Consider the following 551,073-nt stretch of genomic DNA (forward strand, 5'->3'; position numbering starts at 1 on the left):
GAGCTAAAGACAGAGAGATACTCCTCGAGTGGAGAGAATAGAGACTGTGGGTGCAAAGGTCAACAGTCTTAGGGTGCTTCACGATGTAAATTAGTTGATGTAGTGTTTTTCCTTTTGGCTCCTCAAAGAGAGGGCAGAAACCGCTTCAAACAGACTCCTCTTCTGGTCCCAGGCCAGTCTGAGTCCATCCTCACTGGCTCCAGGCACACTTTAGCTTCTGTAGATGACTTCTGAATCCATCATTACCTCACAATACAATACAAAAGAGTTCTGCATGCAAACTGTATGGACACAGTTGAGTTCATGCAGAGAAATGAGTTAAAACCCATAAATGTTTGGGGAAGATATATGCTGTTGTACAAGAATATTTCTCTGCCTATGGAATTAAGGTCAAGAGGAGACAGAACATTTGGTCAAAGGTGAAAACCCACAAATAGTAATGATTATTTATGCCGGTCATACCTATGTGCTAGTGAACAATAAATACATTGTTCACATACATTGAGACTTACAACCTCAGGGAATACGTCTCCCTGAGGGTGTTTAGAATATTTACAAATTCTGAAAGTGTTGATTCTAAGATTTCTAATGATTTTCCTCACAGGCCAATAAAAAAATGAGGACGATCTGGTCATTTGAATGTTGGCACTCTGGAAGCAAGATGAGGTGAGGTGGTGTGGGCAGCACACCACCTCACCTCAGATAATAAAAACATGTTAGACAATGTTTTCTTTTGGCCCAAGGAAGGCTATAGGTCCATACATTTTAAGTAAAGGTCTCTACTTTAGATTTTTGGGGGGTTATAAGTAGCAACTATTTCTGAATCAGGTATATTAATTAATCTTACACCTAAGATTGATACAGTTCTTTTGAGCCCTTAGTTTTCCTCAAACAGCACAAAAAAATATCTTTACTTGTTCTTTTGTATCATTCACTTGGTCTTTACCCTGAAAATTTGTATTAGACCTCATATTTAGCCTAATAAAGTTCAAATCAATTATTTAGCACATTTAAGAACAACCATAACGATAATTTGAAACAAAATACAAACACAGTATGAGATAGAAAAACAAATTATGAAAGGAAGCCCAACAAATTCAGTTTTGTGTTAAAGATTAGTTGTAATGGTATACTTTGAGAAATATTTACACTATTTAGATGCAAAAGCAATACATTAAAAGATACTGTAGACTGATTGGTTTTTATAATTTTAAATAAAACATTGCCACACAGACATCTCCATGGAGTTTACACTTCCATACATCCTGGGTAAATGATGCAAGGTTTGCCCCAGAAAACCATTCATCCAGCGGCCCATCGTGTTTTTCAGTTAGACAATGTTTAATGTTGACAGGAAATTTGAAAATGTCACTTGATGTAGGAGCCATATATACATTTTTGGAGCTTAATGCAAAATCTTATTTTGTGTTTATGTGAGTTAAATTTTTTACTCTGTTATTTGAAAAAGATAAGCGTCTGTAATTGTATTGTGTTTGAGCTTATGACATGGTGCCTTTTGATTGGTTAGTGACTAATTAGTTTATGAAAGACGAAAGTACTTGCTCTTTGTAGAAGTCTGGCACCTTGAGAGTAACACAGTCTTTTGACCGTCACTTTCTATTTGTTTTGAATCTGTTTGTTATTTTTATTTTCTTTTAACTTCAGTAAAGACAAAAAGATGACCGTCGGATTCAAGACCTCTTTTTTTGGAAGAAACGTGTCGCGTATGAAAGAGCTTTAAGGGGCTAGACAGGTGAGATCAATACCTGAACACCAACAATAAAGTCTTAAAAATGTACATATTTTAAAAATACTTAAGTAAATAAGCAATGCTTAGCCTGGTGGGGGCACAAGTAAAGCCTTGTGGCCCGCCAGGCATATAAAACACTATGGGAAACCCTGTGATGTTTGTTAGGTCTGACTGCACTAGCTCTGTCCAGCCAAAACAGCAATGAGCAACGGTGTAAAGACTTTTCAATTTGAACTGTATTGCCTTGAAATTGATGGGAATGTAGAAATTACAAGGAGTAATGAAGATGATGAGGACCAAACGGAGGAAGAGGAAAGAAGCCAGTGCTTGTGCTGCCACTGCCAACTAGTAATGGTGAGATGAAGCTTCATGAATCACTGAGGCTCCATCTGGTTTGACTCATGAGCTGATGTGCTGTGATGCTTCATTTGCTCTACTGCGACATCAAGTGGACAATTCAAAATAGGTACATTGAAAACAATGTAATGTATGAACCTTAAACTGAATAAAGAAGTAAATAAAGATGTTGTTTGTGATACTAATAACATACATTTTATAGTCTTAATGTGTTGATATGAAACAATGGCTGGATCAAAAAGAGAACTGGGAACAAAAAGAGAAATGAGTTACATGCATTTTCATATTACATGAAAAGGCATGTAACAAGCCTTTTCATGTGAAAGGGCTTGTTACTCTAACCAAACTTATGTCTCTAGGAACAACATTAAATTATTCATTTATTCATTAATTAAAAACAAAATCTTACTGTAATTGGGTCAAGGTGGTTTGTGACGCATCAGCAGGTTTATAGAATTTGGGATAAAACATTTTCTCACCACCTCAAATAATATACATCTACAAATATCAGCTTGTAGATGTTAAAAGCTGGTAAAGTACACTCCAATCTTTTCAGAGTTTTCTTTGTGAAGAAAAAAAATCAATTAAACATCTCAATGAGAAACTGCTGTCAGTTCATACCACAACTTCTCAATAAAACACTAAAGTTTGTGGATGAGTGCTAAGGATGTGTATTAATCAGATTTGTTCCGAACATGAGGCAATGATTTGAAACTGACTGCGTATGAAGAGCAAAATAATTTTTTATAAGTTACAAAACGTACAAAGGGAACCACTTTGAGCCTTATTAAAGATTCTTAAACCTGAACATAACAGATACCCAGCAAGACAAATACAGTTTCAGCATCTTTACATTTTTTCTTTGTTCACTGACTTTACTTTTTACTCTACAGACTCCAACAGTGTCAAAGGTCAAACATTATCAGCATCAATTTTAAACGTAATTGTGAAGATTTGGTTTTCTGTGTGTTTACTTCCTGTGTCGTCCCGGCTGCCTCTTGCTTGCCCCCAGATGTCCCTTGTTTCCCCTGATTACCATCTCAGTGTATTTAAGCCCACCTGTGTCTCTGGTTCTAGTCTAAAGTCATAAGTTGTCTATTCTGCCCTTGTTTAGTCTAGTTTGTCTACTAGTTGCAGCCAGTGTCTGAGCTCTTTGCCTTATTGCTCACCTGTGCTGCCTGGACTTTGTATTTTGTAAATTCTTCATTAAAACCATCATCATTTGCTCAAACACCCTGGGTCCACTGCGTCAGCCTCACCACTCTACACCACGTTTCATGACAGTAATGTGTATCGTGAGTTTTACAATTGGGACCTTTGCTGCACTGAAAGATACATCAAAGGTAATGCTAAAAAAGCTACATGTTTTTAAAGCTGATCAGTCTTACAGATTAGTAAATACACCAACAGATGGCACATTTGGCCATTGTATTACACATTTAATCAACACCAGGAGTGCAGTAGGCAGCTAAGAGATTGTTTCAGTTTATGTTTTGTGTGTGACATGCACCATACACTTTAGTGGACTTTTTAGCACTAAAGCTAACAAGTACACCTTTCAAAGTCTGTAAACCTTCTCCCCATGCAGTCTTCCAGTCTATGTGTGTATCGATGTTTGGTGTGATTCTATGGCAGCTTTTTCAGCCTGTACTTTGTCCCACCTAGCATTATATGTGACTCAAGGTGGAACAGCCTCCAGCCAATCTGCAGCCTTAACCAGGTTAATGCAGCAGCAGGATGGGAGAATAGTTAGTAATCCAGACGAACAATATAAAAAAACTAAATACATGCTCCTGTTTCAGTGCAGTTATTTTTTTAAACTAAAAGATTTCATAGTAAATGATAATTAGACTATGCTAAGTTCTTGTGTCTGTCAGATTAGCCCTGTTAATCAGTCCAGTGCTACCATGCTGACCAGTGGGTATGTGTTTGTGCTAATAGGCTGTGTTATAACAATATACCTAATGTTCCAGGATGTTTAAAGTTTGTTCAAACATTTTGTTCTTTTTTGTTTTAGGCTTTTCCTTGCAAATCATTTCTAAGAAGCCATATTGCTTCAATCTTGCTATTCTGTCATTAATTGTTGCGGTTATGGTGGTCAGTGAGAGCTGCTGAGTTCCAGGTGGGGTTACACAGTTAGACCTTGGAATGTGGACATTGAAGGACACAAAAAATAGTGATTTTAAAAGTCCACCCATCCCTGTTACAATGGAATGTTTGTGTGAGTAAAGAAGATGACCAAAAGAAATCATTTCAAAACGATTCCCATCTTTTAACCACAAGTATATATCCCACTAATGCCTGTTGGTGTAAATTCCACACATATCCAATATCATGTTGGGAACACTTTGCTGTCATCTAGTGGTCAAAATTAAGCCTAATTTTACTGATTAAGATGCTAAACAGGTAAAGATATGTATTGTACGTCTAAATTCAAATTAACAAGGTGAACTTCATTTAGTACCTAATTGACATAATCAAAATCAAAAAAATTTGTCTTTAATAGTGAAATATGTAAGCTAGATAGATAAACTGAATCTGTTCTAGCAGGCTTTTGGTTAGATGTATCTCACAGCAGAAGACATCGGAGGGATCTGTCAAAAAGTGGGGAGAAATTCTGCCAAGTTCTTATGTCTGGGCTACTGGTATGGTGGCGAGAAGAAGAAAAAGCCAGCAGCGGTCTTCTGAATTTAGCAAAAACCTCAGAAGGGCAACATTAGAACTCTCCGAAAAATACGTTAGAAGTGTGTTAACAAGGACACAACAGGACATCATTCCAAATGGAATGTTTCAACAGGTTTGTCATCTTCACAGGCTTGAATTCTCAGTCAAGAACAGTCACACCAGAATAAATTCAAAAACAGATAAAACAAAGACTCTGTTAAACCTTGGATTTACATTCCTCAACAACTCCATCAAAACAGCTATTACAAATCCTGCATTCTATGTTTGTTCATGGTTACAACAGTCAGAGATTCAGAAATGTCACAGTACAAAATAAGACAGTCTGCCTCACACAAAATTACATTTCTGTACATTTACAACAAGTTATGATCAACAGCTCAAAAGGTAAAAAGCATCAGGTTCTTCTGAGGCTGGGATGAAATCAAGCAGACTGAATCTTATGGGTAAATGAAGACATTTGAACAATGAGAGACAACGAGAGCAATGAGAGTTGAATCTGTCCTTCCTCACCAGTGTTTCTCTTGAGCAACAGCATAATATCAAACTTATTCCAATTGACGTTGAAACAGAACTCATGAATACGCCTTTCAAAATTATTCGCATTATGTGACAGACTGAAGTGGAAGTAGACTGAGGAATTGTTTTGAAAAATTTTTATAGTAAAAACGTATAAAAACAAATGTGTCATGCATTCAGCCAACTTTATTCTTTAGAGAATATCAGAGACCAAGCATCACTATGGAGACCAGGTCATTCTACTCACCTGAATGTGTGCTTTTTTTTTCTTTTTTTTTTTGGCTATGATTCCATTTTGGATAGTCAAAGTAGTATATAGGTCAAAGTGTTTCTGTCACTCTACTCTTCAGCTTACAAGGTGAAATCTGAACCCAGTTAAATCTGGTACTATGTGGTACAGTAGCAACCTTTTAGCTTTTATAGTTAAGTTTTAAATATATCCAGTATAGCTTAAAGGAGCATTTTATTCATACACCATGTTCCAAATTATTATGCAAATGATATTTTCTCAGATTTTCTTAAATGCTCAATGCAAATGATGGTCAGTATAATTTTCAAGTCCTGAACTACACTGCCTGGCCAAAAACAAAGTCGCCACCAAAAAATGGTCACACTCTCTAATATTTTGTTGGACCACCTTTAGCTTTGATTACAGCCCGCATTCGCTGTGGCATTGTTTCAATAAGCTTCTGCAGTGTCACAAGATTTATTTCCATCCAGTGTTGCATTAATCTTTCACCAAGATCTTGTATTGATGATGGGAGAGTCTGACCACTGCACAAAGCCTTCTCTAGCACATCCCAAAGATTCTCAATGGGGTTAAGGTCTGGACTCTGTGGTGGCCAATCCATGTGTGAAAAAGATGTCTCATGCTCCCTGAACCACTCTTTCACAATGTGAGCCCCATGAATCCTGGCATTGTCATCTTGGAATATGCCCGTTCCATTTGGGAAGACAAAATCCATTGATGGAATAACCTGGTCATTCAATATATTCAGGTAGTCAGCTGACCTCATTCTTTGGGCACACAATGTTGCTGAACCTAGACCTGACCAACTGCAGCAACCCCAGATCATAGCACTGCCCCCACAGGCTTGTACAGTAGGCACTAGGCATGATGGGTGCATCACTTCACCTGCCTCTCTTCTTACCCTGATGCGCCCATCACTCTGGAACAGGGTCAATCTGGACTCATCAGACCACATGACCCTCTTCCATTCCTCCAGAGTCCAATCTTTATGCTCCCTAGCAAACTGAAGCCTTTTTTTCTGGTTAGCCTTACTGATTAGAGGTTTTCTTACGGCTACACAGCTGTTCAATCCCAACCCCTTGAGTTCCCTTCGCATTGTGCGTGTGGAAATGCTTTTGCGTTCACAATTAAACATACTCCTGAGTTCTGCTGTTGTTTTTCTTCGATTTGATTTGACCAAACGTTTAAGTAATCGCCGATCACGATCATTCAGGATTTTTTTCCGACCACATTTCTTCCTGGAAGACGATGGTTCCCCACCATCCTTCCAGTTTTTAATGATGCGTTGGACAGTTCTTAACCCAATTCTAGTAGTTTCTGCAATCTCCTTAGATGTTTTCTCTGCTTGATGCATGCCAATGATTTGACCCTTCTTAAACAGACTAACATCTTTTCCACGACCACAGGATGTGTCTTTTGCCATGGTTGTTTAAGAAATGAGGAGTTACTCATTGCTTCAGCTGGGGTTAAATAACTTGTTGCCAGCTGAAAGATAATTGCCTATGCAGTACTTATCCAACAGGAGGCTTGTACCTATTTGCTTAGTTAAATCCAGGTGGCAACTTTTTTTTTGGCCAGGCAGTGTATTACAGTATAAATCAAATTTTACTGAACAAAGCTCCCCATGAGAACAGTATTTTTTTTCAAAAATAAAAAACTCAAAATGCTCTGTTCCAAATTATTATGCACAGCAGATTTTCTAAACATTTTATGGATTATAATGAACTGCAAAAGGTCATTCTTTGAATGTACAGCATTGGTCACATGTACTAAAATCAAAAGCTATTTCAATCAAAAACATCTCAACAGACCGAGTTACATGTTAACATAGAACCCCTTCTTTGATATCACAGCACAATTCTTGATCCATTGAACTTGTGAGTTTGTGGAGTTTCTGCTTGAATTTCTTTGCAGGATGTCAGAATATCTTCCCAGAGCTGTTTTGATATGAACTGCATTAAACCCTCAGATCTTCTGCTTGAGGAAACTCCAAAGGTTCTCAATAGGGTTGAGGTCAGAGGTCAGCGGAGGATGGTGACCACACCATGAGTTTCTGCCCTTTTATGCCCATAGCAGCCAATGACACAGTGGCATTCCTTGCAGCATGAGATGGTGCATTGTCATGCATGAAGATGATTTTGCTACTGAAGGTACAGCTCTGCTTTTTGAACCATGAAAGAAAGTGATCAGTCAGAAAGTCCATCTACTTTGCTGAGGTCATTTTCACACCTTCATGGACTCTGAAGAGGCCGACCAGCTCTCTCTCTCTCTCTCTCTCTCTCCCCATGATTTCAGCCCAAAAAATGACTCCACCACCTCCTTGCTGACGTCACAGTCGTGTTGGGATGTGGTGGCCATCCACCACTAATCCACTACTGCGTCCATCTGGACCATCCAGGGTTGCACAGCAGTCATCAGTGAAGAAGTCTGTTTGAAAATGAATCTTCATGTACAGCTGGGCCCACTGTGACTGTTTCTGCTTGTGAGCTCTGGTTAGGGGAGGCTAATAGTAGGTTGATGCACCACAAGCCTCTGGAGGATCCTCCACCTTGAGGTTCCAGAGGCACCAGCAGCTTCAAATAACTGTTTGCTGCTTTGTAAGGGCATTTTAACAGCTGCTCTCTTAATCCGATGAATTTATCTAACAGAAACCTTCCTCATTCTGCCTTTATCTGTACAAACCCATCTTTGTTCTGAATCAGCCACAAATCTCTTCACAGTACGATAACGCTTCAGTTTTCGTTAAATATCTAATGTTTTCATACTTTGTCATACGGCACTACACTATCTGATGATTTTCATCAGCAGAGAGATCCTTTCTCTTTCTCATATTGCTTGAAACCTGTGGCCTGCTTAATAATGTGGAACATCCTTCTTAAGTAGATTTCCTTTAATTGAGCTCAGCAGACAAACTAATCAACCAGCTCTCTGAAATTAATTATAGTGATTGAAAGAGCCCTGACACACAATACCATCTATAAATTTAATAGCACAACAAAAAATGTAATCTTTATGACACTTAAATCCAATTTGCATAATAATTTGGAACACTGTGTATGGTCGTCACAAAACCTGCACTACCTATAACCAGAGGCACATTTACAGCAGACAGCATTGTTCACAGCAGCTGTTTGTGTCAGCATGAGCCCCTTAGTCCGACCATCACCCTGCTATAAACAAGTAACCATGAACTCCCTTAATGGATCATTTTGTCATTCACATCATTAAAGCACACCATTAAGATCAAAAGCTGTGTGTGTTTACACAACATGCTGCTCGGCCAGCAGAAAAAAATGCGTGTCCCTCAAATAATCTTGGGAGAATTAAGCTGAGTTCACTGCTACAGCAAGACGGCAAAGTACACTCAGTGCTTTAAATATAGGACAAAGTGTTATATAACAACCTCAAGATGTTATTATCTGCAATAGATTCCACTGATCAACTTATTTCTCTGATTAGACAGAAACAGGAGGGCCATCATATGTCTCTGTTCTGGATGTGCCCACAAATGGTTGCTACTTTATTTGTTTTGCATCATATCACTACATCACAGTCATCATCCAGCCTCATCCCTTCCTCACAGCTCATAGATGTTATATGGCTTTGTGACTAACCCAAAATGGAAAAGGAGCACAATACAGGAGAGAGTAAGAAGGTCATGCCAATCCAATAACACAAATTAAAAGCAAGTAACATTTAAATATGATCTGCCAAGTTCTGGATAGGTGCATTAACTGAAAATATGAAACTAAGGTGCTGATTTGGTTCTGTTTGTGGTGCTAGTTCCTGTAACTGACTGAGCCTTGGGCTAAAGAAAATGGATATGATTGGAATCATGAAACTAGTTCATTTCTAATCTCAGAGTTCTAACGCCGAGTTGTGAGTGAAGAGAAAATGACATTTTAGCTATAGTCTTGCTCCCCATTTATTTAAGCTTAGGGGAAAGCAACGCAACTTAAACAAATACCTGAAATAGTTTAAGCACTTCATACTTTGTTAGGTTCAGCCCAAAAAGTAAAAGAAAGTATGTTTTGCAAAAAAGTAAGGAAATGTATGTTTTGTCAAAAACAATTCTTTGTTCTAACAATGATTCTTTGTAATAAATTTTATAGTTCTGGAAAGACTGTTTATTTCCCTTTAAATTATGACACATTTGTGGGGACAATTCAATTATTGGTTGAACTGCAAGGATAGTGAAAAACTTGCCTCAGCCAGTGCCAAACAGCTCATTATGCTAGTAACTCCTGTTTGGTATCCTTGATGACTGACGTTTGGTGAAAAAGTCTTTTTGGTCAATCTATCAGTTTATTTCTTTAGCTAACAGGTTATCAACAGTGCATGAGATAAATGTATAGTGGCCTGGTACCCTGACCTCAGGTTAATCACCTGCTTGGTCACAGACATTCTGCAGAAGAATTTATCACTGATCTCAGATTGAGGTTAGGACTGCCTCCACACCCACAATCCAGAGGCTGCCTCTGGTGAAGTCGCTGTGAGGGTCAGAGGTCACTCCCTAATAGTAAAGGTGGCTAATCTCATCCTCATATTGCTCTACAGTTTAACTCCAACGATGCAGGGCCTTTGTTCTCCTGTGATAGACATCCTGTCCCACAGCATCACACTACCTCCACCAAAAGCATGTGCAAAGAATATTGGACAATCTTTAATGCAAATTCTAGATGAATTTTTCTGACAAAAGTGGCAGCTCTTTAGGGAAATAAACAGATTGCACCAGTATAAAATAAACTGATCAGAAGCATTGCCACAACTGGAAAAATGAATAAACACAAATTCAATTCTTTTCTGTGCCAAGTTTGGTTAGTCAAAATATTCAATGGAAAATGGACTCTTCAGAGTTCACGGTCTTGACATAGTGTAAGTATTTTTAAGAATTACATGAATATCTACAGTATTTTCCCTTAATAATATTCAAAACAAGCAGATCAACATTAGAAAGTTGACACATTGGCAAATAAAATAGTACATATACTTTTTCACTTACAGGATTAATTTTGTAAATTCATTCCACGTATTTCCTGATATGCCAAGTTTGGTGTGAGCGACTAAGTGTAAAACAAAGTAGTGACATGTCAGAGAGGCTTCTGGAGGTGTGTCTGGGTTTAGCTGTCCTCTTCATCGCTGTCTCTCATGCTGATGCCCTGCAGGCCACTGCCTGCCTTGACTGCTGCTGTGGCCTCCTCCACTGTCAACCGGTTGTAGACGGTCTCGTAGTTCTTGTTGTTGAGCGTGCCATCCAGCACACCCTGCAGCCTGAAGTCACGGTAGGTCTTCTGATGAGGCACAAGAAAGAAAGATGGGTAAATAGGTAAAGGGAAGAAATAAGAGAGCATGTGAGGAATGTAGAGAGCAGGAGGAGGCAGTTGCTATTCACTGTGTGAAAGGACAAAAGCTGGAAGATGGAGGCTGAAGGACGTTCAGAGGCTTTTTTGTGTGTTAAACCAGGAAGGCAGAGTGAAGTGTCTCAGGGATTTTTACTTTCAGTGGGGAGCTATTATCATTCCGAGTCTCATTGGTTTCTACTTAAACTAACAAACTATAAAAAGACAAAAAGCATTTCAGCGGTTTTCGCTTTCATCTCTCGCGCCTCTTCTCACAGCTGCTTTCAAGGACTTCAGTGCGACTTCATTTGCGTAATTTTTTTTCTCACTCCATTGTCAGTTGTGACTTTTTTTTCTATGAATCGCTCAAAAGGAAGAGCCACTATTTAGTCACACAAAGATTTAGGGTTTGAACATCTTGGTCTGCTGAGGCTCCTTCACGTTTTCCCTCCGCTGTCCTCAAGCTGCAGACAAATCTTGGATAATCTGTGTGAGGTCCAATTTTCAGCAAGGTCCTCTTCAGTCCACTGTTGAAGCTCTGATTAGTCAATTTTATGAGTATTGTGTATTTCCGTAAGAAAGTACACGACAAAAACCAAACACAATGAATAAACAAAAAGGAAAAATTAAGAGTGGTGATAAGCCTTTCAGTGATTTATAAACTAGCACAAGTATATAAAATATCCACTGGCTTCTTGACAACAGGAAGCCAGTGGATATTAAGCAGGCTGGGATCCAGGATTGAACCTTGAGGTACCCCACATGTGACTTTTGTCTGATAAGAAGTTATATATTGACTCAAAGAAATCCTGTTCTTTATGTAAGATTCAAACCAGCTGAGTTCTGGTCCGGAAAGTCTGACCCTAACTCTCCAATAATAAGTCATGGTGAATAGTGTCAAAAGCTGCACTGAGGTCCAACAGAACCAGCACTGTGGTTCTTCCACAGTCCTGGTTCTGTGAATCCCATTGAACACTTTGACGAGGGCAGTGGTAACCATGGAAACCGGACTGGAAGATGTCAAAGTGGTTGCTCATTGTTTAGAAGCTGTTTAAATGTTGGAACCCTTGTCAAGGTTGTTCCTTTTTATCAATGGTTTGATAACTGCTGTTTTTAAATCCTGGGGGGGAAAAAACCTGATGAGAGCAAAGAGTTTATTATCTGAATCAGACGAGACAGGAAAACCTTTATTAAGAAAAGCTGTGGGTAGGATATCCAAGCAGCAGGGGGGGAGCTTTACTGATGGTTGAGTTGGTGGAATTGTATCATTTTCTAAACATTTTTTATGATTGCACAAAACATTGCTACTGTATTTAATGTTGAACTAAAAGTTTCTCTGTAAAGAAGTTGGCAAATTTACTGCTGGTCCTGTTAGAGTGGAGTCCAGCTGCTACTGTCATAGGAGGGTTTGTTAACCTGAAAATTGTGGTAAACAAAGCTCAAGCATCATTGATGTTTTAGTTTATGATTTCAAAAGAACGTTTCCCTTTAAAGAGTTGAATGATAGCTTTGTAGTATCTCTTTGTAGATTTCATTATGACGATGGAATCGAATTTTACACCATTTATGTTTGGCCCTTTGACAGAGGCTCCTTTCACATCTCACTAGTGGAGCAGCTCTCCACAGAGGCTTGGTCCCACCACACATGATCTTTGTTTTAACAGAAGCAACTATCTCAATTATCTGAGAATTTAGAATTGAAATGATCAACCAACTCATCTACTGGGTGTAAAGGGAGGTGGAACAGTAAACCTGAATAAAAGTTTTAGCTGTGTTATCCTTATGGCTGGTAATGACATCTCTCTGCCTATGTGAGTCAACAGAAATGGTGCTTTCAAAGATAATAGAAAAATGATCAGAGTGGGCAACATCACTTACAGAGATCTTGGAAGTATTTATGCCCTTACTAATAATCATGTCCAGAGTGTGTCCTTGATTATGTGCTGCATGTTCAACATGTTGAATGGAATTATATTGGAAGAACTTTCCTGAGATCAGCCATCAGACAGAACAGCATATGCTTAATTTGTGCTTTATTTACATGGATTTAAAATACTTGGATGGTAGACAAGAATGGATTGTACAGAAACCTACGTTATAAAGCAGAACCATCATCAATAAAATAATCTACATGATTGTTGCTAATGTGCACCATTATATCTATTCTATGTAATACATTCAGTCATAACGTAACAGTTTCTACATAATTTGGGATTTGCTAAGCAGAACAAAAAACACAACTCATCTACTTTTTTTATTTAACTAAAAAAATTCAGGCTTTGGCTAGTTAGAAGGTACTAGATCAGGAGTCAGCAGTCATCGAGTGTCACTGTCCTGCAGTGACACTCGAGGAGTGTTGCAGGGATGCAACACTTGGATGCATCCCTGCTCCAACACACCTAAATCAAATGGCTGAATAAAATTTCATCAAGTTCTGCAAACTTTAAAAATTCATTTGATTCAGTTCTTTGTGGAGTAGTGGTGCATCCAAATGTTGCAGGAGCGTGGCACTCGAAAACTGGAGGTGAAGATCTCCAGTCAATGTCAAAAATCATGACACATTTTCTTAGTCTGTAAGTTGCCATTGCACTGCATTACACAGTGTAATGGCAACTGTCAGTAGCTTGCAGTCTGTATTTTACTTGGCGTTTTATGTGAAATGAAATGTGTTAACTCCAAGATATTGTCCAGAACAATGGCATGATGAAAAGGCATGGCAAGGGAAAAATCATTTGGTGGTCTACCCATCCCACTTTAATCGTGTCGTAACCATGAGAACCAGCTTGCTGATTTTTCTCTCTGACCATTGCAGTAAAGGTGAAATAACATGAACGTTGTTTTTAACTTACTTGAATGAGGACATTGTCAGCTGCTATATTTAAATAGAATCAGGAATTTCTTAAGGAGGAGTGCCCACCCTGCAGTTGTCTGAAAGCTGCTGCTAACCCCTTACACAAACATTCTCTAAAATAGACACTTTCAGTCAAAACTGCATTCATTTTCAGCAGCTTTGCAGATAATTTGCATATACATATTAAATAAAGTCTATGTGAGGAAAAAGAAGTGGGGATAAATAACCTACGGAACAATGGGGTCATCTAAATTTGAACTTATGTAAAAAGTCATAACTGACCATCTTTAATGACTTCATTTTATTTAAAAAAAAAAACCTGATAAATGAATGAGAACTAGTTCATGACAGAAGTGTGACTTTCAGCTCAGACATAAACATGTTTTAACCTCTGTGAGCTGAACTAGTTCTCTAGACCCACTGCACTGTGTAATTGAAGTTGTTGTTTTTTCTAAGAAGATGTAAACCCACTTTGGTCTTGGAGCCTCTTGGATTAGCTACTAGCTCAGGCCTATTGGAAAAGTTAAAAAAATAATATTTAAATGAAGACAGAAGTATACATGCAGAGATTGTCTGCACAGTTTGCTCTAATTTATAAGACTTTGTTTACCTTCACAATCTTGATGAGTACTTTCAGCTGGTAGATGTGGAGCTGCAGGTCCAGTCTGTCAGTCAGCCACACACACACAGTTCTCATGGAGCTTGTGTACCATTGCTGTAAGAGGCAGAAAAGGCACAATGAAGAGGACAAGTTTGTTTATGTGAAAGATAACAGAACTGGGGGGAAAGCATCAAAAAGCTTGTTCAGTATGAAACTTCACATTTCTGCTAAAAACTTGTTAACTAAAAAAATTGGAAGGTACTAGATCAGGAGTCTAGTTGCTCGTGAAGTCAGGTCACTACAAGCAAGCAGTCCAAGGTGGGTCTATGAAGCTGCACTGTTCCTTTTACAGGCTCCACTATCAGATAAAAACTATACTACATCGTGTAAATGCAGTCACAGCTGCTCAGTCCCTCAAGGACACTCTATCTGTTTGCCATTAGAGGGACTGATAGCCGTTTACTCGCTGACATCTTCCTTCAGTCCTGCAGACAACACTAAAACACAAGGTCAACAAATCTGCAGCATTAAGCAAGAAAAGTCAAAGAGGGGAAAACATTCCCTTATTCAAAGACTGCCAATTTAATGAAACTGGTGAATACTGCATGTCAAGGGAAGAGTTCAGGGCTTCGCTTTAAACTTCAAAAAGACAGAGGAGAAAAAGAAGCAAATCAGACCCATAATTCATTTGAAGCATTTAAATGTGCACATTACGTGGCTTTATTCAGATACCAGCTGAAAGACAGAAAGCAGAGAAAAATCACTGTGACACATTAATGACCTGTAAATATTCAGATCTACCTTGCAATCCAGCTGGACGAATCTGGATATTACTATCAAACTAATAATGACAAATTCTGTAATTACCTTGCAATTTAAGAGAACAAAAAATAACAGAAAGTTCATTTCATGCACTTGACAAAAGTCGGAGCATGTCCACAAACATTTAAGGGTTTCATAAATATTTAATTCCATGTGCTGTCTGAGCAACCTCTGTTCTCCTCCAGGATGCCACCAAATTATACTCAAGCTAAAAAGCAGTTTTCTCTCAGTCTAGGCAGCAGAAAACATGCTAATTCACAAATTAAAGTTCAAGATCACAAACATTCTCTAAGTTGATTTCTTTCCCTTCCTGAATTAGTTCAGATTTCTGCTTTCTAAAGAACCTTCAGAGTTCATAATGTTGGGTTTTTTTACTAGCACCAAAACTTACCAATAAATTCTGAGTTTCAAACTTTGTTTTGTAGGTGTTTTAGCTAAACTGAGGTATTAAGCAAACCAGTCACCATAAGAAGAACTGGGATGAATTAAAGAAATATTGATTTGCTTTGCTGATCATTGCATAGTTTACACATGTGTGCTACTGACTAATTTGCCAGTACCTTGAGTGACAAACGTCAAATAAGCAGAATCAATGTGAACTGGAAGACAAAAAAGCTACAGGTCAGTCCATCAGCTGCAAAGTTCTATCTTTGTGATAGGTTGCTAGTGTTAATATGAATGTCTTATAAACATACTATTAAAAAAAATAGAAAAAGAAAGAGAACTAACATCCAAAGAGCAGAGCAGGGGAAACCCATGAGAACCACCCCAGTTGTGCCAGGAAAAACTGCACCCCACGCCACCAGAAAAAAGTCCTGGGGGAACCAGCCAAGCTAGCCCCTTTTTTGGATACACCAGTGGGCAGAGGCACCAGCCACTGGCCAGGGGTATAGGCAGCAGGCCTCACCTTTGGTGGAGGCATGAGAAGATGAAAAAACATTTACACGGTCGAAATGAGCCAGGAAACCAGAGCTGGACTAGAATAAAGCAGTCTCAACCCCTCAAACAACTTCAATCACAATTCCATGAAATTCCCATCCCAATGAATCTCCACATGGGTTCTCCCAAAGGGCCACCCTCAAATAGTACACAAATATCAAACACATGCCCCCGAACACAAATGCAATGACTCTTCTCTCCACCGGGGCACCCACCCAACAGGAGAGGTCCCCCACCCAAAAGCTAGCTCTGCCCACAGGCCCCACTCAACATGGCCTGTGTTTCCATGGTGGAGCAGCTGTATCAAAGCCAAACATCACCAAGAGCAATACAAAGGATCGGATGCAGTGGTGTAAAGTACGCCGCCGCTGCACTCTAGAGCAGAGGAGGCGTTCTCTGGAGTGAACGCCTCCAGAGATTGCAGATTCTACATCTGCAATCTAATGCACGAGCAAATACCTTTGGCAGTATAGTGTATGTTCCAGGTATCTGAGTTCTTTACACTTTCAACTTGGGAAGTTTATCATAGCATTGTGTTGTAGGATGTCAGAGTTGTTCCAGATGGGTATACGTCTGAAGATGGGTATGGATGGGATGGAAAGGGTCTGCAACAGTACTCAGGTAGGCTGTTATGTTTATACAATGCTCAACTAGTACTAAGTGCCCCGAAGTATGGTACGGAAATATCACTACCCCATTACACCAGTACCACCAACCTTTGAGAGTTGTAGTCTCAGTTTCCTGTCGATAGCTGACATGAGTGGTATCAGGTAGTTTTCTGCTGCTAGTTGAGTACTTTCAGCTGGTAAATGTGTATGTTGTCTGCTTCACAAACCCCATACCCCCCAGAAGAAGTAACATCATGGTGACACAGCTTAGTAAACACAGCAATCATGGCAGAGAGGAACGACTATTACAAGTTCACGAGTTCAGAGGACGAAATAATAATTGGCTGAAAAATCTCAATTTAGCAGGTCATCAAAAAAAAAAAAAAAAGAACGGAAGACATCAGTGAGCCACTCTCATCAGGCCAGACATGATCTGAGGGAGTTTAATATTTCAGTATTAAACTCCCCCAGTTTAAATGTTCAAGACTTCTTCTTTTGTGAAATATTCATACCTGCCAGTATAGCACCATAACCCTAAGTCAGTACAATCATGACTCAGTCCATTGAATTGTGTTATTGGTTGAATTATTTCTAATAGGTATAACTTATAATCAGTTGTTACTGATCCATATGTGTGTGTGGAAGGGAGGGGTAACGTACACAAGTAAACAATTATCCTTAATGCGCAGTGTGTGTTTATTCTACACATCTTTCATGGTCCTACCCTGGCTTTTCTGCAATCATCAATGAAGAAAAAGGAGAGGCTGTAAATGAATTTGATTGACTCGCTGAGAGGCCCATAAACAGGACAATTCCACACTCAAAACACTCCTGTTGAGGTGCCTGATGCTGCTGTCAAACGTTACATTTGCTTCTATTGTTACACACAAGATGCACGAGTGAGTATGCGTGCGTGGGCGTGATGGGGTGTGTGTGTGTGTTGCATTCATACTGAAGGACTTAGCTTAGACACTTCAAGGCCCTGCTGTCACCTCCTCCTCGGTGCATGACTGGGCGCTTCTGAGCTCCATTAGACTCATTCTCCTCTATCCCCTTCCCTCAAATGCAGACACACACACACACATGCCCACCCCCGCACACGCACGCACACGCATGCACATACATCAGCACAGTGCAGCTTGAGGCTCACTCTGAACCCTCAGAGGAGCCAACGGGTGGCAGAAATCCATCGCTCTGCTTCGTGCTGCTAATGTGTACCAAGTCCTGAACTGCCATGCCTAAATCACTGCATTCACTCCAACGGGGAGCTGAGGCGTGTTAGGAAACTGCCTGCTAGAATATTCTTACAAATCTGAATCTTGCAGGTGGAAGCAGCCAGTGAATACAGCAGACAGCATGGGACAGAGAGATGGGAGATGGATGGATAGGATGAGGTGTAAAAGGGTTTTTGGCTCCAGCAGAGCGAGCCAAATGCTCTCAGTGTTCCTAAGTGATAAACAGGTCAATAGAAGCAGACACTGTTTTCAGTATCACGGAGACCTCCTGCTGCTCTGAGAGTGAAGAATCAAACAGTAAAAACACCTGACTGTCAGTTGCTTTAGAGAATTTTCTCAAGAACACCTAAATATTATGAAATCACACTGCCAATTATATAAAACAACCGGATCTGGTGGTGAGTGGATATAAACCGTGTGTATGAATGTAGAGTGTGAGGCTTGATTTGCTCCTGAATCCTGACAGGTCAGGTTTCATTGTTGAATGAAACCCGAAGTCACATAACGCCTTGCAAAATAATGTATTTGAATGCACTGAGCTCTCACATTTTGTCACACAATAAGTACAATAAGAACAAATGTAAATGATTATACTGGGATTTTTGTGATAAACCAAAACAAAGAAGAGTGGAAGATACAAGTTGTTTTAACTTGCCAATCAATTGCATTTAGTCACATTTCATATCACACCACTAAATAAAGTTCAGAGCAACCAATTACCTCCACACGTCACATTTGTAGTCAATATATTTCAACAATGAAATGATTCTCAGTCACAATGCAGCTGGATGGACCTCCACCAGGACTGACAGCATGGACAACCAGACCAGTAATCTCTTCTGAAGCAGTCAAGGTGAGTGTGATAAATGGAAGAGGGACAAGAAGAAATCCTGTTGCAGTTTGCCGAGTAGAAAACAGAGCAAACGTGGAAAAAGATGCTCTACTCAGAATAGACCAAAATGAAATATTTTGGCCTACAAACAAACCACAGCATCATTTTGTGAGAATGATTTCCTTTAGCTGGGACAGAGAAGCAGGTCGAAGTTAATGTGAGGGTGGATGGATGGAGATAATTAATCCTGGAGCAGAAGAGCTGAGGGGGTTCAGCTTCCAGCAGAAGAACCAGATAAACATCCAGCCAGTGGATGGATTAAGTCAAAGCAGATTCATGTTAGAGACGGTCACATCTGGAGCCATTCAAGTATAATGCAGAAATGATCTCTTCTGGAATCATGATGAAATAAGATGATTGAACACAGATTACACAAGACAGTCCATAGAATACAGATCTTTGCTAGATGTGTTGGGTATCTAGAGAATCATCATGCAGCTACAGCTGCAGCTCAGCAGGTGAACTGAAACATCACTCAGTTCAGAGCTGGCTTCAATTTTATCCTGATGAACTTTTGGGAACTTGGTCTTTGCTCTCAAGCGGCTGGTTGAGAGTTACAGAAGAGTGAAACAGAGTTTTCACTTTTCCTGACTTCCTACGTTTTTCACAATATCACACCAATTTAATTCTTAGTAAAAGACAACAAAAGTAAACACAAAATGAAGTGTTTGTCTAAAGCATAATAGTAATTTATCACTCATGGGTTCACTGTCTGTAGCCACATTCAGGCCTGATTACTGGCACTCCTGTTCTCAGTCAAGACATCACTTACTCAGGACCTGCCTGACAAACTGAAGGACACCAAACGATCCTCAAAAGTTAGACATTATGCTGACCTTCGAAGAAATTCAGGAACAAAGGAGAGAAAGTAACTGAGACCTATGCAGAAAGGATTACAAAGCTGTTTTCTAGCTTAGGGACTAGAGTGAGCCACAGTGAGAGCCGTTATCCACACATGGTGGAGACATGGAACAATGGTGAAGCTTCCCAGGAGTGGACAACCGACCAACATCACACCGAGAAAGACAGCACAATGTCATCCAAGAACTGTAGGCCTCACTTCCCTCAAGTAAGGTCATGCCTGAGGGCACCGTAAAACAGAGACAGGGATCAAAAAGGACATGCATAGCAGAGTTCCAAGGTGAAAACCACAGCTAAGCAAAAAGAACATAAACACTGGACTTAGTTTTTTCAAAACTCATCTTGATGATCCCCAACACTTTAGGAAAACATTGTGTGGACTGATGAGAGAGAAGTTGAACTCTTTAGATAGTGTGTATTCTGTTACATCTGGTGTAAAAGTAACACCACATTTCAGAAAAAGATCATCATACCAACAGGAAAACATGATGGTGGCAGTGTGATGGCAGTGGCCATGTGTCTGGGGCTGTTTTGCTACTTCAGGACCAGGAAGACTTGCTGTGCTAAATAGAACCATGACTGCTGCTGTTGACCAAAACATCCTGATGGAGAACGTCCACCAATCTGTTGGTGACATCAACCTGAAACCAACTTAGGTTTTGCAGCAGGGCAGTGATCAAGAACACAACAGCAAATCCATCTCTGATTGGCTGAAATACAAAGACTTTGAAGTGGCCTAGTCAAACTCCTGACCTGAATCCTGTCGAGATGCTGTGGCATGACCTTAAAAAGGTCGTTCATGCTGGAAACCCTCCAATGTGGCTGAATTAGAAAACTTTACTGTAAAGATGTTTGGAAAAGACTCGCTGCACAATGTCACAAACGTTTGGTTGCAGTTGTTGCTGCTAAAAGTTGCTCAACCAGTTATCAGGTTTAGGGGCCGGTCACTTTTTCACACAGGTCCATGCAGGTTTGTATTATTAGTATCATCCTTCATAATAAATACCTTCATTTATAAACTGCATTTTGTGCTTATTTTTGTTGTCATTGATTAATATTTAAACTGTTTTAAGGAAGAGGTCAAGCACTTCTTCACCCCACTGTATTTGATGTGAGACTGGATATGGTGAGGTCAATCCCAATGCCTGCCTGAGTGGGAGATCTGACTCAGATAGGCATCTGATTTCCCAGCATGGAGTCATATATGTTGTCTTGAATTCTTTAGCTTTGGTTTAGGAAAATTAGGCGTAAGCTTTATCATGTTTAAGATGATCCCTACATTTTTCTTATTAGGTGAAATATTCCTGTTGCTCAGCTAACAAACTGAACAAATAAAAATTATGTACCATGATAAAAAACTAGTAGCGTTCTTCATTCTATGGAAAAATGTTTCAGTGCTTCCTTTCTTCTCTCTTCTTGTGTATGAAACACTGCACTGTCCTTTTTTAAATAAAAGAACAAAATCCCAGATCTTAGTTGTTTATGTTCGTTAATTAAATCCAAAAGGAATATTGTAACCAATACAACAACAACAGGACGTAAGACAAAAAGAATGGTTCAAAATATTTTTGTTTTAAAACAAAACACAATCAGAATACATTAGATTATTTTTCTGTAATGCTAAGAACTCACATCAAAGACCTTCTCGATGAAGACCTCGTCGTTGATATGATCTCGAAGGATGTCCTGGTTCTGCCGAACAAAGATAATGTAGGTTTCCGCCAGATCCATTCCTGGATTCTGGAGAGCAGAGAAAAATTAGAAGTCTTATCAGAAATTCACAGCAACAACTAGTGTAATAATGTTTGATGCAGTTGGGCTATTACATTAATCCATAATGACTTGCACACTCAATGTGAGCCAGTAAGCTTAGAAATTAGAGAGAAGTTTGTCAAACATGCAGCAATGAAAACAGAGAAAACTGCCAGCACAGCTTTACGCAGCACATGGTGAGGCCATGTGTTGGTCTTTAGACTTAAACATGGCCACCAACAGAATCTTCCAGTCATATGGTCATTCACAATGTCTCTGTCAATGCAGATGGTTTTAATGTTAAAACGATGTGTTCAAATGGTGGGTGAACTACGATGTGACATCTTGGTGGTCTCATCCAATTTATGCAAAACGTGCTGCTTAGCAGCATATTGAGACAGTCAAGAAACATAGCTTTTTAATGTTCTCTTATTTTCACACATACATATTTAATCTTATTTAATTGTGAATTTAAAAATATGCATACTGAAAGAAATGTCATCACAAGAGTCCAATAACAAAATAAATACGTAATAATACATTTATTATCTTATAAAGATATGCGATGTATTTATAGTATAAATATATTGTATAAATTCCATCCATCCATCCATTTTCTTCCTCTTATCCGGGGTCGGGTCGCCGGGCTAGCAGTTTAAGAAGGGAGGCCCAGACTTCCCTCCCCAGCCACTTGTTCCAGCTCCTCTGGGGGAATCCCAAGGCGTTCCCAGGCCAGCCGAGAAACCTAGTCCCTCCAGCGTGTCCTGGGTCTTCCCCGGGGCCTCCTCCCGGTGGGACGTGCCCGGAACACCTCACCGGGGGGGAGGCGTCCAGGAGGCATCCTGACCAGATGTCCAAGCCACCTCAACTGGCTCCTCTCGACGTGAAGGACCAGCGGCTCTACTCTGAGTCCCTCCCGGATGACTGAGCTTCTCACCCTATCTCTAAGACACCCTACGGAGAAAACCCATTTCGGCCGCTCGTATCTGTGATCTCATTCTTTCTATCATGACCCAAAGCTCATGACCACAGATGAGGGTAGGAACGTATATCGACCGGTAAATTGAGAGCTTCGCTTTTTGACTCAGCTCTCTCTTCACCATGATGAACTGGTACAGCGCCCGCTAAAGATGCTGCACCAATGCGCCTGTTGATCTCCCGCTCCCTTCTTTACTCATTCGTGAACAAGATCCCAAGATACTTCAACTCCACCACTTGGGGCAGGACAGCCTCAGATTTGGAGGCACTGATCCTCATCCCAGCCACTTCACATTCAGCTGCTAACCGCTCCAGCAGGAGCTGCAGATCACAACCTGATGAAGTGAACAGTACTACATCAGCTGCAAAAAGCAGAGATGCGATCCTAAGGCCACCAAAACAGATCCCCTCAACACCTTGGCTGTGCCTAGAAATTCTGTCCATGAAAGTAATGAACAGAATCGGTGACAAAGGGCAGCCCTGGTGGAGTCCAACTCTCACCAGAAAGGAGCCCGACTTACAGGCAATGCGGATCAGACTCCGACACCAGTCATACAGGGACCTGACAGCCCGTATCAAAGGGCCCGGTACCCCATACTCCCGGAGAACCCCCCACAGAGCTCCCCAAAGGACACGGTCGAACGCCTTCTCCAAGTCCACAAAACACATGTAGACCGGTTGGGTGAAACTCCCATGCGCCCTCCAGGACCCTGCTGAGGGTGTAGAGCTGGTCCTGTGTTCCAGGACGAAAACCACACTGCTCTTCCTGAATCCGAGGTTTGACTATCCAACGGACCCTCTTCTCCAGGACCCCCGATTAGACCTTGCCAGGGAGGCTTAAGAGTGTGACCCCCGTAATTGGAACACCCTCTGGTCCCCCTTTTTGAACAGGGGGACCACCACCACAGTCTGCCAATCCAGGGGAGCTGCCCCCGATGTCCATGCAATATTGCAGAGTCGCATCAGCCAACACAACCCTACAACATCCAGAGCCTTAAGGAACCCAGGACGAATCTCATCCACCCTTTGAAGCCCTGCCACCGAGGAGCTTTTTAACTACCTTGGCAACCTCGTCCCCAGAGATTGGAGAGCCCGACCCAGAGTCCCCAGGCTCAGCTTCCTCAATGGAAGGCATGTTGATGGGATTAAATTTATAACATAAATATATAAAAGATTAAATTAATGGAAGTTTAGTAGTCTAATGGCAGGAGAGATAAAGTTGTTGTGGAGTCTGGTTGTTCTGCATTTGAAGCTGCTGAACCTGTTCCCAGAGGGCAGCAGAGAGAACAGACCATAGTGAGGGTGGAAGGGTCTTTGTGAGGAGGGATGTGTGACTTGAATGATTTTTCCTGAAATAAACAACAATTGTTTTGGTTTTGTTGGCATTCAGGAATAGATAGTTTGCATCACACCAGTCCACCAGATGTTTCAGATCCTTCCTGTAGGCCAGTTCGTTGTTGTCCCTGATGAGACCCACCACCGTCGTATCGTCCGCATACTTAATGACATGATTTGTACTGAACCTGGCTTGGCAGTCAAGGGTCATCAGGGTGAAGAGCAGTGGGCTCAGTACACAGCCCTGAGGGAGACATTGCTGAGGGAGATGATCCTTGAAGCATTTTCCCCAACCCTCACAGACTGGGGTCTGTCTGTGAGGAAATCCAGCAGCTAGTTACATGGGGGCACAGGGAGAGGGGCATTGAGTTCAAGGGGAGCTGGTTTGCTCACCAGGTGCTGGGGGATGATTGTGTTTAATGATGAGCTGAAGTCCAGAAACAGCATTCACACACGAGTATTTTTCTCCTCCAGGTGTTTCAGGCTCAAGTGCAGTATGGAGGAAACAGCATCCTCTATGTAGCAGTTGGAGTGATAGGCAAACTGGAGCGGATGAAATGAGGAGCGAAGTTTTGAGATGATGTGATCCTTCACCAGCCTCTCAAAACATTTCATCATTATGGGATTGAGTCCAACAGGGCAGCAGTCATTCAGTGATGAAATTGTGGGTTTTTTGGGCATATAGAAGCTTCTACATGCATGATTGAACTTTAATATAAGGTGAAAGTAAAGAGTCAGGCACCTGACACTCCTGGTGAGCACAGGAAATGTTTGGTATTTCATCCCGATCACTTCCAGTTACCAGCAAATGATCTGTCAACTGAAGGCAGACAGACACCGCTGTAGTGTAACACACATGACCTCACTGTAGCTCCTTTACTGCTCATTACCCCATTGAGACACATATCAAAAATGTTAACAATTAGACCCCCAAGTTACCTCAGCCCCACCCCCTGGCCCTCCCTCACACATACACTGCAGCGCACTGTGCTGGTGTCGGTCCATTGTGTCTACTAAAGTCCACAGTCAAATCAGTCATCCACAAGGATATTTTAGCTTTTTGTGCTTGCTATTTGTGACGAGCTTTATTGAAATGCTGATTTCACTTTGCAGCAGAACTTGGCACCTGCCCACTGTTCCAGTCCCTGACCTCCATCAGCTCTCCTTATGTGAGAGTTCTTTCTTCTTCTTTGTAGCAGGTTTGCCTTACTGCGACAGGTGAGATGTGCTGCTGTTCTTCATTCATCTCAAAGAGCCCACCACCTCTTCCCTGGGCCTTGAGCTGCAGTGATCTTGTCTGGAACTGCTGTAGACGTGAGCAGCTTGCCATGATTTCTTTTTGAGTAAATGTGAACATTTAAGAGGCAAGTGTGTCAGTTTACAGTGGAAGCCAGTAGGAATTCTCTGCCATTTCTGTTCCACTCTCTTTTTCTCCTGTCTTGTGGTTTGATATGGAGATCAGGCACTGTACTTTTTTGTTGTCTTATTGTAGATGGAGCTGTGTTTTATTTTTTTAGTTAGAAGGGAGTGTTTTGTTTGTTGTTTTATACTTGGAGACTGTGGAGCGCAAAGTTTACCTAATTTTTTGTTGTGGAATTTGCTGGATTGCCATAATTGTTAAATAAATACCTGTTTTTGTTAACATTAAAGTTGTGGCATGTAACTTCAAAAAATTGTGGTAAATAAGCTTTTATGTACTTGTTAAAACTATCACCATGTCATGACAGTTTATTAGACATATAATCTGTGAAAAGATTGATCTCTTCCCTGAACAAAATGCACCGCTCCTGACCAATCAGAGCCAGGAGGAGGGTCTTCGCGCTGTCACTCAATCTCATGTACTCACTGCTCATTGTGCTAGTTGCAGAAAAACAACTTAATGTTCCAGGAAAACTGTTTATCCATCGTCATCGGTGGCCATGCCAATTAGCCTTAGCAATCCTGACAGGCTTTATTGCGGTGAGGGTGTGAGCAGTACACAAAAGTGACTGACAGCGCTCTGATTGGTTGTTTCTGACAGTTGTATATTTCTGTAGATTTCACTGGGAGAAGGCAGAGGAGCTCAATCTTTTCTGTCTCATATTATACTGTCACAACATTGTGACAATTTTAGCAAATATGTAAAAAGCATATTTTTTAAAATAAAACTTACATACCCTAACTTTCACTGTTCTGTTGCTATTATTCATTTTTATTTTGCTAATCTCTGTGCCAGATAACATCTTTGCTGTTTAGGAGGTTGCAACACCTACACAGCCAAAGGTGCCAATTCAATTCAATTCAGTTTATTTATGTACCTTTTCTTGACAAATGTCATCTCAAAGAACTTAAAAAAACATTTGGGGTTCCTTGGGGCTAAGTTTGGTCAGCCCAGGACCAGCCCGTGGCCACAGGATTCATCCAATCAGGATGGACTTGCCTCAAGCTCGAGTGTGTGTGGGCGTGGTTTGGCATAGACTGAGTAGGTGCTATGGCGAGCAGTATTAGCATAAAGGAGGGGGATTATTTAACCTTTTTGCGTCCCAGAAAAGTCGTTGGAGTGAGTTTCTCTTTACATAAGGTAGGTCTCATTTAAAAACATATTGTAGCTTGTTTCATTTTATCAGTGTGATTGTGTCCAGTGTTGGGGAATCAATTTGGACAACTGCAGAGGCTCTCTGTAATTGGTCTCTGGTATGTTTCCATGGTTGTTTTTTATGGTTGACTATAGCAGGTTTTATTCTTATTTTGCAAACTGGATGGGTCTCTTATTCGGAATTTAAAAAAATTATATATATATATATATATACAGTATATACTGTATATACAGTATATAGTGAATAGGTTCAATATTTTTGTCACTATGTATATATGTGCATGTGTGTGGGGTGTGAGTTCGTGTGTGCATGCTGTAGTTTTTCAGCTCTACCCAGCTGATTTGCCAGAGTTTAAGCTGTTGCTAAGTCCATATGCGGTATGCTCATATTTTCACACACAGACAACCTGAACAGTGGAGCTCAGATCAAGTTCAGTCAATGATGTTGGACTACAATAAATTGGCTACTATTCTAAATATAAATTGAATAATGAAGACATCTGTGCAGTGCACATATTATACTAATAAGCCTGATCCTTTGTCCTCCTCTGCACTGTTAACTTGTCCTGTCTGCTTCGTGTGTTCTTCAAGTGAAGCTAAACACCAGTAATTCCCTCTGCATCCGGATAAAGGACACCCAGGCACTCATCAACATTTGACATACAAAGAAACTCCGTGCAGAAACATTCCTGTTCAATAAAGACATGGAGGGATAAAGCAGTGAAGTGGCAGGAGGAGGAAGAGGGCTTTGAATAATGACTAGTTTTCAGAAGAGGAGAGCAGTGAAAATACCTGGTAATTGCATAGTGCCACATGCTCAACCTTATTTAATTTCTGCCAGGTGGATGTTGTCTTCATGTTCAAAGGTTACTGCAACTAAAAAATATAATTTCTTGTTCTAAAATATACTAGGGCTGTTGTAAACAAATAGTTTAGTAATCGAGTAATCTATCGATTATTCTTACGATTAATCGAGTAGTCGGCTAAAAAAAAGATAAAATAAAACATTGGTAAATCTAAGATAACAGCAGTATTACTATCGCATATCAACATCAGTCCACTTTTTCACGTTTGAGCATCCCTAAGAATTACTTTTCTGTAGTTTAGAAAATTAACTCGTAACACTAATAGCTCACTTTCTAAGTTAACCTGAAAAAAAGTTGTACAACAATCTGAAATTATATTCAATTTGTGGAGGTCAGCAGAAAAAGACAAATAATAATTTGAGTCTTGTTTTATTCTCAATGTCTTCCACTCAAAACCAAAAATTGAATGTAGGACAATGGTTGGTGTCTTCTCATATCACCTTCTCCCCTTCACAATAAGAGTATACATTCGGGTGTGAAATATATACATTGTATATGCCACACAGGCCTCCTCTGAACACACAGAATGTCACAAACACAAAAACACATAACATGTGCTCTAAGCTGCTTTTTATATTGACAGCATGTCATATTTTATTCTTATTTTATCTTGTCTACATTGCTACTCAGTGGTGGATGTTGTGTGTCTTGTCTCTATGCTGCTGTAACTGCGAAATAATTTCCCTGCTGGGATGAATAAAGTAATTCTATTCGAAACAATATCACAAGTACATAAAAGAAAACACACACAAAGGAAAAACTAAACAGCAGCAACAAACAAAACAATTGAAATACCTAATGGTAACAACTAGGATGTCTAATAAGTCGGCCACCGCGAATTCTTTTCACAGGAACAGGTGTTGAAACTGAAAGAGGGTCTCTGCTACCAAACTGTCCACCTGAGGGGGACAAACCAGCAGATAGAGTGAACCCCTGAGAGGGTGCAGGCGTTCGATGATACCAAAAAGGCTTTGGCCAATGCTGTGCTCTTGGCCCATCCATCTCCAGTGACTCCTGTGGCTCTAACAACTGATGCCTCTGATTATGCAGTTGGGGCAGTTTGTGAGCAATGGGTGGATGGTGCCTGGCAACCCCGCGCTTTTTTTAATAGGAAACTCCAGGATGCCGAAAAAAAGTATAGCACCTTTGATAGGGAACTGCTTGTCCTTTCTCTGGCAACACGCCATTTCTTGGCAAACCTCGGCTTTGGTCCCTCCTAGTTGGCGTTGGCGGGTTTTTGATGCAGTTCATTCCCTTCCACACCTGGACTTAAAGCTTCTGTTAAACTGGCAGGGGTAGGCAAGCTCACAAATACGCTTGTAAAATATGTCTATACTCCAGCTTTTGGTTTATGTATTCATCTTCAGTGAGTTTAACAGATGACATCTCACCTTGCCCAGACATTTATAGCTTTTGTGTTCATGTTAGTGACGGGATTTGACTCCTGCATTCGTCACACACATGAACTCATCTACCGACTATGGAGAGCCCGACCCAGAGTCCCCAGACTTCTCTTCAGCTCCGGGAAGAGAAAAGCTGCCGTACTCCAAGCATCACTCCCGTCATTTAAAGGATGCTTATTGGTCCCACCAAAAAAATGTCAAAAACCCAGACATTATCATGAATCAGTAAAATCCTCCCAGGCCGAACTTGAAAATTGGATGTTATGCTGCTAACACTTAGCTTTCCTCAACAACTCAGGCTGAAGTAAGAGCACTGCACAACGCAAATAACGACCCGGCCAGAACACAGTGCGCTAAATAATAAAACATAATTTAGCAAAGCTTCGAGGCAGATATATTCTCCTCAAAGAATTTTAATAATCGAGGTACTCGAATCATTCGAGGAATCGTTTCAGTCCTAAAATATACTGAGGTAATATTTACTGTAAATACATGAAGAAAGATGCAACCTAAAACTGAAACTATTGTGATCGTCAAGTACTATGTTACCTTCAGCCATGATAAAACTCCTGCATATATTAAACTTAAAGAATTGGCCTCCGTCTCTTTAAGAAGCTCTTGGTCGTTCTGACACTGCACCTTCGTCACTACAGTGCTCCTCTATTATACCATTTACAACGATTTTAAGCTTTGGACTAAGAAGTAGTTCCTATGATGAGCTCAGCAGATGTACAGGTGTTTGCTAATTTCTGCTGCTGCTAGTCTGAGGAGCTGAGTAAGGGAGGAGAGGAGAAAGGTGCTTTGTGAGGTGGAGACTTGACTGAAGACTGCAGCTCTGAGGAGGACAAAAAGGCAGGGGTTGGTGAGGGCAAGTGTTTAATCAGCCCAAATAGTTGCTGTGGGAGATTTAAAGGAACATGCAAGACAAAATCAAAGACTCCAGGTATGTCTTTGATGAATGAATAGTATTATAACATAATATCTTCCTGCTCTCCCTCCCGTATCTACCCTGCTTCTGCTCTCTGTCCTGGGCTGTTGTTAATATTTTGGAGCGTCTCTGTGCATATCTTCTGAGTTGCAAATAACGTATCTGGTCAGCTGGTCTCTCAAAGAAATGGATCAAATTTTCTTGATGAGAAGACTGGGCAAAGGAGAGCCCTCTTGCCCCGATCGGACATACACATCTAGACACACAATGGATTCCTGGGGGAATGGAAGATCGTGTGTCTGTCCATATGGTCGGTCGAGGATGTTGAAGATGTGTACGTATTGGATGATTGATAGCAGAATTTCTGCTTTTTGAATTTTGTGGTTACCTGGTATATTTTGAAATTCAGAAAACATCAGCAACTCAGGCTGAATTGTGTTAGTTGTACTGGAGAAATAAAAGAACATGATCCTCACAGTGCTGCCTGCTTTGTCCAGATGACAGTGGGTTTGTTGAAGCAGGTGTATGATGGCATCATCAATGCTGATGTCACAGCACCAAGCAGACTGCAGGGGGTCCTGATATGTGCTTGTTTGCTTACATCAGAGCCAGAGACCTAAAAAGGCTCAACAGCCTGATAAAGAAGGCTGGTTCTGTTCTGGGGACGACTATGGAACCTCTGGAGATAATTATGCAAAGAAGGATTCTTCATAGGACCAAGAAAATTATGGACAACCCTGACCATTCTCATTACGATACTGAGCATCTTTAGTCAGAAGCTACTTCAGATTCCGCGCAGTACAGACTGTTGCAGAAGATCTTTCCTGCCAACAGCCATAACCATCTTTAATTACTCTTTGAAGTATCTAAATTAATTAATTTCCTTTTGGGATTAATAAAGCATTTTTGAATTTGAACTTTGAATTTTAATTGAATTGAAGCCATGTGTCAGTATAACACGATGCTGAATTTCCTACATTCTTTGTACTTGTCAGGGCTTGAAGTTCATCCATCTTGTTAGTTAACAATCTCACATTACAAATTATGATAGATTCAAATTCAAATTCAAAAATACTTTATTGACTCCAAAAAGGCACGTAAAAGTTGTTGTTAATTCATATCACTTCTTCTGCTCTCATCTTTGTTCCTGTTCTGTCTCCTATTCATCTCCATTGGGATTTCTGGTTTCAGCTGTGGTAATAAGTCAGTTGTTAATCAGCTGCTTCCTGTTGCAAACCACCCTGTTGCTATGGTTAAGCATCACAACAAAATAGTAAAATCTGAAAAATATTGCCAAAAATCAGTTCTACTATGCAGTATACAAAACAAGAAGGACTAGTTGTCCAAAGCAAAAACAATTTTACCGTGCTGCCACCCTGAGCAGTGCAATTCTAGAATAAAATACAGATTCTATTCTGATTTATTCAATAATGCTATTGCTCTACCTCTTCAACATGGGTTGTGTTTTTATGTTGTCGATATGCTGCTACTCATGTGCAGAGTTTTTTTTGTTTTTTTTTTTTTGTATTCATTACCAGTCAAGAATGTGCCATCAAAGTTAAACTGCTTCAGAGCTGCAAACTACGCTGCTGTTTAATGCTAATGAGATCAGAATAAAATGATATGGGGATTTCATTTTTAAGAAAATAATAGGAAGGAATGTATTATAATGTAGTGAAAAGTAAAATGCAGACAGCTTGTTCTTTTCGTGACAAAGGAGGTGGTGCAGCACAGTGAGGGGTCTCAGAGACTTCACCTTCTTTATTCCCAAAGAGGCTTACCTGCTTCAGGTTTCCTCCATACAAAAGACCAACAGGCCAAGGTAGGTGTTACACTATAATTTCATGGGAGGAGACGGTTGGGAAGGAAGTCTGGATGGGAACCAGAGAGCATTAGGGGGGGCAGGGGGGAGGAGTAGGCTGGGGGTCGCAGGTTGTGCTGCCACTCTTCAGCTCAGGTTTTGTCTCTTGATGCTCTACTTTCCCACATTTGATATTTAGAGACTATGGCTTAAAATATACTAACCAACATCAATGCAGCGTTACTTTAATTATGACCACGTAGCAGCTAGAAAATATTGAATGGTTTATGTTTCCATCTACTTTTATTGTTTGCTTCTTCTATCTTGTAAATAAAAATTGAATTTTATTTTATAGTTGCAGTGAAACAAAGTGCAACCAAACATGTTTAACATGTTTATAGTAAACAGGTTAATTCTATTCTGCTTTATTCCACAATGCTATTACTCCACTACTACTATCAAAGTTCTATTATTGTTCTGGCAGAATTCAACTTCAAAATTATGAACTGTGCAACATTAACTGTGTCCTCAAACCCTAATAAATCTTTACTAGGTGCTAAAAATTAAAGGCTTTTAAAGTAGCTACACGCAGGGGCTTTCATACATTTTATTTGATTGTAGGCTTTTATTACAACATAGTCCAATAGAATCTAAGTAGTTACGATGAACTAGATTTGTATTTCCAAGCTGGAATTTAAGAATTTGACGTTCAAAAAATCATAGTAGGTTCAGATTTTGACTTGGAAACTCAAAAGTTCTTCACTTGCAAACTGACTAAACCTGACATGGCTGCCTTGCACATAACAGATGTGATGGCTGCAGTAATACATGCATCTCACTTTGTGTTTCTTAAAACTGCTGCACACACAGAACTACACAAATTATTGGACGAAATAACCTATTATCAGCTTGCATTAGTTGTCACAGCCTGGTTATTTCACACAACAGTTAAGAAATCCTGCTGGGTTTCTGGTGTTATTACGGCAGCCATCACTTCCAGATCCAAGTACAGACTTCAGAGGTTCATTAAGACCAAGCTTCAGTTAGTCCAAGCTCACAGATTTTGTGTTTAAATATTGTTAAAAAAAATAAATAAAACAAAAGCGTGCCAGGTATCAAGACTGAATTATGCTTCTGGAAAAAATTAGAATTCAAACTATTTGTAAAATCCAACAAAAGCTTTGCGGGAAATAAAAAAGTGTTACTTTCCTATCAAAACCTTTTCTGGGTTAAATGTCTACCATTACCAAGAGTAATGATGAGCCCGTTTCTAGAAATACAGCTGTACAGTCTCTATGAAAAGTATTCACCCTCTTGGATATTTAACCCTTTTATTGCTTTTACAAATCAATCATGATTAACAAACTTTTGCTTTTTGGCCAAAAAAATGACACAAACCACTCAAATCAACATCAAAGTGAAAACTGATTACTGGAAAATATTGCCAATTAAGAAAAAAAAAAGACGTTTCACGAACTCCTACCACTGTTGCAACCATCACCTCACAATTGTAGTACAAACAACAGCTGGTTCTGAAAGGGACACTCACTGGTTCATCAGTAATAATAATAATAATAATAATAATAATAATAATAATAATAATAATAATAATAATAATAATAATACATTTTATTTGTAACACACCTTACATTTCAAAGAAATCTCAAAGTGCTACAGAGACGAAAATAGATTATAAAATTTACAATAAAGCATACAATAATGCATCTCACACCAAATGGTAACAAATTAAAACTTACAATTTAAAAAAAAAAGCTAACAGATCTAAAAAGCCTGTTTAAAAAGGTGTGTCTTAAGACCTTTTTTGAAGGCCTCCACATTCCTGGGTACATTGACAACATGAGGACTAAAGAACATTCTAAGCAAAACATAAGAAATATTAAAAGTATAAGTCAAGGAATGGACATTAAACATCCCCTGGATATCAAGGCTGGACTAAAGTTTGAGAGAATCCATGTAGGAGACTCCATGGTCAGGTGAAAGAAAGTTTTTGCTGGAGCTTTTTGACCGCCAAACACACCATCCCTACTATGAAGCATGGTGGTGGCAGGATCATGCTGTGGGGATGCTTCTCAGCAACAGGCCCCCGAAGGCTTGTAAAGGTAGAAAACAAAATCTATTTTCCAGCAAGACAACAAGCCAAAGCATCCAGCTAAAGCTACACAGAGATGTTTGAAGACAACAAGGTAGAGGTTCTGGAGTTTCCCAGAGAAAGCCCAAACACCGACCCAACAGAACATTTGTGGCAGAACTTAAAAAGGGCTGAATTTGCGTCTACTGACTGGATGGGGTGAATATTTATGCAATCTGTTATTGTATTATATGTGCAATAATATTAATATATCAAATTTTTATAGTGCTTTTTCAGGCACAGACATTTTATAAGAGAAGAATAGAATAAAATAAATTAAAATATGACTTTATGCTTGATGTTTTTATTTGTCATTTTTGTAGAAACCAGTTTTCACTTTGAAACTTTTTGTTAAAAAAAAGAAAAAGAAAATTAACAAAAAAAAAAAGCAAAATTAAGTTGATAATGATTGATTTGAAAAACAATATAAAAAGTGTAAAATATTCAGAGGGGTGAAAACTTTTTATTGGCAATGCAGTTGGTATGTTCAAACACGACACTCACTGAGTGAAGGGCCAGTTTGAGTCAAAGACAAGTGGCTGAGTTGAGCTAAAAATATATGAAACAGCAACCAGTCTGCTGAAAATGTCTAGAAGATAGCCAGTCTACATTCTGATTATATCAAAGACAAAGTGAGGATGGAATCAGATTCACAAAGTGTTGAACACCCCGACTCAAAGAGAAAATCAGCCACTCAGTTCCCACCAAACATTCTAATTAGAAGAATGCAGGTAGAAGCACAATGAGATGACAGACAGGGTGGACAATAAAACAGAGGGCAGAGCAGGAGACTCACAGAAACCTCCACATATTTGGCTGCTGCTTTCACCTTTTAGGAGGGAGAAGGGGAGCAGTGGGATGAGGAGAAGAGAAAGGAGAAGAATCATCACACTGAAGCCTAGCTGTGAAGATCTAGTTTCCAACAAATGAAATGCTGCCCATGTGGCTATCTAAAACAAAGAGGCTGCATGTTTGTGGTTCTCACTGTGAAAGAGAGGATGGAGGAGAAGAATGTTCCTTCATCGTATCTGGACAGCTTGGAGAGGACGCTTTCTAAAACAGCAGTACACTGCAGACACAGAACACAACAAATAAGATTTGTTTCATGAAGTTACTATATTATAATTTGAACATGCTTCAGTGTCATTTTTTATTAAATACACATTTCTCAACTCCAATAATTTGGAATTTTACTAAGAAAAGATTAAATTCTTTATTAATTGTAAATAAAGTCAAACAAAAAAAGTCCCCCTATGAAATATAGAAACTCACTTCTAATACAATATCACAAGCAGTACAATATTAACTGTCAATTCTAAATAAAACAAATGTCAAAGATAAATATTTTTTGTTCATGCAAGACGAGAAAAGAAAAGAAAGGTAATGTACAACAAAATTCTTTAGAAATGTGTATGAACAATACAACAGAATCAAGGATGAAAGTACCTTTGATGTGAGGGAGAAGATCATTTCTTTGAACGTGTCATCAATCAGAACATCAATTTTGGAGTGGTACTGTTGCTGTGGTTACCAGGGAGGCATCATATTAGTGGAGGGGGGAGACATGGAAACAACAAAAACAATGACAGTTTTTTTGTTCTAAAATAAGATAGACAGAAGCATTGTGGAGGGCATCTTAGGAGTGCCGTTAAAAACCTTCCCAACGGTGTAACACTGCAGAGTTAAGCAGGTAATAAGATGCCTTTTGCTGCTAAATCAAATTCCCATCCACACAGGAAAAGCAAAGGAATCTGAAGGATACTTCTTCTGTGTCTCTGCACAATTAGAGCAGCCTTGTATTCTTTTAAAGCACCGGTCTAGCAGCAAGGACCAAAGGCTCACACGAGATTCAATTAATCCGCCATTTCATGTCTTGTTTGCCGCGATCCCCAGCCCCCTGAAAAAATATTCATGGCACCTTTTCCCTTGAAGGAAGAAGAGAAAAAAAGGCCCAGAGCTGAATGGCAGCGGCAGAAGGGGAGTTCGTCTCTTGCCAACAATGCCTTTTCACTGGCCGTCTAAAGAGCACCCAAATTAAAAATTTCAATCAACAAAGCACATAGATCGATGACAAGCCGCAGATCTGGGGAGGTCACAGCCAAATTTAGCTCCTCCTGCTTATCCACGAGTCTGCAAAATAGCAGTTTTCTTTCAATTTACCTCTTTTTTTTTTTTTTTTGCCAAGCTTACTTTTTTCTTCTAGTCTTAACAACTACATTCTCTTTCCCACTACAGCAACAGCAACTAGGTTATTGATTACTGATGTAATTTAAATAACTTAGCAGAAAAGGTAAGGAAAATCTGGTAGGTTATTTTCTTGTTGGAACAATGCTTCTTTGCATTCTGTTAGAAAGCAGAATGGTGCCACACCTGTAGGAACTGCTGATGTGTTGGTTGAGCAGCAGAGTTGAGTACGTGTGCTGGACCCACGGAATGTTTGCCAAATGCTGCCGTGCCGAAAAGTTTATGATGCTACTGACCTGCAGCAGTTCAGCCACCAATGCTGCCTTTGGACACTTACAGTTTGGTTTCAAAGTCCAACAGAGGAATTCATAGAGACATTTATGCTAGGTGTACTGGAAATTTCAGCTTAGCAAACAAAAATGTTAAATAATTTAGTTTTATCAATTGATTAGATGTTCTGCACAAGTTTACTTTGTCTTTTTGTAAATATAAAAATCTTTGCTTTGTTTGTATTTTTAATATATATAAAAAAGAAAATTTAATCTTGCTACGGATAGTGTGCACCTAAACCTTTTAGGTGCACACTATCTTTGACAAAATAAAAAGGAAGAAAGTACATGTCTGAACTAATACATAACTTCCAAATTAACTTACACTGTGTCAAGAATATCTAAATTTTGTTAATCTTTTAGTCAATTTTTTGTGTTCTTTAATTTTTCTAGGTTGAACAATATCCAGACATGAAATCTCACTGAGACACCCCATCTCATGGTCACAGACGTGTTTCAGCAAACAATTAAATCAGATGTATAACAGAGAGTGCTGATGACACCACCATCACTGTTTGTAGTGGGGATGGTGTGCTACTGATCTCGACTTGGGATGTAATGAGTAGGTGGGCAGACTATTTTGAAGATCTCCTCAATCCCACCTACATGCCTTCCATTGAGGAAGCGAAGCCTGGGAACTCCGGGTCGGGCTGGCCAATCTCTGGGGATGAGGTCACTGAGGTGTTTAAGGAGTTCCTGAGTGGCAAGGCCCCGGGAGTGGATGAGATTTGCCCGAGTTTCTTAAGGCTCTGGATATTGTAGGGCTGTGCTAGTTTATATGGATGTTGGGGTAAGTTCCCCTTGATTGGGAGACCAGTGTGGTGGTACCTATGGGGGAATTTTACTGCCATTAGACGAGAGCACATATGAAAGCAGGACTTCACGTCTTTATTCTAAAAACTTGTAATGCTTATACTCAAAATTTCTGCTCTCTTTCAAATATTCTCTGTACCTTCTCAAATGTGTTTCCTCTTCTCTCCACTCGGATCAAATTTCCACTCAAACTTCTCTGTTCACTTGCAAAAAATTTTTCTGCTCTCTTGAGAAACAAAAAGTACCATTGCATGGCAACCTCTCAGCCAATAGAATGAAAGGGTTACATTGGGTGCAAAGGTTTCCTTCAGTGTGTGCCTGTGTGGCTACTATCGATTGTAGTAGAACCCATATGATAGCAACTGCTGAGCAGAGAGAAGTTCTGAGCGTGAGGAGAAAGGTTTGAGAAAACACTAAATATTTGAAAGAGAGCAAAAGTCTTGAGTACAAGCAATACAAGTTTTGAGAACAAAGTCCTGCTTTCAGACTGAAAATGTGTGGCTTATGACAAGTTCCCCCCTAGTCCCCTAATTAAAAAGGGGACTGCAGAGTGTGTTCGAACTACAGAGAGATCACAGGTAAGATCTATTCAGGGGTTCTGGAGAGGAGGATCCATCAGATAGTCTGACCTCGGATTGAGGAAGAACAGTGTGGTTTTCGTCCTGACCGTGCAACACTGGACCAGCTCCACACCCTCACCTTGGTCTTGGAGGATGCGTTAGAGTCTACATGTGCTTTGTGGACTTGGAGAAGGTGTTTGACTGTGTCCCTTGGGGAACCCTGTGTGGGGTGCAATGGGAGTATTTTTGGAGTACTGGCCCTTTGATATGGGCTGTGAGGTCCCTGTATGACCGGTGTCAGAGCTTGGTCTGTGTGGCTGGCAGTGAGTCGGGCTTGTTTCCAGTGGAGATAGAGGTGGATTCCACCAACGCTGGCCTTTGTCACAGTTTCTGTTCATAACTTTTATGAACAGAATTTGTAGGTGCAGCCAAAGCATTGAGGGGATCCATTTTGGTCTCTACGTTTTGCAGATTATCCGGTCCTTTTGACTTCATCTAGTGGATGGAAGGATGGATAGAAATGGACATGCACCATATACTGTAAGTTTACCATGATCAGAAATTGAATGTAAAACCATCAATTTTGTATAAAAAATAAAGTGGATTTATTGTAAAAAAAAAAAACAGTTGAGTAGAATGATTATTAAGTTATAAAGAATGTTGTCCAAATGGCAATAGTGAAACAATACACACCTCAGACGAAACAAATTTCTAAAATATCCAATTTGTCAGTTAGAAACCAAATGGTCTTTAGATGACGGTGATCCGTTCAACAATGGTTTTTAGGTTTGAGATATCCTAATTAAATCTTTTTATCTTCTTAGTTTTGGTAGTTTCGTCATATTTAATGTGTGTCCACAGTAACACAATATTACAATATATGAACAAAAAGGACAACAAGGCCAGTGACCTGACCTTAAAGTGCTGTTAATGCAAACATGTCAGTTTAAAAAGGGGCATTGAGAAAAAAACAAAAAATTTTGGTAATGACACAGAGCAGATAAGATTTCAAAACTCCATTTTAGAATGTGGGATGGGTATGAAGAGAATAGGGCATGAGGGGATGGAGTGACTTACCCATTGTATGTCAATCTGGAAGTCAAACAATAATGTCCAGGACAGATGAGCATGGGCATAGGAGAACATGAAACAAACAAAAGATGACACAGTGAGCAATAATGCAACATATAAAATAAAAAGTAGTGTGCAAATCTGTTTAATTTGCTTATCAATACACAAACAAAGCAAAAGATTATACATAGCAGCTTTATACATTAGTATAAAGCTGCATTTACTAAATCTATTTATATATCACTTTATAGTGAAAATCATATGAGGTTTAGAACAAACACTGTGAGGAGAGATAACATAACTGGATAAATATGCAGTAAAAACAATGCCTAGAACACATGTGCATTAAAATGTTGAAGTAATCTATCAGTTGCGTGTAGACAGAGCTGGCTTATGGTTGTATGAGGTTCCAAAACTGGACATATAAACTTGTACACTACCTGCACAAATAACAAGAAACTGAGTTGATACAATAAAGAAATAAATACATGGAGCTTCACACACAAAGATGAAGTGTTATTCTCCGCACTGCTGTGTATAGAGATCAGCCTCTTGGCAAAATCAAGAGCTTGATCCCTATAATACAGGTTGAAGCAACCACCTCTACATAGACAGAAAGCTGCATGTTGATGATGAACACCACATTGATTCACTGATCCATCTTTCCACTGGGTCACTCCAGTGGAAAGACGTGCCTCCTTCAGGAGGGAAAGAAGAAGAAGTTCTCCCAAGTGGAACAGTAGACCTATAGTTGGGTTAAAAATCTGGACTGTGCTGTGTCTACTGTGATGCAGATGTAATACAGACCTATTGTTGTGAAGAAACAGCTGAGACAAAAGCTGAAGGTTTCAGTTTAACAGTATTTGTTGCACCTCTCATTCCTGAGAGCTGCACTGAGCTTCCTCCTCAGCAGCCTCTGAAACTTAGGTATATGATGAGAAGATGATTATTCTGGAGCAGCTCAGAGTAGAGCTACAGCTTCTCTATGAATCTAAGTGGGCATCTGCTGAGCAAGTGCTCTAGATGACCCCTGAAGGAGGAGTTTCTAAGACCGTCCACTTGAAGGTCTTTGTGTAGGACTTGAAGATTTAGAATGCATCTGACTCCAAATATATAAGCCAGAGTAAAGCAGGAGGCCCAGAGCGACAACACGCACAACTATGCTGTCTACAGACACCGAGTAAACAGTTCCCCCACTGAACGGCTCTCATTATTTATGGCCTATGTCTGCAGTGGAAGCATTTATTGTTCAGTGTGATCTTTAGTTAAGTATCCAGGGTGTAAAGATTTTCTATTTATTGAGCTCAGTGAAAAGTTCTATCAGGAAGAACAGGAACAACCAGCATCACAAAACACAATGTCAGCTTCCATTTTCAGACAGCCACTTTTAAACTTAGATGCATAAAGATATAATATAAAAGAGCTGCTCTGATAATGACAAAAATATGTTAATTAAATAAGTTTGATAAACTGAAGTACCAATTGTGCTAAGCTAACCCACTTGTAAGAACAAAATCTCCCTATACAAACATCTCTACTCTATTTTATTTGAGGTCATTGTGAGTTCAGAAACATGTTCCTCTATTTTTATGTTGGAGATTTTAACCTTTTTTATAATTTTTTATTACATATTTCACCTTGACACAAATATTTCATCTCAACTGTGATTTACTTCAATACCCGGAACACTGAGCAGGAGATGCAACATTTATCTGCAAGAGAATTCATTGGTGACTTGTTATTTAGAATCCTGATGCCTCCCCCACTGATGTCTTTATAAACCAAACATGTAAAACAAGCTGAAAGAAGACAGATAAAGGCATTTATTCTTTAGAAAGCTCCTTAGACCTATTCATTTTTCAGTCAGAGAAGGTTCAGTCAAGGTTATTTAGATGGTGGACATTTTAAACGGAATAAACCTAATACAGACAAACTGAATCATGTATTGCAATGCAATGTCAAACTAAAGTTTTGTTGCATTAAAAATCAAGATGGATTTTGTGGAAATTTTTGCTCTAGTTGTAGTGAAGTCTTGTTTTCAGCTGCAGTATTCAGATGGGTCAGAAATGGACTTGAAAGAACAGCACAGACCAATTCTTTGTTGTTTCGACTGTTCAGGCTGCTGTTGTTGGTCATTGTGTAGGGAATATTTTCTTTACCTTTAGGATGTGCTGGGAGATTATCATCTTAGATGTGCAGCTGAAAATAGTGAGAAATGTTTCTGACACCTTGTTTAATTTAGAAAAGAAGCAAAAAGGATTTCAACCCACACTGAGTGGGTATACTGAGGATTTCAGTATACTATTATGCCTATGGAAGTATCACAACCAATCGGTAAACACTTTGCTCTCAGTAATAGTCACTGACTGTTGTAGATGCTGACCAATGCTTCAATAAACTCAACTGCATAAAAGGATTTTAGTGCTGACCAAAATGCTTCTACCTAACCAATCAACTTTATTTGCATAGCACAATTCAACAAGGAAGTTCAAAATTCACACAATAAAAACATAATGCAGTAACCAAAAATGAAACAGCAAATCAATATCAAATGTATTGATTAATGTTCCAATTATTATGAGTCCGAGGCAACTCTATAAACAGGTGGTTTTTAGTTTTGATTTAAAGAAACTCAGTGTTTTAACTATTTAGCTGTCAATTGACTAAAAACTTTGATCAAATTAATCACACTCTCACACTTCAGGATTAATGACTATGCCCAACTTTGTAAGCCTGAAATATAAATATGCATGCTGCTGTGTAAGCCCCTCCTCTCACACTCCATACAATTAAAATGCAAGGTATTATCTGATTTGGTTTCTTGGTTTTTTTTTGCAGCAGAAAACAGGTCATGTAGTCTTCCCATACTCAAGTAATGGAAACTTACTCTACTACTCATACAAATAGCAAACATTTTGAGGAACAACTGGAAGATTTTGGGGTTATATGGACAGTTGCCCAAAGCAACTGTCCATAACACAGTTGCCCAAACACAAACCGCCACTTTCATTTAAAAATAAAAGTTGAATTGTCTCAAACCAAACATGTTGAAAAATTCTCTGCTTTCCAGGTTTTTATATTCAGGAAGGTTTTTAAAAGTTAATAGAAATTTTCCTCTCCATTCATTTCCTTTGGAACTTGTGTGATGAGGCGACAGTTGGTTGTCCTTGTACAGCTGAGCAACCGGCGTGATTCGTGCATGTGAAACTTTGAGCTTATGCATGTGTAGAGACAAATGTGCACAAACTGGCTGGCGTCAAGGCACGTCTCAATAGCTGCCAGAACCAGAAGACCTGATAGGTCTACAACAGGGGTGCCCAAAGTTGGTCCTCGAGGGCCGGCATCCTGCACGTTTTAGTTCTATCCCTGGTGGTACCAACAACCTTTTCAGCATGTCAGTGTTTTCTTAGGCCTTCTAACAAGCCATCATTTGATCCAGGTGCATTAAACCAGGGAGAGAACTAAAACATGCCGGATGTTGGCCCTAGAGGACCGACTTTGAGCACCCCTGGTCTAAAAGGTTAATACAGCAGATCTAACCTATTGTGGTGCAAAACTGTTCAGTGATTTAAAAACTAACAACAGTACTTTAAAGTCTGTTCTCTAAGCCAGTGTTTGGTCCTCCAGGCTCACTGCCCTGCATGTTTTAGGTATTTCTTGCTTCAGTTCAGCTGATTTCAATTGATGACTGATTAACAGGCGTTTGTTGAACTGCAATCAGTTGAATGAGGCACATTAAAGCAGGGAAACCTCTAAAACATGTAGGACAGTGGGCTTTCAGGACCAGAGTTGAGAAACACTGCTCTAAGCTACAGGGAGCCAATGGAAGGACTTTAGAAATGGGTGATGTGCTCTATCTTCTCATCTCATGAAGGAATCAATTCAACCTTATGGAACGCAAACACCACAAGCATACACCAGAAATAGCACAAACAACTTACTTCTTTGTAAAGTAAGAGAATTTATTAACAAAATATTCAATAAACCATATACTGAAACTACCAAACTGCAACTAAAATACTAAGCCATAAAAATTTTTGAAGTAAATGATCAAATCAAGTAACCAATGAATTATGATATCAAAATGAAATGGAATACTAAAACATAACTTCAAAACTAATTAACTGATTAATAATCGTAAAATGTCAGTAAACAACAAAAGTATCAGAATTCAGCTTCAGCATAAAAATGCATGTAATAAAAACAGGATTTGTGATGACGGAAGTGAATTCTCCTTGTTGGCAGCAGCTAGCAAGGAAGATATCAGTGAAAAGCAGAGGGAGGTGTGTATGCGTGTTGAGATGTGTGTCAAAAGGATGGGGGCTGGCGCCCCCAATTTGGCACTGGTTTGAAAAACCAGTGCCAAATAAGAACAAAAGGCCAATGGACATGTGGCTAAGCCCAGCTTTCGAAGGTATACAAAGAAAAGAGTGTCTTTAGAGATCCTTCACTGAAAAATTAGACTGAATGTTTGCAGTCATGTGCATTCATGAGTGAGCAGCAAGTGACAGAAAAAGAGAGAGAGGGAGAGGGAGAGAAAGAGAAAACGAGAAACTGGATTCAGTGTGATTATTTAATATTATGCTACTATTGAAGCAAATATGATGACCATGCTCCCTTTGATGGACTGGTGATCTGTCCAGGGTGACCCCGCCTCTCGCCCTCCAGTTGACTGCTGGAGATAGGCACCAGCACCCCTAGCAACCTCTGTAGGGATAAGCATGGGTGATGTGGGGGATGGATGGATCCATCCATCCATCCATCCATTCCACAGGTCAAGATGGCGCCGACGCAGCTCCTGTCGTGTGTGTTTGTCTGTGTATATTTGCTGTAACCGATTAAGGATCCGTGCTTGAAGAACCCATGGATCATCAGTTAAGCTTTCTACAATGGCTGGATGTGGTTCTGTCGATGTTCTCCGCGTTCTTCTGCTACTTTTTATACTCTTGGTTGCGGAGAACCTCGCAGAACGGAGTAGCGGCATTGTTTACTCGCCTGAACGGCTGATTGCGCTGTGTAAGCCTCTGCTGCTGCCCGGAGACAGGCCTGTGGTCCCGGAGGAGTTACGGAGGAAACGACGGGGCTGCAGGTCTGGAGTTAAACGGAGGGAGAAGAGGATGTAAGGCCAGCGGTACCGGCGATTATTGTGGGGAACATGAGGTCTTTAGGAAATAGGACAGACGAACTCACGGCGCTGGTTAGGACCCAGAAGGAGTACTGGGAGTGCAGTATCTTCTGCTTCACGGAAACCTGGCTGCACTCGCTTATTCCGGACTACAGCGTGGAGGTCCCTGGATTTTCCTTGGTGCGGGGGGACAGGGACTTTTCCAAGAGTCGGAAGAAGAGGGGCGGCGGGATTGCACTTTATGTGAGTGAGAGGTGGTGTAATCCCAGTCATGTTAACGTGAAGGAACAGATTTGTAGCCCGGACATTGAACTTCTGGCTGTGGGAATGCGGCCGTGTTATTTACCGAGGGAGTTTACGTCCGCCATTTTGATCGCTGTTTACATTCCCCCATCAGCTGATGCAGCGGTGGCCTGTGACGTCATCAGCTCCACCGCAGTCAAACTCCAGACTCAACACCCGGACGTTGTTATTGTGTCTTGTCTCTTGTCTTGTCTCTATGCTGTAACTGCGAAGTAATTTCCCTGCTGGGATGAATAAAGTACTTCTATTCTATTCTATTCTATTCTATTCTATTCTATTCTATTCTATTCTATTCTATTCTATTCTATTCTATTCATCCAATTGCATCTCTCCAGAGATACAGTGGGTTTAGCCATTTAAAAATACATTAAACCAATGTTATGAAACAATATCTAAATATCAGTATCATTCTATTTATAACTAAATCATCTGTGCTTATTTATATAAAGAAAGCCTTATGTATCTGAGTAATGATTCCTGATACTCAGATGGTGACCTCTTTTATAGGGTATTAGGTACTTTATATGTATTTTCCAGGCACCCAATGTCATTTTAGATCACAGTCTATCTGACATCTTGAAATTGGCCGTCGTTTCTTTAAGAACCTCCTGTCCTTTCCTACACTCCTCCTTCAGTACATCATCACAACAATGTTTCTCCATGGTGTCCATCAATGCCATTTGGAGCAGTTTTTAGTGTGTTGTAGTTTGCATGATAAGCTCAGCAGATGCACAGTTCCACCAGGTGTTTGCTAATTGCTGCTGCTAGTCTAGTGGAGCTATGTGGAGCTAGACTAGCAGCTCCACATACAGTAGCTCCAGACTGTGAGGCAGATGTTCGGCTGGAGACTGAAGCTCCAAGTAGCTTTGGGTAAGTAGGCAGAGCATTGCAGGAGCAGGCGACGTAAAGCTCATAAAAGTTGATTTGACATAAACCTTCCCTTTAATAATTTTTATTAACAATAAATTATTTATTATAGTTGTTAGGTTACATAAGCCAAACATTGTACTCAGGTCATGTGAATCAAGCTAACAAGCCGTGTCTGGTTAAATTTACCTCCTGGTTGCAGTCCAGCACACAGAGTTTGGAGCTCTGCTTCTTAGCATCCAGCAGCACGTTGAACATGGTGCAGACAGAGAGTGGAACCCGGAATTCTGTAGATCGACTCGTTTTCGCCATTTTGGCTTCAAACGCAGATTTTGTCCTGCAGGACAAAATGATGACTGATTTATTTTAACAAACAAATTGGTGTGACATTTAGAGGTCGACTGATTATTGCTGATATAGATTTTTGAAATGCAATTACTGACCAATTGCTGGTTTAGCCCAATACCAATTATTTTATTTTGCTTGTACGGTTTTATTTCGATGTGTCCTTTGATTAGAATGTTTTTCAATTGCTGTTACTTGAAACCTGTGAAGTTTTAGGTTGAAGTAAGACAAATGAAGCAGCATTAGTTATTTTTGTAATTCTGGCATGTTTTATGCATTCCCCTGGTTCAGCACACATGATTTCAATTGATGGCTGATTGACAGGGTTTTGCTGAGTTCCAATCATTTGAATGGGGTGTGTTGAGGCAGGGAAACATCTATAACATGCAGGTCTTGAGGACCAGGGTTAAGAAAAACGCTGACGTCAAGTTGCGTCAGCAGCCACACTACTGCACATCACCTTCAGAATGGAACCAAGAATATATTATTCTAACTATTTAAACTATTTACAATAAGGCTAATAAAAAAACGTACAACTAGCAGCCAGCGTAGATCACCTGGCGCATAAACAAACTGAACTGAACATTAAGTGATGTTCCATGAGCTTCCTCCCCAAAGGAGAAATGTGTTCTGATTTGACTTTTTTGTTTGTTTGTTTACATAACTGTGGCTGTGAAAAGGTTCTCCAGTTGCTCTGCCATTTGGGAAAATATAGGTAACAGCACATACATCAGCACAGTGTCTAAACAGAAGTTGTGTAGCATCTCTGTCTGGGTCCATGTCAGCTTGCTTTAAAGCTGCAATATGTAACTTTTATTTAAAAGAATGTTGTTGTTTTTTTGTTTTTTTTTACATATTTGTTGAAAAAAAAAACTAATTTGCTTTTTTGCATCATGATTTATAATTTTAGACAGATAGTCAAGCGCCTCTGCCTCGATTATCCGTAGTGCTCCCAGTGCTAACTGCAGGAATACACAGAAACAACCAATCAAAGCCACGAGGAGGGTCTTAGCACTGTCAATCACCCTGGTGTACATGCTATTCACACCCTCTATATGCACAACAGCTGCAATGCTGTGATGTCCAAACACATGCCAGTCTAAAAATGAAGCAAAAACAAGTAAAAATTGGCAGGCTGATAATGTCGGTTGACCTCTAGTAATATTTACTCATGCTGTTAGAATGCTGGAGGCTCCTGACCTTTTGACACAGGCCACCATCATGTCACTGGCCATCAGTTTGAGTCTTTGCTCCAGATGTTTGGCAAACTCTGGTTCTGGCCAGTGCAGGTCCATCACAAACATCTGCAGAGCGTCCAGCTTCCAGAACAAATCCTCAGAGGTGGCCGATCCATTACTGCAAGGTGGAGAATGTCCGCAGCAGAAAGCAGTACATACAAACACATTTCAAAGACCTGTGGAGTTCATCAATCTTTGTTTTGATGAACTAATTATTTAACGATAAAAGCAAAACCTGAAAAGCAAGAGAATTGTAGTTTTTCATGCTATAATCCCATAAAAAGATTTGTCTAATACTTTTTAGCTTTCCCTGCCATCGTCTTTTGGAGGTGGAATCTAAAAAAATCTTTACATTGGTCATTTGATTGTGTCAAACAACTTTAACAAAGTAACATGCTATAACTTCCAGTATACAGAAAATGCAATCATAGCGGTGCTTTTACATTGTAGGACATATAATTATTTCTCACTGAACATATAAGACAGACGTTCATTGGCAAGTTCAGTCCTGATCCTGATATCATGCATCTCAACAATTCTGCTGGTCTTGCAAGACAGATCTCCTGGTTCTGAGTGTCAGTGACACCAGAAAAGCGTTCATGTTTGCCATTTGTGTTGTTAAGTCAGTTATGTTTCCCATTTTGAATGTTGGCAACCTTCCCATTTTTGACTCCTGTGTTTTAAAATAAGATTCAAAATTGCAGAAGAAATTCTGCTTTCCATAATTTGGTCATTTGCTGGGCAATTACGGTATAACTCTTTACCAACAAACAAGTATCAGTGGTTATGGTGAGATCCTTAAAAAAAGCTCTGTGTCAGTGTAGGTGTCTGTCCATCTTTTGTCCCTCTCTCTGGGTCCTCTGTGTGGGGCCTCCTGAGATTCGTCCTAATGCCCATTCACCTCATTCACAAAATGGTTCCATCATTAATCACAAATCAAAGCAACCATGTCGCGTGAATGTGAGCCTTTGAAAACCAAACTGACATCAAGAAACCAGGGGAGGTCTGGAGGTGCTGGACCCCAGCAGGATCAGTAAGGAGAGTTACACAGACAGTCAGTGTTTGGTGTCTCCCATTGTAAAGGATGAAACACCTCTCATCACCTCCTAGTGACATAAGTGGCTGTTCCACTGTTCATCATGAGTCAGTCTTGGCCAAGCTACAAAAAGAAGATGACTCGATCTGTGCCGCCCCGGCAGCCTGCTACAGGGGCTCCATGAGGTCTGCCGCTGGGCAGAGTGAGGCCGGTATGTTGAAGAGGTAACGCTAAACATCATGGAGTTACTGAGCTTCATGATGCCACAGTGGAGAGGAGCCAACCCTCTACCAAAAACTGAAGGCTGAATATGGGTCTTAATATAAAACATTTGTCATACCATCACTTTCTGTCATCCAATTCAAGTTATTGTTAATAGTCAAATTTCTTAGTATTACATAGAGAAATGCTCCTTTATGTTCATTTAAAGGAGAACCAAAAAACTAAAGTACATAGGAAGGAACATCCTGTGCAGATCCCTAGAATTTGTTGCATGATTGTCAGATGTTGCAGTAACTGAAGTTTTTCCATCTCTGGCAACATGCAGAATTTGTATATGTATATGCGACTATGACACATCCTCATTGTTTCTGAATATACTTAGTTTAGTTGACTATTGTTTGACAAACTCGTAAATAAAGCGCAACTTCATAAATACATTATTCCTGTTCTCAGTTGCTGCAAATATCCATGAAATTAGTTCAATTTTTGATTCCTTTCGTGAACATGACCCTGAGACCCCTGCCAATTATGTACTCGGGTTCAAAGCTGCGTGTTTTCACTTGGTAAACAGCACCATGAGAACAGAGACAGATGGACGTCTTGCTGCTTTCTCTCCCCTGCAAACAGGTTAGACAGTAACAAGACAACCCTCAGTACCATCAACATCCAAGTGTACAGCGCCCACAACTAGAACCACGGCCACAGGGGAGGGGGGAGTAACAAGTCCTTTTAGCTCCCTCATTTTTCTCACTTTGCCTTTAAAAGACTGCTACCTTAAAAATGCCGCACAGAAATAAATACTTTGGGTTGAGTCTGTGTTGCAATTAAAAGCTTGGTGGATATCCCCCTCATGTCTAATTACTGGTGCTCTTCAGTGAACGTGCTCCGCCCTGCTCCCCAGGGAAACGGGACGATCCCACTCACCCGTCTGTGCTTGTTAATGAAGTGCCAGCTTTTTCTCCCCTCTGTTTTTTTTTTTCCTAAAGTAGTGGCCGGCCAAGTGAAGTGAGGTAGAGGAGCAGTGTGTACTGTGCTGTGGGAATGGTTGGCAGAGTCAGACTGAAGTCTTTTTAAGAAAAACACCCTCAAATGGTCTCCTGAGAACCTCCAAACTCTCTATTGCCCTCCAAAATGGCCATCCAAGCTAGTTCTGCTGCAAAGCTACAAACCAGACAAATGAGTTCTTTGGAAAAGCAGGAAGAACAGGTGTTTGTCACCAATTCAGTGCTTTACTTTCCTTGTTTAGTTAGAGTTAGTCATTCTACCTAGCCAATACCACTAATGCAGCATAGTGAGGAGAATGTTTGATGACTGAACTAGTAAACTTTGGCCTCCATATGGGTCGCGCTGCACTCCAGCTCCACTCCAGGATCCTTCAGTGACATTTTAATGACAGACAAAAAAAACAGAATAAGCAAAAAAAATAAATAAATTATGTAAGGAAAAATGCTGAGGTCACAAATGGCTGGACACATTTCATGGAGCATCACAGCAGTCCAGGATCATCACACTACCACCACCATGTTTGACTGTAGGTATATGCATGTTGCAAGTTTGGTTTGGTTAGTCAACAGAATATTTCCCCAAAAGTCTTCAAGACACTTTTTGGTAAATGTGAAAGGGCCCTTTGTGTTCTTTCAGTCAGCTGTAGTTTTATAGACTTGGAACTCTTACTGAGGTCAAATTTTCCCAGTTTTCCTTTCTAATTGTTGAATTGGTGCAGTGAGGCCTGCAGAGCTTAGATGCTGTTGTGGGTTCTTCTGGGACCTCCTGGATGAGTCCTGATGACCTGGTCCTGAGGTCCTCCATTGCTCCATGTTGTCTCCATGTGTGGATAGCGGCTCTGGGTCTCTGGGTCTCCTCCCAGTGAGACATGGTGGAACAACCCATAAGGGTGGCATTCAGGAGGCATCACAACCAGAAGATCTGGACAGATTCTGCTTGGTGATTTTGGGATTTTACAGGTGTTGCCGTAATCAGGTTTGGGTGTGGCTAGCGTAATTTACCCCAAAAAGTTAATAATGGTAGTTCTTTTTTTACCCCTTCAGGGGGTCTTTTGTGGGCTGTAGTGTCCCTTATATTAAAGTAGGCTGGCAGGAAAGGGGGAAGGAGAGGGCGGAAGACATGCGGCAAATATCGTCGGGTCCGGGAGTAGAACCCACGACAGCTGCGTCGAGGACTCGAGGCCTCCAAACATGGGTCGCGCTAAATCATAATTTAGCATGAGATTAGGTAAGGTTATCATCAGGTCATTACTATATTTAAGCAGGACAATATAAACTCGACAGCAGAGGTACGTCCTGGATGTATAGCAGGCATAATACTTTAAAATTCTGAGACACAATTTTACTACAAGTCCCTGAAGTTGTTGGAAGCCTGGCCTTACTGGTCAAAGTCAAACACAGTCAATGGAGTAGTATTTTCCAATGGTAGCATATCATCCTAGACCACCAGAATACAAGGGAGATATGGAAGAAAGTGAAATGGAGATTAGTAACACTGCAAAAATAAAAATTAAAAATAGAGAAATGTCAGATAGAAAAAAGCAAAGATTTCAAGTATTAAAACTCAGGTTGAAGATTCTTTATTAGCAGTGAAGGATTTCATTAAAATCCTAAGCGCATAAGTTGAAGAGTTTTAAAAATTTTTGCAGTACAACAATGCTTAGCAGTTTCTTTTTATCAAAAGCAAAAAGATATGCATCACAAAATTAAGTTATTATCTAAGCCACTAATGTTTATGAATGCCTTTCCTTCACCCACTCTGTCTCTTCTCTTCTGTTGAGCTGCTGATGATGCATTGTTAATGTGTTTACTATTAAGAACTATTATTTAAAATTTTTCATGCTGATGACTTGCCTCCATTTTTGCTTCAACTGCATGTTTCAGTTTCCCAATTTCTTATTTTAGACACACTTGACTTATGAGGAAAAAAACCACAATATTTTGTTTATAGTCTTCAATGAAACTTTAGATAGTTTGATCCTGTCCCACCATTTTAACTGGCACATTGTGGGCTGTGACAGGAGTTAGCTACATGCAGGAACTTCATTTTATCATAACTGCAGTTTTAGAGATGTTGTTCAGCTGAGGCAAAACATCCAGTTTTCAAACTATTTGGCATTATGTCCATTTAAAAAAAATAAAAATCAGAAACACCAGCTAATGTCACAATAGGGCTGCACAGTACTGAATAAACATCCTTCAGTGCATTCATTGATCCAGCCAGGGATGCAGGGAGCTAAAAGCCCTTTCTGGTACAAACATGTTGCTTCAACACTGTGATAGCATTGAACCATCACTTAATCTTTTCATCTACTTCTTTAATGTTGAAGAATGTTCCCATCACCTCATCAAATCACGACCAATCACTTTAAAAAATGTTTTATCAAATATCAACATTGGCTGTAAGAGGCAAAATTTTTATCTCCAATAGGTTTTGGTTCCTGACTGAATCAACAAATAGACCAAAAATGTTGATTATGGTAATGAAAAACCTTTTGTACCTCGGCTTAGTGAAGAATGGAATTTTGTAGCTTTGCTTTCATGCAGTGGTTTATCCAACCATAAAGATTCAGATGCATTTATTTTCAGGATGTCTCATGGTAAGAAAACCAGATGCTCTTCTAAATCGTGCAACTATATTTGGGAAAACGTGAAATACTTTAGGTCTGAATATGCACTGTATAATATTTTCAGTCGTATTCAGTAATCCAGTGAATAACTTGAGTGTGAGAGGTTCAGGTAACTTTGGGTTGTAAAGCTGCTTCAACAGTGCTTCAATTTGGTCTGAATTTCCACTCAATATATTCAGATGTGCTCAACCTCTCATTATGTCACTGTATTTTAAAGAAATGTGGATTTTTAATCACTCTACGTGTACCTTTCTCATCACCTCCAGGAGGAAGAATTAAAACTCAATAAAGCAAATAAAAACATTTCTGGATTGAAAACCTGCTGACATAACACCAGCAAAACATTTTCAGCTTAGTCCACCACAGATAATGTCTGGGTTTAGATTTTAAATGTTGGGCCTTGTAGTAAAATCATTTGTCAATCTTGCTCTCAAAAAACGCAATTCAATATACTTTTACTCCTGTTATGGAATGCTGCTGGATGACTGCCTTGTGGGGCTTGCACAACAAATTCAACAGTGCCACTGTGCTCAAAAATGTATTCATTTGTATTTTGTGATCTGTAAAATCACAGCTTTCTATTGGCTGAGCATTGTGGCCAATAAATACTGGTCAGTCTGCTCTGACCTGCTTCAAAAGCTCCACACTGATCTCTCGCAGGGTTTCATTTTCATTTTCTTCCACTGTTTTATTCTACTCTCCATTGTCTCACTTTACAACATTTAATTCTAATGCGACAAAATACAGATTTTTGTAAATAAAATGTAGCTGGTTCTGCCTGCAGTTAAGCAGAGATCAGCTCCATCAGAGTTGTTTTCAGTACAGCAAAGAGTTATCTGCAGCAGCAGTTATTCATGGTCAACCCTCAACCCTAAATAAATATTAAGAGAAAAGTAAATGAGAAAAATTATCTTATTGACTTTTGAAAAGATTAGTTTGACATCTTTAGAGAGATAGGAATCTCAGCCCTTCATTCTGAGACTGAAGTTTAGATTTAAAGTATTTGAAAACTTTTCTTACTATCAAAGAGAAAAAAAATCAACTTACAAATTATCTGGAAGATTTATTCCTTGCAAGCTGCAACAAAAAACAAGTTGCTGTGTTATTAGGTTGAGAATCTAATTGTAGAATGCACACTTCACAGCACAAGCACTACTGACTGAGATTGCATTCCACTGACTGTCATATACAAGCTGGATCTGAAAATCCTGCTCTGCTGTCAAGTAGATGAACGAATGCTCAAATCACTAAAATATTATCACAAAGATCAAAACTAGGAAATAGTAGCATGCAGACTCAAGAGGATGAGATACCTTTCATATTCTTTTTAGTGAAAATAACATTCAAACAGACACAAAATCAACATGCCTGTGAAAACACTGAGGGCAGTCTGAGTCAGTCCAGACTACAGGTCTTCATCTGGACTTGATCCTTTAAGACCACGGGTCCTGAGGAGCCGTGTAGTCTTGTCCAAATGGTTCTGACCGACACTAATATGGCAATGTGATAAAAGTCCAATTCTCCCAATCAAAAAGAAAGAGGATTCCCAAATAGTCCTGTCCTTTAAAACAGAATCCATTAAACCCAGATCTCATCTGGGTCACTGCACAGAATCATCCAAACTCAGCCGTTCAGAATTCTAAGACTTTTACATTAACACAACGACACAGAGAACACAGGAAGGACAGAAGGGACGGCAGGCGGACAGGCCTGGTAAATACTGAGATCAAATGCCAGACTTTTCCAGACTGGATGGGAACCTGGGAGACAATGGTGTGATCCAGCCACAGAACGTGTTAATGTCGAGAAATATAGGAAGAGCCAACTCATTGATAGATCTTGCAGAGTTTTTCAGGGCTTTAATGTTCTGTTCAAAGCTCAGGTACTAAATGGTGGCAAATAACCTGTGTTTAAAACTGCCTTAGTAAATCTGAGATCCAGAGTGTTAATCATATTACTTTTTTTTTTAAATCCCATTTCTCTGATCAGAATTTTAGTTCTTGTCAAACTAAATATTTAATCCTTTATTGTACTAATTCTCATACCTACATTAACAATCACTACCTATTTTACTTTGTTCTGTTTTATTGCTTTAGTTTACCCTTTATGTAATGGTTAAACTTCTTATGTTGCTCCATAGTTAGCTATTGATGTTTTTAATGTACCATTGAAATAAAATAACAACAATAGTTAAAAGTGGTGGTAAAAAAGTGCTTACCAGAGTTTCGGACTAGTTTTGGTTTCTGATGACAGGATCAAAGCCAGTGCAGCTGCTTTGGGAGTTTGTTTATAATAAAATCCAGTTTTTGAGAAAAACAGTCAACAGCAGAGCTATAAATATGTAATGTAAACATGAACCTATGATTAAATTGCAAATACTACATGTTAACATGTTTCTCATTGGCTGCTATTCGCTATGATCCTGATAAAAGTCCCTGATGAAAGCCATGGCTTCCTGGTTCTGGAATGGTTCCTGTTGCTAGAGCAGGATTCTGTTTCAGTGGAAACACAACGATCTGGTGCTTAGTTAGTTCTGGCGTCAGCTTGGTGGAAAAGACTCTTCATTAGTTCATTCTTATTTAGGACAGATGTTGAGGATATTAGAGCTCTTAGTCCAGTTGTTTTAGTTCTATTTACCCAAAAGGCTTTGACTAATCTGAACATAGCAGGAGAATGAACTAAAATAAACAGGCTCCAGATTATGAATACATTAATGTTCCTGAAGAGTGAACACTAAGTCCAACAATAAGAGTAGTTTCTCAGATGCTTTGAAGACCTATAGCGTAGACCGTCAGAGGCATGAGCTGCTCCACCGTACATACGTGTTCTCACAGATTGGTCCAATCCAAGCAGGCACCGAGAAGCTGGGCATCTGAGGCAAAGTGAGGGGAAGCCGGGGTATTCTAGGAAGAGGAACACTGGCTAGATTGCTGGTTAACAATCTGCCAAACAGATCCAAACCGTGACAAAGGAGGATTTTAGCAGAACAAAAGGAGAAAGCAAAACAGGTGAAAGAGAAGTGAAAGCAGACATGAGAGTCACTGGCCTGTTCCATTTTATTCTATTTGTTTCTTGTCCCACGCCTTTGCAGAAGGTTTGTGCTGCTTCGGTTGGTTGAGTGTAGAATATTGTCGGTCCAGTTCCCTTTAAATTTTTGGTTTTGGTCACTTTGAAGCCGCAACCATCAAAAGCAGCTATTCAGCCTAAAATCATTTGTTCTGCCCACTGTTTCAGATCGTCAAAACATTCACTTTTGACTAAAGCCTCCAACTGACAGAGCTAAAAGGAAATATCTACCTATAGATGACTTAGCTCTAGGCTGTAGTTGTAAAAGGAGTTAGGTCGATGCATATTGTTCTCCAGTGTTCCTAAAAGTACGTTTTATTAATTGGTCATAGTCACTGTTTTGTTAAAACAAGGACAGAGTAAACATGCCCCTTTTAGATACCTCACAGCCAGAGCAGCATGAATGAAATAAAGCTAAAACAGCTCACAAGTAGCCGTACCTGACTGAATGCCAGGTCTCCTGCTCAAAGCCACGGTGGATGGACTGGGCAATGGCGGTCTCCATCAGGTCAATGTATCGCACCACCAGAGGGATGAACAGGTCCTGCAGGTGTTTGTGGAACGGCCCACTGCAAAGATGAGCTGTGGAAGTGGGACCAACAAAATACAAAGACAGCAGATCTCTTAGTTGTGTACAGTTTTTCATTTAAATATTTCTCTAGAAAATGACGTTTCCAAATAGGATATAGAAATACAAACACTAACTGACAGAACTGACTTCAACCAGGAACTCAACTTTCACCAAAGCTTTTTGATTTTTTTTTTCTGTCTTTGGCCTGGTAACATAAAAACACTGGTCCACATTCTGACCCTTTATTGTGTAGTTAGGAAGTAAAAGGAAAATGTTGCTTTCAAAATTGTCCATGGAATCCTGAAAAGTATGGCATACATTTGTATTTAGCTACTTACCAGTGCAACCAATTGTTTCAGAAGCAACCTAGACGCTAAACAGTATGTGCCTGAATGCAACATAGACTCAGGCCCTGTTTACATGACAACCTGGTGAATCTGGTGGTTCTGTTTAAAGCAGGGTTAGGTTCTACAAATGTACCTGCATGTTCTGCTGGTTTTCATGTGAAACGTCAGACACAGGCAGTGAAAACACTAAAAAGTTTCACACACAAAAAAAACATCTTTCACTTTATTTTTAGAGCATTCTAGCCTTCCTGAGTGCAGCTGAGAGTTTTTAAACCTCCCATGGTCTTAGCATGATGCTCAGGAGGAGCGCTGCAGATGTCAGGGTCAGGCAGCAGGGAAGTGGGGGGGGGGGGGGGGGGGGGGGGGGGTTGTTCCGTCAGACCGTCAGTTCCCGAAACCACACAAAAAGCCCCTCATAAAAGCGCGCAGTGTTTGTTATTTTCTCTAACAGATGCTTGGCAATCATGAAAGGTTAGGGGGCTTCACTCTGTGTGCGTGTGTGGAGGGGGTGGAGAGAGTATGATCCATAAAGGGAAGGGGAGCTGCGGGGGGTCGGGGGGGGGCAGTCTATGCTTTGCAAGTCAATTCAAATGGATTTCTTAACACTTTATGTTGAAAACCTTGAAGCAGTAGCATGTTCAGTATTTAACCCCTGACCCTTTGCTACCTGAGACTGCTGGATGTGAGCGTGACTGACCTCCTGTCAGATTCTTAGGAATCTCACTTCAACAACACTTCAGGTTGGCTACAGCCAACAAGGAGTCACGACTAGAGAACATACTCATACAATGGTTCTTTATAACAGACAAAACACTTTTGAGGATGAAATAATCTTCAGTGGGTACTGTAGTGTAGCAGGACGCTAATTATCTACCCATCATGTTGACGCTGTCTTATCTGCAGTCTTTAGGTAACACATGCATGTTGAGGTTCAGAATCACTGGTAAAACCGTGTGCTCCAAACAGGCTCCTTTGCTAAACGGACAGCAAGCTGACGTGTTGTGTGACAGAGCGCTAGAACAGAACCAAGGCTTCAGCTGAAGGCAATTTCAACATGAAAACATCTACAAGTAAAAGACTAAATTCTGTAAATAGGCTTGATTTTTGGACCGTCTGTGACAGTGCAGCCATTTATGACATCATGCTCAGTTCCCCCCACCTAATATCTCCTCTGTGGGTTTAAGACAGACAAATAACTCTTGACAGACTGTGCCAGCCCACAGAGACCAGGGGAAAGAGTATTGGGTGAGAAGCAAGCAAGCGAGTCTCCCAGGACTTCATTAGTTTTAATTCCTTTCGCTCTGCTCCATCATAATTAACACTAGCCTTTTTGCCCTCCAGAGACTAAAACTTGCCTCCACCATAACTGTTCGCTTTCACATGTTGACAATCAAGTGAGCATTTAAATAATCAGCAGAACTGAGGGATAGCACACTTTGAATTATAGTTACAGTAAGTCATCAAAGATCAGCTGACTGAAGGTCACTCCTGATATTTACAAAAAGAAATCTGTATTAAGAGTAACAAAAAAATATGGATTTATTAATATCAGTTATTTGAATTCAAATGCACGTTTTTATTTTATTATGTTCATAATTATAAGATAGAGGACATAATTTATACAAAAGCAGTCAAATGTATGCTTCAGTTTTGCCCATGTTTTGTCTTTTCGATTGCCTCATTACATTCCAAATCAAAATGGCTTGTGTTGTGACACCTGGAATAATTACAGCCTGAACAGAAGATGGTAATTAGACAGAATTTAAAATATGGGCTACAAAAAGAGATTTGTTGCTTCTTTGCAGAATGATACTAGATTTGTTTTTTGTTCCTAACATTGCCCCTGGGCTGTCTGTCTATCTGGCTGCCTGTCTGTTACTGTAGCTGAGGTACTTGGGCAGCAGCCATGTTAAATAACGCCTTGCATCTCGCCAGATCTCTGCTGGCTCAAAGACAAAGCGCTTGATACAAATTCAATGAGCCCGGATCTTTTTTCCATCAGTCAAAAACGAACACTGAATTTGGGTTCGTCGGGATAAAACTATCTTGTGCAATGTTGATGTTTCTAATACTGCAGTGTTTTGGGTTTTTGTTCTCTTCCACTATGTCCGGACCTTGACTTGTGAGGAAAGAAAAAGTTGTTACAAAAACAAATGGGCCAAGCAATTTCACTCTCCCAGAAATCATGTAGCGCTGCTTTGTTGGATGCTTTCCAGATGGTTCTCTGCTCACAAATACCTCCTTTTGATCCACAGTAGTTCTTTATTTGCAGCTGCTGTTTTGTATTTGTACCTAAGAGAAAGAGTTTTTCCTTGACATCCATTCTGTAATATTCTTATTTTTAGAAGGTTTTTTTGAAACATGTTTTAGATACTGTTGTGTTAAATTTGCCTTCACAAACTACTAAGTTTTTTGTGTTCAAACATGTAGATTTAAGAAGAAAAAAAAACATACAAAGCTACAGATAAAGCAGTTAATAAAGCTGCAGTCAGACATTTATCATCAGTATGAATGTCCAAGTAATTTTCTTAAGATTGTACAACACACAGTGTGAGCCACTGACACAAATAAAACATAGTGTAGATTTAAAAAAAGTAGTTTTACAGATCTGGACGACAATTCCAACTTATTAAAGTTTCTTTTTTTAAGTATTATTTGTGGATAATGTGGTAGTGTAGCTTGACAAACAGCCGTACTTCTGTTGCCACAACGCACGGCTGTCTTTGTTTACAAACACTGAATGGGTCTACATATGCATCACATAATTATGCATTCACGTTTACTAGGACGGTCTGACATGGCAGCTTTGAAAAGTTGTAAACCATAGAAAGGAAAAAACATGGACACTACAAAAAGGTTGCATGCTGCTCAGAGGAATGAAAAACAACATGAACAATCATTAATACCTAAAATAGAGCTTACTCATTATTTCTGCAGTAGGTTAGTGTATCTAGACAGTAAAAAACATTTTAGGGTAACATATTGGTGTTTTATCTGTTTCTTATAACATCAACTTGTTTTCTGCAAGGGATCATGAAATGATGTTTGGAGGCACTATTCTTAATTGTACTTGTTCACCATATTTGGTACATTTTTGAACAAAATGTAATAATAATATATCATAAATGATAGGCAGAAATGATCAATTAACTGTCCATAACAGTGCTTTCCTTTTAGATATAAAGTCAACTTAAACAAAAATGAGTCAATGGAACAAAGTTGACATTTTTACCACCACTTAAAATGCAGTAAACAAATGAATTATTACTTCAAAAATTCATTTCTGAGTTTAGCTAATTGATAGAAATGAGGGAGGGATGGGCGGACGGGATATTTGTCATGTTTTGAGATAACCTCTTGAACCACACGCAGATCATCAAGCGATGAGTGACTGCTTCCCAGCTGCTCATATCTCCAACCTGCAGATTGTAAAACCAGCTGCAGGTGTGCCAGTCTGCCCGGCTCACACGGAGATCCTGTCAGAGGGAAGGGCTCTCACTCTGACCCAAAACCCAGGGACCTGACACATCCAGGACAGTAAACAAATGGCTCTTACTCATTCATAATTCCACTAAGTAACAAAGCTAGGGTTTTCACTCTCATTTACTGTTTCGCTCACCAGTGGTTTTTTTCTCTAGTCCACTGAAGAAGCAGTTTGGTTCAGACATATGAACCATGTATAGAGAGGTTAGAAAACAACTCAAAACTCACAGTCTGCTCGAAGGAAGTTGTTCAGGAGTTGGAATAGTGGGAAACTGTTCCAGGAGTCGGTGGGTTGTGCCTGTAGAGCAGAATCCATGTCTGCTCTGTACAGAGACAGGAAGCTCTCAGCATGCTCTGCCAACAGCTCTGGCCACCATGAGAAAGCCTGACATTGATGGAAAAATGGAAACAAAGGCATCAGATGCTATGAAAGATTACAGTGTTTACATTTAGTATAGGAGATATATGCAAACATGAACATGACATGATAAAATTCTAAAGTGGTAAGAAGGAAATGTCGAGTCATAACTCTGTAATTACAGTGTTTAGTTGATCCTCAAGGCAGAGCTGGAGGAGCAGTCCATAAGTAACGTTGCTTTTTATTTCCTATGACTCAACTCCTATTTAAATTCACCTTTGAATGGCTGCCACATTATTTTGGTTATGCTAACCACATGTTCCACCTATCTTACATTTCTGCATTACAGGCTCTATTTCCAAGCTGCTGGCGCAGAGATGGAGGTTTTGAAAATGAACAGTTTTGAGGATCGAAGAACCACCAGGTTAGTTAAATGCAGTTTGTTGACAGGAGTACAAACTGAAAAGGTGCATTTAAAAGGCCGAGTGATTCATCCTTCAAGGCCACGAGTACAAGGGACTGTTGCCTAGTCAACTCTCCGTCTTACGTCTCTGCTTCTTTTTCTTTCTCCATCAAACAGAAAAACTGACCTCAGGACATCAGCATACGGCTGAATGCTAGTTGCACTTTTCTCTTAGGTGTCCTTTAGCTGTCAAAAGCAGAGGTCATCTGAGCAGGCTGACCTTGGTCAACTGGAGAACCACATCACCCTTGATGCTCTTTAGAAAAAGCGAATCAACAAGTACTTTTGAAACAACATCTGCAAACGGTTTTCACCCTGTTTTGGGCTTGAAAGCAGCTGACAGTCACAGCAAGCAAAGATGTCTCACATCTACCTCTGTTCATTTAGGCTTTAGCTGCTTTTAAAATGACATCTCACTTTTACAGATCTTCATCATCAAGACCTTTTTAGGACACAACATAAAATAGAAGCAGTTCTTCTGTGACTGCTGTGACATTTTTCAGGGAAAAAAGATCTTTGAATTCAAATGTAGGGGATGCTCCCCACAAAGTAAAATTCATCCATTATAGGTATGAAAACTGAATGTTTCCAAACAGTATAGGGCTAAAGTTCCTGCACATATATGTTTCAGCAAATACTCTTACTAAGCATGTCCCCCCAGAACATCCATAGAAACAAACCTGAGCCCTCAAATAACTAAGTCCACTCGAGTTATGGCCAACAGTGGCATCAGCTTAAACTCCATATGTGTGCATTGCAATAAACTTGCTTTTCCTTTTCTCTGGAGCCTTTTAGCACATCACTACCACTGAATACCGAGAACACACCACACGAGGCACAAATGTGGAGATACTACGACCCAGCCATCAGTCTGTCTCTTGGTGAGGTCCTTTAATAATTATTCTATTTTATTTTTGGTCATACTTTAACTTTGATCACATTAACCCATGAGATAAACACACGCTATGTCGCTAAATATACAGTCCATCATTAAAGTATTCACAGTGTTTCACTTTTCCACATTTTGTTACATTACAGCCTTATTCAAAATTGCATTAAATCAATCTCTTTCCTCAAAATTTTAAATATCTCATTATAATGAGGAAAAAATTAGGGGTTTTTTTGCAAATGTATCAAATAGAAAACAAAGAAACATATTTATTTAAGCATTGGCACCCTGTTTCACTGATCACTCTTGAGATGATTCTAAAGCTGAAATTGAGTCCATCTGTGGTCAATTCAGCTACAAATACATAAGTATTTGTAGATCTTCTGTGGATTATGAGCTATGATCCCATGTTTGGCCTGAACCTAAACCTACTTTAAATTTCTCCACAACTTCCTTCTTGTTTGTTTCCTTGGTCTCCATGATGCTACATGACTAACTGGGTGTTCTATTTTGATTTTTTTACAAGTGCCTCCAGGTGACATATGTTGTGAATTGATGCTATATAAATAAACTAAATAGAATTAAATGATGTGACTTGTTCAATAATGTTCTCCGTCAAACTCTGAGGAATTCACAGGACCTCAGAGTTTGGTCCTGTGAATGGTCCCACTCAAACTAGTGGATTCTATTTAATAAATACAGTAAGTGACGTCTGAGGATCAGAGTGTGCAACTTTTGGAACGGTACATGGAATCTATGAATGGCAGCTGGCCATTAACATTATTAGTGTGCAGCCTGAGGTTTGGTCAAAGAAGAGAAATTTAGTGCGTTTAACTTGATACAAACAGTTGGTAGCTTAGCAATAAGTTCAAGCCGTTCTTTTCACAGATAATTTTAGAGAAATGTCTCCAAAATTGACTTCATCTTCCTTTTCCATTTCTGCTAACATGAAAATGGTTTCTTTGTCCAAATTTGTCTGCTAGCTGGAGAAATATATTGTTGCTTTCATATGCATTTTTTCCCAAATTAAGAGTCAGAAAAAGTTAAAAATCATAGAGAAAAGAAAATATATAGAGGTACAATAAAAAATTATTGAGAAAGATGAAAGAAAAAGCAGCAAATGCAAAGGAACAATAAAAACAGAAACAAAATGCATTTCTACATGTAAAACATTTGAGCTGCATTTAGTTGCATCTTCTATCTTCTACTCTTTAAATCAAATATATTTAGTGAGTTTTAGGTTTTGAACCTAATTGTGTGACTTTGTGGGAGATAAACGATACAGTAAGTTGTGATCATTTTTTATTAATTTTTTAAAACTCCAAGAGTTTAACAATCTAGAGTTTTTAGGTTAGCATTTAAATAGAAAGAAGAAAAAGACAAGAGTGGAAACTATTTAACAGAGTGCTTAGTGGCATGTTTTTGTATCCTGTGTTGCACCACGAGTGAGATGGAAGTGTGTTACATTGATCTGACTCTTGTGTGTTAATAAGCTAAATGTTCATTTTAATGCATCTGACAGTTTGCAGAGTTTGAGGTTAATGTCCTGTTCACACTAAATGTTGTTGAGCAGAAATCATTGTGATGTTTAATAAAACTCATTATCAAACATTTTGCTCATGCAATTTGAAACAAGACTTTAAATTATTCTCAAGTAAAATAAGTAGTTATTTTAACTTGATAGTGTGAGTGAAAATAATAGAGAAGTGTGTGCTGCTTAACTAGGGGAGGGACATTTTTTCTTGCATATTGTGAAATAATTATTTATATTGAAGCATTAAGTTAAAACTCACAGTTCACAACTAATGAACTTTAAAAAAAGTTTTAGACACCTATCTCTTGTTAAATCAACTTCATGAACTGTAATTTCTGAGTTAAATCAATTCAATTTTCTTGTTGACTTAAGTTCCATTTTCAAGGCAGCAGGTGGACTTTGGTTTTCAAGCTAAATCACCTTCAAATGTTTTACATTGTAGGACAACAGCATACTTAAAAATGAAGAGAAAAAAGATTGCTGGAGGAGAAGCAATCATTTACAGGAGAGACATAGGACTGGTCAGATAAGGGGAGAGAAAAAAGAAGTAAATGAAATGTGTTCATTCATCCAACTAAGCAAAAGATTTCTAAAGTGGTTGATTTCTCCAGGGCTAACTTTCATTTCAAAGATAAGCAAAAACCTTATCACTAAATCACTATATGACTGTACAAACATGGATGCATCCGCTCATATAGTCTTAAAACAAAATGTTATTAGACATCTCTTCCCTGTGGGACACCAGTTACTCCGACCATCACAGAGAAACGATTCCTAGTGAGGCTTAAGATGAACAGAAAGCAAAGAAGGCAGAGGAGCTCGATTTTTTCCCCCAGAGATTATCTGTCTTATGTTAGGACATAGCAAATGTTTTAATACATATGTAAAATCTTTTTTTGTTTGAGTTGATGCATTTTGACGTGCTTCATTCCCGAGGTAATTTTCCGTTGCAGCATGTAAACTTCCCCATTCACTCCCAGAGCGTTAAAGTTCCTCACCACATCGCTTAGGATTTGTTGCTGTGCGCTTGCGCAGTGTGAAGGAAAGAGGAAATCAACTGTACACACAGGCTGCAAAGTAAGAAACTGGTGATCATGATAAACAACAGACAGTGATCGGCGATCACCGGTCAAACACTTTTTCTCGGCTGATTATGATCGATGGCCGATTAATCAGCACACCTCTAGTTTATGGTATTAATAATGACTTGATATTGACCAATATTAAGAGAAAATGGACTTAATGTTGGTCCTGCTTGCACAGGCCAGGTCCCCATTTGATGTCGAGCTGCTGGATCTCCACCTATGTGGTAGGAGGCATTGCAGGCTGTCCCAGCTCTGTTCAACGTTTAAACCTGCTGAAAACTGATTAAGTCTTTTGATTCCTGGACAGAACTGGAATATTACTTGTGCGGGGACTTTATCGGTATATGGACATTTCTGAAAGAATTTGATCATCAACTTATTGGAAATGTTTGTGGTTAATAAACTTAATAAAGTTTAACCTAACCTAACCTAATGTAAAATTGAACCAGTTTTTTGATGAAAAGAGTTTATGCTACATAATTCTTTTTACATAGACTGTAAATAATATATAATAAAAATCATCTTCCGCATGATTTTTCTGTCAGTGGTGTGTTAAATACAACCTGTTTCATCCCTGAATTTTTGTGTTCTGATAAAAAGCCCCTTACTTTAAATACTTATCGCCTCATTGTAACATCATTGCAGATCATAAATGCTACACAAGACAAACTGTTTTTTATGGTCTAGTTTTGAGCATTTTATTTTATCTTACTGATCTTAAATGAAACACGCAGTGAGAGCTTACCAAATAAAAACTTCTGATGGCGGCTGGTTGCAGTTACTTTATTTAAGAATATCAATGATGAGAAAGGACAGAATAAAGAAAACACACTGCACATTTTAGATTTAAACTTGCAAAAAGTTTTTAAATCATATCCTTCCTATCCCACATGTCAACCAGTTAAAAAAAACAGGGCCCTTCCTGATAGTTTTGGAAGGCACTGTAGCTGTGTACTGTGCTTATTCTAGGACTGTTTTTGAGAGTCACCTGAAATCTATCTAGAAGTATTTATTTGAATTCAAACTTACACTTACCAGAGCTATTGTCCTGGATTTTTCAAAGCTGAAAATATATAAGTATTTTTTTTGTTTACTTTACTGAAACTATAAAACATGTTTTAGAGATTCATTGTGAATGCTTAGCTAGTGCTCCTGTGCTGTTCTAGTTTTATATCTCCCTGTTCAGGCTGACAGCATGTTATTAACATAGTCTACTGGACCACGCCACAATTTAAAAGTCTTAAATACATAAAGGGACATCTCACAATAAAGTGATACAAAGCAAGAAAGCAGCACCTACATTGACTAACTCACTGATAAGTTCATGAAGGAACAGCAAGAGAAGTCAGTAATGCAGAGAGCATGTTCTTGACATTCAAATTAACCATGCAAACAATTCCGATGTCTAAATTTAAGCTGTGACAGCTTTGTGGCAGATCTCGGACAAAAAGCTTGTAATTTGTAATTAACATCACTACTGAAGATAAGAAGAAAGAGCCGGGGTTGCTATGGCAGCGGCGGAGTACAGTCTGTTATTAATAGTGCAGAAACAGATGCCTGAGCGCCATGCTGCCACTTAGGGCTGATAGAACCACCACATCCTAACACCTATGATTGATCAGTTCTACACTTTGGCATCCATATCAAGGCGCATATGGGCCGTAGGCGTTGTTTTCATCATGAGTCTGCTGCAGCCGTTAATGCAGAGCCGCCACTTGTTGTGTCATCTGCCACTTTAACGTAAGTACTGCCAAATTAAATGAAGACTGGTAGCGTTCTGAAAAGCAATCAAAAATGTAAATGAAATGATCAAGTGAGTTGTGGCACTTTTCTTGCTGCTGCTCAAAATAGGAAAGAAATGACAAGAGTGATTCTGCTGAAGATGATTTCAGAGGTAAAAATATCTTTTCAGAGCTGAACCACATCTGTTAAAAAGCCAACATAGTCAGGAGTTAGACAACTTCTCAAACAGAGAGTCAGATATTTAAAGTACAAGAATTCTGACATTAAGCATTCATCAAACTTGATAAGACTGAAGTCCTGTACAAAAGAGATCTGAGGCAGGAGGCGGATCTGATGCCCCAATGAGTGAATGCGCCCAAATTCACCTGCAGTTAGGTTTAGGTGAAATACTGGCCAACCAGAAGTCACTTTAATAGACAGCTGGCCAAAGAAAGAAAGCATGACCCCCTGAAACACACCACAGGTACGACTACATGTTTCCTCCCCCTATGTAAATAATAAAAAAAGAAAACTTAAACTAATATCAAACTAAAAAAAAAATGACACAAACAATAAAAGCTGAAAGAATGTGGGTGTACCCCATCAGACGTCTAGTAAATGATTACATTTACTAGGAGGTGGGACAACTAGAACATGGCATAGGGCAATATTTGGACAGTGCATTTCAGCAACAGCCACTTCAGTAACTTTAATAATAATAATAATAATAATAATTTTTATTTGGCGGCACCTTTCTCGACACTCAAGGTCAACTTACATAATTTAACATAAAACAGACACAAAATTTAAATACAAAGTAAAATTAAGTACAAAATCGGATTTAAAAAGACAATTGCAATCAAAGGGCATAGATTACTTGAAACAGATGATTTTTGAGTTTGGATTTGAAGTGTGACAAAGAGTCAATATTATGGAGATCAGGTGGAAGTGAGTTCCAGAGTTTGGGCGCAGAGCAGCTGAATGCTCTGCTCCCCCTAGTGACAGACACAGGGAATAATGAGATGAATATAAGAAGAAGGTACAGGCAGGTGCAGCAACGTGAAGGAAGTCCAAACAATAAGGGGGGACCAGGTTGTGTACCGCTTTGAAAGTAAGAAGCATTTTATAGTTGATGCGATACAAGATGTGAAGCCAATGTAGCAGTTGCAGAAAAGGTGTGATGTGATGGACTGAAGGGGTCTGTGTGATGATACGAGTGGCTGAATTATAAAACAATTGTGATTGATGGAGTTTTCTGTGGCAGGCCAAAGAGAAGTAATCTAAACATGACGTGACCAGACTGTGGACCAGAACAGCAGTGGAGTGAGGAGTGAAAGAAGGACGGAGACAATTCACTAACAATGAATATTTTGGAGATGAAAGTAGGCTGACTGAGTGATATTATTGATATGGGAGGCAAAGGAGAGAGCCCTATAGAGGGTGATACCCAGACTCTTAACCTGACGGGAGAGAACAATGGAGGAGTAATCAACTAGAAATGAGAAGTTATTAAGTTTGCTTAATACTGATTTAATGCCAATTAAGAGAAGTTCAGATTTATTGTAATTTAATTTAAGAAAGTTAAGGGTGAACCAGATACCTGAAAAGTATGAATGAAACCAGTTCAGAGGTGTATTTACAATTCCAAGATAGGATAATCTGTCAAGGAGGATGTTATGTGAAATTGTATGAAAGGCTGCAGTTAGATCAAGAAGAAGTAAGGGTGATAAACCAAAGTCAGCAAGAATTATGTTCCAATTATCATGAATCAAAGGCAGTTCTAAACACAAACTTTTAGCCTTGGTTTAAAGAAACTCAGATTTCTGGAAGTTTGTTCCAGATTTATGGTGCATAAAATCAGAATGCTGCTTCAGCAATTCTCATGGAAACTGACCCGTTTACGTAGTTCTGTCAACTTCTGATCACTTGGAGAAATGTTCTCTGATTTCAAACTGGCTGAAGTAGCACTTGTAATTCCAGTCTCAATTCAGGGAGACTCTGAGACAGGATATGCAACATGCAACTCAGAACCATGTGGACCAGGAGAAAGATGTGAGACTGTGATCAGGCCACCGCAGGGGTGAATCATTCATTATCTCAGTGTGATCATTTCATTTCATTGTTTATGTAGTTATTATGGCCATTCAGTAGACCTTTGGAAATAACGTTTGAGCACCCGTGGTGTATATGAGTGAACCCAGTATTTGGGGTGTCTCAATTGCCTAAGTTGTGAATGCTGTAAGCACCTAAGACAGATCACACTAAAGAAGAATCTTCAGACTGTGGGCCAATCATTTTAATTGCCCCAGGCAGGATGTAGGATCTTCTAAAGATCAAAACCACTAATGACCAACTTCTGTCCAACTCCAAGGATCACTATGATCAGACAGCAAGCAAATGCAACCCAAATCTGTTATTTTGACCATGTATAACTTTGTCATGGTAGTTTGAATGGCCCAATTCTGATCTTTTCACCTCAAAAAATGTGATAAGTGTTACTTACATATGTGGTAATCTATTGGATATGTATCTAGTAGTTTTCAATGCATCTACAGAAAGAACTGTCTTGTTGCATCTCATTTAAGTTTCACGTCAGTAACGTGAGACGTGTAATTCTGTAAATCTTGATGTAAACAATGGATGAGGCTAGCAGTATCAACACTTAAATTAATTTTTCTTAGCTTCCTTCATCTTGTTATGATCATGTGACAATTCTGTCTGCTCCCATTGTTCAATCATTTAAAATTGATCCATTTAAAATTGATCATTATTACTTCCATAAACTGTGCACTATGTCCTTCCTTTGAGTATGTGGGCCATTCACAAAGCAGTCACATTTAATCAAGTACTATAAACAACCACACACAAAAAATTGGGGTTTATCAAAAAAATTGGAATTACGCATCAAGATCTGCTGTGTCAAATCTATGAGACAACCTATGTGTCTGCTGACCTTTGCTCTTTGCTTTAGCCAATCACTTGGTGCCATCAAGTGACATACTTTTGATCTACTCCTCATAGCACCAGTAATGGTCAAGTCGTTTTAAGTGCAGATAGCCTTACTTGATAGAATATCTGCAGAATGAACACATGCAAAATGTGTGTTAGATTATATTAAACTTACATAATCAAACTCCAACATTAAGCAGTGAATAAGCAATACAACACCTGATAAATGCTTCTTCCTACAGAAAAATAACTGTGCTACTGACCTTCTCCCATGTAAAGATTATTTTTAAAAAGAAATCCCAGAAGAATAACCTCTGCATTGCTGTATTGCCAAACATCTCTCCAATGCCACCCCCAGATCTCCACCCTGCAGGTGGTGTAATTCACTGCATCTTTGAATGGAAAGCAGATAAAGTACATAGAACAAATACCTCCGAGTGATGTTCTTCATTCTGTTGTAGGACTTCAATGCACAGCTCTCCCAATCTCAACATATCCTCCAGTCTTTTCTCCGGTACTTCTTCTGGATCCACTAACAAAGTTCAAACAAAGCAAGAATTAATCAGACTGTAAAGCTGTCATTAGAAACTCGCTCATCTTTCATATGCTAAGTGTGAAACCTAAGCTTCGACTTGGATCAAATACAATGGCTATTTACATACACTGTACAGTCATGGCCAAATGTTTTGAGAATGATTCAAATGTTAATATTTACAAAGTCTACTGCTTCAGTTTTTATAATGGCAATTTGCATATACTCCAGAATGTTATAAAGAGTGATCAGCGTAACAGCAATTAATTGCAAAGTCAATATTTGCCTAGAAAATGAACTTTATCCCCCAAAACACATTTCAACTTCATTACAGCCCTGCCTTAAAAGGACCAGCTAACATTGTTTCAGTGATTGCTCCATTAGCACAGGTGTGGGTGGTGATGAGGACAGGGCTGGAGATCAATCTGTCATGATTAAGTAAGAATGACACCACTGGACACTTTAAAAAGAGGCTGGTGCTTGGCATCATTGTTTCTCTTCTGTGAACCATGGTTACCTCGAAAGAAACACGTGCAGTCATCATTGCACTGCACAAAAATGGCCTAACAGGAAAGAAAATCGCAGCTAGAAAGATTGCACCTCAGTCAACAATCTATCGCATCATCAAGAACTTCAAGGAGAGAGGTTCCATTGTTGCCAAAAAGGCTCCAGGGCGCCCAAGAAAGACCAGCAAGCACCAGGACCGTCTCTTAAAAGTGTTTCAGCTGCGGGATCGGGCTACCAGCAGTGCAGAGCTTGCTCAAGAATGGCAGCAGGCAGGTGTGAGTGCATCTGCACGCACTGTGAGGCGGAGACTCTTGGAGCAAGGCCTGGTCTCAAGGAGGGCAGCAAAGAAGCCACTTCTCTCCAGGAAAAACATCAGGGACAGACTGATATTCTGCAAAAGGTACAGGGAGTGGACTGCTGAGGACTGGGGTAAAGTCATTTTCTCTGATGAATCCCCTTTCCGATTGTTTGGGACATCTGGAAAACAGCTTGTTCGGAGAAGACAAGGTGAGCGCTACCACCAGTCTTGTCTCATGCCAACTGTAAAGCATCCTGAAACCATTCATGTGTGGGGTTGCTTCTCAGCCAAGGGAGTCGGCTCTCTCACAGTCTTACCTAAAAACACAGCCATGAATAAAGAATGGTACCAGAATGTCCTCCGAGAGCAACTTCTCCCAACCATCCAAGAGCAGTTTGGTGATGAACAATGCCTTTTCCAGCATGATGGAGCACCTTGCCATAAAGCAAAGGTGATATCTAACTGGCCCAGGGAACAAAACATAGAGATTTTGGGTCCATGGCCTGGAAATTCCCCTGATCTTAATCCCATTGAAAACTTGTGGTCAACCATCAAGAGACGGGTGGACAAACGAAAACCTAGGAATTCTGGCAAAATGCAAACATTGATTGTGCAAGAATGGACTGCTATCAGTCAGGATTTGGTCCAGAAATTGATTGAGCGCATGCCAGGGAGAATTGCAGAGGTCCTGAAGAAGAGGGGTCAACACTGCAAATATTGACTTGCTGCATTAACTCATTCTAACTGTCATTAAAAGCTTTTGTTACTCATAATATGATTGCAATTGTATTTCTGTATGTGATGACAACATCTGACATACACACATGAAAACCAGAGGGCAGCAGATCATGTGAAAATATAATATTTGTGTCATTCTGCTTACTGTGTGTTATCTTTGTTTTTTGCCTGGGAGCTGCTGGTAACTTCAATTTCCTGAGGGAGTCTTCCCAAGGGATCAATAAAGTACAAGTCTAAGTCTAAGTCTAAGTCTTCTCAATACTTTTGGCCATGACTGTACACTAAGTCTCACTTCCACAATGGTTCGCAATGTTTTGCTTTTTTACAAGACAAACTAAAACCAGTATGACTTTTACCAGTGTTTACAATATCATGGTATTATAATCTATGAATTTAGAATTAAAGTAAATTCCCATATTTTAAAAGATATTTCCATAAGAAACAGTCTGCCAAAATGCAAGAACACAGACTTTGTTGTTCACATGTATGTACATGAGCAAACTATAAAAAGAAAGTCTTCTGATGTCTTTGAAGAAGAGAAAGTTCTTCAAGCTGTATGGTCAGTATATGGGCCTGGTTACTAAATCTAATAAGATCTTAAACTCAATAAATAGTAACAGGTGGTGACAATGGAGAATATCCCAGTGTCATGAAACACCAGTTCCAGCTTTGACAATTCCCACCATTGATCTGAGCATAGTCCATCAGTTGACTGTAGTTGATCTGGGACGCCTTTTCCAAACATTTCTGAACCCGTCTCTTTGTTTCCTCTGAAGGAACAGGTGTGGTGATGTCTTTCATCAGTACCTGAAATTACATCGGTATCCAGTTTTATGAAATTATACTAAAAATGATCTGGTAAAATAAGTATCTTAATGACATCACTAATACTATTAGTGATGTCACCAACCCGCCTGCTCTTTGCAAAAACGTCATCATCAGTGTCTGCTTGTGTAACAAATTATATCAAAATAGGGCCATTCCTACAGGCATTAAAAATATATTTATTTTGCCGTTCACAAAGAAGAATTGGGTTAATTGAGAGTATAAGAGTTGAGGCTGATCTTATCCAATAGAGCATCAGTCCTAATATTGACTTTATTCATGAATTATACATCCACCTATCAAAACACTATCCTACTTTATTGTTGCAGGTCATTTTTTAAACTGTTTTACTTTGGAGTGGAAGCTTTAACTGTGGATAGTTCCAGAATCAAATGGGGAAAGGATTTGAGAATATCTATTGAGAAGCAGCTTTGGAATAATTTGTGCAGAGAAGGGGTGACCTCTACTCTAAATGCTCAGTTTCGACTAGTACAATTCCATTTTCTAAATCAGCTATTACCCCACAAAAACTACATAAATATAACTCCAATATATCCCCTCTTTGTTTTAGATGTGGCATGAAAAAAGGAATGTTCCACCATGTTACATGGCACTGCTCTAAACTGCAGGGCTTTTGGAAGGGAGTTTGCGAAACATCATCAGACATCCATGGCGCCACGATTCCAATAGACCCTGAGACTTGTTTATTTGGGGAACTTTAGGAACTCCAATCTAAAGATAAATTATGATGAGAAACTTACAGAAGTCCTTCTGGCAATTGCTAAGAAATGTATTGCAACAAAATGGAAATCAGACCCCCCCCCCCCCCCCCCCCCTTCTAATTAAAATAAGGCTTTGTGAAATCAATAGCTGTTTGACCCTAGAAAAAATAGCCTAATGGATGCAGAATAGAAGTAAGACTTTTTATAAAATATGGCCACCATTTTTAAGGTCTATGCAAAACCTACCTGCACATTGGATTGACTGATCTTCCTCTAATCGATCTATGAGTGATACTGATACCATCTGTCTCTCACCCCAGCTCTCATTCATATAAATTATTATTTAATCCGTGTTGATTACCCCTCTTCCCCCACTTTACCTTCCTTCATCCTGTCTTTTTTGTTGTTGTGTAATATTATTGTAAATGTATTTTACTTTAGGTATGTCTCATTATTTGAATTTTGCTGGATCCTGAATAGATTTTGTCCTGTCAGTTAATAATTGTGATGTTATTAAAAAATCCAAAATATAATATTCTAAAAAATAAACAAACAAAAAAAACTTTTTAACAAGTTTGAATAATAAAGTGATCTTGACTGCATGGTTACTCCAATTGTTTTAGAATGGATGTGACTTGGAAAATGATTGCATGATTGGACTGAATTTAGTTTTTTTTTGTAAAGTGTCTTGAGACAACATGTGTTGCGAGTTGTTGGTGTATAATTAATATAACTGAATTTAGAAAATTACTGACAGCAGTACCAATAATTCTGCCACCAGGGATTGTGCTTTTTGGTGTTTTTAATCTTAAAATAAATGCAATCATAGAAGAGATTGAATTTATCTAAATTTTTCAGCCAGGGGATAAGCAACTGCATTAAAATACATAATTTATCTAAAGGCTTTTTATACGTCTCCACCACTGGTGCCATCAGATTTGTCAGTCAGCAGTAAAGAGTCAGCTCTGCTATGACTGAAAGCAAGTTCCAGCAGGTTTGCACAAACACAAACAGCAGAATGAAAAACTATCTTGTACTAACTGCAGATATTTTCCCTGTGCAGAATCAAATTTCTCTAGATAGAGTGAGAAATAAGAGATTTGTAAAACATTTTTCAAAAGGATATTATTCCATTACATGCCCTGATATATTTTTAAGGCAGCAGGTACAACTGGGTAGAAGCTCCTTAATCTAAGTGTTATGATTCAAAGCTTACTTTGAATCCATGTACTGATCCTGAGAATAGAAACATTAAACGGCAAAAGTACTTTGGAGTTTCCCTTACTCGTTCCAGAAGCGAAACTGTTGCTTTCAAGGCCCCATCTGGTCGTCCAAAGGGAAAGCAGTATCTGCAGATTAAAAATGGAGGTGGGCATCACATTAAGAAACAATCTCAAGGACAAGTATGCAGAAAAGACGAGACAAAGAAAGATTGCAAAATTGGAGAAGCACAGTACATATTAGAGAGCATAAACAGATGGCTGCCTTCTTTTGTCTAATTACTTTGATGAAAGAAGCTTTTCTCACCTCCGTCTCCATCTGAACACAGATTTGGCAGTTCATGGAGGTTTCACATTGCTAATTGACAAGTGAACAGTACTTAATAAACAAAGGGAAGTGGTCACACAGGTCAGCCATTTATGAGACAAAAAAAAACCCAACAGGCAGATGTTCTGTTCTGAGGAACAGAAGTGATCCGACTAAGCGAATAAAAAATAATAATAAAAAAAAACAACCAGCCATGAACTTTAGAACATTCATAAAGTCAGGACTTCAGGATGTTCATTTAAAAGAAAGAGAAAAATCGATTAAAAATCAAGGATAAAAATTTTTTGTGTAATTGAAGTTTAATATAAGTAGGCAATCATAACACAAAAATATATAAATATAAATATGTGATGAAGTCAACTGAAAGCAACTAAAACATCACTTTTGTTTCAAGTACTGTAGACTGTTTAAAACACTGAGAACCAACTAGTAAAAATATGATATAACTAAAAACAAAGGATTGCATTGAATACAGTCATATTCAATAAATTAGAATCTATGTTGTGATAAGTCTTGTTTGTCAGATAACAAATTATCTTTGGAAATAACCTTTAAGCAGGTGTAAGTCAGTGGAAGGATTTTAGAACTGAGTGATGTGCTCTATATTCCTGCTGAACACCAGCAGCAGCGTTCTGGAGCAGCTGCAGCTGGAGGATGGATATTTTTTTAGGGAGACCAGTGAAGACACTGCGGCACACTGTGCCCGAGTGTGTCCTTGTTGGACAGTGTTGCCTGTTTGACATGTTAAGTCAGACCAAAGTTTTCAAGTTTATCAGTTTTTTGGCACCAATGCCTTGTTTTTGAGGGCCAGACCTGAACTCAGCTATTTGACAAACTCTAAATGTGACTTTTCTATGCTGCTTGTAACAGTACTCACTGTTACTTAACAAAAAAGGCAAACTGACAACCAACATTTTGACTCACAGTAAATAATTGTTTTAGAAAAATGTCAAAAAATACAAACTAAATTCTTGTATTTTCCTGTATGTATGAGCTGATAATGTGAATTCAAGAACAATCACAGACTGTTCTCCACACTTTGCCCTCAGCTTCAGTAAATACTGAGCAGTGCTGAAAAATATCGGATAATTGGATTGTGATGTTATTGCTTCCAATAATATGTGATCTTCATTGTCTTTGTATGTATGTAACCTTTATGTCAGGTATGTCTCATTGAGATGAAAAATCTATTTTTTTAATCGCAACCTGAGCAAGATTGAAAGCAGTAAGCCGACAATCAAAACCCAAATAAAATGCAATATGGACAATAAAAGAAGGAAAATGACACAGCGCAAATATAGATAATAAAAGTTAAATTAGTACTAAAATACAGCTTAATATTAGTCAAGCATTTACAAACTTAAATACATTACAAGAAACCATTTTCTTCCACTTTGACTTTGTCTTATGTGACCAGTGGATTCTGCGTTGTGCGTTATGTGGTGATCGGACAAACCACAAAACACCAAGTCTGGGTTTGGAGGCGGTCTCTGTTTATTTCATCTGTCAATCGGGAGATATTAGCATTAGCACATAGCATGTGCGCCAGTTCTCCAACCCGATCTATACAAAATAATAGTGTTAGCATGCATCAAATGTTATAAAGGCGTAATAGCAACTCAAATGAAAATATCCAAACACCTATCATTAATACAAAAGGAAAGATAAACATTTGAACAATATAAATGAAAGGATTCCAATGGATTATAAAACTTGCCTCTCCCCAGTGGAATGAGTAACAAAAGAGGAAATTAATAACTTAATATTTATAATAGTCCTGGGGGACCCTGAACAAAAGAAGAAGAAAGTAAGGAGGAGCTGGAGGACCAAACCCCTTATAGCAGACACAGAGGAATACAAGGACAGCAAAGTATAAGCGGACAAATACGTTAAAGAAAACATTTTGTGAAAATATACAACTATTAATATAGACCCAGTTACATTTACACACAATTGTCTGTGTCACATGCGGCCATCAACTACAGTAAGACTCCATCCAACAGGCTGAGAAGCCTATTGGCATACAAAGTCTGGATTCATAACAGGAAAAAAAACTTAATAAATATAGCATTCCCAGTGTTCATTTCTAAAAATCTTTAATGAAGATAATGATATTTTCATAATATGTTGTGCAACCCTTACATAAACACTATTTTGGCAAAAGTATTGTATTGCACACATGCATAACACACCCATTTATTTGAACACCTTTACCTTCTCTGGAGAGGTTTGCAACAAGGTTTCTTGTTTCTGAAACAAGAAAGCCTGGCTCATGTTTTATCCTAAAGGTGTTTTATCAGGCTGACACCAAGACTCCACACAAAACTCACTCATCTTTATGGATCTTGCTTTGTGCACTGATGCAGAGTCAGGTTGGAACAGGAAGAGCCCATCATACTGTTCCCACAGAATTTGAATCACATTGTCTGAAATGGACATAAAGTGTGAAAGCCTTTGGGTCGGTCCATTTGAACTTTCTAAACAGGGTTCTCCAGCTAATCCAGATGTTGTACTTAGTTCCTACATGCTTTTCTAGTCAAATTCCAGATGTCAGAATGCAAAGGATCCCTGTCAAACATGGGAGCAGAAGGGGAGCATTTCAAGCTGTCTGCAGAACCTCCACATGTAGAAAATCTCTTAATGAAAGATCCTACAGATTAAGGCAATAATGTTCAAAAGTTTCCATAAAACATGCACAGAGGAAATAAAAAAATAGTCAGGAAGCCATGTGAGTAGAACCAAAATAGAACATCCTCTGCCATTAGTTTCCTTCAATGCAAACGTTGGCAAATTGAGAACATATGTAATCATGTAATCAGTAGACTACCATCTAATGGGGGTATAAACAGTGATATGAAGTAAAGGCAATAAAGATTATAATCTGCAATTAAGATTTTATTTCAATTATTTTGTGCTCTGCCTAATCAAAACCAAACTGAGGAACTCCTGCTTTTGTCTGGAAGGACATTAGCCTAATCCCAACACTGTCTCGGCCATTGTTTACCACCATTAGCCTCTTGCTGAGGTGAGTTAGTAATGACTCCCGCTGATAAACCCCCCCAGGCCCTCAACTGGCCCCTCCTTTCTGCCCCAGGGCCAGATGGAGGGCCCCTCTGAGGCATGAAGTGTTTAAAGTGCTAAGCTTCAGGATATTTAATGGCACAGGTCCATTCAGATGAGTGTTGCTCAAGGTCTTGGGGCTGTTGCTTTCACACCACACTCACAATGAGTTCACACAGTGATGGCGGTGCTGAATGGTCACACAGATGCTAGGAGGTCTCAACAGCCACTGAACATGAATCTCCTGCACCTGTTGTGTGCCGCTGATGGGACTAAAATACCCCCACTACTTTATGTCATCGGGAGGGTCATTTTAAAAGTTTTAGGTAGTTTTCCCCAGGAGATAAAGATTGCTTTTCTTCTGTGGTGTTTTTTGAAATGTAGAAGACAAATACAAACTTACAAATAATAATAATAATAACAATCTCTAATCCTGCTAATTCTAACTACTCCAATGGTTTTAAAAGTGCCTGTACGACATGAAGTATAAAGTACCAGAATTAGGAATGGGACGTTTATCAATTTTAAGGTACTAAAGCTAATTCAGGACTTGCAACTGTTTCAAAGGTACATGGAATCCAGCATCTACCTGCTTCTGCTAACATTTGCAAAAGAAAATATTGATCTTAGAAGCTCAGCATAGTAGGAGGCTGCCAATTGGGTGAAATTTGCTTACCACAATTTTTTTCTAGTTTTTCAGCCCTGGTAACCTTGTTCAAATTCAGTATCTGACAATCTTCAATGATTCAGTAGAAGAAAACTGGACTTCTTCTCTCGTTTCCTAAAAACATTTAAACTCTTATCCAAAAGGTTTCTCCAGTTCTGAACTTGAATGGAGTAAACAGACTACAACTACAACCTATAAGTTGTAGTCAGAACAATCATACTAACACGGTCACAAACTGGTAGTCATTAGTCATAGGCCCTATCCTTTATTCAGCCCAACGTTTGGGTCATTATTACCTGGCAATCCAAACATGTCTCTAAAAGTGCCATTTCAGTTATTTTGTCCCAAGGTGTGAATTGCTGAAAAACCACCTGAAGATACAAGTCAGGGCTGCAGAGTTTAGATTGGGCCTAAAAAAAAAAAAAAAAAAATCCAACTTGACCCATGGCCACAGACCATAAGCATTGTGTCTGGGCCTCTCTGACCCGACTAATTAACTTTAATTAGATGCTCAGTCCCCAATTAAACTACATGTATTATTTTGTTTCACTTTTACTTTTAGAACACCATTTAGCCGTCCAACAGTCTTAGAGCGACACTGAGGTGGAGTGCCACAGATCTCACAGTCAGACAGTGGGAAATAAAGGGGTGTCCTGTCAAACCATCAGATCCTGAAATCACACACACATAACAAAACACATAAAACGTGGATGTGGAGTCGATGCAACCTCACAGAACTTTCATAAACCCTTAGAAATGGAAAACCTCCTTCAGCGTGCAAACAATCATGACCCTGCTAAGCTTTTAGTGATTGCTAAGTAGTTTTGTTTTCCTGTCTTTTTTTTCATTCCCTGAGATGCTACAATGTGTCCCCACCATGCTGTGTGGATCAGCAGTCCTAGTCCATGATCGCACCACCCCTTTCTTCAGCTGTCAGGATGGAGCAATCTGATTAAAGCTTGCACCATGCTAGCACAAAGCTACCACTCCCAGGTGTGATTTTCAGTACTCCTGGTTAAAATTTCCAGTACAGTGGCAATCCCCACAGCTCCCCTGCTCCCCCATACTGCACCTGGGACCCTTATATGCTGCCACCACAATTTTGTGCACGTCATACCTCAACCACATGTCCCTTAAAATTGTGGAAATGTTCCTGCTCTCAGAGCATCCGTCAGCTTTAGGCTTTAGGAAGAACATCTGAAAATCCTTTTAGAAAGAACTACAACCTTGTTTCTGTTGTGTGAATGTTCATACCTGAAGTGTGTTATCTGGTTCTCCAATAGAACAATGAGACGATGTCTGACGGCTTCAAACTGCTCCTTCTCCTCCACAGTCACTGTCCCCGTCCCATCAGGCCTGAGGAGACAAACAGCACACCATAAGCTGAATCTGCCACCCTGTGAAAATTTATTTCATCTGCTTTCTCCCAGTGCTCTCTAGAAACAACTAATCAGAGGCAGGAGAGTTTTAGCGCTGTCAATCACAATCTCATGTGGCTGCTCATCCTCCCTCTCCTTGCTCTGTGCTGTGCTGTTTCGTGGCATAGATTCATCAAGGTACTGGAAACATTCCTCAGAAAGTCTGGTCCATATTGATATGATAGCATCACGCAGTTGCTACACATCCATGATGCGAATCTCCCATTCCACCACATCCCAAAGGTGCTCTACTGCAGTCGTCCCCGCGGACCAGATAATACATAAAACGGAAATATTTCCGTTTTATGTATTATCTGAGTCTGGAGGATTTTTTATTTTGAAAATCCTTTAACCGGATTCTCTCAGTTACGTCTTACGCGCCAACATTGAGCCCACAGCAGCAAAATGAGTAAGAAACAGATCAGATGTATTTAGAAGGCTTCTTTGGAAAGGGGAAAAGGCCCAGAGAAGAGACAGGACAAAGGATTTATCCCGGTAGGTGATTCCCACATTCCAAGCCCGGTCTGCATGATATGCGGCGTCCGGTTCACCAATGAGGGAATGAAGCTTCAAACTGCTTCGCCATGTAGAGACCAAGCACCCTGTGCATAAGCATCACCAGAGGTGCAAAATGTGGGTATGCAGTGTATGCAACGCATAGGGGCGCTGCACTAGAGGGGGCGCAAAAATGATGTGGGGAATTTTTTTTTTCTAGTCAGCATTTTATGTACTTAGCAGCTGTTTGTGTATGAAATGATCAATAACAGAGGAACAGCACTGATTAGGCGCCCCTCCCCTCCTACCAGCCTCTCTCCCCTCCCATACAGGTAGCTTGGGCAGCGGCCCTTCGACAACGTGCTGAGGCGCGTTTTTTTTTCTTTTAAATTTGAATTGTAGTAATGCACTCGACAACAGGGAGCTAAAGATGGGGTGGCAGATAAACCTCCAGGGCACAAAACAGAAAACAGAAGAGGGGGAAGGATAAAGATGTTGGAGAGACGAAGAAAAGCTTTTCAAAGTGGTTGAAAGACAAAAGGTAAGTAATGTCAGGGTATCAACAAGAGAGTTGTAAATATTCAGGTTAGCTTAAGCTAGTTTAAAATGACAGGTGGTTGTTGTCTCCACCCCGTATTGAACCAATACGGGACGCGATTTATTCCGTATCGCTATAAATGTCTGATAGACACACCTATCACACATCTCAACAATAAGTGTAATAATAATGACCAAAACAAAAACCAACAGAAATATTAGGGTCAGCTAAATTGTCATTTCGGGACCTAAATAGGAGCCCCCTAAACCACACGAACTGATGCTGTTGTCATGGTTGCCTAGAGACGGTTGAAACGCAGCTGCAGTGAGCTGCTATCAACCCGCGTCTTTTTAAAATGTCCACCCGATACTACACCGTCCTTAGAAGCAAAACCTCTGGCAAAGATACAGACGTGAGGAGGAAGACACACATATTCCAGGCTAAACAATTACAGTGAAGTTTAACAGGGGCATTTAAAAAAATGTGTCGGCGATATTCAGTGGCCCACAGTGGGTTTGACATCAGACATAATGGATCAGGAGAGGAACCGCAGAACCTAAAGAACCAGACATCAGTCTCTTCATCCCTCAATCATTTCCTGAGACCGAAAAATAATATAGATGTCAATTTAAAGAAAAAATCATACAAATAGATTAATAGTAAATAAATAAATATTGTGAGGAGAACATTAAAAACGTTTGTTAGGATTGTGTAGGAAAAATGTTGATATCTTTTATAAATACAGTGTTTTGTGGTCAATATTATTTCACCTTTTTATTAATGTGGGTTGCCAGTTTGGATCAGGTTTCTTATCAAGCTATAAGAATGATAGAAAACATGCTAACAAAATGCCTCAGACCTGCAGCCCACAGGTGGTTCTAGACAGGCTAACAGAAGAGGCTCTTTGGCTCACTTATACATTAAATGATGAAATACTGCCCTGTTTTTTGTTTCATTCTGTTTTAATTGCTCTGTAGGTAGCAATTTATTCACATACAGTATATGTACATTTATTATTATTGATACTTTAATTAAAAATGAGTTGTACAAGTTTATGTCATGGGGGGCTCGGGGGGGCGCCAATGACATGTTTGCATACACCTCAGAAAGTATGCAGTTGTGCCCCTGAGCATCACTTTGGGCGTCATTGTCTCTCATCACTCCCAGATGGACCGTCTGGTTGCAGAGAAACAAGTTCAGGGCTCCCATTAGCCGTTATCATGAGTTAAAATTTTCACGAAAGTAAAATGTTTGTTTTTGTGGCGCATCTGTATCTTATTTTGAAGGGATATGTAAACATTACCATAGTGACCAGAGTCAGAGAGTGTTAGGGCAGTGGTCGAGACGAGATGAGAGAAGAAGAGCGTCTGAGTTTTAGGTCTGGTTCACACGGCACGATTTAAGGATTGTTGGCCGATTTTCCAAACCTCTGTGACCACAGAGCTGATAAAAGTACAACAGGTTCAATGGGAACACACCACACGAACCGATTCCACTCAAGAACATCCCGATTCTACGAGAAAATCCTATAAAACCACCAACATATGTGAATTTAGAATGATGACGGATGACAATGTAAAAGCAGTAGTGATAGTTTGTGGACTCATTTTAAGCGAGCTAGTGTCAGCATCAAGTCCTGACTGAATGAAGCCTTATCGTTATAACCTATTTATGTCAGGTTAATGATAGCTGAAACGTTACCAGGTTTATCAACTGTGGTACCAGTTTCGCTACAGTTCTCCTCATTATCATTTCTGTTGATATTCCTTGTGCAAAAATGCTGAATAAACATTCATGCTGTTTCCACATATCATCTCTGATTTCCACCAAACTCTCGGTTGCTCCTGGTTGGGATTCCCCTCCGCAATTACGTTACTGCGCTTTCCGGTTGGCTACCTGTCATATTGAACAGGTTGCGTTGTCGTTCCCAGTCAGGGAAAATCCCACACGCTGTGATAGTCGGGCCAAGACAATCAACATGTTGAAAATGCCTGATTTTAGATTGAAGCGGTCCCGACGTTCTACGTATCACACCACACTGCAGGATGATCGGTTATGATCATCACAAGCCACACACTCGGACTGTTCTGAGATTGTCGTAAGGGGAAAATCGGGACACGAAATTTCAAATTGTGCCATGTGAACTAGGCTTTAGCGGGCACATGCAGAAGCCTGTCTGACGGTTCACCCTCATTCCCGCTCCCTCCTACCGGGCCGCAGTAAAATTGCCAACCCTAAGGTTGGGGACCACTGCTCTACTGGATTGAGATCTGGTGACTGTGGAGGCCATTCGAGTTCAGTGAACTCATTGTCGTGTTCAAGAACTTAGTCTGAGATGATTCGCGCTTTATGACATGGCGCGTTGTCCTGCTGGAAGTAGCCATCAGAAGATGGGTACACTGTGGTCATAAAGGGATGGACATGGTCAGCAACAATACTCAGGTAGGCTGTGGTGTTGAAATAATGCTCAACTGGTACTAATGGGCCCAAAATGTGCCAGGAAAATATCCTCCACACCACTGCACCACCACCAGTAGCCTGAACCTTTGATACAAGGCAGGATGGATCAATGCTTTTATGTTGGTGACACCAAATTCTGACTCTACCATCTGAATGTCGCAGCAGAAATCGAGACTCATCAAACCAGGCAACATTTTTCCAATCTTCTGTTGTCCAATTTTGGTGAGCCTGTATGAGTTGTAGCCTCAGTTTCCTATTCTTAGCTGACAGGAGTAGCATCTGGTGTGGTCTCCTGCTGCTGTAGCCCATCTGCCTCAATATTTGACGTGTTGTGCATCCAGACATGCTCCTCTGCATACCTCGGTTGTATCGAGTGGTTATTGGAGTTACTGTCACTGTTCTGTCAGCTCGAACCAGTCTGGCCATTCTCCTCTGACCTCTGGCATCAACAAGGCATTTGCGCCCACAGAACTGCCGCTCACTGGATCTTTTCTCTTTTTCGTAATGGTTCTGAGATGGTTGTGTGTGAAAATCCCAGTAGATCAGCAGTTTCTGAAATACTCAGACCAGCCTGTCTGGCACCAACGACTATCACGTGGTAATTGGTGCCATCACCTTAAATCATCTTTCTTCCTCATTCTGATGCTCAGTTTAAACTGCAGCAAATCATCCTGGCCATGTCTACATGCATAAATGCGTTGAGTTGCTGTCACGTGATTGGCTGATTCGCCATATGAATTAATGTCCAACGGCCACTCAAGTGGCCACTGAGTGTATTTCCTAACTGTTGTTCATTTCTAGAATAACAGAGTACTTATCTTCAAATCTGGTCATTTGTATTGCTTCACAAATACATGGCACACAAAATGTTGGGGGGGATTATTGTCATTGGCCAAACAAAAAATAAATATGTGTTTTATAAAAAATAAAAAAAACAGGAATAAATCTTTCCATCATGACATAAATATCTTTATGTTTCCTTGGTTTGGCTTGACTCCTGTTGTATTTTATCTATATTTTTCTATTTAAAAAAATCAACATGTGTAAACTCAAAAACCTGTATTAATATATGAGGCGCTTACATGTCAGCTTTCATTGTGGTAGCAGACTATGCAACACTAAATTATGAGTTATGTGAGAATGTTATACATTCAGACTGCCTTTGATGTGCCATGCATCCTGAGAAATACAGACACAGAACTTGAAACATCAAGTAGCAAAAGAAACAGTCAGGAAAGATTACAGGAATAATCAAAATGATTTCAAACAGCTCAGGGTCCGTCTTTGCCTTCACTTTCATTCTCATTCTTACAAGTAGGAATAGCTTGTTTTCGCCAAACAAACCAATCAATCTGCTACACATTCCAGTATGACCTCAGAGTCAACCAATCAAACAAGGAGCATCTCCGACTCATCTCGTTCCTCACAACCCATCTGGCTGGCAGCAAGAGAATGCTTCATTAATGTTTTTAAATCCTCCGTTCCCCTCTTGCCTTCGTCTGAATAGGCACTCTGGTGAAAAAGGGAAAAAATGCAATCAGTACTCAGAGCAACCAGCCTTGACTTTCTGGGCTTTCTCTGCGTGGCTGAAAGAGAAAAGCAGCCTCTCTAAACGGCACTCGCGGCTGCCGGAGGGGAGACGCACAGAGGTTGTCTTTTAATGAGTTGTTCTTATAAAAGCCTTCAGTGGTTCAGCCTCTGACCATGGCACCTTGAGTACCAACAACAGTGCTCAGCTTCTGTTCATGTGTTCCCAACTAGCCAAAATCGAAACTAATAGCGGGACAAAAAATGCAGCAGGAAGTTTGGAACACAGTCAGGTGAATTGATGAGATTCTCCATCCACCCAAACATGGCAACAGCACATTTATTCTTTAGCTTTATGCTGAAGAACACAGCAGTGTTTCTGCAACATAGCCGTGCAAAATTGTTTTACTTATCTATAAATGTACTTGCTGTGTTAAATCTGCTTCTGTCAAAGCAATCTGTCAGGAAAAACATACATTAAAGGTTTGTGATTATACATTGGATCATAAACAACGGAAATTTAGCTGAAAAGAAAAATCCAGATAAAATACCAAACTGAATAAAATTATCACTTTCAGTGGAACAGTACAGCAACTCGTATATACAGAAAATATTTCTACTTTGAGAAAAAGGATGTGATTGGCTATTCATTAAAACATATTTCTGAAGTACATCTAGCAAAATGTAACAAATTAGGCCTGTAAAGCTTGTGTTTGGATGGGTGACTGTGTGAGACCACCTTCATCATTCCTCTTCATTTAGTCCATAATGAGAGCAGAGATTTTTTGCACCTAAGCGCCTGTTAGGACATATTATAAAATCTGTTGTTCTCAAAATCTGTCAGTGCGTTACCACTCCCTGAGCATATTGAACAAGCGCTGCTTAATCCCGAGGGGATGTGGGAAGTGTGTGTGTGTGTATTCTGGTTTTCATGTGGAATGAGCTTTATTTGCTCTGTAACACCCACCCTCCCACCCCCACGTGACTGACAAATAAAAACATGATGGGTGTGCGATCAGTGAGAAGAGCTTGGTAGATGGAGGTCCGACCCCGACTCCAGCCTCGGCCCCGGGCCCTGGGTCTCAGGCACCGGGCCCTCGCAGTTAAAGCCAGCTGTCCTGTAATCCCGGTTGTTCCTGTTCCTCAAATGGTCAGTCTGAGGTCCAGGGTCGGATGTAAAACTGAAAACTGACTGATCTGTTTTACAGCCCTCCCCCATTCTAAACCAGAACAGATTCAAAGTGATTGTTCAAGTTAATGCAGCAAAATCTGTTCAAATTCACTTTAAATGAATCCAACAGCATCACCACATATTTAATGTAAATACATAACTGAACTGTGGATCCACTTTCCAAGAGGATGTTTCCCAGCATACTGTTTGCTTGGGCCAGTCCACACCCACACATGCTAATAGCCAAATGTTGCTTCAGTTTCACTTTCCAGTTTAGCTTGGAAAGTGATGCCAGCAACAGAAATTCAGGGGAAAAAAATGACTCATCAACCTACAATAATTTCAGAGAGTATAAAAACTGAAAATGTAGCGAGCTTTAATTTCTTATTTCTATTTTTCTGTTAATTTTGTTGTAAATAATAAGCTACAGCAATGTTTTTTCTGACTAAATCCCCATGGAGCGGAAAGCCTCATTGAGCTTTTAATAGGTGACTAAATGTTGTCGAGAACAAAACAAGTCAAGCAATCACATTTAAAAAAGGTTTGACAAGTCATTTTATGAAGTTTTCCTAGAAGCCATGGAAACCCAGACAAAGAAAGAATGAAAACAAAAGCTTAGAGAACTCTCCTCATCAAGGTGTGACGGTGGTTACTCCAAACAATTGGTTGGAAGACGAACACTTTTCCATGAAAAAAATGAGCTCATCAAGAGCTTTCAAAATAATACACGAAACTCAATTTGTGCCCCAAATGAGAAGCAGCCTTCACCTCCCAGCAATCGAATTACATCGGAAAATAAATAGCTGAGGGAGCCGGCTGGCAGAAAGCCAGAGGCAGAGCGGCCGGAGCTCAGAGAAACACGGCACAGCGCAATGTTTGGTTTGTTAGCTCTCACAGCAGAGCGGGGAGCGACAGCTTGTTGAGGATCAGACACATTGTTGCTGCTAAATGAAGCGATCATGTTGTAGGCGAGGCTGCTGTCAGCAAGCAGCTCAGGGGACTCTGGGTGGGGGGGCTGTCAGCCTGACAGTCAGTGTCTACGCAGACTTCTGTTGGTGTGTTTACATTGGTTGGTGCTGGAGTGTAAATGATAAGAACCGTATCCTCCTGCGGGTTCCATCAAGCCCTTTGGCTGTTTGTTGCAGATGGCAGCTGATTGGAGCCGTCAGCAGCGAGGCTCGGCGTGCGCTGTGGCACAGTGCTGGGTGTGGATGCCACTTCACCTTAAGAGGTGCAGAACGGAGGAGATGCTGAGTGGCAGGTGATCTTATGCGTCACTTTCCTCCTCCCAATCACCTCTGTGGATGCAGCGAGTTGATGTGTGCAGGGCTGGGGGAGGTTAAACCCCTGTCACATCCTGTGTCTGTGTGCTGTGGACGGTCCAGAAAACAGAAGATCTGACTTGACATGTGAGAGGGAGGAGAGCAGCTTCTCCTGGCTCCCGTAACGCTCCTTTAACCCTGGCTTCAGTTCAAATGCAGCCACCTCCTCAAACCTCTACCCTGCAGCACGCTCACTCACATTTAGCTGATCAGCTCCAAACTCTTCATGCTTTCAAATAACAGCCTTTAATAAACTAATAGTTATCAGTGGAATCTCCCTTCAGACAACCAAGAAGCATGACAGTTGTGTCTAACAGACCCTAATGATGAGCAAAGAGCAAAAACAGTAAAAACGAGTTAAATAAAAAAAAGACTAGTAAGTAGCTGATACAGCTGGTTTATGCATAAATCCATAAATAAAGGAACAAAATGCAGTGCAAACACAAATGTGTTATGACCTTTTGCTTAATGAGGACAACAACATTAAGCAGAAGGCCTACAGAAAGGCCATGACAGATCATGACAGGAAGGTTTTTGTCTTTTTGATTTGTTCGTAAAACAGGATTTAAAAGAATCAGTAACTTAGTGACTTGCTTTCGAACTACTTTTCCAGTTTTGCAAACTGTAAAATAAAACTGTAATAAAAAGAAAAATGATCACAGAAAAAGGTGATCAGACAAACTGGTATAGTTTTCATTTTTATTTTCATCTTTGGAAGCAGCTTATTGAGCAACAGTCTGTGGTGTAAAAGTTAAATGTAAGTATGTTAAAGTACTGTATGTTGTCTTAGTCTAGTTACTGGATTATTGAGCGCACCTGAATATAAGCCACACCCACTAACTTTGAGGAAAAAACAACATATCTGCCACCCTGATCATTCCTGGAACTTCTTTGGGAATGTGTTTATCTTCAGTCTCATTGATTTCTGCAACAGTGTCTTCACAGAACCGCCTAAAAAAATCAACCCTCCAGCTGCAGCTGATCCAAAACACTGCTGCTAGTGTTCTGACTCAAACCAGGAAGAAAGAGAACTCCACCCAGTTCTAAAGTCCTTCAACTGAGAAAATAGACTTTAAAATGCTGTTGTTAGTTTATAAATAACTGGACAGCTTAGCACCACAATGCATTAAAGCTCTGTCGTTGTTAGATAAACCTTCCAGACCTCCCAGGTTTTCTGGTTCTGGTTCTGCTCTGCATCCCCAGACCCAGAAACAAACATGGAGAAGCAGCATTCAGCTTCTATGCACCACAAATCTGGAACAAACTTCCAGAAAATTGCAAATCAGTTGAAACACTAATATTCTTTAAATCTAGACTAAAAATCCACCTGGGTTGCTTTTGAACCATAATAAATGAAACATTAATCAACATTCTGATGTGTAACGATGCCACTTGGAAAAATTTAATATTTCAATTGTTGACTTTTGTTTTTATCATGTAAAACACTTTGAACTGCCTAGATGCTGAAATATGCTATACAAATCAACTTGATGACCCCACTCTGCTGTGTCTGATGAACAGTGTGTCCCTTCATGCTGATGGACAGTGTCTGATGGATGCGTGTCCCTTCATGCTGATGGACAGTGTCTGATGGATGCGTGTCCCTCCATGAAGCTGCTGCTGACCTGCAGAGCTCTCTCAGTTCCATGTTGCTGCATCCTTAATGAAGGCAGGAGCTTTAAAGCAGATCCTTCCTCCCAGCAGACTCACTGATTGGTATTCTGTTCTACTAGATCTTGTTGAAACTTTTGCTACAAACAGTAGCCATGAAACAAATGTTGCCGTTTCACCTCGTCCTCCTCTGGACTCAGGACCTGGGCCACGGTACCGGCAGGAAAGAATTCACTTCTCACAGGAAGGCTTTGTTTTCCTTTTTTACTATTTAGAGGAATTTGTAACAAATAGGCCATAGCAATGTGTGTGTTGGGCTTTATGTGGGTCAGATTTGCTGTTTATGTGGGTGAAGAACTGAGTGTCAGGAGCCACATTGCGGGTTCTGTGGGCCATGTGCACGGCATGCATGCGGCCTGTATTTGTGTGGGTCGAACGCATTGTTCTGGCTTTGTGCGCCACCAGGATGAGGCGATCTGGGGATGTGGTTGTGTTTGTGTGAGTCAGATGCAGTCAGTGTTTTTGTGCATCCCTGCTCTCACACACACACACACACACACACCTCAGTCTCTCTATGGTTGTCGCTCTCAGTAACACATTGATCTATCTCTTCGTCACACAGCAGCCCACCTTTTCTTGGTAAAAAGTTAAATATTCGCCGCACCGCAGTCTTCAAAGTGTCTGAAAAAGGAGCGGCTTATAGTATGGAAATTGCGGTAGTTGAACAGAAAATGTCCCACTAGTCCCAGTTTCTACATGTGTCCTGATACATTAGGGAGAACGTTTAGCACCATCTGGATTTTCAACCCAATCAACTACTGGTTAGTAAACTGACCAATGAAAATTGAGCTAAATTTTGGTCATTTAAATAACTGTTAGGGGCATCAGTGTATCGGTAGCTATAACTCTAATCTACTCACAAAATATAACCTGACTTCGTAAAAGAGACTAAATTTCTCCTAACAGCAGAACCAGCGAGCTGCATTGTGGTCACTATTAGAACTGTAAAAAGGTTTTTGTATCTACACTTATGTGAATATTACTTACTACAAAGCTAATTGAAATGATTAACAATTAATCATGACGGCTACTAAGTTTTGGAACCAAACAGAGAATTACACACAAGTATAGTATAATATTGCCTAAATGCATTTGACAAGTTTTCTTCAGTGGTTCATTCTGTTTCTCCTCTCAAAAGAACCCTCCAGGGAGTTTTGCATTTCTACAATTAATTCTTTTTCCTTGTCACCATTACGCCTGCCAGCAATCCAAAATCTCTGTGCCCCCCTTCTACACCCACTCAGGCGAGTCCTGAATGAACATTTATTCAAATTAGAGCTCCAACTGACAAAAAGCCAGTTCCAGTAATCCCTCCCGCCCCGCGTCGGGTAATATCTAATGATTAACTGAAGAAGCTAATCATTACACTTTCTAATTGACTAAATGAGTCAACAAAGAGAGAAAGCACATATATCAGTAATTACCTGCTTGTTAAGAGCAGAGGGGGGCAGGAAGTGAAGAGGAGATTCAAGCAGAAGAAATGATGTTAAACAATGTGAAAAGCAACCACTGTAACTTTGTACTGGGCGCTTTGTTCATTTCAGAGCTACCATGCATTTTCTAAAAGTAAAGTTCTTCTAAGAACTGATTTTATTCATTACTGCAATTTATATTGCATTTTGCCATCATATAAACAGAAGTCTAAAGTCAGGCTGTGCTCATAAGCTGGCTGTAAAAAGATTGTATTTTTGGATGTTGATTGGAGAGTAGATCAACGTTTAGACAGAGAATCACTGTTTAGACGACCGCCAAGACACCTGTAGTTGTCATGCCAGGGCACTAGATGGCACTGTGGTTTTAGTATGTCATCAAATCACTTTGACCTCACAAGTCACTGTGGTATCTGTATTAACCTCAAAGGTCATCTCTATGACACACGGATAATCTGTATGAGAGGATAAGTCAAACTGAACGAGTCAACAGCTCACAGCACAATGCATGGTTTTGTTGTTTTCTGCCCATGCATGCGTAGAGCAAACTCTGCAGCCATGAGTCCTGTAGATGTGTGCTTTCACATCTGTACATCGCACCTCTGCCAGAGATGTTTCATACAGAAAAGATCCACTCTGAGACCTTCAGTGTAAAAGAGAGGCTGGATCTCAACTAAGAGGTTTCGGTTTCACTGAAAACCCGCTCCATGTTAACGGGACCTAATTCACTTTATTGGTGAACCAAAAAAGTTCCTGTGAGCATTTGGTGAAATGACATCATAGTTTTGAATGCAAACTATACATGGCATCAGAATTGTGGGGACTTTAATTTGAACACAGACTTGTAGTCCAATTCACAACAAGGATTTTTTTTAAGTTTTAGACTTAAATAAGGTCTTGATTAGTATAATCTTAGCTACTTAACTTGATTTCAGACCAGTTCAAAACTATATGTTGTATTATCTTCATTATGCAGGTTTTCAATGTGTTACCCAAACTTCCTTCACATGGATGGAAACGTGCTATTATAAAACCTCCATATAGCGCCTTTGTATTTTAATTGCGCAATAAGGCTGCATGTTATAGGACAACAATAAATATATGATAAAGTTGATAAATGTCATGGTGACACTATGACTTTCTGATAAGCAAACATACAACTAAAAAAGTCCTAAAATCTTATTATGTATTTTTATTATGTGTTGAACATAAACACAGATCAGAGAAGGCAGATGATCCAAAATAAAAAACTCATCATATATGCAGTGGTGGGCAGAGAACCCAAAAATTATACTCAAGTAAGAGTAGCACTACTTCAATATATTTTTACTCAAGTAAAAGAAAAAAGTATTTGGTAAAAAAGTCTACTCAAATGCTGAGGAACTGATCAAATGATCAATCATTCAATATGTACAATTTACATAATCAGACAGACCAAAATATAAAGTAAAGTGGAAATTTTGTATGTTAAGGACAAAAAGGACAATAATTCTTATAACAAAAAAATAACAGTCAGGCAAAATAATTTTTTTCCAAATCAGTTTCTTTCAACATAAAACTTATGAAACTGTAACAAAAACTGCAGGTGTGTGTCTGTGTGTAGTGAATATTTGGTTAAAACCTGTTTGTTCTTCATTGAGTGGGTAGAAAATCCAGAAATTTTACTCATGTAAGACTAGATAAAATTACTCAAGTAAAAGTAAAACGTGCAGCATAGCAAAAGTACATTTTTCTAAAACGTTACTCAAGTAAATGTAATTGAGTATATGTAACTAGTATCTACCAAATTCTGGATATATGAGAATAGATCTGCTCTTTTGGTAAGGAAACAATTCAACTGTAATATCCTAATGCTTCCATAAAACATTTCAACCAACATTAGTGACAATGTTAGCAGCATGAAGAGCCTGAAGGAATGGCACTTATAATTAGCTAATATATATTGCAGTCCAAGTTGTGGTGTTAATGTTGTGTACAGTGAACTCAGCACTTTTCCTTTTGTACAAAGATGTTACCATCAGTAGTAACTGACCTCATGCAAACAGTCCTCAGTATGAATAATGAACTTGTACTTAACTAACCACAATGATTTTCTCACACCCATTAGATAGAAGTGAAATGTTGGGAAAAACAAAAATGGCCAAATAGTGGAGCTTTGAAGAACCTCACATATAATCATTACTTGCTCAGTTTTTTTTTCTTAACCAACTCAAAGTAGAACAGGGCCGTCCAAAACTATGGCCAACAACTGAAAAAATTAGGACAGTAGCAGGAAGTCTCACACACTTGGGGTAACTGGGAATCAAACGTTTGTGTCTGATGTGGTAGACGACACCTTGACCAAAGTTATTCTGTCATGATAATGCTTGGGTACCTGTTTCCATGGATATGTGAGGCACAGAAAGCATAGCTGTAATGTAGCAGCATGGGGTCAACCAGCACGCTGTTCTCGGCGTAGTCCATGAGATCCTTCAGGTAGCTCAGGTGGCGGTGGCAGCCTCGAACCCCGTACCGAGCGCAGTACTCATCCAGGACAAACACCTGGCCGGGACTGAACCAGCCCTGAGGACAAGCATGACAATTAACCTGCTGCTCCATGCACTACCAGAAATATTTGGACAGAGTTCTGTATATTACCACAATGGATTTTAAATGAAACAACTCAGATGCAGTTGAAGTGCAGACCTTCAGCTTTGATTCAGTGGGTTCAACTAACAGACTGCACAATATATGAGGAAATAAAGTACAGAGTTAAAAGACAAAATTAAATAAATACATCCTTAAATTTTTGATTAAATATGCAAATAAATAAATAACTGTTTAATTAATTTAACAAACAATGCATAAAATATCTCATTAAATTATTAAAATGCAAACTTAAACAAGTTTATGCAGATAATTACATAAATGTAGATTCATTGTTCCTGCTCCTGAAGCATCACCATGAAGTAATTTTATCCATCAAACCCAGAGATCAAAGCCAAGGGGCGGGGCTTACACTGATCAATTGAACTCCAATAGTATAGCCTCTTTTTGAAAACCATGTAATGGAGGATTTGCAGGACTTGTCCTATAAGCTTGTTGGAGAGAAAACGTTTGACGCCCTGAGATGAAGTGATTGTGTTATAAAAACATTTAGTTCCTCACATTTGTATGCAAGTTTTAGTTCAACCTACTGAGTTAAAGCTGAAAGTCTGCACTTGATCTGAATTGTATCATTTAAAATGTATTATACATAACCAAAATGAGAAAAAAGTTGACTCTGCCTATGTACTAATGGACTAGTGGACAGAGTCAATTAGTATATGGACTGTAGACACGAAAAAAACTCTTAGATTATGAAACAACAGGTTGATGTAAAAGTTATTACCTCTCTACAGGTTTATGAAGAATATGTAAGGAAAGGCTGAAAGGTGTGGAACAATTTGAAGATCCTGAGATTTACATTAGTTCATTTATCTGGTGTGTAATCACTAAATTAGGCATGAAGCTTACTACACTAATTAAGATTCTGCACTGAAAAACATTAACAAATTAGCACCTCCACTAGGCTGGTTCCACATACACACACACACACCCACACACACAGTGAGCTCCCTCTGGCTGACAGCCGTGGCTCAGTGCCAAGCGACCGGTGACCCAGGAAGGAAGATGAGCAGCAGAGAAACTGTTTCACCTTCAGAACAGTTGGTTCCCTCTGAAGACCAAAACTCAACCAGACATCGCAATATTAAGACACATCCTGAAAGCTAAAGCTATATTCATATTGTCAGTTGGTTTTCATACATGTTCTTCTTTTGGCTGATAAATCCTTCCTGGGAAACTTGGCAGGGAATCTGCTTGGTCTGCAGATGCTGAGAACACACACCTGCACACGCCTGTCCATGTTCTGCTGGTCCCAGCTAACTGTGCTGAGTATGTCTGCACAGAATCATTCACATATCTGGTAGATTTACATTTACTGTTGGAACAAGTTGGGCTCTGATTGTCTCCCAGGAGACAATAGAGGGGAGGTCATTCAAAAAATACATATTTATTTATACTTTATAATAAAATAACTTGCTGAAAATGACTTTCTTCCTACTCAATCATCAATAGACAGGCCTTATTTGGAATTAGAGCCAACAAACCGGTCTTATAATTGCTGAGCAGCTTTTGTCATGTTTCCATTCAGACTAACCACAACTACCCTGATTTTTCACAACCAATTCACCAAACTGACAAAAACAGTTCTGGTGTTGGCAGAGACCAGGGTCCTGGGATCTGTCAAGTCTCTCTGAACTGACCACCCAAAGCCTTGGCAAGGAGTGACACTGAAATGAAGATCAGTGTTCTTTTGCTATGTTACACATTAAAACACCTTTTATATAAAAGAGCAATCTGCACAAGAAGAGAAGGAAGTGCAGTAGGCTGCAGAACACTGGCATAGCAAGGAAAATGTTCAGAAATACAAAAACAGCTTTACAACATTACCGTCAAGTAAATTGAAAATAAAAGTTACGAAAATGACAAAAATTTGAAAAAAGTTATTTTTAGAAAATATATTTATGGTCTCATTGGCAGACTGCTTCCTAGTGGGTTTAAATGTGTCAGAATCCTCGTCTGCAGACCTTTCATTGACCCTCCTCCCTTCATCACTTTACTTAAGTTTCTTTCTTGATTTTTCTCTGTGGGCACGAGCTATTAATATCACACCACAGAGAGAGAAGGGGGCTCACTGATGGGCGTGAAGCGACAAGATGTTCCTCTGTGACAAACAGATGGCGCACTCCAGTATTGGCTCTGACCGCTCAATTAGCAGCTAACAAGCAGACTGCCTCGTTAGGCTTCCATCAGCCGTGGCTGTGCGTCTCTGTGTCAGAGCAACAGCGTCTGCCGCCCCCCTCAGAGGGACGGCTCAACCCAAGATCAGTCCAAGCAATGGCAGCTCTGAAGCTACAAACACCTTTGCCTGTTTCCTTTTATCCATTCTTTTTTTTTTTTTTTTTTTTTTTTGGTTTGTGACTCAAAGATCATTTCAGATCATTTCTCTCATTATCACTGAACCAAAATATTGTCTCAGTTAACAAGTCACAACTCTGGGAATTAATGCAAGAGTAAAAATAAATTTAAAAAAAAAGAAAACAATGCTGTCCCTGTAGATTATGTTGACTCTGGTAATAGTTTGGAACAGAGCCATTTAATAATTTACCAGAATGGAACCAGAAGTGAAAGCAAATGGAAGAATAAACCTGAGTGGACATCCGGAGAGCAACCGGTCAGAGATCACAATCTAACCAAAAGCATGAGACCTGAAGCTCCAGAAGCTGCTCTCCATCACGGCCACAATAGATCCTTTGGCTCGGTTGTGTTCTCAAACATGTATCTTATTTCAGAAGTTTAACCATGGTCCACTTCTATAAAGATACAATCAGGTCCATGCTAATGCTTTTCATAATTCGGTTTTAGTGCTCAATCTGAAACAAACTTCCGCTGATAGAAAAAACGGAGCAGTTTTGGGGTTCCGGCCTCCTCTGAAGGATCCAGACATCAGCAGTTGGGAAGCCTGCCAGCTGGATCACAGCTCATCACTCTCACTCTGGAAATCACTCATTAATAAGCAATCATTATTAATAAATATAACGAGACGAAATATTTTGTTTATGAACTCAGAACGACAGCATCCAGTTGTGACTGGTTTCTAAGCAGAAGCTGTACGCTGGGATCTGGGTTCCACCTTCACAGCAGCTTTAAACTGAGCTGCAGTACAAGTGTGGAGTCAAAAAACGCCACTGTAGAATTTATACCTCTTAAAGGTCTTTTATTCATCTTTTATCCTGTCACAACCACAATTTTAAATGTAGTCATATGTTATAAAGAAATGTAATAATTTTACATTTAAAGAACTAACATGATTTTAAAATATGTTTCACAATCAAATTCCTATGTTGCAGTTGCTGGGCTAGACTTCATTGTTGTCTGTCATTGTGACGGGGTTCTATTATGACTTGGTCAAACATAAATGACGGAGATCACTTTAGTGAAATTTATTAAGATTTTCTTCAGGTGAACAAAGATGGCAGGTGCAGAATATGTACAAAGGACATCCAAGGCAGGTTAAAATCAGACAAACAGCAATACCTTCATTGTCAGAGTCCATCACCTTCAGTGTGACTTCTCAGGAGTCTAGCCACAGACTGCCTCCATGTGGAGCAGAGCCCTGTTTTTAAAGCCACAGGCTCCGCCCACAGAAAGTCCAAACAAGCAAGTGACAATAAAATTTTGGACTTGCATTTTTATTGAAAGCCCAGTCTTATATGAGTAATGGAATGTCTCCAGACGCTCTGAGGTTTTGAACATTTGCGTCACACAGATTTAGACTCTTGGTTATACATGGTGGACTGACAGGGCGGAGCAGCTGGAGACCTAGTAGGACTCGGACATCCACCTGGATTGGCAGCACGATTTCTTCCTGGATGAAGCCATGAGCTGACACAACACTGCCATCAACTAATTGTTCTCTCGCTCCTGCTATTATCTTTTCATTTTGATGAACATCAAAAGTAATCCTACATCAGTTTACCTGTTCCTTCTTGTACATTTTGCTCTATCTTCTCAAACTCCCAGTCAGTTGTGCCACATGGTCACTTCTACTGATCCAGGCTCTGGTTCTGCTGGAGGTTTCTTCCATTGTCGCTACATGCCTGCTCAGTATGAGGGATTGATGTAAAGTCAATGACACAACATGAGTGACTGTCACTCTTTGCTGGTCAAGGAGTAGTGAATGCTGCAAGTCAATGACTTGATGCTCTGCTGGGTTTCCTTAGAAATGTTTAAGTTACTTTGAATCTACTGTTTGAAAACTAGCATCAATTGTAAATTATCTGTGACTGGATTAAATTGTTTTGGGATTTTTTGTAAAGTGCCTTGAGGCAGCATTTGAAATGGTGCTACATAAACAAACTGAGTTAAAACATTTTCAGATGTTCTCCATGCAGTCCGACTGACAAACTATTTTCCAGTGAATATTGAGCAATAATGGGGATCTATAGCTCTACAAAGCTGGTAGAGACAAACTAGCAACCTGCTGCTAAACAGCCAGTAGCAGGTGGTTCTACATAGTATTGACTCAAGTGGGCTGAATACAAAAATACGCCTCACTTAAGACACTTTTATTATAAATAATAAAACACTAAACCTTGTAGACTTTTCTTTCACTATTACAAATTGCTTTGTGTTAGCTTTTCACACAATATCCCTACTAAATACATTGATGGTTGCAATGTGACAACATGGGAGTTCAAGGTGTATAAAACTGAATGCTACTACTAGTAAAGTGCAAGTCAAATAGAAACAAGGTGCAGGTTGTTTATCAAAGCACACTAGATGAATCAGTTACACACACTTAATGTGGCTGAATGTGACTGGAGCCATCCGTCAGAACTTCAGCAGTCCTCTGATGAGCAGACATTTACCTAAATCACTGAAATGGGCTTGAGATTCAAACAAAACGGGGGCTTGAATCATGTGGACGCATAGACTTGGCTAATTATTTCAGGATCTGTTAAGACAAAAATAAGAAGGTAGATTTCTGCTTCAGCATACTAAAACTGCAGGACACCTGTGTCCTGGTCTCTCAGAAGCTAAGCAATAGTCTGGGACAGGATATGAGCTGAGGCTGTAAATTTATAGGTTGACAGGAGGCTAAATAGGTCAGATTCTTGCAAATTAGAGTAAATATTGCTCTTCAGATGCTGTCCACTTCAATGATCACTCTCAACAATCAATCTCATTGTGCTTCAGCAGCCAGAGGGCTAAGAAGGGCAGAGCAATGGGACAGCAGCATGCTACTAATGGTCAAAGTCAGCTTCTGCAAACACTCACAGTTTTATTTCTTTTTACTCTCAAGATGTTTTTAAACTAAATTCAGTTCAAGACCAAATGAATTTGAGAGACCTGCATCGATCTGAAGAGTCTGTACATGCTGCGTTTTATCTAAAAAAAGATCCTGATTTTGTGAACAGCTCCATTCTGGTCGTCCAGTTAAGCCTAAAGAGTGTAGAGAGCAACAAGATGTAGAGACATGACTCTAGGTTTGGACTGGATCTGTCTGGGCTCAAGCTCACAGCACCTTCACTGGCCAGATTTAACCTCTTCCCCCTCAGTAGGAGCCACGCTGCTGCTTCTGGCAGCACTGTGGACTCCAGCGACATCCCAAACTTCTGCCTAATTACCATTGTTGTCGTTGGGTTCAGCTCATTTTCAATAAAATATGACCTGGTCTGTGACATGAATCCAAGGCACTTCTCAACAGATGTCTCCCACGCCTAGGCCCAGGCCTTTTCTAAGAGTGCTCAGTGAAAAGAGGCTCAAGTTGGAACAAAAAACCCTGCGGTGTTCACAAAAGGCTGAGCAATGAAGAGCTGGCTGGACAGTGTGAATGGAGCGGTCTAATTGCAGTGCTGGAAGGAGTCCTGGTGAGGTAGGCAGACAAACCAAAGAGGCCCAGATGTCACTCTGCTGAACATCTCGTTGACTTGAAATGCAAGACAAGCCAGCATGACTCCTTCAGCATCAAAGTTAGTGTTCAGAGGAAACCTTTGTCAACAGTTTTTTTAAGAACTAACAGGCTCTTACAGAGCTTGAACATACCTGCAACACATACTCTTTACAGGATTCCAAATGAACCTCCTAAAAGCAGTATTAACCCAGACTGTTATGCATGCTGTGTTCTCATCAACAGAGGCAAAGCTTTAACATTCATAGAAATGATTGAGATAGACAATGAGTTCTTGGTTTATGCTTTTTTTTAAAAAAAAAATATATAAATATATTGTAGTATCTACGGTACCAAATGTTTTTTTTTTATAATCATCCTTTAATAAGCCAAACTTTACTTTAATACATGGCATGCTTTTTAAAGATTGTACTTTTTCACCATGGAAGGAATATTGAAGAAAACACTGATATTTGTAGAGGAATGAAAATATGGAACTCCCTTCCTTCATCTGCTTGAAGCAGTAATAAATAGTCCTGTTTAATCATTTTAACATATAAGGTGTTTTAAATGTATATTTATGAATTAATATGTTATATTAAGTGTGTGTAACTGCTTTTGAAATAAATGACTTTTTTATGATGTGGGCCCCAAGAAGAGCAACCATTTTCACCATTGACATGGCTAATAGAGATCCAAACAAACAGAAATTGAAAAATTCAGTTTGTTGAAGATCAGATCACACATACTTCAGCTAAAGTTGCTCAAAAATCTATGAGCAATTTACAGTGGCTACAGAAAGCATTCTCAGCCCTCTAAAATGTTACATATTTATAAAAATATTTATATTTATAAATATTACATGGTCATAAGTATTCAGACCCTTTGCTCAGTATTGAGTAGAAGCACCTTTTGAGCTTGTACAAAAGGTGGCTTGTACAGCCATGACGTTTGGAGTTTGAATGTTTTCTACGCAGGATCAGTGAAAAAGCTGCTACTTATCGCCAAGCCTACTTCCTATCTAAACATGCAGAATCTGGCTGCTTTTGACACTGTGAATCACAGCATTCCTTTGAGCCGTTTGAAGTCACTTGTTGGTATTTGAGGTACAGAACTAAACTGGTACTGGTTGTGAGGATTTGGTTTTTCTGTGTCAATTTAGTTCCTGTGTTGTCTCGTCTGCCCTTGATTGATCCCAGTTGTGCCCTGTGTCCCCTGATTATCTTCCTTTTGTATCTATACCCACCTGTGTCTGTGTTTCCCTGTTGGGTCCTTGCCTATTGTCATCAGTCTGATGTCTATGCCAGTTGCTACCAGTGTGAGAGTCGTTGTTCGCCTGTGCTGCCTGGAATTTGTGAATCGCTTCTTCATTAAATACCTTTATTGCACTTCGTGCTGGGTCCTCCGCTTCCATCCTCACCATTCAAAACCGCATCTCATGACACCGGTCCTATCTTTCAAACAGAAGTTTTCTGTAAATCTAGGACAGCATTCTTCCTCTGTTTCTTCTCTAAAGTACGGGGCTGCGTCAGAGTCCCTGATTTAACGTTGCCCCACATTTTAGTTCATTTGTTCAAATGACATAGAAAACAGAAAATAAAGTCAGCTTATCTAAAAATTTCTGACAGCGGTTAGCAATAGATGTAAAGTCAACCATCCCTGGATTACAACAGACCGACCAGCTAAAAACACACATCTCAGCTTTGTGTTTGCAACACTGAGGTAATTTCAGGAGAATCCTTACATAACGTTGGATATGAGCATAGCTCATATCCAACAGAGATGTTCATGGTCTGCTAAGTTACACACAACACAAAAGCCTTCAGTGTATTCTCTCTAGGATTAGTTCCCCCCCCTCCTTCCTGTGTCTCCAGTGAGCCGGCACAGCAGTTGGGCCGTGTTCCTATTTGGAAAGTATTGATTAGAACATTTAACTCTTCAATCAGTGTGAGAGACCCCCTACGGTTTAACAAGCCAGCACACACACACACACACACACACACTGAGACAGAGACTGAACGCTTTTATGTGTCTTCAAAATGTTTTCTGATGTGTTTTAGCCTCAGCAGGAACTTCTCTTCCCCTTCAGCATTAAGCTCTTACAAGAAATGGATGGCAAATGTAAAAATGATTTTAAATGACCAGAACTAGTTATCACTAAGTGAAAGTTTAAATTAGCCATCATGCACACACTAAGTTAGTCATATAAATTTAGTTTTTCTTTTTTTTATTGGTCTGGTGTAATATTCAAATCTTTGATGTTGTGTTTTGGTTAGCTGGAAGAAGAAGGTGATCCTAAAAGAAAAAAAGGCTTGAAACAGCCTGTGTGTAATTAATCTACGTGATATGCATCACTGAGTGATGGAGTTACCGAAATAAATAAAAGTTTCAATGACATTCTAATTTATAAATGGATTTGTATCCAATCCTATTTTCAAAGCTATGAAAACTGGATAGGAATGTGATAACAAGATCACATGTGAAATGATGAAAGTAACCCTGCTGCAGAAACTGTTTACTGTCTGAATCCTGCAAAAAGAAAACATTTACCACTAATTTCAGAATTATTCACAGCCTGGCAGATTTAGGCTAAAGGCAAACATAGCATTAGTGGTTTGGAGTGGACCAGTCCAAAAAACTGGGCCAGTCCAAACCAATCTCCAATTGAGATTCTGTGGAGACGGCTAAAGTTTAGGGGGGTGGTAAGGAGAACTTTAAACCCCAAAAGCTTCAAACTCATCACCATGAAAAATGATCAAAAATAGAGTGGAAACATGCAAAAGGTTGCTCAGAAATAACAGGAAGGGTTTGATTGCTGTAAGGCCAAGAAAGCAATTTAAACATAAATTGAAAATGAAAAAACATTTTAGCCCATCTTGGTGATCTCATGATGTCTGCTTTGACAGAATGCCAACATGTTCTAATCCTTCATTATCTAATATAGACCCTGCTTTAAATACACTTTGAAACCACGGCAATGCTTGTATATCCATTTAGTTATCGTTAAAAAAAATGTATTTACTTTTCTTGTATCTTGTCGCTACTGGGGCTATTTTAACTTAAGTCACTGTATAGCGCACCGGACTCCAGCAACGTTTAGATGTGTCTGCTTCAGCACATTTGAGTCAAATCAGGGCATTAGCATTACTTTGGAGAGCTTTACTGCACACTGAGGAAGTCCTTCATTCATTTGATTATCCCTCTGTGTGGAACAAATCTAATGTTTACGATATTTATGAAAGTCACTAATGAACTGAATTAATGAAATACATTAACTCTGTGACAATTTATTATGCTGCTACTGTAAATGTAAATGGCTATATGCTCACTGACAAAATAGGCTAAACTTCAACAAACAAATAAATATAGTCCAAACAAATAAATACAGTCCAATTTGCTTGTATTTGGATGATTAGTACTGTACCAGACATCAACTAAAGCAACTGACAGTTAGATGAGGGGATCAAGGGACATGTGTGGAGCATGTTTGTTCTGACACTACGCATTTGAATTTACACGATTTAAGGGTTTTGTTTGTTTTTTTACTTACCTTGAAGCAAGCTTTTCCAGCTGAATCACTTACATACATCACTGGCCTGCCTGTGTTTCATATTACATCCAACCTTATTCTACCACATGCTTTATTTACACTTTGGTTTTGTTTTGTAAATAAAATAATTTTATCCATTTGCAGTAATCTGGGTTGTTTCACATAAAATGTCCACTTCTTAGGTCCAAAATGATTTAGCTATAAAATTTAAATTTGAGCACATCTGCTTAAGTCCAAATAGAATTTCAGTTACTTAAATGCCTTGTCCATAGGTCAGATTGGTATAATTTATTTTCTACTTCATATGAGTATTTAGCAGGTCGTGTAAATTGTCTAAATCACTTAGTGTGGTGTTTGACATTAATTTAGTGTACTTTGCACCTGCAGTCACCCAGTGATACTGACAGCTGCCCTCTGTGGAATATTTTGAGCCTCTTCTAATATCACAATTGTCATTAAGAGCAGTGATTCCCAACATGCAGGGAACCCAAGTTTTAGATGCCTCTGTTCCAGCTCACCTCAATCAAATGATTGCATGACCTCCTCTGCAGTCAAAGGCCTGCAGAAGCTTGTTAGTCACCCGTTCAGTAGTCAGGTGTGGAAGCAAGGAGACACCTAAAATATGCAGGGCCGGGGTACCTGAGGACCAGGGATTGGAACCTAAAGAACAGGTTTGAGATAACATACCAGGCAGGAGAAGGAGTCGTTCATGCGGTGCTGCAGAGTGTGTTTCTGTAAAACGGAGAACAGAGCAGCATGGTCAAAGCAACCCGGAGCTGCAGAGATGAAATCCTCCATGCTCTGACGCTGACAGGGATCCAGACCTGAAAAGCAAACACAAAACAGGTCCGAATAGCATCTTCACTTTAACAGCTATAGTACTTTAGGTTTTTACATTTTAAATAAAGTTAAACTGAAAACTGTCCCAAAAGAGAACCCAGTTTCAGTTCAAACACGATGCTTCAAAACTATTTGTAGTTCTTGGGTGTTAACTTTGACCTCTAGGTAGAGGTTTAAAGCTTGCCCTGCTCTTTCACACAGATGCTTCAGTAGAATTGTTCTATACTAATTTTGTGAATAAGTTAAGCTTAGACAAGAATGAGGCAGGAGCTACTTCCAGACTTGTGTTATTGTGTAATTAGCATATTTCCACAGGTTGTGATATCTCTAACTTACCTAATCCTGACACTCTTTATACTCCTGATGATTTTGTTCACTATTTTAATACCAACTTTCTTACCCCCATCAAACCCAGGATGCATTTTACTCTCTACGTGAGGAAATGCACATTAAACACTCTTCACTATAAGGAAACCATTATAACTACTACTACTTTTTGTAACTTAATCACAAAAGGTAATACAAAACATTTTTCTCTACTGTCAATAACAGTACAAAATCCCCCAACTTCTTCCCTCAAATGTTGCGCAGATCTGCTCGTGGATGCAGATGTGGGTGCATAAAAACACACATTTGTGCGCCACTCTGCAGCACTTCTCAGCAGGCGAAAGAAATCTGGACCAATCAGCAGCACCCTGAACTCAGGCAATATAAGAAAACCACCAACAATTTGGTTGATTTTGCAACAAAGCTGAGGAAGGCAAACACAGACTCCAAAGCAGCATTTCATGGGCAAAGGACTTAGATTAAATAAGGACTACCGGTAAGCCTTTCATTGGACTCAGTTGAAATGTAATTTGACTTTGGTTTTGCATTTGAGTAAAAGAAATGTCGAATTCGTAGAAGGAACAGTTTGCACTGCTGGGTTTTACAGTTTGGCTCTATCAAATGAATATTTAACATCTTTAATTAATGTAAAAACATATGTCCTGAGGAAAAGAAAGAAAAGTTTAATTCTAATTTAGAATTGTAGTTTCCCGGCTAAAACGCGAGACTTGTCAGGTATGCACAGAATGACAAAAACCACAAAATAATCTAATTTTCTGTCTGTACTTGGGAAATCTATTGTTTCTTACATCAGGGTCCCTGCCCTTTAAACATTTAGGCATGTTCCACATGCAAACTACAATGTGTTTTTATGGGATAAGGCCAATAAAGCATAGAATTGTGAGAAATAAGGAAATAATACACTGCTTTCATGTCATATCTGGGGTTGTTTAAGTTTGGCATTTACGGGGCGTTCGGGGCCCCGTAAATGGTAACATTTTACCACAAACCACAGATATACAAATTTAACAAGTGTTTATTCAGAATGACAATGCTGTTAAACTTCATTTAATGGTTTCAGCATAGATAAATTAAAAGGTTTAAAATTATTTAAATTTAGGATTTTAAGGAGCTTTTAGTTTGTAAAAGTGCAAAGAGCACTGGCTTATTTGGGGGGGGGGCAGACTTTAATATAGATACAGAAACAAACCATTATTTAACCTTTCAAATAAAATAACCATGTATATTTATACAAAATAAACAATAAGGATGTAAACAGTGACATGTATAAAATTTTGAGTAATTATGCTCAAATTTCCATAAACTTTGGCTCATATTTCAGAAATCTAAGAATCCAATCTCTGAGGTCTATTTCTTTAAATGCAAAATCAATCTACTCAAGTAAGAGTGGCAATAATATTACTCAAGTAAAAGAAAAAACTACAGAGCAGTAAAACTACTCATATAAATAAATGTTCCAAACAAGTGACTCAATGTAACCAGTACTACCCACTTTTCAACATAGACTAACAAAATCAGTAGCCTTAATCTTGTTAACGTGCTTATATTGGCATTAACTAGTCATCATTTAGCTAATATTATCTGCATTCAACAGCATACTTGACTCACTCTGTTAGGACGCATTCAGACTGGATAGTCCGGTAGACTCGGTTCGATTGAGGACTAAAATTGCAACATTTGTTACATTTTCAGAACTGTAGTTTGCATTCACACTGCACCGTCAAAACGACTAAAACTAACTGAAAAACCTGTCCCCCTGCCATCCCTCCCGTGGCCTGTGGTGGCGCTGCACCAAGATCTACTGAATTAATCGACACAAAACCTCTTAAAGAAGACCAGCAATTTTCTTCTTCACAAAAAGTAAACAGAAACGGAGCGGTGTCAGATTTTAGCGGTTGTAGGATTTCTTCATTCATATACATTAAAGGTTTGGACGTTGCCTGTTAGCTGCTAATGCTAGCAAAGCTCCTACAGGCATCGTTACTGCGCAGTGAGTCTGTCCACTAAACCAGGCAACCCAATGAGGGATGAGCAGGAATCTGTCACAAAATGATCGCAGCGCCTTTATTTCTTACCCGATTTCTATAAATATGGCTTAAATTAAAGCTGAGAAAATTGCTGATGTTTGTAAGTATTCTCCCTTGATATAAATCTATAAACAGTTTGGTTTCTGTCAAGATGCAAGAGAGGACTATGAAAATTGCTCTTTTATATTGGTGAATAATTACGTAATTGCTGCTGTTAATTTTATTAGTTTGTGAAAATGTAACAAACCATGACTCATATACTTTATATATGGGACATATGAAATATGTCATCCTATTAGATGATTAAATGTTCAAACAACCTAGGAAATTAGTCCCGTTTTTGTCATTTATTAAAGGTTTTAAAATGACAGCAGCTGCAGAGCGCCACAGCAATGGGGATTTAAGCTGATAAACAGTAAAACAGCTTTAAACAATTTATGTTCTGATTTTACTCGCTTTCTGTGTCGGAACACAGACCCGTTGCCATGACAACCGACACAACATCTTCGTTAACCCGCAGAGCAGAGAGTAATATATTGACCAGAATGTCCAGCACTGTTGGTAACTTCCTGCTTTTGAAACGGTCTCTAGTCAGGTTGCATCCAGACAGGTTTTCTACCCTTTTAGAGTCCACTTCAACCGGACCGAGGCCTAGGTTGTTAGGCGGATCGGAGTTCGGTTTTTAAGTCCGTTTTGGAATTCACATTTGCATTCTGACCTCCCCAAAAAATCGGACTTTCTAGAGAAACGGACTAGAGTCTGATTCAGGTCTCTAATCCTGGGTTGGTCTGAATGCATCCTTAGTTTGGGGGGGGAAACTATGCAAAGTTGTTTGCCATTTGCTGCCATGATTCTAACACACACCTGCTCTGCACAGCAGCAGCAGGTCTCCATCGCTGCCACACGCTGCCAAGCAGAGCAACTGCTGTGGCTTCTAAACTTGACTCTGAAACAGATCTAGCCGTAACCCCTCTTGACCAAATCAAGATGATCTTGTGTCAGATCACAGATAACTAGTTGGTCTCACTTACTTTAAAGCACAAAGAGTTTCCAGTGGAGGCTGTGTTAAAGTCACAGGTGATGCTGTTGCCTTATGTTTGGCTCTAAACTCCACATATTTCAGCCAAGCTCCACCAAACTCACTGTGATCGATCCTTGTCCAACCCACGACATGAATGAAGTCCAATATTTAGTGGACATGGCCTAATTCTTCCACGGCACTCCCTAGAACATTTTTTTGTCATTAAAATTTTCTTAATTTTCTGAATATTATCCCACATAAAGCACAAACAGGAACAAAAACAGAAAAGGCTGGTGTGTCAATCAATCACACGGCATCCTAATATACAGTACAGACCAAAAGTTTGGACACACCTTTCTAATTCAATGGGTTTTCTTTATTTTCATGACTATTTATAAGGCGAGAAATCCCACTTATTAACCTGGTCAACCTTCATAGGCAGGTTGACCTATGAAGTGAAAACCATTTCAGGTGACGACCTCTTGAAGCTCATCAAGAAAATGCAGAGTGTGTGCAAAGCAGTAATCACAGCAAAAGGTTGCTACTTTGAAGAAACTAGAATATAAGGGGTATTTTCAGTTGTTTTACACTTTTTTGTTTAGTGCATATTTCCACATGTGTTATTCATAGTTTTGATGCCTTCAGTGTGAATCTACAATGTCAATAGTCATGAAAATAAAGGAAACTCATTGAATTAAAAGGTGTGTCCAAACTTTTGGTCTGTACTGTAGTTCAATAAGTCATTTTCTACAGTGTTTTTAAAATTTGAGGTAGCACAATGTCTCATTTGTAGATATTTCCAAAATTTGCTCTACCTTTCAAATCAAATGTGAGTAAGTTCGTTGTAGGACATGATTTGTCCGTGTTTATACAAATCACCAATGGTGCATATCAGTGACGTGTGGTGAGGTTCATAGCTGGTGAGGCACTGACTTAATCATATTCAGATTTACAAATATAGACCCCCTGCATGTTATTGTTTACATAAGGAAATTTCGCGCATGCGGACAACGCTGGAGAGCAAAAAGACTATTTTTCTACATGCATAGCCGCGCTGCCGGCGCAGAATAATTCCGTTAACTCAATCAAATTTGTACATGTAGCTATTATTAATTTCGTGCTGTGCTCCACAGAAAAGGAAGAAACTGTTAAAGTACAACTCAAAACCATGTCTTTCTTGCCCTCTGTATCAGCGCAGCTACATGCAGACTCCTTGCCATAGCAACTGACACCACAAAAAAAAAAACCTCAAATATTTCCCACAGAAAGAGCAGAACATTCAGTTTGTTGCAGTAGGCTTAATATTTATTTTTGCAATTATTAATAAGTGATTGCTGTGCTAAGAGAAAACTATTACTATATCGCTGCACTTTTTATTTTTCCATGATGACAGGTGAGCCTCTGCCTCACTTGCCTCCCCTGACTGCACGTCACTGGTGCATATGCCACGCAAATACCACTGCCTCCAAAACACAGGTTGTTTCACCAGTACATATGGCAGGATTATTCTAGAAAGACACACATTTCTCTACCTGATGTGAAAGTTTTAACAGTTTGTGTACCATAACCAAACTTCACTTCAAAAGTAGCACCAACGTTTGACAACAAAATTGGTGTCAAACGTTGGTGCTACTTTTCAGTACTACTTTTCAGTAGCACCAACAGGAAGTCGACCATCTTGGATCAGAGCTGCTATTTTCTTTCTGTTAAACATGTTGTATCTGAAGAAACTCGCCCTACAGCTTTTGAAATCCAGGCTTCAAAATCAGTCAGCGCAGCCATGAGGCGTTGAAGTTTAAAAGTTATCAAAATGTTTTTCATACCTCAAAGCATGTGGGTGTGGCCAAGCCTCAAAACTGACCATTCGCCATGAAACATCCCCGCATAAACTCCCAGCTGCATCAAACTTTTTTTGTCATCACAGACCAGAGCTCATCACATTCACGCTGTCATTTGGTGATATCACTTTAGCCCCACCTCCTTTCAACAAGAAGTCAATGGTTTTCCCACCGTTTTTCTTCCTCTTACTCTATGCTTCATGCAGATGTCAACCTGTTTTTAATGAAATGCAACATGATGGTAAATCCTTCTTTCAACACCAACTGCTAGCAGGAGCATGTTGGCGTGGCTGAATAGCAAATTCTAATTCCTTGCCGTTTGCATGAGGTTGTCTCTAAATCATACATGCATCATTTGTTTTGCACCGAACTTGATATGATTGACCTTTATTAACCTCGAAAGAGCACAATAGCATTAAATTACAATTTGACTTCACTGTGGCCCCTAAGTTATTCCATCAGCTATATCTCCTTAAGACATCAACTGATTGTCCAGATTTTTTGTCTATCATCAGGGATCACTGCTGAACACATCAGTGTGTATCTCCTAGTGGACTTTTGCAGGAATTGTGAAAGAGAGTTGACGGTGGTGTTGCTGAAGCTCCCGCAGTTGCCATAAGGCCAGAGCAGAGCAGCGCTGAGCTGCGAGGGCCTCCAGGTCTGCTTACAGCTTGAATTGTTCCTACTTTTCTAAGAAGTCCAGCTGATGTATTGTGTCAACGGATTCTCACAAGAGTTGTGGATTTCTGCAGCTCCTCCAGAGTTACCTGAACATGCTGCCATTGCCCAGTCTGGTTTTCACTTTATGTTCACAAGTTGTTTTTGGACTTAAGCGATAATACTCCGAACACACTTGAATGAGTGGCTGAATAGCGCATCCAAAGCAGCTGCAGATAACAAGGGTTTGATGCTAGCATTAGCATCAAACAAGTGAGGTAAAAAATTTTTTTTAAAAAACAGCAGGCGAGGCACATAGTGTCCCCGCCTGGGCAAACCTGGGTTCATTTCCAGTCCTTCAGGCCCTCTTGTTAATGGTCCCAGCAAATGAAAAGCCTAACACTTCCCATTCTGTCGTTATTGTGGGAGTACATTTGGACATGGGAAGTTTATGAGTATGACACATGGCTCCACAAAAGACCATGAGTCACTGAAGAATGCCAGCGCCGTGCCCACGCTTGCGACGCCTGCGGCCTGGTGCCGGGGAAAAGCATTAGTGATTGCTTTTTATTAACACTGCCATTTTGTTTTTGTTTGGATGTAGAGATGCCCACAAGGTCTCCCCTCCTGATTCCCCCATGCACTCATCCACCCAGACGCATTTCTGTGTGGCTTTTGTCCGATGGTAAAAAAAAAAGGCAGCAAAAGTGAAATCTTTACAATCAACTTCCAATCAAGGGTCATTTGCTTTTTTTCTAGTCTTTTCTCCCGACTCTCTCACTTTCTGTGTACACTTGGCCTTCAATTCAAGTGGCCTAGTTTCACTTCATCTAATTCCGATGTAGGTCATTTTACATTTGTTACCATCAGATCCATGGGATTATCCTTAATGTAATTTAGAGAAAAGGCCGGGCTAAAGGAGGCGACTCTAAAGAAAACGAGACAAAGAAATATAGATTAGTGCTGATAATAAGAAGAGGGAAAAGGAGGGGAAGTATTGATTGATGGATGAACAGCAGAAGAGTGTTGATGATCTGTGTCAAATCCAACTCTAAGTGGGGGAGGTGTGTGTGTGTGTGTGTGTGGGTGTGTGTGTGTGTGTGTGTGTGTGTGTGTGTGTGTGTGTGTGTGTGTGTGTGTGTGTGTGTATACATGGAAGTAGTTGGGGCAAAAATATTCTGAAGCAGTAATGGCTCGAGTATGAGAAGATGTCACTGAACCTGACAGAGTTGATGAATTTGGTTCATGCTGTGTGTTGCCCCCCACCCCGCAAACACACACACACACCGCACACACCCTGCTCATATTTTCCAAACAGTTTATTGTGGATTTAAAGCTTTAGGCTGCAGGTTTAGTTTACCACTTCCTTTCCTCATTTCCAGTTGTTATCTCGCTGACCTACTTGAAATTTTGTGTCAAACATTGCTGATATTTAATTTCCCATGTCTATACAACTGTGTGAAACTTGTATACCATCAGCATCATGTTGTCTGGTCCATCCTATGAAACATAAGATTGTTTATTTAGCGGCTGCAATCACAGTTCATCATAAGCCACTGTGTTGGGTTTTGATTGAAATCATGGAATCATGAAATCATGGTAATGTGTCTGACTCAGCAAATCATTTACATAGGCAGAAATGCGAACTTTGTACTAGAAGTGTGGTGGAGTACATTTTTCTGTCAGTTTTCAGAAATGGGAACCCTTCTACCATCAGCCACTCTGATGGTAGAACCGGCCACTAGGCAGTAGCTTCGATTGGAAAAAAAGTTGTCGTATTCCATTTTAATAATGTCTAATACAACTAAGATAGTCACTCATTGCCAATAAAAAAAATAGAAATGACTGGATGATTTTTGATTGTAAGAAAAGTATCATGCTTAGTTGGCCATATTAAAAGACTTCCTGGCAGATTCCTTCCTTTTTCCAACTTCAACTAAACAACCTGAAAAGCTCCAACCTCAAGTGGCCTGGGCGTGCAGGACTGCATTGTTTTAAAGTGAGCCACAGTAAAGTACATGTGGATGGAAACAACATTGAACACTAGCAGCATGTAATATAAAAAAATGGATTTGGTGTTATTTAAGCAAACAAGCTATTAAGAATGACTAAGGCTGATGTGTTCCACTAGTGTGAGCAAGTTAGTTAGGAATATCAAACGATTCTCGAAGTCACAAGTACTTGTATTAAACACAAACTTGTGAAAAAAAACAGAGTGAGGCTTATGAAGATATGAAGACATTTCATAGAGTGTATGAAATGTTGAGAACAATTTAAAGAAAGCAAAAAATTTGAGCTTATTTGGATGAACTTGTAGTTTAAAAAAATTTGGAGGTCAGAATTATTGGCAATTTAACTTTACAGCTACGTGTGTAGGCATGTTTAATTAGTTATTAGATCCTAATTGGGCAAAAAGAATCTAAAATCCACCACAATAACTCTGTTTTTGTTTCTTCCTTAGCGTAAATTGTGGTAGGTTCTATTTGGCTCAGAGTTGATCCTAGATGGCGAGATTGGTGTTCGGCTAATTCAGTCTTAATGGCAGGCTGATGAAAACATTTTCTGACCAAAAACCTTTGCACACTGGCACATCTGTTGGAGAATATTTCTACAAAACTTTGCCCACATCAATTTTATTAATGCAATTTATAAGTTGATATGCATATTTCCTACCATAGCGCCACCTACAGGTGCACATGCCTGAATATTTGCATTTGAGTAGCGACATTGGTCCTGAACCAGGTTACCAAACAAAAGTTGCAATACTTTTTGAGGGGTAGGCTGCAGTATGAGTTTCAGTGGAGAAGCATAAGGAGAAATTTCGTTGTTCTTGTGACAATGACAATAAAGATTTATCTTATCTATCTTATCTTATCTTAAAAATGAGTAAAGAGTAAAAATATGTCTTGCTTTGGATGTCCGCTTGGCTTTAAATAAATAGATCTATTCAATTACATTTATTTAAGTAGATGACATAAAATAGCCCTAAGACTTTCTAAAGTGTCCAGTTTCCTTAACGTTAATGGCACAAAGCTACATTTGGCTTCCATGGGAAGCACACGACAAATACCGTCGTTCACAGTGTTCTGGTCTGAAATGCGATTGTTTAAACAGCAAATCGATACATTCTTCTTGTCCAATTTTAATAACAAGAAGCTACCCTTGGTGTTAAAATTATATTGTTGACAACTGGTAAACAGATTAAGAACTATTTTTCTATCTCAATCAAGATTTTATTTATCCCCAAAATAATGTTTTTCCGTTTATATTGTGAAATTTTTATTTGGAATACATAAAGTTGTCAATTTTTCAAAACCAATTCTTTTGATTAGCTCAGCGCTTCTTCACTAACTAAACCTTTCAATAAAATCCTTGGTCTTTAAGCATTCCTAATTTATACTTAAATATAACATCACTGCATCATTTTAATGGTTGTATTTTTTTAACCTTTGAATACCATAACTGTGGAAATAACTAAACTGCCACAATATTATCCAGTTTGTTAGCATCCTTGCTTTCATTATCTGGGAGCAGGAGAAGGTGTCTGCAAAATCTTCAGTAATACAGTTCAGCTAAATAATTTTCAATTAATGTATTTGTAAAACTACACCCCAAAGAAAACATGCAGACTTGTATGTTTTTCATGAGTGATGCTGAAAACCTAGTCCATGCATGTGTTACTTGAATGCTTCACTATTGTAATCCTTTACAATCAGGAAGTTTAAAAATGCAGTTAAAAGCTTCCAGCTGATTCAAAACACTGCAGAAAATTCAAAGAAGAGAACATATTTTTTCTATTTTAGCTTCTCCTCATACACTCTCTGTTAAATCCGCAACAGAATTTAAAAAGCAATCCTGATACATTTTTAGTTTTAAAATATAACAAAACTCAATTCATTTTTTTTTTTCCATCTTGTGATTTTGTTCACGTTTCTGTATGCGTGTCCATGTGTGTGAGGGGGAGGTGGGATGGTGGGTCTCTCTGCTCAATGTTTCCATATCCATGCAGTCTGGGCTTCATTGGCATCGTCACAGCAACAGTCACATCTATGTGACATCCTCCTCTGAACCACAGCAGCAGTCACTGATGGCAGGTTATTGATGCAGAGCAGGAGGAAGGAGAGGACAGGGAGCATTTCAGAAGCAGGTGCAAAATGCTGAAAGATCTGACATGATCTGCCTGTCAGACCTAAACAGCTCTGGTGATGTCAGGGCCAAGATGAAGATGCGGGCAGACAAGTCTATCAGCGTCATTCTGGCTGAGCATGGATTCTCTTCATGAGTGCACAAACAGACAAAGTGAACCGACAGAAAAGTTTCAAAAGGCCACATGAATGCATCCTCAGCTGCTGAGAGTCTGAGAGGTTGAGCAGGATGGACAGCTTTTATGCTCTGCCTCAGGGCCACCTGCTTCTTCTAAAATTAAAAAAAAACATCACACCAATGACAAGAGGACTACACCTGAAAACACATGGGGAGCCAGTCGTTCTGAATCTAGTAACATTGAATACCGATCAAAGCTCCGGCCTTTGAGAGAAATGTGATACGACTCAAGCATTGTTGAAGGCTCTGATGAAAACTTGACTGGCCTTTGCAGGTTGTTTCAGTGCTCAACCATTTCATTATTTTTCCTGTTCAAAAGCGTACTTGCTGAAATTTCCTTGGAAAATTAAGTCGCAACTGTTTTACTTATAATGTTCTCATTTTTTTAAAAAAACAACATATTGCTGGGATTTCTGATAGTGTCACAGTAAAAAATCCAAATTGGCACCTCTGACTTTTCTATTAGAAATGCTCATGGTTCGACTCAACTTAGTCAAGCTGATCAAAAAACCTTTTTGGTTGTATTTAACATGGCAGCAGAAAAGGGGACAACAGAGTCAGTTGTCCCAGGTCCAAAGCACAAATTATGGTCAAGGACAGTTAAAAAGGTTGGTAACACTTTATTTGACGGCGTGTGCTTAAGACTGATATGATACTGTCATAAACATGACATAACACCTGTCATGAAGATGAAGGAGTCTTTATGAATGTCTGTTGTCATGAAGTGTCACTTGGTAAATTATGATAATACAAAGCTGCTCTAAAGGTTGCATTGAAAGTCCATTAAAAATGCCAACTTTGCATTACAATACAAAATAATACAAAGTTGGCACTTCTAATAGACCTTTAATGCAACTTTGCACTAAAAGTGTCATTATTTACTGAATTATTAAGTTAACAAGTACAAACAAATGCAAGTAACAGTGACAGAAAATAGCAGATCTGTTAGAGATAAAATTGTTGTGGGTTGGTAGAAGATTGAATACTTATTTCATGTAATAAAATGCACAACAATGATAATACATATAGATTTTTTCTAGAACTGTTTTTGTACTCCAGATTCTGCTTCTCACAGACGAGGTTGTACTTCAAATGGAAATTATATCCCCTCCATTGTTTGGAAGTGGGGAAATATTCTGCTTGAGTTAATCTCACATTTTGAGTAATCTAAGCTCCATGTATTGAGCTTCACTCGTTAATCAGACCTATGTAATGTTCTCCTGTGGCTTGTTTAGTGTAAATATGGGCTAAAACTTCACACTGGCAGGAAAGTGCAAAATGTATTTGTGAATATACATTGAGAGACAAAGAAGCACATTTCTGATGGGAGGTTAATTTTAATGACAAACAGAGAAGGGAGAAAAAAAGCTAGTGCTTGAACCAGCTCACCTCAGACAACATATTGCTCGACTTCATTTGTAATTTGTTTTATCTTTTCTACTTTAATCTTCCTGGAAAACAATTACCTGGAACATGAATTTTAATATTTTATTAAACTTTTCAAGGCTTAACATTTCAGGACTAGTATAAAGAAGAACTCTCAGAAAAATGAGTGTTTGTCCCACAACACAAATTTATTTGTAAATGTACAAATTAATGGAAATAAGTAGAAATTAAAAGCTTTAGGTGAGACCTTTGCTGGTAAATATCTTACCTTAACATAATGAGAAATACATGCATTAAAATAATGCTCAGTTCAACTTTGGCATTATTTTAATGTGTGTCTAATCTGAATCCAATCTTAAACAGCAGAACAATGAAAGATGTAGACTAGTGATAAGACACCAACCAAATCTTATCTAAATCTGAAAACAGGCTATTCCCTTAAAAATCTGTGTGTGTGCACATGTAGTCATAGTTATTTAGCCATTATATTTCATGCTGGTGAGCACACACCTATAGGTTTTACAGAGAAGAGGAGGGTTTCACAGAAACAACAATTATTCCAGTGAATGACTTTCTGTCAAACCCAATAAGCACTGATATAAAGAACAGCAACTAGCACCCAGTTAGGAGCTATTTAAGGGACACCACCTATTTCCTGCTCCAAACAGCATGTCAGCACTTCTCTCCACTGACACTTCAATCTCTTCTATTAAACACTAATGAGTGGTGGTGAGAAAGGAAAGCTATTACAGCAAATTACACACATACAGCAATAATCAGCTCTCAGCGTGAAACTCCCATGCAGCCAGGCCTAGCTTGGCAGGAGGCTAGAATTCAAACAAAGTCTACTGCAAACACAGAATAAAGAAAATAATTTGCAAATAATGTGCATGAGTGAGAAAGAGAGGGTCAAATAAAAAAAGTAGGAAATGAAGGCTAATAAAGAAAGGATAAACAAAAAAAAGGAAATTAATTGGAGATATTGGAAATATCGATGGGAAGCACCACAGTTTCTGGTCACAGATTAAGTATAATTTATATGCACAGCAGAAAGATTAAAAAAAAGAGTGTAATAATAGGAAGAGAAAATAAGATGTTATCTGAAAAGGGAGTCCTTCAATAGTAAAAAAGGACAAACTGGTCAAAAACTGTCAAAAACTGGAAAAAAACAGGGCATTAAGATAAGATTTAACATGCCCTCAGAAAAAAATAAAGTTAGGAGCATGAAGACAAAATTATCTGGAGTTTTGAGATTCAGAGGGAGGGAAGAAAAGTTTGGAAGAATAAAATGTTGCTTTTCATGTAGTGAAGACTTTTCACTCTATGACTTAGCAAGGGAAAAGGTCACGCTACACGTTTTTTATCGTCCGTCATTTTGATTGACTGAGTCAAAAATATTGTCATATCGTGTTTTTATCCATCAATTTTTAAATTATATTAATCTGGGATTTTCTGTTGCATTACATTTTTATGCAGTTTAAGTTGAACAGAGAATCCAGATCACACATTAATCAAGCAGAGGAACACATGGAACTTCTTCTCTGCAGTGATAAAAACCACTGAATTAACAACAGAATTAAACACTCCAAAGCATCCTGTATATTACTCTTCTACACACTTTCAGCTCTTGGTCAGCAAGATGCGTATAGTTCAGTATCCATGTCAGAGATGAATGGATTTTTTTTATTGATTGATTTAGTTTCATCAGCAATGCACTCGTAAAGTTGAAAATGTCTGCACGAAATATAGTCTGAGGTGAGAATTGTAATCTGTCAAAATGACAGACTAGCTTTTTTGCAATCCTTGCTTTTGGTATTGATTTTATCCCATATATGCTAAAATCTTAATGTCTGAATTTATGAAGAGGACACAGTAATGGTTATACATGCTAAAATCATCAAATAATTTTTCACATTGTCACATCAGCATTGAATCAACTACATGACTTTCCTCTTATTGAATACTATAAAAAAGGTGGAGTCTAGTGTTCTTCAAATAACTAGAAGTTGTAATTCTAATGTCATTTCGAGAAGAAAAAAATTCACATGTTGGTAGGCCTGTCATGATAACAAATTTTGCTGAACGATTCATTGTCTCAAAAATTATTGCGATAAACGATAATATTGTTTGAAGACCTTTTTACACTGATTTAATGGAAATGACGTAATAATGCATGTGATTTCTTACCAAAGACAGATACACTTTATTTTCAAAAGAACATTTAACACTGGAGCTGATAAACAAAACAATCAAAAACAAAAAATAAAATGGATTCTCAGTCTCCATTAACAAAAAACTCACTTGAAAAAAAAACTAAACAACATAAAGCCAAAGTGGAAATAAATTCTGCATTCCACCAAAAGAGTGCAGATTATGAAGTCTGTATATTATGTTGCCCTTCAGTAATACTTAGATTTAAATAGAGAAGATGGGCACATCGACTTCCTGATGCAATAGTTCACACTACATGATTTTTTGCTCCTAATTTTCCCCTTACTTAGAACGTTGGTCTTTCTAAGATTGTGTGGTGTGTTATGGTAGATCGTCGTTGCCGCTCTTATCTAAATCAGGTGTTTTCCCCGACTGGGAGCATTAACACAATCTGTTGAATGTGACAGGTAGCCAATCAGAAAGCGTGGATTCTCCTCCGTGCTTTCTGGGGGGTAATTACAGAGGGGAATCCCAAACAGCTGACACAGTGCAACCCGAAGTCCAGCGGACATTGGAGATGATATGTGGAAACAACATTAATGTTTATTCAACATACAAAGAATATAGAAATGACAAGGGGAGGAGCTGGAGCGAAATTGCTACCGCAGTTGATAAACCCGGTACCTTTTCAGCTGTTCTTCGTTAACGTGACATAAATAGGTTCTAATGATTTTTCATTCAGTCAGGACTGTGGTCTGTTTGTTAGGTAGTCATAGATCCAGGTGACTGTTGAGGCCTCCACCTGTGTATTCTGGAGTTTCTTAAGGAGAAGATCAGGCTGAATTGTGTTAGTTGCGCTGGAGAAATAAAAGAACATGATCCTCACAGTGCTGCCTGCTTTGTCGAGATGACAGTGGGTTTGTTGAAGCAGGTGAATGATGGCATCAACTATGATGAGCAAACTGCAGCAGGTCCTAATATGTGCTTGTCTGCTTACTCAGGTCAGCCAGCAGGATTTTTTACAAAACCTTCATGACGGGTTGACTGTTGTCAGGGAAACAGGTCTATAGTCCTTAATAACTGATGGGTGAGTTTTCTGTACCGGAACCAGGCAGGAAGTCTTCCATAACAGTGGAAACATCTCATTGGTTAAGGTTGAAGAGATGTTGCAGAATCTGGGAGTCTGGGGCTGATACAATCTGGACCTGCAGCCTTGTTCCAGTTCACTCTCTCCAGCTGCCTCTTCACCTTACTTCTACAGAGAAAAGTGGGAGGGGGAAGCAAAGGGAGCAGCACCATCTCCTGATTTGGTTGAAGACAAACTTGTGGAAGCAGAAGAGTTCATGACTGAGGTGGAAGATGGAACATTTAAGGTCTGACAGGAAAGCTGTGAGTCAGAGGAGGATGGAATGTCTGTGTGGCTGGAGACAGGAGAGGATGATGATGAGCTTGTTCCTGAACTGAACCTGTTGAAAATGTATTCAGCTCTTTTGCTCCTTTCAGACTTCTGTCTATCTGATCCTCCTTTTGCTTGAAGCTTGTGATCTTCTTCATCCCTGGCCATACATCTCTGATATCGTTCCTCTGCAGTTTATTCTCCAACTTCTTCCTCTACTTCTTCTTGCTGTCTTTAATCTTTAAAGATACTCTGTATACTCTTCAATAACTTCCTGTTTCACTTCCTAAAGCCTCTTTTTTCTCGTTTAACAGTTCCTTTAGTTCACTGGTGATCAATTCATTTCATTTGGGAAGCATCTCACTGGTGGGGATGGTGCTCTACTCTCAGATGTTTATACAGTCAGTCACACTCAGTCATGGAAAAGAGAAATCTAATCAGTTGCTTCAAAACAACCTTGTAGGCTTCTTCTGCTTCCTGTGGCCACTTCCTGAAGTCATCTTCCTAGCAGGTAGTCTCTTCACAAGGGGTCCATATTAGGGGCAGAGATAAACAAGACTATAATTCAATTTCCCAGAGGAGGTTTTGGTTTGGAGACATATGCCTCCTTGACATTAGGATAAAACAGATCCAATGTCTTGTTTCCTCAAGAGCAGCAGCTGAAAAACTGGTGAAACATTGGCAGTGGAGAAGAGGCATGACTGAAATCACCAGATATTGCCTGAAATACATTGGGGTGTCCTGTCTGTATCCTAGCAACAACAGAACTCATTAAATCGCATGCATTATCAACAACAATGGAGTGTGGAATGTAAACAGCTGCCAAAAGAACACTGGTGAACTCTCTTGGTAAATAATATGGGTAGAGACTTACTGCCAATAGTTCAATGTGTGGACTACAGAGACAACATTTACAGTAACATGTCCTGGATAACACCATCTGTTGACAAGCACTGCTAATCCACCTCCCTTCCTTTTAGAAATTCTGGCAGGGAGACGTTGGAGTTGGGGATATAATCCTGCAGCCATGTCTCAGCAAAATACATAACACTGCATTCCCTATATTTTTTTCTGAGTCCTTGTCAGGGCTTGAAGTTCATCCATCTTGTCACCTTGTCTAACAATTTTCTTTTGTTAGACAAGATTGTTAGCTAAGAAGATCCCAACAAAATGGAACTGGGCCTCCACATGATGGAACTATGGTTCCAGATTGTGCTGCCAGAACTCTGGAAGCTTGATAACATCCCCAAAAGTAGCTGATGAAGCAGCAGAAGAAGATGAGACCATAGCAGTTGGAGTAACAGCTGCCTGGCAAGAAACTGGGTCTGAAATCACAGCTGGTGGAGAAGCAGAGGCAGCATCTGGTGAGTTCTTGCTCAAAAACATGTTCAGATGTTTGGGTTCACCAATGTGGAAATCAGCAGAAAGAGACAAAAAAAGTATTTTGAGTCTCACTTTATTCTCAATGTCTTCCAACATCCAAAACCAGAAAAAGAATGGAGAACAGCCCTTGGTCTTTTCTTCTCCTCCTCTCTCTCCTTCACAATAAGAGCCTACATTCTGGTGAAATATATATACACGTTTGTGTCTGCCACAATTCCAAAGTAGTAATCATTTTTCTGTGCCGCTGAGATTACTGTGAGCTGTACCCACTGGCTTTGCAATTGACATGACACCGGCTCTGCCCCCATGCAGAGGAGCAAACATCAAACAAAGTGTTATAGCAGATAGTGGAACTCAAGACATTACCCGAGACATTTTTTTGAGTTATTTTTTTGCTTTCCATACCAACAATGAGGAAAAGACGACAGGCAAGAACATTCTCCAACAAAGTCCTACATCAGGTCTACAAGGTTCTTAGTGGGAAACAATGGAGATAACAACATTACCATTTACTCTGAGTACAAAGTTTGAATGTTATTAACATGACAACCTTTTTTATGATCTGTTAAAACAGTAATTAAAACCCAGTGACACCTACTGATAGAAGATGGTTCTCTGTGTCCTCCTTTGCAGTTGGCAGCTTTGTTGTGTGTTGGTTGGATTGGTTTATATGACTGACCAGTGGCTCTGTACATGGCCTGAACCCAGAGTGCTCTGTCCTGTTCGTCGTCACAGGCGAACGTCACCAGGTCGCCCTCCTTTACAGCATTAAAAAACACCTGGCCACCTTGCAGACCTAAATATTGCAAAAACAACAAAGAAATGAGGCAAAATTGAGTAAGCTTGATGAGTTAGTTGTACAAGCAAAGCACATGCCAGATAATTTTTATCTTATTACTATAGATTTTCTCTTACTACCATAGTTTGTCTTTTAAACCTCAAAAGGTTTATTCCTCCAAAGAGGCGTCAGTATGATGCAATGTTATGGCATCATAAACTGAGTTACACTGTATTACAACTTGCATTAAATTTAAATGTAGGTAATTAAGATTTTAACTGTCTTTATTTGACTGCATGTTTGTTGAGAAAAAATGGATGATGGTATAATGGATGGAGCTGTTTATGTATTGATTTTAAAGTTGATTAGCAATAGGAGCAAGATCATAAAATGAAGGAAGCTATGAAAAAAGCACAATTTAAAGCAGTGTCTAGGGTTGAAACCTTTCAGAAATCAACATAAGGGACGCTCACCACGCCCTACTCTCATGGGGTGGCACATCTGCTGGAATGAGACATTATTTTATGACAATATTTTTTTTATTTTAAAAAGTGATCCATAGAGCAATCGTTCATGCATAGAGGTTGGTTAGAGTACCCTGAAATTGTACTCTAGTCAGAGTAGCATACCTTATACATGTTTAATTAAGCAAGTGTAAAAAGTATTTGTTAAACTACTTAAGTACTGAGTAACTGATCATAACACCTTATTTAATATTCAAAATGTATCCTCAGACAGCCAAAAGTATAAACGTTACGTGAACATTCTGGTATTTTACAGAGTATTACCAAAATATTTATAAGGAGTTAGGTTTGGAGGCTGGTTCTAGACCAAATTTACCACAGGGGCCAGGGTAAACCCTAACCCTAAGAGGAGATGGGACGTCAGGGGTACCCAGAGAAAGAGGGGCTGCAGAACCTGCCAGAGCAATGGAAAAGCAGACGACTGCACCCATTGTTTAAAATGTGGCCCTCAGGGTCACATTTCCAGAGTTGTTTTCCACTTGTAGAAAATTTGGACATTTCCTCAAATAAACAGGGGAAGAAATTTGTAAAACTAATTGGTAGGTGTAAAATGGTGAGCTGCACTTTTGACAATCTACCAGTTGTAGTGCTGTGCACAGGCTACAGTGATAAATGACAGTTGGAGGGTGGAGGACTTACCTCACACCACTATCAGGGGGATAGATGAGCTCTTAGGATCAGAACCATTAAATAGGCTTGCTGAGGAAAAAGTCAGGTGAGTTCAGACTTTGTGTAGATTATGGAGAACTTAATCGCAAATCAGTACCTGACAGACATCCTATTCTCAGAATACAAGACAGCCTTACAGGTAGCTCCTGGATTACAGTATCGGACCAGGGAAAAGCTTATCATCAGCCTTTCCCTGGCTGAAAGGCTGATGATAAGCCTGCAGTAGTGAAGTCATCTGTTTGGTAAAGTTTTTATTTCAAGAAAAAACTTGGGTAGAAAGGGTAGCAAAATATATACATGTACATCTTTAGATATTTCATTGGTCATAACAGCAATGCTCAGATGGGGAAATTACATTTCTCTGGCAATGTCTTCCCATAACATATAATTACCCAATAATATTTTTACATTTCCTGTCTACTTAACATCTTTTAATACAAAAACACGGTGGGCCGCCGATGGTCTGCCCACCGACCACCGAGGTTAGCAAGTTTTTGTGTGGCCATAATTATTTACCAAAACTGCCTCAACTCTCCTGGGTATGGAGTTTACCAAAACTTCACAGATTGCCGCTGGACAGATTTTTTACTCCTCCAAGCTGGCGGATATTCAACACTTTGCGCTCCTCCGCCTTCCACTTGAGGATGCCCCAAAAATGTTCCATTGGGTTTAGGTCTGAAGACATGCTTGGTCAGTTCATCATCTTCACCCTCTTCAATAAAGCAGTGGTTGTCTTAAGAGTTGTATTTAGGGCCGTTATCATGCTGGAACACTGCTCTGTGACCCAGTTTCCGGAGGGAGAGGATCATCCTCTGCTTCTTTAGTTCGTAGTACATATTGGAGTTCATGAGATGTAACTCCTCAACACCTGCTGCACTCATGCAGCCCCAGACCATGGCATTCCTACCACCATGCTTGACTGTAGGCATCACACACTTATCTTTGTACTTCTCACTTGATAGCAGCCACACATGCTTAAGACCATCTGAACCAAATAAATTAATCTTGGTCTCATCAAACCATAGAACCTGGTTCCAGAAATGCATGTCCTTTGTTGACATGTCTTCAGCAAACTGCTTGCAGGCTTTCTTGTGTACAGACTTCAGAAGAGGCTTCCTTCTGGGATGACAGCCATGCAGACTGATTTGATGTAGTCTACAGCATATGTTCTGAGCACTGACAGACTGACCTCCCACCTCTTTAATCTCTGCAGCAATGCTGACAGCACTCCTGCACCTATCTTTCAAAGACGGCATTTGGATGTGATGCTGAGCACATGTACTGAGCTTCTTTGGACGACCAACGTGAGGTCAGTTCTGAGTGGACCCAGCTAAAACTGCTGGATGATCTTGGCCACTATGGTGTAGCTCAGTTTCACGGTGTTCTCAATCGTCTTGTAGCTTTGGCCATCTTCATGCAGCACAACAATTTGCCTTTTAAGATTCTCAGAGAGTTCTTTGCCATGAGGTGCAATGTTGGAACTTTCAGTGAAAAGTATGAGAGAGTGTGAGAGCTTGTACGGCAGCAGCACATCAGCGGACAAGAAGGCGCTCCAGAGAGTTGTTAGGGCAGCAGAGAGAACCATAGGCTGCCCCCTCCCCACTATGGAACAGATTTACACTTCCAGGCTCCACAAGAAAGTTTTGGACATTTTAAATGACTCTTCACACCCTGGCCATGGTCTCTTCCAGCTGCTGCCATCAGGCAAGAGATACAGAGCAATAAAAACCAGGACAAATCGTCTAAAAAACAGTTTTTACCCGATGGCAATCATGGCACTAAATTCAAGGCATAAGAACTTCTGCTCTTGACACCACTTTGTTATAAATGTAAATTCTGTTGCAACACCTCCAGGCGCTGCAACCGTCTTCTGATGTCTATTTATTTCTCATTTTGTACTATTCATTTCTTTATCTTTGTATATTACGTATACACACATAACCTGCATCTTAGCTCGAGTCGAGCAAATCTCAATCTCGTAATCTGTTGACAATGACAAATAAATCTTATCTTATCTTATCTTTACTACAAAATCTAACAACCTGCTCCCTATGCACACCTTAGACCTAGTAACACTAACTAGTCACAACATTTTGGAGGGAAAATGACAAGCAGTGCTCAGTTTGGACATTTAGGGGTGTACTCACTTTTGTTTCAGGTAGTTTAGACATTAATGGCTGTTTATAGAGATATTTTGAGGGAAGAAGAAATTTACACTGTTATATAAGCTGCACACAAACTACTTTTCATTGTGTTAAAGTGTCATTTTGTCAGTATTGTCCCATGAAAAGATATACTTAAATATCTTCAGAAATGTGAGGGGTGTACTCACTTTTGTGATACACCCCTCAAGTATGATTTGAAATAAATTTTACTTTGTGGAAGTCAGCAGAAAAAGACAAAAATATAATTTGAGTCTTGTTTTGTTCTCTATGTCTTCCAATCCAAAAATAGAATGAAGTACAACCGTTGGTGACTTCTCACCTCAATTTCTCCCCTTCACAATAAGAGTATAGATTCAGGTGTGAAATATATACATTGTATATGCCACAAAGCCCCCCCCCCCCCCCCCCCCGCACACACAGAACATCACAAATACAAAAACACATAACATGTGAAACAACATCACAAGTACATAAAAGAAAACACATGTAAAGGAAAAACTAAACTGCAGCAACAGACAAAACAATTGAAATATCTAATGGTAACAACTAGGATGTTTAATAAGTCGGCCACCACAGCTTCTTTTCACAGGAACAGGTGTTGAAACTGAAAGAGACTCTCCAGATCGACTGCTACCAAACTGTCCACCTGAGGGGGTCGCGAAGCAGGCGATCGGCCCGCTCCGCGTTTGACAATTGGTAGAGCCGAAGCAGATTCTCCTTGAGCGCTCTGTACTTGTTAGGGGAAATTAAGCTAACAAGGTTAGCGGGTTCCTCAGCAGACCCATCAGACGGCGGGTGGAAACGGAATCCAACGCAGCAACTACATGGAAGTACTTGGTCTCATCTGTGGTTACCCCATGGAGATGGAACTGGGCTTCCATATACTGAAACCATGGTTCTGTATCGTGGTGCCAGAACTCTGGAAGCTTGATAACGGCAGCAAAAAGAAGCGGCGGTTGGACTAACGGCCGCCTGGCAAGAAACTGCGTCCGAACCCACAGCTGGCGGCAGCATCTGGTGAGTTCTCGTTAAAAAAACATGTTCAGATGTTCAGGGTCACCAATGTGGAAGTCAGCAGAAAAAGACGAAAATATTTTGAGTCTTGTTTTATTCTCCATGTCTTCCAATCCAAACCAAAAATAGAATGAAGTACAACCGTTGGTGATTTCTCACCTCACCTTCTCCCCTTCACAATAAGAGTATACATTCAGGTGTGAAATATATATATTTATTACGCCACAACTTCCTAATTTAATCGCTTGAAATTGAGCCTCTGTCTCTTTAAAAACTACTGCTCTTTCTGAACTTCTGCCTTCAAATCAGATGAGACGGCCACAGTTGATCGTCCTAGCTTCAGTTGTGTGCGTTTAAGGCGCCTAACATCACTGCATTAATCCTCAAACATCATTTTTACGAGAGTTCACTGAGAAGTAGCTCATTATAAGCTGCCGTTATCAGCAGATGCACAGTTCTTCCAGGTGTTTGCCAAGTTCTGCTGGCTAGTCTGAAGGAGCTGAGTGGGAGCGATGTGGGTAGGGCTGATCTATGAGGGGGAAGCTTGGTAGTTTGGAAACTGCAGCTCAGAGGAAGAGTTGCATCTAGAAAAGAGGAGGTGTCATTTTGCTCAGCTGAATGGTTGCCATGGAGATTAAAGCAATTCTCAAACAGGCATGAAAGAATCAAGAGAACCCTCCAGGGGCCTCAAGCATAAAAGAATGCGCAGTTTTCACACTAAAACTTGGCATACAGACAAGTTTAGAAAAGTGTGGCGCACAAGAAAATCCGGATGTATAAAGCCCGTGGCTGCACACCTTTCCTTTATATTGTACATCCCAATTTGTGGGAAATCCAGCGCAGCTGCTGGTCGGCCCTGTTGCCACCCATAAATACATATGTAAATTAGTACAAAAAATACCCGGAAGTCTGCCACCACGTGAAGCAATAACCATGGCAATGTCCTTGTTTGTAGCAGTATTTAGAATAATAATTATATATTTTATTTTAAAGGTGCTTTCAGGGCACATATGATCACCTCACAAAAATAATGCATTTTAAAGAAAAAAAAATCCAAATTAAAAAAAAGAAAATAGAGATTATGTTGGAGCCTGTTATAACATCAGAACGTTCAGCCAGGATTTAAAGACAGACAGCGTGTCAGAGAGTGCTTTGAGTGGGAAAAGTGGACATTTATTCTAAATAGTAGAATTATGTGCATAAGTTGTACATTTACAGAATAGAGATTCTTTCTGTCTATAAAGGCGCATTCACAAAGCGGATCTGGCTCGACTGAAGGATGACTGCAGTTGCATCGGCACTGGTAACGCACGGCTCCTCCCATAGGGGTCCACAGTTATGCTGCACACCTTTGCACAGATACCTATATACACACCTTAAAAATAATCAAACCTCACATGTTTGGAGTTAATCTGCTGATCCAACTCTGTTTTCTTTTTTTAGTGAGAATGAAATTACCTCATAGAGGCATTCCATGCACTTCAGAGCACAGACCAATGCGTTACATCTTTATGATAAAAACTGAGGAAAACTGAGGACAAAAACATTCAAGTGATGTTTTCACCTCCTTTTATTTTTATTTTCTTTATTTTGTGAACGTGTTAGGTTATTGTCTGAGGTTAAATGAGGTTCAGTTTCATCGTTTACGTTTAAACAATAAAATATTAAAATCAGAAAAAAAAAAATATTGGGTTAGATGCTTCTTGGACTAAATAACTGAATGTTGTCCAATTTTACTGTATTTAGGTGAGTTTTGATGCTTTGTAGTTTGACATTGTTCACAGAAAAGGTTTGCGTGACTGACGCACATTTTCATGCCAGGAAAAAAGTGTGCGTACATTTACGCAAACTTTGACACAAAGTTCATTTTTATACATGCCGACTTGTGCATAAAATATGGAGCCAGACATTTTTTGTGCATACGCATGCTTTATACATGAGACCCCTGGTATGTTTTTGAAGAGGGAATATTATAACATGAGGCAAAGCTCAAAAAAGTCGTTTTTATAATACTTCCCATTTAAGTACATCATAATCTGTTAAAATTAAAATCTCTGAAAATTTTTACTTTATTAAAACTTAAACTTTAATCCTTTAGAAATTAGGAAAGTCTGGAAAAACAAATGGTTTCCACAATTCATTTTTCTCTAAATATATGTAGACAGATCAGCATTTTCTACATAGTCTACCTGTCTGAGGTTGGCAGTAGTCCACAGTGTAGCCTTCCAGCTGCATCAGTTCCTGAGGCTCAGCTTTCCTCTCTCTGTAGCTGCACATTGCAAATGTGTACTGACTCACCTAAAGGAAGCAGACACATAGTTGGCACCTCCAAAATAAGCATGATCAATTCTCTCCTTTTTGACAAATTCCTTGCTACTAAAGCAGTAGAAAGCAAAAGTTCTACCAGCATTGGCACAATGATATTAAACATAATGATATATTTCAATAATTCAGGCAAAGTGACTTCCAAAGGTTCTCACACCATATTTTTCTAATTTTGTCACATCAAATCTCTAAACTTCACATTTCATACAACTTTAATAACATTTCTTAGTTCAGAGGTCCCCTAATTAGTAAACAAAGTGACTGGGTTTGAGCTATCAAAAAAAAAACAGACAAAAATGAATTTTCAGTAGATTTGAGCTGTTGCACATGGCTGGGGGGAAAGACTGCTAGAGCAACTAAAGTTTCTAGAAAGTGCTTCATTTCAGTACATTATAAATGCAAGCCACACCTTTAAAACATATATTACTTTTCTTGTACTTTAGAATTTTGACCTACATGTAGAGTAACATGACAACAGGTGAAAAAGATCAGTGTATGAATTCTTTTTACAACCAGCAATAAATCATGAATATACATTACAGTTTTTTTCTCCTTTTAGCTTTTAAGATTTATTTGTATATACTTTGTTGTCGTTGCCTTCCTGTTCTATTCCACTCAGTACAAATGTCACTTCACAGCTCAGTCTGGGATCTTTCCCCTTCACATAGATTTTCTCTGGTAGATTTTCTAGTGGACCAATCAGTGAACAGGAGAAAAAGTTGTGAATGAAGATGTTGATTTTCTGTGCCTTTTTAGAATTGTAGTCTGTAGTTTTGTCAATGGCAGCAAAGTCAGTGAAGAAAGCTGTTCAGTCTGAGTTGGCCACGCTTCCAAACTCTTGATGTATCAGTGAATGTAGATCCTCAGTCCAAAGACTTCAGTACTACATGTAAATTTGGTTTTGTATGTAGTCCATCCTCTGGAACCCAAGGATCTCTAATCTGAGATTCTACACCTACTAAATTCATCCGAACTTTGTCACAGGAGCATCTTACCTGAACAAGAATAAAATATCTTTTTTTCCAGCGTTTCCAGACTCTGTGTCCTACAGCATACAGGTACCTGATGCACAAACAGAAAAAGATCATAAACCACACAGTAGCTACCATGTTTCAATAACTTGAAAGAATCTTGTTTAATTTAATTAAAGTGGTTTCAATCAAATGAGACAATAGAAATCACTTTTATGCCAATATTGGAAGATGAAAAGGCTGACTTCTTATTGCCATAGAATGTAAAACTGAGGCTTTATTTAAAAAACAAAAAATTCAAAAATACTTTATTGTTCCCCAAGAGAAATTAAATTAAGTAGACTGAGTAAAGACACTCTGTTTTACCGCAGACATTCTCATAAAGAGCATGATTAGGGTTATGGATAGCTTTCTTGATTTTCTGAAGAATCCTTCTTTGCATTCTGTTCTGGGGAAATTCCATAGCCATCCCTAGAACAGAATCAGATCAAAACCAGATCAGCCATTTTAGGTCCCTGGCTCTGATGCTGCATTAGATGATGGCAGAAGAGACTAAACTCTCAACAACAGACTTGTAGAAGATCTGCAGCATCTTGCTCAGATGCTGCAGAGGAAGCTAAGATCAGGAAGGTAAGATCCTAGTTGAAGGATCTTAGCTTCCTGAGGAAGTACAGTCGGCTCTGTCCCTTCTTATATACGGCATCACTGTTATGTCTCTTGTTTAGGCTGTTTAGGCGAACACGGAGGCGTTTATATTCCTCAGCCACCTCCACTTCTTCTCCAATGATGAAAATAGGGTTTGATTGATCTAACCCTGTTTTTCATGAAATCTACAGTCCTCTCCTTTGTTTATTTACAGCGGAGGAAATAAGTATTAGATCCATGACCGCTTTTGAAAGTTTGTTCTCCGACAAATAATTAAGCAGTATAGGATTTTTATGGTAGCTTCATTTTAACAGTGAGAGATATATCAAAAAGAAAATCTAGAAAACTAAATTATATTTAAATAAAAAATTATTTGCATTTCATTGAGGGAAATAAGTATTTGATCCCCTAATAACCATGACTAATGTTGGCTCCCACAGATCACTGACACACCCTGAACTCAGTGAAGTTGTTAAATGCATTAGAGACACCAGTCCCAAATCGTCACCTGTATAAAAGGCCACCTGCCAACAGACACAGTGACACTCCAACATCTCCACCATGGACAAGACTAAAGAGCTGTCTAAAGATGTCAGGGACAGAACTGTTGACCTACACAAGGCTAGAATGGGCTACATAGCCATAAGTAAGAAGCTGGATGAGAAGGTGACAACTGTTGGTGCAATTATTTGGAAGTGGAAGAAGTATAACATTACTGTCAATAGACCTAAGCCTAGAGCTCATGGAGTGACATTGATCAGGGGAAAGGTTAAAAATCAGCCAAGAATTACACGGGAGGAGCTGGTTAATGATCTCAAGGCAGCTGGGACCACAGCCTCCAAAATAAAAGAAAAAAAAAACGTTGGTAATACACTGAGAGGGTAATGGTTTAAAATCCTGCAGTGCACGCAAGGCTCCTCTGCTCAAGAAAGCTCATGTCCAGCCCCGCCTTAAGTTTGCCTCGGAGTCATTAATATGTTCCTGAATGAGCATATTAATGATTCTAAGAGAAACTCCGAGAGAGAAGGTGCATCGGTCAGATTAGACCAAGATTGAGCTCTCTGGCTGCAACTCAACTCGTGTTTGGAGGAAGAAAAATACAGAATATGGCCCTAAGAACACTATCCCCACTGTCAAGCATGGTGGTGGAAGTATTATGTTCCTGAGGTGTTTTTCTTCTAAGGGCCATGTATCGCAAAATCCTGGGTGACAACCTCCTTGCCTACACCAGGCACTGAAATTGGGTGGTGGGTCTTCCAGTACAACAACAACCCAAAGTGTACAGCCAAGGAAACAAAGTGACTCCATACGGAGCATATCAAGGTTATGGAATGGCCTATTCAGTCTTCTGACCTCAATCCCTTATTTCCTTCAATAAAATTCTAATTCATTTTTTTCTCATTTCATGTAATTTTCTCAATTCTTTCTTTTGATATTCTCTGTCACTGTTAAAATAAAATTATGAGACGTTTCGTTTATTTTTATGTCTAAAAAATCTTAAAGTCAGTGGGGGATGAAATACTTATTTCCTCCACTGTAGGTATAGTTCAGACTGAATCTTCACCTGAAGAACATTTCCAGGATTAGAGGACTAATGTTCCTGCAAATTTGTATTTTTTTGTATGCGAGTGTGTGTTTTTTGATGTAAAGCACTTTGAACTGCCTTGTTTCTGACGTGCTACACAAATAAACTTGATTGATTGATTTGTTTTGTTCGGATTAGAGATGAGATGATTGTTCCAACACCATGACACAAAGCAGTCCATCAGCTTTCTGTATTCAGCCTCGAGTCCATCTTTGATACACCTGGCAACTGCAAAATCATCTGAGTATTTCTGCAGATGACAGAAGTCAGACTTGTGCTGGGAATCTGAAGTGTAGAGAGTGAAAAGGACTGGTGAGAGTACAGTGCCCTGTGGGGCTCCTGTGTTGCTGCTACAAGGAGAGCATTCCAGGAGACTGCTCTTCCTGGACTTCAGCTCAGCTTTTAACACCATCATTCCGAGCAGACTGGTGAGAAAACTGGAGGACCTGGGTCTTCCCCAAAACATCTGCTACTGGATCATGGACTTCTTGACAAATCTCTCCCAGAGAGTGAGAGTAGGATCCCACCTGTCCTCGGCACTGAACACAAACACCGGGTCTCCAAAAGGCTTTGTGCTAAGCCCCCTACTCTACACCCACGATTGTAGCCCCAGCCACCCAAACGATACCATCATAAAATTTGTTGATATACCACGGTGGTGGGGCTCATCTCTGGAGGAGATGAGATTGCATACAGAGTGGAGGTGGAACGACTGTCTGCCTGATGCTCCACTAACCACCTCTGTTTAAACACCTCCAAGTCGAAGGAAGACATTATTTAGGAGGTGTAAACATTCAGGTGATCATTCTAAATCGGGAGAAGGTGGAAATGGTGCCCAATTTCAAGTTCATGGGCACCTACATCAGTGACTTGGAACTCCACTTCAATCCTGACACAACAGGACTGAAGGTTGACCAAGAACTGAACTCTTGGTGTTGGTAGACATCGTTGGGGTTTGGGCTACTGTTTTTAAAACAACAAATTTGAGGTAAGGACTTCTTTTTTTTTTCCAGAATCACCAAGCGGTATAAAGGGACATTTTAGTCCTAGAGACTATCTAAATCACAAATGTTTTTGCATTCACCCATTAGATAATATAATTGTTCTCTGCATATGATAGATGGATTCATCAAACAATGATCAGACTGTTGAAGGAAACTGGTAAATGGCACATTAAAAAAGAAAGGCTTGGCATGCATCAGTGGAAATTGTCCCACTGACTTGCCTGAAACTGCTTTTGTTCAGGTTGCATCAATATTTTCATTTAGTTCAACACAATCTGAATTTAAATTGACTATGAAGCTCAGAAAAGAAAAAAAAAAAGACAAAATGAAATAGATCGATGGGAAGATCTCTTTCTTCAGCCCTGCTGTCCGCTTTTAAAGAAAAGGCCTTCAGTCAAGGCTGTGGTGCGTCTGGACAAAAAGTCTGGGCCATTCCATGCAACTGTGGGTTAACATGTGGCAGCACTCAGCAGCCACTTCTGAAAATTATTTTGCTGCTTTGTCCTCTTCCTCTTGCGGTTTAACACATCAGTTCTGCTGCTGCTTGGTGAAGCAACAGAAAGCTGATGCCAAAGAGCTCAGTGAAGCTTTCTGACCAGAAATCATTCATTCTTAGCTGACCTGTCAGCCAGAAACTCAGATTTTAAAGAAGGAAAATGGAAAAACATGGATTTACTTTAAAATCAGCTTTCTATATATATATATATATATATATATATATATATATATATATATATATATATATATATATATATATATATATATAAATATTGATCCCTGCTGGAATAATTAGCTGGCCAAAGGAGGAGATAAAAGCCACTGATATTAAGACTAGAAAACTACTAACAATGCATGGAGGATTCCATCCCAAATCCAGCACCCTGAGACTGTACACGAGCCGCAAGGAAGGAGGCAGAGGACTAGTGAGTGTGAGAACCACAGTCCAGGACGAAACAACTAAGATCCATAAATACATCAGGGACAAAGCCTCAACAGACAATGTGCTCAGTGAATATCTCAGACAACAGGGAACGGAGGTTGAGGTGCCAGAGATACCATCATGGCAGGACAAGCCCCTACATGGGATGTACCACCAGCAAATAACCCAAGTGGCTGATATCAGTAAATCCTACCAATGGCTGGAAAAAGCTGGACTCAAGGACAGCACAGAGGCCCTCATCCTGGCCGCCCAGGAACAGGCCCTAAACACCAGAGCAATAGAGGCCCAGATATACCACACCAGACAAGACCCAAGGTGTAGGTTGTGCAAGGAGGCCCCTGAGACAGTCCAGCACATAACAGCAGGGTGCAAGATACTGGCAGGGAAAGCGTACATGGAACGACATAACCAAGTTGCAGGCATAGTGTACAGAAACATCTGTGCAGAATATGGACTGGAAACCCCGGGATCAAAGTGGGAAACACCCCCAAAGGTGGCGGAGAACGCCAGAGCTAAGATCCTGTGGGACTTCCAGATCCAGACAGACAAAATGGTAATGGCGAACCAACCAGACATTGTCGTAGTGGATAAACAACAGAGGAAAGCCGTTGTGGTAGATGTAGCAATACCAAGCGACTGCAACATCAGGAAAAAGGAGCACGAGAAACTAGAGAAATACCAGGGCCTCAGGGAGGAACTGGAGAGGGCCTGGAAGGTGAAGACCACAGTGGTGCCTGTGGTCATCGGGGCCCTCGGGGCAGTCACCCCCAAACTGGACCAATGGCTACAACAGATCCCAGGAACAACATCAGACATCTCAGTCCAGAAATGTGCAGTCCTTGGCACAGCCAAGATACTGCGCAGAACCCTCAAGCTCCCAGGCCTCTGGTAGAGGACCCGAGCTCAGAGGATAAGAACCACCCGCGGTGGGTGAGAAGGGAATTTATTATATATATATATACACACACACACCCATATACACATCAGGGTCATGTTAAGGGAATTTGACCGTTTTTTTATTTGTTTGTTTGTTTTTTAATGACGGAAAAATTTGAAGCCCATCCTTCATTTTGAGAGGTTATAATTAACACCTTTGACTGGTGCACATGGGCAGACGTTATAGACTTTACGCAAAGAGTTCATCGCAGAGGCAGCTAAAATCAATCAATAAAAAAATCCTTCTGAATCTCATCTCATGGACACTGAACTAATGAACTAAATGCTTCTTGCTGACCGGGAGCTGACAGCGTGTTGAAGAGTTATGGACAAGACGCTTTGACACTCGTTCAGAAGCGCATTCCAAACCTTTAGTTGAAATGGCGCATTTAATTCCAGTTCCATGGAATTAAATGTGAGAAAACAGAGAAAACTAAAGAGAATGCTATGTTGTGCTAATCCATTTATAATCTAAACAGAAGAGTCTGCAGTTTATCTTGAGGAAATAAATAAATGTGCAGAAGTTAATTAGATCCTGACATGCGCAGTGCGCTGCACAACTAATGCGGATGCGGCTCTGCTGCGAAGAATTAGACTAATTAGACTAAATCTTTGCAGCAGAGAAGTAAAATTGTTGAGTAAAATTAACATTGTTCTTTTATTCTACAATTACTGACATGTTTCTGAAATTCCAGGCAAAAACTTTGCATTTATTTGCAGAAAATGTGAAATGATCAAAATAATGAAAAAGATGCAGTGCTTGGACCTCAAGTATTGCAAAGAAAAGTTCATATTCATTTGAAACAACACTATTGTTTTTTACACATGAAGACTTCAGAAATCAATAATATTGGTAACCACCAAATAACAAGTATCCTCCATGACGGTGTTCGACAACAGAGAGATATATGGGGCTACAATGAATATGTCTATTTATCTTAATATTATATACATATTCATGCACACACACACACATATATATATATATATAAATCAAAACAAAAGTGTTTTGCAGAAAGAAAATATAAATTGGCTAGAAATAAATACTTTTTTTTTAAATCACTGATGCTTAACAAATCCAGTGGAGAAAGCCTCTGTTTGTAATATTAATGTAGTCTGTGTGGGTTTTCCTGAAATGTCTTCATCTGTTCTGAATTTCTTCCATTTTTATGCTTTTCAGCACCAAAATGTGGCAAGCACAAAAATAAGTCCGACTAGTTTATCAAGAGAAAAAAATGTATTCTAACATTTTCTAATTTATTTAAAATATATGTTCTATACAAAGAATATCTTTATTTTAAAACATGAGGCACATCGTTTTAACCTCCAATACGGAGCAAGCAACCTAAAGTCTCACTGGGGGACTGATACTGCCCCCTGGTGGAGCATCCTAAAAACTAAGTGTGATTCTTTCGGTATTTTTACTGGTTTTATTCTCTCTGCAGCCAACAGCTGATTTCAGTAAGTGCCACTTATTCCATCAGTTCAGGATTCATATTCCACACAGTGGAGTCAGCAAAAGCAGTATTTCCCAAGCCTGGCCCTCAAGGCACACTGCCCCGCATGTTTTCAATGTTTCCCTGCTTTAACAATTGATTCGGGCAACTGCAGTTCAGCAAAATCAGTTGAAATCAGGTCTGCTGAAGTAGGGAAATACCTTTTAAAAAAAAAAAAAAAGAGCAGGGCAATGTGCCTTGATGGCCAGGGTTGGGAAACACTGAGCCAAAATATTCTGGAGCTGAACTCCATCAACATGAACTCTCATGCAACACTCACAGGAAAAACAAACCAACCAACATCGCTTCTGACAGCAATCAGAAAACATGACAATATAAGAGAGATAGTCTCTAGGCTGATAAGATTTGGGTGGCTATCTCTACAAACAGCAATAAAACATACAATAAAATAAAAATGATTTTGTTAAAATGAAGCACAGATATGTAACTGCATGCAACATCTTTAGCACTGTCCAGCCATAAGTAAATGGATATTTTCTGGAATTATATAACAATTTTATATATTATTTATATTTTACAAGCACTTTCTTTGTTGTTCTTTTCATTGTAGCATCCAAACTTGAGGGCATCTGTTAATCTTACAAAGGACTGGATGTCACTTAAAACTTGAACATTAGCTACCCACTGATAAAAATATTATCTCCTATCTACTTAAACTATGCAAATAGTCACCTTAATTGTTCTATGTTTATAAAGCAAGACTGTTCTTTGTTTAAAGTACTTGCATATTTCATTACATAAAAAAGAAAATTCAAGTAAAGTGAACTTAATTTTGTCAAGCAGATTAAGCAAAACTGTTTGCTTAATATCTTTATTTTAAAACATGAGGCACATCGTTTTAACCTCCAATACGGAGCAAGCAACCTAAAGTCTGCTTTAGGTATAAATTACTCGACTTTTTAAATGTAGTAAATGAAATTTGCAAGTACACTTTAAAATGTAATTACTTAAATAATCAAATCATAGTTTGTTTTTTAAAACTAGAAATTACTTTAACAGAATATACTTGATTGAAACAGTTCGTACCTCAGTAAAATAAAATAATTTGCAAGGCTACACTATCAGGCAGAGTTCTATTGCTCTGAAAAGCCTATGTCAGTGGTACCCAAAGTTGGTCCTTTTTATATATATACAGTACAGACCAAAAGTTTGGACACACCTTCTCATTGAATTCAATGAGAAAGTGTGTCCAAACTTTTGGTCTGTTTTGAGTACAGACCACAAGTTTGGACACACAGTTGTGTCCAAACCTTTGGTCTGTACTGTATATACATATATATATATATATATATATACATCACTGATCGTGTTTTTATATTAAAAGTTAAGTAGACAGGAAATCTAAAAATATTACTGTGTAATTGTATGTTACTGGAAAACGTCGCCAGTGAAATGATATTTAAATCCACAACTAGTCTTAAAAACAACAAATAAGAAAACACAATTAAAATCAATATCAATTATTTGCACTTCTGTTTAAACCAGGGGTCTCAAAACTCCAGGCTTCGAGGGCCGCAGTCCTGCAGTTTTTAGATGTGCCACAGGTACAAAACGCTGGAATGAAATGGCTTAATGACCTCCTCTATGTGCAGATCAGTTTTCCAGAGCCTTAATGACCTAATTATTCTATTCAGGTGTGGTGCAGCAGAGGCACATCTAAAAGTTGCAGGACTGCGGCCCTTGAGGACTGGAGTTTGAGACCCCTGGTTTAAACCCTGGGGGCTCCATAAGGCCCCCCAGGCTTCAGGGGCCCATAAATGCTAATATTTTAATGCAAACCACAGATATATAAATGTAACATTTGTTTATTCAGATTATCAATGCAGTTGAATTTGATTTAATGGTTTCAGCATAAATAACTTAAAAGATCTTAAATTGTTTAACATTTATATGTAAGAGTTTAAGGAGCTGGCAAATTTACTTTGTAAAAGATCAAAGAACAATATTTATAGTTAAATTGTTTTGTTACCATAGTAACAATCTGATGCTGTGAGTTTAATCTTTGAGTTTGAGCTCTGGAACACATACATAAACTTTCTCAGCGTAGACAGAGCCGGGCACTGGGCAGTGTGTTGAGATAGAAAAGCCGCACAAAATTCTTTGTCCATTAATATAAATCATTCTCACCGCTTACTCAACATGCTCCTCTGAAAGCGCCACTACAAGTTATTCCTGCGGTTCACGTAGCGCTGCGCAACCAGAGCTAACGCGGTGGGGTTTAAACTCCTGCCTTGATCACAAACTCTGGAAAGAATCATAATTCCTTACACGGGGTTGATGTAAATATCCATACAGGTCAGCCTGTGTCCAGTTTGAGTGAAAGGAGGTGCGCGGGATCCACGCTGAGGTTAACTTAAGACAACCAGCTGCTGCAGTGCGCCAGGCGACGTACAGAGGCGCCAGCTGTGTGATTTCCGGCTTTAAATGCATAAATATAAACCTATCTTCTATAAACATATCTTTTAGGAATAAATCTGATCCGCTAGTGAAACGCTCAGAGCAACAGAGATGCTTGCAATCCATCAACAAAAAAAAGCGATTTTGTTATATTTTTTATTTTCATAAAAACATAAACAAGAAAGGCTTAGCCTGGTAATAAGGCTATTAAAGCATGGCGGGCTGCCAGGCCAATAATATACTGGGGGAAACTAATATATACTGTGTATATATACTGCTCAAAAAAATAAAGAGAACACTTTAAGTGTTAAACACCTGTTTAAGTGTTCCCTTTATTTTTTTGAGCAGTGTATATATACTGTATATATCCTGCCTATACATATATACACACATATGCAAATATACATACTTAAACAGAACTTTGTATTCTACCCATCTATATCATACAAACATTCACAAACACACCTACTATAATTAAATTCTATGAAATAATTTAGTTTTCTTAAAAATCGAATAACTATTTGGATATGTTTACTCCCCAAATTCTTCCTCTACGATGTAAGGTTTATCTCGTTTCTTTTCCATTATGTACTATTGCTTCTGGTAGAATCCAAGGTGGTGATATTGGTGTTTGACTAATTTCTAAACTATCCATTTTAAATTATTTTATTTTCAATTGTCCATCCAAAACTCCTCATCTCTGTCTTTTCTTTTTCCCAACATGGGTTTAAAATTTCCCAAGTTGGATGATCAAAGTTATTGCCTTGTAAATTTAACCAATAATTTATTCTTCTTAAATCTAACGGCATTTCTCCCATTTCTATTTCTATTGCTGAAGTTGATGTAGTTTTAAATGCTCTAGTACATAATCTTAATGCCTGATGTTGAATAATGTCTAATTTAACCAGATGTGATTAAGCTGCTGAACCATAAACTATACAACCAGAGTCTACGTTAGATCTTATCATTCCTGTGTAAATTTGTTTTAGTGATTGTCTATCTGCTCTCCAGTCACTGCCAGCCAAGCAACTCAAAATATTTAAGATTTTCTTACATTTATCAACACCTTTTCGAATAAGTATATTCCATTTTAATTTTTCATCAAATCATAGGCCTAAAAATTGTATACACTTTACTTGCTCTAATTCTTGGTTATATAATTTTAATTTTATTTCCTTGTTTATCCTTTTTGATTAAATATCATTACTTCTGTATTCTCCAACTGAAAACTTAAATCCCCATTGCAACGCCCATTTTTCTATTTCAATAATAACCTTTTGTAATTTTTTTACAATGAAATCTAAATTTTTCCCTCTTTCCCAAACAGCTCCATCATCTGCAAAAAATGAACATCCAATTTCTTTTCCAATATCTTTAAATACATAATTTATCATAATGGAGAACAATAATGGACTTGCAATACTCCCTTCCATTTTCTACTGTATATTTTCCTGAGATCACCTCACCAATTCTAACTTGTATTTTCCTATTTGTTAAAAAGTCTTTAATCCGTTTAAATATTTTTCCTTTAATGCTCAACTTGTATAATTTAATTAATAATCCCTCAACACACATCATATCATATGCTTTTTCTATATCAAAAAATATTGCCACTATACTTTGTTTATTTATTTGTGCTCTTCTAATTTCATGCTCTAAACATAGCGCTGGATCATTAGTAGTCCTCCCTGTTCGAAAACCACTTTGATATTTTGACATATATCCTTTATTATTTAAATAATATACTAGTCTATTATTAATCATTTTTTCCATTATTTTTACATAGTTTTGATGTTAAAGCTATTGGTCTGTAGTTTTCTGGGTTTGAGTTATCTTTTCCTGGTTTAGCTATTGGTACTTTAATTGATTCCTTCCAGTTCAGTGGTAATTTTCCCTCCTTCCAAATTTTATTATATAATTGTAATATTATATCTTTCGATTTTTCACTGAGTTGAATTCTCATTCTATACCAAATTTCATCTTTATCTGGTGCTGTATTTTTTGTCTTCCTAAGTGCATAATTCAATTTGGTTTTTGTAAAACTCAACATTTAACAAATTGTTTCTTTCTTCAACACTCTGAAATAAATCTTTATATTTAAGTTTTGTATTTTCTCTTCCTTTTCTTCCCTCTTCATTAATATTATTTGAACTATGAATTTCACTAAATGTTCTCGCCAATATTTCAACTTTATCTTCATCTCTTATTATATTTCTATCATCTATCTAATTCATAATTGATACTACTTTAAAAAAGCAGCATCAATTATCAATTAGATCATAATCATAATGTCACCTTTGTCATCTAAAAATTTACAATAGCATTTCTGTTTAGATGCCCTTAAAATGTCTAAGAATTTCCTTAAAATATATTCAGATATTTTTTATACTTAATTTATGCTTCTGCAGTTGCATATTTTGTGAATTCTCTAAGTAATGTTTTCTATTTTTGGAGGCATATTGCCTTAAGATCAGTTTTTATCGCTAAAATCTCTAGAAAGTATTTATCCAACCAGCTGGGTTATAAAAGTACCTGGGATAAATTCTTCCACCTCTTTGTACATAAGGAAACACAGGTGAAGTACACAAGTTCATCAGAACGGACAGTGGATTATTAGTGATTTAATAAATAATATTAATGAAGCCTTGTTTGTGAGTGTATCAAGCATTAATCTATAACAGGTGTGTGTGCGGGGTGTGTGGGCGTGTGGGGGGTGTGTGGGCGTGTATGTGCACATGTGTGAAGGTCAGATCTGCAACAGAAACAATAGCTTCAAAAGGTCAGATTTGCTGCCACCATGCGGTTACAGCTGAGGGTTACACACCATACTATGCCTACCTTCTGACATTTTATCCCACCATTACTTTGCAGACAGAAATACATAAATGCATAAACAGCTGAAACATGATTTTTACCAAATTCCAGGTCACATCTCAGCAAAATGCAGCTAAGCATGGCTTTAACCTCAAATGTCATCTGGATTGAATGTGACAGAAAAAACCTAGAGATTTATAGAAGCCTTCTGACATTTTTGATTCAAGTAAAAACACACTTTCATTGAGGAGTTAAACAATTTTTTTCTCTATCATGGCAAGAAAAAAATGAAACAATTATGAATCAAATATTCAACAAAAACAATAATTCACATTAAGCATAATTTTTAACATTAAGTAACTACTTTTAAAAAGTAATTTCAGCCAGTTATAATTGGAAGTCAGATGTGTCCTGGACATAGTTCATGCTGTAACAAAGGGACAGATCAGAGCAACTGTTTGAATGGTAATAGAAATGGTTTTATGAACAGGTGTAACATAATCGACTATGTTTATGTTTCTTTTAAATAAATAATGTATGATGTCAATTATATCAAACTGGCCTTTAGAAAAGTTCCAGTTTAGTGAGTTATGTTCTCCATGGTTTAGGACACATTTTGGGCAGAATCATGGACATTTTCACTACAGTGAACAGTAGACATAGGGGTGTGCATCTGCACGCAGCCAGAGAAATACACACAATCAGAACTGTGCAGCAGGAGGATTCCCTTTAAGGATGATAAACAAACATTAAACAAAAAGATAAAGTTGAAAAGGCTGCTAGAGTTCGCCCCGCTGCCCAATGTTAACGGGGATCAGAAACTGTTTGGAGCCCTTGCAATTCCAGGTAAAAGCTGTTGCATGGGTGTGCCGTAGTGGCGTAGGGGATAGCGCGACCCACGTTTGGAGGCCTTGAGTCCTTGACGCGGCTGTCGCAGGTTCGATTCCCGGATCCGACGATACTTGTCGCGGGTTCGATTCCCGGACCCGATGATATTTGCCGCATGTCTTCCCCCCTCTCCTTCCCCCTTTCCTGTCAGCCTACTGTCAAATAAGGGACACTAGAGCCCACAAAAGTCCCCCTGGAGGGGTAAAAAAAAAAAAAGCTGTTGTGCATGCGAGGATGCCACCCACAGGAAGTGAGAGTTGGACCTTTCCTATTTGACCTGCTTTTTGTGGTCTTATCTTTTAGGAAGGATTTTGCTTTTTTGGATTTTGACGTACATCATAAAATATGTACGTATTTTTCCACAAAAATATGGGGAAAGAAAGTTTTCCTTTTTTGAGAGTATGGGACTCTATTACAGACTTCATTCTGCTTAAATTAAATGATTTTGCTATATTTTTGGTGATAAGCTGAGTTATTTAAGTCTGAACTGATATTCTTTTGAGAGGTTACTGCTACCACTCAGCTGTTTATTAGTGATGGGCCAGACGACACAGAAACCTCGGCACATGTGCCGAGCAAACAAGATGAAACCCCGTGTCAGTGCGCGTATCACTTTAAGGAAAACCACGTGACCGATACAATTCCCGTATCGTTTGGATGTGAGTGCACCAAATTGTATTGATGAGGGAGAAACTGTCGACATGTTTATCGGTTTTGTTGGATGGAGATAGTTTGTGTTCTTTGCTTTGATTTGTTTTTTGGCTGGTATTTGACTACCAGCATGGATCAACAAAGGAAGAGGAAGTTTTCTCCATGTGTGGACACAGAAAATAATAATTGTTCCATTCTCATTTCCACTTTTGATCATTTTTCTTTCGGATAATTCAAATTCCTTTCAATGGTATATTTGAGTTACTTTACATGGATTAACTTTTATTAATATTGTAGGTGAAAAATGCAGGATTTGCTCCCAAGTTTTGTCTTACTGTAAACGGAGCACTTTCACAATCCTGAGGTATCAACGTGCCCGACATGAGGAGGATGAACCGATTAACACTCCCGTCTTTATTGAATTTGCCTGCAATGATTTTCTAAATCCAGCAGATGTCACTGTACATCACAGGGCAACACAGTTTCAACACAGTGTCGACATAGTTTGGGAAATGTGCCATACACCCAGTGAGGCCTCATCTGCCCATCACTACTGTTTATTTCTCATTATACTCAGTCATTGTTGCTATTTGATCTTTTAATAAATCTTTTTAAGATACCTTCAACAATTTTCCATATGAAGTATTTGAATATTTATTTAGTGATTTTAAGAGTTATTTTCAAATTTTGTCTGATACCTGGCACAGAAGCCCCTTGTAATATTAGTTACGCTTGAAGTCAAGTTCAATGTTACACGGGTTTCATCTTGCCATGCTCAGATCCTGCATCAGACTTATCCCTGTAACAGTGGTTTCTAAGAATTTTTAAATGGCAATCTTCTTGTAAGGCTAGAGGAGAAGTGCATCTGTCAACGTGTCAGACGATTGAAAGATTTTTGTTGGACAATATTAGTTAATGTCGATAATATTCAATGGCTCTGTGTTTTCACAAAATCTGATGTGTGAACAGTCAATTTCCTGCTTGAACATGAGAAACCTATGCAGTAAATACCTTTCCATTACCAATGCAGCACAGGCAATGAAACAAACTCACCCACTATGCTTCATGTTGGGAGGCTTGTCCATGCGGACGGCCAGTTTGATCCTCAGATTTGTGTCCTGGCTGTTCTTAGGGACCACCATCCGGTGGAACTCTGCCTGCTTTGGACCACTGGTGGTGGGGATCAGGACCATCTGAAAGTGGGTGAAGAAATACAAGCCTTATGCTGGACAGGCTTTACTGTATCTTAACAAGTAAATACTGAGGCATGAAAGCAGCTCTATATAATCACTTCTGGTGGTAATTAAATCAGCCTACTGAGCCCTATAAGCCCGCTTTATTTGCTCAGTTCTGTTTCTTGCCTTGGCACCACCACTGTTTACTGATACTCATATCTTCAAAACAAATGCTTCAGAAATATAGGATATTTGATATTGTGAGGCTGTTGTTATAACTCGTTCATCATTGTTTTTATCTTCGACATATTTTTGCAGTCTAAGCAAATGAAGATGAAAGAGGAAGCCAGGGCTCAGAAATGAGAAAACCTAAAGCCTTTCCTGTCTCAGAAGAGGCTCTGGCTCCACCAGATCACCAACCAGTTCTGAGGATGAACCTTCACATCGTCTTTATGGTGGAAGGATTCTTTTCTTTTAAATGAGCAGCTGGCCACATTTTTAACAGTAAAAACTGGTGTTTTACCAACACTAAGTGCTTAATAAACATGATTTGATTTAAAAAAATAATTGGACAGAATTTATTCCCCTTGTTATTGTACCATTTCTCTTTCACACATTTTATTTGTTTTTAGCTTTCAGGGCCCTGTGATGGACTGGTGACCTGTCCAGGGTGAACCCCGCCTCTCATCTGATGACTGCTGGAGACGGGCACCACCAGCCCCCCTCACCACCCTGCAAGGATCAACGTGTTCAGATCATGATGGATGGAAAGCTTTTAAGGTAGATTGTCTCCCTTAAGTCCACACTTAAAACACCTTCATAGTTAGTGCCAACATCGACTGATTCTATGATATTGCTGACTACTTCTGTAAAGTGCAGTGGTGCAGTTAATGGGAATGTTCTGTTGTTGATCCTCACTGCTCTTAGGAAGGAGAAATGTCAGTTTGTCTGGAGTAAAACTGGAATACTGTGATACTGAGTTAAAACAATACTCTGTCCTTGATGAAATATTTTTCACATTTCCTCTAAAGTGTACCTGTTATTTTATTGTGCTAATTTTCATAATCATGTTGTCTGTAAACTTTGAATGTATTGACAATTTGTACAATTCTGTGATAGTATATTGGCAATGTACTCTTGAAAAATGTGAGTAAGACTGTATTTGATGGGATGTGCATAAGACTGACATGATACTGTCATAAACATGACACCTGTTAGGACATACTAACAGGTGTAATGAAGTGTCATTCGGTAAATAATGACACTATTAATGAGAAGTTGTTTTAAAAGTTGGGTGACAAGTGTTATGTCATGTTTATGACAGTGTCATGTCAGTCTTATGCACATCCCATCAAATAAAGTGTTACCAAAATGTGAATATATTGAAAGTACAATGTAATTAGTTTCACCTGGAAAGTGTGTTGTAATTGGTCCTTCTGTGTTCTGGTAGCCTGATGTGTTTGCAGTACTGTAGTGTGTATGAAGCATGTAATGTACAAAGTGGCAAAGCAGAATAATTGAAGGCATTAAGTAACTAAAAAGTTACTACATTAGCAATTATAATAAACCAAACATGTAATTGTAGTATACTGTAATCACACTACTAATATATAAAATATGTAATGCTGAAAATACATTCTAAATATATTTTAAATGTAATTCATTCACAAAAATAGTACACTCAAAAATATACTAATCAAGCACATTTATATTACATAAAAAGCAATATACTTAAAGTATACTAAGTGTAACTTAAGTTGTCCAAAAAAAGTACATTGAAATATACTTCAAAAAGTACACTTTAAATTGTGCTTTAATACAATTTAAATACTAACACTATTTACACTGTAGTAATACAGGTATAATAGCACAAAATTAGTTGTTCCAAAATGTCACACTTTAAGTTAACTAATCCTAAGTGAACTTGAAGTATACTCATGATTAGTCTGACTTAAAGTATGCTCAATTATGTAAAAATTTAACATACTTAGTATATTAATTTTTCACCAGGGTAGTTTGCTCTTGTTGGTTTAGCAGGTTTACTTTACAGTTTTAACCAACAGAGCAAACTACCTAGCAAACTAGAGTAACAACAATATGGAAGATATCTGTTACAAACGGTTTGGATACAAAACTTGGGAGGGGAAAGAGGAGACACTCTGCAGGCCAGTGACTAAATGTAGGTTAATCTCAACTCTTACATTGGAATATATGCAGCAATATTGCAAGTACACATTTTCACATGTGCTGCCTTTCTTCATGCAGAGAAAAACAAATTCGTCCAATATTATTACCAATCCTTAGAAAGAGCAACTAATCCATCTCAGCCATCAGTGGTTAATTCACAAGTATTTATTTCCATTTAATTTTTGAACTTACCCTGCCCAGTTCCTTGTCTTCCAGAGCCAAGACACCAGTACTTTCTGTAAAGAGCTTTACTTTAACCAAAGGCAAGGGATGAGTTGTAGAGAAGTCTCCCTGAGTACCCCATCTACAAAACACCAAATTAAAAACTATGAAACAATAAATATGACGAAAAATAGTGATCAAAACAACATCAAAAACTTTAGTATTCAGTATTCAGACCCATTAAAATTTTTCACTCTGTTTCATTGCAGTCATTTGCTAAAATCAAAAAAGTTCATATTATTTCTCATTAATGTACACTCAGCATCCTATCTTAACAGACAATCTTGCATATTTTAAATCATGTAGTACAACAACAACAACAAAAAACCTTGTACTGAGTTTAGACGCATTGAAGGCTTTTGAGTCAGTCAGATGGCTCTATTTTTAAAACATGATGTCCAGGTACTGTAGTGGCGCAGGGGCAAAGCACAACCCACGTATTGAGGCTGTAATCCTCATGGCGGTGGGTTACAGCCTGGTGGCGTTTGCCGCATGTCTTCCCCCTCTCTCATCACCCTCTTTTCTGTCTAACTACTTTCAAATAAAGGCCACTAGAGCAAACAAAAACTTGAAATAAATAAATAAAAACATGATGTCCAAGTTTGTATTCCACCAAACCATGATTAATGTAATTGCAGCATTGTACATCAAACTATCAGCAAGGATAAAACTCAACTGAGATCTATCAGATCCCTGTTCTTGGGAAAAGAGATCTTTGTTTCACTTCTCCTTTTTGCCCTTTTTATAGAGCCGTTAAATCAGTAGATTAGGCAGAGGACCGACATTACAGGAGTTCAGATGGCATCTGGGGAACAAAAGCTGTCACTGTTTGTGGATAATTTATTGTTAGTAGTGGTGTGCTTAATCATAATCAGCCAATTTTCGTGAAAAAGCATATGCTCATAATCCCTGATCACTGTCTTTTGTTGTAGATGACAGACCAGTCACCTATATCTCATTCTTTGCAGCCTTCAGAAGTCAGTGTATCTCCTCCTTTCCTTCTCACTGTGCAGAAAAGTCTAAGCCCTGTCATGTGAAACTTTAACGCTCTGAGAGTTTGCGTCTTGAGATGGAATAATACATCGGGGTTGAAGCACCAAAATGCATCAACACAACAAATTTAATGACATTTAAAAAAACAAGCTCTTGATGGAGTATGGTGAGTTATCAAAGCTCACTGCAGAAAAAAAGACATCCGAAGTGGCCAGACAGCAGGTAAAGCAGCGCACAACTACCAACACTCACCCGGATGAGCATGACGGTCAGAAAACAAATAAACCAAAAAATAATTTAAAAGTCATCGGGCTAGTGGGCAGGGCTGGGTTCGGCCCTCACTGTTGGACTGGCACTACAGGGTACACAGACGTAATATGTCACAGACTTAGCGCCGTTCGAGCTCCACCTGACAGTTTACTCTCACATCGAACGTCTGCTTGAAGCTGCAGCATGTAAGTTAAAAATAAAAAAATAAAGGGTTTCCCCTAGAAAACTTGCTAAGCCCGGTGGTCGGGGCAGCGAGGCAGTCCACCAGCAGCCCACCGTGTTTTTGTAGTAAAAAATATTAAGTTGACAGGAAATGTAAAAATATTACTGGGTAATTATATGTTACGGAAAGACATTGCCAGTGACATGCCATTTAAATCCACAGCTAGTCTTAAAAACAATAAATATCAATTCATTAATATGAATTGATATATTAATGAATAGCAATTCATTAATATGAATTGATATTCATATTAATATGAACACCAATTATTTGCACTTCTATTTAATCCAAATTAAGTAGGTGGTTCCAGAAGGCCATAACGCTAATATTTTAACACAGATCACAGATATAGAAACTTACCATTTGTTTATGGAAAATATCAATTCTATTAAATTTGATTGTATGGTTTCAGCATACATAAATTAAAATATTTTAAATTCCTTAACATTTAAATGTAAGATTTTAAGGAGCTGACAAGTTTACTTTGTAAAAGTTCTTAGAACAATCTTCATAGTTAGATTGCTTTGTTAACACAGCTACAATCTGATGCTCAAAGAGTTTGAGTTCTTTGAGTTTGAGCTCCGTTTGTTCACAAATGCATCTCAATAAACTACAATTATCACCGATTGCTTTTTAGGTTGGCAAATTAAACTACCGTCTTCTAGAGTTTACTAAATCTATGTTGAAATGCTGTTACAGGTGTTGATGTTTTTAGCAGCAAAAGTGGCTCTTAAGTAAAATTCTGCTCAAGGCCCAATACAACCTTGGGCAAGATGAGCTAAATCCGCTGCACAACAACAAACAAACAGAAGATTTAATTTAATCCTGCTAATGTGACTTAAGTAGCTCTTCCATTTTGTGTCTGTTGAGCTTTTAATAAGCACCACAGAAACAGTTTTGGTTGTCCAAGCTTTATGGAACGAGATTTTAAGATCTCCCCACGCATTAACTGCGCCCCCTGCCATGAGGCAAGAAAACTGCCTGCCTCACCTCAAGTCTGTTCTCTGCTGTTTCTGATCACTCCTCAGCACACGAATCACATTATACACACTTTTGGTAACAACAAACATTGATAAGCTTAATGATGGAAAATCAGTTTATATATTAAAAGTTTTTTAATCACTGTATAGGCGACGTACCGACAGGAGGAACATGCTCTAAACGAGTGGCAGCCAGCGCAGTTAGCGAGAGGTTGCGCAATCCAAGGTGAGGCTCAGCTCGCTTCTGAGCATTTGAATGGGAAATTGCCAAAATTCAGCAATTTTTAAGAAAAATAATCAAAATTGGTAAAGCTAAATGAAAAATAAAATACTTTATAGTACAAAACACAGGGTGAGAATAGCAATATAAATTATCTTATCATTATATTATTTTTCCATGATGACAGGTGTGTCACTGGTGGCTACTATCCAGTAGCTCACCACCATCACGTGTGTGAGTGTGTGTGTGTGTGAATCCATAACTGACTGAAGGTAGTATGAAGTGAATTGGACTTGATAAAGTCATTTACCATTTAAAAAGCTTGGCTTGCTGATTTGAATTTTGGAAGACACAAACTATCATAAAAAACTTTCAAAGTTTACAACAGTAGGGCGACTGTTGTTAACCACACACACGCAGACATGATGTGAGGGCGGAGGGAATATGTACACACAAGGCAGTCAGGAGAATTCTGTCCTTCGCTGCTTGCACAAAGGCTATTGCTGCCCGTTAGAGCTATTGAGTATTAACCTTTGCGGCGAACTTACTGTGGTCTTGAAGCTTCTGCTTGGTCAGTCTGAAGTTTTTCTCCGCCCTCCACCTCCATGGTGCAGTAAACAATTCGGTTTGGAGCAACTGACTTCAGCCCCTGGACCTCAACAATGACAACCTGAAACAGACATGGGAGGATCCATACTAAAATATTATTCCTAGGATTAATTGTCAGACAACATTTACTTAGATGGGTAACGATGATAAAACAAGTTTTTTGCACAGGTTGTCACATTATAACCAAAAACTTAATTTGATTTCATTAGGGGGTTTTTTTGTCAAAGAAAAAAAATTAAATTAAAAATAATTTTAAAAAGGACCATTGCAGTTCCAGCTACAGGTTTATGGAGGAATTTTTCTGTCATAATCTAAGAGCACACATTTTCAGTCTGAAAGCAGAATTTTCTTTTCTTCTCAAAACTTTTAATACTTACATTTTTATTTTTGAAAGCATATACTGTATATACACACATATACTGTATACATACAGTACAGACCAAAAGTTTGGACACACCTTTTAATTCAATGAGTTTCCTTTATTTTCATGACTATTGACATTGTAGATTCACACTGAAGGCATCAAAACTATGAATAACACATGTGGAAATATGCACTAAACAAAAAAGTGTAAAACTGAAAATACCCCTTATATTCTAGTTTCTTCAAAGTAGCAACCTTTTGCTGTGATATACACCTTTCCTGTAAAGGAAAGGTGTGCAGCCATGTGCGTGTGCACGGCTTTATACATCTGGATTTTTTTGTGCGACGCACTTTTCTAAATTTATCCGTATGCCAAGTTTTACTGTGAAAACTGCGCACTCATTTATGCATGAAGTCCCAGGTGAGCTACCTCCTCCTCTATTTAGACTTAAATAAGTAGATCAACACATCTTTAAATGATGTATTCTGGTTTAGTTTTCTGTGTGCAGCATGTATTGTAGGATATTAAAAATGCGCCACAGAAGCCTGAGACAGACCTGATCCTCAACCTTCTCATTTTGAATTTATTCGACCCAAACCCAAGTTTTAGATCTGACATGTAGGAAACATATCTACATGGAGCTCTTTAGTTGCTGCTAACAGGTGACATTTTTGTTCCCTTTGCAAAAGACTGACTTTTATCTGTGAGTGTTAGAACAGAATCTGGCATTTTATACATGTACAAGAAAACACATCTTGCCTTGGCAGAGCTGAAATGTATTTCACATTATTAAAATACAAAACCATGCCTTTTTCTTTCTACTTGTTTTTCTAAAAAAATAATAATAATAAAATACATACTATGATTGCAAGCATCTTGCATACTTAACCAACCTCCAGGTTAAAGGTCAGCACAACATCAGATTTGGACAGTATGTCTCCTTCATCCCCTATATCCAAGAAGGAGTTGTTCATAGAGGAGCGCTTAAGCTTCTGTTTGAAGTCTGGACCTCCTTTGGACACTGGCAGACTCTCCAAGTTAGCCATCAGCAAGTTGACAGAAGAACGCAACTCTTCAATGTACAAAGCCCCCATGTCAGTAGAGACAAACTTTGGATTCGTCTTTTCCTATAGTATGTCCAGAGAAAAGTTACCTTTAACTTTCTTGACATATAAAAACACTTGCAAACACTAAACTTTTCAAACTATTAGTAAAGTATTTATGAGCAGCCAATATTAAATGTGTGGCTCATTTTAAACACTTATTGTGCTATAAATTGCTTGACACAATCCTAAAGAAACCAGATCTCACCCTAGCAATCTTCTCAGCCAGCTGTAGCCTCCCGTCCAGCTCTCTGCGGATCTGAGCAGCTTGTTCATCCACATTGTCAAGCTGTAAAAAAGCAAACAAAAATGAAACAGAAAAAAAGAAGAGCGCTGTCTAAAAGATGAAAAACATCCCTGTTTTAGAAGCAAATTTAAAAAAGGTAAGTTTTTGGTTTGGACATGCGGAAGCCCTGCTGTAACATCTTAAAATATAATTCTTGTTTTACTCACTGCTGCCTGTCTTTACTGCTCTACACACCAACAGCTTCAGCGATTAAAATGACAAGTCAAGGATGAAGGATAAAAAAAATATATATATTCTGGACACTTTAAATAGGATGACACAGCTGTAGTGCAAAACATATATATTTTAATAAACTTTCTTTTAATGTTTGTCTTTTTAAGACTATATAGTTGGTGTGTAGGTATTGTTAATGTCTGGCAGTGACACATAATCACCAACGTTTGTCTGTCACCTATGAAATGGGCCAGTTTAACACGATTAAGCTTACAGGAAACTGCAGTTAAGTCAATTAATTACCAACCTTTCCACTGATTGGTCCGGAAGAAAGTCTACCGAAAAGAATCTAAGTGAATGGGACTCGGTGAGAGCTCACATGACCTGAACTATTCCACTTCTGCTGGCTGCTGTCATTTCTGATGTTTTGAAATACTCTTGATTATCTTTTTTGATTTTCAGATTAATTCCTAATGGCCTTTACACCTGGAAGCCCTCATTGTACTCTTCAGACCTTGTTTGCAGGAAAGAAAACACTTGAACTGTCACATACTTTCAGAAAAATCTCTCCCTACCCCCTTTTTATTTTAATTCCAATTACATAAAACTATTTACAAGTAACTTTTCAGCAAGATATAGTAGCTTGAATGAATAATTCCTTAATATTGATAAAGATGTACTTATTCCATTGACATGACCAACCTCCTGCACGCCCCCTTCCAGAAAACCAAACAGCAAGAAAAAGTGGTTGTTAACATTAGCCCAGTTTTACTTCTGGGACAATTACTGACATGTTAAAAGAAATATCAGCTAATAAACATGTTAATGCATCCCTAAGGTGAGGTCATCTGCTGACAAAAATCCACTTACCTGACAGGCATTGTATAGCAGCTGGTGCTCAAACTTGTGGATGCCCAGTATCTGCTGGAACATTTCGTACAGCTGCTCTTTACTGAGGATGAGCTCTGAAACAGCACTCAGGTGTGCCCGCTGTGGTTGGCGCCGCATGTCTTCCTCCCCACAGTAGATGGTATCATACTTGGTAATCCAGGAGCTCAGCACAGTCTCTTTACTCAAGCCATCGATCTCCGGAAGGCTGCGCACCCGTCGCTCAATGTTTTTCTTAAAAACCTCGCGGAAGTCATTGGCTGAGCACCCACCACTCTGAACCATTCGGTAAACTCTCTCACTCTTCAGAAAACCCTGTTTAGAGAGAGAAAGAACATACTTAGTTATTTGTTCATATGGTCCACTGAAATATCTTCAACATGTCAACACTTTCAAAGGAAAAAAAGGGAAATTGTTTAAGTTTAAGTGCAGTCTGGCTTGTTTGCAGCCAAATAAGTCCCAGCCACACCGAGGTTATTTTGGTAAGACTGAAAGAACATCAGCAAAAATAGGTCAAGTCAATTAATTACCAACCTTTCCAGAGGTCTTTAAGCAATCAATGAGCCAACTTACTCCCACAGTGCCTTTCAGATACTGTGGGAAGAAAGACTATGAGCAAAATATTTAAGGTTCTCTTTATCAGAAGAAAATTATCTGAAAATACTTTTCATAGCACAAAGTGTCTAACAATCCATGCAATTCCAACAGAAATTAAAACAAATAGGCCTATAAACCATCATGTCTGGTACAGGTGTCTGAAAACTTTATAATCCCAAGAGTTATTCTTGCTCTATGTCCAGCAAAGTAAAATTTAGAGATGAATGACTTGATCTTTAAAACCTAAGGTGACCTTTCCAACTGGGCCGACCCCATCCAGAGACAGTGCCAAAAAAATAAAATGCACTTCATCCAAACAAGCTAGCAAACCTGAGCTGCCCAAACAAAACAGTCCCAACCTTCCAACGAGCTCCAACCTCAACTCCACCTCCCAGGTTCCAATAGACTCCTGCCAACTGTGGGTTTCCACCCTGTGGGGAGCACCGACTTCACTAGCACACCAGTGCATTTCTGTCTGTGGCCTGCATCAGGGTTTTTCTACCTCTGGATGATCTCATTCTGACATTCACAATGTTCATGATAACTGAAACAATGAACAATTGTTTAAAGTACAACTGTTTGGACAAAGGCTGAAGCTCTTGGTCTATTGTATCCAATAATCTCCAGATTAGTCCTCAGACTGCTGTCCTCCATCATCCTGCTTTCTGATTTCTATATGTTCTTTTCCATTCTGTAGAGCACCACAAATGCCAGCAATTATTACTTATAAAGTGATCGGCAGGAGACTTCCTCCCACCCTGCTGCTCAAATTAATTGAGGTCTTAAACATCACTAAATTATTCATGCAGGAGGAGAAGCCAGAGATTAGAGACAAAGAAACAGGGATCTGCAGGCTGTCATCTGTCTGGTGAAGAATAAATCCATATACTGTACTTTACTTCTTGTAAAAATAAACAGAATAATTGCTAAAAATCTCTTACAACTTTGTTAAAAACAAAAATTAACTTAATCTGACATTTCAAGTTCAAAAAGTGGTCAAAAAAATCAATTTTACAAAAACCTCCGGTCATCACACACACATATATATACACATATATATACATACACACATATATATTACTTAATGTGTTCCCACAGTCCCACAGGATCATTTTTAAATTTTTTCTTTTTTTTTACTCAGTGGCAGAAACAGGCTTCCGTAGAAACAGGCTTCCGTACTTTGTGCTATTGCAGCGTTTCTCTCCCTTGCTCCTTTTTCCTCCGATTGCACCATTTTGTTTGTAATTGCACCATTTTGTTTGTTAATGATGGCAGTTTTTGGTTTTTTGTAGGATTTTATTTGTGATTGTGTCCCTTTTTGTTTGGATTTGTTTTGTTCATTGAAGGTTTTTGCTTCTATTTTCTGTTATTGCAGAGATTTTTTGTTTGCAGAGCTTTTCTGTTGCATTTGTTTGTTTGTTTTTTGTTGTTGTTGTTGTTGTTGATGTTTTTTTACATGTGTTTGCAGCTTGTTTCGCTGTTTATGTGTTTGCACCTGTCGGCCACAGTAGCTTGGCAATGAAACATTATAATTGTTTGTAAATGACTTGACCGGGCTGGCAGGTCTCGCTGTGGCTTGCGCACGCCTCCTTTCACTCAAACTGGATACAGGCATGCCTGTATCGGAATTTATATCAATTCTTCATCAAGGTATGAGTCAAGCTTAAAAGCCACATCACTTCCTCTGCTTATGTAGCTCAATGTGAACCACAAATATAATCTAGAATAGCTTTTAGAGGTGCACAGTTAAAGGGCAGTGAGGATGATATGCCTTTGTGAACAAAGAATTATGTGTCTGTAGTTATGACAAGAATCAAGGTGGTTGATGAGAATCAGAGTTTCTTTGACCAACACACATTTCTGTTTCTGAAATACAGGAATCATTTACATGAAGCTTGTGTCCCCTCACCTCATAGTAGCTTCTCACAGCATTGCAGAAAGCTTCATCAGCAATAATCTGAGTCTCTCCATTGAGGAAGGCCAGGAAGCGCTCCTTCACTGTCTGCAGCTGCTGCTTGTTGACCTTACAGAGAAAACAGAGGAAGCAGGAGGTACAAACTTAATACAGTGAAACTTAAAGAGGAGTACATGACTGGAAAAATGAGTTCCATATAGATATGGGGTATACAACAATATTCTACGGAAAATGGTGTAAAAAAAGAAAAAAAGGCATAACATTATTTTTTATAATCAGATTGTGATGTTACCATTGTACTACACATGTTTTAATGAGGATAAAAGCAAACTGTGGTAACATCACCTGAATCTGTGCTCTTTACATCAGATATTAATATGTCTAAGATTTGGGTCTTGAAGTAAGACCCATAATCGTTTCCCCAGTAAGCCTCCCAGGAATAAGGTGGTTATAGAAAAATATTCAGATTTTATTTTGTGGTTTTAAAGGCTCTACATTGAAGACAGTGAGACATAAAGGCATACATTTTTGTAAATTTCTATCTGTTCTCGGCTCCCACACACAGAGCTGGGTCCACTTGCTCAGCTCTTCCTTCCCGTTTCAAACTAAAAATTAATTCTTTTTTTTTTTTTAGATAAATGGCAGAAAAGCCATTTAGATGCAAATGTCTCTCCAATGATTTTTTTGGGGGGGGGGATTGACAATTCTAGACTTTTCCAAGATTGGGGGGTCCCGACCCCCTGGGATTTACGCCATTGTCCTGCCCACCAAAGGGTTTTTTTCCCCAGATCACACCAGTCTAATCTGATTTGACTGTTTGTTTATAAATGCCCCAAAAATAGCTGTACTACTAGTTGTCTTGTAGAGTTTACTGTACAATGACAATAAATCAAATCAATAGATAGATTAGATAATCTACCCATCAGTGCCATGACTGAGTGTGTGACTGACTATAAACTCCTGTGTGGGCAGCACCATTGACACCAGAACAGTGAGATGCTTCCAGATTCTGAAATCCAGAATAACAAACCCTGGATCACAGAGCAAATGAGCTGAACGCATTCCACAAAAGGTTCCGTTCCGGAACAAACTCATCATCATCATCATCATCATCATCCTCTCTGTCCCCAGTCATACACACATCCCATCTTCCTCTGACCCACAGCTTTCCTGTAAGATCTTAGATGTTCTATCTTCCACTTCAGTCATGGACTCTTCTGCTTCCACAAGTCTGTCTTCAATCACATCAGGAGATGCTGCTGCTCCCTTTGCATCCCCCTCCCACTTTTCTGTATCTAGAACTGAAAAGGCACCCGGAGAGACTGAACTGGACCCGGGCTGCAGGTCCAGATGGTATCAGCCCTGGAGTCCTGAAGGCCTGAAGTTGCAAACCAGCTCTGTGGGATTCTGCAACATCTCTTCAACCGTAGCCTGACAGTTCAGTCAGCTACTACATAGTGAAGTAGTAGTGAAGTTCCTCCCCTTCATTACTCCTCTGTTTAGTAGTAAACTTATTGTAGGATAATATGGTTAATAATTCAGGCTATGATAGAACCTGACTGAAGCTGATGCTTGGAGTAAAAAGAAGTAAAACCCCATAGCAAGATACTCTGTTGCTGTGACTGATCAATAAAGAATATCTTATCAATAATTAAAAAATTACAAAATGTCATAAAGTATGATTACTGCTGAATAGACAGATCAAGCAAAGTACGAAAGACCAAAGCACCAAGGCTGACATCCACAGTGCCATCTGGTCTACAAATAAAGTAAATTTATACCAATCCTGCTATATTTATATTCTTATCCATTTCCCTTCCAATAGCATTGTAGGAAACAGGAGAGTACATTTTCAGAATGCTGAAGGTTTGTCATACACACCTTCTTAAAATCTTGTCACAAATACATACATGACTGGTTCCAAAAGTGGTTTGGCTCATCCATCTACACCCCATTTCCTCAGAAAGCAGTAAACACATGAACAATCCAAACTGCATCACATAACACAAGGTATACATGGGTTGTGAGTTATTTACACTTACTGACACTAAGTTAATAACCAAGCCCCACCGTTGCTGAAAGCATGTGCACAACCTGGTTATGAGCTTGATGACACAGCATCAGGATTTAGTACCTTCTAAGTTATAAAGCAGATAGGAAAGAAATGTTTCTAAGATGTCTGTGTTTCCAGTTGAGATAGATCAATGTAGAGAGGTCAATGTAGAGAGGTCAATACGGAGGGTATTTTGAAAGTTGCCAGGTGGCGCTGTTGAGCCGTTTGTGATTTTTGCACGACCTTAAAATACGTAATTTTCATGCAGTTTTTGATTATGATAAGGCCTCCAAAAAGCCACGTACTTTAGGTGGAAGAAAAAAAAATAGTAAACAGTATGATTACAACAGGCCTTTGCAGCACTTTCGCTGCTCTGGCCTAAATATTAAACAGCCTCATCAAAATATTGCAGGTGTTTCTGTGCTTTGCTTTAGACCTTTGTCTAAAATCTGTGTAAATCTGTTAAAAATTTGACACTGAATTTAATTTCATCTTAGATTTTTGTACTGAAATAGAATTTAAATAAAATTTGAACATTCTTGCTGAAAAAAAAACTTATTTTATAAAACATTGTTATGTTAATGACACAGATGATCTCACGGTATCATGGAGGGATACTGCCAGAGAATGGTGCAGTGGAGCAGTTGAGAGCACTGTTGTCTTGCAGCAAGAAGGTCCTGGGTTCAATTCCCGGGCCTGGGCCTTTCTGCATGGAGTTTGCATGAACTGAACTGAACTGAGCCAAATGAACCAATTTAATGACATCTGGTGGTGCTTTGAGTTTAGTAGATAATTAGTGTGTCACACTCAATTTACAACATTCATGTCCTGTAAACAAACAAACAGTTGAAGTTGTTTAAACTGTAGGCCCTCACTCTATAACCCATGAAAGTTTTACTTTTTGAATTGAATTATGGTTATTAAACAACTTTTCCATGATATTCAAATTTCTTGGAAAGGATCTGTAGCTGACTGATGGGAAGTGATGGATGGCTGTGAGAATAAAGGCAGACTAAGATCTCAGTGTTCCAGGGTTCTGACGGCGCCTCTGTTGCCAAGTATAACAGACTCCCTTGAGTGATTTGTGTCTTTAATTGTTTTTGCATTATACACAATGTTTACACAATTTCCTAACGGACATAACATTAGATCCACAACACTTTATGCAGTGTGTGTATGTTTTGGAAGCACTTTTAAAGTTGGAAACCTACTGATTGTTTGAAAACCAAATAAACTTAATGTGTTGCGGAAAAGAAAGAAACTATTTGTTTTTCAATCATTTGAGGTTAACACTATGCTGAACTGTTCTGTGCATTATTTTCATTTCAAGCCATGTAAAATTGTGATGTTTTAAGGGTTTGCTAAAGCAGAAGAGTTCGCTTTGTTTGGCTGAGACTTCTCCAATAGAAACTCCCTGCACTGAGAATCTAAAGCTGTTGCTGTTCAGTCTCACCTTCTGCTGTCTTCGGGCCATGTCGGTGGGCTGCTTGGCGTTGAACGGATAGGAAATACACCGCAGAACAAATACATAGATCTGCAGCTTGGTCCTCCTCTCCTTTTCCTCCTTCTGAAGACGCTCTCGCTCCTTCTTTTCCTCATCGTCACCCGCGGAGGGGCAGTCTTTTGCACCTTCACCGGGGGGTTCGGCAGACTGCAGCTGCTGACCGCCCGCCCGCCCGCTGTCTCCCTGCTTTTCTGCCTCTGAGAAGGCGGACGGTTTCCTCGGAGGCTCTCTGGTAACTTCAGGGTCGGACTCCCCGCCCGTGTCTTCGCTAGAGGACGGGTCCAGCATGGTGACAGGTGTTAAAACGCAGACTAACAGACTAATAACACGGCAAAGTCCTGTTCACGCTTTAGTTTGTTTTAGTTGACGTGGCGCTACCGCCAGCATATCTACTGTCAACGCCGTTTTCCTGCTGGAACAAGTGCTGCGTTTGAAGTCACGACCTGGGTTAAATGCTGTTGCTGATGGCGACGTCAGGGCAGGCGGAGTTTTCCGGATAAACGTCGCCGCGTGAGCTTCGTTCCTTCACGCACAGAAAATGTGTTGGAATGGCAGCGCGCGCGCTCGCTCGCAGCCACCGGTTGCTACCGAGAGCTCGATATGCGTACAGGTGAGCAACCTGTGGCTGCGAGCAGAGATGGGTTGAAACAGAGCGAAGAGGTGTCACTCTGGACTTTTTTAAATGCACCAATTTTTTCTCTCCAAATTACACATACAGTAGTTGTGTATCAAGGGTGTAACTTTGTGTTGCAAGTTGGTTGGGACACAGTTACGGGAAGGCCTTTTATTCTCTAGTGCTAAGAATAAAGCCAAAACTTACATGTTAATGCCAGATAGTCTTATTCAGAACATTAGGATATACAGTACGTCCTGATCAGGCTTGTCAGATTAATAGTACTTCGAAAATAATCTTTTAGGAGGTATTAAACATACTACGAAATATAAATATGTTAAAACATACGTAATCTAATTATGTCTTTCACTTGGTGATGGAATTGTTGACAAAGGAACTATATGTGAAATATATGTGAAACTTTTTACAAATCATTGTATGAGTCTAGACATTCTCCCGAGGAACATGATTATTTCTTTTAATTCCTTAAGTGGCACAGAAACAATTGGTGACCAAAACAAAATACTATGCGACTCTCCAATCACGCCTGATGAAATTAAAGAAGTTATTAATAGTCTTACATCAAATAAATCTCCTGGTACAGATGGGCTTACATCAGAACTTTTATTTGGAATAACCAAAATATTTGCTTCAAGCATAAGTCCCTATTTCTTAAGAACTGGGTGGATAATGATATTCTATCTGTAAAACAATTGTTTAATGAGGATGGTCAACTATTTAATTATGGTGAGTTTCTTTGTTAATATAAATTCCCTGTGACCCCTAAAGAATTTGCTGTTGTTTTCGATGCTATTTTAGCAGGTTTGAAATTTCTTATATCAACCTCAGGTAGAGCCCATGTCCAATACCCCAGCTCTCCACAGTTATTTATTGGTAATTCAGACCCGTTACTTAGTATTAAAACAGGAAATAAACATATCAGAGAGATAATCCAGAGGAATACTATTACCAAACCTGCTTCAATCTTTTTTTTGAACAATCTTTATTTAGATATTGATTGGGAACAAACATGGTTGTTGCCAAGAAAGTTTTTTGTCTCAAATAAAGTACGGGAGGGCTCTCTTCAAATTTTACACAGGTGTTACCCTGTAAATTCAGTACTGAATAAATATATTCCAAATATTGATCCTCTTTGTTCCTTTTGTCACATCAAACAAGAAACATTAACCCACCTGTTTTGGGAATGCTCTTTCAACAAAACGTTTTGGTGTGACTTCAATATTTTCTTTAGTCGGAAATGTAATATACATTTATTATTATTCCTTTGAATGTTAAATATGTTTTCCTTGGTATTTCCAATAATAGTATTTGTTGGAAAGAATATATTATAAACTTTCTTATTCTATTATTCTTATTCTAAGTTCCACATACATGCCTGTAAATTTGCTAAGAATAAACCAACCTTACTGTTTTTAGAGCTTATGTAAGATGTTTTTTAGACTCTAAAAATGTGCACCAACTCTAAAGCTATGAAACTTATAACCTTAAGTGATGAATTTGATTTGTAAACTGTTATTTTTTATTTTTTCTCATGGAATCTTGTGGATATGTTACTCCAGCACCGCGAGTGAGCATGCTACTGTCTGCAATTGTATATCCTTTATTTGTAAATAAAGTTAATTTTAAAAAAATGATTTTTTTAACCCTCCTGGGTCTCTTTCGGTTGTTGCTTTAATTTCATTTTTATATAAAATTATTGAGGTAAATGGCATAGGATGTGTTCAGGTTGTACACGTTATCTCTTATTGTCACCTTCCTAAAATAATGGCTTAAGTCATTTTCTTGTTTTGCTAAAAGTGGTATTATTTTTTTTTTTATTATTTTTGCCTAAAATATGTTTCGGAAAGAAAAAAGTTGTGATTTTTTTTGTTGTTGTTAAATCTGTTTGGGCAATGATATGCCTTAGATAGATAGATAGATAGATAGATAGATAGATAGATAGATAGATAGATAGATAGATAGATAGATAGATAGATAGATAGATAGATAGATAGATAGATAGATAGATAGATAGATAGATAGATAGATAGATAGATAGATAGATAGATAGATAGATAGATAGATCACACACACATATATATATGGGTGTGTGTGTGTGTATATATATATATATATATATACTGTAGGATATATATACTATATATATATCCGTACATGTACAGAGAGAGGAAGAGGTAGATATACAGTATCTACACTCAACACAAATATATAAATGCAACACTTTTGTTTTTGCTCCCATTTTTCATGAGATGGACTCAAAGATCTAAAATTCCTTTCAGATAAACAATATTACAATTTCTTTCAAATGTTGTCCACAAATCTGTCTAAATGTTTGATAGTTATTGTGGGCAGTATAAGGTACACCTGTGCACTAATCATGATGTCAGATCAGCATCTTGATGTGACACACCTGTGAGGTAGGATGGATTATCTCAGCAAAGCAGAAGTTCTCACTATCAAACATTTAGACAGATTTATGGACAACATTTGAAAGAAATGGTAATGTTGTTTATCTGGAATGAATTTTAGATCTTTGAATCCATCTCGTGAAAAATGGGAGCAAAAACAAAAGTGTTGCGTTTATATTTTTGTTGAGTGTAGATAGATTGATTGATATCCATATGTAGATATCTATATATATACATATATAGATATCTACATATAGATTTATATACATTTATAGAGAGACAGACAGATTTACATATAGATATAGATAGATAGATGTCTATGTCTATATATATAATTAAATTTAGAAATAGATATATATATCTTGCCCAGAAAGATAAATCATTTTCTAAATTCTTTTCCAATTTGTATAGGTTTAGACTTCTAAAAGGCTCTTTTTGTTCCATGTTGTTCACATTTTCTTTTTCCAATTCTCCCTTTAATTAATAAATGTGGTTGTCTTATTTTCTGTTTAGAATTAGAAATAAAAATCTTACAATGAATGAACATGAGTACTGATGTTGAACGTGGGGGAAGCCGGAGCACCCGGAGTGAACCCACAGCTGCACAGGGAGACGTTTCCCACCGTGCAGTCCTGGCTTTTTCATATTAAAATGTCCAATTAACAACAACAGAAGCTCTTTTTCCAATTACCACCAATCACCCAACCCACACATGGCCCCACCCCCTTTTAAATCTAATATAAATTGATGTCTACGCTGGATGGACGTTACTTCTGTCTTTGAACTGGCGCAGACATGATGGAGTTACAGCCTTTTTGAATCGCCTCCACAGAGAAATCTTTTTCATGGCGCTCTCTTCTTGTTCTGAGACGTTGTTCTGCTCAGTTGACTCTCCAGCTGCTTGAGTCTCTGATTCCTCAGGTGTTGTTTGAATTCCTTCTTTGTTTAATGCAACCTTTATCTGTGGAGGCGATGTTCTCTGTTTTTCCATTAGACCACTCTCCTCTTCTGTGCAAACTACAGGAGCCCCACCTGTCTGATCCCCGAATATTTCTGAAAAGAAGTTTTCCGGTATTGAAACTCCATCTTGTTCAGTGTCTTCCACAGAAACCGTATCATTGTTGAGGGTCTCCAGCTCACAGGCAGCTTTCATTGCTGCCTTTCTTTTGTTCTTAGATTTCTCTGATGGTTTTTTGTCATCTTGCTGGTCTCCACTTAGTTGGGTTTCAGAGACCGTTTCTCCTTCATTGAGCTGCTCTACTTTAGCGATCTCTGTTTTAATCATATTAATGTATGTTTTAATGGAGGCTATATGATCCACAACTGTTCCTAGTATGGAAACTTCTTGTTGTTCACTGTTTTCATTATTGGGGATCTCCAGCTCACAGGCAGCTTTCATTGCTGACTCTGTCCTGTTCTTACCTGTAGATCTCTTGAATGTCTTGGTCTGCTGATCCTGATGCCCATTCAGTTGTGTTTCAGAGGGCTGTTTTTGTAGCACTAAAGAGATCTCAGTTTGTGTTGAAGTAGTTTGACTGACTGGTTTTACTGGATAACTGGTTTCCTGCAGATCCATCTCAGTTTGTGTTGAAGTAGTTTGACTGACTGGTTTTACTGGATAACTGGTTTCCTGCAGATCCATCTCAGTTTGTGTTGCAGCAGATTGATAATTTGCTGTTTTCTGCTTTGGGGTTTCTTGTGAATCTGTCTGAGTCTGAACAGAAACCATTGACTTCTTGCTCTGTCTGCTCTCTGAGTGTCCTTTCCTTGCCAGCTCTTGCTGGTGTCTAAGTTTAGCACTTAGTTTTTTATTTGTGTCAAACATCTCATCAAGTTGTTTCATTAAGTATTTCTGCATTTCATTATTCGACGGTTTCAAGTTACAACTGGTTTCCTGTCCATCCATCTCTGTTTGTGTTGAAGCAGATTGATAATTCACTGTTTTCTGCTTTGGGCCGTCTTGTGAAGCTCTCTGAATTGGAACAGAAACCATTGAATTCCTGCTTTGTCTGCTCTCTGACTGTAGTTTCTTCACCAGCTCTTGCTGTTGTCTAAGTTTAGCACTTAGTTTTTTATTTGTGTCAAACATCTCATCAAGTTGTGTCATTAGGTAATTCTGCATGTCTTTGTATTTCAATTCTGTCTCCTTAAATGTGGCAAGACACGAACACTTTGCTTGACTTGTGTTTTCAGAAGAGTGGGGCAAATTTTGAATTCCATTTAAACATCTTTGTTGAACATTTTCTGCAGTCTGAACATCAGGAACCTCAGATAAATTGTCTGCCTGGCTGTTGTCCTTGGGCTTACCTGTAGATGGACTTGTCTTCTCTTTTTGATCCTGTGTCTCCAGCGCTTTGGCCATTGATCCATTTTCAGTCACCATTGAAACGTCCTGCTGTTCAATATTTTCAGCAGAACCTTTAAGCTCTTGTTGCTCCAACCAGACTGCAAATGGCACCTTCTTCTTCTTGCACTTGAGTGGATTGGCTGGCTGTAATTCTCTTTCAACAATGTTGTCGGATGCAACCTCTTCGACTCGGTTGGACTCCATTATAACCTTTTCTTGCTTCAGGTTCTAAGCTCAAATCACTTCTCTAGAAATTCTGTAAAGATTTCAGGTTAAGTTTGATGTCAATCTCCAAATGAAATGTTCACCAAACAAAGTTGAAAATTTTACTGTGAACTGCTAAATAAATTCTCGAGTGAAACGTGTCAACAACGGCGGCTAAACGGCTGTGATGAAAGTAGATGATGTGATGCGCTTATATAATCGCTGGTGATGTCAGAATTCTGCCTTTGGAGTTATATTGTGATGTCACATTGTGTCACATTGTCACATTGTGACATCACAATATAACAAGAGGGACAGAGGTCACAGACAAGGGTGTCCAGTTTCCCCATATCTATTCATTCTGGCCATGCAAATTCTTTCAGTTAAAATCAAGGAAAAAATTCCAGGGATTAATGTTGCAAACAGAAATATCATAATTTCCCAGCTTGCTGATGACACTGCAGCCTTTTTAAAGAATACATGTGAAATAAAAAACTCTATTCAAATCATCAACACCTTTTCCAAAGCTTCTGGTTTGACTCTAAATCTAAACAAATGTGAATTACTTTCCATTAAATCTAATTTAAAAGGCACATTCCTCAATATTTCTATAAAAGACAAAGTTAAATATCTTGGAATCACAATAATTAAAGATCAAAATATAAGTATATAGTAAGAAAACAACCAACAAAATGTTAAGAAATATTCTATTACGAGATGTTGTTTTTTCACCAGCTTGTATATTTTATTGGTCCAGCATTTTTGAAAATATAAATTGGAAGTGGACTTGGTTACTCCTAAAAACATACTTAATAAACAATAAAGGAAGAGAAATTTCTCATAAAATTATTTACAATATTTATCCTGTTAAAGCATTTTTGATAAAAAGATATAAATGGGATTTGGTAAAAAATATTATTAAATATATATATTAACAAAATATTTCAATGATTAGAAGAAATATTTATATATTATTCTAGAAGTTTTAGTTCAATATGCAAAGCCTAAAAGCAGTATAATTTCATTTCTATTCAATTACATTTATTTTAATTCACCACTGAGGAAAAGTCTGAAAAGTCCAACAGATCTTAGACTTAATAGATTTTTTTTCCTACTTAGTTTAGATAAGTTATATTAAATTAATAAATATATTAAAAAAATAAACCCATATTCTGTGTCTCTGGTATAAATAAGGTTGATCTAATGAAATAGATTAACTCCTGGTCTTTTTGAATGTATAAGTGACAGTTTAATAGGAAAGAAAAAAATCATTTAAATCAGATTTATAATTAAAATGGTTTAGATAATGGGGAACTATACAATTACCATGAAATAAATGTAATTTATACTGTACTACAACAAATAAATCATTTAAATTTTACAATATTGGCATTTTTAGAGATGTGGAAATCTCTCTAATCTCTCTAGAAAGGATGATATCATGAAACATTTTAAATGTCAAAGGATATATTTGTTGGGTTGTCGTCTAGTTTGTAAACACAAGGAAGGTTATTATAGTTTAATCAACAACATTTTCATTTTGTAGAAAAAGACTTTTACTGGAGAAATATCACTCAAAAAATGTTAAAAATTACAACTAAATCTGAAATCCTCTGAGATAAACTGCACATCAGAAGGCGCAGCATCTTTAACAAGCGGCACAAATTTTCTCGCACTATTGCGAGACAGAAGGCAAACAGGAAGGAGAGGATCTGCAGCGAAGATGTAGAGAAAAAAGAAAGTACTCCATGTAGAGAATGAGGGAACGATTCAACAGGAGGAGGATCACTGAAAACAATAATAAAGTTAATTTACTCCATATTAAATTCTTGTTTTTTCTGTTCAGTTTATTTCAGTCATCCCTTACGTAAGAATTTGTATTTCATTACAAGAATATTGCCATAATATTAACACAAAAAAGATGCAATTTTACCATAACTTGAAAAAAATGAGCTTTTTCCTCATTTTTATGAGGAAAAAGCTTCTGATGTGACCAGATCAATTCGTTTGATTCTTTCACAAATACACTCTACTGATAAAGAGTTAATTTGACACTAATGTGTTAAAAGATTAAGTATTTTCTTATTTATAAAACTTCACAAGATGCTCAACATTCCCCATCATAAGTTTTAGTTATTTTTCGCGTTGAGTTTTCATAAAAATATTACCGAGTTCTCCTAATACCGGGACTGCTTTCTCGTAAAAAAAAAAAGGTCTGGCTATAATATTTCATCTTAACGTTGAAATAAATAAATAGAAGACGTGATACATTTGTCAAACAAGGTAGCAGGTGAAAAAAAAATCCAGGTTTTTCAAAAATTTAAACTTCAAATCTTGTAAAACAATGTGTCAAACAGAAGGCCCGTGGGCCAAATCTGGCCCTCTGCAGCTTTTATGGGGTCCTCTATACTGCAAATTACATCAAGAGGTTCCTCCAGTTGTTGACAAAGAAGCAAAATTCACACAAAATCAATATTTTTTCTGATTTTACAGCAAATGTTTCTCAAAATTAAAACAAAAACTTTGGGTTTAAGTCAGTGCTGCCTCACCTTTACTTGATGTCAAGTTATAGGGTGTGATCGATACAGCAAGCAGTAAAATGTGACTTTTAATATCATACATTAGCGCAAGTATTGTAAAAGTTCCTTGCAAACATTTCTAAATCAGCACCATAAAATCTGTCATTTTTAAAGCAAAAATTACAAAAACATTCACAAAATCCTGGAGAGACTGATCAGTGTGGAAAGATGTTAAATATAATTTAATTTTAAGAAACAATTATTGAATGCAGAAACAAACAGCTGTTTATTAATATTTTAAGAGTTTAATGGGTTTTATCAATATATTCTGGCGTAACTGGCCCTTTAAGAGCATTCAGATTTTTGGTATGGCCCAAAATGAAAACGAGTTTGACTCCCCTGCCTTAGACCATTATTTTAGGAAACAACAATAAGCAATTTGTCTTAAATAGAATAAAAATATGACCTTTGACTTTTTGTGCAACTGACTTGCATTCAGAATGTTATTTGAAATACATTACAAATCTCAATGTCTTTCATTCCCAGATAAAATGGCTTATTAAGGCCATTTTTCAATCTTTTTCTATTAAGATACAACTAAAAAAAATTTAGATTCATTTCAGGCATTTTCTTGAAACATCTAAGAAATTTCTGAGTTTGAAAGGACAAAAATTGCTTAAAAAAAGACTCAGAAATTTTGTTCTGGACATTTGAGTTTCAAAAGTCAATAAATTCAGAGTTTTTTTCTAGCAAATTTATGACTTTAAAAAATGAAAATTATGGGCTATTTAAATTATAACTTAAGTTGCTTTATTTTTAAGCCATTTTTAGTTTTGCCATGTCCTGGGTGACAGAGAACCAACAGGTAGATAGAAATGAATATCTGGGGAATATCATAACTTAAATGTAACATTTAAAGCAGCAGGGTTTATATAGAAAAGTATTCAGATTTTATTTTGTGGTTTTAAAGGCTCTACGTTGAAGACAATGAGAAATAAAGGCATAACTTTTAGTTTTATATATCTCTTCTGGGCTCCCACACACAGAGCTGGGTCCACTTGATCAGCTCTTCCTTCCCATTTCAAACTCTTCTAATTAACTAAAACTTAAAGAGCTAAATATGAATGAGATGTTTGCTACCTTTGACAAAAAAAAACTTAAGTCTATGAAAGCAGCGTAGCAGTTTTGTTAATAAGGCATCTATGTGCGGACAGTAACTCGGCAGCAGCTGCATATTAACAGGTAGTTAATGCTTTGTAAAACAAAAGGTCAGCGGCAAGTTGTTCAATTGTTCTAGTGGATCATGTGACTTTTGGGCAGTGCTTTACATGCCCTATTGTTTTACATTCAGTCAGGAATATCAGTGGTGGGGAAATGACACAATCAAGCAAAGAATCTGAAAAAGGGACGCAACGTTTTGATATTAATTGTCAAGACTACGACAGCAAGATAACAAGGTCTAAAGGGATCACATTTCAGAGGTCAGTAAAAAGGTTTAATTAAATATATATCTATATATATATATAAAGTGAGGAGTAGGTTAACTATGCTAGCTTAACGTTTATCACCTTAACATGTCTTATTACTGCGCAGTTTGGAGTATTTCGGTTCAACTAACACAAAAATAAGGCGACCTACATTTTCTGACAGATAATGAGGAGACCAGGTGTTTAAGTTGGCTAATCAACCACCGTGAGTCTTCCTTCATATTGATCGCAAAATGAAAATTCAAAAACATAATGTATTGAGTTCTGCTCTCGGACAAGGGATTTTACAGACACCATGATGATGATGATCATTTATTTCAAACAGACATATCACCAACAAACATAATAATAATAAAGACTTTCCTGTCTTTATTTGATGGTAAGGTATATAATACCTCACCATCAAATTTACATTCTCAGATACATGTAAATACACCACTTATTCGGTGACTGTAAGTCTGAAAAGGAGAGTGATGAAGTTTAACTTATATAATCATACCCCTTTTCCATTCATTAATTCATAGCATAAGTAGTCTTCTTATTTCTATTATCCTTTCCAAAACAATAAAACAATAATAATATTAACTTTAATAAGTTTTTCTGAACCAAATGAAAGTAATACATACGCCCATATATATATATATATATATATATATATATATATATATATATATATATATATATATATATGGGCGTATGTATTACTTATATATATATATATATATATATATATATATATATATATATATATATATATATATACACATCTACCAGCATATATACATAAATAATATTTACCTATTTACACACCCACATGTATTGACACACACATACACACGCCTGCACCCACAGTGCTCTAATTCTCAGCCAAATTCATCACAACTGTTCATCCTTATACTTTTGAATAGTAACCATTTTAAGTCTTTTCTTAAAATATCTCATGCTTGGACTTTGCTTCAGCTCTTTAGTGAGTTTATTCCAGATCTTCACTCCAATAACAGAAATGCTGTTGCAGTTGCAGTTTGTTGTAAACTGTGCAGATTGAAACTCTACGAAATCTGGGAATTTGAGGAAATAAGAACCTGTTATATAAGATTGTTGGTATGCCAATAAACATCAACCTTGTGAACTATTCGAATGGCTCTTTTCTGTGAGGTGAATAATGGTTGAAGTGAAGTTTTGTAAGTGTTACCCCAAACTTCCACACAGTGACTTAGAGATGGCAAAATAAGTGAATAGTAAAGAATATGAAGCGCAGAGGAGTTTAGAAATTTTCTAGCATTAGCACCACCTACTACAATGTTTAAAATAAAAAAATATTCAGCAAACACCAGGAAAACATACATTGTTGTGCTCACATGGCCCAGGTTTAGTCAGATAATTGAAAAAAATATATTTTGTGTATATCTAATTCAAATTTTGTGCTTTATCCATAGGACCTGTTTTGTTCATCTTCTCAAGAATCACTGTTTTAATAAAAGCTTTTTACTGACCTGTGAAATGGTGTTGACAATTAATATCAAAGCTTTGCACCCCCTTTTCAGATTCTTTGATTGATTGTGTCATTCCCCGACCACCGATATTTCTGACTCAATGTAAAGCAACAGCGCAGGTGGCGCACAACAAGTCATGTGATGTCCAATCCACTAGATCAGTGGTCCCCAACCTTTTTGTTACCGTGGACCGGTCAAGACTTGGCAATTTTGTTGCGGCCGGGAGTCACAAACTATCACCACTGCTTCTACATCGTTTTCCGTGTTTGATTATTCTAAATTCACGTATGGTATGTTGGGGGTTTTACTGGATTTTCTTCTGGAATCGGGATGTTCTTGAGTGGAATCAGTTTGTGTGGTGTGTTGCTCCTGCCGTGTGGTTGGACACACGAACCAATCTAACCTGTTGTACTTTTATCAGCTCTGTGGTCACTGAGGTCTGGAAAATCGTCCGACAATCCTTAAATCATGCCGTGTGAACCAGAGATAAAACTCACAAGCTCTTCTCCTCTCATCTCGTCTCGACCACTGCCCTAACGCTCTCTGACTCTGGTTGCTATGGTAACGTTTACATATCCCTTCAAAATAAGAAACAGATGCGCCACAGAAACGAACATTTTACTTTCGTGAAAATTTTAACTCACGATAACGGCTAATGGGAGCCCTGAACTTGTTTCTCTGCAACCAGACGGTCCATCTGGGAGTGATGAGAGACAATGACATCCGAAGTGATGCTTATGCACAGGGTGCTTGGTCTCTAGTGGCGAAGCAGTTTGAAGCTTCATTGCCTCGTTGGCGAACCGGACACCGCATATCATGCAGAGCTTGGAATGTGGGAATCACCTACTGGGATAAATCCATTCTCATGTCTCTTCTCTGGGACTTCTCCCCTTTGCAAAGAAACTTACCAAAGTCATCTGATCGGTTTTTTACTCATTTTGCTGCCTGTGGGCTCAACGTTGGCGCGCAAGATGTAAGGAGAGAATCCGGTTAAAGGATTTTCTGGAAAAGGATTAAAGGATTTTCTGGAAATAAAAGATCCTCCAGACTCAAATAATACATAAAACGGAAATTATTTCTTGCGCGGCCCAGTACCAATTGGTCCATGGACCGGTACCGGTCCGCGGCCTGGGGTTTGGGGACCACTGAACTAACTGACACATTCCTGATGCTTGCCTTAACAGAATCATCCTACTATTCAGATGGTCCTGACAGAGAACTGCAGTTATACAAATTAGAGCAATGAATTATTTTCAGAATTTCTTTCTTTCTGTTGTTCTTGAATAAGAACAACAGTAACAACTTTGAAGTTAAATTAGAAATTCTCATGTTGGACTTTAATTACATGCTTGTTAAAGTAACTGAGAAAATGGCATGCTTTGCAGAAAAAAACCAGTTGGATAAAGCTTCACGAGGTTATAAATATACATACAGTATCTCTGGTGGTGATGACAACCATGATGTGGAGTACAAAAGAGAAAAACGTGACATTTGTTAATAAAGCCAAAAAGCCCTGTCGCTTTAATCGAACCTCCTAATTATTCCTCTAGAGGTCCAATTAGCTTAAAAATGGCTGAACATAAAGCAAATCACTGGTTCGGCAAGATGCCGATGGATTAGATGGCTCTACTAAGGTGCTATTTCTATAGCGCTTCAAACAAGTTCGAGTTTTGAAACAAAGTTCTTCTGCTTTGCTTGCTAAACTTTAATTATTGAATGGCACAAGAATGAAACCCTTGGGCCAACACAAAGCTGGACCAACTTGCAAAAGATAACCCAGCAGTCTTTTTTTCCAAAAAAGCTCTCGCAGATGGGCAAGCAACACACTGTATTGGTTCTAGAAGTCTTACTTTATATACTTATGCAGGATAACAGCCTTACCGCACGTCGAGCTTAACTAACAAACTTTCGCCTAAACTTAGAATTATAAATTATAAAATTATGAAATTATAAAAAAAGATGACTGAAGAGTGTAAAGGCTCTCTGTTCAGTGTGCACAGCCAATGTTGATGTCAAACAAAGAGCTGTACAGTGTGTCCATCAACAGCTATGTTATCATGGCCAGTTAAAATGATTTTCTTTGTACGTGCAAAGTTGTGAATCTCAGTGTAACATAAATTTGCAAACTAAATAAAATTATGAATAAAAATGCATTGTTTGAGTTTATAGGTAATATAGATGCAGAGTTCTGATGATGAGAATTTGTTTGACTTACAGCAATAGCAGTAAGAGAATCCAATTCAGTGTAGACTGGTCTGCAAAAGGTTGGACAGACCCAGACATTGACTTTGCAAAGACAAATTGGTTGGAGTTCAAATATAAATATATATATATACATTTTGAAATACCACTTACTACATCTTTACCAACCCATGTCACCAGATCACACCTCCATGGTGGCATGTGGTGAAGAAACACTTTAGTCTCTTTTGAAATGGACAGTTTTCTTTATCTACAAAAATGGCTACTTCAAATAACTTCCATTAATAATGCATCTTCTTATGAACCTCATCATCCAATTTAAGAGGTGTTGAACAATGCTGATTTCAGGTATCAGGTATACCTTTGTGACCATCTGCAAAATAAATGTTTAGTACCAAAGCAGACCCATGAAACACAGTTTTCATGGTGACCCCTGAAGGTGTGCTGTGATATTATGAAGATGTTAACAGTACCCATTGCATTGCAGGACTTTCATGGATCAGACTTGTTTAGAACACCTACACCATTAAATATCTCCCCACTGCTCCTTTCTTGGACCTTTTTTTTTTTGACTGAATACCCTGTACATCATCCAAGTTTGGATGTTGAGAAACTTCCATAAGCATTACCATTTATTCTGCTTCTCATGCAGCTTATTTGATGAGAGATATTCACTTGCTGCCTACTATGTCCCACCAAGTACAGTGAAAAATTAACAAGAATAGTTTACTTAACCTGTCATTAGTCATAATGTTAAGCTTAATTAGTGTATATTGAGGATTTATTTTTTTCCCAACGTACATTCTTAAAACTGGGAGCAATGGTGGCTCAGAAGGTGGAGGCTTATCCTGTAAACATAAACCTCTCACTTCACCTTTCTCAGTTGTTGTGTCCTTGGATAAGACACTTTGCCCACTTTGCCTGCTGGTGGTGGTTAGAAGGCCCGTTGGTGCCGGTGAATGTCATCCTTGTTCTGTCAGTCTGCCCCAGGGCAGCTGTGTCTACAAAGCAATTCACTACCATAAGCCTGTGAATGTGTGTGTGAATGGGTAAATCACCAAATGTAGTGATGGAGTCCTCTGGACCTGATAATTGCTACAAACGTACAGGCCATTTACCATTTCAAAGATTCTGAAATAAAACGTTTCTCACAGAATCAGGAAAAAAAACCCCACAAAAAAACATCTATTGTTTAGCCTGCTTTGTCCATCTCTTCCTGCTCTGCCTAGTTGCAAAAAACCAATGTCCAGGATTACAAGTTCACCAAACTTGAACATTTGATATGGGCAAGCATAAACATACACAATTCAGATGGGTTTTACACAATCCATCACAATCACAGGAGAGTTGTCTGTAGATGCATAGTAAGAGGAATTTCTGCTCACTCTGCTCCTGAGAGACAGCCTGATAAGAACCAGGCTGCAGAACACACTAATCCAGAGTTAGTATCCTCAGACCAATTTGTTTAAAAAAAGGAAGTTTGGTAAATAACTACACTGGCTTGGCAAATGTAATAAAATGTGTGGAGTCCTTCACAGGGGCGCAACTACATATTTTTGAGGTGGATGTGAACATCTCACCGGAGACAACTGCCCTCAGCTTCGCGGGCTCTGTTATTACGATGGGGAAATGAGGCCAGATGGGGGGCCACAACATCCATCCATCCATCCATTTTCTGTTCACCCTTTGTCCTGGTTGCTGGTGCCTATCTCCAGCTACATTCCAGGCAAGAGGCGGGGTACACCTGGACAGGTCACCAGTCTGTCGCAGGGCAACACAGAGACATACAGGACAAACAACCATGCACACAGGGAGAATTTAGAGACCAATTAACCTGACAGTCATGTTTTTGGGCTGTGGGAGAAAAACCAGAGTACCCGGAGAGAACCCACACATGCACAGGGAGAACATGCAAACTCCGGCTGGGAATCGAACCCAGGACCTTCTTGCTGCAAGGCAACAGTGCTACCAACTGCGCCACTGTGCAGCCCCTAAATCGAAGTATTATGTATGTAAATTGTAAGTAAGTGACTGATTGTAAATCGGTCACTTATCATGCAAATTATACTTAACAACATATGTGTAAAGAAGTCACAAAAGTGTGAAACTTTAACACAGAGAATGGGGAAGGCTGCTTGTTCTGATGGGAAAATACCTCAGAGATGAAGCACATCAAAATGCATCAACACAGCAAATTTAATAGGACGTTTTAAATACAACGGAGTTTGGTGAGTTATTGAGGCTCACTGCAGACAAAAAAAAGACATCTGGACCGGAGCGATCAGACAGCAGGAAAAACAGCGCACAACTACCAACAATCACCCAGATGAGCATGACACTCAGAAACTAAGCAAATTTCCTGAAAGATACAGTCATCGGGCTGGTGGTGGAAGACGCTTTTTCACCAGGCGGTGCTGGTAGTAATATTTCACAGACATGGCGCCATTCTGCCTCCACCAGCCAGTGAACTCTCACATTGAAAAGCTGCATAAAGCTGCAGCATGTAACTTTAAAAAGAAACAACTTTTTACTTGTATTAAAACTTTTGCTGTCCTAACATGAGACTGATAAGCTCTTCTGCGTCCTCCCTCTGTTCTGCAGAATAACTGGGCTCTGTCAGAAACAACCCACCAGCAAAAAACAATTAGCAGTAGCTTACTCTCAGGCAGTTTTGATTTAGTAACTTAGGATTGTTTATTTGAAGGCAACCTGCATTTGACTTGGAATGAATATTTTCTTTTCCACTTGAAATTGTTGGCAGTTTTGTGAGATTTATTTGATTGTTTTGTACAAATTAGGCTGTTGAGAAGTTTGCTGTGAAATATTGTTCTACTGATTTGCAGGATTTTCAGTTTTCCTTTTTACTGAATGCTGCAATGTGCCTGCAATGTTTCATGTTTTCTTTTTCTAAATCTTGGTGAATTTATTGCCAGATCATGTTTCCATTTTACCAGATCTCGTAGCATTTATACCTAAAGTGGAAAATTAACAGCCAGTCCAGATCGGCAGTGATTGGTATTGGAATTGTCAGCAAAAAACCTAATAGGAGACTCTACTAAAAATACATTTAAGATATCTTGAATTGTGGTCTTATTCAATATATCTTTAATCAGAATTATGACTAGTCAAAACTAAATTGATATGGGGGCTACAACCAATTGAGATATCATTTAATTTACTTTATGGTTATTCATTTAATTGTAGATATCATGAATTGAAGTCTCAATTCAAGTCAAGGGTAAATCTGACGTCATTTCGACTAGTCAGAATGTAATTAGAGATATCTCAAATAAGTATTTTGTCTAGTGAAAATATAATTAGAGATATCTTAAACTGCTAAAACGTCTAGCCTTAAACCAATTTCAGAGATCGGAATATACGGCGGTAAAACGGAATTTATGTTAAAACGGTCTGCCATATGTACTGTCCATATTCCAGTACTGTAGTGTCAGACCAGATTGTGTCCCGGTATCTAATGTCTGTAGGATGAACCACTGTGACGTCAGTCCAGGACGTGAGACAGTTATAAAGCGGCTCGTATCGGACTCGAGGACAGAGAACTCTCAGAAAAGCCGCAGCGGTTCTCTGTGAACTTCCTGCAGGGAAACGAGCGCAACATGCCCGCTACAGCAGCAGCTTCCACCGGAGCCGACCCCACTGATCTCCCGGTGGATTTACTCCAGTCCGGAAGCCCGACGCATCAGAAGCGGACCGGGGTGTATTAGAATGTTGGCAAACTTATTATCTGGGGTAAATGTGTAATTCAGAAGACCGCGTTCCTGTGGGAACGGACCACAAGCAGCAGCAGCAGCACACCGGGCTCTGCTGACCACCAGAGCTTTTTTCATTTTAAAGGATATATCGTTGTAAATAGTTAATGTGGTAATTCAGGCTTCAGCTCCCGACGATGAGTTGGTTTGGTTCTCATCTGACTCCTTTTGGACTGATTATATGGACAGCAGCGCGGATCGAATCATTTTGATTCTAACGTTTCTCCCTCATGCTGCTCCTCCGGCTGACCTGGACGCTGACCGCCGCCGCGGGCTGCTTCCTGCTTCTCCACAACCACCTGCTGAGTTACGGTATAGTTTGCCGTTGGTTTCCGGTTCCAGCTTCCAATTCGGGAAATGGAAATGGATCACGTGGAGCTTTGCATAATATGTTACATATTAACTTAAAATGTATGTTATTGCAAAAATTAAAACAACAAATTGTATCTAGCTTCAATATTGAAATCAGGTCTCTTGCTTAGTGAACACATCAAGTGGCACCTACTGACATGTCGTGTAGTTCGATCATTTTCTCTTTAAATGCTCTCGCTCAGGTCAGCTGGTGGCAGGAACCTGTGAGATCGTAACTCTGGACCGAGACAGCAGCCAACCCAGGACAACAATCGCCCGTCAGACAGTCCGCTGTGCATGCAGGGAAGGACAGATTGCTGGGACAACACGAACCAAACCGGCCTGTGTTGATGGTATGATTTTTGCTTTTTTTTTTATGAAAACTGCCCTAGAAAAGCACATTGAGGAAACAGGATAAGTAGCCACGAATAACGTGATCCAGAGTTCTTTCTTCATACTTCACTTTCTTGTGTGGGTTCAGCAAGTCCATGCTGTGTTCCCTATATGTTTGCATTTTCCTTCAACACACATGGATTATACACATAAGACTTCAATTAAGTGTATCGAAAAAAGTTATTTTGTTCTTAAAAATGGTTATATTTTATGCTTACTTATTATTTTTCTCTGGAGAGTCTTTAAAACGGCAGAAAAGCTGAGATGTGTAAGGACACATCCATCCGTCCATCTTCTAACCTCCTTGTCCCTAGCAGGGTGAGGAGGGGTTGTAAGCGCACATATGCTGTTTATTTTATTTCATTCATTGTTTGACTGCATTCTTGGACTAGAAAAATTTGAAATAAGTTCTGTGAATCATGGTTGTGTTTACATCTTTCCAATGCTGCTGAAAACCATTTCAGCATTTTACCGAGCCTGTAAGGGGACATGGAGAAAAGGAGAGAAAAAAGCAATCCCTCACTTACGTTCTCGAGATCCAGAGAAACTTTTTGAAAAATTGCACAAGTCTCTTTTGGGTAAAAATAAAATAGAATAGAATAGAATATACTTTATTGATCCCCAAGGGGAAATTGCTTATTTGTTGAAAGCTACTCCATCTTAGGTAATAAATACAAAGTTTGTAATATATATATATATATATATATATACCTAAGAGTGATAATTTAAAAATGACTAGATATAAACCAATAAATAGCAATCACATGCAATATATCAATCAAAAAATAACCTATAAATGAGCACAGAAAAAATTTGAATCAATTAGCACAGACTTGGGCATTGTGGTGCATCAACCTACTATTAGCCTCCCCTAACCAGAGCTCACAAGCAGAAACAGTCACAGTGGGCCCAGCTGTACATGAAGATTCATTTTCAAACAGACTTCTTCACTGATGACTGCTGTGCAACCCTGGATGGTCCAGATGGACGCAGTAGTGGATTAGTGGTGGATGGCCACCACATCCCAACACGACTGTGACGTCAGCAAGGAGGTGGTGGAGTCATTTTTTGGGCTGAAATCATGGGGAGAGAGAGAGAGAGAGAGAGAGAGAGAGAGCTGGTCGGCCTCTTCAGAGTCCATGAAGGTGTGAAAATGACCTCAGCAAAGTAGATGGACTTTCTGACTGATCACTTTCTTTCATGGTTCAAAAAGAAGAGCTGTACCTTCAGTAGCAAAATCATCTTCATGCATGACAATGCACCATCTCATGCTGCAAGGAATGCCACTGTGTCATTGGCTGCTATGGGCATAAAAGGGCAGAAACTCATGGTGTGGTCACCATCCTCCGCTGACCTCTGACCTCAACCCTATTGAGAACCTTTGGAGTTTCCTCAAGCAAAAGATCTGAGGGTTTAATGCAGTTCATATCAAAACAGCTCTGGGAAGATATTCTGACATCCTGCAAAGAAATTCAAGCAGAAACTCCACAAACTCACAAGTTCAATGGATCAAGAATTGTGCTGTGATATCAAAGAAGGTTCTATGTTAACATGTAACTCGGTCTGTTGAGATGTTTTTGATTGAAATAGCTTTTGATTTTAGTACATGTGACCATTTAATGCTGCACATTGAAAGAATGACCTTCTGCAGTTCTTTATAATCCATAAAATGTTTAGAAAAGCTGCTGCATAATAATTTGGAACAGAGCATTTTGAGTTTTTTATTTTTGAAAAAAAATACTGTTCTCATGGGGAGCTTTGTTCAGTAACATTTGATTTATACTGTAATAGTTCATGACTTGAATATTATACTGACCATCATTTGCATTGACCATTTAGGAAAATCTGAGAAAATATCACTTGCATAATAATTTGGAACATGATGTATAAAAAGGCCTGTTTATGGCGTGCCGTGGTGGCGTAGGGGACAGCGCGACCCATGTTTGGAGGCCTTGAGTCCTCGACGCGGCAGTCGTGGGTTTGATTCCCGGACTCGACGATACATGCTGCATGTCTTTCATTCAGTTTTGAGAAAGTTTGAAAAGATGACACCTACAGAAAAACATTAAAGATAAGGAATAAAAATGACTAAGCTGACGTGTTTTGTTCTTTCCCCCAGCTCAAATCGTCAGGAGTGAACAGTGGTGCGAAATGACTCCATGTTTGGATGATGAGGGTTGTAATATCCTGGTCAATAAATCGGGCTGGACCTGCACACAAACGGGAGGCCGACTAAAAACTACCACGGTAGGAGGAGAACCTGTTGGGCTGCTGTGATTCTTTACTATCACATGAATGGAAATTATCTTTAACAAAGAGTGAGGGAAAATCGTTTTGAGAACCAGAGAAAGAATATATATTTTGTCAATATTTATTTTAATGTTTTACAGTGTTCACAGACTCTGCTCACTAAACAGAAAAAGCCTCGAGAAGAACACAGCATGCAGTTTTATAGTTGGGTTTTATTCCATTCTCATATGTTGACAATCTAGTTACCAAACAGTTTGCAAGCATATGCGTTTTCTTTCATAAAGGAAATTAAACATTCAAGGATGTTCTTGAGGGTGGACAACAGACCAACAAGAAATAATTCAACAACTTTATTGTAATATAGGGTTTGGAGAGAGAGCTTCAGAAAACCTTCCCATGAGCATTACCCTAGAATCATAACATCATTATGCATTCATACACTCATAAACATAGTAACCTTAAACTTTTCGATCGCATTTCCTCTTTCTGATACTAAAAAAAAACAACAAAAAAGACAATTATAAACTTAACCCAGTGTTGTAGTACTAGAGACCGGTCTTGGTCTCGGACCAGTCAAGACCGCAACTGTGGAAATATCACTAAACGTACAGCATACTGTCCAGTTTATTTGTTAACATGTTTGTTTTCACTGGATGCAAAATGCACCGATTAAAATCCAAGCAATAACGTGTCTTACCAATTCCGTGTTTCTGTTACACTCCCCACCTTTCACTCGCACGCGGCGCTCCAAGACATGCGCAGTGGTTTTCTTTGAGCGGCAGAAAATGTCTGTCTAATCGTCAGTAATAGAATTGCGCTGCATAAATTATAAGAAATCCGATGGCGACAGCTAATTCAGCAGCGCTTCGCTTTCACAGACGGTGGGGACTATGTCTAACTAATGTTAGCCTCAAAAACAAATTTTATTTAGGGCCCCATGGAGGCTTTGGCTGGCCCTGTACTGGAGCCTCACTGACAGATTTCTGACGGATGCTGATTTCTGACATGAATGATATGGGCAAATGCCCAGGGCATTATCTTTTTAGATAAGCAGAACAAAGAGTTTGTTCTGCTTATAATATTGGTTAAATTTATTTCAGCTCTATGTATTTTATATATCGGTGTTTTTATGGTAATGTGAATCTTTCAGATCAATTTAATTAGCAATTTTGATCATATTTCACATTTTATTGTGTCATGTAGCACGGGGCGCTGGTCTTGGTCTTGTCTCGGTCCCTAAAAGTCTTGGTCTTGTCTCGGTCTCGATACACTCTGGTCTTGGTCTTCTCTTGGTCTCGGGTTAGGTGGTCTTGACTACAACACTATTAACATAAAAATAAAATAGAACTGAAAGAGTAGGATCAGGGAAAATGGTATAAAGTGCACAAACACACTCTGTTTTTGTGAAACACAGTTAATTGCTTTGGTATTAACAAAGCAAAGGGGCACCCTGAAAGATGTAGAAAATAAATATAATGTTACATCAAACAAGTAGAAATTTAGATTATATATTTGAAGTAAAACAAATGAAGATTAAAGCTACAAGTAGCATTGGCAGTCCTCACAGCTCAGCGCAGCTCATGGCTACTGCATGAGCTTCAGTAACACCACCTTCTTACTTTGGCCATGCTCTCACACAGTTTACACACCCGTCCACTAGGCAACGGACATAAATGTGTTGTGCAGTGCTCCCTAATGACGCACAAAAAATCTGGTGCAGATCGGTTGACGTATTAAAGAGAAATATCTAATGGAATAATCTAGGGTGCGCAATGGAGCCAAATTCCCATTTAATGCTATTGGCCTCTTCTAAGGTTAACAAAGGTAAATTGTGAAGTTTGTTGCAGATCAGATGATACATGTGTGATTTAGGGATAATCATATGCAAACTGTGTGGGACTAGATTTCACCATTCAATCACGCCCACATGCTCCAACCAGTAGTGTTGAGAAAAGGATTTACTATCATGTTGTTCTCTTCCATCAAACACAGGTTTAAATCTGCGTGAATCATAAAGTAAAAGGAAGAGAACCAGGATTAAAACAGGCGACTTCCTGTTGAAAGGGGGCTAAGGTGATGTCACCACCTGATTATGTGAATGTATTGAGCTCTGTTCTATTATGACACAAAGACAGTTGTATGAAGGTGGGAGCTTCGGTGTGGAAGTTGTTCGACTTGGAGGTTTTATGGCGAATAGTCAGGATTTGAGGCTTGGACACGGCCACATTCTGTGATGTAGCCAGTGGTGGAGAAAGTACTCATACAATGTACTTAAGTAAAAGTACAAATACACAGACAAAAATTTACTCAAGTAAAAGTCAAAGTACCACATTATTATTTTACTTAAGTAAAAGTAAGAAAGTACAAGCTTTTAAAACTACTTAAGTATTAAAAGTAAAAGTACTTGCCAACCATAATACCTAACGGCTTATATAATGTCATTAAGTGTACCTATCGTATTTAGTTTTAATAAATCAGTAATGTACCATTTTAATGAGCAATGCTGCAGATAAAGCATGTTTTTATTGTGTTTACCCCCTGTGACAGTTTAGATTTAGATATTTTATTCTATGCATCAGAATTCCAGGGATGACCTGCAGGGTTACATGTAGTTAGGCAAAATGAGAGAAATTATTATACCTTTGAAATGTTTTATTTAATTCAAAATAAACACGTTCAAAAGAAAATTGTTTCCCGGAAAAAAGGGACTTTAAACTGACCTAACAAACATCAAGCGATTTGGAAACATCTAGTCTTTCGTCCTAACAAAACATGAACTTAACTTTTTTGCCAGCTATTTTGAGAGAACTGTTAACAGAAAGGGGCTGACAATAAACACCTTCCAGGCAGGGGGGGTACGGCTGACTCTGTGGGCGGGAATGTCCGCCAATGTCGCCGGACTTGCGACAATTGCGTCTCATTGGAACCCATATTCTAATTTATTGAATATGACTGTAACTGTTACATGGAGATTATTTTAATGGCGCTAACATTTATTCAATAACCAGGACGTGAAGGAGTTTAGCGTCAACTTATATGTAACATTCATGGCGGGAGACGTGATCACGACCGCAGTAATCACTGTTACTTGCAAGTTCATGCTAGCTTATAACAATATACAGTAATCGTATTTATTTACTGCAGTCGAGTTCAACAAAAATCTTGCTAAGATTACATAAAACTTCACTAACACAAATTAATTTAACATCGATAGCGTTTAGCAACTTAACTTACCTCAATATGTTTTTTCAAATTTGATGGTGAATTTTTGAAAGATAGAATTTCATGCTTTCGGGGAAGGCAAAGGCGGCATTGGAATCTCCAGGAAGCGTTTTTTGACCCAGTTATTTCAAAGAAATGTTTTAAATAAGGCCATGGGTGGGGCAGGTCTTCTGGAGGATGACTATCCTTGGACTCCATTCTGGGAGTTAATGATTCTGCAGGTCCTGCGTACTGTGCTGCTCTTCTTGAGGGAGGGCCTAATGGTTATTTCCCGCTTTGGATTGGTTCAGCGGACTGATTCTGCTTTCGCCATTGGATACTTTCAAACTAACGAACAAATCAAAAAACTGAAATGCGTCTTGGATGTAACGAGTAACTAAACGCTATATAGAAATGTAGTGAAGTAGAAAGTACAGATACTTACTGTTAAATGTAGTGGAGTAAAAGTAGAAAGTATCCATTATTAAATCTACTTAAGTAAAGTACAGATACACGAAAATTGTACTTAAGTACAGTAACGAAGTACTTGTACTTCGTTACTTCCCACCACTGGATGTAGCATTGTGCTTAAGACCACCTAACCCAAGACCAAGACTAGAGTGCATCTCATGCCAGCCCTAAAATGATAACGCCCTGGGTGGTTGCCCATACTGCCCATGTCAGAAACCGCCACTGTCTGCACTATTAAACACAGCAATTAAGGCAATGAATTAATGGTAAACAACGCTCAACTATGAACACTGTCCAAGGAAGACGTAACCAAGCACAATGTGCACATTGTGGCTGTTCTCACTCTCTTTCCCACTGCATGAAGCCAGGCAGCGCAGTGCTGTAATGTCTGCCGCCATGACAAGTAATGAAAACAATCAAAGAGCAATGAGCATAATCTGCGTGCTCTTCCATTCTCATGCTACTGCAGTGTACGCAGAGCATTACTAGAACAAAGAACGGCTCTCAGTGAGGCTCCATTAATATCTTCTGAACGGCTCGTTCAGAAGAATTGGATCGTTCGTTAATCTCACTTCACTATATTGCAGACAGCGTTGTCCCATATATGCGACACGTCAGTCAACACCTGCGCACAACAATTCAGCGCCGTGAGAGACAACTTTTTTCATACAACTTGTCCCTGAACAGCAAGCTTTGCTAACATCACGTCCACAGAGCTTACCTTTCTTTGAACTCATTTTCTAAGTGGCGATACAAGTTAGACGTAGTGAAACCGTCTGTGAAAGCGAAGCGCTGCTGAATTTACATGTCGCCATCAGATTTCTGATGATTTATGTAGCGGGATTCTATTACTGAAAAATAAACGGACATCTGCTGCTCAGAGAAAACCACTGCATACTGTCTGAGAGCCACGTGCGAGTGAAAGGGAGGTGATGGGTGACAGCGGTAACAGAAACACTTCATTAGCAAGTCATGTTATTGCTTGGATTTTAATCAGTATGTTTTGCATATCTGTTAACAAATAAACTGGACAATATGCTGGCAATTTAGTGATAATTTTACAGTTGTGTTCTTGACCGGTCTTGAATTAAAATCCAGAGTCCTCAATGTCTGTTTCAGTCCTCAATGGTCCTGCATTTGGTCGAGTCCGACCAAATGCAGACCGAGTCTCACAAGAGTGAGACCATCAAAAAGTGGTCTCGAGTACTACAACATTACTATGATGTACACTTTTTTTTTTTTGATAACTATTGACTTTCAATGGCTGAAGACTGTGCTGAGTGATTCTGAAGTCTGTATGTCAAAAGCTGTAGGAGGAGTTTGCTCAGATACACATGTGTAACAGAGACAAAATGGCAACTTTGATCCAAAATATTCAACTTCCTTTTGGGTTTGGACCATGGCTCCGAGATACTTTTTTGTAGGTCCTATCAAGTACCGAATTTTATGATTGTCGATCAAAGCAAGGCTTGGGGTTGATTTATTAAATATTCTAGAATTAGGCCATGTCCACCGAATATTGGACTGCATTCGGCTTGGGGGATGGACAAGGAAATATGTGAAGTTTAGAGCCACACGTATGGCGACGGCATCACCTGTGACCTTGCATTACCTGTGACTTCACTGCACTGCAATGTTCACGCCCACCACCAAAACTCTTTGTGCATTAAGGCCAGTGACACTAGTTTTCTGTCTTCTGACACAAGATTATCTTGATTAGCTTAAGTGGGTCAGTGATGGAGCTTTATAAATAAACAAAAAAGTCACTTAATGCTGTTTTTACGGTGGCCCTGAGGTGCAAACCACTTCAACATTAACATAGCACAATTACAAATTACAAAAACACAACAACATTAACGAAGCACAATTACAAATTACAAAAACACAACAACATTAACGAAACACAATTAGAAATTCAAAAACACAACAATATTTTGTGTCCTAATCCTTATCTTAATCCTAATCCTATCACGCAGCACGTTTTCTCCACTGCCACTTTCAAGATGGCGGTTACGTAATTAGGACTTAGCGTATACGTATTCATGCCTATTGTCCAATCAGCGATTTCTCAGGTCTCCAACTGGGACATACCCTTTAATTTTTGTTAATGTTGTAGTGCTTTGTTAATATTGTGTTTTTGAATTTGTAATTGTGCTTCGTTAATGTTGTTGTGTTGAAGTGGTTTGCACCTTCAGAGCCACCGTATGTATTGCGTCCTTGTGAAAGAAAGAGACACCATGTGGAATTTCACAATGCATTACACAAATGACTTTTTACTTGGCACTTGGGAAAATCAGCTTTTTTACTAAGAACAAGCTTGATACATTTTGGGAAATTTGGTCTGTCTTTTACACTTGGCTGGACCAAAATAATATCCAAGTCGACGGAAAAAAAAACATTACAGTGTGATAACGTCATACCATGATGACATAGGACCGTCAGGCATCCAATCAGGATCACTCATGCCAGGTTTGGTGCCAATTGACCTTTGCATTAGCCATACCCACTTGCAGTTCCATTAAAACTGTTTGTTTTCACGTGGGGGACAATGATGTGGCCTAAGATTAGTTTCAAATACAATAGGCCGTCTCAGCGCTTCGATGCTCGGGCCTAAAAAATCATGAAATGTCAAACAATGAACCCAATGATATAATGTGGTGATACTTTAAACAAAATTCAAATGTAGTTACCACACAATAGTTAATGGCTGTCTATATAATCAGCAAAAACACTCCTTGCAATTTAAGTTATCATGTCATTTTATAGGAGTTACTCATAAAAACTATATTTACCTTCCTCAAGGTGGTCATCAACAAGTGTCCAACCTTTAGTCTTGAAAGCATTTTTAAGTACACAATCACACACTAATTCACTCCAACATGGAAAAAATAAACAAAAACACAAAACAATTGGCAGTTTATCAGAATTTTATCAAAATCAGAAATTTCCAGTCGAAAACCTCTGCCCCGCTGTCAATCCATCCATGTCCAATTTGTGATCAGACAATATGAACAACAGCTGGACAATCCTTAGACTGGGGACAATAAGAGGCCACCCCAAGATGTCAAATTTTGTCACAAGTCATAATGCCTCAGATGTTGCAAGTTATGTGAGAGTGTGCCATTGGCATGTTGGATGCAGGGATGTCAATCACAGCAGCTGTACGGCTCAATGTCCATTATCGGACTATTGGCCGTTTAACAGTTCGTTTCCAACAGACTGGCACTACTGCAAATCGACCACGTGTGACCACTCCAGCCCAAGATCGCCACATCCGGCTCGTCCATCTGCAGGATCGGCTAAGACCAGCGACACACAGCTGATGAGACTATTGGTCTGCACAACAGATGCATCACACCTCAGACTGTCCGTAACCGCCTATGAAAAGCCAACTTGCATGCTCTGCAAATATGACCAAACAATTCAATTCAATACAGTTTGCTATCTCCAATTTACAAGTGTTGTCCAAAGGTACTTTACAAATGAAATAATTTCAATTCAATCACACATACATTCCAATTGATCCTAGTTATCAAACAGTATTGTACTCTCAATTAACTATTCAAAGTAGGCAGGAGGGGTTTGGTGTGCCTTGTGAACCTTGGAGGGTGGGTGTGAAGACAAATGTACCACAACCAAATGATCCAGTGTAGACAATTCCTCTTTAGCCTGACCATTTTGGGCCCTTTATATTACTCAAAGTTTGCTGTTAAAAAACAAAAATCAATACCTTTATTTGATTGCAAAGCAGGGGAGACAACCGGTATCTAAGCTAAAGGATTTTTAGAAAATTCTCCTTTGTCCTTCTAACAACCCTCTATGATAAAAAATTATCCTAACTCCCATTGAGTTTTGTCTCAGGTTCACAAATGTCTGAGTCAACCCTAGAAAATAAGTTTGAAACAGTTCTCACCCGATGGAGGACATCAGGTGGTCAGCAGCTGTGGGGACGAGACCTCAGATTCTCCTCGTTTAAGTTGGAGGTGGACTGAAGACAAACCCCTCAAGCTGGCCAATGCTTCTAATCTCCCGTCGCCCACGATCTCCTGACACGATGGATCCCACTTCCAACATCAAAATGTTGGGGAAAATTCTGTTATCAAAGAATGAGAGTCTGTTCCAATAGCTAGAGAAAGATTCATCTTTGTTTTTATTTCTATTCGAAGGCAAAGCGTTCAAAGACCCGTCTGACTGAACTGAACACAGTCAGGAGAAGAGCCCCGAACAACATGACACAGTCACAGAAAAAAAGAACAGACCAGGGGCCTCATGTATAAAAGAGTGTGCAGTTTTCACACTAAAACTTGGCATATGGACAAATTTAGAATAGTGCAGCGCACAAAAAAATCTGGATGTATAATCAATCAATCAATCAAATTTTATTTGTACAGCACATTTCAGCAGCAAGGCATTTCAAAGTGCTTTACATCATATCAAACACAGAAACACCATGCAACATAGAATCAACAATCAAAACATGACATTAAGTCAAGTTCCATCAATAAATTTGTAATTGATCACGTTTGATTGCTGTCCTGTTTGAACAGCAGAACGTTCAGCCGGGATTTAAAGACAGACAGCGTGCCACAGAGTCTTTGTGGGGAATGTGGATGTTTATTCTAAATAGTAGAATTATGTGCATAAGTTGTACATTTACAGAATAGAGATTCTTTCTGTCCATAAAGGCGCACTCACAAAGCAGACCTGGCTTGACTGAAGGATGACTCCAGCTGGACCGGTACCGGTACCATCATCAATATTTACCAGCAGATCAATATGATCAATTCTCCTTCTGAATCCTTCCATTGGTGATGTTCTCGACAATTACGTGGCTCACCTTTGCAGAGCTACTTATAAACCTGTGATTGTCTACACACCTTGATCACTTTAAAAATAATCCAACCTGACATTTTTGGAGTTAATATCCTGATCCAACCCTGTTTTCTTTTTCTAGTGAGAATGAAATTATCCCATATCCCATTTCATGCGCTTTGGCGCACAGACCAATGAGTTACATCGTTATGAGACAAAAACTGAGGAAAAGCGCTATTTATATTTGAGTGAGGTTTTCACATACTTTTATTTTTATTTTCTTTATTTTGTGTGCATGTTATGTTATTGTCTGAGCATAAATGCGGTTCAGTTTCATCGTTTGTTTAAACAATAAAACATAAACATGAAAACAAACAACGGATTTGATGCTTCTTGGTCTAAATAACTGAATGTAGTCAGATTTCATTGTATTTAGGTGAGTTTGGACATTTTGTAGTTTGATATTGTCCACAGAAAAGGTTTGCGTGGCTGCCGTACATTTTCACGCCAGGGAAAAGGTGTGCATATATTTACGCAAAGTTCATTTTTATACATGTCGACTTGTGCATAAAATATGGCGCCACACATTTTTTCTCCATACGCACGCTTTATACATGAGACCCCAGTCTCATGTATAATAAGAGAATTTTTCTCTTATTACCAGGTGGACAACAAAGCCACTTACAGTGACAAAACATTAAAGAAAAACCTTCATATACACAAAACACTATCAATCCAAATTTAGATCAAATTAAAGTGAAATGAAGTTCAAATTAAATTTTATATTATAGGGTATTGGTATAACTCAGTGTTATCCCCTCAAATATGGTGACTAATTCTTTCCTAATGCTGCTTATTTGTCTCCAGGTCTCCTAACAGTGGCAAAGAGGACAACAGAGTAATTCTTGCTATTGATTAGCTGGCCTCTCCATGAAAAGAAGCGGACTTTTAAGAAAAGAGCATGTTGAGAAAGCAAAAGGAATCTATTGCCCACACAACCTGGTTAGAACATTTCCCGAATGTGAATGAGTGAATGTGACTCTAGTGTAAAGTGCTTTGATCACTCAAAGCGCTTTACACTGACTGGAAAAGCGCTATATAAGTTCAGTCTATTTACCATTCCCTGCGCTGTGTGCTTTTGGGTCTTGCACTCCCAGAGCAAGCCTAGAAGAATGTCACAGAGGTGGCCAAAGATGGCATGAAGGAGATCCACCATAATTTGATGTAATCCAAAACCAGCATGAGTAACCACAGTGGAGCTTAGAAGTCTACATATACTCATCACTTGTATAAATCTCTTGATATATTTGGGCTTTTTATCATGCTCCTGAAAGATACTTTGTGTACCATCTACTCATATCCAATAAATTAAAATACGTGTCCCAATGAGTCTTGTTTGTCAGATTAAAAGTACCTTTTTGTTGGGATCTGGGGTTGTTTTAGTTTGGTGTTCCTTAGGTGTTTCTATTTAGTCTAATTTAGTTTTCCACTTTTGTTCTTCCTCAGTGATTATAGGAATGTTTTGCTTATTTATGTTTCTTTAGTCTAAGTAATTCTTTAATGTTAGAATTATTTCCTGTTCCCTGCCTGGCTCTGCTGTGTCCCGTTCTCCTCAGTCTGCCTTCACTCACACCTGCAATCAATTTACTCATCAGCCCAGGTCTTTGTTCAGATTTCTCCTTCCTGGTATTTAAGTCACTCTCTTTCAGACAGTAGTTGCCAGTTCATCTTGTTACTCTCCTCGGCTTCCCTGTCTTCTCCTCGTGTCTCCAGTTTGGCCTTGTTTTGGATTTTCCTGTTGGACTTTCTATTTTTGTAAGTTGGGGTTTTTTGTTTTGTTTTGTCATTAACTGATCTATGTCTCTTGCCTGCTGCATTTGGGTCTGGATTTAAACACGCATCATGACACTTCTGAAAATATCAATCTTTAAAACAGGTACTAAACATATTTCTCATTATGCCCACTTTTCTGTTTTTTAAAAATGTTTTTTTTTATTGGTCTAATGTAATATTCTTATTTTAAATATCATAATTTCAGTAGCTGTAAGTGGAAAATTGTAATTGATAGAAATAAAGGGTTTCAAACATCCATCTGTGTGTACTTAATCTATGTAACATTTTTCACTTATTCAATAATCAAGTTTATTTAATGGGTCTGTTTCTATTAATTTGAAAAGTTCAAGAACTTAGAGGTAGTCCCTTTTTATTGCACTTTGTGCCAATAACAAAACATCTTAACATGCTGCTACCAACAAGCTTGACAGTTGGTAAGGTGTTTATAGGTTAAAAGGTCAGGGGTTGTTTCACAAACATGGGATTCAGAAATCGAGGATAAGCCATGAAGCCAGGCTTGAGATGGCGTCATCAGTTCCTCCTGGCTTTATGTGTTTTATGAAAACCAAACCCGACTCAGAAGGTGCAGCTGTGGAGCCAGGAACAAATAATTCAGGTAACGGCGTGTCCACAGATTTCTTGAAGAAACCAAGGAGACCCTGGTTAAGAAATATTACTTGAATATATTTTAACTATACTGTATTTTTCTGACGTACATTTATCAAGTGGGTATACTTTAGACTGTACTAAAAATGTAATAAATACATTTTTAAGAACATGCTGCTCTTTTTAAAAATTTATTTTTGGTACACTTTATAAAATATACTTTAAATTCTAATTATATTAAAGTTATACTTTTGATAATCTTTTTAAAATTACACTTTGCATGTATAAATGTAGATTTTTAAATGTACATTTTAGAAATATATTACAAATATATACAAGCAATACTTTTGTGAAGTTGTACTTTTGGTAGTATTTTCAAATAGGTTCTGTGTATATTTTAATAAATCTCAAAATAAATACACTTCAATAATATCTGTAAGTACTTTGTAAATAGCATCTAATAATTAGACGCTAATTATATTTCAATGAAACACTTTCAGTGTTTATATAGATGCTACTTTATGCTAACTAAGGATGCCTTACTGGGTGCCTTAGTAATCTTTGCTTTTTGTTAAAAGGGAAATACATTTATATATATATATATACCTTTTAAACTATGCTTAAAGTGGAACTTACTTAAAGTAATTTACTTACTTGCTTAAAGTGGAAATGTTGTTTAACAAAGTAATACATACAATGTTCATGACTCAAACAGTTTAGTGACAGGTCCTACAGTAAAAACAGTACTTGTCCTTAACACTAAATTTAGAAGGTATCTTCACTTTCACATTTCTTCGAATATGATCTGTTTGTGTCTGTTCCTTAACTAAAACATGGAAGCTAACTTTTTTTTTTATTAAACATTTTGAACCATTGTACAGAATCATGTGGCATGAACACAGGGGGCCATATAGCGGGGAAAGTTATGACAATTCCAAGGGCCCCTGACCAACAGGGGGCCCTCCACAATGTTTTTTGTTTGCTTTTTTATTTTATTTTGGGGGGTTTTTTGTTCATAGAATTTTAAAAACAATGGAACCCTGTCAATTACAAAATTAATTATATTTTGTTTTCTAAAATTATTTTTAGCAGTAAAAATTAAATGTTACCCCTCCCAGACCAAAAAGCCCACATTTGCCCTGAACCCCCCTGGATCTGCATGAATCGATTGGTTCCTGTTTGCAGCGTTTGACTGTGACGGTGTTTCAGCAGCAGACAGTACAAGACAAGAACGACTGCTGCAGTTACTATGCTGCTAAGAAAATTAATAAAGTAGGTTTTCAAAAAATGGAGAGACAGAGAGAAAAAGGTAAAAGTGTCAATTTGTAACCCAGTTTTTCTCCAAGAGGTGGGTAGACTGTGTGAGATTATCAACCATTCAGCATAGTTAGTTTAGCTACAGATTACTGTTTGCCTCCATTTCACTAACATTTAATGAATTAAGGATAGAAATTACCAACATATTCATATATTGAACTTGTCCCTGTACCTTTTTATCACACTTAACAACAGATGAGTCAGACAGCAGCAGCTTTAACCCACGTCCCCTCCTGTCCCGTCCTCTCCTAAGTGAAATTAAAGCTGCAGTATGTAAAACTTTTAAAAAATTTTTTTTTACATATTTGTTAAAACTGTCATTATGTTGTGACAGTATGGCATGACAGATAATCTGTGAAAAATCTATTTCCTCTGCCTTCTCCAAGTACTATCTAGAAACAACTAATCAAGGACAGGAGAGTTTTAGTGCTGTCAATCACAATCTCATGCAGCTGCTCATCCCTATGCTGCAGCTAGCACAGCCTGTTGTGAATGCTCAGTCTAGTTAGCATAGCTATCAATGACAGCAGATCAACATTTTTCCATTAATAAGTTAATTTTCCACCATTAGCACATTGAGTGAATGAGATTGATTAACAGCACTAAGACCCTCCTCCTGGTTCTGATTGGTTGTTTTGGTCAGAACGTTGCATTTCTTTAGCTAGCAATAGTAGCTCAGGGAGGAGGTGGAGGAGATTGATTGTTTTCACAGATTATCTGTCTCAAAACAAACTGTCACAACATGGTGACAGCTTTAACAAGTATGGAGAAAACATATTTTTTATTAAAGTTATATACTGCAGCTTGAATAAAATGCAACAACATAGCATTTTTCTGAGAAGTCTGGATTGCTTTATGTATATTTTGCATGTTGCCTATGACTGTTGCTCATGGGGAGAGACATTTCAGTAATCTAAAACTAATAGAAAAAATTTAAGAATTTATTTTTGTATCCTGGTCTTAGATTATTTTTCCAGTTTGACATCTTCAAACTTACAGGATTTATTGTTGATGATGAGAGGAATAAACGCAGCTAAAGAGTTTGTGAAAAAGTAATTAGTTCCCATGTTATGGAGGGGGAATGGATTATTTCAGGCAGCTAAAATATAAGCTGCCTGAAATAGCCCCCTAATAACTGGCAAATATTGAGCAAATGTTACTATATTTACATGATTTGTTGTTCATCAAGAGAGGAATAAGCACACTTAAATAGTTTGTGAAAAAATTATTTTTTCCAGTGTTATAGATGGGGAACAGATTATTTCAGGTGGCTGAAATATATGGTTCCCCCCCTTTAACTTTGGCAAATAATGAACAACAGTTTCCAAAATCACATGATTTGTTGATGAGAGGAATAAGCACAGTTAAAGATTTGCTGGTAAACCATTTGTTCCTATGAAATGGAGGGGGGACGGTTTATTTCAGGGAGCTGAAATATACTGCTCAAAAAAATAAAGGGAACACTTTAAGTGTTAAACACCTGTTTAAGTGTTCCCTTTATTTTTTTGAGCAGTGTATATGGTTCCGCCCTTATAGCTTTGGCAAATAAATGGAAAATGCAATCAAATCCTCAAGATTTATTGTTGGTGGCGAGAGGAATAAGCAGTTAAAGACTTGCTGGAAAATGTATTTGTTGCTATGAAATGAAAGGGGAACAAATTATTTCAGGCAGCTAAAATAGTTAAAATATGTTGTTCCCCCTAATAACTTTGGCAAATAAGAAGCAAATGTTACCAAAATCACACAATTTGTTGTTGATTACGAGAGGAATAAGCACAGGTAAAGAGATGTTGGTAAGTTATCAGCTTACTGAAAATTTAAAAATAAAAGCCTCAATATTCCTCAGGTTAGTGCACCGCTGGTGCAATAATATTAGCCTGTATTATCTTTACCTCTCAGGTTAGTGCACTGCCTTTCGCAGCAAGGCAATGCATTAGCATTAGCACGAATATTACCATTTCACTTCCTTCCACTGTGATCCTTTTCCCTAACATAAGTATTTTATCTATTTCTAACACATTAGCTACATTTAGTATACTCAATGGAGGAAGTGAATGTAAGACAGCATGCTAGTGATCCCCACATGCTAGCATTTTGGCTAATTTCAACTGATACAATTACTTTAACAAACTCAATGGTGCAAGTCCATGTTAGTCAACATTCTTGTGATTCTCCACATGCTAATGTGTAATTTTTTAGCTAAACTTAGCATTGATGCTAATTTTTAGCATCAGAACGCTGTGTCTAAACCGACCGGCACACTTTGGCAGGACCCCCTTAAATTTCCTCAGGAATTTTCTAGTTCTCCTATGTAATGCTATGGCAGGCCCCAATAACTCCAGCTGTGAAAGTTCCGGTTGAGGAAAACTCAAAGAGACAGACCCGGTATTTCAATATGATATTTTATTTTTCAGTGTTTTAGTATAAAAATCCCAGCAGCCTGCTTTGGGCTGGTTTCTGTTCCCATTGACTAGAACTGTGTGTTTTTTTTCTTTTCTTCCCAGAGAATCAACTAAAGTACCAAATGTATTTACAGCAAACTGTCAGCAGGGCTGGAGGACCAACAGGAAGCCTACACTCTGCTACTCATCAGCATCTATCACACCTCACACATTTAATGCCATCAGTCCAAACAAAAACAACTTAAAAAAAAAGGGAGGGTATGAGCACCCGTAGTATTTATTTACCACACCTTCTATATAAAGTGATGCATATCCGTTTTCTGCTCTGCAATAAATTATTCCAGGCACATTCTCTACTCTCCTTCAGGGCTGCGCTGGAGAACACGCTGATGTGACGTTCAGAGACACGACTGAAAGCTCAAAAAAAAAAGACGCCAGAGTGAAGCATGAGGACGGGCAGCAGTTGGTTCTCCTTTCCTTTTGGTTTCCATGTCAACGATGCACCTTAAAACTTTAGGAGCTTCTATATAGATCTTATATAAATATCTACAAACAAACAAAAAGTAATAGTAAAGTAGTCCAGTAAAAACATTTGGATACAAAAAAAATTCACACACACAGAATTAATGCCAGAAACAAAAACTTGATGCAGGAGATCTCAATAAGTTATAAAACAAACAAAAAAACAACAAAAAAAAACAACAATACAGTATGCATGTTTGTTCTCTTTGTGGAGATAGCACCAGCAGGACCAGCAGCACCGGCGAAAACTCGTCACACCTACCTTTGAAGGTCCAAATATCAGAGTGTGTGTACCAAATAAAACTGAAGAGTGAATAAATTAGTGTCAGGCTGTGTGTGTGATATTTACATGAGCTGCTGCTGTCACACTCATACACTGACAGATGGAGGATCTCACAGCAGCACATTTTAAGAGGTCAGAGGTCGAGCACCGACACATTCACCAGGTTCAGTCCTCCCAACTGAACGCTGAGCTCTTCCTTTGCATAGCTTTGACTACAGTGAGTCATTGTGGGACTCCAGGCAGGGGGATGGGTAAACATGAGTGTTTGTGTTGTGCGTATGAGGCAGAACGGCCTCTCTGCATGGATCATGAAGGTGAAAGGTGTTGGTTGGTGGAGCTGCTGAGACGGACAGGGATTAGCGTGTGGCAGTGAGGCCGCTGCCGCCACCATTCACCTCCAGATTCCCTCTGACAGAGTTCAGCTGCTTCATGGCCCGATCGAAGGCGAGCCGCACAGTTCTCCTGATGGAGGAAGCACGAGCTTCCTTCAGCTTCACTCTGTCCAGGCTCTGGTTGATCCCAAACGGAGCCATCTTGGATCTAGGAAGCCATTGCCTGGGAAAAGGGAGATTTGTAGAAGATCAAAACACATTATACAGAAACGCCCAACCAGATCCTCTAAAAGCTACAATATGTAGCTTTTATCGAAAAGATGTTTTACGTTATTTGTTAAAACTGTCCCTGTGTTGTGGTAGTACAACATAAGACAGATAATCTGTGAAAAGATCAAGCAGCTCAGTAGTAACTGTAGAAAAGCTGCCTTCAGCCAGAAACAACCAATCAGAGCCAGGAGGAGATTGATTGATAGCACTAAAACCTTCCTCCTAGCTCTTATTGGTTGTTTCCAAGTGGTGCTCATGGACCCCTTGCATGTCATTGTTTTCGTCTGGGAATTTTGAGCATGCTGGAGGGCAAAAAGATGATTCTTTTACATGCCATCCAAGCCGTTGCCACGGTAGAACAATTCTGTTAACTGAATGAAACTTGGAGATGTCACTATGAACTTACTCCTATGTTCCACAGCAAGGCGAAAATGCAGGAAAACTAGAGGTGTGCCGATCGATCGACCACCACCATTATGTATTTATCTACAAGGATGAGGTCACTGATCAAAGATATCAATTGTGATATTTCATAAAAGTCACCAGGGAAATACAATACAAACTCTAATTGTAACCCAGGTCGGGTGTAAATGGACTATAAGCCACGAGTAGTGGTGACGTACTTCCGTTTCAATTTTCGCCACATAGATTGTTTCCAGGGAACCGCTTGCTCCTATTGTTTATAACCATAGCTGCAAGAGCTGCACCATGAACAAGACGCAAAAGTTAAAATATTTGCGAGCTACTGGTACGACTGGTACAAGTTTTGTTGTGTGCCGTTGTGTTCAGTAATTAGCCGGTACCATCCAGTGCTTAGTTTTTTCATTTTCTTGCTTATATCAAGGCGACAACGGACCGTAGCCAAAACTTAGCCACTAAAGCTAACACACGGTTTGTAGCTGCCTGGTATTTCAAACTTGAGAAACGTTTGTGAAAATGTGAAATATTAGGATGCTTTGAGTCCTTACATCTCTGTGGCTACGTCCACACTGCTTAATTCCGATTTTTTGTGAAGTCAGATTTTTTTTTTGCATGGTCATTGTATGTGATCTGCTGTGTGAACTGCAAAGAACCTAAAAGTGTACCACATGCCCAGCAGAGGACGCCGTAACGTCACCATAGTGAGCATGCTCAGTGGAAGTAAACATGGATGCTAATGGTGTAGCATATCTTGAGACGTTAACGTTGTTGTCCAACTGAAGCCAGCACATTAACAACTTGATCCTCATTATCGTCCACCATGTTTCTTGTTTCTCTTATCGTTTCCGCATGTAGGGACACAGAATATTGGTGTTATTAAATATCAATGGCTTACAGGTTGGATAATGTGACTTGCGTACAGCAAGTCACATTATGTACAATCAGTGTGAATGTAGCATAACATGACTCAGTTTTGCGGCCATGTAATCAGTATTACATGATCTGTCTGAGTCGGGGGTTCCAACACAGAAACAGATGTTACACTGTTTTTACACGGGGTATCAGAATAGAAAGGGGCAGAGCAAAATCTAATTGTACAGTATGGTTTCAGACAGCTCCAGGCGTGACAGCAGTCAAGACGCTCAGCTCCTCACCAGTTGCGCTTGCTGTCGAAGAAGCGGACGAGGAAGAGTTTCTCTGCGGACCTGAACTGCATCTGCTCTCCGGCTCTGAGGACGTCCAATGGCGGAATGGGAAGCTCCACCCTGCTGTGCTGACATGACGTCCTCCGAACTCTGGGATTCACAATCTGTGAAGACCCGGGACAGACTGTGAGCTAGAAGAGAAGGGAGCAGCGCCCTTACAGATAGAACAATCTGCAGTTCATGGTGACAGACGGAGCTGCTCTGAAAACGCCCCACGACCAGAGAAGAGCATGCAGGCCGGCCCAGAGCAGGACGAGCTGCTTACACACAGCCACGACACCAACCCAGCAGTTCACATCACAAGCTACAGCATGGAGAATGGCAGAGGGCAGATGGGACCAATGGGGCAGATGGAGCATGAGGTACGGACAGACTGACACACACACTCACCAGGGCAGGGTACCAGGGATATCCCCTACATTTAGCCCAAACTAGCTTAAGAGGCTCCAGAACAAATGGAGAAGCAGCGGTGGGACTCCACACTTCTACAGGAACAACAACAAGCCAGTTATGAACAGGACACACTGTCTGCGCAAACACACACACACTCAACAATACACAGGCAGGGAGCTGAATCATACTGCTATGTGTGTGAAGAGGACAGACCAACTCCAGCCCTGTAAACATGGGGTGAGTGTGTGTGTGGGAGGGAGGGAGAAGGGGGCAAAGAGGTGTTTTTCTGGTTCACAAAACAGAGAAGTAAAAATCAGAGAAATGCTGTTCCATGCTCCAATCCTGCTGCTCTATAGAGCCACACCTCCTCCCCCAGTGTGTGCCCTAGCCCTTCCATCACTCCCTTGCAGAGCAAATGAAATTGATCCGTTCTTTGGATCAGAGAAGGAGAGGAACCCAATGAGCCGTTTGAGGATGCTTCCTGAAGAGACTGGTCAGAGGGGCCCCTCCTGGCTCCACATATCCCCCGTCAGCAGTGGGTCAGATGCAGACCCGGCAGGATGGGCAAGCATTGGGTGGCATTACACACCCACAGAGTCAGACATGGACTGGAACCTGTATTTTTTTTTTTTTTTTAAACCTCAACGTGGACAACTTTCTATTATTCATATCTCGATTTGATACAGTAGAGTCTCTCGCACTTCTCGCATTTGTGCGGATTGTCACATGCACTTTTTTCAGTCTTTCCAATTGTTTCATCCATTGCTAACATGTCGTAGTGCGTTTTTCCGAACCTCCTTAAAACGCAACATGAGTGCTGGTTTTAAACCTGTGCAGCAGTGACAGAGACAAGCTGCTGCTGTGCAGAGCAGCACAGATGTGCACTAGAATCACGGCAGCAAACCAGAAAAAGGAAAATTTCTTTGCACAGCATTCAGAGTGAGTCAAATAATGCTGTTGGATGCAGATAACGTTAGCTAAATGATGACTAGCTAAAGTCAATATAAGCTTGTTAACAAGATTAGGCTACTGATTTTGTTGTCTATGTTCAAAAGTGGGTAGTACTGGTTATATTTACTTGAGCGGCGTTTTGGGAAAAACGGTAGTTATGAGTAGTTTTACTGCACTGCACTTTTTTTCTTTTGCTTTAGTAATTATTGCTACTCTTATTCAAATAGATTAATTTTACATTTAAAGGAATAGACTTCAGAGATTGGAAACATTAGATTCTTAGATTTCTGCAGCGTACGAGTTAATGTTTATGCAAATTTGAGCATAATTACTGAACATTTTATACATGTCCCTGTTTTCATCCTTATTATTTTGTATAAAAAAACATGGTTATTATTTGAAAAGTAAGGTAAAGGTTTGTTTTTGTTTTTATATTAACGTAAAAGCTTATTTACTCCCCCCGCCCCTGCTAAGCTCATCTGGAGCCTGGGCTGGTGATATGGGAGACTCCAGTCTGATGCTTGGACCAAACTTATTAGTTTCAGCATTAATTGTCTTAATATTTTGGTCACTGAAGAAAACTTATTTCTCCTTGAATCGTACTGTGACAGATCAGATTCCAACCAAAAATAATTTCAGCAGGCTTGTACCCTGTTACAATAATATTACTATAACTAATAAAAAAAAACATGTTGAATTACATTTGGAGCGAGGAATAAGAGTTGCTTTTCTGATTCTATAAACTGGTAAAGTTTCCTCCTGCCTCTGCTCACACAGATCAAACCACGAAGCAAAAGAAATATAACATGAGCTATCCTGGTATCCTAGCAACAATTAGAAAGGTAGCAGAGGGTGGCCTGGGGACGTCTGTTTCAGCAAGGGAACAGATACTTTTCTCACCTGAAGAAATCTTGGCAGTCTTTGTGAATTGTCCATTGTCAGTACAGCTCATTAGAGAACTTTGGTCGTCTACAGTGCTCCGCCTCGCTGCCGTAGGGCGACCCTTCACACCTTTAGGCACCATGAAAGTGCTGGAAGAGATCAGATGAGGGCCACATTTAGAAAAACTTAAGAAATTAAGTTGGAAGATCATTGGTCATGACTCCAATCAGAATCCACCTGGAGTCACAGATGATGCTGTTGCTAGACGATATGCTGGACTCTGAGGCGCATCGCCGCCGGGGCTCCAGAATGCGTGGAGACATAGAATCCAGCTTCTCCTCCACCAAGAAGCCGTTGGTTAACCCTGAAGCAGAAACACACACATCACATGTCACTTGTCAGGAACATTGCAGTTGCCACCAGCAAGGAGCACTGTGCTTATGTGAAGCTCAACCTGTGCCAAGACGTTTGATCGGCGTCTCTTCCTCCTCTTTCTCTTCTTCCTCCTCATCTTCAGCACTGCTGCTGCGGGTCCTTTTCTTGGGGACCAGCAGGGTCTCCAGGCGAGGGATCACCACCGACAGGAAGGTTTTGGCACCCAGGAGGGGTGGCGATGCAGCAGGCAGCTCTGGGGTCATGGGTGCTTTCTGAGGGCTGGCACTCTTGGACTTACGGAAGATGGTGCGCTGGGGGAAGCTACCTGATAATTCAGAGGGAAAGTTCCTGTTGGGCAGCGGCTGGTCTGGGAGGGGCCTGTTGGTGGGTTGAGGGGGTTTTGAGGTAGAGGAGCTGGTGTTGTCATCAAGCTGCAAGGGAGCCTGCTCTGACAGGTGGGCAACAGGCTTCGGCGTGGGGGGCACTGAGTCGCTTGGTGAGATGTCAGGCTCAAATGAGGAGCTGAGCCGCTCTGAGGCCGGTAGAGGGACGGGAACTAATGGGCTTGCCGGACCCAGCTTGTCCTCACACTGGCTGGGGCATAGTGGGAGTTCCAGGGCAGGGGGTGGTGGATGTGGAAATGATTTCTTTAAGCCAATCTGGCTGCGGACCTCCATTATGGTCTTCTTGAGGAGCTTGAGCCTCTTGGTGCGGGACGGGCTGTGCTTCATGGCCGTACTCAGGTCCAGCTTCTCCAGAAGCTCCTTCAGCTGCTCCTCCAGCTGCGTGTGCTGACGGTAGGAGGGTGCCAGCAGCCGGTCCACTGAGAAACAACAGCACAGCACCATCATATTGTCTTCATCTCCCATCAGATCTGTGCTGACCCGACAGATTTACCACATGAAGACATTTTAAATATCCAAAATAAACAAAGGACTATATAGAGCACTATATAGTCTCTCTGCTTTCACTATAACTGAAAGCAGAGAGAGACAGACAGACAGACGGACCTCAGTCTCCTTCGACGAATTGGGTCGAGACTCAATAGTTTCTCAAAATTACAAAAACTTAACTCCCTTTTATCTTCACCTGCAGACGCACAACAAACTTGATGTGAATTAAAAGCAGTGATCAGAAGGCTGCTGCATACCACCTCCTTAGAACATTAAGCAGCTAAATAATCAGAATAGCTTAAAAAATGTACAGTGCCTTGCGAAAGTATTTGGCCCCCTTGTCAACATTTTGCGGCTTTTCAGGCTTCAAACCCAAAGATCTAAAATTTTTATTATTTTGTGAAGAATCAACAACAACAACTGGGACACAATCATGAGGTGGAACAAAATTTATTGCAGGGTTTCCCCCAGAAAACTTGCTAAGCCCGGTGGTCGGGGCGCCGAGGCAGTTCACTGTGTTTTTGTATTAAAAGATGCTAAAGAGACAGGAAATGAATAAATATTACTGGGTAATTATATGTTATGAGAAAACGGCAGTGAAACACTACCTAAACCCACAACTAGTCTTGAAAACAACAAATCAAAAATACAATTAAATTGAATATCAATTATTTGCACTTCTGTTTAATCCAAATTAAGTCAGCGGCTCCATCAGACCCCCCAGTGTTTAAAACGCAGAGAGCATCATGAAGACCAAGGAACACACTAGGCAGGTCTGAAATACTGTTGTGGAGAAGTTTAAAGCTGGATTTGGATACAAAAAGATTTTCTAAGCTTTAAACATCTCAAGGAAAAATGTGCAAGCGATCATATTGAAATGGAAGGAGTATCAGACCACTGCCCACTCAAAGTCCAGACCTGAATCCAATCAAAAATCTGTGGAAAGAGCTGAAAACTGCTGTTCACAAGCGCTCTCCATCCAACTTCACTGAGCTCGAGCTGTTTTGCACAGAAGAATTTCAGTCTCTCGATGTGTAAAACTGATAGAGACATACCCCAAGCGACCTGCAGCTGTAATTGCAGCAAAAGGTGGCGCTACAAAGTATTAACGCAGGGGGCCGAATAATATTGCACGCCCCACTTTACAGTTTTTTATTTGTTAAAGTTTACAATATCCACTAAATCTCATTACACCTCACGATTGTGTCCCACTTGTTGATTCTTCACAAAAAATAAAAACTTTAGATCTTCATGTTTCAAGCGTGAAAAGCGGAAAACTGTTGAAAAGGTCAAGGAGGCCGAATACTTTCGCAAGGCACTGTAAATGCTAACTCTGCATAAGTGGAAAAACACACAAATGCTTGCACAATACTGTCTTAGCCACACAAGCAACCTTTTAAATGAAGCCATCAGCTTCACTGCTCTACGTGGAAAACTTTCATCAAGCCACTAACACAAATTCAGTCTTTAACATCTGATATGCTTAACATCTGATATCTAAATTGCTTTTATTCAGATGTTCATATAAAAATGATTTTTTTTTAATATGACAAAGCTTTATTAGTCTAATCTCTCACTTTAAAAAAAAAGTACTATATAACTATTGTGCAACGTAAGCTTAATTCAGAGAATGTGTACAGGTGATGGTCATAAAATTAGAATATCATGAAAAGATTGATCTAAATCAGTAGTTCCATTGAAAAAGTTAAATTTGTATGTTATATTCATTCATTACATACAGACTGATATATTTCAAATGTTTATTTCTTTTAGTGCTGATTATTATTACTGTCAACTAATGAAATCCTCATTCAGTATCTCACAAAATCAGAATATTGTGAAAAGGTTCAATATTGAAGATTCCTGCTGCCACACACTAATCAGATAATTAACTTAAAGCACCTACAAAAGCGTTTAAATTGTCTCTCAGTCCAGTTCTGTAGGTTACATAAACATGGGGATGACTGTTGACCTGACAGTCGTCCAAATGATGGCCTTTGACACCTTGCACAAGAAGGCAAGACACAAATTTCATTGCTAAAGAGGCTGGATGTGCACAGAGTTCTGCGTTCAAGCACATTCATGGAGAGGTGATGGGGGGGATGTGGTAGGAAAAAAACGGACAAGTAATTGGGATAACCACATCCTGGAGGGGATTCAAGAATCACCACACAGACATATGCAAGACATGGGTTTCAGCTGTGACATTCCTTATGCCAAGTCACTCTTGAACAAGAGACGGCATTGGTCTTGAGTAATATTCTACTTTTCTGAAATACTGAATTCTGGGTTTTCATTAGTTAGAATCATCAACATTAAAAGAAAAACATTTGAAATCTATCTGTTTGTACCAAATGAATATAATACACAAGTTTCACTTTTTGACTGAAATTGTTGACATAAATAAACTTTTTCATGATATTCTAATTTTATGACCAGCACCTGTATATAGCGATACATAACATAGTTTATTATGACCTTCATTAATGTAATACTAAGAGGTAGAACAGTGCTTAAGCAGTTGAATTCTCCTATTTGTTTAAAATGGTCCGACTTTATGTTACACCAGGGGCGCCGCATAGGGGGAAAAAGTTATGACAGCTGTTGTGAAGGGCCCCTGACCAACAGGGGGCCCTTCACAATTTTTCTTTGTTTGTACTGTCTATATCAAACAATTTCAAGTGAAAAAGAAAACATCCATTCTAAGTCAAAAGCAGGCTGCATTCAAATAAACAAACCCAAGTTACTAAATCAAAACTGCCTGAGAATACTGCTAATCGTTTGGTTCCATCTCTGGTGGGTTGTTTCTGACAGAGCAGAGTTATTCTGTCGAACACAAGGAGGAAGCAGAGGAGCTCGATTTTTTTCAGAGCTCATCAATCTCATGTTAGGACAGCAAAAGTTTTAAAACATGTAAAAAGTTGTTTTTTCAACTTACATGCTGAAGCTTAAAAACAGCTGCTCAATGTGAGAGTCCACTGGCTAGTGGAGGTTGAACGGCGCTATGTCTGTGAAATATTACAAGTATCACTTAGCGGTGATCCAACCAGGAGAGCAGAACCAGTGTCTTCCACCGTTAGCCCAATGACTTGATTTTTCAAGCAATTTGCTTAGTTTCTGACCGTCATGCTCATCTGGGTGATTGTTGGTAGTTGTGCGCTGCTTTTCCTGCCGTCTGATCGCTCCGGTCCGGATGTCTTTTTTTTTCTGCAGTGAGCCTCAATAACTCACCAAACTCCGTCAATGCTTGTTTTTAAATGTCATATTAAATTTGCTGTGTTGATACATTTTGATGTGATTTTTCCATCACAACAAGCAAACTTCCCCATTCACTCTCAGAGTGTTAAAGTTCCACACGACATTGCTTAGGATTTGCTACTGCACACTTGCGCAGTGTGAAGTAAAGGGGAAGATATGCTGCACGTTGGGCCTCTGCAGGCTGCAAAGCATGAGATTCTGGTGATCGGTTTTTGTGATCGGCAATAAGAAACAGTGGTCGGCGATCACCGATCACATACTTTTTCACAGAAATCAGCCGATCATGATCAGTGACCAATCGATCGGGACACCTCTACAGAGTACTGCTACTATTTTCTATTGCTATTGATTATGATATATACAGTATATTGTAATTGATTTATTGCCCAGCCCTAAGTCAAAGTCCTCCAAACCACTGGTCTGGGTCTGACTCTGGGTCGGGGTCAGGGTCGAGTCTAGAGCCTCACCTTGTCTAAACAGCTGGAGGGTTTAGACAGAGATATATTTACTCATATCTCTGATTCATGGCTCTCATCTTTTAGACACCTCAGCTGTTTCACATCCAGCATGCAAAGCTGCCGACATGAGCTTCAGTGGGAACAGTTGTCCATGCATTAGATACTAGAGCTGTCCTTCCAACTTGCAGTGATCTCATGACTGTGTTACTGTGTTTGGGCTAACCATAACTCCAGTGTGTGGGGGTTATGGTTAGTTCAGACTCTCAAAAACTGTTAGCAATAAAAGTTAAGATGATAGTCTCCTTTTCCAGGATAGGGTCAGCGGTTGGTTAGTGTGAAAGAGAGTTTCTGTTCTTTAATCTTAGGTTTTTATTCTGTTCACTAAATGAACTTAAAATGTTCTAGTAGCCCTCTAAACTACTAGAGGGCATGGCAGGTGGACTTGGCCCCCACGTCCACCTTCCATGAAATTGTTAAATGATTCTTGCTAACTCCTGCTTCACTCCTTTCCTAATCGGATGCATTCACTCACCGTCCTCCCAGGAGAAAGGAGCTGGGGCCTCCAGCTGCGGGGCTTCTGGCAAGTGCAAGCAGCTGGGGAAGTCAAAGCCGATCCGATCCACCTCTCTGCGAGCTCTCCGTAGGATGACCCCTCCGTGGTCCAGCATCCTCTGAGCCGCCTTGTAGAAGAATGTTTCCTTGGCATTGTACGTCATGCAGTTACTAATTATGAGGTTAAAGTCATCCTCAAACTCATCCAGGCTGCAGTAACTGTGAGAATCAATTTGTTTCCTCATAGTTGAGAAGTCCATGGGCTTTCTGATGTGCTCCAGGTAGTCTGGGACCTGCAAGGGCAAACAAGACACAACGAGGCTGAGAACATGTAGAGCAGGCATCTAAAACTCCAGTCCTCCGGGGCCAGCGTCCTACTTCAACCTGCTTCAGCACACCTAGCTTCAACGTTAGCTCATTAGCAGAGATTTGTAGAGCAGGACTGCATGCTAGAGATGGAGGCTAAAAATTTTATTCCAATGTGTACGACGGGGGACAAATCTGAAAGTTGCAGGACTCTGGCCCTCGAGGGGAGTGGTCTGCAGTTTGAGACCACTGCTCTAGAGAGACTCTAAATGAAACTTTCAGACAGAACAGCTGTTACATCTGGATAGTTATTTCATACCGTCTGTCAGAAGAATGACTAAGTGTTACAAACCTCCTTAATGCAGACAGGCTGTGCGAAGATGCCATACTGGTCCTTGTCCTGCAGCTGACTGAGCACAGCTCTCAGCAGGATGTTGAAGGGAGTCAGCTGCAGCTCCAGCACCGACTGATGCAGCTTTATCTGCAGAGAGAATAACAGAGCATCTGCTCACAACAATCATTCTGCTGCAGGAACTGATTAATTAAACCGATAAATCAGAGCAGACAAATACTTTTTATCCTCATAGAAGCTTTTTGCATTTTCTCACACTGGAGGTTTTTGTGACAGAATGACAAAGCACAAGATAAAGGTCAAATGGACAGAAAATTAAATATCCTTTAAAATGTGGAGACAAGCTGGAAAAAAGCTTTTCTGGGTTTTGTTTGTCTCCTCATCTAGAAAGGCCAGATTTGGAAAAGTGACAACAAAGAGCCAGATGTTGGTTGGTTATTGCAGGGGTTCCAATCGGTCTTCATTTTCTTTTTCTGTGGTATTTAATGTCTATCTCTGAAGTAACTAGAAGGGCTTGTCTGGTTTGTCATTACTCTATTACTGGAGCATTAGTTGCCAGGTAATGGGATCATGAATGGACTAAAGATGATCAGACCCAGTGAAGCTAATCAGCTGCACTGTTTTTTTATTCACAGGGTTTCAGAGTAACAGAGTCAGATAAAAAGACAGAACATTTTCTAGATTTACATCTGTGAGACAAATGGAATACTTGAGCAGATTTAATCACAAAGTTGTTGAATAGTAATGGAGCACTGAGACAGTGAGAGAGGAGTGACTGACTCTACCTCGTCCCTTTTCAGCTTCTCCCGCTTCCTGATGAGCTCCAGCAGCAGCCGGGTTCGCTCCAGGTCATGGCGCAGACGGTGCCACACTTTCAGCTGCTCCTTCAGAGCCTGATTTGTCTCCATACGCTCCTGAAGACATCACACAAGGTTTGTGATCAGTATCAGGAGAACATTGAAGCGTTGAGGGTGAGTGTGATGGGCAGCATTGACCTTCTGCTGCTGAGCTTTAGAGGGTTGAGGGTTGGCCTGCAGACGGCGGATCAGAGGCACGTTGTTCCTCGATTGCCTCTTCAGCACCCAGTAACTCAGCAGCCGCTCAACAAACTGCCGCTTCCTCTGAACTGCTACCTGGTTCAAGATGGCATCGAAACTGGGCCAGACAGCAAGACGCATTTACTAACAGAACACTTTAGACTGTGGACATTAGACACTTTTCACATTAGATTTGTCTAATTCTCACTAAATCTTTGGACTCTTTGCTTCGAAAATGTTCTTAAAAGAAAAAAAATTACCTTGATGCAGTGACGCTGGGCCCAGGGTTAGCTTGGGTTTCAGGTTCTAGTTCAGGTTCTGACTCTGCTTTTTTCATCTTTTTCTTCTGCCAGCTTTTGGAGCGAGGCTTCCCCCTCTTTTCTGCCCGCTTGTGACAGGCTCCATTCTTGAGACGGAGCTCGTCGTAGACATTGAGAGGCCGCTGGTCGCAACCTTCGGGTGTGTGGCTACAGCAGTAGGCGGTCTTCTTCACAGAAAAGGTGGTGGTGCCCGACTCGGTGAGCTCTTTGACGGGCTCCATTCTCATGTAGAGGCCCGCCTTCTGGGCGCAGCTTACATGGAAAGCGGTATAACAGTTGATCTTGTCACATTGGATGCAGGCCCCAGCGCCCTTGGCCTTGCACAGGTAGCATGTGAGTTTCCAGCGGGCGGGGGGGATGTTGCGGACGCCATCAATGGGCTCGATGAAAACTGTATCAGAGAAGCCAACCTCGGGGACCCACATGGCACAAACCACGTGGCCCCAGCGATCATCATCTGTCTTTTTCAGAGCTCCTCCACGATTCGGGCAGAAGAGGCACTCAGCCGGCCGTGACGGACGCTGTAGGCAATGACGGCACAGCCACTGACCCTCTGGGATGTACGGCACGCCATAGCACTCCTGGTGAACGGCGATGTTGCACGAGTCACAGAAGAGAATGACATTGCTGTCAGCTCCGTCTCCGTCCATGCAGATGCAGCAAACAGCATCTTCATCCACCAGTGACTGCAGGTCACTCTGGCCCTGTGTAGCTAAGAACGACTCTTTCTCAAAGCGGTCCATGAGGAACTCAAAAAGATTGTGTGACACCTGGCCAATGCCCTCGCTCTTCCTCTTCTCGTTAATGATCTCGAGCCAGGCGTAGTCCTCCTCGTCCATGTCGTACTCCACTTCCTCATCCAGCTCCTCGGTTGTCCTCTCAGAGTATTTGTAATACATGGCCGGCCTTTTTGGCACCACCGGCAGATTGTACTCCACCATCCTGACCTTTGGCTCCAGGAGACTGCCCAAGCTGCTGCCATGTGACGCAGTGAGAGCACCACTCTTCTTCTGCTGGTTCATTTTGAGGCGTACAGAGCGAACCAGAACCTGCTGGGGCTTCTCGTTGTTTTCTTTGTTGCTATTGCACTCCAGGATCTCCTGAGCCGTAGGGTCATCGTCGGCGATGACATCCAGCTTGTCATAGATGCTGAGCCGGTGCACTCGGCCATCCACTTCCAGCTCTACCATTCGCTGAGCTTGTGCGTATGTGAGAGTCTCTCTGTTGGGGGAGGGCTTGATAGGAGAAGACTCCCTCTTTAGCGTGGTGGAGCGGCGATTTTTGCATTTTTTCTTCATGATGAAGATATCAGGATTCTGTAGAGAACAGAGGAAGTGAGTATCAATGACTTACTGATGTAATGGTATGGCAGAAAAGTGAAGAACACCACTTGTGGATCGTTAGCAAGCTTTCTGGAGCAACAGCAGGAAAGTTTGGGCTGATGCAACAAAATATGACACAATGACCAACTCAAATCGAATGCAACTTTACTTACGCCTTCAGTTGACAACATTTGACGTGAGAATGTGTTTCCAGAAGGCTTTGACCTCTTTTAGCCACTCAACATGTAAACTTTAGCAAGATGCTACAGGTTTTAAATAAGATTCTTTAATGGACACACCCAGGCCTGGGAACGCCTCGGGATTCCCCCGGAAGAGCTAGAAGAAGTGGCCGGGGAGAGGGAAGTCTGGGCCTCCCTTCTGAAGCTGCTACCCCCGCGACCCGACCCCGGATAAGCGGAAGAAGATGGATGGATGGATGGATATGGACACACCACCCAAGCTTTTCCACATTTGTCACATTAACACAGAAACTTCAATGTGTTTAACTGAGTTTGTGTGATAGATCAACATCAAACAGCTCATACTCTTGAAGTGATGCATGATTTTCTGAAATTTTTCAAAAGAAGGTGGGACATGGAATTCAGTACCTCCCTGAGTCCAGTTACATTTTCTAGTATTTCAGGGATGTCTTCATCAGTCTGACTAAAACCTTTTACAGAAGAACACAGTGTTTCTCAACCCTGGTCCTCAAGGCCCACTGTCCTACATGTCTTAGAGGTTTCCCTGCTTTAATGTGCCTGATTCAACTGATTGCAGTTCAACAAACGCCTGTTAATCAGTCATCAATTGAAATCAGCTGGAATGAAGCAAGGAAACACCTAAAACATGCAGGGCGGTGAGCCTTGAGGACCAGGGTTGGGAAACACTGCATTAGAACAATGTTCAACAGACCAGGACTGGATGATCCTAGGAGAACATGCAACAACGTTGGTGAACGATGCTATAGCCAGTAGGCCTGTTGCAATAAACAATAAATCAATTAAAATAAGCTTGATAATAAAATGAGGGCAATAATATTGCTTGTTTGTTTTTTGTTGTGTCTCTCTCTCTTCCTACCAAAATGACTGGATGACAAAAAACTTCTGGTACCTCAAGTTCCTCCTCCTGTCTTGCTTCCTTGGTAACAGCAAAATACAGAGGTACCTAAAAGCGTCAGTTTTCCTCCACTCAGGCTGAACCCAACACACAGGACACAAAAGTGACAACAGCGACAAAAATTGAAACATTTTCAGCTTTCTTGTGTCAAGTCCCTACACAAAAAGAGTTGTGCATATCTGTGTGTATGAGCTAGAAATTTCACACGCACGAATTACACTGTTCGCTCTTCTGGATGAGGGCAAGCGACTGTTGCCTCAAGCTCCACAGAAAATGAATGGAGAGGGAGCAGCGCTGTCTACCTTCAAAATTACTTCAGCTATCTGCTGAGGTAATGGTGGTAGGTGACCTCCTACCACAGAGCGTAGCATAAAGTTCGGTGCAGGAGCCAGAGAAACGCTGGTTTAAAAGCAGAACATTTCAGCTGTATTCTGGCAGTGCTTTAGATTCGTAGTGAATGACCATGGTGAACCACTGAACCTGTGGAGCCGCTATTTTGTAAAACAGTAACAACTAAACAATACAACCAACATATCTGCACCTAAAATGTAACGATGCATTTTAGATGCATTAGTGAATGCTGGTTTCCTTGTTTGGGGACCGCCCAATTGACATACAACAATCACTGAGGTGCTTGTTGTGCACCTCAAGGGCATCCGCTCAGGGTGGCATCTTGTGGGGGGCACCCCCAAGTCTACCTTCCATGGACCAGAGGATCTGAAAGTGAACAGTGGCTAATGCCAAGCCCCAATCCCCCTTCCAATTTTTTGTATTTCAAAGGTCTTCTGGTTCCAATACTAAATGTTCTTTCAAAGTTAGTTTATTGACATCTGAGAGGGTGTATTTTCATTGTTCTGCTATTTTTATGCTATTAGTTAACAATGGTCTCAAAATAACAATACTATCGTTTATCGTAATTACTTCTGGGACCAACAAAATTTGTCATCGTGACAGGCCACATCATTTTATATAAATGGACATATTTAGCTAAACAGGTGAATGTCTTGCTGCTTTAGGCTTATTGCAAACACAGATCACAGAGCACAGCTGCTGAGTATTTTATACAGCTGTTGGAAAATAATCAAACTCATTTTCATTTCAACAACATGATTTTATTGGAAAAATGTATCTGCTTGAACTACCATGGCAACTACCATTAGTTGCCATGACATATAGTGATAGTTTAGTAATGACTTTACCAGAACCAGTACCAAAGTTCCCAAACATTTAGTTCCAAACCAATCTACAATTACATTGCTGGCCTTAAGGCTGGTTGAATTGGTGACCAAATTGCAACATTTGTTCATTTTCAGCTTCTGCAGTTCTCTTTCACACTGTACTGTATCAAACCAACCAACTTTGAGCAATCTCCCCATCAACCCCCCGCCTATGATGGCACTGCACCAAGAACCACCGGAGGAAACGAAACTAAGACCTTGGAAGAAACTACTGAGTGCAACTTCCTTCAAAAATGTAGGTTTTTTGAAGGAAGTGGTCAGCTTTTTGCTGTTGGAGGATTTTGTTTTTTCCTCTCCATCATAGTTTGATTACACATTCACACCTCCCCAAACGAACTGGACTGGAGTTTGATTAAAGTGGACTAAGCAGGGCTGGTGGGAATGAAGCACCTAAGAGTCAGAATAGATGGTAATTGTTCAATTAGATAATATTTACTGCAGTCCAAACAGTATATTTTAGGGCTGAAACGATTCCTTGAATGATTCGAGTACCTCACTTATTAAAATTCCTCGAGGAAAATTTACCTGCCTCGAAGCGTTGTTAATTTATGTTTTATTATTTAGCGCACTGTGTTCCGGCCCGGACATTATTTGTATTGCGCGGAGCTCTGACTTCCGCCTCTGAGTTGTTGACGAAAGCCAAGTGTTAGCAGCATAAAGTCCAATTTTCAAGTTCGGCCCGTGGGGATTTTATTGATTGATGATAATGTCTGGGTTTTCATTATTTTGGGGGGACCAATAGGCATCCTTAAAATGAATGGTGCGATGCCTGGAGTACTGCAGCCTTTCTCCACTGGGAGCTGCTGGTTCAGAGCAAAAAGCGGGAAGAGCGCTGCGGGAGTATTTATACAGGTGAGCAGATAGACTGAACACGGGCAGGCGAGTAGTTGATGTAACTGTAGCTTTATGGACGAACCGCACAATAAATTTCATATCATCCCGGTCTGAACAAACAGGTGACGGAGCGCATGGTGGCGGATGGTGGTCGTTCGCCTGCCCACCACCCCAAGCCCCCAACTCCAGGCGCCATTTCCCGTATTCTCAAACCCAAAGCTTGACAGGTATGGGGCAAGGTGAGAATTCATCTATTAAACTGACTGAAGATGAATACATAAACTAAAAACTGGAGTATAGACATTTTTATGAGCGTATTTGTGAGCCTGTGTAACCTGCACAAAATAATCAATCCATATTTTATTTTGGCGGGTCAAACTGACGGCACACTTTAAGGTCCGGGTCAGAGATGCACTCTGATCTCCTCCATTGCTGTCGTCGCTGTGGCTAGCTGCTTGTGTTGGTGGTTTTGTAGGATGGTACACACACAGGCTCCTCAGACGAACCTTTCTCACTGCCTATTATCATATTTGGCCGTAGTCAGGCGCCTAGACTTAATTAGCATTACACCTGCCTCTTTATTATTAAATTGAATATAATTTCAGATCTTTGTATAACTTTTCTTCAGGTTTACTTAGAAAGTTAGCCATTATTGTTACATGTTAATTTTCTAAACTACAGAAAAGTAACTGTTAGGGAAGCTCAAATATGAAAAATTGGACTGATATTGATATCCGATAATAACACTGGTGGTGTGCCAGATATACCAATATTTTTTTTAATCCAATTACTCGATTAATCGTAAGAACAATTGATTACTCGATTACTAAAATATTTGTTTACAACAGCCCTAGTATATATATTTAACAGTTCAGCCATAGACTCAAATGAATTTAGCTCTAGTTGAGTCTTTAACTATGCTGTTATAACATGAACAAATTTTGATCTAAACAGTCCCATACTATCTCAGGGGGTATATGTACAGTGGGTGTCCTGCTGGAAGGCAAACCTCCACCCCAGTATTGAATCTTTTGCTGCCTATAACAGGTTTTCTTCAAGGATTGTCTAGTATACACCCCCATTAAAGGGTACCAGCAAAAAACACACCACAACAAATTAAACTTTGAACACACATACTCTACTTCAAGACTTCCTCAAATCCAGTCCTCGAAGGCCGACTTACAGCAACTTTTAGATGTGTCCCTTGGTCCAACACATTGTAATCTAACGAATGGCGTGTTCCCTTTGCAGAGCTGAAAGACTGCTGGTGAGGAAAATCAGCCATTTGATTCAGTTGTGTTAGAGCAGGAATGCATCTAAAAGTTGTAGGATGGTAGATCCTGAGGACTGAAAATGGGCAACCCTGCAATAAGTGGTTGGCCTGGCAACAATCCATGACAACAGTAACCAAAACACAAATCAGGCTGCTGCAAACATTACACTGGATCTGTGGCTATGAGCTAATTAATCTCAAGGAGGCTGTTGGGTTTTTTTTTTTTACACCTTAATGATCCCATATTTTCCATTTCAAGACACAAAATGAAATTTACAAACAAAATGTTTAATGAAGAAATTCCAGATTAGTTACATCTTGTTTGTAATTGTGATATAAGGCATATTAGGCTGCAAAAATGTAATTGTTTTGGTTTGAGTTGTTCCATGTAACCCATGCAGAATTTCCAAGAGTTGGATATTTCAGATCAATCTGGTTGTGCACACATTTAAAAGTGTGCTTTATTTAATATGGCAGGGAAAGAAAACAAGTTGGCATCTCCAATGTCCGGATGCTGGTAGTTGCAGCATTAGCGCTCTGTGTTGTCAGCCATGTGTTGAACAGCGCTCTGCATAGGGTGCAAATACAACACGGAAGCACGCGTGGCTTCTAAAAACTTCCACACCTCTTCCGCTTTAAACGTGCCTCTCCCAGGATTGTTCCTACACCTTTAATTGCATGAATAAACAAGCCGTGGTTGACTACCGGAAACGAAACGTTCACTGGATGAATGAAAGCCAAGCAACCAGGAGCAGCCGGCCTCCAGATCCGCCTAAGGCGACCTTCCTACTGGTTGCGGAGCCCTGGCTAAAGCCGCTCTCAGCTAATTGTTGCGGAATAACGTCAACGTAACCCAAGTTGACCCGGAGCTAACCTCGAAGAAATAAAGCGTTGAAAACAATATCTAGAAGGTGTCATCTCTGCGATAAGGCAGACATGCCTCAGAGTTACCAGTCAGGACGACCTGATCATGCCCTCCAGACAGTCTGTGGCCTCTCTGCACGCCAGCTGAAAACATAAGGACACTCCGTCCAGGAATCAGGCTAACGTTACCACGCTAGCACAGGGGAGAGGAAATATGGCGACACAAGATACTGACTCCACTGAAATGGTTTCTTTACTGAACAATGCGACTTTTTCTTTTTCTTTTCCCCGGAGTTCCACAAATTAGCAGTGAAGACGTGGTGAAGAAATGACGGAAAACCTACCTCTGTGTTTTCACGAGCTCAGTTTATAGAAACGGTAGCAATGGCGACGCGGCCTGTAGATAACAGCGGCAGTGAAATCCACAGTCGGGCCGTTCCATCCAACGGCAGTCGTGGCTCTAGCTGAACCGAGTGGAAGTGACTGACTGGTATCCAGGGCGACGGAGATTGTTCCTGAGGTTTTATGTATATATGGGAATAACTACTGACCGTTTGGACAACGAAATATCAGTAGGAAGTGGCACAGCTCAGCGGCAGATAGGGATTCTCTTCCCCCACAACAATGCAGCTGTAAGTCGCCACGTACCTACGTCATCACGTACGCCAGGAAGTCTTTTCTCGGAACGCGAGAGAAAAACAGTACACCCAGAGCTGAAAACGTTTATATTTGTATTTATGTTGAATATAGAGCTAAACAGTCTTATAATTCACAAATACACAGACCGACATCCACAAATGCACAGAACAAGATTCACACTTGTAGTTTTGATGCAAACACAAATACATCTTGATTTACAAGCTGAATTTTTGAGTGAAGTTTGAGACTCCCGTGACGTCTTCTTCTTCTTCTTGAAATTTAATGGCGGTTTGCAAGAAACATTAGGTGAGTATTACAGCCACCAACCGGTAAGGAATGTGGGCTACATGACATAAATAAAACAAAACAAACAAATAAAAAACTATATCATTTTATACAACTTACCAGGAATCTTGGGCCCCATGACAAAAAATGTAATTGGGCCCCCCCCACGCAGCTGCTGTTACAATTTTTTGAGTCTATCTGACCCATCAAAAGCTTCACAATTTAAAAGCTTGCAACTGCCTGCTTTCTTTGGTCCAGTACTGATACTAGGACAATATTTACTGCTTATGAATTGAATTTTACATGCAACAGTCGACATACAGTATGCAAGTAGGTTGCTTAAATTTTTTCTGTTAATTTTAGATTACTGAAATGTTTCTCCCCACGAGCAACAGTCATAGGCAACATGCAAAATATACATGAAGCAACCCAGACTTCTCAAAAATGCTATGTAATTGCGTTTTATTCAAGCTGCAGTATATAACTTTAATAAAAAATATGTTTTCTTCATATTTATTAAAGTTGTCACCATGTTGTCTAATGAAAATTGTCATTTTCATCCAGAACCTGGACGCTGGAGCAGGGAGAGGTGATGGGTCTAAAATCCTATCTAGAGTTTTCCAGACAATAGTGGAACACACAAAAATTACTAAAGTTTTTTTTGTACTGTTGTAACCATTAAACAATCTCCCCTTCAGTTCAACCTTATAAGTTGAGATACATTGTTGATGTTACTATTATAAAATAATTTGCAATTAAGAATTAGCAAAGCTCAATGTAATTTTCACAGGTGGTGGAGCGTTGTTGTCAGCAGCTGCTGAAAGTAACTAAATAGTTACTTTTAATGCAACTTAGTTACTTTCCTGAACGGCTTAGCACCACAATACATTAAAGATCTGCTGTTGTTGTATCAACCTTCCAGACCTCTCAGGTCTTCCGGTTCTGGTTCTGCTCTGCATCCCCAGAACCAGAACCAAACGAGGAGAAGCAGCATTCAGCTTTTATTCACCACAAATTTGGAACAAACTTCCAGAAAACTGTAAAACAGCTGAAACACTGACTTCTTTTAAATCTTGACTAAAAACCCACCTGTTTAGGATTGTATTTGAAATGTAATCAATTACAAATTTATTGATGGAACTTGACTTAATGCTGTGTTTTGATTGTTGATTCTATGTTGCATTGTGTTTCTGTGTTTGTAATGATGTAAAGCACTTTGAAATGTCTTGCTGCTGAAATGTGCTATACAAATAAAATTTGATTGATTGATTTCCAAATTAAGTAACCAGCAATCTAACTAAGTTACTTTTTCAAGGAGTAATCAGTAATCCGATTAAAGTTACTTTTTCAAAATAACTATGCCATCACTGGGGACATAGCTCATTATGGAGTAATCATAATTATCAAAATGGGGATACATTAGAAGAAATAATGGATGTTTAGGACTTGCTATGTCTGAATGATGGGAGTGGAATCAGAATTAATTTTAGAGATAATACAGTGCAATCAAATGATTTAACATTAGTTTCAAATTCTGGTAAAGATTTATATAAAATTCAAAAGATTGTGGGGGGTAATAGTTTTATGAATGGAAGGCGGAAAGAAGAGGTAGTCATATCTCGACTTAGAATTGGTCACACTGGACTTAATAGTTCTCTTTTCAGAATAGGGAAACATGAAACAGGGACTTGTAATCATTGTAATCAGATGGAAACAATGGAACATGTCTTATTAGAATGTCATAAGTATTCAGAGGAACGTCAGCATTTAAAGTCGATACTAAATAGAGAAAAAATGGGATTTTCTATGATAAATCTTTAAGGAAATTAATCTAATTCTGTTATAAATCAATTAATTAGATTTTTTAAAAACACTGGTTTATTTAATCATATTTAAAGTATGTGTGTGTGTGTGTGTGTGTGTGTGTGTGTGTGTGTGTGTGTGTGTGTGTGTGTGTGTGTGTGTGTGTGTGTGTGTGTGTGTGTGTGTGTGTGTGTATGTATGCATGTGCATATACACACACACACATGTATATATGTGAGTGTGTATGGATGTGAATTTGCACATTCGTGCATGCCATTGAGGTGTGTATTATTAAATTCCCTCTGAGATCATTGATGACCTCACTCCAGTCTGGTAGGTGGCGGTAAATGCACCTCAAGTTGGTTGCCATCCGCCAATAAAAAAACAAGATTCCTGCCCACATTGGTGTGGTAGGAAATGAGTTGGCTGATAGTTTAGCTAAGAGTGCTGCAGAAAAAGAACATTGTTGATTTAAATATTAAAATAAGTAAAAATGAGGTCAAGAATATTATTAAAATGTATATCAAGAAGAAATGGCAAGAACAGTGGGATAGAGGAGGCAATGCTAGATTTTATTATAGTATCAAAAAAAGTTGGGGAATTAAGGAAATGTAATAGAATTTAAAAAGAAGAAGATGTTATATCTAGAATAAGGTTTGGACATACAGGATTAAATAGTACTCTTAAAATAATTAATAAACATAATACAGGTTGTTGTAGTTATTGTGGTAAATTAGAAACAGTACAACATATTTTTTTTTAGAACGTAATAAATACTGTATGTTCAGGAAAGAGAGGTGTTACTTAGAGATTTAAGTAGGAATAAAAACAAGTGAGATATTAGGGAATTGTTTCAGAGATCATCTGAGGATGTAGTTTTTAACAGTATTGTTTGTTTTCTAAGAAAAACGGGCATTATGGGGAGATTAGAATAGGTAAACGTCTGATCCATACTCCAATCTGGAAGGTGGCGGTAATGCACCTATAAGTTGTTTGCCAACAGCCATAAAAAAAGAAGAAGAAGAATAAAAAAACAAAAGAAGAAGAAGAAGAGTTCTAACGTTGACGACAGTACGTGGAGGGTGAGTAAAATTAAATATTGAAGCGGAAATGTTGTTTCCATCTTTAAACTAATAAATCGGTGAACCTCGGCTTTTCCAGACTATATGAAGACAACAGAGACGAGTAGAAAAACTGAATTATTTAACAAACCGGTGTTCTGATTATCTTTGCTTCCTCGTCATATTTTTCTACCTTAGTACATCTAGACAGCTACGTCTGTCTGTCGGTGCTTTTGAAAACCGCTACCGTCAAATACCTTACCAGTTAGTGTCAATGTTAAATACTGATTTCAGATTATTATATTTAGGTGACGGGATTTAAGTGGCTATTAGCAGTGACAACGTAGCATTTGAAAAATATGTGAATGAAGAAATCTTTTCTAAAAGCACCTGAATACCTGTTTAAAAATACCTGCTTGTGTAAATGCACTAAAATCCTTCTTGAGAATATGTAAAACTAGTACATGTAGATGCACTAAAATATATAAAAATATATAATTATATTAGAATCATACCTTCATAAAATACACATCTATGGTAGCACATGTTGATCTACCAAAACTCCATCAAAACTTCCTACCTGGTAAATACGTCTGTGGGCATTTTGCTCTAGATTTTTTCATTTGAATATTGTTATAAAGCCAGTGGTGGAGAAAGTACTCAAACAAAGTACTTACATAAAAGTACAAAAAGACAAACATGCACTCTAGTAAAAGCAAAAGTAGCTGATTAACATTTTTACTTGAGTAAAAGTTAAAAAAAAAAGTACTACCAATTAAAAATACTTAAGGAATTAAAAGTAAAAGTACTTCAAATTCAAAAATACTTTATTAATCCCACAGGGAAATTAAATGTTGCTCATCAAGAATCTTCAAAGAGCCATTGAAGGTTACGGCTGTCGGTCAGAAAGATCTCCTGAACACACTGAACCTGAAGAAGCCTCTGACTGAATGTATTACATAATGGCTAATGCTATTTCATTAAGTGTACCTATTATATTTAATTTTATTACATCAGTAATGTGCCATTTTAATGAACAAATAAAGATAAAGCATGTTTTTATTGTTTACTTTCTGTGACACAGACTAGATTTAGATTTGTGATTTTATGCACCAGAAGTTCAGGGATGCCTTGTGTCACTCTAGTAATCCTTAGCTAAAGTCATTTTCAATAAATTAGAATATTTATGAAAAGTTAATGTACTTCAGTAACTCAGCTCAGAAGCTAAAAACATCATATAGATTAATTCCCCGCAAACTGTTTTAAAGCTTTTATTTGTTAATGATGGTGATTTGTTGCGTGCAGCAAATTAAAGTGTGACATTTTCCAATTAAGATTACAGAACAATTAAACAAAAACCTTGATGCAGAAATGTTCTTTCTAATGAAAAATATTTTTAATACCTGAGAAAATTGTTTTCAAAATCTGACAAATGAACCTCATCGGAACCCATGTTCTAATTTATTAAATATGAGAGTAAATGTTAATATGAAATGGCGATTAGTCCCTTGGCGCCAACATTCATTTAATAACCAGGACATGGAGGAGTTTAACGTTACCTGGGACATTCATGGCAGGAGACGCTGCGCTCCATGTGCCCACGACTGCAGTAATCATTGTTGCTTGCCTGTTCATGCTAGCTTTTGCTGCTTGCAGTCTATCTCGACAAGAAGCTTGGTAAGATTATATAAAATGTCCTTAATCACACCCAAAAGTCAGATAGCGTTTAACAATTTAACTTACCTGAAAGGGTTTTTTTTGATTCAATGGTGAATTTTTGAAAGCTAGAAGTTCATGCTTTTGGGGGAGGCAAAGGTGGAACAGGTGTTTCAAACTAACAAACAAATAAAAAAGCACAATGTGACTTGGATGTAACACAGGTAACGTAACACTTTATAGAAATGTAGTAAAATAGAAAGTACAGCTACTCAGTGTAAACTGTAGTGGAGTAAAGTCTAAAGTACCCAGGATTAAATCTACTTAAGAAAAGTACAGATACATGAAAAATGTACTTAAGTACAGTATGAAGTACTGTAAACTAAAGCCATTTACAAATATGTTTACAAGCCACCTGTCATGTAAACGTAAAACATGAAGCAATACAGCTTCAGGAAGGTCAGGCGTAAAATAAATAAAGATTACCTTAATCTTCGACGAAGTAAAACAGACGAAACAAAACGTCCACAGGTAGGATGTATGGATAAGAAATCTGCTGAGTAAGCAGTAAGTGACGTAGCATCGATATGCGCATTACCACAAGGTAGGACAATGGAGGCACGGAACATGGTCCACTCAGACTCAATGTCCCCCACTTCCCCCGGAACGTGTTCGAAGTTCTGCCGGAGACAGGAGTTAAAGCTCCTTCTCACAGGGGATTCCGCCAGACGTTCCCAGCAGACCCTCACAACACGTTTGGGCCTGCCAGGTCTGACCGGCTTCCTCCCCCACCACCGGATCCAACTCACCACCAGGTAGTGGTCAGTGGACAGCTCTGCACCTCTCTTCACCCAAGTGTCCAAGACATACGGCCGCAGATCTGATGAAACGATGACAAAGTCGATCATCGAACTGCGGCCTAGGGTGTCTTGATGCCAAGTGCACAAGTGAACACCCTTATGCTTGAACATGGTGTTCGTTATGGACAACCTGTGATGAGCACAGAAGTCCAACAATAGAACACCGCTCGAGTTCAGGTCGAGGGGCGTTCCTCCTAACCACGCCCCTCCAGGTCTCACAGTTATTGCCCACGTGAGTCTTGAAGTCCCCCAGCAGAACAAGGGAGTCCCCAGGAGGGGCACTCTCCAGTACCACCTCTCCAAGAAGGGTGGGTAATCTGAACTGTTGTTCGGCCCGTAAGCACAAACAACAGTCAGGACCCGTCCCCCCACCCGTAGGTTTAGGGAGGCTACCCTCTCGTTCACCAGGGTAAACCCCAACGTACAGGCGCTGAGATGGGGAGCAATAAGTATGCCCACTCTTGCCCGACCTCTCTCACCGTGGGAAACTCCAGAGTGGAGCCCCTCTCAAGGAGACTGGTTCCAGAACCAGAGCCATGCGTCGAGGTGAGGCCGACTATTTCTAGCCGGAACCTCTCAACCTCACACACTAGCTCCGGCTCCTTCCCCACCAGAGGGGTGACATTCCATGTCCCAAGAGCCAGCTTCTGCAACAGAGGGATCGGACCGCCAGGGGCCCCTCCCTCGGCCGCCACCCATCTCACAATGCACCCGACCCCTTTGGCCCCTCTCATAGGTGGTGGGCCCATGGGAGTTCGGTTTTGAAAATGAGTACCATTTCAACCCAGAGTGCAGATAGCAGCTCGTTCTTAAAGGGCGAGGAAGGAGTGCCGTCTGCGAGATCATCCGGGCAGCAGGGAGAGTCACCATGAGGCGGGGATGTAGCATGAGAAGCAGGCCTCTGTTGTTGTGCAGACGATTTGACTTTTGGAGGCATTTTGGTTGAGAAAAAGGGCAAAATTCGAGCCGGGTTATAGAGTGGAAAAAAAGCACACCAAAAGGGATAGAAAACTATCAAAAATGTGCCTAAAATAACAATTATTTCTAGTTGTTGCCGGAGCTCAACCAGACACGTCCTACCCGTCATTTAGACTACGTTAAATCTTAGTCTAAAATCTAAGATTTAACTGAAAATAGAGAAATAGCTCCTACAATGTTGGTAACTTTTCCCCCTTAATTTATTAAATTGCAGTGAAAAGGAGGTAAACAGTAGTCTGTAGCTAAGCTAACTATGCTAAATGGACGCAATCTCCCACAGTCTACCCACCTCTTGGAGAAAAACTGGGTTACAAATTGACACTCGTGTCTTTTTTTTTTTCTCTCTCTGCATTTTTGAAAACCTGTGTCCTTAAGACTATTATTGTTCATTGTTAGTTATTGTATATTTATTTTTATTACTCTATTTTAAATTAATTGTGTGTTATGCGTGGACAAACAAAATGTTCCCCCCTTAGGGGATCAATAAAATGTTATCAGGCCGCCCTTGGTTAAAATCCTCTACATCTTTCGTAGTGACATACAGCTTTCTGTTCTCTTTGTGGGAGCGATGTGACGGCAGCAGAATCCGGTCTCTGGTTCTGCGGTTCTTGTTCCAGGTCCAGGATGGGGCGGTCCTCCAAAGACAAGCGGGACATATACTACCGTCTGGCTAAGGAAGAGGGCTGGAGGGCCAGGAGCGCTTTCAAGCTGCTGCAGCTGGACCACCAGTTCAACCTGTTTTCAGGTGAGACCCTCTGGTCACCAGAACCACAACAGGAGAGGATTAATAGCGCATTTTATTTCAATTTGTTGACAACAACTTGAAGTACTGTTTATATGTGGAGTGAAAGGAAAGGAATAGATGCGGCCAGTGTTTCTACAAAGATCTGGAAAGTCTGGGTGGCATTGAGCCAGTTTTTAGTCCGATACCCCAAAATAAACTCCAGTTTGTCCTTCAGAAGCGACCTTATCAGTAAACACAGTCCATCTGTGTGTATCTTAACCTCAGTCTCAATGCAGCTGGAGTCAGAGGTTCTTCAAAGAATCTCTGGTGGTGTGTGGTGGTGGGATGTTGTTTGCATCATCATGGAGGAAAACAACATCCCAGCGTTCTGATTGATCCTTCATCTGGACATGGAGGCAGGATGGACTGGCTGGAGACCTACCAGGACATGGACATCCACCTGAACTGACAGAAGAGCATGGAGTCTCTGGAGGAGCTGCAGAGATCCACAGCTCAGGAAGAAAATCCTTCTATTGAACAACTATTAGTTGTGGACTCTGAACATCTAGTTGTTATGGAAGAAAGCCAGAGGTCTGCTTTCATTTTGCTACAATCTATGTGGGAGATTCAGTAAAACATGTGAAGGCACCTGGACTACGTCTTGCAAAAGAGACTGAAGGGCTGAGGTGGAGGTTCACCTTCCAGCAGGACAGAGACCCAGATATCCAGCCGGAGCTGCAGTGGAATGCGATAGATCAATGTGTGTGTATGTATGTATATACTGTATATACTGTATGTACTGTATATATATAACGCCGCTCATCCATCCAGCGTGATGGACATGGATGTTTAGCAGAAGGATGGGCAGAAAGGTCTGTGTGATGTTCAGCGCTTCTTCACAGGTTCCAGAGAACTGCCTGGATTCTCACAAACATTAGCTCATTATTACAGCAAATCCGTTTGAGGTGAGGCCGACTATTTCTAGCCGGAACCTCTCAACCTCACACACTAGCTCTGGCTCCTTCCCCAACAGAGGGGTGACATTCCACGTCCCAAGAGCCAGCTTCTGCAACCGAGGATCGGACCGCCAGGGTCCCCTCCCTCGACCGCCACCCATCTCACAATGCACCCGACCCAATTGGCTCCTCTCACAGGTGGTGGGCCCATGGGAGGGGGGACCCATGTTTCCTTTTCGGGCTAAGCCCGGCTGGGCTCCATGGGAAAAAGCCCAGCCACCAGATGCTCGCCGTCGTGCCCCCCCTCCAGGCTTGGCTCCATAATTGGGCCCCGGTGACCCGCGTCCGGGCGAGGGAATGCCAAGTCCAATATTTTTACTCATCATTGGGGTCTTCGGGCTGCGCTTTGTCTGCCTTGGGGACCAATCTGTCTTGGGTGACCCTACCAGGGGCATGAAGCCCCAGACAGCACAGCTCCTAGGATCATTGGGGCACTCAAACCCCTCCACCATGATAAGGTGGCAGCCCAAGGAGAGGATAAATAACTGAATATTATAGAATCTATATAATTACACAGCCCTAGAAAGATGACTGGAGTCTGTTTGCTATGAACTAAATGCACAAAGATATTAATACTGTTGTTATATCAACATTGATATCATTTTCACCACATCCACTTTGTTGAACATATATCATCATATGTATATGAGCCTGGTTTCTATGGAGACATAGCAGCTCTGCTTCTGTTCTTTGTCAGGTGTGAACCGAGCCGTGGATCTGTGTGCAGCACCAGGCAGCTGGAGTCAGGCTCTCAGTCGCAAACTCAGGTCTCCTTCCACTGTTTTCTACATCTTTAGAAAACTGTCCAAGATTTCAAACCTGCAATAAACGCTAGAAGTTTTTGCTGATCCTGCCTAGATTCTTCTATTCTTTCCAATGCAGAGACAGAGAGGAGGAGGTGAAGATTGTTGCAGTGGACCTGCAGGCCATGGCTCCTCTTCCAGGAGTCACTCAGATACAGGGAGACATCACTAAGGTGCTCAACAAGCCCACAAAGAATCAATGGATTACTTCTCGGGGTGCACCGATTGCAGTTTTTGCTGATATGGTTTTTGTGATCTGAAATGTCATTTAATACAGCAAGAAAGTTACTGAGGTGAGGGGAGCATGCTGTTACTCATACTCATGTCTTCCTTCCTCCAGGTGTCCACAGCTCAAGAGATAATCCGTCACTTCGAGGGGCAGCCAGCCAACCTGGTGGTGTGTGATGGAGCTCCAGATGGTCAGGTCCTCATTCTCCCGCCTGTCCTCTTTACTGTCGTCTTCTGAATTTCCTTCCTGTTTTGTCTCCATAGTAACTGGACTCCATGATGTGGATGAGTATATCCAGGCTCAGCTCCTATTAGCTGTGAGTACAGAGGTGTTGTCCTTTGTGAGGTTTGGTGGTGTGACACTGACATCTGTGTGTTTTCCAGGCTCTGAACATCACCACTCACGTCCTGACACCTGGAGGAACTTTTGTAGCAAAGGTTGGATCACTCTGTCTTTCTCCAAGACTTCCTAAATTCACACCTGTCTACCGTGAACAAAACAGCTGCTTGTCTAATCAGTTTGAATTTTAAAGTCTAAATTCACAAACACAGAAAACTTGCTAAGCCAAGTGCACTCAGGTGAGCCACTGTGGTTTTGTATTAAAACATGTTAAGTTAACAGGAAATGTAAAATATTAGTGGGTACTTATTATGTCACTAGAAGGTATTGCCGAAAATTCCTAAACCCACAGCTACAGAATCTTACAAACTAATCAAAAATATACAATAAATAAAACAATTATCAATTATTTGCACTTCTTTTAAATCCAAATTAAGTCAGCATTTAGAGGTTCAAAAAACACGGTGTAATGCTGATCACATATGCAACCAGCCCATGGCATAAATGAACTAAGCAGCTGCTTAAGGCCCTCCAGGTCTTCAGGGCCCCTAAATGCTGGCATTTTAACACAGACCACAGATATAGAAATGTAATATTTGTTTATTAAGATAATCAATGCTGCTAAATTTAATTTAATGGTTCCAGCATACATAAATTAAAATGTTATACATTGTTTAACAGTTACATGTACAATTTATATATATATATATATATATATATATATATATATATATATATATATATATATATATATATATATATATATATATATTAAGTACGGTATATGTACAGTATATACATATACAGTGTATTGCAAAAGTGAGTACACTTCTCACATTTCTGCTGATATTTAAGTATAAATTCTCATGATAAAATGACACTTTGACACAACGAAAAATAATCTGTGTGCAGCTTATATAACAGTGTAAATTTGTTCTTCCCTCTAAATAACTATATGCAGCCATTAATGCCTAACGTCAAAATAAGAAGACTTTGCCTTCCTAGTTTGTGTGCAATTTTACAACTTTGTTGAGAACAAAAATGTCCACCTGCTCTATGAACTGCTATATGATCTTTGTTCTGCTTTTTAGGAAATGTCCAAGTTAAGTCCTGATCACAGTGATCAGATGTTTTATTTTATTTTTTACTTTTTAAACAAGTAATTTTGGGTAGATGGGGAATATTTCTAATAAGTTTTTGACATGTTGAAGCTTCACTTTTGTGTTGCATTCCATTTTATACTCTTGCTTTCGTGAACGTAAAAGTACCTTTAACTTATGTTTAAAACATTTCCTGCATTATGAGAGGCTGGGGCTGTACTTTTATTAAAAATGGTAATACGGCCTGCTTGCTCTGATTTTAACTGGCTCTGAGAAGGGTTTGCAGAATCCAATTTTCTTCCTGTCGAGAGCGATTATTATTTATTTATTTACATGAGGAGCAGAGGGGATCTTTGTGGAAGAGCATTAAAATGAGCTTCTATTATAAACCAAACAAAAATCTTTTGACTGTCCCATTTTAAACTAGCTTTAGCATCTCCCATGAACAATTTAGCATGGCTAGTGCTACTAATCCAACCTACTGTGTGTGTTTTCAGTAGAAAATGCAGAGCAAACCTTAAAGGCTGCCAGAGTTTCCAAACCCAACATGTTCCATGACTGACGACATGAAAGCTCAAATGATTGTGGCTGGCAATCATTGGCTGACTGGAAATACTTTTTTTTGCTTGCTTGTTTTGAGGATTTTCTTTTTTTTTCAAGTCACTAATGTTGGTGTGAAATATTATTTATTTCTTCACGTGTTAGAGGTTCCACTTGTGTGATGCAGTTTTGATTGGAATAAATCAAGCTGATAGACTTGATTTAAACAAGTAACATGTAAACAGTGATGTGTCTGTCCCCGTCTTGTTTCAGATCTTTAGAGGTAAAGATGTAACTCTACTTTACTCTCAGCTGAAGATCTTCTTCAGCAGTGTGACTTGTGCCAAGCCTCGCAGCAGTAGAAACTCCAGCATTGGTAAGCCATCACCAGTTGGGACCAATCACAGAGCACCTTCAGCTGGAAACCTCTCCCTCTTTTTTGTTGGGTGAATTTTAAGGCTGCAGGCTGTTGAAATAAATAGATGATCTACTGTGTTTTATTCCTCTTTTTTTCTCTCTTTTCCCCATTGATCCAAAGTGTGTTGTTGTTTGTGCAGAGGCCTTCGTGGTTTGCCAGAATTATTCTCCCCCAGAGGGTTATATCCCCAACATGTCCAACCCTCTGCTGGACCAGTCATATGGTAACTATAAAGCCTTTGACGCAGCAGCGTCACAGCAGTGCTACAGGGGATCATTTACTTGAACACATCTTTGTGCATGAGAGTGAATATGAGAAATAAAATTGGTCACATTTTGTCTAAAACTGACTGAATTATCTATTGCATCTGGTTGAAGCTCCTGGCATGACATCAGTGATCAGTGCAGGTTCCATATCTAGTACCTTGCAGATCGACTCTTACTCAGAAGTTCAAGAATACCATATTACTTGTATTTGTGTGTCTTTAGTCTGGTTTCTGCTCTCTGTCCTTCAGATGTGGACTTCAACCAGCTGGAAGGACCAAACCGTGTCATTGTTCCCTTCCTAGCATGTGGAGACCTTAGCGCCTTTGATTCGGACAGAACCTATCCCCTACAGGTGAGGAGTGGCTTGATGAGATCTGGTGCATTCATCTTTCACTACAACCACACTAATCTTCCAGACAGGAGAAAAATGTACTGAAGTTCTCGGTTATCCTTTCATGTGTATCTAATGCAGACTATTTTCACAGTAATAATGTGAATCTGGAAGATTATGGATGTTCTGGTCACAGATATGAGTTGTTAAAGGACAGACATTTGCTAATGGTCTGTTGCAGTCCAACACTTTTCCTGTGAACATCCTTGTAAACTAGGAGAGCACATTAATTATCGGCCTAATAACAGGAAGTTATGACGTCTCCTTGTCAGTCCGATATCATATTAGCACCGATAACATATTCAGTGGTGTGGTGTTTTATTTTTTGATTTTTTTCAATCAAGGGCTCCTGAATGAGACCTGTGTAGAGTCCAAGTGGCATTGATCTAATTGGAGAAAACTGTAAATAAATCATTTTAAAATTACCTCATGTCAGAAAACGACTGAGTTGTAATTTTAATAATAGTTAAACATATAATATATTAATTACCCCAGCGTGTTACGCGCAAATACCAAAAATATAAACGGAACAACTGGTAATTTCCAACACCATGTGAATGAAGCACGGCTCATGAGTAAACGGAGAACATGGCGGTTGTAGTTTGGAGTTTCTCTAAACTTTTAGAGGAAGAAATTCCTGCTCTAGTTGTACTGACTTGTCCAATAGATGGTCCTGATCAGCATAATAATCTAAAGAATGTCTTTTTCTTTTTGATTCTTTTCTTTGTGCAGCTTGATGCTAGTAAAGAGTATGAGTACATTCCCCCCACGCAGCCACCTATCCGGCCTCCATATGAGCAGGCTTGCCACTTTCGCAAACACAACTTGCTGTCCAGAGAGGATGCTCCTCCCGTCAGTTCCACCCAGAGCCGAGAAGAACAGGAACCATAAGCCAAGACCTCATGACCTTTAAGTAGTGCTAGTGGGAAAAGGCCCTGGACATCCTGCAGATCATAATCTGTTAAGTCTTCCTGGTTCCCCAAGCAGTAGGATGTGTTTTAATGAGTTGACATCTGAAAAATAAAGGCTATTTATAATAATGATGCTGCTTTTTACTCAAGAACTTTTTCAGAGGAAAATGTGGGAGATCTGAATGCTGCAAGTCAATAACTCAAAGCAATTTGCTGGATTTCCAGAGATGGAGAAGGTTTTTTTTTTTAACAGATTTAAATAATGAACTGAACTTGACTGCATTGTTTTGATAACTAGGATCAACCAGAATGTATGTATGATTGGATTGAATTGTCTTTTTTGTAGAGTGCCTTGAGATTACATGAATTGGTGCTATGTAAACTGAATTGCATTGAGTAGATATTGCAGCAAAATTCATTGTTGAGTTTAAATATGCTTAGTAGTTCCAATAATAATCCAGACGTCTTATTTGTGAGATGAATAATCAAGCAGTAGACAAGACTTCTTTGTCTGCCGTGTCTGTTAGTTCCCTGATTCAGTTTTTTTCAAGTGCACTTTCAGTTTAAGTAGCAGAGTTAGGACAGTGTTAACCACAGTAGTACTATTAGGATCACAGGAACAGTGTTTACATTTCAGAGATGTAATGGGCACAAAATCACAGTACAGAAGGAGATTAAGAGGAAAGAAGAGTAAGAGAGAAGATTAATTATGCCTTTAATTGGTAAACATTTTTAGTTTTCTACTAGTTACAGAATGTTGTGGGTGGTAGTGATGGCAGTTACTTTATAAAAGTAACCTTAACCAGATTACTGGTTACTCCTTGAAAAGTAACTTAGTTATTTTACTGATTACTTGATTTGGAAAGTAACTAAGTTAGATTACAAGTTACTGTATTAATTGCTTTCAGCAGCTGCTGACAACAACCTTCTGTCACCTCAATATAAAAATTATATTGAGCTTTGCCAATACTGACTTAATTGCAAGTTATTTTATAAAGGTAACATTAACGATGTATCTCCACTTGTAAGGTTGAACTGAAGGGGAGACTTGTTTGGTTACAACAGTCCAAAAAAAAAGAAAAAAAAGTAACTTTTGCTTGTTTTGCATGTGATGTCAGTAATTACACTGGTGGGTGGGGGCCCATCTAAAATGATTCTATCCAAGGCCCTGGCAAAAGTACCAGGTGGCCTGAACTCATCTTCCCATGATTTTTCTCCTTGTCCTCTATGTTGGCAGGATTTTTTGCTTAATCAAAGAGGAAAATTGCATGTGAATGTCTTATATATTTTAAAGGGGCGTCTCTATGGAGGAGTCTAGCATTCCCTCTTGTGTGCTCAGTTCATGTTAACTGGAATGTGGTTGGATTTATGATTATGCACAGTTTCAGACATCTGGGTTATTTTTTTGCTTTCACATATTTGTAAACATACAGTCTTTGTACATAAGTGCAAAGGAGATTTATATGTTTCTATGTTTTTATGATCGAATTCCAATGCCACTTACGCCATCTAGTGTTCGCCGGTGGTAATGTGTCTGTGGGAGGAGACTAAAATCTGCGTGTCGGATCCACTAAAAAAATAATGTTAGGAGTTTAGAGGCTGTGCTGGGTGCTGGTGTGGAGCAGACGCCGCTGGTGACCAACTGACCCCTCAAACCCACAAGGAAACACGAATAAAGCAGCAGACCAGAGCGCGAGGGCCTGCAGCCGGAGGGGTGAGCTTCCAGCACGCGCGCGACGTGGACAGCTTGTTTTTAAAAGTAGCTGACCTTTACTGTGAGCTTTTAAGTCCTAGGTTGGCTTATAAATTAGGAAAAACACTTTTTTCAGTTTTACAGAAAAAACCCGTCAATTCCTTGTTAATTATTTTTTATTTTCATTAACAGTTTAAAACAGGAGTTAAATTAGTTTAAACCAAACGGCATATCAGCACAAAATCATTATAACACCGGTCTAGTGTGGGTTGGAAAGTCAATGATTTGGGCTTTACCTGCGTTTCTCTGCAGACCAAACTACTGTGTACTAGTCACGTGTGTATTCTGTCCAACCAGCAGTGACGCCACTGATCCAAGGTTATGCCATAATTATGTAAGAAAATAAAGCAGCAAATGCTACTTTCTAGTCTAATTGTAGAAGAACATAGCTCTAGTCTACATAGACTAGTCGGTCTAGTCTATGTAGACTAGTAGATCTCTAAAACTCTAAAGGAACTGCAGGATTATGACACCAATGTCTAAAGTTTCATATGAAAAGCCTAAATGAAATCATATGAAAGGGTTCTGACAGCGTAGAATAAGTTTTGGTTCACACTGCAAGGCGTGGTTAAAATTAGTGATGCGACTTTATCATTTTTTTAAATCACGTTAATTGCAGGGTCTGTAATTAGTGAATCACAGTTTAATTAGAAACCACATATTGACCAAATAAGCAACGTTTCAATTCAAAACCACTTTTTGCTCCTAAATTATTGAATAGACAACTGAGCTCAGCAGCAAATATATTTAATGTTTTTAATCTGTTATTCAGGTTCTTCAATCATCAGATTGATGCTGTCAATTTCAAGAATCCTTGATCACTTAAATATTAGCATTGGGGATATTTGTGCTGCTGCAACATGTTTAGCAATGAGGTACTACTTTAGACTTGAATAGCCTCACTGAGAGGCTAACTCCTTTTAGCACAACTCAATTAAAAAAAAAAAGTCTTTTCCAGTGTCCCATCAGATCAATTTTTGAAGCAAAAATTAAACTCCAGTGGGTCAAGAAAAGCTGCCCGCAAGGACAGTTTCACTTGTGTGGTAGATTTATGGGCATACCAGAAACATGTGAATACAAAGGCTCCAGCTTGGGATTTTGTAGGTAAAGAGAAAAAAAAGTGTTTAAAATGAATCAAAATTAGTGCTTTAAAATTATGGCTCTAGATCAAATCAAAATGAATCCAGTGTATATGTAGTGTCAGATCTTCTGTTTTCAATATTTTGTTAGAGGTTCAAGATGGATGAGAAACGTTGTTGTGTGACGCTGTCAGTCCAGCCCTCCAGAGGACTTGTGGATGAGAAATTTGTTATACTGGTCCAGAACAGCTTTCCCAGTTCCCTGTTGACCATCTACGCCCACCATCAGTGTGAAGACGGCTACAGCTGGCACGCATTCGCCCACTACACTTCTGATGCCACTGGTGCTGTGAACGGTGTGGGATCGTACCCCAGATGTCAGACACACAGCCATGTAACAAGAAATGCAGACAGTTTTTCATGTTTTTTTGCCTTCCACTTCACAGTTTCGGAAGATTGCAGTACAGGTGGGACTTACTCCGGTGTTGAAGCTATGGGTCTACTATGGAGCCTCAAGCCAGTTCCAGGCAGCAAACCAGGACTCAGGTTGGTGGGTCATGCAACTGCTGGCTGTCCACACAGATATCACTACCAGTATCTTTGCTGACTCTCCGCTTACCAACAGGATGAGGAAGAAGAATGTCCAGGCCCCCATGGTGGTCACCATATCTGTCTACAGCGGTCACCTGACAGAGGGCTTTGAGGATCAGGTCCCGCTGGCTGGTGTAGAAGTGGAGCGGTGGTACATGGCTCCTGGTGTCCGGAGGATCCCAGTCACAGAGGATGGACTCACTGCAACCCTCTTCCTGCCTTCAGGTAGGGCTAGAACCAGTCTAGATGGATTAGAACCAGTCTAGATGGACTAGAACCAGTCTAGATGGATTAGAACCAGTCTAGATGGATTAGAACCAGTCTAGATGGACTAGAACCAGTCTAGATGGACTAGAACCAGTCTAGATGGATTAGAACCAGTCTAGATGGACTAGAACCAGTCTAGATGGATTAGAACCAGTCTAGATGGATTAGAACCAGTCTAGATGGACTAGAACCAGTCTAGATGGACTAGAACCAGTCTAGATGGACTAGAACCAGTCTAGATGGATTAGAACCAGTCTAGATGGACTAGAACCAGTCTAGATGGACTAGAACCAGTCTAGATGGACTAGAAGCAGGATAGTTGGCAACAAAAGTATTCACACCTCTTGAAGTTTTTCCTCTCATTAATGCAGCTGCAAACTTTGATGTATTGAGATGAAAGTGAAAATTGGAAATTAGCTTGTAATGAAGTGGTGGATGGAAAAGGAAAAATAGACTTTAGAAATGTTTGTGTGTGTGCCCTATTTATTCAATAATGCTAAATAAATTCCAGTGCTGGCAGGTGGCTGCAGAAGTCATTTAATCACCAAGCAGAGTTCAGCTGTGTGTCATCTAACCGTAGTAGAAATGCAGATGTTCTGTTCTTGGCTCTCTGCTTAACCACAGTGGGAACCATTATCCACACACAGAGCAAACATTTAAATTCCTTTAGTTTGGTGTGATGGAAGAGTTAATAATTCGAGCCTTTTACAAACAATTAACCAGAACAAAACCTTGTAACAGATGGCAGTAAAGTTTTTTTCTGCAGAAAATCCCTGCTGTACCTGACCCTCAAATATTACCACAGAAATATAAACACTGACAGAATCGAAGTTGGATTTTTTAATATTTTTATACATATAGACAACAACCTCACCTAAATAAAATATATCTCCAAAAAACTAAATGGCAAACTTCTGTCTCTATTACTGTGTGTCTAATATGAGAAATCTTATACATTGGACCTTCTATTATGACCACCTTGACCATCCCAACTGAGTTACGCTGGACTTTTGTCCACACAATAATCTTTCTATTATGGCCTTTGTGGGCTTTGCTTTGCCTATACATTCTATTGGATCATTTCAACACAGTGTAATGAAGCATTCAGTAAAAATATCAGCTGTCCTATTTTTAATGACTCCTGGATCATAGCTTTGAAACTAGTTTACTCATCCTCACTTTGTTCTTGGCATTAGTTAATCCAGCTTAAGGTAATTCATTGGATTCAGATCTTCAAGGCTAAGTTGTCTTCCATCTACCCGACTGTTAGTCCTACTAACTTTGATCGGGTAGATGCATAAACCTACTGTTATGTATCAGATGTAACCTTACAGAGGCCTCGCTTTATGTTTTTTTTTATGTTCTCTTTTCACTAACAACTGGAAGAAAATTTCTGGCATGCTATCTTATGTATGTATTCAATGTCAAACTAGAACCAAACCCATTAGCATATGGATCTATTTCAGTCAGTTAAGGTTTCTATAGGTTTTGAATTGCTTTTGGCTAGTCATGCAATCCTACTCAAATGGAAGGATTCCTCTCTTCCATCTCAGTTACAGTGCTTGCAAGATATTATAAATTGTCTTAAACTTGAAAAATTCAGATATTCACTTAAACCTTCTGTTGATGCATTTTAAAAGCATTTCCTGCTCTTGTACAGTTGAAACTTGCAGCAGTGGAAGTGCAGTGCTACACAAGGAAGGTCTCTTGTTGGACAGAACTGACATCATTATAGTGATGTGGGGTGCACAGTTATTTTCTTGCTTTATATTTGTATCTCTTCACTTTGTTTGTAGGACTAAAACCGTTTGTAACAGTATTTTCCCCTTTTTTAAAATTCTGTCAATGTGCAAAAAATATGTGAAAATTCAATAAAAATGTTTTTGATTAAAAAAAAAAAAGAAAACAAATGTAAGAACTGTTTTTGTTGATCTGACTTATTTAAAGGACCTGGACCTTTTCCTGGTCTCCTGGACCTGTGGGGCGGTGGAGGTCAGTTGGTGGAATACCGTGCAGCTTTGCTGGCCTCACATGGCATTGCCTCAATGGCAATTGACTACCTGACATGTAAATACACCATGGAAACAGGAAAGATTGTGGAGCAGGACTACTTTGAGGTAAATGTAAAGGACATATGTGGATATGAAACCAATGGCAACATGAGCATCATAAGGACACTCATCCGTGAAGCTGGTATTCAACTGTAGTGCTTTGTAGAGTTGGAGTTTGGGGCAACACAGGAAGTGGGCCCGCAAAAATAAAAGTCATCAACTGACTAATTGCGGGTTACAACCGTCAAATGAAAGTGGCGGCTACAAGGATCCAGTGCAGCCATCATGCAGCTTTCACTGCCATTACAAGAAACAAAGAACTCAAAAGAGAGAGCTTAGCTGAAAAATTACAAATAGCACCCAAACTGGCTTCTCTCAATACCCCATCAATATTGTGTGACAAAGCAAAAAGGTTCTCATTTGATGGAGCAAAGTGTACAGATTGGGATTACCCCTAGCTAAAGTTATTCTGATAGGTTTTTACAGTTCCTGATGACATGATGGGGTTTAAAGAACATGATGTTGATGGAATAGCAGGATTGTGCTCAATTTATAACTGCTGATTGCTAAACAAAGTTATGATACCAAAACTTTGTTTAGTCTACAAACAAAGTCTATATAGTCTATAAACTTAGTCTATAAAATCACTTACGCCATTCCCACCAGTAACTTAGTGTGCTTAAGATCACCAATTGGACCACTAACAGAGGCTTGGGCATTTATTGCATCATTTATCGTGATAAATCTTTTATCACAATAAGATGGTGATTTATCGTAATTGTGATAAATTCCAACTAAGGATGCTTAAAACCCTGTAAAAAATATCCATATTGTAGAGATCATTATTTTTACTTTTTTTTTTTTCAATAAACAAAACAATTACCATAAAATTCAAAATATGATTAAATGCTGGTACTGTGTGTGCGTTTTAGTGAAACATGTCCCACTTCTTCTTTGTCGTAAAGACTATTAGAAATAGAAATATTATTTTCAAGAGCAGTATTTGTGTTCGTGTGGCTAAGGTTGCTGTTATGCAGTCATAGCCATACAGCTACCTAAAGAGTAATACACAATTCCTATCACTTTTATTGTTATCACAATAGTACTGCAAAACATTTTGATAAAACGTTTTGTCCATATTGCCCACCCCACTAAAGCCATTTAAGATAAGTGCCTAGACACTGGAAGGGTGGATAAAATTAAGCTCTGGCAATAGTTCATGGTCACAAGGTAATTGCAACACTTCTGGTATTCATTAAGCTGTGACTCAAAGGTCACTCTGTTTCTAGCAGTTTGCAATACAATGGTGGAGCAGCTGCAGCTTGTAAACCCTGTCAACCTTAAACATCTAAACCAGGGGTGGGCACTCCTGGTCCTCGAGGGCCGGTGTCCTGCAACTTTTAGATGCATCTCTACTTCAACACACCTGAGTCAAATAATGAGGTCGTTAACAGGACTCTGGAGAACTTGACTGCACTTAGGAGGAGATTCAGCTGTTGGATTCAGGTGTGTTGGACCAGGGAGACATCTAAGAGTTGCAGGACACCGGCCCTCGAGGACCAGGAGTGCCCACCCCTGATCTAAACTGTATTTTAAAACTGGCAACCTCTCAGACAATAGAATACAAGTGTTAAACACGTTTTGAAGAGAAAAGCATGAATTTCTGCTTTCAAACTGGATATGTAAGCACAAGAATTAAAAGTTTTGAGAACAAAAGACATGAAATCCTGCTTTCAGACTGAAAGTGTGCTCTCTTGAATTATGGCAGAAAAATTCTCCCATAGATTTTTGCTTTAAAAAGGCGCTGTGTGCTTCAAAAATCCATAATAAAGGTTCTGGTAAAAAAAAATGTTATATCATAAAAAAGTTCATTTTAAAATAATAATTCCATTCAAAAGGTAAAATTCGTATATTAAATTCCTTCATTACATACAGACCAGGGGTCTCAAACTCAATTTACCCGGGGGCCGCTGGAGGTAGAGTCTGGGTGAGGCTGGGCTGCATTCACACACACGGTCTCCTCAGCCGAACCTTTCTGATTGCCTATTATCATATTTGGCCGTAGTTAGGCGCTGTAACAGCCGTAATTGTGTAGTGTCTCTTTAAGATACTCTAGTATTGCTAATGATGTCAGAAGTATGCGCCACGGCTTCTCTGTAGAGAGCGTGGGAGAAACGTGCTAGACGGACATGTTAGCTCCCTAACTTTTTAGTTACGGGTTGTTTGGACGCTGCTCAATTTTCATGTCTGATAATATAGCAGCCATTCAACCGGCTTTGTAAGGTTGGTGAAGAGCGTATTTATTAAAGGACAACACTGGGGAATTCCCAGTACCAGTGTGGTTGTGAGTTTTTGACCGTCCTGACGAATCTGCCGCCTCCTCTCCTCCCTTAAACACAACCCAAGCGTTACAGCGCCTAACCTTAATTACGTTACACTGATCAGCAACTTCCAGGTCTAGACTGGATGCTGAAGCACGTGAAGCGGGAGCGGCCGCGGAAATTGCGCATGTACCGCATGCAAATAATGACAAATAGAAAATGCAAATAGGCCGGCCGATGTCCCGCCCCCGAGAGCAATATAGTCCACCGTGATTGGTAAGTTCGTTCAGCTCCGCACACAACACTGAAAAGTGCCAATTATATCAAACTCGCGGGCCGCACTAACATTAAACTTTCATATTAAGGCGGGGGCCACAAACTATCGTCCCGAGGGCCGCAGTTGGCCCGCGGGCCACGAGTTTGAGACCCCTGATACAGACTGATATGTTTCAAGTATTTATTTCATCATTTATCATGATAAATGATGAAATGGTTTTTGTTTTTTGTCCTCCCCTCCAGAGGGTCTTTTGTGGCTCTAGTGTCCCTTATATGATCGTAGGCTGACAAGAAAGGGGGAAGGAGAGGGGGGGGACATGCGGCAAATGTCGCCGGGTCCGGGAATCGAATCCACGACGGCCGAGTCGAGGACTCAAGGCCTCCAAACGTGGGTCGCGCTATCCACTACGCCACCACAGCATGCCTGATTAAATGTTTTATAATTATTACTGTCAACAAATGAAAACTAATTCAATATCTTAGAAAATTAGAATATTGTGAAAAGGTTCAGTATTGAAGAGCCCTGGTGCCACACACTAATCAGCTAATTAACTCAAAACCAGATGATGATGGCATAGGTGCTTTGAAGAAGTAACTTTAATCGAATTAGTGGTTACTCCTTGACAAAGTAACTTAGTTTGATTTCTGATTACTTGATTTGGAAAGTAACTAAGTTAGATTACAAGTTGCTATTTTAGTTGCTTTCAGCAGCTGCTAACAACAACCCTCTGCCACCTGTGAAAATTAGATTGAGCTTTGCCAATACTTACTTAATTGCAAGTTATTTTATAATGGTTACATCAACATTATAAAATAATTCACTGGTTCGCCCAGGAAGCCAAACAGGTTAAGACTGCCTCTGTTACCAGGCGGTTCGCACCACTGCTGACGGAACCTGGGCTGAGAGGCTGTGAATAGAAGTTACTGCAGAACCTCAACTGCTATAGGAAGACTCGGCCCATAGCTCACAAAATATCACATAAACATTACCAAAAATACTGTACCAATAAATTGAGCCACAGCATAAAGCCAAATATGCGACGATTAAGTAAATCGTGATCTGCAGCTCTCGCTGGAGCGGTTTGCAGCCGAGTGCGAAGCGGCCGTGATGAGAATCGGTGCCTCCAAATCCGAGGCCATGGTCTTGAGCTGGAAAAGGGTAGAGTGCCTTCTTCGGGGCGGGGGATGTCATGGTAACACAATAATCAAACTACCAAGATGATTAGTTACACTTTTACAAAGTAAACTTCCTAATTAAATGCTAAATGTAAAATTAATTTTTTTAATTTTATCTCTGCTGAACCCATTAAGTAAAATTGAATGCAATTTATTCAGAATTGCTATTCTGAATAAATTAATGCTGAAGTTTTAGACCTATTGTCTGTGTTACAATTCAAACATTGCACACTGGTCTGAGCTGTAACACGCTTTTCTCCTGCAGATGGCTTACAAATTCCTCCAGAAGCACCCGAAGGTCCTCGGCAGTAGAATCGCCATGTTGGGTCTCTCCCTGGGCACCAGTGTCATCCTGAAAATGGCTGTGCATTCTCAAATTATGAAGGTTTGATTTAGGCCCTGTACTCATGGAGACAAGTACATTACATGTTTGTAAATTATCCTGTCCGCATGACGGGATGCAGTGCCACAGAAAATGCTGCAGTAGGCATTCCGGGCTATTCGGTGGTACTGCCACAGAAATACACAAAAAACACCAAATGTTGAGATGTTTATTTGTGAGAGTGAGGCACTGCGTGATGATCTACACCAGTGGTCCCCAACCACCGGGCCGCGGACCAATTGGTACCGGGCCGCGCAAGAAATAATGAACTACTTCCGGATGTTTTATTTTGAAAATCCTAAACCGGATTTTACCTGTTGCGTCTTTCGCGTCAAAATTGAGCCAACTTGCAGCAGAATGAGTAACAAAACAACATCAGAGTACTGCGCGCACCCCCCCTCGGTCCGCAGCAAAATTGCGAAGGGCTGACCGGTCCGCGCGACTACAAAGGTTGGGGACCGCTGATCTACACGACACGTGATCATGCAAGCGCATGACCGCATAAAATGAGGTCATGCGGTCATGAAAACATAACATGTTTTAAATGTGTCCACTCTGGAACACGGTTTTAAAAATAATCATTTCTGGACTCCCAAGATGGGAAATCCGTGTGAACACAACCTAAAGGACAAAAAACTATAACCTATAACACCTAAAATTGTCTTTGTGTCGATGAGGTCTTGGATGATTTGATTGAATTTTGTACATCAGAGAAGAAAACGTCTCTGAAATCAAAACCAGTTCAGATTCTTTCATATACAATTGTTCAGTTCAGTTACCTCCACAAAAGTCTGTTTCCAACTCAATCCACAACAGCAAAGTTCAGATAGTTATGGAGTTTCTGTTTGCATGATTAAAAGAGACATTTTAAATATACGACAGCACTGGGAACAACAGTAGAGATTCTGGTTTCTGTCGGTTTCTCATCTGATCTACATCTGTTTGTCTAAAAATGTGTTTATGTTCTCCAGCTCAGCTGTGCCGTGTGTGTTAGTGGGAGTCATGTGCAGCCAATGGATGGATTCTTGAAGGAGATGGTGGATCGCTACAAGTAAGTTCATGAGTTTCCAGTCAGTGGCTGAAATTCTGCCTAAAGGCTTCAAATTGATTAACTGAGACGAGAACAAATTAATCAGAAATATTTGTTTTCATCATAGTTATCACAACACGTCATTTAAATGACGACCTTCTTTGTTCAATAAAGAAACTGGGGGAGTGATCGCTTTACCAAAGATAATAAGGTGGTCTGGCGAGATCTCCTGCTGCCCATCCCCACTGACCTCTCCCTCAAAGTGGATGTGAGTAACTTTCCCACATTCAGCTTTAAGTGTACTAATTATTTTAGTTCTAATTGATATATCTCATCTTTAAGAATTTAACTAGGGATGCAACAATCCACTTTTTTCACTTCCATTACAGATACCAATATGTGAGGTTTAGTATCGGCTGATATCGATATCACAGAAAAACGGCGCTGAATTTACTTACGTTTCTTTTTTTTAAGGCACAGATAAATGTGCTGAATTGCAAATTTATGTAATAACTCTGCACCAGTACTGCAAGCTTAAATACAGCGTGCTTGTTCAAACATGTAGAAACAACAAAACTTTAATTTGTTCAGTCATTGCAACTAGAAGTATAACGTCCAATGTGAAATAAATAGATACTGAAGCTGACAAAAACATTAGGTTGACTATCTTGGTCAAACATGTAAAAAAAAATAAACTGCAACAAACCTTATTTCAATTTTTTTCATAAAATGGAATTAGGAATTCTAACTATAATGTGATAACTCATGATGTTGCTCAGAGTACGAAGAATAGAATTAGTCTGAATAGATCTGGATCAGACACATTGTCACTAATGTCCAATCTGGATTTTTTTTTTTTGGTCAATATTAGGACCATCTCTACACTTAACTTTTAGTTAATAAATAAAATTTGAGTTGATGCACAAGCTGCGCAAACATTAAACCAAAAATTCAAGCAAGCTCTTATCCACAATCTGTGGACAGAGACCTCTTGTGAATTTCTATTTGTAACTAATGTTGCTACGCGACTGCTGCACCTCTCCCCTCCCCTCCCCTCCAGCTCCCTTCACTGGAAGGTTACCACTTTTTTCAGTCCAAAGCTTACTAGAAAAGAACTGTTCCCTTTGAATAACATGTGGCTAACTCCTGGAGGGCTTTTTGCCCCCAAAAAACAAGAAATGAAGTTAAAAACTCAAGTTTGTCTTTGACCAGGTGGGAAAACTCCAGTGTCCACTGATGCTGATTGTTGGTGAGGATGATCAGAACTGGTGCCCCCATGAGTCTGCAATGGATGTGAGTTTCCAAATATTAAAAAGTTCTTGACTGAAACTAAAGCACATGTGTCAAACTCTAGAACCTGGAGCCAAATCTGGCCCTCCATCATTTTTTATGTAGCCTGTGGGAGAACACATAAATAGAGCCTTCAAGATAACAGTTGTGTGCTTAAACATGATTTTATCAATCAAATCAAAGCAGTTTTGTCTGTATACTGCCAAGGTACGTCAATGTGAAAAGATGCTCAATATTACTTCATCTTAAATAATCAAATGCAGAGACAGGTATTTATGCATATTTTAACAGTTTGTTAAAGTGTCATTTATCTCATTCTGAAAACATAACCCCTGTCAAGAGCCAAGAGACAGCTAACTGTGGGGATGAGTGGAGGTAGAGAGATGAGCAACAAACCACAATCAAACACAAAGATTGCTCCATATTGTAGCCATGGTAACACAACAATCAAACTATCAAGATGATTCTTTGCACTTTTACAAAGTAAACTTCCTAATTAAATCCTAAATGTACAATTTATTTTTTTTAAATGTGCTAACAGAAAAGATATGTAGACTTAACCTGTCTGAGCCTTTTTTAATCTTTAAATCAGTGTGCAGCCAAGTTGCTGTGGAACTTAAACCAACAGATATTATTAGTGTTTATTTAGTAAAATAGCAGCAGATTTGCTTATTTCATAACTGTTTAAAAAGGCTCAGATCAGCACAGACCTCCAGCTCTGTCAGCAGCAGAAACCCCTCAACAGCAACTTTATACCTACCAGGGAAAACATAGACTACATTTGCTTTGCATTGCCCTCACATGACAACAATGATATAGTATGATCAGATTAACTATTAGATTCTTAATTAATATGGGTTGTTGCTATGTTGTTGCACATTGTTTTAAGATATTGTTCAATCTGCCTCTTTTTAACTTTGAGCCCCTGGCCCTCCAAAGGTCTCTGCACGGCCCTGATGTTCTATGACTTTGTATTTTTGTGGTTTTATGATGTAAAGCACCATGAACTGCTTTGTTGCTGTAATGTGCTATACGAATAAATTAGATTTGATTTTTAAGATTAAATGTGATCTGCTTTGCTGCGACATCAAGTGTCACTAATTGAAACTAACATGTAAATAAATTTAAAAAGTGTAAAACATAAAATTGCCTGACATGTAGCCTTTTGGATGGTTTGTTCTGTTTTTCAGATGAAGGGGATGATGGAACGAGCAGGAAACAACCATCTACTGACTCTCTTGTCGTACCCAAACGCAGGTCACTTGATCGAACCACCATACATGCCTCATACCAGAGTGAGTAACTACAGAGATGTGCTGTCACAACAGAAAAGTAGGTTTGACTTCTCATTCCAAACTCACTCTGCTTCTCTGTCTCTGTGCTTTCGCTGCCATTGAACTGATGGCTGCCTTTACTGTTTGCAGGGATGGTTCTGTGGGGAGGACAGACCCTGGAACATTCTCGGGCTCAGGAGGACGCCTGGAGGAAACTGTTGGTCTTTCTGAGGAAGAATCTGTACAGCGGAGTGAAGAGTGGATCTTTGTCACTTTCCAACCTTTAACTAATGACCAGCGGTTGTTGAATTGAACAGTTGAACCACATGACTTCTTCTCTGGCAGACAATGGAGATTGCTTTAGGAGCTAAATGGAGGCTCAAGTGAAAAAGCTTTTGATTGTTGAGTATTATTTACCTAAACTGCCTTAACTCTCCTGGGCATGGAGTTCACCATGGTAACTAATGCTGGCCATACAAAATATTGACACTTAAGAAACTTTCACTAAGGGGTGTACTCACATTTGTTGCCAGTAGTTTAGACATTAATGGCTGTATATAGAGTTATTTTGAGGGAAGAATAAATTTACACTGTTATATAAGCTGCACACAGACGACTTTTCATTGTGTTAAAGTGTCATTTTGTCAGTATTGTCCCATGAGAAGATATACTGAAATATTTGCATTAATGTGAGGGGTGTACTCACTTTTGTGATTATCTATCTCTCTCCCCCACCTCCCCCCAGTTTGGCCAATTAAACTACTCCTCCTCTCCCAGATTAAATCTAGCACAGAAGATGTTAGAGGTGCTGATGTTTTAGCAACAAAAGGGGCCAATAAGTCAAATTCTGCTCCAGGCCTCATACATCCTTGGATGAGCCTCATCCAAGGATGTATATCCTGCATGATATACATTCTTGTATAGGATCCTTGTATCATCCTTGTACAGGATGTATATCCTGTGGGATATACAGTACAGACCAAACTTTTGGTCTGAACTGTACATGCTGCGATTCTGTGATTTAGCTATGGGACATCCTGTGATTTAGCTCACCCTGCAGGATGAGCTAAATCCGCTGCACTGCGCAGAAATGCACAACAAATGGGAGATTTAATTCAATTCTGCTAATTATAATTATATAATAAGTGTCACAAATCTGTGCAGCAGCCATCTAAATTGTGAAGCCCGAGGATGAGCGCTTTGCGCTGCACTCTGACAGCAAACGCAGGGGCTGTAACATAAAATGTCGATGGTGGGGCAAATGTCCCATATTGACTCCTCCCAAATGTCTTCATAAAAATCCTCCCAAATGTCCCATATTAATTCCCCAAATGTCCCATTATAAATCCTCCCAAATTTCCCCATGTTAAGTCCACCCATATTTCCCAAAGTAAGTTCTTCCCAAATTTCCCATATTAAATCCTCCTGGATGTCCCGATTTCACCTGATGGCTATAATTGGAACTACACCTAACCTGGGCCACGAAGAATCATTTTAGGTATTTTTTAGGTTAACTTTGCCTTCTTTGGGGGGCTGTCACAGGGTCACTGTGGGTGTTAAAAATCGGGGACCCTGGGCATATGGGTAACGAGGGATGGCTCTTTCAGGGTACTCCGGCCCCATGACCCTGTGACCTATGGTTAGCCACCCAGGATTTTTCAAAGTTGGCCATTTTTTGCTTCTTGATGGCAAAATTTAGAGCCGGATCCTCCAAATTTCCCAGTCCTCTCCAATGTCTCCCCATCGTTTCTCCGTTCCCAAGTCATTGAACTCGAGTGAAATCATGTTGCCCAGCATAATTCGATATCAGAGGGACTGTAGGTGCAGCAGGCACCTTTTCTGTTTCCTAAGTAGCCACTAGACTATTGGGGCCAGCGTAACTAAGTGCCTGCCATTAGGGGACCCATTGATGATCTCAGTTAGCATCGTGTGCTCGGTTCTCTGGAGTTCGGCCACTGGACTACTGGAGCCATGGTAACTGAAGTTCTTGCCATCTCTGAGGATGTCAATGCTCCCAGATGGCTGTTTTTGTTTTTTTTATTAAATATGTTCTAAGATAACATTTAGTCAGGTATAAAGCATACTTTTAATTAAGCTCATACTTCTGTAATAATCTGATCCTAGATGTGTTTTAATTTAGTTGTAAACAGAAAATCGACAACAAAAAGGCTTGAGAGCATCAGATTGTGTCTAATTAATTTATATAATGTGTTTCACTTATCCACTGACTTTGTGAAATAACTGAACTTTTATTGACTGCATTTTGGACCATACAGGAAAATAAATGCATATTTGGCGCCACCTAGGGAAAAAACAAACCGACCCAGTGTGTGTTGCTGGATGTAACCTTTTTTACCCTTTAACATAAAGCACTTGCAGGAGGAGAAATAACTTAGGACATTTTATTCACTTTGAAGGTTTTTATTTTAAAAAAACAGGTTTATGTCAATATCTACAGTATCACAACTTGTTTAATTCACCTTTTTGACCCATTCCTCTGCTTGAAGCTTCTTCTGCTGCTCCACCTGCTTTTTACAAGGGCACTAGCCCAGGGCGACACACTTGTTTTTGGAGGTGGAAAGAGGCGAAAGATTTTTATATGAATGCAGATTTTGCAACCATTCTCACAGGGCTCTATCAGATTAGCTGTGTTAATATTTAAGGATTTTTAGGTACATAAACAATACTCAAGTATTTGAAAATTATGACGCTGTTCTTGGGGAACAACATGGAGCTACGTCCCAGCGGACGTATTAAACACGCTGTGCGTCAATTTTTACCCGCTGATCTATAAGACCAACTATTAATATGGACACCAAAACTGGAGCCAACATCCTTCTAAACATGGCTGTGTGTTCGCAAAGACTTCAGGTTCAAACTCCAAATCAGATGCAGTGAAATGTATTTGATCGGTTTCCTGAAGGAAAGAGCAAATGGTTCTTTAACTCCCACTTCCTGTTGGTAGGCAGGGCTATCCAGCTGTCACTCGCCAGCAAACAATAATAAGGCTGAGATTTCTTTACGAGATCCTAAAACACGTCACGGACTGAGAGCTTCGTCAGTAACTTCTTTTGCAATTAGCTCCAGATTTTTTTAAAAGCACTGGTTTAATCCATTGCTACTACTTCAACATACTTCAAACCAAACCATTCAAGTAAAACTCAAAGCAAACATTAACTCTTTGACTTGTGGGTCGTGTCCATCTAGAACATTCTCAGTTTCTCACCAGTACAAGGATCCTGATCACGACGCTCAGGACAAAACACCAGACCTGGAACTAAAAGGCAGATTTCAGCCATGATTTGTAAAGTGAGACGATTGATCCAAAAAAAAAAAAAAAAGCCTTCTGTTAGTTCTGCAGCTGTGTTTTTGTTTTCTTTTATTGTTTGTTTGTTTTTTTTGGCAAGTGTCTCCATGATTTTTACATGGTTTGCATCCAAGAGGAAGATGTGAAACTTTTCCCTGCTCCTTCCCCGTGTTGGGAAAACATGCAGGACTAAACAAGCTACTTACTCATCGTTATTAGTTCCACCAAAACAGGCAGAGTCAAAGCGGTCCACGTTCATCCACCTGTTCTGTGGCTGGGTTTGGGTCCAGCTTGGGCTACTTGGAGGCAGGTTCGCCCTCTGACCTCATGCTGAAGGGCTCCAGCCGCTCGCTCTCCGGCAGCATGTTGTTGAGACGCTCCATGAGCGGCACCGTCTGGTCAATCCCCATCTGGATGCGCCGCAGGATCATGGACATCTCGTTGACCTTCTGGATCTGCTCGGCGTACTTGGCGTAGCGCTTCTGGCGCTCCTGCATTATGCTGAACAAGGCTTCCACAGACAAGTCCATCTGAAAGGGCAAAAAGAAAAAGAAGAAAAAGACGGTAGACAGTTTGTACCGGGGGGATAGTATATAACTCTTCTCTGGTTTGGTCTCGTTGAAATTCGAACCTCTTTGATCCTCTTGACGAGAGCGTTCTGGTCGAAAGCCACGGCTTCAGCGCACTGGTGCAGGTGGTCTTGGTATCGGATGCAGAGCTGCAGAACCTGGGCCGGGTCCAGCCTCTCCAGACAGACGGTGCTCGGGGACGTCTGACCGCTCAGGACTCCTATGGAGAGACAAACACAAAACGAAAGATCTGCCGAGGCATTTTGGAGCCAAGAAAAGCTTGTGGATCAGAACGAAAATGAAAAGTTTGAGATATTCTTTTATAATCTATACCTCCAAAAAGTGGCCTTAATAACAATATTTAGGTGAGTCCTGAAGATATTTGGTTGCCTTACGTTTTATTTTCACTACAAAACCACAACATCTTACCAAGTATTTTTGGTCTAGTTTCTAGTCTAGTACACTTGAAATAAGACAAAACTAACTTACTAGTGCAAAATCTATTAAAAATCTGCTGCTGTTGCATCAGCCTTGCAGACCTCTCAGGTCTTCTGGTTCTGAATCCCCAGAACATGGAAAAGCAGCATTCAGGTTCTATGCAACACAAATCTGGAACAAACTTCCATAAAACTGTAAAGCGACTGAAACACTGAGTTCCTTTAAATCAAGACACCCCCCGCCCCCACATGTCTAGACGATGGCATTTGACAAAATGTAATATTTATTGATTGTTTCATAATTGGTGTCTGTATAATGTTTTTATGGAGTAAAGCACTTTGAACTGCTTCGTTTCTGAAAAGTGCTACACAAATAAAGTTGATTTCACTTAAAGTGAACCGACACTTTTTGGATTTTTACGAGCAAAGCGATGCTTGGATCATCGACCTCCTGCTCAAAAGTTATGCACTTAAAACCACTTTCAATTAATTTGATTTTCTGGTGAAAATATTCAACGGTTATAAATACTTTTGTGAAGCATAGAATGTTCTGGTTCCTTTCTGTTCTAAGTCTTAACTAGTTCTTCCACCAGATTAGATACACAAAGCATGTCTACTGCTTGGCTCTCGCTCAGAGACGTCCAAACTTTTTATCATATGGACTAAAATTGTTACGTTGAAAGTCTTTGAGGGCCACAACATAGGATTATTGTAATTTTTTTTGTCATAAAACTTTTCCTGTCTATTCTTAGAAAAATAGTAGAATATGGGTCAGTATTCTTTGAAAACTTTTGCTGTGTTTAGTTTTTGGTTTATTATGACTAAATAAAATGCAGGTTTGGATGGATCCAGGTCTGATTTTGAGTCAAAGCTGATGAACATACTCGAATAAAAAAACAAAGTGCAAAGCGTGATCACTAAAAAAACGAGTACTTTGTGTTCAACCTATGTATTTTCCACCTGAAAAGTCAGTGGAAAAAAAACAAAAAAAGCACAACAAATATGTACCATAAATCGTATATATATATATATATATATGTATATACGATTTAAGAATAGTACATATATGTGTCATTCTTAAATGGTTGTGGGGCCACAAAAAAAATCTAGGAGTCAAAAATGGCCCCCGTGCCACACTTTGAGCCCCCCTACCCTAGCTTGTAACCTTCATGAGACAGACGTCCTACTCGCTAGCGGTGCCTCGTACCTTTCAGAAGCGGCTGGAACGTGGGGATCTCTTGGAGCTTGATCACATCGGGGTCGTTGTGGATATTTCTCAGCGACTGAGTCCCCTGAGCCACAACCACGATGTCATCCATTTTTGCCTTCTGTCTGGCCGGGGATGGCACCGCTGAAATGACATCAAAGAGTCAGAGATGAACTCCACCTTAGCACAGCTTCTCCACAAGACAACTGCAAACCAGAACTTATACTGTAGCACACAAACTTTTATTTAACAGATATTTCTTAGGTAAAACAGGTGATCTTACCAGATGTGCTGTGATCGGAGTGTTTATGTTCCGCATCTCCACTCTGTTCGTTTCCCATGGTAACAACACCTGAATGCAAACTTCCCCTTCTCCTCAGAGCCAGGTATCAGTCGTTGTCTTTTCAAGCAACCCAGAGCTTGAAAACGTGATAGGATTTTAAAGAACTACAAAATCAGATTCATCATGTCTCAACAGCTGAGATCTGTCCTGCGGCAGCAACAAAATGTTTCTTAATTACTAAAGATCTATAATTAAAATGTGGAGGAGTAAATACCATTTTTTATGTTCCGTTCGTCAAAAACAACAAGACTTCTCCCGATGATCTGCCTACTTCCGTAAATATTAAGCCCGGAAGCACCGCTTGGTTCTTTGCTGCCCTCTGCTGCTGCGGAGGGAAAGAACTAGTTGAAATAAAAAAGGATCTCTTCACCTATAAATCTTGCAGTTTTTCTGTTTAGTAAATGTCAAATAACACAAATAATAACATTAATAAATAAGCTTACTGCTTTATCTCCCACATTATAAAATGATTCAATCATTAACACAGAAATATATCAGCATATTTTTTAAATATATTTTTAATAAACAGGAGTCATGCTTACAGGATAACTAAATGCAAAACATTACAAACATGGAAAGTTGTTTGTTTTTTTTTCAATAAAAATAATATAAAAAACCTTTTGTTTTTTTTAAAACTGTATTTAAACCTGAACTCTTTCCTGAACTTCCTGTCATGTTACTGACTATAGACGACAGAATTGGACCCAGAAGCAGTTCTTACAGCGGGTCGATCAACGGTGAAGATCGACCCGCTATTTAAGTTTACCACTCAAGAAACTGTGAACTAACACGTTTTAGTAAAAACAAAACTAGCAACAGAAAAACAGCTGTCACCATTTCGCAATAACAAAGTGAAACTATAAGAACATGTTTTTTTGTAAACCGAGTTGAACAGCAAACTAATGATTTCGTTCATGAAGGAATTTCCGGGCAACAGGACTCCGACCCTCTGTCTGCTCGGGACTCCTTGTCCGTTTCGTTGTCGCTCTCCTCTTCAGCCAGAGGGTAAGGACGCAGGTCCAGGGTCAGAACGCGGCTGAACATGAAACCATCCAACTGGAGAAAGGAGGGGAAAAAACCCATCAGTGCGGACGTATTTCTACTGAATAAACAACGTGGAAAATGTGCCCCACGTCAGAGTAGACTCCCAAGAGGGCGTCAGCTTTGGAGAAGAACTCCTCCTTCAGGGAGATGACGATGATCTGCATGTTCTCTCTGGACTCCTCTCTGATGAAGCTCGTCACCTGGAGGCAAATCACAACACGGTATTCAAGTTGAAAAAAACCTTTTACCAACTAATGTATCAGCAGCTGAAGCCCAACAGCCAGCGTCCCGCCTGCAGCGGACATGGAGGACGGATCCGGACATTACTGGTGATAAACAAAAATAAATTAATGGCTTGATAAAGTCATTTATGTGCTAAATATCGAATCCAATAAATATGAACGTTCCCAGCGTTTTGGATTACACAGCATGACATAAATACAGTATTTATCGTTTTCGACAGTACGAATTTTAGCATAATCACTATTATTTGATTTTCCATTTTATTTACAATCGCATTATCGGCTTCCTTTATTTCCTCATTTTTTCATATTGTGTATTTAATATGATTTTTTAATTTACTGTTACATTTTGTTTCATTATTTATTATTTTTTCCTCTCATTAAACTATTTTTTATTTTATTACAATTTCGTTTTTACCCGATATTGTCAGGATCTGTTCCTTATCTGTGTTTATTTTGAGTTTCTGTGTCTCTTAGTCTCCGTATTGTATTGTCTCCCCTTGATTGTTCCCAGGTGTTTCTTGTCTCTTTGATTACCCTCTGTGTATTTAACCCCACCTGTGTTCTCTGTTCCTTGTCGTGTTTGTCTAGTTTCCAGTTGTCGCCTGTTGTGATCATTGCTCTCTGCTTCTCTGTGTTCTGGACTTTTGGATTTGCATCTTATTAAATCATCTGCTTTATCGTTACCTGGGTTTGCTGCCTCTGCCTCACCGCCACTCACACCACAAAACCTGACAGATATTAAAAATATTTATTTACTGTTTGTTTAATTGACTGTCATTTCTTATTTCATTATTTTTCTTTCTTCTTCCCATGTTCTGGATTTACTATTTTTAGTGACTCTTTTCATTCCAAACATTCCTATCTTTTTTTCTTCCCATATTCTGTAAGTATTTAATACTTTTTTAGTTTTACTACTTTGACTTCTTATTTTTTCATCATATTCTATATCTAATTACTACTTTTTAAATTTACTGTCCCTTTTTTAAAATTATTCATTGGTTTATTTCCTCCTCTAACATTTCCTCTCTGCATTTTTACACTGCTGCTTTCTAATTTGCTTGTTTATTTGCAGATTTATAAAATTAAATATTTAAACTAATATTGTTGAAAATGATAAACAAATATACACTGTTACTTTGTACCGGCAAATAATTTCGGAAAGTTCTTGTTTTATTTTTTGAATGCAATCGTTAACATAAATGACTTCATGAAGCTATTTATTTATTTCTGCTTATTGCTGTTTTTGTCCAGATGCGTTCACCATAGCAACAAGGTTTGCACCTTGCCGATGTTGGTGTTGTCCAGAGCTGCGTCCACCTCATCCAAGATGAAGAAAGGAGCTGGACGGAAGCTAAAGGAAGAGGCACAAGACTTGATTCATTAATGATGGACAGAAAAATAACAATAATAATAACAATTACACTTTGCAAATGATTTCTTTGAACCTGGTAACCCGGGTTACCTGTGTATTGCAAACAGCAGAGCGAGAGCGGCGATGGCCTTTTCTCCACCAGACAGATTGTCCATGGACATGAAGCGCTTCCCTGGAGCCACACAGTTGTAGTTGATGCCACCTAAATATGGCTCCTCTGGGTTTTCGGCACTCAGAATGGCCTTGTGACACCATGGGAAATGTTCATGTAAAGATCAAATTCAGACATGGTAATTTAAGAACAGACCAACAGTGTAATAATGGGGGAAAAAAACAGCAAATAAGACGTTTCTGGTTGCTGTTTTTCTACAAAGAAATTGTGAGCAGTGAAAAAGATGGCCGACTTGTTTGTGTGTCTGCAGTGGTTTTGTGTTTTTTTTTTTTTTAGTTTTTTTTACACCCCCTGCAGTCCTCAGAGGGGGTTTGTATGGAGTGCTCTCACCTGGGCACTCCCGTTTCTGCATATCCGTTTGTAGATCTGATCGATGACGAGCAACACGTGCTCAAAGCACTGACTGAAGAGGTGGAACCGCTGAGCTTTGACCTGCTCAAACTCCTGGTTGCACCTCCTGGCTGCTCTGGTGCTGGCGTCAAAGGCTGAGTGCGGAAGAGAAAGTCCAAGTTTAGCACCCATTTATCGCCTGTCAGAGTAAAACTAAACATGCATTTAGAAACAATAGTTTCTAAATAATATGTAATATGTGAACATCGTCCGGTTTGCTAATCCAAATAAAAAGGATGTAGCCTTACTTTACACTTGGCACTGTAGCAATAACAGTTTGATAAATAAGTTACAGAACCAATGCAGCCCAACTACACGGCAGTGTCTGCTCTGATAACGATGCCAAATGGTCAAAAGTAAAAGTAGCAGTGACAGCTGGATCTATTTTCTTATTGACTGGGTAATTAAACATCAAGCTTTCATTCCCAGACAGCTAGATGACTCCTATATTTAAAAAATGTATATATTAATTAAATGAGTTTGCCATTTATAAAGATGTAATTTTTAGAAAATCTGGATTTTTTTCCCCTGCTAATAAACTCATAGAAGGCATAGAAATTTTTGAGAATATTTTTTTTTTGATTAGTCATTTCCTTTAAAGAAGAGAAAGAGAGGAAAAAATCAAATAAAGACGGTTTAGTTATGAAAAAATTAGAAATTTTATGTTAACGCATAAGGCAATGACTTCATCTAAATCTCATTGTACATATACTGTATAGTGACAAACATTAAATTCTATTCTATTCATGGCTAAAGTAAGGTATGCAGTCTGACACAGCAGGACACTGTGAAAGCTACATATCTGAACCCAAAACACACACATAGCTGAGACAGGAAGTGCATCAAAAGCAACACACACACTCTGAAGATGTGATGACTTGACGCTCCACTGATTCTGCATGACATCTTCACCTTTAGACACGTTTTTAAACACGCTAACATGTATCGAAAGATAAGAAATAAGTAGTCACAAAATAGTTCCAAGTGAAGACCGCAACTGGTCACAATATAAATGTTACTTTAACTTGGCTGGGATGGTTATTTGAATTTTTTTCCCCCCAAATGTGTTTATGTTTTAAAGTACAGCAGGTTTTAAAGTATAGAAGGCAGTTGTTGTGTAACGTTAAGCCAAATCTGAACTGGAAAACTATCTGAATATCTCAACAGAAAGTGTAGCCTTAATACATTTTCACAAAGTGCTTCTTTCAGCTCCCTACAGTTGAACAGACTTTTCTTTTTCTTTTTTTGGGATTGGTTTAGATTCTTGGGAGATATTATGTTATCAATACTGTCAATACCTTCGTGCTAGAAGGTAAAACTGAAGAGCAAAGACACAAAACGACAGGAAAATGAAAGCACCTTCAGTCACTCCCTGCAACTTGTCCTTCACCTCCCTCATTTTCTCCAGAGCTTTCAGGTTAGGCGGAGTGGTGCGATGCAGCACTTCTTCCAGAGAGGAGACCGATTCCTTCAGCTTCTCCATATGCGCCTCCAGCTGCTCCTCATCACGCAGATGCTGTCAATAAATACAGTCATTACAAGCACACTGAACGTTAAACTGAACTTGAGTGGAAAAATAATTCAGCTGCTGTCTCACCCAGCTGAAGTTTAGTTGACTGAGGTTATTACAGTCAACTAAAACTGACCAAATCACAAAAACTGAAATTGAGAAAACATTTTTGTTAACCGAAATACTAACTATTACTAACTGGAGCTATACTGTGAGTCTATAAAACTAAGTAAAACAAAATGAAATTATAGATACAATATCCTCCGTTTTCGTTTTTCTGGATCTACTAATTAGCCTTTTGTACTGCTGTGAAACTGATTCACCCCACAAACAGTTTACGTTAAGTCACAGCACTAGTAAACAAAATGGCAACAGCAAAAGTTAGGAGAAAACTCCAGAGTCAGTTGGTTGTTCTACAACAATCAAATACTTTTTTTTTTAAATGGCATCTTCTGTTATGTATTCATTACCCAATCCATGAATACATAGCCACAATACCATACTTTCATCTTTTTGAATTCTGCACCTAAAATGAACCAAGTATGAAAAAACTCAAACTAGCATAGCTAGTAAAAACTAAACAATATTTAGCTAATAGTAACTAAGAAAAACAATCAAACACTCGAAAAACTAACTAGAAATAACTGTATTAGACAAACCAATGAAATTAAACTATAGTGAAAAACCCTCTTCTCACCGTGAGCTCCTCTTCCAGCTCAGAATAATCAATAACAAACTGAGCTTCTCGTTCATAAATGTCCATCGTGGCTGTAGTACTTTCTGAATCCGTCATGAGCTGCAAAACGACAAATACAAGAGTTTGATATTATTCCAGTTTCATTCGGTAACCAGTCAAGTTACTGAAACAGAAGTCCCACCTGCACCTCGCTGATCTCGTTGAGGCTGCCTGACAGCATGGTGATCCGCAGGTCCTGGATTTTGCAGGCGAGCAGCATGTTGTGTCGAGCCATGCGCTTCTGCTCCAAAGCCGTCTCCGCGGACATGACCTCGCGCTGCAGCTTCGTCAGCTCCCTGAACGCACGCCACAGCAGAAAAGCACCGGGATGCTAACGATGCTCTCAAAAACACCAGCAGCAGTTTTCTGGATCATTAGACTATAAAAACATAAACTTGCAGGTTCCAGTAGTGTATAGATATTAGAATTTGCTCAAACATGCTTCAAATTCCACCTCGACCAAACCCTTTGTTACACCCGTCAACATGCTTCTTGTACAGTCTGGTGTAAAAACAGGCAAATGATTGATGGTGAAAATCATTAGCTTGTTTTTAACCTATCCTTGAAATTGTTGAAATCTTGTGTTTTAATTTTATTTGTGTGTTTTAAGGCAGTGGTCCCCAACCACCGGGCCGCGGATCAATTGGTACCGGGCCGCGGAAGAAATAATGAACTACTTCCGGATCTTTAATTTTGAAAATCCTAAACCGGTTACGTCTTGCGCGTCAAAATTGAGCCAACTTGCAGCAGAATGAGTGTTACCAATGAGTAACAAAACAACATCGGAGTACTGCGGCGTCCCCCCATCTGCCCCCCCCCCACCCCACCCCATTAGTGAAACTAATGGGGATCCTTAAATAAACAAATAATAATAATATAAAAGCTTGCAGCTGACTTTGAATTCTAAGACACATTTATTTATTTATTCATTTATAACATCAATGAGGATTGATTACAGACTGGGTCTGATTTTTGACTCATTAAAATGAGGTACTGTCTGTCAGAGTTCTGATCTGGCATAACTGAAACACCAGGGGGCGCCAGAGAGGCCACAGAAAATGGAGTGAGAGTGAGGAAAAATTAAAAATATAAAAACCTACCATTTTTTTCATCAGAAAATGTTCTGCATAAAGTCTAATCTGTTTTTTCAAGCATTATTATAAAACATAAGTTAGAATAATTATTTAGAAAGTTATTTGCCACGCTTCATCCTTCTGACTGGCTGTCAGTCAGATTTGTCAAAGTTGCTTTGCTCCTCATGCTAGCATAGCTTGGCCCGTTAGCATTGTTTGTGGGTCCCAACACAGAAGCTAATCCTGTTTGCGAACCTCTGGATTAAACCACTATGTATGAATTATAGTATTTTCTTTAAAGTTTGTAAAATTATTATTTACATTTTGTACCATCTCTGTGTTAAAATAAATAGAATTTATACGCTTGTACATGAAACTCGTAGATTTTGAAAAAGCTTATGAATTTAAAAGTTTGGAAGAAATTCCTTAAATATAGAATGAAACCTGGTAGTAAAATATCAGCAGCTGATCAGCAGGCTCAAAATATCCTATTATGATTTCATTCACACATTTTAGTGCAATTTTTATTCAATGTTTAACTACTTTTGGAAGTTAAGAAACCTTATATCCAAATTATTTTCTGGAGTAAAAACATACCTTTAAAAGAGACTGGAAACTTCAGCACGCCTGTGGACTATTTTAAAGTTTTAAAACAAAAAGACGACACAGCAGCTGTACAAATTGGTCTGTGTTTCTTAGCAGTGACGGGTTGCTTTAAATGGGATGAGAAAGGGTCGGTACTGGAGGGATCTTTACTTGTTTGTCTCCTGCAGATTTTGAGTTTTCTGGTTGAGCTCCGCTGTGACTGAGGCCACCTGGCTTTTTTTAAGGAGAAGCTCGTTCTTCATCTCCAGAAGCTTATTCTGACACTCCTCTACTGTCTCCAGGAGATTGTTCTCAACCTGCGGAAAAAATGGTGAAAGTTAGCTGAAAAAACAAGTAATAGACAAACAACACAAAGCTAAATGCTTGATATTATATATGGACAATAACACCAAAGGGGGGAAACCGAAGTTTGGGCTACTTGTTCCGCACATTTCCATAACAAAATGTGCGCAAAATTTGGTTTATTCTGCTCATGTTGAAAAAAATAAGAAACACATTAAAATTACGTGTGAAAAAGTTTGTTCATGCTTTAAGTTAGGCCTGTCACGATGGCAAATTTTGCTGAACGATTAATTGTCTCAAAAATTATTGCGATAAACAATAATATTGTTTGAAGACCTTTTTACACTGATTTAATGGAAATGACATAATAATCCATGCGATTTCTTGCCAAAGACAGATACACTTTATTTTCAAAAGAACACTAAACACTGGAACTGATAAACAGAATAAACAAAACAACCAAAAACAAAAATAAAATGGTCTCCATTAACAAAAAACACACTTGAAAAAAAAACCTAAACAACATAAAGTAAAAGTGGAAATAAATACTGCATTCAACCAAAAGAGTGCAGATTATGAAGTCTGTATATTATGTTGCCCTTCAGTAATAATTAGATTTAAATAGAGAAGATGGGCACATCGACTACCTGATGCAATAGTTCACACTACATGATTTTTTTGCTCCTATTTTTCCCCTTATGACAATCTTAGAACGTTGGTCTTTCTAAGATTGTGTGGTGTGTTACGGTAGATCATCGTTGCCGCTCCGATCTAAATCAGGGGTTTTCCCCTTCTGTGATCGTTAACGCAGCCTGTTGAATGTGACAGGTAGCCAATCAGAAAGCGCGGATTCTCCTCTGTGCTTTCTGAGGGGATATTATGGAGGGGAATCCCAAACAGCTGAAATGGCGCAACCCGAAGTCCAGCGGACATTGGAGATGATATGTGGAAACAGTGACGTGCGGTCAGGGGAGGCAGGTGAGGCACTGCCTCACCTGCCATCATGGAAAGAAAGAAAATATATAATCATAAAGTAATTTAAATTGTTATATTCATCCGGTGGTTTGTACTAAAAAATATTTATTTTTCATGTAGCTTCACCAATTTCGATTTTTATTTGTTCAAAATCGCTGAATTTTCTTATTTTCCCATTCAAATGCTTGGAAGCGATGCCGGTGAGGCAGCAGCGAGCTCTGCCTCACCTTGGATTGCGCAACCCCTGGCTCTGCGCTGGCTGCTAAGCGGAGAGAGCATGTTGCTGTAGTCAATAAAATGGTTTAAACAAATTTAATATGTGAACTTATTTCCAATAATTTAGCTTATGTATATAATGTACAGTGCTTTTTGTCACCAACTGTGTTTGTGTAACGTGTTTCGTGTAATGAGCGATTATAAACGGCAGAGAACAGGTTCGAGGTGAGGCAGGCAGTTCTCTTGCCTCATGGCAGGGGGCGCTCAAGATCCCAGACGTTCGTCTTGTTCACTCCTCAACTGCAGAGTAAGTGACAGCGAGCTAGGCTAAACGATTCGGGAAGCAAGTCAAGTGCAGCGATAGATTGATCTCCATTGAGACAGAGAGACTTTTAAAACTGAAGGAAGATAAGGAGGACTTCTATCGCAAAGTGACGGATGTTTTTGTGCAGAAGGAGCGACGCATGGACTTCATTTATAAGTAAAGGTAAGACAGTAATAACATTTATTTTGTTTTGTTTTTTAAGGAAATGTGTGTTTTGTGAGCTACAGTTTGTATGTGTAAGGATGCAGAAGTGAAACATAACTTGTAAACTGCTGTCAATCTATGCATCTATTTGCAAATCTGATTCTGATGACGTCAGTGCCTCACCAGCTATGAACCTCACCGCACGTCACTGTGTGGAAACAACATTAATGTTTATTCAACATGCAAAGAATATAGAAATGACAAGAGGAGGAGTTGGAGCGAAATTGCTACCGCAGTTGATAAACCCTGTAACTTTTCAGCTGTTCTTGTGACGTAAATAGGTTCTAATGATTTTCATTCAGTCAGGACTGACACTAGCCACATGCATTGCAGGTAGATTGTAGTAAAGCATTGATTAATGCCTGGTTTTAAATTTAGTTAACTGGACTTGTAGCCATTATTTTGTGCCCATTGTTGGACACCACACCGCAGGAACGAATCCGATCGAACCGTTATACCTAGGATTTCTGTCGGCTAATGTGTGATCTGTCAGGTTTTGAAAATGGGCCGACAATCGGCCGACAGCTCTAAAATCGTGTAGCGTGCGCTGGGCTTTACACTAAGGAAATCAGGAAGGAGGGTCAGTGAAGAGCACCGGAGTTGATTCTTTTTTTCATTCAGTGTCATCAACAGAAAGAGAAAAAGGCCGGAAGAGACGATAATGCCGATAATTAAAATGACGTCGATAGTTTTAATTTATCGTACGATACCGTTTATCGCGACAGGCCTACTTTAAGTCATTTAAAAACGTACCACGCCTTCATCATTCTACCACTTCCTGTTGCCTTATCCAGCTCTTCCTCTAGTAGTAACACCAGGTTATTGATCATGTGACTCATGTGATGCGAAAAATGTTTCCATTTTAGTACTGCAAAATACACTAATTTCAATAAACCACCTCATCATAGCGCAAAAACGTCTTATGGAAAAGGATTTTGTGAAACTGCCAGGCTTCCGTTAAGCGAATTCAACTTCGTAATTTGCGCAATTTTAAGGTCAATGGAAAAGCAGCAACTATTTACTCCTATTTCTCTTTGCTGCTACACAAAAGCTAGGAAAGTGAATCCACCTCTCTGCTTTCCACCGTGGCTTGCTCCTCCTTCCTGATGGTGTCTTCCATTTTGCTGAGCTTCTTCCTCTCCTGAGCCAGCTGCTCTGCTTCATATTCAAGCTGAGCGTTCAAGCGGGCCTGCTGACTTTCGAACTCCAGCCTTCGGGGAGAGATATGTGAATCTTGAATCCACAGTGTGAATGATCTTCAATACAAAAGGGCTCTTCAGAGGGGTGAACCAGGGGCCAAATTGAAATATTTAATGCAGTAAGATTTTTTTTTTTTAATTTCAGATCATCGACCAATTTTAATCTTAAAGAGTCAATTCAAAAAGAGTTTTTAAATGATTTCACTTATTAAAAAAGTATTTAAAGCAAAAGCTCCTTCAACATAAATGATTATAGAGCCCTTCATTCAACAACTGCCAACTATTTTCATTTCAGCCACTTTGACTTTGAAGTGTAATTTTTTCTGATAAACTGTCTAAACAGGTTATTTAGGGTTCTATCTTTGAGTTTCTGTGTGCATTTTAATATTTTCGTGTAAATGCTTCATCTCTACTCTTAAATTGACCTCTGACCTTGATGTGTTCTTTTAGCCTACTTCCTGTTGGAGAGGTTTTGTTTAAATGACTTCTGGATTGTATAGTTCCAACAGTAATTGGACTTGTGTTTGCTTGGTTAAAATCAATGAAAAGTGGGATAATGGGAGATATTTCATGACTAAAAATGAGGAAGACAATTACATTGACATATAAGATCAAGTTTGGCTGGATTTATACATTAAATTATTATTTTTAGACTGATTTTTATGTCTACTCCAGCTCTTATTGCCAGATTTTAACATTAATTTGATGAAAAACAGGAGAAACCTTTGAAGGGAGGAGTTCTTCTGTCTTATTTCTTCATAATTGTCACTAAACCTACCAGATTAGCCAGATTAAACTTCATACATACAACAATGTAAACACACATGTGTTTTACCGTTTCTTGTCGAGCTCCGCCTTCTGTTTTAAGTGTTCCTGCTCAAACTCTCTAATGGTTTCCACGCCGATCTTAGCGCAGAAGTCCGCAAACACCATGTCATCGATCTAAAAACACAACATCCACACATCCAGTTAAACAACTATGACATGATCCCAAGCACAATTACCTTCCCTACGCAAGCTATGAATAGGATAGAATAATAGAATAGAGCCAATCTCAGGAAGAATAGTTATGTGTGAAAAATTACAGATTTTCCATATTCAAAATCTTTGAAAGTAAATGCAGCTTGGGAAGCCAGAACTTCTATTTGAGATGTGATTGGCTGGCCTTTGCAAAATAGCCAATCCAGGAGCTGCACTTATTTTCCCTGGGGCTGATTGGCTGAACCCTCAAGAGTGGAAATAAGGAAGACTCTAGATGTTATCCCCTTAACTGGCAATACCAAAATCACCAAAAACGCCTGAAAAGGTGTGTGAACTATTAAAACAGGGAGTAAAAGTTTCTAAACGGAGTTTCAAAAGTTAGCAAATGTGAAAACCAGCAGTCCACTGTACACAAAACACAACTACAAATGAGGTAAAAAAAAAAAAATTTTAAAACTCGACCGAAACTAAAAACAAAGTCCTGTCAGTTCCTTGTATTCTTTTTCCAGTAGGGCTGAACCAATTCATCGCGATTAATCGATTGTTGAATTAATCCTCAACTTAGTAATTGATTAATCGTTAGACTCAAAAATGGGCACTTGCTGAAAACACATTCAGAGCAGTCATTGAGCCAAAACTGTACTATATATATATATATATATATATATATATATATATATATATATATATATATATATATATATATATATATAAAACAAAAAAAACAGGTTTTGGCCAAAAATTCTCAAGTGGAGTTTTATTTACTAAAGTAATGCTATGTTGTTGCATTTTAGGCAATAAAATGTTTATTTTCTCATTTAGGAAAGGAATCAAATTATTTGAATCTTTTAATGTATTTCTAGTACAGCATAAAATAAGTTTAAGTGTTTAAATAAATAAAAAAATCTATAGAGTGTGCCATTTTGTATACAATTAATCGTTAGTTGCACACTTAAAACCCAGTACTTCCAGAGTTAAGTAACCTAAAATGTTTTCTTTTATAAATGTAAATGTGTTTGTCTCAAAGCCGTGTACAGGTGTTGGAGAGGCTGCACCTGATCGATCTGTTCTCTAATCCTCTTCATCTCTGCATCTTTCGCTTTGAGATCCTCCTGCTGCATCTCGATCTGACACTCAAGGTTTGATAGTTCGCTCTCCAGACGGGAGATCTCCTGAAACCCGTCAGAGGCACAAAATTGACATCAACACGTTTGATCTGAAGTGACTGGAGAGGAGAATCTTTCAGCATCTCTATTCCAATTTTACAATTCTATAAGCTTCCACACTGTATCAAATCAGTTTATATCAAAACAAAAGTACATCTGTGCATAAAATTCTGTAAGTGTAACCAGAGTTAAGTTAGCTTAACTGTCTGCCTTTTACTTGAATAAAAAATATTAAAGAACTAGAAAATTCCTGAAGAAATTTAACTGGGGTCCTGCCAAAGTGTGCTGGTCGGTTTAGACACAGAGTTCTGATGCTAAAAATTAGCATCAATGCTAAGCTAAGCTAAAGAATTACACAGTAGCATGTGGAGAATCACAAGAATGTTGACTAACATGGACTTGCACCATTGAGTTTGTTAAAGTAAGTGTATCAGTTGAAATTAGCCAAAATGCTCATGTTAGCATGCATGCTGTGAGTAGCATGTGGGGTATCACTAGCATGTTGTCTTACATTCACTTCCTCCGTTGAGTATTCTAAACATACGTAGCTAATGTGTAAGAAATAGCTAAAATGCTTATGTTAGGGAAAAGGATCATAGTGGAAAGAAGTGAAATTCTAATATTCGTGCTAATGCTAATGCATTGCCTTGCTGAGCAAGGCAGCGCACTAACCTGAGAGGTAAAGATAATACAGGCTAATATTATTGCACCGCCTATGATTGTGCACTAACCAGAGGGGAGTATTAAGGCTTTTATTTTGACATTTTCAGTACGCTTCATTTTAAATGGCCACACTAATCCCATGTGTAACAATGGTTGGATACAATCAGTTATATAATGCCCAAATCACAAGTAATTCTAAAGGCCAGCTGATTTCTTCTCAGTAGTAACTAACAGTTCCACCATGTTGTAGTTCTGACATTCAGCTCAGACCTCATTTGTAGGCACTGAGTGTCCGCCATGTTGTAGTCCTAACCTTGAGTCGTTATAGTTCTAAAGAGCAGCTCAACTGTCATGTGAGTGAGACAAACAGGGAGAGACAGAATTCAATAGTTTGAAGTAGTTAGTTTTTCTGAAAGACCTGAGAGGAATATTCAGGCTTTTATTTTGAAATTTTCAGTAAGCTTCATTTTAAATTGCCACACTAACCCTGTGTGCAACAATGGTTGGATAAAATTAGTTATAAAATGCCCAAAACACAAGTAATTCTAAAGGCAGGTCATTCCTCCTCTGTAGTAACTGACAGTTCTGCCATGTTGTAGTTCTGCCATAGTTAGAACAATGATGCGTTTTTGTAGTCCTAATCAGCTGCTCTGCCCTGCTCTTTGTTTTGTTGCTATGGTAATGAAGCATGTCTGTCAGCTGTGAGTGAGACACACTCACAGCTGACAGAATTCTATCTGTTTGACTGAAAAAAGCAGTCCGAACAACTCCTTTTCGTTCGGGAGCCATGATACATATTCGAAAACTGTTTGAAGCGTATTAAAGGGCTATTTGTCGTCTCCGATAGTCCCGCGATTCATATCTCTACCTCACTCACATTGTTAACAGCGATGAGAGAAAGATAGTGTGTGCGGAGGTCTGAAATTTTTCAGAAATACATGGAAGTGAATCAGGGAGAGCGTCAGTTTACCCTGGCACATGATTTTGCCCTGAAGCACCTTGACAGAAAACCGTAAGCCCTAGCAAAATTTTGAAAACATTTTACCGGAGCAGGCATGCGTATCAATGTCATGACCAAGTTTGATGCCGATATTTGTGGGCGTGACAGCGATTTCAAAATTGTTTTGGGGTCAAAAATTCACTTCATTTCACACTCTAACGGAGCTGCAGTTGGTGTCAGTTACACTCTGCGTTTCGGCAGTTGGAAATTCTGCTCGTTTTTCGCTTTTTAAGTCGCCATCATAACTCTGAATACCACTACAAGTAATAGCTCCCCTCCTGGCATCGGGCCGCACATTTTGATACCACTTTTGTGGGTGGGCACGCAGCGGTACGAGCCGCATTAACGGCCGCGGAAAAATAATAAATAAAGAAGCGTTCTATTGGGTGTAGAACAATAGGCGCCTGCCATGCAATGCTTCGCATGTCAGTCACTGCTCTTCTTATGCATTGCTATGGGCAGGCCCCAATTATCCATAATAGACACGGTGGACGTGTAATGTGATATGCAGCACACTTGCAAATAGGAGCAGCAAAGGTGTACGACTTAATTTTAAAATCAATGTTTGAGCATTTTGAATTGATTCAGAATGATCTGGACTAGGAATTGCAATTCTCTATAGAATCCGTTTTTTTCTGCACCTCTAGAAGTGAACAAGAAGGTGAACAAACAGCAGATGTGTGTCCAGCTGTCAGATAAGAGACCTGACAGCAGCTCTGTGCTCCTACCGCTTGGCACTTGGGGATGGTTTTACTCCGGAGGATCTCCAGATCCATCCGGGTGTATTTCAGACGGGTCTGGGCTCCCTGAGACTCAGCCAAGATCTGATTTAAATTAGCCTCCTTCCTTTTCAGTCTCGACAAGTCCTGAAGAAGTAGTCAGATTAACGATAATTCTGAAGAGCAGCAGCAAGAGGAGACAAACGAGGTGAAAGCATTTCATTTGATTTATTTAGTCGACTGACGCGCATCTCGTTCATCAGCCGGTCCCTGTGTTCCTTCAGACGGCGCACGTCCTTCTCCTCCCAGCAGCGAGCTTTGGTGCGCAGGTCGCTGGAGCCTCCGGAGATAACGCCGGACGTTTTGAACAGCGTCCCATCCAGGGTGACCGTCTGCAGCCCATACCGGCGATTAGCACATATTCTTAAGGAACAGCGGCGACGCGTCATGAAACGAGCTCCGCGTCGGGCTTACTCTGACTCGGTCGGGTCTGTCGAAGGCCACGCCGCGGGCCTCTCTCATGGTCTCACACACCAAGGCGTTGCCGCAGACGTACTGCACCACTTTCCACAGCTGAGCGCTGCCGGCGTTCACCTGCACCACGTCCACCACCATCTTGACTCCTGGAATCTCCCTCAGGCGCTCGTTCAGGGGATTCACCTGAATGCCAGGGGGAGCGTGGGTCAGGGTTCATCTGCTTTTCCCACAGTCAAATTCAAACACTTGAAGCTTTTTCTCCTTTTACTTTAGAGATAAAAACAATAGAAAGGAACTAAAATTTTAGTCTGATTTAACTTTAGACAATGAGAAAACATGGTGTCTGTCGTTTTATTAGTTTTTCAAATTTAGGCTTTAATCAAACGTTATGTATCACTTTATTACAAAACTGTGCAGTCTGAATATCAATATCCAGGATCTGTAGTCCTAGAAATGTTCTTTAGTTGATAGAAGACTGACTTTATGTGACTCTAAAAGTTCAGTTCTGAGTCCATCACTTTGATAGCTCAACGGTGCAAAAACACAACATCTTACCAAGTATTTTGTTAAATTCTTAGTGTAAATATCTTAGTGTACTTGAAATAAGACAAAACTTACTCAAAAGTAACTTTTCAGCACAATATAGGAGCTTGTTTTATGTCAATAATTGCTTAATAGTAATGAAAATACTAATTATACGTTAAATAATCTGCCAGTGGAACTAGGACTGCACTAAATGTCTTGTTGCATTGCCAGATTATTGGCAGAAATCGAGGACTTTCCAACCCTTGAAACCTGGAAACTGAAGCATTTTCAGGAATTTCAAACAGCCGTACAAACGGCAACTTCTGTCACTTCGGTAAGCGCCAGAAGTGTGAGTTTCTGTACTACTGCTGTTGGCCTGTTTGTAGGGAAACGACGTGACGTACAAGCAGGTAGTCAACGGGCAGGAAGGTCTCAGGCTCGGCCCGCTGCTCCTTGAGGAAAGAGATGCAGTCGCGGGCGACCTTCTCAGACGACACTACGATAGCGTTCATGTATCTGCCGAACACTTTGGTCACGGCCAGCTGGTACTTCTTGTGGACTGGGCTGCATAGGTCGGACAGGCGCCCAAACTGAAACGGCACAAAGCGGTCAAATAGTTTGCGACAAACCGGACCACTGCGGGGTTTGTTTTACTGCCTTTGTGGTTTTGTTCTTACGACCGTCTGAGGGTAGAGTCTGTGGAGTTTCTCCAGCAGCTCCCGGCGCTGCTGCTGCCTCTTGCTCTCGTGGCTGTCCAGCCGAGCGCTCCTCAGCTCCTCCATCACCTGGTCCAACTCCTGCTTCACCTCCTCACCACGCTGGGTCACATGCTGAAGCTCTGCAGTCAGGCTCTGCTGCCGCTCATCAAGATCTTCAAGCGACTTCCTGGGTCAAAAGTTACTATGTTGCATTTTCCTTCTAGTTACATAAAATCAAACTTTCTCAGAATATGAAAAATGATTGAAATTCTGTTTTAGAGGCCAAATATATTTGACCTACTTGCATTTCTGGGTGTACTCCTCTAGTTTCTCTGCTCTACTCATGAATTCTTCCAGGTGAGTTTGATTGTTTCTGATGGCAACCTGCAAAATATGATGTTTCAGTCGAAGCACAGAGTATTTAACAGACATATTTCCCAGAGATTTATGACCATGCAGCTATCGTCAAAACATCATAGAGCTCTTACGACGTGGAAAAATAAAGCGCACCTCTATCTCCTTCTTTCTGCGCTGGTCAAAAACCACCTTTTCACTGTCTGCTCTCACTCCCCAGTGCAGCTTGTCGGCCTGCTGGCAGAGGACAGCGCCCTGCTTCTGGGCAAGCACCTTCAGCTCCTTGTACTGATGCAGCTGGAACACAGAACATGGTGGTTTTAGACTACATTATTATCACTGATAATAAGGATGATAATCATTATTATCACTCATTATCACTCCTGGATACCATCTCCAGTTCCACGATATCTGCAGGTTTCAGCAAGTCAAATTTAAGACCTTACTAGACCAATTCTGATGCCATCTTCAATGGAATTTAAGACAAAATAAACTACAAATATAGTTGGTGGTTGGGGATCTGGTCTGAGGTCTGTTTGTGGCTCTTGGCAGCACACTGCATGTCTCTCTAAAGCCTTATTTACCCCCATAATGCCAAGATTAAAACTTTTTCTTGCATCAAATGCACCTACCCTTATATGTGACCAGCAAGGAATTTGAAAAATATTAAACTTTTGTCGTTCCGTGTGTTGGGTTTCACTCTAAGTGGCTCTATTATCGTTTGTTCCTCCCCAATGATAGATGTAAAAAAGCTAGCGAGCAAGAGTATACTAGCAGCTAGTTAGCAACTGTGACATCATCAACTGTCTTGAGTCAAACTGAAATGAAGATGTATGCACACATCTTTTCAAACTTTTGCCTCATAGAAAATATTTTAGATATTAGATATAAAGATAGGTTTGTGAGTAGCGTAACAAAACCAAACCAACATTTTGGATTTAAACAATGAACTGGATAAGAACTGAGATGTATGCAAGCTTTGCTATGTGGAGGAGAAATATTGTGGAAACACAATTACCCACTGTTGTGGGTTGCCGAAGCCTTTTAACGAAACACGAGACGCAAACGCAGTCTGTGCCTCCCCAAGGCAAAGGCAACTCGAGAAGGGGTTTAAAACTCAAAATTCTACGCAAGTCCATAAACTAATGAAGGCTGATGCCACATTAATCTGCAAGGACATGAAGCTGTACGCTGTGGTTGAAAATGATGCTTTCAACTGTTTTATGAATGCAGGAATAGGGTTTTAGATTCTTGAAAAAAAAAGGTTGAAATGTTTTCTTGCAAATTAATGTAGTTATTTTTGAATTGTTTACATGGAAGTTATACAATAAATACATTTTCTTCATACATGTGTCTAAAGTTTCAAACCTTTCTTTTTCTAAAATTCTTTACTATTTGAAACTTAAAAGTGAATATTCCCAACATGACTTTATGAACGGTGTTTGCACACCAGCTCATGCATGGTTACCTGATCCTCATCCAGACTGATGTCTCTCCCCCTCGCCACTCCTTCCTGGGTCTGCTTCTCGTACCTCCTCCAGGCCCTCTGGAGCTCGGCCACTTCCTGCCGACCCTCCTCCAGCTGCTGCTCTTTGGCAGCCAGCGCCCGCCTCTTCTTCTTCACAGCTTCGCAGATCTCTTCGGCCTTCTTCACGTGATGGGACGTGTTCACCTTGGCTTTGATGTACTGCGACCTGGACTGAATCAGGACTTGCTCCTGACCGCTTCGCCACAAGGAAACAGCAGAGAAGATTAATCGTACGCAAAGACAAAACATGATTTTAATCAAAGCTGCAAAAAAAACAACTTTTTAATGCTGTCGGGACAAACACACCGGATCTCCTTCCCCATGTGCTGCACCTCTCTAGTGCGGCGTCCATGTTCTTTTTTGTGGGTTTTGACGCTCTGCTCCGCAGCACCTAACTCCCGGTTCATTTCCGCTGCGATCTCCTTCCTCCCTCTCAGGGTGTCACTGATGGCGTCGATGCCCTTCTCATTGTGATAAAGCTCAAAAAGACTCAGTTGCAGACGTTTCTCGTTCAGGTCATCCACCAACTCCTGGTATTTCTGGGCCTGAAATTTAGGATGTGCCAGTTAAGAGACCAATTATGAAGGAAAGATTTCCAATTTTTAGTGAAGAATTTGGGTGACATTATTCGAGAAAGCCACAACTCACCAGGTGTCAAGATACACATTTAGATTAAGAACAAAATTTATCTTTTCAGTCCCTTTTTTTTCTACTTTTACACTATAAAAATGTAGCTTCAGCTAGAAAAATTTATCTGGTTTCACCAACTCTAATTTCAGTTTTTACGACTTTTTTTAAAGACCTTTAAGTATGGAATTCAAGATGTGTGTCTCCACAGAAATGTACGAACTTTGTCCAGTCAACAGACAATAAATTTGCCAGTTGACACAAAACAAGCTAGCTAATTAGCTAGCAAGAGAATATTAGCACCTGGTTAGCAGTAGCCTCAACTGTCTTTAGTCAAAGAACGCAGTGAAGATGTCTGTTCTAACTTTTTGCCTGACAGAAAAGTCCCAAAAAATTGAAGACCCATGATTAGCATATTAATGGCCAACCTACTTTATTTAGTTTAAGTTATTTCAAGACTCTAATTTTAGACAAATTAATTTAAGATTCTTTTTAATGACACCCCGTAAATAAATGTAGCACAACTATACCATACAGGAAACTTATTTTGTTTTCAGGTTATTAGCTTGCAGGTGAAATAGTTGCTAATTTTACAAACTAAAAGTTATTCACCTCGACTTTTTCCAGGGACACCTGTTTCCGTTCCACAGTGGCCGATTTTTTCTTGTTGAAGTGAAACTGTGTGTCCTCCTTGGCCTTCATCAGAGCTTCTTTCTTCGTCTTATATTCTGCAGCATACTGCTTGGACTGACAGATGCACTCCAACATCTTAGTCCTCTCCTTTGGATCCTTCAAAGCTATGGCCTCCACCGCTCCCTACAGAGAAACATGGTTAATTACATCTTTACTTTCTCCACCATTTCTATTTCGTGCCACTTTTTGTCCCGTTTCTCTTAATTTAGCCTTTTACATATTCAGCTTTCAACTGTTACCATTCGTAAAGACGTATGTAATGATTAGACCATTAAAATATCACTATCCTGAATTAGGTCAGGGATGAAAATTCAATGTTTGGAAAAAAAAAAAGAAAAAGAATGAAATTACAATGTTAGAACATCTTAACATCTTACCTGGAACACCACACAGTTCTGAGCTTTGGTCACGATGCCAATCTTTTCAAGCTCCTCGATGTATTTAGCATGCGAAACATGAGATCCATTAATATGATATGCAGAAGAGTCCCCTGGAAATATGAAAAAACCAAGTGAAGGATACTTTATGGCACTCTTATCTATCCATAACGATGAAGGGGGCAGGACGTGTGCAATCTCAGAAGTGTACAAAATGTAACTGTTTATCAAAAGCAAAACGGGTTTAATCAAAGCCATTCAGGACTAAAATTTCTTTTTTTTTTTTAGATAAAGTGTAAGGTTGAATCAAAATTAAGATCTTTTTTCTGTCCAAATAAATCGTTTAGCAGTGCTAACAAACCCTCTCAATAGTTATATAAGGAAAATGATCAGATACAAATTAAACTCATATCACCTGGTCATGTTGTTAACAGGAAGTGGAACTGATCAAAAACTTTAGTCATCACAATTGTTTATCAAAAATCTATAAAACAGTGCTCATTAGTTAGTCAAATGTAGCTATGCTATTTTTAAAATGTGCTTTTTTCATAATAAAATTTGACAGTCCTTAGGAGTTGTATTTTGTTTTTATTCATTCAACTGGGCATTATACCACACTTTAAATTTCTCTTTTTTTGGTCACTGAAATAAAAATCCCAAGTTTTAGTGTGTCACTTTACTTTTACCTGCTGTTCTTTGTGGGTTAATTTATACAGTTACTGTGCATTACCTATGATGGAGAAGAACTGGAAGAGTGTCTTTTACACCTATTCTATTCTTTATAAAATGACTGTTCTGTTATGGGCACTTTCCGAAAAGTGTCAGCACTAATGCAATTTCTTTGAACGAAACGTCCTGTTCAGAATGCCTAAATTGACTTACTGCACTAACCTGTTATTGTACGAGAAAAGACCGTCTCTATCTCGTCGTCATTCAAGAAGCGCAGCGCCACACGCGCGGTGTCGGACACCGGTTTACCGACGTGGGCTCCGTGGACCAGGTCCCGCAGGTGCTTCACCCGGAGAGAGGCGACCCTCTCGCCTATGGCGAAGCTCAGGGCATCCATCACATTGGATTTACCTATAAGCGTTTTTACATACTTAAAACAATTACAATATCTCAATAACATAATAGTACACAGCCAAAATGGCCACCGAGTAACATTAGAAAAGAATAAAAAGAATGGTCGGTTAACAAGTTCCGCTAGCATATTTATTACCTCTCTAAATTATATTCGGAGTTCTTTCAACTCCAAGGCTCTAATTTGGTTATATGTTATCTTCATACTTAGTGCATTAACATCACGTCTTATCATAATAAACTGAGCAGGTCAACATAAAACTTAACACAAGATCAACATCAGTTTAAACAAGCTAGCAGTTTGCTAGCTGACGCAGTTTGTACCTTGCTAGCTAACAAGAAGGTTAGCAAAGTATTTAAAGGCTCACTTACCGGATCCATTTGTGCCTATAATACAATTAAATCGCATAAAAGGTCCAATGACTTGCTTCCCACGCCACGACTTGAAGTTTTCGATATCAATTTGTTTGAGATAACCCATGTTGGTCCACGATGCATCCAGCTGCGCAACAACTTTCTGCAGAAGACGGAGTCTCAGAGGCGGGAAAACATACCTTTCAAAAAACACTGTAATTACAGAAGTTAAGCTTCTAAAGTTATGGAAAGCTTCTATGCCGTATGCACTCCTCTTGCAAATACCGTAATAGGCTATTTACTTTTTTAATATATTTGTTTTAGTCACTAAAAGACATGTCTCAATATAATTCACTTTTTAAAGGCAAAAATAATCAGTTGAGGTCTAACAGTAATTTTACAAGAGATAAGAGAATATGCACGGCATTCATGGAAAGAGTATATTTCTCAGTCTTTGTTTAGATTTGAAGAAAGCAGACCATACTCTTTCCCTTGGTTATTTCGTTTATATTTCCTTCTGATTCATATAAAGCATTTTGAATTGCCTTGTTGCTGAAAATGTGCTATATAAAATTACCTTCTCATGTCTGAAATAATTCAATTGCTGAGTATTATTACTCTGTAATTAAAGGAAACGCCTTTATTGGCTCTCCTTAGCTTTTCATAATCACTGATCCTCTTTTTTTCTCACATTCCCACTAATATCTTTCATTTTTTGTTTGTTTCTTAGCAATGACTTTTATTGCCTTCATGTCTGACCCATACCTTTGTCACTTGGTCCCATATAGTGAACATCAACAAATGTTTGAAGGAAAAAAGTGAAGATGTCAAGAAGACATTTAGAGGTCTTTTATTTCTTCTAAATGTCGTCATGAACATTCATCCAGTCTACTTCAAACTTGGCAGATATGTTGCTGGGGACCAAGAGGAGTGTAATTCAAAGTTTAAAGTACCTCTGTGTCCACAATAATTCAAATAATACTGAAGGCTTTGACCCAAAGCCCTAAACCTTGACTTGCGTCCATCCTACTTGTGCCATAAACCCCATAACAAATGTGTTAAATACAACCTTAAAACACAAAGACACAACAGACACTGAGACAAAATGTAGCTTTATTGGTCCCAGAATCAATAGCCCACTAATATGGGTGGTCATGAACATACTCCATGATGTGCTTCAGGGCTAACCAAGTTTCTGAGGCAGTGGGGATAATCTGATCGGCAGGAAGAATGAAACCATAGCGACCGGTGTCCCTCAGCTCAAAGGCAAAAGAGTATTTGATGCCCACATCGTAGGACCAGTCAATGCTCCCACCACTGGCTTGATCTGAGAAGAGAAGAAGAAGAAGATGGCAAACATGACCATACATTAGTAGTAGGGTTTGAAATGTTGCTCTGAGGGAAAGTGTTACTTACAGATGATGGTGCAGATGTTTCCAACCTTGTATGTGGTGCCGTAGAGGGACGTGAGCTTCTGCACTGCAGCACGGCCAACAGAGTCCTGTGTGCAAAAGTACAATTGTGTAAAGTACTGGCCAGAAACAATGGAGGTCTTATAAGACATAGTATGATTTTTTTTTCTGTGCTATTACACTGAAGTTAAGGTGGTGGTTAAGTGAAGTAAACTTTTAGCTTTTGCAACAGCCGATGAGACTGTACATTCCTGTGCTTTTTCAGGTCTTGTAAAGACTTAAGATCAGTTGACAGGTGAAGAGATACAACTGGCAACCTCAAACATTTGTTTGACTACCTTAAAAATAATATTTTCGACTTAAAGGTGTAAGTTCAAGGTTTATCTTCAGTGTTCCCTCTCCTGGATTACTCTATAGAATAATTTCATACCAGCTCAGCCTGATCAGCGGCGCTCCTGCAGGTGTAGCCGTAGGGGTACATCAGGAGCTGGGAGTAGGCGTGGACGGAGATGAAGGACTTGAAGTTGCCGTGGCTCTGGATCAGGTTCACAATGTTCTTCACCTCGATCTCAGAGTGAGCAGAGGAGCCTTGATAGGTTTCAGAGCAGGGATTGGTACTGGCACCGGGGCCTGGACACAAAAGTTTGGATGGAAACATGCATGGAAATTAGCCTCTTCGCTATAATCTTAAATATTTACATGCTAACATTCATTAATATGTATTGTCTCATTTTTTAAATAATTGATCTGGACTGAAAACAGATCCTGGTTATGTTGAACGAATTCACGGATGTTGCTGTAGCTGAAAATCACTGACCACCAAATCCTGCATCCCAGTTCCTGTTGGGATCGACTCCGACACACACAGAGCCTGAGTTTGGAGAACGCGTCTTACGCCACATCCGGTCCTGTAAATCACACAGCACCAGTCAGTGTGTATCCTCATTTCCTCTTTGGATGTCAACTTAAAAATATAGCTATAGAGTCCATCCATTTTCTTCCGTTTTATCCGGGATCGGGTCGCGAGGGTAGCGGCTTAAGTGTATAGAGTATTTTATTAAATTCTTTATAGGGGCAGTATTATGTATTTTCCAGGCATATAGTACCATTTTATAGCACAATCAAGTAACTATGGTTGCTCCAATTGTTATAAAAATGTTGTGTATATCAAATACAACTTAAAACAAATTTGGCTTTGTAATTTAATGCTTTGAAATTGTGCTTCTGTCTCTTTAAGAAACTCCTGCTCTTTATGAAACTCCACCTCCAGGTAGTCATCACCACAAGGCTCCTCTATTAACCCTTTATAAACATTTTAACCAACATTTCACTGAAAAGTAGCTTGTACAATGAGCTCAGTAGCTCAGTAGATGCACAGTTCCACCAAGTGTTTGCTAGTTGCCTAGTCTGAAGGAGCTGAGTCATGGTGGAGGGAAGCTTGGAAGCTTCGAAACTGCAGCTCAGAGGAGGAACTTCATCCTGGAAGGTGGGGTTAGGTCCACATAGGAGTTTTGCCTAGCTGAATGGTTGCCAAGGGAGATTAAAAGATTTCTCAAATATGCATGAAAGAATCAAGGCAACACTCCAGGTACCTTTTCGATGAGGGAATAACATGATATAAAACTTTAAAAAGTCAATTTTACATAATAGTGCCCCTCTTATTTAAAAAGATTGAGAAAAGAGAGAAGTACGACTGCAGCTGTGGGAACACTCAATCTAAATTCTAACAGGAAAACAGTAATTTGAAGCAGTGGTGGTTTCTTACATTGGTGTGGGAGAAAACATAGCCATCAGGGTTGGCCACAATAAGCATGTAAATGTCCATGGTTTTCAGAACGGCGGTCAGAGAGGCATCAGTATCATAATCAGTGGCGATCTGGGTGAGAGCACAATGTACTGATTTAACACAATTATTCATAAACACACCACATAGATCAGGCAAGACTTATAGAGACCCACGTATCGTCAATGGCGTTTTGTACCTTGTTGGCTGTCCACACTCCAGTGGCCTGAGACACCCACTCCCTGGAGTGAATACCCAAGTCCATCCAGATAGCAGGGCGATTGGTGCCTCCAGTGCTGAACTAAATACAAAGTTAGCAAACACGTTGATTTGAAGGAAGTTATGGTACAGGGTGCCTGCGCAAGCTAATTGTGTTGTCTAATGAAACCAAAGCCAACAGTTTCCCTACCTTGAGAACGTACATGGGTCTGTTCTCATAAGATCGGCCGATTTCCAACTTAGTCACCAGATTTGGGTGCTGATCCACCAGCGTGTCCATCCAGCTGTAGATCTGTATGGAGATGGATCAAAACCTAAGACCAAGAAAAACATGTAGCCTGTTTGATAGCACACAAAGACAGGTAAGTCAATCTTTACAATCAGGAATAAAATGACAACAAAGGAGGTGAAAATAAATAGTAAATGTTTGTTTTTTTGTTTGCAGTGTGAAGGCAAATTCTCCATATACCAATGATCTCAAACTCCAGTCCTCAATGGCCGGTATCCTGCAACTTTGAGATGTCTCTCTGGTTCAGCACACTTGATTACAAATTTAGCCCATTAGCAGAGCTCTGTAGAGTTTGACTGTGCTAGGGAAGCAGCTTCACCATTTAATCTACCTGGGTAGGACAAGGGACACATCTGAAAGTTGTAGGACACTGGCCCTTGAAGACTGGTGTTTGAGAATGCTGACCTGAAGTGATAGACAAGAAGAACATTTATCAAAGAAGGAGGAGAAAGGCCCATGGCAACGCAGAAGGAGCTAGCTCAGATGGGAGAACTTGTTGACTGGACAGCGATAGGTTCACTCAACAAATCTGACCGTTTTGGAATGTTGGTAAGAAGAAAGCCATTGTTGAAACAACGCCACACAAAGTCCAGGTTGTAGTTTTCCACAAGCCATGTAGGGAACACAGTAACGAGGCACTCTGGTCACATGAGATTAAACGTTAACCTACATACAAAATGCCGTGTGTGGCTAACACTGCCTGACACTGAACACACAAACCGAACAGTAAAACATGATAGTGGTCACATTGGTTTTTGCTTCTTTTTAAAGGGAGACAAGAGTGATGTACACGACAAAATGCGAAAAGAAGTGTGGCACAAAACTGATTGTTATTACATTGTAGCAAGTGATGTCAAATTACCAGCACAGTTTCCATGGTCACAGTCATCTATTTAGAGCACAGGTGTCAAACTCCAGTCATTAAGGGCCGGTGTCCTGCAGTTTTTAGAGGTGCCACATGTACAAAACACGGGAATAAAATGGCTTAATTACCTCTTCCTTGTGTAGATAAGTTATCCAGAGCTTTGCTAATGACCTAATTATTCTATTCAGAGGTCCTGTAACCGGCCCTTGAGGACTGGAGTTTGACACCCCTGATCTAGAAGAAACCTTTCAGCAACAGCTCCAGCTGTAAAACTTTTCCACTCCTTCACATCGTGGAGACATGAGTCATCGATTGCAGTTCACAATCGTGAATTTGGAGTTTATTTCAGCCAGAATAAATAAATAAATGATTTGCCGATGTGTGAGTCGTACCGTCTCCAGAGGATGATAGGCTCCAAAGTTGAAGTCCCTGGTGTTGTGCTGCCTGATATGGTTCTCTCTCATCTCAGCTTTCTCCTGATCGAGCAGCTCCTGAATGTTCAAGGAAGACGATGCTAAGCTCACACCTGACTTCATTTCACCCTCCGAGTCAACCAGTAAACCTCTGAGGACTACCAACCTGGACGTCGTCAATCATGACAGTGAAAGGGATGCTGTGGGCGTTCAGGTACTCCTTCAGAGCACCAAGGTGGCTGCGGGGCACTCTGACATCAACGGGAAGTTCTGTGGACACCGGGTGGCGCCAGAAGTCCAGCTGGAATCAGAGAGTCAGTGGGAAGGAGATGATTGACACCTGTAGTTTGAGCTCAGCAGCTTAGGTTGATTTACAGATCTACCGTTTTTCCATTTTAAGTGTGGTTAGGAGGGAGTGCTTTATGGAGCTAAATTAGGGCCGTAAAGTTTGTTCAAAAGAAAAAGAAATTTGAAACTGAAAAAAAAGAATGTGTACTGAAAAAAATATTTAAAACTACATTTCAGATTCAAGGGTTTTTCTTTTCAGTCTGAATTTTTATGTTCTTTTGAACAAACTTTATGACAGACAAATACCAGATGAGCCATTCAGAAAATCCTCATACTCTCATGCACAACTAATAGATAATTACTTAATTAAGCTAAAAAAAAAAAAAACGACAGAAAAAGCTTATCTGTAAATTAAAGGTGAAGCATAAAAAAGTCAAACATGCAGCTAAGAGAGGCTAAATGTGGATGACTGTGCTGGACTGTGTGAAATGTGTGTGTAGTGTGTGTTTACATACATTCCATTTTTCCTCAGACTCCAGAATCTGCAGCAACTTGATCTGTTCCTCCGATTGAGCGTCGACTCTGATGACCTGGTCACTGAAACGCATCTGATCCAGTCAATTTCATGTCTTCTTATATGGTTGCCTCATGGCAAATCAACAGTAGGTGAGCAAGTTGACTATTGATTACCAATAAATAACTGTTCAACACATCACTGTAGATATGCTGCTATACATTTAGGCTAGTAGAAGACAAACTGAACACCTTTTCCTCACTTTTTTCTTCTACTGCTCTACAATCCAGAAGGATGACCTACCTAAAGAGCCCTCCACTCAGCTCCTTCAGACTAGCCAGCAGCAATTAGCAAACATCCGGCGACACTGCGTAGATGCTGAACTCATTATACCAGCTATTTCTCAGTGCAATACAGGCAAAAATGTTGCTAAAGGATTAATAGAGGAGCCATGCTGTGATGACTTCTTGAAGGCGGAGTTGCAAAAAGAGCAGGAACTTAAAGAGACAGAGGCCCAATTTCAAGGTGTTAAATTACAAGGTCAAATTTTCTTTTAAGTTGATATATGTAGCTTTTTTCTTTTTTTACAACCGAAGTTGTATAGTTATTTGGTTGTGCTATAAAGTGATTCTATGTGGCTGGAAAATATTTAACACTGCATCCTTGAAACAATCTTTAGGAACATGTGTCAAATTCAAGACCCAGGGGCCAAATGCAGCCTAGATTTTCATGTGGCCCTCTAGACTCCAGTGTGAAAAGATGTTTGATATAATTTAATTTTAAGAACTATTTACAGGATGTTGATTCAGCTATTTCTTAATATTTTAACAGTTTGTTAATGAGTTTTATGAATACATTCTGTTCACAGCTAAATTAATGCCAAAACAAACTCCACTGCTGGTTTCAAATGTCAAACTCACCCAGTGAAGAGCCTCTCAGATCTGGCTACAGACACAAGCACCAGCAGAAACCAAAAACCTTTCATCCTGTCTGGACCGTTCAGACTGTGAGGCAACGGCTCATCTGAACTCTATTTATCACAGTGGTTCAGGTGGTCTGTTCCCACGTAAAAAAAAGAAAAAAAAAACTGAAACAGGTACACCTGTCGGTCACACTTATCTGCCTGGAAAACAGAAAAAAGAACATGCTGATGAAGCAAAGGGTTATTTGTTCACTGCCCAGCTGCAGATAGAGCCAAGTTACCCAAAGTCATTTGCCAGGTTTGAAAGTTTATTTTTTTACTCTGCTCAAAGAAACAAGCATATGAAAAGCCACAAAGAAATCAGGAATAAATCTGGCATTAATATGGGGAGAACAAATCCTCCCATATGCAAGCATCAAAGCTGATTGTGAACAGGATATACTATAAAGAAAACCATAGCTTTGACAGCGAGCATTTCAAGTTTTAATAGCAAAGGTGTGAAATCGTGCACTCAGATTCAATATGATCTTGACTTTTGGCAATTCAATTCCTCCATACATCAGGTTAATTTTGGTCAGCAGTAGTTTTGCTATTGGAACTCTTCCATAGAACCCCTTTTTTGCTTTTTTTACTCTAAATGTCACATATATCAAATAAGACTTAAAAGAAATTTGACTTATTAATTTAACACCTTGAAATTGGGCCTGCGTTTCTTTAAAAACTCCGCCTTCAGAGAAGTAGCTTGTACAATGAGCTCAGCAGATGTGCAGTTTCATCAGGGGTTGGCTAATTGCTGCTGGCTAGTCTGAAGGAGCAGCATGAGGAAGAGCTGCTCTGAGGTGGAGGCTTGGGAGCTGCAGCTCAGAGGACGAGCGTCGTCCTCGAAGGCAAAGCTAGGTCCAAACGTTATGCACATCTGAATTGTTGCCATAGAGATTAAAGGATTTCTTAAGCATGCATGAAAGAATCAAGGCAACACTCCATGTTTTTTTTTTCATGAGGGAGTGACATTGTAACAAGATATAAAGCTAAGAAGTCAATTTTGTATAATACTGCCCCTTTAAGAATTTAAAACGTCACCACTCCCAACAAATTAAATCGTTACATTCCTGCTGGTATTTGCACAGTTTTACTCATTCTTTTCTGTTGCTATATATATATATTTTAAACTGGTTGCGGCTGTGAAGCGGTCCAGGTTTCCAAGGGCAACACAGTTGGGTGATTCCTGGGCAGGGTAGCGGAGGCTGCGTTGGAGGGCGGACAGGTAAGTTTTGAGCGTGGAGGAAGAAAGAGGAGCGATCTGACCGCCAGCTGGGGAAAAACTCCGATAACTGCTTGTGACCTGGTTGAGGAGATGACTGTTGGGCTCGGGCAACCAGTGAATAAATTCCACGGCGTCACGAGGAGTGGAAATCCAAAAGGCCAGAGCTAGGTCTTCACTAGTGATGTTACGTGATGTGCCGAGGCTTCGAGGCGTGTGTCGCGTAATGGAGGGGGCGTTTCCGTAAAGCGCGTATCGAGGCTTGCTTCGTTTAGGGGAGGAGCCGAAACGATGACGTCAGTCCGAAGCCTCGCTGCCCGGCTGTACCACGTGACTGCTTCGGGAAGTGGCTCAGAGTTTGGCGCGGGGTTTGACAGCTTTAGAAACCCCACAGGCTTCTAAAGCGAGTTGCGGTCAGTTGAGAGAGTGGAAAGAGTTTTGATAGTTTGGATAGCAGAGTTTGGATAGTGGTTATTTAGTTTGAGACAGTTAGTTTGGTCTTTGGAGAGTTTAGATAGATAGATAGATAGATAGATAGATAGATAGATAGATAGATAGATAGATAGATAGATAGATAGATAGATAGATAGATTGATTTAGGAGCGCGAGGATAGGAGTAGGATGGAGCCGGCGAGAAAGAGGAGGATTTCCCCTATGTGGGAACATTTTGACTTGATAAGCCCTAACAAGGTAAGGTGAACTGAACATTTGCAGATGCATTAGGTTTGCTTATGAGGAACTGTATTTTTCACTGTTTCTTATTTTCTGTAAAGGTGAGGTGTTTATTGTGCTCCAAGGAGTTGGGGTACAATAATAACACCTCATCCATAGTGTCAAAAAAGAGAAATCGTTTGAAACCAAAAATTATGGAGAAATTGTTGTTTCTTAATAAAAATGCATGAAATCATCCAAGTTACACAAGCATTAGCCTATTCACTACCCCCTCCCTAGTTCCACAAGCACTTTCACTGTCCTCTGCCTGATTAAGCCCAGGCCATTTTTCTAGAGTCACAGAAAAACATTATTACACAACATGCCATATCACATGACACTACTATTTTGGGAATAATTACACACAGAGAATACATTCAAACAATATTTTATTATACACATATGTGTATACATAATTTATGTAGACAAATGATTTCGTCCTACACCTTTTGTGACGTCATTCCCAAGAGCCATAATAGACAAAAATTTAATGCATCACACGTGTTAAGATACAGCTGGCTGTGATTATACACCTGGCCAGTAGGTGGTTTCGTGTGCACATGAAGCCTCAAGAAATGAACCCTTTCTCGAACCAGTTGGCTCAAGTGGTTCAATGCCTCATGAGGCTTCATCTCACCATCACTAGTCTTCACAAAGAAAATGCTCAGTGTCGCGAGGAAAACACCTGAGAGAGGAAAGGACAAGGAGAAGTTACTCTAGGTATCTCTCAGAGAACAAAATCACAGAGAGTCAACATAGAGAGGCTCGAGGTACCATCACTGGCAAACACTCAGGCGCTGAAGTGCAGGCTGTCCACTCCTCTTAAGCATCAGGATGATTAGAAGATGAACAACAGGTGCGCTGAACCACGGGCACACCCATCCCTCAGTGCAGCCTCTGGCGCCCTCTGGTGGATGAAATGGGGAACCACCAACAGCAGGGAGAACAGAACACAAACAGGAACCAAACGCCGGTTCCCAACAATTGTCTCAGGTTCCCAACTGTAGTTTTATTTCCCCCCCCCCCCCCCCCCCCTTTGTGCTGTGCAGTGATGTCTTTTCTACGGTGGCCGACAGGTGCAAATGCGCAGCAAAAGAGAAAACATGCAAACAAAAAAGAAGACACCCCCGAATGAAATGCAGCAAATAAAAAGAGAGACGCAAACACCCCCGAATGAAATGCAGCAAATAAAAAGTGAGACGCAAACACCCCCGAATGAAATGCAGCAAATAAAAAGTGTTGAAAACGGAAGTGCTCCAGACCACTAGGGGGAGTCAAAGAAAATAGTATTCATTTCTATGGGACCAGATGCAAGATTCAGAGAAAGAAATTTGAAAGAAAGTAAAGGTATCTCTCTGAATCTTGCATCTGGAAAGTGTGATTATTGTGAGAAGTCTGAAACAATAGAGCATGTTATTTTAGAGTGTTGTAAGTATGAAGAAGAGAGAAGATGCATGCTGAGAGAGTGTGTAGGTATTAAAGAAAGGTTTAATTTAATAGAATTTTTGAGGAGAGATTTCGGGAGTAGACATATTCAAATAATTATTCGGTATCTTAAAAAAACAAAGCTATTTCATAGGATATGAGTAGAGCAAGTTGGGTGTGAGTGTGTAAAGAATATCAAAGAGGGGTATATAAAGTTATAAGCAAGTTGGATAATATAAGCAGGTGTGTATGTGTGGGGGTATGTTTAATCAGGAGTTAATGGAGGGAAAAGGTAGAAAGTGAAAGTTTATAGACCATCTCGAACCACACTCCATACTGGTAAGTGGCGGTAATGCTACTGTAAGTTTGTTGCCAACCGCCAATAAATACCAAGAAGAAGAAGAAGAAGAAGAAGAATCTTGCATCTGGTCCCATAGAAATGAATACTATTTTCTTTGACTCCCCCTAGTGGTCTGGAGCACTTCCGTTTTCAACACTTTTTATTTGCTGCATTTCATTCGGGGGTGTTTGCGTCTCTCTTTTTATTTGCTGCATTTCATTCGGGGGTGTTTGCGTCTCTCTTTTTATTTGCTGCATTTCATTCGGGGGTGTTTGCGTCTCTCTTTTTATTTGCTGCATTTCATTCGGGGGTGTTTGCGTCTCTCTTTTTATTTGCTGCATTTCATTCGGGGGTGTCTTCTTTTTTGTTTGCATGTTTTCTCTTTTGCTGCGCATTTGCACCTGTCGGCCACCGTACTTTTCCTTTCTGCATCACAATGACACGGTCTGTCAACAAAATACAGTAAATGCATAAATATGAATTTTGTCCAGTCCTTTGTTGTTGATCTTCCACATTTACAATTTACAAAACTTGTCATCAAAACTTTAGAAATAGTTTCCAACAGTGCACTGTTATATTCACAACATGACTTTGCCAGAAAATGACTTAGGCAAGAAAAATAAATAAATCATTTTTGGCAAAAAAAAAAAAAAAAAGACTTGGGCCAATATTTTAGGAAATTGGCTATCCAAGATTGGCCCAAATGTGGCTAGAAATAAAAGTTACAATACACCTTAGTGCCACCAGAGGGAGACACATTTACTCTCTGCCTTAAAATGAAATCAATAACATTTAAGCAGGTATTAAACATGCCTTCATTAACCCCATATCTCTGTATTAAATTTTTATTTCCATCCATCATCCTTGTCCCTAGTGGGGTCATGAGGGGTGCTAGTACCCAGAGAGAACCCACACATGCACAGGGAGAACATGCAAACTCCATGCAGAAAGACCCCGAGCAGGGAATCAAACCCAGGACCTTCTTGCTGCAAGACAACAGTGCTACCAACTGCTCCACTGTGCAGCCTAAATTTTTATTTATTTATTTATAAATGTGGTGTTTACTTTTACTGTGAACAAAAAGTTGCCATAAATAACTAAAATAAAGTCCTGTGTATGTAATTAACATAAATAATATGTTTCACTTGGTGAGTTACTGAAGGTAAAAAAAAATAACTGAATGGTTTTGTATTACTAAGATTGTTTTTGTTCCCTTGGAACAGATTTATTAATTCTATGCACAAAACAGCCAAATAATTTAATGCATGAAGGATTTTCACCATGAAGTGCCAGGCTCATGTTACAAGCTTTAATAAAACTCATCCACCCCCCCACCCCCCCAAAAAATACTGCAGGGGAACATTTAAAGTAATTAGTGAGCCTAATGTCAGTGTCACTGAGCACTTTTCAGGTGGAAAATCACACCCTAGTTTCAACATGCTGAGAGCTGACATTTTAACAGCTAAAAAAAAAATGTAAAAAAATATCTCATAGCTCCTTATTAATGAACTCAAATAAACTGAAAGTAATCTACACTGAGAAATCTTCAAGAGTTTGTTTCTGTGTCATGACATTTAATATCTGAACCACTACTGGGAAGCCTGAATAACTTCCTCACAGCAGGGCACAGCTCAGGTTGAAGAAAAAAATTTGGTTAGCAAAGAAACCCTGTAAATTCTAGACACTAACAGGTACCATAGAATTGCACAAAAATCCCTGAGGGACGGCGGAGTCCCTGCTCAAAAATTCCGTGAAAGAGTTGTACGGAGCCTTGTGCCAGAAGCCCATTAAAATGCTGTTTACATCGTTTTAAACTGTGTGATTGTGAGAGTGAGTGGGAATAAAAATAGCAACAGGTATTTTGTTCCATATAACACAGTAGGAGTGTAACAGGTAAACCTTTTATGGATGAAACTCCACTAAAAACCCACCTGTTTAGGATTATATTTGAAACGTAATCAATTAGAAATTTATTGATGGAACCTGACTTAATGTCGTGTTTTGATTGTTGATTCCATGTTGCATTGTGTTTCTGTGTTTGATATGATGTAAAGCACTTTGAAATGTCATGCTGCTGAAATGTGCTATACAAAATAAATAAATAAATAAATAAAAAGGTTTAAATCTCGCACGGTCTTAAAAAACGGAGCTCCCCCACGAGCTTATTACCTTGTGCTCGGTCCAATGGGGTTGCACTGAGATTAATGAAAACATCTGCTGGATGGTGTGAGGCGTCCGCCTGCCTTCTCCCCCATCAGCTGCCATGACACTCCGCCAAAACCCCCTCCTTCTTCGCAGAATCATTAAAAAGAGGTTTTAGCATGTTACTTCCCCTCCCTTTCACTTTCTAACAGTCTCATGAGGCAAAGTGAGAGGAGAAGCTTTAATAGGCGTAGGAGGCCACAGGGGCTGGAGGGGTTGGTAGTTGAGAGCAGGGACTTTCCATCTATTTCCCAGCGTGGAAATAATTTATTCCATTTCCCTTTCTGTGTATCTAAAAGTTTAATACTCCACATGAAAAGTGGCCGTACATGCAAATGTGGGTGGAGTGTTTATTTTTGCCCATCTTTTGTCCCATGTCTTATGCCTCTAAAATCCGTAAGAGTAAAGACCCCCCCCCAACACACACACACACACACACACACACACACACACACACACACACAAACACACACACACACACGCACGCACGCACGCACGCACGCACGCACGCACGCACGCACGCACACACACACACACACACACACACACACACACACACACACACACACCACCCAGCAGCCTGTTCCACATGACTTCCTCTATGCTAAAAATAGACCCATTTACATTGCATTACACGCCTGAGCTGTCTCTCAATATTTCAGAGACTCACCGGAAAATTGACCATTAATCATTTATCGCCTGTACTTGCTCATCTCAATTTGCGCGCGCACGGTGCACGGTGTCGATGCAACATGGCGGTGTAGCCGGAGCGCAGTCAGTCCTCGAGCGTCTGCTTTTATTCTGACGTGGTTTGTCCATTTAAATGCAATCTGCTGTCCATTTGATGCCAGCGCTTGATGGGAGGCGGTGAGGCGGCCTCGCTTATATATTGGCCAACAGAGCGTGCCTTGTCATGTGATCCTCCCTCAGTCCAGTCTGGCGGTCAGATGACAGAAGCGGTCAGCTGTGAGTTTCTCTGCCGTGGAAAACTGTCCCCTCTGATTTTCTTGCACACTTAGAGCTGAGCTTTAGATTTTGTCATATTCATTTGCAATATAATAACTCACCTGCCTGGCAAAGGTTCAGTTTCTCTGATCACCTTCCTCTGTTGTAATGCCACGTGCAGATGAGAGGTCGAGCTCTCTGATTGAAATGCTGATTGGCAGCTGTGTTGACTGCAACTTTACCATCTCGGTGGACTGTGACGGTTATGGTGCAGAATGAGCAACATGGTGAATCTTAACGCAGCCCACAGCATTGTTTCTGGGGGTTTTGTCCACTAGGGGTCACACAGACTCCATCACTTTCCTTCTGCTATACAGTGGTTTAAAAAAATAATCTACACACGTCTGTAAAATGGCTGTTTTTGGTTTAAAAAGAAAAAAAGATAATTTATCCTCGAAAAACAAAGAAAAAAAACAAAACAAATACGTTAGTAGTGAAAATATAACAAAGGTGTAAGAACTGAGCTGCAAAGATTATTAGTTGTGAAAAAGTATTCGCCTCATCTTTATATTGTTTCTGTTGTGAATCTGACCCACCAGCGACATCCACAAACAACAACAATGGACCCCAAAGTTACCCCTCGGGGTCTAGTGGGGGTTCATAAAAAATGATCTGATTGGATGCTGGAAATGTTGTTGTGTTCATGTTGTGCTAAAGGAGTCAGTCTGTCACTGAAGCTGTTCAAGCCTAATGTAACATCTCTATCCTAAACATGCAGCAGCAGCAGCAGCAGCAGCACAGACGTCCAAAAGCTGATGTCGGCGTCCACAGTTCACATTTCTAAAGAAGTTCTGTGAATAATCAGGAGTTCCTGAAACACTTCAAAGTTGAGGGGGTGTAATAGTACTTTGAACCAATCTGATGGTTGAATAACCTAAACAATAGATTAAAAACAATAAATAGATTTGTTGTTGAGTTCATACATATATTTGTTCAATAATTTAGCAGCACAAAGGGGTTTTGAGCTGAAAATGTTGCTTACTTTTTGTTGATAAATGGTCTTCGATTAAAGTGGAATTAATTACAGATCCTGAAATGAACTCAATTACAAATTCAAATGGATTTCCACAGCTAAGAATAAAACACTGACGCGTGAATTTCAGGTAAATTCTTCTATAAAGGATGCAGACACTTGTTCAAAGTCTTGTCTGCTCTTTTGCATTCCACAAAGGCAACAGGATTGGTTTAAATACTGGTTTAGCCCAAATCCATGTGCATTAAAATTCTTCTGGAGCAGAACTATGATGCATGTCTCACGTCAGCGATGTAAAGTCAGATAAAATGACTGTTTGGGCTTGAAAACAATCAGATCCAATTGACTACCACCTATGGAAGTGGCATAAATCAGATTTTTTGGGGGGGTCAAAAGATCCAAATTGGGCCATCCACACTTCCACATAAAAGTTGGACATAGGTTGCATGTGGACTAAATTATACGGATCTGATTAGCTAATTTAAACACCTGTTCTACTGATGATCTGTCAGAGAGCTGCTGTGTGGGTAGCTTTTTTCTTTAACTAAACAGAAACACAACAAATCCCACAGCACATCTACATGTTAAAGTTGTCAAAGTCAAGCTAGCATAACTGACCTACTTTCCTCCTTTCCTTTCCTTCACCATTTTTTTTCCATTTAAGACTTTTTCCTGACCTTGTTATTTAGTTGTCAGTGTTGACAATTAGTAGCAAACCACTGCATCCCTTTTTCATTTATGTATCATAACTTTTAAAATTTAGGGCATTATGTTGACAACTTGACAGCTAAAACCAAAGATTATCATTGAGGAGCAGCTTTTTGCCCTCCAGCAGTGACGTGTTTATAAGGGACAGAAAAAATATGATGATTGTAAGAGAGCATGTTCTTCAGGTCCGCTAGAAGAACAGAATATTTTACTTTATTAATATATGACCCGTTTGATCAATTTCAGCCCACTGTCTGTCTTTTAATCGAGTGGAAAGGACTCAATATTTAAACATAATCCAATGAAGAACCTAAACTTTTATTAGGCATCCTACATTCTTTTCACGACTGTAAATGGTTTGTGAATGTTGTGAGCAAGTCAAACGTTTGGCTTGGACGAGTGAACTGCCTCTAACCAAGTAACTGCTCTCACTCGGTAAATTTAAGAAAAATGCAAACCTGCTGTTATCCTGAGTATAAGAAAACTGACAAAGCGATAGTTTTGAATATAGTTGTCAGCAGAAGTGCTGATTAAGCTGGATGTGATTGTTAACTGATCAGATCCACGGAGCTGCCAGATTCCTGCTCCGGTTTTCTCCCCTCAGCTCTCACATTAGCATGCAGCTTTTAATTAATTAGCTGACGGCGCCGAGGAGCACGGTCTCCTTCAAGTGTCGGATATTCAACAGAACTGAAATAATAGAGACTTAAAATGACAACGACTTGTCATTGCTTTGTGTCATACCAACGGAGGCTTCACTTCCTCCAGGGTTTTCTGGCTGTGGCCTAGTTAAAGTAAATGTTTGTTAAAAAGAAAACGTCTGGCTGATTTATCCTCAACTAATAACATGTCTCCTAAATGTTTTAGTTTACACTTAGGAAGAAGAAAGGGAAGGAAGAAAAGAGGAAGGGAAGAAGGAAAGGGTGCAAGAAAGGAATGAATCAATGAAGAAGGAATGAAGGACACGAGAAGGGAAGAAAGAGAGGATGCAAAAAAGGAAGGTAGGGAGGAAGAAGGCAGGATAGGAAGAAGAAAGGGAGGAAGCAATGTATAAGGAAGGAAGGCATTAAAGAAGGAAGGTAAGAAAGAAAGAGGCAAGGCAGAAGAAAAGAAGGATAAAAGGAAGGAAGGTGGGAAAGAAGGACATATAGAAATATATAAAGAAGGAAGTGGAGAAGGGAGGAGAGGATGGACAGACAAAAGGAAGGACACTATAAAGAACAAACGGACAGAAAGAAGGAAATCCAAGGAAAAAAGGAATGTCTCACAGCAGGATCAGGAACAGAGTCTGGAAAATTTTTCCAAACTCTTTCCCTTTCCTCTTCTTACTCAGACCAGGAAATTCCCAAAATCCCGCTCCATAAATTCCCAGTAGAATCCCTATCGCAAGCATTCATGAAGCACACTGAAAAGCTCCAGAAGAAGAGAACCCTCGACGTCGGGGTTCCCTTCTCCGTCGAGCCACCGGTTCTCCTCGGCTCCTCTCGGATATTCAGCCGGACGTTTCCACAGATCTGCCATCAGATTAGGGAAGCTCTGAAACCCAAATCGCTCCGTCACGTTCCGGCCGGTGTTGCAGCTCTATGTTGCACTTTGCACAGTAATAGTTAGAGCTGTCTAACTATTACTGTCTTTAATAGTTAGACAGTAATGTTTACAGTTACAGTTCCCCCCCCGTCCGTTTAATGATGTGTCTTCCTGAAGACTAACTCATTAATTTCCCCTTCGTTTCCAGCGACAGCGAGCTGACAGGCTGTCCACTGGCTTGTTAAACTCTGCCAAGACTCCGGCAAAGATGTTTTTGCTTTAACAGCCACGTTTCTCCATGGATATCAGTTCATTCTGCCTTTAAATCCTTCATATCTGATTCATAGTTCTTTTAATGTCACACCAGTCAGAGGCATACATATTTATATATTTTTAAATCAGCATGAATGCTGTATTAAAGTTTTGTACTTTTAATGATTTATTTGAACTGGGTGAATATATAAATATATTCATGCTCCAACCCTACAATATTATTAGTCTACATTTACTTTATGATGTGTTTCATTGCTGCTGACGCAGTCCAGGCATAACTCTGGATGTTTACCCACTTTCCTTATTAGAAATAGTGGATTTCATCCAAACTGCTTTCCTGTCATAAATCCAACTTTTAAAGGGGCGGTATTTTGTTAAATCAACTTTTTTTAAGCTATACATCATATTATGATGCTATTCTCTCATCAAAAACATACCTGGAGTGTCGCCTTGACTCTATCATGCGTGAAGGAGAAATCCCTTAATCTCCATGGCAACCATTCAGCTGTGCAAAATGCCTGGGTGGACCTAGCTCCGCCTCAGAGCAACTCAGAGCTGTGTTACCTTGGTAACACAGTTTCCACGTCACCAAGCTTCCGCCTCCACCGCAAACATTGCGTTAGCATAAATGATTGAACATCAAAACAAATTGGGGAGCAATAAGTTCACTACGTATTGCTTCACTACCTTTGCAGCAGCACGAATATTGCGCACACTGAGAGTGAAATGATGATATATTCACGATATGTTGTTCAGCACAACATAAAGAACAATTGACATAATTCAAATCTCAAGATTCTGCAAAGAATGATGGATGAATGGGACCCACAACTTGGAGTACACCCAGGAAAGGAGAAACAAGTTCAACTGACAAAAATGGGAATGTGTAAGATGGATGGCAACTTCTTCTTAGCAGCAACTTTCTGGTCAGACTTTGTAAAAAAACAAAAAAAAAAAGAACCCAGAAAGGCGAGGAGACTTGCAAAGCAAACAGGAAGAATTGCGAATAATGTCTAGGATCTGAAAATATTCTTTTACCTGGGATTGTTTCGCTGGCAGGACCGAACAGAGGGGAACGCTCCATATGCTGGGAACCAGCAATGATGATGTCACAAAGTGCAGAAACTCCATCGTTCTGGTTTTAGTAAGAACGCCAGCAGCAGCATTCTGGATCCGCTGCAGCTGGAGGATTGGCTTGTTAGGCAGACTTGTGAAGACACGGTCACAGCAATAAATGCGACCGAAGATGAGTTTCTCTAGAGCTTGCTGAAACATTCATTCTTTGCTCCTAGAAATGTTCTTCAGGTGATAGAAGGCCGACTTTGTAACTGTCTTTATGTGGCTCTGAATGTTCAGGTCAGAGTTCATCACTACTGCCAGATTTCAGGCCTGATCGCTGGTTTTTAGTTGTGATAATTGACTCTAGACAGTTCCTCTTTGGGTCCAAAGCCAATAACTTCAGTCCAGAGTTTATATGGTCAGCAGTACAGGTGGCGCAATCAGCAGCCAGCAGGATTAGGGGGGCAGCAGAGAACACGGCAGGAACAAGGAAATCATAAGAGATTCACCTGACATTAATGCGCTTACTGAATGTTTGTTCTGACCAGAGCTGTGTATTTCACCCTTGACTGCCTGACAGAGCACTTCTTCTGCTTCTGACTCGCAGCACTGCCTCATGTTTATTATATAATAATCTAAGAAAAGACTGCCATAGCCTGGGAAGGCCTCAGCTTGTGTAAAAATAGACTGACAGCAGGGGGGGCAAAGAGGGAGGGGTTGGGAATGATCTGCCTATTTTTAGCACCAGCGCCCCTGTCCACGCCTAAGAATAGCAAAGAGAGATGTTTCATGTTCACCCAGCGCCTGTCAGGCCGATCGGATTCCTGAATGGAGCGGACAGACGATTGGTGCAGGCCGGAGCGCCGGCCGGAAAGGTCCTACAGGTGCATGGCATCGATTTTTATTCATTTATGTCTTTTCAAATAGCCGTCCATACTCCACTACTCATCACAAAGCATTTTCTTTTCTTTTTTTTTTTTTTTAGCACACGGACAAGTTGCTCGCAGGTTGATGATCTTGTGAGCGACGACAGGGGAAATAAAGCGGGTGGAAAACATGCGCTCTGAGAGCCGCCTGCCCCCCCACCACCCCCTGCATCAGCCTGACAGATATTAGAGTCATGCTGAGCTCGTTCAAGTCTGTTTTATTGCTTTAGAGCCTCGGCACTCTAAGCAGCTGATGCTACGGGATAAAGGTGGGATATGGGCTGCATCAGAGGAGTGAAGAGTGAAAAAACAAAATCTTCTGTTTGTGTCGAAGAAGGAAAGGAGTGAGAGAACTTTTTATAATGATAATAATAATAATGATAATAATAATAATAAAAGTTTTAAGCGCATTAGAAGTTAATTTTGTTAAGTAAATATGGTAAATTGACTTTTGTTGTTTAGGTTTTTAGCATGTTATAATGTTATCCCCTCATCAAAAACATTCAGTGTTGCCTTGATTCTTTTGCTGACGTTTGAGAATCAAAATAAAAATAATTGAAAAGCATATTTTGAAAATCTGGGTTGATTTGGTGTTACTTTTTAAACTTGGACTGCAGAACCTTGCGCTGCACACTTTGCTCCAAACATGTCCATTCTCTGCATTGGTTTGTAATATGTACCGCCAGGTCTGTATGTGACATTTTTCAGTATAAAGTTGGTGCCATTGCACCCTTAATCACAACACAACTCTTTTTGGTTGGTCATTTAGGTGCCTCTATTATTGCCTGTCAGTCAACAAACCATAATTCCTAAGCCTACCACACAAACAGCGGCTATTTTCCTTGCTGTGGTGTCTTTCTTAGTAAAGTATAACATTAACCTAGCATGTTCCTCAGCTTAGGGCTGAGAATTCCAATTAAAGTTTCCAGATATAGCTTGAAGTGGGAGGCAACCTTATGGCACAATAACTCATCACGAAGTTAAAAGTAATACGAAGATAAACAGAGAGAGCAGATAGCAGCGAGGGCTCATTAAAATGTTGAACGAGCCTACAGACGAGGAAGGGAGCAAAGTCTACTGGCTGTAATTAGCACAATGTTGCTCGTTGCACAGCAACTCACACGCTTAGCATGTCAGATTACTTCCCAACTGCTTTAAAAAAACAAACAAAAAAACAACAACAATGCCGAAATGCAGAAAAACACACATTTGGTATGAATCAAGACCAGTGGTCATTCAGAATTGGAGATTTTCAGTGGATGTCTTTGGTGACGTAACAATAAACCAACAAATTTATTGGGCATCATAATCTTAACCGAACTATTTGAATGTAATTAGATTATCCAGCCCTTTTGGATTATCCAGCTGGATTATCCAGCTATAATCCATCTGGATAATCCTTATTATCCAGTTGGTTTATAGGACTGGATAATAGGGATTATCCAGCCCTATAATCCAGCCAGATTATAGGGCTGGATAATCTGGTAATTAGATTATCCAGCCCTATACAAATATATTTTTTTGTATAGTTTCGGGAACTAGCTAGCGCTTTATAACTTTACAAAACTTTTATAAAACCCTCCCGCAGTTCTTTGTAACTTCATAAAACTTTTTTTTAACCCTCCCGCGGTTTTACGAGATGAGCTCTTTGGATTTTTACCCCGCCTGCGGTTAGGCGGGGTCGCACTGATCCAGCGCACCGTTTACGATGATCCAGCCATCCATGGGAGAGAGAGAGAGAGAGAGAGAGAGAGAGAGAGAGAGAGAGAGAGTCACCTCCGTGTTTGTTAAACTTCTGTTGTCACGTAAAATCCTCAGCAACCTTAAGCCCCTTCAGACGCCTTGACATGAAGTAGAAAATAGAAGAATCCTATTAAAGCCTTGCTTTTTGTTAGTTTTTGAAATCTCTATGGAGATTTCTGACTTATGATGTTTTCAAGCAATAATAAAGAGAGACTATTATCTTGAATATATCAGTTTTTATTCTACATTAAAGTCAGTGGTCAAATCATTTTAGCGCTCGTTGGAGGAGACAGTCCCTTTCGCAGCAAGGTACTGTCTTCTCCAATATGTTATACTAATATAACATATTAGTATGTTATTAATAAAAAAAAAAGTTTACTCAAACATATCAGAAGAAGGCCTGTATTCATGGGGTGCTAAAGTTACAAAAGGCCAAACAGCCAAATAGTAACTTCAACTTCAAGAAAAAAAGGGGATTATTTTTCAAAGTTTTACCATGTTATTCATTTATTTATAAAAGTCCTAATTTCAAACTAGCTGAATATTTAGCTGAAAACTAAATGCTTCAGGTTCAATATTTAGCTTGCTTACAAAATGTTAGTTTGGAGTTTACTTCAGACTCGCCCACAGTTAGCACACTAACAAAAATATTTAGCTTGTAAACTAAATGTATTTAGCTTGCTAACTGTTTTGCAAACTATTAGCTAAATGGTCAATATTTAGTGAGCTAAATAGTTAGCTAAGTAGTTAACTATTTATGAAGAGTTAGCTTGTTAAATAGTCAGCAAGTTAGTTTGTTTGCAAACTAGTTAGAACCCAAATATGCAGCTTAAATGTTCAGCGTAAATATTTCTCTCTTGGAAAAAGAATTCCCTTTTATTTTGCTCTTACAACAGGCTAAATAATACAAATTATTGCTGTTGGTTATATGTTGGCTGCGTGGCTTTACAAACAGCACTCCCCTGCAAGAAGCGGGTAAAGACAATGGGCGGTTTGGCGGTTATATACGGGCATTTCTGTCTTTAAGTGTAATAGATTTCCTGAAAAGTTGGGCAGACAGAGGCTGTTTTCCCAGTGAGCGGCGCCTTTGGAAGCTGGACAGAACGACACCCTGTTGCAACTCGTTTCATCTCGAGATGAGTGTTGGAGAGGTGTAATGGTGTGAATCTCCTCCAGTAATCTGGCTCTGCTTTAAAAGTCACTGGCTGGCCGCGTCAATCAAGGCAGGTGTCCATCAGGAACGAGAACGTCTCTTATTTTTAGGTTTAGCAGACCACCAATGACTGTAAGAGCCAAAAGTTTCTGTGGCTTTTCACAGTGCTTTGAAAAGCATTTGTCCCCTCACAATTATTCTGATTTAGTAAATAAAATTTAATATCAGATAGACAACCTGAGAAAATCCAAAATTCAGATTTCAAGTTTCATTTGTTAAGGGAAAATGCTTTAGAAATTCCTGGGGGATCTTTGTGTTGGAGAGGATTCTAGCTCTCGATTCAGGTATCTGTCAATAACTTTGTTGCTAATCTGCTCTTCCATTAGATTGCTGCTTGATGTGTTGCCTTTTAGATAGCTGGCCGACAACAGCTCCTAAAATCGTGATTTATTGAGAAGAAATACGGTTAGGTCTGTTGAATAAATCAATTAAGGAATAAATCAATTAATTGCATGAATTTAAAAGCTAAATTGCAATTTGCATGATCTATCGTTTTCTCTTTTCTCTCTTTCTACCAAAAACTGGATGCTAAAGGTCTTCAGTCTGGCCCTTTGGTCTCAACTGGCCCTTTATTGAAGGGCAACATTATTTACAGGAACTTCATAATTTATGTTGTTTCTATCGTTTTGTTTATTTATTTTAGATGTTTAAAATGTTTTCCAGTCCCAGTGTTAGTTTTTCGTTAGAATTTAAGGTTTATTGAACTTTAAGAAGGGCTGCACAGTGGCGCAGTTGGTAGCACTGTTGCCTTCCAGCAAGAAGGTCCTGGGTTCGATTCCCGGCCGGGGTCTTTCTGCATGGAGTTTGCATGTTCTCCCTGTTCTCTCCGGGTACTCCGGCTTCCTCCCACAGTCCAAAAACATGACTGTTAGGTTAATTGGTCTTTCTAAATTCTCCCTAGGTGTGTGTGTGTGCATGGTTGTTTGTCTTGTCTGTCTCTGTGTTGCCCTGCGACCACCCTGGCGACCTGTCCGGGGTGACCCCGCCTGGAACGTAGCTGGAGATAGACACCAGCACCTCCTGACCCCATTAGGGACAAGGGTGAACAGAAAATGGATGGATGGATGGATGGATGAACTTTGAGAATGTGTCCTTGCATTATTATGCCATTACCGTTACACCCGTATCGTTTACCATGATAACTTGTGAATATTTATAGTCCAGGAAATGTTTTTTATCGCGACAGACCTACAGCGTGTGAAATTGAACTCTACTTCCCAAAATATTTTTTTATTGCAGTTATTTCAGTATTGAACCTGATTTTCTCAGGTTACTTTTGTCTGAATGAAAGGTCTGATGACCTGGAACACCTAAGAGCGAGCAAAAATAATAATAGTAATAATAATAAAGAAAAAAAACACAAGAGAAATTTGGAAGTGTAAATATTTTTTCACAACACAGTGCAATGTTCCCAAAGGAGAACATAGGAGATTGTTTTTTTTTAATTATTATTATTTGCAGCCACAGGGAAATAAACACCACAACAAGACATATTATATGAATATTTATTCAAATATTGTAATTCTTACAGATACGGTCTTTTAAAAATAATCAGTTGCTTGTGGCTTTTGTTGTTCCTCTGAAACCTGTGCTGTCTTGTAATCTCTTCACTCATTTTAAGGAGTTTATAGGAATAATCTTTTTTTTTTCTTGAGTGGTAACATCATGCAAAACCAAACCAAACAAAAAAACAAACACGAAAAACATACTTTTTGGAAGATGAGTTTTGAAAAAAAAAAAAGCAATTGTAAATTGTTCAAATTTAGCATCTACTACAAAGATAACTTTAAACAAAACGTTTGAAGGCCTTATTTTTGTCAACTAAATGAAGGGCAATTTAAATCAGATCTTTCATTTTTTCTTTCTCACATCACTTCTAACTCTTGCCATGTGTCAGTGGAGTTAAAAAAAGAAAGAAAGAAAAAGAGAATATTCATTATTTAAATAGAACATCTGAAGGCATTGCATGATTCCCAGATCGATCAGTGAGCTACTTAAGGCAAACAAGTCCTTGAAATAACACAAAGTACAATTGATCGTTGCTTCGACCTACCGATGCATCCCGTCTGCAAAATAAATAAATAAATAAAATCCAACACATGCAAACTTGGTACATGCTAGAGTAACACATCAAGATATTATAACAGAATATTCATCACAGGCATTCAAATAAACCACTTTGTCCGATATAATAATTTACAGTTTACACAGTTTATATTACATGTGTGAAGATTACTGGGCGTTCTCACGGCCGGCTCTCAGCAGACTGATTCAGATATGTAAATACAGCTGGAATCAGAATTCAGTATATTCTGAATAAAACAGAATATACTGTTTTATTCAGTATAACATACTGAATAAAAGTACAATCACTTTTTTCCCCTTCAGTCTCTTCAGTTAAATCAGACTAAACTTTGCTGGTTTTAGGTTAGTTAGAATTGCCAAAATTATTTCCATTTGCTAAATGCCGGAAAATTTTGCAAGAATAGTTTTTAAGAGATTCCATTTGTAATGTTGCATCCTTGAATTCAAAAGTTTAGCGTTTTTGCTAAGGTTAATTGGTTAACCTAATAGGTTAACCAATTAGGTTAACCTATCAGAGGTTTGTAGAAGGAAGCCCAAAAGGTTTGACCCAAGTTGTACAGTTTGTCTGTTATCTCTGATACCAACCGATTGTATGTAAACTTCCTTTTGAATTTGAGGAGAGTTACAACAAATACATTTCTAAAAAAACAAAAGTTCTTAAGTTTTCTGGCATTTAGCAAATGGAAATAATTTTGGTAATTCTAACTAAGGTAAAACAAGAAAAGTTTGGTCTGATTTAACAACAGAAATAAAGAAAAAAAAAAGTGTTTGTGTGTTTTTATTCAGTATGTAAGTATCTGGTTTCGCTATTTCGTGGTGTTTTTTATTCCACGCTGGTCTGACGGCTTGTGATTTCAACCTTCTCCTGCACTGTAAATACTTTAACTGTCCCCAACGTTGCCTCCAGTTCCCACGTGGATGTACTCTCAGGTGAAAGCGCCGTTTAAATAACTGGACCATCCTGAAGGTGGAACCCTCTCCTCCTCCCCCCAAAAAACAAAACAAAAGATATTTTATATAAACAAGGAGCATCTCTAATAACACAGCTGGAATGTAGTTCTATTTTGTAGTAAATCAGTATTTTGATTTCTAAATGGCTTTATCAATGACCTCCGTAATAACGTTGCAGATTTTCGCCGTATTAAAAAAACGGCAGAAGCGTTTCCCGGAGCTCTGCTCCAAGCAGCCGGTGCCGCCACGTCGGCCCGGCTGAGCTCCGGTTTCCAGCGCTCTCAGTCACAAGGGGAACGTCTTTAGGAAGATCTGTGTTCCCTCCAGCAGAGCTTGTAGTGGAGACGCTGCCAAAGGCCCAGGGAGGCTGCTATGTAGGCACAGAGGGGCGAGAGAGTTTCCCAATAAGACACTTTATGTTGGGGTTCCTTCCCATTTTGTCCTAACTCTGTGTTTTATTTGTGCTGCACAGGAGAACAACCTGATGTGCATAAATGTTTTAATATATTGTAGGATTTTAATTTTTTTTTTATTTTTTATCATTATATAAGCAGAAAATGTCCATAAAAGGAACCTTAAACAATATGACACATTTCTTAAAATAGCAGCAGCTCTGGACATGATATGTGAACAACCAAAGCGTAAACAGCATCAGCTTTAGCCCAATGCTACAAAATATGTGAAGAAAGTCAACTTTCAGAATGTTCTTCTCTCACTTCTATTCACTATTCAATAATGGTTGCATGTGTTCAGCAGAAATGTAGCCTCACATCTTGCAATTTTAGTCGGCCTTGAGTTCTTGTCCATTTTGTGCCAGTTACGTTAGCCAGAGGAGCAAAGCAGCTTGAATAAATTGGAGAATCATCCCAGTCGGAAAGAAGAAAATGGCAAGTAACATTTCAATAAATCATTTTAAACTATGTTTTATAATGAATGAAAAAAATAAATAGAAATAAAAATTACTGATGAAAAAAATGTATCAAGGTATAATTTTAAAAATTTTTTCCTCACCTTTGGAGGATTCCTCCCCCCAAATCAAACTCAATGGGAGAAATCCCAGGCGGTTTCCACTTAAGGGAAATGAGAATCAAGCAGAATTTCTAAGTTAGGCAATGCAGGTCGTATTGTTAAAGGTTCCTTTAAAGATGTCCTTTGGACATTTTATTTAAAATCAAACCAGTAAGAAAACAACGTGGTCCGTGTCAGGATTGTTTGACGCGCATTAAAACCATCAACCTTCACCTGTTACAAGCTGTCCTTAAGATTGCGGTAACAGAACAAAGACCAGATTATTGTAAAAGCTTGATGCATTTGAAATAAAACCCCCCAAAAGAAAACAAAAAACTGTTTTCCCCTCACAAAACTCAGACGTGATGTTATGTAAGTGTCATGCATGTTTCATATATAAATACACATCCTGGATGTTTCGAGTGGGTGTGAGATGAAGACGGCATGTTGCCAAGATAAATAAATGAAAGGCATTCCCTTTTGTTTTGGACCGGAGCGGGGGGTCACAGAGTAGCGGCAGTCTGATGCGAGTCCAGCTTCCACAATATTTACATGTAAAAGACTTCCTGCCTGCTCCGGCTTCATCTGCTGTTCCTCCAGTCACGGACTGAGACTACAGTGCTACATTGTGCAATTCCACATTCACGCTTTTGTACAATAGGTCCCGGCCAGGACAAAAACACCAAGACGCTCAACCCCCATGACCACACAGGGAGGAACCTGATTCAGTCAAAACTGAACAAGCTGTTGGTTTTTTTTTGTTCAGGGATTGAGACGCTACACTTAACAGCATGTTAAATTTGGCAGAAATAACATTGCTACAGAGTGTTTATCATAAAGTTGATTTTCTAACACAGGAAACATACATCGCTCTCTAACCGTTTGTTTATAAAAATACAGGCCTGTCGTTCATGATTTAAATATGAATAACGTCTGCAGAAACATTGATAAGGCCTGTTAGTCATGATTTAAATATGATTACAGGCCTCCGTACAAAATGGAATTCCGTTATATGAGCAGTAAAGAAGCAGCATCTCACAAACAGCAGTTTTGACCGATACGCACAAAAAAAAGGCAGAACTCTGTACAAGTGTATAAACATCTCAGAAAATGTTTTAGAAGCAGTTAATAACCAGATGTTCTAATGAAAACATCATCAGCCAAGAAGTATACTGTGATTTTGAGGCGTGAGTTTAAAAAGTTGTTGTAAACATTCGTTATATAGATTCCTTGACTGAATAGGGCCCTAAAGACACAGGTTAAAATCTACTGTACAGTATGCGGTACACAAATATACAGGAAAACTTCAGTTCACACATTTACATAAAGAAAGACGGCTTTCTGTGTGCAGAGTTTGATGACGGATTGGGATTAAATTGTTTGTGCGAAGACCTAAAATCGTGGCGGACCTGTGACGGGGCGCAGCGACACGGCCACACTTGTCTAAAAGTGACAGTGCAGTTACCTGAACCACTTGGCTTTGATTATGAAGACTGATCTCTTGTGGAAAATGTTGCGGCTGAGAATCAAACAGCAACAGCGGATTTCAGTGGGTTAGCCAGAAAAAAAAAAAAAAAATTATTTAAAGTTCTCAAGATCCACATGGGCCAGTAAAGAATTCTGACAATATTAAACATTTGAGTAAAAATATCACTTTTATGGTAGTAAAACACATTTTGAAGCCAACTGATTAAATGGTCTGTTGCAACTCTTACTAAAACTGCTAGTATAATAATATCCAATTTAATTTGGTTTATTTTAGGTATAGTAATACAGTAGTGTGATGTTCTCACAACACAGAAGTGGTGAACCTCTTTGCAATATTTTTAAAATATGGCTTTGCAGTTAAATCTACACAGCAGTGTAGCAGCTAGCCAAAAATATAGACTAACTATCGGCTGAATTCTGTGGTAACTTTGAGGCTTACTAGTTATTAGCAAACTTATTTATTGCAGTAGCTAGCTGACTTTTATCTGTTTATTGGGTCAACAGACATGCTAACCATAAAGCTTGTTGCTAACATCTGATTGTAAAAACGTTAGATTTTTAACGTAACTTTGACACTTACATACTTATTAGCAAACCTATCTATCGCAGTGAAGTAACCTCTGGAACAATTTATCATCCAGCAAAATTTGTAATTGTGACAGACTTGTGTGTGCGTGCAGGACGGAGGTACATATTAGCAAAAGGATTAATTGACCAAGAGCCTAAATAAAGAAGTGGTTCTTATACACAGAGACATTAAAGCTACCAGTGTGATATGTTTTACCCATAAATTTATGCCGGCAGTGCAACAGATAAGAAATTTTCACTGAAATATATCGAGCTGTCAGTTGTAATCTCATGTTGGACAAGGTAAACAAGGAGGCCGCCAGCTGAGTCCGCTGTAAGTGTCTGAATCTGAGTGGAGCGCTGCTGCTGTCCCAAAGCTTACAGGTGGTTAAAAAATGTACACTTAAACGTTTATAATAATTTTTTTGGTAATCGTTGGGAAAATCTGCCAGTAAATTGAAACCAAACGAAAGACTATTGCTCTTTTTCTCCCCACCATGTTGGTGTTCAGGAAGAGAGGGAATGAAAAACAGAGGTGGCGAACAGGACCGAACATCAGAGCACTAAGCTTAAGGCCTGTGATATTCTAGCATTAATTCACAGATTGTTCCTGCCTGACCACATGAAACACAGAATGGCCTTGAAGAAAACAGTCCATTGAGATGAACACTTACAGCATGAAAGAGCAACAGGAGGTGTGTTTCCACGCCGTGGAAAGCTCCTGCTGTTACGTAAGGCAAGGGTCCGTTTAGGACAAATGTGACGCACTCTGTGTTTCCCACGCTGCCGTACTTCAGCTGACCTCGCAATCCTTCATTTATTTTATATTTAGCAGTAGGAAATAAAATAAAAATCAAAGAACATGGTGACACCTCCTTCTCTGGGTGTTAAGTGCTGTTTTCGCCCCTCACATTTCTGGCTCCAAATAGTTATAATTGCTGACATGGAAGCCAAAAAAGTGTAAACGCTGGTTTATAAAAACCCACTGACAGATTTTCTCCAATTTTTTTTTTTTTTTTAAACAACCTGAATCGAGTCACTTTAGCTTGTTTTGCTCCTTTTGAAAGTTTGACACTGGCACATTGGATTTAGGTAGACCACTCCTGTGAGGGCGAAACGTTACAGCTTGTCAGACAAATTTTAATGTTAGGCAAAAATAACCTGAGTAAACACACTTTAAAAACAACATATCCAAACCTACTCTCACAAAGGAGACCAGCTTAAAACTGACAGCATTTCAGAAACAGAGCAACAAACAGACACTCATGATGGTAGTGTGATGATTTCGTCCTTCTTTGCTGCTTCTGAGCCTTTGATGATGAAACCATGAACTCTGTTCTTTAGCAGGAAATCCTAAAGGAGGTTGCCGGGCCAACCGTTTGTTACTTTAAGAGGACAGTTTTATGTGTAAATTTCCTTCACAGCAATGAGGCAGACATACAGCCAGTTATCACAGACGCTTGGCGCCAGGTGTTGCAGCAACCAATTATTAGTTTTAGGGCGCAATTATTTTTTCACATTGGGCTCTAATAATAAGGATAATGTTTTTTCCCTTAATGAAGGATTGCATCATTTGAAAATAACATAATTTTCTAATTACTCGGGTTATTTTTGCCTGATATTAAAATCTATTTGATCATGTAAACGTTTAAATTTGAAATAAAAGCAAAAACCTTTTCAGAGCGCTGCGTGAGTTCTCACTGGATAAGGAGTTTGAGTTTCATCGGCTGGCTATCAGTTCTTTGTGCACTTATTCAGTGTGTTGATACCTACTCTGATTACAAATTGGCTTGAGAGGTTTTAGAGAATTTGACAATGATCTTGTATAACAGAATGACCGTGTTTCTGGTTAAAGATGCAGTATGTAACTTTTACGAAAGTAGTTTTTTACATATTTATTGAAACTGTCACCATTTCGTGACAGATTATGAAATAAAAAAATTAAGCTCATCCGCCTCCTCAGTGCTAACTAGAAACAACCAATCAGAGTCAGGATGCGGGTCTTAGTGCTGTCAATCATCCTAATGATCATACTCTTCTCTCTCCTCACTTTTCTCTATTGTACAATCCTGTAGTGAAAGCTAATGCTAGTTAGCATGGCCACCAGTGACGGTGGATAAACTGTGTTCTTGTAATGGTAAGTTGTTTCTCTGCCATTTTGTGACTAACCCATTTAGCAGCGAGTACATGAGATTGAGTGACAACACTAAGACCCTCCTCCTGGCTCTGATTGGTTGTTTTTGGTGGGGCGCGGTGCAATTCTTCAGACAGCAACAGCAGCTCAGGGAGGAGGTGGAGGAGATCAATCTTTTCAGATTATCTTTCTCATATCAAATTGTCGCAACATAGTGAGAGTTTTAAGAAATATGTAAAAAAAATTAACAATTTAAAAAAAATAAAACTTACATACTGCAGCTTTAACCAACATAACTCACAATACTTGTTATTTACAAGAAAAGAAGTGACATTTATATTGTGTACAGAGTAAAGTAAGAGGTAGAGAGACATAACCAAAACACAGCGATGCCTCTGAAATGCAGGTGTATTTTCACAAAAATAACGCCGCTGTAGATTGCAGCTCACAGTCAGAGAAACTCTGTAAAGAGAGGTGTGTGTTTTTGACTGCTGGGCTTGGAGATCCTCATTTCCAGAAGCCATAGTGTAGAGGGGACAATGCCTGTGAATGTTTTCTGACATTAACAGTAAGGCTGGTTGGAGTCCCTGCTGCATTTGATTTGACCCAACCCCCAGGGAGCGCAGCGTCCTGCTGGAGCCGAGGTGGGCGGAGCGGAAGGAGGGAAGATCTCAGGTGGTGACGGGTTCGTCTGTGGCGGTACGTAGCAGCGTTAGCGGCGGTGTGGAGGGGACAAGCCCTGAGTGTGGGACGACATTGCATGCTTCTTCTACACTAAAACATGCTCTATTTATTTAAAAAGAAACAGAGTATAATTGCTGTACATGTAGTGGGAAAAGAAAATGGCATCAGGGCCTAAATGTTTTTAAATTCACAACCTCCTGGTTCTACAGGTGAAAAATATGACTCTGAAAGGTTTTCACATTGATCGGTATAAATCATTTATCACCTGAAAAAAAAACCCTCTCCGCTTTCCCCATGTAAACATTGAAGTATCAAGAGATTTTGTGAAAGGTTCAGGAAGTGAATGCAGAAGAACAAAGAGGAGCGGACAGTGTTGGTGACCAAAGAGTCTCACTAGTCCGGACCTTTTCCGGACGTCCTGTTCCTTCTCCTCTTCGTTGGATTTCCTCTGGTTGGAAATCCAGAAATTTCCAACCGCCGCGGCCGTCAAAATTGCCCGAGCGCAAAGTCCTGTCGCTGAAATAATGGCAGCATCCCCAAGTCAGGGCTACGCGCTGCAGCCAAACGTTCCTGAAAGTGCAACGCGAGACAGCGGGTGAAGTTCACCATGTGCTCACAGGCTTCCAGTGAAGACTATAGCGAGAAAAGGAAGCTCAAAGAGAAGATCGGAAGCCAGTAAAAGTTGGCTAAGCCGATGCAGAGGGTTGGGGGCCTCGGTCCTTCAGATCCGGCTTACCCGTCTGGTGTGGAGCGGGTGGATGGCCGGGGGCGGACACGGGGTATAAGGTGGCGGCTGGGGGCCTGGTTTGATCCCTCGGGTCCTCATGTAGGAGAGAAACTGGTCGGGGATTTCGGCGAGCACTTCTTTAGCCAGACGAGCCATGCTCAGAATGTGGTTTCCTCGCCGGTCGATGTAGTCTCTGAAAGGAACAAACTAACGAGGAAAAGAAATGAGATATGGAAGGTGGAAATGAATTGGGCAAAAGGCAGAACACAGAGAAGAGAGTCAACCACCATGATCCCTTCCATTAAAGCTACACTATGTAACTGTTATGAAAAATATGTTTTCTACCTATTTGTCAAAACAGTCACCATGTCGTGACAATATGATATGTGATAGTGCCACACGGAGGATGAGTGACAGCGCTAAGACCCGCCTCCTGGCTCTGATTGGTTGTTTCTAGTTGGCATTGGCATTGGGAGAAGGAAGAGGAACTGGGTTTTTCTCACAGACGATTTGTCTCACCACATGGTGACAGTTTCAATAAATATGTAAGAAAAAATATATATATTTTTAATAAAAGTCACACACTGCAGCTTTAATCTTAAATTTCAAACTTTTATTTGGGAATACTCTGTACCTGAACGATGTCCCTTTCTGCATATCGTCCCTGGGATGAGATCCTCTCTTCGTCCCCGTCCAGCTCAATCATTTCTGCGAAGGAAGCAACATCACTTCCTTACTGTCAGTCAGGAGAATAAAATCACAAGCTGGATTGTCTGAAATCTCATCCTTCGATGAATTAACTCTGATTTGAAGATGACCTGGTTGAAATGCCAACCAACCACAGTCGGTAATGTTCTTTGCATACTTTGACAAGGCCTCCTCTTTAGGAGCCAGATAATACAGAGGTAGGTTGACGGTACTATATTTCATTAGCCACCATAAAGTCATTTGAATGTTAGCGGCCCACATATCCTAGGAGACTATGCCAAATGTGGAGTGATGCGGAGAATCTGCACGGCTGAGCGTGATGCCTCTGGGACGTCACTTACCTATAAGTGTGGGCTTATGGGAAACGGGACGGAATATGTTTGCAACGGCACTGCAGGGACATTAAACAGCCAGACACAGCAGTTTCAGATGTGTGATCATTTTTGTGGAGCTCATTGCTCATCCTCAATGAGCTTGTTTTCACAGAGGACTGGTCTGGTGTTCGTAAACAACACAGGAGACGATGTGAGGGATGGGGTAATTGTATAGGAAAAGCAAATAAAAACCATTCGCTTTTTCTGAAAGACAAATGGGATTTTTTTTCTACCTTCTGTTTTATGTCTTTACTGCTTTGCAAAAGCTTGAAATTTTCCATATTTTGTTATGCTCCAAACCCAAATTTGAGTCGGAGTTTTAAGTGATATGTGATCATGAGGGATAGTCGAATCTTGGACTCAGGAAGAGCAGTGAGGTTTTCGTCCTGGTTTTGGAGCACTGGGCCAGCTCTGCACCCTCAGCCGGGTTCTGGAAAGTTTATGGGAGTTCGCCCAACTGGTATGCATGGGTATGATGGATTTGGAGAAGGCGTTGGATTCCTTCTGGGAATTCTGTGAGGTGAACTCCAGGAGTATGGGGTAGCAGGGCTGTTATGTCCCTGTATGACCAGAGCAGAGATCGCGCTAGACTTTTCTGTTATCCGTCATTTTGACAGACCGCATAAAAATAAAAATTGGTCATGTTTATCTATTTTTACCCGTCAAATTATAATCATATTAACATAGGTTATTTAGTCGTATTTTCATGCTAATATAATAGTTAATATTCATCTAGTTGAACCGTAAATCCAGATCCCATCACACATAAAGCAGACAAACGCATCTAACTTTTTCTCCGTAGTGACACAAACCACTGACTGTGGCCCCAATAACTTGTAATAAATGAAATTAAATGGCTCCACTTAAATTAGCAGCACTTCACTTTTTTTGCATGGTTTTGCTTCCCCGAAACGGACAAATGTTACGTCTGCCGCGCTCCATCAGAACGCCGCTCTCCTTCTGGGTGCGGGAGGGTTAAATAAAGGAAATAAAAATTTAAAAAAATTTATGTCTTTTAGCTCCATTTGTTGAAGCCGCAGGGTGAGTTATGTTTAATTCTTCAAAGCAGCGGAGCCGGGTCCGCATTGGTTGTGCAGCAGACTGCACATGTTACGGTCTAATTAAGAAGAAGAAGAAGAAGAAGAATTACTTTATTCATCCCAGCAGGGAAATTATTTTGCAGTTACAGCAAGAATTTTTTATACACAATTAACTTCTGCACCGTTATTTATTTCGTCAAGATAAACTGCCGGCTCCTCTGTTTAGACTGTAAATGGATTAATACAACGTTGCATTCTCTTTAGTTTACTCTGGTCTGTATGTAATGGAGACTGGAATTAAAGGTGCCATTTTAACCAAAGGTTTGGAATGCGCTTCAGAACCAGAAGCTCCAAAGCTTCCGGCCCATAACTCTTCAACACGCTGTCAGCTCCCGGTCAGAAAGACGTTGTTAGTTCAGTGTCCATGAGATGATTTTCAGAGATTTTAAGGATTTTTTTGCTGATTCATTTTAGTTGCCTCTGTGATGAAATCTTTGCGTAAAGTCTATAATATCTGCCCATGTGCATCATTCAGGGGTGTTAATTATAACCTGTCAAAATGACGGATGGGCTTCAAACTTTTGCATCGTTTAAAAAAAAACAATAACAAAAAAACGGTTAAATACTGAAAATATTCTGTTACCGCGACCTCTGGACTGGAGTCAGAGTTTGGTAACTGGTATTTGGTGAGAGTTGGACACAGCCATGGCTGCCCTTTGTCACTGATTCTGGATAAGTGCCTCCAGGGTCATGGTCTTGACCTTTAAAGGGGTAAAATGACGTCTCTGGGTCAGGGAAGAGGTCCTGTTTCTAGAGGAGGAGTTTAAGTATCTCGGGATCTTGTTCACGAATGAGGGGAAAATGGAGCAAGAGATCAACAGGCGGATTGGTGCAGTGTCTTCAGTGAAGCAGGTTCTGTACTGGTCTGTCATAACGAACAGAGAGCTGAGTCAAAAGGCGACGTTCTCCATTTACCAGTAGATCTACGTTCCTGCCCTGATCTATGGTCACAAGCTCTTGAAATAACGAGATCACAGATAAAAGTAGATGAAAATTTCCTCTGCAGGGTGTCTGGGCTCTCAAATTATGAACATGAAACAAGACTTGAAAACTAACATTCACATATGCTCTCCATCCAATCTGATTCAGCTTTAGCTCTATTGCAAAGAACAAAAGACTAACTTCAGGAAAAGGTGATTCCAAAATCTATTGACTGAGGACGGCTACTAAGGACAGCTAAACCTTTGCTTTATTTGTAAAGCCAAGGTTCAAGATTACTGTGTTCCAGTTAGTCACATACACACACCTCAACTTACCATCAAATTCTGCAGGTCCAACTCCAACTATTATAATTGACATTGGCAGAGAAGCGGCCTGCAAAAAGGTGAAACAAATAGAGGGACATTAAAGGCAGCAACATTCAATGAAATCTCTATTGGCAAAGTTAAACTCCGCACGCTGTCAGCCAAATTACCAAAAGCACGGTGAAGAAACAGTTCATGCAAAGGGAGACCTATGGAACATGTCATCGCTATTGTTAAGAGATCCGCGGCGTGTTTTGTGAAGCCTCTCGCCGAGCCAGTTTCTAATTTCATGCATCTATGAACTTGTCTAAATCTCCCAAAGCTTATCGGTTTAGAAACGAGTCCAATTTACATCCACCTCTGCACATCCCAACCCCGAGTCTCGGTTCAACTGCTGATCGGCACCGCAATATTGTTTATTAAATCTCAGTCAAGTGGGACAACAAAGCGGGGTTTTAGCGCGGAGTGATGAATGGAGGTCTTGTAAGAGTTTCATAACTTCTTCCGGTTATTAGACTGAGGACTAAAATTGCCAGAGAAACGAGGGACGTAGGAAATAATCACCCTCACGCCTTACTTTATGTTCCACCAAGATGAGGGCGGGAGAGGCTTGGCGTAACTCGGCAATTTAGGTGCAGCACCTGGGGCAACTCGGTTTCCAAACGTTTGAGATCACCTGAAATCATTGCCCATATTAACTCCGAGCAAACTCATTAGGGTTATTAAAGCTGAAAACACAGAGTAGGAAGGCGGGGGTGACCACGATGCCGTCGTTCCACCCTCACTCCCCTAATTAGTGGAGATAAGAGCGCAAGTGTAGGAAGCATGAGAAGACTTTTGCTTTTTATAGCCTCCCTTTCATACTGGGTGTTTGCTGGTTTATCAGGACCTTTGTTGGAGTCTTAATTATAGTGAAACCTCCAGCGTTCCTCGCTAATTTTGCAGTGTATCAGCAGCAGTGCACGTGGACTTGCCCACAAAACTGTGAATCTCATTTTGTGAGGTGTGTTGGATATTTCACCTGGACTGGCTGTGCTACGGCTCCGACTGATTCAATCTGATCAGGTCTTGTTGACCCTGAGTTACGTTTTGGCGCTACAGGATATTAAAGTACATCCAAACGATCACTGTCATTTGGATGTACTGTCGTACATCCAAATGTTAAATATAAAAGTTAAATATAGCCCATTACCATTATCCCACACTTAGATAATGCAGACACACACACACACACGTGTGTGTGTGTATGAGAAATCTTTGCATGATTTTTGGTTTTGAATCCCAATACATTAGTTGAGCTCTTGTCGGTCGGTTGCTATGGCAACTAGTCTGTGTGTAGCGTAACCGACATAGCACAAAAAAAGAGGAAAAGTGGTTTTGAGTTGTTCTTCAACCTAGGAAATAATCACTTTCGCAGTTTTTCTGCGTTGAAGAATCGTCTTTCTGCCCTCCAGCGTTTTTCACGTGTGAAATTTCCACATGTAACGTCTCTATATGTTTGAGTATCCTTCCAGTGAACCAAATACAAAGAAGGGATACAGGAGAACCATGTTCTCCTGCTTTGGACTTTGTAAAATTTAAAAAATGACTTTCTGTGCAGATTCACCAGCAAGGAAAGCTGTCAGAGAACCACTGGACCAGCTGAAGAAGTCAATACCGTCTTCCATTTTCTGTGGATATTGTTCTTAAAACCGCTTGAATTATGAGGAAAAAAAAAATCCATATTCATTTGTTGAAAGCATTGAGGTGGAAGGTTGTGCTGTTGTAGCAACGAGGTGTGACGAACTGGGGATGAATCTAGGCTGCGTCATGCCTTTCCAATCACGCAAGGATAGAAAATGGATGAAAATCCATTTTCTATCTTTGTTTTTACTATGGACCTCTTTTGTGTCTGAAATAAAGATTGATTGATTGATTGACTGCAGGGTCTTAGGTGTTATACAATACTCTACTTCATTTTCTAACAAGGCTTCATAAAGAATAAAAGTAAACACGTACATTTACAATGGACTCCTTGGTCTGCGCCATGTCAGTGATCACGCCATCCGAAATGATGAGAAGGATGAAGTACTGCGATCCGTCCGTCACCGCCGATGCATACCTGGCGTCGAAACAGACAAAAAAAAAGTTAAAAAGAGACGCAGCAACATAAAAACTTTCACTTCCATAAAACATGTTATCCAGACGTTTATTAGAGGAGATAAAACATGCGAGGTCTGCCTAATAGTTACCCCACTGACAAGTTTCATTTGTACCAGGGAAGAAGATTATGGGAAGCATCAATTTTATGGATGGGCAGATATTAACTTGTCGGAGTAAGTGTTTAATAAGCCCTCCATCTCCAGCCTCTATCTCCGGCTCACAATTATCTTATTACAGAAAACCTCATTTTAGGAAATTACCCATCAGAGATCAGTGAAACTGTAGCTTTATTTTATTAAAGAAATACTGACCAATTAGACACCGTGACAGTCAAACACAGACTTATGTAAAACATCAATTTATTTTGAAGTTTCCGTTTCTTTTTTTAATCACAAATTCTAGTTCTTCACAGATGTTCCAACTAAAAGCTGTTTGTAACTTTAATGTTAGCTCCAACATCTTCCATGTCTTCTATGTATCTGAAACAGGACTTGGTGACAGAATGTAATGTTACAGAGGCAGCACAGACATTTCAGCACCATAACAAATGTTCATGCTAATTCATCAAATGAATAAAACATTTGTGAGCAGCACCACTCATGATCAAAGAAGACACACAGCGCTGTACATTAAGGTCAGGTCCTTTATTTATTTATCTCCGCAACGAAACGGAGCAGTTCTTTTTTTCTTTTTCCAGTACGCTGATGCTAAACGTCTGAGGTGATGGAGCAGGACAGCGTTTTTGCGAGTTTAGCAACGCTCCGATGCCACACAGGCACCGGCGCCTAAGGATTTGACGTGACATGATGTCACTTGTTTGGCTGGCGTCTTCCTTGCTTTTAGTCAGAAAGCGGGCGCCGAACAATGCAGCTATTCTCAGGCCGAGTGGGCGGACGGAACGAGACAGAGAGCCAGAGAGCGAGATGAGGGATCTGAAAGCCAATGATGAAAGGTGGGAAAAGTGCTTGTTACAGTCAGTCTCCAGGATCATGAGACGAGATCTGGCAGTAGGAGACGTCAGGTGGGAGTCGGGAGAAGCTGCCGTGCAAAACAGCCTCAGAACTTTATTTCGTTCGCTTAGTATTTAGTCAGGGTTAAAAATAAAAAAAAAAACAAACAAAAAAAACAGCGAAGATAAAACAAACTTGTTTTCTCCAGCTTGTAAAGTTGTACAGTCAAAACAAATTCCCCACTTTTTACTAAACACGTGTGAACAGCTGTGTGTGGATTAACAATCTACACTCCATGACTCAGCAGCTTGTAGCTTCGCCTTTGACAGCAATAATTTACAGTAGAGGTTATCTATATGATTCTATCTGTCTATCACATTTTTGTGGAGGCTTTTTGACTCACACTTCATTACGGGATTGCAGACATAGGCACATCCTGTCAAACAGGTTGACCTCTGAACTATGAATGGGTCATTTCAGAACCTTGGTTTTAGTCTGTTTCATCCATTCTGTTTACAGATGGAGGTGTGGAAGTCACACTTCTACTAATCCACCAAGGCGCTACGGAGCGAATATTTTGCTTAGCGCTTTTGCTAATGTTGAAAATGTTTAGCGCACTTAGCTTACCATAAATTAATCTAATGTGCAAATTAACTTGGCTGTTTTGTAAACTTTCAGTTGAATAAAGTTCGACATCCATGTTGAAAGTTTGGTTATCAACTGTTAAGAATTTTTCCAAGTAGCTAAACCTGTTTAGCGCCTTAGCATTTTTGCTAGCCTTGAAAACGCTTAGCACACTTAGCTTTCCCCAAATAACATTTTCTGGATAAATTCTAATGCGCTAATTGACTTGGCTGTTTTGTAAACTTTCAGGTGGATAAAGTTCGACGTCTGTGTTGAGGTTTTGGGTACTGATGCTTGTATTCATGCTCTTATTTTGAAGTAGATGAAAACTGTTTTACACAGCAGTTCTGTTTCCTCTCCCCACGTTACTCAAACAAGTGATGCTTATCCACTACCCACAATGCATTGGTCCAATGAAAGCAGTAAAGATATCGTTAGTTTCAGAACACACAGGTTTTCCATTTTAGTTTAACGAATTTAAAAGATGACACTGTGGAGTTGGGTTTGACATTCTTTATGTTTGTTTAAATATAGAAACTGGTAAAAACTGAATTAGTATTATGTCCTTAAGCATAAAACCCAAACACTGACAGAAGGCATACTTCATTTTTCCTATGGTTGTATTCGTCAACTAGGAAAGTGTTTCTGACAGAATCTCTTAGTATCTGCAAGCAAGTACGTTATTTGTTTTAAATATTTAAAAGACAGAAAAAGCAGATTCTTGCAAATGTTGCACCAGAGACCCGCAGGGAGCTATAGGCCGAGGATTAATCAGCTTTAGGTCCTTTTCTACAAGCATCCATTGGGATTCAGTTAATTGCTTGTCAACTCATGAAGCTCATGAGGTGAAGCATTTCCACTTCCTCTGAGGGAGGTTTGAACAGTTTTTCCTTTTGTTCAAATGCCCCTAAGGGCAACAAATTGGTCACCACTCAACTAAAACCTAATTACCGTAAATGTCCACACTTTAACAGCAGTTATTGATTTCTCTGCCTGAGCTAACTGCACATTTATTTTGACCTACCTGGCCACATGGTTGATAACAGGGGAGAAATGGGTGGGTCCGTACAGGCGCACACTCTTCAGGCTCTGGTAGTAGGCCTCCATCACGCCGTCAATACCGCTGCAGTACGGGTTCTGAGGGTTACCGTTCTGGACACAAGCACAAAGGACAAAACGGACTTTCAAACCTGAGAACTGTCAAAGAAATTTTAGACAGTTCTCATAGAGATTAATCAATAAAACGGCTTTTCTCTGTGGGGAAAATCAAGAAACATCCAGTTTAATTAGGGATATTTGTTTTAGATAATTGGAAGGCAGTAGGGAGATGAACTGGAGTTGTTATGATCTAGGTTTTTAAGTCAAATTAGAGTTAATACTGAAACGCATGGCTTCAAAATCATCACTTTTCTAAAATAATGGCCTCAGACATTTTTTGCTAAAAGTTTTTGCTGTTGTTTTTTCTTAAAACATCTTTTGGAAATAAAAGGGTGTTTTTTATTTTTATTTTGACAAAATCAATTTTGGCAAAAAAAAAAAAAAAAAGCCCAACAAAAAACAAACAAAGAAAAAAACTTAGCCCATCATTTTAAGAATTTGACAAAATATAGTTGTATTTATATACAAGTCCATCTACATATCAACAATCCTCAAGAAAACTACATTTCAACTTATGTACACTTTTTGTTTCAGTTCTGTTACATAATAAAAAAAAATATATATTTATTTTGTTATTGGCAATATTTGCCATGCAACAGTCGTTTCCCCCATGACTGGTTAGGCCAATATTTTTCTCTTATAAATAATTTTATTGGTCTTCTGTGCTGTTTTATTTTTCAAATTTATTTTTTCATTTGCTACAAATAATCAATCACTCAAATTGATTTGCAAAGGAGTTTTCATAGTCAGGCATAACACAGTGAAAAACATAAATTAAAATGCTTATTGATGTTTTCGTGCCATTCATTCCTCCATTATTGCCCAAGTTCTAATCAGATGTTGACATAGTGTATGCTTTAATCAAAATACAGCAGGCTCACAGTTCACCACATCCCTGTACAGTCACTTCATCAACATCTTATTTTATACTAGTGAGATATTCTACTCCGCTCTGCTCTTTAACTGGGCATGTGCCTTGTGAGATCTTACAAACACAAATTACACTTAATCACCCTCCAAGCACAGAACAGAGTCTATATAGTATTAAAGCCTGATCGTTTTACAATAGAATAAGTAGCAGACTATTAAACTCATAGTGAGTCATGGAATTAAATGACCCAGGCTGTTAAAACACCACACTGCAGTTACAAACGCTGAGCAGCAGAACAACCAGGCATGCTGGTGACGACACACTTAGACTCTTTTTTTATAGATTGGCTCTATAAACACCAATGGCTTCAAGGTACATTCATCAACATATATTTACCTGCAAATCCAACCATTAAATCTGCGGTATATAACTTTTATTGAAAAATATGTTTTTTCCACATTTGTTAAAAGTGTCACCACAGTATAAGATGAGACAGATAATCTGTGAAAAAATCGATCTCTTTCACCTGCTCCCTGAGCTACTGTCGCTGTCTGAAGAAAAAAGGTCAAAAACAACCAATCAGAAGCAAAAGGCGGGTCCAGGAAAATTTTTATTCACTGCCATTGTTGGCTATGCTAATTAGAATTAGCTTTTGTGACAGGCTATGTTGTGGTGAACCAGCTGTGGGGGGGTGTACACAAGAGTGATTGACACCGCTAAGACCCTCCCCCTGCCTCTGATTGATTGTTTCAGACATTGGTGGTGTATTTTACACCATTACAAAGGCAGAGGAGCTAATATTTTTCAGAGATTATATGCCTTACACTGTCACAACATAATGATAATGTTAACAAATATGTAAAAAGGAAAAAGATGCATATATATTTTTTTTTCTCCAAAGAATTTTTGCGGCGCTAGTGGCTCATATTTTTTGCGACAGTAGGCAGACAGGAAAGAGGGCAAGGAGAGGGGGAAGACAGCAAAGGTCGCTGGGACCAGGAGTCGAACTCGCGACGTCCGCGTCGAGGACTAAGGCCTCCAAATGTGGAGCGTGCTAACCCCCTGCGCCACCACAGCACGCCCCAGTTATTTTTAATAAAAGCTACATCCTACAGCTTCAATTGATTATGATATATATATAAAAAAGGGGGCTCAAAAATAGCACTTTTATTACGTTCTGGTCTTCACATACAACCAAACACTGCTGGAACACTGTTTTCCACATTGCTGTGTATGCTGATGTACAAAAAATGAAAACATCTTATGAGCATTAATGTAACAAAAATTTGTGGGGAAATAATTCCAGAAGAATTCGTCAAAAAATAGGTTAGGCTGCTGTCAGTTGGAGCAGCTCCAAGCATTTAGCATGCTGAGCTGAGTGACTCCTCATCACTGTAGAAAAAGCGTCTGCATAGTGCAGCATGAGCTTGAGTAATCTTATTACTGAACAGCTGCTACCACATTTGGGTAGCACTTGCATAAATTAGCATAAAGGTCGCAGTACCAATTCATATTAGAACAATATTTTTTGCTAATATTCAGAGAAAAACAATAAAACATTTCTCCAAACTGGAAAAGTGCTTGGAATGACAAACTATCTCACATGCTTCATGCCGAATTGTAGAATAACAGGATTACATGCAAGGCTATTAACCCACCACAGGGATGGATAATAAGTAGCATCCTTGTTTTAATTCAAAATTCTAAACAAGTTCCAGATCAAAGAGTTTTAAGTACTTAAGAATCTATAATTTGGCTTTTGTTAAAAAGGACTGCTGCTCAGGCATCATTATGTCAAAAAATTTTGTGATAAATGACAGGACAGCGATGTGGATACGTCTTTAAAACCTTCCTCGTCTGTTGATGTAAATTTTCTAGAAGTTTGATTTTTGTGCCAGTGAATGTGTTTTCCATGCGCTCAAAGGAAAGTTTCAAAGAAGAAACAACAGTAAGTAACTAAAAATAGCAGGAAGCCATGTTTAACTTTGCTCGGTTACCCATAAATACAACTGCACATGGAATCCTTGGCTTTGTAAATGGAGCTTGTATAATTGTGCCACAATCAGCGGCCGCCCATTCCCACTACTACTGCTCTACAGCTGCAAGTGGAATCCTTAATGCTGAGAATAATGCATGTGAGACTCGACTGGAGGTTCAGCGCCGTGGGGGAAGCTGCTACCCAATGCAGAGCAGCTGTATTGGCTGCAAATGCCTCTGGAAAAACATCTGGACGGAAGAGTAAACCGACCAAGACGGCTGTGTGGAGCTGGGGAGAAGTCAGGGTACCTTTTCTTTTGGAAAAAGTGATGAATGGATGAGCTATGAAAAGTTAGACAAAGTGAAGGACTCTGCACCTTTTCTGTCTTTTTGGACTTAGAATGGCAATAAATTCAAATGTAACTAAATAACTGACTCAAACATTCTCATGAATGTGAAGCAGTGCGTTCACAACCAAAAACTAATCTGCACAGACTGTTAATCTCCCTTATATTGGCACAAATACCCACCATGAATATTTTGTACTGCTAAACCAAGAGCTTGGTAACCCTGTGAAACAAGATAGATGAGAATTTTATCTCATCTATTTTGAGATAAATGGATGAGATATGTGCAAAAATATATGTGTTTAAAAAAGATTTGTAATTGTAAAGAATACTAACTTTTTGTTGTTGAGGGCTTTTCACAGGTAAAAAGTGAAAAGCATCATGCAAAAGTCAAATCTCACGTTCCCTTGCTTGTGTGTGAGTTTCAACATTCGACCTTTCAGCTGGTCAGCCAATTTCATGTCAATCTCAAACTTGACGATCAAACTGTGCTGTCATAGAAACGGTGCTTGGAGAGCACCATGTATTTGCTCTGTGTACTTGCTACAGAAAGCGCTGGTACGTTTAGAGACCATAAACAAATTCCAGTCGGTCAAACACAACTACGCAGTCTGATTTACAAATACCAAACGTTTATGACTGGAATTTGTGCCCATACATTTTTTAATTTTTTTATGTTGGACTCCTTTTTCCACCAACTGCCAACACAACACTCCCTTTAATAAGGTTAAATGTTTGTCTAAAAATAGCTATAATTCTCTTTTAAAACAATCCTTGGACAGCAAAATATCTTCAGTTTGGATGTTATTTTCTTTTCATGGTTGAATTGCAGCTAGTATTGGTGGATGCAGCAATAAAATCTCATCCGTGATATATTTTAGTTGTTTTATTCAAACACAGAGGGATTTTTTCCCCCCAACCAAACACCGACGATAAATGCTTTTGGATGTATAGTATTTCAAAGTGAGAATTTGAGGATTTGTCAAATATAAAATCCTACCCATAAAGGTGCCTTGCTTCGCTTTAGATCCATTACAGCAATATGTTCAGTCGATTTAGCCGGTTATAGCTTAAGGCAAATGAAAACCCAAAATAAAGTTTCTCACATAATGTAACTATTACATTAGACTGGAAAAAACAAACAGAAATGTATTGTTTATGGCCGTATTATAACCTACATAATCATAAGGAGGACTGCAATAAAATCCTCCAAATGCAGAATATGTCACAAAAGGTCACCGATATAGAAATGTGCAGAGCCTATTGATGGTTGAGAGAAAGGATAAAGTGTGCTAGAAAAAAATTACACAACAACAAGGGGAAACACGTCCTTAAAAGGATTACAAACAAGGACCAACTCAAGAGTTCGAGGGATATTCACAAAACAGGGAGACACAGAGATGTTTACATGACATGGACTCCAGCTGCAGCACTCCTCATGTTATGCCACTCCTGAACCACAGACCTCAAAACCATCTCACCTGGGTTAAATAAGGACTGGACTGTTGTTCCTCTTTTCAGATTTTATAGGAGAATCAAAGTCCCAGAGTCTGAAGGAAGTGACCTTCACCATGAGATACTGCACTGATGCAACTACGCATGCAAATATTAAATGCATAAGATGAACAGTATGCGATCAGACATTTTGAGTGGGTCAAGAGAAATATTTTTTTTTTGTCTTTCGTGAAAATTCTGAATTGTTATTTTAGATTTAATTAGATGTAAGCCACAGTCAGAGAATAAAAAAACACTGAAATAAAAGCTACAAATATAATATAATCACAGTGAAATTACTAAAATAAAATAAGTGACATGAGGTTTTCCCCCAGAGAACTAGCTAACCCAGTGGTTTACGTAGGGAAGCCGTCCACTGTGTTTTGAAGTTTAAAAATGGTTAAAGTTCACAGGAAATTTGAACATATAACTAAGTAAATATGTTATTGGAAAGCATTGTTAACAAAATATGAACTCCAACTGAAAAGTTCAAAAAAGGCAAACATGAAAAAATTACAATGAAAATAAATAGATTTTTTTGCGATCAGTTCCTTCAGTGTCCAATTTCTTTTTTATTTTTTATCCATGACTTGTCCCTTTATTCACTGAAGATGTTAGCGTGTAGACCGGTAGAGACAGGAAGTGGTTACAAGAATAAATAAGAATAAAATAAGAGGCTCCCTATGTGTTCACATCCTGACCACCATGTTGCCATTGTGTTCCCAACCATTTCATCAAGGTGACTCTTTAACCTGTCTTTGCTGTCACTGTTACTGATGTATATAAAAACCCCTATAATAAATAAACAAACAACTCTTAGCCTGGTGGGGGCACAAGTAAACCCTGGTGGCCCACCAGGCTTATAATACACACCCTGAGACATAGTCAGTCTACTTAGCTGATATGCAACTTGGAGCTTCTATGCACCACAAATCTTGAACAAACTTCCAAAAAACCACAAAAAAGCCAAAACACAGAGTTCCTTAACATCAAGACTAAAAACACACCTGTTTAAAGTTGCCTTTGATTAGTAGTAAATGGAACACTGATCAACATATTTTGATAACTAAAGGCACTTTGAACTGCACAATACAAAAGACATGAACTTGAATCCAGTACGCATAGTTGGGTGATCCCCAGCCCTGACGGAGGGTTGTATGTTGTGTAAAACTTTTCCTCACCAGGGGAAACTCGTGGGAGACACGCCCATCTGGTGGGAGCTTGGCACCGAATCCCAGCGCAGGAAACAACTTGTCGCTGTCGTAGTCCTGGATGATCTCCCCAATGGCGCGCAGGGCCACGGCGTAGTCATTCAGCTGGTACGGGCTCATGTAATGGAGCGAGGTGGGCTGGGATGGGTTGCCTGCGGCCCAAACACAGCAACACAACAAAACACAAGTCAGCAACATACTGTCGTTATGTTTCCTTCCCCTGCGTTCGATTCATATTAGTTCACGCAGTGTAGATTTAGATCTAAATACATTTGTTACACCCCTGGCAGAATCGGAGGCAAGATAGATTCAGATGCTGAATGATGCATTTGGTGAACCGGTGAATTTGTGAAACCTGTGGTAAAATCACAGCTGCAGAATGGAGCGGCTAATAAATAACAGACAGTACAATTGTTGAGATAAATGAGAATGCCATGGAGTGCAACATATGGAATATAAGGAGAACTTTGCAGTGATTTTTAGACCCTATCAATCTTCCATGCTTAGGAGTCATGTCACTAACAGAATACTGTCAGAGTGTGATTGGTTTTCTTGAGACTTAACAACTAACAGAAATAGTTCAAAATAAAAAAGATTAATCTAATTCAGGGGGTTCCAGCATAAGTCCTGGGGATCTACTGTGCTGCAAGCTTTAGATGCAAGCCTGCACCAACACACCTGTATAAAAAGAATGGCTTGTTACTAGGCCTTTGCCAAACTTGATGACATGCTAAAGAGGTAATTCAAGCATATGATTCAGGCGTGATGGTTCAGGGTTGCATATAATCCTTGGTTCACACAGCAAGACTTTTAAAATTATCGGGTGATTTTCAGAACCTGAGAGACGACACACACAACAATGAAAGATCTTGTTCATAACAAGTTTGGTCGTAGAGTGTGTGGTGCTTTAAAAATGACCATTCATCACATCATTTGAAAAAATAACATTGTCCACAGAGAATCGGTTTAAGAAAAGTGTGTATTCACATGAATAAGCTGAATTACACCACTTAGTGTTGCTTTAAACATGCCAAATAGGGGGCCAGTGTAGAGTAAAGCTAAAATCTATGTCAGCCAATCGCAGTCCTTCAAAACAACCACAATGTTCTGTTGGGAACGAAATATGGAGCCAGGAAGTTCGTTTGTGTGGACAGAAAGAGAGGTTGAGCTACTGTTAGAATATAAAGTTAATGAAACACAAGACAGAGTGGACTGGGAACTCTGTTAAGCAAGTAGCTGTAGCTGGTGTAAAACAGCTGAACTCAAATTGTTCTTTTTCCTTTGCAACATATTGGAGCAGTTGGGCTTATTAGTTAAAAAAAGAAGAAGAAGCAAAAAGCATCTTAACCAACATAAAAATTAGCACTATGATAGCAGCCATCTTTCCTCCACTATTTGGTCAAGAAGTAACAACAGTCACATACAGTGACTGTTGTTACTGTATGTACAACATACATACACTGTTGTTACATACACTGTATGTAACAACAGTCACATATGTGACATCATTATTTGCTGCAGACTGTAATGTGCAGACCTCTAAACCTCAAGCTTCCAAAGTCCACACTTTGGTCAGAGTTTTTATTAACAATCATCTTTAGTAATACTAAATAGAGGTTACGTGTGGATGAAAAGCCAAATTGCATAAAAATCTATCGGGTTCACCAGATATCCAGCTACAGAAAATTTCAAATATGAACCCAAACTGAGGCCATCAACGAAGCATCATCTTCCTTCAGATGCCAGAGGTCAAGCAGCACATGGGATGGGAGTGACACCTCTCTTCTCTCTGGAAGCTCCAGCAGCAGAAGGAAATGCCCTAAGAAAAGTGTGACTCAGGTCAGCAATTTCTCTTCTTCGATCCATGTTTAGTCTCCATGGTAACCACGTGTCGTACAGGCTGGTGGTGGTAATCTCCGTTACATCCAGGATGAGGGTCTCTGATTTCCCTTTTACTCAGTCAGGTCTCACACACCAACCCATAACAAGAACTATTATTTTTTATCAAACATGATCTGTACTAAAAAAATCCTCCCAAAAAAGCAACTTCTTGATAATGTGCACAGCTATTCTCCGGCACTGGATTTACTAAACATTGTCTACATTTTCGAGAGCTCATAAACAACGCATTTGCCATGTGCATGATGCGACCATTCCCCTCCTCCATTCCTGGTCTCAAACAGGATTCAGTCCGTTTCTACACCCATGAGTTCAGGTTCTACATTTCATGCTTTAGCAAACTTTGCACACATTTTGTTTGGGCCACAGCTGAGCTCTGTCAACCAGAAAACATGAAGCACAGACATAATAAAAAGCACAAAAAAAAGAAATATATTCTGTTAATTCAAAGGCCTTACATTTTAGAACACACAGTTGTATTTACATACACTGAATAAAAAGACAAGTATTTTTTCTCACCGAATGAAGTTAAATTCGATCAAACTTTTCTTGTTTTAGGTCAATTAGAATTACCAAAATTATTTACATTTGCCAAATGCCTGAAAAAGGAGCTAGAGCATTTTTTTTAATCGTTTTTTTTTGTAACTTAATTTAAATGGTCAATGTCAAGAATAACACTTTTAAAATGTATGACTTGGGTTAAATCTTTTGGGATTCCCTTCTAACTAACCTAAAACGAGAAACGTTTGGTCTGATTTAACCTCAGACAGTGAAGAAAAATGTGTGCGAGTCTTTGTTATTCAGTATATGTGAAACAACTGCATATGTTACATGTTACAGAGTTTCTTGTTAGCAATTGTTGCCTCCCATCAATCTGGGAAGAACTAAGAGGATAATTCCAGACACTTTGAGGTCCATCACTTCTGAGCTAAAATCCTCTTTCTAAAGATTATTTATAGGAAGCTTGAGGCCAGCCCTGATACCAGACTGTGAAATATTCAGAAGACCCCAGCGACTTCCGTTAGCGTGTTGAACATGAGAGTTCATGACAGGACAATTAGAGGAAGGCCGGACAAGCGTGGCGTCTTTGGAAGGATTCCCAGGAGAAGGCTCTTGGCAGCGAGTTGGCGGCTTTACAAAGTTGAAGTAACGACCCCGTCAAAGTCCAGACTCTGAACTTGATTGAAATCCTGTGGCGGGAGCCAAAAGAGAGAGCTGAGCATAAATATATGCCAGCAAACGTCTCTGAGCAAGAACACTGTAAATAAACGTGTGCCAGAAATCCTCCAGACAGTTATGGAAGTCTGCTAAAGGTCAGACTAAAGACGATTACTTTCAGCTTCCTGCTGATTAACATGGTTAAAAAAAAATAGCCAATAAATCTTCCTTTTGGTTATGAACACACCCCATTGTTTCCTTTCTTTGTTCTTTTTTTGTGTAAATGTTAAAATGAAGGGATTTTGAAACTGATCACAGACTGGAACTGTGACCTTAAGGTGATATCAAGCCTTTGTAATCCTAATTTTTCAAAAATAAAGATTTATTGTATTATATAGGAGCCAATAAATAATTATGTATTCTGCTTTTTTTCAGCCACTGCTTCTACATAATAGCTAGAATATTTTAAAGGAAATAACCAGCGTGTGTAATTAGTTTTTTGTTTTATTTAGGGTAAAAAGCCTTGTGTAAAAACCTTTAAAAGGGCAATATTATGTCAAATTGCCTGTTTTAACCTTTGTATCATGTTGCACCGTCATTCCCTCATCAAAAACACACTTGGGAGTGTTGCTTTGATTCTTTCATGCATGTTTGAGAAATCCTTTACTCTCCATGGCAACCATTCAACTGTACAAAATGCCTGGGTGGATCTAGCCCCGCCTTTGAGAAGCAGCTCCTCCTCTGAGCTGCAGTTTCCAAGCTTCTGAGATTCCACCTACCAGAGCAGCACTCCCCACTCGGCTCCTTCAGACTAGCCAGCAGCAATTAGCAAACACCTGGTGGAACTGAGCACCTGCTGAGTTCATTACAGGAGCTACTCCTCAGTGAAATGCTGGTAAAAACATAGTTATAGGTTTAATAGAGGAGCCGTGTTGTGATGACTTCCTGAAGGTGGAGTTTCAGAAAGAGCAGGAGTTCTTAAAGAGACAGAGGCCCAATTTCAAGAAATTAGTCACATTTGACATATGCAGCATTTTTTATAACAACAGAAGTTAACACAGTTACTTGACTCTACAAAATGACACTATGTGGCTGAAAAACACAATACTGCCCCCTTAAACTTTGAAACATTTCTCAGCATATTGTATTCAGTTTTTATGTGACCGCCTAATCCTCAGGCGGTTAATATTTTGCTTGTGGTAGAAACTGCTCCATACACATTTTCTTAATGATCAAAATGATCTCCTCCATCTTTCACCATGTCCTGCAGGACCCTGATAATGACCCATTTATGTACCCAGTGGAGCAGCCAAGAGGCCGTTTTTACCTACTGAGCATTTTCAGCTATGTGCAACTTTCTTAAATCATCGCCACTGTGGCTCATATTGAAAGACTTTTCCAAAAAATATCTCTCTTTTTTTTTTACTTATCTTCAAAATTATCACATAATATATAACAGTTATAACCATGTTTGACATGTTCCAACTCCACAAAAAATGTATATAAAACATGTCTCGTCAGTTGAAGTGTTATGATTTGTGTGTGCTATGGCAACTATGTTGCAGCGCATACATCTGTCTGGAATCTGAAATCCAAAAGCTAAAAGTAATTACCGTTATTGAATTTATAATGTGGAATTTCACTAGTTTGATGTGATGCTTTGTCTCCATATAAATGAGCTGACAGAGAAACACAGCAGGTCCATTTATCCCTGTAACATGGGGCTGGACAAACTGCAGAGAAGAGTGAATGTAGAGCAGGTTTTGGCACCACTCCACCACATCAGTGTGCAGGATTTAGATTAGGGAGGAGAAAGCTATGTTTCGACTACGGGTTCCAGAATTTGAAAACTTGGCGTGTTTCAAATGGAAGAACCTGAAGACAATGAGGTCAATATTAGTTAAAAGCCAGACTAAGAGTGTTGAAAATGCCCTGCAGAAATATTCCAGTTTTTGGGCGGATGGTGAAGACGTTGAAGGGAGGTTACCATGTAAAATCAACTTTTTCAGCTTCATATTATGTTATAATGTCATTCTTTCATCAAAAACATACTTTGATTCTTTCAAGCATCTTTAAGAAATCCTTGAATCGTTGGCAAAAACGTTGTTAAAGGGTTAATAGAGGAGCCATCTTATCTTATGATGACTTTCTGAAGGCGGAGTTTAGAGCTTTAACGATTCCTTGAATGATTCGAGGAACTCGAGTATTAAAATTCCTCGAGGCTAATTATCTGCCTCAAAGCTTCATTAAATTATGTTTTATTAGTTAGCGCACCATGTTCTGGCCGGGTAATTATTTGTGTTGCGCAACGCTCTGATTTCCGCCTATGAATTGCTGATGCCTATGAGTTGGGTCGACGTTAATGTCCGATATTGATACTGCTGTTATGATTTATTTGATAACATTTTTATTCAATTACTCGATTAATTGTCAGAATAATCGAAAGAATACCCAATTACCGGAATAATCAATTATAGCCCTAGCAGAGCTTCAGAAAGAGCAGGAGTTTCTTAAAGATACAATTCCCAATTTCAAGGTGTTAAATTATGAAGTCAAACTTCTTTTAAGTCATGTTTGATGAAGCATTTTTATAACAGCTGAAGGTAACAGTTACTTGATTGTGTAATAAAATGGTATTATGTGACTGGAAACACATAATACTGCCACTTTAAGGCTCCTCTACCAGAGTCAAAAAGCAATTTTTCACAAGATCCTTTTTCCTCAGGAAAAAATATGTAAAAGTAGTGCTACTCGTATCTAGGTACAATTTTGAGTCCTCTGCCACACTCTATCTACATCATGTTACTAACATTTGTGGTACAAAATAATGGCAAACAGAAAAAAGGAAACCAATTTTAGATTCTAGCATTAAACTAACATTATTAGTTTATGCTCATGGAAAACCTGGTTGTGGATATTGTTTGGTTTACTCAGCGCGGTGGGAGTCCGATTTGATTATAGTACAGAAACTCATCCATTCTTTCTCCTGTTAAGTAAGCCCTGAAATTGTTTAACTCCGTATTAATCTGCTAAATCACATTTTGTCAGAAAGAGTCAATCAATCATCTGTGACAAAGTCTTCTGCGCAGAACAGCTAATTGTGTTTGTCTGTCTTCTTCTTGCCGTTCCTCATCTGGGCTGGTTTACTGCTAGAGCTTTCAAAAGCAGCCCGACAGGCTGGAAACGTAATTTGTAAAAATGAAAACAATGCAAGCACAGTGATTTACTGACTAAGCAAAGTACTCCGAAGTAAAACTCAAAAGTTTGAAACGACAAACTTCTAACAGTCAAATTTTACACTCTTAATCTTCTTTTTTTTTTGCAGCTAAATTAAGTCATTAAGCCAAGCTGACTGACTAGGAACTCCCCAAAGAGTTCAATTTGCACAGATCTGATCTTTTAACTGCCAAACTTTCATGCATTCGATACACTGAGGAGATGCAATTACAAGAGCGAAGCAGTGAAACACTCACCGTTTGATGCCGTGAAATCAATTGCCACCGTGAAATTAATCTGTGTCCTACAAAAAGAAAATAAATGGCATAAGGAGAAACATGGAACCATCAATCATGTCAGATTATGCCGCGGCGTGTTTTCAAAGCGTGCGGCAGAGAGCAACTAAAGCAGCAGGTTATCGGCAGCTGTCTGTCTTATTATTGGAGCCGGGAGATAACGCCGCAGCCGGTAATCTGCCCGGCTGAGCCGCTGCAGAGTCTATACTAATAACTGCGAGTGACACAAGATTTAATGATGAGAGCAACACTGCTACCTAATCCTGTACGACTTCGTACCAGTTAGTGGGAACTTACCCGCCTCTGATGTAGTCCAGGAAGGACAGCTCAGTGTCCACCAGGCAGGACAGGAGGGTCACCTGCCAGTCAGAAGAGCACGGGAGTAAGACGGGAAGCCTCACTTTATAATCAATCCATCAAGTTAATTTGTATGTCACATTTCAACAACACTGGGTTTCAAAGTGCTTCACATTGTGAAACCATAAAGAAACATTATAAACACAGCTGTGAAAACCAGTGACATCTAATGGAGTTTGTCAAGTCATTGTCAAAATCGTCAATACAAAGCAAATATGTTGCTCAATGTTCCAGTTACTATGGGTACAAAGTCACTCTGAACAGGTGGGCTTTTGGCTCTATTTAAAGGAACTCTGTTTCAGCTGTTTTTGCAGTTTTCTGGAGGTTTGTTCCAGATTTGTGTGTCTGATTAATATTTTAGGCACTGCTGCATCGATCTAATCGATGCGACGAAAGATAAACACATGGATGAGATTCTCTGGGTCCTGCTGAGGCACTACACTGAAAAATCACAAAAATCTTACCAAGTATTTTTTGTCTAGTTTCTAGTGCAACTATCTTGGTACCCTTGAAATAAGATAAAACTAACTTACAAGTGACTTCTCAGCAAGATATAGGATTTGTTTTAAGTAAATAATTATTTTGCATGGATGAAAAAATTGATTATCACAACAAAATTTCCCCATGTCATAAGTGAAATAATCTGCCAGTGGTACGAGTATTTTTCATCCATATTCAAGAATTATTTACATAAAACAAGCTTCTAAATATTGGTTAAAAGTTCCTTTTAAGTTAATTTTCTTTTAATTCAAGTGCACTGAGATATTTACACATAAAATTAGACAAGATTTCTTAGTAAGATTTGGTCTTTTGGCAGTGTAGCCCCTTAGCCTCTACCAGCCTTCTTCAGGTGGTAGAAGGCTGTATTTGTAACTGTCTTTATGTGACTCTGAAAGGTCAGGCATGTAAAACTAATTTTAGTATTTCAAAGATAAAGACTTTTTTAGATTTTGATCTCTCTTTTCTTTCATTTAAACAATAATTACGGTAAATGATCACAAAAGCTCTACGTTCTGGACTGTCACTGATTTCATATAGCTGTTCCAGTCAAATTGTTTGTCCATATGGTGAGGATATAAACACTCGCCGTCAACATAGGTGCTGTTAAAAAGCCAGATCAAACAGATGTTTTAGGTAGATATGTGCCTTCGCTAATTGCTTTCTCCCCACTCCAGTGGATCAAAGTGGAAGCGTGTTTACAAGTCGTGGCAGCCAAAGTGGAGCTCTGTAACGCTGTATAAATAAAGCTAATAAGCGAGAAACAGATGCAGGGAGTTTTTCTTTTTAAGATATTTTCTTTCTGGCAAGATACGCCAGTAAACAACCTAAAGTATTCCCATCAATTTTAATAGTGTTCATACCACACAGTTACTCATTAAGACATGATCAATCTGTCCAGTTGTTTTCAACTTTTTATGCACCAGATTCTTCCCTCCCACCTTCCTCCCTCACTTCCTGTTTAGATGAAATAAAATCCTGGTTGCATCAAACCTCCTCAAATTAAACAGTGACAAAACAGAGTTTCTACTAGGAATGCTCCGATCAGGATTTTTGCTGCCGATTCCGATACCGATCATCCATGAGGCCGATCACCGATCACTCTAAAAGTGGGGAAACTCCATACATTTGCGCTTTGGCATGTTGTTGGCGTACTGACAGCCACGCTATCTATCTTCTGATTAAGAACATGGCTGCCCACACTGACGCGGCTCAGGGATTACGTCACACGCAGCGCCGTGCGCAGTGCCCTAGTGCCTGTAAATTTAATGGTCCAATGAAGGAAATTTAAAAAAACAGGACATTTCCTCACTTTCTAAAAAAAACCCCGGGATGCCCGGGACAGGACGTGAAATACGTACATGTCCCGGGAAATACGGACGTTTGGTTACCCTACCATTACTATGTCAGTAAATATTTCGGGATATATAACCTTCAAGAAAAATTATAGATGCATCAAAAAACTGCTGATAACGAGAACATATTGATTTCCAAAGACAAAAATAAGGAAAGATTTACCAAAATAGAGCATGAACTATGAAATATGACCGATAACTAGTCGGCTAGCTACCCGACTAGTTAGCTACCCAGCTAGCAAGATATTTTTCATAGTCATTGCTCTTTGACACAACTCATTAACACATTGAATTAATGTCACACCTGGCAAGCTAAGTAACATAATCCCAATGTTTTTCTTGGGCAAGAGTTTTTGCTTCTCTAATTAACATCATAGAGTATATCATAGTATATTGTTATCTCTACAGTAATATTTTCACATGTATTTTGACATACTGTATAGTATTTGTGTTTCAAACCGTTTCCACTCACCGTTCCTGAGTTTTGGTACTTCTTCTTCTTCTTCCCTTTCTTTTTCGGATTTAGTACCTGCGGAGACATAAGCTTGTTTTTAAAGCCTGAAACAAAATTGTTGAGTCTTAATGACTCTGAAGCAGTCAAAGTTTGAGTGACTCCTGGCCCCTCAAGTTTTAATTAACCCAGACTATTTAGCAAAGCTGAACTAAATGTCTTTTTAATAAGCATTACCATAGACAATCTCTATCCCCACATTAAAGGCAAAGTAATTACTAAATTTACTTTAGTCTCCCTTTTACAAATAATTTTTCCACAGGCCTCAGGATGCTGCTCCCAAAAGAACCCAGATAAAACAGCAGCACACAGGGGTATATATTTGAACAAGCTCACATTTAATATCAAGTTTTACTCTATCTATATAGTCAGAGAGAGAGGGAGAAAAAAAAGAACTGTGAAAAGTGAAGAAAACTGATGGCATATAGAAAAAAAAGGCTGCCCTACTCTTCTGTCTACACTAAAATGATGGAGGTTGTTCTTCTTAAGCAGCTTTACTGAGTCTTAGTCTCCAGAGGTTTATGCTTTAGCAGAGCTAATGGAACAGTTAGGTAAACGCTCGAGGACATGAGAAAGGCTCAGAAGACTGACTTCAGTAATTCAACAGATTATAAAAAGGAAATAAAAACGGCCTTTCTACTGCAGAGACTCACAAAGTCATTCTATTAGTGCCATGGTGTGATGTGAGGTGGTGGTAAGGCAGACGCTTGGAGACCCAGGTAAGATGAATAATGGTGGTTTAATGATGAAATCCCAAATAAACCAAACAGTCCAAAACCCAGGCAGCACTGCTAAGCGGAAACCAGGGCTTAACACAAGTAGCGCTGGGTGAATGAATGGACGTCAAGACAGAGACAGCACGATGACACCAAATGAGACGAGGACCCGATGATTAACAAAGAACACAGGTGGGGTTAAATACACAGAGGGTAATAAAGCAAACGAGACACACCAGGGAACAATCAAGTGGAGGACAGGACAGCACAGGGACTCAGAACACAGAGAACTCAAAATAAACACACAAAAAACTCAAATCCCGACAGTCCCCTTTCCCCCTCAAGGGCGGCTACTAGACGCCCAAAACAAGTCTGAAAACCAAAACACAACAAGGGTGGGTGGAGGGGCGCAGGACGGGGGGCCAGAGTCCAAATAACAACAAAAAACAACCCAACAGGGTGGGCAGAGACACAGGAAGGAGCCAAGAGTCCAAAAACAACAGAAAACAACCCATCACACAAAAAACTCAAATCCCGACAATTAGGTTATAAAGTACATAAGTACATAAAAGTCTGAGCATTTTGTTCACGTTATTCTGAACATTGGACAGCTTTTCAAAGGTTATCCATCTATTGGACTAGTTTTAGTGATATATGATCCATCCTACAGTAAAAGAGAAAGAAGTGTGTTTATACCACAAAAACAGATCATGAACTGTAAAATATGACCAACAGCTTGCCAACTAGCTAGCTAGCTTTCTATCTATCGAGCTGGTCAGATTGAAAGCTAGCAAGGCTGTTTTAATTTAAGAACATATACATTTAAAGATTAAACAAAATTAAAAACAGTACTAAAACCAAACTAAACCTTAACAATAAACCAAAGGGTGACCAATGTAGGACGTTTGATGAAGTATGTTGGAATATTTGATTCTTAATGGAGAGAAGAACCAAAGCATTTTCTTTTAATTTACTACTAAGAAAAGAAAGACAAATAAGAAAATGGTAACACTTTATTTGAGTAAGTCTTCATGAATATTTATGACTGTTGTCATAAAGTGTCATTTGGTAAATCATGACACTTTTAATACAAAGTTGACATTATTCAAAATGTCTTCATTATGACAACTTGACATTAACCAAGAAATCATGACCTGACATAAATTTGTTATAAAAGTATTACTGATTAAACTTTAGTTTTAATAACATAAAGCTACATAATTTCTAAAAATGCATTTTTAAAAAATGTTTTTACATCTAACTTGTTTTTTAACCATATTATTCAGAGGATAAAACCATAGAAAGAAGACAATAAGCTAAAGTCAGCAGGGCTCCTTGAGCATTTATGCTCACACTGCTAAATAGTGAATAATTGCTGCTATATTTCTTCTTGTCAGCACAAGCAAAGCAAAACTTTAAAGTGAATTGTTTTTTAAACTACCCCTGCTTAAACCTTTTTTAGTCTGGAAAAAAAGGTGCTGAATAGATTCCCCCGCTCACCGTGAGAGAGTGGATATATATTTTTGGCAAACTGAACAAAAGTGAGTCAGATGGAGTGTTTCATTTTATGCACTTACAAAATAATCAACTAAAGCAATGTCACATATTGTACAGAAACCATGGATGAAACGGCAAGTTAGCATTACATCTTAAAGTGAACGACTACAACCAAGTTTTATTAAAATCCTGAGAGAATTTTCATGCTAGACTGAAACTGGCATGATAGCTAGCTAGCGAGCGGTGTAGCTAGCTAGCAAGCAAACCACTGGGACTAAATGAGTGACTGGCTTTTTGCTTTGGATGAACAGGTTCAATTTAGAACTTCAAATGAAAAGAAGCTGTTTCTCTGAATATATTACGTACATTTGGACTTTGCATTTCTTTGTCTGTGGAAGTGACATTAACCAACAGAGGTGATTTATTTATTTATTTTCAGAAAAGGAAGAGCTTCGCTTGCATTTACAGAGACGCATATTGTTGTCCCTTGCTGTATTTTATTTTGTTGTGGTTGCTGGGCTTTTCTATACAGATTTATTTTTCCTATAACCTGATAGATTGTATCATGTTGGTGATACAGGGAGAAACGGTGACATAAAATTGGACTGCTTTTGTTTTTATCGTGTTATTTCACCTAAAGAAAAAAACCAAAAAAACATGATGCAGAAAGCAGAAAAACAAGCACATGAATAAAATCACTATTGGCAAGTGAAAATTTTACAAAACCCAGCGATCGTAATTGGTTACAATATATCTAGTTGTAAAGAGCGGAGCTGTAACTCTGCTTTTAGGCTTCAAATGTTCATATGTCCTTTTGGTCAAAAATATTCTGACACTATAAGGCTCAACCGCAGAAACTATTCACAGTGCACACGTTAGTGAAGGTTTCTTTCTGTAAAAAGCAAAGATAGAAATGGCCACCAGCATCATTATTCAGAAGCGGTCGCTGTCAATCACACGGGAGGAACTCGTCTTTGTAGTAACTAAGAAAATAAAAGTCTGCAGCTGTGGCTTTGTCTGGTTGCATTCACAGAAAATGTTTGAAAAAATAAAAATCTGTGAGAACAGATCAGCCCGACACTGAAAGTTGCTGCTGAGTGCAGAGCTTTTATCACTGTACATGTAGCAAGCTTATTGGTGCGTGCAAGTGTTTTATTTTATTTTATTTTGATAAAGTGTTAGATAAAGTGCTTTCCAGCTCTTCCTCATCTCTAATTGGAATTAGGTTGAGTGTGTGGTCATATCGAGGGACTGAATGAATACCAACGTCTATGACAAAAGCCTGTAGGCGTGTGTGTGTGTGTGTGTGTGTGCGTGTGTGTGTGTGTGTGTGTGTGTGTGTGTGTGTGTGTGTGTGTGTGTGTGTGTGTGTGTGTGTGTGTGTGTGTGTGTGTGTGTGTGTGTGTGTGAAGAATAGCACCTCATAGACATGGAACTGTGACTGGCTTCTGCACATTTCTCTGTAGCTGGTGCTGAATTCGCCGATGAAGTCATGTCTGTTAAAAAAAAAAAAAAAGCAGAGCAAAAATATGGTCACATTTCACTCGAACTTCAAAATATTCATATGGAAGAGGATTAGGGCCACTAAAAAAAAGTGTTAGATTTGATTTACCCTCAGTATTCTTACTTTTGATGTCAGAGGATTAAAGTTAGAATTCTGAGAAAACATAAACATTTTGAGAAAAAGTCAAAATGCAGAGGGAAAAAAAAGACAAGATTAAAGTCAGAATTATTTTTTTTTCTTCAGTGGCACTGATCGTCTTCCGTAGGATACAGGATCATAAAAAGATTAGAGGAGTAATCAGAAGTATCAGTGATAAGCTGTGTGGCCTCTGTCGTCAGGAGGCTAGTTGGTAGTTTTTTAATTTCATGGAGATAATGAAAGGTGTTTAAAATTAGAGTCAGGTATTATTAGGAGCTCAGTGGAACAAACACATCCAGTCAGATACTTTGTGTAGTTTACACTAAAAAGGCAGAAAATTTGGTCTGAAAAAAATCTCTGCTTTAAAGGCATGCAATATAGTACACACTTATTGGCACGTCTTATGAACATTTATATACAAGTCTTAAAATAAATGGTTGTTATGGAAACAACGAGATACCAACCTTTCTTTCAGTTCTCAAACTGCGAGCTTGTAAGATTTATCTTTCTTTTTTTACTTGTTTTACAGTCCTGCTCACGGTGTGACAGTAAGATAATACAAGTCAAGCTCTATCTTTGTTTGCAGCAGCTCCAGTTTATTAATATTTGATTGCTCTGAATGTAAATATGGGAGTGAGTGGAGTAGCTATATTCTTTTAGATACTTAAACACGGTGGAGGGTTTTAAAGTTTCCCCTCTTACAAGAGAGTTCTGTATTTATTACAGTAGGTTCACCTCAGCTGTAAAAGACAGAATCTGAATAAAAATGTCAAGATTTATGATTTTAATAGGATTTGTATTTTATTTATGTGTTATTTTATTACACATATTTGATCACCAACCAATCAGGAATATTCTGTCTCTCCCTGCTTGTCCGTCTTTAAGAGGTCCTCCTATACTCCCCTCATTACTTCAATTAATTGCTCCAGTTTGAACTCATTACTTACATGATAACACCTTTCCACGCACTCAATTTATCAAACTCTAACTTCTCCACCATGGGGGAGACCAACAGGTACAAAACAGATCTGCACAAAGCTGGGAAGGGAATTAGAAGATGGAGAAAACTCAAGATGACTCTGACACCAGATAGTTTGGTAGACTCGGTTTGATTTTGGAACAGAATTGCAACATTTGTTACATTTTCAGCCGGTGTCGTTCGCATACACTCTGTGTCAAACAAGCCAAACCCCTTTGAGAAATCTGTTCACACCCCTCGCCTGTGGTGGCGCTGTACCAAGAACGACAAGAACGTCAATAAAACCTCTGAAGAAGACACAGAGCGCAACGTCCTTCTTCGCAAAATGTGAACAAAAGCGGAGAGGCGTCTGATTTTAGCAGTTTTAAGATTTCTCTTTTTTTGTCTTGGGCAAATGTACCGAGCAAACAAACACTGTTCAACAGCAGCTGCATTTCCACTAACCATAACATTGTGCAAATTGAAACTAAAAATAATAAAGTAGCTTAATGGAAAGATGCCAATTTTTTTTAAAAAAACCCTCACATTTACTAACAACTGACTCATGCCAGTTCTGCTTTTCGTTTAGAAAGAGCTGAAAAACCCCCAAATGCTTTTGAAGGGGACTGTAGGTAAAACATTAGAGGCTGATTAACTTCCTGTTGGAGCAGAACAGACACTAGTATATAAACTTCAGTGGGAACAAAACCCCAGTCATTATCATAAAAACAGAACTTCTCAGTATTATCTGAATGTTCTTGGTGAGTCAGTAATACAACCCAATAATGTGGACCGCTTTATGGCTCTAAAATGTCTGCACACCTTTCATAAAATGACAAGTTTCAACAACAATCAATAAATTGACCACAATAAATCATTGCACTCTTTTCTACATATAATGCAATATTTCCATATGAAAACCAACACAAAGGAAAAATTATAAGTGGTTTGATAAATGTGCAGCTCTAAACTCATACATTTTTTAAAGCGCCTTTTGATCCAGTTAAAACACTGACTCTGACTCTCAGTGCCATGAATCCTGGGCTTCACTTTTAATTTCTGGAGGCCGATACTGGGAGGTTTTTGCTCGTTTTGCCTGGTTTTGAACCAAGTCTACAGTTTCTTTTGTAGTGTTAGGCGAACCTCTGAGAGTGAAACTAAATGACTGAATCAACTTTCATCATAGGCATATTTTTGTCTGCAGCTTAGTGAATAAGTCACTGTGTTTCCATTACAAATGTGTGCAAAACTTTGTCAATATTCCACAAATGTCAATACAAGCAACAAAAAAAAAAAGACAATTTTGCAATTGTGGTGTTTCCATTAAATAAGAAATACAATTAAAATCACATATTAATAAGTTTTTTCACGCAACAAATCATTAAAAAAACATGCCACGCTGTGGTCCTCCTACCACTTCCTGTCGTCTTCTTCTTTGTGGTTTCCATCAGTGGCAACATCCTGCAGTTGATCATGTGACTCATGTGATGTGAATAAAGTGTTTCCATTGCAGTTTTGCGAAATAAATAATTTCGACATGGCCAAATAAAGCCACCTCATTCTAGCACCAAAATGTTTATGGAAAGAGCAGAAATGCAAATTGCCGTGTTTCCATCAAGCAAATTTAAAGTATTAAATTGCACATTTAACGGAAATGCAGCTACTGAGAGACTAAGAATGCTGCAGAATTTAAAGCTGGGATGTTGAGGATTTAGTTTAAGGTCTCTTTCTCTTTAAGGTCTTACATATTTTCTACCAATTAAGTTTGTTGGGATTTAAAAAAAAAAACAAAACAAACATGAACACAAAAGGTGTAATTTTTCCAAAAATATGGATTAATCTCTATGTATTTGAAAGTGCAAAAGAAAAGTCACCCATAGCACTAAACACGTGTTTCTTTTTCTGTATAAAACAAGAAGCTGTGAGATGATTTCTCTAAGTGTGATCTGGGACTGTGAGCCCTTCTTAGTTCTTCAAGTAGATATATTCAGCACAGGTTTTATTGGTGAGAAGGAGCCAATAATGTGGGATGGATTTAATTAAATAATGGCATACCAAAACCTACATGTTATTACCACAATGTAATAACATGTAGGTCATAACATAATAAAATAGACCCTCACCCTCCGTCTCTGTCCCAGTCATAAACTTCCACCTTAATGCTCCTGTAGAGAGAAAGAAAAGGTAGAAAACAAGTTCAACCCTTAAGATTTATTATCAGTTCAAAGAGCTCACTGCTGGTGTGAGGAAAAGTTTCTTTATACAGTGTAATTTTATTTCACTTCTATTCCTTTATTTTCCTTTAAAGAATGTCTCCACATAAACTTGAATTGGAACGCACCACAAGTTTCCTAACAGATTAGCTTTTTTTCCGCAGCGCGGAACCCCGTCGTTGTGCTTTTCGACTTTTCCTCACACGTTTCCCGAGATTTCATAAGCTAATTAATCTCTCTATGTCGCCACATATCACCGCCGCGCCTGAATACTTCAGCAGCTCTAAAATTCGGAATCCTAAAGACGCTGCAATTATCTGTAACCAGTTGCTGAGGGCTTGCAGGGTTCCTGCGGTGGGCTGCGTTGTACCTGTCATAGTCTCCGTTGCACAGCGCCCTGACGGGAATTTTAAAAGCCTGCCACACCGGGTCCAGGGTATTCTTCACCACTTCTGTTTTGTGGCAGATGGTGTAGCTGTGAGACATATAGAAGTGTTACGTTGACAAAAAAAGAAGAAAAGAAAAAAGAAAAACATAATAATAGCCCAGCAATGCATGCCGCTCTTTGTCAATAACTGTTTTTTTTTTTTTTTTTTTGCCGCATCCAGACTGGCTCTTTGTTACCAAGCTGTGCTGCTGTTATACCCTGCAGCGGGGCATTTAAGTCGCATCAGTACAAACCCAGCTGCTCTAAAGAGAACGTGTTAAGTGTGAGACGCTCAAGTCGACTTGAATAACAAGCATCTGCGGGGCAGGAAAAAAAAAAAAGATAAAAGTGACCTCCGCACAAAGTTTTGCACTTAATTCCATCACTACCCTCTTTGTTTTCTTCTTGTCAACTCTGTCCTGTTTTATCGGCTCATCTACTGCCTCCTCGTGATGAAAGAAGGGGGGGATTAGGAGGGAGAATGTCACATATACATCATCAAGGGTTATGTAACGTCGCAGAGACAAGTCACTCTGCATAGGAGCTTTTAGAGCATGAAAACAGCCGCGCTCGGGCCTCCGTGTACGTTACAGTCATCTTTACGTGCCGGCTGGGTTTTCTGTTGCTTACATGCGTCACATCGAGATGGCTGGATCTCTCAGTTCACCAAGTCGAGGCAAAACAACAAATGGGGGAAAAAAATGCCTTGAAGGACTTACGACCCGTCTTCGTTGCTGCGGTAAAACACAAGGAAAGGATCCGATTTGCCAAAGAAGTCCTTCTTATCCAACTTGTTGCCACAAAACTGAAGCATCACCGACTCCTAAACAGGAGAAATAGAAACACATGTTACTGAGAACAACTAACGATGTAAATATCCAGACACAATATTTGTGTCTGGAAATTTTTTCAAAGGGAACTAAATGAGGGACCTGAGACAAAAATAGAGCACATGGTGACATTAGATCATTGAAATGTGTTGACAATCTGACAAAGCAGAGGGATTGTGATATTGTCCACTGGTTACACTTCAATATTACAAAACCATGTGATGGAAATATTATTATTAAACATTGCATTTAATATTTCCTCTGAGGATCATATGTTCGTTAAAAACTTTCACCTCTTTTCTGACTTTTAATCTCATCTGTGGACATCTACTGCAGTTAGACACCATCAAACGTCACGGCAACCAGAGGCTGAGTGAGACTTTTTCATTGTCTGTCACTTTGACCTACGTGGCCAAATATTCCCGCCACAATTTATTTTGGCCTGCCCATTTCTAAAATGATAACGATGTAGTTAATAGTCTATCATTTTATGTAATATTCAACCTGAACAAGCTTCACAGAAAATCTACAACATGCTTTTTCTCCGCAGTGATAAAAACAACAGACTGTGGTAGTAGCTGCATATAAACAATGACTTCATTGTTTTATTGTTTAACTTCCACCTGGTCTGCATGGACCTCAATACCACGCCTGCTTGTGTGTAATCAAATGTCTAAAGTTGTCATGAGGTTTTGGGTTTTTGTCTCCGACAGACGTCTTCTAATGGAAGTTTTAATGTTGATCTGGAGGCTCAATTTGCACTCTGCTCCCACAATGGAAACCTGGGATTACAAGCACCACTTTGGGAAAGGTTTTGAAATCAGGGAACATTTTTCCAACTGAAGCGATCAGAATTTGGCAATACTCCCTGAGAGGCCCGCGCTTTAGCTAGTGGAATCCCCCATATAGCTTGCATTTCTTCTACACCAGTATACTTCATAACTCTTTAACGTGTTGTCACGTCCCAGATAGCGAGATGCATTGAGTACAAAATAATGCTCAGATGCTCTGATGGGAATCTTTTTTTTTTGTTTTGGACTGGTTTAGTTGCCTGTACTCTGTAAAGTAAAGTTGAAAATGTCTGCATGTTTGCACCGAGTGATCAGAAGTGTGAAATGCCAGATTCACTGTTTTAAAGGGGAAGGGTTATGGACTTTCCAGGCACATTGCACAATCAAGTAACTATGGTACCTTCAGTTGTTATAAAAATGCTATAAATATCAAATACAACTTAAAAGAAAATTGGCTTTGCAATTTAACGCCATGAAATTGGGCCTCTGTCTCTTTAGGAAACTCTTTGAAATTCTACCTTCAAGCAGTTGTCACAACATTGCTTCTCTATTAACCTTTTTTTTTTTAGAAAAAGGTCAATGACAAAAATAATATGTGGTCATAATCAACCAAAATTACATTCCCGTTCTTTGCAATAATGACATTTTTCACATTTAAAGTGTGATGATACATTGTGATAGAATTGTAGGTTAGATTCTTTCTGTTCCAATGCCACTCTGTGAAACAAGCTCTTTGACTTGGCTTGATGAACTACTTAGAGAAAGAAGATTTTCCCCGATGTTGCTTACGTTTCAAACTAATTTTCTTTACTGCTGTGAAACCGTTGACCTAGTAACAACTTATCCACACCTTATCCAAAGTATTCAGATTGATCCCAACAGAAGCCAAATCCATAAGAAGTTGTTTGTGAAAATTGTTTGATAGTCCTGACAGAATCCCACTGTAAGCCAATAACGACTTTCTGGTTTAAAAGAGAAACTAACAAGCCGGCTGAGAGAGAGATGAGAGCGAGGCCGGGCGGGGGACGGGAGACGACAGTGGCTTCAAGTCTGACTCTTACCCTGCAGTTGCTCAGCTCCTCTGCTCTAATGATGACGGTGCCACATTTCTTTCCTGGAATTCCACTGGAGAAAACAGAGAGAAAAAAAAACAAAAAACAGAGAAAAAAAATAATGTGATGACTATACGGCTGTTACTGCATGATGCACAATAATAGCACAAACACAAACACTGCTCCTAAAGATTCTTCTTCAGGACACCAGTCACATAAAGAAGTGTGATTTGTATCACTAAGGCGCACACATTAACTCCACTTAATCATAATTTCAAATGTATACTTATTATAATTGGACAGACTATAATAATATATAGACAATAGTAAAACTAACAATGTCGACAATATGGACAGTCTTTTTTAAACAAACATGATCAATTTGGAATTTATTGTGACAATAACAAACCAAGATTCCTATCGTAACAAATGTATCGCGATAAATGATACGATACCATTACCCATGACGACCTAACTATCAGCAGTCAATCATGACCAGTAACAAGAAATGAATGTGCTTCGACATTTTCGAGATATGACACACAACCTTCAACACAAGATATTAAATATATGTTTATACAGTCATATTCAATAAATTGGAATATGCGTTCTGATGAGGCTCATTTGTCAAATTAAAAGTACGTTTTAAAAATAACATCCTAAAAGAAGGAATTAAACATACTTTTCATCAATGCTACATTTCTGTGTTAAAATGTTTTTTTATTTAATTGTTCTAATTTTAAATGTCAAAATGACCAACATGTATGATTTTAATGATCACACTTGACAAAATGCAATGTCTGTCGCTAGTTTACACAATTGTTAACTACATGATGTGTTTATGATGTTTTCATGATGTAAAACACTTTGAACTGCCTTGTTGCTGAAATTCCCTCTGCAAATAAACTTGATTGATTGATTAAAACACAAAATAAATCACTTTAAATAGTGGTTATTTAAGAATGACAACACATTTCCTGCAGTGGATGTTCATCAAAATTATAAGTTGTCTTTTTATTCAAAAGGTTAAGTACCATTTTCTATGCTGGTCTGTTCTTTGACAGTAGTGGAATATTGACAACGTTTGCACACATTTGTAAAGGAAACGCAAGACCACACAAATACCACATGACCAAACCCTCTCCTCCTCTGAAAACGCAAAACAGCAAGACGATGCAAATAAACATCTGACGCTGATATCGGCTCACTCATTGAACCGATGTTAAAAAACGACCAACATCAGCCGATACCGATGTTAATGTTGATATATTGCGCATCACTACTGCAGACAGAAAGAATCTGACCTCAGCCCAATAGATCACCATGGTTACTCACACAAATGCTTTTAAAAAAAACAACCACTACATCAACTAGAAACAAACATCATAACGATATACACTGTATATGGTTTGGATGTCCAACCAAAACACAAACATCACACAAGCCCTTCAAACACAACGAAAGACGTTCATATTGAGAGACCGTCTCCTCAATATTATGGAAGACTGAACAATATGCACATTTAAATGGCTGAACTGAACCTATGCAATAATTAATACTCAAAAGTTCTGAAAAAAGAACTTAAAAAAGAGATCTATGGCGTACGTTATACACGTTTTAACATTTCAAATGTTGGAAACTCAAGAAGCTTTGATTCTTGAAGCGGCTTTAAGTTTATTTTGAACACTCAGGTTTACAACTGTCAACCTTAACTCGTCAAAACCCATGGCAACCAACAATGCTTACTCTAATGGATCACCAGAGAAAATATGAGGCAAAATTGCTTGGAACGCTGAAACTGAACAGAGCAGCTGTTACTTGTTCAACTAAGTCTGAGGTTCTTATGTGCTACAGAGGAAAACAACATGGTTTTATATTAATTCAGTGCTGAATTGCTTACTAGTAATTAAATAGAACGGAGTTACTTGGTGTTAAGATTTTAAATTTTAGTACAGTGAAAACCATAATGACAGTCTCAATACTTTTGTTCAAACAATCTTTAGCTTCCTCCTGCAACTATTTCCTTTCTTCTCAACATTAAGCAGCGTTCCCATGTTAATTGGAAACAACAAGTCGCTGTGGACGTATTGATTCTATTTCCATACAACTGGTCAATGGTTTGTGTGTATGCAGCCCTTCTGACTTCGCTGCACGTGTTTTGTTGCTATGATACCAAGTTGAAACAAATGTGTGTTTTTTTTTTAGTAGTTTCTGTTTCCCACGTACGATAGTGTTGTTCAGAGTTTAGTCAAGATCTAACAGATAAATGAGAAATTAGCTCTACAGCAAATATAATCATAATCTTAAGGTCCTAAATAAATCAACAGAGGACAGAACTTGCCCCTCCACCAGGTGAAGTGTTACTTATTTTAAATGAGTTTTTTAATACAGCAGCAACAGTGACAGGAAAGGCAAACTAAGACACGGGAGGCTGACCACTAAAACTAGACCAGATGTTTGCCACAAACAAACATCTGGTTTGAAAGGGCAGAGATCATTTCATTTGGCTAAGATCTGACCAGTAATGACTCAGAAAGAAAATAATAAAACAGAGAAATTGCAGGAAAATTGGAGCAAAGCTTTGCAAGCCCCCGTCCATCCCCTCAAGCGCACAGTCACCTCAGACTCACCACGCTTCCTTTGATGAGCGGGAAAGGAGTTACTGAAATTAATTTGCTCCACGACATGGACAGATTGCTCGGTAAGTGGGCGGATGGGGGAAAAAAAAACGGGCTGGAGAGCCAACAGAAGAGGACGGACCGAGTGGGAAAGGCAGAGGGAGATGGGAGTTAAGTCCCTGGAAAGATGAAGAGCTGAACGAGAGGCCGACGCCTGAACACAGAGTGGGCCTGACTGCACCAGCATACGGTCCCCCAAGTATCACTGAAATGGATTTTTAGATTGCGGAAGCTCTTAGGTGCTCACAACGCGGACGCGTATCGGCGTGGAAAGCGAATGTCACCCTCCTGTGTCTTAGTCCAGATCTATTTTTTAACACTACGATGCTTCTGAATTGCATATGGAAACAAAGAAGCCGATAACTTACTGATTTTCTGTACTCACAAGACGCATGTGTGACCACATTTAGAGCCAATTACGTTCCGTTAGGAACAGAGTCCCTCTCTTTGTCTTTTGTAATTCTGGGAGGGGGATAAAAGACTCAAGAGAACAAAAAGTGAAAAAGTGCAGCCTACTCTTTTTGAATATGAATCTTTCTGAAGAAAGTCTACAAGTAAGACAGAAGCATTGTTTTTTTTATTTATAATATAAATATAGTCCAGGCAAACTTACCCTTCTCTCGTTATCGATATTTTTAAAAATCTGAGGCAATGCAGTGGCGCAGAGGTAGAGGGTGTAACTCACATAGTCGTTGAAGCAACCAAATCCTGACCTGTTGACCTTTGCCACGTCTTCCCTCTCTCTCACAACCTACTTTACTGTCTGACCACTAACAAATAAAGGTTACTAGAGCCAGTAAAACCCTTAAAACTATACAAAAATATCCAGCATGGGCAACTAAGAAAATTGAGTTTCTAATACAAAACTTTCTTTATTCTGTTCTTGTTGCTGCTTGGTTGAAATATGCTCTGAAAATGACTTTATGAACAAAAATGTGATGTAAGGTTATTGTCTTCTCTGTTTTGTTTTTCCGCATGATGTTTTTCACTCGGGGGCGGGGGGGTGACTAAACGTAGGTTGCTCTGACCTGCGCGGACAATCGGGCATTCATAATAATAAGAGATGATCTAAAAATATCTTAACGAAAAAAGGCTAAAAATAGAACATATACATGTGTGCAGACTGGCGCGCCGAGCACCACAGGAAGACACACAGATCAGAAATACAGTGAATGACTGCAGGCAGAGGTTACATAACTCTGAAATGGAAACACATTCTTACATCACATTCCTTCTGCATCATTCTTCAGCAAGCCCATTCAGTTGCAAGCACTCATTGATTCGGCCTTCAACACACACACGCACACACACACACGCCCCCACGCAAGCACACACAAAGGGATATGTAATAGTAATGGAGGAAGATGACAGTGGAATCACTTCCTTCTTTCTGTTGTTCCGTCACATAAGCTGACATAGTGGACATCAACCAGCGATGAAAGGCGCAGGAGGACACTAGCAGCATTTCCACTGACCATATTATTTCACAACTTGATATTTTGAAAACAAATTTGCTCACTGAAAACAAGTACGGTAAGTAAAAAAAAACAAAAAAACTCAAGCTTTTCGCTAAAACATCTTGGCACTAGGATGAGGTGGTTTGATGAGGTGGTTGATTTATTTCGTAAAACTGCAAAGGAAATACACGAGTCACATGATTGACAACCGGATGTTACTACTGGCGGAAACCACAAAGAAGATGACAGGAAGTGGTTTTTTCATGACATATTCCATGAACAAACCTTTTCAAGTGTGATTTTAATTACGTTTCTTCTTGAATGGAAACAGCACAATTGTGAGATTGTGGGGTTTTTTGACATTAGCGGAATACAGACAAAGTTTGAACGTAGCTACTGATAGATAGCTATGTTCAAGCTCAGGAAGAATACAATTAGATAGTATGAACTAAAACTTGCTTATGCACGCTTGTATTTCAACTTTGTCAATAACAGTACACTACATGTACATCATTTACCAGACTTTAGAAAATGAAGTTTTAGGTCTTCAGTATTCTCTTTTCAGACACTAACAAGCAGTTGGGCAGTTTATCCTCTGCCTTTTCTGTTGATTTTCCCATTTTGAAGATTGTCTAAATATGGAGTCATTCCAGAATGAGTCGTTCCAATCAATTCAGGCATTGATTGATTGGGGGCGTTTGAAAAATCTAACTTTTATCATTCCCTGAGCTCTATTTGAGAAAGCTGTGTAATAAACCCTTAGATACTTTGAAGAATCAACTCACAATTCATCCGACTCAAGTGTGAAAGGTTCACTTTTTAAACAGATTCTTTTATGTTGATTGCTATGTTTAGTGCAGCATTGTTGTGCACGCAGGGGGAGTATATTGACAAAAAAGTGTTTCTAAAGTCAACACTTTAGAATAAATTCTTCATAATTAAGAAAATAACATCCTACTCACATTGAATAATCATACCTTGACTATGTTTTCAATCAACTTTGCCAAACTGTGGAAAGGACAACAAATGACACCCTAAGTCTTTAGAAAGTCACCAAAGATGTTATGGTAAGAAGGCTAAAAGTGGAGCAAAATGGTTCTGTAAATCAACATACTGAATGTTATAAACTGAAATTATTTCTGATTGCAAATCAGAACGGAAATGTCAGAATTACAATAGCAGGATAAAAAAATTAATACTGATGTTAATTTTAATCCAGAAATAGAAACGAGCTGTTTAGTGTAATGTTATGGTTATTGCTAAAGACAAACTGAGACACATTTATAAAATGTGTTAATATACAGTTCTTCTTTCTCATAATGATAATTAATATAACAAGGGTCATGTTGAATAGAGGGAAACACTGAAAAGTGACATCTGGCATGTGACCCACAGTTTCCTTCAACAGATTAATACTAATATTACAAGTATGTTGATGTTTAAACTATAAAATCAAATCTTACAAGAACGTGTTTGAAAAATGCATTTTAAAGATTTTACTTCATATGTAAATTTGTCATATAAAGTTAGGGCAATTTGAAAAAAATGATCACCTTGGTGGCAGAAGCATATTTAGCTCTTTTTACATTTTATATCAGGACAAGAAAAACATATTTTGTATAAAAAATATGAAATTGTATGTTTCGGACAGAAAATCTGTGTCATTATATATTGATACCTCAAGGAAACAAAAAATATTTGTAAAAGTACATTTACATTTAAAAATAATATGCTTATTTATTTATTTATTTATTTATTTATTTTCCCTGCCTCAGAGATTTGCTTTTTGAAAATTTTGCTTCACTTTCGTGCACAATTACAATAAAGAAATTTTGATTCTGATAAGTAACAAGTTGCTATTTATGTATAATTCTAATCCAAAATGACAAAATGGGGGGCAATGATAGTATATATACATAAAATAATAATATATATTTTTCAAAAGGGCACTTTTTTATTCTATTAACTAAATGCATTGTGTGAATTTTGTGGGTCTATCTAATGGGATGAAGGGGTTTTCTTTTTCTCTTTTTTCTTTACCCATGAAACATTTCCAAAGCAGACTTAAATATTTTAGACTTTTGAATAGTTTGCGTCTACATTTCCTTCAGATTTCGTTTGTTTTGCTGTAGTAGCTGGAGTCAACAAAGTGGCACGATGTCAATCTGTGTCAGTCTCAGGTGGAAGAGACGCAGAGCTGATTTTAGATTTGCTCTATTGTGACATGAGAGACGGCAGAGGTTTTCTGAACATTAGTCATTCACAGAGCGCTTGCTCGTCTCACACCGAGCAGTCAGTGTGAAATATGTCATGAACCGGCTTACAGGCCTAATCACAACTTTGTTAATCAGCAATCAGGAAGGAAATCAGACATTTCAGAGACGTCTCTGATAACCTTTTGGAGGTTTCAGCCGAGATCCTCAGCACTAACTCCACTTTGGGAAGTGTTTCTTTAAACAACAGGCCATTGAAAGATTTTCAGTCTGTTGTTTTTCTATTAATCTCAGTTTAGCTGTTTGACGCTTGTTTGTCGTCGGGTCCAATTCGTAATAAAAAAAATAATAAATCTCCTGCTGGTTTTCAATTTATAAGCATTTTTATCAATTAATCAAATTTTGAGGGTTTTGAAGATTAAACTTTTGGAAAATCTTTCTCCATAGTTCAGAGCGATGTCAGCACGAAAAAGCTGGTAGCGTTGGATCTCAACTCCATCTGAGCTTTTATTCACAATCAACCAACTTTTTTCTCTGAACTTCAAATTGTTTCTTCAGGCAAAATTGCGTCTTCATGCTATATCATTTTCATAATACAGCCCTGGTCTCCGTCATACAACTCACAGAAGGGATGACCAAAATAAAAAACACTTTTTTGAAAATATTTTCTCTCATTTGTCATTTCTTTTCTTTGAAAAGAAAGCAAGAAAAAACAAAATCTATTAAAATCGGAAATCTGGTATGAAAAAAAAATCAGAGATTGTAATTTTAATCCATATCGCCGCGTTATAATTCACACCTAATAGAATAGAAATTGTAAAGTATGCTAGTCTTTGCAATTATGATCTATATTTAAGATAGCAGAAACCATTTTGGATATTATTGGTTGCTTGACGCTACTTACATCAGTGGTTTTTCCAGGCGACTTCCCAGGGAGCCGACTATTTCACCCAACGTACAGAAAGCCTGGCCCAAGAAATCCTGCATGTGGGAAAAGCATGAGAAGCATCAACAATGACATTGTTCATATTTACCATTCATTTTTCATATGTAAATGTATCGACATTGTTAAGTGTATGCAGAAGAACCCTTAAGCAACGATACAGAAAAAGTTTCTTATGAAAAATAGATGCCTTCCTCATCTCTAAATGATTCATGCAGACAGTCAACGTTCAATAAGCACCTGAAAATAAAGCAGCTAGCAAACATTGCGACGACTGTTTAAATTTTCATTGTCCGCTCAAAGCAGAAAGGAATGCTCTCAACTTTTAGACGTATTAATTTAAACCGGTAAGAAGAAGAAGAAAAAAGTTATTCGCTCAGTTTTGGTGCTTCCATGAAAAACTTGCTATGTGTTCTCTAATACCAAACGGTTTGTGGTTGAAGCAGATCGATGGTGTGTCTCCCATACTGGAAAGATGAGGCTTGCCGTCACTGGAGTCAATCTCCATCCTGATTAGATACTGAACCCAGCGCCAATCCCATGTCTCCACTATTAGGCCCAGAACTCTGCCCTCTGAAGTGTCATCATAGACTTGAACTTTAGGTTCAGTTTCCTGATCGTTTGATTTAGTTCAAAAATGCAACAAAATGCCCGCTTTCCACCCAGTCTATGTGCAAAGATTTTAAATGGAAGAAACAGTACCACAGTTATTCATTTAGGACTTATTGTGATGTATTTAGTTGCTGCCCTCTCAGCCTCAGAGGAACTTACCTCGTGAAATAAAGATTTTAATTCTGTAAACCGACCTTCCGAATCAGGGGTTGGCCATGATGGAATAGTCTTCGGTCATGTATTCAACCCTACTGAACACTTGTTGTGATATGTCGGAGCTTTTTATTATAGTTTTTAATGATTATGAAGAATAGTTCAGTTTAATTTGATGTGTAGGACAGGAATAAATATAATCAGTCAGTGTTGATAAATTATTTTATTGAAGTGTTGATAAATTATTTGATAACTGAACAGCTATATATAATATAAATCAAACTTCAATGTGCTGCTTGTCCTAATGACCACCACATTGTCATGTGTCATACGTTTCCATGACAAATGTGTGCAAAACGTTGTCTCAATTCCGCTAAAGTCGGACAAACACAATGTCTCAATTGAGGTGTTTCCGTTAAATAAGAAACGCAGTGAAAATCCCACGTGAATACGTTTGTTCACGCGATAAGTTGTTAAAAAAAACATGCCGCGCCGTCATCCTTCAACTACTTCCTGTTGTAGTCTTCTTCACGGTTTACGCCAGCTACAGCGTGAGATGATTACTTTAAAACGAGATACGTTACAGTGAATGTAGTCTCAGTAAGGCTGTGTAAAAAAAATGCATGAGACACGGTAATTACAGGGAAATCTGCTGATACCACTTCTGTAAGCAAAGAACTGGAAAACTAAGTCTACCACTCATACAAGTTCATTAAAATATAGCAATAACAAATTGAAAAAGAAAGAAAGAAAAAAAAAAAAAAATATATATATATATATATATATATATATATATATATATATATATATATATATATATATATATATATATATATAAGAAACACAAGGCGTTTGGTTTGATGAGTCAATTCAAGCTGAGACCTTTAGACTTTGGAGTGAAAAAAACACTAATATGAAAACGTGAAAGAATGCTGTAGGCTGGCGGTGATGGTGTAATGTTGTGTGGAATATCCTGCTACTTTGATGAGGAGCTACAAAAAGGCAATGTTGCACAACACAGAACATGGGAAAGTATTAGCAGAAGAAAGGAAACAATCTTGTTTAATTGAGATTGTTCAGGTATATTTTGGCCTTTAATACCTAAACCAACCGAACCAGAGACCGGTGAACTAGTTAGCTGCTTTAGGGTGCTGACAAGAAAGGAGACAGTTTAGGAAAGACAAACAGCAAGAAGAGCAAAGCACTAGAAGGAGTGTGTGTAAAATCTGTTTACTACAAACCCTGAACTACGTGTGCATGCACTGATACTGTGGCCTCCATTACCAGATTGAGAGTGCATGGGCGTGTGCGGGCGTGTGTGAATGTGTGTAAAAGTCCTTGACAAATGAGCCATGTTGAGTCCAGCAGGCAGAAAGCAGCTCCAAACATCTTTGCCGGTGCTGAGTGCAAAAACGGAGATGGCAAAAACACTCTGGCCTTTCCTCACGGAGTGTGCTGCAAGCTAACTAGCAACTGCAGCCAATGGGACGCAGTGCCTCGCAACGTCCAGGACTAAAGGTTGAGGCAACTTACATTAACTGAAATAATGATGGCGGCAAAAAAAAAAAAAAAAAAAAAAAGGTTCAAAAGCTTCTACAGCTCATTAAGCTCCAAATTTAAATGACCCAGAGAATGTGTATTAGTTCTTACAAACACAGTAAAACAATCCGTGGCACTCTGTCTGAAACTAACAAGGGGTTTTAGGTCGCTTCACCCAAAAAACACAAAAAACTAATGAAAAGTAAAAACTTAACGGGGCACATAGTATCATTTTATAAAATAACCAAATAACTATGTTATCTTCAGTTGTTATAAAAATGTTTTATATATCACAGCATATGACTTAAAATAAATTTGATATCGTAATTTAACGCCTTGATATTGGGCATCTGTCACTTTAAAAACACCTGATCTTTCTGAAACTCCGCCTCCAGGGAGGCAATCTAATTTGCGTAGCCAATGGAAACGCCGCTAGTTTTTGATGTGGAGCGTATGGGCAGTTGCCCAGGGTTACACAAAAAAAGTTGGAGCATAAGTATCATATTTTTTTAAAACAATGTATTTACCCATCTTTTGTTCTGTAGGTATGCCTCCATAACATTTAAAGCCTCTTAAACCACGGTCTAAATATAAACTTTAAAAATTATGTAGCTTAATGTTATTAAAGCTAAAGTTTAATCAGTAATACTTTTATAACAAATTTGATTTCTTGGTTAATGTCAGGTTGTCATAACGAAGATATTTTGAATAATATCAACTTTGTATTAAAAGTGTCATGATTTACCAAATGACACTTTATGACAACAGTCATAAATATTCATGAAGACTTACTCATGTTCATCACAGATGTTATGTCATGTTTATGATGATGTCATGACAGTCATATTCACAACCCATCAAATAAAGTGTTACTGAAAATTACTGAGACAACATAAGTAGGCAGTAATTAAATAGTATTTTCCAAACAAAAACAAACAAAAGCCACGGAAGTCATGCTAACCTTGCTAGCACAATCTCCATTGTAGCACAACTTCTGTTTTAGCATGAAGCCATCGTGGCGTTTGCATCTTGCTGACCCTTCTGGGCCACCGCAGTTTTTGGATTGCTGAAGAGCAATCTCTGTCAACACAACAGGGCAACTGAAAAACCACTTTCTTTCTTATTTCAAAATAAGAGTCTCAAACACGCCTGCAGCCATTTCAATGGAAGTCGCACAATGTGGTGAAAGCGAATCCTAGACATGCATAAGGACAACACTCCGAAACCCTGATGGGTGTAGTTTAAGATTAGATTAAAAGACCGTTCTGTAATTCAAGAGACATTCATAGAAGGAGCTCAAAGAGCTGCTAATGAGTTTGTACAAAGAAAATAGCAGCCTGTCGTCTGTAATGTTGTTTGCCATGATCATTTTACTTGTAAATGTAACAATTATTATTATTGAGAAACAAGATTTTAGCAGAACAGATGTGCAGATGAGCAGTATTCATATTTCACACTTCAGTAATTTATTTTAAAAAAATAACAAAATTAAAACATGGAGTTGAGATCAGATTTATAAACTGCGGTCTATGTGAGCGTGGAAAGATGACAGATGGCTGTCTTACCCACATTAGCTGCAACCGTGCAAATGGCACACAAAGACAGTATCCTATTATTGTAAGGACACTGCCAATAAAAAAATAAATAAACACAAGCACTGGGACCTGGGCTCCTCGGTTGCCAGCAGCAACTGCTTCAGCCAGTAACACAACATTTGGCATCTTTTGTTAAAGCCGGAGGGATTTTAGATTTCGCAGGCATAGCTTCAGCAAAGAGGGACTGGTGAATTATTCGAGCTAGATTTGTGTGACTGCAGGATAAACAATGTGTTAGGTGTGTTCAGAAGCGCATTTGTAAGAGGAATGACAAAATTGATCAAGAGGCTGAAAAGGGGCTTTTAAGGGAATCTATGAGCTGTTTTCTAAAGTGAAAACATCTCTGTTGACTGCCTGCCCTTTGTAACTTTTTAAAGGGGCAGCATTATGTGTTTTCCGGGCACATAGTGCTATTTTATAGCCCAATCCACAGACTATGTTCACTTCAGTTGTTAGAAAAATATTATCTATATTAAAAATGTGACTTAAATGAAATTTTAGTTTGTAATTAGCGCCTTGAGTTTGGGCCTCTGTCTCTTTAAAAAAAACAACTCCTGCTCTTTCTGAAACTCTAGCTTCAGGAAGTCATCACATCATGGCTCCTCTATTAACCCTTCAACAACGTTTTTACCAGCGTTCCACTGAGAAGTAGCTCTTATAATGAGCTCAGGTGATGCACAGTTCAACCGGGTATTTGCTAATTGCTGCTGGCTAGTCTGAAGGAGCTGAGTGGGGGAGTACCAGGACAGAGCTGCTCTGTGAGGCGCAAGATCAGAAACTGCAGATGTCCAGAAAAACAAACTTTTTTGGGATGGCTAAATGTTTTACCATTGTTGTTTTAAAGTATTTTGCGTAATCAATGTGTCATGTTTCTCTTCTTTTATTTTACTGTAAAGCTTTTTTTTATTGTACTGATTATGAAAGGTGCCACACAATTAAATGTGCCTCGCTGCACCTAACAAACCTCTGCAGAAAAACCCCATTAGGTGACTTCTGAAGGCAGGTGACTGCACTGGTATTTTGAATAGAAGGCTGAGTACAAACGCACAGAACACATTTTATGATTTTCATTCGCAGAACATTTTTTTATAACCACACACACCTTCCAATCAACTTTACAGTGATGCACAGCTTTGTGTTGGTCTATCGCATTAAACCCCTTTAAAAGACTCTGAAGTCTGCAGCTGAGACGGGACAAAGTGAATGTGACACCTTAGCAGGGCATTGTCGGTGCTCCATGGTTAGAGTTAACTTTTTCATGAGCATCTGTGAATATCAATCCATGCCAATTTTAGAAGAGGAAGAAATGTAACAAAATTCACCAGACAGTGGTAAATTACTCAGAAGAAAAACGCAACGCCTCATATTTCCTTCATTATTCTGAAGCAAACCCCCTTCGTTGCACTTCTCCCCCTACGGCTATTTTCACGGTAGGTATGTGCGCCATATGCTGGGGAAGCGCCGGGTGCATCTGCTTTGATGGGAGGATGAAGGCATCCTCAAAGGTAGCTGACACTGGAAATACTGTACTTGGGTGCATTTCTATCATTTTTCCCCCCCATCTTTCTTCCGGTTATTTATAGCCGTGCGACAGTGGATGGACTCTGCTTAGACAATGGAGCCACCGCAGAGTGCCAGATCTTCAATCCCACACATCCACAGTAACGACAGGGTGCAGCCAAGCGTCCCCGGCCTTCTTGCTTTGAGTGAGCTTCTGCGCTCGCACCGCTTGGAGCGCACAGTGGAGCCCGGAGGGCACGCCGGGCTATCGGGCTGAGGAAAACAGCTCCGCCAGCAGTTGGCAGTGAACACCAAGACGAGGAAGGCGTGGAGGGGAAAGGAAGGAGGAGTAGCGCCGAGGTGGAGCAGGAAAGATAGGTGAAACTAGAGCAACAGACTGCTAAAAGTTGTGTCGGAAAGTGACAGTAAAGGATAGAACTGCAGGTTTAATAGACTTAGACTTGATTTGTTATCGCACAAACACACACCAGTGATTCTGGCAACAAAATGTCATGGCTTGGCTACCGGAGAAAAAAATGCTAAAAAACTACAGTGTAAAATTCATCTGAATTCTTCCAGTCTTGAAAAGTCTCTGTGATCCTCGTGGCAAAACATTTGGTTTCAAATCATGCTGCCATTGTACAGCAACAAGTAAATATGGTGCTGTTGTGTCAAAATGAATACTTGACTGATTACTGAGACAGCAAAGGAGAAACTCACGTGTTTAGAGAGGTTGTCGCTCTTGCAGTCCAAGTCGTACCTACAAAGCAGAGGAAGGAGAGAACACATGAGGAGTGAGGCTGCAGGAGGAAGATCTGAGCTGTGGATCGCGACAGATCAGGCAACCAAAACACAAATTAGTGAACACAGGCTTTAATTGCTCACCACCTAGCGTAAATGCAGGGCACGTCTTCACTTATCGCTGAAGGAGCTCTGAGATGGCGGCAATAAAAGCTTTTCAGAGCCGGGTTCAGTTAGGAGGGTGCTATTGGCGCTGTGGATGTGTTGCAGCTTATTAACAAAAACGGATGGAGCGAGCGCTGTTAGTTCCCCCCTCCGCCTGCCAAACATCCCGCTGTGCATTAACGTAGTAGCTGAACTTCATGAAAGTAAAATGGTAAGAAGGTGAAGATCCTGCGGCTCCTCACACCCACTACCTGACATCCTTATGGAGAAGCTTGACATACACAAACACATTCACACACTCACAGCTGTTTGGATCCAGGTGATTATAAAGTCCTTTTGTGTTTTATTTACTGTTGTCATAGCAACTGAACTAACGTAAGAAAAAAGAGCAACGGCGGTTCTAGTTAGCTGAGGTATAAAGCTACTGTACAGGAGCTGTTGCGATCTGTTTTTATGTACAGATTGCTTAATATACAGTCAGCTATAAAATAAAACGGTTCTGGAAGTTGTTGAAAAGTAATATTGTTATGTTGTTTAGATCATTTTTACGTTACATGAGTCGAATCCGTTTAGCTATATTGTGCCTTTCTGGGAACATGTTGGTGTACAGATTAAAAAACATACAAATACATTGTATATTCTTTATGCAGTAGCAGATGAGGTAACAAATGGGAGTTATTCTAAGACTTAAGTGTGTGGCATAAGCTGTACCTTTGTACTAAAGGATCTAAAACTGCTTATTACAGTAATAAGTATATTGTATAGAATGACAAAGAAAATAACATGGACACAATGATATTTTGAAGAAAGATCAGATATGGTGCTTTTTTGGAAATGTTTGACCAGAACAGATTCCAGGAGGATTAGTGAAGCACAGATTTGTTTCTGACTCATCACTCCTACCTGTTCTATACTTTTTAAATCAGCATCTGTTACACCGACACCAGTCCTGGTGTGTGTAACACATGTTACAATCACAATCTTTAATATGTTTTGTGGAGATGTTAGCATCAGGGATGATGGCCCAAGCCTTCATGGGGACAAAGCTGAATTTTATTTTGGGGCCCTATATATCTGCTTTTAATGTGGATTGCTGCAAATCATCAGATCATTTGCACTCGTTGCATCTCTGAATAGTGATGTTAGTTATATTTTATATGCATAACTCTAGTGGTGGCAAAAGCAACCAAAAAACTAGTAAGAGTTCTGAACTTAAGATGGAATACATGAACACATATTCATGATGTGCTTTTATTAAACTAGCTTATCTTCGGTGTAATTCCAGTACCGAAAAATTTACTTTATACCAAGTGAGTCTCTCTCACCTGAGAATATGAACCTGTACTGGGCTGATTCTGTGCCTTCAAATAATTTTAACAGTGAAGAAGTTTTATAACTTATAACTTATAAGTCTGAAATGGGAACAGGACTGGAAAAAACAGAGTAACACTTTATTTGACGGGTTGTGAATAAGACTGTCATGACACTGTCATAAACATGACATAACACCTGTCATGAACATGAGTAAGTTTTCATGAATATTTATGACTGTTGTCATAAAGTGTCATTCGGTAAATCATGACACTTTTAATACGAAGTTAAATACAAAGTTAAACTTAAGCTTTAATAACATAAAGCTACATAATTTTTAAAGTTTAATCAGTAATACTTTTATAACAAATTTGTCAGATCATGATTTCTTGGTTAATGTCAAGTTGTCATAACAAAAACATTTTGAATAATGTCATCTTTGCAATGTCAAATAAAGTGTTACAAACGTGTGCTACACTCAAGAGACAGATTCCTGTGATGCATCGAAGAGTGATGTCATCACTGCTGATGTCATTGTTACCATAGGAACTGGACATTCTAATTGTGCATTCACACCAAACACGTTGGTGAGTCTGGTTTACATTTAAAGTGTATGTGGAGCACTCGACGTGTCAAACGATCCAAACGGCCTCCACGGCCCTCGACGCTCCTTTACTTTGAATGAAAACCAGATGCGCCTGATGCTCAAAACCTGTTTGGTGTGAACGCACCATTAAATGTCCAGTGTCATATTAGGTCCATCATATTAGAACCAAAGTCTGGTCCTAATATGATGGATTCATTGCTTTAGGTCAAGGGTAACGTTTAGAGGCAAGATGTGAATTAAGTTTTAGTTAATGTTAGGTTTAGGAATAGACCTAACATTAGGTCTATTTCTAATAGACCTAATGTTTATTAGGTCTATTAGGACCTAATAAATGGCTCAGAAATTTCTGAGCCATTTTCCCTAACTCTAGTAGAGTTAGGGAACTCTACTAGAGTTAGAGTTCCCTAACTCTAGTATTGGTTAGAGTTAGGGAAAATGGCTCAGAAAAACACATTATGACATGTTAACAACAATTAAACAGTTTTAACTGCTGAAAAAAGTGACAGAGGGCACAGATATGGGACTGTATCAAATCGATATAACAGAGAATCGGCCACTTTAAGGTAAAAACAACAAACAGTTTCCAGTCCAGGGGGCCACGACTGACTGTGGGCAGGCAATGCCCCCCAATGCCGCCAGGCCTGATTATAAATACTGTATAATGGACTGTGGTTGCCACTAAATACATCTTGTACTAATTAGTAGCGTGTGCTTTTCAGTGACGTTGCTGTTATAAATGTTTATGTTGTTTGTTGCTGTTTGGTTGGTTCTTATTTTTTTCCTCTCTTTCTGCAGGTGTAGAAGCAGACTACTGGGGTGTTTTCTTCTATTCTCTTTATCCTTCCATCTCTCCTCTATTATCTCCTGCTTTTCCTTATAGCTTTTTGCCCCAACTCTCTTCCTTTCTTTTTTGAACCCTGCTCTAATTAATCAACATTTATTAATACTTTCATTGAACAAACAGAGGAAAAAATAGTAAAAGTAGCAATCCCGACAATACGGACAGTTCTGAGGGGCTTTAACTGGAATATATCATGACACCAATGAATCTAAATGTGATACGACAAATGCCCACCATTAAACCAATGCAATTTCTGCTAAAGTTTTTTTTTTATGAATATAGATCAAATAGAGCATTATAGCGAAAGCTTTAATACTCCACTGGTCAAAGTGAATCTGTTGCGCTCCCTCTGGGCACCTATAGCAATTCTGATTACTATACTGCTGGACAGGACATAAAAACAAAATGAACAAAAAAATAAATAAATAAAGGGAAGATCTTTCTTCACACACCAGAAATAGTCGATCTGAACAAAACACTTTTCAGCCTATCAGATTATGAAACATGGCTTCATGAAAAAGAACAATCTAAGACTGATTTAGGAGTACAGAGTACAGCTGATGCCACAGCAACAACAGAGAGCTCTAACAGGGTTAGCACTCAGACCATTAAGGTGACAGAGGGTGTTATTTGTGAGCATAAAGTTTCTCAGATAAGAAAATTATGTATTGTCATGTTTTTTTATGTGTCCTCTGCTGGAAGAAAACATTTATTAACATTTTATTAAGTTAAATTTTTTATCAAATTTGCTGCTGCATGTTTCCCCAAGCTAATCTTCTGCAGCAACAACTCGTTTTATTCTGTTTTAGAGAAAAACAACCTTCAGAATTTCATCCTCTATTCCAATCACACGTAGCATTAGCTGAAAGAGACTACCTGTAGACAGACCTTAAAGGTGATATCATCGGAACAAATCAAATAAAACACAAAGTAAAATTTTTAGAAAACGTGAGACTTCCAGCTGCTTCCATTCACTGCTATTTTCTTTTTACACAAGTGGTGCACGGCTAATTACAGCCATCTTGGAGGCCAAGAAAATTTAACATATTAGGATACAAACACATGGAAAATTCTACCAGCACAATCTGTACTGAACCATTTATGAAAAAAAAAATTCTTTATTGTGCACCAGAAGAAAACCTTGGAAAAGCATAAAACCAGATAAATGTCTGAGAAATACTCCAAAGTGCGTCACAATGCAGTTGTTTCACTTTATCTATTTATTCATTTTTCCCCATGAATGGATCATATTTCAAAAACCTTGTCCCCATGAATACTTCACAAACATGACAGAAAACAACTCCCTGTAAACATAACACCATTTCCCTTTAACTAGTCTCTCGTTCAAGCAATTCTCGAATCCTTTTGATGACTTTCAAAATGCATGTGATATCAGTGACACAGCCTTTGCTAAATTATGCAGTTTTTCTTACTTTTTGTTTTTGTTTTCAGCCATTTTGAGTTGTCTGGCCTCACTGTTTGCACCCGTTTCTTGTTCCCCATATATTGCTATACATATTCATGCAATCTGTGCCATGTCACCCCACCAACCAGCGGGGTGTTTTTTTCTGTTGGATTCTCTCTAATTCCTTGCATTGCAACTTTTTCTTTTTAAAGCTAATCAGTTTCTCATTTACACTTTTCTGTTGGGACTCGTACGTTTTAATGGTTTAAGCTTTAAAGTAACATTTCGTTTCAGATTCCTCCCTTTGGAGGGGACGCGCATCTTCGCGTATTTGCAAAAATCCTGATTCTGAGTCACTTTTTACAGCACATGTTCAGCTTGGCACGCTGATTTCCCAACTTCCTATTATGAGAATGTGCATTAACACTTTAAACATTGAAATGAACACGGAGGGAGACCTCCACGTCATATTGAAAAACTGGAATAAGCCGAGCTATATTTAGCTTTGTGTTGTGCTTACCTTTAGACACAACCTTGGGAAAACTTAAAAAACTTAAGACAGTTGCTAAATATTTTACGTGGCCCTTCATCTGTGAGGAGTTTGTACAAATGATTTATAAGTGCTGCACTCTGGGAGTACTTTAGCAATTTGACTTTACTTTCGTGCATCTGCTGATGCACAGTAGGGGCGGGATGAACTGATGCTGAGGAAGCAGAGATATTTCTCATTCAGTGCACTCTTCTTCTAAAAGCAGGTGTTCACTTTATTCATAATGGAGCTGTAGCACCTGGACAGATATTTGGGTGTATTATGCAAGTCGTGGCTTGAACTAAGGTGTGTGCATATTTCCTTATGGCACCGTATCAGGCGTCTTAGCCTCCCTCTGGTATGAAAGTGTTTCATAAATAAAACAATTCTATCAATATATAAATAATTATTAAAATACCAATTTTCCCCCCCCCATTTTTTTACAAAATGTGTTGTTCCCAACACATTTCATGCCACCCTGCTGATTATGTGCAACATAGCATTTGATGGTTTCTATGACAACGCCCCAATACCTTTGCAGTTTCAGGAGTGCTGCATCCCTCTGACAAACATCATTTTATTAGATCTATATTTGTGTTTATGAGGCTCGGACTGATATATTGGCTGACTTTAGCAGCAATTTCCATTGCAAGACTGTCAATGTTCTGCTGATGTAAAAAAAACAACAAAAAAAAAACACAATTTTGAAATTGTGATGTTTCCATTAGCTAAAAAAAAACCCAGTTAAAATCACAGGCGAATATGTTTGTTTGTGCAATAAGTCATTGATGCCCACATCATCCAACTACTTGTCTTCTTCTTGGTTAGCAGAGGGGCAATATCCGGTTGATCATGTGACTCAAAGTGTTTCTATTGCAGTTTTACTAAATAAAACTGCAATAGATACCGCCAATTTAGATACCGCCGGGAAAAAAACGACTCTTCCTAGCGCCAAAATATTTTTATCGAAATATATATATATATATATATATATATATATATATATATATATATATATATATATATATATATATATATATATATATATATATAAATTGCAGTGTTTCCATTAAGCGAATTTCTTTTTGAAACGGTCAAACTGCACAATTACAATATAAGGTCAATAGAAACGCAGCTGGTTAAGAAACTTTAAATAATTTTTGTTATGTTACGTCTCTTTGTAACCCCACGCTACATGCCGCTAATCTGATCAAACTCATTTAAAACAAACATCCCATTTAACCAAGCTCGCTTTTTTCCCATTTCACCCGGACCACGCGGGCTGCACCGTTCACCCGCAAACAGCCTCCGCTGCGCCACGCGGACCACATAATCCCCTTGCCTTCTCCAGAGACCAATTTATCAAGCTTTGTTTGCTTGCAGTGACACGCGGTACCTTCAGCGTGTCAGGTGCGCGTCAGTGCACGCGTGCGGCGGCGGCGCGCGGCGGACTGTGTAAACAGTGGAGCCTCGGCGGGCGGCATGCCACGTCTGATAAGGGCGCCCGCTGACAAAACCGAGTGGATGCTGTGTGTCACGGCAGGTCGGGGAGCCGCAGCTCTGCTGCGGCGCCGCTTAATGTAGATTCCATCAGAGTAAAGGAGTCACGCCGCTGTTACGCAACGTGCTGCCAGCTGAACGCGCAGGTGCGCTTCACGTTCCGTCCGCAGCCCAAATGTTCATGAACGAGTCATTTAATTTTAATTTAATTATGAGGGACAGAAAGGTAGTTGGAAAAAAGAAGAAGAGGGGCGGAGGGGGGTGGGGGGGCATGCTACCCATGTATGTATGACGGATTCGGCTGCACATGTTCGCCCACACAAGCAACACACACACACACACGCACACACACACACACACACACACACACACACACACACACACACACACACACACACACACACACACACACACACACACACACACACACACACACACACACGCACACACACACACACGCACAAGTGTTTGCTGGACGAGATGTCCCTCGGCACCTTGTGACTTCACATTAACTGTGTGTGACGGGGTGTGTGCGTGTGTGTGTGTGTGTGTGTGTGTGTGTTTGTGTTTGTGTTTATGTAGATGACATCACTCTGCATCGGCACTGAGCCAGACAGGATTTCTCTTGGTCCTGCGCGGTTCGTCTCGCTGGGTGAGCGGGCCGCTCGGAGCTCGGTTTGAACCGAGCGATGATGACTAATGATGGCACACAAACAAAACGGGGCCACAGCAGAACTACAGCAGCTCCGGCACTGGAGCGTGGTTTCCCAACAGCTTTCCGAAGCCCTCCTGAAGGCTTCACGCTGACCGTTACGAGATGCCGCACAAATGTGGCATTAGCCGGCTACGTATTCAGCAATGAACTACACACTGGAGATGGAATAAAAAAGATTTGTTTTGCCATTTCTGTGTATAATTTGAAAAAACAAAAACAAAGCAAAACCGTGCATCCCATTTTCACTGATATGACCAGACTAGAATACATTCTCCATACTCTGCTGTGTCCCAGTTTAAATGCGCTGAACTGTCTCCACCAACTTCGTCTCTAAACATAGAAGTGCTTATTTACTTTTATCCATCCTGGCGCCAAAGCTGAATTCTCCACAACTGATTCTCACATTCTCACCCTCTTATAACCCTGAAGATATTTCCTCAGCTTCAGCAGTCGACTCCACGATTAGTGGATGGAGAGTAGAAATTGCCTTACTTTCTTAAGAAAATCGCTTCTTCTACAGACACATTGCAACGTGACATCCCGCCCCCAAGATCGATGACTATCTTTGGCATTAGCTTTCAAGTTGCCAACATGAGGCACTAAATCTTAAAAGTACAAATAGTCAACACTATGACAACAAGATAGCGAGGTCTGAGGGTATCACATTTCACAGGTTAGAAAAGGGTTTATAAAAATATATACAGTATATATATAGCAAGGGAGAGGAGATTAGCTCAGTTAGGCTAACTTGACTTTGACAACCTTAACATGTAGATGTGCTGTGGAATTCAGTGTTTCAGATCAGTTTGAAAAAAAGGACCACATACCAACTCTCTGACAGGTCATCAGTAGAGCAGGTGTTTACATTAACTAATCAACCACTGCAGTGTTCAGACGATCACTTATTAATATTCGCAAAATAAAAATCAAACCTGAAAAAAAAAATGGGACTGAATATTCTGTTTTTTTGGGGAGCATGTTTTTGGTGTTGAATCCTGACACGCTAATGGAGCTGTTGTCAGTCAGTTGCTATGGCAATGGATCAGCACAGTGTAGTTGACGCAGAGTGAGGAAAAAAATAGAAGTTGTTTTGAGTTTTTCTGCATTACTCTCCCTTTTCTTTAGCACACTGCAGTAAATTAATAATAGCTACACCGCCGGGTTTCATTTTATTAACAGAATTGTTTTACCACCAGATAAAATGTCCCGAACGTCAGTGGCCGGCGGACATCTCTTACTGGAATATTAAGACAGGTGATAACCTGAGTTATAGAATCAATTACCTATAGAATCAATGTTTCTCTGCACCTCTACGACAATCCAATCCCAACCATACTTTTAGTTTTGAGGGATTGCAAAATGAGAGTGCAGACTTTATTGTCATTTTCACAATAAATGAAAAATGCTGCCAATGACACAAATAAATGACACAATAAGTATTTGGCCATCGCTTGCTGTTGTGTTGCTTCGTGGTTTTACAGCCTAACTCTCTGTAGCATGTAATGTGTTTTTACAGATACTCAATTTTCTGTTTTTATGGTTACGTCCCACAAAACATCTCCTGTTTATTGTGTAGACTGTTTAATAACCAGAGGCTGCAAAAACACTGCTGGTTTATGTTCTGTAGTAAAACTGGGGCAGTAATAAATAGAATAATATAAGGATCACCTGAGAGATAAAAATATCATTCTTCTCCTGATGGCACCTTGCTGCTCCGCAGAACAGAAACTAATTTCTCATAGCGATAGGACAGACTTACAGATTCTGCAGCAGATGATACATTTTGCCGGACGATAAATTGTTTCAGTAATTATCGCGATAAACGATAATTTTTCAACAAGCAATATGTTGATAATATAATAATATTGATAACATTGACGTCTCATTGCCAATTTCACTTACACGTCTCTGTAAATGACAATAAAATAAGTCTAGTCTAAATATTGATGATGGTATAATAATGCAAGTTTGCTCTCTCAAAGACGAATAAAGTTTAATTTTGTAAAGAACACTTAACGTCGGAACTGGGAGATATCTAAAGTATACGACAACCAAAAACAATGACTAAAATGGAAATAAAAAATAAAAAACTACAACGTAACTATAAATAAAATGTGTTATGAAATGTCTATGACCAAAATTGTCCTTCAAAAAATATTCATCATTAGAATGGAAATGATTTGAGTTTATTTCATTTATCATGTGGCTAATTGCTCATTGCAACAGACTTTTTGTTTTGTTTTGATAGATGTCTATAAATATCTGGTTCCAAATGAGGACATTTTTTTATTACCTGCTTAAGAAGAAATATTTATAGTTTAGTGAAATAAAGTGAATATAGCTCTATCCTTCCTTTATTTCTTTTTTTTCTTTTGAAGGGATTTTCCTTCATTTCATTTTTTATTTTAGTCTGATCCAATTTAGCACACTTGATTAGAGAACCATCCAGCCACGGGGCTTCCACTGGCTTCAGTGAGCAACACAAGAATAATAATAATGATTTTAAAAAAAAGAAGAAAAAAGACCTCTTATCTCACTGCCAGTCACTAGATAAGAGTTAACAGGATTTTGCAGACTTGGAGAGAGGATGCAAAGCGTTGTTGTGGCTTTTGTGCGCGGAGGGAGTGGGATGGTTTGTGTTTGTGTTGAGCCCGGTGCTGTCTGCCTGTCTGGATGTCCTGAAGGCACTGGAACCCTTCTGCAGAGATAAGAGAGGTGGGAGTAATGCGAAAGCTACAGCAAAAGCTACTTCCCGACCTCAGGACGGCGTCAGAGGGCGGCGGGAGGCAAGAGGAAGCGCTGGTCCTGTGATAAGGAATGTGAGAGGTGAGAGAGCCTACAGGAAGCCTGCGCAGCGTGAACATCTCACAAATGTGTGTAAATACGAGTGATTTGTGCAATATTTTGGAACAATTTTCTCGTTTTTATGCAGTATATGCGTCAAAAACCCCGCAAGGACACACACACACTATCAGTCTCTATCACTTTGCTGCTTGTCAGGGATTCTGGCAGTCTGATGGCAAATAATACAGGCCTAATCAAAGCCTGACAAGAAAGGTGGTCAAAATAGTCGATATCTCGATCTAATCGATTCTGAGAAAATAAATTATTCAAAGATACTCATTTCTGTCAAAATCAATCCAAACAGACCAATTGAAATTTGTCTAAATTGTCAAACTTCTCTTGGCCCCAATACTGTAATAACAGCTCCAGTATGTACATTTTATAAAGAATAAACCAGGAAGTGTCATTTTTAAACATATTTCTATAAACAAGAGCTGAATTCTGACCCACTTAATTGGCTTTTACTAAATTAAGAAGGCTAAAATATTGTTGACTTGCTCTTTACTGGAAAGAAGCCAGTGCCTTTAAAACTGTTGCTGCTCTACTGAACAAAGTATCGAGTATTTTTCTTAGCATCTGTATCACATTTGAAATTTCAGCATCAAGACAATCCCACAACCAAGTAATTTTTACGTTTAATAAAGTCAGATTTAGATTTACAAAACTAACCTGATCTTTGAAAATGTAGTTTTGTATCATTATAACACTACTATTATATTAATTGAAAATAGACTCAAAACAATATTATAGTTTATCGCAATATCTTCTCAAGCAATGTGTCGTCTAGCAAAATTTGTTGTTGACAGGCCTACCTGAGAGATGCATTATGTTTCTTTTGCTTCATCTTTAATGTGTCACATTTACAGTTTGTCCAACTGTAAACTTGAAAAACTTCAGTAAAGTTTGGGCTCTGTGATATTACAACAAACTACAGGCAGAATTAGACGTGGTTTCTTTGTCTCTACTTTTTCTCCAATAGCAAAAAGCTGACCACTGAAAATGACGGAGAGTCTGATTCCACATGCTTTTTATTCATACGTTCTGACATTCAAACATGCACAAGATCAAACAGATAGCTAACTCTCTTTGACCTTCGGCGCAACCTCCTGCAGCTTGTAAGCAACGTGGGTCCTTACGACAGCCCAAGATCCTAACAAAGGAGTTTTCCGTATTTCACGAACCGCAGTGTGGCAGTCCAACTCTGTGTGAGGAAGCTGGTTTCATTAAGGAGGTTGGGGTTATGTTTTTGCAGAACGATTTGACGTAAATGCATGTGTCAGATATGGATAGTGTGAATCATCGTGATGCTGATCAGCAACCTGAGCCTAATGAATTAATTACCAAACCATTTAACTGCATGTCAGTCAGAGTCACATTACTGATGCTATAATTTCACACCAACTACTTTGCAAGCCTGTTTGAAGTTTCTGACAGTAATGTTAAGTCTTGTTATTTAATCCATAAATGTAAGTAACAGCAGATTAGTGTTGGATGCAACAATGCCGTCATGATCCAGCGTGAAAACTTCACTTTGAATGCATCACACAAATATCCATATATTTGCTTTCATTTTCTGTCTCCACTCTGGAGCGTACAGCCAATGAGAGCCAAGTAAATCCAAAATGGAGCTCCTGGATTGGAAGGCAGTCAGTTCCCATTTTATAAGCTAAAATATATTTTCCCCAAATATAGCATACTATTTGAGCATATGAGCCTTAGTTTGTGATGCTCAATGTAAATTAGTAAGAAAAAAATCAATCAACAGTAACTCACAACAAACATCTGAAATCATTATTTCAGCTTATTCCGATCCCAACATGAGCGTGAGAAGGACGGTACACCCATGTCTCCACAAATCATCACAAAGCTCTAATTTACAGAAACAGCTGTAGCTTTAACTAAATTAGATACATTTGTTTTTTGCTTCTTTTTAATAGGCCAATAGGATTACAGCATGAGACTCTCCACCTGGCCAAACACAGATTAGCTGATCCCGTGTTAACATTGAACTCGGTGTCTAATCAGAAACCAGACAGACTGAAAATGCAGCCAATACATCAAACCTATTAATTTCACCGCTCTCACTTCATGAACCTATCCAGTTTTTTTGTTTTTTTTTCTTAAATAATGTTGATTTCATTGTTGTAGCTCCAGGTATGTTGAATAGCAATCAATAAAGTCAGCATGCCAAAATTAAAGCTCGACCTTTATTTAAAACGGACAACAACAAAAAATTAGGAGAATGTATTAAAAGCACGCAGTACAAAAAGCTTCCAATAAAAATGAAAGTCACAGACCGTGGAGGGGGGGGGGCACGAAATGGCGGCGAGGCTTATTTCCACCACGCGAGCATCAGAAATGACCTGCTTTTGCGTAGCAGGTTCCATCCGAGCGGTGAGCTCTGGGAGACTCGGCGCTGACCCTCAGCGCTCAAGGCAGTCAATTAAAATTGTATGATCAACTGTGTCAAATGCTGCACTTAGGCCTAAAAGGATTCAAGACTGAGCAATCTTGTTCATCTGCTGTAAAGACATAGTAATTTGTTACTTTCATAAGGGCTTTTTATGCACTTCTTAGCACCACGGAATGTGAGCGGGCTTTAAAAGAGGAGGAAGAAGACAAAATAACGTAAATATAAGTAACAGTTCAAATGACAGGTGTGTCTTAAAGTACACTTTATTACATAGAAACAGCTGGAAATAGATTCAAATTGTAGCAAAACATGTGCTATTATGTCCAGCCTTGTGTCTTGACTTTTCCTTTAAATGAAAGTAGAGGTTATAAGCAGCAGAAAAACATTTCTTTTATTTAGGGGAGTGAAGGCTTACAACTCTCATGCCTGCGAACTATGAATATTTCAGTCGCAGCTCGACTTTGCTAAACACAAAGCAGCACTTTCATCCATGGCTTTGCAAATACCCCCCCCACACACACACACGCAAACATGTACACACCGACACGTATTAGTCGAGTGTTAACTCACAGGTCAAAACGAAGATTCTGCCTCTCCTCGAAGAAGTAGTCCATGATGAATTTGCGGACAAAGTCGGGATTGAGGGTGTTGTCTATGACTTCTGTCCTGCCAAACTGAAAAACAAATCAACCAATTAGCTTTTACTATTGTTTTAGTGCTCGACAGATTATTATTGTCACTGTAACATAATGTGCATTGTTGTAAATAGAGAAAACAACATAATTTACCAAGTTTAAAGCAGTATAAATAAAAAAATATATATGAAAGGATAGGTGAATAAAAATATATTTTTTTAAATCCATGAATATTAGGGCCAGGACTTTAACATGACCGGAACCTTTGTATTTGCGAGTTTCTGGTACCCTTGTAAATCTGACACAAGCGACACCTGCAAACAACACATGCACAACCAGTGTTCATTTTTGCTTAACCCCCCCCCCCCCCAAACAATCTGACAGGACATGGGAAATGACTATTTTTGGTACAAATTGTGCTAAAAGGAGTTGGACTGTTCAAGTGAGGCAAAACTATTCAAGCCTAAAATATCCATCCATGGTGTTGGGAGGGGTACTGGTGCATAAAATATCATCTCCATGATATCAATAGATTTTACTGACAATTAATTGGCTAAAAAAATGTTAGTCACTTTCTGGAGATAATTCATTTAACAACTTAAACCTTTTTGATCACATATTAGAAATATAAAGAAAATGAAAATAAACAAATATTTCAATTCCTTTTTTTTTTAAAAAAAAAAAGAAAAAACATTTCATAACCTAAACTGCAACAGCGTTGCCTTTATTTTAGTGAATTCTGGATCATTTGTAGCAAAGGATGCATCTGCAACAAAAAAAAAATCAAAAAAAAGCTTTTAACATTGACATGTGAAAACCTCAGGCCCTTCTGCTTGACTTAACACCAAACAGTGTTGGATTAATCTTCGTTTTTCTTTGCTTTTTTTTTGCTTAACTTTTTTTGTTGTCCAATTAATAGTTGGACAACAAAAGGTGCATAATAGGACATTTTTTGTTGTTTACAAAATTTGAACTAGGTAAAGCTAAAATCAAAAAAAAAATCTTAAATGTAAACTATATATACAGTATATCCTTGGTAGTTTTGGGTTCTTTCAACAAATGGTCGTTTTCTCCAGTTTGCAATTAATCAATTACTAATTTAGTTGACAATTATTTAAATTAATCAATGAATTGTGGTTAATCGATTAATCATGATCAATTGATTAATTATGATCAATTGATTAATCATGGTTAATCAATTAATCATGAATGATCACAATTAATCGTTTCAGCCCTACCAGCTTTCAAAAAATCTTTCTACTGCTACAGCACACGGCCTAGCGAGCCGTTCCCCAACCGTCTCACTTTGTACTCACCTCTCTCCATTCTCTGTTGGCGATCCCTTGAGTGTACAGAACACAAACTGTCGGGAAGGAAACAAAGGAGGGCAGAGAAAAGGAGAGGGTTAGATTCAACTGAGAGCATTTAACAGCAGAGAAGCAACACTCTGAGGTCAGCCAAGAGGGAGTTCTTTATCCACATCCTGATGTGACAGAATCTTGTCCTAATTAAATCCAGATGGAACTCTACCTCACAGCACAGTGATATTTCACGGAGTTGGGGGGCGGAGGGGTGGGGAGTGAAGGACAGTATTCTGGTGGGACTACTTGACGTTTGTAGGACTCCGTGAGTGTTTCCTGAGGACGGACCATGAGAGAGAACAGAGCCAGGCAATCAGCTGTCACTAATGTGACATTTCATTTGCATTCAAGCAGCCTTTACGGTATTCACAAACACGAGTCCTGTGTCAGCCAACATTAAGTCAGAAAATCCAGTCATACGTCACACTTTTACATGTGTTACCTGGCAAAATGCTTCCAGGAGGAGAGCCTGGCTGGAAAAAACTGAGACAAAGAACTCCTATTTTACTTAAAACCCTATATCACTCTTCTTTCCTGTTGATCTTTTACATTTTTTTTTATTTCATGTTTGTTTCATTTCTCCCACTGACAAGCATGACTAATGCAGACTCTGCAGATGTTATGGTGAGATTATGAGGCAAAATAAAGGGAACATGTCAGTTTGGAAATAATGCAGTTCTATAGAATAGCAGCCAATTCCGCTCGATTCTCATCTCCCTTTGGTGTTCCGTTTGGACTTTCTTCCATTGACTTTGTTGACTCTGGTTGAATTTACACCAGACCAATCAGAACAGAAGGAGAAGTTGTGACCGCTGAACGACGTTTTAGAGTCGTAGTCTGCCTGCAGTTTTAGCAATAGCAGCGGAAAAGTGAACGAAGCCGTTCAGTCCATGTTGGCTTCCACATACTGAATCAACATCTTGTTCAGCTCAACACTTTTTTTTACAGTGCACAAAAAGCTCTTTTTTTATTATTTTTAGCGTTTTATTATCCTCTCCAGGGTGTACACTGCCTCTAGCCCCATGACTGTTGAATATAGGCACCGGATACAAGGATAAGCAGGCAGACAGTGGGTGGAGGGAGTTTATTTTGTAAGTATTAAGAATATTTTTGATGTCTGAATAGAAGTCAAAACTAGGCTTGGGCATTTGTTATGCCTGCTGTCAATCACAAGATACAAGTAATAAACTTCTTATAAATTTTGATTTGTCGTTGCCACAATACATTCCAAATTATTTTCAAAACCCAACAAAACTGTCCATGTTGGCAGAATTGCTACCATTTTCTCCACTGTTTCTTTCAATGGAAGCATCAGTACATTTGAAAATATGATTACTGCACTTACTGTGTGCAGTTTTATCATCATCACACTAGTACACAAAGCATTGTGATAAAAATTTCAGTCCATATTGCTCACTCCTAGTCAAAAAATTAAAGGTCATAGACAGCATTATTAAAACGTGATAATTAGGGATGCACAATATATCGGAACCAACATTTGTATCTGCCGATAATGGTCAATTTTGACCATATCGGTATTGGCTCGATAAAAAAAACTGTACCAATATTAACAGACAATATTTATTTCCAAATGTCTCTTTTTTCTTTTTCAAGGTGTCAAAATGGTAGTGAATATATATTATACATATGATGAATATCGGTTATTAGCCATAACAGCAATATTAAGGAAATATCAATAGTGGCCCAGATTTTTATATCGGTTCATCAATAAGGAGTAGCTGTTGCGTTTCTGTGTAAAATAAAGGCAATTAGATAATATCATAGATTCAAATTTTTCAACACATTTCTGACCATGCGTCACATATGTGACGACTTGGGCAGGGTCCTTCAGCGTCACATCTTGATGATTTGGGAAGGTCACATGTTTTACGTGGATTATCTCGCAACCGCTGCCGAACCTTCAAAACCCGACGATTTGGTTAGGTTTAGGGCAAAAATTACGGTAAGGCATAGGGTAAAATATGCCTTACCGTCAATATGTGACGCGAAAGGGATATCCTGCGCGTCAACATGTGACAAAGACGGACCGCCCCATGCGTCAATATATGACGAGTTGGGAGTGAGAATGGGCTGAATTTTTGTGTAAATACTTTAATACCTTATTGCTTTACTTTATTGTTTTAATCCAATGACAACCCATATTTCATTGATCAATCAATGTATCCTACTCTCCAACTGATATCCTATACCTTGGAAACCATCTAACAAGATCACATCACAAGGAGAGCAGACTATCTGTGTCCAACACATTCCACCTGAACAACTGTAATGACCAACTCTAAATCTGAATCTATGATATTATCTAATAGGCCAAGAAAACCAATCTTTGATTGTTCTTGTCTTGTTTTCTTATAAAGTATTTGAGAAAAAAAACCCAGCATGGACGTATCTGGCATCTTACGTTCGGTTCAACATTGCCACTATCAAGTTCTGACTTGGAAGACTTTATAAAAAAAACTTTTGATTTCATGACATGGGGTTCTGATTGCAGAGGCAACACCTTCCGAGGCAACGTGCATCATCATTACCTGCAGCAGTCATTAATTGCAAATTTATGCACATGTTAATATATGAGCTGCTTACATACTGATGAACGGACACGAGAGAATTAATCATGGAATTATGAGCTGTTGAAGATCGAGAGCGAAAATGATCTCCAGTTTCAAAATCAGATTTGATTAATTCTATTTTTTTTTTTCCTTTGAACAATTTTGATCATTTAGACAGGAGCTGATGAGCCGACATGCTCTGGATTTTACTGATAACTCGTGAAATAGTTTTGTTGGTTTTTCCTTTCAAACTCCAGCCTTGAACATATAGCTTTGGTGCAAACAAAACAACGCCCCTGTATGCAGTGTGAATGCAGAAAAATGTAAGACAGGGAAATTGTTGATGGTGTTCTTAACTCTCAAGGACACCAACAGGTCAAAGGAATAAAGCAACAAACAAGTAGGCAAAGATCTTACGAAAAGAAAGCTTGTCAAGCTGATGTCCTGGAAAGTTTTAAGTGTAAGAATGTTTAAAAGAAGCCAAACTAACACATTTATGATTTGTCCGCTGTGTTTATGAATGATAAATCTCAGAATGTGTTCCTGCAGGGCCGCAGGTGAACCAGGTCGTTGGCGCCGAACGCAGCTCTTTTCAGTAGCGCAGCTGTTGAGAATCTTATTGCATGTTGATAGAAGGGTGTCGAAGCTCATCTGACTTACAAATTGCTGAGCAGCTGCAGATTGGTTAGACTGTCCAAGCTGACCAATGGCCACTTAATTCTACAGTATGTAATTTTTTTTTTTTTACAATAAAAAGTGTGTTCTTTTTGCATATTGGTTAAAATGACCATTAACTCCTGACAGCATAAGACAGATAATCTGTGGGGAGGGAAAATTGAGCTCCTGTCCTCAATAGTCCTGCTGTCATCTGCAGAAATACTCCACTACGCCAGCAACAACCAATCAGAGGCAGGAGGAGGGCCTTAGTGCTGTCAATTGTGCTCACATTCTCTCCCACTTCCTCTCTGCTATGTTACAGCAGGTTCATCACAACAGAATAATGAATGATCAGGCTAGTTAGCATGGCCACCAAAGACTGTTGGTTGATCCCCAAGACTTTTAGGAAAATATTCTGTGGACTAATGAGGTAAAATTTCAACTTTATCAAGGATGTGCATAGGGCTGAAACGATTAATCGTGATTAATTGTGACTAAACGTTTATTGAAATAATCGTCAACTGGAGAAAGCAGACGTCAAAACATGCCAACTGCTAGTAGAACAGCACCATCTGCGCAGTAATTAAGCCAAAATAAAATAAAAATAATTATCCGAGTAGTTAATCATCAGAATAATCAATAGAATGCTCGATTACTAAAGTAATTGTTAGCTGCAGCGCTGCATGTGCATTCCATCACATCTGATGTAAAAGTAACACCTTATTAAGAAAAACAGAAAAGAAAAGAAAATCTAACTTTTAATCAAACATGGTGGTGGTAGCATGTATGCCACATCTGAATCTCAATGTCTTTTAATAAAAATGAGATAAAATTGAAATTCAGTGCTTAACGAACACAACCAACAGCAAAAAACAACAACAACAACAAAAAGAAACCTAAGGTGTTCATAAAGAAAAACTAAACATTGCTCAAATGAAACAATTCCACAAGGAAGAGTGGGCCAATATCTGATGTAACAGTTACTGCAAATTTTAGGTGTGGCACACCTATTTATTTTTTATGGATAATTACTTTTTTTTCCATTTTCTTTTTTTTCATTTGGTCAGAATGGTTTGGATAGCTTGATAGCTAGTTTGGAATCAACAAGCTGTATGTAGTAAATGTAGCTTGTTGATTTACATCATATGATGTAAATGTAGTAGGTATAGATTGAGGTATAGCCTTTGCATTCCTAACAAAGGCCAAGAACAATATCTGTAAACAGCAGCAGATGCCTGGCACACATAGTGGTGCGTCCTCCACCTAATCCCTCCTTTTCCAGATTACTCCAGGCTATATTTACTGCTACAATGCAGGCAGTACATAAGGTACATAGTTTGACAGGGTTCCTGTCTGCTTAATGCCCTTTTCCAGTCTACTGAAGCAAACACAAGGGATGAAACACACACACACACACGCCCACGCATGCACACGCCCACAAACATGCAAAAAAGTAAAACACTGGAATGCTGTTCAGCTTTATAAGCTGATATGAATAAGGTCTGTGAGCTTGCCGGTGGCCTGAGATGTATGTGTGTGGGGGGAGGGGGTGTGGGGGTGGGCGTGAGTGTGTGTGTGCGCAGCTCTGTCGGGGCAGTCTAATGCTGTGTGACTGGGGCCAGTGCTGTCAGCAGAGCAGAGACATGGACGCAGCACAAGTGCCTCCTTGGATAAACGTTGGGGCGGGCAGGGATGCTCATCCTCCTTTCCTTTCCCACCATCTGACATTTAAAGGTCCAATCCACAATTCTGGGAGCTCTGCAGATTTTGGCTTCGCTAGCAACCTCAACCACACAGCTCACAGTAGCCCGGGCCGCGATAATCGTAGCTATAGCAGCGAACTGTCCGGGCTGCTAGCGGAAACGCAGGAGTGAGCGATGTAAACGAGGGATTACAATAAATCTCGAACAGGACTGAGGAGAGGCGTTTGTGTGGAACCTTATATGATATATGAGCTAGAATGGTATGGCTACGAGACGAATTGTTATAGAGTGGATTGAAATGATTGTGATTAATCGATTGTTGAAATAATCGTCAACTAATTTGGTGATCGGTTAATTATTAATCTATTAAAAAAGGTCAGATATTAAAAATCCGGACTTTGAACCACCTTGATGTCAGCCATTGCATATTAGTTCATTGTTGTTGTAGTTGAGAATTTCCATGAATAAGATACATACAAATGCAGATTTAGGACTGTTGACTTGTATGCAAAATGACAGACTGTGACCCCTGAAACCAGAACGGCTCTAAGCGACTGGGGGATATTATTTACTGGGCTCACATAAACACATCTTCTACAGTAAAAATGGGCATAAACAAAACGGCAGATGGCTTTGTTTCATACCTCAGAACACTGGGTATTAAAAAAAAAAAGAAATCCAATTCAAGCAGGCTTATTATGCATTCCACAAAAAATGGTTCATTTAAATGTTGGCTAGTCAAGTGCGAACAAGTTGAAGGAAGCAAACCAGATGACAGTAATCCATGTCAGGATGTGAGTCTCATAGATAACAGTTTTCTATATTGAGGGAAGCAAGTTTACAAGTAATGGAACATCTCATTTCTGTAACCTGAGATCTTAGGGTGTCTTTTAATCCCGAGAGTCCGGTGGACTCTGTTTGACTGGGGACTAAAGTTGCAACATTTGTTGCATTTTCAGTTGCTGCAGTTCTCTGTCACACTGCACTGTGTCAAATAAAGCAAACACTTTGGAAAACCTGTTCACCTCGTCACCTGTGGTGGCGCTGCAACGAGAACTGCTGCAGGAAACGACACAAAAACCTATGAAGCGTGACTTCCTTCTTCATGAAATGTAAATAAAATAGTGTCGTCAGATTTGAGTGGTTATAGGATTTCTCGTTTGTCTTTAGCAAAAGACCATGAGCGGTTTCTCCAGCTAGCGGTAGAAAGTCGTGTTTGTTATGGTTGTGTTTACCAGAATGCCCTCTGCTGTGGTCCACTTCTTGCCTTTGGAGTGGTCTCTAATCCGCTTGGCTGTCATATATGCATTCGTAAACATACAAACGTATGTCTTGGTTTGGCCAGAGTTCAAGCTTTTGCTCTACATCAGAGTTTGATTATTCTACTTTCAGACCAAACATAATTTGAGTGTTAGGAGCATCTGGTTTACATGCAAAATCTATGTGGGCGCTGCGAGAAGTCTTGCAGTGCGTTTTAAAATGTGTCTTCCGCTGAGCGTATGAAGTGTTTAGAGCGTTCAAAGCACGTCCAACGTAGCCAATGCTGCAGCTGGAAAATCGGAATCTTTGCAGATAGACGCAAAGATGTCCACGTACATGTCATGTAGTGGTCTGTAGTTGGTGTCCTGCTAGGAGATTGAGGCACCGAGGAGGGTCAGCAGGTCGTCAAACTGGGCTCGGGTGAGATGAAAATGGTGCTCAAAGAGACCCTCAACAGCCCACAGCCAGGTTATGAAACTCAAATTCACAACACCTATGAATTGTCTTGTGAATTTATACAGTTCACTAAAGCTGCGACTCTCTCCGTAACTCGTCCGCCATTGTACAAAGAGAGCGGGAGAGGAAAAAAAAGGCAAACGTCAAGAGGCTCCTCCATGCTTTGTTCAGACGAGGGTCGAGAGCGATTTTGACGCACATCAAGCGTCCAACTTAACACGTTGGATGCATTTTTGACACACAGAACACATTCAGTCTGATTTACATTCACACCTCCCCAAGCGAACCGGACTTTCTCGGCAAACAAACGAAAGTTCAACTAAAACGAACTAAAGACAGCTGGTGTGAATGCACCCTTAATGACGGTGTAGATCAAAACCTTTAAAAACCATCAGACTGGTAGTCAAATTAAAACAGCCAGCGAGTGAGGTGTGTGTCTGTGCAAGTGTGGTCGGTACGGGTGTGTGTGTGTGTGTGGGTGATCTGGTTCCCCTCACTCACATTGAGAGCAGAGAACAGTGACGAATATGACCCCTGACATATGCAAATGTCCACTGATTCACACAGGCCAAACAGTGTGGATCGGCATTTGTGTGTGTGTGTGTGTGTGTGTGTGTGTGTGTGTGTGTGTGTGTGTGTGTGTGCGGGCGTGTCCATTCGTAGTGTATGCCAGCCTGATTTTGTTCAGTTAAAACGTGTTGGCGTGTGGCGCCAGTTTGTCTGCTAAAATGTACGCGTGCAGGGTGCTTCTACGTGTTTGTAAGACCTGCTGGGAGCTGTTGTGAGGACCTGCTGGTGATGTGTGTGTGTGTGTGTGCGTGGGTGTGTGTGTGTGTGTGTGTGTGTGTGTGTGTGTGTGTGTGTGTGTGTGTGTGTGTGTGTGTGTGTGTGTGTGTGTGTGTGTGTGCGTGGCTGTGGGTGTGTGTGTGTGGGAGTAGGTTGGACTAGGAAAACAGATAGATCAGGGAGAAGCTTACTTGGATCAGACTTGGAGAACGTGTCTCTATCCAGCAGGTTCCTGAAGAGAACAAAGACACACGGACAGAGAAATTAATTACACTTCTCTCCTGCCACAGCAAAGGAAGTTATTACATCATTAAAACTCTCCTAATTAGCTTCCTCGCTGACCCTGACAACTTGTTTACTCCTAATCCTCTTCTGACTTCATTAACAAAAGCCTTTTCTTCCAATCATCTAGGCAGCAACGTTAAGCAGACAACAACATCAAGCATACAGTGGGGCTTATGCATATTTCAGCCGTACCACAACAGAACCTCAGTACTGGGACTATTTTTCACTCTCTTTGCACCCTTCGCTTTGCTAGAAGCAACAGCAGAGGATGCCATGAAATTTACATGGCACTGCAGTTGTTGTTTTTTTGTGTTTTTTTCCCACTCTGTACACTAAGAGAAATAAATGGAGCTATGGGTCCTATTACAGTGGAGACGGACCTCAGTGCTGACAGAAGTCTGGATTGACAAGTTTGGAAGGATCGGAACACCCGAGAGATGACGGAAAGGAAATCGTGGATAAGCTCCGATTTAGGGTAGAGAGACCTGTCTGGTTGGATAAAGATTTGTGAACTTCTACCAGTCCCTAAAGTGGAGACATGAGCTCAGGCTTGAGTGGCAGCCCTTAAATTTGTAGCATTTCATAAACGGTCACTTGGGGCTGTGCTCCAGATGCAGTGCAACCTCACTGCAATCCAAGCTAATAGCAGATAGAAATCTGTTTACGGGTGGTAGCACCGATAAATCCACCCTGATTTCCTTCACTGTGGAGGATCAATGGATAAAATCTTAGCTGTTGATCTTAACTACCTTTACAAATTTGTATAGCACATTTCAGCAACAAGGCAGTTCAAAGTGTTTTACGTCACCAAAACATCATACAATAAACATTACATTTTCACAATACATCATCAAAATCGTCAAGCACATACACATCAAATATTTTGGTCAATGTTCCACTTCCTGCTGATATAAGGCAACTCTAACCAGCTGGGCTTTTATCCCTGATTTAAAAGAACTCTGTGTTCCAGCTTTTTGAAGTTTTCTGGATGTTTGTTAAAGATTTGTGGTTCATAGAAGCTGAATGCTGCTTCTCCATCTTTGGTTCTCGTTCTGACCTACTGGCTCTTTAATCCCGGAAATGTCTTCTATCAGGTGACAAAAGGCCAACATTGTAACTGTCTTTATGTGTCTCTTGAGGCCCCCAGATCACTACACCCAGATTTGGCGACTGAATGTTACTTTCTCGCTGCAACACCTGAAGCTGTGTGCTGACTCAAGATGACGTATCTGAAAACCAGCCACTGATTGACCCGCCCACTGGGTCACGTCTGCACGTCCGTGTCCGCTGTTGCAAACTTAGTGACTTTATCGCTATATTTTCAGACACAATTGTACAAAACCAGAATCGGCAGGTCAGGCTTTTTAGAGAACAGTGATGGGCCAATAAACTGCAATCGGTGCTCCCCTAGTGGTTAGAGCTAAAATGGTTTCAGATTTTATAATCAATTAATTTTTATTGAAAAAAAAAACTGCATATGTTTTGCTTATGCAAGTTTACTTACAAAATAAATCAATAAAATATAATGTTCCATAGGTACCATGGATGAAGATACAGATCTGTGTTCTAAATCAGGTTCATCTACAAACCCAAGGTAGTATGGCTATGAGTATGGTCCAGTTTGTTCAGTACTCCCATTTGCATTCAGTGATGAGTAAACATAAGAGAAATCTGCCATTTTCATCCTGTCCTGAAAGCTATAAACCTAAAATTATTCGTCAGAAACCCAAAGCCAACCCCAACACTCTTCGGCATACAAGTTGATACTAAATAACTCGACGCGGAACAGTGAGGTGGTGGAAAATGAAGTCAGAGGAAACACAAACGGTGCAGAAATCCACTAACCGGGGAGAGACTGTACGTCAGTTGTTCTTTAACGCTGCTGCTTCTACAGAAGGTGCAAAACCTCAACAAATAACAGGAAGGTTGAATAGCAAAACCACTCTGTTTAATTATTATTATTTTTAGCTTTCAATCCCCGTTCTGGAAGATGGCAACACACATGGAGATTTCTGTTTTGCGCCAACTCCTCTCACACACACAGTGTGACATCGCCTCTGTCTCTGTGAATAAGTGATGGCGGATCGTAGCAGGGAGTCTGGGAAAAAATTGACATTTTTGATCATTGATGGTAGTAGTTTTGAAATGGAAATTTAGAACTGGCTGACATCAGCCTGGACAAGTCAAATGACTTTACGTAAGCAGAGACCAGAAATGAGCCACTGACACAGAATCTCAGCCACACAATGTAGTTATTTTATTCTCTTAAGACATAAGGCAAGAGGATAACTGCATAATTTAGCCAACTTAGATTTGTTTTAGCAGATTAGTATGGAAAGATATCAGATTATCTTCTTTCAGGGAGTATTATTATAAGTGTGACTAAATATTATCATAAGATCGTCAACCAGCAGTCATATCAGCAGAGGACTCATAAAATATTATCAGCAGTACATTTTCTTGCGGTGCTTTATTGAATTTAAAATTGATGGTACGAATCATAGAAAAGATTAAATGATTACGCAGCAAAGCTTAATTCGTTTCAATAGAGCGCAACTGCAAAGTGCAGCAACAGAGTTAAATCAAACTTTGTGCTAATTAAATTGCTAAGATTAGATTTAATTTGTCTGCACTTATCATACCTAAATGATGGCCTACATTTAAAATAAAATATATAAATGACAATAATTACCTCCCTGCTGCTTCAAGATGCCTCCCTTTGCGGTCTGCCTCATGCATAAAGTCTTACAGGAAATGTATTAAATTGACACCTAGTTTCGAATCTTTTGTTCTGACACTAAGTTATGATGTTAAATATTATTCGTAAAGGCGATATCATATAATTCAGGACTGAGAAGTTAGTTTGAAAAGGTTTATACAGCCTTGTATTAACACCAAAATGGAAATACTTCAGCAGAAACCCCACAAGAGCAAAAACAGGAACCCAATCTGGAGCGGATTATAGTGCTCTTTCTAAACTATTTAAAATCCGTCACTACAGTGAGGAAGATTATTCAAAGCTGCAAAAATTAGCTCAATTCTAATCTTCTGACTACTGGACATCTTAGCGAATTCACCCAAAGTTCAAAGTGTGCAATACTCAAAGAAAAAAAACAAAGAGTTACATACAAGTTGCTCACAATGATCTCAAATTGTCTCTAATAGGATCAAAATTCTACATATAGGCCCAAATAAATACATATCAACAACAGTTAACAACATGGATTGGTTTCCTGGCATGGGCCTGGATTTAAATAGAACAAGTTAAAAGTCTCTTTTTTCCCCAAGAAAAGTTTAAAGTTGCCTCTAAATAAACCAGAAGACTTTGAAGAGATGAGACTAAAGTAGAGTTTAAGCTCAAAGAAAAACCCATCACAAACACCTGCAACTAAGTTTGATGCATGGTGGCGGTGGAGTGATGATTTAGGCTTGTTTTGCAGCCGTAGCTCCTGGGCACTTTGCTCTCTTTGAGTCCTTCGTGAACTCCTCTGTATGTCAAATGCTACAGGGGCAGTGTTAGGTGTTGCATTTTATAACACAATCAAGTAACTTTATGCACTTTAGTTGTTAAAAAATGCAATATGTATCAACTTAAAAGAAATTTGACTTTGTGATTTAAAATCTTGACATTGGGCCTCTGTCTCTTTAAAAACTCCTGCTCTTTCTGAAGCTCCGCTCTGCCTTCAGAAAGTCATCACAACATGGCTCCTCTATTACCCCTTTATTGTTTTTACCTGTGTTTCACTGAGAAGTAGTTCCTACGAGGATCTCAACAGATGTGCAGTTCCAGGTGTTTGCTGCTAATTGCGGCTGGCTAGTCTGAAGGAGCTGAGTGGGGGAGTCACAGGGGAAGCTTGGAAACTGCAGCTCCAAGGAGGAGCTGCGTCTAGAAAGTGAAGCTAGGTCCAGCCAGGCATTTTGCACAGCTGCATGGTTGCCATGGAGATTAAAGGATTTGTCAAACATTCATGATAAAATGAAGGCAACACTCCAAGTATGTTTCAGGTAAGGGAATAATATTGCAACACGATGTAAAGCTCAAATAATTTGATTTTACATAATACTGTCCCTTTAAGACCCAATCATTTCAGCTAATTCCTTTTCAGTCAGACTCTCAAACCTTTGGTTTTCTGACAACAAAAGCACTACAATATATAAATGAGAGCATTAAATACAAAATAAAGCATTAAAAATATACATTTTAAAATGTGAAAGAAAACCCAAAGCAATATGCAAGAAAAGCATCAGAAACTTTTGGAATGAAAAACCTTTTTGTCAAAGTAACGTCAAGACAACCTGCAGGACCAGGTTGTCAGGATGGCAACCAGGGCAGGATGGCAGAAAAAAAATGTCAGAAAGATGACTGCTGGTCCCACAGGAGTTAATGTTTCCCACAATGACGGAACTGCTTCAAGATTTCAGCCGTTTCTCACACCGGCCTTCACAAACGTGATGCTGGAGGTGGCACATATGGGAGGATTTAGAAAACACTGTTTGGACACAGCTGGAGAAGCGTAGATGAGACTGACCTGTAAGGATAATCTTAAGAGTACGCAGGTTTGGAACTCACGTAAAAGATAATCAAAACAATCTAACATTTTAAGATAAGACATGCTGAAAATTCCTGATACTCTTCCATAACACTAATGAAAAACCCTTTTTATATTTGCAGACCAGAACTTTGCATGTCTCTAATGGTGTTTGAGATGATTTATCTTTAGTGATTGAGGTGTTTTTCTCGTTTGCTTGCTTTTTTTTTTACATACAAAAAGGTACCACTCTGAAACTTTAAATTTGCACGTTTGCACACAAGCGACATCCGCAAACAAGAGCAATGGATGACAAAACCTTTTCTCTTCATTTCATTTTTGTTTCAAAGGACAAACTGAGGGCGCTGGAAAAGACTATTGTGTTCAAGTTGTCCTAAAAGGAGTTAGCCTATTAGCAGCGCTATCCAAGCCTTAAATAGCATCTCAATGATAAACATGTCGTAGCATCACAGACGTTTCCTTTAACACCTGAAAGCTGAATAACCTAAATGATAGATTAAAAATAATTGTAATATCTAGATTTATTCAATAATTTAGCAACTAAAATAGATTCTGATTTGAAAATTAGGTGTATTTTGTCCACATAGGGCTTTTGATTAAAATGTTATTAATTGCAATCAACTCAATTAAAATTACAGCAGACAGATAAATTAAAATTACTTTCGAGTCAGAAGAGACATATTAGTAAAATAAAAAGAGTATCTTAAACCTAAATCTGCCAGGGGTGTGAACGTTTTAGTGTTTAATTGTGTTTGTGCTAACAGAACTACTAGCAGGCCTCGACTCACTTCATGAGTCAGCAATAAGAAAGAGACGAAAAGAGTAGAAAAGCATCTGGGGGGGGGGGAGTTACAAGATGAAACCTGCTTCTGACGTAACGTACTTAAGGACTGATGGGAAAACATCCTGACTCTGTGGAACATTTTCTGTGGAACCGTTTCGAGGGTTTCGGACAGTTACATACCCAAACTTTAATCATCAGAATCCTTTGCATCTTTGTCAAATATAAAACGTGTTTGGTTATCGGGAGCATTTATGAGTGACTAAAAAGCGAGAACAGAAGAAAAAAATCTTTGTTGGGGAAAATACTCCGTCACGCCACTGTAGAGTTTCTGAAGGACGGTTCTTTGCCATCCTAAAGACAGCAATCCCAACAGCTTGACTACGTCCATATTGTGCTCTACTGCAAAACCCACAAAGACGTAGCAGGAGAAGGGGGATAGAGAGAGCGAGAAAGAAAGAGAGCTGCGGGGCGAGCGCTGGGTCCTGTCCTGTGTAACAAGCGGCAAGCTTTCTCAAACCGTTGATGGCTAGTGATGTATCTAGATCAGGCACTCGTGTTGTGCTGAGCCCTGTGTGGCCCAGATGGTGAAATGCCACGCTCTGTTGCTTCCCTGTCAGACAACGCCCACTGGCCCTTCTCCAACTTTCAGACCTTAAATACATGACAATAATATTGAGGTTCCGTTTTGGGGGGGTTTGTATCGCCAGCGGACAGTCCAGGAGATTGTGTAGGAGCGATAAGTGGGAGACGTCGGCAACTGCCAAAAGGGATAAACACCCGAGACAGAGGAATACTCAAGGTTATTATAGTTACCTAAAAAAAAAAAAATGAAGTTGAGAAAATATTTTGTTAACTGAAATAAATGAAAACTAACTGGAACTATATCGTGCATTTATAAAACTAAAGCAAACGAAATTCCAGATGATATCCTCTGTTTTTGTGATTATGAATGTATCAGCCTTTCGAATTGAAGCACACAAGCAGTTTACAAATTACGGCACTCCAGACTCCTCCTAGTGGCACAAAATGGCAACTGCAAAAGGTGGCAGAGACCGCCAGAGTCATTTGGTTGTTCAACAATAATAAATAGAAATTTTTTGAAAATTATATCTTTTGTTGAGTATTCATTAACCAATCGATGCACAGACACATTGCGTCTTATTGTTAACATCTGGAAATTTCAAGCATGTGCAAAACATCTGAGGGCAAAAAGACGATTCGGCCATCTGTAGCCGTGTTTACGCGGTAGAACAATTTTGTTACAGTAAGACCTGGAGAAGTAGGTATTATTAGTCTAGTGCAGTATGCCACAGCAAAGAAAACATAATGCAGGAAAACAGTTGAACAACTCAAAAACCTTTGTATCTTCTTTTTTCTCGCTCTCTGCGTTGGCTTTGCTATACCCAGACCCGCTGCCGTAGCAACTGACTGACAACTGCTCCACTAGTGTATCAGGATTCAATAATAACAAACGAAAACTAGCAAACACACTATAAAAACTAATTAAATTGAACTGAATTATACAAAGAAAAAGTCACAACAAAATAAAAACTAAAAACCCAAAACTATTATAACCCTGGGAATACTGTACCCAGTCGGCTCAGTATGGTAGGGTGAAAGGAACAAGATATTAAAAAGGAAAGGGGAAAAACTGTGTGTGTGGGAGGGGAACCTCCCTATGATTCATTTGCACTTGAAGGCTTCCACCTGGCCCTGACAGAGACGACTCACACTTTAAAAAACCCTTTCCTCCACGGGCAGCCTGGGAAAATGTCGGGGCGGTGCGAGCAGAGTGCCTCATACTTTATCAAACATTTACGCCAGCGGTCCTTCCTCAACACCAGAATTACATTTGAAGTCCCACCAGAAACATCACGGCCACCTAAAAACAGCAACTGCAGCTTTAAATACCGAGGCGAGGAGATGGAGGGGGGGACTTCCAATCCGTCAGGGCAAGATGCATTCATGTGCTCTTTGAAAAAAAAAAAAAAAAAAAAAAACAGAAGCAGCTATGCTTGGCTTTGAATGGATGGAGCCAGAAAAATAACTATCAAAAAAAGTTTAAAAAAGAAACGAGTGATCAAATATCAAATATGTGGAAAAGTTAGGACGACTTATGACAAACAGGGTATTTTTATAGCATATATAGAAATACAAAACTGAAGAAAATAACTTCAAAATGTCTGTTTCAGAGCAAGTGAGCAAGATTAGAACATCATTACTCAGAATTTTGAAAGCGGTTTGCCCTGTTTAAACCTCAGACATTTAGTTTGGTGTGTTTCCTGACTGAGTCTGGTAAAGTATTTCGAAAGGTTCTCAAAAGCGTTTAAAACAATAAGAAAATTTTTTTTTAAAGTCTACCTGTGGAAAACATTTAAAATATGCCCAGGTCTGGCCGTCGAAGCAAAGTCACCCTGAAAGCGGACTGCAAGATGCTAAAGGAAGTCTCCAAAAATCCTACTGGGCATGGACCACGCATCTCAGCAAAAAATGGAGAGTCCTCCCATCCGAGTTGGAGGTTTGGACTTAAAAATATTTCAGAGTGTCATGCCTCTGGTAAGGCACAAAGCCACCAGTGGATGAGAGTGATCCGCCGCTCTACTCCCAGACTGGAGAGCTTTGGCAGGTCGCGCCATGTCAGCAGTCCTGCTCTCCATGCTGGATGTTTGGCCAGTAGATGGCAGCGTTCGCTACATCAGAACTTGCAAATGTTGCTGTTGGAGTGACATTCAGGGTCTTCCATAATGAAAATGGCCTAATAACCCTTCTGAGGTTGAAAGCCAGCAACATTTGCTTCTCTAAGGTTGGTTACAGTTTTCTGTTGCTTGTTGTGTTAATACACAGCAGTATGCTACAGAGCAGCAAACCGAGAAAAAAAATCTCTGTTTTAAGAAAAGCCCAACAAGTGCACTTTAGGAAGAAAGATACCATAATACCATATGTAATCCATTAACCAAAATAAAACAACATTTTGCATTTTGCATGTCTAAGAGATTTCTGTACGTCTTTTGTATCGTAAAAGTTCTGCATAAATCTGCATTAAATTTCCCCGCTTCCTTCAGCGGAAAAGCATCAAACACAGGACACTAATCATCGTGATGCCTTCAAATCCCCGCGCTGCAATCAGAGAGATGCGGGTAAGTGGCTACGCAAAAGATGAAAGCCGGGGGAGCGGAGAGGCACACGGGGCGAGGCGGTCAGTAACGTAATGGAGCCGACGCGGCTCTCTGGGGTAACCAGGTGAAGCTCCAGCAGCAGTGTGGTGCATTAATTACACCAAATGACTGCTTCAAAAAAACAAAACAAAAAAACTCATTAATGTAACCACTTAGAGTGACTTCTGCTGAGCCTTGAAGTGGTTCACAATTCCCAACTGGGGCTGATCAGATCTGAGGACATTGTTGCTATTGCTCTACTCCAGCTCTGTGCTAGCATTTTGTTTGTGTGTATAAAAGTTATTACTGGGTCCAAAGACTTGCAAACCCATGTGTTTTGGGGGGAGTTTTTTTAATGTTTCAGTCTGATACGGTTTGGCAAATTAGAGTGGTTCTGGTGGTCAAGTTGATTCTATGAAAAACACAAAGAAAACAATCAGTTTGATTTTCCAAAGCCACCAGCTGCTTATTTTTATAGATTCACCAGTAACTATAAAAACAAAGATTTCAAAAAAATTTATCAATTCTACTACAAACTGTAAATGTAAAGATATCTACACTGTTTTGTCCTACTTTACAATTAAGGCAAGTATCAAAGGAAGTAACAAGACGACAAGAAACAATGAGCTGAAGTTATGTCGAAGATAACCCAACTATCAATCCATAGGTAGACTGTACTCACGTCGTTTTAAGATAATGCTCTATGTGTACAGTCTGTAGTCATGTGACTCCACCCCATCTAGCCTGGTAAAACTACCTCCTTGTTCAACACTTTGCTTCATCCAGACGGTCTGGACTCTATCAAGAAACGATTGCTTCCTGGAGATTTTCAATTTTACCCAATCGCTAACGTTTTGTCTGTAATGCACCAGTTTGAAGTTCGACTTTGAAGCTAACTGGAAATTGTCTGCGCTGTAAACAAACATCCTCCACTGTGATGAGGTTAGAGCCAATCCAATTGTGGTGGATGTTAATGCTAATTCAATATTTGGATGCGTGGCCAACATGGACCGAACGGCTTCATTCACTTCCTTCACTGCCTTTGCTGAAACGACAGGCAGACTACAATTCTGTCATCATTCACAACCTCTCCCTCTGTCTGCTGATTGGCTCGGTAGAGAATCTATCGGGGAAATTCAAGTGAATGGGAGAAAACCGAGTGTTGATTTTAATCAAGCATAATAGCACAGGATGGCAATACCCAGGCCAATCATACGTATAAAGGTTTTCCTATATTGTGTGAATAAGAAACACATTAAATGCTTTATGACACCCAAACAATTTTGTAAGAAGGACAGGTCTAATTTTGGACTCAGTTTTCTCTTTTGAACTACGTTTCTCCAACCTAGAAATCTTTAATGAAAATTCCCTTTCGATCCCAATTACCCTGGCTTTATCCTGTCAATGTAAAACTAAACCACCAACATTCCTACGCAGTTCAAATTCCCTTTTTCCCATGAATGAAATCTTTTCAGCTCCTCTTTTTTTTTTTTACCTTCCTTTGGGGAAGCGCAGCATTGGCTGTGACAATCGACCAACCTCCCTACATGTCAGACACCAGCTTCAATGCAGCCACATTGGAACACCTCAATTCTCAGAAGGAATACACTTCCTACCTTTTGTTGTCCAAAGGTCATGGCTACCCACGGCTACCTCTGTGCTGTGCACCACTCAGATCAGTAGACAGCACCTACGTCTCTCTGCACAAACACGCCCCCCCCACCACCACCACCCTACACGGCCTCCCAGACCCCACGGTTTGCAAGGGACTTTTGATCCTGCGGCGCTAAATGCCTGCCAAGGTTGCTGTTTACTATCCAGCCAGGATGTATGAAGCGGCTTTGAGTGTGTGGGACCAGAACTGAAAGGCGCTCGTGGGTCGAATGGCTATGTGTTTGTGTAGAAACTGGCTGGAGTTAAATCAGACCGTTGGCTCTGCTTGGTTTCGACTAGCAACGAGCCCTGAGACGAGTCTTGATTCATTGAGTGAAGGAGGATGGCGAACGCCTTAGCGGTTCACAAAGACGTCAGAGTGGGAGAATCACACCGCCCACGAGATGGGACGGGTAAGAAATATTAGTACGGTTGTTAGGTGACAACTCGAGAAGCTAAAAATGTTTCTTTCCTTACTGTAAAAGAAAAAAAAAAAAGAAGCTACGCAGAGGACGTGTCTGTCAAGCAGCTTAACTTGTGCAGGTGTGTAGAGGAGAACGCTGGCATCTAAAGTAAACGTGTCAACTGAAAGAGAACTGAGAAGATGAATAATAATAATAAAAAAAAACAAGTGGAGATTGAATGGTGTTTCACAGCCGTGTCAAATGAAAGGATTCATAGCGTTACTAACCGCATTCAGGGCCAGCTCACATTCACGGTGATTGAAACTGATTCTGTTGTTCAGTGCTCAGCGGCTGGTAGCTGCACTGTGGCTTTCCACACTTTCCAATGTCCTGTTAAAAATCCGAAACATTTAAAGTAAGAAAGCAAAGAAACTACTGCCAAAGCTTAGTAAAAGGTGTTTAATAGACAGAGAACCTTTTTAAAAAAAAAAAAAAAAAAAACTCATTATAAAAGCGTAGTTGTAAAAAGACAAAGATTTTGTGTCGTACTTTACATTTTCCATTGTAGGAAAATCATGTCGGTAATAATTTTCCCTCTGATTAGGAAAATTCTCCATCTGCCTCAACCACCTGCGCTGGACGGGTCACATTTGTATCAATCTTGATGTTACAAACTGCTAGGGGCCGCAAAAAAAAAAAAAAAAAAAAAAAAAAAAAACTAGTCCAAGTGCCACAAATGGCCCTCGGGCCACACTTTGAACACCCCCTGCTTATAGAACCTGACTGTAAGGTTATTGAATCATTTCTTCCAGGTGTGTTGGACCAGAGAAACCTGGAGTTGGCTAGATTTCTACTCACAATCTCTCTCTCCAGTTTAATTCCCAAGAGCTGGAGCTGCTACGTGTCTCCTCATAACAACAATACATCGCCTAATGACTGTGTGACTCCAAATGCCTTTGCATCCATTAAAACGGCTCGGCCGCTCTTTGCCCATTTTCCGTCGGATCCGTCCTATTAGCTGTCAGGAGGACGTGGAAGCCCAGGCTTATGCATTACGCTCGCATGAATAAAAGCGCCGTTTGTTAGAAAACTGAGATGAGTCACAGCTCAGATAAACATTTCTCCTACTATGCCTTAAAAAAGACAAACAAAAAAAAACACCCAGATGGCGCCAGCCCCGTTTCAAGAAGCAGCGTCCACACTGGCTCTCTCAAACCATTAAGGTCGTCACCAGGCTGACTTTTTCTGCTCAGACGTTTTCAGGATGTTACCGCAAGTGATGATTCACAGATTTAATGTCGCTAGAAATAAAATTTACTTTAAAATCTTTGATCAGCAAACATGTCACACATGGCTTGCAGTTAATATTTGTGTGTGTGGGGGGGGAGTGTTGTTGTTTAAAAAAAGAAAGGCAAAACTTATACCTAAACGACGGTGGTTGAACCACACAGAAATGCAGGCCCAACAGGAATACAGTTTGTTTTTTTTAAGATTGTGTGAAAGTAACATATATAAAATAATATCTCCGTCAGTCGCTCAGTTCAGCCAATAAAACAATAAATGGCAACAGTCTTGCTTCCAGTCTTGCGATAATGAGGATATCATCCGAGGCTGAAATTGATTCAGTAAATCGTAACATAATATAGATTTTTCTTTTTTCCTGACATGTTGTGTTTAGAATAAGGCAATTACAGAAGCACAACGCATGCTTTTAGGTCAAACTCTTAAAGGAAACATGAAGTTGGATAAAATGTTCGTGACAGGTCAATTGCAATTCTCCTCGGATTCTTTTCTTCTTCCATTTCTTCCCTTCGTGGTGATTTTTCCCCACCGCTCTCTGTGAGCTCCGGCGTCAGTCAGTCTGCAAAATCCAAGGGAAACCCGTGCAAATATGTCACGAAATCTGAAGTTTTCACAGACTACAACACTCTGTTTGAGCACGTAAAGGTTCAGCAGCAAAATGCTGCAACTGTTGCGTTTTTGTGCCGCTTCCAGTACGGTGGCAGACACAACCCAGAGGCAAATTCTGTCCCGTCACATGATTTTGATCCAAGTCTGCCTTAGAATCCAGAGCTGCTCTGCTAAAATACTATTTAGATGTGCTGAGAAAACACGCGATCACAGCGACGATGTGATCGCAGCAGAGCGCCATGTTCTTGTTTTCTTCCTTTCCCGTCAAATTCACTTCAAAATTCACTGCAGTTTCTCACTCGGTCTCTGGGAGCTTTAGCAGATCAGCTACTAAACCCTATAAAGGTTGTTGGGAAGAAAATTATGGATAACCCTGAGTTTCTTCATGAGACTGTCATAGAAAAACAGAGGCTTCTGCAGATCACTGTGATACGGACTGCTACAGGAGATCCTTCCTCCCATCACCATCTACAACACCTATGTGAAGAATCTTGAATAATGAGTTGCAACAACATAAAGTTCTGCTTTGAGATAAATAAAAATATGTTTTAGTTGAATAGATGAACTAAATATTGTCCAGCTCTAATCATAACACATTTTATGTAGTTATGTTGCTTTCTTGAGCCATAAAACCCTGAATAATAAATAAATGTGATTTATTACCCAGCTTTAGCTCCGAGGCTAACTGTATTGTTATTCACCAGTTCCATACGGTCCATAAGTTTTTTCGTTTGGATCTCACAGGAATCAGAGCAGTTCTTCATCACGCCTCTACATCTCCGGCCCAAACTGGACAGGAATTGTTCGCAATGACCAGAACCTGATTAGACTCTTCCTTTTTTTTTTTTTTTTTTTCCTTTTCGGTTCAAACTGCAAGGTTTTAAAAAGAGTCTCATATTTTTATTAGCTTCTCTCCCCGATTTACAGTTTTCCAAGAAATTGACAATCGCTCTTGCTTTTCCTCTCTCTTCGTTTTCCAACAGTTATCAATTTATTTGCCCGGCAGTGGGGGGGGGGGGGAGGGGTAAAAAACAAAACAAAACAAAAAACTATCCTGTCGACTAAACAATTTAGAAACAAAACTCCTTCATGCAGCAGCTGCGTGTTTTGTGCATCACCAACACCTCACCGAAACAAACACACATTCGGACTGATGTGTGTTTCCACGCAACCTCCTCAGTCTCGATCCTGCTGTCAGCAACACATCGAGAATATCTGCACGCTCAAAAACCTCTTTCCTCACATCCAGCGGGTCATGCAGACCGAAACAAATCTTCCGAAAATGCTCATTTGCCTCCATAAGCCACAAACCTCTCTCCTCTCTCCTCTCTCCTCCGCAGCTACATAAAGGCGTTCCTGTAGTGATGCGTTTACTCGCACTGGGAGTTCCTCCAACACTCCACGCATGGCTTTGCACTCACCTGCAGGAGACAGTCAGCTCAACTTTGGTGGCAGGTATCGCGGCGGTGAAGGGGTCCGCGTCCCCGATGCACGCCATGTTCACGGAGAAGCCCGCTCGGTCCGTCACAGGTCGCCCCTTCTCCGGAGCCGTAGCGGCGGCATGAGAGGAGGTGGGAGTGGAGGGGAGGGGGGGCAAAGAGAAGATTTTTTTTTTTTTTGGTTTTGTTTAATTACTTTGATAAAAAAATAAATAAAAACAAATGTTGTAACTAAGCCCAAACGAGACCAGTGTTTTCTTCTGGAAGCGCGGAAATAAAACACCGGGGAGAGAGAGAGAGAGAGAGAGAGAGAGAGAGAGAGAGAGAGAGAGAGAGAGAGAGAGAGAGAGAGAGAGAGAGAGAGAGAGAGAGAGAGAGAGGGGGGGGGTGAGGGGGGGGGGAGAAAAACACACACACACACACACAAACGGACGCGGTGATGCAGCGCGTCTTTGTGCGCCTCCGAGCTCCGGAGGAGAGAGGATGGAGGATAGGGGGGGCGAGGGGGGACCCACGTGCTGACACACATACACGAGCACGAGAGCGCGAGACCGGAGACGGTCGAAATCCCCGTATCCATCTATCAGAGCCTAAGGCTTGTGCCGGGCTGGGCTACGGGGCGTCAGACTCAGGGGTGACTGCTTGACAAAAGGACGTGAAATGTCACAACAAAATTTTAACTATACTGCAAACATGGCGGTCGTTCAAAGATTTTTTTTTTTAATTATTATGTTGTTATAAAACAAATTATTTATGTTTCAATTATTTAACCTTCCAGGTCATGGCGCAACACTGAAGAGGAGTGACAGATATGGTAGGACCGCAGGGAAGTCCGTTAGACTGTCAGTTCCCAACATCACAGACAAACCACACACACACACACACACACGCACACACACACACACACACACACACACACACACACACACACACACACACACACACACACACACACACACACACACACGCACACATACAGTATATACAGTATAGATAGATAGATAGATAGATAGATAGATAGATAGATAGATAGATAGATAGATAGATAGATAGATAGATAGATAGATAGATAGATACCTCTAAAAGCTTATGTGGGGTCAGTGGACATGCCAGACAGCAGGGTAAAAAGTTCACTTTAGGAGGGATAAAAAATGAAAATGTTGGTAAAGCTGCAGCATGTAACTCTTTTTTACATTTATCACCATTATGTAATGACAGGGGCTGCACAGTGGCGCAGTTGGTAGCACTGTTGCAGCAAGAAGGTCCTGAGTTCGATTCCCGGCTGGGGTCTTTCTGCATGGAGTTTGCATGTTCTCCCTGTGCATGGTGGGTTCTCTCTGGGTACTCCGGCTTCCTCCCACAGTCCAAAAACATGACTGTCAGATTAATTGGTCTCTCTAAATTCTCCCTAGGTGTGTGTGTGTGTGTGTGCATGGTTGTTTGTCCTGTCTGTCTCTGTGTTGCCCTGCGACAGACTGGCGACCTGTCCAGGGTGACCCCGCCTCTCGCCTGGAACGTAGCTGGAGATAGGCACCAGCAACCCTCCTGACCCCATTAGGGACAAAGGGTGAACGGAAAATGGATGGATGGATGTAATGACAGTATAATATATATATATATATATATTTCCCAGATTGTATATATAATCTGGGAAAAAAGGAAAACCTCTGTTCCTCGGCTGTATTCCAGTGCAAACTGCAGAAATCCACCACTATTTCAGAAACAACCAATCAGAGCCAGGAGGAGGGTCTTAGCACTGTCAATCACACTCATGTTCTCACCCTCCCCTTGGTTTCTGCCATGCTACAGTTGCTTCACCCATAACATAGCCTGCTACAAAAGCTAAGGCTAGTTCTCCGCCATTAATACAATACTAGGTTGACAGCTCTAAGACCCTCCTCCCGGCTCTGATTGGTTGTTTCTGAAATGGTATATTTCTTCAAGTGGTAATAGTAGTTAAGGGTGGAAGTTGAGGAGATTGATTTTTTCATAGATTATCTGTCTCATATTGTAGTGTCACAACATGGAGACAGTTGTAACAAATGTGCAATTTTGTGATGAATTCCTGAAGGCGGAGTTTCAGAAAGAGCAGTAGGTTTTAAAGAGACAGAGACCCAATTTCAAAGAGTTAACTTATGAAATCAAATTTCATTTAAGTTATATTTGATATAAAAAGGAATTTTTAACAACTGAAGCTAGCATAGACACTTGATTGGGCGGTAAGAAGAGTCAAACTGTCGCCAAATGACCAAAGCCACCTGAGCAAAGCAAACTCAATTAACCAGCCCAGCATGAACCTGAGAGCTAATTATAGGAGTATGGGTGTCATCTTGGATTAGTTACAGGATCCAGACAGACAGTTTACTCAGCAAGTTGAGCTCCTGCTTAATTGATCAAATCAGGAGTTACACGCCCAGCACATGTCGCAGCTCACACTGCAGTAAAAATGGGGGAAAAAGAAGCAATTTTTCCCAAGTAAAACTAATATTTTGGTAACACCAGTGTATCTTATTTGTTCATTCACGTCGCCAAAAGTCTCCAATAATATAAAATGGTTGATAAATTTATTGCTGGTTGCTTTTTTGAAAAAAAAAAAAAAGTTGCAAGAGAGGTCTGGAAAATAAATATGTAAATACGGCAACCCTCACACTTGGTGACGCCCCTCCATTGTTATAAGCCCCTCCCGCTTTGGGGAGGGAGGTTCTCAAAGGGAGACTCCTTGGACTTTAATGGGGTTTGAACTGTCGTCATAAGGTCATCCATACTTTGACTAGACGATTTTAAAATGTTCTTTTGGTCTTTACACTTTCAGAGCAGCACCCTCTGGTGTGCTTTGGATAATTGTCTTGCCACATAACCTAAGTGTGCTTTAGGTCAAATACTAACATTTTTACATGTCACTTGTTCAAGGTGAGTACAAACAAGTTGATGAGAATTCAAATCTTTTGTTAAACAGAATGTTTTGCTTTACAGTGCAGAAGCATAATTCTTTGTTCATTTTCTATTCCATCTGTGCAAACGACATACTTCCTGGTGTTTTCCTTGTAGACATATCGGTTTTGGTCATTTTTTTAATCTCTCTTTAAATCCCTCTGTTCTTAAGTGCATAGTAACACAAACGTGCTCGGAGCGATTCAATTTCACGTTTGTTCCTGGTTTTCTGTATCTTTCTTGGAATCCATCAGTTCTGTTTCTCTTCAAGACTCTTCAAAAAGTCACTCCAAGGCTCTCATAGAAGCCTGAATCTCTCACCGGTGTCGAGGTTAAAACGAGGTCGTCTTCACCTTCGATTGAGGGAACGCTGGCAGCAGGATCGATTTTAGGGTTTTCTATGTGACTCCAAGTGGTAGTCTATACAGGGAGAGATCTTTCTTCTTCTGTCTTCATGTTTTTACGCTAACGGCACCTGCCAAAACTGAGCTGCTGAGCTGCTCTGAACACTTGTTCATTGAAATAATAACGAGACCGAGTTGAAAAGTTTGGAGTAATTGGGAAGTGTAGCAGAGACGTGCATGAAAGCTCAGGTTCTTGACACTTTAAATCGTCTTTTTGTCCTCAGCAGGTGTTTATTTGTTCAGTTCACATTTAGTCCTCACATAAGATTCAGCTCCTGAGGACTTTGAATGAAATATAAAACACTTTATTTTATCAACTAAAGTAGACCGTCAGGCCGTTTCTGAAATCAACATGGCTGAAGAGCCAAAATGAGAAAATTACTGCTGAGTGCTTAAGAACTGCTTAAGAACAAGTGCAGTATCAGCGGTCTACTGCGGCTCAGGGAGCGATTCAGAGGTGTTGGACGTGGCCAGTTGCAAAATGAAAGTAGTAAGATGACTTGGAGACTGCAAAGTCAGACTCCTTCGGGGCGTAGCGGTTTGACAAATGAGCTACATTTCTGGGGAGGCGTTTCATCACTTCCTCTATGGCTATGCCAAATAATTCTTCATTCTGTTCCCAACAAAGCACACCTTAAAAAGCATTTTCTTCAATTATCTGCGTGACTATTTTGTTGTTCCTTCCATATATTGCTAGTGTATTTCGTGGCTTTGCTCCATGAAACAGATTTCAAATGAGTAGGGCGCAGAGCTGCTCCAGCTGTTCCTTTAATTGTTGCCTCATCAGTTCTTCCTTCTTCAAGTCAGAAGCTTGCTGAGATAAACAGGCGCATGTCATTTGTCCTCCATTAACCAGTGCTCAACCTGCAGGACTTTACTCAAATATAGATACATTTGGCTATGCCACATCTTTAAAAAAGTATACTGATAAAACACACTGTTGGAATGTAAAAGTGGCATAATATTTTGATTATTTTATTTTGATGCATTTAAATCAGTTTTTGAGTAGAAATTATTAAAATTTAATAGCTGAAAGACACTTAAGTTAGTTAAATTTCAACCAATTTTGAACATATAATTGCCTAAATTAAGCAATGGAGACAATTTTGCTTCCCTGGTTTATTATCCATGGTTTGTGGTAAATTAATATAATATCACCAAAGCACTAAGCTTTATAAAATCTATTTTAACAAGTTCGTTGACAACCACCGCTTACGTCAGTTGCCTCGGAGGGTTGAAAACTTCAGCTAGTTAGCATGTTTAACTTTAGCATTAGCACTCAACTAGCTAAAGCTAAGAAGGTATAAACTCATTTTGTTTACTCCAACACACAGACTTTCCGAAACCACAACTTCAGAACTGTCCTCAACTTTTTCTAATTTAACATATTCATTCATGTTACAACCCATAGGATATATCCGGCTTACCGTTCTCTGCCTCACAAGATGAGTGGCCTGAAAGAACTAAAGATGCTACCTAACTAGCATTTAGGATGTCATAAAAATAACAAATGTTACAATTTAACAGTTACATTACATTCACAAACTATGCTGACTGGCTAAATATTTAATAATTTGGATGGATAAATTATAGCGCCCTCCAAAGTTAGAGAAACCTGGAGCCTCGAGTTTTGGGAGTGCAAATATTATTTTAGGTTTATATATATATAGTGAGACATTTAAATTTATTCGTTCTTTTATAAATGGAAGGAAAGTCTAGAACTAAATACAGTTTCTCTGATGTTCTGTTTCCCCTGTCAAGGCCTCTTCAACTCCAGTTTTTGCTGAGGTAGTTCAGCGTCTCTCTCTCTGTGAGCATCACGACTGGAGGTAAAATGTGCACATCTCTGCATCTTATGAAAAAGCAGCTAATGCTGTTTTTTGGAGAGGAAAAAAAAGGAGATATAAATAGACCCGCAACTCAGAAATATTGCTTGTCGTCGCTGAGAACATCAGATATTTGTGTAATGTGTGTCCATAAGGGGTGGAGTGCCTTGACAAACAAGATAAATGTGCAACACAACCCGTTTTTGTGAATGTGTTGAGGGAAATGATTTCCTGAAGTGTTTAACCCATCAGGTGGCCGGTGATTGGTGCAGTCTGCCAAGCTGAAGACGAAGCTGCAGGTTTGTGGAGCAGATCCTGGTGACCTCCTGAGATGCTCATTAAGCTTCAGACTCTGCTGCACATTTTAGAGCCAGATTAACCAAATTAGCCACTTTTTTCCTCTGAGGGGAGGAAAACTCCTAATTATAAAACTGTGACAAGAAGAAGGTAAAATATATATATTTATGAAAATAACTTTAACTTGGCCCAAGCCATAAACAAAATTCTAAAGATATCTGGTAAAAGCCAAACAATTGAAAGAACAGAGGACATGAAATTGCTTAAATTTAGCAGTAGAAATTTTGGAATTGATGGTTATTCCCAAAGAACTGAGAGTATAATATTAGTTGATTCAGTTACCAAAATATTTAATCATTACATTGCTTGAGAAATGTTTCAGAGTTTGTCGTCAAAACTAAAAACACTAAATGGTTTCGCTTTAGGAATGTGCTGATTGCAATGTATTGGCTGGTCGCAGATCTTTAAAGTCCCTGATCTATTGATTCTGATTTTGGCTGATACCAATTTGTTTTATATGTAACCGACTCTGTCATGTGTTGTAAGATCACAATGCACCTGTAATATTCCAATCCTATTTTACTGAAAAACATTGAACAATAATCAGTGCTTTTAAGTGTTGTTGACAAAGACTCCAAAGAGATTGAAAAACGTAGATAGTTTTGTCACAAAGTCACAGGAGGGGTTTGAAGAGTTGCTTTGCAGAAATCGATAAGATCGGTTTCACATCGGCCAATCGCCAGACACCCAAAATAAAGACTGAACGGTCAGTGTGTACCTACTTCCCTTTATTTTTTTGTTCTCCAGTGTGAAACTAAGTCTTTGTTTTTCCCACGCTCTGATATGCAACACCCTTAATTTTAGAGAGGATGTACTTTCTTTTTACCACAACTGACAGTGCAAGCAACCTGAACAAAAACCAAATGCAAATATTAACTAGGAACCTGAATAACCCTGAGGCATGTTTTTAAGAGTTCACAATCACTGTGCATCAGCGTTACACGAGCCTGTTTCAAATATATTTTAAAGCTTCTTATTTACATTGATATTGGCTTAAGTTCTCTTTTACTTCAAAATTATGAAACAATTATTACAAAATAACTTGGCTTATATAAAGCTTTTAAACGAGGATTTAAAGACTGGGATGTTTCATTCCCCTGACTGGAAGTTGAAATCAAGTTAATTATTCATCTCTGGCTTTGTGTGTTTCAGTTAACTCAACAAGATGAAATGTTTACGGTGCCAAATGTTTTGTCAGTATAGGTCCAGTGTCTACTTCTGCTTCACATGTTGTGAGTAGAAGCTAGTCAGTGGGGTATGAGGGATGGTTGGTGATTTTGTTTTTCGGCCTTCTAATGGGTAGAAGTATAAAAATACAAAGTTATTTTGCAGTTCTCTTCCCGGTTGGCTATGTAGATGCTACTACTGCCACCTTGTGTCCACTTCTTTTATCAGTTCAGACAGAGGAAGAAAACAGAACGCGGCCGTGATGAAAGATCAAGCCTTCACAGCAGACATTAGATTCACATTACTGATCTGTAGCTAACTTTGGTAGCTTAAAGTTTATTTATTTAAAATTTATTTTAACTGGATTTTTGAAATAAGTAAGTAAATAAGTGTAGTACTTTCAGTCCTAATGAAATGCTAGGAAATGAAAATCTACTGAGATTGATGCACCTATAAAAAAATAGGTTCATATGCTTAAAATCATTGTCCTCTTGTGGTTGTTATGGTTACCTCCAAATGTCTCAATAAGGTGAAGTGAACAAAATCTCATTGTTGGTAGGTTGTCTGGACAACAACTGTCACATCCCAAAAGTCACTGAGATGACTGTTGGGACATGTCAAGCATCATCCGTGACTGTAACCATGGTTTCCCAGTAGAACATAGCCCAAAGCATCACACTGCCTCCACCAGCTACTGTATCTGAGCCCAAGGTAAGTAACACTCACCCATCTGTGGGATCAGAGAGAAAACACAATTCATTAGAACAGGTCAGCTTGCTCCATTGGTGCCTGGTCACATGTCTATTGTTGGTGGTTTTCCATGATGGACAGACAATTTATTCAAAAGTTGATAAGGTGCTAAGGGCAAATTGTCTACATGTCAGTGGCATTCATTTCATTTGCATAAGGTCATATTGTGTTGCATGTCTCAGTCATTTATTTGTGAGATGGATAATATCCTCGTTCCTACTCCTCATGTACGGAACACCAAGAAGGCCAAAGATGTGCAGAATTTCACATCCATCATACGCAAAGTATGCTGGTAATACACCAGCAACTTAACTTTAAGTTAACACAAGCAACTTTAAGTTAGCAATGCCATCAACTTAGTTTCTTTTTGTTAATATAAAGTAAGTTAAAAACAAACAACTTACTTTAAGTTAACACCGCAAATTTAAGTTAATGCAGGCAACTTAGGTTAAGCTTACAACTTAAGTTTACAGAGTTAGTTTACAGGCAGTAAGTTGTTAAGTGTATATAAATGAACCACACGTCCAGCAAAAGACAGATTGTTTTCATCCAATCGGTGTATTCCTGGGATCATAAAGAACTAATCATAATGAACAAGACAAAATACTCCAGGAAGTGACAGAAACAAAACTGTAGGATTTAAGAAAATACGTGAGGACATAATATACGTGAATATAGCAGCCTAATAATATGTATTTAAGTTTACAAGTATGCTAGGTAATATCTAGCATATTAAATATTAATATGCTAGCATATATATTAATATTAATATATATATTGAATTCAATGAGAAGGTGTGTCCAAACTTTTGGTCTGTATTGTATATACAGTATATAGAGGCTGCACAGTGGCACAGTTGGTAGAGCTGTTGCCTTGCAGCAAGAAGGTCCTGGGTTCAATTCCCGGCCCGGGGTCTTTCTGCACGGAGTTTGCATGTTCTCCCTGTACATGGTGGGTTCTCTCCGGGTTCTCCAGCTTCCTCCCACAGTCCAAAAACATGACCAATTAGGTTAATTGGTCACGCTAAATCATAGGTGTCAAACTCTGGCCTGCGGGCCAAATTTGGCCCGCAGTGTAATTATATTTGGCCCGCGAGGCAATTTCAAATTAATATTAGAGCCGGCCCGCCGGTATTATACAGTGGCAACGCCGCATTCACCACTTATACTACAAATCCCATAATGCTCTGCTGTTCTTTGGCACAGAGGCAGACACGCCTCCTCCTCTGTGTCAGTAACACTTATGGTAGTGGACATGGATGTATTAGGAAGGTGGTGATCCGTCTTCTTGTGCACTCCTTGGGTTGAAAGCCCCGGCGCACCCCGCAGCCCCGCGCCTCTCCCCCAAACCAAACTGTGACCTCAAACTACAGCTGTCACTGTGTTACTCTACCAAAAAATGGCGAAAAGAAAGACAGAAAATAGAACTTTTCTGGACAGGTGGGAGACAGAATATCTGTTTACATACAGTATGTATGTGAGCAACTTTTCTCCTCAGTGAAGATGACGAAAACGTCTCACAGGAGACGTCTGACTGACGAACACCTTTGATGACAATGACAATAAATCTTATCTTATCTTATGAACATCTTTGTTCAATAATGAAGGTTTCCTCAGCTCAAACTCTGGGCCCTGACATTGATGAACTGGCATCCTAGAAAAGATGCCAGATATCTGGCTTGGCTGCATCAGAGTAGATCAGTGTGTTGCAAAATGAGCAATAAATAAGTTTTCTATGCACCTTTTCTTGTTACTCCAAGGCCTGAATGGTTTATTCATAGTTTATTTAATGATTTATTCATAGTTATGTTATTTTATTTTCAAATTTATTAGCCTGTGTACGAAGCAAATTTTGACATTTACCTCAGAAAGGAGGCATTCAATTTTTATTTAAATTTTAATATGCCATTAATATGTTTTATTATTATTATTATTAGCAACTCAATTATGCACGCCTGCACTTTTAAGTTATATAAGCCGTGCTTGTTCAATATTTATTTATAAAATGTTCAACCTTGGCCCACAGCCTTGTTCAATTTAAAATTTTGGCCCACTGTGTATTTGAGTTTGACAACCATGCCTTAGATAGATAGATAGATAGATAGATAGATAGATAGATAGATAGATAGATAGATAGATAGATAGATAGATAGATAGATAATCACACACACACACATATATATATATATATATATATATGGGTGGGTGTGTGTATATATACAGTATACAGTACATATATATATATATATATATATATATATATATATATATATATATATATATATATATATCCGTACATGTACAGAGAGAGGAAGAGGTAGATATACAGTATCTACACTCAACACAAATATATAAATGCAACACTTTTGTTTTTGCTCCCATTTTTCATGAGATGGACTCAAAGATCTAAAATTCATTTCAGATAAACAATATTACCATTTCTTTCAAATGTTGTCCACAAATCTGTCTAAATGTTTGATAGTTATTGTGGGCAGTATAAGGTACACCTGTGCACTAATCATGATGTCAGATCAGCATCTTGATGTGACACACCTGTGAGGTAGGATGGATTATCTCAGCAAAGCAGAAGTTCTCACTATCAAACATTTAGACAGATTTATGGACAACATTTGAAAGAAATGGTAATATTGTTTATCTGGAATGAATTTTAGATCTTTGAATCCATCTCGTGAAAAATGGGAGCAAAAACAAAAGTGTTGCGTTTATATTTTTGTTGAGTGTAGATAGATTGATTGATATCCATATGTAGATATCTATATATATACATATATAGATATCTACATATAGATTTATATACATTTATAGAGAGACAGACAGATTTACATATAGATATAGATAGATAGATATCTATGTCTATATATATAATTAAATTTAGAAATAGATATATATATCTTGCACAGAAAGATAAATCTTTTTCTAAATTCTTTTCCAATTTGTATAGGTTTAGACTTCTAAAAGGCTCTTTTTGTTCCATGTTGTTCACATTTTCTTTTTCCAATTCTCCCTTTAATTAATAAATGTGGTTGTCTTATTTTCTGTTTAGAATTAGAAATAAAAATCTTACAATGAATGAACATGAGTACTGATGTTGAACGTGGGGGAAGCCGGAGCACCCGGAGTGAACCCACAGCTGCACAGGGAGACGTTTCCCACCGTGCAGTCCTGGCTTTTTCATATTAAAATGTCCAATTAACAACAACAGAAGCTCTTTTTCCAATTACCACCAATCACCCAACCCACACATGGCCCCACCCCCTTTTAAATCTAATATAAATTGATGTCTACGCTGGATGGACGTTACTTCTGTCTTTGAACTGGCGCAGACATGATGGAGTTACAGCCTTTTTGAATCGCCTCCACAGAGAAATCTTTTTCATGGCGCTCTCTTCTTGTTCTGAGACGTTGTTCTGCTCAGTTGACTCTCCAGCTGCTTGAGTCTCTGATTCCTCAGGTGTTGTTTGAATTCCTTCTTTGTTTAATGCAACCTTTATCTGTGGAGGCGATGTTCTCTGTTTTTCCATTAGACCACTCTCCTCTTCTGTGCAAACTACAGGAGCCCCACCTGTCTGATCCCCGAATATTTCTGAAAAGAAGTTTTCCGGTATTGAAACTCCATCTTGTTCAGTGTCTTCCACAGAAACCGTATCATTGTTGAGGGTCTCCAGCTCACAGGCAGCTTTCATTGCTGCCTTTCTTTTGTTCTTACACTCTGATGGTTTTTTGTCATCTTGCTGGTCTCCACTTAGTTGGGTTTCAGAGACCGTTTCTCCTTCATTGAGCTGCTCTACTTTAGCGATCTCTGTTTTAATCATATTAATGTATGTTTTAATGGAGGCTATATGATCCACAACTGTTCCTAGTATGGAAACTTCTTGTTGTTCACTGTTTTCATTATTGGGGATCTCCAGCTCACAGGCAGCTTTCATTGCTGACTCTGTCCTGTTCTTACCTGTAGATCTCTTGAATGTCTTGGTCTGCTGATCCTGATGCCCATTCAGTTGTGTTTCAGAGGGCTGTTTTTGTAGCACTAAAGAGATCTCAGTTTGTGTTGAAGTTGTTTGACTGACTGGTTTTACTGGATAACTGGTTTCCTGCAGATCCATCTCAGTTTGTGTTGAAGTTGTTTGACTGACTGGTTTTACTGGATAACTGGTTTCCTGCAGATCCATCTCAGTTTGTGTTGAAGTAGTTTGACTGACTGGTTTTACTGGATAACTGGTTTCCTGCAGATCCATCTCAGTTTGTGTTGCAGCAGATTGATAATTTGCTGTTTTCTGCTTTGGGGTTTCTTGTGAATCTGTCTGAGTCTGAACAGAAACCATTGACTTCTTGCTCTGTCTGCTCTCTGAGTGTCCTTTCCTTGCCAGCTCTTGCTGGTGTCTAAGTTTAGCACTTAGTTTTTTATTTGTGTCAAACATCTCATCAAGTTGTTTCATTAAGTATTTCTGCATTTCATTATTCGACGGTTTCAAGTTACAACTGGTTTCCTGTCCATCCATCTCTGTTTGTGTTGAAGCAGATTGATAATTCACTGTTTTCTGCTTTGGGCCGTCTTGTGAAGCTCTCTGAATTGGAACAGAAACCATTGAATTCCTGCTTTGTCTGCTCTCTGACTGTAGTTTCTTCACCAGCTCTTGCTGTTGTCTAAGTTTAGCACTTAGTTTTTTATTTGTGTCAAACATCTCATCAAGTTGTGTCATTAGGTAATTCTGCATGTCTTTGTATTTCAATTCTGTCTCCTTAAATGTGGCAAGACACGAACACTTTGCTTGACTTGTGTTTTCAGAAGAGTGGGGCAAATTTTGAATTCCATTTAAACATCTTTGTTGAACATTTTCTGCAGTCTGAACATCAGGAACCTCAGATAAATTGTCTGCCTGGCTGTTGTCCTTGGGCTTACCTGTAGATGGACTTGTCTTCTCTTTTTGATCCTGTGTCTCCAGCGCTTTGGCCATTGATCCATTTTCAGTCACCATTGAAACGTCCTGCTGTTCAATATTTTCAGCAGAACCTTTAAGCTCTTGTTGCTCCAACCAGACTGCAAATGGCACCTTCTTCTTCTTGCACTTGAGTGGATTGGCTGGCTGTAATTCTCTTTCAACAATGTTGTCGGATGCAACCTCTTCGACTCGGTTGGACTCCATTATAACCTTTTCTTGCTTCAGGTTCTAAGCTCAAATCACTTCTCTAGAAATTCTGTAAAGATTTCAGGTTAAGTTTGATGTCAATCTCCAAATGAAATGTTCACCAAACAAAGTTGAAAATTTTACTGTGAACTGCTAAATAAATTCTCGAGTGAAACGTGTCAACAACGGCGGCTAAACAGCTGTGATGAAAGTAGATGATGTGATGAGCTTATATAATCGCTGGTGATGTCAGAATTCTGCCTTTGGAGTTATATTGTGATGTCACATTGTGTCACATTGTCACATTGTGACATCACAATATAACAAGAGGGACAGAGGTCTCAGACAAGGGTGTCCAGTTTCCCCATATCTATTCATTCTGGCCATGCAAATTCTTTCAGTTAAAATCAAGGAAAAAATTCCAGGGATTAATGTTGCAAACAGAAATATCATAATTTCCCAGCTTGCTGATGACACTGCAGCCTTTTTAAAGAATACATGTGAAATAAAAAACTCTATTCAAATCATCAACACCTTTTCCAAAGCTTCTGGTTTGAATCTAAATCTAAACAAATGTGAATTACTTTCCATTAAATCTAATTTTAAAGGCACATTCCTCAATATTTCTATAAAAGACAAAGTTAAATATCTTGGAATCACAATAATTAAATATCAAAATATAAGTATATAGTAAGAAAACAACCAACAAAATGTTAAGAAATATTCTATTACGAGATGTTGTTTTTTCACCAGCTTGTATATTTTATTGGTCCAGCATTTTTGAAAATATAAATTGGAAGTGGACTTGGTTACTCCTAAAAACATACTTAATAAACAATAAAGGAAGAGAAATTTCTCATAAAATTATTTACAATGTTTATCCTGCTAAAGCATTTTTGATAAAAAAAAAAAAAAACGATATAAATGGGATTTGGCAAAAAATATGATTAAATATATATTTTAACAAAATATTTCAATGATTAGAAGAAATATTTATATATTATTCTAGAAGTTTTAGTTCAATACGCAAAGCCTATAAGCAGTATAATTTCATTTCTATTCAATTACATTTATTTTAATTCACCACTGAGGAAAAGTCTGAAAAGTCCAACAGATCTTAGACTTAATAGATTTTTTTTCCTACTTAGTTTAGATAAGTTATATTAAATTAATAAATATATTAAAAAAATAAACCCATATTCTGTGTCTCTGGTATAAATAAGGTTGATCTAATGAAATAGATTAACTCCTGGTCTTTTTGAATGTATAAGTGACAGTTTAATAGGAAAGAAAAAAATAATTTAAATCAGATTTATAATTAAAACGGTTTAGATAATGGGGAACTATACAATTACCATGAAATAAATGTAATTTATACTGTACTACAACAAATAAATCATTTAAATTTTACAATATTGGCATTTTTAGAGATGTGGAAATCTCTCTAATCTCTCTAGAAAGGATGATATCATGAAACATTTTAAATGTCAAAGGATATATTTGTTGGGTTGTCGTCTAGTTTGTAAACACAAGGAAGGTTATTATAGTTTAATCAACAACATTTTCATTTTGTAGAAAAAGACTTTTACTGGAGAAATATCACTCAAAAAAAAATGTTAAAAATTACAACTAAATCTGAAATCCTCTGAGATAAACTGCACATCAGAAGGTGCAGCATCTTTAACAAGCGGCACAAATTTTCTCGCACTATTGCGAGACAGAAGACAAACAGGAAGGAGAGGATCTGCAGTGAAGATGTAGAGAAAAAAGAAAGTACTCCATGTAGAGAATGAGGGAACGATTCAACAGGAGGAGGATCACTGAAAACAATAATAAAGTTAATTTACTCCATATTAAATTCTTGTTTTTTCTGTTCAGTTTATTTCAGTCATCCCTTACGTAAGAATTTGTATTTCATTACAAGAATATTGCCATAATATTAACACAAAAAAGATGCAATTTTACCATAACGCCTTAAAATTAAGTCATTTTAATGAGGAAAAAGCTTCTGATGTCTAAGATCTGTTGGACTTTTCAGACTTTTCCTCAGTGGTGAATTAAAATAAATGTAATTGAATAGAAATGAAATTATACTGCTTTTAGGCTTTGCATATTGAACTAAAACTTCCAGAATAATATATAAATATTTCTTCTAATCATTGAAATATTTTGTTAAAATATATATTTAATCATATTTTTTGCCAAATCCCATTTATATCGTTTTTTTTTTTTATCAAAAATGCTTTAACAGGATAAACATTGTAAATAATTTTATGAGAAATTTCTCTTCCTTTATTGTTTATTAAGTATGTTTTTAGGAGTAACCAAGTCCACTTCCAATTTATATTTTCAAAAATGCTGGACCAATAAAATATACAAGCTGGTGAAAAAACAACATCTCGTAATAGAATATTTCTTAACATTTTGTTGGTTGTTTTCTTGCTATATACTTATATTTTGATATTTAATTATTGTGATTCCAAGATATTTAACTTTGTCTTTTATAGAAATATTGAGGAATGTGCCTTTAAAATTAGATTTAATGGAAAGTAATTCACATTTGTTTAGATTTAGAGTCAAACCAGAAGCTTTGGAAAAGGTGTTGATGATTTGAATAGAGTTTTTTATTTCACATGTATTCTTTAAAAAGGCTGCAGTGTCATCAGCAAGCTGGGAAATTATGATATTTCTGTTTGCAACATTAATCCCTGGAATTTTTTCCTTGATTTTAACTGAAAGAATTTGCATGGCCAGAATGAATAGATATGGGGAAACTGGACACCCTTGTCTGAGACCTCTGTCCCTCTTGTTATATTGTGATGTCACAATGTGACAATGTGACACAATGTGACATCACAATATAACTCCAAAGGCAGAATTCTGACATCACCAGCGATTATATAAGCTCATCACATCATCTACTTTCATCACAGCTGTTTAGCCGCCGTTGTTGACACGTTTCACTCGAGAATTTATTTAGCAGTTCACAGTAAAATTTTCAACTTTGTTTGGTGAACATTTCATTTGGAGATTGACATCAAACTTAACCTGAAATCTTTACAGAATTTCTAGAGAAGTGATTTGAGCTTAGAACCTGAAGCAAGAAAAGGTTATAATGGAGTCCAACCGAGTCGAAGAGGTTGCATCCGACAACATTGTTGAAAGAGAATTACAGCCAGCCAATCCACTCAAGTGCAAGAAGAAGAAGGTGCCATTTGCAGTCTGGTTGGAGCAACAAGAGCTTAAAGGTTCTGCTGAAAATATTGAACAGCAGGACGTTTCAATGGTGACTGAAAATGGATCAATGGCCAAAGCGCTGGAGACACAGGATCAAAAAGAGAAGACAAGTCCATCTACAGGTAAGCCCAAGGACAACAGCCAGGCAGACAATTTATCTGAGGTTCCTGATGTTCAGACTGCAGAAAATGTTCAACAAAGATGTTTAAATGGAATTCAAAATTTGCCCCACTCTTCTGAAAACACAAGTCAAGCAAAGTGTTCGTGTCTTGCCACATTTAAGGAGACAGAATTGAAATACAAAGACATGCAGAATTACCTAATGACACAACTTGATGAGATGTTTGACACAAATAAAAAACTAAGTGCTAAACTTAGACAACAGCAAGAGCTGGTGAAGAAACTACAGTCAGAGAGCAGACAAAGCAGGAATTCAATGGTTTCTGTTCCAATTCAGAGAGCTTCACAAGACGGCCCAAAGCAGAAAACAGTGAAATATCAATCTGCTTCAACACAAACAGAGATGGATGGACAGGAAACCAGTTGTAACTTGAAACCGTCGAATAATGAAATGCAGAAATACTTAATGAAACAACTTGATGAGATGTTTGACACAAATAAAAAACTAAGTGCTAAACTTAGACACCAGCAAGAGCTGGCAAGGAAAGGACACTCAGAGAGCAGACAGAGCAAGAAGTCAATGGTTTCTGTTCAGACTCAGACAGATTCACAAGAAACCCCAAAGCAGAAAACAGCAAATTATCAATCTGCTGCAACACAAACTGAGATGGATCTGCAGGAAACCAGTTATCCAGTAAAACCAGTCAGTCAAACTACTTCAACACAAACTGAGATGGATCTGCAGGAAACCAGTTATCCAGTAAAACCAGTCAGTCAAACAACTTCAACACAAACTGAGATCTCTTTAGTGCTACAAAAACAGCCCTCTGAAACACAACTGAATGGGCATCAGGATCAGCAGACCAAGACATTCAAGAGATCTACAGGTAAGAACAGGACAGAGTCAGCAATGAAAGCTGCCTGTGAGCTGGAGATCCCCAATAATGAAAACAGTGAACAACAAGAAGTTTCCATACTAGGAACAGTTGTGGATCATATAGCCTCCATTAAAACATACATTAATATGATTAAAACAGAGATCGCTAAAGTAGAGCAGCTCAATGAAGGAGAAACGGTCTCTGAAACCCAACTAAGTGGAGACCAGCAAGATGACAAAAAACCATCAGAGAAATCTAAGAACAAAAGAAAGGCAGCAATGAAAGCTGCCTGTGAGCTGGAGACCCTCAACAATGATACGGTTTCTGTGGAAGACACTGAACAAGATGGAGTTTCAATACCGGAAAACTTCTTTTCAGAAATATTCGGGGATCAGACAGGTGGGGCTCCTGTAGTTTGCACAGAAGAGGAGAGTGGTCTAATGGAAAAACAGAGAACATCGCCTCCACAGATAAAGGTTGCATTAAACAAAGAAGGAATTCAAACAACACCTGAGGAATCAGAGACTCAAGCAGCTGGAGAGTCAACTGAGCAGAACAACGTCTCAGAACAAGAAGAGAGCGCCATGAAAAAGATTTCTCTGTGGAGGCGATTCAAAAAGGCTGTAACTCCATCATGTCTGCGCCAGTTCAAAGACAGAAGTAACGTCCATCCAGCGTAGACATCAATTTATATTAGATTTAAAAGGGGGTGGGGCCATGTGTGGGTTGGGTGATTGGTGGTAATTGGAAAAAGAGCTTCTGTTGTTGTTAATTGGACATTTTAATATGAAAAAGCCAGGACTGCACGGTGGGAAACGTCTCCCTGTGCAGCTGTGGGTTCACTCCGGGTGCTCCGGCTTCCCCCACGTTCAACATCAGTACTCATGTTCATTCATTGTAAGATTTTTATTTCTAATTCTAAACAGAAAATAAGACAACCACATTTATTAATTAAAGGGAGAATTGGAAAAAGAAAATGTGAACAACATGGAACAAAAAGAGCCTTTTAGAAGTCTAAACCTATACAAATTGGAAAAGAATTTAGAAAAAGATTTATCTTTCTGTGCAAGATATATATATCTATTTCTAAATTTAATTATATATATAGACATAGATATCTATCTATCTATATCTATATGTAAATCTGTCTGTCTCTCTATAAATGTATATAAATCTATATGTAGATATCTATATATGTATATATATAGATATCTACATATGGATATCAATCAATCTATCTACACTCAACAAAAATATAAACGCAACACTTTTGTTTTTGCTCCCATTTTTCACGAGATGGATTCAAAGATCTAAAATTCATTCCAGATAAACAATATTACCATTTCTTTCAAATGTTGTCCATAAATCTGTCTAAATGTTTGATAGTGAGAACTTCTGCTTTGCTGAGATAATCCATCCTACCTCACAGGTGTGTCACATCAAGATGCTGATCTGACATCATGATTAGTGCACAGGTGTACCTTATACTGCCCACAATAACTATCAAACATTTAGACAGATTTGTGGACAACATTTGAAAGAAATGGTAATATTGTTTATCTGAAATGAATTTTAGATCTTTGAGTCCATCTCATGAAAAATGGGAGCAAAAACAAAAGTGTTGCATTTATATATTTGTGTTGAGTGTAGATACTGTATATCTACCTCTTCCTCTCTCTGTACATGTACGGATATATATATATATATATATATATATATATATATATATATATATATATATATATATATATATATATGTACTGTATACTGTATATATACACACACCCACCCATATATATATATATATATATATGTGTGTGTGTGTGATTATCTATCTATCTATCTATCTATCTATCTATCTATCTATCTATCTATCTATCTATCTATCTATCTATCTATCTATCTATCTATCTATCTATCTATCTATCTATCTAAGGCATGGTTGTCAAACTCAAATACACAGTGGGCCAAAATTTTAAATTGAACAAGGCTGTGGGCCAAGGTTGAACATTTTATAAATAAATATTGAACAAGCACGGCTTATATAACTTAAAAGTGCAGGCGTGCATAATTGAGTTGCTAATAATAATAATAATAAAACATATTAATGGCATATTAAAATTTAAATAAAAATTGAATGCCTCCTTTCTGAGGTAAATGTCAAAATTTGCTTCGTACACAGGCTAATAAATTTGAAAATAAAATAACATAACTATGAATAAATCATTAAATAAACTATGAATAAACCATTCAGGCCTTGGAGTAACAAGAAAAGGTGCATAGAAAACTTATTTATTGCTCATTTTGCAACACACTGATCTACTCTGATGCAGCCAAGCCAGATATCTGGCATCTTTTCTAGGATGCCAGTTCATCAATGTCAGGGCTCAGAGTTTGGGCTGAGGAAACCTTCATTATCGAACAAAGATGTTCATAAGATAAGATAAGATTTATTGTCATTGTCATCAAAGGTGTTCGTCAGTCAGACGTCTCCTGTGAGACGTTTTGGTCATCTTCACTGAGGAGAAAAGTTGCTCACATACATACTGTATGTAAACAGATATTCTGTCTCCCACCTGTCCAGAAAAGTTCTATTTTCTGTCTTTCTTTTCGCCATTTTTTGGTAGAGTAACACAGTGACAGCTGTAGTTTGAGGTCACAGTTTGGTTTGGGGGAGAGGCGCGGGGCTGCGGGGTGCGCCGGGGCTTTCAACCCAAGGAGTGCACAAGAAGACGGATCACCACCTTCCTAATACATCCATGTCCACTACCATAAGTGTTACTGACACAGAGGAGGAGGCGTGTCTGCCTCTGTGCCAAAGAACAGCAGAGCATTATGGGATTTGTAGTATAAGTGGTGAATGCGGTGTTGCCACTGTATAAAACCGGCGGGCCGGCTCTAATATTAATTTGAAATTGCCTCGCGGGCCAAATATAATTACACTGCGGGCCAAATTTGGCCCACGGGCCAGAGTTTGACACCTATGATTTAGAGAATGAGGGAACGATTCAACAGGAGGAGGATCACTGAAAACAATAATAAAGTTAATTTACTCCATATTAAATTCTTGTTTTTTCTGTTCAGTTTATTTCAGTCATCCCTTACGTAAGAATTTGTATTTCATTACAAGAATATTGCCATAATATTAGCACAAAAAATATGCAATTTTACCATAACGCCTTAAAATTAAGTCATTTTAATGAGGAAAAAGCTTCTGATGTGACCAGATCAATTCGTTTGATTCTTTCACAAATACACTCTACTGATAAAGAGTTAATTTGACACTAATGTGTTAAAAGATTAAGTATTTTCTTATTTATAAAACTACACAAGATGCTCAACATTCCCCATCATAAGTTTTAGTTATTTTTTGCGTTGAGTTTTCATAAAAATATTACCGAGTTCTCCTAATACCGGGACTGCTTTCTCGTAATAAAATAAAAAATAATGGTCTGGCTATAATATTTCATCTTAACGTTGAAATAAATAAATAGAAGACGTGATACATTTGTCAAACAAGGTAGCAGGTGAAAAAAAAATCCAGGTTTTTCAAAAATTTAAACTTCAAATCTTGTAAAACAATGTGTCAAACAGAAGGCCCGTGGGCCAAATCTGGCCCTCTGCAGCTTTTATGGGGTCCTCTATACTGCAAATTACATCAAGAGGTTCCTCCAGTTGTTCACAAATAAGCAAAATTCACACAAAATCAATATTTTTTCTGATTTTACTGCAAATGTTTCTCAAAATTAAAACAAAAACTTTGGGTTTAAGTCAGTGCTGCCTCACCTTTACTTGATGTCAAGTTATAGGGTGTGATCGATACAGCAAGCAGTAAAATGTGACTTTTAATATCATACATTAGCGCAAGTATTGTAAAAGTTCCTTGCAAACATTTCTAAATCAGCACCATAAAATCTGTCATTTTTAAAGCAAAAATTACAAAAACATTCACAAAATCCTGGAGAGACTGATCAGTGTGGAAAGATGTTAAATATAATTTAATTTTAAGAAACAATTATTGAATGCAGAAACAAACAGCTGTTTATTAATATTTTAAGAGTTTAATGGGTTTTATCAATATATTCTGGCGTAGCCGGCCCTTTAAGAGCATTCAGATTTTTGGTATGGCCCAAAATGAAAACGAGTTTGACTCCCCTGCTCTAAATTCTCCCTAGGTGTGAGTGTGTATGGTTGTTTGTCCTGTCTGTGTTGCCCTGCTTTAATGCCATCAGACATTAAAGATTTACATCCAATCAATGACAATTGAAAGTCAGCATTCCTTTAACTCCTCTCATGTTGTCTTCACTTTAGGCAGTTTCTCTCCTTTCACAACACTGAACAAAAAACAGAGTGTACTCCGCCTCTCGCAAAAATCGTTAGCTGGAGATAGGCACCATCACCTCCCGACCCAACTAGGTGTTAGAAAATGGATGGATATATATATATAGTTTTTTTACACTAAGATATTTTGTGTGAACCTTCACATCTGTTGATACTGCTACAGTCGACAATAAAGGCTGTTTCTATTTTGTGTATTTCCGATAACATTTACACATTACAATGTGACCTGATCTCCCGCCACATTTCCTTCTAGGTCAACTCACATCCCCCAGACTTTTGCACTGGATCCGTGAATACATCCTGGTTACAAACTCTCACTACAGCACTTTAAGAAATAAAATATTATACCAAGTTTTAAATCTATACAAGATGTTTGATGTGTTTTAAGCCTTAAATTAAGCAAGCAGAAAAGTCACACATGCTTTGGTGTTTTTGACAGATGGCATTTATTCTCATCAGGCATCTGACATTAGAATCGCTACAGTTTGCCATTTGGGGAATGGCTACTAAATCTCCATTTAAGGAACAAAAAGCAGAATAAGATAAAAACGGAAAATAACTGTAGTTGGCGGGAAAATTCCTGCTAATACTGCCTGTTGGTCTTCCTGCTAAGTCTGGTCCTCTTGGTTCTGCTGTGAGACTGGATTCAGATCTGTGGTCTCACAATGCCAACATTCAGTCACATTTTTATATATGCAAGTTTCACAAACATCAGATATGAAATGCAACAATTCATACAGCTGCTTTTCCACCGAACATTCATAGCACAGTCGAGACAGACGAAGAGATTACAACAGAGAGACCAGAAGTCGTCAGCCACAAGGATCAGAACTGGGAGAGATGAGCGAGACAGACTCTGAAGTACAATGGTGTGTTAGGACCATTGAGATGAGATGGAAACACGCCATTGTTTCTTTTCTTTTCTGCCAAAAGAAATCTCAAACCATCTAGAAACACAAGGACATTTTTGAGGATGAGAAGTCAAAAAATGCTAGAGAAATTCAGAAATTTAGATGGATCTTTGAAATTTTCTAGAAAAAAAGTCTAAAACGTTTCGACTTTCAAAAGTAAGACAATTACTTGTTTTTTCTGGAAAATTTCTGATTAACCTCAAATTTTTTTAAGCTTTTAAAGGAAAATGTCAACCTTTCAATCTCAGAAATGTTACCCTGTTTTTTTCCAGAAGAATTCTGAGATTAAACTCAGAACTTCAGTTTATTTTTTGCAGCAAATGTTAACATTTTGAAACTCAAATGTCCTTGTGGGTTTTTTTATTTCATTTCTGAGAATCTCAACATTTCTGAGTTTTTTCCCCAATAAATTTTTTTGCTTTTGAAACAGAAATTTCTTTGTTTTTCCTGGAAATTTCCTGAAATGAATCTAAAAATTTCTGAGTTTTTTTTTGGCAGTAAATTACAAATTTTTTCCTCTCTATACTCGCCCTAACATGCCATCGTATTGAAGGCCTCTCTTCTCCTAATGAAAACAAAAACATATAGTTAAATATCTACAGAGAGTGGGGCCATAATATCAGGTGGAGCTCACCTGTAGCAACGAGACGACCAGTCATAAGGCTAAAGAAAGTGAGCAGCAATGGGACAGAAATCTAGTAGTGCGTGATTCACAGATTGTCACACAATGACACAAGAACAGGTGGTGTGTTTATAGTTTAAACCTGCTCATATTTAACAATTACATTAGCCTCAAAGCTTAACTGTGTTACTGTCTTTTTTTACAAGTGCTAAAGTGTTAAAGGACTAGTTCCACAAAGTTGAAGGAGATTTCCACTCTTCTCATTACTTTAAGAGGCTAAAACTAAGAGCTTCGCCCTTTAGAAGGTCTGCAGTTTACTTAGAGACACTCAGAAAAATGAGGGGCTGACTGGAACTGGACGATTCTGGATGCTGCAAATGAGAGAAGACTCAAAGTTAGCAGTTTTTCCAAATAGTTCATGTGTCTAAAGCGAGAAGAAGAGGTGGAAAGTTTTTTTTCTTTGGGATAAAACTGAATCTGAATTTCATTCAGGCTATGGGAAAGCAGAAGTTTCAATAGATAATTGGAAGGCTGACAATTCCATAAAACATATTGTTTTATGTTTACCGTGAGTCAGAACATGCTGGTTTTAGAAAATGTTGGCAGCCTTTTGGAGATCTCCGTAAACATAAATATCTACATTCTCTAGGATGTATCCATGGAGACTGGTTTTAGAAATGCTAGCCAAGCTAATGGTGCTGCTGCTAATACATGATGCTAAGTCCAGTTTAAAATGATTTTGGTTTTTGTTTCGTTCTTTGTTACAAGAAAGAAACAAAGGCAAAAAAAACACACAACAAAAACAAACAAATGCTGTTTTGTACATTCTTGTTTTACAGTCCTTATAGAAGAAATTAGAGTTAGCCAAAATCTGGACCAGCAGATCGAAGCTTTAGAAAAATTTAAGACTTAAAATTGGCCACAAACCTCTGAACTTTCACGGTAGAGAAGTTCATTCTGCAAGAATGGGTTTTTAAAAACAAAGGAAGAAAAAGAAACAACCAAAGAAATTGATGCATAAAATCCTGCAAATTCCAAAATTGTACGAGACATAATGACTTGTTTTAAACTAATAACTTTAAAAAAAGGTTGATGTAGCTTCAGATATCATTCATATTAGTGGTAACATCTTAACTTCGCATATGTCGCATAGATTTGCTTGGTGGACTAAAGCAGAGCTGAGATGAGACAGTCTCCTGTTAGTTTTCCCTCAGGAATGGCTATGTGAGAAGTTGGTTCTGTTGTGAAAGAAATCTACTAAATGAATTAAAAAGTGATCGCTATCAACTCTAAACCTACCAAATTTTCCTTCTACAACAAGTCTTCCTATCAGTTCTTCCCAAATCTGAGAAGTCTTTTGTTTCTGGGTAAGAGTTCATCTGTTTTGTCTCCTAGAACAAGATTTACTGTAAAGTTGAACAGTTACTCTAGAAACCGTATCGTTGTGTCTGTTCCCAAAGTACAAGCTTCTATGATTACTCTTCTACGGCACAAGCAGAAAAGGCGTTTTTCCTTGAAACTGTAATTGAGAGGGGACAGAGTCAGAGTCTATGCCACGTTTCCATAGCGTGGCCTGGCGCAGCTCATGCTTGGGTTTTCTCAGCGGTTCAGAATCCTTTCGATGCAGGTGGGGATCAGCTGCTTGTCTCTGCACCACCTCGGACACAGTAACCCCCTTCGAGAGCGTGCGTCAGCGGACACTTTCGAGATTTGGAATGAACTCGTCATTTCAACTGACAATCCGGAGAAACTCACGATGCTGCAGTTCGTACAGCGGAAAACCTAAAACGGAGCCGTCCCGAACATTGAAATGAAAGAAATACCTTAAGAGATTATGAGATTACTGAGCAAGTTTGGGCTGAGTCTACGATTGTATGGTCAAGACAGTGAGCATATTCAGAGTCAGCGCTGGGTTAAGATGCTTGAGGGCAAAGTGCAAGAGCAGCAGCATCACAGAATGCAGTTACATCCTTCTGGAGCAACACAGGCAGGTGGTGCTGCACTCAGTTACTGGCCACCTCGTCTGCGTTGTCCACACCCTCTAAGGTGCTGTCCAGACCGCCGCGGGCGCGCCAGATCTTCACTGTGCGGTCACTATAACGCAAGAAAGAAACAAATAAGCATAAATGGAGTTAAAAATTTCAGACAAATGAAAAGAATGCTAAAGTTCATGTTCCTTATCTTTTGTCATAAAACCACAAATAGAAAGGTCTTATCTACTAGCTCTATTTAATCAGTGGATGTGGTGTAACTACCATTTTTAACTTTGAAGAGGCAAAAATGAACAGAACTGAATCTTGAATTCTGACTGCAAAAATTTGAGGTTTTCCACCTGTTCTGACCTCACAATCCAATATGGCTTCCTTAATGTAACACACAGTCTATCATACACTCAGACCTATACAAACACCTTAAGCTAACATGTTGCTACAGTGTTTGCAAGAGGCTGTAAGAGTGAAATGCAGAGAAATCACTATTAGCTTACAGACCGGCTAACAGCTGAGCTAATTTTTCACCTTGTAGAAATTTAGATGACTTTAGAATAATAACATTGAAATATATGCAACAAGTTCATGAGTTGGATGCTGTAACATAAAATTAAACCCGATTGTTTAATTTTTTCCCCATCCCTCACTCTGTAGCTCAGTAGTTTCAGATGTTAAAAAAGTGGTTAAAAAAGTGAAACAATCAAAAGTATCAGAATCTAAAATGGAGCAATACTGTGGCAGCTTGAGTTGTATTCCACACAAACTGGCCAAACTCTTTCACAGAAAACTGACTCTCTAAGCTCACTGCAGCCAAAGCATGTGTTGGGAGTGTGTAGGGGTGTGTGTGTGTGTGTGTGTGTGTGTGTGTGTGTGTGCATGTGTGTGTGTGTGTGTGTGTGTGTGTGTGTGTGTGTGTGTGTGTGTGTGTGTGTGTGTGTGCGTGTGTGTGTGTGTGCTGGACTTACTCGGAGGCTGTAAACAGGTGGCTGCTGTTCGCAGCGATGCTGTTTATGGGGCTCTCATGACCCTTGAGCTCCCCCAGAGGCCCCAGTGTGTCTGTGTGCCAGAGCTTGAGCACCCCTCCTCTGCAGCCACTCAGCAAGGCCGGGGAGCTGGGGACGATGCCGAGGGCGCAAACCCAGTCACGGTGAGCATTTGGGACTTGCTATGAATGACAATGACACATTTTATTATTCTAATGATGCAATTCATAATAACAGAGTTCAGGCAGCTATCTTAAAGCAGCCTCTTGAACAGATTGTTTGAGGGATTGGCGTTGTGTACCTGCAGCAAGTCTTTCCGATCCAGATCCCACTTTTTGATTCCGTTGTCGCGGGAACCGCTAAAGAAAATGTCCCCCTGGACCACCAGTGACTCGATACCATCATAGTGGGGAGGCTCAAAGTTGTGCGTAGGGCTGACGCTCCCCAGAGAGCCTTCACTTACATCGAACAACTGCAACAGCAACAGACGTCTGAACAACTGGCTACTGTTTTAAATTTCTACTGGGTTTTTTCTATCAAACGCTAGAGGTCAGAAAGAAAACAAACGCCCATCACAAGGCTGAGTCGGATTATATTATGTTACAAGCATAGAAACTCACCTTAATGTAATGATCCTTGGACCCAGTGATCACCAAGTCTTGGTTGTTTCCAGACTGATCCACAGTCAGACACATGACAGGACCCAGGTGACCCGTTAGCTTTCCGGTGGAAACGAATCTGAGCAAAAATTATACGTATTGCCAACAGGAAACCTGATTACATTATTATTCATCATATAACAAAGGAGAAAATGTCACCAAAGCAGCAGGAGGTTCATACACCACACATTGTAAAATGCAGCTTGTTCCAAAAGTTCAGAGAACAAGTTTGGCTGTTTGCTCCCAGAAAATGACAGCATATTTCCATCTTGTGTTGTTTTACACATCCAAGGTGACAGCTATTAACAGATTTATTTTTCAACAATGGATAAACAGGCAATCCATCAAAGCCAACAGCAGGCAGCTGACAGTAACTGATGGAAGCTGAAGATTGGATTCTGTCTGGTTTTCAGTCTGAATTAAGTTGTTTAAGCAGTGAAAACAATCAACCTTCAAGTCTCTTAAACATCTCCATGTTTTGTCACCCTACCACCTGAAATCTTAGAGTACTTTGTCGAGATTATGTGTTACAGACCAACAGAGAATGTATAATTGAAGTGGTTAGAAACTGATGCCAATCTTAATTTTTGGAAAGAAAATCTGAAAAATGTGACATCTATTTGTATTGAGAAAACTTTACAATTCCAGGTGCTTTTGGGGTGTGTCTCGTCTAGAGAAGGAAATTATTTGAGCCTCAAAGCACAGAGCGCTCAAACAAGTGCAAACAGAATATACGAGATTAAATACTCCAGCCACCATAAAATTTAAGAGCTGGGATTACTTTATTTAAGGCCAAATTAGATTTTTACAAAATAAATGCAAGACATTTTAAGGCCTTCCTTTTAGATACACAAATGCATGTGGACATCCTGAGAAGATAATTCAACATACAGTACAGACCAAATGTTTGGACACAACTGTGTTTCCAAACTTTTGGTCTCTACTCAGTGCAGTTTTGGTCTGTACTGTACATCAGTGGATTAGAAGAGAAGCATAAAGGCAGTTTACCTCCTCAGATCCCACACCCGAACTGAGTTCCCAGCAGCAGCATAGAGGACCATTCCATTGGGATTGAGAGCAATTTGGTTGATCTGGTTTTCCCCTGACGGGATGGTGACCGTCCGACTGGTGGTAGATGCACAGATATCCCCAATGTTGACCTGACCAGAGGACCTGGACACAGAGATGGGAACTGGTGAATATCTGTGACCAGAAAATGTTCAGCTCACTGATCAGGTTCTATCATATTTCGCCCCAACCTTCTTACATGGGATTGTCATGTGAGACGGTTGATATTAAATTCAACTCAGAAATACTTTATTAATCCCAAGGCTAAATTAAATGTTGCTCTAACTCATATTAGCCAAGTTTCTTGGATTATTTCTTAAAACCTTTTGCTGGCAAACATGTTCAATTTTTTTCAAGCAGCACAAGGGACAATTGTGGGCACTGCCAACTAAAAAGATAGCTGCGCTAACCCTAAAACACTAATCATAAACCTTAGCTCCACCAACACTAAACGGCTATGCTGACATAGTATTTTGCAGAAGCTAAAGCAATAAATCAAACCATTTGTCATGAGGGGAACGTGAGAAGACTCTTAAAACAATTCAAATGTGAACTTATGTATGTATTCATTCGTTTGTTATATACTACATGCCATTTGCTTAATAAAGTTTTTTCCAGGAAAAGAAAAAAAGAGAGGCGGTGAAACAAAACTGCTGAGTAAACAGTTTCCACCCACTTTAAAATAAGATCATGAAAGTAAAAATCTAACTACTTGAACCATTGTAAGCAGTTGATAACCGAGATTTCAATAGATGTCATACTTCTTCAGCTGAATGTAAATTACAGTCTGGTAATTAATCTGGAAAATTTTTATTTAGGGGAAGCTAAGTGCACTAAATGTTTTCAATGTCCATAACGAACACCATGTTCAAGCATAAGGGTGTCCATATGTGCACTTGGCACCAGGACACCCTAGGCCGCAGTTCGATGATCGACTTTGTCATCGTTTCATCGGATCTGCGGCCGTATGTCTTGGACACTCGGGTGAAGAGAGGTGCGGAGCTGTCCACTGACCACTACCTGGTGGTGAGTTGGCTCCGGTGGTGGGGGCGAAAGCCGGTCAGACCTGGCAGGCCCAAACGTGTTGTGAGGGTCTGCTGGGAACGTCTGGCGGAATCCCCTGTGAGACGGAGCTTTAACTCCCATCTCCGGCAAAACTTCGAACACGTCCCGGGGGAGGTGGGGGACATGGAGTCCGAGTGGACCGTGTTCCGTGCCTCCATCGTCGAGGCGGCCGATCGGAGCTGTGGCCGCAAGGTTGTCGGTGCCTGTCGCGGCGGCAACCCTCGAACCCGCTGGTGGACACCTTCGGTGAGGGATGCCGTCAGGCTGAAGAAGGAGTCCTATCGGGCCTTTTTGGCCTGTGGGACTCCGGAAGCAGCTGATGGGTACCGGCGGGCGAAGCGGCATGCGGCTCGGGCGGTTGCTGAGGCAAAAACTCGGGCGTGGGAGGAGTTTGGAGAGGCCATGGAGAAAGACTTCCATACGGCTTCGAGGCGATTCTGGTCCACCATCCGGCGTCTCAGGGGGGGGAAGCGGTGCAGCACCAACACTGTTTATAGTGGGGATGGTGTGCTGCTGACCTCTACTCGGGACGTTGTGGGCCGGTGGGCGGAGTACTTCGAAGACCTCCTCAATCCCACCAACATGCCTTCCACTGAGGAAGCGGAGCCTGGGGACTCTGGGTTGGGCTCTCCAATCTCTGGGGACGAGGTCACCGAGGTGGTTAAAAAGCTCCTCGGTGGCAGGGTCCCGGGGGTGGATGAGATCCGCCCGGAGTTCCTTAAGGCTCTGGATGTTGTGGGGTTGTGTTGGTTGACGCGACTCTGCAATGTCGCATGGACATCGGGGGCAGTTCCCCTGGATTGGCAGACTGGGGTGGTGGTCCCCCTGTTCAAAAAGGGGGACCGGAGGGTGTGCTCCAATTATAGAGGGGTCACACTCTTAAGCCTCCCTGGCAAGGTCTATTCAGGGGTCCTGGAGAGGAGGGTCCGTCGGATAGTCGAACCTCGGATCCAGGAAGAGCAGTGTGGTTTTCGTCCTGGTCGTGGAACACTGGACCAGCTCTACACCCTCGGCAGGGTCCTGGAGGGTGCATGGGAGTTCGCCCAACCAGTCTACATGTGTTTTGTGGACTTGGAGAAGGCGTTCGACCGTGTCCCTCGGGGAGCCCTGTGGGGGGTTCTCCGGGAGTATGGGGTACCGGGCCCTTTGATACGGGCTGTCAGGTCCCTGTATGACCGGTGTCAGAGTCTGGTCCGCATTGCCGGCAGTAAGTCGGGCTCGTTTCCGGTGAGAGTTGGACTCCGCCAGGGCTGCCCTTTGTCACCGATTCTGTTCATCACTTTCATGGACAGAATTTCTAGGCGCAGCCAAGGTGTTGAGGGGGTCCGATTTGGTGGCCTTAGGATCTCATCTCTGCTTTTCGCAGACGATGTGGTCCTTTTGGCTTCATCAGATCGTGATCTGCAGCTCTCGCTGGAGCGGTTCGCAGCCGAGTGTGAAGCGGCCGGGATGGGGATCAGTGCCTCCAAATCCGAGGCCATGGTCTTGAGCCGGAAAAGGGTAGTGTGCCTCCTCCGGGTCAGGGGGGGTGTCCTGCCCCAAGTGGAGGAGTTTAAGTATCTCGGGATCTTGTTCACGAATGGGGGAAGAAGGGAGCGGGAGATCGACAGGCGGATTGGCGCAGCGTCTGCTGTCAAGCGGGCGCTGTACCGGTCCGTCGTGGTGAAGAGAGAGCTGAGCCAAAAAGCGAAGCTCTCGATTTACCGGTCGATCTACGTTCCCACCCTCATCTATGGTCATGAGCTTTGGGTCATGACCGAAAGAACGAGATCGCGGATACAAGCGGCCGAAATGGGTTTTCTCCGTAGGGTGGCTGGGCTCTCCCTTAGAGATAGGGTGAGAAGCTCAGTCATCCGGGAGGGACTCAGAGTAGAGCCGCTGCTCCTTCACATCGAGAGGAGCCAGTTGAGGTGGCTCGGGCATCTGGTCAGGATGCCTCCTGGACGCCTCCCTGGTGAGGTGTTCCGGGCACGTCCCACCGGGAGGAGGCCCCGGGGAAGACCCAGGACACGCTGGAAGGACTATGTCTCTCGGCTGGCCTGGGAACGCCTCGGGATTCCCCCGGAGGAGCTAGAAGAAGTGGCTGGGGAGAGGGAAGTCTGGGCCTCCCTTCTGAAGCTGCTACCCCCGCGACCCGACCTCGGATAAGCGGAAGAAGATGGATGGATGGATGGATGGATGTTTTCAATGTTAGCTCCACTATTAGCGCATTAGCAGAAATTGAACACATTGACGATCCTCCTTACGTTAGAGTTTTGATGCATTTGGCCGAGTCCCTGATGTCCCACACTTTGATGTACGAAGTGGAGACGGTGAAGACTAGACTGGAGCTGTAGCGGACCGACACCACGTTGTTAGGGTGGCCTCCCAGGGACATTATCTCCTGACCCGTCACCAGGTTCCACACTTTACAGGTCCGGTCTGCAAGTGGATCCAAATCTGTTAATGCTGCCACCGTTTTAGATCATCAGAACTACAGAATAAAAAAAATGCAGCAAATATTGATGCTAACACTGTTAAATGTTCAAAACATTCAACTCTTTCACCACTTATAATTAGTGGGAAAAGAGTGAGCTGTTCTATAATAACATGCGTCTCTTTTTATTATGTTGAAAAGCCTGTTCAGGATGAGAGTTATCCTGTTACACAGAAAGTTATTTTGTTTCATTACTTCATTTATCCACAGCCTTCAGCCCTGTCAACCTTTATATAACTGCTTAACAAGGAGTCAAGCACTAATAAATGAACAGGGGAATAACATGGAGACATGAATGGAGTCTTGATAAGAGATGTGACGGCTACCACCAAGAGGAGTGAGAACTGGAAGCATTAACCTTTGGATCCGGTGAACAAAAGGTCGTCGGTGCAGTCTACACACAGCACGGCTTTGCTGTGTCCCTCTGCCACGTGAACGCACTGCAACGTCGCAGAGCGGCTGCTCTTAGTGGACGGCACTGGGTTGATAACACCCCTGAAAAACACATACGCACATCACTGTAGCGATCAGCTAACTAGTCACCGTGTAGCCCAATTATCAGAGAGGGGAAGAGAAAGGAAACACACCCAAAAACATGCAAGGTACCGAGCTCTCAGAGCCAATTAACACACAACTGGAGTACAAATCTTTGCTGTGCTGAGAGGAAAAAACGATTGAAACACACCTAAGCAGAACGAGATAAATGACGTTAATCGCATTAGCTGGTTTAGTGTGGGTCACTGTGACAGAAAGAAACCCCAAAGAGGGCAGTCTGTGTTCAAAATCCACCTCACGTGATGGAACAAAGGGTCAAACTTTACTAGATGTTTACATTTGTTTGTTTTTTTAAAGTACTGGTACTTTTGTGGGCTGATGGAGAAGGGAAGGAAGAAGGTGGAGGATTCTGTTGAAGAACAGGGTAGGGCATTCATGCATCCTGGAAAGGAAGAGAGAGTCCAGGATTCCTGAGACGTAATTGGCTGCTGGTTTACACAGCAACAAATTCAATTTCTTTAAGATTTGTGACATCATGGAAGCAGCCTACACTACACTCCATGTCAAACATTAGGAAGCAACTGTAGCTTTCTGTCCTGCTTCATGCTAATAATTTGGCAAGAAGACCATAGATGTCATTTACACATCATGTTATTTTGGTCTTTGTGCGCATTCAGACATACACTATGCTTGGTTTGGTCACTAAAAGTTTCTGTCACATCATCCGTATGGGGTAAAGTTGATTTTAGCTCAAAGTGAATTGTCCAAGGTTTCCTTCAACTGGATTGCTGCTCGGTGCTTCTCCATGGCAACCTGTTTAACATTTAATTGCCAAATATCTAGAAGTCAGTTCTAGAAACATCTACTTCAAAATACGTAGAATGGCGTTATTCCGACCTACAAGTTAAAGAAAAGGTATTATTTTTATAGTCAAATTCTTTGTTTCTGAACAATAAATTAAATAACGCTGATTCTGCATTCAGGTCTTCGTGATAGTTGCACTTTTTAAAAAAAAACTTATGTTAAAACCGTCTGTTCAGATCAGCTCATTCAAGTCTCCAAGAGCAGAATAAGTTTAATTATTCTGTGTGGTTTACTCAAAAATCTAGTAAATTCAGCTGAAGTTTTGTTTTATATCTTACTTTAATTTGCCAAATCTGTACAAAAAAAAGCAGTAAATCTTTTAGAACATTCTCCATCACCTTAAACAGACTTGAAATTAATTTCAGTACTTGCAGAATTCCATTCTTGATTTTTCTAAAAATGTTTAATCAATAGAAATTAATTAGTATGACTCAACGCGTGTTCTCTGACTATCCATCTGGTTGTCAATTATACCAAAATAAAAGAAAAATAATGTCCTACATTATTACTGTAATAATATATAATTTTAACAGTTTAAATTAAATTGTTGCCAATCTGTTATAAGTCAAAGCTATTTGATAATGTTCCACGTTATTTTTGCAAATATTCCCATAAAAAAAAAACCAAATACTTTTTCAAGGTCCTATAGTCATGCTAGTCCATGCCTACTTCATAATTTGTTATGAAAGATACTTATGTAACATTTGACTTGATATTTGCACACTCCAGTTAAATCTGTTAAAAACATTCACAATTAAATGGGAAATTAGGCACCAAGACAGAGTTGGAAAGGTCAGCAACACTTCCCAGTTCAGCTGCTGCATCAGTGAAGGGTGTGCAAATCTGTTTACACTCAGGAGGAAAGAGTGGGAAGACTGCAGCAGGGCAGCAGAGAGACACATGAAACAACAACGTCACTGCTAGGATGGGCTCTCAGCCAGCAGTGTCTCTCTACAACACACTTCATGTTTTATTTAAGGTAAACGAGGCGGGGGGGAGCAGTCTGGGTCCAGCAAAACATGAGGTCAACTTCAGATAAATCCATCTTGCATATCTGAATGGTGGTCTGCAACGTCTCAGGATCTTATCAAATGTTTTCAGATGGGAAATGAAAATCTGAAACCTATCCAAAACCTATCTGAAGCTCTAATGTTTGTTACACACTAAGAAAATTATTAATGATGACTAATAAGATTTGCCATATGAAATGTCAGCGATAGCTTCAGGCTGGTGCCAGTGTAAATGTCATGTTGCAGTCTGGAGGCTTTTTTTTGGTTGGTGTCCTGCTAGATTACTGGTCAAAACACAAACTGTTTAACTGCTTCAGTTCCACGGCAGGAACCTCAGGAGTGGTTATTTATATCCGTGTTGTTATTGGATCACCTTTCTGGAAGTCAGAAAATATTGAATCAAAACATTTATAAAGGGGCAGTATTATGAAATTTTCTAGACTCATAAGTGTCATTTTATAGCACAATCAAGTAACTATGTTGAAATGGTTGTTAAAAAAATTATATAGATTTCAACTATGACTTGGAAGAAATATTACTTTGTAATTTAACACCTTGAAATTGGGCCTTTGTCTCTTTAAAAAATTCCTGTCCTTTCTGAAACCCCGCCTTCTGGAAGTCACATGGCTCCTCTATTAGCCCTTTAACAACATTTTTACCAGAGTTGCACTGATAAGGAGCTCCTATAATGAGCTCAGCAGATGCTCAGTTCCACCAGGTGTTTTTTCTAATTGCTGCTGGCTAGTCTGAAGGAGCTGAGAGGGGAAGAGGCGCTCTGTGAGGTGGAACCTCAGAATCCTGAAAACTGCAGCTCAGAGGAGGAGCTTCATCTAGGAAGGTGGAGCTAGGTCTGCCCAGGCGTTTTACACAGCTGAATGGTTGCTACAGAAGATTAAAGGATTTCTCAAAGATGTATGAAAGAATCAAAGCAACACTACAGGTGAGGACATAACATTATAACATGATGTAAAGCTAAAAAAGATTTACTTAATTGTACACAATATTGCCCCTTCAGTAGGGAGCTAATAGTCCCTAGCTCTATTAGGGATTTTATTTTGGGGTGTCAGATTAGACGAGATTTGATGCAGGTCTGATAATTTCCTTCCATTTTGAAGCTATGGACTACTTTGTGATGGTTTGAATGTTTAAAAAGAAAACAAGACTCATAAAAGTGAATTTATAAGAAAATATAGATCCAAGGAGCATCAGACACAGAGTGATAGGCCAAAGTCAGAGCCAGCAGGAATGAAAAGAGTCATTATGACTCAAGGAAGAGTCATAATTTCAAGGTTAGGGAGCAAAATCATGTTGAGTTCAGAACACAACTGGTTTAGGAAACGCTTCATGCTTCTCAACAGCAGGAAATTGACAGGAGTGTTAGTAGAGTTAAGGTACTGTAGCTTCACCTTCTTACAGCTTTCCAGCCAAAAGGCTGGCAACAAGCTCTTACTGTTTATTCTCCTTGACCTTTGCCCTGTCAGCCGCTGCTTGTGCCTTGTCATAGGTCTTCCTGCGAGAGAGTGGGGACGGCTCTGGGGTTCGCTTCTCCAAACCTGACACAATTCTGGAGCCAGAGCTGAGTGTTCAGTTGGACCAATTGTTCAGAAACACAAACAAGAATATTTACAAAGCAGCAGTTGGGACACTTCACTCCAAACAAAATGCTGTAGAGATGGAGCATGCAGCAGTGTACACAGAAACACAGTTACCTGGTACTGTAAGGCCCAATAGAGTGGGTGTTCCTTGCCAAGCCCATGTTCACTAATAAAGACACTTCAGGTTTTTGTTATGCTCTAGCAGTCAAAAGTGTAACTAGTGTTGTGAAGTAAATGTGCAACTGGTTTGAAGCAGGGATTTAAGAAAAAAGTAGAAAGCAGTCTGGTTAGTATTTTTACAAGAGATGCACCGAGAGATAAGTTGGTGTTTTCACACCTGACAGTCAGGCAGATTTGGTCTGATTGGCGACCAAAATTGCAACATTTGTTACATTTCCAACTGGTGTGTTTCTCTTTCACACCGCACTGCATTAAATGATTCAAACTTTTTAAAGAACTTGTTCTCCTCCTCGCCTGTGTTGGCACTGCACCAAGAACCACTGAAGAAGACACAGAGCACAACTTCCTTCTTCATGAAACAAACAAAAATGCCGTACTGTCAGATTTTAGTGGTTGAAGGATTTCTCTTTTGTCTTTGGCAAAAAGACCACCAGCCATTTTCCCTGCCAGCGCTAGTTTGCTAGAATGCCCTTCACTGTAGTCTACTTCCTGCTTAAGGAGCGGAGAAGTCTTGTATTAGTTCACTCTCTGTATCAGTGAGGAGTTTAAAAATAAAGTTAAAGATAGGCCTGTCGCGATAAACGATAAATCGATTAATCGATTAATCGTACGATAAATTAAAACTATCGACGTCCGGCCTTTTTCTCTTTCTGTTGATGACACCGAATGAAAAAAGGCTCAACTCCGGTGCTCTCCACTGACTCTTCCCTTCCTCATTTCCTTAGTGTAAAGCCCAGCGCACACGACACGATCTTAGATCTGTCGGCCGATTGTCGGCCCATTTTCAAAACCTGACAGACCACACATTAGCCAACAGAAATCCTAGGTATAACGGTTTGATCGGATTCGTTCCTTCCGTGTGGTGTCCAACAATGGGCACAAAATAATGGCTGCAAGTCCAGTTAACTAATTTTAAAACCAGGCATCAATCAATGCTTTACTACAATCTACCTGCAATGCATGTGGCTAGTGTCAGTGTAAAGTCCTGACTGAATGAAAATCATTAGAACCTATTTACGTCACGTTAACGAAGAACAGCTGAAAAGTTACCGGGTTTATCAACTGCGGTAGCAATTTCGCTCCAACTCCTCCTCTTGTCATTTCTATATTCTTTGCATGTTGAATAAACATTAATGTTGTTTCCACGTCCGCTGGACTTCGGGTTGCGCCGTATCAACTGTTTGGGATTCTCCGATGTAATTTCCCCTCAGAAAACACAGAGGAGAATCCTCGCTTTCTGATTGGCTGCCTGTCACATTCAACAGGTGGAGTTAAGCTCCCAGTTGGGAAAAACCCAACGACGATCTACCGTAACACACCACACAATCTTAGAAAGACCAACGTTCTAAGATTGTCATAAGGGGAAAAATAGGAGCAAAAATCATGTAGTGTGAACTATTGCATCAGGTAGTCGATGTGCCCATCTTCTCTATTTAAATCTAATTATTACTGAAGGGCAACATAATATACAGACTTCATAATCTGCACTCTTTTGGTTGAATGCAATATTTATTTCCACTTTGGTTTTATGTTGTTTAGTTTTTATCAAGTAAATTTTTTGTTAATAGAGACTGAGAATCCATTTTGTTTTTGGTTGTTTTGTTTATTTTGTTTATCAGTTCCAGTGTTAAATATTCTTTTGAAAATAAAGTGCATCTATCTTTGGCAGGAAATCACATGCATTATTACGTCATTTCCATTAAATCAGTGTAAAAAGGTCTTCAGACAATTTTATCGTTTATCGCAATAATTTTTTGAGACAATTAATCGCTCAGCAAAATTTGCTATCGTGACAGGCCTAGTTAAAGAAAATTTTTTTTAAAACTACACAGCACAGAAAATACACAAAAGGATTGCTATTGGTAATGCTAACTATGCTAAATGCTAATAAAAACAGCTTAAGAAAAAATATCTAAGATGTCAAGAATTTAATATCTTTGTTTTCGAATATTATTCAAACCCAGAGTGGTGGCAAGCCTCTGCTCCTAATAAAAAATAATTATTGATCAATCATGATGGAAAGGCTCCTGTAATGAAAGAGACAACAAACTAAAATGTAAGTTGTCAAATATTTTTAAATGATCTTACGATAAAAAGTGTATATGTCGTGACAATTGGACACATTACGTCACCAGGTTATTGTGTATTTTCAGCTCTTCCCTGTATTGGAAATCAGCTTAAAAATCTCTGACCAGTGCATCTCTATTTTTTAGTTCTGATAAAGCCATAAAGAGCTTGTTTTTGCATGAGACTTCAAGAAAGCCAAGCATTTTTTTTAAATTTACAAATCTTTTCATGCTTTTATATCTGCTGGGCTAACAGGTGGTGTTTTAAAAAAAGAAAAAAAGGCAACCAAACTAATAAAGCCGCAGCCTCCACCATGCAGCAGCATAGAAAACTGTAGAGGTGAACCTGTATGTGGAAGAGAGCTGGGCTTGGACTTACATGCTGCCCATTTTAGAGGAAAAGCCAGGGGAAAGAGCTGTGTAGTCTCTGACTGATGGGCCCGACAAGTCCATGTCCACTCCACCTCCATCTGGGGTTTCAGCCAAAGACAGCATGGGGCCAGAGAAGTCAGTGGGCGCATCACCGGCAGATTCACTGTTTGCATACAGAAGCTCCATCTGAGTGGTGGTCCTCCTGCGGGCCTGTGTGGAAAAATCCACCCAAAAAATTAAGCCTAGGTAACATTTATAATCAATCAGACATTACGACTATAATTGAAATGTACCTTGCTCCTTGTTTTGGACTCCCCACAAAGTTTCATAAGGTCCGATGCCAATGTGCTACAGAGGAAATGGAATAAGCATCAAGAAATGCACTTAAGGTTCACTGCAAGTAAAGCGAAAAAGGAACTCGTACAAAATAAACCAGGAGAAACTCCCAACATCAAAAATCAATTACAGCACACACTGCCACAATAACGTAAAATGACAAAAAACACAAGAGACATGACAACCCTCAAAATAACCCACAATAATAAAAGCATCTTTAAAGAAAAAAAAAAGCAAGAAGCTGTTTTCCTTGAAGCATTAACTCACGTTCCTTCTGCTGAGGGACTCTGGGCTGACTCATCGCTGCTGCTATCATCCCCATTTTCTGTCAAATGAGATCAGTGTAGAACATCAGAGCTCAGTGATAACCATCATCAACTGTGTTGACAGTCTTTCCTGTTAAAAATGAGATGCCTGCTCATCTTCATTAACATTGCATTACTTATTGAGTTTTCATATCCCATTTTTTCAGCTTTTTTGTTGCAGCTGCTGAATTAGGCTTTTAAGCATCTCAGCAGATTAGAATATTATGAGAAAAGTTCATTCATTTCAGTACTTCAAGAGTAAAACTTGTTACACAGATTCATTATGCACATAGCGATATATTTCAAGTGTTTGTTTCTGTTGACTTTGTGGATTATGCTTCTAATCTAGGCCCAAAATCTGAATATTACCTATTTTAAAAAATCCTAAGAAATCTGTTGAAGACATAATTGTCTTCAACAGTCATGTTGAAGACTGGTGACAACCTGGCAGCTGTCCAGCAGAGAGTAACAGACAATTTCAACAAGGACGGATGTCACAAAATATTCTGAAAATGTTAAATTCGCTCAAGGTAACTCAGAAAAATTGCTTTCTTAGGCGATTGTTCCCTCTGGTATTGGATGTTGTTCACTAGTCTTGCTGGATATGATGTCATCAACTCAGTTGTTGCTAAACAACAGACATAACACCCCCAGTAAGTTTGTTACAATATCTGGTGATTGTAACAATGCCTCACTCTTTGCCACACTTTCGACATCTCAAAAGTTTGTCAGCTGCTCTATTAGGGCAAGTAAGATATTGGATTTGTTTCATGCAAATCTCAAGGATTCAAGCATCTCCAAAGCAAATAAAATGACCAACGTTTGTGTCTTTGCTTGTAATGTAAGCCCCTTGTTCAGAGGTAATGAAAAGAACTTTAAGAAGAAGGTCATGGGAAGCTGAAGAAGACCTGTAGGGTTGTTTTGAGGCTACTGATTGGGATGCACTGTGCCAGCCACATGGAGAGGACAACACCATGACTGAGTGTGTGTCTATCTAAAATTCTGTCTGGATAACACCCTTCCCACTAGAACAGTGAGATGATTTCCCAATAACAAACACTACGACAAGCAATATGGCATTCTATTTCCCCAAGTGTTGTAACATTTTATTTCTGTCTGGGATTAATGGAATATTTCTGAATTGAAAAAGGTAGTTGTTAAAAAGAAGCACAAACAACTGAAATATCAGCAGCTTTCACAGGTTTATGAAGCAAAGCACAGTCGACAGTTTGGAGGGGTTGTGGACGGCGGATGGAGTCAGTGCTTCAGGAAAACACCACACACAGATGTATCTGAGAAATGGGCCTCAACAGTCACCTTCCTTGTGACAACACTAGGAACTTTCACTGCACCGTAGCAGTAGCACAGGATGATCGTCTCCATGCCACAATACATGCAAACAGAGCCATCCATTCATCGTCTATCAGGTCATCCTTGCAGGCTCGTGAAGTGGCCCCAAACAAGTACTGGCAGCATGTTCTGTGTAGTACATAGACATACTTTCAGCAGGCCGACATTTCTATATTAAAAATGTAGTTTTAAAATTGTTTGTATGCAAAATAATTTCTGGTAAACTGAAATTTTGATTTCATACAAGTCATTAAATTATGTCACCTTCCAAAAATAATGGCCTAAATCCTTTTTTTGCCTAAAGTTGTCTGGGAAAAATAAAAAAATCACCTTTTTCTTACCAACCGATATATTTATGCAAAATTAGTAACAATAAAATAATCACTTTTAGAAAAAATGATTAAGGCCAATATTTTTAGGAAGGTGTCATTATTAACTGCAGTAATGCTTGAAACATATTACTCTTATTACAATGAATTTAAGATCTGAAATAATTGTGTTTTTTACTGAAATAAATCAACTTTTAATAATATTTTAATTTATTGAGATGTACCAGCAAAATGTGAAAAGAAAAGAAATAATCGCCATGCTTTTTTTGATAGTCAACCTTGTTACTTGCTGGATCCACTGGGATCAACGAGCAGGAAAAGATGTGAGGTCGGGGGTCACAGTGTGACCCGGTGTGTGAGGGCTGGGATGGAGGTAAGAGATCAGAAAGGTTATGAGTGTGAGAAATTATTAGGTTGCCTCTCCTGTTGAGACCGGAGAGATCTGAAACGATCCACGTAGTTATTCCTGTAAAAAGTGTTTGTACCGGGGTTAGCAGGTGCTAAAGCATGAAGGCCATAGCACATATCAGCTGGAAGGGAGACGGAGGGGAGGAGGAGTGTTTTTGAATTAAGGAACAGGGGGCGGAGGGTCAGCTGGCAACTGTAGGGAAGCTTGGCTGCACTGCACCTCATGCACCTGCTTCTGTTAAGTTTAGTTAGTTCAAAAGAAGTGACAAAAGTAGGAACCATGCATTCATAAGGAGCATTAGGATCTAATGTGATTTCACTTACCAACTGGGAAGTTACCTAGCTCTGCGAAAACATGAGAAAGCAAAAAAGAAAAAACATGGGGGAAAACAAAAGTGCACAAATCAAAAAACAATCCCCCAGTAAAAAACAAAAGGAAAATTCAGGAGTAAAAGTGGCTGAACTAAATATAGCATACTACTGAACAGGCTGGAAAAATACAAACATGAAAAAAACAATAGGTAGAGCAGTGCAGAAATGTTTTTTCTGCTGTAGTATCAGTCGTAAATATAGAAACTAATAAGGCCAGCTTCTGTTCAGCAGATGGCAACAGGCAAGAGCATCTCTCCAACGGTTCAAACATGCAGCTGACCAGCAACCCAATCCTCTTCCTGAAAGCACAAAAGCCTTTCTAAAACTAAACTGAGAAATGAACAAACGTGTCAGCGTCCTACTTTCTAAGATGAAAGTGGATATTGTCAGATTAGAGGTGAGGATTTATTGTACCTTGCAGAGCGTTTCCCAGCAGCGCGTCCAGCTCCGGGTTGAACTCGGCCTTCTCCTTCAGCATGTGAAACAGCAGCTGGTTCTGTGTGGCGCTGGTGATTTCAGTCTGCTTCAGACGGCCTTCCATCACCTTCACCTGAGACTCCCGCTGAGCCGCCTGCAGACCCTGAAAAGGTCACACCCTTTACATTAACCACCGTTTTTTATTTACCCTTAAAAAAAAAAACCCTGAAAATTTCCACCAGCATATGCAAAATTAAAGGTTATAAAGCATACTGTCCTAATACTTTATTATGCTTGAATGTCTTAAATCACATTAAGATCAACTATTTTTACATGTAGTTACTGAAAACAGAGCAGTATTGGTGTCTCCTGTTAAGGTGAGGAGTGGTACCTTGTTAATTGCCATGGACATGAAATGATCCAGTAGGAAACGAGCTTCAACCAGAGTGCAAGAACCAATAATAGCAGAGACATCCACTGTGTCACCCTCCTCCTGCAAAAAAAAACTTAGTTATTTTTTTTATTATTATTTTGAATTCTTAATTCTTTTGCAAATAAGTCCTAAGCAGGCTTTAGTATTTATGTAGCTAGTTAAGTACAGTTTGGCATAATAAAGACTCCAATGTAGATATTCAAGCTATTTGAAAACCTCAACTCAACTTCTCCAAATGTACTTCAGAGCCAGCAGCCCTCCTTACCTTGGTTTCCTCCATCTGCATGATGTTGGCCTGACAGTCGGCAATGCTGTCATTAATGTAATCAATGTTGGCTGTCAGCGCATCCACTTCCTCGTTGAGCGGGAGCACGGTCTTCTCTGCCTCCAGACCCTCTCTCAGCAACCGGTTCTGCTTCCTGATCACCTTCTCCTTTCGCTTCGTCAGCTCCTCTCGTTGCTGTGTTGAAAATATCAACAGCGGTTATTTAAGTCTCTTTATAGAACAACTTCTGAATGTGATCAGTGTTGAAATTGATGGGGAAGAGCAGAAATGAAAGATATCAAATGATTCAGCTGTTTATTTTTACTTTTCATTCTATTCTATTTTATTGAAAACAAAATTTAACATACCAAGTGTATTTAAACATATGCTTTAAAAATAAAAATAAATAGGACTGCATCAGTCAGATGTCTTTGATGTGCCTGCTATATTAAGAGAACTTTTACACAGTCTTATTATAACCTTCAACCTAATGTGATGCATCATGTCCTCTTTTACTTTATTAATAACAAAAATAGCAAAGCTATTACATATTTTCTGTTGGTTTCACCAACTTAAATTTAAGATCTTTAAAGACCATTATGAATGAATTAAAGATTTATCTCCACAATAATATATAAATGTCACCTAGCCATCTAATGATAAATTAGCACATACCCATGTTAAATGTAAAAAAGCTAAGTAGCTAGCAAGGGTCTGATAGCAGTGGGATATCAGTAAACGCAACAGTTTTGAGGTTGAGTGTGACTCAAACTATTGCCTGAAAAAACAAATTCAAGAAAAAACCAAAAAGAAATACATGGAATATATTGGATTAAATAGTCCGGCCATGACAAAATTTAAGATTAACGTTTTACGGTCAACTTTTTAAATTAATTTTAGACATGAGATTTTAATTTAGATACATGAATTTAAGACGTTTAAAGGATGAATTAAACTTTCCCCGCATATTCAACAAACCAGAGGTAGTGTTCTGGCTCTTGTCAGCTTCATTTAAAACCAAAGCTGAAATAAAACATCCCACTGGGTGCATCATGACTTCACCTTCAGGAGACGGTTCATGTCGGCCTCCATGTTAGAGATGGTCATCCTCTGCATTATGACGTCTGAGATGCGCCGCTCCAGGGTCTGCCATTTGTTACGAGCGACTCTGGTGGAATAAACACCAGCTGTGCGCCTGTAGGAAGACCTGGACACACGACATCGTTCGTCAGTCATTCTGGCTCCTCAGTACATACAGTATAAAGGCACCCTTCAGTTTGTAGCTTGAAATTTTTTTAAAAAGAGAAGAAATGTGCATCATTCTCCTTACACATCACAATAATGCACTATTTGGTGGCAATGTGTCGAACGCAATTTGTGGCTATAACATGATAAAATATGAAAAGCTAAAAAGGCGTGACTGAACTGTACATGGTACTGTATTGATTAGATGAAATCATATTCAGGTTCAGTTATATCTTGTTAGCAGGAGCCATTTGTAGCCTCACCATGTGCCGTTGGCAGCCGTGCTGCTGGAGGAGTACAGGCGTCCGGAAGGCGGGCGGTGACTGGAGTCCTGAACCGTCTCTGGAAGGTTGACTTTCCGGACCACTTTACCTGAAGTAGGCCTCACCTGCCTTCTCAGAGCAGTCACCTGACAAGCACACACATGCCAGATATAAGCTGATGAACATGGGATTGCAACAAGTTGGTGAAAGAGGACAGTACTAAGCAGGGCTTGTTTTAAAAGGATGTGGGCCCCTGGGCTGGAGACAGTTTTGGTGCCCTATCCACTTACAAATGGATAGGGAACTAATTACTACTGTAATTTGAGATATATTGTCAAATTACAGTATATGAACATGTAGTACTATAAATCGGTAGGTATGAACTGATACATTGTTGGTTTAATATGTCTTCTAGCGAATAACTCCATATTATTCTCATGGCTATAAATTGACTATAATATTGATTTGGTATATATTTTGTGTTTTAATAGATTTATTTGAATGTAAAGCACCTTGCAACACTTGCTTAAAAAGGTTCTATATAAATAAACTATTATAACTTCATAGTTTTGAGATACTTGATTACTGTTTATATTAATAACAAATCTAAATGATATAAGTCATTATTTGGGCCTGTGAGTTTTATACAAAGTGAAGTGTTTGCAAAATATGCATTCATAAAAAAAATATTGAAATAAAACCTCGTAGGGACTCCCCTTAAAAGTTGGCGCCCTGGGCTACTGCTCCTTTAAGTCTGGCACAGGAACCAAGTATTAACAACACTGTTGACTTTGATATGAATAAACATTTTTACAGAGGCATTTTTACCGGCTAAATCAATGTAGTAAAATTCAAAGTTGGATTTTTTTCAATCATATGTCAATATAAGATTATGCCTTTAAATTAAAACTGGATTTTGGCCTGTAAAGCTTTTATAAAGATTTGGTGGGATGGCATTTTCTAAATCATATGCAAACTTCTTTGAAAAGTTAACCAACTGCATGCTTGATACTTAGCCAATCACAGCAGAGAACTCCCCCGCCTGCCTGTTAATCTTCCACTTTTTGTTCTCTCTCTTCTCACCTCCTCAGTCTTCCTCCTCAGAATTAGCTCCTGCTGCCTTTTCTGAGCCTCCAGCAGCTTTAGTTGATGCTGAAGGAGAAACAGTGTCGTTATCAGCAGAAGTGGTTAAAATAAACTGAGGCATTTCCTATATCGTTTCATGTTGCTGCAGGAGAGTTGCATTAAAACACTGAAGTGAAAAAGCTGACCTCTTGCTTTCGCTGGTCCTTTTTCAAAGAGGCAATTTCTCTGTTCCTGCGCGACTCATTCAGTCGGTTTTTCTCCTGCTGTTCCTTCATTTGCTTCATAAGACGAACCTGAAGATGTCAGAACGCACAAAAGTTTACATAATGCATGGCAAAAAAATCTACACCTGAGAAAAAAAAGCTGTACCTTTGTCTTCTTCATTTCAGTCACATCCATCTGGAGCTTCTTCAGCTGCTTCTCGTACTGCGATTGGTTCTTCAGCAGGCGGGCGTGTTCCTTCTGAGCCGACTGGAGCTTCTGAAGCTCCTTGTTCATGACGCTCAGCTTCTTCTCATATTCAGCCTTGATTTTACGAGCCTTGTCCTCTGTGCCACTTTCCACAGAATCTTTAAACGTCCAGCACAAACAAGAAGGTGGATTACAAAAATATCAACCTTTTTAAAGATCCATTACACAACCTCTTGTTTTATAGGGGCAGTAATATGTAAAATAAACTGTTTTTATAATTTCACATCATGTTATAATCTTATTCCCTCATCAATAACATATGTGTTGATTTGATTTTTTTATTAAGGATGTTTGAGAAATACTTTAATCTCCCGTGCAACCATCCAGCTGTGCAAACGCCTGGGTAGACCTTGCTCTGCCTTTGAGGATGAAGCTTCTCCTCAGAGCTGCAATTTCCAAGCTTCCGTGTTACAGAGTAGCTTTCCCCCACATGGCTCCTTCAGACTAGTGTTACATGCTCACATTTGCTTCCGTCTCCTGATTGTTTTTATTTTGGCATTTTTGATGGTTCACTGGTGGGGGGGCAGGGCACAGACAGCCCAAGCGTTTTTTGTTTTTTTTTAGCTGGGCTGGTGGTGAGTGATGCGTGGCGTGTTTGAAGCTGCTGCAGCAGTGCAGTTTTTGTTAAGAAAAATAACTGAAAGTACGGTGCGGGAAGGCTCTGGAAGGAAAAAGAGTATCTTCACCTCCGGATGGATCAACCCATAGGGGAGCGTCGGATGTTTGGCCGGGATGAAGTTTGTTTTGTTTTGGAAAAACCAGCTGAACGCTAAAGGATTTTAGCACTGGGGAGTTTACGCGCCTGCTAAGACCAACCACTGACGAAATCACAAGTGGCGCATTTTTAGGAAAAGAGAAAAACTTCATATTTAAAGAACAAAAACTATTGAACAGAGCGTCTGACAAACGAAGGATCGTCCTTCTCAACGGATGTCAGCTGGTTGAGTAACTCTGACCAGACATCTAAGGTAAGCCCCCTCCACACTGTGTGTTCCATCAGGTATCCGTTTTGTTTCTTTTCTCCTTTTCCTTTTGTTTACATCAATACATACCTATTGTTGCGGCCCTACTCTCTCATAAGCAGTCAAAAGAAGAACGAGCAAGGGAGAGTAGCAGTACGTAACACTAGCTAGCAGCATTTAGCAAACACCTGGTGGAGCTGTGATGTGGAGCATGAGCTCATTATAGGAGCCACTTCTCAGTGCGATGTTAACACTGTTTAAAGTGTTAATAGAGGAACCACAGTGTGATGTCTTCCTGGAGCTGGAGTGTTGGAAAAAGAGCAGGAGTTTCTTAAAGAGATAGAGGCCCTTTTTAAAGATGTTAAATTAAGAATAAAATTTCTTTTAAGTCATATTTGATATATACAACATATTTATAACAACTGACAGTACAATAGTTACTTCATTGTGCTTTAAAATGGCACTATATGCCTGGAAAATACATGATATTGTCCCTTTAATAATTCCTAGAAGAATGTTTGATCTATTACTGTTTTCAAGCCTAAACAGAAACCGTCTCCATCTTCTGACAGACACTAGCTTCTTTACAGGTCTATTTGGAGAACAAAACAGGAGTTAAATTTGGGTTTTTCTGAGATGATGTAAGAAACAGCAGATCAAAAACATATTTGTCTTCTTTACTGTCACCATCTGAAAACAGTACCACATGCGCCACCTCGTGAATGATCTGTCACTCTTACTCATGTTCTGAAGGACGCGGTCACGCTCCAGCTGGGTGTCCCTGATCTTGCACTGCAGCATCATCAGCTTCTGCTCGTACTGCTGCTTGAGTGTGTGCAGACGCCGCTGGCTGTTCTCCAGCTCGTCGATCAGTTTCTGCTTGATGGCGATCTCGCATGTGATGTTGGCCAGATCAGCCTGGTAGTTCTCTGTCAGACACAACACAAAACTTTAAAGAGTCTGCAGCCACAGACATGTTTCAGCCTTTTGAAAGGTAACGGAGTTTGCAGAACTTTAATATCTTGCATGTCATCTATCTAACATCCCAAATACTGTTGGCATGCAGACTCTGCATGATTGGCACTTGAAGTAAAGTGTTTCAACACAAATAGTAGCAAAGCTACTGATGTATTTTGTGAATTTGCTCCCCAGAATATGATGTATATTTTTAGTAGCTTGGATGCTAAATGTCGCAAAGAGAGGTGTAGAAACTGGACTGTTGTACAGAAGAAAATTAGTTAGCAAAAATGTGCGTTAATCGAAATTGTAATCACAATTTTCAGTAACAGTATCACAGCTAAATTTGTCATGAGAAATCTAGGAACAAGTCGCCAGAGCAGAATTGTAGAGAAACAAAATATAAAACTTATCAATTCCTGAGAAAATTGATTTTGTTTGTTGCTAAATATCACCTTCCTAAAATAACGGGCTGTGCCCCCCCACCAAACCCCAAAATCACTTTTGGCAAAAATGACTTAGTCCATTATTTTAGGAAGGATTTCCTTTATTATTTAGAGCATGAAGAAGCCTTCCATGCTCTAAGTAGCAGTCTGAGGTTTAAAAAGGTAAACTTTGGGGTTGAACTCAGTTTTTTACAGAGTAAATTTGAGGCGTTTTGGGGAAAACTCTTAGCTGATTATCCCAAAGCCATTATAGGATTCTTCTGTGGATAAGAAGCCAAAGCAAATGGTGACGGTGGCTGAACCTCAAATGGAGCTAATATGTTTGTATTCATTTGATTCTGTTTGGTTTGCCTGAGTATTCCCCATTAATAAATGAGAAAAATCCTGTATTCTGCTTGGATAGAATGATCTGATTTGCCAGCAGTGGTAGAAGTATGAATTCTTACTATTTTAGCTCAATAACTTCTCTCTTCCTAATAGCTGAATGATGGGATTTTATCCTCACTTCTTCCCACTGTTTGACCTCAATGATGGAGTTAGTACTGCTGGAGCATGCATGGTAGGGCTGGATGGATTGATTGGGCTTATAATAGGTCTACCATCATGACACATTTTAGCTGTCAGCATCTAACAAACACAATACAAATGTTTCTGCAGTGTGAAAAATTCAAGTAATCCTCATTTGATTTATTTTATTTTCATTACGTGTAGTCTGTTTTTTTAGATACACATTTTGTACATTTAAAAAAAAAATCCTACTCTGTTGCATTCCTTTGGCACGGAGTTTGCCATTTTTGATAACAGCACAGCCTATTATGTTGTCATTTTGCCTTTGCTGTTTGGTATCTTATTTTTGAAATATATTTGCTTCTGACACTCACACAGAAAGCTCACTGTGTTGATCACCTTTACCAATTTATTCTCTCTTTGATATTTTGGTACACAGAACCTGGACTTCATGTTTATCCTAAAACATTTGTTGACATAATGTATTTTCTCCACCTAACATCGTCATCAGTAATGTGCAGCAAGAGAAAACCAACAGTTTCACATCCACATCCAAACTGATTAAACAGACAAATATGAAGATATCACAGCAGGTTGACCTGCATTAATGTTTCCTGACTGTAAGGGAACAGCTCCACCTTGTGGAGACATATCGAGCAATTTCAACTATTTAATGATCTTCACACCTTTTTCATCCGACTCCGAGTCCGAATCATCAGAGCTCTCCTCCACATCCATCTCCTCTTCGTCCTCTTCTTCCTCATCCTCTCCATCTTCATGATCACTGGTGTCTTGTACATCCTAAAACATCAAAATCAAGGACTTTTATATTAGCAGCATCCACAAGAATATTAAGGTCTCTGTATATTACAGCCTCATCTGAAATCTTGATCTCACCATTTCAGTCTCTTCGTTCATTTCCTTCTCATTTGGTTTCTCCTGTTCGTTGTCAGGAACTTCTTCTTTGTTTACGCTGAGAGACACACAGACGACAGTGAAACGATGTTAATTAATGACAAACTGAAGAAAAGAAACCAGCAGCAAACCTGGAATTGCAACTTCATGTAAGCAAGGATCATCTACAAAACAAAGCCCTTATTTTATTATTTTCAAAGGCACAGTGGTGAACAGAAATATGCAAAGCACATCTGTTAACGAGGGCTTACACTGTCTTTTGGACAAATAAGCTTTAAATTAAAAAACTACTAACACAGCAAAAAATGTTGATGCATATTTAGGATTTCCAATCACATTTATTTCTAAACCAGAACGCTAGAATTAGCTGAGGAAACACATCATTTGACACTGTTCTGTTTTCCATAGCTTTATTGTGGAAAAGACAGCGCGTAATGTTAAAATGAGGAGGCTTCCAACTCTGTACAAAAAAAACCCAGTATAGCAGCATTTTGGGATCAGTGCAACACAAAAAATACACACACAAACCAAATTCATGAACCACATCACTTGGATAATTGTTCTATCCAATCAGAGATCCGCTAACCTGTCAGGCAAAATAAAAAAGTGAAATGAAAGATCGGCTTACTAAAAAAGAAAAGGGGTTTATAGTTTGGACTCGTTGTGAGCCAAAGGTAGAACTCCCTAGAATAGTTTGTGATTGGATTCTGCTGTTTGGAGTCCAGACATTAAATAAAAGTAACCTAAAAATGCAAGAATGTAGAGCAGCAGATAGTGAGAAAACAAAGGTTTGGGTTTTAAAATGATCTAGAACAAACATGCAATTGGAGCAGATTTGTTTTGCTAAAGTATTCATACTCTTGAACTTCTTAATCTTCTGTCACATCACAACCACAAAGTTCAATAGTTCCCAGTGGGACTTTATGTGGTAAAACAAATCAAAATATTCTGATTATACTTTAATTTATATTTGTCATTCATAGAAAAAAACTATATTTTCAAAATTTTGACAAACTATGGTCTGAAAAATGTGTCCATTTTCTTCACATCAGGGCTTCCATCCCAGCAGTTTAACAGGAATTCCACAAAGATGGAAGAGTGGACATTCTCCACTTTCATCCTGAACACTGGTGCACCACAGGGGTGTGTCCTCGGCCCATTCCTCTTCTCTCTTTTCACCCAACACAGCTCCCACATATTTCTCACCTACACCACCATCAAATTTGCTGATATCACCGTCCTTGTCATTCACTCTTTTTAACTTTCCCCTTTTGGGAAAAAATACCTGGACACTCAGAGGGATGCATTTGTAAAAACATTTTAAAAACCATGCATCCCTTTACTTCCATTTCCCCTGATGAACTACTTTAAGTTCCGATAAAATACATAAAACCCTTATAGTTGTAGTGTGACAAATATGTGAAAAAGGTCAAAGAATGTGAATACTTTAGTAAGGAACTGATATCAGTCCAAAATAAATAGGTCAGCGACATGAAATCAAGATGGAAGCAAACAATGTGGGGCAGGAAAAGGAAGGTGGAAGCTTGAACAAACCTGGCATCCACCTCCTTCACCACCTCCTCCCTTTCCTCCCTTTCTCTCTCCTCCAACAGCTGCTGGAGTCTTCAGGGAGGAGAGAAGGGTTAAAAAAAGAGAGATGGAAGAAGAATGGAAGGAAGAACGGTCAAGTGAAGCGCTACACTTTTGAGTCCAACAGCTTCACATCAATGCACGTCTTTCACTTTAAACGTCAGCAATGTGCCGTGGCCACAGCTGCCCTCTTAGTAAAAGTTTTCCAAACAATATTTTCAATTTAAAGTTCTATTAGCAGCCAACCTGCTGCAAATCATGAAGCTACCACCACAATTCTTAACAATTACAGGCATGTCATGTTCAGTTACTTCCTGGTCAACCTACGTTTTATGGAGATTGTGGTAAAAGCAACAATCTCTGTGAATTCTGTCCATAAAAGAAATATATTTGTAAAAACAGATTTTCACAAATTATAAAAACAAAAAATACTTTAGACAGAGACCAGGCAGACTAAAAAACTAGATCTGCAGAAATGAACTAGGACCGCAGAACCAAAGCTTCAAGGAATCAGTCAGGAGACAAAACCCCACTGCTGTGAACAAGCCCTTAGTGTACAACAGTGTCAAAATACATTTTTCTGATAGAATTAGAGCAAATTCACACTTTTGGCATTCTCTGGCCTTCCTGGAAAGAGCTTTAAGTTTTGTATTTATTCTTCTCACAAATAGAATACTTAAAAAAACTTGAAACAATACCGTTATGACACCAAAATCCACAAAGACAAAACAACAATGATATATTGCAACATTAGCTGTATAACGAATGGGCACAATATGGTTTTGACAGCAATGTAGTTGCAAGTTCTGAAAAAATGTTCAGAGTCAGATAATAAAGAAGACCCTTGACAGTTATATTTTTGAAAATTGTGAATACTTTTGTATAAAACTAACTGAAGACAAAATGATCAACTCCTTCGTAAATCTAAAAAATCCAGTTGACCCACATCCTTCTCTTGTTACCTTTTCTTTTTCTTTTTCTCTCGCTTCTTCAGTTTCTCCAGGTCTTTCTTAGCAAGCTCAATGATGTCGGCAGTCTCTTTCTCAGGGGCCATCAGAGCGTTGGAGAAGGAGCCGGGCCCTCCGTAGAACGACTGACGGGTGGAGGCGCGGGACAGATTCTTCCTCAGGTTCTCATTCACCGCTTCGCTCTCCAGCAGCTTAGCCCTGAGAAAAACATCCAGGGACAGGGACCAGAAAACTCAACTTAAACTAACAAAACTAAAGTCCAGTCCACTTAAAGCTCCACTTTGTAACTTTTAGAAACTAGATGTTTTTTTAATGTATTTGTTAAAATTCTCACAATGTCATAACAGTACAACAAATAATCTATGAAAAAAAAAAAAAAAATCAGGCTCCTCCTCGCTTTGAACTGAATGCCAGGTCTATACTTCATCGAAGAAAAACAGTTACACAAGTAGCATCTTTCTTTCTTTTTTGGTGTATAATTTCATCTTGTGATTTTATTTAGATAGCAGCTGATGACTTAAGTCCTTCATGTTGGTTGTGCATTAATTAGAGTGATAAAAATGTTTTGTTTTGTTTCTCTAACTTTAGCTTTAGAAAGATCCCTGTGCCTTTATTTTTCCCATAGTTTTGAAAACAAAGTGAGTATTTTACTTGGTTTAGGTAAATGGGCTGAACTTAAACAGCGTTTTTCCAGTCATTTTGACCATTAAAGTGATTTACATCAGAGTCACAGTCAACTATTCACACTCACATTTGCTCACACATTTATATACCGATACACAGATCAGCAGGCAAATTGGGATTCAGTGCCTTGCTCAGGGGCACATCGACATGTGGAAGTTGGAATCGAATCCACGACCCACAAGTACAGACGACTGCTCTACCCACCCAGCTGCAGTTGCCCCATTTGATATGAGCAAAATGTTAATATCATCATAATCCTAGAGCTTATGTTGCACTAAACATATAAAAAGTAATAAAGAAACGCAGTCATTACCGAAGATCTTCGATTTCTTTGATGTAACTCTGTATCATGTTTCCAATTTCCTCCGTGCCTCCTTCACCTGGGCGAGAAACAGATTTCTGATGAGGTGTTTGAACAGCAAGTGGAATGCTGACAAGTGACTTCGGTCCTACCTGCCCTGGCCAGAGCCTGGTTGGCCTGATCGCTGAGAAGCTGGGTGAGGCGAGCCCTCTGGACGTCGATGGTCTCCTGCATGGCTTTCACCCTCACCCTCAGGTTGCTGTTCTCAGTCTGCAGCATGGAGTTTTCATGGAACATGTCGCTGAAGCTCTCCACGCCGTCCTCGCCCACCATGCGTTTACCCTGCAGGAGAGAACGGCTCCATTACATCCCCAGAGCGGGAGCCTACGGAAGCCCTGAAGGGCCTCGTCCCGGTTCCCTCTCACCGTCTTATACTCCATCAGCTCCATCTGCAGTCGGGCGATCTCGGTCCTCAGTGCGCTGATCTGCTGGCTGGCCTTGTCCTGGTTCACCATCACCTTATTCTTGATGTTGCGGGCTCGGTTGGCGTACTTTAACGTGTTCAGGGTTTCCATGAAGTCAAGATCAGATGGACTAATGCATGCGATCATAACAGTTTGGCTGAAAAGAGAATGGAAGAGTTTCTTGGTTATAAGACTGATACCTAAAGGGGACTCATAGACACACACACACACGAATAGGAATTATTAGACATAGAAACATTTTGCTGATTGAGGCGCAAGCTCAAAAGCTTGGAAACTGGAGATTGGAGGAGGCGCTGGGTCCAACCAGGCCATTTGAGACTTAAGGATTTCTCAAACATGCATGAAAGAATCAAAACAACACTCCAGGTATGTTTTTAATGTGGGAATAACATTATAACACGATGTAAAGCTAAAAGAAGTCGACATAATTTGTCCTTTTAAATTTGTATTAGCTGTGGCAAAGAAAGCCATCACATGGAAAGTTGAACCCCATTCCCACCTTAACCAATTGGATGGACATAGGAGGAAATTCACAACATGGAGAGATTTACATGCATTCTAAGTCAACAAAAAGCAAAAGCTGGAAATTGTAATATATCGTCACCCATCACTCTGTCCTGTTTTTTTTATATATACATGTTCTAAATATTTAGATGGAGTTAAACATTTAGAAGATACATTTCAGTCATCTAAGACATTACTCTGTGCCAATTAAAAGCAGATTTGACAGACATAACTTTCACTACTTGCTCTGATTGACATAATGAGTGATCCACCAACCTGTTTCCTCCCAGCGAGTCCTGCAGCAGTCGGGTCAGTTTGGAGTCTCTGTAAGGCACGTGAGAAGACCGCTTGCTTCGGTCTCCTAAAGCACTGATTACGTTCCCCAGCGCCAGCTGAAACACACCCAGGGGAGCCAGAAGAATGGTTATTTTTTCCAGTCCTGACTGTTACTGACATGTTTTGTGTACTAGTAAGATAAAAACTTTACAGCAATGGCGCTGTAATGTCATTACAAAATAAAAATCAGGAAATAAGCCCAACTCAAACACAACCTCCTTCCCAAAAGAGGTCAGGTACAAACAAACAGTATTGTATGGAGCTGTTGTTTTTTTCACTAGACACGACACTTAACGATGTGCATGTTGGTGTGTAAGTGTATGCACGTTGTCCATCTATTCAAAATTTTATTACAATATTTTGTAGTACTATAGTGAAATTATGATTTTGAAAACCATTTCTTTTTTAGGTAACTGTATGTCTGACTGCATGACATCACATTCATAGCATCACAAGCTATTGATGAAAAACATTCGCTTTTGAAACAGGCTTCTTCAGGACGTCACTTACTGAAAGTGTGATTTATATCATTAAACTGCTCACACTAACTGCATTTAAGCACATTTTCTAAATGATAAACAATATTTATTGATGCTCTAGTAGAACAAACAGTGGAGAAAATAGTAAAAACATCTCAGAGAAAACAGTTTGTTCTTTTTTTTTATTATATATTGAAGCATTCAAGAATCTTTATTGATATACCAGCTCATATTTGCATGTTTATAGTACAATATTCAGACCCCAGTTTAAGAAGCCTAATAAATAAGTAAATATATAAAAAATTAATGTATAAATAGTGTAAATATAAAGAGTATGCAAAAAAAGTAACATTTATTAATACGACAATAAATCAAAAAACATTTTTCATTGTAAATAATAAACGATGCAATAAATTCCCATCCCTAGTGATCGTTTGTGAGTGTAAATTCTGGTGTAAAGTGCTTCAAGTGGTAAGTATGACTGGAAAAGCACAATACAAGTTCAGTTAAGGAGGGCAGCATCCTTTCACAGAATCCCTCTACAAGGAAGAAGAGCCACAAATGGCAAAAATTCAATTTATGAGAGTTTAATAGCCTTTCAATTTCAACAAAACCCCAAAAATGCAACTAGACGCAGGGGTGGGCACTCCTGGTCCTCGAGGGCCGGTGTCCTGCAACTCTTAGATGTCTCCCTGGTCCAACACACCTGAATCCAACAGCTGAATCTCCTCCTAAGTGCAGTCAAGTTCTCCAGAGTCCTGTTAACGACCTCATTATTTGACTCAGGTGTGTTGAAGTAGAGATGCATCTAAAAGTTGCAGGACACCGGCCCTCGAGGACCAGGAGTGCCCACCCCTGAACTAGAGGGTTAGCTCTCAATAAAATAAGCACTAAAACTACTTTGCCCTTTAACTTTCAGCAGCTTTTATAAAACCACCCATGAGAATAATTATAGGGTAAAATATAGTGTATCTTTAGGGGGGGAGAAAAAGTGCACTTTTTTTTTCTTTTTGATACCTTTCAGGGCAGTAATTACACACTGAACCACTAGGTGGCAGTCTACTTCAGGATAATAAAAAGCACGGCTCAGGAATCATACCAATCCACAGTTGATGGAGATGCCCTCTTTGGCCCGGTCGCCCGTCGCTCCGGTTCTCTTAAGTCTCTCAGAACCAGCCAGGTCCACAAAGTGAAATTTGGCGGTCAGCGTCTCGTATTCGTCCATCTCCCCGTTTCCATTAGACACCTTGTTATCATTCTCACCTTCTTGCTGAAAGATAGATTGTTTTTTTTAAATGTACAAATTTAAAAAGTGAGAAAACTAAGCAAAATTCCCAAACTACATCTAATCAAACAGTCAATTTGTGTTTTCAATACGTGATTATCGTCGCTCACTAACATTGTCAGAGGCACAGACGCGAACTTGGCACAGGTGGATGGTGAAGATGGCGTGGGATCGGGAGCTCTGGACATTCATCTGAGTGCTGGCTGTCGTACGAGACAGAGCGCCTAGCTTCAGGCACTGCATCATCTGCACACACACACACACGAATAGGAATTATTAGACATAGAAACATTTTGTTGATTAAACAGGGGGAAATAATTCTGAATTCTACAAAGCAAACATTTTAATGATGAATAAATAAAGCTTTATGACTCTAAGCCTTGAGGTGCTGAAGTGAGGAATGTATTGAATGAAATATCACTGAAATATTGTGGTGTCAAAAGTACACACAGGTTTATGTGGTCAGACTCATATATTTGTTATGGGTAATCCTAACTCTAACAGGAAGCATGCACTTTTATTGTTTAGCATTAAGTAAACTGCCATCTAAAGCAGATCACACCAAACTAAAACAAGTTTTGAACCTAATAAAGCTTTTTGCATGACTTGTGGCCCATAAAGTCACATTTGATTCAAATGGGGGGACATTTTGAAGATGTTTTAAATTTTATAGTCAATTTATGAGGAGATAAATTCTACTTTCTGTAAAAAAATAAAATAAAAAAACCCCTCTATTTTCTAATTACAATAATCAAAACAAAATCCAGCATTGTAATTACATCTGTTTATTGTTGCTTTTGGTGCTTTTGCACCAAAAGATGACCCAAAAACCTAAGATGTTCACTGAATAGTGATCTAAGTGTATTGATACCATTAGTGTCCAGATTCTGAAAGTTAAAACAGTCCTTCATACAAGCACTTGATGTTTTTGTATTTTACCTCAGCCTCTGAGGAAACAGTCCGTGTGGTCACTCCAACCGTATAGATTCCTCCATTGGCGTCTTCGTGGATCTTAATGTGAGATTTCTGCTTCATGTCTCGTGTGGAGTCAAACAAGTCCAGGACCTCCTCATTGTAAAGCTAGAAGCACACAGTAAAGGCAAAAGACAGGAAAAAAATCAAATCAAGTCAATTCATTTACTTATATTGCATTAATTCACAAAATGTCATCCGAGACATTTCAAGTATAGAAATAAAAAAGAGTAACTACTGCAGAGGGACTGCTGCAGTTATTAGCAAATAGTTTTGAGCTTACTTTAATTATGCAGATGAGACTGTCCTAGACTTCAGACAGAAAAAAGGTCCAACTAGCATTAGCAAAAGCTTGCAAAATACTTTCAACCAAAGAAAACAAATGTCTAAGATTCTACCACTGACACCAAAGGACGTTAAACACAGAAATAAATCAATCTTCTGTCGACTCATTGACAATTGTTTCAGTATTTTAATCTAATATTAAGTGGTCACCAGGCACTCTTCCCAAATATATGTACTGGGCAATTATTTCTACATCCTCACCATGCGGCATTCGATGATGCTGGGTTTCGGATTGGTTGTATTAAGCCTAAAATCTTTTTTGTCTTTCTGATACATTTAGGTAAAAAAAGTAAATACAGTAAGCACTGCTAGTCCCTTTCAGTGATGAATGAAATAATCCAACCTCACATTTACTCTGATTATGTCTATGTGTAGCTTTCAAGAGCAATCGCTGTAATCATCTACCATGATGTAAACGGAATACAAATGCAAAGGGGCCTCCATTGAGAAGAATTATAATCTGACAAGTAATTGGTAAAGAAAACAACTCTTAATTAATGTACTGAAACACTGACTAAACAGATTTTAACAGTGACTTATGGCAGCCAATGAAAGCTTGAAAGAATAAACTAATAATAGAAGGAAATGATGAGGTTCGGAGATTTTAGAATTTACCCCTAAAACTGAATAAGTACTGCAGTCATCTATAAAGTGTGCAAAGGGTGTCAAAGTATTATGTACCAGTACAAATGATGATTTTTTAAATTTATTTCAACTCCTCATGACAAAGATGCAACCTCCCCTAACCCCAGGCTAATCCCTTAGCAGCAGCTGTAGCACAGGAATTGGCAGAGATTTTGAAGTGACTGAGTGCTGCTGTCACTGTTGGTTCAGAAATACTGAATCTCCACAAGTTGTATTCATGGGGTGTGTACCTCGAGGAACTGTGCGTTGATCTTGAACTCTGGTACCGGACGTCCCTGCTCCTGGGCCACCTGCCGGCGCTCCTCAATGCCCTTGAAGAGGTGATGGACGGCACGAGGAATGATCCCCAGCTCCTCCTCCACTATGTTGACATCAAAGCCGGTCCCCATCGTGTACGTCTTCCCTGATCCTGTCTGGATGGGAAAGAAGACATGTTCAGCATGGGCTAATGAGATATCAGCTCAGTTAGCTAAAACATGACTCTCAGCTAAAACATGACTCTCCTACGTTTCTATTTTTGACAAAAAAAAAACAAAAGTTGGTGGTTTGAAAACAATCTTTGTAAAAATACAAGCAGTTATGTGAAAACTAAAGAAGCACCAATAACTCCTATTACAGCAGCTCTGTTTTAAAGCTACAGCTAGCATGCTAAGTCTGAAAAGCAGCTCACTGCGGGCTACAGTACATTTGTGCTACAAATAAAGAGCAGAACAGTAAAAAATTATAATTTTCTGTCCAATAACCACTTGAAAATTTAAACCAAACCAGCTAAATTTAATTTTAGAATTGTAGAAATATATAATATTTCTACAAAAGTGTACATATCTGAATCTAGACAATAAATGTTATGACAATAACTTAATTGTAATAATGGTTTTGTTATAAGTAGCTTTTTCTGTTTTTAATTGAAAAGAACCCCCATTTTAATCACATTTTAATATTTATATTCCAATTCAAATGTATTTCTTATATTTTCACATAAGTTTATTACACTGTAAAAAAATGGTGAGCATTTTTCATTTATAATGAAAATTTTCTAATCAGAATAATTTGATTTATTGTCTCAATACATTTCAATTAATGTCTAAAAAAATAAACAAAATTGACAGTATTATCAGAAAATCTTTTATTATTTTCTCCACTGTTTGTTTCTTTTAAAATGGACAGAAAATTTACATTCAAGCAACAGGGGAAACCATTTCTTCTCAGTCCATGAAGAGTTTGCTCTGTGTTTTCGGCTGCATTCGATCTGCCAAACTGAGGCTTAAACAGCCCGGTGATCTTTGGATGAGACAGATTTACTCTGCTCTGCCATGTCGTTAATGTCTGTTTATATCTGCAGCCCAGCGATCTTGTGATGCAGCCGAGTGGGTCGCTCTAAATCTAGATAAGTCCCTGTAAAGAGGGACACATGGGGGGCAAACAGGCCGATCTGGGCCAGGCCATCCTCTCTGTGTGAACATGAGCTCCAGTCAGAAGTAGGCCAGCAGCAACACAACTTAACGCTGCCACACATTAAAGATGAATGGTTGAGATATGAAGGCGCTCTGAATCATGCGAGTGCCATCCATCAGGAGCTCTGTATCTATGGCAACCTGAGTAGTAGGAGAAGAGAGATTTGATGGACTTCACACCGTTATGATTTAGACTAAAGGTGGACTGGATGAGCAGATATTAGCTACAAGCTATTGTTAATGGGAGCTTTCTAATATCAGCATGACCATACAGAAAAACACAAAGTGGGATTCGTAAAAAATATTTTCAGTGATTGGAAGAAAAACAACAAAAAATAGTATATTTTTATTTTATTTTTTACATTTTTTCATTTTTTGTTTTGTAACTTGGGCTTCACATTTTTGTCATGTTCTTACTCATGTTAGTTGGTTGCTTTGGTAAGTTTTTATAATAATTATTTTGTTACTTTTTAAATTTCATTTATTTTATGTTTGATCTTTTATATATATATAATTGGAGCATCACATTTTTGTTATGTTTGCTGTTCTGTTAGAAAATAATTTAACAAAGAAAGTTACAAAAAAAATATACCAAGAATAAAATGTTTTTGATCCTGCTATAAATTTATATTCAAAAAAGTTGAACATTGTGAAAAAGCTTATTTTTGTCATTCGTTTCAGTAAGTGAAACTCATGTAGAATCATTAAGCACACAAAGCTATGTACAGATATACAAAAATATCCAGATAACGACAACACAAATTTCTGTGCTTTAGAGAAATAGAATACTTTACAAAATCACGCTGAATTTCAAGCCACATGGATTCTGTGCCTCTCCTCTCCTCCTTTAGTTCCTCAGAACCTGATTTCAAAATCAAACACTTTGCTGTCAGAACTTTGGACCGCTGAGGAACAATTCAGTTCTTTATCTCTTTAGCCCAGGTGACTCTGACGTCTGGTTCAGGAGTGGTTTGACAAAAGGGATCCAGCATTTTCCTTCCACTTCTATGAACATACTAGGATAAAGTACTTTGAAACCCCAGCTTCTGTAGCACTGATTTATTGTGGCATCCTTTCTATGTTGACAATGCCAATGGTTGTCTTGTGTACATCTGTTCAGTCAGCAGTTTTATCCATGATTGTGTAAAAAATGCTTTTCTAAATAGGGGGTGTGTATTTTCTGAGACAAGGGAGTTTGTGTTATCGTCTATAAGCCAGAATCCTCAAAATTACAAGAATTAAAGGTTGAAAATATTTTACTACGTGTATTAAATATGAGCTTTTCTTTCTGAAATGAGAAAAATATTTTTTCTGCAATATTCAATTTTTTTAATATGTACCTGTATGTGCAGCACAAACAAATCAACTTATCAACTCCAAAATAAGCTTGAACTACCTCACATTTTAACCTACTGGTTTCCATAGCAACACCTTAAAACTAAAGAGATAATCCATGTCACCAATTATATACAATAATCTCATAATCTGAATTTGATGTTCCAAACTTACATTCCTAGTAAAACTATTGCTATCCAGTCAGCAACTAAAATGTAAATTTCCAGTTTTTCTGCTTAAAATGTTAAATATTCTCTTTTATAGATTCCCCAGCAATGTCTTCTCTTCATTTTCCTCGCAAAGAGATGAGCTCAGACAAAAATATGTTCCAACAGCAAGGCTAAAAGCGTCGTCGGTGCTGCAGCTGCAGCAGGCTGGAACAAAGGCTTGCCTGTCCGTATGCAAACACGGTGGCGTTGTAGCCCTCGAAGCAGCCCTCGATCAGCTTCTCGGTGCAGGTGGAATAGATGGCGTCCTGCTGGGAGTCCATGTCGAACACAAAGTCGTACGTGAAGGCCTTGTCCTTCCCCAGGATGACCTGAGGCTCTCCAGGCATCACGTACGTACAGATGTGGCATCCCTCGATCTTCTCCCTGGGCAGCTGAGGACGGATCCTGTGGACAAAGACACAAACGGTCTAAAATGGGATTGTTTTATTAGAGCCGACTGTTTAGGATGGGAATATGAAAACGGTCTGTACTTTTATAGAGATTTATCAAGTCTTGGGATGCAACTACTGACTTCTCAAGAGCAAACAGCATCAAAAATATAATTATAGCTTCATGGATTTATTAAAGACATCATTGAATTTAAATTGAATCAGTTTAATCCAACAATCATATAAAGGTGACAAATCTTACAATAACTAATCCAATTGAAATATCAAAAAACAATGTAAAAGTATGCTTCTGGGAGCATAAATATTTTCTCCCTGTGCTGTTTGAGTCTCCTTTCCCACAGCAAGCTTCTTGTGTATTCCAAGTTTTATTGTCATGAAAAGCACAAAATTTGTTGAACATTTTGTTGACTTAAAACATTTAAAAGGCTTCAGGTCTGTTGAGATGCACTGAAGACAAATGAACAGGACAAGCATCACCATGGAGAAGCTCAGAGTCCACATTCCAGTCAATGGTGCTTTTCCTTTTCCATCATATGTAGCTCGTCATAACATAACTCTAAAAACTCTCTCTGTTCAGTCCAGTCAGTCTGACGCTTTAATTTGAACTTTAAACCAAAAACGTGTAAAATATTCCACAAAATATCAGGGGTTTGCCTAAAACCACCTTATAAATTCACCAAGTATCTGTCTTTTTTTTTTTTTTAAACGATTGCCAAAATGTGAAACCTTTATTTGTGGAAAAAAAGTGATTTTCATAAAATGAATGCTTATATATATTTATATTAGAACAGGGTATTGGCTTTCAGTGACAATATATAGTGTTTACTGTACGTTACATAACATTAGAACAACAAAGCTGGTGTAGAAACAACAAGTCACAATTTGACATAAGCTGTACGTGTGCATCTCTCTCATAAATTTTTGGTTAAAGTATGTTGGTTCTTTCTTCATTGAAGTTACTTGTATTGGATGGAAAATACAGAAATTCTACTCAAGTAGCAAAAGTAATAATATTCATAATAATATTACTCAAGTAAATGTAAAATGTAGAATGCAGTAAAACATTTTTTTTTTCTAAAATGTTACTCAAGTAAATGCAAGAAGTTACTACTCATCTCTGCCTGTGTGAAATGCAAATCAAAATGTAAGTCATTTCTGAAATCTGGACTAAATTTTAGCAACAAACACCAACTGCAAGAGAATCTATTCCTGATGCTTTAGAATCCCTGAAACAGCAAATACACTAAATCAGTAAATCACCTCTACTACATCTGCAAGCATGACTGAAAGTTTTGGACGCGAGTGTGACCAGATCCGGAAGAAGCAGAACATCACAATCTACGTTTAGCATCATGCTTGTCTCATTTGTTAAACACAATCCAGATCTGAAGATTATCTCCACCAACTTTTCACCATATTTTCATCGCTTGTCAGGTTGAGGCTTATTCATCTCATCAAAGCAGATCATAGACCATAACAGTTTTACCAATAGAGGAAAGTATTAGGACAATGATAATTTCTCCATTTACTCCTAGCTAACGCTTTATTTGCAACCACACAACCAATTTTGATCCTTTTCTGCTTTTCAAACACATTCTCTTCAAGGCTTCAGCTCCCAAACAAGCTGGGAAGAAAAGCACCTGACAGTGAGTCTCTCTCAGCAGTGTGGATAAGGGCCTCATTGTGCCTCCAAATTCAGGAAAGAACAATACGGCCAGTGGACTACAGAGCCACCATTGTGTTCGTCTGTGTGACACTGGAACCCAGCAATGACACCAACGCCTCGGCTGGACGGAGGCAAGGGAGGAGAGGTAACGACCTGCGAGGAGGTTGTGACATTTAGTTACTCATGATGTGGTCGGAGATGTTTTCGTTAACGACAAGATTCCAATTTTGATTTTATTTTTATGTTGCTAGCTACCATGGATGATATCAGAATTGATTCATTACCTAAAAACTACTTAGTGATGGAGACCTCGGAGACGACAAGCTGTTAGAGCTATTGAGCAGATCAGTGACCACAAACCCGTAAAGTATTTTAATTGGCTTTCATGGCAAATTTGCCATATTTAACCAATTACATGTGTCCTTGGCCTTTAAGAGTGCTTTTGGAAGTGTAATCCCATTCAGTCCACACATAGGCCTGCGGGGGTGTCTTTGTTTCACACCATTTAACTCACTAATTGGGTTTGTAATCCCGTTTTTCTGTCTCTCCCAGAGTGCCTTCACACCCGGGAATCTGACCACATTTTTTCCGCTCCTTGCTTCTCATCTGCAAGTAATCTCTACACTTTTGTTGAGCAGTCTGTTTTTTAGCTTCTCGTTAGCACTAGCCATCTTAAATCAGAGGCAGATTATTTGTCAACTCCAGTAGCTTTGTGTTTAAAAGACGTTTCATGACTGAGTTTAGAGTTATGTTGGTAAAAATGAAGGGGAAAGGCATCCAGACTGTATCAACGAGGGCCTAGCCTATTTCAGTGCTGAGGTCACAGGTCAGCTGAGGGTCAGGATTTGACTACTGTGCTGTAATGTTGGCCACAAACTGACATTAAAATCCACTAAATAAAAAACGACAATAAGAAGAGACATATTGACTTTAATGCCTCAAGAGGATAAATTCATCCAGCTGAGTACAGTCCATGATTCCATATCATGTAGAACAATCTGTAGCAACAATAAAGTTTTCTTTTTGGTCATCAGTCTCTCACATCAGTGTAGAAGAGTTTTGTTTCACTCTTATTTACAACATTGCCTCAGTTCATTGTTGTTTGCTGCTATTTTTTGGGCAGATCTCACAAGCCCCTTGACCATCTTCAAGTCTCACTCTAGCAGGCCGCTGTCTGATTTGGTTCTAGCCAGGCTAGCTGTCTCCACTGCCAATGAGTTTCTCACCAAAGTGGGCATAAATAGGGCTAGTAACATAGGCATGCAGTGAATGCCCAGGAGCTGAGGTTGATGCTCCGATACCATTGTTTTGAACAAGTACTGTTAGGTGGCCAGTATCTCTAAAATCTCTTGGTATATTTGTCCATCTTGAGCTCCAGTTGCCACATGCAGCATCAAAAGGACGGGGGTAACCACAATTGATAAAAAATTTGGAACTCAAGATTTGATCATCTAGCAATTTGTGGTTTGTCATCTGACCAAGTGCTACAGTCTTGTCACAGACTCTACATGCTAATCAACAAATGCAGTATGCTGCTAGTCAAATCGCTTGCGTGCAATACCCACCTAGGACCAGTTTCTACCACCCTTGAGGTGGTTCCAAAAAACGGGGAGTAACTGAATAAGTTTGGGCCAAATACTTCATCATCACTTTTATCATTATTACTATAAATACTTAAAGAGTGATCAGATTTAAAGTCTGTATCACCCACTTCTATGCACATTTGCTCACAAGAACACTTGACCACCTAAATCCTGTAGATGACAGAAAGTGTAAGTTTTCACACTGCTTTTCCATTTTGGTTGCATTGTGTAAAGTACATAATAAGAATGAGGAATCTGTTATGTGTGTTTTTTATGTTACCTGTAGGCGGTATAAATTTTATTAACTGGAAATCTGATAATTTTATGATTTCTTGATGTGTAAACACTCAGAATTTATAAAGGGTGCACCTTCCTTCAGCGCTGACCATATTTGACTTGTTTGAGTCACCTGTGTTCAGATGTTAACACTAGAGCATGCCTAAACCTGTCCCCAGATGCCCCACACCTCTAGAAATCACTGGCAGACCGGTATTATTAGTTTTCAAGATTAAAGAAGTTAGTCATATCTAAATATATATTTAACAAATCATTTCAAAAAGAAATTCTAAGTAACAAGGCATGAATCTATAGAATTATTGTTGACCAACATGAAAAGGATCAGAAATATTGACGTTTTTTAATCTATGGCCAAAACAATTACCTTGTACAGGCAAAATTTATGGTTTTTTAAATCTAAACAATAAAGCTGCAGTGCAGATGACTGTGGTGGTGATGAAGGAGGAAGGAAAAACTGTTCCTGCCCTGCAGCCAACAATCTACAGCAAGTACACAAAAGCTGCAACTCTACTCCCAGTGGTCACTGCAGAGTAAACAGGCCTGGTCTTTAAGAAGGGATTTGCTGAGTAGAGGACTGTAACACCTTGAAAAGACAGCGCTACGTCACTCTGTCCTTCACAGAGGAATACATCAGGTCTGAGGGAAGGACGGAGAAGGAAGCAATTACAACAAAATTTGTCACACTTTGACTCATCACCACTGCAGGCCAGTTTATAATCTGTGTCCTCCTGTAATAATTGAGGAAGAAGTAACTGCTTTTTTTTATTATTATTTAAAAATCATTCTTAGCTGGATGTGGCCCAGGAGGGAGGAGCTTAGCTTTCAGTATATCCAGTTAAACCGGATGTTAATTACTGAAAAACAAAGTGAAATGCAGCTTCAGCCTCTTGCTGTCATTTATGTTCATCTCTCTGTCAGGCAATCAAAAATGTCAAATTTCCTCCCTTGTGTTCTTAAAGTTGTCTTTAAAAACACAACGGGCGGTGAAAGGGTTGGGTAAGACAACATGGATAGAATACACAGTTTCTGCAGGTTTCACCATCTCAAATTTAAGATGTTATAAGACCATTACGAATGAAATACAAGACCTACACACAGAAACGTAAAAATGTTGTTCCGCCTTCTTATGATAAATTTGCACTTTATCCATGATAAATGCAGAAAAAAACACTAGCTAGCTTGTCATCGGTAGCCTCAACCGTCTTGAATCACAGAACGCAACAAACGTTGTCCACATACAACTGGAAGCTTTGTCCTGTGATTAACACATTTAAGGTCAACTTATGTTTCTCATTAATTTAATACCAATAAATCAAGGAAAACCCTTCAGACATCACCAAGATAGTAATTCCAGCATAATGAATATGCTGGAATTGGACAGTTGTTAAAAAACACCAGGTATTATTTCTGCAGACATTACAGAAACAGAGCAGAGCTGGTTTCTGCTGAGCACACAACTTATCTAGTACAGCCAATACTTTTGCAGAAATTCTTTTACATCCATACATACACACACACACACACCCCTACATACATTCTTAAACAGAAACCCTGCTCTAAAACTCAACCGGAACAGTTCTATGTTTCATCATGGAGTCAAAGGGGACAGAAATCTGTCGATTCAATGCAGCAAAAATGCATGGCAAATGCCAAGTAAAAACACACCGGCTTTGGTGCTTTGTCTGTGCAGCCAGCAGGACCACCACAGTGGGCAAAGAGCTCAGATGACAAGCTGGCACAAAAACAGAAACGAGCAAAAAAAAAATAAAAAACATTAGAACAGGAAACTTCTGGCTGAGTCAAACTAACTCCCTTCCTGCCAAAAGATTCATGAAGTCATAATCACCCTGCATGTCTGTGTGTCCGGTGCGCATTTACTCGGTGTGTGACACAAAAGAAAAAAGTTGCCATGACAACCCATAACAGAAGGTCTGAATTAAAGTGTTAATCCGATCCCAGCAGGATATAATGCTGCTCTGGCTGTCTAGGAGATGCCAAGGGGAAGAGCATAAGGGAGAGGAAAGCAGTCAGCATTCTGCCACATATCAGACTAAAGAGATGATGTTCATCTGCTGCTGACCCAACAGATCAGACAACGTGGGGCTCAAAACACAAGCAAAGTCATTCATCTTTTAGATATAAGGATACATTTGTTCTTAAAGGAGAAAATGTATGCATGTATGTAAATTCCAAGCACAGATGGGAAAACTAGGCAGTCAAGAGGCTGCTGCATCATAATTAGCAGGAGTGTGAATGGAGGAGAAAGATGTTATGTCTCAGATATATTGCATAACCCTGTTCCACTAGATTTCAAACAATCACAACTAAATAAACAGCGTATTAAACACGTATTAGTAAAAAAATAAATAAATAAAATCAGGTATATTCCACTTTGCAAGTATACTCCTATTGTATAGAGATTAGTGCTGCACCAATAGACCCTTTTCACATGACGTCACACAACTTCCGTTTTGGCTCGAAGCTGTGTATCCTTAGTTCCGGTGTACATAGTAAGTAATGATAAAGTTGTCTATTTCATATATATATATATATATATATATATATATATATATATATATATATATATATATATATATATATATATATAGAGAGAGAGAGAGAGAGAGAGAGAGAGAGAGAGATGTATAAATCTGACAGCATATGTTGATCAGACAGATCACCGGAGCATGGAGTTTACACAGTCTCTAAAACATTTGCCTAAAATAAGATTTGAAGATATATCACGATTTGCAAACCAGTTCTCTCTGACAAAAAAATCTAAATTAGACAAAGGCTACAAATTCTTCACCGAACAATACCTGTTTGACTATGAAGGTAGGTATTTTTGTTTTGCGTAACCGTTAGCTTAGCATTAGTGAATTTTGTTAGCTAGCTAACTACGTGACATAACTGTTCCTTAACCAGAACTTTTTACTGTTTTTGAACTCTAACGTTTTAGGCTCTAATCTTGATCAGATTATTAAATTATAGACTGGAGTTGCCACTCATCCCATAAAATAGGGATTTGTTTGTTATAAGCAGAGATGTCCGGTGCCGCCGCTGCTTTGTAATGCCTTTAATCGGACCACTTTTTCGGTAACGAATAATCTAACGAGTTCGTATTTCAAATCCAGTAATCAGATTAAAATTATTTATCCAAATCATTGCACATTAATATTTTCTTGTGTATTTATTTTTATTCCTTCTTTGTGTCTTTGGGAGAGACTCTGTGACAGTTAGCAGTGACAGAAACATGAACAGTGCATGGAGATGCGCATTTTGTTGCTGGAAAAACAGAAATATCGTCAAGCCCAACTGTTATTTGTGGCTTTTGTCTTGTTTTTATTTTCCATTAATACAGAAAATGAACCTCTAACGTTACATCACTGACAGGCGGCGGTGTATATGTTTCCTAACTGTGGCTAAAGCTGCTGCTAGCTGGTTTACTCATGATCAGAGGCTGGTTCCTTTGAATACAGTTGGAGAATGGTAAATTGACAATGACTTATAACGGTTATCTAGCACATAAACACTGTTTTATAAAATACAGAGAGTTAACCTCTAACGTTACAGCGCTGACAGAGAGTATATTTTTCCTAAATGTGGCTAAAGCTGCTGCTAGGTGGTTTACTCTCCGATCGGAGGCTGTTTATTTTATACACAGATAGAGAATGGTGAATTTACAATGATTAGTAACAGCTATCTAACACTTAAATGCTGTTATTATTAAACTTACCTTTTATTATATCCTTAAGATTATGAGAATGCGGGAAGTTTTCAGCTTGGTTCCCAAGGCAAGATCACACCGGAAGTAAAGATACCCAGTTTTGAGTTATGGCGGCCATTGTCTGACGTCACTGTGAAAAGGGTCCATTGCAGTTGTCTGGCCAATCGCCAATTATAGATCTTTTCAAAAGCTTAACCTGCCGATTCCAATTTTGTCCGATACCAATTTTTTTGGTTTCAATATAGCAAGAATGTTGTAGAGTTGGCAATAGTTTGGTAACTATTGTTAATTGTAAGCATGCAGACATAACTTGGTGGGCCGGTCTGTCAGTCAAACCTTTCTCACCGGAAGGCAAAAGAGGACAGTGGTCTTAGTCCTTTGCCACACTAGATAAGATTGGTGGATAAGATCGGCTTCACATGTAAAAATCGGCGGATCACTGTTCTCCCAAAATTAAGGAAATCAACTCAGCTGGCTGATAAATCGGTGCAATAGAATGCAAGATATATCAGCATTAACATCATAATTGACCTATGTTGGTCATTTTTAACATATTAAGAGTATCAGTTTGAAAGGTAAAAATGTGCCAATATCAATAACTGATATTTATTTCCATCTTATTACTGTTTGTGTATGGCTTCTTGGAGCAAGAAGGGGTTGATTATGTAGTGTGTGTTTGGTAATGTGATCATAACAGTGACACAGCACAAAATTTGAGGAAATTTAACTGAAGCAGAAAGTTATTTCAATGGTGTGGTTAGTTTTTTCCCCCACAATGGGTAGGGGAAATGTTTATAATATTGGTAAATATCAGATATTGCTCATCACAGCAAAATTAATATGAATCCAAATTTTTAGGTACATGTATCTCTACTATTTTATGATCCAAAAACGCATTGCAAACTGAATGAGTAGCTGTGTTAAATATTATAATTTTGAAATGGACCAAAATAACTACGTTTGATTATTTTTATATTGCAGTAAAACTGTATTTACCACCAGGAAATTGACTGTCCCCTTTAGACAAAACCATTAGGAGAGAAATAAAAAGTCAGATTTTAGGAGCCATAATATAAATCAAATGTAACAAAATAAAATAAAATCTGTAAAATGACAATGATTAAAAACATTCCAGTAAATCCATTAATGGGAATGTTGATGGGAATTTCATATTTCATCAAGAAACTGACATTTCTTTTAAAGTTTAATGATTTTTTTTTCTAAAGTTAATTTGGAAAAGTTGTAGAATCTCACTGTTTTAAAAAAAAAATCTAAATTCAATTTCTATAAATAAATTGCAGTTAAACCGTTTTCCACTGAACGTTATCTGACAGCAGTGATTCCTTATTTCTGGACAAAATGTGTATTAAAGTACCTTTTGTTTTAATAACATGACCTCATGTTGAAATGCTTACCAGTGCAGCAGGATAAGATGGAACAAAATCACCACATATTTTACAGAAGGCCAGAGCTTACAAAAACAGGCCAGACACCCAGGCCTCTGCCAGGACACAGGGACTTGTTTAATCTGCATGGCAGATTCATGAAGGCAGACGCCATCCTGACCTCACTTTGTTCGTTTTCCTCTAATACGCCTCAAATGCACAGCAATTCCACAGTTTTGAGGACTTAAAGGGAAATGCCCTTTTAAAAACATAATGGGGCGTCCTAAAGTGCTGCAGCATGCTGATAACTATTTCACTGGTTCCTGTAGGTCAGAGCTCAGGGAACAGACCGCCCCTTAATAAGCAGGAAGGGAAAGGTTGGCCAATAGGAGGGGTTTGCAGGAGGTTGTACAAAGTTAGATATGAAAACTGCCAGGGTCAGATGGGTTCCAGTTATAGGGAACATGGACTACAGCTAGGCCTGTCACGATAGCAAATTTTGCTGAGCGATTAATTGTCTCAAAAAATTATTGCGATAAACGATAATATTGTCTGAAGACCTTTTTACACTGATTTAATGGAAATGACGTAATAATGCATGTGATTTCCTGCCAAAGATAGATGCACTTTATTTTCAAAAGAATATTTAACACTGGAACTGATAAACAAAATAAACAAAACAACCGAAAACAAAATGGATTCTCAGTCTCCATTAACAAAAAATTTGCTTGATAAAACTAAACAACATAAAGCCAAAGTGGAAATAAATACTGCATTCAACCTAAAGACTGCAGATTATGAAGTCTGTATATTATGTTGCCCTTCAGTAATAATTAGATTTAAATAGAGAAGATGGGCACATCGACTACCTGATGCAATAGTTCACACTACATGATTTTTTGCTCCTATTTTTCCCCTTATGACAATCTTAGAACGTTGGTCTTTCTAAGATTGAGGGCCACCGTATAGATCGTCGTTGCAGCTCCGAACCAAATCAGGGGTTTTCACCAACTGGGAGCTTTAACTCCACCTGTTGAATGTGACAGGCAGCCAATCAGAAAGCGAGGATTCTCCTCTGTGTTTTCTGACAGGAAATTACATCGGGGAATCCCAAACAGCTGACACGGCGCAACCCGAAGTCCAGCCGACGTGGAAACAACATTAATGTTTATTCAACATGCAAAGAATATAGAAATGACAAGAGGAGGAGTTGGAGCAAAATTGCTACCGCAGTTGATAAACCCGGTAACTTTTCAGCTGTTCTTCGTTAACGTGACGTAAATAGGTTCTAATGATTTTCATTCAGTCAGGACTTTACGCTGACACTAGCCACATGCATTGCAGGTAGATTGTAGTAAAGCATTGATTAATGCCTGGTTTTAAAAGTAGTTCACTGGACTTGTAGTCATTATTTTGTGCCCATTGTTGGACACCACACCGCAGGACCGAACCTGATCGAACAGTTATACCTAGGATTTCTGTCGGCTAATGTGTGGTCTGTTAGGTTTTAAAAATGGGCCGACAATCGGCCGACAGCTCTAAGAACGTGTCGTGTGCGCTGGGCTTTACACTAAGGAAATGAGGAAGGGAGGAGTCAGTGGAGAGCACCGGAGTTGAGCCTTTTTTCATTGGTGTCATCAACAGAAAGAGAAAAAGGCCGGAAGAGACGATAATGCCGATAATTGAAATGACATCGATAGTTTTAATTTATCGTACAATTAATCGATTAATCGATTTATCGTTTATCGCGACAGGCCTAACTACAGCTATTCAGTGGTTCAAAACTCTACTTTACAGAAATGTTGCATTTCACTTGGGAGTCTTGGTCCCACAGTAGAAAGGCACAGAATGCAAGGTGCTTAGGCGCTGTGTGAAGTTTCCAGGCTCAATAGCTGTTTCTATTCAATTGACATGCAAGTTTTGAACAAAAGTTTAAAATGTTGCAAAGAAGAAAATGCTAATAATGCCTCATTTATAGAGCAGAGCATTACCATTTCTTAGAATCCCAGTAAACTAGCATAACCCAACAGATAATTTATGCAGCCAAGAGGAAGCTGAGACACACACAGAGCTAATGATGCACATGAGCTACAGGCTGCTATCAAAGTAGCAACCAGCTAATCTCCATGCCACACTGCACTGATGAATTCAAGTAAAACAGAATCTTGACTAAGTATTGAGTGCATATACTGCACAGTAAATCGGTATGTGACCCCTCTTTAGTAGGTGAAGAAATTTGTGTACAAAAAATCTTAGGTCACTTTTTTTTCTTCAAAAAGTCTTTTGTAAAATTCTTAAAGTGTGTGGTTGTATTTAGTCAAAATAAGAGCTTAAATGTGCCACTCTTAAATTATTCCATTTCGTCAGAGTTTTTCATTAAACCACTAAAATTAAGTTTATAGTGATATTTATTTAGGTGCACTTGTAGTATTCCCAATTAGAAGATACATCATGTGGCATAAAGTGTTATGTACCTTCCCAACTTGATTAAATGTGTGCATTGAGTGGTCCTCAATGCACAAATGTACTGGTTCTGGTGGACGGCTCAGTAAACCACACAGCCAGGAGTTTCCTCATTGTTCTTGAGCTTTGAAACCATTTCCATTTACAATAAAGAGATCCAAAGCCTGCTGGGGCACAGGACTGAAACATGATATGTCCGAGACATTGATACATTGTAATCACCAAAGAAATAATTTGCCATCTTACTGACCACAATAACATAAAATGAGTACAAGTGGTTATTTTTAAAGCTTCTTTTTTGTGACTTGTTGATCCACTTCATATGGACACACCAGAGTGCTATGACTGATGCATCCTTTTCAGGAGTGGAAATTGGAAACCAAACTCTTGGGCCTATTATGAGACGGGTTTAGTTACATTTGGATCATCTAACTTGGTGACTCCCAACCTGGGGTTCCTCCTGCCTAACAGGCGTGTGCCAAAAATCACAGAGGGGCGGATGAAGTTGCCACCACAAACCAAGTGTTAAATATAATTATACACATTTATAAAGTAGGGCAGGAATTTTATCACAAAGATGTTAAAAAAATTTCTAAAACTTTTTTTAAACTTGAGCTTTAATAACATAAAGCTACATAATTTTAAAGTTTAATCAGTAATACTTTTATAACAAATTTGTCAGATCATGATTTCTTGGTTAATGTCAAGTTGTCATAACAAAAACATTTTGAATAATGTCAACTTTGTATTAAAAGTGTCATGATTTACCGAATGACACCTTATGACAACAGTCATAAATATTCATGAAGACTTACTCATGTTCATGACAGATGTTATGACAGTCATATTCACAACCCATCAAATGAAGTGTTACCAAAAACAGTCTGTGTGCTACACTCAAGAGACAGATTCCTGTGATGCATCAAAGAGTGATGTCATCACTGCTGATGTCATTGTTACCATAGGAACTGGACATTCTAATTGTGCATTCACACCAAACACGTTGGTGAGTCTGGTTTACATTTAAAGTGTATGTGGAGCACTCGACGTGTCAAACGATCCAAACGGCCTCCACGGCCCTCGACGCTCCTTTACTTTGAATGAAAACCAGATGCGCCTGATGCTCAAAACCTGTTTGGTGTGAACGCACCATTAAATGTCCAGTGTCATATTAGGTCCATCATATTAGAACCAAAGTCTGGTCCTAATATGATGGATTCATTGCTTTAGGTCAAGGGTAACGTTTAGAGGCAAGATGTGAATTAAGTTTTAGTTAATGTTAGGTTTAGGAATAGACTAGTATTGGTTAGAGTTAGGGAAAATGTCTGGGTTAGGCAAAATTGGAGCTACTAAAATGAAGGGAAATCAATGCTAAGTTCTAATATGGGTCGAATAGTTTTGACAAACCTGTATAGCATTTTGTTTTCTAAATCATTCTACAAATAACCAATGATGATATAATGTTAGGGTGTTTTTCCGCCAATTGCATAGCTGCACTACACTAGAAGTCTAATGCGTTGAATGATTGGTTACATTCAATGCATTAGTAACCAATCAAAACCAAAAGTTTGCCTTTTGGTTCTGATTGGTTGTTTCTGGACAGCAGCAGAGTCACAGATTTTCACAGATTCTCTGTTTCATATTCTACTGTCAGACACTTTTAACAAATATTCATCCATCCATCATCTAACACACTTATCCTTGCACACACACATTCACACCTTAGGACAATTTAGAGAGACCAATTAATCAATTAATTTTTGAGAAATTTTACCTGATCAGCTCTTATATAGAAAAGTTTTAATAATATTTCTTATGCTGTTTTGAAGTCTGAAACTGATCTTGTGTTTTCTCCATTGATTTTGGAGTCAAGAATTTTATTTGCATCGAGGCCTGTGTCTGTTTTTACTTCCTAAATTTGTGTAAAGGCTCAAATTTCCATAATGCCCAGTTTTAGCAAAACCTGGGTTTGGATAGTGACCTAGGTTAGTGCCACTTGGGTGTGGGTCGGCGTAAAGGCCGAGCCGGGCATAAATTGGCCTTCACACCAATGCCAACATGAAGGCCCTCCATGCAACCAGTGGAGGTTGGTTGGATGGATGTCTGTCTTTTCTCGGACCTCCATGTTTGTGTGGAGGTTTGGCTTTGCTTGGACTCCTCTGTTTGCAATCTGGGAGTGAGTCGGCGCAAAGGCCGAGCCAGGCTATGCATGGAGACCCCCGGTGGCTTGAAGGTCTGTCTTTGCTCTGTTTGCAGAGGGTCCTCTGGTTGGGTGGAGACTCTAGGATGGTTATTTTCCAGAGCAAGTTTTAACTTCATCTTCAGGTCTGCAACCTGACCCTGCAGATATTTCACTGTTTCCTCCTGTTCTTTAAATTTGGAAGCTTGCTCTAAATTCTCCCTAGGTGTGAGTGTGTGTGTGTGTGCATGGCTGTTTGTCCTGTATGTCTCTGTGTTGCCCTGCGACAGACTGGCGACCTGTCCAGGGTGAACCCCGCGTTTCGCCTGGAACGTAGCTGGAGATAGGCACCAGCACCCCTCCCGACCCCATTAGGGGCAAAGGGTGAACAGAAAATGGATAGATGGATGGATGATTGATTTATCGTTTATCGCGACAGGTCTATGTAGGTTTATTAAATACTTTGTATTTATGAATTGTAATTATGATGGCCATTCCTTTAGACACCATTATTATGAATCCCACAGGCAGGCACAGAATCCTAAAATCAGTGTGGGGGAACGGAGATAGAGATTTAAAAAAAAAAGCAAGACAGGATCAGTGCTCATAGCATGACACGCTTGCTCTAGCTGTATCAGGCATATGTGTACGGAAGAATATTAGAACCTTTGTAAATAATAACAATATTAATATTATTATTATTAATAATAATAATAATAATAATAATAATAATAATAATAATAATAATAATAAAACAAGTACATTTCCACCAAAAAACGTTTGAGATTAATCTCAGATATTTTCTGGAACAACATTTCTGAGTTTGAAAAGTCCAATTTTGAGAGTAATCTAGAAATTTGAGAACTTTTTGGCAGAAATGTACTTCTTTTTTTGGCCCCAATATGCCATAACATATGTGTTTCAAACATCATTACTGCTTTTGTACTAAAGAAACATTATCTTGACTTTATGTTGAAGACATAAAATTATTACTGTGGTGTATGCCTGCCTTTCCATGAATAATGTTTGGTTTAAGGCAGGAAGGGTTGTGTAGCTTTGTAGATGTAGGGGGGATTTCAACCAACTTCAGAGTCAAACCTAGATTGCCTTGTCACTGAACCACGTCCTGTTGACACAACACACATCTCTGTGTCAACTACAGGCCAGCGACACAAAGGCCAGCCTTGAAAACATGTCTCTGTGGGTTTTGAGTGGGAAAGAGCAACATCAGCTATCTGCTGCTTCTGAGCTAAAAGAGACAGAAGGTACCGGGATAGCTAAAAAGAGTGGAGTTAGTTAGTTAGGCATTCAGTGAACTGTTTAATATCAGATATTTCTTCGTTCAGCAGGTGGTCAATTAACACAAGATATAACAACAGACACGTCAACTGTTCACACTCGCCTGGAGAATAACTACCACCTCATAAATATGGAGATTCAGACAGCTGCCACATGATGCCAGCAGGTGGGAAGAGTTCATTTGCAACTTTGCTGTAGCATTGTTTAATTCACACCTTCAGGTTAGGTGCAACACCGTCTGACACAGTGAGGTATTTGGAAACTAAACAAGTAGTCAAAGTTCAGATATTAAAACAATTTTCACTACAAAAACACAGGAACTCACTGAGACTCGAGTCCTATCGTTCACGGTAAATAGCTGTTTAAAAGAATCGGGTTGTTTGTGAACTTCACTACTACTTTCTCTTTTTAATTCTTTGGAAGCGGGAAGTGAGCTCTCCATTTTACCTGTGATTGTACTCAAAGCTTGTTCTTCAGCAGAACATTTTCTCTGGGTTCCTTATCTTTAGCCTTCGAGGTTTTTATGGTCTCAAGCCGCCTCGTAAGACAGTAATTTGAGTGCAACCCTAAAACATTTACAGTGTTTGGTCACGATGACCGGCTCTTCCCTTCTATGACGCTAACCATAGCCTACACTTAAAGTCAACTCACCTCAAAATAGACTCCCGACTGGCCGCAGCATTGCTGGAGGACCTCAGTTATCTATATCACTACCTAAAGAGTCAGCACATTTCTGCCTGTTTGCATCTGCACCAATGCAAGGAGCCTACAGCTGTGCGGTCCCCACATGTGGACATTGGTTTGACAAAAAAAAAAGCTATCACACATCCTCCTCCTCCACAATTGTGCGCCACTTAAGAAAACAGCTCATGCTCAATGAATTGGATGTAATTACAGAGCTTTATGTACACCACACCCTTCAAAATATGTTGTTTCCTCTCATGTTAGGTCTATATTACTTCAGCGTTACGCATTTCCTCTTTTTATAGTCATTTTCTACGATATTTGTTTCCCCCCCTGTAATCTCCAGCTGCTTGATGCCGACACTTATCCAGTTAAAGGTTCAGCTAAAGTGGACGAGGCTTAAATGTGGATCTGTTGCCACAAATAAGACATGCATGCAACTTCATATCCATCACCAAGTATGAAAACAGGTCACAAATAGTACACAGATGGCCACAAATAGCTGCATTTTCACACCAAGCAGCCTCCACATCCATGCCAAGACAGCCTTTTAGTGGTTTCCTTCTATAAACTGACATGTCCTTTTCTATCCATCATGTGGGTCAAATCCAAGAACTTACCAGGGACACATTTCTATACGTCACTTATGTAAAACACAATTTGCATATTATCTTTGTATTGTAATGCTACAAAATCCAGTTGATGTATTTAAAAAGTTATGAACATTAGCACGAGGTACAGTGCCTTGGAAAAGCATTCATACCCATTTAAATTTTTCATGTCACATTAAAAACACAAACTTCACAGGGTTTGTTTCATGTGACAGAATGAAAAGTGGTGCATAACTGAGAAGAGGAAGTTGGAAAAGCAAAATCTGTGGAGGGTTTTTAAAAGGAGCTCCTTTTACTATCACACCCTGTAAATGATGTTCAGGGTAAGCAATTGCCTTCAGATGTTGCCTAATAGAGTTTACCTGTGTCTAATTTAATGTCAGTGAAAATCCACCTGTTCTGCAAAGCCATGAGAGGTTTCTTAAAAACCATTTATGAACAAGTAAAAACAGCAGACAGTTCAGAGAAAAAGGCAAAGAGAAGTTTAAGGATGGTTTCTCACCTGATAGTCTTGTAGATTTGGTTTGATTTGGGGCCAAATTTGCAGCATTTGTTTGTTTTCCAGCTGGTGTGGTTCAGAGAGTCAAATGAACCAAACCCTTTGGAAAAACCTGTTCACCTCTTCGCCTGTGGTGGCGCTGCACCAAGAACCACTGAAGAAAACAACTCAAAAACCTCAGAAGAAGACACAGAGCCCAGCTAACTCCTTCACTAAATGTAAACAAAAATGAAGTGGCATCAGATTTGAGGGTTTGTAAGATTTCTCTTTCTTCTTTGGCAAAAGATCATGAGCCTTTTCTCTTGCTAGTGTTAGAAAAGCATGTTTGTTTTGCATGTATTTACCCAGAGTGCTCTGAGGCATAGCCTACTTTCTGCTTTTGGAGTGGTCTCCGGTCCACTTGGTATTCGAACTGCACCAGAGTTCTGTTGTTTCCTTCAGTGGTTATTAGCACCACCACAGTTGAGGGGGAGAATAGGATTTTTTCAAAGGGTTTGGATCATTTGACACAATGTGTTCTGAAAGGGAACCACAGCAGCTCAAAATATAACAAATGTAGCAATTTTAGGGCCCCAATAGAACCAAGTCTACTGGACTATTAAGTGTGAAAACACCCAGAAGCTCGTGGAGTACCCCACTAAATCTGAGAACAATTCCTCAAAGAAGAAGCCAAGAGGCCCTTGGTAGCTACGTTTAAGGAACTTACAGAACATCTTGATAAAGATGCACTTAATGCATTTACAGAATCACCTCGACACCTCCTGACAGACTGCTTCAGCTCAATGGATACGAACAAAGCATGAGGCCAAGAGACACTTTAAGTCTGTCTGGAGGTTTTATGTTTGTGTGGCGCTGCCATGGGTGACCAACACTCATCCAAACATCCTGCACTGAAGCTCAGCCTGGTTTCTAGGGTTCTACTGTGTACTTTCCCAGAAAAGTTATTTTGTAATCTTAACCCTCCCAGGTTGGTCTTTCAGGATAAAAACATACAGGTCTTGGTAAAGTAGTTCAAAACTAAAAACTGTTATGCTCCAAACAATATTGTTGTGACAACTTTAAAACAGATATTTGGGAATACTCATGGCTGTTTTGCCATATTTTAAGCAGTTTACAAATCTGCACCTCACTTATCCTCTCAACTGAGGGGCCCCTAATATCTGTTTGCTCGGTAGCCCCCCGCCCCACGCACACACACAGCTTTCATCAGCTGTTGTCTCTTGTCAACATACATGAAGTCCATTCTGGTCACTGGGTATCAGCCAGTATCAGCTCTAATCTTGGAGCTCTTTTTAACAAGATTTTTAAACCACAGTTGTCTCTCCTGTTGGCTTGTGAACTCCAACCCGAGGCTTAGACTGAGCCACTTATACCAGTTGCTGCATGCCTCAACACCATTACATGTAAGCACGCCTGCAACCTAAGCCTTAAGAGGTTTAAAGATCTATTTAATTTCATTATCGTCAAATTTGATTGCCTCAAGAGGAGAGACAACAACAACAAGCCCCGACAAAGGGGAGCAAAAAAGGTGACTAAAGGGAGATTTTTCTTTAAATCTTGTGGGTTGCTTCATGGTTAATAAGATTGGCAACAGTAGCACACCAAGTAGTTCCACCACATATAAACAAAGCTGAAGTTACTCCCTTTCGCTTTGATCTACGCTGCTCCTATCACCACCAAGAAAAGAAACGAGTTAGTTACTTATTGTTTGTTCTGTAGTAGGCGCCCAGCAGGCAGGTTTTGCAGGTCCTCCTTCCCTCCAGCTACACCTCCCACTAAAACCATTGGAACATGCTCGTGTGTGCCAACACACCAACTAAAATCCATTTTATGTCACCTCAGAGTTTCACAACCATCTGTTTTACCGTAAGGGTACGATCCTGATGCAGATATATCCAGCTAATGGTTTGTTTTTTTAATTCCACAGAGCAGGTTTGAAAGACTGTCTTCATTTAAGTAAGCTAGGATCTTAAACCATCAGCTTGTAGGACCCTTATTCACCAAGACCAGCCTTCCTAATGCAATATAGACTCCAAATGCAACTTAAGTGGCTTTTTAGTGCTGTATGAATTTTTGTTGTTGTCTTTTTTATGGCAGCCTGAATGGCCCAATTCCGATATTTTCACTCAAAAAAACCCAAAAAAAACAAACAATCCAATTTGTGCCACTTCTATGCACGGTACTAAATCGATATGTGTCCGATACTTTTCAAAATGTCTGCAGACAGTACGGTCATGTTGAATTTATCTGACTTTTACATCATTTCTTCTGCACCAGAAAAAAAGTCAACTAATAGCTGACTTCTTCTGGGGTGTATTTTTCTGATTTGAATATAAACCAACAACTCATCAATAGAAATTCAACACCCCAATTTACTTTATCTTCAGTTAGGCCTGTCACAAAAACACATTCAGCTGGACGATTAATTATCCCAGAAGTTATTGCAATAAATAATAATATTGTTGTTTTGAGATCATTTTCAAGCAATAATGATGTAAGAACACATTCTCAGAGATCATTAAACTTTAAGTTCTAATTAACATTTAACACTGGGACTGGGAGACATTTTAAATATGCAAAATAAATCAACAAAACAGAAACAACAAATAAAATGAATTATTTAAAACTCTGTAAACCAAATTGTCCTTCACAAAAAAGAGTTAATTGAGTCCAGAGTGAATACTTTTGTCATCCAGCTTTTGGTAGAAAGAAAGAGAGAAATAAGAAATAACGATCAACGAGAATTATTAAGCTAGTCCTATCATGTGATTAACTAATATATCACTAATATATCATGTGATTAATTGATTTATTGCCTAGAGGAGCAGGCCTCAATCAGTCTCTCAATCTGTCTCTTCCTTTCTAAAAGAAAAACCAATGAAAAGTTCCAAAACATACAGATTAATTACCACAAAACAAATTTTTTTCAGCTGCACCCTAAAGTAGATTTTACCCAATTAAAAAAAAACCACAAAATTCCCCACAAAGCATATTTTAATGAGCAATGATGATGCACTTTTATGAGCAAGTACAGACAGACATTGTGGAAAAGTGATCAAGTGCAAGCATGGCAAAGATTGTATTCAAAACAACAAGAAAGAAGAAGAAGAAATCAACAATGCATCGGTTTTATGGTGGCCAGAAAAGAAACAAAGAGACACTGGCTTCTCCTTAACAAGTCCATCTTACCAGATGGGTGGGAGTGGCTCTTTTCAACATGACAGCACGCTGTAATGTAATCATTCCCTAATCTCTACATTTCCTTGTAAAGCAAGCTCGCATGTCTGATCTGATTGGAATAAGGCTGAACAGTGCGATCCATCACTGGACTCTCCACTGAAAGTGTACAGACAAAAAGTGGAGTTGACAGATGAACTGAATGCTCCACCGCCCCTCCTCCTGAAACGTGGCTGACCGTGAAGCTCTTCTTTCAACGATTATCTGTCTCTCTGCGGGCGGCTCTGAGGACAGGCCAGGCCAGGCTGCTGGACAAACGGACTCATTCTCTTTGTCTCACCGTGTCTGGAAGCTGAGCCGCTACAACAGATAAACATCACTCCTCCCCAGCGCATGATGCCGCGTGCAAGGGGATGGAGCTTGTGCGTGCGCACCTGAGCTTAGCGAAAAGTGCTTCTTTGTTTTGGTACAACCCACATAAAGCCTGAAAATCTCAACCTAAACCGCAATGTCTAGAAGAAATGCCTCCCTCGCAATAAAATGAAGGGAGGCGAAGGACGTCCCTGGAGCAGCATCCGCTGCTGATGACCTGCAGATGTTTGCTAGGCCCGCGGGGCTGACTGACAGGTGGCACCGGGCAATTAAGACAGCTACGCATTTAGTAAAATGATGGAGACGTTCAGAGACTTACCTCAGTGCCACGCGGACTGAACTTTCATCCTGGCCCGTCGTCATTGTTCCGTTAAAAAAAATTAAAAATTTTAATTGTCAAAAAAAAAACTATAGTATTGCAACAACAAAAAATGTATCTTGGCTTATTTCCCTTGGGATTAAAAAAAAAAAAAAAGGCAAGAAACCAGTGCGCACTCACTCCTCGGTACAGCAAACGGCGCTTCTCACCTCCAGTTCTGCGTCGTCATTTTTAGACTAGCTGAAAAACAGCCTTGAAGGTGTTCAAACCATGCTATGAGCTAGAAGTTAGGTGTTGCACCGCATCTTTGTGCCGCTCGGGCCGGGAGCTTCAGCTTCGGCTGAAGCTCGACATGCACACTGAGAGAGAGAGAGAGAGAGAGGGAGAGAGAGAGAGAGAGAGAGAGAGAGAGAGAGAGAGAGAGAGACGCTACGGCTTTAGCTACGGGGAAAGCCGCGCGCGCAGAAACGCACGTAAAAAGAAGAAGAAAAAAAACGCATCCGCGCGCTGCCGTTCCTTTTTTTTCTGCTCGGTACACACCGGGAGGGAGCCGCAATGCGTCAGCAAGCCACGCCCTCTTACTTGGAAAAATTGCCGGCGGAATGACGTCATAGAGCGACTTTGGGAGAAAAAAACAAATACAGGTGTTTGAAGGAGTTTATTCCATGCAGCTTTATTATTCACACCTTCCTCTTCGCTGTGACTGAATATTAGCACTGTAAGACCACTTTATTTACTCTTTTAGATAATCACAGCTGTTGCAATTTAAATTTTTTATAGTTTGAAATGTACATTGTTTTATTTTTTTCCCTATTTCTCGTGCTTTGTACAAATCAATCGAAGCGTGTTTTTAATCCAATTATTCCCCATCTTCTATAGAAAAGCATAAATGTGAACACATATTTTTATATTAAACCAAATGAAAACTTTGATAAGTCGATTTTATTTTATTTTATTATCACAAGTAAAACAAGCGGTCCTTAATATAAATAAATATATATAAAAAGCAATATAAATCACATATATGATTATATCTTTTGCATATTAAACCAAAATATGTAATTTTTCCTTTTGTGGTCAAATACAGTAAGTAAAAAAATAACTGGCTAGATTTCCTTGTAAAAATAAAAAAATCACAAAAGAATATTTTTCCCACTATAAAATAAATATAGACAAACAAGACATTATATCTTACATTATATCGAACATTTTGATGAGTCACAGCAGTTAGATGTGGAGAATGTCAGAAGTATAAGAAACAGATCACTTATGTTGTTTTTTTTTATTGCCAGTCATTTTATAATCTGTTTACACATTAAAAGCAAATCAAACTAAATTTATTCATAAAAATCCGATCCAGCTGCAAGCTCAGAGAAAAGTGAGATATTGACACTTTCAAAGAAAAAAAATTGAGATTTTATAATCTCATATGACTCATTAATGCCCATTCATTTTTACAAATCACGCTCTTTTTTTATTTACACATTTGGTATTCTCAATTGAGTGTATATATAGTGGACATAATTCTAATATTTATTTTCAAGTTGAGGTTGATCTTGACTTGTGCTCCGCTACTTTTGACATCTTCAATATCAGAAGATCATATCAGAGGAGCCAAAAATGGGGCCACTTTTCAACAAACCAAACCAATGGTGCCATCTTGTGGCTTCAGAGGGAAAAAAAACAGTGAAAGATTTGTGTTGAGAGCCACTTTGACAGTTGGAGAAACACAGCATACCATTCCTCTCATGCTACTTTATTTTTGTAATATTGTGACTTTATTCTCGTAAGTTTATCATTTTTATTTTCTTAGAGTGTATAATTTTTATTTTCTTAAAGTGGCCATAACACAAATGTGGCAACATTTAAGAGAAAATAAAGAGACTTTCCTAAGAGTGTGAGATTTACTGGCAAAAGTCATTCTCACAAAGACAAAAAAAAAGAAAAGTAATTGACCAAATATATGTACCTTTCGCAGCAAATTCATTCCTACCTCAGACACAATTATGACGCTAGCAGAAAAAGGCAACTGTCAACATCTGTTGGCAGAACATAATGTTTTATTTTTGCACTTGGGACAGAGTTTGCGTCGCTTTACATCGCGAAGCGTCGCAATGCGTTCATAGTTCGTAGAAAACAGTTCATAAAACATGCAGATACAAAGGTCTTCCAGTGTGTTGGACATTTTGTGCAATTTGCAAACACCTCGAGTACAAATAAAATCAACAACATAACAACGGTTTAAGTAAGAAATCCTGTACAGTTTGAACGTGCCCACAGTAGCACAAAATCAAATGAGCACAAAATGACTGTGTAAAAAAAAAAAACGCCTCCTGTTTTTATGTTGTTCAGGGACACTTGGCCATGATTATCTGAGCTGCAACAACAAGGACATATGATTCATAACAATACTGCAAAATAAAGGCAAAGCTTTTAGCACTTCACCTTAAGGCTGTACTTACAGTGATATAGGCTATGGCGCAGTCTGAGTCCACTGCTCCATAATGTGCCGGCCTGTAATCTGAAGATTGCTATAAAAAAAACAATAACAATGTAGGAACACGTACATATTCTAAAATTTAAAAAACAGTAAAAAAAAAAAAAACATTTGGCTTACATAGTGCAGACTCTCACCACGAAAACAGCAAACCACAATCGGTTGTTTTCTTTCCCCACCAGCGCAGATTAGGAGAATCAACCCACGTGAGTGAATTTGACAAGAATGTGTTTTGCAACGTGACGGAAATCATTGGGAATCTTCGTGGATCTTACGAGCAAAAACACATTCTTGCTGGTGTCCCACGTTTGAACTCTCCCAGGCTAAACCACAGAAGGAGGTGTCAGACTGAAGTCATGCAGAGTTTGCAGGAGGTGTAAATCTGCGTCTCTTTACGCTCCAGAATGGCTGAGGAGAACTGAAGGTTTGGTCCCTCTGATCTTTTTTATTTTCTCGTAATATTTCTGCAGCCAGATGATTGCTCCATTCATGGGAAAGAGAGTTTTCTGGAACACAACAATGATCTGCTTCTGTCACCTTTAGAGGCTTGTTTCCCTTTTTAGGTGGAAAACAACAGCTAACGTATTAGTACCTTGAGCAATAGTCGGCCATTAGCTGCGTTTCCATTACGAATGTCGGCAAAACTTGGTCCATATTCTGCTAATGTCGAATAAGCACAATTTCGCAATTAAATAGGAAATGCAATTAAAATCACACACAAATGAGTTTGTTCTCATGAAAAGTCTTTAAAAAAAACATCCTTCTGCCACTTCCTGTTGTCTTCTTTGTCGTTTCTGCCAGTAATAACTTCTAGTTGTTGATCATGTGACTCGTAGGATGCGAATAAAGGTTTCAGTTTTGAGAAATCTACCAATTTTGATACAGCAGATAAACCACCTCATCCTACGGCAAAAGCCTTTAAATCAAAAAACGTTTTTGTTGAAATTGCTGTGCTTCCATTAAGCAAATTTATTTTTGTAATTCCAATTTGCAATTGCCAATTTGCGCAGTTGTCTGGCTAATGGAAACCCAGTCAGTGTTTTCAACGGCAGCATGATTGTCTTTCCTCCCTGCATGAGCAGTCTTCAAACAGAACAGAAAGCAGAATCAAAAGAGAGAGAAGAAAGTAAAAAAAAAAAAAAAGGCAACCAAAAATAAAAAGCCAACCCACTCTACTCTACATCTGAGGCGTCGTTGTCAGAATGGAGGTAGTTGTTGCCTTTTACCCGGATGTAGTGGACGCGGCGGTCGTCGCTCGCAGGCAAATCTCCACAAGAGCAGAGCCGTTTGGTGAACAGACTCTCGATGTCCTCCAGCTGTAAGCCCTTCGTCTCCGGGAGGCAGCAGAGGACGAAGAGGAGCCCCAACACCACCAGGCCCGCGTACAGGAAGAACGCACCTGGGAGACAGGAAGTCAAGCGAGGGTATCTGGTGATGTTGTTTTTGTTTTTTTTTTTGGAAACCCTCTATGGATTAGCCAGGATTAGCATGTACACACCAGAGCAGAGAGTAAATACTCTTGTGGAAACATTTTAAATGAAGACAAACGAGTTGCAGTTTAACAGACCGATGTGGAAGTGTCCTGAGCATTACCCTTACCGTAATACGTCAGATACTCTGCAACGTGGAGAAAAGTCAAAGACACCAGCACATTGAAGATCCAGTTGACGCCAGCAGAGCAGGCGTTTCCGGTGCTGCGTGCCCACAGCGGGTAGATCTCTGAGTTCACCGTCCAGGGCATCGTGCCCATACCTACAATACACATAGAGTCTATACTAACTCTATATGGCTGAAACAATTAATCGGATTAATCGCGATGAATCAATGAATTTTCTTTCAACTGCAGATGCATCCTTTGCCACAAATGATCAAGTGCACACTAAGAGAAAGCTATGTTGTTGCATTTTAGGCAATAAAATTGTTATTTTCTTACTTTAAAAAAATGTATTGAATTATTTGGGGGTTTTTTCCCCACATTTCTAATCTTGCATAAAACAAGCTTAAGTGTTTAAACGAACAATCTGCAGAATCTGCCAATATTTCTACCAGATGAACCCGTCAGAATAATCGATGGAATAATCCATCGCTAAAATAATTAACTGCTGTATTTGCTAGCTGTTGGTATTTCAACGCAGGGAAAAAAAACAATTGTTAGATTTTTTTTCTCAGTTAGTGTTATGATAATTCTTCCCATTTTGTGAGAAACCAAAGTTTTGTAACTAATTCCTATGAAACATATGTCATAAAAAAACAAACAAACAAAAAAGACTCATCTTTACATGATAAGCAACTTGTTATCTGTTTGAAAAGAAAAGAGGTGATCTGACCTGGAGCAAATGATGCGAGGTAGAGGATGAGGCCCAAAAGAACAACCCAGGAGTACGATGTGGGGCAGTAATTGTAAGCCCAATATGGGCTGAAAGATTCTTCCGTCCGATTAGAACATCTGGATGAAAAACAATAAATAAAAAAAGAAGGAAGACAGCAGACTGGTTTTAGATTTTAACAAACTCTACACTACCAACTCAAAGTACATGCGGACGACGTTGTGACCTTCCCCAGGCTGCGCTGTCGGGTGATGCCGGACTGACAGGAACGCAGGAAGAGTTGAACACGCCGGCGTCGTTTTCGAGGTAACAGAATCCACAGTCTGGATCCAACATGCACGGTTCACAGGACCTGGCAGAAGGAAACATGATTAACCTAAACATGCCTGCAGAAAAAAAAGGCTCTCACAAGAAATTAAACATTCATAAAAAAAAAAAAAAGCCAGCTGAGTACTTAGAAATATGGAAAATGTTTGAGATGAAACAAGACAAATTCTAGCCAGATCAAATAATGGTAAGCATCCACTCATGTTTAAAGGGGCAGTATTATTTGTTTTCCACAAACATAGTGCCATTTTATAGCATAATCAAGTAGCTAAGTTACCTTCAATGTTAAAAGTAATGCCATATACTTAAAACATGACTTAAAGGAAATTTAACATAAAAGTAATTTGACGACTTGAAATTGGGCCTCAGTGTCTTTGAGAAACTCTTCTCTGTCTGAAACTCTGCCTTCAGAAAGTCATCACAACATGGCTCCTCTAAGAACAAGAATTTAGCCTTCTGAGGAACAGCGACGGTTTCATTTAGTGCAGCAGTGGAACTTAAGACGCCATCTTTGAGCAGTCGGTTTGCTAGAATGGGAAACAGAAAAAGGGAAGTGACTCCTTTGTGAATTTGGTTTTCTCACCCATAAAGCCTGCAGGTGGAATTGTGAAAGTCGATAGGGTGGAGCGTAACAGGAGGAGAGTGTTGGGCCGACAGCAGGAACCCGACGGCCAACAAAGTCAGACTCAGTCCAGTTCCTGCGTTAGAGTAAATAAAACCACTAAATAAAGCTTTGAGACAAACGTTTCTGAAATTTAAAGGGGCAGTATTATGTGTTTTCCAGGCACATATTGGCTTTTTGTAGCACAATCAAGTAACTATATTACCTTCAGTTATAAAAATGCTCTATATATCAAATATGACTTTAAAGAAATTTTACTTTGTGATTTGACGCCTTGAAATTAGGCCTCTGTCTCTTTAAGAAATTCCTGCTCTTTCTGAAACTCCGCCTTCAAGAAGTCATCACAACATGGCTCCTCCATTAACGCTTTAACAACATTTTTTACCAACCTTTCACTGAGAAGTAGCTCTTATAATGAGCTCTGCTGATGCTCAGTTCCACCAGATGTTTGCTAATTGCTGCTAGCTAGTCTAAAGGAGCTGAGAAGGGGAGCGGAGGGTTGATCTTTGAGACAACACTCCAGGTGTGTTTTTGAAGAGGGAATAATATAATAACATGATGCACAGCTCAAAAAAGCCAAGTTTACAAAACACTGCCCCTTTAAGAAGTCCTCATGCCATTCAAACTGCCTTTCAAGCTAAAATGTGATCATCTGAGAAGTTACGAACCTAAAAGACTGCCCAGCGTCAGTTTCCTGCGGCCTACCCTCTCCACGAGCCACACTCCCACCAAGGTGAACACGAAGTTGGTAGCTGAGGTTGCAGCAGCCAGCCAGATCGCCTGTTTGTCTTCCCGCACCCCGGCCATCTGCAGGATGGTAGCACTGTAGTACCTGGATACGAACAAACAGAGCGATGAGGTCAGCAGAGAGAGGTAAAAACGTGTTCAATGTGACCAGACAAGCAGGGCATACATGACTGTGTTGATCCCAGACAGCTGCTGGAACATCTGGAGGCCACACCCAACAACGAGAGCCCTGCGAGTCGGTCCGTAGCTGAGGATGCGCAAAATGACGACGCCTCCTGCAAACCAGGAGTTAGAGTTTCCAACGTGATGTTGAAGTTGCAGTACGTAACTTTTATGAAAAAATTGTTTTTTTGTTTTTTACATATTTGTTAAAGCTGTCCCCCTGTCATGACAGTATAATATGAGACAGGTAATTTGTGAAAAGATGGTTCTCCTCCACCTCCTTCCTGAGCTGCTGTGGCCGTCTGAAAAAATGCATCGCTCTGACCTAAAACAACCAATCACGGCCAGGAGGAGGGGCTTAGCGCTGTCACTCAACCTCATGTACACGGCTGATTGAATGATGGTTTGGTGTTCAAAAATAGCAAATTTAAAGTACTGGTAGAGGGAGAATAAGGGATAAGAGGGGCACAAAATTCATTAAATTAAAAATGGAAATTTTGTTTACGACTATCTCAACTATAAACAAAATGTTTATGAAAAATTTATATCATTAAAGATCCAAAACTTAAAAAGGACTTTTGCCTTAGTAAAAGAAAAATGGCCAATTTCCACATCTTTTGGGTCATCAATTGTTTTCTATTTTATTTGCCAGATGTTTACCATTCTTGACTTGTGGTCAAGGGTCAAAGAAAAATCATGTCAAGGGCCACAAATGGCTTAGAGCACAGGGTTCCCAACCTTTTCCGTGCCATGGCCCCCTAAAGTGCATTGGTTTCTGGCTGGGGACCCTTTTGCCAACCCACAGACAATGCTAATATGTAAAGAAACATCAACTTTTAGAATGTTTTGCATCACTTTTATTCACTATTTAATAATTATTATATTTGTTTAGCATACGTGCTGCCTCATCCTTCCTTATTTCAGTCAGCCAGGAGCTATTAGGGGTTATTTGTATGAGGGCAGTTTCTTTGGTCTTTTTATTATCTAAAAAGTCATTTAAAAAATTACTAGATTCAGTTGTATTATTTTGTTTCCCCATTTCTTCTCTCCATCTTTCTGAGGCCCCATAATTTCCCAAGGTGGCCCCTACTTTAAAAAACACTGGTCTAGAGAGCCGCATAAAGAGTTGGACACATCTCTCAGACCTGATCCCGTATCGTTCTCCTCCTCCTCGATGCTGATCCTGATGGTGTCATACTCCTCCTCGACATTCCGGTCCCCCCGGATCCGGCCCAGGACTCGGCGGGCCTCCTCACTCCGGCCTTTCTGCAGGAGCCAGCGGGGGCTCTCTGGCAGGAAGACGAAGCCGAAGAACTGCAGCACGGCAGGCAGGATGGACAGACCCAGCATGTACCTGGGATCGATCGGGAGGAAGTTGGAGGAGGACACTGCTGAACAGAAATTACCAGAGACAAAAAGCGACATTTCGGGTCAAATACCTCCAGCCGTTGTGACTCAGGTAGCTGAAAGCCCCGTCCACCACACTGGCTATGAACTGGCCACCAGTGATGAAGAGAGAGTTGATGGTGACCAGCTGACCTCGCAGGTGTGGAGGGGAAACCTCTGCAATGTATACAGGGACCGTCATAGAAGCAATGCCTGTTGGGAAGAAGAGGTATTTTTTTGTAACATATAGAATTTGAGAAGATAATCTCTGCCTTAAAGCAAAGAGTGGCAGCATCAAGCAAAAGACTTGAGACTAAGGCGGAGAATGACGCTCCAGGAAAGCGTCAACCCTTAACATCAGGGCCTGACTTCAGGAAGGGCATACAGGGCCAGCAGCCTGGGGCCCTGATTTTTGGGGGCACCAAAGACTTTTTCTTTTTAAATGTATCTCAAACTCATAAGCCAACATCAGGTGAGTTGTACTGGGATGTGTATGAAGAAAAATAACATCCACTTATTTGAAAATTATTAAGTTATTGCTGATGTGTGGAAAAACTGGTAAATATAACAAAAATGTACTTGCAGCAAAAAGTGGTCTAAGTGTACTAATGTGTTTTATTATATATTGCAAGTAAAATTTTGGGGGGTGGAATAGCTAAAAAAGAAAAATAATAAATAGATTATGTGTATTTAAATAAAAATGTATGTAAATTTATATAGAATGTATGTTTTTTAAATGTATTGTGTATTACATTTACGTCTTGATTGAAGAAGATAACTCTGTATGCCTTTGTGTGAACTGAACATGATTATCTGGGGGGGACAGAATTTTTCCATGGCTCCTATTTACCCCCCTTGGTGTTGCCACTGATTTATACTTTTCACTTCACCCATTGGAGTTACTCACCGATGCCCAAACCCACTGTGATGCGACCAACAAGGAGGACCACTTTGCTCTGGGCGACACTCATAACAATCCCACCGCCACAGAAGATGAAGCTGGCGATGAGGATGCAAATCCTGCGCCCCAGCCACCCGTTCAGGAAGCCCCCGCTGAGGGCGGAGAGCGCCGCGGCTCCGACGGTGCTGGACACCAGCAGCTCCTGCCACAGGGCGCTCAGGTGCATCTCCTTCTTCAGGAGCAGCATCGCTCCGGAGACCACCCCCGTGTCATACCCGAAGAGGAATCCACCCAGGGCAGAGAAAAACGCCAGCAAGTAGACGAAACACGGGGTCGTTGAGGAGTCTTGATCCCGGAGGCTCTCCCCGGCGCGTCCGGACGGAGGTCCAATGAGACTCCGCTCTCCATCCTCTGCAGCTTCCTGCCTCCTGCTGCCTGTGCGGTTACTCATCTGTCATTGAAGCTGCTGGACTCAGGGGAAAGCCGCGGTTAGTTAGTTAAACAACCTGCGCTTTTTGGGAGGCATGACAGCACCAAGTTAGAGTCAAACTTAACCTACTATCTGGTTAACAACAGGCGATAAGGTAGCGTTTGCTATTTCTGCTTAACGTCGTAAGAAAAAGAAAAAAAAGCCCAAACTGCACTTTGGCAGCAAACTGACTTGTTTATTTACCCATCTGATAAGGAGACTGCTAAGTGCTCGGGGCGGCCATGTTTGCGTGACGTAGGCAGTCTACAAAAGCATGTTAGTGAAAAAAGAGGAAGAAACACGTTTTTAACTTGACGGTGTTCCAGTTATCCGTAAATCCTTTATTACAGTTTAATTGCAAATACAGGATAACATTGTTTCTCCCTGAAAATGTGAAAAAAAATTATTTAGGGAATAACGACGTTTAAAAAATCAGAAATTTTCATTATTGATAGGAAGATTGTGATTTAAGATTTATTAGTCTAGTCTTTTTGTGGTTTACAGCTAGCCATAGTCAGTGAATGTTAAAATAGCTTGTCTAAAGAATTTAACCTCAGCAATTCTATCTCGCTGTTATTTACACAACTTTTATTTAAAGCCGAACTATGTTTTAAGATTTCTATGCCCCTCACAATATGGCGGAGACATTGACGCACAACCTCTGGAAGCTCGTCGCTCGTCTGTTTTTTCGAGTTCAGTCAAAGCAAGTACACCTCTCCAACCACCGTCAGGCTCAATGCAATGACTGTGTCACGGTTGAAAACCGCCGCTTTTCGGTACGTTTCATTAAACCAAAGTACATTTGCTGACACCAAGTCAACATCCGCAAACGTCGACTCGATCAATTTTCTCTCACTGGTTGTTTTCATAAGCGCATTAAATAGAAAACTATTTGCTCTGAAGACATGCTTTAAATGAGTACATTTCAACATGTCTTAATTTGTAGAGAGCTTATAGACTAATTTAATAGATCCAAATTCGTTGAACATAAAATCCTCAAACTGTTTCTTTGACTCAGACGAATGATTTGCTTTGCTGTAGTTCTTATTTTATATCTATTCTCTTGCTTTCTTGTTATAATTGTATTACTTGTACCCACTTACCTCCTAAAAAACTTCCAACGCTCTGCTGCACAGCATTTCTTCTTCGGCGAACAGGAAGCTTCTGTGGGATCATATGATGTTGCCGATTAAAGGGACAGCTGGAAGGCGGCGGCCGTCCAGGTCACGTCATAACTATGGTCGTAACCTGTTCATCTGGATGTTCAGCGAGAGAGACGCAACAAGGTTTAAAGATGGTAGTTTACAAAGACCGACGGACTTCGACGAATCATCCATGACTGCGTTGCTTTTTCTTAACTGTTCCAGTTTCAAGACATGTTTTTTCGTATTTTATGTATCAAAGCACAACCTTTATGTGCTCATTAATTAGTTCCACAAAAGTTTTTTTTTCTTTCTTCTTTAATATTCAGAATGTATGGGAACACAGCAGTGCCATAAAACATGAATATGAAACGTGAAGAAAACTAGAAAAAATAAAGTAATTCTGTATTGTTCAGTGAGATATTCACGTCATTTCCCCCCAACTCCAAGACTACATGCAAATACCTGTATTTTGAAAAAAGACAAAGGGTAATACTTGTTTCGTTAATAAATACAAATATGCAAAAAAAAAACAAACATTTAAAATAAAAATAGAGAATAAAATCAGTTAGGACTTTTTTGGGCTTAGAGAAAGCCATGTACAAATCCTTACAACTCTAAACAGTAAGCAAGTGCCAAGGTGGGCTACAAGTTACACAAGATAATAAATACATGAGAATGTTGAAAGTTCCCATGATGACATCATCATCATATCTTTATTCCAGAAACAAACAGGCAGAACAGGCAATGCTTTTATTTTGATAAAAGTCATGCTTATTTTGCTCTGAAACAACCCAAACATTTCATTAAATGCATTCATTTAATGCAAAGTTTATGTTAATGCTGACATTAAATTCACACTGAAAAGGTTGAATGTTTTAGATAAGGTAAACCGTGACGTTCAGCTTCCAGAAGGATGTATATGTCTTACATAATTACAGTTATAGATTACAGGACAGCAAAAATACCTTGATTAAGTTTTCCTTTATTAGGTTTTGTCAACATGTTTAATTTGAGCTATTTTTCTCAGTTTTTAAAACTATCCAATTATTTTAAGGCGTTCGAGCCTTCCATACATTCCAACTACCGTAACATTTGTATTTGCGCGCCAAAGAATTAAACACTTTTGAGACTGGAGACACGGCTGACATTTGTTTTGGTTTTGTTGTTCTTTTTAATATACGACGTTATAAAAAATGTCTCTAAATATGTTTCAAAATTGTTTAACACCGAATTTCAAAGAAGGTAATAAATATAAAATAATGATTACGTACTTGCACATTTTCTTCCCTAAAATACAGAAATTTGTTGTCTAAAAATGAAAAACAAGCCAAAAATAGCTATTTTCAATTTTGTTTTTGGATTTATTAGTTTTTGTCTTTAGTGACGCTGGGATTGCGAGACGCATTCTGATTACCGTAAAACTTGTGAATACGTCGCAAAATCCAACTCGTTTGACGGTGACGTTAGAGTACGTTGAAAAAGTTGTTTTCCCTCTTCATTCCAGATTATTAACGAAATATATGTTTTATTAAAAATGTTTTCAGGCATATAAAAACATGTCTAACGCTAGTTCTTCACCCACGGACTAATTTGCTTTGTCTTTGAGTAACGCAGATTAGGTAGTGCTGTGAATGGAACACGGCGTAAATCAGTGTCGAGTATTTTTAAATTAGCAAACTATCATACAACTTAAAAAGCTTTAGAGGTTGACTATTTTTAGGGTTGTTTCACATATCAGCTAATGTTGCCATGGTTCCAAAACATTCCTCACGAGACAAACTTGGTTCCACACTTGTGTCGGTGTGACAGCTGCGCCCTCGTGCTGCGCCGCCGCGCGGTGTCCCTTTCCAGCCTCTTCTTCTCCAAACGGGAAGTTTTTTTTCTCGCTCGAGTCATATGATGTGACCGCGGAGAAGCAGGAACCCGCCAGTCAGAGAGGAACCAGCGGCGTCTCCCACAGAAACACCGGAACGTGTCCGACTGGACGAAAAATGGGGAACACGCGAAGGAACGTTCTGAGAGGAAGCTGATGTCAACGCTGGGACCGAAACTCCTCGTCACTGACAGCTTCCCCCCTCGTCATGATAATAAGTTGTAGCTCTACTGTAGCTACTGTAATATCACGCAAACAAGGTAACATATAATAATATGCCGTTATGATACGTGTGGCTGTCGGGGAAGTTTGGTTTAACAGGCAGCTTGGCCTCACGGAACACGTTCTCGGTTCTCACTGCGAGACAGTGCACTGATTGACCTAAATGCACGTCAAGCCTTCAGGAGGAAAGCAACTCTTCAAAGACCATGGTTAACAAAGAAGAGCTGGAAGGAAGGCTGAAGAAGCTGCTGGTGCGGCTGAAAACCCCGCAGGAGGACAGGCAGCTGTCCACGCTGATCCAAATCCTGCAGGATCTGCGGTCCCTGGCGGCGACGGAACATGGTAGGAAACCCCCCATTGTTCCCCGCATGTTCACCAAACTGCTGGCAACAAACAGGAAAACCTTTAAGTAACCACGCTGCAGCAGATTAAGGACATTTGTTATGTTTTAAACGATAACTACTCCATCCAAAAAACCTACAATCCAGGTAGTTGCTGCATGATGTAAGATGTAGTGCATAGTGAACTTTATGCAATTGTTACAAAAATCACAGAAAGTGGGGTTTATTGACAGAATGACAATAAATCCTAAAACCCTTAATCTATTTTTTTTAAAATAAGTGGAGCAAATATTTGATTATTGTCAAACCATGTTTAAACAAACACTGTAGTTGTGCAGTATAAAGGATCAGTTTCAGTATTATTTAACATTTAAGTAAACAATCATACTAGGTTACCTGTAAAACATGGCAGCAGTTCATATATATATATATATATATATATATATATATATATACAGTACAGACCAAAAGTATGGACACACTTTCTCTTTGAATTCAATGAGAAGGTGTGTCCAAACTTTTGGTCTGTACTGTATATAATGAAATCAACCAGAAACAACCAGGATGTTAAGAAAATGAGTGCTTTACAGGTGGTGCACACTTCCCATTTATCGACGATGCAGCAAGCAATAGGAAACTCTTTTGGAGCACAACTGGCATGAATTTTCACTTTCATTTTCTTACCACTCCCTGCCCCCCAAGAGTTTGCTGCCCTGGGGGGAGAGCCCATTTCCCAATAGTAAAAACCACAGAAAAATCTGAATTAGAAAATGGGTTTCCTTTTAACCAATTTACTCTTACAGTCAGGGGGAAAATGTAACATTTCCCCGATGAGCTGATTATCAGCAAATACGACCACCATTAGTAAAAGCAGGAGTGTTCACAGTGTACACTCCTGTACACATCACATGCATTACCAGTGCATGTGATGCCAAAAAGAAATGATATTTGACAGGCAAATTTTGCAAACTGTCAATTAGGAGCACATTTCCAACAAATCAGATTAGGTCATTTTGGGTAAGTTTTAAGATGTTTTCAGCAAGCTTCCTCCAAATTCAGGTCAGATTTTAGTGTTTCTAACTGTGTCAGATTCTTTTTACTGACTGTGTTTATGACCTCATTAAATTATGAATACTTCACCTCATAGCTCCTGATGGAGATACTAACCTCATTCAAAATGCTTTAGGATTGTTGTCAATCCTGTATTTCAGTCGGATGTATCTCTGTTCTCTGTATCTCAGCAGCATGTATCTCTCTTGCTTCAATGTTTAACATTTCCAGGTTTATTCTTAAAATATGTAATGTTTTAAAAGCTGAACTAACCCACACTTAAAGCTAAGTACAGTCAAAAAACTTCTAAAAATCCTGCCCGAGTATATTACTGCTTCCTTTGACTTGTTCTTGCTGTAACACTGCTCTTTTTTTTTTGTTTATTATCAAATTTGAATTCTATTTTTAATGTGACCTCTTTCCAGTCACATTGAAAATAGAAACAGTCGTGTGTTCAAAGCTAACTTGTCAGGTTTTTTTTGTTCTTGTTATTGCAGCGGCTGAGCTGTTTGAAGACAAGGATGTCCATGTTCCCCTCACAGTGGTGCTTTCATCTTATACAAACAGCAAAAAAGTCCAGGAGGTAAATCTTCTCATCTTGACCTGTCAAACGGCCTCACCTTTAGCTTCTGTTTGGACAGTTTTTGTGTGAAAAGCAACAGAAATGTGAAGTTACAAGCTTGCTTTAAAGCTTGTAACCTCTTAGGTTACAGGTAACCTCCTGCTCTCTTAGGAAATGACTCATCTGTAAGCAACTTTTCTCTATCCGATCCAGCCAATTTACGGCATCAGGTTTACCTTTGCTTATCAGCCTAAGAAATGCAGTACAACGCAAACTGAAAGTATGATTGTGAGGCGATATGACACGCTCACCTGGCTTTCCCAAAAGGTCCTGAAACCGAAACCACTTTAGTCATTTAGAGAGAAAAATGCCTGATATGATTCCTCTTTCACCTCTTGTTACCTCAGGTGGGCTTGTCACTGCTGTGCCGGCTCATTGAAATATGGCCGAACACGCTGGAGGAGCTTTGCAGACCTCTGCAGGCCAGCAGGGAGTGGGAGGTACTGGCAGTGCACCAGTAAGTGAAGACAAACCTATTGGTTAGGGATTCATATCTTTTTGCAGACCTGTAAAATATTTCAACTCACAATCTTAACATCGGTGTGTGCAATAGTCCCTATGTTTGGTGGGCTGGAATGTTTGCCGTGTTAATGTAAGTGAGACATTTTCTCCCAGCCAGTAGCTGCGTTTCCATTACAAAGGTGCGTAAATTTTTGTCGATGTTCCGCTAATGTCAAAGGAACACAATTCCAGACGAACTAATATAAACCTGGACATGAACAACGGTTGAAAAATTCTAAGAATTATAAAAGAATTCTGTGTCTGTGAAGTGCATCACTTCACCATCCCACCACTCTTAGTTCCAACGTTGTATGCAGACGCACTTCTCTTCAGAAGCTGCAGTCAATACTCCACACAAGGCGGTTGCTATAGAAATGCCTTTTTTTGTTGTTTTTAGCTTCCTTTGTGTTATGATCTTGGGACGTTACTCTCTGCTCCCATTGTGCATGTGAGTCGCTTTGGGCCGTAAAATGGATTTCAGCAAAAAATCTGAATTGAGCATCGAGACCTGCTGTGTTTATGTACTGTTATTATAGCATACAGTCCGCAGAGGTTGATCGTTGAAGGCCTTGTAACTGGGTCAGGTCCAGCTTCTTTGACTCTCAAGAAAGTTAAAGCTTTCTTGAGAGTTCAATTCAGTCTGTACCTTCCAAGACAACAGAGACAAAAGTTCCTGGCAGAGGAGTCTTGGTGAGGTATGAAAATCAACATTTTGTTCTAACTAAAATGAGAAATTAAAATATCACCTTGGCAAATTTGGACTTTTTTAGTGCAAATGAGAGAGAACTTGTACAAATGCAGATTAGTGATATTGTTTAATTTTTTATATATAAAGAGAATGGTGCAAAAACAGTTTGGAAAAAAACTCTGAAATATAGTAGTTATCTTTTTGAAACTAGCTGTATTTGCCTTGTTTTGGCTGAACCACAAAAAACAGCTAAAGTGGGCAGGAGAGCAAAGAAAGGCCAAAGCTGGTTCATGATACCTGATTAACAGACCTGTCTTCATCAATGAGTAGGTATGAAAAGGCATAGACAAGAGATAATGAAATACCACATACCAGTAATGTTCAAATAATATGAAATCATTCAAGTAGGTTATGTACCAGTGTGCCATTGTTAGCTAATAATTCATAGAGCCTGCTCTGCCCTGTCCTTGGTTTATACCAAAAGTCCTCTGCCACTGAGAGAGAAAAATGCTTTAAAAATAAGGAAAGTTGACTCCACTCCTCTTGTTATGAGCAACCTTTAATCTCTTCCGTCAACATAAAAAGAAATGAAATCCACTCTAGTGTGTAGCTACATTGATATTTTACAAAGCAGACAACCATCCACAAATGTACAAGTTAGCAATCTAGCTCATGAAAACACAGAAAGTGTGCAAAAGAATCATTGCCTGATGGCAAAACATATGACTATGAACTTTTCCGTTCATAGTCAAATGTCCAACATGTAGCGCTATATTTATGATGCAGTACTATACAGATCGCAGCCCTCTGGGCAAACATGTTTCCCTTCCCTTCCTCAGACATTGAACCCATTGACCTGGTTTCCTCTCGTTTGTTTACATGTTTTGAATAATCATCTATGAGTTTTATAATTAGTTCACACAATGCAAATTTTGTCAGTTTTCAAGTTACCCAAGCCTAATTTAACAACACAACCAAACATGCAATCTGCCATTGGGGATTTTGCTCTCATAGTACACCTTTTGCAATTATTTGAACTTGTGATAAAGACCTGCCTTTTAGACATTTTTATGTCTCTTACAATGGGCCTTGCTTGGCGTCATAGCTAAATAAGATCAGCGTCGTGTTCAGCCTTGTTCCTTAATGTCCCAATTGTTTTAAACGTTTTCTTATTGTTTCAAAAGTAGAAATGACTACATTTATGCAAGTAGCCATTTCCTAACTTACTGCCTTGCTTGACCAGTATGTTCTCTCGTCTTTCCCATTTTGCCAGTAAGAATCGGTGTTGGTCTTGCTCGGACTACAATACCCAAGATGCTAAGGGGGTTTTGGAAGAACAGCTGAAAAAGGGAGAATTAAGAAAAATGTGTACTTGTCACAGCAGATGCCGACATTAAACTATTTTACCAATACTTTGGCCATTACATGATTTTACCAACGTCATGCAGCTCTATTAACACAATTTCTCATTCTGGTTTTGTTTTCAGGCAGATCCTGAAGGTCTTATCTAAGTTTATTGCAGATCGTCAAGTAACCATTGTTGGACTCAGAGCCCTGGCGCTTCTGCTCACATCAGGTACATTATGTCTGTGTGTAGGAAAGAACTCCTATATACTGTACATACACTATATAACCAAAATAACCCGCTAATCTTAAATTATTAAGATCAAGTATTTCAATCGCTTCCATGATAACAGATGTGTAAATTTCGACGTGTCTGATGCTGTGGTGTAAAACAGGCCTTCCATGGACTCTAAAACAGTGCAAAAGTATTATCTGGAAAAATTAATTATGCCTCTCTGTCAGTTCCGTGGATGAATGTAGGCTTAGCAGTTGCCAAGACAACAATAATTGCTTAACATCACTGTGTTAGGTTTGCTCCAGGATGGATTACATTTGGGCAGTGGTGGGCCCTGCTAACTAAAAATATAGTTGTGCTAATCCTAAAGCACAAATCATAAATGTTAGTTATGCTAACGCTAAAGCACTACACCAACACAGTATTTGAAGGAGCTAATTAGCATTAGCTAATAGGAATAATCCTAATAATCCATATAGGCTAATAATTATCACTAACACTGATTCAAATCGTATCTACCCTACAATCACAAGTTTATTAACGCTTTAGAATATATCTGGAAAAAAATTCTTTAGAGGAAGCGAAGTGTGCCAAAGGTTTTTAAAGTCAGCAAACGCACTGAAGCGCAAAATGAAAAATTTACTCCACTAGCAGATTAGTGAACGTCTGCTCACCACTGGTTGTGGGGATTTTCAGGAGTTGGACTTGGTTTCGTAGTTCAAGTCAAAGGAACTTTAACATGACAAAACATTTTTCGCATGTTAAAGTTCTTTCGTTCAACATCAAGGAAACATTTTGGGGATGGCCCCTTCCTGCTCCAACATGAATGTGCACAAAGCAAGGCCAATAGAGACATGGATAAGTGTGTTTATTCCTGAGCTTGATCTGATAGGACAGCTTTTGGGAAGGCCATAAGCGGATAAAAAGAATTTCCATTAACATCCTCCTAAACCTTGTGGAAACCCTTCCCACTTGAGCTGAAAGTGCTGAAGCCAGCATCATAATAAACCTTAAGGATTAAGAATTCAACGTTACCTTCATATGATTTTGAGGGTCGGCTTTTGGTAATATACTGTTGTTGTCAAGCCCTAGAAAAGCTTTATGCTATGATGTGACATAACTGTTAAATTCCAGCTGAAGTTTTTGTTAATTTTAATGATGATCAGTAAATCCCTCTGCCAAAAATGGATTGCTGGCAGTTTCCCCTCTTTGGAGGATGTCGAGTTTTAAATACCTCTGATTTCTAAGAACAGCTTTCTGCTGTACAAGAATGATGTCCTTTCTGTAAATCGAAGTGTGTTATATGCCTGAAATGTGGGATTTCTCCCTCCTGTGCCAACCTGTTGTATATTCTATTGTTAGAGTAGCATATGTTCGTAGGATTCCTATGGTTTATTTATTCATGAACCTTTGTTTTTGTTGATCTAGATTGAAAATGTTGATGTGTAAAAGTACAAGAGGAGGCAGATTCTCATCTCAGTTGTTGCTCTCCAATAACTAAAATCAGAAAACTCTGTCTTAGACACAGGAGTGAACTTCATGTTGATACAGTCATATTTACATTTGTAAATACACATTCAGCATCTATTCTATCCATATGCAAACATCAAAATAGGGTCTGTTTATAGTACCAAACAAGAAGGAACAGTGAGGTAGTAACGTGAGCTAAGAAGGGAGCTGGGGTTTGTTTTCCTGTTGGGCCACAGGCTAAATAGCCTGGAGGTTGATCCATTTCAATGTATTCTTACTTCAAACTTGACGTTAGGGCCATAATGGCTTTTGGATAGACAAGCCTTGCCACACTCACTTTGTGTTGTTGCTCCATCAGATGATATTCTCTCCTCCTTGGTTTGCTCTGGCCACACTCTTCAGTGTATAAAACTTATAATATAGTTCAAAACAACTAAAAAGTGGAATACAGTATAGCTTAATATTTCCTCACTAATAATGACACAAGTCTTAAATAGCTTTTTAGCACTTTAATATATTATCAGATTAATCTTAAATCCACAAAAATGTAAGCATTGCTCATATTGTATATTTTTTTTCAAACTGTCATCTCTTTTTTTTTTTTTACTTTTTTTTAACTTTTTTACCAATTATTTTATTTCTATCCCTGCACAAATTAAATATATATCCAATACAGTAGAGGTTTAGAAAGTGCCATAACTCCATCCATGTTTATTTAAATATGTTAATTATAATAACATGTTTAATTAAAATGAAGCATGGTCATTGATATAATCAATACAAAAGTGACAAAACCCCCACATAGCCTTTGAGCTTAAGGAACTCAAATGACTTGCAACTGCCTTGGCTATTAATACACTAGTTATAAAACAATCAGCATTTAAATCAATGAAAGAATTGTTGGCTCCCAATACTGAACCTTGTGGAACACCACCTTATGTTATTCTCTTTACCCAGGATTCTGTAACATGCACAAAGCTGATTTCTAAATAGCTTTTGTAATCCTCTTTTTTTGTTTCTCTAATTTCTCCCTGTTACACGTGTTTGCCTACAATTTTGGACAGATCCGATTCCTCTGCTGGTGCTGGATGAAGAAGAGGACGTGTTTAGCCTGGTCGTGCAGGCGATGAAGGCATTTCCCACCATTGAGGAAGTTCAACTCCAAGGTTGTAGGGCTCTGCAGCTGCTGCTGGACAGAGGTGGGCTGACAACCTTTTCTTGTTTAACGGTGTTAGAAGAGTAAAAACTTGTTTTCATTTAAAAGAAAAGAAAATGTCTGGTGGCTCAGTTACATACATCAAATAAAAACCAATCACAATAGTTCTGTAACTATGTCCAATGTGGAAATGTTTGGCTGTATTGCACAATGGATACCAGTAGAAAGCAGTTTTTGTAAAGTTGGTAGTGGAGGACTGATGTTACTTAGCTGTATATTAGTAATCACAACTTCTTTGTCCTTTTTTTTCTCTTTGTAGTAAGTGACGACCATCTGGGCGAGTTTGTGGAAAACCAGGACCATGTTGTGGTTCTCTCAGCTCTGCAGAGGTTCTCTAACAGCCCCAAGCTTCTCACTCAGGCCATGAAGGTGTTACTGCCCTTAGCTCGCACAGGTACGCCACCAATACATCCCCCTAATGAGATGGAAAATGGCTGATTCTCTGAGTTGTTCTCTGAATCTAACAATGGAAAGCTGAAACATGGGTATCACTGACCTTAAAAGAAAGAGTATTTTATCTCTAAAAGGCCATTCAGCAGCTGTGACCACATTTTCACTGTAAACCTGTAAAGCTTGTTTGGCTGTCCTGATGTAAATCAGGCTGCATGGTAACATGAATGATGTTATTCTGCCCCATTGCAGCAAACGATCTATTTGGCAAAACAACAAAAACAAACAGGAGAGAGTCCTGTAAAAACTGTTTGACATTTATTTGCCAGCTAAGTGGTTTAAGGCCTTTTCAAGAAGGTTTTCTTCTTATCTTTTCACATCAAATGAATATGTGAAAATCACAAATATGTCCAAATTCTGACAGGTTGTAATGTGCTGCTTTAGGTTGTAGACTTAACAAAGTTTATATTTATGGCCTACCCAAAGAAAGAAGGTGTAAATTACTTACAGATTCTCATGTTTTGCTTTCATTTTAATCGCACTTAAAAGTTTCATATTATCAAACTGGTCTTAACATCGGATGAAGATGTCTTGAATGAACACAAAATCTAGTTTTCCAATAATTTCATTCATCTAACAACTTGACTATGTGTGAAAAAGTAATCACTACCTCTTGTTAAATAATAAACTAACTACAATTAACCACATTTTCTGTAAACCCTGAATTAAATCAAATCTATAAAGAGGAGCAGGGATGCACAATCCACTTTTTTCACTTCCAATATCCGAGGTCCAGTATCGGCCGATACCGATCCGATACAGAAAAACAGTTGAATTGACTTATAATGTTTTTTTAAACACAGACATAAATGTACTGAATTATAAATGTATTTGATGACACTGCACTGAAATACACCAATAGCTTCAAAAGCCTGGTTAAACATGTAAAAACAACTTTAATTAGTTCAGTCAGTGTAATTGTATAACAGTCGAGGTAAAATAAATGATAAAGAAACTGGAACTGACAAAAACAATAAGTTTACTGCCTTTGTCAAAAATGAAAACATAAACAAACAAACCTTCTAACAACAACAACTATTTTTGTTTTTACTGTCTGTCCATGCCTCACTAGTTTGTGAAGAAATGCTCTCTTAAACATGTCAGCTCTACCTTGCATGACCAAAAGCTCGTGATGAGGTCGACATGCGTTTCTCCTGCAGGCAGTAACGTGGAGGTGTTGATGTCAGGAGGCACTCGGTGTTACGCCGTCATCATCGCGGCCATGGACGCCTTCCCTGCCGTGGCGGAGCTGCAGGAGACGGCCTGCCTGCTGTTCAGGAGGTTCACATCAGGTCAGAGCTCCAACTCAAGGATGTAGAGCAAGACATAATGTTTGTCCTTGTGTTCTAATCACTCTCCTCCTCCTCAGCAATAGTCTGATATAATTTCATATTTGTTTGTAAGTGGTGTGCATCTATCCAAAAATGTAATATTTCTTTTATGAGTTTCAATAAGATAACTCACACTTGAACTAAGATACAATCAAATAAACATCTCCAGCTCAGATCATTAAATTATTTCTATTTGGTATAGAGTAGTTTTTCTAATTCAAATTCAGAAGTTTGCATACACTAAGAGTACTGTGCCTTTAATCCAGTGATGTCCAAAGTGCAGCCTCATGTACTGGAAATTGACCTGCCAGTACATGTGGCTGATGCAAACATTTTTGTGTTTTGGTGTGTTTTTATATTATTATTTTCCTAGGGTAAAATTTTATACACAAAAGAACTTCATTTTAAAAAATCCTGTACTCTCTTGTAAAGTTGTTGGTGGACAGCAAAAATGTTTGACGAAGTCATATAGTTCAAAGGCTACTACACGAAATAATGAGGAAATGTATGAATACCTTTAAAAATCATTATTTTGAGTTTAGTAAATAGAAACAATTTTGGTAATCCTAACTGACCTAGAAGAGGAAAGCTTTAGTCTGTGAGGAAAAGTACTAATACTTATTTTTATGCAATATGTTTCATCATGTGGCTTCTTCTATGTTAAATATATTCTTTTCCTGTCTTATGAGAGAACTTATGCTTCTCTCAGCTAACTACTATCTGATTAAAAGGAAACCAGAGTAAAACAATCATTGAGATTCCTTGTCAATAAATAACTGCAGTATCTGCTCACATATTGACAGATGAAGATAACATTGCTTGTTAGTGAAATCAATACACTACTGCTTGAATTTGATCTACTTTGATAAGCTAATGTGCTTTTTAAAGCTGATAACGTGAAAAGAAGCTTCTGTCTAACTCGGATGTTTTTTGTTTTGTTTTTTTCTTTCATTTTCTTGCAGCAAGTTTCTACGACATCCTGGTACGGAACGGCGTCCAGAGAGTCGCCCTGAGAGCCTGTCAGAGTTTTCCCAACAACCCTGTCCTGCAAGCTGCAGCTCTCTCCTGCCTGGCTGAACTTAGTGAGCATGCACCTTCACAAATTAGACTTTAGTCAATAACGTCCTGGACGTTAGTCAGGGTAATAGCAAAACGTTACTGAAAATAGTTGAGTTTCCATTGGGAATAGAATTGCACAGTTTGATATTTTGGAAATAAATGTATTTAATAGCAACACACTAATAAAAAAACAACAACTTGATTTTTGATAAAATGTTTTTGTGCTAGGACGAGTTTTTTTTTTTTAATATTGAAATTGGTTTATTTCACAAAACTGTAATGAAAACACTTTTTTTTGCATCACATAATTGTCAACTGGATGTTGCCACTGCTGCAGACCACGGAGAAGAAGGCTACAGGAAGTAGTTAGAGGACGACAGCGCTGCGTGTCTTTTAATTGCTTATCACGTGATCCAACTTTCACACATGTGATTTTAATTTTCTTATTTACTGGAAACACCGCAATTGCAAAGTTGTGTTTTTTTATTTGTTTTGTTTTTTTTACATCAGCGGAATTTATGATAAAGTTTTGCACACGTTTCTAATGGAAACACAGCGGGTGTTGCGTACATCTAAACAAGATGAGATTTCTTCTACATAATGCATTATGTTATCCACTTGCCACATTGCAGCTGCAACCATCGTGCAGAGCAAAGCGGTGGCGGAGAAAGGACGGAAGGAAGAGGAGAGGGGCATGGAGGAGGTGGAGGACGTGGGCCTGGACTGGATGGAAGACTGCTGTACGGCACTGGACCTCCATGCAGCCGAGCCGGCTGTTCAGGTCAGTCCTGCAGCTCCTAGCCGCTAGCGCTTTAGAAACTCTTAAATTCACCATCTAACTCGCTTTTTTCACTGTCTCAGGAAGCTGCGAGCTGGGCCATTCACAATCTGCTACTGCATGGAGCCCAAGTTAACCCTTCAGAAGAGGAGCAGGATGGCAGGTATGTAGGAGTTTAAAGGGGAAAAAAGCCTTCTGATGAGTTAAATACCGTTTCATGGAAGCTGGATGATTGTTTTTCAGGACTCCTGTTCACAGACAGTTAATGGCTGCCATGCTGGTTCACTCCTCCTCTCCCAGTGTGTTCATTGCTGCTACCAGTGCCATCGCCACGCTCATTACCAACAACAGTGAGTCTTCAGAAACACATATGTACTTTGTATGTGCTGAGGTATGCATCTAATTGTTGCATACTTACAGACATGCACTTTGACAGTCATATTCAATATATATTATTGGGATCAAATATCAAGTTTTAGTAATTACTTAAAAAAAACAACAACAAAACCAAGGGTGACTAACTACAGAGGCATTAAGTCAATGAGTCAAACCATGGCGATATGGCAAAGTGTTGCTGAGTCCATGTTAACAAGAGAGGAGATGGTCAGTGAGTAGAGGTTTGTTTTGTTTTGGTGAAATGTTGTGAAGGTCAGATTAAGAACATTAAGCTCTCTCCACTGGCTTTGAGATAATCTGAAGACTAGCGATAGATTCTGTGATGACCTCAGGGCATTTTTGTGTGCCAGCAGTGTAGCTGGGAGCTCAATGTTTTGGTTATAGTCCATATTCAATGCTCATAGGGCAATAGTCTCAAACTACACTCCTCAAGGCCCAGTTTCCTGCAACTACTAGATGTCTCTCTGCTTCAGCTAACATGGCTCCAGTATTAGCTCATGAGCAGAACTCTGCAGTGCTTGACTACATGCTAGTTAGGCAGTTTCATCCTTTAATTCAAATGTGTAAGACAAAGGACACATCTCAGTGTTTTAGGACTCTGGCCCTCGAGGAGTGCAGTTTGAGACCACTGCCACAGGGGAAGTCTAGAATGTAGACAGACCAGTAAATTCACAGCTTTGCTTTTTGGCTCAGCTCATCACAACTGCCTCATTTGGTTTTTATCTTCATTCTTTGGCGAAAGTCTTCAAAACCAGTTGGTACTTTGGCTGCTTCTATAGAAAGTGTCCACTTTGCTTGCAGGTAAAATGAGCTTCTTGCTGCTGTCTGGTGGCCTCCATGTCAATCTGGTAGAGATGATGAAGAGACATGCAAGCTCAGCAGAAGTTTCCATCAGCGCCTGCAAGTTGTTAAAGCTGCTTTTCCACGGAAGGTTTGGACCAAAAAATATTCGTTTTTTTAGAAATATTACCAAAAGCCAAAGTTTAAAGGGAAATGCATCAAAAAAGCCTTACAATGTTTGAGTAAAGTCATCATTCTTATATGGAAGAGTTCAGGATCAGAATTTGAAATATCAGTGCTTTCTAAAAACTAATAATAAATAAAAAGCCATACAGATGGGTTAGCCTGCTGTTTTAAATTGTCTTTAGTGTTCAGTTATTTTTGAAAGATTGTTTCTAAGATGTTATCCTCTACATTGGGGTTTATTATAATATTCCTTATGTTTACATAATAATATTCCTTATGTATACAATCACATCATTAACCAATGATGTGATTGGTCAAAGTTTAAAGTTGACTTGAAATTATACAATTATAAGATAATGGGATTTGATTTTAAATTGGCATCTATAATTTCGTATGTTTTAATGATTGGATATGATTGGTCAGACATTTATTTTGAATACTCTCTTAAACAGGAAGTGATTTTATCTTTAGACTGTTTCTTTGATGAAGGTCTGTGATTGAAACGTAACATTTTACAAGATCAAGAGTTTGTGTGTCTCCCTTTCTTAAATGAATCAGATATTATTTAAAATAAGGGAATAGAGTTAATTTCTTTGCTAAGCAAATTTTTTTGAAGAAAAAAAAATACATCAGTACACCAAATTTATGTTTATTAAATTGACAACCAAAGAACAGATTGCCACTAAAGAGCAATATGAGGTACAACATTTCACTTCCCATTGGTGTCGCAGCCCTCTGTTCCAAAAAAGCCAAAAATTCCAATAAAGGCTGTGGGTGGCAACAGGTGGTTTTGGATTTGTATGCACTTCCGAATTGATTTATTTATTGTAAAAGTAGAGATAAAATAATGACCAAAAAAGTCTTGTAACTTAGTCGAAACGAAAAATAATCTCAATTTAATGTTTGAAGGTATAAAAAGGTGTAAACAAGTGGTCAAAAAATCATTTTACAAAACCTCCCGCCCACACCAGACATTTACCAAACAATTCACCTCCACCAAGCACCCGGTGTGTTCTTAATTACTTAAATTAATGGGAGGGTCTAACAATTAACGACGTAATCTAAACAATTCCAAATATAATAATTAATTACAAATTTTGATTCTAAATTAACTTAAATATATTCTAACTACCCAAAGAACAAAACGAAATTGGTAGAAATTATAAACTACAAAACTTTAGCATAAATGGCCACAACAGATTGGTATAAAAAGTTTTTTCTTAGTTTCAGACAAAAATAATCTTAACAATTAACAAAACATAAAACGGCCAGGTCAGCACTCGTCTTATCAAAATAATAATGTAAAAGTTTCTTAGAAGATTTGCTAATGCAAGCATCCTGAGTGGTAACAGAAACAATCCTAGCTATCAGAAAGCAGTCATTTACCATTGTTTCTCAAAGTGGCTGTTAAATAAAATATTTCTGAATAGAATTAAATAAGTGAACATTTTCTATTTTTACTTTTCATTACGTTTTATCTGTGCAGTTCGTTAATCGGAATAGTGTGCCGAGTGTAGCATTCCCATGAGTTCTGGTTGGTTTGTTAGTGAAAACTGTCCTTGTATTTCTAGGACTGCCAGCCTGGATGAGCTGAACATGGCCATGAATCAGATCCTCACCACCATGAAGATGCACAACTTCCAATCAGAGGTCCAGCTGGCAGCACTGGAAGCCAGTCTGATCTTCCTTTGCCCAGGTGAGCTGCCGGTCTGCTGGCAGGTTTATTCACAGCTCAGGTGCTACTTTAAAGATTATCTGATAAGGTCAGATGTACTTTATTGTTCCTTAAGGGAAATTCATTGCTGTTGGTGGGACAACCACAGCGAAATGTACAAACTCATTACAAAAATACAGGAAATATCACAGTGTAGTCAAATTTCAGGAAAATGAGACTGGGCCTGTCATGATAACAAATTTTACTGGATGATGAATTGTCCCAGAAATGATTGCGATAAATGATAATATTGTTGTTTTGAGACCAATTTTCAAGTAATATATTGCTAATGAGATTATAGATGCAAGTTCACTCTCTCAAAGAACTTAAATGAGACAGCTGAACTAAAACATGACAATAAAATTGTACCAACAACTAATTTCTAATCTCTGCATCTTAACTCGAGTCGAGCAAATCTCAATCTCGTTGTAATCTGTTGATGACGATGATAATAAATCTTATCTTATCTTATCTTATCTAATTTAACAGGAACTGTTGCCCGTCCCAACACAACTGTATTGCTGTTGTAATATAAGACAAAGTAATGAAACTTTTAAATTAGATTTAAAAAAGAGCAAATACAGTTATTGAAATTATTGAATTCTGAAATGACAGCCATACAATCCATATAAATGGCAATTATTTATTTTTTTGTCCATGTGTGGAAGGATAGATTGTAAGACACACTTTTTTATGGAGCAGACTACGTTTTGTTTTCTGGATTTCTACAATTTTGTATATAGCATATCTTAACTGCAATTCTGATAGTTGTATTTCATAAAAATGGTCTTAATATACTGTAGTCCAAAGACACAACATAAACACTAAACATTGGTCCAGGATCAAGTCACTCAGTCTTAAGAGCATATAATTAATGTGTGATATGTCGCGCTCTTGAAAACTGCTTTATGCTTTTATTTTTTTGCAAACAAGTCAAAAGAAGTCTCTGTACATGTTTCTGATGCTTTTACAGCATGTTCTCTGGAGGAGGAATGCAAAGCTGATTCAGTGCTGCAGCTTTGTTTTTCTCTGCCTCTGCTTAAGAAAGCCGTCCACAGTGCTGTTTTAATTAGATTAGTCATTGAGCACAGTGAGGTTTATTTTCTCCCTCTGACTTTGTATGTTTTCTTGCCTTTATTTTGTCTGAACTTGTTTTCTTACTGTGTGTGAATTCCCAGACCGGAGTTTAAGGGAGAATGGTTCCTCCATCGCGGATCCCGACATGGCCGACGTGTCGCTGAGAGTCCTGAAGAACCAGTGTGTGGTGGAAGGGGCTCACACACTCTACCTGGAAGCCCTCAACAGGGTGTGCAGCATAATTCTCTCTCAATATTCTCAGAATACTCTCAATATTTTTTACATTTTTAAATCAAGCATTTACTTGGTAATTGGAATAAATATTTATTTCTTTGTGTGTGTGTGTTTGTAGTTTATCAGCAGACCTGCCATACAGCAGTGCGGCCTGAAGGTGCTTTCATTCCTGGCTGATTGCTCAGGTGCAGTGGATCTGTTGTGCCAGCAGGGGGCGATAGACACCGTACTTCATACACTACATGCGTTCCCAGAGGATCGAGGTATATCATTGCCTTTGACAGAAATCAGTCAGAATGAACTAAGACAAACTTTTGTCATGGTTTTGTTCTCACTAAAACCAGAAAGATGGAGCACATAACACCAGTTTTAAAGTCCCTCCACTGGCTCCCTGTGGCTCAAAGAATAGACTTTAAAATACTGTTAGTTTATAAATCACTGAACGGCTTAGCCCCACAATACATTAAAGATATGTTATTGTTTTATCAACCTTCCAGACCCCTCAGGTCTTCTGGTTCTGGTTCTGCTCTGCATCCCCAGAACCAGAACCAAACGAGGAGAAGCAGCATTCAGCTTCTATGCACCACAAATCTGGAACAAACTTCCAGAAAACTGTAAAACAATTGAAACACTGAGTGCCTTTAAATCTCGACTAAAAACCCACCTGTTTAAAGTTGCTTTTGAAACATAATCAATTACGAATTTAACGATGGCACTTGACTTAATGTCATGCTTTGATTGTTGATTCTATGTTGCATGACTTTGCGTTTTTGTGTTTATGATGTAAAGCACTTTGAAATGCCTTGCTGCTGAAATGTGCTATACAAATAAAATTTGATTTGATTTTAAAATGCATTTAAAAGGGAAAAAATGCTTTCATTATTCATTTGACACCACAAACCAAGATAAATTGTACTAATTCTATAGTCATGTACAGGTCTGTGAAGGTTTCGATACACAATTGGATTTACTCTAGTTTTTGTGTTTTTTTGCGAGCAGATTTCTAGATTCTGGTCTTGTCTTAGCTAACTAATACTTCTCTCTAGTAACTATAATAATAGTCTATATTTTTTTCCGGTTCATACATAGCCGGAAAATAGTTCTGGCTAATCAAATAAAATCAATCAAGTTAGCACTGGAAAATAGGAGTAAGAGTGACGTTTTAAGCTGTGTTTAAACAGAAGTGTTGCTTATTTGCACTGTTAACCGTTAGCTCTTCAGCATGCTACATGCTAGTTAAATCCAGTGTCTGGTCAACAAATAGTCTCTATGTGCCTCATTAATTTTGTTTATGAAGCCTTTTGAACTAGGAGAGGATAAACGAAAGGAAGCTGTAAAAAGATTAAATCTGATGTTTCCAATTCCTCTCAGAGATACACTATTGGGGTCTAACCCTGCTTAACTACCTCGTGACGAAGAAGAAGCTCTCCAGGATGATCGTACCAGTCCTGGCCTCTGTTGTTGTCGCCTCCCTAAGTCAGTACAAAGAAGATTCTGAGATGGTGCTGAAGGTGAGCCATTTAGATCAATAGACATCATGTTAATGTAAGATGATTTATTTTTCCTTTTGAATTAATGTGGTTACATACAAGATCAGTTACTTACTACAGTTGATCCATTGCTAAGGAATTGTGCTGTGCCTCCAAACCCAGACTTGGTGGTTTGTCGGATCACCACATAACACACACAACGCGTAAACTAAAAGGGTCACATCAGTGACCATTTTAGTTTACATTTTTGTTTGCATTTTGTAAAGAAGGAAGTTGTGCTCACTGTCTTCTTCAGAGGTTTTCGTGTCATTTCCTTCAGTAGTTCAGGGTGCAGCGCCATCACTGGCGAGGAGGGGGAACAGGCTGCTCAAACGGTTTGGCTTGTTTGACACGGTGCATTGTGGAAGCAAACTGCACCAGATGAAAATGTAACAAATGTTATTATTTTAGTCTACCCGAATTAGTCTATCTCGTGTGAAAACACCCTCAGTGTTTTAAATGTGGACCTTCCAGTGTTTTCAGGTGGCCCTGAGGATGTTGGATGCCTGCTCAGGGGCAGCAGCTGAACTGCAGAGAGAAGACTTCGACAGGCAGATCTTCCAGCACCTTATCCAGGAGAGGGAGCAGAGCGTCAGCCCAGTAAGTTTATGTTCAGATATATTTTGAGTGCAGTGTCTTAGGTTTTTTTTTTCCACACCTGAGGTATTTAGTACATTCAAACAAACTTTGGTTCATTTCACAATTACTGTGGTTTGTTTGTGTTAAAGCAGTCACATTATTGCGGTACTACGTTAAGAGATCACCTACTCCAAATGGTGTCTGTACGGTTCCAAACAAACTTCAGAGCAGTTTGTTTAGAGTTTGAACGTGAATCAACGTCGATTCAAATTTTAGCGATATGCATGCACTTCCTCATGAACGTTTTACTCAAAGTCTTCACCTTCTTTTTGCTTCCGTGCAGTAGGTTGTTATGTTTCTCATAAATCAGGTGAATGCTGCAAGCTTGATCCAAGCAACTTCCCGTAGGCAGTTGGTGTTGTATTGTGAGGTGCCATTGTAGAGTAAACCCTCCAATAAACAACGGCTGGGCATCTTTTCCGCAAAGCCATAAAACCCTATGTAACTGAAACAAGTTCCATCTTCTACCCATGACTGTCTTTTTTTCTGCGACTAGCTGCGGAAAGCTGTGTGTCTGGCTTTGTCCAAGATGTGGAGCGACTTGGAGCTACACTACAGCATGCTAGAAAAAGCCTGCATGGACGGCAACACGCTGATGGCAGAGTGCCTCATTGAGCTGGGCGCCGACATCAACAGGAAGGCAAAAACAGAGTCTCTCATCTATCAGGTTAGCCCCTAAAAATGTTAGTTTAAAACCGTTTTGCCGTTGGTTCAGGTCAGTTTTGATAGATGTGATATGCGGTGATGATGCTGTTTTATGAATTTTTGAGGTGTGTGAGAAAGGAGGTCCTCTGGAGCTGGTGGAGCTCCTGGTGAGCAGAGGCGCTCCAGAGCAGCAACTCCGCAGAGCTCTAGCTGTGAGCTTGAAGAGGGCCGACGGGCCTATCGTCATCCTGCTGCTCAGCCGGCTCGGTCTGGACTTCAACAACAGCGCCCTCTGTCTGGGAGGCTTCCGACTCGGCAGATTGGACGCCGCTTGGCTGAGCCCCCTCCTGGCCGAACGGGGCAGGGCATACAGTCTGCGCTACAGCAGTGAGAAGCATTCGCAGATTCTGTCTTAATAGTGCTTCCTGTTATCTCACAACTTTGGAAAATGATTATATTGTTGAAATTAGCAGCACAGCTTCTATCTGATTGTTTTGTTGTCACTCTTAAAGGTAAAGGTGTGGATTTGGCCAGGTACATTCAGTCCCTGCAGAGGTCCAAGAGCGTCGGCGGGTTTTCCAGACCCATGTCAGACCAGTGTCTGACTTCCGGCTACATTTCAGACGAGAGCGATGACTCCAGCTTCAGCGCCGTGTCGATGGATGACAGCTTGTTTATGAATGACGAAATAGAGAGTGATGGTAAATTCCTATTGCTTCTGCTTATTTGTTTCTCCATATCACATAAAGATAATGCGAGTAAATACAAAAAGCTGTTTTTAAATTACGTTTGTAATTTCTTAAGAAGAAAACAAAAACCTATCCAAACCAACACTAACTGACAATTCCTGAAAAGTCTTTGCCCCTAAAAATAATAACTGGTTGTGCCATTATTGGAAGTGAGTCTTTTATATTGCTATGAAGGAATATTGGCCAAGTCTTTATTGCAAAATTGTTTTAAACAAACATATTTGAGGGTTTATAAGAAGTGACGACCCGAGAAAAATTTCAAATGGATGGCCAGACAAAAAAAAGTTTTATATTATGTTATTGTATGTATATATATAAACTGTTTATATATATATAATAAATGTTGAAGATATAAATGAGGAGATAGGTTTTGTCTAATATTAACATTTGTTTGATAATCTGAAACACCTTAGTGCACCAAAGATGAGAAACAAAATAATCCTGTGTACTTGTCCATTTCACTGTTGGGTATGAATGGAAACGGTTTGTGTTGATTTTGCTCAATTCCTTCTTTCTTTTGGTCTTTACTTGGTATAGGAAGTGATCCAGTGTTGGGGACTCTGTCTCCAAAGTCCAAAAATAACTCTGTTGAGGAGCTGAGGGGAGACTCCTTCAAAAGGAAGCAGGGACGTCACAGGCACTCCAGTGCAGAGGTCGGCCCTGGGAATTAACGTTTATTCTTTCACACTCGTTACAGTTCAATTTTACTTTGTGCAGCGTTGGATTCAGGGTCTTCTTTTCCATCTGTTTGATACATATGCAGAGTCCTCAACCTGAAAATGAAAATAATGAATCGACTAATGTAAGATGCGTACGGAGAAACTCTAAGCCGGGTAAGTCTATCCAAAGGAAAAAAAGAAAGAAAAAATATATTTTCTTGGCTAGACTATTGTGCTTCTAGCCAGGAGGCACAATACTCTGAATTGTTTCTGTAACTTATTTATTCATTTAATTTGTTTTGTCTGGTTGTTTCATTTGACCAGACAAAACAATTGATCTTATAAAAACAGCAGAAAACATTATCTGCAATCGTAGCAAATATTAATGTGTAATTTAGGGCTGCAAATAATGATTATTTTAGTAATTAAATTATTCTGATGATTAATCAATTAATTGGATACAGAAATTGGCACTCTGTAGGTTTTTCATTTAACCATTTGAGTATTTTTTTATGCAATATTGAAACACACTAAGTAAATAATTCAACAATTTTTTAAAGAAGAAAATGAATATTTTATTGCAAAAAAATGCAAGAACAAAGCATACCTTTACTGAATTTGTACTCCATTATGTATTTATATATCTTGGAATAATTACTTAATTTCTGCTCTGAATATGTTGTTTTTTAGGGGGTGTTTTCTAGCAAATGATTTTTTTTTTTAGTTAACAATTAATTGATTGCTAAATTAGTTGACAATTATCTCAACAATTGATTAATCACAATTAATGGTTTCAACGCTAGTGTAATTGTGTTCTGGTTCGTCGTCCTCAGTGCTGGGCTCTGGTGAGAACTCCGCTGCTCTTTTCAAAGAAAGGGAGAGGATCCGCCTGCTGGACCTGTCCGGGAACGAGTTGGACTCGCTGTCCTGTTTCCTTGACAATGCTGTTGTCCAGCAGCAGCTGTGGCATGTCCATCGCCTGGACCTGAGCAGCAACGTTCTGCTGGACTTCCCCTCTGCCATCTGCCAGGTAACGCATTTCAGCCAAATATTATAATTAGGTCATTTATCACAATGAGGAGAATTTGACTCTTGGCACTCGTTTCTCGTTTTGGTTTTTGTTTTGGTGCAGAGTTTGAAGAGTGTGACCCGTCTGGACCTGCAGGGTAACCAGCTTCGGTCATTGCCAGACGACCTGCTGGCTCTGCCCTCACTGAGCACGCTCAACGTCTCCCGTAACTGCATCGGCCCCGTGCTGACCTTCGACCCCGCTGTCACCTGCCCCTCACTGAGGCAGCTCAATCTGTCATTCAATAAAATCACCACATTCCCCTATGAGCTGGGCCGGACCATGGGAAAGCTGGAGGAGCTGTTTATGGACGGGTACGCTGTCTGGCCAACCGGCCATTTTATACAGTTCAAAACCAAAATACTTATTATATTTCAAACGTTTAGTAAGGTGGAGTCAGATTTCTTTTTACCATGACTTTATGGAGTTTTAAATTTTAAATTCAAAAGGACAAAAGTGTTTTATCCTAAAATGTTTTCCATATTTGGTATTGATTGTATCTTTTTAACTCTTTTGTTTTAATGATTTAACACAGTTTTCAATTAATTTAGTCAATTTGTTTTAATGATTTAACACAGTTTTCAATTAATTTAGTCAATTTGTTTTTATGATTTATTTGATCTTACTTGTGACTGATGTTCAGCACTTTGTTTCAGCTGTAGCGGTGTTAAGATGCACTACAAATAAAGTTGATGATGGTGATATTTTATTAAACATATCCTTTTGCCCTTTTTGCAAAAAATAATTTAAGCACAGCTATTGTGGATAGAAAAAAACACACACACACACACTTTTGGCTATTATTTTAGGAAGGTGATTATATGAAAAATTGCTGCCTGGAAACATGCTTTTCTTTTCTTTTGCTTTCCAGTAACGGTTTAACTGAGCTGTGCTCGGCTCTCTATCTCCCGGAAGTCAAGCTGCTGGATGTGAGCAAGAATAATGTGGAGAATATTTCTCCTGACTTTCTGACCACCTGCCCTAAACTGGAAACTTTGAATGCTTCAAACAACAAAATATGTAAGTACCAATGTGAGATGGATATTTTTTTGCACTGTCAAGAATGACTGATACTTTTTGATAACATAGACAGACACTGAACTGATTTAAGCAAAAATTATGTGAAGGTGGAAGGTGCAATCAACAATCAAGAGTATGGTGAAGACCTTTGCAGATGCTTATGTCATCAGTATGTTTTATTCAGTTAGCTATTTAAGCAGGAATGTGATCTGTAGAAATCTGTATTTCTGTAGAAATTCAGATGAAGTTCTGCAGGAAACCTTTCCAAGTAGGCACACCATTAAAGTGAGGAACTAGATGGTTGACATTAAGCTAAAATGTTAATTGCGCTAACCCCAAAGCACTAATCGTAAACATTAGTTTCGCTAACGCTTAAAGCAATACACTAACAAGCTATTTAGTAGAAGCTCAAACTAAAACGCTAACTTGAATTCAAATTTTATATGCCCTTGAAAGGCTACAACCCTTGAGCACCAATTTAATTTTAACATCATAATTTGCATGTTCTATTTATTTGTTTAAATATTGTTCTCTACTGTTTGTGTTTTTGCCCTCGTATGTTTCTTGTTTGAAATAGTTATTTGGAAAAATAGAGAGGAGAGGAAACGGAATTGCTGCATTAAAAGTCTTCACTCATTTCAAAATAAGAGCATAAATGTCTGACTACTTGAAGAATCTTTTTAAGTCGATAATCACAGCCTCAACACAGATGTCAGACTTTATTCCAGACGTTTTCTGACAAGTGAAGATATTTTTTGTGCTTTGTTATTCAGCTGCATTCACTTTACATTCATATTATTCGATATAAATAAATCAGAAGATGTTACCTATGCCTGTCCAGGTTCCTTTTCCCAGCTGCCAGCCAAGGTTACAACGTTGAAATTGGCTAACAACAAGTTCACTCACGTTCCCGAGGCCATACTGAATCTACCAAAGTACGCCCTGGAAAATAAAACGACATCTTTTCATGTCTCATAGTCAGATGAGAGGATTGTGCAATACGTAAGGCCTCTTTCTCTCTGTCCAGCTTACGTTCAGTGGACATGAGGACCAACACCATCGACGTTCTACCTGGTCCGGGCTGCTGGGTGTCCCACAACATCCGGGAGCTGATGTTCAGTCAGAACAACATCAAAGGTTTGGATCTGAGTGGACCGATCTTCAGATGGGCCAGACTGGAGAAGCTCCATCTGAGTGACAACAAGCTTAAAGAGGTGAAGCTGCAGAAATGAAGAATGTTTGTGGCAGATTCCAGAACAGGAGATCGTCGTTTAAACACTTGGTGTCGTTTCCTTGCAGATCCCGCCGCAGATCGGCATGTTGGAAGGCCTGAACTCTCTGGATGTGAGTCAGAACGCCAGACTGCGGTCGTTCCCGGATGAAATGGGAAAGCTGGGCAGACTGTGGGACCTGCCTCTGGACGGCCTTCGACTGGACCTGGATCTGAAACTTATTGGCAACAAGACCAAGGACATAGTCAGGTCAGCAGCGTTCTTTTTTCTAAATATAAACTTCACTTACACCAGTTGTGTCCAAAGTCGGTCCTCGAGGGTCGGCATCCTGCATGTTTTAGTTCTCTCCCTGGTTTAGCACACCTGGATCAATTGATGGCTCATTAGAAGTCCTAAGAAGAGCATCAACATGCTGAGTAGGTTGTTGCTACCACCAGGGAGAGAACTAAAACATGGAGGATGATGCCGGCCCTTGAGGACCGACTTTGGGCACTAACTTTATAACATGATGTACAGCTCAAAAACATTGATTTCACATAATATTGCCTCTTTAAAACAAGCCGTTATGCTGAAAAGTTAATTGTAAGTTAGTTTTGTCTTATTTGAAGTGTACAAAAATATTTACACCTTGTGTTCTTGTTGTGTATTTAGTCACTCTCAGAAAATCAAGAACCGTAGTCTGTCCTGTTTCCCAGGTTCCTGCAGCAGCGCCTGAAGAAGGCCGTGCCGTACCACCGCATGAAGCTCATTGTGGTGGGGACCACCAGCTGCGGGAAGAGCAGCCTTGTCAGGCAGCTGATGAAGATGAAGCGGTCCCAGCTGAACTCAAAGCAGAGCGCTGTGGACGTTTTCGACTGGACCGTCAAGAAAATGTTGCTGAACGTCTGGGACTTCTCAGGTTGGCTCACATCGCAAACGTGACTCAAGAAATATGTGTGGGCAAAAAACGGTGGAAGTGCTGCTTGTCTAACATGTTGGATGGGACAAAACATATAAAAGTGGAGTAGCCTGAATCCAATAAGTGTGCTTACTCGTATGTTTTCTAAAATGGATCAAAAATCGAGTGAAACAGTTAGTTTTCTTGGAAATATAACATAAAACTTAGAATGAACCTAACTTAAAGTACAGCTCAGCTGTCCTGGAAGGATTTTTGTCACATCTGCTCATTTGCATCATCCAGCTGACACCATAGTTTGCAGAGAAGTTACAAAAAATTGCATATAACAGGAACACTGAAGAAACTTCTGGTGTTCTTGTACTCTTTCTTTGTGACAACAGTCTCTTGTCTTCTTTTCAAGACAAGAGATTGTCTTGAAGACAGAGACAATCTTGTCTTTTCAAGAAGACAAGAGATTGTCTCTGTCTTCAGAAGAAGAGAAGATGCTTCTTCTGGGCTAAGAAGAAGAGTCAAAGACAGAATCCTTTTCTTCCTTAAAAAGCCTGTGGTATAGGAAAAACTTGAGAAAACATCCATTGGTCTAATGAAAGCAAACTAATATTTTTTGGCTGCACACAAAGCCTAAAACAAAGAAAGAAAAAAACATGTTGGTGCTATGGAGCCATCAAGGCGTGGGATTGCTTTGACATCAGATGGAATTTAGTTTTTTTGTTAAGGTGAATGAAATCATGAAAAGTTTCACAAGAAAGTCAGTTTTGACCCCAAATCTGCACTTTCAGGTTAAACAGAGTTTTAGTTGGGTTTTTTTTACCATCACATGGAGCCTGAGAACTCACTCAAAGTCTAGAATGGAATAATTTCACCTCTGCAAAACAGAATGGACAATATTCCCAAGTAAAAATGTGGGAAGGTGACTCTTACCAAGGAAGACAGAATGCTTAAACTGAATCAAAGTCCTTTAAAATATATTAGCGTAAGGGTGTGCACATTTATGCAAGCAGGCTATTACACCTTTTTTAGCCACATTAAAATGTTTATTCATGGTTTCATGTTTTCATTTCACAAAAAACTTGCCATTTTACCACAAGTAAAATGAGTTTAGAAGCACATCAGTTCTAATCTTGTTTGCTCCACAGGTGGAGAGGAGCTCACTGGCTCTCACCCTCTCTTCCTCACATCCAGAGCGCTCTATCTGGTCGTCTATGACCTCAGTAAGGGACCCAGTCAGGTGGACGCTCTTAAGCCCTGGCTCTTCAACATTAAAGTGAGCCACACACTAAACACACAATACATTTAATTTTATCACATTTTCCCCAACACATCCATTTGTTTTGTTTTTTTTCCTCAGGCAGTGGCTCCGCTGTCTCCAGTCATCCTTGTTGGAACCCACACTGATGTGAGCGAGGAGCTGCAGATCCAGTCGTGCCTGAGTAAAATCAGAGAGGAGCTGCTGAACCATCAGGGCTTCCCGGCCATCAGAGACTGTCACATGGTCTCGCTCTGCGAGGATCCGGACTCCATCGCCAAACTCCGCAGGGCGGTCATCAGAGAGGTCACCAACTTCAAGGTAAACGCAAAGAAACCTGACCAGCGTCTGACCAGCCACCCCACTACTTACATTAAGAAAAATCAACTTTTTTGAGCTGTACATCATGTAATATGAAATTAAATTATATCACACTTGTATAGCGCATTTTTCAAAAGTTGTATTGACTCTTGTGGCCTTTATTTGAGAGCTCAGACAGGAAAGTGGTTAATGAGAGAGGGCGAAGACATGCGGCGAAGGTCACCAGGTCGGGATTCGAACCTGTGACGTTCAGGTTGAGGACTAAAGCCTCAATACATGGTTTTTGCTTTAACCCTATGCCACCTCAGCACCCCATATAGCAGTTTTAATAGTTTTATAATGTTATTCCCTCATTAAAAACATATCTAGAGTGTTGCGTCGATTCTTTCATGCTTGTTTGAAAACTCCTTTAATCTCCCATGGCAACCATTCAGCTGTACAAAACACCTGGATGGACCTAGCCCCGCCTTCAGGACAAAGCTCCTCCTCTAGTTGCAGTTTCCAAGCTTTCGCCTCACAGACTGACAAAGTCTGGGCTAAGAAGAAGACATACAGTACAGACCAAAAGTTTGGACACACCTTTTAATTCAATGAGTTTCCTTTATTTTCATGACTATTGACATTGTAGATTCACACTGAAGGCATCAAAACTATGAATAACACATGTGGAAATATGCACTAAACAAAAAAGTGTAAAACAACTGAAAATACCCCTTATATTCTAGTTTCTTCAAAGTAGCAACATTTTGCTGTGATTACTGCTTTGCACACACTCTGCATTTTATTGATGAGCTTCAACAGGTCGTCACCTGAAATGGTTTTCACTTCATAGGTGTGTCCTGTCAGGTTAATAAGTGGGATTTCTTGCCTTATAAATAGTCATGAAAATAAAGAAAACCCATTGAATTAGAAAGGTGTGTCCAAACTTTTGGTCTGTACTGTATATTTAAATAAATTTAATCATTATATATATATATATATATATATATATATATATATATATATATATATATAATTTTTATAACACCTGGAGGCAATATATACCTGGAAAACACATAATACGGCCCCTTTGACACACACCTCATTTGTTTGTCCAGATCCAAGGCCAGCAGGTTATGGGTCAGCTGGTGCCAGACTGCTACGTGGAGCTGGAGCGCAGAATTCTCCAAGAGAGGAGCAGAGTCCCGCCAGAGTTTCCCATCCTCAGGTACGACAAGCTTCTGCAGCTTATCCAGGAGAGTCAGCTGCAGCTGGAGGAAGCCGAACTCCCCCACGCCATCCATTTCCTCAGCGAAGTGGGTCAGTTAAGAACTGGACTTTATTTCTGACACTAACACTAGCTTCCAACATATAATGACAATGCCTAAAATCTGTTTAAATCCTGTGCTCTTGTTGAGGTAAAATTAGTTTTTGTGCAGCAATATTTTGTGCTTTAATGAAATATAAGCCCTCCCTCTAACAGCTTGTAATTTATTTTCATTTAAGGAATTTTATTACACTTTGGCGACCCTGCTCTCCAACTTCAAGAACTTTACTTTATTGACCCACAGTGGTTGTGTAACATTCTGTCTCAGGTAAGCATTTGAAGTACATAATTTTTCCCCCTCTGTACATTATGACACTGAAATCATGCTTTATCAACAGGGGCCACACAGTATTATGTGGTAGAAGGCATATATAGATTGTGATTAATTTATATTTTACTCAGTATTATTATTTTAAATCAGTACAGTCACTTCTTTGTGACATAAAATCTAAATCAAATGTGAGCATCAACTGCATACAACAGACCAAATATAATGGCATACAAAGTGAATTCAGGGAACTCAAAGATATTGCATCCAAGCATTTCTTTGTAATTGAAATACTGATATTGTATTGATATTGCAATGGCAAATTTTGATATATTTTGTGGCTTTGTTATCAACCTTTTAGATGTGGGCAGTGGGGGGTCCAAATCTAACAGATTTTGTTGCGTTAGCCCCATAGTCGTAAATCCCGAACCACATTTTACGTTACATTTCACTGGAACTTTGCTGACCCCCCCCCCAAAATTGGTTTTAAGAAATTTTCCTGTTTATGGTCCCTCCCAATAATGAGTGTGGTGTGTTTGTTGCACTAGCCCTAAAGCACTAATCATAAACATTAGTTCTGTTAGTACTAAAGCACTATGTCAACACGGCATTTAGCAGAAAAATTCATTTAGGGGAAGCTAAGTGTGCTAAACATTATCAAAGTTTGCAAAAAATACTAAAGCGCTAAACTTAAAATTAGTTCTGCTATTAGTGGATTATCAGACAAGTGCCTACCAGTGGAATTGGTGTTCTGCAGAATTCAAAACTTGGGCCTTTTCTATTTATTTTTATACATGAATTACTTCACCATAGTTCTATTTTCAGGAAAGTTATATTTTACCATTCAGTGTTTATATGCAAACAAAGCAATGTAATTGCTTTTCCTTAGAGCTCAGTTCATTCAACAATGAGAAAAATAAATTGGACTTAAAGTCTTCAGCTTCATTGACGTTTTCATAGTCATCCCTCTCCTCTGGCTGAAAATATGTGTCCTACTTAATAAAATCATTGAGTTTGTGCTTAAGTCATATCTAAACACTCTTAGCAATGTATGTGAAAACTGTGGGACACGTGCCGTGTCTGTCCTCTGTGCAGAAACTGACCTTGAAGAGCTGTGGCCTCTTGGAGCAACCAAAGGGAGTGGTCCAGCGTTCTGTTGTGGAAAGGTTTCTGTTGGAGACCAAATGTTTCCCCAAGAGCCACATGCTCCAGTTCTTCAAACTTTTGGAGAAGTTTCAGATTGCCCTTTCCTTTGGTGAGGACCAGCTACTGGTACCCAGCAGGTACGTTAAGATTTCTTCATTTGGAGATACATCCATGTAGATCTGCCAAGTTTGTGATATTCTCTGATTCATTCTGTTTTAAACAGTTTGTCCAAACACAGACCAGTTATAGAACTACCTCACTGTGAAAACTCTGAGATGATTGTGCGTCTGTATGAGATGCCCTACTTCCCCATGGACTTCTGGTCTAGGCAGATCAGTCGCCTGTTAGAGGTCTCCTCATATTTGCTCTGTGGAAGAGGTAAATCCAACAATGGCTGCTAGCATCAGTGCTGCTCACTGCATTTTATCTTAATGTTGGAACATAATGATCCCCCATCTTTGTAATACACATTTGACATTGTAGCACACACAATTTGATCATCACCTATGGTTAGCCTGGTTGCCACTGTTTGATGCTATACTGTACAGATGCTTTACTCACCTTTGGATGTTGGATGCTTGAAACTGAGAGTAAAAAATAATCTAATATTGATCTGAGCACTTGAGGGCACTGCGTGAACAGTAACATTTAGTTTCTGGATGGTCAGTTGACCTTTTAAAATAAAAGAATAAAGTAAACGACAGAAGAACATTAAAAATAGTAACATACCTGGGAATGACACAGCAGAACACTGTGAATGCCATACTACAGATTCCAGTTAACACACGCCGTTAACGACAGAAGTGACACAAATACAGGTTCTGATGTTCCTCAAACTCCACTTCAATTCTTTTAGCATTCCTTTAGTGTAGACCCACTTAACAGATGTCAAATGTTGGGAATCAGCGACAGCATCTTAAGATTTCCAGGAAAGAAAGACAGTGACTATTAACTTTGTCACTTTTTTGTCTCTCCAGAAAAGGTGCTTCGACCCAACCTTATTTACTGGAGGCGAGGTATTTACCTGAACTGGTCCTCTGACGCGTACTGTCTGATGGAGGCTACTTCAGAGGAGCAAAGTCCCTCCAGCTTTGTCAGGATAACCGTTCCCTCATCTCAAAAAGGTACCATAGGGTGCAAAGGATACTGTATGGTCTGAAACATGATAAAAGAATTGTAATTCCAGATGGTTATTTGCATCAGCAATTTATTCCATTTGATGCCTCTTACTTTTTATTTTGCTGGACTGTCTCTAAAGATAAGCCACATAATTCCATCCCTGACAGCATTGCTTCCTGTTTCCCCCATTTTCTCCTTTTGTCCAGGCCGGGTGTTACTGGGCCAAGTGGTGGACCACGTTGACTCCGTACTGGAGGAATGGTTTTCTGGTCTGCTCAACACCGACATGCATGGCAATGGAGAAGCTTTGCTAAAGAAGTGGGCTCTGTACAGTTTTGAAGATGGCCAGGAGTGGAGCAAGATTCTGCTAGAAGACCTTTGTAACCATTTTGATGAAGGTACAGCCCTTTAATTCCCAACGGTAAACTCAGCATGTATGCTGATGACATCGTCTTCTTTTTGGTTTTCTCTTCTGATGGTATTTGGTTGCCAAATATGTGTTGACTTCCTAAAAATGATTGTAAAACTCCCAGTTCATAGTCCCAGCATTCCTCAAACTAAAACAGACCTAATGACCGTGTTGATCCTAGATTTCTTGATGGTGAACCCAGAGAATCCGCGCTGCAAGCTTCTGATTTCTCAGATCGCCCCAGACCTGGTGCTGAGTGACCAGCCTGCAGGAATTTCACTGGATGGGGAGGAATTGGAAGTAGACCTCTCCAAAGAACACAGACTAGGTACAGCTTGTTGTTTTTTTTATTATAAAATAAGTCTCCTGAAATTGTTTGTCCTATAACAATTTAATATTTGTAAATCTTATATTTTAAAGGGGACGGAGGTTTTGGAACAGTTTATCGCGGAATTTATAAAACCGAAGAAGTTGCCGTGAAGGTTTTCAACAAGCATGCTTCTGATCTTTACGTCCACAGACTCCTCAGACAGGTACTGCTGGAAGGGTTCTGCCGCAGCAATGGACATTATTGTTGGATTTTAGACATTTGTAGAAGTCAATGATTGGCTATTTTTATTTTTCTGTTATAAAAACTGTTTCATAAAAGTAGAAAAAAAAAACCATTTTCTTTCACAGATAAAACCCATTTGCTGTTTTTTTTCCAGGAACTGGTAGTCCTGGGTCGTCTCCGACACCCCAGCCTGGTGAGCCTGCTGGCTGCCGGCTCCGCTCCTCCGGTCCTGGTGATGGAGCTCGCTCACAGAGGCTCTCTGGACTCCCTCTTTAATCACGAGAATGGCAGCCTGAACCAGAAGCTGCAGCACAGGATCGCCCTGCATGTGGCAGATGGCCTCAGGTACAGAGTTAGAAAAAAATTGGAATATGAGGAGCAGCTTCTGCAGTCTGTGTTTGAAGTTAACCTAATCAGATAAAAAAATTACAGAGTAAAAGTAGAAGTGAAGATGTGCAGTTTCCAAAAATCAGGACGTTGTATAATATCTATACAATTTGTTTGATTTGGTTAATCTTAGGGTACACTGATAAATCAACCAGTCGATAAGTCAGCCACATTTCCTTAATTTTAGGAGTTTAAATTTAAATTTAATTCGTGTGAAGCCGATCTTATCCACTAATCTCACCTACCTTGACTAAAGTCTAAAAATTAACCTCTGTCCTAATATGTCCTGCATTTTTAGGTGTTTCTTTCCCATTCAGTAAATCATTACTTTACAACTTTTGGGAACTCTTTGATTGAAAAGGATCGGAACGTATTTAACTTTCAGCCCCAGATCATGTGATCATTAATTAATGGAAAAAGGAAACAATGACATCACTGGAAAAAGTAACTCTTTCTCTATTCAGAAGCAACTCAAATTTTACACCTTTATATCACAATAAACACAACAGGAAAGACACAGGCAGTTTCTAGGCATGGTAAAACTAGATTTTTCACAAAATGTGCTTCATTTCGTCCTGCCTATTCTCTGTGTGCAGAAAATACAGACAAATCTCAAATCTGACGCTCCCAACAAATGGAAACATGATTACCGTAGTGTTGCATCATCTGTACTTTGATGTATGTGCTTTAACCATTTGAGATCAAAGGAAACCCCTTGCTACTGCCTGAGGAATCTGTATCTGTTCTTCCTCAGTACTAGATTTAAACACTCTGTAATCTGTATGATTTTCTATATCAAGTCAATAATAAAAAGGGGAGGTAGGCCGAGCAAACACAAACACACTAAATGATCTTCTGGGCCACTCAAGTCTTCTCGTTGACAACCAGAAGACGGGTTGTCAACCAGTCTTCTGGTTTCCAATCTTTCATAATTGGAGACAGAATTATGTCTGCTTGGTGTAAAGCACTGTGGACTGCCTTGATGCTGAAATGTACTATACAAATAAACTTGACTTAAATAGGTAAAGGTTTAATGCAAGTCTATAGGTTTAATTTGATCCTTTTTTTATCCCCTGGAAATCACATCTTTTGTAATTTTGCTTATTTTAAGAAGGTAGATTCATAGTACAAATTTGGTTTTTGCTGTCTTGGTTCCACATGAACAAACCTTTGACATAGAATGACTAGATGCGATATCCATTCAGTCAGTGATTGATCTTTATGATTAGGTACCTCCATACCGCCATGATCATCTATCGGGACCTGAAGCCCCACAACGTGCTCCTCTTCAACCTGAAGAGCGACTCGGAGATCATCGCCAAAATCACCGACTACGGGATCGCTCAGTATTGCTGTAGCATGGGCGTGAGGAGCTCCGAGGGGACTCCAGGTCAGTCAGAGTTTCTTCTCTGTGGCCGATTCCGGCTGACGGGAAACAAGAGTTCTGACGGGTCTCCTCCTCCGTCTGGCAGGTTTCCGAGCGCCCGAGGTCGCCCGGGGGAACGTGATCTACAACCAGCAGGCGGACGTGTTCTCGTTCGGCCTGCTGCTGTACGACTTACTGACGAGAGGCGAGCGCATTTCAGAAGGCATGAAGTTCCCCAGCGAGTTTGATGAAGTGGCGGTGCAGGGAAAGCTGCCAGGTGAAGAAAAAGTCTGACTCTGGGTTCACCTCTGATTTTTACGAAAAAGAATTTAAAAAATGACATTTTTTGTACTTATTTATTTATTTTTATACAGACCCAGTAAAACACTATGGCTGCTCGCCTTGGCTCAGCTTCCAGGCTCTGATGATGGACTGTCTGAAGGAAAGCCCACAGGATCGACCCACCTCTGCTCAGGTGAGGTGTTGAACAGCTGTTCTCTGTTCTTCAGTTGTCCTTGAGAGTAAAACTAATCTGTAGTAGAACCAGGATGCAGGTTGATTCAGATCCATGGAGTCTACAGGGTTTTTGCAGGTTTCACGAACTCAAATTTAAGACTTTTTAAGGCCTTTAAGAACATTGGGAATTAAATTTAAGACCTGTATCATGACAGAAATGTACAAAAGGAAATTTCATATTTTAATTCTATATGTATATGTAAATGGGAAACTATTGAGGAATAAATGTGAGACCTATAGATATTGTCATATTCATACTTAAGTTGAAGACATTAATTACAGTTCTTTTTATTTTTCTTTCTCTATTCTCTTTTTGTTCCATGCTCTACACTTTTCCTTTTCTCGTCCTTCTCAGTTGTAATTCCCTCCATGGTGACAACTTTGTTGAAATAAAAATAATACTGGTGTTTGACCACCTTGTTTAAAATCCACTAAACCTCTAGCTTCAGTGTTGCACCACTTGCTCCTCTTAAATCAGTGCTACGGTTAGTGATCCCCATGCAGTTTTCTGGGAAGCTTCAGCCAGACCAGGGGAGAAAAACTTACATTTCTGGGTCTGTTTTTGGCTCTGGACAACAGCTTTGTGGATTTCACACTGGACCCTCATATTGCCAAGCTTTTTTGCACAGAAAGTATGTAGCATTTGTATAGGTTAGCAACAGAAATGAGGCGAAGACAAACATCGTCCCGCTAATTTATCCATGGTAGGCACAAAAAAGCTAGCTAGTTAACTAGCAGGGGGATGTTAGCAGGTAGTTAGCTGCAGCTCCAACTGCCTCAAGTCACAGGATGCAATGAAGATGTTTGCAGCTGACTTAAACTTTTCCCTGACAGAGTCCTGCAAGAAAAATGAGCAAACTATCAAAATGCAAGACAAATCATTAACGTCTTTAGGGTCCAGTTATTTTATAAATGAATTTAAGACATTTTAAGGCCTTAATTTTAGCTATATTAATTTTGATTTTTTTTAAGGATCTGTCTGTACCAGCTAGGTTTTTGAATCCCAAGCACAAGGAAACAATTATATAGATCAAACCCTTTTTTTACCGTCTTTATTTCTTCATCTTGCATTTGTGATGTGTCCAGGTGTTTGACCGGCTGAATTCAGGGGAAATGCTGAGCTTAATAAGTGAAGTGAAGCTTTCCGGCATGTTTACTGCTCAGTGCATCACAATGAGCAGCAGCGGTGCTGCCACCGGTGGCGACCAGAAGACATCAAGCCACACAGCCTGGCTTGGTGGGGGCAGCAGCTCCAAGAGGAAGGGCTACATCACAGCCGTGGACCTGCACACCAATGTGGTCACCACACAGGTACGAATACAGGTCCCAAAACTTGATACCTCATGTTTGACTTCTTTTAAGCTAAAGTATTTTAACTCTTTCCTGTCCTTGTGAACAGGAGGTCGATACCAGCCCCGTCCTTTGCCTCGTAACGGTTCAGATCCCAAATGAGGAATTCGATTGGCTGGTGGCAGGCATGCAGTCTGGCTCCTTACTGGTCATCAGCACTCAGGACGTGTCCACTTATCACCACCTGCAGAGTGTCACAGATGCCGTCACCTCGCTGTACTTCCATGTACACCCTCGGCGCACGTAAGTCCTTACAGAACCACTGAAGCTGATACAGTAGTGGAAATCATTGTCTGCTGCTCTAGACAATTCTAGAGCACACTGTGGGTGTGTGTGTGTGTGAGGGTGTGTGGGTGGGCATGGGCGTGTGTGTGTACTAGTATCTATTACACGCGACTGTTATAACCATTTTTGCCAATTTTCATTAATTATTTCTTGAACAATTTATAATTATACTTTTATAATTGCATTAATTATACAAGGATAATTTTAACCCATTGTGGACATTTTTCTGGCATTCACTTTTAGTTAGGTTCAGAATGTGAAATAAGTTTTGGGTAGAGTTAGAAATATATTAGTAATGGAGAGTGTTAGAAGAATGTTTTTGTTAGGACTAAAGCCATTGCTAAAATGAAAGGAAGTCAACACAAAGGTGTCATTTGGGTAGGAATACAAGGATGTGTGTGTATGTTTGTGTGCTCCAGAAAGCATTTTGACTTAAAAACTCATCTTATATTCATCTTGTACAATGACACAATAATGAATGTGTCGACTCAGAACTGAAACGTTGCAGCTTTTTCCAAAATACCAAAACGTTCATACTGATCTTCAAATGGGTTATCATGAGAAAAAGAAAATTATTCATTGATAAAAAATTTCAAAGCGGCAATATAATTAGCTCATCAATCTCAAACCTGATTATTCAGAATATATACATGTATATTAGAAATAGGCAAATATGTTGAAAATGATATTATTGGTGTGGGAATGATGCTTTCTATTTTTCATTTTTGATTCCTTTGCAGCCAAAGGACAAATTACTTGCTGGTCGGCACCGCAGATGGAGTTCTGAGTGTTTATGAGGAGTCCGTGCTCATGGTAACCATTCACTCAGAACCGTCGGGTCCAGTGTGTTTTGATGGTGTGATGTGATCACAGCTGTCTGCTCTCCTCCTTCCAGCGGAAGAATGGCCAGCCAGTGAAAAGCGTCACCGTGGGAAACGGCAGCACTCCGCTCATGTGTTTGGGCCAGTCGACCCACTCGCTGGACAGCAGGACGGTCTGGGCCGGCTGTGGGACCAAGATCCTCTGCTTCTCAGCCGACTACGACGTCTGCAAGTTCATCGACACGAAACCAAACCTCATCTTCCGGTGAGTCTCATGTCTGGACCAAACAATATTTTGTTTATTTATTTTGGATCTTTAAAATGTGTTCCAGTTGCAGTGTTAATGTTTTTTAGAATTAAGTTTATCGATCTTTGAGAATGTGTTCTTGCATCGTTATGCCACTACCATTATATAACTTGGAAACGGTCTTAAAACAACAATATTATCGTTTATCGCAATAACTTCTGGGACGATTTATCGTCCAGAAAAATGTGTCATCATAACGAGCTCAGTGTCGATTTAAAGGGTTTTAACAGATATTCACACTCGTTCACACTTGGAGTAACAGTGGTGTTGCGTGTACCCCGCCCTCCTCCAGGCAGCAGCGGGGTCAGAGCAGCGAGGCGTGCGTCTCCCGCATGGTGGTGGACAGACACGTGTATCTCAGCAAAGCCAGCACTCCGACCGTGGAGGTGTGGGACAAGAAGAGCGAGAGGATGGTGGACTGCATCGACTGCGCGCAGATCATCAGGTACGCTCCGTTGCACTTTGACTGAATCCGTTGTGAGTCAGGCAGTAACCGGGCCGTCCCTCACAGGCGGGGCGGCGGGGCGGAGCCGCTCTCCGAGGCGTCGCCCTCTTGGGCCACGGTGAAGACCCTGATGATGCAGAACACCGCAGCGCTCTGGATCGGCACTAGAGGGGGCTACCTGCTCCTGCTGGAGCTCTCCAAGCACCAGGCGCTGCAGGTGGTGGCACCGTCTTGCGACTCCATCCGCGCCATCGTCTCTGCAGTCATACGTGGGCCATCAACGTTTTACATTTCACTGCACGCACTGCAAAAACACAAAATCTTACCATGAATTTTTGGTCTAGTTTCTTGTGCAAATGTCTTGGTACACTTGAAATAAGACAAAACTAACTCAGAAGCAACTTTTCAGCAAGACATGGGAGCTTGTTTTAAGTAAATAATTCCTTAATATTGATTTTTTTAAAAATACAAGTAGATTATTTCACTTGTAACATGGAAAAAACTAGTACTTTTCGATCAATATTACATGATTATTTACTTCATACAAGGTCCTATACCTTGCTGAAAAGTTACTTTTGAGTTAGTTTTTCTCAATTCAAGTGTACTGAGATAACGTTACTAAAAACTAGACCAAAAAAAACAAAACTTTAAGATTTTGTGTTTTTGCAGTGTAGGTTTATTCTTTGGGAACGATGTGTATTCTATTATCTTCTATTTGGAAGATGAAGCAACTTTAGACCTTCGTCTGAAATATGCTGAAATAAAACATGACATAGTTTAAGATTACGTAGGAAGTTTGCCAAGTTCTGCTTTTCAAACTTCCAACAAGAACATAGATGTTTCCTGAGGCGTCGTGTTCCACAGTCTGAAGGTTAACTGACCACCGCCTCAGATTAAGAGCAGCTCCTATCTGCTGTGCAGCAAGGAGAGTGTGAGAACAAAATGGTGAAAAAACCAAAGTTTTAAGCAGCTGGCATTTTGTTTGGCTTTTAGATTCACTGTCTCTCTGAGTGTTTGCGTGCAGACGAGCCACAAGCTGGGAGTTTTGTCCGTGTGTAACGGTGTTTGCACAAATGTTTCTTTTCTTTTTCTTTTTTTTTCTTTCCTACAATCAGAGTCGATGAACTGGAAGAACGCGGTGCTGGTTTTGGGCCGGAGGCTCCCACGAGACAGGAACCGGGACGGTGAGCGTCCTCGTTTGGCCCCGCCGCTTCTCTGTAAAAAAAACAAAACAAAAACAACAACAACATAAAAAAACAGTGGCCTCGCTGCGCGGCTCTCTCTGCAGAAAGTGACACTTGTCTGTGTGTGTTTGTTTGCCGTCTCTCAGATGAGGAGTCGGTGCTGATGGCGTGGAGCAGCACGCTCCCTCTGGAGGTCACAGACCTGAAGAAGCACTGTGAGAAGAGGGAGCGCGCCGCGGCCAGGATGAGGGAGCAGCTCCACCACGCCTGAGCGGCAGGTCCTATCTGCTCTCGTTGTTCTAACCTCTGCGTCGCACATGTTTCATCTGAAGATTTGGTGAATTCGAGCTCAGATCAAGTGAATCCTTATTTCTAAAAACCGATACTGGGCTGCTGGCGTGGAGCTCGGCCTCGGTCCTCGCTTCGTGTCCTGGCCTGCTGACCTTTACCGCATGTCTTCTCCAGCTTTCATTCCTGTCTGGCTACTCTTGAGTAAAGGCCGCCTGAGCTAAAAAAACAACAACAAACAAAAAAAAAACAACAATACTAAAGCAACACAAGATGCTCAACAATTCACATTTTGTGCTTGATTAATTTTTCCTGGAAGAATTATCATATAATCATTACTTTATTCTCCTAATATAGAACCTTATGCTTTTAATATTATGACATCATTCTGATAGTATTATGACTGTATTCTAGTTTTATGACTTTATCCTGATAATGACTTAATTCTCATTTTATCCTGACCTTATTCCAGTAATATGACATAACCCTTGTATAATTATAACTTTATTCTCATTATGTTTGGACTTCATTGTTGTATGACTTTTTTTTATTTCAAAATGAAAAACAGGTCTTAGCCTGTCCCTAATACTCCGTCATAGACGATAGGACGCCGCTGAAGTAAAATTATTATTAAAAGCCCAAAACGTGATATTGCTGCCTCCGGTTTGTGGAGGTAAAAGTACCTAAAAGTATCTTTCTTACTAGAGAAAAGCAGTTGTTGTGAATGTTTTGTTCGCTTCTGGTTGTTCATGTAGCAACAGCAACAATAGTGACTGAAAATCTCACCTCATGTTTTAAACAGAGGAGTCAGCCAAAGGGATGAACTCTTCAGCTGCACTGAAGAGGATGTTTTACCTCAGCGCCTGACAACCCAGCCGCACTTTTCAGGACTCTGATGTTCAGTAAGGAAAGACTGGAGCCGCTCCCCGAAGAATCGCATCATAGATTTATCTTTGTCTTTTCTTCAGCAAAGCACACCTTACAACTTGGCATATTTCATCAGATAATGACCGACTTTTAATTTTCAGGAGATTTTTGTAAAGGGACACTGTTTATTTAACTTGTGTGCTTCATGTCTGACAGCAGAGGAGATGTAAAAAAAAAAAAATCCTGCTTCCAATACACAGATATGGATTTTCACCCTGTGTGCTATGGGTAAAGTGGAAACTGGGGAAAAAAAAAAAAAAAGCACGAAGCCATAAAAAAGTGTCACGTTGATTATTTATTTGTGTCTGTGAATGCATATTTATCAGTATGGTAAACCACTCAACATAGATGGGAAAATTAGTTCTTCTAATGCTGCCTGCTCTGCACATATTGTGGAGTTTTTTGTTGTTTTTTTTTACATACATTCTTATAGCTGAAGTCATTGTGACGCCAATAAAAGTTATTTTGTTTACGGTTTTATTGTCTGCGTCCTTTACACTTAAGGTTGATGCATTTGGTCTGGTTTCTTTATTCTGCGTGTAAACAATAATATCTATATACAATAAAATTATTGCTACTTTGTGTATATTGCTACAATGTGTACAGTTCTGTCCACAAAGTAAAATGTGGAAAAAGCCTTAAACTGAATAATTTTTTAATTGCTGTGTTTTAATTACCACTGAAGTCAAGAGTCTGAATCAAGGATAAATCATCTTCATTTGGTGCTTTTCAACTTGGTATTTCATGTGGCTTGTATTATTCTCATTTATATTTATCTAGTTATCTAGCTAGCGATGACCTCTAGCTGTCAGCTAGCTAGCGATGACCTCTAGTTGTTAGATAGCTAGCAAGCGATGACCTCTAGCTGTCAACAAGCTAGCGATGACCTCTAGTTGTTAGATAGCTAGCTAGCGATAACCTCTAGTTGTTAGCTAGCTAGCGATGACCACTAGTTGTTAGATAGCTAGCTAGCGATGACCTCTAGCTGTTAGATAGCTAGCAAGCGATGACCTCCAGCTGTTAGATAGCTAGCAAGCGATGACCTCTAGTTGTTAGATAGGTAGTTAGTGATGACCTCTAGCTGATGGGTAGCTAGCGATGACCTCTAGCTGTTGATTGGTAGCGATGACCTCCAGTTGATGGATGGCTGACTAACAATGACCTCTAGCTGTTAGATAGCTAGCTAGTGATGACCTCTAGCTGTCAGCTAGCTAGTGATGACCTCTAGCTGATAGCTAGCAAGCGATGACCTCTAGCTGATAGCTAGCAAGCGATGACCTCTAGTTGTTAGATTGGTAGCTAGCGATGACCTCTAGCTGTTAGATAGCTAGCAAGCGATGACCTCTAGTTGTTAGATTGGTAGCTAGCGATGACCTCTAGCTGTTAGATAGCTAGCAAGCGATGACCTCTAGTTGTTAGATTGGTAGCTAGTGATGACCACTAGCTGTTAGATAGCTGACTGAAATAGAGATGCCTAGAACTTGGTAACCGAAATTCTAGGTTAGCAGAATAACTAAAAACAAATATTTTTCCTTTCAAATTCCAAAGGTGACATGTACAGTAACTAGTTACATTTCCAAGTGGCTTTTTGGGGAGTAGTTTTTCTACATTACTTTTAGTTGAGTATTCCTATTATGAAATATCACAAGTCTTACTTTTGTGCAATTTTTGGCTACTATAGCTGTCAAACACTGTAGCAATATTTTCGCTTACATTACCGTGTCTGCAACATATTTCAGCTAAACAAGTTACAAATGGTAGCCATATTGGATTTGGAGTGGGGATATTCTCACTTGAAATGCTGACTCTATAGAACTGTTAAGTCTGGTTTTATAATTAGTATAATATTAATAAAATAATTACAGCAGAAGACTTTGTGCTGTTCTGAACTGTAAAAAAAATCCCTTGACTAATCACAGAGGGATTATACGAGTGCAATAAAAACTGAAGTGCTAATAAATGCATCTGGCATCGTATCAAAACCAAACATAAAACAGCCAAAAATTAAATAAGTGTCAAAGTATGGATTGTTTTCCACTTTTATTCTTGAACTGGAGGAGGGGGGGAAGAGACATCGCAATTTAAGCATTTCATGAAAAAAATATTTACAAAGAGGACGCAGTCCTCACCAACACTGACAGAACATTAGTAAAAAAACAAAGACATGAGAGTTAAGTACCTCTGAACCTTAAAAACACTGCTCTGATATCCAAACTATCAGGATAAATATATTTATAATATTTATATTGTATTTACAGAATACCTCAAATGTTCAGCATGTATTCTATAAACAAATATAAATGACTTAGGCACACTTCAGTCGCAGACAATCATAGGAGTGGAATACAAGCACCGTCCTCTCACTGTTTTAACAATGCTGACGAGAACTTTGGCCAGAAATAATAACGCGTTCCATCTTGTATCTTTACATCATCCATAGTGTATACACTGGGACAAACCTCAATGCTTTAATATAGGGACCTAAATGTAGACAACCTTTTCATACAGCAGGGGTATTGCTGCAAACAAGCCTAAACCCCAAAAAGACCTTCAGGACTCTGTGAGCTCTACAGGTTCACCAAGGGGCCAAAACTGAAGAGGGTCAGAGTTCAGGGGTGAATTCAAGCAAATAAGTTGGACGAGAGTAATCTCTCTTCCAAAACCGTTTGTTTTTAGGCTTACAGTCACATAAGGTTCAGAGACGACAAACAACAGAGCAGCTACCTTATATCTACAAAGAATATACAGTGCAGTAACAATGTACAACAATGACAATGGGTGACTAAACGCACGCAGAAGGGTGGAGGAGAGAAATGGCCGGGGCGGGGCTAACTATCGCAGTCAGTCTACAAGTCCGACTCGGGCATATCTGGCATGTCCGCCATCAGGTAACCGATCCCGTAGCGGCCGTTGGGAGCGGTGTCCACCTCTGTGCCGCCGCCACCACTCTGCTTGCGGTAGATGCTTTTCCCGGGCATCGGCGAGGGCGCCTCGCTGGGGGTCTTGCCGTGGATTAGGCTGGCGTCGTCGTCGTCCTCCGGCCGGGGGCTCTCCTTGATGACGCGGCCCTTCTTGTAGGCGACGGTGGAGAGGCCGCTGGTGTTCTCGTCGATGATGTTGAAGTAGCGCAGGCAGAAGACCACGGGTACGGGCATCATGGCCATCACCACCAGAGAGATGCAAACCACGATGCCCCAGGGAGGGAAGTGGAGGGTTTTCTCTACGGCCTGAAGGGGGCAGAGGTGAGAGATGTGACAAGGTGACGATACAACCACAGACGTCAAGGTATTTTATTGGGATTCCATTAAAACAACACAAAATAGCAAAAAGGGAGACTTGGAGCTCATGAGACTGTGCATTTGAACTGGGTTTGCAGTGTAATGCTGCAAAATCAGTGCTTGATCAAGATTCAATTTCAAAGCCTTGTTTGAGCAAAAGCAGCATCAATGAAACAAGCAACATTCTGAGATTGAAAAGTTTGTTTCATTCCTTAAGTGCCTAGTGGATCGAATTAGCATCACACCTATATTCTAAGCCAGGGGTGGGCACTCCTGGTCCTCGAGGGCCGGTGTCCTGCAACTTTTAGATGCATCTCTACTTCAACACACCTGAGTCAAATAATGAGGTCGTTAACAGGACTCTGGAGAACTTGACTGCACTTAGAAGGAGATTCAGCTGTTGGATTCAGGTGTGTTGGACCAGGGAGACATCTAAGAGTTGCAGGACACCGGCCCTCGAGGACCAGGAGTGCCCACCCCTGTTCTAAGCAATTTAACATCGGACTGACAACAAAATATATAATATACAACTGAACATAAATTGAGGGATTCCAAGGATAAAACTTTTGTTTCAATTTCAATTTGCTCTGCACAGCCTCCTGAACACAGAGGGAACAAACTAGTCCTGCTAGAGAAGACATGCTATAAATACAAGCATATTCATTTGTTTGAATGGTATAGTCAAAGTCCAGACTTGAATCCAACTGAGAATCTGTTCAAGGACTTAAAAATGGATGTACACAGTGTGAGTAAGACGGAGCAAATTTTCCAAAAGGAACTAAAAATAAAAACAACAATTTTAAGATTTTCATTTCCAAAATAAAAAAAAATGTAGAAAATTATTTATTTTTTACTTTCCTTGACCAATCTGTACTTCTTTACACTGTTTCACGACACATTGAAGTTTGCGGCCGTGTTGTGACTAAAAAACGTGTGGGGGGAAAAAAACCAAAATGCTTTCCTCAAAAAACTGAAGACTATGTTTAGACCTTTGACTCGTTTAGTCTTTGTTCCACTTGGTTCTAAAATCACACAGGTGCTTTGGTGTTTCTACAGCAGACCAAACATCCTGTTTATTGTTCTTGGCTGAAACACGTTTGTTTCCAAGAAGTTTTGTGTTTTTTGTACTTTCGTGCTACCGCCCGGCTTCCCTCTGGTCCCCCTTTAATCTGCTTTCATTCGGCTCCAGGGTCACAGAGCGGTGGGGGTGGGCGGACGTCTGCTCTGGAGAAGCCGGAGGCCTCCGCTTACCTCCTCCTGTATCCAGGCGCTGTAGCTGGGAGGAGTCATGGTCAGCTGGATGAAGCTGGCGCAGAGCAGGAGCAGCAGCAGGATGGGTGTGATGTACTTCCACATGTAGTAGTAGAAGCGGTACGGAGTGAAGCCCAGCATGTCCTTCAGGTCTTCAAAGAATCTGGGGAGAAGCAGGAGGAGTGTTTTGTTTGTTGTTGTTGTTTCGCCGAAATCATGGTAGAAATCGGCGCGTTTACAAGGCGAGCGCAAAGAATCGGGCGGCGAGGCTCGTTTGTGCCGGCTGCTGACACGCTTACTTGTCGATCCCGTAGAACCAAGCGATGGCCACGTTCTCCAGCACCACGACGATGAGCAGAGGCAGCGTGGCGGAGTAGTCGTCAAACATGGTCACAAAGTAGTTCCCTGAGCGCTGAACGAACAGGAGGCCGATGGAGAAGGCCAACACGCAGCATCCCACTGCAACACAGAGGCGGGGACTCAGCAGGCTGTATACCACGTGTCAAACTAAAGGCCCGGGGGCCAAATCTGGCCCAACGTAGCTTTTTACGTGGCCCTCCGAACTCCAGATTACGTCAATAAGTCCCTCCAGTTTTTCAACAAATCCACTGAACTCACTCAAAATTTACACAAAAGCAACATTTCTTTCTAATTTTTAACTGTAAAAAATATTGTTTTCAATATTTTCCAAGAACAACATACATTAGCATAAATATGTTAAAAATTCCTTACAAATATTTCTAAATTAGTGCCACAAAATCTGCGATTTTGATTACAAAACAAGCCTCACAAAAACCATCGCAAAAACCTGGACTGACTGATCAGTGTGATTTTATTTTAAGAAACAAGTCATGAAACAAACAACGAATAACTGAAACCAACACCTATTTATTGATATTTTGACAGCTGAACTGGTTTTATTAATACATTCTGGCACAACTGTCCCTTTAAAAAGCATTCAGATTTTTGATATGGCCCAAATTGAAAATGAGTTTCATTTTCTTCCTTTATATGATACCGTCTGGGGTATCTACTTTTAGAGCCGGGACAGATTCTACTGTTAAAGGAATTATGCAAAATTCACATTTTGTACATTTTTATACTTTCAGCAAGCTTAAAAAAAAAACAAACAACCTCCAGCCGGTTTTTGGCAATAAGTTAATTCTGTTTTTAGTGTCTGGAAAATGAGTCACTTCAAAAACCTTCAGCAAAGTAACGTCACTTCCTGTTGCCTAGCAACTAAAGCGGAGCTCCAATACATTTGGTCAGGTGGTTTAACCGCTATATATGCTTCACAATGGCTGCTGGAAAAGACAAGTGTTTTGTTGTTCATCTACCATCCAAAATCCACTTGTTGCGCTCTTAGTGATTGTGCTGGAGGCTCTACTTCTGCTTTTCAAAGATGTATAGTTGTATAATTGCGCATCAGTTTGCAGCCATTTTCACGTGTGAGTGTAAATGCTGAGTTTGGGGGCGTGGCCAGCAGCAGCTCATTTGAATTTAAAGTGACAAGACGCCTTAAAACACCTCAAAGTAGACTAAAACATCATCATTTAAGAATGATTTTGTAGAACATAAAATGTAATGACCATGTTTTGTATAGAGCTATCCTAAATTGTTCAATGAGACTTAATAGGTCACATTTAAAACTCAAAATATTCTTTGAGATTTAAGAGGTTTGGTCTTTGGCAGGTCTGTTTTACATTTCTGCATGAAATGTTGTTATTTGAAATTTAAAACGACTCTTCACTCTGCTGTTGGATTCTAGGACAGCGTGGAACATAGTGATGTTGGTAACACTTTATTTGATGGGTTGTGAATAATTCTGTGATGACACTGTCATAAACATGTCATAACACCTGTCATCAACATAAGTAAGTCTTCATGAATATTTATGACTGTTGTCATAAAGTGTCATTCGTTAAATCATGACACTTTTAATACAAAGTTGACATTATTCAAAATGTCTTCGTTATGACAACTTGACATTAACCAAGAAATCATGACCTGACATAAATTTGTTATAAAAGTATTACTGATTAAACTTTAGCTTTAATAACATAAAGCTACATCATTTTCAAAGTTTCATCAGTAATAACACTGCTATAATTAAAAACATCACAGTCACTGCAAAAAATGTTGTCAGTTTTGCAGTGACAAAATCAACTGGGACAATCTCACCTCATATGCCCTGCATCTCTCCTTCAGCTTTATCATATTGGCGTCTAAAAGCTAAAACATTTCTTATGGCCGGCGGTAATATTTGTGGTCAAAGAGCTTGTTGCTAGGTGACCACTCCTTCTGACCTGTAAGAAACTCCTTGCGGACTTTGAACGTGTCGATCAGCGGGGTGAGGATGCCCTCGATGGTGCCGAACATGCTGCCGAGGCCCAGGTTGATCAGCATGAGGAAGAACATGACGGACCAGAAAGGCGAGGCCGGGAAGTGGGTCATGGCTTCCGTGAAGGCGATGAAGGCCAGGCCTGTGCCTTGGACAGCCTGGTGGAGGGAAGGAAAATGAAGTTACCAGCAGTATCTCTTTTCTTCCTAAATCTGGTTCTAGGATGGCTGCAGATTGAATTTGCTGTTTGAGAGGAAAGCTCAGCTGACCGTTCAGAAGGCCATCAAGCCGTCCCGTTGAAGTTTGATTTCAGACTAAAGAAGTTGTCGGTTCCTTTTCATTCCCATTTCCAAATTCAATATAATACACATAAGGCGTAGTGATAGCCACAGATTTTTCAGAACTTTGACCTGAATAATGGATTTTTTTTAAAGCGTGGAGCATCATGGGATCACAGCTCGTTTTGACGTTAGTTAATGGCAGTACATTTTTTTACATTTGTATATTTCATAAAGAAAGAGCTGCAGCCTGAGTTCCTAGTGACTGCTGAGTGGCTGCATACGTTGGTATGAAGTTACACTGAAGAACTTCTTTACTGCAAACTAATGCACTTAAAAAACAGAATCGGTATAAATGAAGAACACTGTGATGGGTTGACATTCCCTCACCAAAATTCTATATTGACTACCTGAAAATATTTTTAAAAGACTTCAGCTATCACTTTTGAGCTGTCTGTGTTTTTTGTTTGTTTTTATTTTTTTTTACCATTACTCTGGGGTTTTAACTGTACAATAACAGTTAACAGTATGGTCAACTTTCCATTGACAACAAATGGAAAAATAGCCAATTGGCCAATTCTGGCGCATTTACAGCAATGCTAATTAATGTGCTTTGTATCGGGGAAATAAGTTAATAAGTTTGAAAAAAAACCAACAACTTTAAGTTGTAAATGTTTTCTGATCGACGTGTTAAATTCCGTTGATAGAACTGTTACTATGTGAATGAGAGTTTATGAGAGAAAATGACAACTTAGCCAATAAATAGATGATAGAGAACAGTAAAATCCAAACGCTAATTTAATAACTGAATTACCTTCATGTATTTTTAAACCTCATTTTAGGCAAAGCACGATCAAACTGACAACTAGCTCAACTGGAACTTTCAATGGAGAGAACTACTTTATCGGCTTGTGTTGCTAATATTAGCTAGCCTGGTGGCTAGTGTTAGCTAGCCTGGTCACTGAGGCTACAAGTGAGCGAATCCTCCTAGTAAAATAATCAAAAAGCTCCCTGGTAGCCACAGAGTCATAACTTTATTTTAACAGTTTACACGTATTAAGAGGAAAAAACTCAAAACTTGAGGTTTTTGGGGTTTTTTCCATGTACCTGATTGAGCTCATCTTCAATACTGCAGGACTCCAGCCCCAGTTTGGGGTACTCATCCTCCTTCACCCCCTTGATGATCTGTATCATCTGATGGTAGTCTTCAGCAGTGACCTGACTGACCTGCGTCAGGTTGATGTGGTGGGGAATGAGGCTCTGGTCAATGTCGCTCCCCAGCAGCGCCACAATCTTGTTAGTGTTTCTAAAACAATAGAAGATCGAGCATTAAACAAAAAAAAAAAAAAACACAAATCAGTCGGGCCTAAAAATCAAGACCCGGTCGTTGGGCCTATTTTCACCGTTTTTTTTTAAACTGATCTCAGTCTGTTGTTGGACAGCTCTCACTTACAGAGCAACACATTTGCTGTTCATGATGTTGGCTTTGAAGCCCAGCACGGCGAACACCACCAGGGTGGCCAGCACGGAGGTGAAGAAGTTGATGAAGGACACCAGGACGGCGTCGAAGTGGCAGTTGTTGTCGCGCTTGTTGTAGCTGGAGAAGGCGATCACGCCGCCGAAGCCGAGGCCCAGAGCGAAGAAGACCTGCGTTGCCGCCTCCCGCCACACCTTGGCCTCCAGCATGATCTCCAGCTGAGGTCAGAGCAGATAACGTTCGCTTGTTAGTGCTTGCGAAACAAAAAAACTAAAAATTTATAGAAAGAGACGGCATTTATAATTTGAGAGGGTCAGAAAGAATAATAAAAATAAGAATAAAAACAAAGTGGATCTATTTTTACTTTTAAGGAAATAAAACATTTTCTATCAAGGTATAAAGAAGTATGTTGATTCAGTAGAGAGACGTATCATTACAAGTATAATGGGGTTTTTTTTTGTTATTTTTATATACACAAATTGCCATTTACATGGATCGATTGATTTATGCTTATAATATAATAAATGAACTTTGAGAGAAACGGTAGACCATATAAGATTTTGTTTTCCCTTCAAACTGCTCCCTTTCATTCAAAACTTTATTTTATGTTAACATGAAATGTTCATTTTAGACTGTAAATGAACAAAATAAACAAATAAATAATTATTAAATCTCACACATCGACAAAGAATACGAGGAAATTGATGTATTTAAAATATTCTTTAAATGCTCTCGTTTTAAAGCTCCATAAACGTCAGTGATATTAGCTTACAATAATTTGGTAAATATAGTGTGATTTATGGTTTTTTTAAATTGTTTATTAAAAACCAATTTAATGCATGCACATCAAAGCATGAATAAATGTAAAGATTTTTTTTCTCTGTATTTTAAAGTGAAGCATCCAGAAGCTCAAATCTGGCAGAGAAATTTCCCCCTTTAAAGCGATACAATGATCTTTTCCACAACATTTACCATCCCACCCTGTCAGGCTCTAAACCTTCTCCATAACATCTCCTATTTTTCCATACGTTCCCCTCGGCCCCTGTAAGCTCGGAGCAGGACGAACACTAAACCTCCGCCGGCTCTTGGAGACGTCGGGCGACGAGACGCAGCAGACACAAAAGACAGACGTGCTCTGCTGAAAATCACCGTCTCGGTGCTGGCTGGTTGCATAAGGACCTTGTAGCTGTTGTTTCCATGGTGACACGATCCTGTGGCCTGCCGTGCTACTGGCTGCTCGCTCCCGAGGAGCCAGCCTATCACGTGAAGATGTACTCTTTGATCTCATGCAGGGAAATGATCAGGGAGTAAAGTGAAGGAAGTGTAAAAGAAGAAAAGAATAATAATATCGAAGAGTGTGAGCGAATATTGGCCAATTAATAGTATAAATGGTATTAGTAGAGAGACTATTTCTAAATCTGTGTAGAATAAGGGACCAATCAGCTCTGACTCTGTTCCTGGACGGAGGAATGTGGCTTCAGTCGATGCTCTACCTTGGGCGTGAACATGTGTCGAATCCCGTCGATGGAGCCCTTCAGCAGCAGCGCCCGAACCAGGAAGCAGATCAGGACGACGTAGGGAAACAAGGAGCTGAAGTACATCACCTGCAAGGAGGAGAGAAGTCCTGTTTAGTCCTTCTCAGGAAAAAAAAGATGTCAGAATAAAACAATGAGTCTTTGGAAAAACTCTAAAAATAAACGTTGTTTTGAACTTCCTCCCTGACTGTCACAATCCCCCGACAGGCAAAGCTTCTTTACATTCATGCAAATTGAGAGATTATTAAAGACTGCAGTTTGCAACATAAAGATGAGACGTGCGCCGAGTCTGTGGTTTGGTTCATTGCAGCTGTGTGTTAAAATACCTCCATGTCCAGGATTCATAATTTGTGTCCCATGATATGTATGGCAACTTGATGTTTGTGCTGATCAAACTGTGTATTGTAAAGTATCAAAAGGATAGCATGAAAGGCAGATAAAGTAGTGTACATATTATTTTGTTTCTGGGGCTGGATGTAGGATCATCGAGAAAGTTGGCAATAAATAGCTTCTTTTTTTGTGTGTAATTGAGAGATTTGCATCCAAATATTTCTGCAGTCTGTGGCATTTTCTGTTGTGGTTCTTGGCCATGACTAGTTCTTGACCCACATGCAAAACCCATCATTAGCCGAGGGGCTTGTTTGATAGGACAAGGTGAGCCTCAAAGACGGAGAGCCGGATAAAAGACCTGAGTCATCCGCCCAAGACACGGTGACACATGGACTTACAGGATGGGCTGTGAGGGTGCGGCTGCAGACTCTCTGAGGTGGTTTGTGGTTGAGTCATAAGCACGGTTAGGTGAATCGGAAACATTATGTCAGCTGCTTGGTGGTCCATATGTAATTCTGAAGGAGGCGGTGCCATGTCTCAAATGAGTTCTCTTTAGGTCTGGCGCAAACTCATACTAACCTATTTCAGTTCTTTGGGCAAGACTACTGGTAATGCCTCCTTTCTTACTCAAGATTATTCAAAGCAACACAAAAGCAAGCAACTGAAGAGAGCAAAATCGGTTTCAAAATAAAATTTGAACCAACATGAAGTCAAAAGTCCAATTTGAGAGATTTCTTTGTTTGTTGTCTTCACTTTTCTTTGGAGAAGACAGATGATGAAGCTCAGCCCTGGGAAAAGCCCACACAGGGCTGAGCTTTAGTCTAAAACCTTGATCGGACTCGTCCTAAAGCCAAACAGTTTTAGTCTTCAGGTCTTCGACTTTATGTTTAGTAAAGAAGAGACCTGAACGCTTCAAGATTACATGCAGCTCCATCCTGCAAAAAGGTCAGGTTTTGGAAAATCCCATTGTTATCTTCACACCCAGGTACAAACACACCGATTTTCCACGGTGACGTGTAAACATTTTTATTACTCACTGTGGAAGTGTGTGATTCTTTAAAGTCTAATGTGTCTAATAATCTGTCCTAATCCATAAAGTTACAGATTATGTTCTCCAGTACATCACATTGTAGGCAAAATCCACCATCACCACCACAAGGCCTTTTTTTATTTATTTTTTTGCCAAACTCCTGGCAATCAAACCAAGCCAAAAAGGCGCTCATTGCCATGGTAACCAAATGGTCTGATCCCTTTTCATGCCCACGCACACACTCACACACACACCCCCACATACACATGGTACAGAAATACTGTATTTGGCTCAGAGATTCTTTGGGCAAGGCTTTTGTAAGTGTGAGCCTTTCCATTCTTTTGCAGCACAGATAGCAGAATCATTTGTAAGATAACCGGATCAGGAAAACTCTCTGGAAGAAAACGCCATGCACAGCGGTGTGGATATATGTTTTGGTTAGGAAAAACTGTTTTTTAAAATACAATCAAAAAGTTTGGATTTGCTTAAAAACAAGTGTAGACTGGATAATCAGAGGTTATTTCAGTAAAAAAAAAAAAAAAGCCGTTTTGTTGGTTTTCGTCCACATCTGTTTGGTTTGTCCCAACTCTGCTTCCGTTAAATTTCCAATATAAGCTCCTAGAAGTGGTATAATTGAGAAAAGTTGAACTGTGTCAAGGATATTCCACAGTAATATAAATCTTACAGGCAAACAGCTAATCTACCTCGTTTGCTTTTGTCGTTCCTCTTCACATTTCCATCCGGCCGTGTGGGTAGAAACCCGGGCAGAGAGACGCTGGACTAGGGGATATGATCTTTGCCCATTATGATCGATGAAAGAGATGGTTTGAACTTCCTCCGTCTCTCTCAGAATTATTACAGGATCATGAGTTGGAATCACAAAGACGGTGAAAACGCAGTTCTTGTCTTTTCAAGAACAGACAAAAAAAAAATCCACGTCACAAAATATCCAGAGTAGATTTGTTCAGATTTATTATTATTCTACTGTCCCTTATCCTTATGTGAATCGACATATTTCCATTTTGCCTACACCTGGAAGTTCGCCACTAAGGGATATTTCTATTTTCTTTTGTATGTAGCTGACTGACGTTTTTTTTTAAATTGCTTTCCAAAGTGGAGATTTTTTTTTTAAACCAGATGGAACCCCAGAGACCATGTAGACTTTATGTTTCTGATGGCAATGAAAGTTTTAGCCACTCCACTTCCGAAGAGACTCACTTCAGGTCAGATGTAGAGGGGGAAATTCGAGCAACAGCTTATGTCCAGATGGAAAGTAGGAAATCTCGTTTAGCTTTTAGCAGCGTGTCCTCTGTCTCTGGTGTGTTGCATACTGTCCAGTTCACTTTGGGAAGTCTGACTTCTGCCCGCAAAACTCTCTGACAGAGCTTTCAGAGATGCTTCCCAGCTTTGCATATATTATCTTTTGACACTGTTTCCTGTGGAAGCCAGGCAAAAACCCTAGAAGAGGGTGCTCTAAGCAAAACCTACATAAAGAGGCCTTGGTCCTCAACGCGGCAGTCGCAGGTTTGATTCCCGGCCTGGTGACCTTTGCTGCATGTCTTCCCCCTTCTCTCATTACCCACTTTACTGTCAATTCACTATAAAAAAAGGCCACTAGAGCCAATAAAACCTTAAAAACAAAACCAACCAACCAGCAACATTCAAAAAGGTCACCAAGTTCAGTCAAACGACTTGCTTAAAAACTTCAACCAGAACCTCGTCTTTTAAAGACAAAGACATTAAGCAAACTGTGTTCATTCCAGCTTCGCACTCTCGCGGTTCAAAGTTAATCAACATCCCGCATCAAAATGTATCCATAAAAGATTAAAGCCAGAAGCACAGGCCTGACTTTGAACCCAGAGGAACATGGTTAATGCTGGTCATATGACTGGAGAAACTTTGCAACGATTAAAATCATGATGTACGGAGGAGATGACGAGTGAGGAGAGCAACCTCTAGCTGGTGGGGCTAATCCCTCTGGATGCTTTGTTATACTAAGCTCAAGCAAGAAGTCCTTTAAAGATCATAAGCAGTTTAAGAAATATTTCACGAGAAAGATTTATGAAGTCACATCTAATCGGTCACTTTAGACCCTTTAGATTGCGCTAAAGTGAGCTAATTATACCGAGGAAGACTGACGATGCAAAAGAAGACTTTTTGTATTAGCACTTTCAGACTGAGAAGTTAACTGAGCCAAATTAGCAGGATTGTAGGGCAGCTGTAGTAACCCATTTTCTCTGCTCTACTAGGTTGCTCTTGGACACCATTCTCACATTGTTTTCTCTACTACTCCGAAAAAGGTCCCACTAAATGTCTATATTTAACTCGGAAGTAATAGAAAGTCTCCACACCTTCCCTGAAGACTGGATTCCCTTGATCATGGCGAGGCACACCATGGACCAGGCGGCCAGCAGGCACACTGTCATCTTCCAGTTGAGTCCTCCGCCCTCAGAGATGTTGTTGGAGATGTCCAGGGCCTCACGGTACCAGTAATAAGTGGTGGCCGAGCTCTTCTCACACTCTGGCACCACATCTGTGGTTCAAATCAAACAACAGTCAGGTTCAGAGAACGGCAAGAGTCATTTCTGCACCAAGAGACGTGCAAAGAAAAAAAAACCCAGCAAGATGCACGGACGGTCAGTAACACAGTTTGGTGTGTTAATTATTGGTACAGATGTGTGAACTACATATTGTAATTATGTTACCTCCCATAGTGAAGATTCCTGATTGAATATTTGGATGAATCTGAATGAAGTTTGCATCTTCTGCTTGTACCTAAGCTGGATGTAGCTGTTTGAGACTCAAATGGAGATTAATCAGCTAGTATCACGCTGTTTCCTGTCTTATGCTAATGTTTTACTTGGTCTAAACATGAATAAATGTAAAGTGTTTTGTGGCACCATCAGTCCTTTAAAACGTGCATTGCTACTGAAGCTCTTCTGAGCAGTGCATGTGTGTTGGGATCAAGAGTGTGGAATTGCTATTTTTGCTGACATTAATTCTATCTACTCTTATTCCCCCCTTCCCCCAACTTGTTGTTTCATCGTGTGACTTCATCTGATAAAGACTAAAGAAATATTGAGACCCACATATGAAGGTGAGCGCTTTAAGCTTGACACCCTAATGTACCGTTTGAGACTATAATTTCCAGGTAAGAACATAAATCCTTCGTGAGCAGAAGGCTGTGAGAGACAGGCAGCCATGTTTAAACCAGAAAGGACCAAAGTGTTGAATGCAGCTGAACTTTAGACTTTACAGCAGTGCAAGAAATTTGTTTTGTTTTTTTATTGCCTCATTATGTGCAAACTACAGGTGCAGATCTCTCTGCTAGCTGCTAACTGCAGCTGGAATCTAATGCTAAGTAAGTAAATATTTTGCTTAGTGCTTGTGCCCTTAAGAGTGGTCAAATTTATCTGTTGAACTCTTTACCAGTTATGCCTCTATTTACATTGTAAATACAGCAACATTCACAATAAGAGCCCTAACCACATATTAACACTTCTAAATGAAATTGATAACTGTAATGAATTAGAGAACAAAAAAAAACTGTGATACCAAATTTTCAATCAAGCAAAAATGAAACTGAAGTTAAAGCCGATTGTTTTTCGTAAGACAAATTAGTTTGAAACATTAATATCATCTGTGCTGGACAAAAACTGGCAAAATTGTAAAAACTCCTTTGCATATTATACTTTTTAAATATGTATTCATTCTTTTAGAGCGATGCTTGTAAAAAACCAGGATAACGCCATGATCATAATTTTTTTTACTGTTTAAAAAATATTGTAATAAAACATTTTCATCACATCGCCCAACACTGTGGACCCAAACAGAAGATATTCCAGAAAGTTATTTAAGACATTAGTTATCTATTTTAAGAGAGAGAAAAAAAACAAAACCAAATGTGACATGTTGCTGGTGTCTCACATGTACTGGTCTTGTTCTTGACAAGCGGACATTCGTGCCACGGCAGCGGCTGCTGGAAGGACTGGGAGAAGTAGAACAGACTCCAGCTGATGATGACATTGTAGTAGAGAGCCACAAAGAAGCACACCTGCAAGCAAACACAAAAATGAGGCATAATCTGCTTACCGGTATCGAGGTTAACCAACGGTTTAAAAAGTTACCATTTCAAAGCCACTAAAATCTTCTGTCATGTTATTTGAGACTTGGTTGTTTGGAAATATTTCAGCTCATGGAACATAAAGGCCAATCACACTGTAGAAGCAAAGGGAGCGCCACCCATCACCCTGATTAACGTAGCACTGTTTTCTAACTACAAGTGATTAATCTTTCAAGAAAAACAGATAAATGGTAAAATGTATAATGTGCTTCATAAATTATACTAAATCTTTCTGGGGTTTTTTTTAAAATCCGTACATCAAAATAAATACATTTTAAGGATAAAATATATAAAATATAGCTGGTATAGTCATTTATTTTAGCAGCAGAAGTATTTATTTTCCTGTTATTAAAAAGTGAAATAATGTATTATACTGTATATTATACAGTTTTCATTTAAATGTCAAGCGTTACCCTTCTTACCTACTTAAAATGAATGATTGTACGTTGGCCTTTAAATACAAAATGTATTATTTTCTCAAAAAGACTTACAGGTTTCTTGTAGAGAACAAGCCTCTTTCTGTTCCAATTCAAGGATTAAATAACTGAAATACACTGACATTTTGTATGAATCAATTTCTTGTGTAAAAATGTTTTTAAGAAAAACAATTAGCACTACTACGTAGTACTTTGACATTTAATGCTTTACGCTACTTGACATCCTACAGTGGCGTTGCATCAGAACGATCAATGTTCGGGGGGGGGGGGGGGTTCTGGTCAGCTTTCACTTTGTGAGTGCGGAACAGAAAGGTTCACGGCATCTGACTCACCACGCAGCTGGCAAAGCCGATGCCCCCCAGCCGAGGGCTGATGTAGTTCCACACGCCGATGCTGCCCCTGCGGATACGCTGGCCCACGGCGAGCTCCAGGAAGAACAGCGGGATGCCAATCAGGACGAGCAGGATCAGATAGGGCACCAGGTACGCCCCTGCCAATCAAAACACAGCGCGCCGCACGCTCGATGAAGCAACACGCAAGGGCAGGAAGCCATTACATCAGATAACATCGGCAGGTTTCATTTCCTCGAAGCAACAATGCACATGGGACGACTGACACACGTTGCTCTTTCTAAACATCTGGTGGGTTTTCATCTCCCTTGTGATGTGTGGTGCAGCCAAACTATTCTGGAAGCTATAAAAGACACCGAAGTCTTACATTAACCCAGACTACAACTGCATTATAAGTTTACGAGTTGAGGCTGATTTACCAACATCAGAGCAGGCCTTAATGGTGTGGTAAAGAAAGATAAAAAGAGTCACATCTGTAAAGGCAGAGCTCTTGCAGGTGTAGATTGCCAACCACAACTATAAATGGATTTAGGGAGTCGACGAGCTTTTAGATCAGATATTGTCTCTTTTCCTCTCAAATCAGGGGAAACTAGATAATGTGGTGAGGTTCCTTCCCTTTACCTGGGGTGAAACGTCCTGTGTGAAATGACAAAAATGTCTTGAAAACTGTTGCTGGTTTTGTACTGGAGTTACAGTGCCATGGAAAGTTGAGGATTTCTTATTTCCAAACCAAAATGTTTCAGATCATTAAACAAATTTTAATGTAAAACAAAGATCAACATGAAGTAGGCAAAACACGTCTTGCCTTTACATGCAGAAGTTTGAGACCAGATGAGAAAGTCAATTTCCATTCTGGAAAGTTTCACAAAGCCATATCTGAGGCTCTGAGACTCCAGCGAATCCCAAGGAAAGCTATGGAGAAAAGACGGAACGGTGGCGAACCTTTCCAGAGATGTGCAGTCTACCAAGATTACTCCTAAGAGTGCATTGATGACTCATTCAAAAGGTTCAAAAAAAACAACTCAGAACAACATCCAAAGGACTGCAGGCCTCATGACCCCTTGTTAAGGTCGGTGTGCTCGTATGAGACAGAGTGAAAAGCATCTACTTGAGAGCTCCAAAGCCAAACCACAACCTACCAGAGAAACAGAAAGGATCGTCTGACAGTTACCACAAAACATCTTCATAACCACCAAGTCTTTTGGGAAAATATTTTATGGACGGACAAAGGCAAATGAGCCAAATGTCGTTTCACAGTTTTTGATATGGGCCGTACATCTTAATGCCAAAGGTGGCATTAAGATTTTACACAATTTTATGGATGACGGAAATGGAGCTACTTACAGCCAAACAAAGTCGTGGTGTGATGGTTTGTGGTGGGTTTACCTCTTTGGGTCCTGAACAAATTGCCATAGTTTAGAATGTAAAACGAATTTTGCTTTCTTGCACAAAATCCCAAAGGACTGTATCGAATCATAAGCTTGTTAAATAAAGTGTTTCACCTAGTCAAAGTCTGGATTTAAATCTGATTGCTGTGCTGTGGCAGGAATTAGTTTGATGATTTGAAACATTTAGAGACACCATTTTGTACGGGGGCAAATACTTTTTCTCAGCACCGTATGCTGCAGCTGTCTGTCAAACATTCTGCTGGGTTTGTAAGCTTGTTCTAGTCTGGCTGACCCCTCAAAGTGTTAAAAGTCACATTTTCACACAACGATTTGCAGATAGAATCAGATTGGATTTCAGGGCCCTGCAGGTTGGGGGCCTGGAATCAAACTCAGCGTCTCTCCTGCTGAGCCACAGCCGCTCCGTCATGTCTTGCAGACAAACCGCAACAACAGATGTGAACTCTGGTGGGTTGGTGATATTATGTCCTTTTCAACAGATCTTATTGTTCCATGTGGCCCGGCGTTTATTGAAATTTTTTTCCTGACTTCCGCTGTCCCTCCCAGTTTTGACCTGGGTGGGAGTGGCAATACAAAGGAAAATCAGCATGAGTGTCCCGTCTATGTGTTGTTTTAAGGATGTGCTATGTACGACCTGCTTTTAATATCAAAACAGCTAATTCTGGTTTGCTCACATACAGCTGATTCTTGGAGGGGAAACTGTCTGGTATCTATTGTTGTCGAAAAAGAAACTCAACAGCTTCCAACAAAGTCAACGGTCTATACAGCTGTGTATTGGTTTGATCGTAATTTTCTTACTTCATTCCTGAAATAAACCACCAGTCCTTTTAAATTCTTTTACAATTCTTGAGCCTCAAAGCAAATTTTGAATGTGTCTTTAATCATGTGTTGTAAATAAATAAACAATAAATGTGAACAATTAGTTTATTGTTCACATTGAAATACTTTCTTGGCTAAAAAGTATTGAACAGCTAGGAAAAGATATAATATGTATCTACTCTTAAAGTTCCAAATGTCCCTCCTATCTTAACTCCTATATTGCAAATGTATGCAAGCTAGCTAGCTTGCATACATTTGCCCGTACGCACAATATGTAAGAACATGATTAAATGGATACAAAAAATAAAAAAAATAATCATAAATCATATCTGTCCAATCACTTTCTTTGCTAAACTTTATTAAAGAACTAATATATATATATCTACTCTTAAAGTTTCAACTGTTGCTCCTATCTTAGCTTAGCAAGCTAGCTTGAATACGTTTGCTAGTATATATATATATCTATATATATCTATATATACTGCTCAAAAAAATAAAGGGAACACTTAAACAACACAATATAACTCCAAGTAAATCAAACTTCTGTGAAATCAAACTGTCCACTTAGGAAGCAACACTGATTGACAATCAATTTCACCTGCTGTTGTGCAAATGGAACTTTGTACAGAACAAAGTATTCAATGAGAATATTTCTTTCATTCAGATCCAGGATGTGTTATTTGAGTGTTCCCTTTATTTTTTTGAGCAGTGTATATATACAACCTCTTTCTTTGCTCTATCTGTTAAAGGTTAGACTGTAAATAGAAAGCAATACCATGGAGGTTTTTTCTAAGTCTACCCTCAACCTTTGAACCAAGTGTTAACCCTCCAATTCCCTTGCAAAGGCAGGGAGACAGAGGTAAAGAATCTCTCTTAAGACATTGTTAACAACTCACTAAGGTCCTGAGTGAAATAGGAGTAGAAGGACTCTCACAGGGACCTGCACCAAGCCCCAGATCTGCCATTATAATCAAATTATAGATGAACACAGCAGGGTTCAAGGAGTTGTTTAAAGCAGGCCTGAAAACATGACAGAGAAACACGCAGAGAAGCAGAGGCAGAAAGATGCACCGAAACTGAACTAAAAACATTTGGGAAACTGTCCAGGATCTACCCCGCCTCCAGCCTAATGACCGCTGGAAGTCCCAGAGTTATTATTGATTACTTTGAGGTTTTATAGATAGAATATGTGGTATATTAAACTTTTCAGTAGAATAATGCTTTGTCCTATTTGATCAAAGCTATGTCTTGCTGTTGGTGCATTTGTTACCAAAACAAACCTTCTTGGATTTTGCATTCCATCAGTGTATAGTTGTGAAAAAATTACATAACTAAATAAAATATTCAGCTCCTCATGTTTATATATGTAAGTCTAATTTGGTCTATTATGCATAAAAAAACATGATTTAGCTGTCAATAAACAACAAAATTAAACTTGCTTTAGTCAAACCATATATATATATATATATCTATAGATATATAGATATATATATATATATATATCTATAGATAGATATCTATCTATATATATATATATATATATAAATATACAGTACAGACCAAAGGTTTGGACACACCTTTTAATTCAATGAGTTTCCTTTATTTTCATGACTATTGACATTGTAGATTCACACTGAAGGCATCAAAACTATGAATAACATGTGGAAATATGCACTAAACAAAAAAGTGTAAAACAACTGAAAATACCCCTTATATTCTAGTTTCTTCAAAGTAGCAACCTTTTGCTATGATTACTGCTTTGCACACACTCTGCATTTTCTTGATGAGCTTCAAGAGGTCGTCACCTGAAATGGTTTTCACTTCACAGGTGTGTCCTGTCAGGTTAATAAGTGGGATTTCTTGCCTTATAAATCATGAAAATAAAGAAAACCCATTCAAATTAGAAGGTGTGTCCAAACTTTTGGTCTGTACTATATATACTGTATATACTGTATATACAGTATATATATATATAAAATGGAGCCCTAGTTTTCAGGTTAGTGACCCAAACCACCATTTTTAAAAGTAATAAATGTAGGAATATCCTAATACCTTTTTTATTTTATTCTACAGCAAAAAATAATAATCTGTTCTTATTTTTTTTATATTGAAATTTACTGCATCGTTAAACTCAATAGCAAATTCCTACATGTTCAAATGTGTGAGAAGTTTTCTTTTTCATATGACTACGTCTAGAGTGTAACAGGAATCTTATTCGACTATATTAGTAACTGTTGTTCTCTTGGTGTGGAAAGACAATTCGTCATTTCTCAACAATAACACACCCAGATTGAGAGATGGTCTCCTCCCAGACGAACCCGTCCGTCTCAGTTGCTTTTAATCAGCTTTCATGAATCAGGCGACAGCTTTGTATAATCTCCGGGTGGGAAGCGCCTGCAGCTCGTTCCCACCTTTCTAGGACACATACGTGTAGGGTGTTATCACCAGAGCATCCTCAGAACGCCTAACGTGTTCCTGATACCACCGCGTTCCCGTGTGGCAAAACACATGGGAACATAAAAACATAGCTGTTAGACAAACACAGCTGATTTCCAAACGAGTTCACAGACAGGTTATTACGGCATGTTGGTTCTCAGGAGGTCATGTGACACTTATTGGTTAAAAAGTAAGCAGACTGTCTTGTCGGGACAGACCAGTGGTTAATAATATGGACTCATCTGCTGTATCTTGAAGAGATATAGTAGATATGCAGTAGTACCCTTCCTCAGCCAGAGATGAATTTTAATACTGAACCACATTGTGCAACACTGATTGTAAACACAGAGTAAGTACGGTGTTATTACGAAAGAGATGCATGATCTTTTCATGGGCTTGGAGTTGGAATACATTTAATAAAACAAAATCAGAAGTGTACCTCTCACAGAAGGCTAGCACACAGAAATAAAAACACAAGCTGCTATGAGGTGAACATGTTTGTTCTTGGTTTATTTCTCTTAAGCTCCAGCTGAGTCTGACAGCCTCTTGCGCTGTTTGTAGTTTGTGGGAACATTTAGTAACATTTGGTGTGAAAACCAGACAGAAAAAAGGCTGTTGATGACTTGCGGCTATTTAAATGCCTTAGAAATTTGGAATTCAAATATTAGGTTGCCCCTTTCTTCAGTAATGCCAGCTAACCAAATAAAAATGTTAAAATGAATGAAAACACCATTTTTCAGTTTAATGGAGCAAATATTAGAGTTGAACATACCTACTTTCTGTATGTAGGTATGTAGCTATGTACAAAATAAATATACACAAATAAATCACTATTAGCCTAAACTAAACTCATAGTCGTAGCTAAGTGCTAATTTCAACATACATCTTTCTGAAACAAATAGGCTTGACCTTTCATGGTCATGTGTTGACTAGAACCACAGAATGCCTGTTGTTGAAAACAAAACATGAATTTGTTTTTATTTACGCAACAAAAAAGGCAGTTCTGATGGGAATATGGAAAAGATTTGAGGGAGCACACTTACTCTCCCCACATGTCCTCTGTGCAGGAAACACACAGAGGACATGTGTGACTGAGATTGATCAAAGTGAACAGGGTGGGCTTCCTGTCACCCATCAAAACCAGTCTCCTACCCCACCAAAAACAGTCGCACCGTAATAAGGGTTATAAAATAATTTGATTTTTTGCTTCAAGGGAAGGAGCAACCCAAGCTCATGGGACGAAGACACAACAGTTTATTCGACAGAGTTGACACACACAGAAACTACTGATCAATAAAGTCTAAGGTAAAGCAACTTATTGCCTTATTGCCCCCCCCCACACACACACAAATAGAGTCCATTGCATGATTTTACCTGTGAAAATTAGTTGCAAAAGCAACTTGTTTCTCGTCAGTGTTTGAGCCACATGAATGACAATTCATATATTTCACATTAGCTTCAAGTGACTATTTAGGGCCAAACATGTTGTTGTAAGATATGACAGACTGTCATCAGAATAATGTTTTGATAGCAATAATACTGTTCTGAGTTCAAACTAAGTTTGTTGAAATAAGCAATAAATAAATTAATCGCATCATAAATGAAAACAAACTTGATCGTTTCCATTTGCATGTTTGTTTTTCTTGTGTCTCTATCTCTTTATACCAAAGACCAGATGATAAAAAAGCTTCAGTCTGGTGCATCGGTTTCCACTATTCCCTTTTTCAAAGGGCAAATGTTTACAGAGACTTTGGTATGCATTCTATTTGTTGTTTTGTTTATTTATTTTGGATATTTAAAATGTCTTCCAGTTCCAGTGTTAAATGTTTGTTACAAATTCAATATTGTCGATCTTTGAGAGTTTGCATTATTATGCCATTACCATTATGTTACTTGAAAATAGTCAATATTGTTGTTTATTGCAATAACTACTGGGAAAATGTATTGTCCATCAAAATGTGTAATTGTGACAGGCCTAGAAATAACAGGTTTTGTCTTGTAAATAAGTTTGAGTAAAAACACAAACTGATCATCTGATGAAAATTGATACTTTCAGCTGCTTCTATTCACTACTGCTGTTTTACAAAAGCACTGCCCGACCATAAAAATCAACACATCTGCGAGAAACAAGCTAGAAAACCAACAATAAGGTGCAATGGTTGAACCTTTAACCTCAGCCATTCTGTAAAACAGGCACTAATCACCGACTTACCACTGGTCCCAAATAACACCTTTAAGTGTCTAATTTAGCTAATCTGTTGTCTGACTTACATTATACTTACTCATCATTATATTCCCCAGCTGGATTTTGGTGGAGACGTGTGGCTTCAGTTCAACACCATTATTTTCTAATCAAAGATGATTTTCCAACAGAGAACCTTTTATTTCTAAAGCCACACATGCTTGATGTGTGCATGAAGTCAGCTGAAGTGACTTTGGCCTTTTCAAAGCAAGCGCAAACATTTCATGTCACATACATTTGCTGATGATGTAACACGTCTCTTGTAAATGAGACAATGAGTCTCAAGAGATTTTCCTGTATAAATAAAGGATTGATAGAAAATAATAAAACAATACTTTTATTTTGGTAAATCTCAGACAGGGAGGCGTGCAGGGATGATAGAGAAGATGCAAAGAATTAGGAACATTTTAGCCAGGGATTGTGCAGGTTTCACCAACTGTAATTTAAGACTCTTTTTTTTAAAGACACTTCTTGTAGGACAAGTGCTTTAAAATCCACTAAACTTCAGCTTTCATGTCCACCAAATGCTGCTCTGCTGGATTAGTGCCAGTAATATGGTGACCATTTCTGGGGAGCAAGCAAATCGCTTTCTGGCTAGCTAGCAAAGGTATATTAGCAACTAGTTAGCGATAGCCTCAACCACCTCAAATCATAAAACTCAACACATGACTGCATGCAACTCAAACTTTTGCCTGACAGAAAAGTAATGAAAAAGAAAAAAAAACACTACAAATAATATACAACATTAAATAGTCCTGACGTGCAAATAGCTTGCTAGCTAGCTAGCAAGGGTATACTAGCAGCTAGTTAGCAATCGACTCAACCGGCTAGAGTCACAAAACGCCATAGATGTTTGCACGCGAGAATGTAAAAGATTAAATTAAAGATTTTAAAAAATTAAGACCTGTGAACAACATATTTAATGCCAAACTACTTTTATGTAAAGCAAGACATTTTATGGCCTTAATTTTAGATACATGAATTTAATACTTTTTTAAGGATGCGCAGCCAGACATCCTGTTATCTAATGCAAGGTTTGAATGTGTAGAAGTGGGTAGTGAGCCTGAGTCAACATTAAAGTATAGCTAAGAGACAGATAAATGTGAGAAAAAACAACGATGCACAGTCAGGGGCCATCACACTGTCAAGGTTTGATGTAATAAACTCATTTTCAAATATTTTCCAGCTGTGAACAAATATTACCTCCCAGTTAAGTTTTTAATGTGTTTCTATTATTGCTGTTCAGTCTGAGTGGGAGGAAGCTATAACTGCCCACAGTAAAACTGTAAAAGAGGCCTGCTGAGAGTAACTCACCGCCTCCGTTCTTCTGACACAGGTAGGGGAACCGCCACACGTTGCCCAGGCCTACAGAGAAGCCAACCTGGGCCAGGATGTACTGGAGCTTGCTGTTCCAGGCCGGGCGCTCCTCCTCCTCGCCGTCCGAGGCCCCTTCCTCCACATCGCACTCCTTGCCTTCGCCTTCGGGGCTGTCGACAATCAACGAGCTCTTCTTGAAAGAATCGTCACAGGCGTCCTCATTGGAAAGCAGGTCCCTGACAGACTCCGTGACATCGTCGTCAAGCTCTCTCTTGACGGCCTTGCTGTTTTTGGGCATTTGATAAAGCAAACACGGGCGGGGAGGGTGGAACTTCTTTTTTGTTGTTGTTTTTTTTTAAAGTCTTGGCAGTGGATTTTAAAGGCGGTGCCTGCAGCCAGTGAGAGTCACCTTGTAAAGAACTCAAGGGGAGGGTGGGCGTTCAACGACCCAGGGGGGATTCAAAAAGTCTGTGAAGGTTGAGTGGTTAGTAAGTGCTTTATTTCTTCATTATCACCAAATGTCTGTGGAGCAGAAAGAGAAACAGTATGAGCAGTACATAACAGTGAAACTACAACACTCATTCCTTAGGCGTCTATACTTCGACCATTGGTTGGTTGTCTGACACAAATCTCAAATTGTAACCTCTAATTAAAGGAATTCTTGGTCAGGATGTTCAAGAACATTGCAAGATCCACCAAGTCAAGTCTATTATATATAAGCCTGGTAAAAACCAGCCCTTTGTTCTATGCTTTATTGCTTATTGTGTTCCAATAAACACACATCAAAACTGTTTTTAGAATGGATAAAGCAAGCTAACATGAAGCGCCTGGATAACCTCTGAGCTCTGACCTCAACTGTATTGAAAATTTTGTCTATGTTTAAAATCCGGGTAAGTGTCAAAAAAAAAGCAACTATTTCTGATAAGAAGAATTTGTAAAAGTTTCCAGTTAAAATTCTATCAGAAGCAAGCTGGTGCCTACAAAAATGTAGCCAAGCAGTGGCTGCAACTTGCTGTGGGACATCTAGATAAGTATTAGAATCCATGTGAATGTTTGAGCCTGTATGTAGAATTTTGACCCAGTGTGCATTAGAAAAAAAACAAACATAAATTCAGATTTCATCATAAGATCACTAAAGATAAAGTGCTTAAGGGAAAAGAGTGCTAACCATCTCTTTTATTAAGCTAATGCTGCATGTCAAGGTAGCTGACTGCACCTATACAAACAGCCTGACTACAGTAATAACTAAGCTAATTAGCAGTTTGTTATACTTATGCTACTCAATAGAAATAAAATGGCTAATAGATATGATATTGCCCAGTAGGCACGTAAAAGCACAACTTAAATTAATTTTATAATTCTCAAGCCTATGTATCAAAACCTTAATGCAATAGAAAACATTACTTGAAGTGTAATAAACAGTATTAATTTAGCAGCAATATAAATAATTGTAGCTTTTCTGTTTATATAAAAATAAATTAGGTCATGCTGCGTGTTAGAAAATCTTTATCTTTTTTTTAAAATCAAGATGATCATAACTGTGAAGCATTAATCTAAGACAGATATAAAGGATGCAGCCTTATGCCCTCACATGGGAATCACATGGCTGGCATGGGCATCAATGAATGGGGATCATGTTGTTCTTTTAGTCGCTGTTCTGAGAAACTCAAGGCCTGGGAGCGAATCGGACTGGGACAGGTGGAGCTCTCACGTTTTCAGCCTCCTGAATATTTGAGGAGGCGAAGCTGCATCCAAACCCAAAACTATTTTTCCGCCGCTCCCCGACAGATGGTGAAGGAAACCCCTTCAATGTTCTTATTTTACTCCGATTTTTCTCTCTACGTTTCCCCATTTCTCTGAACGACAGTAATTTACGACCATTGCAGACTAAGAGAGCCGTCCAGGGTGTGTGCAGCCCCGGCCACGCAGCCATCCACGCGCGGGCAAGGTGCGCAGCCTCCCTGTCTGCTCCGGTCCAGCTGGAGAAAATGCCGCCACTTCTGCTCATTAATACACGTCCGTTTATTTCCACCAGTTTCAAGCTTCTTCTAAATAAAATGTCATGGAGGGTGGGGTGGGTGTGTGGGGTCCTCCTGAGGAGAGCACGCTTCCCGCCGACCTACCGCAGGATTAAATACTGGTTAGATTAGCGCTTTCAGATTAGCTGTTGAATGAGGAGCAAAAAGGAGCAGGCGATCTAAAGCAGCCAACAAAAAAAATGGGTGCGGGGATGATTTATTAAATAACAGAACCAGGATGTAAAAAAACGCTAGCTAAGCAAACAAATAGGGTTTAAGGTAAGAATTCAACACACGAAGAAGAAAACTGTAAATAAAAAACGTCCAATTTCTTCTTCTTTTTTTACCTAACAGCAAAGAAATGCGGTCAGAAAAAAAAATATATATTTTTAATTAATAACAATATAAATATAAGTCATTGTGATGCTATTTTGGATCCACTCCGGCACAATTTGTTCCGAATTGGCATAAATTAGAGCTGCGCGCGCTTCTTGACATCCATGTGAGATGTTTCATCATTCCCCGGCCTTCAGCTCCATCCTGCTGCACTGGTACCTCTCAGCCTCTCTCTCTCTCTCACACACACACACACACACACACACACACACACACACACACACACACACACACACACACACACACACACACACACACACACACACACACACACGCACACACACACACACACACACACACGCACACACCCTCATCCTCAGATGCCTTTGTCCTCAACAACCTGCCTCCTACACGCCGGAGAAGCTATTTCGAAACGCCTCATCTCACCTGAGCGTAACAGCAGAATTTTCCCGACAGGATCCGTTTCAGGGGATGAAGTTGTGAGAAGACATGCACGGGGAAGACATCATCACTCGCTTCGGTCCGACCGGTTTATGTGGGTTCATCTGACTTCAGCGCTCTATTTCTCTCCAGCTCGCCGCCCCAAGCGGTGGCATCATCTCGAGGGGACCTCCGCACCTTCTACCCCACGAACAACGAAGCGAACCCGCCCTCCATCTTAACTCCTTTATTTTTATCCACTATATCCTGGTGGTTTATTTCACAACACGCGCCATTTTCGCACGTTTTCTCTTTAAATTTTAAGAAAATGAGCATCTTCTTCATCCGGTACCCCCCCTTCTGCTAGGTGAATTGGTTCAACCCACGAGAATACCCCCCTACTACAGGAAGTGGGCTGGCTCACGACATGCAATGTGCCTCTGTTTATAAAATCTTTATCCTCCACAATGGCTGCGGATTCCGTCGGATATTCTGGGGATTATCTTTACATGTTGATTAGAATTCATATGAACGAAAGATTGTAGTTTGGGGTTCATTCAGAAGGGGGGAAAAGCGTGTTGTTTTCTGTCTTTTATTTTGCTCATTGTCGGAATTTAATCCCTCATCCACGAGCTGAATCTCCCAGGGTGTCGCGATAAAAACAATTACATAAAGCCCTGACCACTGGACTCCATTTCATATGAAATGGTGCGTTTAAATCAGACATAATAACACAGACATGCATTAAAGTACCAGGTAGCTTAAAGTGAACTCTTTTTATGACTCAATATAATTTTAAAATCAAATCATATATTTGACAATAAAAAAAATGGATTTTGAAGGACATTAAATGCTAAAAATGTAAAAAAAATATTATAGAGTTTTTATCTAGTATGTCGAAATTCTATGCTTTGGTAGTTAGAATTTGTTAGAATTTAACAGTTTAGCAGATAATGGAGAGGGTTAGATGTTTTGGGCATTTAAATTTGATTTAACATTCTTCGTGTTTGAAGATAGTAAAACAAAACCGGTGGGCAAAATTAAACAAAAAAAATGGCCTTTGTTTTGTTTCTAGACAGGAATCTAAAGCTTTCTACTTCTTTTCCAGCTCAAACATTTTTTTTATTATCATGAAACAAATTCAGATTAACAAAACCACATCAAATAAACACATTTCAAAAATTCTCTTGAGATTAGACAAAATTACGTTAAACAAAACTTATGTTTCTATGGCCATTGTGCACTGGTTACAGAGCCGGTCCAAAGTTTTTGGGGGGCCCTGCCCAAAATTTTATGTTGGGCCCCAGGGTGAAATTTCAAATTAAAGCAAACTAAATTGACAAGTACTATTTCAATTTATTTATTTTATGACAGAAGATAGCTTTGGTGTGAAAAAGATTTGCCTCCACCAGCTCTTTCGTACAGTTTTGCTCTAAAAGCAGAAATACAATTTCCCAAATTCACATTGTGTGATTTACCTTTCCTTTTGTTGCTTGCATTGTGAGAACAATGTTGATAATTATTTATTTTATTTTTTTACCTGAAGTTAACCAGATTAGATGACTGAAAACTAATTATTATTAACAATGCCGACATTGGCCAGAGGTGACAGTACCAAACTCTTCTGTGGGTATGAATTTAAATATGTAAACATTTGTGTTTATTGCTTCTTTATTATATGTCACCATTGAAGTAATTTGCAGTAAGTAAGTTGAAATAATACAGCTCCTGCCACACCTATAGTTGTTTTAGTCATTAGAGCTAAATCTTCTGTGCGCTGTCATCACACATCACAGATTATTTCCAGATGAATGACTCCCATCATAATTTTAGCAGCCATTTGCATCTCTGTTCGTCATCCCCCCGCCCCCAGTTTTTTTTTTTTTTTTTTTTACAAAATACCACGATTCTGCCTGCTCACTGCACTTTTCTCTCTCTGTAAAGGCTGACTAAGTAGCAGTCTCATTGATTGCTGCTAATGCTCTCTGTCTCCTCAGCAAGGCAGCACAGAGACTCAGAGCACAGAAGGAAACCAATCGCATGTGTTAAAACTATTAGTGTGATTACATTTTGTTTCGCTGATGACGCTTCAGTTCAGATTGTAGTGCTGTGAGGGTTGCCAAAAGATGGACATCCATGTTCTAGTGGCACTTTGTAGGTTAGTCATTATGTCCAAGGAGTGATTGCTAGTATAATTGTCAAGAGTTTAGAAAGAGAAATTGTAGGTGCTCTAAAGGCCGAAATGAGACAAAGCCCTGGGAATTTATTGGTAGATCTGAAAAGGTGTGTACGTACAAACCTGACCCAGTTATACCAGTTCTGCCTGGAGGAATGGGTCAGAATTCCAGCATATTATTGGAAGAAGTCAGTGGAAGAAAACCCAAAATGTTTGGCTCAAGTCATACAAAGGCAGCTCTACCAAATACTTGAGAAAATGTATATAAAAGTCTGGTTTTAAAAACATCTGACATATTCTTTCTGTTATTACTGTGGAATTTAGCAAAAATAAATAATTTTGGTAATTCTAAGTGACCTAAAACAGGAGGCGTTGGTCTGATTTAACTTCAGACAATGGGATAAAAAGGTGCATGTCTTTTATTTCACTGTATGTAAACTTCTAGTTTGAGTGTAACCAGAAAGAAACTTTTTTTTAGCCCTCCAGGGGGTCTTTTGTGGGCTCTAGTGTCCCTTATACAGTAGGCTGACAGGAAAGGGGAAGAAGACATGCGGCAAATGTCGCCGGGTCCGGGAGTCGAACCCGTGACGGCTGCGTCGAGGACTCAAGGCCTCCAAACACCACGGCTCGCCCAGAAAGAAACTTTAAGTAGGATTTCTTATTCCTACTTAAGAAATTCTATTTTTGTTCTTCTGACACTTTCATGTAGGCCAAATTTGCGGAGTGCATCACCTCTCCTCAGATTCTTCTACCTGAGTTGATGGATCTCTCCAGGTCCTGTGGAGGTCTTTGTATTTAAGAGATGTAAATACTTTTTCTAAGAGTCCAACATCTCTGAGGTTAAAAATTAAAACCATTGTAGTAAAGACATGCAACTTTGGGTTCCTGGAAACCAAAAAATAGGAAGTGAAAGAGGATGTTGGTCTGGACCCAGCCACTGAACTGTTTGTAGAGGTCAGACTGAAGAAACCTACAAGTCTTGGTCTTAGTGCATATTTGATTTGTGGCCGCATGTTTCATCATAGCTGGAAGAGTAAGTTGTGAAGTTTTTAAGAAACAGCAGCAGATTCAGTTAATACTCACACAGTCACTACTAAATAATTCTCTACAGCAGAGAAGCCTTTGAAGGAGAAAATAACTTGAAGTAGTACTTCGTGTAAGCTAGCTTACACAAATGCGTGAACAAGCTTATTATGTAAGTTAGTATCTACAGCCTCAGAAAATTCAGTTTAATTCAGTTTATCTAGATAGAACAATGTCACAACAATTGTAATCTCCAGGCACATTATGAAAGAAAAAGATATAAAACAATACAGCCTGATCGCTGCTTCAAACTTTATTACAGATGCTTGTGCTTTATAAATTGTTTGGAATATGATCCAGAACAGGGCAGAATTTTAACTTTGGTACATTTTCAAATGTCAACGCCTTTGGAATGGAACATCTCATCATTGTGATGACTCTAGAACATTGGTAATGATTTCACTCCAATGTGTAGGAGTACACATCGCACCTATCGACAGACTATCTTTAAGCTTCTTCAGCAAAATGGCGACGTCTGCTTTTAAGTCTGGACAACAACAAGGTGAGGTTAAAGCTTTGTAAAGGAAGAACAATCTGTACATCAATAAATTCCATTTATTAAAAGTAACTGCTCCATTCATCTCAAAATAGGTTCTGATAAAAACAGTGTGGTCTTTTTGACAAAAGACAAAAATCCACTGAAAAGGTGCATGCTAAAGGATGCAGTTTACGTCTCACATCCTTAAAATTTTGATATATTTCTGTAAACAGTGTTCCATATTTTTGCCATATATCTCGGCTGCACAATGCATCCAAAAGGAATTGTCTGATGCAGTTAAGATGATCGTTTTATGAAGATAATAAAATTTGTAACATCATTATCTTGTATTATTATTGTACATTGGGCATGTAAGTGGTGGGAGTCAGAAGAACTCTAGCTAAAATAACAGCACTGTTTGCAGAGTTTTTATTTTCATATTGTAAACAGTCTGTTGAATTTTAATGCACAAATACACATTCCCATTTGTTTTGTTTTTTTTCTTGTTATTTTTTTTTTAGAAATCATCCTACACAGTTGCACTTTCATTTGGCTCATAGTATGATATAACCTCAGTACAGTATATTATTCTCAATTATTTATTTGGCTTAAATTCACTATAACAATACTTTTTAATCTTGTATATAAGATAAATATGTCAATTGGCAAATTTATAACATCACATTACAGCTACATACTATACTACAGCTATATTGGCTGTAGTATAGTATGTACTACAGCCTCATGAGTCGTCTCATGATCTGAAGGTTGTAGGTTCAATTCCAGCTTAAATTGGCTTCCAATCTCTGTATGTGTATGAATGTGTGTGCAAATGGATGATGTTGTGTAAAGTGTTTTGAGTGATTGGTAACACTGGAAAGCTCTTATAATAAATTCAACACCATATTTCAGTTCCAAAACTGACAAACTTTATTTCTAAGAAGAAAAACATTTTTTCCAGGAAAATGTTTGATGATCCAGCTGATTGATTGATTCCTACTTATGTTCAACAATTTCTTTTGACCAATACGGGAATATTTGTCAGTGTTTACCTCCATATTATAATTCTAAGTATTTTTTGTTATATGTTTTTAGACTTTGCTGTGTCACCACACTCCTCCCATCTAAATACTGCACATTCTTGGGCTACAGAGAGTAAACATTTTCTCCAATTAACTCTTTCCTCTTTCAGATAACAAGAGTCTCTCCAATGAATACAGGAGCAACATGAATGAATCGGGGTGCAGGACTAGAAAGGCTAATGTTGTCGCTGAGTCGGGGAACAAGAAGTTGCGGAAAGTAAGCGGCAACAACGTCAACAGTCACAATGCCAATGAACCTCACAAAGTGACCGTAAAGTTGGTCAGGGAAAGGAGCAGTAGAAAAAGACGCTCTGTTAAAAGGGAACCAGAAAAACGCACCAATCTGTTGCCAAGCATAATTGTGATTAGCAGCAAAAGCAGCACCAACAGTGGTACAAATGAAGAGTTGTTGAATAGGTTGTGGAAGAGGACAGCCAGTGCTAATGCAGAGCCCTCTGAAAGGGTCTCTCTGCCAGAACATGGCACCAACAGCTCACTCAGTGACCTCCGCACAAGCAAATGTGAGCCCACACTTTGAAATGATTATAAGTCAGCAAGCAAATGCCAACTGTCCCGTATTAGCTGGGATGTCCCGTAATTTTAGTCAGATTGAAGTGTCCCGTGCGGTACGCTCTCACTCGCGTTTTGACTCGGTTTGCAATTTGTTCTAACGAACACTAGATGGCACTCCTCTCCTCACGTAACATGACCTGGATTAAGAATTACTGTCGAAGTAGAAAGCGCGAACCTTCGAAGGCACGGCTAGCTAGAGCAGCAATTTATGTTATAAACATATTGAGAAATCTGCAAAGAAAAAGAGTCTAAATCTACAAAGGAATCTGTTAAACAGGTTAAACGTGTCAAAGGGGGACGTGAGTCAGTTCATGCCGTCGGGAGTTTTCTATTGGATATTGATGTGAATTAGGCTTAATGATAAATAAGTAAAATATTTTTCAGGTCGGTATTGCATTAGTTTTTAATTCTATTTGCATAGTGATGTCTCCTTGAAGTTGCAGTTTTGGTTTACAGACATACTAATGCTAAAAAAGTGTAAAAAATAAATAAATCATCGTGTTGATTAAATCCATCTTTTAATCCATCACGTTAGACAGAAGTAACATGAACAATATTAAATCTTGTTTGGCTGTAACTCAGTTGTTGGGGAAACAGGAAGTTTTGCGAGATGGAGCCACAGTGGACGCCTCAAACGGTGTTGTCCTGTATTTTGGAGGTGATCTGTTGTTCACTATTTTTTATAATTAAAACGAAATTAAATAAACGAAAGAAAATACCCTACAGGAAGTATTTATATTAACACATGCACAAGCTAGCTGATGCTATATGGGTCGTGCTTCTGGAACTGATCATGCAGACACAAAGCAGCCATTTTGTTTCTGCTGAGGCTAATGACAACCTCCAGTCTGTGGTAAATTCCATCAAACAAAAAGAACTGCAAAATGCTCGTAAGCCTTGAAAAACCCGGACGGACACAAACAACGGACACTAGGACTTTACCTCCGATTGTTGCACATTATTAACAATAATGATCTGGCAGTAGTCATTGCTTTATCAAAAGTGTCATTTTTGTAAATATACAGCTGATTTTGAAAGAAAGTACAAGCAGCTGGGACTCATTGGAAAAGGGGGCTACGGTTCTGTCTACGCTGGCCTGCGCCTTGCCGACTCCTTACCGGTTGGTATTGCGTTTTGTCCTTGACATCTTTGACCAAACACAAACATCCTATGGACGGGATAAAGACTTCTGCTCATGTCCAACAGGTGGCCATCAAGTACGCTGACAGCAAGAGAGTGCAAGGTGAATTGAGAGTGAGTGAACTAGTTTGGAACCCACCACCGTACTTAGAATTCATCTTTCACTTTGCGTTACACAAATCAGACCTCTGGGTTTTTTAGATTGGCTGCGTCCCCCTAGAGGTGGCGCTGATGCAGAAAGCAGGCGGCGGGCCGGAAGCAGTCGGGAAGTTTGCCTCCGTCACCCTGCTGGACTGGTACTGTCTGGATCACAAGCTCGTCCTTGTTATGGAAAGACCGCCGTTCTCCTTGGATCTTGCGCAGTACATCCACTTTCGAGGAGGTCGTCTGCAGGAAGATGAGGCCAGGGTAGGGAAGCCGGACGGCTAGTGTCACCTCAGGAATCTAAGGGCACCTCTGGCTGCCTCAGGCTTGTTTTGATTTGTGTAACTTTTAAAGATGTAGCACTGCATTTTGTGTTTTGGTTAAAGCTGGTGTTTGTAACTCTTATAAAGAATATGTTTTCTACATATTTGTTGAAACTGTCACCATGTCATGACAGTGTATTATGAGACGGATAATCTGTGAATAGATCGATCTCCTTCACCTCCTCCCTGAGCTATTAGTGCAGTCTGAAGAAATGCAAAAACAACCAATCAGAGCCAGGAGGCGGGTCTTAGCGCTGTCAATCAACCTCACTGCTAAACGTGCTAATTGCGGAGAAACAACTCAATGTTACAGGAAAACCGTCATCATCGGTGGCCATGGTAACTAGCTTAGCATTCACAACAGGCTCTGCTGACAGAGTTTTAAAAGGTGTAGCTGTACCAGAGAGCAAGAGGGGAGCAAGACGGGGATCAACAGCAGAACACTGGATTGTGATTTACAGCTCTAAGACCCGCCTCTGAGCTCTGATTGGTGGCTTCTTGTTGGCACTGAGTACTGTGAAAAGGCAGAGGAGCTCAATATTGTTTTCCACAGATTATCTGTCTCATACCATATTGTCATGACCAGTGACTGACGTCGGACCACTTTTTTCAGTAACGAGTAATCTAACGCGTTGCTATTTCAAATCCAGTAGTCAGACTACAGTTACTTATCAACTAACCACTTTGCATTACTGTGCGTTACTATTTTCTTTTGTAATTTCATTTAATTTCCTCTACGTGTCTTGGTGAGTAACCGCCGTTTCTGTGCGACAGTATCAGCAGTGACAGAAATGTAAACAATGGAGGGAGACGCGCATTTTGTTGCTGGAAAAACAGAAACTAATTGTTGTTTCGGTGGCCAAGTCTGATTATTATAAACGGCTTTGGGCTTGTTTTTTTGTAAAGTCGATTGCAGATTTAATGAGTCGCGGGTTGGGCTTTTTGGGCTTGGAAATAAGCAGACATAAAGCCTAGAATTTGTCTGACACCCAGTTAGTTTTAGTCAGACTCTCCCTGTCCATCATTTCCCGGATGAGCCGTCCCGCTGTGTCTTTGTTAATGTCAAGGTAATATGACGTCGAGCTTTCGCTACGACAAAACTGCAAACATCGACACTAATCTGAACAGCAATAAACGTGAAAATAGCCATGAATGAACGAGTCCGTAAAGTTGCGCGAATAAACGCCATTATACAGTAATTATTAATATTAAGATAAGTGTCACAAATCTGTGCAGACATCTGAGTTGTGGAGCCACAGGAGGAGCGCTGTGCGCTGCGCTCTGACAGCAAACGCAGGGCCGTAACGCACAACCTGGAGGCTGGGCGGAGGGTGGGGGGTTGGGGGGTGGAGGGCTGTATTTAGAGTTTTCCAGACGACAGTGGAACACACACTAATACGCACAAATTACTGTTGTAGGTTTTTTTGTACAGTTTTTTTTGTACTGTTGTAACCATTAAACAATCTCCCCTTCAGTTCAACCACATAAGTGGAGACACATTGTTGATGTAACCATTATGAAATAACTTGCAATTAAGTATTGGTAAAGGTCAATGTAATTTTCACAGGTGGCAAAGCGTTGTTGTTAGCAGCTACTGAAAGTAACTAAAAAAGTTACTTTTAATGTAACTTAGTTACTTTCCAAATCAAGAAATCTGTAATCTAACTAAGTTACTTTTTCAAGGAGTAATTGGTAATCCAATTAAAGTTACTTTTTCAAAGTAACTTTGCCATCACTGGTCATGACATTGTGACAGTTTCAACAAAGATGTAAAAAAAAAAATTTCATTAAAGTTGTATAGTGCAGCTTAAATAACTATATTTGAAATATAAACATTTTCATTTAATTTTAATTAATTTCATTTTATTTTTTATTTCAGTCTCTCAATAATGAGTTTATGTAACAGCTGATATAAATCATGGATGAAAAGGAGCAGAAAGAATTAATTTTTATCTGGCTTCTATTCACATGAAAAGAAAATTAGTTATTCAACTCTATATTTCAAATACACAAAAAAACATTCACTTATTCAACACCATATCACTTCATTGTAATGATTTTGTAATGTCTTTTAAATGCAGAAAGAGAATCAAACTTAGTTCCTGTTTTCACAGATCATCTGTCTCATGTTATATTGTCATGACAACGTGACAGTTTTAACAAATATGTTAAAAGTATATTATATTATAAAGCATATTATAACATATTATAACATTTGCATACTGCATCTTTAAAGGTGACAAATACATTTTCACAGCACTACATTTTATTCTGTCTCAAAAAATAAAGTCAACATGTATCATTTATTTAAGCAAAGGAGACGTTTTGTTTGTTGTTTTACTTCAGGCTCTCATGAACCAATTGGTGAACGCCGCCATGGAAATGTACAATAAAGGTGTTTTCCACCGGGACCTGAAGTTGGAGAACACGCTGGTAGAAATCGGCCCCAAAGGGCCGCGGCTCCGTATTATTGACTTTGGCTGTGGTAGTTATGAGCTGAAGAAAATTTTCCGCTATTTCCAGGGTATAACTTAACTCTGCTAAACATTTAACGTAGCTTTGAGATTGCATTTGAGTCCTTTCTCAGTTGGAACCAGATATTTACATTTACACATGCATTTTATTTTCTCAGTCTAAAGTTAAATCAGACCAAACGATTCTTGCTTTGTCTTAGTTAGAATTACCAAAATTATTTCTTGAACTTAGCAAGAATATTTTTTGGAAATTTTATTGCAACTTTCCTAGAATACGAAAGTTTACATACATTCGGTCGGTGTCAGACATAATTGCCTTGTAAACTGTACAACTTGGGTCAAACCTTTTGGGCTTCATTCTACAAACTTCTTATAGGTTAACCTAATTCAGTGGTTCCCAAAGTGTGGGGCGCGCCCCCTACGGGAGGTGCAGTGTCATTGCAGGGGGTTGGGGGGCGCAGGAAGCAGTGTGGATGAAAAAAAACCAAACAGTTACACAAAAGTGTTTCACTGTGAAGATGGTTTGTAGTGTGTTTTGTTGCAACCAGAAGTGTGAAATAAACTTCAGTGGAGTTTGAAAACAAAATATGTGTATAGGTTTATGTCTGGTTGTACGATGTGTGTGCCCAGTTGAGTTTTTTTTTTAAATCTTTTTCGGGGGGGGGGGGGGGATTTTAATGTAATCCACAGGGGGGCCCAGAACAGTATTGGGAACCAGTGGGGGGGTCCAGAAGAAAATCTTTGGGAACCACTGACATAATTGGAGTCGCACTAAACTAAGTCAAGCTAAACTTTTGAATTCAAGTTCAGTTACAAAAAAATCTCTAAAAAATATTTTTGAATAAATAAGTTTTCTCGCCTTTAGCAAGTAGAAGTAATTTTTCTAATTCTAACTAAGTTAAAACAAGAAAAGTTTGGTCTGATTTAACTTCTGTCAGAAAAAAAAATGCTTATATCTTTTTATTTGGTGTATGTAAATGGTTTCAACTGTATTTATCTCCCAGGATGTATGAAACTGAACCAATGATCTCATGAAGCTTCCACAGGAAAAGAAAACTGAAAACAAACAAACAAAAAATCCGGTCCACTTTGACTATGCTTGTTTCCCAGGTACTCTTCAATATGCTCCCCCAGAGTGGTTCAAACATAAAACGTACAAACCTATTCCCACCACAGTTTGGCAGTTGGGAGTAATGCTTTACTGCATGCTGCACAGCTGTCAGTTTGACACCAGGGTTTTTGCGATGGACTGGATTCAATTTAGCAGCAACCTCTCCCGAGGTGGGCACAGAACCAGCAGCTACAATTACAGTTTGCCTATTTTCTGGAGCAAAATTTTCTTGTTGCGTTTGTTCTAGAGTGCCTCGGTTTCCTCCACCTCTGTTTGGAGGAGGAGTGTAAGAAGCGAGCCACCTTGGAGCGGCTTCGTACTCACGCCTGGATCAGCGGACTGAATCCCGCTTCTCAGGGGTCTGCAACACTTCTGCCAACATCTGACACTTAATTTCCATGGAAATTATAATAAAGTTGTATTTTAATTGGTCTCTGACTGTTTTCTATATGTATGTATTATGTGAACTAGGAAGAGAGGCATAAGCAGAGGGGAGCAGGGTGTGATTTTAAAACACTAATTTTATTTTATTGAGAATATAGAATTGAACGCATTAAACATTTTACTTGCAAAAGTCCCGAGCTGGAACCTTTGTATTTGTGTGTTTCTGGTATGCCCATAAATCTGATACACAAGCAGCATCTGATAATAACAGCGATGGATGACAAAGCCACTTCTCTTGGCCCACTGGGTTTTGGTTTTTGCTTTAAAAACAATCTGACAGGGACGCTGCAAAAGACTGTTGTGTTCAAGTTGTGCTAAAAGGGATTAGCCTATCGCTGGAGCTATTCAAGCCTAAAATAGCATCTAAATGCTAAACATGATGCAGCACCACGGACGTCCCCAATGCTAATGTTAGCGTCCACAGATCACATTTCTAAAGGATTTTTTGTCAAAAAAGTTTCATGGATGATCTTCAACATTTGAAAGCTGAATGGATATAATAACACTTCACCAAAAACAATAAATACATTTGTTCTTGAAATCATATGTGTATAATTTAGCAGCTAAAATGTTGTTGTTTTTTTAGTTAAAATGTTGGTTATTCTGGCAATACTTAGTTTTCGATTATAATGTGATTAATTGCGATTAATGAATTAACAGACCCTGCAACTGACTTGATTAAAAATTTTAACTGAGTCCCACCATCTCCCATCACTCTCATAGCCTTGGCCCCCCTGCTGCCCCTGACGATAAAAGTCTAACTCCGCCACTGAGAAAAAAAAATAATCAGAGAAGGCCCGCCTCGTCCGGCACCGACCTAATTGAGACATTCTTCAGTATTAATCTGAACCTTTTTTTTAGTTGAAGAAATTCCAACAGATACAGATATATCACTGCTTTGTATTGGAAGATGATCAAACCCACTGTACATCGTTTGTACATGTTACTATCTCTTTTCACATATAAAACCAGACATTCTTGTATAAAGGTTTAAGCTAAAACTGTACTGAAAATACCACAACATTTTAAAGTGCGTTTGTAAAAATCTGTTTGAAAGTTTGAGACTCTTGAGGTAAGTTTTGTCTTGACCATCAACAGGAAAACTTCCCTTTTCCTGTTGAGCCACTTTAACTTTGCTTCATGTATATTCTCTCAGCATATTTGTGATTATTTGGGATGATGTGTTTTGCAGCGGTTCGATAAAATGATCTGGTCCGTTAGCCGGTCACGCGCAGATGCTGGCTAGATGGCGGCTTAGCTGTTGAATTCTTCATGAACCGACACTGACTTCGGTAACGTGACGCCAATCGGTCGTCACCTCCACTCTCACCTCCTCCTCCTTCGCATCTCATGGAAAGTGGAGGAATATTGGTTTTCACTGTCACGAGGGCAACACCTCGACAGCGAATGAGGAACCACCTCAAACGGCTTTCCGAAGACGAACTAGTTCTCGTAATTAAGAAGCAGCAAAGGTAACACAAGCATCCCTCGTTTTCCTTTTGATTGC

General features: G+C 39.3%; 14 protein-coding genes across 39 annotated transcripts; 5 read left to right on the forward strand and 9 right to left on the reverse strand.

Moving 5' to 3' along the window:
* Window positions 1–8,535: 8,535 nt before the first annotated feature.
* LOC102224657 (calcium-dependent secretion activator 2) lies at window positions 8,536–156,171 on the reverse strand. Of its 2 annotated transcripts, XM_023347483.1 has the most exons (30): window positions 155,548–156,171; window positions 152,036–152,149; window positions 149,512–149,844; window positions 148,390–148,470; window positions 147,972–148,205; window positions 146,654–146,775; window positions 143,390–143,501; window positions 140,889–141,028; window positions 126,483–126,549; window positions 125,352–125,460; window positions 118,611–118,808; window positions 101,330–101,466; window positions 90,991–91,178; window positions 77,839–77,940; window positions 72,595–72,658; window positions 70,446–70,569; window positions 68,119–68,219; window positions 58,916–59,072; window positions 54,727–54,868; window positions 54,043–54,123; window positions 52,268–52,297; window positions 46,291–46,446; window positions 44,935–45,082; window positions 38,457–38,471; window positions 34,940–35,014; window positions 34,479–34,562; window positions 34,290–34,322; window positions 21,339–21,446; window positions 14,359–14,463; window positions 8,536–10,849 (listed from the first exon to the last, which is right to left on the reverse strand). In XM_023347483.1, the coding sequence occupies exons 1-30, from the start codon at window positions 155,884–155,886 to the stop codon at window positions 10,679–10,681; spliced, it is 3,870 nt and encodes a 1,289-aa protein (XP_023203251.1). In that variant the 5' UTR covers window positions 155,887–156,171; the 3' UTR covers window positions 8,536–10,678. The 2 variants fall into 2 exon arrangements, with proteins under 2 accessions (XP_023203251.1, XP_023203258.1); XM_023347490.1 differs by lacking the exons at window positions 52,268–52,297; window positions 54,043–54,123.
* A 16,272-nt stretch (window positions 156,172–172,443) lies between these two features.
* LOC102217488 (protein FAM19A5-like) lies at window positions 172,444–186,229 on the forward strand. 4 transcript variants are annotated; one of them, XM_023347728.1, is made up of 5 exons: window positions 172,444–172,974; window positions 173,217–173,366; window positions 175,526–175,653; window positions 182,547–182,694; window positions 185,008–186,229. In XM_023347728.1, the coding sequence occupies exons 1-4, from the start codon at window positions 172,893–172,895 to the stop codon at window positions 182,649–182,651; spliced, it is 465 nt and encodes a 154-aa protein (XP_023203496.1). In that variant the 5' UTR covers window positions 172,444–172,892; the 3' UTR covers window positions 182,652–182,694; window positions 185,008–186,229. The 4 variants fall into 4 exon arrangements, with proteins under 4 accessions (XP_023203496.1, XP_023203501.1, XP_023203507.1 ...); XM_023347733.1 differs by having other exon boundaries at window positions 182,547–182,662; XM_023347739.1 differs by lacking the exon at window positions 182,547–182,694.
* Window positions 186,230–190,279: 4,050 nt separating this feature from the next.
* On the reverse strand, window positions 190,280–210,770 carry LOC102220566 (bromodomain-containing protein 1-like). Of its 5 annotated transcripts, XM_023347522.1 has the most exons (12): window positions 210,099–210,768; window positions 203,048–204,423; window positions 202,746–202,905; window positions 202,536–202,664; window positions 201,751–201,879; window positions 201,073–201,385; window positions 196,011–196,754; window positions 195,794–195,920; window positions 195,566–195,705; window positions 193,721–193,815; window positions 193,280–193,434; window positions 190,280–191,658 (listed from the first exon to the last, which is right to left on the reverse strand). In XM_023347522.1, exons 2-12 carry the CDS (start codon window positions 204,403–204,405, stop codon window positions 191,460–191,462), a joined length of 3,549 nt encoding a protein of 1,182 aa, XP_023203290.1. In that variant the 5' UTR covers window positions 204,406–204,423; window positions 210,099–210,768; the 3' UTR covers window positions 190,280–191,459. The 5 variants fall into 5 exon arrangements, with proteins under 5 accessions (XP_023203290.1, XP_014329587.1, XP_023203267.1 ...); XM_023347499.1 differs by lacking the exon at window positions 193,721–193,815 and having other exon boundaries at window positions 191,546–191,658; window positions 193,280–193,461; window positions 195,575–195,705; XM_023347514.1 differs by lacking the exon at window positions 193,721–193,815 and having other exon boundaries at window positions 191,546–191,658; window positions 195,575–195,705; window positions 210,099–210,766.
* A 2,715-nt stretch (window positions 210,771–213,485) lies between these two features.
* On the forward strand, window positions 213,486–223,905 carry ftsj1 (FtsJ RNA methyltransferase homolog 1). Its single transcript, XM_014474104.2, has 11 exons — window positions 213,486–213,563; window positions 217,654–217,781; window positions 219,474–219,543; window positions 219,659–219,752; window positions 219,920–219,998; window positions 220,072–220,124; window positions 220,192–220,245; window positions 222,061–222,163; window positions 222,345–222,428; window positions 222,720–222,823; window positions 223,595–223,905. Exons 2-11 carry the CDS (start codon window positions 217,661–217,663, stop codon window positions 223,751–223,753), a joined length of 921 nt encoding a protein of 306 aa, XP_014329590.1. The 5' UTR covers window positions 213,486–213,563; window positions 217,654–217,660; the 3' UTR covers window positions 223,754–223,905.
* A 1,358-nt stretch (window positions 223,906–225,263) lies between these two features.
* Window positions 225,264–239,533, forward strand: LOC106700092 (acyl-coenzyme A thioesterase 4-like). Of its 3 annotated transcripts, none has more exons than XM_023347636.1 (11): window positions 225,264–225,487; window positions 226,757–226,961; window positions 227,052–227,151; window positions 227,231–227,421; window positions 229,411–229,580; window positions 233,553–233,672; window positions 234,641–234,720; window positions 234,874–234,967; window positions 235,912–235,992; window positions 237,180–237,284; window positions 237,414–239,533. In XM_023347636.1, exons 2-11 carry the CDS (start codon window positions 226,766–226,768, stop codon window positions 237,492–237,494), a joined length of 1,218 nt encoding a protein of 405 aa, XP_023203404.1. In that variant the 5' UTR covers window positions 225,264–225,487; window positions 226,757–226,765; the 3' UTR covers window positions 237,495–239,533. The 3 variants fall into 3 exon arrangements, with proteins under 3 accessions (XP_023203404.1, XP_023203396.1, XP_023203390.1); XM_023347628.1 differs by having other exon boundaries at window positions 225,265–225,487; window positions 226,760–226,961; window positions 237,180–237,321; window positions 237,414–239,532; XM_023347622.1 differs by having other exon boundaries at window positions 225,267–225,487; window positions 237,180–237,321; window positions 237,414–239,531.
* A 138-nt stretch (window positions 239,534–239,671) lies between these two features.
* borcs5 (BLOC-1 related complex subunit 5) lies at window positions 239,672–243,423 on the reverse strand. 2 transcript variants are annotated; one of them, XM_023347710.1, is made up of 5 exons: window positions 243,341–243,423; window positions 243,067–243,202; window positions 242,784–242,927; window positions 241,202–241,359; window positions 239,672–241,100 (listed from the first exon to the last, which is right to left on the reverse strand). In XM_023347710.1, the coding sequence occupies exons 2-5, from the start codon at window positions 243,122–243,124 to the stop codon at window positions 240,867–240,869; spliced, it is 594 nt and encodes a 197-aa protein (XP_023203478.1). In that variant the 5' UTR covers window positions 243,125–243,202; window positions 243,341–243,423; the 3' UTR covers window positions 239,672–240,866. The 2 variants fall into 2 exon arrangements, with proteins under 2 accessions (XP_023203478.1, XP_005813104.1); XM_005813047.3 differs by having other exon boundaries at window positions 243,067–243,396.
* A 183-nt stretch (window positions 243,424–243,606) lies between these two features.
* On the reverse strand, window positions 243,607–265,172 carry LOC102220833 (structural maintenance of chromosomes protein 1B-like). Its single transcript, XM_023347494.1, has 24 exons — window positions 264,175–265,172; window positions 263,284–263,396; window positions 262,826–263,029; window positions 261,893–262,131; window positions 261,527–261,782; window positions 260,215–260,355; window positions 260,006–260,088; window positions 259,684–259,891; window positions 259,411–259,596; window positions 258,479–258,664; window positions 258,250–258,396; window positions 258,014–258,151; window positions 255,512–255,628; window positions 254,311–254,417; window positions 253,346–253,487; window positions 250,425–250,570; window positions 248,738–248,891; window positions 248,557–248,655; window positions 247,709–247,865; window positions 246,290–246,444; window positions 245,878–246,029; window positions 245,697–245,766; window positions 244,260–244,370; window positions 243,607–244,182 (listed from the first exon to the last, which is right to left on the reverse strand). The coding sequence occupies exons 1-24, from the start codon at window positions 264,491–264,493 to the stop codon at window positions 244,039–244,041; spliced, it is 3,774 nt and encodes a 1,257-aa protein (XP_023203262.1). The 5' UTR covers window positions 264,494–265,172; the 3' UTR covers window positions 243,607–244,038.
* Window positions 265,173–265,810: 638 nt separating this feature from the next.
* LOC102220042 (carboxypeptidase A1-like) lies at window positions 265,811–271,524 on the reverse strand. The gene is made up of 11 exons (XM_005813048.2): window positions 271,421–271,524; window positions 270,502–270,583; window positions 269,865–269,999; window positions 269,678–269,776; window positions 268,322–268,423; window positions 268,112–268,213; window positions 267,895–268,005; window positions 266,947–267,037; window positions 266,560–266,759; window positions 266,134–266,218; window positions 265,811–266,044 (listed from the first exon to the last, which is right to left on the reverse strand). Exons 1-11 carry the CDS (start codon window positions 271,483–271,485, stop codon window positions 265,857–265,859), a joined length of 1,260 nt encoding a protein of 419 aa, XP_005813105.1. The 5' UTR covers window positions 271,486–271,524; the 3' UTR covers window positions 265,811–265,856.
* A 23,610-nt stretch (window positions 271,525–295,134) lies between these two features.
* LOC102221087 (copine-8-like) lies at window positions 295,135–379,685 on the reverse strand. Of its 2 annotated transcripts, none has more exons than XM_023347595.1 (20): window positions 379,401–379,685; window positions 365,429–365,469; window positions 357,761–357,807; window positions 356,380–356,483; window positions 343,459–343,498; window positions 337,301–337,377; window positions 330,058–330,121; window positions 328,095–328,198; window positions 327,319–327,423; window positions 326,859–326,900; window positions 323,556–323,631; window positions 319,884–319,940; window positions 317,499–317,560; window positions 317,163–317,209; window positions 310,603–310,784; window positions 304,599–304,726; window positions 301,857–301,959; window positions 299,871–299,928; window positions 297,067–297,140; window positions 295,135–296,639 (listed from the first exon to the last, which is right to left on the reverse strand). In XM_023347595.1, exons 1-20 carry the CDS (start codon window positions 379,475–379,477, stop codon window positions 296,427–296,429), a joined length of 1,701 nt encoding a protein of 566 aa, XP_023203363.1. In that variant the 5' UTR covers window positions 379,478–379,685; the 3' UTR covers window positions 295,135–296,426. The 2 variants fall into 2 exon arrangements, with proteins under 2 accessions (XP_023203363.1, XP_023203373.1); XM_023347605.1 differs by lacking the exon at window positions 379,401–379,685 and adding an exon at window positions 376,356–376,431.
* A 22,237-nt stretch (window positions 379,686–401,922) lies between these two features.
* Window positions 401,923–460,777, reverse strand: kif21a (kinesin family member 21A). Of its 5 annotated transcripts, XM_023347434.1 has the most exons (35): window positions 460,260–460,777; window positions 439,771–439,993; window positions 436,821–437,003; window positions 435,568–435,708; window positions 434,743–434,874; window positions 434,443–434,613; window positions 432,805–432,920; window positions 431,965–432,160; window positions 431,692–431,881; window positions 431,552–431,618; window positions 430,549–430,752; window positions 429,551–429,619; window positions 427,979–428,054; window positions 427,768–427,882; window positions 425,912–426,100; window positions 424,108–424,307; window positions 423,924–424,031; window positions 423,736–423,804; window positions 422,653–422,798; window positions 422,207–422,351; window positions 421,145–421,339; window positions 420,838–420,939; window positions 420,444–420,609; window positions 419,982–420,002; window positions 417,533–417,590; window positions 417,223–417,277; window positions 416,937–417,139; window positions 414,167–414,292; window positions 410,706–410,842; window positions 410,118–410,292; window positions 406,747–406,911; window positions 405,700–405,817; window positions 405,381–405,551; window positions 405,062–405,261; window positions 401,923–404,202 (listed from the first exon to the last, which is right to left on the reverse strand). In XM_023347434.1, the coding sequence occupies exons 1-35, from the start codon at window positions 460,301–460,303 to the stop codon at window positions 404,112–404,114; spliced, it is 4,767 nt and encodes a 1,588-aa protein (XP_023203202.1). In that variant the 5' UTR covers window positions 460,304–460,777; the 3' UTR covers window positions 401,923–404,111. The 5 variants fall into 5 exon arrangements, with proteins under 5 accessions (XP_023203202.1, XP_023203218.1, XP_023203210.1 ...); XM_023347450.1 differs by lacking the exon at window positions 429,551–429,619; XM_023347442.1 differs by lacking the exon at window positions 419,982–420,002.
* A 1,502-nt stretch (window positions 460,778–462,279) lies between these two features.
* On the reverse strand, window positions 462,280–471,011 carry LOC102222904 (proton myo-inositol cotransporter-like). 4 transcript variants are annotated; one of them, XM_005810330.3, is made up of 13 exons: window positions 470,801–471,011; window positions 469,235–469,694; window positions 468,381–468,540; window positions 468,087–468,295; window positions 466,946–467,054; window positions 466,701–466,864; window positions 465,994–466,108; window positions 465,310–465,435; window positions 465,084–465,202; window positions 464,356–464,508; window positions 463,983–464,155; window positions 462,722–462,790; window positions 462,280–462,636 (listed from the first exon to the last, which is right to left on the reverse strand). In XM_005810330.3, exons 2-13 carry the CDS (start codon window positions 469,677–469,679, stop codon window positions 462,628–462,630), a joined length of 1,851 nt encoding a protein of 616 aa, XP_005810387.3. In that variant the 5' UTR covers window positions 469,680–469,694; window positions 470,801–471,011; the 3' UTR covers window positions 462,280–462,627. The 4 variants fall into 4 exon arrangements, 3 of the variants coding, with proteins under 3 accessions (XP_005810387.3, XP_023203316.1, XP_023203331.1); XR_002754015.1 differs by having other exon boundaries at window positions 462,619–462,636; window positions 462,877–464,155; window positions 470,801–471,010; XM_023347548.1 differs by having other exon boundaries at window positions 462,280–462,790.
* A 603-nt stretch (window positions 471,012–471,614) lies between these two features.
* On the forward strand, window positions 471,615–511,679 carry lrrk2 (leucine rich repeat kinase 2). Of its 7 annotated transcripts, none has more exons than XM_023347336.1 (52): window positions 471,615–473,279; window positions 474,826–474,911; window positions 475,298–475,407; window positions 477,627–477,715; window positions 480,253–480,387; window positions 480,664–480,798; window positions 482,015–482,146; window positions 483,148–483,267; window positions 483,877–484,025; window positions 484,106–484,185; window positions 484,266–484,372; window positions 485,220–485,349; window positions 486,956–487,080; window positions 488,277–488,404; window positions 488,528–488,672; window positions 489,781–489,920; window positions 490,413–490,538; window positions 491,074–491,244; window positions 491,348–491,609; window positions 491,735–491,923; window positions 492,509–492,624; window positions 492,735–492,804; window positions 493,464–493,660; window positions 493,763–494,013; window positions 494,571–494,719; window positions 495,561–495,654; window positions 495,747–495,933; window positions 496,019–496,200; window positions 496,647–496,849; window positions 497,986–498,113; window positions 498,198–498,416; window positions 499,514–499,715; window positions 499,902–499,990; window positions 501,086–501,273; window positions 501,360–501,514; window positions 502,114–502,260; window positions 502,462–502,653; window positions 502,846–502,992; window positions 503,085–503,197; window positions 503,372–503,562; window positions 504,834–504,994; window positions 505,077–505,247; window positions 505,345–505,445; window positions 506,573–506,797; window positions 506,886–507,079; window positions 507,862–507,934; window positions 508,017–508,207; window positions 508,542–508,694; window positions 508,761–508,963; window positions 509,810–509,911; window positions 510,025–510,156; window positions 510,969–511,679. In XM_023347336.1, exons 1-51 carry the CDS (start codon window positions 473,144–473,146, stop codon window positions 510,147–510,149), a joined length of 7,614 nt encoding a protein of 2,537 aa, XP_023203104.1. In that variant the 5' UTR covers window positions 471,615–473,143; the 3' UTR covers window positions 510,150–510,156; window positions 510,969–511,679. The 7 variants fall into 7 exon arrangements, with proteins under 7 accessions (XP_023203104.1, XP_023203112.1, XP_023203095.1 ...); XM_023347344.1 differs by having other exon boundaries at window positions 471,615–472,975; window positions 473,113–473,279; window positions 510,025–511,679; XM_023347327.1 differs by having other exon boundaries at window positions 510,025–511,679.
* Window positions 511,680–513,116: 1,437 nt separating this feature from the next.
* Window positions 513,117–538,690, reverse strand: slc6a15 (solute carrier family 6 member 15). The gene is made up of 12 exons (XM_023347541.1): window positions 538,545–538,690; window positions 535,741–536,265; window positions 527,506–527,663; window positions 526,541–526,667; window positions 524,965–525,146; window positions 521,212–521,322; window positions 519,695–519,936; window positions 519,349–519,547; window positions 517,929–518,121; window positions 515,922–516,081; window positions 515,623–515,785; window positions 513,117–514,320 (listed from the first exon to the last, which is right to left on the reverse strand). Exons 2-12 carry the CDS (start codon window positions 536,039–536,041, stop codon window positions 513,940–513,942), a joined length of 2,217 nt encoding a protein of 738 aa, XP_023203309.1. The 5' UTR covers window positions 536,042–536,265; window positions 538,545–538,690; the 3' UTR covers window positions 513,117–513,939.
* Window positions 538,691–542,190: 3,500 nt separating this feature from the next.
* Window positions 542,191–549,515, forward strand: LOC102223417 (serine/threonine-protein kinase pim-1-like). The gene is made up of 8 exons (XM_014473030.2): window positions 542,191–542,299; window positions 543,468–543,878; window positions 544,956–545,050; window positions 545,137–545,184; window positions 545,272–545,478; window positions 547,884–548,061; window positions 549,122–549,292; window positions 549,370–549,515. Exons 1-8 carry the CDS (start codon window positions 542,191–542,193, stop codon window positions 549,513–549,515), a joined length of 1,365 nt encoding a protein of 454 aa, XP_014328516.2.
* The last annotated feature ends 1,558 nt before the right edge of the window (window positions 549,516–551,073 follow it).

Source organism: Xiphophorus maculatus, chromosome 2 (assembly GCF_002775205.1).
Source record: "Xiphophorus maculatus strain JP 163 A chromosome 2, X_maculatus-5.0-male, whole genome shotgun sequence".
NCBI classification, from domain to species: domain Eukaryota; kingdom Metazoa; phylum Chordata; class Actinopteri; order Cyprinodontiformes; family Poeciliidae; genus Xiphophorus; species Xiphophorus maculatus.

Excerpts from the sequence above, each read along its gene's own strand:
- LOC102223417 (XM_014473030.2), top strand. The coding sequence starts at position 542,191 with ATGATTTCACTCCAATGTGTAGGAGTACACATCGCACCTATCGACAGA. Across the intron at positions 543,879-544,955 it reads TGACCTCCGCACAAGCAAAT|CTGATTTTGAAAGAAAGTAC; the intron begins GTGAGCCCACAC and ends GTAAATATACAG. Across the intron at positions 549,293-549,369 it reads TAGCAGCAACCTCTCCCGAG|AGTGCCTCGGTTTCCTCCAC; the intron begins GTGGGCACAGAA and ends CGTTTGTTCTAG.
- slc6a15 (XM_023347541.1), bottom strand. The coding sequence starts at position 536,041 with ATGCCCAAAAACAGCAAGGCCGTCAAGAGAGAGCTTGACGACGATGTC. Across the intron at positions 518,122-519,348 it reads TTGAAGATGAGCTCAATCAG|GCTGTCCAAGGCACAGGCCT; the intron begins GTACATGGAAAA and ends TCCCTCCACCAG. Across the intron at positions 515,786-515,921 it reads TGGTTCTACGGGATCGACAA|ATTCTTTGAAGACCTGAAGG; the intron begins GTAAGCGTGTCA and ends GCTTCTCCCCAG.
- lrrk2 (XM_023347327.1), top strand. The coding sequence starts at position 473,144 with ATGGTTAACAAAGAAGAGCTGGAAGGAAGGCTGAAGAAGCTGCTGGTG. Across the intron at positions 488,673-489,780 it reads TGCGTTCCCAGAGGATCGAG|AGATACACTATTGGGGTCTA; the intron begins GTATATCATTGC and ends AATTCCTCTCAG. Across the intron at positions 493,661-493,762 it reads TCCCCTCTGCCATCTGCCAG|AGTTTGAAGAGTGTGACCCG; the intron begins GTAACGCATTTC and ends GTTTTGGTGCAG.
- LOC102220042 (XM_005813048.2), bottom strand. The coding sequence starts at position 271,485 with ATGAAAGGTTTTTGGTTTCTGCTGGTGCTTGTGTCTGTAGCCAGATCT. Across the intron at positions 267,038-267,894 it reads ATGTTTTCTCCCACACCAAT|GACCGGATGTGGCGTAAGAC; the intron begins GTAAGAAACCAC and ends TGTGATTTACAG. Across the intron at positions 266,760-266,946 it reads CTGGGATGCAGGATTTGGTG|GCCCCGGTGCCAGTACCAAT; the intron begins GTCAGTGATTTT and ends TTTTGTGTCCAG.
- LOC102220566 (XM_023347522.1), bottom strand. The coding sequence starts at position 204,405 with ATGAAGAAAAAATGCAAAAATCGCCGCTCCACCACGCTAAAGAGGGAG. Across the intron at positions 196,755-201,072 it reads TCCTTTCTCCTGGGAGGACG|TGGACCGGCTGCTGGCACCC; the intron begins GTGAGTGAATGC and ends GTTGTTTCTCAG. Across the intron at positions 193,816-195,565 it reads GATTTCTTCAGGTGAGAAAA|AAGTGTGGAGTCCCACCGCT; the intron begins GTATCTGTTCCC and ends TTGTTCCTGTAG.
- LOC102217488 (XM_023347728.1), top strand. The coding sequence starts at position 172,893 with ATGCTGCTCCTCCGGCTGACCTGGACGCTGACCGCCGCCGCGGGCTGC. Across the intron at positions 173,367-175,525 it reads CAAACCGGCCTGTGTTGATG|CTCAAATCGTCAGGAGTGAA; the intron begins GTATGATTTTTG and ends TCTTTCCCCCAG. Across the intron at positions 175,654-182,546 it reads GCCGACTAAAAACTACCACG|ACTGGCACTACTGCAAATCG; the intron begins GTAGGAGGAGAA and ends CGTTTCCAACAG.
- kif21a (XM_023347434.1), bottom strand. The coding sequence starts at position 460,303 with ATGACGACGGGCCAGGATGAAAGTTCAGTCCGCGTGGCACTGAG. Across the intron at positions 435,709-436,820 it reads TCAACGCACAGTTCCTCGAG|CTTTACAATGAGGAGGTCCT; the intron begins GTACACACCCCA and ends GTGTGCTTCTAG. Across the intron at positions 432,161-432,804 it reads GACTCGCTGGGAGGAAACAG|CCAAACTGTTATGATCGCAT; the intron begins GTTGGTGGATCA and ends TTCTCTTTTCAG.
- LOC106700092 (XM_023347628.1), top strand. The coding sequence starts at position 226,766 with ATGGATGAGAAACGTTGTTGTGTGACGCTGTCAGTCCAGCCCTCCAGA. Across the intron at positions 227,152-227,230 it reads GGCAGCAAACCAGGACTCAG|GATGAGGAAGAAGAATGTCC; the intron begins GTTGGTGGGTCA and ends GCTTACCAACAG. Across the intron at positions 233,673-234,640 it reads TGCATTCTCAAATTATGAAG|CTCAGCTGTGCCGTGTGTGT; the intron begins GTTTGATTTAGG and ends TATGTTCTCCAG.
- ftsj1 (XM_014474104.2), top strand. The coding sequence starts at position 217,661 with ATGGGGCGGTCCTCCAAAGACAAGCGGGACATATACTACCGTCTGGCT. Across the intron at positions 217,782-219,473 it reads CCAGTTCAACCTGTTTTCAG|GTGTGAACCGAGCCGTGGAT; the intron begins GTGAGACCCTCT and ends GTTCTTTGTCAG. Across the intron at positions 222,824-223,594 it reads ACAGAACCTATCCCCTACAG|CTTGATGCTAGTAAAGAGTA; the intron begins GTGAGGAGTGGC and ends TTCTTTGTGCAG.
- borcs5 (XM_023347710.1), bottom strand. The coding sequence starts at position 243,124 with ATGGGAAACGAACAGAGTGGAGATGCGGAACATAAACACTCCGATCAC. Across the intron at positions 242,928-243,066 it reads CTCCGATCACAGCACATCTG|CGGTGCCATCCCCGGCCAGA; the intron begins GTAAGATCACCT and ends ATGTCATTTCAG. Across the intron at positions 241,101-241,201 it reads TCGTCAAGAGGATCAAAGAG|ATGGACTTGTCTGTGGAAGC; the intron begins GTTCGAATTTCA and ends TTGCCCTTTCAG.
- LOC102220833 (XM_023347494.1), bottom strand. The coding sequence starts at position 264,493 with ATGCTAGCGGAACTTGTTAACCGACCATTCTTTTTATTCTTTTCTAAT. Across the intron at positions 258,152-258,249 it reads GGCTGATGAACGAGATGCGC|GACTTGTCGAGACTGAAAAG; the intron begins GTCAGTCGACTA and ends CTACTTCTTCAG. Across the intron at positions 245,767-245,877 it reads CTGCTGTTTGCAATACACAG|CTTCCGTCCAGCTCCTTTCT; the intron begins GTAACCCGGGTT and ends CTCTTCCTTTAG.
- LOC102222904 (XM_023347548.1), bottom strand. The coding sequence starts at position 469,679 with ATGAGTAACCGCACAGGCAGCAGGAGGCAGGAAGCTGCAGAGGATGGA. Across the intron at positions 465,436-465,993 it reads TCCACCTGCAGGCTTTATGG|GTCCTGTGAACCGTGCATGT; the intron begins GTGAGAAAACCA and ends TCCTTCTGCCAG. Across the intron at positions 464,509-465,083 it reads CCTCGCATCATTTGCTCCAG|GTATGGGCACGATGCCCTGG; the intron begins GTCAGATCACCT and ends TGTGTATTGTAG.
- LOC102221087 (XM_023347595.1), bottom strand. The coding sequence starts at position 379,477 with ATGGCGTGCATCGGGGACGCGGACCCCTTCACCGCCGCGATACCTGCC. Across the intron at positions 365,470-379,400 it reads GAGCTGACTGTCTCCTGCAG|GAACCTGCTGGATAGAGACA; the intron begins GTGAGTGCAAAG and ends TGTTCTCTTCAG. Across the intron at positions 317,561-319,883 it reads AGTACCAAAACTCAGGAACG|GTGACCCTCCTGTCCTGCCT; the intron begins GTGAGTGGAAAC and ends TCTGACTGGCAG.
- LOC102224657 (XM_023347483.1), bottom strand. The coding sequence starts at position 155,886 with ATGCTGGACCCGTCCTCTAGCGAAGACACGGGCGGGGAGTCCGACCCT. Across the intron at positions 91,179-101,329 it reads ACGACTCCTTCTCCTGCCTG|GGCTGGTTCAGTCCCGGCCA; the intron begins GTATGTTATCTC and ends GCTTGTCCTCAG. Across the intron at positions 70,570-72,594 it reads CAGTTTCGCTTCTGGAACGA|GTACTGATGAAAGACATCAC; the intron begins GTAAGGGAAACT and ends ATGTAATTTCAG.